The 458095-nt window shown below is 54.0% G+C and overlaps 41 protein-coding genes, 1 long non-coding RNA gene and 2 pseudogenes across 90 annotated transcripts; 20 read left to right on the top strand and 24 right to left on the bottom strand.

Annotated features, from left to right (window-relative positions):
* Positions 1-7835: 7835 nt before the first annotated feature.
* GATD1 (glutamine amidotransferase class 1 domain containing 1) lies at positions 7836-14131 on the bottom strand. Of its 3 annotated transcripts, none has more exons than XM_049821292.1 (8): positions 14026-14131; positions 13210-13286; positions 12720-12825; positions 12022-12129; positions 11307-11401; positions 10022-10115; positions 9104-9215; positions 7836-8660 (listed from the first exon to the last, which is right to left on the bottom strand). In XM_049821292.1, exons 1-8 carry the CDS (start codon positions 14081-14083, stop codon positions 8657-8659), a joined length of 654 nt encoding a protein of 217 aa, XP_049677249.1. In that variant the 5' UTR covers positions 14084-14131; the 3' UTR covers positions 7836-8656. The 3 variants fall into 3 exon arrangements, with proteins under 3 accessions (XP_049677249.1, XP_049677247.1, XP_049677248.1); XM_049821290.1 differs by having other exon boundaries at positions 7836-8586; XM_049821291.1 differs by having other exon boundaries at positions 7836-8583.
* An 8894-nt stretch (positions 14132-23025) lies between these two features.
* Positions 23026-41685, bottom strand: CEND1 (cell cycle exit and neuronal differentiation 1). 2 transcript variants are annotated; one of them, XM_049820835.1, is made up of 2 exons: positions 41581-41685; positions 23026-27855 (listed from the first exon to the last, which is right to left on the bottom strand). In XM_049820835.1, the coding sequence occupies exon 2, from the start codon at positions 27678-27680 to the stop codon at positions 27288-27290; it is 393 nt and encodes a 130-aa protein (XP_049676792.1). In that variant the 5' UTR covers positions 27681-27855; positions 41581-41685; the 3' UTR covers positions 23026-27287. The 2 variants fall into 2 exon arrangements, with proteins under 2 accessions (XP_049676792.1, XP_049676791.1); XM_049820834.1 differs by lacking the exon at positions 41581-41685 and adding an exon at positions 41437-41572.
* Positions 41686-49852: 8167 nt separating this feature from the next.
* Positions 49853-56406, top strand: LOC126047418 (NACHT, LRR and PYD domains-containing protein 3-like). Its single transcript, XM_049821023.1, has 8 exons — positions 49853-49916; positions 50747-51042; positions 51740-53441; positions 54024-54143; positions 54778-54948; positions 55206-55379; positions 55488-55658; positions 55803-56406. The coding sequence occupies exons 2-8, from the start codon at positions 50760-50762 to the stop codon at positions 56032-56034; spliced, it is 2853 nt and encodes a 950-aa protein (XP_049676980.1). The 5' UTR covers positions 49853-49916; positions 50747-50759; the 3' UTR covers positions 56035-56406.
* Positions 56407-56512: 106 nt separating this feature from the next.
* LOC126047104 (antigen WC1.1-like) lies at positions 56513-61169 on the bottom strand. The gene is given in 14 exon segments (XM_049820325.1): positions 56513-56760; positions 56951-57091; positions 57398-57481; positions 57695-57790; positions 57928-58071; positions 58155-58538; positions 58634-58945; positions 59025-59333; positions 59514-59828; positions 59912-60214; positions 60309-60626; positions 60716-61030; positions 61033-61099; positions 61134-61169. Coding segments are annotated over 14 exon segments (2940 nt in total). The 3' UTR covers positions 56513-56644.
* A 1764-nt stretch (positions 61170-62933) lies between these two features.
* On the top strand, positions 62934-65382 carry AIP (aryl hydrocarbon receptor interacting protein). 2 transcript variants are annotated; one of them, XM_049820375.1, is made up of 6 exons: positions 62934-63076; positions 63240-63419; positions 63691-63879; positions 64013-64189; positions 64301-64442; positions 64553-65382. In XM_049820375.1, exons 1-6 carry the CDS (start codon positions 62978-62980, stop codon positions 64756-64758), a joined length of 993 nt encoding a protein of 330 aa, XP_049676332.1. In that variant the 5' UTR covers positions 62934-62977; the 3' UTR covers positions 64759-65382. The 2 variants fall into 2 exon arrangements, with proteins under 2 accessions (XP_049676332.1, XP_049676333.1); XM_049820376.1 differs by having other exon boundaries at positions 64301-64434; positions 64553-64625.
* A 93-nt stretch (positions 65383-65475) lies between these two features.
* PITPNM1 (phosphatidylinositol transfer protein membrane associated 1) lies at positions 65476-78039 on the bottom strand. Of its 3 annotated transcripts, XM_049820302.1 has the most exons (24): positions 77969-78039; positions 77620-77715; positions 76305-76519; positions 76102-76223; positions 73379-73600; positions 72939-73253; positions 72616-72711; positions 72369-72476; positions 72199-72260; positions 71867-72111; positions 71406-71595; positions 71149-71256; positions 70854-71011; positions 70386-70564; positions 69833-70003; positions 69448-69597; positions 69195-69343; positions 69014-69124; positions 68676-68792; positions 68320-68468; positions 68055-68204; positions 67497-67680; positions 67086-67214; positions 65476-66965 (listed from the first exon to the last, which is right to left on the bottom strand). In XM_049820302.1, the coding sequence occupies exons 2-24, from the start codon at positions 77695-77697 to the stop codon at positions 66699-66701; spliced, it is 3675 nt and encodes a 1224-aa protein (XP_049676259.1). In that variant the 5' UTR covers positions 77698-77715; positions 77969-78039; the 3' UTR covers positions 65476-66698. The 3 variants fall into 3 exon arrangements, 2 of the variants coding, with proteins under 2 accessions (XP_049676259.1, XP_049676260.1); XR_007508511.1 differs by lacking the exons at positions 65476-66965; positions 67086-67214; positions 67497-67680; ... (2 more) ...; positions 68676-68792; positions 77969-78039 and having other exon boundaries at positions 70465-70564; positions 77620-77796; XM_049820303.1 differs by lacking the exons at positions 65476-66965; positions 67086-67214; positions 67497-67680; ... (3 more) ...; positions 69014-69124; positions 77969-78039 and having other exon boundaries at positions 69153-69343; positions 70465-70564; positions 77620-77796.
* A 400-nt stretch (positions 78040-78439) lies between these two features.
* CDK2AP2 (cyclin dependent kinase 2 associated protein 2) lies at positions 78440-79567 on the bottom strand. Its single transcript, XM_049820407.1, has 4 exons — positions 79269-79567; positions 79073-79173; positions 78853-78985; positions 78440-78668 (listed from the first exon to the last, which is right to left on the bottom strand). The coding sequence occupies exons 1-4, from the start codon at positions 79357-79359 to the stop codon at positions 78601-78603; spliced, it is 393 nt and encodes a 130-aa protein (XP_049676364.1). The 5' UTR covers positions 79360-79567; the 3' UTR covers positions 78440-78600.
* A 492-nt stretch (positions 79568-80059) lies between these two features.
* On the bottom strand, positions 80060-83167 carry CABP2 (calcium binding protein 2). The gene is made up of 8 exons (XM_049820372.1): positions 82677-83167; positions 82264-82428; positions 82011-82172; positions 81802-81832; positions 81540-81674; positions 81317-81426; positions 81063-81210; positions 80060-80987 (listed from the first exon to the last, which is right to left on the bottom strand). Exons 1-8 carry the CDS (start codon positions 82932-82934, stop codon positions 80962-80964), a joined length of 1035 nt encoding a protein of 344 aa, XP_049676329.1. The 5' UTR covers positions 82935-83167; the 3' UTR covers positions 80060-80961.
* A 266-nt stretch (positions 83168-83433) lies between these two features.
* Positions 83434-85879, top strand: NDUFV1 (NADH:ubiquinone oxidoreductase core subunit V1). Of its 2 annotated transcripts, XM_049820358.1 has the most exons (10): positions 83435-83593; positions 83690-83772; positions 83863-84033; positions 84123-84306; positions 84390-84579; positions 84773-84985; positions 85071-85237; positions 85313-85394; positions 85470-85615; positions 85713-85879. In XM_049820358.1, the coding sequence occupies exons 1-10, from the start codon at positions 83540-83542 to the stop codon at positions 85794-85796; spliced, it is 1374 nt and encodes a 457-aa protein (XP_049676315.1). In that variant the 5' UTR covers positions 83435-83539; the 3' UTR covers positions 85797-85879. The 2 variants fall into 2 exon arrangements, with proteins under 2 accessions (XP_049676314.1, XP_049676315.1); XM_049820357.1 differs by having other exon boundaries at positions 83434-83593; positions 85313-85615.
* On the bottom strand, positions 83606-84221 carry LOC126047153 (uncharacterized). Its single transcript, XR_007508513.1, has 3 exons — positions 84133-84221; positions 83852-84006; positions 83606-83751 (listed from the first exon to the last, which is right to left on the bottom strand). It is a non-coding gene; the product is annotated as an uncharacterized LOC126047153 (long non-coding RNA).
* Positions 85880-86533: 654 nt separating the features above from the next.
* NUDT8 (nudix hydrolase 8) lies at positions 86534-87853 on the bottom strand. The gene is made up of 4 exons (XM_049821396.1): positions 87651-87853; positions 87407-87539; positions 87006-87083; positions 86534-86871 (listed from the first exon to the last, which is right to left on the bottom strand). The coding sequence occupies exons 1-4, from the start codon at positions 87851-87853 to the stop codon at positions 86632-86634; spliced, it is 654 nt and encodes a 217-aa protein (XP_049677353.1). The 3' UTR covers positions 86534-86631.
* Positions 87854-89279: 1426 nt separating this feature from the next.
* MTCH2 (mitochondrial carrier 2) lies at positions 89280-92871 on the bottom strand. Its single transcript, XM_049820383.1, has 13 exons — positions 92714-92871; positions 92529-92613; positions 92293-92399; positions 92109-92135; positions 91774-91827; positions 91578-91635; positions 91399-91450; positions 91229-91288; positions 90592-90685; positions 90420-90467; positions 90052-90119; positions 89630-89705; positions 89280-89484 (listed from the first exon to the last, which is right to left on the bottom strand). Exons 1-13 carry the CDS (start codon positions 92798-92800, stop codon positions 89398-89400), a joined length of 903 nt encoding a protein of 300 aa, XP_049676340.1. The 5' UTR covers positions 92801-92871; the 3' UTR covers positions 89280-89397.
* A 143-nt stretch (positions 92872-93014) lies between these two features.
* AGBL2 (AGBL carboxypeptidase 2) lies at positions 93015-97399 on the bottom strand. Its single transcript, XM_049820326.1, is given in 14 exon segments — positions 93015-93711; positions 93856-93951; positions 94061-94127; positions 94205-94314; positions 94404-94513; positions 94516-94567; positions 94569-94742; positions 94930-95092; positions 95159-95926; positions 96003-96153; positions 96238-96345; positions 96437-96622; positions 96848-96976; positions 97071-97399. Coding segments are annotated over 14 exon segments (2643 nt in total). The 5' UTR covers positions 97201-97399; the 3' UTR covers positions 93015-93312.
* Positions 97400-97496: 97 nt separating this feature from the next.
* Positions 97497-109629, bottom strand: FNBP4 (formin binding protein 4). Of its 2 annotated transcripts, XM_049820323.1 has the most exons (17): positions 109431-109629; positions 109114-109185; positions 108064-108200; positions 107738-107927; positions 107363-107513; positions 107155-107275; positions 106533-106871; positions 105941-106151; positions 103792-103910; positions 101110-101214; positions 100655-100788; positions 100233-100330; positions 99498-99676; positions 98817-99047; positions 98135-98659; positions 97885-98042; positions 97497-97671 (listed from the first exon to the last, which is right to left on the bottom strand). In XM_049820323.1, the coding sequence occupies exons 1-17, from the start codon at positions 109552-109554 to the stop codon at positions 97581-97583; spliced, it is 2985 nt and encodes a 994-aa protein (XP_049676280.1). In that variant the 5' UTR covers positions 109555-109629; the 3' UTR covers positions 97497-97580. The 2 variants fall into 2 exon arrangements, with proteins under 2 accessions (XP_049676280.1, XP_049676281.1); XM_049820324.1 differs by lacking the exon at positions 100233-100330 and having other exon boundaries at positions 98817-99130; positions 109431-109628.
* A 983-nt stretch (positions 109630-110612) lies between these two features.
* On the bottom strand, positions 110613-143048 carry NUP160 (nucleoporin 160). Its single transcript, XM_049821395.1, has 39 exons — positions 142981-143048; positions 142425-142617; positions 141057-142111; positions 140378-140817; positions 139271-139493; positions 138934-139144; positions 136284-136506; positions 135962-136040; positions 134998-135112; positions 134069-134227; positions 132982-133059; positions 132660-132757; positions 131724-131808; positions 131187-131255; positions 130364-130447; positions 129277-129447; positions 129048-129147; positions 127258-127423; positions 126507-126622; positions 126258-126418; positions 124785-124918; positions 124396-124466; positions 122686-122845; positions 121939-122008; positions 119122-119220; positions 118677-118796; positions 117688-117783; positions 117483-117577; positions 116672-116768; positions 116480-116585; positions 116199-116359; positions 115519-115579; positions 114631-114741; positions 113423-113546; positions 112465-112566; positions 111999-112140; positions 111614-111739; positions 111251-111355; positions 110613-111089 (listed from the first exon to the last, which is right to left on the bottom strand). The coding sequence occupies exons 1-39, from the start codon at positions 143046-143048 to the stop codon at positions 111003-111005; spliced, it is 5961 nt and encodes a 1986-aa protein (XP_049677352.1). The 3' UTR covers positions 110613-111002.
* Positions 143049-144448: 1400 nt separating this feature from the next.
* Positions 144449-150440, top strand: PLEKHG3 (pleckstrin homology and RhoGEF domain containing G3). The gene is made up of 16 exons (XM_049820411.1): positions 144449-145010; positions 145108-145208; positions 145309-145378; positions 145461-145507; positions 145576-145726; positions 146223-146357; positions 146448-146630; positions 146705-146797; positions 146874-146960; positions 147083-147116; positions 147202-147309; positions 147449-147523; positions 147660-147698; positions 147811-147818; positions 147927-148127; positions 148450-150440. Exons 1-16 carry the CDS (start codon positions 144729-144731, stop codon positions 150067-150069), a joined length of 3234 nt encoding a protein of 1077 aa, XP_049676368.1. The 5' UTR covers positions 144449-144728; the 3' UTR covers positions 150070-150440.
* Positions 150441-151334: 894 nt separating this feature from the next.
* Positions 151335-169421, bottom strand: SPTB (spectrin beta, erythrocytic). 2 transcript variants are annotated; one of them, XM_049820301.1, is made up of 36 exons: positions 169312-169421; positions 165630-165827; positions 165398-165549; positions 165009-165182; positions 164799-164890; positions 164636-164716; positions 164418-164533; positions 164081-164193; positions 163817-164004; positions 163615-163732; positions 162856-163014; positions 162476-162778; positions 162169-162319; positions 161211-162078; positions 160994-161131; positions 160132-160891; positions 159835-160037; positions 159663-159753; positions 159440-159586; positions 159060-159323; positions 158634-158849; positions 158458-158547; positions 158098-158373; positions 157218-157348; positions 156726-156930; positions 156270-156644; positions 155937-156181; positions 155710-155848; positions 155547-155631; positions 155258-155454; positions 155030-155139; positions 154583-154667; positions 152483-152652; positions 152236-152409; positions 152114-152156; positions 151335-151611 (listed from the first exon to the last, which is right to left on the bottom strand). In XM_049820301.1, the coding sequence occupies exons 2-36, from the start codon at positions 165775-165777 to the stop codon at positions 151447-151449; spliced, it is 6972 nt and encodes a 2323-aa protein (XP_049676258.1). In that variant the 5' UTR covers positions 165778-165827; positions 169312-169421; the 3' UTR covers positions 151335-151446. The 2 variants fall into 2 exon arrangements, with proteins under 2 accessions (XP_049676258.1, XP_049676257.1); XM_049820300.1 differs by having other exon boundaries at positions 151500-152156.
* A 1798-nt stretch (positions 169422-171219) lies between these two features.
* Positions 171220-173155, top strand: CHURC1 (churchill domain containing 1). Its single transcript, XM_049820409.1, has 5 exons — positions 171220-171309; positions 171397-171532; positions 171994-172064; positions 172679-172776; positions 172905-173155. The coding sequence occupies exons 1-4, from the start codon at positions 171271-171273 to the stop codon at positions 172769-172771; spliced, it is 339 nt and encodes a 112-aa protein (XP_049676366.1). The 5' UTR covers positions 171220-171270; the 3' UTR covers positions 172772-172776; positions 172905-173155.
* A 433-nt stretch (positions 173156-173588) lies between these two features.
* Positions 173589-175177, bottom strand: GPX2 (glutathione peroxidase 2). The gene is made up of 2 exons (XM_049820397.1): positions 174372-175177; positions 173589-174279 (listed from the first exon to the last, which is right to left on the bottom strand). Exons 1-2 carry the CDS (start codon positions 174594-174596, stop codon positions 173929-173931), a joined length of 576 nt encoding a protein of 191 aa, XP_049676354.1. The 5' UTR covers positions 174597-175177; the 3' UTR covers positions 173589-173928.
* Positions 175178-175390: 213 nt separating this feature from the next.
* RAB15 (RAB15, member RAS oncogene family) lies at positions 175391-179251 on the bottom strand. Of its 9 annotated transcripts, none has more exons than XM_049820387.1 (8): positions 178684-178853; positions 178223-178242; positions 177545-177605; positions 177340-177400; positions 177154-177231; positions 176969-177058; positions 176346-176411; positions 175391-176247 (listed from the first exon to the last, which is right to left on the bottom strand). In XM_049820387.1, the coding sequence occupies exons 1-8, from the start codon at positions 178806-178808 to the stop codon at positions 176092-176094; spliced, it is 657 nt and encodes a 218-aa protein (XP_049676344.1). In that variant the 5' UTR covers positions 178809-178853; the 3' UTR covers positions 175391-176091. The 9 variants fall into 9 exon arrangements, with proteins under 9 accessions (XP_049676344.1, XP_049676347.1, XP_049676353.1 ...); XM_049820390.1 differs by having other exon boundaries at positions 178107-178495; positions 178684-178796; XM_049820396.1 differs by having other exon boundaries at positions 178223-178495; positions 178684-178790.
* Positions 179252-181733: 2482 nt separating this feature from the next.
* On the top strand, positions 181734-186604 carry FNTB (farnesyltransferase, CAAX box, beta). Of its 2 annotated transcripts, none has more exons than XM_049820366.1 (12): positions 181734-181903; positions 183217-183281; positions 183587-183659; positions 183993-184084; positions 184509-184655; positions 184779-184862; positions 184956-185042; positions 185131-185260; positions 185380-185512; positions 185826-185937; positions 186023-186137; positions 186243-186604. In XM_049820366.1, the coding sequence occupies exons 1-12, from the start codon at positions 181805-181807 to the stop codon at positions 186348-186350; spliced, it is 1245 nt and encodes a 414-aa protein (XP_049676323.1). In that variant the 5' UTR covers positions 181734-181804; the 3' UTR covers positions 186351-186604. The 2 variants fall into 2 exon arrangements, with proteins under 2 accessions (XP_049676323.1, XP_049676322.1); XM_049820365.1 differs by having other exon boundaries at positions 181735-181903; positions 186240-186604.
* Positions 186605-186698: 94 nt separating this feature from the next.
* Positions 186699-190579, bottom strand: MAX (MYC associated factor X). Of its 4 annotated transcripts, none has more exons than XM_049820402.1 (5): positions 190445-190495; positions 190166-190192; positions 188696-188802; positions 187884-188014; positions 186700-187789 (listed from the first exon to the last, which is right to left on the bottom strand). In XM_049820402.1, the coding sequence occupies exons 1-5, from the start codon at positions 190478-190480 to the stop codon at positions 187602-187604; spliced, it is 489 nt and encodes a 162-aa protein (XP_049676359.1). In that variant the 5' UTR covers positions 190481-190495; the 3' UTR covers positions 186700-187601. The 4 variants fall into 4 exon arrangements, with proteins under 4 accessions (XP_049676357.1, XP_049676359.1, XP_049676358.1 ...); XM_049820399.1 differs by having other exon boundaries at positions 186707-187789; positions 187884-188007; positions 188695-188802; positions 190445-190574; XM_049820400.1 differs by lacking the exon at positions 190166-190192 and having other exon boundaries at positions 186699-187789; positions 190445-190579.
* A 317-nt stretch (positions 190580-190896) lies between these two features.
* UNC93B1 (unc-93 homolog B1, TLR signaling regulator) lies at positions 190897-194887 on the bottom strand. Of its 4 annotated transcripts, none has more exons than XM_049820342.1 (12): positions 194801-194887; positions 193945-194068; positions 193724-193865; positions 193476-193629; positions 193241-193402; positions 193038-193167; positions 192859-192952; positions 192620-192744; positions 192369-192551; positions 192011-192284; positions 191650-191768; positions 190897-191562 (listed from the first exon to the last, which is right to left on the bottom strand). In XM_049820342.1, exons 2-12 carry the CDS (start codon positions 194026-194028, stop codon positions 191293-191295), a joined length of 1737 nt encoding a protein of 578 aa, XP_049676299.1. In that variant the 5' UTR covers positions 194029-194068; positions 194801-194887; the 3' UTR covers positions 190897-191292. The 4 variants fall into 4 exon arrangements, with proteins under 4 accessions (XP_049676299.1, XP_049676300.1, XP_049676297.1 ...); XM_049820343.1 differs by lacking the exon at positions 194801-194887 and adding an exon at positions 194273-194295; XM_049820340.1 differs by lacking the exon at positions 194801-194887 and having other exon boundaries at positions 193945-194252.
* Positions 194888-196448: 1561 nt separating this feature from the next.
* Positions 196449-205815, top strand: LOC126047113 (aldehyde dehydrogenase family 3 member B1-like). Its single transcript, XM_049820345.1, is given in 11 exon segments — positions 196449-196545; positions 197274-197477; positions 197916-198078; positions 200669-200779; positions 200939-201103; positions 201106-201300; positions 201528-201609; positions 201935-202321; positions 202404-202570; positions 202773-202872; positions 205091-205815. Coding segments are annotated over 10 exon segments (1719 nt in total). The 5' UTR covers positions 196449-196545; positions 197274-197322; the 3' UTR covers positions 205285-205815.
* Positions 205816-209603: 3788 nt separating this feature from the next.
* LOC126047118 (aldehyde dehydrogenase family 3 member B2-like) lies at positions 209604-215317 on the top strand (annotated as a pseudogene).
* LOC126047114 (aldehyde dehydrogenase family 3 member B1-like) lies at positions 215314-219202 on the top strand. 7 transcript variants are annotated; one of them, XM_049820350.1, is made up of 9 exons: positions 215314-215766; positions 216464-216574; positions 216649-216769; positions 216945-217030; positions 217183-217264; positions 217405-217791; positions 217906-218072; positions 218315-218414; positions 218810-219202. In XM_049820350.1, the coding sequence occupies exons 1-9, from the start codon at positions 215605-215607 to the stop codon at positions 219001-219003; spliced, it is 1410 nt and encodes a 469-aa protein (XP_049676307.1). In that variant the 5' UTR covers positions 215314-215604; the 3' UTR covers positions 219004-219202. The 7 variants fall into 7 exon arrangements, with proteins under 7 accessions (XP_049676307.1, XP_049676305.1, XP_049676308.1 ...); XM_049820348.1 differs by having other exon boundaries at positions 216353-216574; XM_049820351.1 differs by lacking the exon at positions 216464-216574.
* A 120-nt stretch (positions 219203-219322) lies between these two features.
* On the top strand, positions 219323-221539 carry NDUFS8 (NADH:ubiquinone oxidoreductase core subunit S8). 2 transcript variants are annotated; one of them, XM_049820385.1, is made up of 7 exons: positions 219323-219410; positions 220229-220276; positions 220361-220423; positions 220547-220636; positions 220775-220947; positions 221056-221184; positions 221295-221539. In XM_049820385.1, the coding sequence occupies exons 1-7, from the start codon at positions 219347-219349 to the stop codon at positions 221424-221426; spliced, it is 699 nt and encodes a 232-aa protein (XP_049676342.1). In that variant the 5' UTR covers positions 219323-219346; the 3' UTR covers positions 221427-221539. The 2 variants fall into 2 exon arrangements, with proteins under 2 accessions (XP_049676342.1, XP_049676343.1); XM_049820386.1 differs by lacking the exon at positions 219323-219410 and having other exon boundaries at positions 219961-220276.
* A 1051-nt stretch (positions 221540-222590) lies between these two features.
* TCIRG1 (T cell immune regulator 1, ATPase H+ transporting V0 subunit a3) lies at positions 222591-231014 on the top strand. Its single transcript, XM_049820327.1, has 19 exons — positions 222591-222752; positions 225983-226061; positions 226173-226402; positions 226497-226591; positions 227137-227263; positions 227345-227427; positions 227573-227666; positions 227750-227962; positions 228124-228274; positions 228359-228498; positions 228752-228909; positions 228984-229074; positions 229158-229276; positions 229461-229674; positions 229866-229982; positions 230062-230172; positions 230269-230389; positions 230466-230637; positions 230721-231014. The coding sequence occupies exons 1-19, from the start codon at positions 222636-222638 to the stop codon at positions 230800-230802; spliced, it is 2514 nt and encodes an 837-aa protein (XP_049676284.1). The 5' UTR covers positions 222591-222635; the 3' UTR covers positions 230803-231014.
* A 73-nt stretch (positions 231015-231087) lies between these two features.
* TBX10 (T-box transcription factor 10) lies at positions 231088-233537 on the bottom strand. Its single transcript, XM_049821394.1, has 8 exons — positions 232865-233537; positions 232401-232584; positions 232217-232318; positions 231963-232134; positions 231704-231859; positions 231553-231620; positions 231378-231466; positions 231088-231323 (listed from the first exon to the last, which is right to left on the bottom strand). The coding sequence occupies exons 1-8, from the start codon at positions 233535-233537 to the stop codon at positions 231088-231090; spliced, it is 1680 nt and encodes a 559-aa protein (XP_049677351.1).
* A 3334-nt stretch (positions 233538-236871) lies between these two features.
* Positions 236872-237798, top strand: LOC126047134 (olfactory receptor-like protein COR4). Its single transcript, XM_049820381.1, has one exon. It carries the CDS (start codon positions 236872-236874, stop codon positions 237796-237798), a length of 927 nt encoding a protein of 308 aa, XP_049676338.1.
* A 6747-nt stretch (positions 237799-244545) lies between these two features.
* Positions 244546-245559, top strand: LOC126047129 (olfactory receptor 1052-like). The gene has a single exon (XM_049820374.1). The coding sequence runs from the start codon at positions 244546-244548 to the stop codon at positions 245557-245559; it is 1014 nt and encodes a 337-aa protein (XP_049676331.1).
* Positions 245560-246884: 1325 nt separating this feature from the next.
* LOC126047560 (olfactory receptor 5AU1-like) lies at positions 246885-247971 on the top strand. The gene is given in 3 exon segments (XM_049821393.1): positions 246885-246953; positions 247245-247883; positions 247885-247971. Coding segments are annotated over 3 exon segments (795 nt in total).
* A 3391-nt stretch (positions 247972-251362) lies between these two features.
* LOC126047135 (olfactory receptor 1013-like) lies at positions 251363-252281 on the bottom strand. Its single transcript, XM_049820382.1, is given in 2 exon segments — positions 251363-251492; positions 251494-252281. Coding segments are annotated over 2 exon segments (918 nt in total).
* Positions 252282-257739: 5458 nt separating this feature from the next.
* Positions 257740-258669, top strand: LOC126047133 (olfactory receptor 1019-like). Its single transcript, XM_049820378.1, has one exon. The coding sequence runs from the start codon at positions 257740-257742 to the stop codon at positions 258667-258669; it is 930 nt and encodes a 309-aa protein (XP_049676335.1).
* A 3064-nt stretch (positions 258670-261733) lies between these two features.
* LOC126047116 (olfactory receptor 1020-like) lies at positions 261734-271885 on the top strand. 3 transcript variants are annotated; one of them, XM_049820353.1, is made up of 2 exons: positions 261734-262315; positions 270926-271885. In XM_049820353.1, exons 1-2 carry the CDS (start codon positions 261734-261736, stop codon positions 271883-271885), a joined length of 1542 nt encoding a protein of 513 aa, XP_049676310.1. The 3 variants fall into 3 exon arrangements, with proteins under 3 accessions (XP_049676310.1, XP_049676312.1, XP_049676311.1); XM_049820355.1 differs by lacking the exon at positions 261734-262315 and adding an exon at positions 266911-266919 and having other exon boundaries at positions 270983-271885; XM_049820354.1 differs by lacking the exon at positions 261734-262315 and adding an exon at positions 268439-268458 and having other exon boundaries at positions 270961-271885.
* LOC126046905 (olfactory receptor 1020-like) lies at positions 265639-266598 on the bottom strand. The gene has a single exon (XM_049819899.1). The coding sequence runs from the start codon at positions 266596-266598 to the stop codon at positions 265639-265641; it is 960 nt and encodes a 319-aa protein (XP_049675856.1).
* Positions 271886-277655: 5770 nt separating the features above from the next.
* Positions 277656-278594, top strand: LOC126047132 (olfactory receptor 1052-like). The gene has a single exon (XM_049820377.1). It carries the CDS (start codon positions 277656-277658, stop codon positions 278592-278594), a length of 939 nt encoding a protein of 312 aa, XP_049676334.1.
* A 5088-nt stretch (positions 278595-283682) lies between these two features.
* On the top strand, positions 283683-284663 carry LOC126047148 (olfactory receptor 1086-like). Its single transcript, XM_049820408.1, has one exon. It carries the CDS (start codon positions 283686-283688, stop codon positions 284661-284663), a length of 978 nt encoding a protein of 325 aa, XP_049676365.1. The 5' UTR covers positions 283683-283685.
* Positions 284664-288473: 3810 nt separating this feature from the next.
* Positions 288474-289427, top strand: LOC126047559 (olfactory receptor 8I2-like). The gene has a single exon (XM_049821392.1). It carries the CDS (start codon positions 288474-288476, stop codon positions 289425-289427), a length of 954 nt encoding a protein of 317 aa, XP_049677349.1.
* A 3177-nt stretch (positions 289428-292604) lies between these two features.
* LOC126047558 (olfactory receptor 1052-like) lies at positions 292605-293603 on the bottom strand (annotated as a pseudogene).
* A 5118-nt stretch (positions 293604-298721) lies between these two features.
* FEN1 (flap structure-specific endonuclease 1) lies at positions 298722-302057 on the bottom strand. Its single transcript, XM_049820368.1, has 2 exons — positions 302015-302057; positions 298722-300844 (listed from the first exon to the last, which is right to left on the bottom strand). The coding sequence occupies exon 2, from the start codon at positions 300841-300843 to the stop codon at positions 299695-299697; it is 1149 nt and encodes a 382-aa protein (XP_049676325.1). The 5' UTR covers position 300844; positions 302015-302057; the 3' UTR covers positions 298722-299694.
* A 77-nt stretch (positions 302058-302134) lies between these two features.
* TMEM258 (transmembrane protein 258) lies at positions 302135-303228 on the top strand. 2 transcript variants are annotated; one of them, XM_049820410.1, is made up of 4 exons: positions 302135-302214; positions 302310-302419; positions 302516-302689; positions 303083-303228. In XM_049820410.1, the coding sequence occupies exons 1-3, from the start codon at positions 302212-302214 to the stop codon at positions 302640-302642; spliced, it is 240 nt and encodes a 79-aa protein (XP_049676367.1). In that variant the 5' UTR covers positions 302135-302211; the 3' UTR covers positions 302643-302689; positions 303083-303228. The 2 variants fall into 2 exon arrangements, 1 of the variants encoding a protein (XP_049676367.1); XR_007508512.1 differs by having other exon boundaries at positions 302137-302214; positions 302516-302703.
* A 1010-nt stretch (positions 303229-304238) lies between these two features.
* MYRF (myelin regulatory factor) lies at positions 304239-369654 on the bottom strand. Of its 4 annotated transcripts, XM_049820308.1 has the most exons (28): positions 369387-369654; positions 342450-342537; positions 341286-341612; positions 337599-337660; positions 331801-332110; positions 331141-331313; positions 330673-330796; positions 322273-322468; positions 321761-321837; positions 321350-321460; positions 320939-321029; positions 319153-319353; positions 318355-318463; positions 317676-317785; positions 316053-316213; positions 315456-315528; positions 315060-315148; positions 314785-314853; positions 314010-314090; positions 312042-312127; positions 311644-311805; positions 310679-310784; positions 310491-310579; positions 309815-309902; positions 309397-309471; positions 309158-309260; positions 308627-308701; positions 304239-308366 (listed from the first exon to the last, which is right to left on the bottom strand). In XM_049820308.1, the coding sequence occupies exons 1-28, from the start codon at positions 369430-369432 to the stop codon at positions 308280-308282; spliced, it is 3369 nt and encodes a 1122-aa protein (XP_049676265.1). In that variant the 5' UTR covers positions 369433-369654; the 3' UTR covers positions 304239-308279. The 4 variants fall into 4 exon arrangements, with proteins under 4 accessions (XP_049676265.1, XP_049676262.1, XP_049676263.1 ...); XM_049820305.1 differs by having other exon boundaries at positions 310491-310784; XM_049820306.1 differs by lacking the exon at positions 369387-369654 and adding an exon at positions 363646-363703 and having other exon boundaries at positions 310491-310784.
* Positions 369655-381533: 11879 nt separating this feature from the next.
* Positions 381534-457554, bottom strand: DAGLA (diacylglycerol lipase alpha). 12 transcript variants are annotated; one of them, XM_049820311.1, is made up of 22 exons: positions 457463-457553; positions 434816-434955; positions 428232-428397; positions 425127-425265; positions 424331-424542; positions 421838-421939; positions 421097-421235; positions 417762-417849; positions 413242-413376; positions 412473-412550; positions 411091-411215; positions 409736-409892; positions 409329-409412; positions 409122-409199; positions 404934-405014; positions 402561-402703; positions 400942-401010; positions 399778-399850; positions 398495-398691; positions 398007-398136; positions 396791-396972; positions 381534-392688 (listed from the first exon to the last, which is right to left on the bottom strand). In XM_049820311.1, the coding sequence occupies exons 4-22, from the start codon at positions 425219-425221 to the stop codon at positions 391761-391763; spliced, it is 3096 nt and encodes a 1031-aa protein (XP_049676268.1). In that variant the 5' UTR covers positions 425222-425265; positions 428232-428397; positions 434816-434955; positions 457463-457553; the 3' UTR covers positions 381534-391760. The 12 variants fall into 12 exon arrangements, with proteins under 12 accessions (XP_049676268.1, XP_049676273.1, XP_049676270.1 ...); XM_049820316.1 differs by having other exon boundaries at positions 428232-428393; XM_049820313.1 differs by lacking the exon at positions 457463-457553 and adding an exon at positions 438827-438911.
* Positions 457555-458095: the final 541 nt, after the last annotated feature.

Raw genomic sequence — 458095 nt, 5'->3', positions numbered from 1 at the left:
AAGACATGTATGTACGTATACAGAGTAAATCAATATAGTTTAGTCCCTTCCTTTCTTCATTCTGCAGCCAAGGTAGCACCAATAGTGACTTACTGGTTGGCAAACCTGGTGAAAGCCATCATAATTAATATTTCAAGGCTTTTTAATGGGGGGGGGGGGGGGGAGCTGTATCATAAGCAATTTTTAGGAATTTTGTCAAATACCAGTTTTGTTTATGACTTGCCTAAGAGCCCAAAGCAAGGTAACAGCAAGAAGATGGAATTGATTGAACTTGAAAATGCCACTGCAATTACAACACAGGCATAAACTACAAGTACCCTGATGCAGTTAATTTTGAAAGTGTAGCCTTCAATAACATGTCTCAAGCAGTTAATAACTTGATAATTGGTTAATCTGAACTGACAGAGTGAACATGTGGTTACAACTGAAGACTGTCTCTTAGAGCTTTGTATATTGTCTTTGGAGGAGTTACTGCTTTTCTTTATGCAATAGTCATGGAATTGCTGCCAACCCTACCCCAAAAATGAGGGGGGGTTGTGTTTGGGTTTTTTGTGGTTTTGTTTGGTTTGGTTTTTTAAGTTCTATCACACCCCTCCTTTTCTCATTTGCAAAAGCAGTGGCTTAAGGACAAGGAGGAAGAGCCATGTGGCAGCCTTCCTCAGGAATGACCTAATCCTAATGCAGCACTTACCAATTACAGGGCTTTCTATTAAATTGGGATGCATGTGATTACATTTTATGCTGTGTATTTCCTTAATACTAATTAAATATATCTCTTATTAGTTCTTACTGGTCCAGTTCCATCAAGAGTAGACAAGAACAAGTGATAGGACAAGAGGAAACAGCCTCAAGTCATGCCAGGGGAGGTTTAGATTGGATATTAGGAAATTTTTTTTCACTAAAAGGGTTATTCAGCATTGGAACAGGATGCCCAGGGAAGTGGTAGAGTCACCATCCCTGGGGGTATTTAAAAGATGTGTAGATGTGGCACTTAAGGACGTGGTTTAGTAGTGGACTTGGCAGTGGTAAGCTTACAGTTGGACTCAATGATCTTAAAGCGCCTTTCCAACCTAAATGATTCTATGATTCTAACAGGTTCCTTGTTTATATTAACTGTTTCCTGATAAAGCTGCCTGAACTTAACCTCTTAAAATAAAAAAGGCAATACTAAGGCTACAATACATATACACACATGCAATATCCAGCTTGAATAATACAATAAAAACAAGCCAAGGGAACAACTGGGTCAGTAGCAGTGTGACACAGCAGCACTATTGTCAGGACATTGCCATAACAACCTGGGAACTGTTGTTTCAGCCGCAGTGACAGCTGGCTGTACGCTTACAAACCAGATGCAGGTCTGATAATGGAACCATATCAGACATCTACATGGTGTTGCATCCTCCCAGCCTTGCCCTGGACCTGCCCCACACAGGGTTGGGAATAGTGCCCGTCCACCAGAGGGAGATGAAGCCACCTCAGGGGACTGATCTAGACCCCTCCGCTCTACAGGTGTAGGTAACAGTGAGAAGCAGGCAACAGTAGAAAGCAAGCTGTCCAGAGGGAGGTGACCTTTCTCCCTTCCTTCAAAGGTCAAGATAGCATTAAAAGCTTTACCCTGCCCCCACCTCCCTACACTGTGCCACACAGCCATCTGACCTACCACTGCGATTTAGATCACTATACTCATTACAAACTGTTAACAGAGTATTTGTACCCTGCTGAAAAGGAAACAACTTCAAGTACAGCAGAGGTGCCAAGTACAAGTCTGTAGGCTCTCTGCTTTGGCTCTAGCTTTCTCAACATCTGTATTCTGCTCTAGAATATGAGATGAGGGGAGGTGTAGCTTCTCAGCAGACAATTTTCAAAACAGGCAAAAGTTTGGCTCCAACTGTTAACAGTTACAGAAGTATGAAGTCATGATTTCCTCAGGCAAGAGAATGAGACTTGCAGCCAGTCCAGAATTACAATTCCCTGGGATAGCTTTAATAAAGCTGTACAGTACCATTGTGAGAGCTGCAGAGATGATAGACCAGTGAGACCCATGGCAAGCCAGAGCAACCAGAGATGACTTCTGAAAGGTAACAACTCATGAGCAGGCACTTCAACATGTTTTCCAAAAACTGCTATTACCATAATCAGAACAAATGACAGGGTAGGATGGGGATCCTCAGCCAGACAAAAATATTTCCCCACAACAAGAAGCCTACTTAATCTAGCAAACCGTGCACATTAAACACAATGTGAGTGATGAAGAGCCCAAGTATTTCTCATATTCTGAAAGGAAGATCTGGAGCTGTAGAAGTGACAAATACAAAACTGCTGTATAGAGAGACCTGTTGCAGTTGTTGCTGGTCTCCCTGAAAAATGGATCTTTCTTACTCACATTCACTGACAGGTGATAAGCCTCTCTACAGGCTGTAACTTCACCTGGATAGCTGGATGATTCTCAGCCTGCCATGGCTTGTCTTACACCAAGGCAAGCATGTCCTAATGCCTGACTTCTTAGCAAAGGAATTAGGAGGTATTTTAGGCCACTGCATTCTTACAGGTAAAAGGGTCCAGGCATGATTATACCGCAGAGAAGCTGCATGAAGCCAAGCTACCTGAGTTAGCACTGACCCCAGCTGATCAGTCCTCAGACCAGCTTCATTCTTGATGCAACACAGAAGGACCATCTGTCTGAACTTTGCATTTACCAGCCCACTGGTGTCAACAGGAACCTTTTGTTGATTCCTTTAGCTGAGTCATTCTCCTGAGATTTGTACCTATTTAGCATTAAAGAAAAAAACCAAAAAACATTCCAAGGCAATGCAGTGCTGTCAGGTAGCCCTGGGGCACCAGCACATCTTTTTTGCAGAAGAACATGGAGAGCTACATGCCAGTTTCTTGAAACAGCTCAGCTATGCATCTGCATCTGATGTACAATCATTTCTCTGCATCTGTCCTAGGCTTTAGCTGCTACTAACAAAGGGTCAAATCCAGAAGTAGCTCAAGAGACAAAATACTGCAGTGAAAGGGGAAGAGGAGGCCTGAGAGGGTGCCTCAGTAACAGTCAAACCTTACTCCGCATACCTACAGAAACATGGTCCCCCTCAAGAGCTGAGGGGGCAGGAGATGCACAAGTTATGCTTAAAATGTTCACTGTCACAGGATCGCTTACCTGCTCTGGTAGCAGCTGCAGTTTCCCACTTCAGCATTGGGGCTTTTTCTCTTCAGCACACTCTATATGTCGTGAGGTGACTGATGTACATGGCTAAGTCACAAAGTCCACATTCATTATGAAATGGAGCAAAAACCCAACAACCACATAAACCTTCAGCCTGTATATCTGTTTATCCAATGTCACAAGAGGAAAGCAACATCTTCACACTTGGTGTTTGGGGATGGAGTTTGCTGGTGGCTGAGGAGGAACGCAAAGGTCTGTATAGAGCAGTACCACCACCTCGTGGGGAGGCTGCAACATTCCACAGCACCTCCGCCTTTCCAAGACTCACAGAGCAGCAACTAACTGATGAGCACAAATACAGTTATCAACCTTCCCTTGTGGTGGCAGCTCTCTAATTTCAACATCCAGCTCTATGTAAACAGGCAAAGCTTGGGGCAGGGAGGTTAGAAAAGCTTCTCCTTCCTCTTTCAGCTCCCTCTTGCATTCTGTGATGCAATGTGCTAAGGGAGACATGCTGCTGCTCCCAGCAGTTGCTCTCAGTACCTTCCGTATTCCTGAAACAAGGGTGTGAGGGGAGAAGTACAAGAGAGCAGAGCTGTTGGGAGAACAACCACTAGGGTCCACAGCACTGACATAGTAAGTACATTCATTTATTTTCAGCCTCCCAATGCAGAATTTCACTTTAAAATTAGTCCTTAGAGATTAATTTATAAGGACTATCAAATACAGCCATCATAGGCTATTACAGACTACATTAAACAAGCCAGACAGTATCTGATACGTACCATTTGAAATTTTAAAGCAAATCAGGATCAAAGTCCTTTCCATTTATTCTGGTACTTGTTTTGATGCATTGGCATTACAGAGGAGATATTAGTGCCCCAGTGTTCCCAGCTGCCTAGTCCCAGCAGGATGACAGGTCAGCTTTTGACAGTCTTCTGCATCCTAGGGGACAACATGGAGATCTCAGACAGGGGAACTGAGGGAAAACACTGACCCTCAAGCTGAAATGAAATGCCCTAAAGACCTAGAAGTCTGCATTTGACAAAAGGCTCCTTTTATCTCTTGCTAGTATTAAACACTCTAGCACTACAGAGGACACAAGACACTGGGTGTAGCCTTTTGGGACAGTGATGTGACAGGTACAGCAGCCAGGTAATTTCTTAGAGTTGTGCGACTCAGTCCTACTACGTTACCCCATTTGGTTCACTGCTGTTGTTTAGGGCAAGCACACAAGCAAAGCCCAATGATTCTCAGTTAATTGTCACTGCTGTGGCAGCAACAGCCTACAAGGGAACTCAAAGCTGACAGTAGTCCACAAAGGCAAGTGGACAACCCTGTACAAAGCCAAAAGGGCTGTTCCATCAGCAATGGAACAGAAGTCAGTTTAAACAGAAAAGCACTCTGATACCCAGAATCAAATGGCAGAACTTATCACACAGGACCTAGGACAAATAAAGCAGAAGGTTCCATATTTTTTTTTATTTTTTAAAAGATTATACTGTGGAAGCTCCAGGAAAATAATCTTATTTAAACATTTTAATACACTAATGGAATGCTAGTATGACTAAAAACTATTAGCTGCAGATGGCGACAAGGACTGAGTTCAAACATCCTGCAAGGGATCCCTTCAAACAAGCAAATGCTTTGTTAAGTGTTCTGAAGAGACAACACTTCCTCTCGTCAGAAAAGCTGAATCTGCCTAAGTTGTCTGTGACACCCTCTCCAGCTTCAGAGGATCCAAGCTACTTCCACCGACTGCAGCTACAGTACGAAGCTGTAGGAGCACAGAGGACTCATGATCAAAGCCCAGGTTGTTGGGGATTTGGCCATTCCTCACCAGCTTTTGTGTCACTCATTAATCTCTTGTGCCCTGTAAACATTAGGTTAGTCAAACTAGAAAGACGACCTTTCCATTATTGTTACAGCCATAACTTAAATTGAATTAAAATGTAAAAAGTATCAAAACAGAGATCACATCCACAAGCAGGGCTTGGGGCTCACTCCAACTGCTGCAAATCAGTTTGCAAATATTTTGTGTTCAACCGTTTTGAGCATCCCTCATCACAACGTATGTGTAAAACTGCCAGTAAAGGCTCCTATTACCTTAAAGGTGTTCTCTAACTTTCCTTTATTTCCTGCAGGGACCAATACACAGCTTTAGTGGTGAGTGTGATGCTGGCATGCACAGTGATGTGTTGTCTTGTTGGCGAAGAAATCTTTTGTGGGGGTGCAATACAGGAATGTTTCTTTACAGCTGCAAGCCAGCTGCTGTAAAGATTATACTAGGGTTAAAACATCCAAGAAAGCCCCTTGTCCCTTTGAATTCATCCAACATGTTTCTGCTCCATGTATTGCAGAGGCATTCTGAAGTATCTGGTACAAGCATCAATGTCTGCCCATAACAGAGGAAAACATAAAATATGCTCCCATGCATTAAGCCCAAACAAGATGTAACACTTCACATATGTGGTTCCCTAAATAAATAAAAAAATCAGCAGCTGGATGGTACCAGGAACAGACAGATTTCTAAGGAAATAAGCCTGGCTGTTAACATCCCTAGGACCAAAGCACCAAGCGCTCCAGAGCACAACACTGAAACAATCAGGATTTGTGTGGGTTGAAAATCTCAGGAATTTGAAGCTTTCAATCTGTTTGAGAAGCAGTTTCTGGCTTTGGGACAAAAGGGCCCATCATGTGGTTTAAATGCCAGAATCCTCTATAAACAACTGATCACACACACAGTGAAACACCAAACATTTGCAAACATTGCCAAAAGCTCATCCTCCCTGCAGTGTTCCAACTGCAACACTCAAACCAGGTAGAGGGGAAAACCATCACACTGCAGAACACCTGCTAAATGAGTATGTCAAGAGCTGGCACATTTGGAGGACTCCTGATACTGCCTCTAGCTGATTTCTCACCAGTTCAAGTCAGTTACACATGATTTCTAAGCCAAATCACTGGATGGATCATGAACACATATCTTTACATTTGAATTAATTTTAAGCTAAAGATTAGCACATGGTGGTGAAGCAGAGACAACACTAACTACACCACAAGCTAAGACATTGATAAAGGTCAACAGGCACAAGGCAGTAAGCAGCAGCATCCCATCTATGCTAATGCCCCCCCCTCCCAAAACCCAGATGCTGTTATTTGTCACAGCCTTGCTATGCATAATTGGGTAAGAAAAGCATTTAAAATTGGGATGCTGAGCAGCCTGAGCACACTGTATTCTTACAACTAGGGAAAGGAGAATACATGCCAATTTAAGGCATGAAGTTTTAGCCAAGTGCTAGAAGACAAACTCAGGGTAAATACTGTTGCTCAGATGCCTGGGATGTGATATTTCACTGGCCTGCTTCTCCATTTGACCAGGAAGGAAGCACAGCACACAAGGTACATAAGATACAAAATGAGGTATTCAAATTCTTCACACAGGAAGTTTAAAATTCAAAAAACTTATCCAAAAGTCATTACCCTTTCTGTAACGTCACTTCATAATTCTAGTTGATGTAAATACCTTTTAAGCAAAAGGTAGAAAATAACAAAATATCAAGTGTTACATTTGTAGAACAAAATTAACAGGGAACTAAAGCAGGGAAGTATGCTACAATAACCCAAGCTATAGACATGCTGTTGCCTTCAAAGCCTGTACTTCCACCCTGCTACTTTTAATTTCAAAATAAATACAAGTTACAGAAATAGCCTGATGCATTGTTGAAAATTTTTGTGGAGTCGAGAGACTTACTGCTGCATTGGAAGATCTTCCAAAATGAAGAACTAAATGAAAACTTATGAAAGGCCATCAACTCTATGTATCATTCCTAAGAGTGCAATTAATTCTGTATGCATATGGTAAAGAAAAGTAGTCAAATGATAACAAGCAAATATTATGGATTTCAGTGGACAGCCCACCAGAAATCCAGACAAAGTATGCCATGATGGTGACAAAGGTCAACACAAGTCCCTAAAGACGACTTGTCAGGAATGAGGATTTAAGCTATCAAAGCTATTTGGTAGTTTAATTTCTATCAAAGCCCAATTTTAATTTCAAGTGCCAATTCTAATTTCTATCAAAGCCAAAAATCTGTACACTGGGCTCCAAAATAACAGTAGAAGACTCAACAAATCTCATAGCGGATTATCTTTTAAAATCACACCAAATTCTTGAGACAGAACTAAAAAATTGAATTTCTACAGAAAAGGCATAAAATTACCCTGCTTGATGACTGGTTATAACCAATATATAATATTATCCTGTTAAGAAAAAACAGCCAACCACAAAGGTCCTTTCCCTCACAGAGCACTGCAGAAATGCTGCCCTCAGTTCCAAGAGTGAAGGAAAAATGTTAATCTGTCTACCTTCCCATAGATTTAGTATCTTTGAGCCTGCAACATTGAAAAATATTCTCGGTCTGATTACTCCTTTCCATGCTCAACTTTAGCCACATCCGCCGCTCAAAAGGAAAGAGAAGGCCAGATTTCGTCTTACAGTTGGTTCTTCAAAAGATGTGATCCACACTAGCTGCCTACATTTTTTTCTTCCTTTGTCCATAAAATTGCAGCAAGAGACAACCACAATGTACTTGTCAGAGAAATATTTCAAATATTTCAAAGAGAACAAAAGTCATAACATAAGCACCACAAAGGAGAACAGATAACCAGTTAGAAAACCATTTAAAAACAGCTGAGCAAACTTTTTAAACAGAAGCCCAATAACATGAACAGGCAAGGAAGAAAACAAGGGCACATTATGCCAACAGTACCACCACAGTGAGCTGCCTTCAAACAACTGGTTCTGCTTTATTCAGAGTTTAGCTAAACATTTTCCATACTATACCAAGTATATCCAAGTGTCCCAGACACATTCAGAGTTCAGACAGTAACTTTGTGATCTACCAAAAGAGTAAGAACGCATCTGAGATTGCATTTCATTGAAGCTCTAGGTGTAGATTTTGACATTTGAAACACAAACACCAGATGGTTCACAGAGTTCCAAGTACTCTTTGGGGCAGAGTTATTAATAATCAGTATAATGTCAGCCTAGAGCAGGGTCTTCACCTTCAGCAATTTGTATTCACAGCACCAACTTTTTTTGAAAAAGAGACAGTTCCCACATCTGTAAATTAAGGGTCTAGAGAGAAGCAGTGAAAAAAGATGTAGCAACAAAAATGCAAGGTGGTTTCATAATTGCTTCTGAAGTGTGATGCACTTCAAAGTTTTCTTATTCACAACCTTCATGCATTCTATATATGCAAAACCTGACATTGCCACTTCACTGTCACAGTCACTTCATAGTCCGGGACAGAAATTAAGAGGGATGTTTCATCCAGTTAACAGACAAGAAAATCCTTAGCCTGCTGGCTCTTCATCCATCCTATTTGCAAAGAGACCTGCTCCTTCATTTCCTGCTGAATGAAACACATCCAAACATGACACGACCTGTTAGCCCACGGCCAGGAAAGGACTTCTAACACACATTCACCTGAACAAAAGAAGATTTTTATGGTTATTTATATGTGTTCTTCTCTCTGACAAGATGACAGTCAAACAGCCAAGACATTACCAAAGAAATTAAATCAATTCATTCCCAGAATCCTAAAACATAGCTGACTAAATGCTAACTTGCCAAAGCACAAAAAAACAAAACAGGAGATGGTTCTCTTAACAGAAATGTTGTTAGACCTATTCTGCATTTTACTTTACCAGTCCTGATAGATGTGCATTTCCCAACCCATTTTACCTTTTTTTTAATAATCACAAATGCTTTTTACTAAAAAGATAACCAACTGAATAACTAGGTCAAAGACAACACGCACTTCAGCAGTTAACCTAGGCAAAAAAAATTCTTTTGGGGGACAATATTCCTGAAACTAAAAGATGCTCACCAGTGTCTGCTCCTAGTTCTTATTTCCCATATTGCCTCACCTGACATTGCAAAGAATAAGAAGATTCTGGACCGCAGGAACAGTGGAATTCTCATTCTGTCCTGTCACCAGGTGCCTGTCCAGCACAACATGTACAGCATCTGGACTGCTGGCTAAATACAGGAGAAAAAGCAACAAGCATTGTGTTAGTGGACACTACTTCAGTGTCAATATCACATCTCTGATAGAACTAACACAAAAGATAACTATGTTGACCAGATAGATTTGCTGGGCAATTGACATGCTAATCTATAATCCCAACAGACAGGGACAATCTCAAGCCCCTAATTCTGAAACAATTTCACTAAACAGTCTTTCTCCGAAAGGACAGCAGGACTGGTCCCTTGATTCAATTAACACCAGATTGGTAAAGTGCATATATCAAGAGATTTTGGTAATAAAAACCTCAAAGTATGTATTTTAAAGTTGTAATTACCCTGCAATACAATATGAACTCTTCTTATGGAAGACATCAAAATTGTAATCATGATGCTACAAAGAGCCTGCAGGAAGATACTTATTTTCTGGCCAATTATAATACCTCAATGTGTTATTATCTACCAGCAATTGTTCAGTACTCCAACTAGTATTTTTAAGTTACCTCATTCCAGACAGAACCATTATTTTGTCAGTAATGAACAACTCCTATTTTCTTCTCCCTCTCCCAGCCAGTGACTGTCTAAACACAGGCTAAGTGCCTTCAAACCCCACATGCTTTTCCTCTTGCTTAATTTGTCAGTTCCATTGCAACCAAGCATATGTTAACATAACAGGTACCACTGAGACACCAGCTTTTAAACTGTCAGTACTGAAGCCACTATGCAGAAGGTGGTGGCAGCAGCTCATTTGAAACACAAATATTCATTTTCAAAACACAGCCACAAAACATGAAGTCCTGGACAACAAGAGAGTGACATACCACTAAATGTAGCTCCAGAATCTTTCACAAAGTCTTCCACAATAATGGACAAACTGGCAAAATTAGGCTGCCTTACTAGTTCGTACACAGAGGGCTGAAAAAGATCAAAAGGAAATAAGTCTGTCTTGCTTCTTATAAAAAAAGGCAAGCAACACCAACACGTACTCCCCCCTGCAATTTGTTTTTCTGTTCTCCCTACGATTCTCCCAACAGGAAAGGAAACAAAACCAAATGACCACAAGCAGCTTCTATGGATTTTCTGTAAGGAGCAAACTGAAAATTCTTAAGTGAGACAAAGAAAGAATGACACCAAGCAATTTCTGCACATCAACTGGACACTGAACAGCGTGCATGCTATTAGCTTCATGAAAGCGCAGACCTGTTTGGCTGTTGGGACACAAACATTTGGACGCAAGTGCTGTGCCACTTGCAGAGTCCAGACAACAGTACTCTGCTTGGAATGAATATGGGAAACAGCTTAAATGAAGAAGAGAAAAATTAAGAGTACTTAGTTCAGTTTTTATATGCACAGGAGGAAACTGAATTTTATGGTTTCCATAGCAACTATAACTAGGCCACACCATGCCTTATTTAAAATATTTTATCATGGATTGTAACACCAAATACAAGCACATCAGGACATTGATAGCTTTTGTGAGTCCCATAAACTTAATTTCTTAACCGTGCATGTAAATTTTCAACCCTAGAAGTTTTACTATAGATGTTTGCATCATCTTGGCACACAGGTACAACTGCCATATAAATGGTCTGTGAGGTCAGAGATATAGCTGTACATTAAATAAAGCATCAACAGTATCTGGCTACTTTTTGAATTACAAGACAGTTTGTTCAAATAGCCTTTTTTCCTAAAACTTCCTCTACCTTTTAAAATGAAAGGGCACCTGGAGAAATATAAAACTTACCCCCAAGCATTCATGAAACCAAAAAAAGTAATTCTTAAAAGCCCTCAACTATGAATCTGAAGAGCTGCAGCAGTCATTTCCAGCATTTTATTGGTTCAGTTTAAAGTGTACTGAACAATCGGAAGGAAAACAGCCTCCACATGACAGCTAAGTGAGACAATCCCTTCATGCATTCAGTGTTGGGCCCCCTTGCCAATGACAACTCTCCATGTCTTGCACATAAACCAAGGGTACCAAACTGATGACTTATATTTGTAGGAATTTCTAGGATAAGGCCAGAAATGCCAGCACCTGAAATCACAGGCCCACACACCCCCAAAAAATCCCCCAAACAGCAAAAGTCCGGTGAAAGCTCAACCTACCCCTGTCAGGCTGTATCCCTGAAATACCCAGGATTTATCCTCATTGGTGGCACAACACAAAGCTGCAACTCCATGTCCAACTGCACAAATAGGCTCTAGAGAAAAACCAAAGCATATTTGAGAAGTTGAGAGAATCTTCAAACAGCCAAAACACAGATGAGCATTCATGAGATTCTTCATGTTAAAGCGTGTTGCCTTCCTGCAATAAAATTATACTGCACTGTTTATACTCTCTTAGGCTGTAAGGTTTTTCCTGCACACTACAGCAAGAATTGCCCCAGTCTTGCAAAGAGTTACTAGCTGTTAACTCCAAGTCCAGAAACAGCACCAGTCAAAAACACATACTGGAATGGTAAATGAGAAGCACACACACAAGTCTTGATTAACTACAGCCTTAATAATGATCCTGGTACGTTCCACATTTGGCTCTGAACCTTGAATCCTACTGACTTGGAGAGAACAATTTCTGTACCACTGTAAGGCAGAGAACCCTCTTCTGACAAAAGCATTGAAAAGCTACTTCTATATTTTTATATACATTTACATAAAGAGGATACTTTTTAAGAGAAGTTACATTTCTCTAAAACAGCTCTTTCCAGTACTAAATGCTCTTCAACTATGTAAACATTTTTAAGTCATTGGAAGGTAACAGTCTTGCATGACCAGTACAGTAGTACGATTTTATTTAACAAAATATCTAATGACGTTCACCTACTGTTCTCAGTGCTGAAGTGCTGCAATATCTTAGCCAGGTACCCACTGTTTGCAAGGTCAGTCATAGCCCCAGGACAGTTTGGAATCAGCAAGGCATGGTATCTAGCGCCTAGTAAGGAGAAAAAGATAAAACTAACTGTAATACGAGCAACAAACAAAAAAGCTTGACCGTACATAATAAATCCATTTCAGATTTGACAAAATTAATACCACATAAGTCAGTCAAAAACTGTATAAACTGAATGAACTAAAGAAATTAACAGATCTATGTGGAGTAGAGAAAAAAGTCCTTTTTAGGACAAAGAACATACATTTTTTAGTGAGACCTTCTTACCCAGGCAAAGCTTAAAACCACTACGTCTGCTAGCTTCTACTTTAGAAAAATATTTATTTTTTAAAAAAACAATATATATACTGGGTGTATACATATACACACACCAGAGAGAACATATATATTGTGTGTATATCTATATAAAAGAGAATTACCAACCCAAGGTAAATAAGAAAATAACAACTGCAGTTGTCATGACTTCCTCTTAAGTAAAAAAAAAGGCAAGCAACTGTAGTTGCCAAGGCTTCCTCTTAAAACACAAGTTTTATGCCTTTTTTGTGTCATACTTCCCTAAAGACCTAACTCTAAGAAGCATCTGTTTTCCTGATAAATGGAGATGACACACTGGCCAACAGTAAAACCCTTACCATCAATCGACTCCAACTTGGCAGGGTTTGCATATGATTTCATACGAAAATCCTGTATCCAGCGTGTGTTGCTCTCGTTCACATCCACAAAATCAATTGACTTCCCCTAGGGCAAACATGGTTCAAAGACTGTGGTTAGTATCACCACACAAACATCCACTACATTTCTTGAATCATAATCATGTGGGATTTTTGAGATACTTCAGCTCTCAAAAACCTGAAGTCTTCCATTCTTCCCACTGAATTATTTCTTCTAATAGTTCTCCCTCCACTCTTCATGGGTAGCAGATACTGGACAGAGAATTTCAGAACCATACTATAGGAAGCATGCATTCACTTCAAGATTAAGAAAACAGAATTTTTAAAAAAAGTCCCTTAATCTGTAAAGAACAACAAAAAACTTCTCAAAAACATTTAGGACAATTCTCTCACCAGTTGAAGTGTTAATTGGTTCAGACTGAAATCACAGTAACTGCCCTTTCCTACTTACCCCAGGAGTCGCAACTTGCAGATTAAAAGCAGAGCTAGTCAGTGTAAAGCAGTGAAGGAAGGACTGGGCTGACACACCTGAAAAACAGAGTCCAACAACTTAAGCAAACAGCAGTTATATTTTAATCCCAGCCACGCTAGCTCATTTTATCTAGAAAAGCACACGAGCTTGGCTTTTTGCTCATCTTAAAATCTCTCAATAATTTCAGAGGGTCATTTTAAGACGCAAGAAACGCACGGCCTTCATTACAGGGGAGCTACGTATTGAGAAATACATGACGCAGGTATTCTGCTTGTCCGGGTTGGGAAGGTTACAGGGAGGGCAGAAGGGAAAGGGAATTTGGCTTCCTCCAGGTATATACACCCAAGGGCAGCTCAGCAGCCTGCGTGCTCCGAAGCAGGCAGGTGCGCGTCGCCGAGGAGCAGCTGTGGAAAACCGGCGCACCTGGGCGCCACGCAGGTGCGGGAACAGGAGCAGGGGCTGCGTGCGCGAACCCCCGCCCGCCCGCACACCTCAGCCGCGGCGACTCGTCACGCACGGCCGAGATCCACGCCTGCAAACGCGCGTCACGGGCACACGCGTGCCAAAAAAAAAAAGTGCAAAACGCGGGGCACACCACAGAGGAGCGGGCAAAGGGACCCCGCGGGCAGGGGAACGGCCACACAGCGCGGCCGTTGCAACCCGGGGAAGGGAGGGGATGGCGGGGGGAGGCGGCCGCCGGGGGCCCGCAGGCCGGAGAAGCCCACGCGGCCGGGCGAGACCGGTGCGCTGAAGGGAGAAGCGGGGCCCCGCTGGGGCCCACCGACAGCGTCTCACCCGCGGCAGCGGCGCTGGCGACGATGAGGCAGGTGGGCTTGCCGAGCCGGTCCGACATGGCGCGGGGCGCGGCGGAGCCCGGCGGCGGAGGGGGGGGCCGTCTCCTCATGCGGCCGCCCGGCGCATGCGCAGTGCGGGGAGAGCCGGGGAGGACAGGCGGGCGCGCGCGCCGGCCGTTGGGCGAAGCGCGCGGCGCCGCCTGAGGAGAGGGAAGCGCTGAGGGGAAGCGGCGGGATGGCGGCGGGGCGGTGATGAGGGGGCTGTGGGGTCGCGGTGCTTTTTAACGCCTCGGGGGCGGGGAAATCACCACGGCGGATGATGCGGATCACCTGGTGGCACGTCCCACCTGCCTCCCGCCCTGCTACCGTGCGGCGGCTGCTGCCGCGCTTTATTTCCCCTTCATAGTGAAGCGTGGTGGTGTCCTTAGCTCTCCTCAAGCTCTGCTCTAGCAGTGTGGCTGTTTTCCTCATCGAGTTTTATATTGGGGTTTGAATATTTTTTTTTTCCCCCTCATCAAATTGATACTGATGCCTAGTAGGACTGAAACACTGAAGACTTAGTATAGGGACTGCCCCACGTCAGAGAAGGGAGAAGTGGGTGACACCGTGTTGTGGATTGGGAATGAAAAAGCAGACGTTAATGTCAAAATGTCAGCTAATTTTCAATGCCCAGCTGAGAGGCCACATCCAGCTGCAGTGCTGGGTTTCAGACTTCCTTGCTCCAACTACACAAAATCCCTCCCCAGCCAACTGAACACCAGAAGCCTCCCCACAAATCCCAGGCCACCACGAATCATGGTATATTGTACTAGCGATGTGTTTCTGACACGTGAGGTAAGGAGGAACAAAACTCCTTTGAGAAACCCAAGCTGTTTTTAAGTTACTGGCTTAAACTGTTACTGGCTTAAGCTGGTTTTAAATTACTTTTAATTTACTTCTCAGGTTTTGCTCTCGATACTTCTCACCCTCAAGATGAATAACCTCAGGGATGTTGTGGAGGGACTGACATACGTTCTGCTCTTTTGCATCCCTGAAGAAGCCACAACTAATTATATGGGATGTTAGGAGATGCACACGCATCTGTCAGAATAGGTTGCTGAAAAAAATGGTTGTGTGAAGAACATGGGTGAAGAACGGGTGATTTCCTGGAGCCGCTGGAACGAGCATCGGAATTGCAAACTAAATGAAGTCATCCAAACCTTCCTGAAACTGTTCCTTCCCATCCCTTATATCTGGTCCAGACTGCCTCCTTTGTGTATGCTCTTAATCTTTAATGAGCCATTTTTCTTCAAGGAAAATGTTCATTTATTGCAGGTGTCATTGCTTTCGGTTCTGTAGCTCACCGGAGGAAAAGTAACTTTTGTAAACCTTGTTCAGTTTCTGGATTTTGCATTTTTCATCTCTGTGTTAATTTAATGGGTTTATCTCCCGATGGTTGCTAGTGTATTACAAAAAGACAATGCCATTATAAAATGATGGATATAAAATGAAGACAATACAATTCTGCCATTATTTTTGTTTATTTATTTGAAAGGACCTAATTTCTAGCCTGGTTTCCTAAAGGAAATGTAGCTTATGCCATCAGGCTGTCTGCTTGTCCGTCTCTTCAATCATCTGTCCGTCAGTCTCCTTTTCTCTCCAAAAGTGTGTTCTGAAACTGTAGGCTGGTTAACCATGGAGTTACCTGGATGTTTTTCTCTCTTTGCTCCAGCTTAGCTACCAGAAAATTATTTTTAAAAAACAAACAAAACCAAAGCATATCTTTCACTATTCAGTTTAGCTACTGTGCAGGGGACTCAGTGCCAGTCCAGCAGCCTAAGCCTTTATGGCACGGAGCCTCGCATTTATGGTCCTTATTCCTTGTTTGCGAATCCACTGCTTTTTTCTAAATCCAAGAGCAGAAGGAAAACTGCTGTCTCAAATGCTGCTCCATCAGCTCTTCCCATCCTCCCTAGACTGCCCAAAATACAAAGCATTAGAGGGCTTGACAATGATTTAAGGTGAAGACATAGAAGAAATGCATGAGAGCACTCCAGTTGCTGGGAGATTAAACTGTACAGCAATGTCTTAATACTTGATCTTCCACTGCTCAGTAGGTGCCAATGCCTCAGTTTTACCAAAGCACCGTTTTGCAAATGGTCTTCTGTTGAATTCTCTTCCAGAAAGCACTAGATACTCTTTGCAGCCCCTCTCTGCTTAACTGGGGAGATTAACAAATGTGAGTAGTAACTAGTGCTGTGACAAGATCACCAGGACAATATAAGTTGCTACTTCATGCAGACTGTTCTTTTTGATAGAACCTGGACATTACTGTTAAGTCAGCTGAATGCTTCCTCTTCAAATCTGGTCTGGTAAAACATAACTGCTGCATTTCTCACTTAAAAGCGCTGATTTGGCACTGTGTCAGTTTCTGTGGCTAAAGGATGGCTGGAGTAGCAGGGAGCAGGGAAAAGCAATGCATAGTTTAAGATAATTGTAAACATAGACTCTGCTTTCCATACTTTTTAAATTTCTATAAATATGTGGAGGCAAAGAAGTAGACGGAACACAGAATGGATGGGTGGAAGACAACCAAACCAGTGTTTGAAAGCACCGAGCTGTTGCTAGCTTTGCTCTCTCAGTTGGCACCACAACTGCACTGATGCGTCTGCGCTGCTGACTTCCTTGGCAGTGAGAAACGAGACATTTTTTTTGTTTGAAGGAGACATGAGGAAGATTCCCCAGCCCATTCCCCCTCCTCTCTATCGAGTGAGCAGCACTGTTTCATCTCAGACCGAGAAGGACAGTTTGTGCAGGTGCCTCCACTGATTCCAAATTTTGGGGAAACCTTCCAAGCTGCAGCATCGCCTGCTGCCATACCACCCCTGCCACTTTCCCAGTCATGGCTGCACACCCTGTTCTGTTAAGAAGAGATGGGCCAGGCTCTCGCTGGAAGAGGGTGTGTTTCCCTCAGTCTAGGAACTGAAGAAGAGCCTCAGCTCCTTTGAAACAACTATACGCTGCTCCTTTTTCGTGACCCCAAGGAGTTTAGAATTTTTGTCTTCCCAGTTCTTAAGAGATTCATTTCCAAAAGCCTGCAGACTTCTGCAGAGACCCTGTTTGGAGCTGGTGTAATGTGACAGCAACTATTTGCAGTGACATGTACTGCCAAAACCCTCCTCCCCTCTGACAGGTTGGAGGGAATCCCTGGCTCACACTGATGCGCAGGGACCCCCATGCACATCAGCCAGGTGCTCAGGGGATGGTTTACTTGTGAGGATGGATGCTCCCGGGCCAACTTAAAACCAGAACCGAGCAAACCAGAGCACACTCTAATTTAGCAGGGGAGAGGTCACAGCAAATAATGGTGCAGCAAACAATGGAGACCAGCCTGCAGGGCAGGGGATCATCAGAAAGGGTTTCCTCTGGAGCTCTGGATAAGTCTTTAATTGTTCTACACCTTAGTCCCTATGTGGGAGTAACAATAATCCTCCTTTGCCTGCTTTCCTTGGGCAGGCAGGAGTTTACTGGGGGCAGGGACTGGCTTTTCTCACAGTTCTCACCCGGATTGCTAATCCTAGCAAATATTGAACCTGCAGGAAACAGTCACAAATAAGGAGTGAGAGGGAGAACAACCATTTTCACTCACACCCTCATATACACAAAGATGCTCACATGAGGAATTATACAATATATCTATGTGTGTATATATATCTCTATATATAGTTTATTTCTCACAATCCTGGTAAGAGTTACAGGTGTATTGGGAATCATTTACAGTTTCACAGCATATGGAGTGGCCATACAGCTTCTGATGTGAGTAACATACAGTGTGTAGAGAGCACACATTTCCAACCCATCCACCCACCACTCATACAATGGGTTTTCAAAGCTAATACTAGATTCAGCTACGTAGAAAGCCTGGAAAATGTTAGGGTACAGCGTTGGGTGTTGTACAACACTGTCAGTCACAATGGGACAAGCTAAACTACTTTAATTTTCAATCTAGTATTTCTAGTCTACCTGCATTATTGCATTTATACGCTTTTTTTTTTAAGTCAAAGTAAATAGAATACTATATGGGAAAGGAAAAATTCTTGACTATTTTAGGATTTGAGCTGCAGCCCATACAAAGTGTCCATAGAAGCATAGACAAGATTATAAATTCAACAAGGTATAAATTAGCTGTATAGCTTTGTGTGTAGGTAGGTGTCCATTTCCCTCCAGGAAACGTGTCTAGCAGCATATTGTTTCTGAAAGCAAAAAAACCAAACCTGTATGTTGAACACAGGTAAATATGTGTAAGTGACAAGCAGGTCTGTTTATACAGGGAAGAAATCAAGGTGTCACTCTGAAAATTACTGTCATTTGGAAAACATGTTCAGGGGCTGACTCAAAACCCACCAATGTCGCTGGAAAGATGCCTGTGGCTTCCAAGGTAGCAGCAGGCATTTCCCCACTACCATTTTGAGCTTTCCATCTGACTTCTGAGGGCTTTGGATCAGTCCCTGGAAAAGTAACAGAATCCAAGCAAACCTAAAGAAAAAAAAAAAATCCCCTGTAATCTGACCTTCAAGTTCCCTTTCTACAATTTTATTTTCTCCACAAATTTGTAAACAACCTGCACCTACCTCTAGAAGAGAGTTGGTTTTCACTGGGGAGTTGAGATTGCACCTTTTAAAGATTTCAACTGAAACGGTCCTAACCAGTGACTCAGGAAAAGGCACCAGGCTTAAGAAGGGCTGCTCAAAACTTAGTAAAGCCAAATTATTCACTTGTTGGTTTGTTTGTTGGTTTGGTTTTGTTTTTTTAACATGACAAAATTGTATGGCACCCTTGTTCTTATCCAATTGCCCCAGAAACTTGACTGCTTGAAGCTGCTGTGGCAAAACCAGGGATACAATGCAGGTCTTTACCATTGCAAAGATGATTAAAGATTACTCTCTTCCTGCCAGGAGTTTTGGTACTGTAGCACCATCATGCACAGACAGAAAGAACCTGTAACTTTAGTCTTGGTATGCTGCACTGGGGCTTTGCATTATGAGAAATGAAAAAAATAATGGAATTGTGTGTGAATTTCAAGCTGGGAGCAACTGAAAGAGAAACAGGAGCAGGAGTAACATGCTGGTCCAAATCCTATTTAAGGCAAGTTACATTTTTCAGAAAAAAAATAATAATCTATTTAATTTGAAGAGCATAGCATCAAAGAGCAGAGAACATGAGTCCCCAAGTACCGCATATCAGAGCATCCAAACAGCACACACTGTCCAAAGCAGTGAGCAGAACTATAGCACAGGGTCGAGCCAAACCCCTGCATTTGGAAAGCCAATGGCTATGATCTGTCACACAACTTGCAGGGTTCAAGTATCAGCTTATTAACATGATTAGTGGAATGAGATGTGAATTTTCAAGGCCCAGCAGTCTTGCACCACTGTATCAAATGGTAACACCCAAGCAGCCCATTCAAATGGAGGAATTCTTGCAGTCTTTGGTGTCCTCAATCCTGCAGCTAATGGAGGATGAGAGAGAGCGAGCGCTGCAGGATGCCCCTGGCACATGAGCTGATTCCTCAAGGCCAGCAGAAATGCAGGTCATTGACTTCAACCAAGAGCCAGCTCTTGAGTGCTTGAGAACCTCTCTTCTCTGCCTGTATTTTTGGTGCCCTGGTAACCGGAGGACTGCAGAAGCACTAGCTGCAGCCAAGTGTAGTGTATGGTCACTTTGTGTCATCGTCTCTTAGGCATCCAGAATACCTCACACCTGACTGGCAGGCAGGCTTCAATCCTGAGCAGAGCTTGTGGCCATGCAGTGACTTACTGACATGGAAGAGCAAGGACAAGAAAGGGACCTTCTGGCTGTGGTTTTCTCATCTGCTGAACTCCCATGGCAGACAAGAGCACTAAGCGTCTTGCAGACTCAGACCCTCAAGCCTTAGCAATCAGGGCAGATGAAAACTTTGTACATTCCCTGCTGTGCCACACAGTCCCTGCATTGCCCCTAGGTGCTCGGTGGCTGAGAGTTGGCTATATCTTTTGAGTGGGGCTACCCAAAATCTGCCTCTGCCTTAGTGCAGGGTTTCTGCCTAGCTGTGGAAAGGCCACATCTGCAGAGTTGCCCGAGAAGAAAGTAATGAAAAGGAACAGGAATGCACGCAGTAGCCAAAGCAGCAGTAAAGTGTAAGCAATGAATCAGATCTCCAGAAACCAACAGAGCCATGTAGTGTGTAGCAGTTGAAGATCTGGCATGAACATACAGCCTAGGAATCTGGGCATTAAAAAAAAAAACGGGTCACAGGGCTGGACTGATGATCTGAAAAAGAAGAGGAAAAAGCCACCATAAAACCCCTTTGCTCAACAGATTAAACTCCCCAGGGCCAGTCAATCAAGGTAATGTGATCTGAGCTAACCCCAGCAAGACGCAATAAAAGACTAAGAAAAATGGTGATGAACACACCCAGCCAAGTCCAGCTGAATGGCACATGGGGCATGTTCCAAGTCGATGTCTCAGCTACATTGTAGTACCCTCAATAGCACCTTGCATCATCATCTGGGCTGCTGAATTCAAGATAATCTAGCTCAAAGAGATCAGCTTTCTGTATAGCTGCCTTTAGTTTGCCTTTAGATTAAGTAGCCTCTCATTTTTGCCACATATTCACCATGACAGCTAGGACATCTTATTCTGTGGTCTTTGCCCTTAATGCCACTTAAAAAATAACTTCTTGTTAGTGGTTAAGTAATACTTCAAATAGATGAACTTCAGGAGGGAACTAATCTCCAATTGAATGAGGACAGGAGAGGTTTTAAAAAGAACGATAGGCCAAAATCAGTCACTGGAGGAGAAGCATTTACAGAGCAATGATGGGCTGAAAACAGCAGCAATATTTAATCCACAGTACGAGGCAGACGCTGCTCACGTCGCCCTCTCCTGGCTTCTTCGTAACCCTCAGAGCATAAATCCTGAAGTACCTGGGTGGTACCCCATCCTTTGGCCCAGAAGATAGCTGCGCAGGCTTCATTGCTTTCAACGGTGGCGTTGTCAATCGAGTGCCACTCATAACACCTAAAATGTGGAGGCAGCCCAGGTCAGATCTTCAGCATGAGCTGATTTCTCGCAGAAAGAGTAAAGGACCAAATACCTCTGGTGTAAACGACAGGAAACATCCTGATTCCAGCCTCCTGCGCTGAAAATTTAACTAACTTAGATATAGAATTTTTATTATTCAGGTCAAAGCCAATTCTCTTCATGAAGGGAGGTGCCTGACCTGTAAAGCAAAGCTGCAGTCGGTTTATGAAAAAGACTACGTGATGCAGTGGCTTACCCCTACGGAAGACAGCTCTTCCTGGCTTGGGAGATTCCTCCTGTCTCTGTGGTGAAGGGAATGAGACCACAGTAAGATGCTACATGGCTTGAGAAGGAAACCAGCATCCCTGCCCTAGTATGAAGTCACAGACTAAGAGGACCGAAGTGCAAGTATGTTGGATTTTCAGTCCTTTTCATAGAAAAGCATGCAAAAAGAGAACACAGCCTTTCAAAATGCTGAAACTGTAAACTTGCCATTTCCCTTAATCAAAGTTGGTTGTAGAAAACTTCAGGTTGTCTTCTTGTTTCACTAACCCTTTAACATTGAACAGAGCCAGCAAAAATTAATTTGGAAAAGTCAGTTAGCAAAAGTTAACTTTCATGGCATAGTTGGTCATTTTTGCTTTTGTCCAAGAAAAAAAACAAACAAAAAAACCAGAAGTAGATAAGGTATAAAGAGTAACGTGTCTTTACCAAAAATGTTAAGATAATGAAATCGTGCTTTTTCTCTCTGCATTTCTCTGTACTGTTTCTTGTACCCTCTCGGAATCACTGACCTGAAGCTTTCTGTAGAGCTGATTGAAATTCCAAGAATTTCACATTTCAAATACATTTTTTCATTGCCTTCCTTTTTTGGTTTGTTTCTTGAAGAACAGTTTTTTCTCTCAAATCTTCAGGACTGTTAGTTTCAACCAATTCTAAGAACAGTTAGAAGGAAGCCAATTTCTAAACCGCACTGGCATTTCCAGAAAAGGAAGGGAATTTTTAAGGCAGAAGTCATCTCACCAACTCTAGGTTTTTTTAGTTACACTGTTGTTGTTTATATGTAAATACTGATGTAGCTATAAGCATGGTTGTGAGCATGGCTGCCTCAGTTAATACCAGAGGCTTCCCTTATACCCAGCAGAAGGGCTAAGGAATGTTCATGTCAGTTTTAAAAAAACATGCCACTGAAATGATTTTATGATGACCTGCAATCATATCCCTGGTGCCAATAAGATCTCAAAGGCCTGAGCAGAGCATGGTAAAGCCAATGGAGAAATCTCCCTTGTTTTCAGTAGCCTATGGATCAACCCCTAAACTTTGATTCAGCAGAGACATAAACCGATTTTTAATTTATCACACAACCTAAGGGAACTAAGAAGTGCTTCAGGGCACGTGACTGTTCAAGCGCTTTAAGTGTAAGCCCGAGAGGTGAACAGCACCTGCAAGAATGCATTCTTACCCTCCTGAAAATGCTGCTGCATTATTCTTTGGCTTCCAGATTTGTTCGCATCCTACTGCAGAACTCTTAGGAATAAAGGGACTTATCCATAGCGTATTAAATCAGTAGAAAGAAGAAGCAGAAGTGTAATCCATTTCATCTTTCTTAAAGCTAGAAGCTTCAAAAACTTTCTACCAAGTTGTCCAAGAGAGCATAATGACATCTTTATATTTAACTAAAACTTATGGCTCCTTAAAAATAGACTGAGATCAGGTGTAGTAATTGAATCTATAGTTTTAGTTATAAGCTACCATGTCTGAAGTCAGTTTTGCAAATTTATAAGTTGTAGACCTTATCAAAAGAGTAAACTAGCAATCTAGATCTCTTCAAATCCCAAGCACAGAATCTGATTAGTTTTAAGCATTAGTTCATTCTCCCCATGGAGATATCACTAGAAGGACTTCATATCACAAACACCACACAAAGAATAACATCAAGCAAATAACGGCATGTGCTCAGTACAAGAAAAGACAACTATTTATTTAGCACAGCGAGTTCAGTCATTTAAGCCTTCTCCTTTGACAAATTTGGTTTCAATCTTGCTTCAATTGAGAGAGGTGAATTTGCTCTTCTCAGCCTAGTTCTCGCTGGACTTTTTTTTTTTTTTTCTTTTCTCAAAACGAAACCACTGCACAGCCTGGCACATTAAGGCGAACAGGAGGTGTTTGCTAAGAGGATGTCATTTGCAAGTCAGGACTGAAGCCCCAGCTGCGTGCTTTGGAGCTTGTATGGCATCTATGCTTGGTCTACCTGACTCAAATCAACACTAGACCCACACTTTGAAAAGCGCTACAACACAGTCCAGTATAGTTTAAAAGTGCCTTATTTTAAAGCAAGTAGCCCACACGACTATCCAGGGAGGGGAACAGTAATTTTGAGCTTCTAGCACAAACGGGCACATCGTACATTCAGCAGTTCACTAGCCATACATTCTTTGCACTGAGAAGAAACGAGGACCGAAAAGGAATTCAGGTGCTGCATGGCATGATGCAAATGGCACAAAAAAGACATCACGGACACTTTGTGTGAATGCAGGGGAACAAATGAAGGGTCATCTCCAGGTTGGCTTGTTTTTTCCCTCCCCAGACTGCAGTAATATAAACATATATGTATGTATACATACATATGCAGAATATTCTTCAAGGCAGGGTGGTGTATATACACATACACACACAGACACAGGTGTTTTCCAAACCAAACGGCCAAAGGGGTGGGATCCAGGTAGTGAATCTGGACAGCAGATGGCAATGTTAAGTGATCACAGTAAGTAGAAAATCCCTTACGAACAGGACATAGCACGTTCACTGCCTAGGGAGGGTTCGCGTGTCGTTACATACCCAGATGATGAGCTGCAGTCCCATCACCACCTCTGTGGTGTGTTTCTGAATGAAATTACTGGCCTTGGATCTGAGTGCTCTAAGGGCAGGAGGGGTTGAAGGGGGACAGAAATGGTTAAGGCCCATGTTGGCTGAGAACTGTTTTTCCCCTCTTCTGTTGACAAAGGTTAAGTCACAGAAATAAAAACACTTTAGAAAGTAAAATAGGAGATTCAAATGAAGCACGTGTTTCTTTTTCCTCCCCCTGTATCTATCTGTCCTGGTCAGGGCAGAATAGATAGGCACTGTATCTGTAATGTTGTCACACACTGCTAAAAAAATTAATCATATGCCAGGGCTGAGAGGGAGGGAACAGACAAGACAGGTAGAAGCATCTCTTGAAGACAGTCCTCCCACTTGAAAACCAAAGTCACTGTCTGAAAATCACCACCCTACTTTGCCAAAACATGAATCAGAGCAGGAGTGACCAACTTCCCTTCCTCATGAGCAATCTATGCAAAATTTCTCTACAGCCAAGAGCTTTGTGCTTCAGAGATCTGAGGGAAGAGGAGCCCAGCAATAGCCATCCCCACATCCAAATCCTAGTACTTTGGATACGTTACTCTGTACCCAGTGGGCACAGGTCTCCCAGTCATGGACATCAGGTTCCTGGCAGGACCGCGCTGCAGTTTGCTTCTGGCTTATGCACCCAGATTTCTCTTGTAGGGAACCAGAATGCACGGTTCAGGGTGCAAGCAAGAGCAGGGGGAGCTGGTATGCAATGGGATCTCTCCCCAGTGTGGCAAAAGCGCCCAGGGCACTGTCAGGGTCTGGGGGCTTTGCAGCACTCCCAGATTCTTAGTGTAGATGCAGCAGCCTCACCGCATCCTCTTGCAAAGCCCTGCCACAGTCGCTGCAAGGGAGCTGTGCTGGGACCGCTTCTGATCTGTGTTCTCTCTCACATCTCTGCTTTCCAAATACCTTTCCTATTCCTTTGCTATTGTTTGCCCTTCCCTCTCCACCCCTCAGAAATAACCTCTGAACATTTGCAAAACAGGATGAGGGGAAATCAGTTCTCTAGACAAAAGTGGTATTACAGAAACACCCCACCATGGCCCCTTCTGCTTCAAACCAAATAAATTCTCCAGGCTGCAGGTGACATACTGCTACTAGGAGACACATCCACAATATATGCAAAGAGTGCTTTAAGCTACCAGGATTTCACCTGGGGCTGTAGCACTCGTTCCAAAAACCACTGTGAACCCAGCATGCCCACCCCCTGTCTCTGTACTGGTAAAGTTAGAGGTAGACATTAAACTTCAGCTGCATGCAGCCTGTTGTTCATCAGAAGACAGCATCTGATACTCCCAAAGGCTGTGCACCTTTGGGAATATTTTATGAGCCTTGGGGAAAAGAGCCACAAAGCTCACCATAGGAATGGCCAGGCTGCATCAAAAGACCTTTTCTTTGGGGAAGCCACGTGCATTCAGCAGACCAAATTTAGAGGTAAATAAGACAGACATGAGCCAAGAGAAGAATTGCCAGATCAGGTTATACACACCCACCATCTTATGCAGTAATCTTGCCAGAAGCAGATAGTGCAAAGGCAGTACTGAGGAATGCACACCTTTCTCTGGCCCTGTACCCACTGAATTTATACATCCAGGTTAGTTAAAGATGTATGACTAAGGCTCTTTAACTGAACTCACTCCACTTTGTCACAACCTCTTGCTAATCATCGCTCCAAAACCCTGCCCATTGGCGGCAGCTGCTGCTGAGCTCCAGGCTCTGCAGTTCTGACCCCATCTAAATCTCTGACCGAATTTAAAAACAAAATGCAAGGTCTTTTTTGTAAGACTCTTTTTTGCAGTGGGGCAGCAGCCAAGAGTAATCTAACAGAAACTTTCAGAATAAGATCTGCCCACCCCTTGGTGTTAGGGGAAGGGCATCAGCCAATGCACTAAACACCATCTCTTGTTGCCTACCTTCCTTCTCCCTCTCACAAGGTCTGGATTTAAAGCCAAGGTACTCACCAACACAACCAGGCTGTTCCTGAGGGCTGGGAATTTGTTTCCATTTCCAAAGTGTGAAGGAGTCACAAATCCCTGCTACTGTCATAGGAGAGAGGTAACAAAACCCCCTAGGACAGATGGGCTTCCAGTGCCCTTGAATAGGGTTTCCCTGGTATAAAGCAGGTCAGTGTTATTCTCATGAGGTCCCAGGTCCTCTCTGCCCCTAAAACCAGCTGATGTCTCCCTTTTTTCTACTTTCTCATGTACTGAAAAACCATAGCCTTCAGTGGGGAAAAAAATCAGGGGAAAGGCCTGAGATCCAAAGCCCAAGGAAATGAACAGAAAGAGTCCAGCTGACCTCGAGAGCGTTTGGACTGAGGCCATAGAATCCTGCAAAGCCCAGCCTAACTTTAGGAAATACTAGATCCAAAACAAAGTCTCTTTATCCCCAGACGCTGCCCATATGACCTTGGTGAGCCATGGGATCCCGAAGGCTGCCTGCCAACATGCAAGAAACCAAGCAGATAGCAGCTGCTGCCTGCCCAAGGTTGGCATGGGACTTCACCAGGTATCTCCATGTGCTAACTGCACTGTTGGTCACAGTACAGCCCCTCCGCTCACTCCCCCGCTGGCAGCTCAGCCAGAGAAATGACTTGATGCGACGTCCAAAGTTGCATACTCAGCTCTACCATGCTGCAGTCTCAGCCTCTGCCTGCAGCCAACCTGTTTTCTCTGGGGCACTTTCAAGTTGGGTTCTTAAAAGTGGGTTGATGAGCAGCAGGTACACAAGACACCTATTAGAGATCACTCTTTTCTGTTTGGGTCAAGGGGCTGCCTTTTGCCTGCAATTGCCCAGTGCTTCCCCTGCCCCAGGGGTGATAGATAAACATCAGCCCAACACACAGTGACAGGCAAACTGGGTCTTAGCACTAGGCTCCATCTCCCTTTACATCTTCTTTACCACAACCCAACTTAAAAACAAACCAAGCAGAAACCAAAACACAAAGCAGGGACTCTGGATGGGATGCAGAACAATTTGGACTTGAAAACAGGGGACTGCAAGAGAGGTGGGGGTGTCTCCCAGGGAGGACAGCAGGGGAGGGGAGGGGACACCGTCATTTACACCGATCAGGAGAAGCAGTAATCTATACACAGTGGTATAAGCCAAGATATATTACATGAAAGAACACACTGAGTGCATGGAGTTACCCACACTGGGTCAAACTGGCACAGTTGTCTTGAACAAGACTTTGGAGTTGCAGTTGGTGTTTGTTGTTGACCTATCTAGCTCACTTTATATATATAGATATGTATAGAATTTTTCTGCATGCATTTGTCTCAAAAGGAGCTGTACAGCTGGGTTGGGTTTCTCATCCCCACCCTATCTCGGTCTTCATTTTTTCCGGGCTAGGAATGCCACTCCCACAATCACAGCAAGCGCAGCCACTGCCACTCCTCCGACGATGATCAAGGGCTTCATGTTGTCGAAGATGCTGCCTGGTGACTCCTCAGAGCTGTTTCCCTTGTGGTCAGAGTCAGGGGACTGGCCGGTGGCCTCTTGTGTCTCCGTGGCGGCGGGGCTGGGTTTCAGGTTGCTGTGGTTGTTCACGACGGCAGCATCACCACCTGCCTTCTTGGTGGCAGTGGCAGGAGCAGGCTGCTCTTTGGGGATCTCCTTCTTGTCTGCATTTGTGGCAGGCCCAGGGTTGGGCTTTTCTGGCTTTCCAGAGCTGGGGGCCTTGGCATCAGGTTTGTTTGCACTTCGGACGTTGCCTTTGGAATCCATCCCTATGACTGCTGCGGGTAGCGACCGGACGCCACACGCGTGGGGCTATCCCAGCTCTTCTCCCTTGCCCGGCTGCTGGAGAAAGCAGAGGAGCCACCTGAGCTCAACCCCTTGGAGCAGTTGTCTTGGGATGATTCTCACGCTGGTGGTGTCCTATCTGGACATGATACAGCACCTGGAAGAAGAAGCAGAGCAATGAGAGGTCAGTGAAAGGACAGAGCAAGCCAGTGCCATTCTACCTGGAGGCAACAGAGGAGGACAGAAGACAAAACTGGAAAACTGTTGGCTCGCTCTTTAGAAACTGAGAGTTGTATTCAAAGCATCTACTACAGTGCCTGTACCTGCAAAAACATCAAACAAGTCAGACTGACTATCATCTATGGCTGCCACATCTAGGCTCCGCATGTAATGAAGACAAGTCCATCCTGGCCATGTATGTGAAGCCATTTGTCAGTGACAAGATATACTCATGTCCGAGCAAATAAATACTACTTTTCATTTGCTCACCACAGCTCCTTTCCTCCTGGGTAAGGAGAGAACATTTTGATCACTGGGAAAGCAGATCAATAGCTCCTCCCTGCTTGTATCTCGCTCTCTACCCATCTTTTTGCAGCATTATCCCAAGTTAAGTTTAGGAAGCGGTTAATATGTGGTCTTGTGTGATACTCCCCATCCAGACAGGTACTGCAGAAAAAACAGGATTAGTTCCTCAGTTATCACAGGTATCAGAGCTACAAGGATTATTGCTGTCAGCATTTCTGGTAGAGCTACAGCAAAATAAGGCAAGCGCCACATCCTCAGCTGGTGCGAACCAATGTATTAACTCCAGTGCAACTGCATGAATTTACTGTAAAGCTGGATCTCACAGTGATTGAGAGATCTCGCTCCTGTCTCCTCCTTGCAGTGCATTAGCTGGGCTTGCCTACAGAGTTGAGCAGGACGTCAGATGTACTGCAGGTGATTAGCTGGAGCCATTTTCCCCAGGGAACTGATGAAAGCAGAGAACAGCATAGCCACACCCAGAGAATTCAGTAAATAGACAAAGTGGGCTTCAAAGGGGTATAAAAACACAACAAACCCATCACCCCAGCAAGCCTCGCTAGGCACCAATCTAGGCAGGGTGAGCTGGGAGATGGGGCTCCCATGGCTACACCTCTGCACAATGGGAGGAGAGGAGACAGCTGCTGGGCAGCTTGCCATCAGGCCTCCGATGGCACAGCACCATGTCAACTCTGAGCTTGGGAAATAATGAGTAAACAGGAGGCAGCAGTCAGATCCGAGTCGCCTGCTTTATTACCTCCCCGCTGACCTTCAGCACTGCCAGGAGCCTGCCGAGAGCTTTCTGCCTGCTAAGTGAAATATGAGCTTATTAGCTGTCTGGATTTAGAAATAAAGAGGCTCCTCAAAAACCTCTACAGATAGATGTTTCTTCCAAAGTGGTTCAGAGTGCAGATCACTCCTTTAATGACAGACAGGAAGAATGTCCCAGGGTTGCAGCAATGGTCTGTGCTGCTGACTCTTCTGGGAAACAGGCTAACAAATGTGGTGCTTTAACCTCCATCTAGGAGGAAACGCTGGCCTGGAGGAAACCTACTCACAGAAATGCCAGGTTTGGGTCCAGAGCAAAGCTGGCCAACATATTACAGCTTGGTATAAGATAGGAACTCCCCCCGCTCCTGCTCTCCCTTGTAAGCCGTTGTTTGATGGCCACCATCTTCTCCAATGCCAGTCAACTGGAGTTGACTGAGGGAACTACAGCACCAAAATCATGGAAGTCCATAGCTCTCATGCTATGCTCACCAGGCATGGTGACCGTGATATGCCATATACTGAAAAGGCTGTCCAAAAGGTTGGCAGTTATCCTAGGAGAATAGTCTCAGCTCTTCCTGTAGCATGGAAATGGGACAGGCACTTCCAGTAGGCTTTTCACAGGACCTACCTTACACACCTCCCTTAGAGAGGATAAATTTTAGCTGGGTAGTATTTGCTAAGATGGAGCCTGAAGTTTCCAAAAGATGATCCAAGTTGGCCAGTTTTGAAATAAAACATTGAAAGGTGAGAGGCAGATAATCTGCCCCCAGGGTTTCATAGCCAGTGTTAAGCAGGACAGTTGCTAATCTTCCCTTAGATTTTCAATTCAGCCTAACTCCAAGCTCTTCCCATGGAGAGAAAAAAAAAAAAAAAGAAGAAAAAAAAAATCAAACCAGCCCTTCACTTGTTTAAAAAACAGCAATCAAATTTCCCTAGCAGCTCTATGTGGGACAGAACTACTTTGGGTGTCAAAAAAGCATAGTCTCTTTGACTGCAGCTAAACAATACTTACATTTCTGAGTTTGCGATATTAAACCATTCTGGAAACCCAAAACACCAGCACTGTCCCCTCATGCTTCACTGAAGGTGTATCATACACTTGGGCATCTAGTACCAAACAGTCCCAGATACTCACCAAGCTTCAGACCTTCTCTGTGGCTTGGGACTTGGTAGATAAACATAAGGTCCTGGCCTAGTGCAAGAATATTTTCTTCTCCTTGCTCATTTTGTAATATTTCTGTAGATACCACCTGCCTCACCTTTTCCTTCCTACTGCCTCCAAAGAATATTCATACTGCTCTGCTCAGTAGAAATACTATGTAGATCCAGGGTGGAGGCTGCACACAGTCACTCACAGGACTCTGCTCTTCTGGCTTGGGAGCAATTTATCCTCATTTTACATCTGGCACAATGACGACAAAGAAATAGTAAGTGGAGCCCAAGACTGAAACAGGCTTAGAGGTTAAAGCAGGAAGAGTCAGATTCATCATGTTATAAATATTAAATTACCTGCTTAGTCACTTTGATATCAATTAGCTGGGCTACTCACACACTCTCTAGTATTTGTGCAGTTTTACTGTATGAACTAAGCATTAAACTGCTGCTGCTTTCTCTAGGAAAGCTATGTGCAGCCTACAGAGATGGTAGGGGTAAATCACAGAGGGGGCAAACTGGCCCCTTTGCTGAGAAATGGGGACTCTGTGCAGCTCAGGTACCTCACAGATTATCCACACCCCTCATTGATCAGATCTGGTTTCCAGATTCCTGGAAGCAGGAAAGCTGTTTTTGCTCAGAGCCTACACTGTGCCATAGAGCCTTGTCCCACATCCATGCCCTGCACTGCTACAAACAGCTCATTAAAGAATTTCTTGATTTCTAAGTGTATTTCCACTAAAAGCAATGCAAGCCCCTCATGCAGATTAGAAAAGGTTTTAAAAGATGTAGAAACCAAGCTAAGCCAAAAATCAGTATCAGCAGTTCTTAAGCATCCATGTGAAAGGGCTTTCTGTCAGTGGCTTTCCACCACTGGAACTAGCCACAGAATTGTCCAGCATCTCTCCAGGCCCTTTGGCTTGGTTGAGCTGATGCTGTCAAACACTGCACCTGAGAAGCTCAAGCACCCTTTCTGACCCCAAAGGCTGCAGCACAACTACCAGAGCCACTGGCTGGGTTTGCATCATGCTGGCTTGCAGCCATCTGTGCTGCCCTCTTCCTCCTCCTCTTGACCCAGGGTACTCTTAGCAGCATCCTCTTCCATCATAGTACTTAACCTTCTTCTGTACGTTATTAGCTACATCCCAGTCAGACTACCTACCTTAGGTATCATCCCCTCTTTCCTTTTGCTCTCCTTCCCCTTTCCAGTCCTGTGCTTTCAAGGGCATGAGCATGTGCTCATCTTTAAGCACTTCTGTGTCCCACAGAGTGCAAAGAAAGATGCTTTCCTCATTTTCAAAAACTAAGCCTGCACATACAGATGTGATGGTTTTTCCCCCCCCAGTCCTTTGTCTCATCCTCTTCCCTCCTTCCATCACACAAAGTTTTTTTTCTAATGGCCTGTTTCTCCACCTTTGCCTTCTTCTTTATAGGTCCTCACATCTATTTATTCCTCCCTTCTCTTTCCTCCTCAGTTGCTGTCTCTGCCTGTCTACCCATTCCTCCCCCTCCCAGCTCCCTCTCTGCCTCCCACACAGACAGCAGCACTTGAGAATAAGGTTTTTCGAGAAAGAGGCTTCCTTCCCTCCCTCCTTCCCCCCCCCCATGCTATTTTCTTTGTTTAACAATCTGTGCCTTTTCAGGGAGGTTTTCACTTGCCAGCAGCTAACCAGCTCTCTCCCAGGCTGGGAAGAGGGAGCAGAGATCACAAAACCAGTGATCAAAGACGAAAAGAAAAGCCCTCACCCTCCAAATTCCTGCTGCTGCAAAAAGCGGCACACAAACACCACAGCCCTCCTGGGATGCTTCTGGTTGTTGCAGCTCTCAAGGTCAGTGCAGACTCACCAGTGCAACAAGCTGGCCCCAGCCAAAGCAACAGGGCAGACATAAGGAACAGCTTTCCTTGGCTCCCTGAAGGGCACCTTTTCTGCCTCACCCCCCCAGCAAATTAGAAAATACATCTATTCATCTGTCTCCTGTGTGCGCAGATGAAAGCCGCATCAATCCTGTGCTGAATGGAGCAGATGAGTCATTGCTTTATCGTAACATATCACTGTTAGAAGGTCCTCTTCCTTCTGCAGAGACCAGCCCCATCCCCCAGCCCTATAATCTTCCCCCCAGTTTCAAGTTGGAAGGAAAAGCCAGCAGCTTTGCAAGACTGAGCATCTGCTACAGCGTTTTGGGGTCTGGGGCGCAGCTTCTCGCTGCACCCCACAGATGTTTGTAGGGTCACAGCAGTGCTGAGCACGGGGCTCATACGCAGGGTTTTTCCCTCCTTCCTGAAAAGCAGACCATTTCCATTGGGTCCTCAACTGCCACACTGACAGCAAGAAAGAATTCAACTAACACAGCGGGGTTATGTATCTGAATTTATACTTGCAACAAAGGTCCATCCAGACACTCCAGGTGTCCTCCAGCTGAAAACAGCAGTCTCCAGAATAGCTACTGACCATCTCTGACCTATAGCAACGCAGTGCAGAAAGAGCCAGAGATGGCAGAAGAGACCTTGTATATCCTCAAATCATCTTCCTTACCCCCTAATCTCCCCTTCACTTTGTCATTCCCACCTGGCTGGAAAAAAGGCGTGAAAGTTTTCCTTTTTGGGGCAAAGAGGAGAGTTATAAGTACCAAAGCCCCATTCACTTCAGTAGCATGGCCTGTGTTGGCTTTTGGGCAAAGAATTAAATGGGTCCCTATTACTAGGCAAGCATTAATGCTTCTTCCTGCCTCAACTCCACTATCAGCCCCCGAACCCCTTAGACTGAAGCAGTTGAACCATGGCAAAGACCATCCCACAACCCTGCACTGCTTGAGCCAGGCGTGGTAGCAGTCTGCTTAATTCCCATGGGCTGGGGACAGAGGTCATCTGCAAGGAGACAAGGTACACAACAAAGCCTGCTCTCAATTCCCTTTGAAAGGACATAGCTGGAAGTCAGTGAGAGCTGAAAGCACTCAGCAGTGCTGGAGGAGATGGCTTGTGCCCCTCAGGAGCAGGCCCCTCCTTCCTGAAGCTAAGGGAGGACTTTGAACCTGAGAACACAACACCCAACACAGTCATCCTCATATTCTTCAGTCAATCGCTCTTACACCACCACAGTGAAAGGTTTTCAGTGTCATGGAGGAAGAACATACACTGAATACCGATTAATTGCAGGTCCCTTCAGCAGGTTCTGTCTCAGCTGGCACACTTGCATTTGGTCATTTAAGACCAAACTAGCTTTCTAAGGGACAGAAAATGGCCCTCTTCTCAGACAGCTTCCCTTTGGTGACTGCAATTTGCACCTGCCAAAACTGGCTCACAGGATTGAATTACCATCACAGATTCAGGCGCCGGCACCAGCTGGTGAAGAGCAGGTAATTTTAGACTTAAGTCTGCAGATTTTGTTCCTGTGGCAGTCTGTGCACACAAACAGAAAATTAGAATTGGGCCGCTTCAGAGAGGCACCTGAAAACAATAACTTCCTGAAAAAGGGAAAAACTAAAACCAAAAAAGAAGTAGTGTTCTGACCACAAAAGGTAAGCCAGCTATGAGCTGAAGTGACCGGGACCAGGCTTTTAGAAATTGGGGGTGTTACTGGGGGTATCGAGTGCTGCCACAGGCTTCCTACATGACCTTTGCATGTCACAAACTCTCCCCTTGAGTGGAAATCAATACGATACAGGGCGCTGAACTCACCAACACAAGACCCTCAGATGCAAGACAGCATGCTCATATGGAGTATTACCATCACCAGAGAAGTCTTAACTGAAGTGGTCAGAGGAAAATCAGCTGGAGCACACAGCTAAGGTGAGTTCATGACATGCTGAGGAAAGTGCCAAGTAAAAGGTAGCTTGTTCTGACAGATTTAGGCTTCTCCAAAGGGGTCTGAGGTTACTGGCCACAGGGCAATGCCAGTTCATTGCCACTTGTCATTTTATGGCAAAAGAAAAAATAGGCTGCAATCAAGCACATTGCCCTGGAGAAGTGATAATTTCAGAGAGCCATCGGCATAGGGTTTGGGGTGTCCCTCCTAAGATCCTGAGGCTTAAGACCATTCTCGCATCCCTTTTTTCTTCCAAAGATTAGCAAATCTCTCCATGCACCAAAGTGGCTTGGAAGAGAGTTAAGAAAAGGACAGACTGTGAGCATGGGCTGAAATGAGCAGACTGCAGAGGGAGTGCAAGTGCTGGCTAGCTGAACTGAACATCATGTAAGAAACCATCAAAACCCATAAAAAAAATAAGCAGGATTTGTCCCTCCACAGCTGCTAGCTGAAAGCAGGGCTGGAATCACACTTCTGAGTTATTTTAGGGTGGAAATGAGAATCAACTTGCTGACTCACAGCCAGGCTAGCCCTACTTTTCCCCTATGGTATTCACCTTAAAAAAAAAAAAGTCAGTGGCTCAAATGGAGCACCTCCACTGTCCTTTGAGGATATCTGCCCATCAAAGAGTTTGTATCAGTCACCAGGGCATCCCACCACTTCTGGAAACCCAAGGAGAATTATCAGTCAGTCATGTCGTTTCATTTATGTAGCTCTGCTTCCTTTTAGTATCTGTTCACGCAAGCTGTTCGGTATCTTCTGTCTCTGCCTTCCTTTCATTTGGCCACAGAAGCCCAGTTTCATCAGTCTGATCTTCTGAGATGCGGTCTTCCATTTCTGCAGTTGCTCCTGCAGCCTTGCCCCTGCTCCAGGCTGAACTCCTCAAGCGCCTGGCCAGACTCAGACCCAACAGTTTAGATTGAACATCCCCCTATCTCTTCTGGAAACACCTTGCCCAAGATCCTAGGATCCCATTCACCTCTTCCATGCAGACAGCTCATCCTTAGCCTGCAACCAAGCCGGACGGCTGGTGCGGCATAGGGAAGGAATAAACAGTGACTGATTTGTGGGAGGCTGAGCTCATGCAGCAGCTGTGCTCAGTGGGAAAAGACGAGGCCTCATTTTCCACCTTGCTCATTAACTTGCGCACACAACAGATAGACCTTTGCTCTCCATAAAGAAATACCGGTCTGTGCCAAAGGTGGCTGAACTGTTTTTCACTGGCACAGCAGAGGGAGATCCTTCCCCTGCACTCTACCCATCCCACGGGTGCTGGCCAACAGTGGTCATTACAGCTGGTCAGGCTATTCATGCTGGAGAGGGCTTGCATGTGGCATTAGTGAAAAGAGATCAATGGTACGCAAAGCCTAATTTATTCCCCCACCCCACTGAAGTGGGGAGCTGCTGATGGCTCCAAGGGTGTCAATGCTTAGGCTCTCGACCTTCTTGTCCAACCACTAAGTAATGCAGCTTGGAGGACCAGACACTGTCCTTTGGAAAGTGTCCTCAGGGGTCTGTGCCTGTTTCCTCTGCCGTATGGCGAGTGATCCATCAGGGCTGTAAAGATTTGTGTTCAGTCCCCTGCCCCAACCCAGTCTCCTTCTGCAACTGAGCAGCGTATTTTGTTTCCCAGTGCTTCAACTCCCCATTTCCAATGGGGACAAATAGCAGTTCTCCCCCTTTCTGAGCTGCTGGGGGAATAAACACGTTAAAGGCAGTGAGATGCCAGGCAAGCACCTGAGGTAAGTGACAGCAGAGTAGTCTGACTAAGCCTTTCCCCCCCATCTCCAAGAAGTGCTGTGAAGACAGATGAGGTAATGCAGTGCCTCTCAGTATTGTCATAAATATTAAAACAGCTTTACATAAGGAGCTTGTGTTCGTTCAGCTGCTGTGGGCAGCTCCCCAAGGAGGATTTTAGCTCCCTTACAGTCTATTTTGGCCTCCCCACCCCTGACGCAATGCACAGTAAATGTGATAAAACACAATGCAAGCAGGAGTTGCTTGTGGTAGGTGCCTTTAAACAGCCTCAGTGCACCAGGATCAGGCTGTGCTGGGAGACTGCTGTGTTTGCCAGCCTTCCCAAAGCCAAGCCTTGGAGACAGCAGCACCAAGTTACAGCAACCACTGTTGACCCACTTCACGCTGATGAGATATTTATGAATCCTTTTCCCAATCTGTTGTTTGCTACTCCCCACATCCCTCCTCCCCGGCCCTGGATTAAACGCTTCCCTCTCAAACAAGCCCTTTGAATCTTGATGTGGAGAGAGTCAGATGCTGAAAGTATTTTAACAGGCAGCAGCAGCAGCTTCAAATTGCTGCCACAGGGGGACATTTGCCAGCAAAGCCTCCGCTCCACGGTTGCGTCAGTGCTGCGGCTGCACCAAGACCCAACGCTCTCATTGCCTGTCCAGCTGGTGCTGCCAAGGACCAGAAGTGCCCCCCACACAGCCCCCAGAACGTGGCCAGCCTTGCAGGACCCTACCCCTCATTCCCTGTGCCACCGAGACATGTCACCTCTCTCCTAGCCTGGGTGATGCATCAGTGTTCAGAAGTTGGGTTATACCTGGCACCAAGGCAAGGTGTGGGAACAGGACAGGCTCCTGTAGCCCAGCAAAATAGGCTTTGTCTTGCATATGCAAAGGGAATGGCTGTGGGATGCAGCCCCTGGGCACACCAGTGGGCCACCAACTGCACAGAGATGGGGCAAAGTCCCAGCTTACAACAGAGGTGCCAGTGTCCTCTCCAGAGGCTGCCCTGCCACAGCCCAGCCACGTTCTCCGTACAGGTGACACAGCATTTCGGAGACCTGCAGCCAGCCCCGATACGCCCCCCCCACCAGCACGAGCCCAGAAAAAGGCTAAATAGCCTTTTTCTACATTATGACTTCTGCAGGAGATGACATCTGAGCCAAGTGTCACATCTGCAAGCCACACTTGTCCTGACCCCAAAGATCTCTCTGGGATGGATGTGGCAGACATTTTATTCTCGGAGAGATGGAGGCGACATTGCAGAGACACACGCCATACTCCTGCCAGGGGCTTTACTTTTGTTCTTTTCTTTTTTTGAGCCCCAAAACACAGCTCTAACCTACACTGTTCAAGCACTCTGCCTGTACACAGCAAGAACATACTCCACATTTTTGTTCTGTTATCTTCTCTCACCCCGTGTAAAAATAAAGCAATAAGAACCATGAGAAAAGGTAAACCTGACTGACTCTGCCCTTAAGCCCGCAGCATCGAAGGAAGGACAGCTTGCTGCTATTTCACCCTGCCCTTCAGCAGACCCACAGTGAGCTCCCGTTGCACGTTTCCTGCTGCACCACCCGCAAAAGCTCCTTCCAGGGCACCTCACGGGCACAAACCCGGCCACCTCTGCAGCAAGCCAGGCTGAAAAGCACTTGCAGTTCACTTCAGCTTCCTGCCCACAGCTCTATTAAAAATAGACAGGCTGCTGCCAAAAAACCCCAGCCAAGCCCACTCCTTCCCTCCTGCATCAGAGTGCTCACCACACGCAGTCCCAAAGGGGCAACTCGTCACCCAAACTCAGCGTTGCCTGGCACCCTGCGCTAGTACGGACACAAAACCAACACAAACCTCCTTCTCATGCCTTGGCTTACTGCTGCCCCAAAACATAGCAGAAATCAGCAAAGCGTTACCACAACAGCCTGGGGAAATAGAAGATTTAATCTCAAACTCTCCAGTGGTGCCAATCACATGCCCTGACTGATGTCCATAAGGGTGGGCACCGAGTTACACCAGCATGGACCCGTCAGCAAGAGAAGTCACACCTGGCAAGGCTGTACAACCTGCCTGGTCACCGGCTCAGGTGCCACCAGCCCTCGCCACGCAGCTGGACCAGCTACGCTCTCAGCCACAGTTTACAGCAAAACCGCTTCTAGAATTAAAAAGAATCTGAAAATACTGTGCTGAAATTAGGTTGGAAATATCTTTCTGCTGCAAAGCCTGGCTTCTCAGGATCGTAACACAGTGCAGGGTCCCCCAAAAGGGGACTGTCATAACTAAAACAATTTCAGAGCACCTCACTTCGCTGTGCTGTCCTAGCTTTAATCCTGGGTCCGAGCCCCCCTCAGACATGGAATCAAATACTCTTTTTTCCACTTGATAGTTCCTTTTTTTGTAGTGGAACAAGACTGTAGCTTTTACCCTTCAAGAATCACAAGGTGTTAGATCTTAAGCCTCTCCCCGACAGGACTGAGCATCACTCACCCCACGACAGAAATTTAGGGGAACAAAGGAAAGGGATTTCAGCCAGGATTACTTTTTTCCATGGCAGCTATTTGGCAGGACACCAGACTGAAGCACTGGAGTAGTTTCAACGGGGGGCGATTCAGGAGGTGCAGCGGAAGGTGTGCACAGGCAGCAACGTGAACCACAGAGCCTTAACCCACAAGCGTGACATCTCGCAGGCAGGCACGGGCAGATATCTGGGTGTACCCTGCATCCCAGACTGCTGTGCCACCCCTGCATCCTACCCTGGGCACCTCCTCCCTTCTTGGTTTTTGCCACACTCAGCATTTCGCAAACACACTCATTTTATTTCTTTATAATGCTTTTCCAGCCCTCCCAGAGCCAGTGATTCAATACCAGCAGCTCCGTGGCACTGGGGACAACTTGCTGCACCGAAAGGTGGCACGTCCCTTCCTGGGGACAGGCTGGCACCTCCCGTGAGATCAGAAAGCAGGGCACCAGAGCCCAAAAGCCCCAGCAGAAGCTGGCCTAGCAGCCTCCTGTTGCAGCCCTGCTACTGAAAAGGTAATTATCACCCTTCCAACCACAGCTTCATAGCTCAGCATCTGCGACACCCCCTCCTCTATCACGTGGAGGTCTGCGTCGCTTTCAGCTCTGCTCAGCCATTCTCCCAGAGAGCTCCTTGCTCCAGAAGCGAGGTTACTGCCACCCCCAAAATGCTCAGGTCTCCCCAGGGAACAGGCAAGTCATTCCCCACAACATCCAGCCTAACACCCAGGCTGGGGCCACAGAGCAGGTCTCAGTTCTCTGCTCAGCGTTGGGTCTGCAACGCCATCTCAGGAATAATGTTGTGGCAGGGTCAGAAAGGGTTTCATGCCTCCTTTCTGCCTCTTAGAGAAGGGTGTACAACTCACTCCTTTCCACCACAAAGCTCTACTCTTTACACTGAGCCTGCCAGCTCTTGGGAAACTGCCTTAGCCAAGAGGGCAGATGTTTCCAATTCGGGGTGCTGCTCCCCAAGAAGCTAGGAACTACCACCCAGAGGCAGAAGGTTGATTTCCTTTCTAACAGATCAGTGCTTTTAGGGCCCCTTCCTGACAGTCAGCAAGTTCTGTATCTCTCAAATGCAACAGCCACAAGCAAAAAAGATGAGGGAGGATCATCTCTGACACAGTAAAATAGCCCCAACCACTGCAGTAAGCAGCAGCAGATTTAACAGCCCTCTTCAGCTTACGGGCATCCCAACTAATCCATCCCTTCTGATCGATGCAGAACTGCACCAGGCTCTTGTGCCATCACCCTCCCTCAAGGGCTCAGCTGTGGCTGGCAAAAAGATTAGAGAGGCAATTCCGCATGTGCAGAGCCAGGTCCCAAATCTGACAGCCCACAGATCTGCAGGCACCAGCCTGAAAACTGTTGCTTTGCAGCTGAAATATAAGAAGCCACTGCAGGCAGACGAGGGACTAATTCAACACAAGGCAGTAACCTTCCAGGGAGGCTCCTGGCATGCTCTGGGGTAAAGCCCCTCACTTACTTTGTATAGCAAAACCAGGGTGCTCGGTCTCTCTCCCTGCAGAAAGCTGGAGAGGATCTGGGGGAAGGATGGCCGACGCACCTCCAGCACAGAAATGCTTGCTCAGAGCTCCATCCCTCCCATCTGCCTGTCCCCATGCCCAACCAAGGATGGGGAGAGTGTGCCAGGGTGTTCGCCAGCCCCCAGTCCTGGCAGCCTGCCAGCGGAGGGGATGGATGCAGAGGGACAAATATCCGCATTTAGGGGAATTCTAGATTTTCTTCCCCTGTCCTGCCACAATATCACAGGGTTAGAGGCTGGTGTTGGGCACCGTGGCTGAGAAAGGAAAGATGGAAAACGCTGAAGGTCAAACCCGTGAAGGTCAGACTTTTGGAGGTCAGTCCTGAGATGGAGCAGGAAACTCAATCCAGCGTAGTCCATCCTCCCTCTCCCGACAGCATCCTGCCCAAGCCCCACCCAGGAAAACGGGGCTGCAACACGGAGGGCTTCCTCCTCTTGCCCCTATGCCAAAGTTTTGCCAGGCTGACCTCGATTCAAGAATAAAAATCCTATTCCTCCCCTACCCAACCCCATCAGTAGCTACCAGATGGTCAGAGAACTAAGCAGGAAGAGGGACCAAGTCAACAGGTCTCTGCAAATGTACAGGGCACAGATGAACATAGATGTGCAGAGAGGCAGGGACATCAGACTGAAAAGCCCAAGACATCCTCCCCCTCATGCATTTCATCCCTGGGAACACACACCTTGAAAGAGCAGCCCTGGTTTGGTGTTCTCTTCCCTCCTGTTCATTTGGTGCTATCTTCTCCCTGTAGCTTAAAATAGGCACTATTGCCTCTGTCATCTCTCTCCATTTTGAATTTTTGGGGGGCAGATTTCCCTTTGCGAGCTCCTTTCCAGCACAAGGCAGGGGTCATATCAAAGGATATCCCTTTGATATCAAAGCCCCCCTGCTTCACTGAATAACCCTCAGCTCCTTCCTTGGTGAAGGCTCACAGCCAGGGCTGCTGGCTGTTCCGAGCTGTGCTTGCCTCCCGCCTCGGGATTGACAGCAATTAAACAGAGGCATTAAACCCATCCAGAGTGAAGGGTAAACAAATACCACCGCCCGTGCAGACAGGAGAGGAAACGCAGCTGGAAACCTGATCAAACCCTTTCAGGGAGGTGTACAGGCTTTCCTGCCAAGGCTGGAATGTTTCAGCTGGGAATGCCGCTTCCCCTCCGCCCTCCCGGCCGCCCCGTTTCCGGCACATGGCCGGCTCCACTTCTCCATGCTCAGAGCCGTTTTGCCTCCAGACCCCTTCTGCCAAAAAAAAAATTAAAAAATAAAAATCAAACCCAGCTCTCTATCCCAGGGCTGCTGCTTCCCCCTCGCTGAAGCCCGGTGGCAGTTGGCAGTGGCCAGCCCAGCTCGGATCAGGGAAGCACAGCACATCCCGCAAAGGCAGCCGAGGAGATCGCAGGTACGGGGAGGCAGCGGGCAGGCAGCAGGCAGGCAGGCTCCCACGCACTTGGTGTTTGCAAAAATGCCTTCTCTGGCTGCCTGACCTTCAGGGAACAGAAGAGGGGATTTGGGGTGGGAAGGGAGCTGCTCGGGGCCAGCCATCCTCATGGCGCTCGTTGTTTTGGGTTAAAGAAAAAACACTGTCGCCTATTAACAGGGAGAGCTGCGTGGGTACGTGCTCCCGAGCCTGCCGGCGTGGCAGCCCCCGGCCTCCATCCCAGGCAGCTGTGAGGAGGCAGACACTCACCTTGACCAGGTAGATCCGCGTCTCTATTTCGCCATGTCACCTTGAGCAGGAACGCTGCACGTCGCTCCGCTGATAGCTAGGGACCCCCGGCAGCTCTGCCCCCTCGTCCCCCCGGCATGCACGGAGGAAAGCAGCAGCCCTTACCTTCTGTCCTCCGGCTGAAGGAGTCACACCTTGGGAGCTGGCTCTTGCGCAGAGAGGAGGGAGGGAGGCAGATGGGGGGGGGGGGGGAACTTGGGAGTTTCCCACAATGCACCTCTGCAGACCGCATGAAGATGGAGAGCAGGGGAAGGGGGGGCTGACAGCGCTCCAATCCGGAGGGAAGGGCTGGGACCTTTGGGGGGGGTGGACAGGATGCCCGGGGGGGCCAGCAGGGTGGTTAAGGCAGGCCAGCTGCATCTCCATATCTCCTGTTATTTGGGGCCGAGCCATGGCTTGCTGGCTCTGCGATTCGGGGCTGTCCCTGCAGCACTGAGCCCTCTGCCTGCTCCTCCAAAGCCTGCCCGGTTTGCAGCAATTATAGTGAACATAGCCACAAAGGAGAGGGGGGAACACACAGGGGAAAATGGGAGGGAGGCCAGCCTGATAAATTGGGATGCTTGTGTGTAGACAAGAGGAAAAAGGGAGTATGCCCCCCCACCCCAGGATAAGGGGTCTCTGAGCACGACAATCCCCCAGCAGTGAGTTAAGGAGCGGCAACCTGTCTTGCCAAGGAGAAGCTCTGCACGGCAGAGGGAGAAAGCTAAAGTGATGTGCCTTCAGGTAGATTTGTGCCAGCTCTGCTTCCCTTCTCCCCAAACCCTCCCTTGTCCCAGCGGGCCAGGGTCTGACTCACCTTCCAAAAGTCCTGCAAGGTCCGTGAGGGGCTGCGGGCAGCCCAAGGCCAGCTCGGAGCTGGGCACACAGCCCAGGTCCCGCTGCGGAGCTCTGTCAGACATCCAGCCAGGCTGTGCCAGACACACAGCCTCCTCTTTAGCCAGACCGGTGCTTTGCAGCATCTTGGTTAAAAGCAAACAGCCCTCCCTGTCCCAGCCTCACCTCCTCCAGCCAGGCACAGGTCCCAAATTCACACCATTTGGGTCAAATCTTGCTTGTACCCCAAAGCACGGACAGGTCCTGGGACTGTCTAGGGCTCTTTTAGCCCAGTTTTCTCAGGAAATAAGGACTATGTGATGCTTGCCCACCTTCCTCCATACAGTTACTTGGCACCCACTGACCAGCTTCATGTGATTTTGTAGAATCTTTGTAACACGGTGTACGCTGTGTGGTAGAGACACACTACGGAGATTATGTTCAGAAATCCATGAGAAACAACTTTGTCAGCTTAGCCACTCACAGAATAACTCGCTTTACTTCTGTGGCCACTGTGTTTTTCTCCCTCCCGTAAACAGCAGCCAAGTGACAGCTCAGCCACAAACATCGTCAGTGCAATAGGGCAGAAACTCCAGAGAAAAATCAGTATTTTCTTCCCTGACCCTCTTTGGCTCTGCCAAACTGCCCACAAGAGCTAAGGCAGTGTGTCTCAGCTATGTAAACATGCTTAAAAATACATAGGCTGCTTAAAGTCCACTGTAAAGAAAAAAAAAAAATCTGCCCATGTTTGAAGGCAACTGCAGATGATGCAGGAGCTGGATGTGGGAACCCCAATCTCCCAGGAGAAGCTGTGCTTTGAGGGGCTGGTTTTGGATGCAGCTACCAACACTCCCTTGCAACAGGGATGAGCAAGGTTATCTTGATGTAGTCCTTGGCTTCAGAGCCTGCTTGGCTCCGACAGGCTGGCACAGACAGGATTAGCTGTGGCTGATGCTGATGTCCCCTCTGCTGCCTGTCTGGTCCCATGCTTAGCAGTGCCAGCCCTCCCCACTCTTCTAGGCACTTGTGCCAGGCACCGCCAAGACCATTCAGTGGCTGCAAACAGCTGCTTCCCCTTTCTGACGCCTCCCAAATCTGCTGATCTATTGACAGCAGCAGAGAGGGGCTAAGTTTCTGCAAAACTTGTGAAAATCTGTGATTTAATGCAGGAGAAACACCTAAATCACTGCTCCCAGGAGCTGGGCACAGGACTCATAAAACCTTCTTGCCACTTCTGCATCAGGCAGAAATATCCTTGGCCTCTGTGCCCCCCCTCAACCCAGCAGGAGGAAGGAGGGAGCCTCCTGCAAGTGGAAATTGCCGGCTCCAGTCCCCAGAGCTTGGATGAGCTGAGTCCAGGGGATTCCAGCTGCGAATTCCTTGCATTCACGCATGCTGCCTCTGCCTTAGGAGATAAACAGCCCCACGCGATGCATCCATATGCCTTAAACTTTTGAATTTATGAGCTATTTTTTACTGATGCAGAAAAAAGGGAAGCAAAGGAAAGGAGCAGAGCTCCAGAGCTAGGCAGCACTCAGGAATCCCCTGGCACCAAGCACGGGAAGGGTCCCCTGCGGCAAGTGGGTCACATCACCCCTAACGCAGCACAGGAGGGAGCCGAGCACCGGCGCAGGCACAGCAAGCAGCAATTTCGGATCAAGACACAGCAAGGTGAAAACAGCTTCTTCAAGGTCAGGTGGAGAGGGAAACCTTTAGAAACTGTGCTGCTGTTTTTGCCTCCTCCCTCTCGGCTCACAGCATACCCTAGGATGAGTTAGCAGGAATAAGAATGGCCCTGGCTCCTGGGAAGCCCCCCTGCAAGCCCTGCTGGGGGGGGCTTGGTGGCAGCAGCATCCTTGGGAAGGAGCATGGCATGCCCTGCACTTTCAGAGAGAAACAGTTGTCCCCAGTCTTATTCGACGTCCTGTAAGCAGGAGGGACAGGGTGATGCTGCTCAGGCTCTGAACAGGGAAACTGAGCTAGGTGGATAGAGTTCAGCCCATGGTGCCACAGAGCCAGGCTCATTTTGGGGACTGTGAAACCCTGAATGGACATGGTTTGGGTTGAACCATCTCCCCGTTAGCTCTGCCCTGTCCCGGCAAAGCCTGCTGGGCTCCATGTCCTATTCCTTTGCTGCAGGAGCCACCCAGCAGGGATCCCCCAAAGCCTTACCACAGTAGTTGCACCATTTGCAATTGGCTGCCAAGATGTTGTCAATAAAGAGTCTATTTTTCCTCCCTCCTTAAACTCCCAATGGGCCTTAAATCATCCTTTCTCCCTTTTCCAGCATCCCTCCGAGGCAGCTGTGCTAAACACATCCCCCCCAAAGCATTTTCTTTTCCATCACACCTGGTTGAAAGGCCAGCCCCATGCAAGCTGCAGGCAGCCAACAGCCTCAGCGGCAAAATCCCCAGTTCCTCAGTCCCTGTCTCCTCCACAGGATGGGTTTACCCCTCCTAACCGAGGCACAGGTACCCTGCTCATAAACTAGAGCATGAAAAGCGGGACAGCAGGTCACAGAATGGGCTTACACTCATTTCATCCCTGGGCATCAGAAACCCCCCAGGGAGCCTCTCTCCTTTCCCAGAGCCCCAGCTGCAGCCCACCCATAGCTGGAGAGGGAGGAAAAGGCTACACAGCAGCAAAAACCTGCGGCCATTTGGGCAGCAGCCACTTCTCCTTACCTCTGCACCCCCAGGGAAGCAGGATGAAGGACGTTTCTCATGGTGGAGCAGCTCGCTGCAGCAGCCAACGTGGGTTTGCAGTCATTGCAGCAGCTGAAGTGTTTGCTGGCACCCTGCACAGAAAGTCCTCACGGTGAAAATACAAGCCTGCCTACCCCCGAGGGGCTTTAAATAGCCTCAAAGCCCTGACCAGCCTCACCTGGACCCCCTCCCCACCCACTGCCACGGGCCCCTGGGCTCTAAGCTCAGCCCTGTGCACTCCCCCCCAGTTTGAGCAGTGCTGGGGGGGGAGTCTGGCTCCTGCATGGGCTTCTGCTCAGTGCTGGGGGCAGCTTGTCTTTTCACCGAATCCCTCAGAGGTCCATTTTAGCTTGCCTTCAGCCTGTCCCTGGGATGGACCTTGTACCCACGCTGTAGGTAGCCCTTCTCTGGTCTGGACCCTAGGAAGGACCTTAGGTCTGTATCACAGCCTTGATTCCGGTCCTGTCTCCTCCATGGACCTTGCAACCGTGCCGTAGCTTTGTTCCTAGTCCTGTCTCTGGCTCCATCTCCTGACTCAGCTCCCCAGGTCCCGTGAATCCCCCCCACCCTGTGCCAGCACTGCCCACCCAGCGCAGCCCCCGGGGAGGCTCAGCCCTCCGTCCCCACCTGCAGAGCCTGATCCCACCGCCTCACCCAGCCCAGGCTTTTCTGATGCTCTCCTCCTGGCGACGCCGAGTTCATTTACGGTATTGTTAACTTCCATTCATAGTTCACATAATAATTAGCTAGGTCTGCAATAATAATATTTACTTACGAGCATTCTAGATCTCTAGTATATTGCAATTATCATAACCAATGCAATTTTGCAAAAATGTAAATGCAATGAACTGTACAGCAGGGTGCAGCATTTCTATAAGCCTCTGTCCTTTGAAAGTTCCCAAGTACCTCCCCATAATCTGACACTGATGGGATATTTTCCCCTCCCGATATAATTTCCAGTTAGCCAATACATTTGCCTTTAGCATAAGCAAGATTATACTTGCTATATTTATATATCTTTTTTATATGGTTAACACACACTTCTTTCAGCCTTTAACTAATCGAGTACCGCCAGTGCTTAATTTTCCATCTATTTCAAACACTTTGTTACTTTCTTGTTTCATTTCCTCCCCTACCCCCTTTGCAATATTCTCCTCTATTTACATGCTTGCTTAAGGGACTGTTAAAGGATTCAGTGTCCCTCACTAGGTCTAGCTGCTTCTCTGCAAATTGTTGTCCCGCAAGGCTGATCCTGTAAGCCAATAAACCCACCAAGGTCATTAGGTTATTATAATTTTGGAGCATTTTTGCAATGCTTTAACTGTGAGTCCCCAGCCTGGGTGGATTCATACCTCAAGAGCTGTAACTCTCCAGGCTCCCTCGAGAGCTGTAACAGTTTTTATTCTTGGATCCCAAGTTATTATTATGGCTTTAAGTTGTTAGACCAAGCTAAGCAAGACCACAACAGAGCTCAGGTTAGATATTTAATCATGAAAAATCCTATTGCAGGAATAACTGGCTACTCTGGTTAAACTGAAAGAAAATAAAGCTCCAGATGGGCAAAATCTGACAGCCAAGGCCTGGGGAGTTGCATTAATACACAGCTTCTGCCCTGCAGATAGCTGATCCCCATGTCTGTTGGTCATCCACAAACAGCAGGTCATCTTCGTGAGTCCAGCAAGGATGCTGCAGACCTTCCCGTGGCTCGAGACTGCAGCAGCTAAACTGAGTCTGTTGATCTCCTGGCTTATTACGCTGTTTCTCAGTATGTTTTTCAGGCTTCCCGTGTACTTTACCGTGCATTACATAGATTTTCTTTCCATTGTCTTTCTAAGCTTGTAAGAGAAATCTCAGTTTCTTCATCTCCCATCATGTTTTCTATCCCTGTCTCCAGCCGTACCTGCAGTATTTTATTTCTTTATTAACATTATCACTGTCCACAAAGACATGCAATGGTTTCTGCTTAGAGAGTTTGTCTCTTAATAATGTCTAAAATAGCCTGTACTCTATTTTTTTAAATAGTTTCCCTACTACTTGCTCTCCTGCTCTATTAATAGCAGCATAGAGGACTATTTTGAGGTTGCTCATATCTGGCTCTCATTGATGAAGTGTACATTTGGTTTATTGCTGGGTTCTTTAAAAAGGACACTTGCATCCATACCTGGTACCTGCAATTGGATTTGTTCTCACCAGTGCAGTCTGCACCTTGTTCATTTAGGGCAGGAGTGAGACGATCTGGTCCTTGTAAGGTCTGTACCGTATCTCTCCTACCCGTTCATATAGATGCCTGCTGGCATGCACGTAGACGGCACTCTGCTGCCGAATTTCCCTAAAACCTGGGAGGGGTAGGAGTAGATGGGACTGCACGGGTGAGAGCAGCAGCCCAGGCTGCTGGGGAGTTTTGGTCCAGACCCTGAAGCAGCCACAGTTCACCTGCTGCTGGTACCCACTGTAACTATTTTTTTGCTCTCCTAGAATCAGCGGATTGGGAAATTCCTGTTGAAAGGTGCTTTCCCAGTGCAGGGCGCTTTAGTACAGGGGTTTTTAGAGCAGCTTCTTTCCACCTGAGTTAGGGCATTATCGTGTCCTGAGCTCCATTTCCACTCCGGAGTCTCAATGAGTGATTCCCACGATGGTCTGCAGATACCAGCAAAGTTATGAATGTGCTGCTGTCAGAAATTAAATCCTCCTAAAGGTGTTCTCAGCTGGGCTTGACCAGGAGAAGCCTGTATTTCATGCAAAGCTTTAACCACTCTTGTACCTGTTGGCTTGCCAGTTGTAACTCCCAGTAGTTAACCTCAGCTTGCACTAATGGTGCCTGCTTCAAATTGGCTTCAAATTCTGTTTGGTCTACTAATTTTAAAACTCTGGTACCTCTCACCTTTTCAGTAGCTCCAGTCACTGGAATATCATCCACATAAGATGTTTTTTCTTCATCCTCTGGAGACAATAGTTTGAACAGGTTTCTGACATGAGCCTGATGCGTTGTCAAGCCCTGGCGGTACCTCTGCAAGGGTTTATTCCCTCTCTCCAAATGCAAAAGCAAATCTTAAAATTGATTCTTCAGTAAGTGGGATGGCGACGAAACGGTTGGATCTATAACTGAAACCCACTTCTTGTTTTCTGGTAACTTAACAGTAATCACTGCCACGTTTGCTAAAGTAGGAGCTGTTCTCATGGGGAATGCATTTCTTTGGCAGTACTCCACCGGCATTTGCCAGGGTTTTCCATCAGCCTTTCTAATGGGCCGCAGTGGAAATTATATGGGCTTGTAATTTCTGAAGAAATGCTTTGTTTAAAGTAATCCTTAATGATTTCACTCGGAGAAATCTCAGCTTCCTTAGGGTATGAGTATTTGCACAGGGAAGGTCCCACCAGGTCAGCTTGGGCAGTGGGTTTTACCCAGCGGGGTTTTCTGCCATCCTCCTGGGGGGCTCTTTCCATTATTCTTTATCTGTCTCCATTAAAGCTTGTATCTCTCCTTTCACCCTTTATAACAGCCTTCATCTGTTTTTTGTATTCCTGACAAAAATACCACCATAAAAATCTAATAAGAGTCCATGCTCCATCTTCCAATCGCTTTCTAAAATAAAGGGATCTTCAGTACTGCATCAAAAGCCCGCTGGTACCTTCAGATCTCCTGGGTACAACCTCAGGGCAGCCCCCCGGGGTCCCGGTGCGTTTGGCACACAGGCACCCCTTTGTGTGGGCAGTGCCGGGTCGAAGCCGACCTCCTTACGGATGACTTTGGCCAGCTGGGAGTTGGCAGAGACGCCGGAGCATCACGGTGTCCTGCTACCACTCCTTTCAGCTGCGGTATCACTTCTTCCAGCAAATCCCATCTTTCCTTCCCATCCCATTTTGTCATTTCTTCTCTTAAATCCTTTAATGCTCTTCAGAGCCCTTAACATCTTTGATCCATTTTTTTTCCTGATGTACTATGCCTGCCACTGCCATTTCCCAAACATCCCATACTCCTCTGCTTTGGTGTCCACCCCACCCCACCCCCCCCCCATTACTGAAAGCCACAGGTCCTGCTCAGCCCATGTTAAATTTTCCCCTTTTCTCCTGAATCCAGACCATAATTCCTAGCACCCCTCCACTGAGGCTTCCTTGAACTTGGGCAGTGAGTTCCAGCGACTCGTCGCCGGAGCCACCTGTGCCTCGCCAGCAATGGGCTGGTGGGATAGGATATCGCATCCCGCTGGCATCTTAGCAATTCCGCACTGGTTCAGAAAAATCTTCTCTATCTTCTCCCAGTTTCTGGATCCATCTTTGTGCTGCTGGTTTCTTACCTGTCTGCTGGGCAACCTGACTTAACTCTCTCAGCAAGAAGGGCATTTACGGGTCCCTTAGTGCATGTCAGAGAGAAGGTTGGTGTAGCACAAGCTCTAAGCATTGAGCTATTTCATTTCCATTCGATCCAAAGCTTGAAGACCTTTCTAGAAGTGCCATGCTCCAATCCACAACTGTAATTTTTTTGTGCAGCCCCGGGATAGTTGTTACACTGGGGCAGCAACTGTTGTTCCCAGCTCCTTTTTCCTTTCCCTTTCATACATAACACCTCAATAATCCTCTTCCTCTGACAGCTCCCAGTCTAATTCTCTGTTTCCCGCAGCTATTTTTAATTTCTCTATCCTACTCTGCTTCTGCAAGCATCTAAATTTAGCTTCACGCTGCCTGTGACAGGCTCCCTTGGAGGTCCCCCTTTGCTCCCGGGTGAAAGCTGCAGCAGGCAGTAATCCCTGCAGGAAACTGCAGCTTCCCTCCGATTTCCTGAATTTACAGGAAACTAATTCCAGTCGCACCTGCTCCCGGAGAGCTGCAGGATGCTACTTGTCTCCTAAAGACACGGGAGACTGGAAATGGGGAGGAGAAGAGCGATACCAGAAATAAGGAGTCCCAAAGAGGGAGGAGGAGAAGGTGCCGTGACTTTTCTTACCAAGACAAGCCTAGTAAAAGGCTGGGGGACCCCAAGCAAAGCGCAGTTACTCCGGAAGGGTTAGAAATTCAGCAGCTCGGTGGCTTTTCAGTCAAACCCACGACATGTTGTTAGGAGGAGGGTGAGCTGCCAGCACCGGGGCGGCGAGAGGCAGGAGAGGGGCTGTGGCGTCTGCGAGCATCGGCGCGCTTTCCTAAAGCTGCCTTCCCCCCCCCCCCCCCAAAACAGCGTCTTCCTCGTGGGGCTTATTCCCGGGAATCCTCCGGGTATTAAATTGCCTATCCGGGTGGTTTTATGGAGGCCGGCTGGCGAGTCGCCCCGTGGCAGGGAAAGAGGAAAGGGTGTGCCGGATGTCTGGCTGCTGTTGAAAAGCAAAACCCTGCCTGTTGTACGCGGGACGGGGATTTCAGGCAGCGCCTGAACCCTTCCGGCAGGGCCTCGCCATCCCGCCGCTCGGACATCGCGGTGAGGGCATCGCGGCACGGCCGGCCACGCTGCGCCGAGGGGACCCAACTGTCCCCCGGGGCCAGGGGGACTCTGCCCGGCGGGGCTGCAGCTCCCAGTCGGGTTACAAACCCCCAGGATGGTTTTTTGGGTGTTTTTCTCTCTCCTGTGCCCCACCCCGGGGGGGGCATCCCCACGGAGCCAGATCCTGCAGCACCCACAGCCCTGGTGACCTTGTCACGCTGGGCTGACTGTCCCCAGCCTTTTCGGTGCAGGAAGAACCGGGCTGTATGGGACAAACTCGGTGCCCAGCTCCAAAACCTCTTGCCGCGGTGTAGCCGTGATTTCTGACCGTTGGTATTCGCAGGCGACATCCTGCGATGGCAGGGGAAGAGCGTGCATTAGCTGTCCTCTTACAAGCACTGCAAGATCTCACGCCTAAAGACTTTCAGGAGTTTAAGACGAAGTTGTCGGAGGTTCACGTGGAAGGAGGATGGAATATCCCCAAGGATTCGCTGGCGGAGGCTGCCCACCCCTCCGCACTTGTCAGCTGCGTGGGCAAGAGCTACAGCGAAGATGCTGCGATGGACATAGCGATCGGATTGTTCGAAGAGATGAACCAGAGAGACCTCGCGGAGAAACTCCTGGACGAGAACGTGAAAGGTAGGAAGGCAGCGTGCATTTTGCTTTTCTTTTTGTCTCTCTTTCCCTTGAGTGACCCCGGAGACAGGTAGAAGTCAGTAAGAGCAGGTTTCGGCTCCCCAGGGAGGCTGCAAACATGAAGATGTCCCGCTGTGATCTTTTTAGTGTGGGGGCTGTAGTGAACTCTCCTCTTGCTGTCCCCAATTTCTGCCAGGCTCCCTCTTCTCCCGGAGAAGAGCCTTCAGGTCTCAGCACCTCCTGGAGGCAGCCAGGCAGATCCTTTCCTCCTGGGATGGGGATTAAGGACACCTCTGCAGAGCTCACATTTGGTAACGCTTTGGAGCCGGAGGCATCCCGGGAGCCCAGGGACGGTGCCTTTGGCCCCAGGGGTACAAGCAGAGGGGGACGGAGGCTGCAGGTGGGTCCAGGCAATTGCATTTGCTCCCAGGGTGGATGAAGATTGCAGGGTGGTTAAAACAGGGGTTGATGGATCAGGAGGATGGGGGGAGCCGGGAGAGGAGAAGGACACATCCCCCCCCAACTGACCGGAGGCCCTAAATTCTCACAGACGGTGTCCTTATTGCCTCTGCCAGGCTTAAGAAAGCCCTGAGCACTGAAAGAAGTGTCCCGTCGGTGTGTCGGGAGCACAACGGGCTGGTTAGGAGCTCCTCGGGAATCCGGCTGTACTTGGGACTAACTCTGCTTCTTGCCGGTGCAGAGTACAAGCGGAAATACAGAGAGCACGTGGTCCGGGAGTTCCTCCGGTACAAAGAAGTGAACTCCTGTCTCGGGAAGAACCTGTCCGTCAAGAGCCGCTACACTGCCCTGACCATCGCCAGGAAGCCTCGGAGCAAGCACGGAGATGAGCATGAAGCTGTGGGCACCAGCCACGGACGTGCCGACGCCAGCAACGGACCAGCCACCATCATCGTCACCGCACAGACACTGTTTAAAGCTGATGAAGATGGGCAAACGCCACAGGTCGTGGTGCTGGTGGGGGCCCCAGGGATGGGGAAGACAATGACGGTCAGGAAGGTGATGGTGGAGTGGGTGGAAGGGACCGCCTACACGCAGTTTGACTACATCTTCTGCATAGACTGTAAAGGCACTGCCTTTACCAAGGAAGCGAGTGTGGCAGACCTGGTTTCAAAGTGCTGCCCTCACAGGCGAACGCCGGCTGGGAAGATCATGGATGACCAGAAGAAGATCCTGTTCATTTTTGATGGCTTTGAGGCCCTGGGATTTTCCTTGGTTCAGGCCGAAGATGAGCTGAGCTCTGACCCCAGGGAAGTGAAGCCTCTGGAAACCACCCTGATGAGCTTGTTGAAGAAGACTGTTCTCCCCGAGTCCTCCTTGCTCATCACCACAAGGCCGACGGCTCTTCGAAGCCTGGGGCAGTGCCTGGAGGGTGAGTATTACGCGGAAATACTAGGATTTTCAGCAGCCATGAGAGAGGAATATTTCCACAGGTATTTTGAGAATGACAGTAAAGCCAACACGGCCTTCAGCTTTGCCAGAGGCAACGAGATCCTCTACAGCTTGTGCATCATCCCTGTCATGAGCTGGACCATCTGCACCATCCTTGAACAAGAGCTTAAGAAGAAGAAAAACCTCATTGAGTCCTCTAAAGCCACCACACAAATGAGCGTGTTTTACCTTTCCCGGTTAATGAAGTGCAGAGACAGGGAGAACCCGCAGGACCTCCAGCAGTTCCTACACAAGCTTTGCTCCTTGGCTGCCGACGGCATCTGGAAGCACAAGGTCCTCTTTGAGGAGAAGGAAATCAAGGACCATAGCTTGGACCAGCCAGACCTTCTCCCCCTCTTCCTCAACGAGAAGATCTCAAAGAAAGGTATAGACCAAGGGAACATCTACAGCTTCACCCACCTGCACCTCCAGGAGTTTTTTGCGGCGATGTTTTATGTTCTGGAGGATGATGAGGAAACGGTCGACGATGCGGGGGCTCTCGCGAAGGATGTAAATATGTTATTAGAAAGCTATAGCGAGTCCAGGAAGGATTTGAACTTAACGGTGCGGTTCCTGTTTGGTCTGTTAAGTCAAAAATCGATAGAGTATGCAAACGAAATCATTGGGTGCAGAATTTCGTCACGAGCCAGGGAAGATCTGCTGAGGTGGCTTCAGGGGAGGCCCAGAGGCATCTCCCATCCCGGCCAAGCGCTGAAGGTTTCAGAGTTGGACACTTTCCACTTTTTGTTTGAGATGAACGAGAAAAGCTTCGTGCAAAGTGCGTTGGGTCATTTCACTGAGATAGACTTGCAGGACATCAAGTTGACCCTGTACGACCAAATGGCTCTTTCCTTCTGCATCAGGCAGTGGGTTGGGCTGGGCTGCGTCACCCTCCGAGGATGCTCCTTCGTCCAGCAGGGTCCCAGGGAAGAGCTGGCCATGTCGGTGCCTTGGTAAGAACTCTCCCTCTCTCCTCTAGCGACCCAAAATCACAAAGGTTTCTCCTTCTCCACTCCAAAGGATGGTTTTTAAGGGCACTTCAGGTCCTTCCACCCAAACACCAGCTTGTCCTTTCCCTGGGGGTTTAGTTCCTCAGCGGAGGATTTTACTTGCTCTTGGGGAGAACTGTGGGAGAATAAGGATCGTGCAGGCTCCTCTGTCCGCAGCGTGCGGTGGGATTGATGGAGATGGAGCCTCTCGGCTCAACTTCCCCGGCCTGAACACCCCCATCTGTGCCAGGGTCTCGGTCTGGCTTCGCGTCCTCCTTCCCGCTTGCGGAGGGAGGGGACATCCCCCGTGCCGAAATTTTAAGCGCGCCCCGAGCTTTGCTTGGGAGGAGGTGACGCCAGCAGTAACGCTCCGATCCTTTGCCTCTCCAAAGCCACGGAGGTCTCTCCGGAGGAGACCACCCGTGAGCTGGTGGCGAGCTCTTCTTGGGGTGGTCATGGTGAGGGTGTGCCGGCGTCGAAGCCGGGAGCTCCCGGTGCCGGTGAGGGCTGCCCGTGCCCCCCCCCCGGGGCTCTGTCTCCCTGCAGCTCCGGTGCCTCGGGAGCCGGAGGATGTCCCCGTCCCCTCGCCGAGGAGGAACCAGACTCCCCCATCCACCCGCTCTGCCGGGCGCTGCGGCACCCGGGCAGCGACCTGCAGGTTCTGCGGTAAGAGACCCGCGCTCGGCCGGCACCTGGCTGGGGGTCGAGGGCGGGACCCCATCTGCCATGGGTGGGTGTGGTCCCTCCATGCTGATTGGCCCTCCAATGGGTGGGTGGGTAGGTGTGGTCCCTCCATGCTGATTGGCTATGGGGTGGGTAGGTGTGGTCCCTCCATGCTGATTGGCTATGGGGTGGGTAGGTGTGGTCCCTCCATGCTGATTGGCTATGGGGTGGGTGTCATCCTTCCATGCTAATGGTCCCTGGTTGGGTGTGGTCCTTCCATGTTCATTGGCCGTGGGGTGGGTGGGTGTGGTCCCCCATGCTAATTGGCCCTGGTTGGGTGTGGTCCCTCCATGCTGATTGGCTATGGGGTGGGTGGGTGTGGTCCCTCCATGCTGATTGGCAGTGGGGTGGGTGGGTGTGGTCCCTCCAGGCTGATTGAATGCATGGTGGGTGGGGCTGTGGTCCCTCCATGCTGATTGGCCATGCTAAGAGTGGGTGTGGTCCCTCCATGCTAATTGGCCATGTGGCAGGTGGGTGTGGTCTCTCCATGCTGATTGGCTGGGTGGCGGAGGGGTGGGCAGGCGGGGCAGGTGTGACGAGCTGGTCCGTTCTCTGCGGCCCTTTCCGCCCACCCCAGGCTGCAGTGGTGCGGGCTGTCGGAGAGCTGCTGCGCGGAGCTGTCGGCGCTGCTGGCCGAACACCCCAGCCTGGACCGGCTGGAGCTGGGCGACGGCACGCTGGGCGACGGCGGCGTGCGCCTGCTCTGCGAGGGGCTGCGGCAGCCCAGCTGCCGCCTGCGCGTCCTGCGGTGAGCGGCCTCGGTACCCCCCGGCATCCCTCCCCCAGCACCCCGCGGGCATCTCCCAGGCGGCCAAACCCACGGGGAAGTACCCCAAAAGAGTCCCTCTGGAGTGACATCCCACTATCCCAGTGGCATCGTCCCACTCTCCCAGGGCGAGGGGCTCAAAAGCAGGAGCACTGGCGTGGGGACTTTCACTGTGGTGGGGTGGCACCGCGGGGACCCTCGGGCTGGTTCTGAGGGTCTTTCCCGTGGGTCCCCGGCAGGCTGCGGTACTCCCGCCTCACCAGCGCCTGCTGCGAGGACCTCGCCAGCGTGCTGGGCGCCAGCCCGCGCCTGGAGGAGCTGGATTTGTCCTTCAGCGAGGGGCTGCGCGATGCCGGCGTGCGGCTGCTGTGTGAGGGGCTCCAGAACCGCGCCTGCCGGCTGCAGACCCTGCGGTAAGGTGCTGGGGGCAGTGGGCCGGCCGGTGCTCCCTCCTTCCCACCCAAAGCAGGTCACCGACCAGCCGGTCGAACCCCACGTCCACGTTTGCCTTGGTCCCGCAGGCTGGGGAGCTGCCGGCTGACCGGTGCCTGCTGCCGAACCCTGGCCGCTCGGTTGGTGGAGAGCCCTCGTCTCACCTGCCTGGACCTGAGCGACAACGAGCTGGGAGCCGACGGCGTCCTGCAGCTCTGCCAGCAGCTCCGGCATCCCGCCTGCCCGCTGCAGGCCCTGGGGTAAGGTGCCTGGCACGTCCCCCTTCCAGCCCCGGCATCCCAGGGTCGGATGCTCTGGGACAGAGAGGGGATGCTCTGGTACCCAGGAGAGCAGAGGGTGGGGGGTTTTTAACAGCTCTTCTCCTTTTCCTCCTCTATTTAAAGACTGAGCACCTCCGGGTTAAACGAAGATGTGCTGCAGGAGCTGGCCGCCCTGCGGGCACTGAAGCCCGACCTGAAGATCGGGTACCTGCTCGAGCAGGACGCGCCGCAACCGGGGGCCATGGCCCGGCTGCCTTTCAACCGTGGGGTCCTGCCGGGCATGGGGGGGCCGGGGAGCAGAAAGGTGCTCCCCTCTTGTAGGAGAGGTCCTTGCAACAACCGGAGCCGTTTCTAGCCCAGTTCTTGGTGCTGCTGACGCCGGGCGGGGGGGGGAAGCCTCCCTGGGTTTGAGCCTGTCTCGTGAGTGGGGGCACAGGGAGGAGGTCCTGCCTGCATCTGCTGGGGGTCGGGGCAGAGCTGGTCCACGTTCTTCCCTCTCCCATTTCCCCACACGTGTCGGCGGGAATTGCCGTGTGGGTGTTTGCTGATGCCAAATAAAGGCCCTGGGGCCAGTCCCAGGAGTCCATGTCCCCCCCCATGCTCTTCCCTGTGCTCCCCTGCCTCGTCCCCACCATGCCAGGGACGCGTCTGTGGGTCCAGCTCCTGCCCCACATCCCCGAGGGATGGCTGATGTACCTGGGAGCGAGGTGCCAGCCCTGGAAGCGAGTCTCCAGCCAGTTTTGGGTTTTAATAGAAAAAAAAAAAAAAAAAAAGATAAATTCACAGTGAAATAAAAAAAAGAAATCCCTGCAGCGCTGCTCGTGGGAGGGACACGGGAGCTGTTTTGCTGCAGTCCTGGGCAGGGAGAGGTGACCTCCACGGCCAGGGCCACCCTTTCTTGGGGACAGAGCTCCACCACCCTGCACGCGTGTCCCCAGGGACTCCGTGGTGAGAGCCAGGCATCCTCACAGCGATGTCCCCAGCGTGCCGACACCAGCATCGTCATAGTCTGTGCTCCCTGGGGGCTGTGTCGGGGGGTCCCCTGTGGCTCCTGGGGGACTTGGCGGGGGGTTACTCCCACCTTAGGGGACAGCAAAGGCCGGTGCCTCTGGGGTGGGGGGGTCTGCTTCGTGCCCCTCCTGCCAGACCCTGGCTGGGGTCTTGCCGCAGCCCCCATGGATTTGCTGCCTGCTCCCCCCCCGCCACTGCAGCAGAGCCCCCCCCTCCCCGCCCCAGAGGTGGGTCTCCAGGGCGGCTGTGGCCCCTCTTACCTGTGGGTTGGTCACAGCTCCAGCTCCCCTGTGCCACCCCCTCGGAGATGTCCCCGGTGTCGGGAGCAGGGGACTCTTCTGTCACGGCCACGGCATCGTCGTAGCCATCCGGGGGTCCGTGCTTGGGCAGGGCAGGGGTGTCTGGGACAGCCACGGGGGTGGACAGGAGTGAGCTGGAGGTCATGGCAGGAGCCTGGCTGTGCCACCCACCCCCCCCACTCCGGCCATGCCACCGGGGGTGTCCTGGTGGCACTGGGGCTGTGACCCCTCAGCCAGAGCCGCAGCAGGGATTAATCAGCAGGGAAAGGTGCTGCTTTGCTGCACGCTAAGGAGTTGAGCTGGGCTCGCCATGCAACGGCAGGGGGGCCGTGTCCCCTTGGCTCCCCAGCCTGGCTACGTCCCCTCTCCCCAGGGGTCCCCACCGGGTTCCTGCCCCCGTGCCCCTACCTGGGGCCGCCTTGAGGTCACCCTCCTCCACGCTGTCCTCGGTGTAATACGGCAGCTTCGTCCCCGACCCCTCCAACAAGGAGCCTGGTGGGGGAGGATGGGTTGTTGGGGATGGCCGGAGCCGGCACCGAGGGCAGCACGGCCCCTCGCCGCAGAGCGGGCCGCGGTGGGAGCGGGGGACGCCCCCGTGCCGCAGGCGTGAGCCTGTACCGCACCACCGGGACCTGGTGCTGCGTTGGGGCAGAGCCCCCCTGCTTTTGGGAGAGCTGCCAGGCACTGGGGGGGGGCTGCACCGACCTGAGCGACTGGGCACCTCCTGGTACTCCGGCGTCAGGGGATAGTCGAGCTCCTCGTAGATGGCGTCGGAGACGGTGTCTGCGGCTCTGCCGCGACCTGAAACCACAGGCAGCGCTCACCCGGGGCCATGGCGGTCACCCGCTGCCCACCCCACTGAGCCACCCCACGGCAGAGGAACCCCCGGGACCCCCCCAAGGCGGCTCTGCCCCGGCACCCACCCACCGGGGACCCACCTCTGCGCCGAACCCAGCCGCGGTACGCCTGCACGGCCAGGGCGCCCAGGGCCAGGCACAGCAGCAACCCCAGGACCACGCACAGGATCGTTGGCACCGGCACGGTCCTCGCCGCCGCCGCCGGTGTGCTGCCGGTGGGGACAACTGCGGGGACATCGCCAGGCGGCATGAGGAGGGGGACCCCGGCCAGCCCGGCACGGGGGGGCTGCCAGGACGGGCAAAATTACCTGTGCAAGTGGCACCGTCCGGGCAGCGGCTCCTCGGGGACGGGGTGGGCGTCCCGCTCGTGCCGTCACCATCCTTATCACAAGCGACGTAGGCGTCCCTGCCGGAGCTGCAGGCCTCCAGGTGCCATGGTGCCGAAGGGCAGTGCCAGAGCGAACGGGCCCCCTCCTCGCAGCGCACCCAGGCCAACCAGGCAGGGACCGGATCCCGGGTGGGGTTGACCACCAGCTTCCCCCCGTCCCCGCAGCCCAGCTGCCGGCAGGCGGCGGCGGCCGTGGCGGAGCTGGTGCCACTGGCGCACACGCGGCCCCAGGTGCCGTTGTAGAAGACCTCCAGGTGCCCGCTGCAGCGGCCGCTGCCGCCCGCCAGCCGCAGGGAGAGCCGCTCTGCAAGGGGGTGCGGGGATGGGGGGGTCACGGCATGGCCCGGCCAGGCAGCCCCCCGATCCCCGGTCCCCGATCCCAGGGCGCATGGCACTGACCTGAGCAGACGGCGGCAGCCGCCCCGCCACCGCGCCGGCAGCCGTGCCGTGCCGAGGCCGGGCAGTCCCAGAGAGACGCCTCGGTCCCGGCGCAGCCACCGGTACCCGGCCACAGCGGTCCCGTGCCGGGACCGAAGCGAGCCGAGCCGGTCGCCGGCAGCGCCGTTCCGCAGCCCAGCTGGCGGCAGACGACGGCGGCATCCGACATGCCCCAGGTTTCCTGGCAGACGCTGTGCCAGGTGCCGTTGATGTAGACCTCCACTCGCCCGGCACAGCGACTAGGGCCATCGGCCAACCTCACCCGCCGGCTGCCTGCGGGGCACGGAGGGGACCAGGCTGGGGCGGCCGATCGGTGTGCCGGCACCCCCCCAGCCCTTCCCGGGATACTCACCCGAGCAGACGACGGCCACCTCCTCGGGGCTGCCGGTCGGCTCGGCGGCCGTCCCTGAGACGTTGCACTGGGCCAGGTTCTCCTCGGTGCCAGCACACCGCAGCCCCCGCAGCCCTGCGGTGCCCGAGCCTGGCACGCCGTAGACCTTCTCTGGCACGCCACAGCCCAGCTGCCGGCACACCACGTCGGCACCCCGGGCGTCCCACGGCCCCGTCGGCACACGGGCCCAGACCCCGGGGCTTGCCGTGACCTCCAGCCGCCCGTCGCACCGGCTCTCGCCCTCCACCAGCCGCGGGGGCTCAGCAATGCCTGCAAAATCCCCGGCGGTGCCGTGTGGCCGCGGCACCAGCAGCATAGGGCTCCCGAGGGAATGGCGAGGCCCCGGGTCAGCCCTTCCCTCGCCCCAAGATGGCCCCACATCCCCCGCTCCCTATTTTTGGGGCGTCCCAAAAGCCCCTTAAGGCTTTTCCCGGCGGGTGCCATACAGACCTGAGCAGTTGACGGCGGCGGCGTGGCCGGGGGGGCAGGCGGGCTCCCCCAGCACCACCACGGGGCACTCGCCCGGGTGCCGCTCGCTCCCGTCGCAGCCGAAGGTGTCCCGCCGCAGCGGCCCGTCCCCCCCGCCGAAGAAGCCTCCCGGGGGCACGGCGGCGGCGGCACCGCAGCCGAGGTGGTGGCAGAGGACGTGGGCGTCGGGCAGGTCCCAGCCGGTGGCACAGAGGGACCCCCACGTCCCCCCCGCCTCCACCTCCACCCGCCCGGCGCAGCTCGAGTTGCTGCCCACCAGCCGAAAACCTGTGTAGGCTGTGGCAGGAAGGGTGTTGGGGCGGCGGGGGACACACACAACAGTGCGGGACCCCCCCCGCCCCGGTACCCCCAGCACTTACAGGAGCAGATGATGCTGGCATGGCCGGTGCAGCCCTGGCCGCGGGCTGGCCGACGGGCACAGGCGGCGAGGAGGGGCTCGGTGCCGGTGCAATTAAACCCCTCGTCCCAGAGCGGCCCCTTTCCCGCCTCAAACCATCCGGAGCCGGGGACGGCCAGCACCGCGCCGCAGCCCAGCTCCCGGCAGACCACCCGGGCGGCCTCGATGTCCACGCCGTCCTCGCAGACGCTGGCCCAGGCTCGGCCCCGCTGCACCTCCAGCCGCCCGGCGCAGGAGCTATCACCGCCGACCAGCCGGGCAAACCCTGCCGGGAGAAACACGGGGGTCAGTGGCAAGGGATGTGCCGGGACCGGTGCGTGTGTGTGTGCGTGCGTCCCCTGCCGCCGGCCGGCTCCTACCTTGGCAGATGACGGCGGTGTCGAAGTCGTGAACGCCCACGTAGGGTCCCCAGCCACGGACCTCGCAGTTCCAGAGGGTGGCCTCGTCCCCACGGCAGTTGATCACGGCCAGGCTGATGGGGCCATCCACTTTGCCGAAGCGGCTGCCGGCGGCGAAGGCGCTGGTGGCCGAGCCGCAGCCCAACTGCTGGCACACCACCTCGGCTTCCTTCATGTCCCAGTTGCCATCCGCCACCGAGCCCCAGCGGCCCTGCAGCTTCACCTCCACCCTCCCGGCGCAGGGACTCCCGCCGGCCGCCAGCCTCAGCTCCACCGCATCTGCACCGGGGCACCGGCACGGCCTCAGCCCTGCCCAGGGATGTCCCGGCACACGGCGCGTGTCCCGGCGCAGCCACCCCCACCCTCACCTGTGCAGGTCACCCCCATGTCCCGACTGTGGCCGCAGAAGTGCCGTCCCCAGCCGAAGTGGGGACAGTCCTGCAACGTCCTCTCGTCACCCCCGCAGAAGAAGGGCTGGAGCCAGATCCGGCCGGTGCCCTGCCCGAACGGAGCGTAGATGGACGCCTTGGCCACCTGCCCGCAGCCCAGCTGCCGGCACACCACGGTGGCCCAAACGGCGTCCCAGTCGAAGTCGTAGTTGCAGACGGAGCCCCACTCGCCATCGTGCTTCACCTCCACCCGACCGGCGCAGCGCTCGCCGCCGTCCACCAGCCGCAGCTCTCCGGTGCCTGCGGCAAAAAGGGTGCTGAGCCCGGCCCGGGACTCGGGGGGGTCCCTGCCCCACGGCTGCCCTTTGCCCCGGCGCTCACCCCCACAGAGCTGCACACACAGGAGCAGCCCCAGCACCCCGATGGGCACCATCCTGCCGTCCCAGACCCCCCCCACCCCGGTGCGGGGTGGGTGATATATACGGCAGCGCCGCAGCCGGGAGCCAATGGAGACGGCAGCACCTTTTGAGCCGTTATCAGGCGGGTTATCTCCCGGCTGACGGGGGCCTGGCCTCCAATAACCTGCTCCATGCCCAAATATGAGGCTCGGCTCCGCTTCTGGCGTCACGCACCTCGCCACCCGGATGGCCCTGGGGGGGGGGAGCCAGCCCCCTCTCAGGGCACCTGCGGCCGGCACGGGGCGCGTGGACCCTTCCCACTCGTGTCGCCCCGTGGGGCCAACCCTGCCCCACCCAAGCTTGGCAAGAGCCCGGTCCTGATGGCGACAGGATTCACCCCAAAACCTACCAAAGCCTCTACAGGGCCGCCCTCAGCACCGGCGCGGTGCAAAGCCCGAAGACCCCAGCACATCAGCACCCATTCTCGGGGTGCTCTGCTCCCTGGGGTACCTGGAGACCCCGGGGGGGGAAGGGGGGTGGGCACCGAGGTGACAGCAACCCCCAGGCTCACCGCGGCGTTTGCTTTTGGCACATCCCCGGCCCCTCGCGGAGGCCGGCAGCACATGGCGGTGCTGCCTGCAGGTGTGCCCCCGCGCCCGCCTCGCAGCGCGGGCAGGAAGGAGACCGTTTCCCCCCCCCAAGGCGGGGACGCGGCGTCGGCATCGACCGCACGCGGCTCCCCGGCCACCTGCAGCGTTACCGATAACGCCGTGCTTCTGCACGCCGGCATCTGCCCACGGTGACGCTGCTTGGGGGGGGGGGACATGGAACCAACCCGGTGCTGGGGGGGGGTGTGTGACAACCGCCTGGTTAAGCCAGGACCGAACACCAGCAAAGACCGACGGGCACAGGAGGTGGAAGGGAAGAGATCCCTGGAGGTCTCGGTTGCGTGTGAGGACGAAGACGGGGCTGAGCCACCGAGGCTCCATCGGTGCCGATGGCCACGGCCTGGCCAGAGAGACGCAGGGGAGGAGGCGGTGATGCGGCAAGCGGGTTCGCATTGAACGGCTGCAGCTGCACGAGCCCAGGCAAAACCGCCATAAGCGCGATAACAGCCCCAAATCGTGGCGGCGGTGCGAGGGCCCAGCGACCTGCAGGAGGGCGGCGCGGCGGCAGCCAGGAACTGCAGGTGGCCGAGGGGCCGCAGGCACGCGGTGACGACGGCCGTTGGTGGGAACCGCCATCTCCCCGCGGGGGCACACCTGCAGGCAGCGCAGGCGGCACCGCCACGTGCCACCGGCCTCCGTGCGGGACCGGGAACCCTCCACCTGCAAACGTCCCCCCCGTTTCGCCCCGGGACGGCGTGTCGGGCTGACCCCTGATGCCGGCGGCATCTGGGATGGCGTAGCGTGGACCCGCCACGGCTGCCTGACCCTCGTGGCCCTGCCGGGACTGGCACAAAGTGGGGGACGACGCAGCTTCGGCGTGTGTCCCCCCAGAGCGGGAGGTGACCTTCACCGGGGGCGTCCCCCACCAGACCCCGCGGCCCTTCCAGGGACGCGGACGAGCCTCAGGGCCGGCTTTTATCCCGGAATCCCCCCCCTCGCCCCGGTATCCTGAACGTAGGGGGGGGTGAGGGGGTGTCGGGGCAGGGCGGGAACCGTTTCCCGCCACCGGCGGGCCTGGCCCCGCCCACTGCCCCGTAGTCCCCGCCCCAGCGCCGAGTGCCACTCCCCGCCGGTAGGGGGCGCCGCCGCGCGGCCGCCTCCTCTCCGGAAAGAGCCGAACGGCGGCGGAGGCGGCCGAGGAGAGACGAGGCGGGGCGGGGAGCGGCGGGGCGACGATGGCGCAGCAGGTCGAGCAGCTGCGGGCGGACGGCGTGTACAAGGAGGTGCTGCGGGAGGGCACCGGGCCGCTGCCCGACTTCCGCGACGGCACCAAGGTCAGGGACGCACCGCCGCCTCCGGGGCTTGGAGGGGGGGAGGGCTGGCGGGGGGGGGGGGGGAGGGAGAGACGAGCGAGGCGCGCATGCGCCATGTCGTCCTTCCCCCACACCCACACCCCCGGTCGCTATGGTGACGCCGCGGCCTACTTCTCCCCCTCAGGCCACTTTCCACTACCGGACGCTGCGGTGCGGGGATGAGGAGACGCCGCTGGATGACAGCCGGGCGCGGGGGAAGCCCATGGAGCTGATCGCCGGCAAGAAGTTCAAGTTGCCGGTGTGGGAAGCGGCGCTGCGGACCATGAGGCCGGGGGAGCGCGCCCGCTTCCGCTGCGACGCCAAGGTGGGGCGGGGCCGGGCCGGAGTGGGGCGGGGTTTTGAGACTCCCGGGGGCGTGGCGTGCGGGTTTGGGAGGCGTGGTCTGCGGCTGGGGGGCGTGGTGTGTGGGTTCCAGGGGCGGGGGTCTACGCGTAGGGGGCGTGGCGTGGTGGGTCAGGGGGCGGGGCCTGCGCCGCGTCCACACGTGGCGCAGCCCTTCACCGGGGTGCGAGGCCGGCGGCGTCCCCGTCCCCCCGGTGCGGTCCCGGCCCATCACCGCCACCTCCACCCCACAGCACGTGGTGCTCTACCCACTGGTGTCCAAGAGCCTGCGCAACATCGCGGCAGGGAAGGACCCGCTGGAGGGGCAGCGGCACTGCTGCAGCATCGCCCAGCTGCACGAGCACTACTCCCTGGGCTACCCCGACCTCGACGAGCTCCAGAAGAACCCCCAGCCCCTCATCTTTGACATCGAGGTGCTCAAGGTGAGGCACCCGCTCGGGAGGGGCGGCTGGGGGCCGCAAACACCCACCCTGGGTGGAGACTGCGGGCAGGAGGGGGCTGGGGCTCTGCCCCCGCCTGGAGGAAGGCTTTGCTCTCATGACGGGGTGCCGGCAGGTGGAGGCACCCGGCTCCTACCAGCAGGACCCGTGGGCCATGACGGATGAGGAGAAGCTGCAGGCCGTACCCCTGATTCACAAGGAGGGCAACGAGCTGTACCGGCAGGGCAAGGTACAGGAGGCAGCTGCCAAATATTACGATGCCATCGCCTGTCTCAAGAACCTGCAGATGAAGGTGGGGCTCCCTGGCCCCTCTCTGGGGTGCACGTAGGTCTCCCCGCATTCTTCCTGGAGCGCAGGGCTTGGGAGCTTCCCCTCACGCTCTTCCCTCCTTCTCATCCTGCAGGAGCAGCCCGGCTCTCCGGACTGGATCGAGCTCGACCAGAAGATCACACCCCTGCTGTTAAATTACTGCCAATGCAAGCTGCAGTGCGAGGAATACTACGAGGTGCTGGATCACTGCTCCTCCATTCTCAACAAATATGAGGGTAAGGAGCCGCGGGCCGGCCCAGCCGGCCGCAGTGGGTGCCGGTGGGGCGAGTGGCTACCGGGGAGGCCCCCGCCGCTCTCCCCCGGCCCACCAGCTCTCTCCCCGCAGACAACGTCAAGGCCTACTTCAAGCGGGGGAAGGCCCACGCGGCGGTGTGGAACGTGGCGGAGGCGCAGGCTGACTTTGCCAAAGTGCTGGCCCTCGACCCCTCGCTGCGCCCCGTCGTCTCCAAGGAGCTGCGGAGCCTGGAAGCCCGCCTGCGCGAGAAGGACGCCGAGGACAAGATTCGCTTCAAGGGCATCTTCTCGCAGTAGAGTCCATGGCCGCAGCGGAGAGCCCAACGCTCTCTGAACAGGTTCTTTTAGATATTCCACATGTGGAATGTTCATTGATGTTTATTAATGTTTAATACAAATTTTACTTATTTGAAGTCATTTGAAGTGGCCCGGGAGCTCGCCACGGCCCGGTGACACAGCAGTGCACTGAAGTCGCAGTATTAAGCAGCGTATAGCAATCGCAGCGCACGGTTGAAGCGCAATCTAAAGGCAAAGCTCATTGCTGGGCTTTAGACTATGCTCATCGTCACGCCGGGAAGGGACGCGTGAGGTGACACAAGCTCAAGCCTGCTGCTCTCTGCCAAGTTCTTTTATTCGTTGTTTGATGTTTTTATGTTGGGCTGAGCCCCTGGGCCTAGCCAAGCTGTTTACGGCCACAGGGGCTCCAGTGCCAAGCCTCAGCCCCAGCTCTTACCCCTGTATGCCACACCACGTCCTGCATCGTCACGTCTCAAGGCTGCTGCTATCATCCCAAGCCGGTGTTTCCTCCATACTACATCGTCATGTCAGCGTCGTAAATATTTTATATAGAATAACTGCTTGTTACTACTATCTATATAAAACTCTGGTCGTGCTATGCCAAGATAAACAAAAGTAAAAATAGTCACAGGCACTTGGTGACTTAGAAAAACTGCTGTTACAGATATATGAGGTAAAGCAAAGTTGCAAGGAGGCCAAGAACAGGTCGGGGGGAAGGAGCATGGCAAGCCCTGGCCCTGAGGCCTTGCAAACTCACTGCAAAACTGAGCCCCTGCTTGCTGTGGTAAGTGCTCCCCCCCATCATGCATGGGTTATAGCTGCTAAATGACTGTTCTAAGGTGTAGAGCCAAGAAAACTCTCCAGCAGGCTCCGTCCTGGCTTCAGCGTGTGAAAGCAGCTCTAATGCACGCACAGGCTGTATCAGTGCATGCCCCTCATGGCCCTGTGCTGCAGGAGCTCAAAGCTGAGCCCACACCGCTGCAGCCCCCCAAAATCCACAGCCCTTGCCCCATGCCCAGCCCAGAGGTGACAGCAGGGTGGCTGAGCTGCCCCGGCCTTGCTCTGCTCACTGAAGCCAGCAGCTTTCCTCCTCCAGCCTCCACGGTCCCTCCATCCCTGCCCTAACACCATGGCTGTTCCCTTGTGGAAAAGGTTTAGCCGCTCACACGACGTACAGCTTGATGTCAGCATCAACGCGTACTCGAGAGCAGCGGCGCAGCCCAGAGCTACCCCAGGCTGTATTTCTTAGCAGCTTTACCTGCCTCACGACGTGTCCTAAATTGCTTGTGACCCAACTGCTGTGCCCCAAGGCCACCTCCCTGCGTGACACCATGGCCCTGGGTCCGAGGCTCGCCAGGGCTTTGCTGGCAGGGGAAGCTGCCGGCATCCATAGCCGAGTGCGTATAGAGCAGAAACGCAGGCCCCGGCACCTCGTCTTTACATCGCTTTATTTCACACCGAAATGAAGAGAACAGAGGAACCGCTTTTGAATCCCGGCCCTTCCCCTGCCCCACGGCTGGCGCCACTGAACGGAAATAAATAGGTGGGGAGCAGGAAGGTGCTGCTTGCCCTGGGGTGTAGCGGACCCCCCCCCCCCCCCCAACGCTGCCCACAGACAGATGACCCCGGGAGGGGGGGGAACCCCACCGGGCACTGCCCAGCAGCAGCTCTGCAGCCCCAAAGGACCAGGGGAACAGGGCAGCAAGGGGGGAAGCAGAGTTGGGGTGCATCAGGGGGAACCCGGGGTGGCTCAGCCCCAAGGGGCTAGCTCTGGCCCTCGGAGGGGGTCTTGGAGTGCCATCTCCCAGGGCCCCTCAGTCTCAGAGGACCCAGCACCTCATCTCCTTCCTATCGGCTCAGGGTCTGTCGCAGGCTCTGGCCCCAGGTGCTCCTGGCTCAGAAACGAAGGCTGCAGTGGCGGGATGGTGACCATGCCATCCTCACTCCTCACCCTCCAGCTTGAGGCTGACGCTGCGGGGTTTGGCCCGGGGCAGCCCTGGGGGTGCCGGTGGGGGTCCCCCATCCCGCTCTGCCTGGCTGGAGCCCCGAGACCGCAGGAGCTGGCTCTGCTTGCGTAGGAAGTCAACGGGCGCCGGGCAGCCGTAGGTACCTTTGCCCAGCACGGGCCGCGGGGGTCCCTTGGGGGAGTGGGCCAGGGCCGCTGCCTCCAGTTGGGCCAGGTGGGCTACGTAGCCCTCGGACAGGAACTGTGGGGACGCACGGACGGCCTGAGCCAGCAGCCTCGGCCATCGCATGTTCCCTGCGCCCTGGTGGGGTCAGCAATTGTCCCCTGCAGCCCCAATGTGTCCCCAGCCCCACCACCGTACCTGGCACTGGTTGTGGAACTTCTTGACGGCCCGGCCGACAATGTAGATGTGTGCCGGCGCGAGTCCCAGCGAGCTGTAGACGGAGACGTCCTTGGTGGAGCCGTAGCCGGCGACGATGGTAATCTCCGCCTGCCCATAGAAAGGAGCATTAGGACAGGGAACGACCCTTCCGGCAGGGACAGCCGGCCCCAGGGGACACGGACACCCTCCTTTTACGAGGGATGGTTGCAACGCCATGGGCTGGGAGCTGCCCCTCTGTGCCCTGAACACAGTCGTGGGAGAGGGTGCCAGCTCCACCAGCACAGCGTGGTCCAGCTCCAAACATCTCTACACACAGCTCCCCTGACCCCTGGGATGGAGCAGGTCACAGCTCACGCTACCCCTCCACCACCATCAGCCCCATGTCCCCACCTCGGTGCGCAGGCTCTGCAGGAAGGCGGCTTTCTGGCGCAGGGGGTCGTGGGTGAGCCCATCGCAGAAGGAGACAGCACCATGGGGGAAGTTGTGCTGGGAAAGCCAGGCCACCACGCGATGCTTCTGCATGTCGGGGCGTCCCGTCACGTAGATGATCATGTAGCCCGAATCCTGCCAGTGCCTAGGAGGGGACACGGGTTGCTGCCAGGAGCCCGTGTGGGGACAGTCCTGCCGGCAGGAAGCTGCCAAGCATCTCCCAACACATCACACATGGGTGCTGCCTCCAAAACCTTCCTCCTACCAGAGGTTTTGTCAAGGCTGAAGGCACAGCAGAGCTATGGAGGTATCACAGCAGGCTTCAGGAGCAGAGTATTTCCCCCACAAGAAGGCACCAGCACAGAAATGCTGTGAAAACTCTCTGGGTGAGGGGGTGGCAGGAGATCCCCCAGCTCATCCATAGGAAGGCAGCCTGCTCCCGTGACCCTGCTACCCCAGTTGGGTTGTGGCTGCACCGTGAAAAGAGGAGATTGTCCCCCTGACTTTAAGGGCACCTACCGTACGACGTCAACAGCCCCTGCCCGCACTTTGGGGTCGCTGCCCATGATGGATACACTGGCGGTGAAGGAGCCATCGATGCTGAACACGACTGACTCGGTGCCCCGGGCCACCACCGTCAGGTACGCCTCGGCGTAGCTGTGGTCCCCCCTGGGGCGGGAGAGCGGGGAGGCTCAGAGGAGGCTCTGCCACGGAGCGGGCAGGTCTAGCTCTGCCGAAAGGGCTGGAGGAGGAACCAAGATGGCACCGCACCCCCGCATCTCACCTGACCACCATCCGCACAGGGTAGATGCCGATGGCCAGAGCCTTGTCTGGAGGGATGGTGAAGGTCAGGCGCCCACTGCCGCTCGTCACCTCAGTGCCATAGTACAGCCACTTCCCCGAGAGCGGCTGTGTCATGATGTAGATGTCCACCTAGAAGAGGAAAAAGGGCTGAGCATGGACTGAACCTCCAGATCCTGCCACGTCCCCAACCTACAAGTCCTTAAGACCCTCTCCTACCATACCACGTAGGGTCCACATCCCTTCTCCTGCTGCTGGCGACACCAGCCCCGTGCCCCCTCCTGAACATCCCCACCCTGTTCGATGGGGTCCTGGCAGCACCCGTGATCCCAGCAGTACCTTCTCCCCGGTCAGCGTCACCACGTCCAGGGGTCCGTACATGAAGCGCCCGCTGAGGACCTGCGCTTTGCCCTCGCACACGATCACGTCACTGGCCCGGTGGTTGGCTGTCACGTTCTGCAGGGACACCAGGGGTTCAGCACCCGAGGAAGCCCCCGCAGGGGCACACGGGCCCCACCGTCCTGTGGGACCATCCCAGCATCCTTCTGGCAGATGGGAAGCAAACCCTCCGAGCTGCACTGGCCCACGGCCAGGGTCTGCCCGGGCAACTGGGTATGGACAGAGCCCGGCACTGCCCCGGCAAAGGGTCAGGCTCCCGATGGCCACAAAGCACACACCCTGATTTTCACTTGGGTGCGCTTGCGCTGCCACTTCTCCCGGGGGATAGCAGGGCTGTAGATAGAGCTCTCCTCGCTCTCCGCCGGCTGCGGCCCCTCTTTCTCCATCACCTGCCGAGCGACACAACCCCAGCTCAGCCTCCACCGGCCCCGGCGAGCCGTGCCGCCCATCCCGCCATACCTGGCGCAGGATGAAGGCCACCACGTCAGAGGACTCCCAGTAGCTGGCATGGAAGAGGTGAGGCAGGGTGATGGTGGGGAAGGCGGTCAGGGCGTCGGGGCAGTACAGTGAATAGTCGATGCGCTTTGGGCCCCACCAGCGCTCCAGGACTGTGGGGAGAGCTGGAATGAATCTGTCCCCAGACCTTATTCTGCATCGCGCATCCCGTGGTACTGGCACGGGATGGGATGGGATGGGCAGGGATGGCACTTACTTTTGACGACTTCGCTGGTGCTGGCGGGAGTGGGGGGGTCTGCCGGCTCGCTGCCCCTCCAGAAGCCCCCAAAACTGCCGGTGGGGGTAGGGGGGGCGGCCACATCCACCTCGGGCAGGAACAGGGCAGAGTGCATCTGCAAGGCCTCCGCTGTGGAGAGACACGAGTGAGGACACCCAGAGCCCCCTGGGGACACCAACCACCTTGGGACACCCCCCCTTCCAGCACAGCCCCAAAGGGGTGGACAGGGCTTGCACATCACCTTCCCCCCCAACCCAGCTGTGGTCCTGCAGGGCTGTGAGTGCTCTGGCTACCCCAGCATGACACCAGAGCCCGCAACGTGCCCTGGGGTGCCCGGGACCAGCCCGGCACGGGGGCTGCTCACCCAGCAGGGAGGAGGTGCCGTCACCCAGGGGGTACTTCTGGTAGCGGGGCACGCTGAGCGGCGGGACGGCATGGAAAGCTTTGGCCAAGAGGGGCTCCAGGCGAGAAGCACAGGGGTCGGCCGCGTGGAAGAGGTTGTAGATCTGCTCACAAGCAGGACGCAGCTGGGCCACTGGGGCAGAGATGGGGGGGGAGTTCAGGGCTGTCCAGCCTGCACGGCAAGGAGCCCAAGGGCTGGCGGGCATAGGGCAGCGCAGCCGGGAGCTCAACACCCAGGGCGGAGGAAGCAAGACCCAGTGAGAGGAAAGGCTGGAGAGGCAAACCCAGGGCACCAGGCACAGAGCGGGGAAGGGGATGCTCGGGCACACACCAACACCGACACCCAGGCAGCCAGGGCTGGGTGTGCAAGGGGCTCAAACCCAAGCAGGGCTCTTTGGGGAGGTCCTGGGGGGAGTCAGGCTTGCAGGGGGCGGGGGGAGCACGACTCGGGGATGAGGGCTCGAGCCCCGCGGGGAGGGTCGGGGGCTGGCACCACGGCTGGCGGGGGTCCTCACCATCCAGAGCGGGCATGACGGTCTTGCGCAGCGCGAGCACCAGCCCCAGCGGGGAGCCAAAGAGGAAGAAGCCGGATACCTTAAAGTCGAGGCGAGTGCTGGTGCCTTCCGTCCCGTCCAGCGCCGCGGTGCCGCTCCGCGGTGCCTCTGCCTCCAGCGGGGCCTCGCTGGCCTGCAGGCTGGGACAGTGGGGCCGGTGGGCATGGAGAAGGACAGTGCCATCCCACTCCCACCAGCCCGGGGGCAAAGCTGTGCCTGGCACAGCCCCGTTAGTCTGGAAGAGCTGCTGGAAGCAGGGGAGCTCCAGCAAGACACCCCCAGGGCAGGCTGCCCCCATGCAATGCTCCTTCCCAGGCTGGGGCAGGTGGGAAATTCACCCTTTCCATAAAGCACAAAATTAGTCGGGAGATCAGCAGAGCTCCTGCGGGGATGGGCCACGGCACAGCTGACCATCCCCCTTGCTCTCACCTGCACGAGGAGCTGTGATGGTGGCTGTCCCCCTGCTCCCGGCAGGACGGCTGTGCCCCCAGTTCAGGACTGGCCTGGCCCGATCCTGTTGCTCCGTCCGCCCCGTCGGCCAGTGGGTCCCTGCCGCCACACAGCTCAGGGGAGATGGGCTCCGTGCTCTGGGCGGGGAGAGGCAGCGAGTGCCCGGCTTAGCTGCCACCAGCACCCCTGCCAACCCTGCACCCCAGCACCCAGGGGCGCAAACCGCCTTCCCACCCTCCCCGATCCAGGCCGGCGGCAGGCTGCCGGCACTCACCAGGCTGCCACGGCGGCTGCTGCTGCGGCTGCCCCCTGATCCCGTCCGGCTCTGGCAGAGCGCGTCGAAGCCCAGGATGCCACCCACGCAGTCCCCCAGCAGCACCACCTGTGGATAGCACGCACCCGTGCCGAGGGCGACGAAGGACAGAGCCCCCAAGCGCTACCGCACAGGGGCAAAGCGGTTCCCAGCGGAGGCGAGCCCCAGCTGGAACCCAGAGCAAAACTTGCCCTGAATCCCCCAAATTCCCCTCTCACCTGGCCGCAGAAGCCGGCCCCCTCCCCAGAGTGCAGGAAGGTGCTGTACGCCTGGTTGGCGCGGGCGATGACGGCACCCACGGCGTGCTGGTAACTCCCCGAGGAGGTGGCCAGCAGCGGGAGGGCTGCCAGCGGGATGTGGTCCTGGCTGCTGGACAGGCTGTCCCTGTCATGGCTGTAGGGGCTGAGCCTGAGATGGAAACAGGGGAGAGGATGAAGAGGGCTGCCCCAACATCCCCATCCCACTGCACGACGCTCGCCCCGGGATGCTGCATGGGGAGTTATCCCCATCCCATCGCTTGTCCTGGATGCCACACCGAGAGAAGGAAAGTCCTATCTCTAAGGCCACCACACCCCCGGTCCCCTCCTACAGCTCTAGGGTGGTTTTCCAGGAGAAGAGCCCCCCATCCTCGCCCCACGGCACAGTACACGGCCGCGGCACACGGCGCTGCCATCCATACTTGGAGACGAGGGCATAGGCAGCGGCGCAGATGGGCGGACAGGGCACCAGGCGCAGCGCCACGTGCCCCAGCGCCTCGGGGAAGTGGACGCGGGTGACGGCGTCGAAGGTGGCCGCCAGCGTCTGCACGTCCGCCTGCTTGGAGCCCGGCTCGCCCGCTCCCTGGTCCAGGATGTTACCGCTGTGGAGGATGAGGAAGAGGGCGTGGATCCGGCACGCTTGCCCCGCGCTCTCCGCCGAGCCCCCCTGTGGGAAGGAGAGCGCTGCCATCGGCACCCGTGCCAGGGTGGGGGGCACAGACCGAGGGAAGGGACGAGGAGGCAGGGCACGCACCTCGGGGAAGCCAGATGCCCCCAATCCTTCGCCATCAGCCTTGGCAGCGCCGGCTCCGTCCGCTGCGAACACATGGCCCCGGTGAGCCCGGCCAGGGTGTCCAGGCGGAGGTTGACCCCCTCCCAGGACACCCATGCTGGGCTTTGGGGCCAGACCCCCCCACCACTCACCCAGCGCCTCGTCCAGCTCCACCGGCCGCTCCAGCGTGTCCAAGAAGTCATTGGAGCTCCACTTTGTCATCTCCTTCGCAAAGACCTCATCGCTGTCAGACAGATCCTCTGCGGCAGCGGGGAGGGGGACGTGGGTGGGGAGCCCACAAGGGCCCCCCCTGCCAGATGCATCCAGCCCTCCCCAAGCTGGTGCCTGGTCCCTGCCACTGAAATGCTGTGTCAGGACCGTGGGGCTCCCCCGACATACCGTGAGCATCAAAAAACTCCTCTTCGGAGCTGTTCTCGGAGTCACGGGCAATGTTCTGCATCCGCCACTCGGACAGGCTCTGAGGAGACACCCCCCCTGCCACCAGCACGGGGTCAGCACCCAGAGCCCCCCCCCCCCCCCCCGCAGCGAGACCCCACTCCTGCTCCACAGCTCCCCCTTGTTCCTTCACCCAGAGCCCCCCCTGGGTCACCCAGAACCCCCCAGACCGGGGAAGAAAGGGTCCCCCCACACATCTATAGAGAACGGTAGAAGCTGGAGGGCTGGGGGTCCCCATCCCACCCACGCAGGACCTGGTCTCTCACCTCCATGCTGGGAAGAGTAGGAGGACCGGGAAGAGGTGGACCACTGCTTGGCAAAGGTATCGTCAGGGGAGGCATCAGCCACCCCCTGCACCTCGGCCCCCTCCTGCCCGCTGGCACCCCCCGGCTCGGGCCGCCCCTCGGGGCTGGGCCCGGCGATGGGGGGCTCCTCGACCTCCCCGCACTTGGCCATCTTCTGCGCCAGCATCCGCGCCGTCTCCTCCTCCAACTGCCGGATATCCTCCATCGTCAGGTCCGTCCACTCGTCCTGCCAGCACCAAGCCTGGCGGTGGGCGCGCAGCATCACCTTCCGCAAACCTGCGACGGGAAGGGTGCGGGGGGGAGCGAGCCCGGCATGGCCTCAGGGCTCCCCAAACCTGCCCCCCTCCAGCAATGCCAAGGTGCCGGTGGTCGAGGGCTTGCCGTTGCTGCCCCGCACTCACCCACGTCGTGGATGAACTGCTCGATTTTGGACTGCATCCCCCAGTAGCGAAACTCCACTTTGCAGAGCTTGTAGGCGCACATCAGGGGCCCGCTGGCGGCCGCCTCCAGCCAGTCGTCCCCCAGCGGGCCCCGGCCCGTCTTGGCCGAGTGGTAGAGCTTGGGGTCCTCCTCGGGCTTGTATTCCCCGGGGGAGATGGGGTCACGCACGATGTCGATGGTGTCTGCAGGGGGGAACAGTGCTCGTCACCCTGCAGCGCTCAGCAAGGGGACGCGGGCAGGTGGGAGCCCCCCTCAAGCAGGAAAAAAGGGGAAAACCGCACCAAAATCAGAGGGGGCACCCAGCAAATTATTCCCACAAGCCGCACGTCCGACACAGCCAGTAGCAAACACTCTATAACATCAAAGGCACCCTCGGGTGCACACGAACACATCCCCTTGGGTGCACATGTGGCTGTGAAAGGCGCGGGGGGAGGCGCGGAGGCGATGGGGCGTGCGAAGAGCCGGGGCTGACACACATACGCGCATTAGGCAGGAGATTTGGCAGCTGGGAGAGCGGCCCCGGTGACCCCAGGGGACGCAGGGGCTGGTGCTGAGGACAGACGGATGGAGCAGCTCGGCGCAGTGGTGAGGCCCGCCAGCTGCCCCCGCTCTGGACCCAAGGGTCCCCCAGTAACAGGGCACGGAGCACAGCAAAACCACCACACGACCCAGGAGAAGCCCCTGTCGAGCCAGGGGCTGCGGTGGCAATGTCTCCCCTCTCCCCAAAACAGGGGTGGCCTCCCCAAAACTGGAGGTGGTGCTCACAGATGGCACCCAGGAAAACATCATCGAACAGACCTTGGGGGGCTGTTCAGGCCCAACCTTGCACAATGCCTCCTGCAGTCTGGCTGCTCCAGTCCCATCTCCAGCCCAGCTCCTTCCAGCCCAGTCTTGGGGGGTCCTGGGGGGGTCCCAGGGCACCCCGCTGGCCCCCAGGACCTTCCCACAGAGCTGTCCCCAGCCAGACCACCCAGCCCGTCCCCAGGCTCTGCCAGAGCCTGCATTTATTTGCCCCCCATTGACACCCCCGAGGTGCCTGCTGGCCTCTTCCTCCAGCTTGGGCCAAAAAAAGGGGGAAAAAGGACTTTTAAGGCTCAGAAAGCGCAGAACTGTTGCAGGGCACGTGCTCTGAAGCGGGGCTTTTCCTGTGGCAGGTAGCTGAAATGCAAAGCACCACAACCCCTCCAAACCTCCCCAGCCTGCAAAACCCACCACGGGGTGGGAAAGCAGCACCCGCGGCGTCCAGATTGTGTGGTGAACGCGAGCCCTTAAATCAGCGCCTGACGGGCTGGCCGAGCAGCCTGGATGGCGGCATGCTGCGGTCAGCAGCAAGGAGCCGGGACAGGACCTGCCAGCCCCAAGCAGCTCCCGGCAGCGTCACTCACGCGACGACCGGTGGATCTGTTTGCTTCTACTGCTGTGAGAAAATTGGCGAGGACGCAGTTACCCCCGTGGTTTGTCCCGACAGTCCAAACCACGTTACTCCGTTGCCCTTTGAAACGCGAGATGGGGTTTAAATCTGTCGGTGTTACAGGATGCTGGGGTGAGAGCTGGCAAAGAAAATCCCAGCAGGGTCAGTGTCTGGGCCAGTCCCACATCAGCACCGCTCCCCACAGGAGACACCAGCTACCCGAGATGCAGTGCGCCCTGCGGAAAGCCCACAGGACAGGCACCGGCAGGGAAAATCAGGCAGGGCAGCAGGCAGCGGGCACAGGGCCGTGCCCTGCCTGCTATCCGCTTGGCCTCGGTTGCTGCCTGGCAGTGGCAGGGGCAGAATCCGTCCCCCCCAGCCCAAGCCACCAACATCCCGGCCGGACGTCCCCAGTGCCGCAAGAGCCAATGAGAGAAATAGGTCAGATGAATCATTTCCTCCAAGTGCCTATTTTAGGCCTCCATTTTAAGAGGCAGCGCGTCACACTCTGCACTCCAGTGCCTAAAACGACCAGATCGACACCACCAGGAAAGGGAGGCCACAGCAGCCAGGGCCAAACCCACCGGCGAGGGAGGAATCCCACGCCAGGCTCCCAGCTCTGCCCACCAGTCCCTCTGGCAAGCAACGGAGGGGCCCAGGCCCGGAGAGCGATCTGGAGCAAAGCCCTGGGGAGCAGGGGAATCAGGGCAGGGGGTGGGAAAATGGGGACACGCTTCTCCAGCTTCCCCCCGCTCCAGCTGATCCGAAACGCCCTGCAGGAGCCCGGTGCAGGTTCCCACGCACACCCAGAGAGGGGCTGGGAAGGCAAAGCCGTGCCAGACTGCGTGGGACAGGGGCTGGGACATGGAAGGAGAGGGGAGAAGGCTGGCACCGGGAAGAGGAGGGCTGCAAACAAGTATACAGGCAAGGGAAGAAGGCAGAGGACAAAATTGACCCCCAAAACATCTTTAATGCGGACTCTAGCAGCACTACCAAGGAAGCAGGCAGGGAGCTCAGGGCAGGGAGCTCGGGGCACAGGTGCCTTCCCCTGCTGGGGTCCCTCTATAGCTGTCCCCAAAACGCGAGGGCCGGCAGGGAGAGCAAAGCCAAGCGTGTTGCAGACGCTGAGCCCCTGCAGCCAGCAGGGAAGCTGAGCCCCTCGGGCGCTGCAGCACACCCACGCACCCAGCTCGGGGAGCGCCGCGTGGGAACCCCGGCAGGCATCGGGTCCTGCCCGGCGCCTCGAGCCAGCCTCACGGCAGCCGTACGCACCCAAAATCCTCTGCCTTTTCTCAGCCGCACTCAGGTTGAAGACGTTAGTCTGCTGGCCCGCGTCCGGCCGGTAGTACGTCTCAATCTCGATGGAGAACTTCTCCACGAAGGGGCAGGTGTACCTGGGGGACATGCAGGGATGGGGCTGAGCCCGGTGGCACGGTCAGCCCCGCAGCCCACCCTTCGGCTCCACCGGGTCCCACCTGGTGCGGGTGTAGGGATAGGCGTTCCAGGATTCCTCCTCCACCTGCAGCGCAGCCTTGGGGAGCAGTGCCCGAAACCAGCTGGGGATGTGGGAGCCAACGTGGTAGATCTTGTGGGTGTACTGGCCGCTGCCGCCGGGGCCGTCGCTGTAGGGCCGGTTGGCGAGGATTTCCACCCCGCTGCCCTCACCGCTCGACTCCTCCCGGCTCTTCTTCTGTGGGGAGAGTTGCCGGGTGAGCACAGGCCCCCCAGCACCCCCTAACCCTGAGACCCGCACACCCTTAAGGCCTGGCACCTCACAGGTCCCCAGGGTCCCTGTACCCTCCTGCAGCCCCCAGTCCCTGTGTGTTTACAGCCCACAGCCCCACACCTGCTCCCAGGACACCCTGCTTGGCTCGGTGGCCCCAAACCCACCCGAACTTCACCGACACCCCTGCACCCTGCCAGTCCCTCGGGGCCAGCCTCAGGCCCCACACAGCCCCCTGCACCCCCCTATACTCAGTCCCCCATGCTCAGCCCCCCAGCCCCCTGCACCCCCCAGCTCCCCATGCTCAGCCCCACAGCCCCCCACACCCCTCCAGGCTCCATGCTCAGCCCCACAGCCTCTTGCACCCCCCTTAGTGCCCAGACCCCCATATTCAGCCCCACAGCCCCCTGCACCCCTCCGCTCAACCCCACAGCCCCCCTGCACCCCCCCAGTGCTCAGACCCTTCATACTCAGCCCCACAGTCCCCTGCACCCCCCCAATGCTCAGTCCCCCCATACTCAGCCTTACAGCCCCCTGCACCCCCCCAATGCTCAGCCCCACAGACCCCTGCACCCCCCCAGTGCCCAGACCCCCATACTCGGCCCCACAGCCCCCTGCACCCCCCCAATGCTCAGCCCCCCCATACTCAGCCTTACAGCCCCCTGCACCCCCTCAATGCTCAGCCCCAGACCCCTGCAGCCCCCCAATGCTCACACCACCATACTCAGCCCCACAGCCCCCATACTCACCCCCAATGCTCAGCCCCCCCATGCTCAGCCCCACAGCCCCCCCCATACTCAGCCTTACAGCCCCCTGCACCCCCCCAATGCTCAGCCCCCCCATACTCAGCCTTACAGCCCCCTGCACCCCCCCAATGCTCAGCCCCCCCATACTCAGCCTTACAGCCCCCTGCACCCCCTCAATGCTCAGCCCCAGCCCCCTGCACCCCCCCAATGCCCACACCACCATGCTCAGCCCCACAGCCCCCTGCACCTCCCCAATGTCCAGACCCCCATACTCAGCCCCACAGCCCCCTGCCCCCCCCCCAACGCTCAGCCCCCCCCCACCTGGATCATGTAGAGCTGGGCCACCTGGTACTCCTCCAGGCTCATGGGCAGCAGGATGTGGTACTCCTTGATGAGCATGGCGGCGGGGGGCAGCGCCTGCGGGGGCGGCCGTCAGCCCGGCTCGGCTCGGTTCGGCCCGGCCCGGCTCGGCCCGGCCCGCTGCGACGCTCCCGGGCCCGCCCCGCTCCCATGGCAACGCGCCCCCCGCCCGCTCGGCCCCGCCCGCCCGCCTTCGGCTCCTTTCGGCTTCCTTCGGCTCCCTTCGGCTTTCTTCGGCTCCCTTCGGCTCCGCTCGCCCCCGGCGCTGCCCTCCCCCCCCCCGCCCTCCGCGCCCCGTCCCCCGCCGAACCTGCGCTGCTCTTCGGTTCGTGACATCACAGCCCGTTCCCACGGGGACGGCCGTGACGTTTGGGGGGTGGGGGCGAGGGGGGGGGGGCGGCGCGTGACGTCAGAGACAGGAAGGCAGCGAGCGCCGCTGCACGGGCACTCCGCCTGTGCCGGTACCGCCCCCCCCCCCCCCCCCCAAGCTGCTGCGGCCAGGGTCACCGCCACCACCGGGCTCGGGAAAAATGGGGCTTTTATTAAAAAAAGCCCCCTTTTTATAAGTGTTAGAAGAAGGTTTTGCTCATTCCTGCACCTCTCTGCCCAGGCACAGCTCTAGGACCCCCCTTCGCCCCCCCCCCCCCAGCGCAGCTCCGAGCTCTTCCCCGGTGCCCCCAGCACCGGCTGCAGCCCCCGGGCCACTGACAGCCCCCCCCCCCCCCCCCGGCCCTCCCCCGTGTCCCCACAGAACCCCCCGAGGCAGAATCCCAACCACATCCTTTATTTATAAAAACACGCATTTATAAAGAGAGCGCTGGGGCGGGGGGGGGGGGGCACAAGGCAGCACGGCAGCCCCGCCACCACCAGCAGGGCAGGGACACCGGGGATTGGGGGTCCCGGGGAGGGAAAGGGGGGGGGGGTCCCGGGTGTCAGCAGCCGTTACGTGCGGGCGTTTCGCTCTGTCTCTGCCAAGCACTCCCTGACCAGCGCCCGGGCGTGGATGATGCCTGCGGGGGGGGGGGGGGGAAGCAGAAAGACACCCCACATCAGTCTCCCGTCTGTGTCCCCCAATTCCCACCACCAACACACCGGGCAGGGGGACCCCCGGGCAAGCAGGACCGGGGGTCAGCCGGTGTGTAGGTGCGTGTGTGTGTCTGCCCACCCCCCACCCCCCCACCCCGTCGCCCCTACCCCGCTTCAGCCGCTCCATGGCACTCTTGCTGCCGGCGTAGGTGGGCCGGATCTCCTTCCCCATCTCCTCGATGACGGAGAGCAGGTCGGTGTAGGTGCTCTGCGACCCCTGAGCCCCGGGGGGCTTCATTGCCTGGGGGGGGGGGGGATATACAGAAGGGTTGAGAGCCGCCCCCGCCACCCCCGGTCCCGGTTTCGCCGCCCCCCCCCCGCCTCTCACCTGCACGTAGCCCATGGACGGCGGCCCGAAGTCATTGAAAAGGGGCCGGAAAGGGGCGGCGGCACCGGGGACGGAGCCGGAGGGCGACGGGACACTCGTGGCTGCGAGAAACGGAGGGTTAACGGCTGCCTCCCCCCCCCAATCCTCCCTCCCTTCCCCCCCCCCCCCCCGCCGTTACCGGGGGGTACACACTCACCGGCGGGTGGTGCCCCGGGCCCCGGTGGGGCAGGGCTGGCGCTGGCGGCTCCGGGGGTAGCGGGGGCGGGAGCGATAGGCTTGTAGGACATCCCCGACGGCCGCCCAGCCGTTCACGGGGGTCGGTGGGCGGCCTCCTCCCCCCCCACACGCTCGCCCCACCGGTTGGTTACCGACGGCCGCACCGCCGCTCCACCTCCCGTGACGGTCACACGCGGAAAACACGAGCTCCGATCCGGGCAACCGGACGGACGGCGGCTCCGGCTCCGCCTCGGCCTGGCCCGACCTGCCCCGGCCACCCCCCCCCCCCCCCGCCTGCCCGCCACCGGCACCGCCGCTCGCCGTGATGACGCCACGGCGCCGACGTCATCGCGCCGCCGCGCTCGCCTCACCCCCCCCCCCGCCCCTCCGGTCACCGTGGAGACACGCGGCGTCGGCCCCGCCCCCCCCCCCCGTGCGCCTCATCCCCTCAGGGGGGAGCGACCCCCGGTACCGGCTGAGGAGAACCGCGGCCCCGGGGGGGACCCTGTGGACCCCCACCCCCCCCCCCCAAAAAAAAATGTCCCCGGGACCTGCGCAGGTGAGGGGGTGCCCGGGGGTCCCGGCAGCCTGGGGAGGGTCGGGCAGGGCCGTCCCGGGGGTCAGCGGCTGCCCCGGCCCGGCGGCATTCTGTGTGGGGGGGGGGTCCTGCTGTCCGGGAGAGAGGTTGTACCCGGGGGGGGGACACACACACACGGGACAACCGTGGAGCGAGCGAGTGCTGTTTAAACTCAGCGTAAAGACAAACAAAAGTCCGCAGAGAGAGAGAATGTTTCATTTCAGAAGGGCAAGGATTGAAAAAATTAATAAACTTGTTCAGACACCCCCCACTCCCCCCCCCAAACTCGGAGGCCGCAGATTTCCTTAACTCAGAGGTGCAAAAATTACCCCAAACTGCAGCGTGCCTCTCCCCTTCCCACCCGTGCTCCCGGGGAGGTGGGGGAGAAGGCGAACGCTTTATTCCCGGCTTCTTTCCTCAAGGATGTGCTGGCCGGGGTGCCGAAGCCCCGAGGACTTTCCCCTGCGCCAGGGGTCAGGCGGAACGTACCCTGAGGGTCCATGCCGGCCCCGAAAATGGAGGGATGCCTCACCGGCACGGGGCAGGACAGAGCAGGGTAAGTCTGAGCCCAAACGGCGGTAACGGGGGGACAGGCGTCGGGGTTACGCCGTGAGGTCAGCCTTAAATCATGGCGCAGAGGGAGCGGGGTCAGGGTTGAGGGGCTCGGCGTTGGGTATGGGGGTCAAAACGAAGGCTGAAGGGATGAACCGGCAGAGTTGGGGCGCAGAAGGAGGGCAGGGGACAGGCACGTTTGGGTTTTGGGGAACAGCAGCCGGGGTGAGGTCGGGGACGCTGCGGAGCGGGGAGCAGGAGAGAGCGGAGATCAGGGTGAAAGAGGCCAAAGCCCGGTCGAGTCTGTGCCAAAAAAGGGTCCGGCGTCGGCCCCGGCGCCCCACGCTGCGGTTGGACCTCGGCAGCCGGGCGGGTTGAGTCTGAGCACCTCCGGCGCCGAAGAAGCGAGGGCTTTGCCCCAGGTGCCGCGCTCGCACCGGCACGGCCCCAGCGCAGCAGCCGGAGCCGGGCTTCTCTTCCGCAGCCCCCTCCTCTTCTGTAAGGCACGGCGGGGGCTCGGGTCCCGTGTTGGCACGCGCCGCCCTCAGCGCGACATCATCCGCACAAACTCTGCCGGCAGGAGAATACGTACAGAACATCCCAAATATTCCCGGGGATATTCCCGGCCCTCTCCCCGGCTCCTACCTTCGAAGTCCACCAGGCCATCCCCGTTGAGATCCACGTCCTTGAGGATCTCGTCCACCTCCCGGTAGTTGAGCTGCTGCCCCAGCAGCTTGCGCATGGCCTCCCGCAGCTCCGCCATGCTGATCTGCCCGTCCCCGTTGGTGTCGAACTGCACGGCAAGCACCCGTCGGCGACGGCCGCCCTCGGCGTGCCGGCGGCTTGCCAGCCTGCCCGCGCCCGGGCTGTCCCCCCCGCCCCGATCCCTGTCCCCTCACCTCACGGAAGGCGTCACGCAGCTCCTTGATCCCGATCATGTCCGCCGTCTCCGCCAGCATCTTGGGGCCCATCAGCTCCACGAAATCATCAAAATCCACCTTGCCCCCGGCTGCAAGGAGAAGGGGGGGGTGTCACCGGGCGGATGAGGAGGCAGGGATCACCGGGGGCAAGCCCGGCTGCCGGCAGGGCGGAGGGGGGCCCCCCCCGCGCCCCGCCACGTACTGATCTGCTGGGACAGCTCGATGAGCTCCATCTCGGTGGGCATGTAGCCCATGGTCCTCATGCACTCGCCCAGGTCCTTGTAGCTGATGTACCCGTCGCGGTCCTTGTCGAATTCCCGGAAGGCCTGCTTCAGCTCTGAGGGCAGCGCGGCGTCACCGCCGGCACCGCTGCCCGCTCCCACCCGCCCGTCGCCCCGCTGCAGCCGGGGAGCTCCCAACCGGGGCGAAGACCGTCCCCATCCCCTCCGGGTGCAGCACCTCACCTTCGATCTCTTCGGGCCGCAGCTCTCGGTCCTGGGAAAGAGAAAGCAGGAAGAGTCGAAGGAGGGATCCTTCTCCCACGGATCCCCCACCCAGGAATCCTGCCTTAAATCCCCCCAGCTGGCTCGCGGGCGACGGCGGGGCGCAGCCACCAACGCGGTACCCGGAGCGGCGGGCGCGCGTGGTGCGTGGGGAGGGGGCGGGCGCCTACCAGCTGGGTGATGGCGATGCTTTGCCGCAGGAAGATGCAGGCTGGCCCCACCAGCCCCTGCAGCACCGAATAATTCTGCAGCGGTGGAGACTGCGCCGCCTCCGCCGCTTCCTCGGGGTCACCGGCGCCGGGGACCGGGGGACCGGAGCGCGGCTTCCCATCCTGCGGAGAGAGCGGGCATCAACGGCGAGGCGGGGGGGGGGACCGAGCCAGGGGTGTCCCCCCCTCCTCCTGCCCCCAGGGCCGGCCTTACCTTAGGGAGCCTCCGCTCAGGGGTCTTGGTGCAGTTGCCCATGGCTGGGGGCTGCCCCCGCGCCGCAGGGCATGCCTGGCCCCGTGGGGCCGGCTGGCGCAGTCCTGGGGGCTGCCACCCCGCCGGGGTGAGCCGGGGCCGGGGGGGGTGTGATAGCGGCCGTGGCTGCGTGGGGATTTGAGGTTTTTATGGAATATCTGGGGATATGCAGGGCAGGCGGGGGGGGGGGTGCGCCGCGCCCGCGCACACACATAATCCCCCGGATTATTCCCCGCTCGGCCGCCCTGCTCCAGATGTGGGGAGCCGCCCAGCTGTTCCCCGGTTCCCCAGCCTCCCCGTGGGGGCACTCAGTGCCCCCCCCCCCCCCTCCAGTGCCCGGCCATACCCCGGCCCTCTCCCCTGCCGCCGGTTACCTGCCCAAAAGCGGGGGGCGGCTGGAGCCCCGGCTCCTCACCGGCCCACCGACACTCCCTGGGGGTCACGCTGCCTTGGCTGGGCCGACCCGGGGTACCGGCGGTGCCGGGTCCCCCATACCCCCCGAGCCGTGGGGCCGGGCGGAGGCGGCGGCCGCCCCGTTTGCCGGGACCGTGGGGGCGGGAGGCACCCCGGTAGGTGGGGGGCGCGGGGCTGCCGGTACCCCTCCGTTGGGGCCCGCGGAAGAGGAAGAACATTCCGCCTGCCGCCCCGTCTCACCACCGCTCCCCGTTATCTCTTCCCCCACCCCCCGGGGCCAGGCGGGAGGGAAACCGGATCCCCCGAGCCCCGGCGGTCGCCCCGGCCCCCCGGTGCTTCGCCGGGACGAGGCCACCACCGGCATCGGGGAAGGGGGGGGGGGCGGGAAACGTGGCCCCAAACGGCACCGGGGGGGAGAAACGGCGCTGTGCAGCCCCCCCCCCCCGGGATGCTGGGAGGAGGGGGGAGAGCGGGGAGCCCCGGGGAGGCGGCGGGGGGAGGGGAGGGGGGGGAACCGGGGGCCTCCGGTTTCAGCTACCGAAACCCGACCCGCGCCCGGGCGCGGGGCACGTGGCAGCGCGGGCGCGGCGCCAGCCTAGCCACGCCCCGTCCTGGGAGGCCACGCCCCTCTCCGTGTGTCCACACCCCCCCCGTGTGTGGCCACGCCCCGCTGCCGTGCGGCCACGCCTCCTCCCCCGCTGCGGCCCCGCCCGCTGGCGTTTGCGCAGCGCCGCGCCGCTGACGTCACCGCCGGCGCGACGCTGCGGGGGCGCCTGAAGGTGACGGTGGTCCCGGTGGTCCCGGTGCCGGTGTCCGCCCCGCCATGGCTGCCCGGCAGCTCCTAGCGCTGCGGCGCCTGCCCGCCGCCTCCTTCTCGGTGAGCGGGGATGGGGAGATGGCGGCGGGGCGCGGGGGGGGGCGATCCCGCCGGTACCGTTATTACCGGTGCTGAGTCCGTGTGTGTCCCCCGCAGACGGCGCCCAAGAAGACGCAGTTCGGGTCGCTGCGGGACGAGGACCGGATCTTCACCAACCTCTACGGGCGGCACGACTGGAGGTGAGTACCGGGGACCGGGGTGGTGGTCGGGGAGAGGGGGGGGGCCGATCCCGGTGTGTCCCGTCCCGGTGCCACCGACCGTGCCCGCAGGCTGCAGGGGGCCCTGCGCCGCGGCGACTGGTACAAGACGAAGGAGATCCTGCTCAAGGGGGTGGACTGGATCCTCGGTGAGATCAAGGCCTCGGGGCTGCGGGGTCGCGGCGGCGCCGGTTTCCCCACCGGCCTCAAGTGGAGCTTCATGAACAAACCCCCGGACGGCAGGTGAGATCCGTACCGGTACCGGCACCGCCGCGGCTCCCTCCCGGTGGGGAGCACGGCCCTGACAACGCTCGCCCCCCACCCCCTGCCAGGCCCAAGTACCTGGTGGTGAATGCGGACGAGGGGGAGCCGGGCACCTGTAAGGACCGGGAGATCATGCGCCACGACCCCCACAAGCTGGTGGAGGGCTGCCTGGTGGCGGGACGCGCCATGGGCGCCCGCGCCGCCTACATCTACATCCGTGGCGAGTTCTACAACGAAGCCTCCAACCTACAGGTGAGCGGTGCGGGGATGGGGCTTGGGGGTGAAGGTGGGGAGGGTGAAGCCCCCAGACCTACCCGTCCCTCCCCCCGTTGTAGGTGGCCATCCGGGAAGCCTACGAAGCCGGGCTGCTGGGACGGGATGCCTGCGGCTCAGGGTACGCCTTCGATGTCTTCGTGCTGAGGGGCGCCGGAGCCTACATCTGCGGGGAGGAGACGGCACTGATCGAGTCCATCGAGGGCAAGCAGGGCAAGCCACGCTTGAAGCCCCCCTTCCCTGCCGACGTGGGTACGTCCCCAGCCCTCCCCGCTTTGCTCCCGCTGCAACCGGCTCGCGTGGCTTTTGGTGGCACTAGCCTCGATTTCTAGTTGCCACTCAAAAGCGAGACAAAATGGTGGCGACTGGACAGAACCAAGTGGTCCCCGGGCCACAATCCTGCTGTAGAGACGAGGCAGCCATTGGGAGCTCTCGCCGCTTCCAGGTGTTTTCGGCTGCCCCACCACGGTGGCCAACGTGGAGACAGTGGCCGTGGCCCCCACCATCTGCCGGCGCGGGGGCGCCTGGTTTGCCAGCTTCGGGCGGGAGCGCAACTCGGGGACGAAACTCTTCAACATCTCGGGTCACGTCAACAACCCCTGCACCGTGGAGGAGGAGATGTCAGTGCCTCTGAAGGAGCTCATCGAGAAGCATGCCGGTAAGCGCCGTGGGCTGCCCTGCCAAACCGCACTGGGCCAGCGCCGGGCCCGGCTCAGCCCGTCCTGTCCCCCCCTCTCTGGCAGGGGGTGTCCGCGGGGGCTGGGACAACCTGCTGGCTGTCATCCCGGGGGGTTCCTCCACACCGCTGCTCCCCAAGTCAGTGTGCGAGACCGTGCTGATGGACTTCGATTCCCTGGTGCAGGCACAGAGCGGGCTTGGCACGGCCGCCGTCATTGTCATGGACAAATCGGTAAGGGACGAGCCCCCTCCCCGGCCTCGCCCGTGCCGCAGCGGGGCTCTCACCCTCCCCTCCCTCCCTCCCCAGACCGACGTCATTAAAGCTATTGCTCGCCTCATCGAGTTTTACAAGCATGAGAGCTGCGGGCAGTGCACCCCGTGCCGGGAAGGTGAGCAGGGGGGGCCAGGGGGCTGTGGGGTGGGTGCCACGCCACGGGCCCCTCATGGCCTTCCTATCCCCACAGGCGTCGACTGGATGAACAAGGTCATGGCGCGGTTCGTGCAGGGCAATGCGCAGGTGGCCGAGATCGATGCGCTGTGGGAGATCAGCAAGCAGATCGAGGGCCACACCATCTGCGCCCTGGGCGACGGCGCGGCCTGGCCTGTGCAGGTCGGGGGGGGGTGGTGGATTTGGGGCCGGGAGCAGAGTCCGGGGTGGGCAGCAGCTTTTCCCTGCTCCGTTAACCCAGCTCGTTTGTTCCGTGTAGGGCCTCATCCGCCACTTCCGACCTGAGCTGGAGGAGAGGATGCGGCGCTACGGGGAGGCCAAAGCCCGAGCGGCATCAGCGTAAGGAGCCAGTGGTGGAGCAGGGGCTGCCAGCAGTGGTGACCCTGCCCTTTCCTGCTGGGGGGGGGGGGCACTTCTTGGGGGTGTGGGGCTTCTCACGGCAGTTTGTGGGGCTGTGTTGAGGGGTCCTCGATAAACACTGCTGCGCTCACAGCCTTCTCTCTTTGCTGGGGCTTTGGGCATAAAATAGTGGGAAGGGACTGTTGGGGGCTCTGGGTCCTGCCTCCCCTGGAGCAGGGGATCCCCAGGGATCAGGGGATCACACAGCCAGGGTCTGGATACCCCCAGAGGGGAGATCCTGGCCTTCCGTGAGACTCCACATTCCCTCTCTGGGACTGGGCCAGGGGAGAGTCGATGGTTGTGGGGCAGCATCAAGCAGCCGGGGTATTTACACAGCCACGTGTCCCTCCTTGGGGACCCTGCCCTCCCTGCCACCACCGCGGTGGCACCAGGGCAACTCCTGCCTGTACTAGTGCCAGGGGGACAGCTGTCATCCCCCCCAACCCCCCGTGGTGCTGGCACCAAGGGCCAGCCGTGCTCCCTGACTTGCAGGCCGTGACGCAAGCGGTTCCAAACATGGCTTTTTACTAAATCACAGTGTGTGATATCAGCCGCGGGGAGCGCGGTGGGTAGTAGCACCGATGGAGTGTTGGGGGGGCCGGTGGGGGGGGGGGGGAAGGCGTTGCCATTTCCCCACAGCAGACACCTCCCACCCATCCCCGTGTATAGATGAAAGAAGCCGCACAACCGAGGCACAGGGAGAGCCCCGCCTGTACATGCAACCCCCCCCCCAAAATCACCACCCTGGCACCCAGGGGGTCACCCTATCCCCTCTGGTGTCAGGCCGAGCTCTCTTCGGGGGGCCGGCCCAACACGTGAGTCTTCCGACGGTAGCGGTCGGGTGCCAGCAGCTCCAGGGTCAGCTCGGTGATGATGGCCGTCAGCCCCCAGACCTTGTGGGGGCCGTTGAGGAAAACAGGCAGGGTGTAGCCGTAGCGGCCAGCGGTGCGGAAATGCGTGTAGCCTTGGTTCTTCTCCCGCAGGAGGTGAGCCAGCGGCAGGGTGAAGACCTCTTCCACCTGACGGCACAGGCGGCGAGGAGGGTGGTGGGGGGGGGTGGCTGGCGTCGTTTGCCGCGACGTTACCGGCGGGAGCCAGGGAAAGGGGGTGCTCGGCCCCGAGCAGGGGACGCGACCGGCGCAGGGTCACCCACCTCGTCGGGGTTGGGGGTCAGCGTCAAGTCCTCCAGGGCCCCCAGGTTGGCCACGACCGGAGCCACCATCTGTCCCTGCTGGAAGGTGCATCAGCAAGGGACCGGGTGGTGACACCCTCCCCCCCCAAAGTGCCACCTACTCGCCTTGACCCCCTCCTTGCGCCCAACCCTGACACCCATCGTGTCTGTCACACCCCCCCCCCCTTACCTACAGCCAGTGCGCCGTCACCCCAAAGCCCTGTCACCCGTGTCCCTGCCACCCTGCCCTTGTGTCCTTGTCACCCCACGGCGTCCTTGGCGTCCCCAACCTCTCTCCCTCCCGGACCCGGTGTCCTCGTCGCCGGCGCCCTCCCCGCCCCCACCCCCGCGTGTCCCCCTCCCCGGTGCCCGGTGCCCGGTACCCGGTCGGGCAGCAGCCGCAGCTGCCCCCAGACGCTCGGGGTTCCCAGCTCCAGCCCCAGCTCCTCCCGCGTCTCCCGTAAAGCCGTTGCCACCGCGTCGCCGTCCGCCGGGTCCCTCCTCCCCCCGGGAAAACTACAAAAATTGAACGGCACCGTCAAAAAGGCGGCCGTCGGACGGGTCCCGGTACCCGGTACTGCCCCCTCCCCCCCCCCGCCCCCGCCTCCCCCCATCCGCCGCCGGTACCTGACGTCACCGCTGTGGGGACCGCCCAGGCGGCGGGAACGTAACGTGAAGAGCAGCGCGGGGCGGCCGCGCACCGAGCACAGCGGCACCAGCACCGCCGCCACCGCCGCCGCCCCCCGCCGCCCCGCCGCCGCCGCCGCCAGCCGCGCCCGGCACCGCCGCTCGCTCCCGCTGCTCAGGAGCTCCGCGCACGGCTCCGCCATGGCGTCGGCACGGAGGGAGGGGAGGGCGCCCGGTACCGGCCGCCCACGGCACCGCCTCCCCCGGCACCGCCCCCGGGCAACCCCCCCCTCCGCCGCCTTACGGCCCTTCGCCGGCGGCTGGGCAACCCCCCCCCCGAGCCGTACGCGACTGCCCCGCTGGGCGTGCGACCGCCTCTGCCGGGTGTGCGACCACCCTGCCGGGTGTGCGACCCGCCCACCAGGCGTGCAACCGCCTGTGCCAGGCGTACAACCACCTTTGCCAGGTGTACAACCACCCTGCTGGGTGTGCGACCGCCTTTTCTGGGTGTGCGGCCGCCTTTTCTGGGTGTGCGACCCCACCACCAGGCGTGCAACCACCGTTGCTGGGTGTGCAACCCTCCCCCCCCGTTGGGTGTGCAAACTCACCTGCCAGGCGTGCAACGCCCCCGCTGTGTGCAACCACCTCTACCGGGTGTGCAAACCACCACCCAGCTTTGCACACCCCCTCTGCACATGCAACAACCCCTGCCGGGTGTGCAAGCCCTGCTCCAGCTGTGCAACCCTGCCGCTGGGTGTGCAACTTTCCATCCAGCTGTGCAGCCCCTTCTCCAGCTGTGCACATGTGCCACCATCCCTCCCCTTGTCACCAGCCACGTGTACCCCCTTGCCTGGGGGTGCTGTGACACCCCCCACGGGTGCTGCAACACCCGGGGAACACCCACGGTGGGATCAATCCGATCGCTGCCCCCGCCACTACAGCCCCGAGAGGGAGCAAGGATGGGGAAACTGAGGCACAGGCAGGGAGCCCTTCGGGCAGCGTGCTCCTCCTAGGGCCCTGCCACCACCCATGCCGCTGCCCCACAATTATCCCCAGCCGTTAATGAACGGCTTCTGATCCCCCCCCACCCCGAGCTGGGGGCAGCCCCTGGGGTTGTTGGGGCTGTCGCTCCCCAAGCGCCTGTGACGCTTGTACAGCTGGTTTTGAAACAAGCGGGTTTTTGTAAGGGGGTGATGGTTCCAGGCACCATTATCTCATGGGGGAATTTCCTCTGTTGAAACAGCCCCAAACTGGGTCCAAGGCTGGGAAAAGGTTCCCAGGGCGTAACCACGGGAAGCGGGAGAAGGATTTCTGCCAGCGGATTTACCAGGCAGCCTCGGCAAGACCAACACTTTCGGGCTAAAGACAAGACACAGGCGCTGGTCCCCGTGGGGACAGGACAGACATGACGATGTCTCATGGGACCGATCCAGCACTCGGCCTGGCTGACTGCCTACAGCAGGGGTCCAGGCGGGCGCCAGGCTGACAGAAAGGGGTTGGGTAAAGAATTGGGAATAATAGGGACAGTGCTAGGGTGGTCCGACTGGGGAAGAAACACTGGAGATTGGCCAGCCACCCCGCCACCCCAAAAGCCCCTGGCCCCATGACAGACACCCTCACACATCTGCGTTCATCTCTCAGCATTAAATGATTTAAAAAAAAAACTGTATAGAAATCACCACTCTCTCATCATTTTTTGCCTCCAGAGCCCAGCATCAGCTTCACAACTCCCCTCCCGGCTCCAACTTCAACGAAACCTCCTCTCCTCCCACACGTATCGCTTCCCTGCGGGCACCTTGCGGAAAAACAGGCTGTTCCCTCGGCTCATGTTGCCCTGGAAGGGGGAAGATGACCACCGTCGGGTAAGTCAGGGCTGCCCCAAGCCCCGCTGCGTTCCCCCCCAGACCCTGCAGGGCTCCCACCCGGTTCTTCTCCACGGCCGGGTGGCATCCCGGTGCTGCCCGGCTCCGGCCACTTACCTCCCTGTGCAGCTGGCTCCAGCAGTCCAGCCAGGAGGAGTAGGTGGGTGCGTAGGGGAGGAGACCCCCGGCCAGCCTAGGGAAGGGAAAGGAAGACCCGCGAGGAATTATTTCCACCCAGGGCTGAGCCAGTAGGGTAGGACCCATCCCCTCTGCAGCCCCGTGCTGGGCTGAACCCCAAAATGGTCCTTTCAAAGCCGGGCTCCCTCCCCACATGTCCCCACGTGTGTCCCCCAACAGCAGTGCTACCGATGAGGGATCAACCCCACAGCCAGTTTGAAACTTCTTTGCCACCTGGGGGCTTTGGAAAGGCAGTTTGGGGAACCGATCTGGCACAGAGGGACATGGCCGTTGCCCACGCCAGCACCCCCTGGGCACGGGCTCGCCCTCGCTGAGGGGGTAGGAACTAGCGGCAGACTCACCCACAATTATTAACAGCCATCAAGTTGGAGACCAGCACGAAGGGGTAGGTCAGCATGCTGGCGAAGAACTGCAAGGGAGAGCAGGGCTGGTTGGCAGTGGTCCCCAGCCCCCACAGGGATCTCCCTGCTTCCCTCCACGTGGGGAGAACAAGCCCTAAAAGATCCCTAGGGCCGCCCCCCTGGAGAAGGGAGCCCTTTCCCGCAGGGTCCATGCAGGGCCAAGCTACACGGTGGCAAGGCCAAGGTTGTAAGCCCAAGGGCACGCAGGGTCATGCGCCTCCTCCGCGGAGCATTCCTTCCCCGGGGCAGCATCACACATGGGGGTACCCCCCCCCCCCAACACAGACGTAGGCGCAGGCTGTACTCACTCCAGTGACTGCCTGTGAGTAGCTCTTCATTTCAGCCATAGTTGAGACCTGCGGGAGGAGAAAAGGCACCTTCAACTCCCACGGAGCCATGCTGTCACCCCAAAGCGGGGTCCTGCCCCCCTGGACTGTCCCCCTAGATGCAACCTGGGCCCTTCCGAGCAGGAGCCCGTACCCCGTTTTCCAGCGCGTACGTGTTGATGAGGTAGGCCAGCATGTTGCAGAGCCAGAGCGAAAGGATGTCCCCGAGGAGCCGGGGGATGAGGCCGCTGAAAGAGAAGAGGCAGCGGGAACGTGAGCCTGGGGCAGACCCAGATCCGGCCACGTGGAGAGCCGGGGAACAGCTGGTCGGGAACAGGATGGAGTAGCCGTCCCCCCAGCCGCCGGGTTAAGGGGGAACTCCCTGCCCCGGGAGCAGGGATGTTAGGACAAATGGTTCAGAGACGACACGGGCATAGAGGGGAGCTGCTGGAGGGACCCAAAACACCTCCCCAGCCGGTGCTCCCAGGGAAGGATTACTACACCTTTGCTCTATTTTAATGTCCCCAGGCACTGGATGCCACCCACGCAACACAAGGCCAGTGGCTACAAAGCGGGGGCTTGCCGGATCTATGCCAGGAATCCCCCCGGGGAGGGCAGAACGGGAAACCGTGCGCCCCAGCAACGGCTGAGGTCAGCCCGGCGAGACGGGAGAGCAGAGCTGCGGCGCCGTGGCCAAAGCGAGGAGCGATGCCCAAGCGAGGCTTGTGGATTTGGGGAGAGACCCCCGCTGCCCCCACCCACCGCCGAGACCCCGGTTTGTCAGCACTCACGCAAAGAAGCCCAGGACACCCTCTTCTCGGTAAATCGTGGCGAAAGCGCTTAGCGTCCCGCTGGGCCGGGGAGGAAGAGGAGAACGCCATGGTCAGAGGGGACACTGCAGGCAGGCAGGCAGCCCCCCGCCCCCATGGCAGCCCCGGCCCCCCCCCCCGCCCCCCCGTACCTGTACTTGGTCTCCCGGCCGATGAATTGCACCATGCAGCGCAGGGTGATCACTGCAGGCAGAGACAGGCAGCGTGGGGGTCGGGGGGGGACACAGGGATACTCCAGAGTGGCAGGAGTGACAGACACCCGTCACCGGGCCCACGCACCAGCCGTGGTGGGGGTGTGGGGGGCACCTACCGTGAAAGGGGTGGGTGATGAGCGTGGCGGCAGAGCGAGCGACCATCTCTCGGGAGGTCTGGGGGAGAAATGGGCTGTCAGGAGGAGGGGCCGGGGGGGGCAGGTGACAGGGACGCAGCAGGTAGAGACCCCAATGGCGCCGGTGTTGTACTGAGCCCCTCTCGCACCCCAGCACCCTCCTCCTCCTCCTCCTCACCTCCTTGAGAACCTGCTCCAGCGAGGACACGGGCTCCTTCTTGCTGGCTCCAGGCTAAAGAGGGAAAGAGGCATCAGATGGCGAACAGACTCCCAGAAAAGGCACCACTCCCTCCCCAACACCCCTGAAAGGACCCGTCGTCCCCCCCAGCGCGGACTCAGCAGCTCCCCGGCCCTGTGTTTCTCCCTGGGGGCAGCACTCGATGGCAGGCTGCCTCTGCCCGCAGCTGCGGGGGCACATGGGAGGGGAGGAGAGAGGGAGAAGAAGAGAGAGGGATGAGAGAGGGAGAAGAAGAGAGAGGGAGGATTCACTGGGGAAAGCGGCCTCACACCTACCTCAGCCTGCTCGGCCTCCTGGTACCGCTGGAGAGGAAAGGGCAGGGTTAGTGCGGCTGCGGGGGACGGGGGAGGCCCCGCCAGCACCGAAGCAGTGAGACGCAGGGTCTGCGCATCCCCAGCTCCCGGTGGCAGAGCCCCCTGCCCCGCGTACGTGTGTCCCCCCCGTGTCCCCCCCCGGTACCTGCAGCACTTTGCCGTGCACGACGGTGCCGATGGCGCTGGAGCAGAGGCGGGGGGTGAGTCCCTTGAAGAGTCCCGCTCTTCCGTCAACCTTCACGATGTGCTTGGCTGGGGACAGCGGGGACGCGTCACGCCACGGGGGACACCCCCCCCCACACACACACACTCGACCACCGTCCCCGCGGGGCAGGCGGGGGGGGGGGAGCGGTGTGTGCCGTGCCACCGGGGCTGACTTACCGTAAGCGAAGAGACCGGGCAGCTGGTAGACCTGGCGCCCGAAAACGTTCCTCCCCAGAGTGGGCGGCAGCGGCTCGTACCCCACCTGCGGCGGGGACAGGCAGCCGTGGTGGTGCCGCCGGTACCGGTACCGGCCCCGGTGCCCTCCCCGTTACCGACCACCCCACCCTCCCCCCGCCCCTTACCTGCACCAGCACCTTCACGTACATGAGGGGCTGCGAGAGCACGGTCAGCCCCGAGCCCAGCAGCACCTGCGAGGCCGCGTCCGCCATGGTGCCGCCCCGGCGTCACGGCCCAGAAGGACACCGCCGCCGCCGCCGCTTCCGCTTCCGCCACTCTACCCGGTACTTCCGGCGCGCCCGCCGGCCGCTTCCGGCCAGAGGGGGTGTGTGTGTCCCCCCCCCCGGGTCGCCATGGTAGCGAGGGGCGGGGGGGGGGGGATGTGTCACCGTGGCGACGGGGGGGGGGGGGGGGTGTGCGCTGAGGCGTCGCCATGGCAACGGGGCCTGCGGCACCGATGGCGCCTGAGGCCTCGCCGCGGCCTGAGGTGACGCTGTGACCATGGGGCCTGAGGTGACGCCACGGCAAGGAGGCCTGAGGTGACGTCATGGTGAGCAGGCCTGAGGTGACATCATGGTGGCAGGGCCTGGGCCTGGGGCTGGATGCCAGCAGCCTGGGGGCAGGCTGGAGGGCCAGGGGCCAAAGGGGAGCCTCCAGGGCGGGGGGAACGGCGCGATGAAAACAGGCGACACCGCGCAGAGGCATGGCTGCGGCAGCACCGCCTTTAATGCCGAGCACAGGCGCAGCAGCGCGGGGTGGCCGGCGGTGAGGCCCTGCCACGGGCGGTGATGGGGGGACGCGCCCCGTGCCTGCTGGCAGCGGTTGCCTGCCCCCCCCGCCGCCGGGACGGCTTTGTTTCGGCTCCCGGGGCCGTATCCTGTGAGCAATCACCAGTGACACCAGGCTGAGGGATGCTCAGCGGTGGCCGATGGCGCGACACCACGCTTGTGCCACCGTCCAGCTGAGATCCCTCCGTGGCGGCGTGGCAGCCAGCCCCTGCTCTGGCTGCGCTGGGAAAGGTCACTCTGGAGCCGGCTCTGGGCTCCTCTCCCACCACGCTGCCTCCCCTCGGGATGCCGGGGGGAGCCGGCTGCCTGCAGGTCCTGGAGGGCCCCAGCCTGGCCTGGGGGGGTCACAGAAGAGGGGTCAGACCCACTTGGAGCCCCAGGGGTGCTGGCACCAGTCTGGGACAGCACTGGGGACAAGTGTCCCTGCAGGACCATACCCTCTGAGACTGGGTGGACCATGCTTGTGGGCCCAGGCTCACCAGGACGCTGGCACGGCTCCAGTAGACAGCATTTGTCCGGCACAGGGCATTCCTCGCTCTCCGACTCCGCAGCTGCTTCCTCCTCCCTTGCTCCAGCTGCACCAGATGGCAAAGCAGTGCCGGGGCGTCTGCACCCCATGACACCTCGTGCCTCCCCGGTGATTCATCCCTCCCACCCCAAAAGCAGCAGCACCCAGGGACTCACCGGCCAGGCTGGGCCACGGAGCTGAGCCGGGGACCCGTCGGACACGGAGCTGTCAGAGCCGCTGGTGCTGTGTGGGGGAGACAACCACCTGCAGCCCCTGCCGGCACCACTGTAACTCTGTGGGACGGCACAGCCAGGACATACCTGGACTCGAGCTCCGAGGGGGAGACGTCACTCCAGCTGCCACCAGAGCCCAGCTCCCGGCCCAGCCGCTGCCGCAGCAGCGCATCCACCTCTGACAGGCACTGCTGGAACTGTGCGATGGAGCCAGCGTCACCACGACCCACCTATGGCACTGGAACCGGCCTGGGTGCTGTGGTTTGAGCCGTGGTTGCTGGCCCACCTTGGCGGGATCAGGGTCGCAGAAGTCGAGCAGGGTGTCGCAGAGGTGGTAGCCCAGGGACTTGAGGTCCTCCACGGTAAAGTGCGAGCTCCTTCCACCTGGAGGGGACGGGGAAAAGGAAACAAGCGGCAGCTTCCCAACCCCGGGGACCACCCCGCCTGCCCCACCAATGCACCCGACACCGTCAGCCCCAGCCGGCGGCGGCCCCTCACCCAGAGTGGAGCCGCCAAAGGCTGCCTCCATGGTGTAGCTGTTAGAGACACCCATGCGCCACATGACGACCCTGCCCGTCCCTGCTTTGCTCTTCTGCACCTTGAACTTGCAGCTGGGGAAGGAGAACTGGGGCCAGCCCTGGGGTCAGCATGGTGCGGGGACGTGTGCCCCTCTCCAGCTCCGCAGAGACACTGTGGCGGTGCCTCGGGAAGCGGCATGGCGGCCGCGTTCCCCACATCACCATCCGGTGTCACCACAAAGCTCAGCAGGGACACCACTCCCTGGCTCCAAGAATGGCTTCTGAGTGTCCCACCTTGTCAGGGGCATTTTTGCTCAGCATCAGGGGGAAGACGCGCTGGCACAGCCGCAGCCTGGCCCCAGCCCCGCGACCGTCACAACCATACATGAAGACGTTGTTCTTCCGGCTGTGCCCGTGGAAATCGCAGTAAAGCACCACCTCCCGCTCCACCAGCACCCTGCGTGCATCAGGATATGGTCACCAGCACTGCCGCGGGAGGCAGCTCCCCACACCCCCACCTCACCTCTCGACCATGGCCCGCAGGTGCCACACGCCGGGGAAGGAGCTGCAGAGCGCTGTCCCGTAAGCCCTGTTGGGGTCGCGGCCTGCCAGGGAGCAGCGGGAGTTGCCCACCACCACCCCGTCGGGGTTGAGCATGGGCACCACCTTGAAGACGAAGAGCTGGCGCAGGAGCTGGGCATCGGCGTCAGTGCTGAGGAGGAAATCAAGGAAGCCCCGCATGGCCCAGGAGCTGCCGCTCTCCCCGGGGTGCGCGCGGGCGCTCAGCACCACCGCCCGCTTGGCCGCCGTGCCTGTAGGGCTAGTGATGGTCAGTAGGTAGACGGTGTTGCCGGCCAGGCTGCGGCACAGCGCCCGCACCGTGCAATACCGTGAGCGCACTGGATCACCCGCCAGTGCCTGCAGGTAGCGCTGCAGGTCGGAGTAGGTGTAGGGGTAGGAGTGGGCAAAGAAGCAGGTGTCACCGTCGTGGGGGAAGCGTGCCGTCCAGGAGAGGCAGAAGGCGGCCGGCTCCTCCCCGCTGCCACCCCGGTAGTAGCGGACGTCGGCCCCGACCCGGCGCCAGCCGATACCACGGCTCTGGGCATCCCACTGGGAGTAGAACAGTGGCCGCATGCCCTCGCCATAGAGGCTCTTGGGCTTTGCCAGGTTGGCAATGGTGAAGCGGTAGAGGGGGCCTCGCCGGGTGTTTTGGATGCGGAAGTAGAACCACTGGGTGTGCTTGGTGGTGTACAGGTCTGGCCGCAGCGTCAGCACGTACTCGTAGGGGCCCCTGCACGGCGGGATGGGCCACGCTCCGGCTCCTGGCCCCACTGCCACTACTACCGCACCCCCGGCCCCTCTCTTACACCTTGACGGCTTTCTGGAGGTTGCCGCTCTCGAAGCGGGATTCGAAGAGCAGCGTGGTGTCCTGGGGACCCTCCAAGGGAGCTGCCGGTGAGGAGAGGGGACCCGGGGCCCCCCCGATCCGAGCGCGGGTGAAGCAGGAGCCTTGGGGTACTGTAGGGGGAAGGCCAGAGGGATGGCAATGGGGGCCTGGGGAGACTGAGGGGGCACCCCGGGGTGCTGCCTACTCCCCACTACCTGGGCTGAGGTGGTAGACGATGGTGCCATGCTCCTCATCAAAGGCAGCCGGGGCCCAGTGAGGGCCCATGGGCTGGCAGAAGGGCTCCGGGTCAGGGGGCACCCACTCTGTGGGGGGGGGTGCAGACGGGCGCTATGGGCACAGCAGGGGTCCGGCTCCAGGGTGAGGGGGTGGGGAACGGCCGGAGCGCTCCCTCACCGATGTGCTCGATGGTCTCCTTGATGACTTCGCACTCGATGGGCCAGCGGGGAGCGGGCAGGGGGCCCCGCGCCGAGGGAAGGGCGAAGAGAGCCCGTGGCTCCCCCGGGGACCCACGGTGCCGTGCCGAGGGAAGTGGCATGCCCCGGCGCCACGCAGAGGGGGCTGGCTCCAGCACCCCAGGGGCTGCAAGGGGAGCAGGAGAGGCTGTGGGGGGCTCTGGTGCGCTGCCGGCTCCACGACAAAGCTCCGGCAGAGAAAGAGGAGCCCAGGCTGGGAGGGTTGGGGTGGGGATGCCCCCCAAAACCACCCCCCACTGCACCCTCCATGGCAGAACGCAGTTCCAGGCCCTGGGGCAACACCAACTCCAGTGCTCAGAGGCTGCAGGGGCGCTGCAGGGGTCTCACTCACAGCTCAGCTCCTGCCTGGGACCCCGCAGGTAGCCAGGGTCGGTGCTGCCTGTACCAGTTGCCTCGGTGGGGTGCTGCTCCGAGGGGACCCCTGGGGACATGGGGCTCTTCTGCCCGCCCGCCTTCTGGCCTTGGGGAGAGCACTGCTGCAGCCAGAGCGGCCGGGGGGGGAGCCTGAGGGGACGCATCCCTGCGGCCAAGTCCCCGCCGCGGCCATGGCTCACCTCGGAAGTAGCCGTAGTAGCGCAGGTGGCTGCGCATGAAGCTGTCGTAGGGCTCGGGGACCAGCCCTCCGCCAAACCCCCCCAGTCCTTCCTCCGTGACCCGGGCAGCGGAGCACCCTGAGGGCTGCATGGCTGTGAGAAGTCCAGCAAAACCCTTCTCCGGTCCCAGCAACACCAGGGAGCCGGGACGCGGTTGCTGAGCGACCGGCCAGTGGCAGGGAGGGACAGGGCGGTCCCAGAGTGGAGCTGGGAAAGGAGCCAGAGGGATTTCCTTATCCTGGCAGACGCCCAGGGGAGTGGGGCCACAAAGGGCCCCCACAATATCGGCCCCAGCCAGGACCACCACGCACGCCAGCCCCAAACTGCTCCCAACCTCCTGCCGCCGCGGCAGGGGCAGGGACAGCTCCTGCTCAACCAGACGGCACGTCCGAAACTGCTACAATTTATTGGACAACGGTCAAGTGAAGGGCTCTGAACTGTACATCTGTAAAAAAAGAGTGCGGCCACGCCTCATGTGCTCGACGCGGTTTTCCTCCGCTTCAGCCGTGCTCGCCAGTCCTCTGGCAGCGCCTCGAAGTTGGCGTTCCTCTCTGCCATGCCACTGCGGGGATAAAGCAGGGTGTCAGCACCCGGGTGGCACAAGGTGACAGTCCTCCCCCACCCTCGCGTGCCTCCCCCCGGGGCCAGAGATTCAGATCCCCACTCTCTACCTCTACAGGGGACAAGGAAATGTTCCCCCTGAGGTGGAGCTGAGCTGGGCAACGTGCCACGGAGAAGGGCTGCCGATGCCGGGGCAGCTTCCCAGGGCTCGTACCTCATCAGCTGCTGCTGCTTCCACTCCTCGATGCGCCGCTGGGCAGTGGTCTCCCGATCCTCCTCGCTAGAGCTAGAGTTCTCCTCCTCATCCAGCTCCCGCTGGATACTCTGCCACTTCTTCACCAGCGATGGCATCTTCGTCTTGCCCTTCTTGCCCTGTGCCAGCAATGCAAAAGACCATGGTGAGGGCAGCTGGAAAGGGAAAAGAGGGCACCTGGCAAGTGACCAGCGCAAGAGCACCTGCCTACCTTGTCCTTCCGCCCCTTCCTTGGCTTCTCCTTCTCTGGTGGCGGTGGCGCCTTGGGGGCGGGAGGCGGGGGTGTCTGGGGGGGCGGTGGAGGAGGTGGCTGGTCGGTGGTGCTGGCAGCAGGCAGGGCTCCTCGTGCCGGGGCTGGTTGCACGGCAGCAGCGGCCAGGCTGACGGGCGCGGCACACTCCGAGTAGCTCATGACAGAAGGTGCGGTGGGCGCCGTCACACCCAGGTAGCCGGACTGCAGGCCCAGCGTGGCGGGCTGAGGGCCAGCGTGGCCCGGTGCAATGCGGAGGTTGGGGCGGCCCTGGATCTCGCCCTGTAGCCGCTGGCGCGGCCTCAGGGAGGCGAGGGGCACGGCTGAAGGCTGGTACTTGCCGGTGGCCATCAGGGGCTGGCTGTAGATGACGGGGCAGCTGCCGATGGTGGCCGTTCGCTGCATCAGCCCCGGGCTCATCTCCACGGCTTTCCTCTTCTGAGGCTTGGTGGAGAGCAGCGGGGCCGGGCTCGGTTCAACGGCACCCTGGAAGAGAGTGCCGAGGTAAGCACTGAGCCAGGAGGGATGGAGCCCCGAGGTGCGGCCGAATGAGCGCCCTTCCACGCCCCCTACCCACGCTGGACACAGGGCAGTGGGACTGACCGAGGTCCGGCTTCGCCCGGCTGACGGCACTGCTGCTCACCTGGCTGCTGCTGGCAGCTGGGCGCAGGAGAGGCTTCAGGGGAGCGTCTTCCTCCGTTCCTGGGGCGGGCGGCTCCTCGCCCCCCTCATCTTCCATCTCCACTTCCTGGATCTCGCCATCTTCTCCGGGAGGTGGGGGCGGCGGTGGCGGTGGCGGAGGTGAGTCCGGTGGAGGCGGAGGCGGCGGAGGCATTTCCAAAGGCAAGGGAGGTTGGAGGACCGGGACAGAGGACTGAAGCAGAGTCCAAAATGGAGTGAGCGGCATGAGAGACGTAGCAGGAACTTGGCCTGAGAAGGATTCTTTACAAAGGGAGCCTGAAGAATACATATTGACACAGGCTTGAAAACCCACGCTACGGACCGCGCTGCCTGCTCCTGCCCGCTGCCTCCCTGCCAGGGCCCTGCCTGGGAGCGGGCAGGCAGAGCTCACGCCACGGGCTTGACCGATGAGTGGCACGCCGCCTTCCCCGGTGCCGCTGTGATGCCTAAAACTGATGGGGACAGCTCGGACGCGGGAGTAGCGCTTGTCCCAGCTTCGCTAAGGCCCGGGGAGGGAGGCCAGCGCCACCGCGTACTGCTCTAGTGATCAGTGGGACCCCCCCCAACACCCCGCTTCGGGGCCAGGAGCCCCAACCGCAGCGACCCCCTCCTCCCCTGTCCCCGTTCCCGCCCCCAGCTGTACCTGCGGAGCGCTCGGCGGGGTCCTCGGCGCGCTCTCCTTTGTCTTTTGGAGGTGGTTTAGGAGGACCGTCGGCTTTTCTGTCGGTGCTCCGCTGTCCCTCCTCTTCGTCCTCCCCGTCGGGGAACTCCCATTGCGACTCTCCTGAGCGCTCGTTAACATAGAAATAGCGTCTATGCTCCCTAAATCACAAGAAAGAGAAGGAGGCTTTAGATTCCCTCCCCCGCCACCGACACTCCGAGGCGGGCCTGCCCACGACAGCGGTGCGCTCTCGCAGGGAAGACCCTCTGCGGCAGGGCCGCCGCTCTCCCAAACGCAACAAACAACTTTGAGGACAGAGGCAGGAGAGGCCCGAGCCGGCTCGCTCAAAGCTATTTGCATTGCTGGCTGCGTGAACGTCGCCCTGAGCCCCCCGCTCCGAGGGAGGGGAGGGCTGAGAAAGCAGGCCAGCGTGCAGCAGAGCGACGTCTCGCTAGCATTGGGACTTTCAGCCGCCACCTTGGCTGAAAGTCGCCCTCCAAGAAGAGGCACCGGGGAACAGCCCAATGGAGAGAAGCGGCTGCCCCCCTACCCCGTGGTGCGCGGAGGTCGCTTTTATGATACTCTTGGTGTCAAACACACAGTGAATGCTAGAGAGAGGGAGCGGATCTGGGAGCTGAAAAACAAAAGAGCAAAGATTTCAAACAAAGGAAAATTAATCAAGAAAGCCAAATAGACAAAGAAATGTTTGGGTCTGACCTGCTGGCAGGAGACAGAAATCTTGTTCTTCGTTCCGTCGATGAGTTGAAGTTTGTCCTTTGTCAGAGCTGTTGGTCAGAAGAGGTGATCCAGAGATCCTGCAAAGTTCACAGAGCTCTCGCATGCGCGACCCCCCAGGCCCGCCCTCCACAGCGCTTTACACTCGCGAGAGTGAAAACCAGCTCTGTCCGATCAGGGAATCAGCTCCGTCTCAAAGCACTGAGCACTCCGTTTGGATCCTCCAGTTTGGTGGCTGGCCCAAACTCTGCGAGTGCCGGACGTTTCTCTGCCTGCCCAGCACTGCTAACAGAAGCTGCTCTCAGTCTCCGAGAGGGACGGTGCCACGTCGTCGGGTGGTGATGGTCACAAATCATGTCTGAGATGTCAGAGATGAAAGGTGAGAAAGGTAGGAGAGCGCGTACCTGTCCCAGTGGCAGGACCAGCCTTTAGGGGTGGCGTTTATTTCGTATTGTTTTAGCTGTTCGGCTGCGTCTTGGAGTTTGCGTTTGAGGTAGTTTCCATTGAGAGCACCTTCTCGCCAGTCTGCAATGCGGGTCTAGAGGGCAAGAACCGGGGGAAGCCGTTGAGGGAGGCTGCAAGCGGCCCTCGGGACAGGACTCGAGGTCCGGGAGGCTCCCTTACGGCACGGGACTCGGGGGGGCCAGGAGGAAGACACCGCCTCCGCGCAAAGCCATGCTCTCCCCCCGCCGAGGAAGGGCCCTGCAGGAGGCGGGCGGGTGGGCACGCCGCATGGCGCGATGCGGTGCCGCCGCGGCCACGAGGTTCACGCAGCACCGGCCCTCGGCGCTCGAACGGCGGACAGTATTTGATCCGCTTCGGAACAGAAGGCCGGAGCGAGGGGCGAAGGCTCGGTTACCTCTGTCTGCAACAGCAACATGTGGAAGTTGGAGATAGATTGTCTGTTGATGCCCAGGAACTCCAATTTACTAGTCAGAGTATTTGCCAGCTCTCCGATCTGAAACTGCCAGGGAGAAAGGGGAGAGTAAAGAGCCGCCCTCGGGTAGCGTCACCGGGCGGCTGCGGCCTCACGGCTCGAGGCCTTCCCCGGCAAACAAGACTCTGGACAGCCTGTGGCCCCTCAGCCTGGCAGGACTGGGACGTGCCACCCTGAACGTGTGTGTGCCTGTCACCCCCTCCTCGAAGCCCCGCTACCTCCTGCGCCCCAGGGAGGGGGTTGCTGTGGGGTGGCAGGACAAGACCTCCTCTGCAGCCACAGGAGGTGCCAGCGAACCCCAACTCCTTCATGTGGACCTTGCCCTACTCCCAGCCACGGCTCCCGGCGCTTGCCAGAGCGGTCGCCACTCCGCGCCAGCCGAAGGAGGGTATGGGCTCAGTCTGCTTCGGCACACCGGCTCTGGAGTTACAGCAGAGCAATCGCCAGGGCGGAAAGCATTAAATCTAATACTTCAACCGTTTCCCAAAGGAAATGGGCCAGGATATAATTTCAGGCTTCATAAATCACCCCTTTCCGGAGGAACTAGCTGGAAAGCACAGGAAAGGGGTAACAGCTCCGGATTTACTCCCAAGCGGAGACAGTATCTATGTTAAGATTCAGGCCAGCCCACAGCGACCACTGTTACTCAACCCCAGTGTCCTGCGGGAGCAAAATCTCCCACTGGGGCACTGAACGGGGACATGGGGATCCCCCATGTCAATCCCCCTGACTGAGGGGCCTACGTGAAAGCACCTACAAGCCAGAAAACAAGAGCAGAAATGGGGTGGATGCCTGCAAGCGGCATCATGATTGCTTTAAGGGAAGGCTCTAAAAATTTCCTTTTTCCTTCACTCTTTGGAAGAGGCTTTGGAAGATCCCCAAAGCCGACAATGCAGTGTCTGTCTCCAGAGAGGAGGACGGGCCAGACAGACAAGCAGCACTAGAGAAGCCTGAGGCAGAGAAACCATTCCCACGTTAATGTGGCTACGGAGAAGCCAGGGAAGATCCCACAGCAGAGGGTGACTTCGCAGCGGAGGACCCGGCGGATCTCCTGCAAACCAGAGATCCGGCAGAAGAGAGATTACCCCAAACCGATGAAGCAAACGGTACCAATTACGGAGACGGCATTCCTCCAACAGCTCTAAGGGGATCCTGCATGGGAAAGCACCACGCTACAGCACACAGTCCATCACAGAGCACCGCCAGTACCAGGAGAAAAGGGGACAGCAAACGTGACAGCTTAAAAGGCTTTCGGCAGCCATCTGGGGTGCAGCAGCCAACGAGCGTGGTCCTGCTGCAGGCTTTTTTTCCTCTTTTTTTTTAGATAAATTGAATTTAAAAAAATCAGACAAGCCTCACGCAGATGCTGTGCTGAGGGAGGCACAGTGGTTTTGGGCAGGGAACATCACATCTCAAAACTCTGCTAGAGTTCTTTCACGGGAGAGATGCTAAATCTGTCATGAGGACAATAACGAAGCCCTTCCCTTTCACGCTGGAAAAGTGATTAAGTGGTGGGAAATGAGGGCATGGCTGGAGGTCAGCTTTCGCTGCCGGTTTCCACCGGGGTTCTACCAGAAGCTGGTGATTCCCCATCCATAAACCATCTGGCACAGGGAGGTGACAACATTTGCTAACGAAACAAAATTACTCAGGAGCCAAATTTAATGCTGCAGGAGATCACAGGGTAACGAGCAACTGGGGAATCAAAAGGACAAATGGAAAAGATCTCCCCTACCGCTCTGTATAACCATCACCCAGAGCCTGTAGCTCTGCATGTCACTACTACGGCTCAGGAAGGGGCTATGGGAATCGTTCAGCTGCAGCCACAAAAGAGCAAACCAAGGCTTGGAAGAGAAAATATCAGTACTGAAGCCTGAGCCTTTTTTGCAGCATCAGTACAATGCTGCAGAAGTCCCCAGGGCTTCCCCACTTTGCATCTAACAACTTCAAAAAAGTAATGCCAGGGGAAGGGCAGAGCAATAGGTACCGGCAGCCTCCAGACCCAGAGAGATTATGGATGAGGAGTCTTCAGCCTGGAAATGGGATGACTGAATGGGCACGTGCCAGAGGACTGTAATACCGTTTTTGGTGAAAAGAAAGTCAAGACAAAAGTGTTTGCTCTCTCTCACGACAAGTCCCTGGGCTCAGTCTTTATGCCCCACATCCCCCCTTTTTATTTGTTTTTTCTACAACACTTTCAAGTCTTTGCTGCTGGCTCCTGCTGGAGACAGGATACTGGGCTGCAGAAATGCTGGCCCAATCCTGCACGGCTGTTCTTTCATAGGGCCAGGGCAAGCTGTTCTCTCAGCCACAAAGGGACCTGAGGTGTAGAGCTGCAGCAGGGCTACAGTGCTGTCCCGCCGGCAGTGCGGGAGGCGGACAAGGTCACTCCAGCTGGGGCAAACCCACAGCCCAAAGCTCACGTGTCCCCTGGGCAGAGGTGGCCGAGGGAGCCAGCATGTCCCTCTGCACTGCCGGTAGCACAGCAAGCCCCTGGGAGAGCCACGAACTAGCCGGGGCCTGGGGGAGCGGCCGAGTGCCTGGCCACGTCCCTTATGTGAGCTGGGACGGATCTCACAGACACACACCTCTGCATCTCCGTACCTTTAGGTCCTGCTCCTCCTCTTCTATTTTTGGTGCCCCTTGGGCTTTTGCTTTCTCCTGGGGCTCCTCAGACTCTGCCTCTTTGTCTGAAATCGCATCAGCTGCTTCTGTACTCGCCGCTGCAGGAGAAGAAATGACAGGTCAGCCCTTCTCCCACCTCTGCCACGGTGCTGCCGACAGTGGGCTGGAGACACCGTGCCAGGGGGGCCAAAGCCGCTGCAGGAGAGGGCAGGGAAAGAGCCGGGGCCTCTTTCCTACAGGAGCCGGTGACGAGAGCCTGAAATTAAAAAGGAGAGAGGGTCACTGGCTCTGTGTTTTGATGGTGGGGGTCCTTCCAGAAGGACGGCAAGGGAAGTGAATTACAGCTGCTCCAGCACAAGGGCAGGAAGGAGGAGCAGCATGGAGTGCAGGGTTCAAGGAAGCGTGAAGAGAGCTAACCACCAGGCAGGCAAGCGTTAAACTCCGGCAGTTTAATAATTTGTCAAGAAAAAGTATTGGGTATTTAATAAAGCTGAGACCATTGTCAAAGACCGAAGAGCTCCCAAATAGTTGTCAAGACCTTAAGGTTTTGCCTCTGCCCCATCACAGAGCAGCGGTGACTAATTCACTGTCCAAGCGACAAATTCCAGGGAGGGAAGTTTTGTGAGGGACTCCTACCAAAAGTCCTGGGGGAGGGTAAAAAACCCACATTCCTGGTGTGTCCTGGTGCTGAAGGGCAGGACAGTTCCCTCAATCACCCTCCAGCAGCACGGTGCTCAACTTTTAAAACAGGTTATTTTAGAGTAACAGCTTCCTCTTTCCCAGGTAAGCAGGAAACCAACACTGCTGGGAAGAGCTGGCTTCAGGGATGTTCTGCCCACGGGCTTGCGAGGCACAAGGGAAAACCCTCCAGCAAAATCATCCCGCAAAGAGCCACCCCGGACAAACGACATCACCAACTTTACGCCAGGCCTGCCATCCAGATAACACCTCTGCCTGAAGCAGACATGTGTTAAAGACCACATCAACACTACTTTGGGGAAGGGCACTGTCTCCACTCCAGCATGACGACGCCTGCTCCGGGCTCAGGGCACTTTTGTACCGTTTTTTCCTGGGAAAAGCAGTTGTCTCTCATTCAGCCAGCTTTCTGCGCCAGAGGGGCTGCCTTCCTCTTTGCCACGAGGCAGGCAGCTGGCCTGAAGCCTCATGCCAGGGACTGGCACATCTGGGAGTCCTGGGGCTGCCAGGCACAGGCTGTTCTCTCAAGCGCGCTTCAGGGAGTGCAGCTCTGGAGGGACTGGGGAGGATGGAAGGGTCGGTACAGGTAGCAAAGCACAGGCTAACAGCCACAATTGCGTCATTTCCCCCGAAGCAATAAATTTATACGATGCTCTGCAACATCGAATGAACTACCCTTAACATACATTCGACAACAGTCTCTGAAAGACCGTGGTTGTACCACTGGAAAGCAGAGCGTGAACAGGAACGCGAGCTCTGCCAAGGGGTTGTTGCTCCAGCAATGTATCCTGGTATCAAACAACCCTTACGTTAACCACATCTTCCTAGCAGCGGGGTCCTGCCTTACGTTTCCCATGCACCAACAAGCGCAGAGCCAGAGCGGCTCTTGGGGAACACCTCATCTGCCTGAAACTTGGTGACCGTTACCAGGCAGCTTAGAAAAAGAACTTGAAGAGAGGAAGATGACAGTTCCTCATGTACCACAGTTCGGATTTATAATGTTGGGAGGAAAGCGGAAGGCGGTGGGACGTGAAGCAGCCGTTACCACGCTTCTGCGTTCCTTCTCCTGCTAAAGCGTCGAGTACGGGCACTCTCCTATTTATTTTCCTGACAACAATGTTGAATATGGGCACCTCCCTGTTTTCTCTTTTTAATTAAGATAAAGAAGAGAATCTGGCAGAGCATCAGCTTAACCCCACACTGCCCTGAGCCTGCAAGACTGGCACTGCCAGCCTGCGACGCTGGTGACAGCCACTCCTCTGGGCCTGTCCCCTGCCTGGCACATGTACCTCACTGCCCGCCCGGCTCCTCTACGCACCGCGTGGGGCTCCAGGCGCCCCGTGCATCTTCAGGGAAAGGAGACCCTGGCAGGAGAGGGCTGTGGCCTTTCCAAATACCTGCTCCTCCCTCCGAAGGGAGCCTTTCCAATTACCTGCTTCTCCTGCTTCTGGGCTCTCCCGGCCTGTTTTGCTGGAGCCTCGACTCGCGGATTCGGGGCTGGCGGCTCCGACAAACAGTTTCCATTTCCCTCGCTTAGAGGCCAGCCTGCGGGTTGCATCCTGCGAGGCCGACTGGCTCCCATCAGAGAGTGGGCTGGAGCCCGAAACGCTGCCATCGCCTTCCTCCAAGGCACGCAGCTCCGCCTGCCAAGAGACAAGACAGCGAGCGGCACTTCAGGGACCTGAGCGTCCCCCGAAGAACAACCACGGTTACGAGTCACCCATGAAAGAATAGCAAACAGCTGCTCTAACCGGGGCACAGCATTAATGGCAGGGAAGACGGGGCAAGAGTTTGCCAACAGCCACTGACTTGTCAGCACAGCGTCCACATGAAGCTGTGGCTGATCAGCCCCCAGATCTATATGGAGGCCAGACCCGTATAGGATCAGCACGAGAAACGCAGGGTCACTCTCCCAGAGCAGGCAGGAGGACAGAGATGAAAATGTCTGCTGCTCCCGGTTTATTCCCAACTATTCCTTGGCTGCACCCGTGGCCTCGTTTTGGTGACAGAAATTTCCCCCTTACCTTCTTTCTCTCCAGCACCATCTCCAGCTCGAGGGTATCTTGCTCCTCCTCTTCCTCAGCGCTCTCCCCCGACTGCACCACGCTGCACAGATCCTCCTGCAGCGTGTCTTCCAGGGGATCCCTGCTGGGCTGCGGCTCTTCGGGGGCGGCTGCTGCCTCTTCTGCTTTTGCCTCCTCTTCCGGGGGCGGCTCGACCTCCTCTTTGCAGATCACCTTTCTCCTCCAGCGCTCCTCTTCCTCCTTCACCACGTCAGGCAGGAGTGGTGCCAGGAGGGCTGCAGCCACCCCCTTCTTCTCCTCCTCGCTGTTGGAGAGGGCCTGCACGCCTTCGTTCACTTCCTGCGGGTCGAGCGCCGCGTAAGCTTTCCGGCAGCAGCCGCGCGAGCTTTCCGGCAGCAGCTGCCGCTCCCTGCCCCCTCGCCCCAGCCCTACGCCTTCCCCAAGCAGTGAAGGAGACTGCAGCCCGCAGAAGAAGGAGCCCAGGTGGCCCCTTGTGCTGACGGGGCCCTTTTTTGGGCTACGACTGGAACAGAGCGACACACCCACTGCCAAGGAAGCCCAAAGGGGCAACCCTACAAGCCCCAGGGCAACCAGAACCCGGTGCTCAGCCCATCCGACTGACCTTCTTCACCTCCCGCTTGGTGAGGCTGGCCCCACGGCCGACGCTGCCTGGGGTGGCCCCCTTCTCCTGGGGGTACAGCTCGGCAGCCGCTACGAAGCTGCCGTTGGCGCCTGCCACGGTGCTGCAAAGGAAAAGGAGAAGGAATGAAGGGCGGGCTGGGGGACAAAGCCCCATCGTCTCCCCTCGCAGGGCTGGGGGTCTCTCCCACCTGTGCTGGTAGTGCTGCAGGCCCTGGACCTGCGTCGCCAGGTACTGCGGCAGCTCCCAGGTCACCTCGTTGCTCTGAGTGTTCCAGTAATAGTAGCAGCCGGTGTTCTCGTCCCACACCTCCTGCCAGTCGCCCATTTCCAGCTCTCCCACTGCCAGGGGCGGGGGGAGGACAAGGACAGGCCATCAGCCACAAGACGCGCAGAGCCTGCGTCCCACCGCGAACCGGATCGGTTCCCCAGACTGTTGTCACCCCCCTTTTCCCAGCGTCAACCGCTTGTCACTGCCCTCAGTTCCCTTCAGTGAGCAAAGTGGGGGACAGAAGCCCTGCCCCCCCCCACCCCCCCAGCCCCAAGACCCTGGGCGAGGCACTCACCTCCCGCCAGCGAGCACTGGGTATCATACTGCCACTCTGGGGCCGGCGCAGGTCCTGCGCCGTTGGCAGTGCCCGAGGACTGGCCCGAGCCTGACTCCTTTGGCTCCGGGCGGGGAGGAGTGGGGGGTGGCGCGGAAGAGGCAGTGGAGGACTCGGCGGGCTGCGGAGGAGCTGTAATGGCATCGATCTCCTGCAAAAACAACATCCCGACACGATCCTCAAATCCCAGGGGAGGCAAAAGTGGAGTCAAAACATTTTATCAGCAGAGGATGACGCCTTGGACCGTGAAGCTCCCCTCCGCCCTCTCTCCCCGGAGCCGCACTAACCGCCAGGAAGTTTGCCAGCGTGCTGTCGATGTCTGCCGAGTTATTGCCATTCGCGTCCGCGGAACGGGCAGACTTCTCCGGGGTTTCGCCCTCCTCGTCGTCGCTGTCTGCGTAGGCGCCGAGCAGACACAAACCTCCTGGCCGGGGTCGGGGGCAGAGAGGAACAGTGGACCCTCAGCGAGTGGGGGGGGGGGCCACGACGCAGCACATCCCACCTCGGAGAAGCGGATCCCGCCCCCTACCCCGCCGCGACTCCGGTGGTCCCGCCATCACCCCACTAATCCTGTGAGGGGGGAGCAGCCATGAGCGTTCAGGGTATAAACGCTGCCCCTCCCTCTTCAAAACATCCACGGGGATATCTCCTGACGCCCAAAACAGAGGGGGGGGTGCCAGCCCCCCAACCACACTGGGAATGGGAAATAGCGTCCCCGGAAAAAAAAAGACTGACCAACTGAGCAACGTTAGGAGGAAAAAGCAATTCCCCACCCCTGAAAAAAGACACTTGGGGGGAGAAAATATCATATTCTGCCTGCAAACCACAGAGGCGGGGAGTCACCGCACCACGAAATACCAAAATTTTAAATTGTTAAGTTATTTAACGTTGAATGTTAAATTATTAAATTGATGTCGGATTTATTTAAGAGCTAATGATGGGTAACAACAGTAACGGCAAAAAAAATCTCCTCCTCCTCCCCCCAGAAAAGAAACCCAACACACTGGGTGGGAAAAACATCTCCAAACCAAATTTTTAGGGCAAGAAATCACCTCCCCTTCACAAATCGCTTAGGGGGCAGCAGGGGGGGTGAACTTTTACATCATACCACCGCCTCAAAAATCGGAAAAGGGGGGCAATAACCCTGCTCCAAAAAATAAATAAAGCGAGGGGGGACGATCACCCCGCTCCCCCAGACCAAAACCACATAAACGTGGAAATCAACTTACCCCAACAAAAAACGCGCTTAAAAAGCTACAACCCCCTCCCCCCAAAAAGAATAAAAAGGGGGCACCCTTCCTAATTTTTTAATTTTTTTTTTGAGGGGGGCTTCGTACCTGTGGGCTTGACAGCGGGGGGCGGCGGGTTGGGAGCGTTGCGGGGGGGCTCCGTTACCGCTTCGGGTTCGTCTGTGGGGGGGGGAAATCGTTAAAGAAAGGGGGGGGGGGGGCTAGATTCGGGGGAAGGCGGAGGGGGGGGGGGGGGCCGCGGGGCGGGGCTCCGCCCCGCCCCGCGGCCCCCCCCTCCTCCGGCCTTCCCCCCCCCGGTATCGCCACTAGGCCGCGCCGAGGCCTCCACTAGGCCGCGCCCCGCCAACAAAGCGTCCGTCCCCCGCCCGCCATTCCCCTCACATCCCCCTCCCGCCGATTATTACCCGGCTCGGAACCCGATTCGGTGCCTTCGACCGGTTGAACCGCCGCTTCGTCCCGGCGGGGTCCGGGAGGAGAAAGCTGAAGGATGGGCCTTCGGCCCGGAGCGGCGCGGGATTTTTTCCCCATGGCGGCGGCGGCGGCGGCTGAAGGCGCCTGAGGGCTGCGGCCGCGCCTGCGCGGTAGAGGGGAAGGGAAAGGCGGGGTCGGTGCGTATTGCGTCATGGCGCCGAAAGGGCGGGGCGGAGAGGGAGCTCCGCCCCCCTCCCGAGTTGGAGCATCGCCCCGCCCCTCGGGTTTAGAGCTCCCGCCTCTCCCTGGATCCTATAGCTCCGTCCCGCCCTATAGTGAGGTGCTGGTCCTGGAACCTGTAGCTCCGACCCGCCCTATAGCGGGGTGCTGGTCCTGGATCCTATAGCTCCGACCCGCCCTATAGCGGGGTGCTGGTCCTGGATCCTATAGCTCCGACCCGCCCTATAGTGGGGTGCTGGTCCTGGATCCTATAGCTCCGACCCGCCCTATAGTGGGGTGCTGGTCCTGGATCCTGTAGCTCCATCCCGCCCTATAGCAGGGTGCTGGTCCTGGATCCTATAGCTCCGACCCGCCCTATAGCGGGGGGCTGGTCCTGGATCCTATAGCTCCGACCCGCCCTATAGCGGGGGGCTGGTCCTGGATCCTATACCTCCGACCCACCCTGTAGCGGGGTGCTGGTCCTGGATCCTGTAGCTCCATCTTGGCATATAGCTGTAGCCCCGTCCAGCGTAACGCTGCTCCCAGGGGTCTATAGCCACTTCTCACCCTACAGCAACTCCCTCCCCATGCTTATAGCTCCATCCTGACTTATAGCAGGGTGCTGGCCCCAGAGGCTATAGCCCTGTCCTGCCCTATAGCAGGGTGCTGGTCCTTGAGCCCATAGGGCATACCGGGCTCTTGGGGAAATAGGTCCATCCTGCCCTATAGCCCAGTACCATGCCTCGGTCCTAGAGCAAGGTGGCAGCCCTCAGGCATGCTATATGGCACAGTTCTGTGGCAGGCCCTATAGAGAGCTCCCCGTAAGAAAGGGATGGATGTGCAGGATGCTGGCAAGACAAGCCCCACAGCCCGCGCTTGCTTCACCCTTCGACCCCCCACCCCAAAATCCCCGCTGTGCTCCCAGGGGTGCCTGGGGAGCAGCACCCATCCCGACACAGACCTGTAATAACACTTTGAGTTTATTAAAGTTCATCCAAAAACACAACAATAAATAAAAGAAATGCCAAAAACCTGCCGCCTATGGTACAGGATGAGAGCGAGGGGCAGTCCTGGCGGTGGTTGTACCCCCACAACTCTGCTAATCGCCAATCACCCCCCAACACGGGACAGGGACAGCGAGGAGGTGACACCCCAAAGGTGCACTCCACCTCCCCCAACCGGACCCTTACGGAAAAAACGAGTAAAAATAGCACCACCGGCTGAGCCAGCGCGGAGTGAGACGGCGTCAGCTCCCCAGGACATCACCTTGACCGGGCACCGTCCTGTGGCGGAGAGCCGAGAGCCTGCGAGTGACAGCCGAGGGCAGGCGGGCAACGGGGCTGCCGCTAATTGCGGCGGTACAGGTGATCCCGGGTGGCCACGCTGACCTTCTGCTGGTAGTCCTCCATCTTGTCGTGCAGCTTCTGATAGAGCTGGATGAGGGGCAGAGCAGGCATCAGAGACAAGGGCTCCCACCCTGTCCTGCATCCCCTTCCCACTTTCCTTCTGCTCGGGCAGGAGCAGGCACAGCACAAATTGCGGTGGTCCCCGTCACCCCTCAGGCCCCTCCTTTTCCCCGGGCAGCGGTACCTACCACGACGTTGTAATGGTTGGTGGTGCTCTCCCGCAGCGCCTGGAGCAGCTGGTCGATGGCGGTGTAGGGCAGCCACACCATGGGGGCCGTGGCGGACAGGGGGAACTGGAGGGGAGACGAACCCTTGCATCACGTTGTGCTGGTGACAAAAACGCTTCTCCCCACAGCGAGGAAGAGCTTCCAGCCACCACGTCCCGACAGCTGCTTGTCCTACTGGTCCCACTAAGAGGTCCCCTCTCCTCTAGGGTGGGTTATCCACACCTACTTCTCCTGGAAACACTGTCATGGGCACAATACCCAAACCCCAAGCGGGATCTGTCCCAAGAAACGGTCCACCACATCCTACGCTGCAGGTGAGCTCACCTCGATTCCAAAATACCGGTGCCCTTTGCCCAGCACAGCGTCTACATACTCCAGGACCAAATCCACAGCCTCCTCCAGCAGATCGTAATTCAGATAGAGACGCAGCAACTCAGCAGCATCCACTTTCTGCAAGCAAAGAGGGAAACGTCAGCCAGGGAACGCGCTCAGGAGCCACCATGTTGCTGAGAGCGACCTGCTCTGAGCCTCGGTAACAGGCACAAAGCATCTGGCACAGGTTCCCGGAGCTGGGAACAGGAAGGTGGGATGAAGCTTGTGACAAGGAGGTGCCCATCGAAGCGCAGGTCATCTAGCAGTTCTGGGACAGCTGGGTTTTTTTGGCCAGCAGGCAGTACGCGCTGAGCAGTGACCCTCTGCCTGTTCTCACCTTGTAGCTGTTAATGAGCCAGTTGGGCAGAGGTATCCCATGTGCCAAGAGCTTGTTGATGACGCAGCGATGGTACAGGCTGTTCTGGGATGGGTAACGCTCCAGATAGGATGACAGCAGCCGCCAGGCTTCATCTGTGGCACTGCAAGACAATATTTCCCCTCGGAACCTGTGCCAGCAGCCCCTGCCACTGTCTGCCAGGCCATGGTGTGCTCCAAAGGACCTGTCCTGCTGCCCGGGTTCAATGTGTGCACTCGAGGCCCAGCAAAGTGGGGCAGGCTGGGGAGAGCGTGGCGACGGCGTGGGAGCATGGCTCTCCCGCTGTACCAGTCCCGCAGGTCTGCTTTAAGGGGGTTTTTAAGAACCCATGACCCTCTCTGGATTCCTGCAAGGCTTTTGCCTCCAGAAATGATCCACTCTGACAAAGAGCAGCTCTGCTCTTCTCCCCCCACAGACAAGGACCTACCTAGACTCCTTGGTGGTAACCAGAGCGGAGAGCTGGTTTGCTGCTAGCCAGTCCCAGGCCTCTGCCTGCGCTGCCTCCCCTCCCAGCTGCAGCTTGATGCACCTGCAAGACAGAGCGGTGCAAAGGTGGCTGCCTTCAGAGCCTAGTCCTTTCACCCTGCCTTTCCACAGGTGCCAGCTTCAAAGCCACCCCTCTTAGGACTACTCCCAAGCAACAGCTACGAATTAGCTGGCTTGGCAGGAAAAGGCAGCTATTACAGCAATTTCTAAGCTGCTCTAAGTGCCAAAGAAGAATTAATAAGGACTCTGATGTTAGCAAGGTTTAGGGCCCGGGCCTGGGCAAGAGATGCCCTCTGTGCATCCAGCCACAGGAACAGGTCGCAGCAGAGCTCCTGAACAACTCTGCAGGCACAATGCGTCTTCTGGAAGCACGCAGAGGCAAAGGAGAAGAGGAATCCTGGGGTGGGAGATGAGGCATGAGAGCAAATGGCTAGCAGAGAGATCAGACAGAAGAGCCAACCGCTACTTGAGAGCCGCTCAACAGCTTGAACAAATCTTCTGTAAGCAGCTCACTGGGCATCAGCAGGAGTGTGCCACGAGCCAGCTCACCAGAAAGGTCTCCAGGTAATGGTTGTGCCTGGGTTGGGATCACCTGCGACTGTCAGAGGCCAGCTCTCTCCCCTGAGACCAGGGAGAAATCTCTCCCCTCTACTACCTCCTCAGCAAGGCTCCCTTATTTTTCCTTTTCAGGCATGAATAGCAAGTTCCGCCTCAAAACCACTGAGCCAGCAGCTGCTGAGGCTGTGCGCAGCATTAGCAGCCATGGTGAGCAGACAGGTTGGGACAGCACTGGCTTCTGACCCTGAGGAGCTGCAAGCTGTGCCCTGCCAAGCATCACGCAGGGCACGTCTCTCCAACCGCACATCACCTGAGGCAGGGAGGAGAAGCTCGCTACGTACTTGAAAGTGAGTCCCTCAAAGATGGGCGTCAAGGGCAGCTTGAACGTTTGGCACAGAGTGATGGCGGTGTCAAAGAGGCCAGCCCGGACCAGGAGAGCAACCGTTTCCTCAGGTGTAGAGTTGCCTGCAGAGAAGGAGAACCAGGTAAGCGCCTCTCCCAGTCACACCCCAGTGCTTACTGGGGCCTAACCCCATGCAATTCGGCAGCAGTTACAGCAGCACTGTGCTAATGGCCCCACGTAAAACACTCTGCAGCAGTACTACTCCTCATGACGGGGCTTAAGGCTTTCTTGGCCTCAGGAGCATCTCACGAGCCCAGGAGCCGTCCCAGGAGGGACTGCACAAAGCAGCAGTGACCCATGGAGCCGTCCCTGATCAGGTACCAGCTGGAGAGGGACACAGGCAGCACCGTACGGCCCACAGGCAAATGCTGCCGCCATTTAGGGGAGTAGGGAGGGGACAGCCTTCTTGCTGGCACAGCAGGCCTGTACCCAAGCGAACAAGGCATCAGCTCAGCTCTGCCAGCGCAGGCAGGAGGGGCAGTGGCAGGAGGTAAAAGACAACTGTGGCACTCGGCTCCCTGCATCTCCAGTTTGCCCTCAAACCAGCTGTTCAATCCATTCCCTGCAATCCCTTACTGGGAAGTCAACCCCTCCTGATACTTAGCAGGGAAAAACGCGTACATGTTGCATAACTCCTATCAGGGAGCGGCAGAACATACTTAAAGGGTCAGGGTGGGAGAGCTGCACCCCTCTGCTCCCCAACAAGGAACAACTTTGATAAGCTAACACTGTCGTGAAGCAGGATTATCCAGGACAATAACGTTAAGTCTCGCATCAAGTGTTTTTTCTAGGGCTTTCTAATTCTGCTTCATCTGGGCGCAATTTCTAGCAAGCCAAAAAGATGCCTTTTTGTCTCAACTCATGAGCTCAACCCCAGCCCTATGCAGACCATTACTAGAGTTCGGCAAAGCCAAAAAACTGTGGAAAACTCAAAATTGTTTCTCTTGATCTGCCTCTCCAAAGCCGCTGAACTTGGTGGCGAGATTTCATGCTAGGGAGTCGAACTGAATGGTCCCTGCCAGCGCCTGGGTTTGTCTCTGGGTCAGAACAAAATTGCTGCTTCCTCACCTGAGCTACGACTGAAAGCATTGTAACAAGCAAAAACCTCGGGGGAAGCGTGAGTTGGCTGTGCCGCATCCCTCTTACCTGCCACAGCTGCCGTTGACAGGTCATGCTGCACCAGAGTCAGCCGGATCCGGGCCAACACACACTCCCTCTCCAAATCTTCCAGCTCCAGGATCTCGATTTGGTGAGTTGCTGTAACAGATGGACACGAAGGGCTCTTGGCATTTTCAAAATTTAAAAAGGGCTCCTCAGGCATTGTGCAAAATGTCTACAGCCCTCTGCCATCCTAAGAGGAGTCGTACCACAGAAAGTACCAGAGAGATCAGGTTTTGCTGCCTCTTCCTTGCTACCTTGAACTGTGCCTACCTCCTTGATACAGATCTCCCATTCCTCCTCTATTAGAGATGTTATCTAATGTTTGGTAACAGCTGCTGCTCTGACCACCAGGCATACGCTATGAAAGAGCTCATTCAGAAATAATTGTTTTAGAAATACCTGACCGTAACTTTTTCTGTTGTAATGCTGAGGATTATGAGTCTAACCTGACCATACCACCCTGTGCTTTAGTAGACACAGGCAGAGTGGAGACCTTACCAGCAGAGATTCACTATGTCAGCAGGGTTTCCAAGAGCACAAACAACAAAAGTCTTGAACAATTGCCTCACCGATGCTTTTCTTTTTAAAATTGCAAGTTATTTCCACTGAAAGCAAAAGTGCTGACAAGACATCAAACTGCAGAGGAGTGTGCACAGAAGGTCCTTGGGGAATAGCTGTTACATGGCAACTTATTGCAGCTGGGAGACACTAACACTGGGAGAGTTAACTAGCTTACAATCCCCCAAATTATTGATCTGACAGAGGGGAGAGCTGCCCTGAGCCATCTCCCAGCTCATGTGGGAGCAGCAGAGCTCTGAGGCCAGGGGAAAGGTTGCTCCCTGACAAGAGTGAGAGAGCGCACCAGGCACTTACTTGGAACAGCCGTGCACTCCCCATCGTGGCTCCTCTTTGGGGATGCTCCAGGGCGTTCATACTTGCAGGAAAAAAGCAGAAAGAGGGTTTATGCCCACCTGGTTTCCAAAGGACAAACTGCCTTGACACGATACAGCCCCAACACCAGATCTCTGTTTCAAGCCTTGATTTGAATCAGAAAAGCCATACAGCCACTTGGCAGTTCAGGTTACATTTATCTCTGGCTATCAGAAACACAGCACAGCATTAGCTGATAAGGCTACGGTCACCACCTCCCTGCAAACAGGTTTGAAACACAAACCATGTTACAGTAATTCTCCTTTTGACTGGTATTCTGGCTGTTCAGACTCCCCAGAAAGATGTGCTCTGTCTTCAATAAAAGGCAATATATTCCCACATATATACACCAGCCCCCTCCCAAAAGTTTTCCTGCTTCCAGACTGCTCCAAAAAGGGGCAAAGACACATGGATGACAGACAGGACTAATGTCTCTGTTGAGCGGGGCAAGAGAGTGCTAAACAAGCTGGCCAAGAAGAAGAAAGCCGCAGATTAAGGCAGCCAACGCCTCTTCATCACATTGGAAAGGATTTTGGAAGCTCCTTCCTGAAGGTACAGCTGTAAGTGTCCCCACTGTCAATAGCTTAGGTCAGAGGCTTCATAATAAGCTCAGTGTTTCCTACCACAGCTCCAGAAGCTGGCTGCACTATCCAGGCATACTCTGGGCGGATCAACCGTAAGCAGTTAATAGCAGCGAGGAAACAGTTTCCTTGTTTCTGGAGCCCTCGGAGCGTCCGCACCTCCCTGCCCAGGCGCATGCCATATTCAAACATCACTGTTCCAGCTGAGGAGAGAAGGGGAATACATCAGCCAAGACCCAGGACAGGCCACCCTGCAGGTACAGGGGAAGCAGTGTCCCAAGCAGGCGGGCTGTAAGCTACGACGTGCCCATCCCGAGCCTTACCCTTGCGGTAGTTGTGGCGGTAAATGTGGAAAGCATACAGCAGCTCGTAGTAATTGTGTGTCATCAGGTCCACTGCTCGAGCATGAGATTCAATGATCCCCACGACCTGCAGCATGCAGAGGCTCAAATGGATCGACAGTCCCTTTAAATAGCCCGGTTCTGTCCCCCTTCCTCCCAGTGCAGGCTGATTACCTCGTTATGGAGGTTCACATAGGGGAACTCCACCAGGTCCTGGAGCTGGGAGCGCTCACAGAGAACCACCACTAGCTGGCGCAGACAGTCCAGCTGCCTGTGGAGAGAGAAGCACAACCGTTCTGGAGGAGCAGGAACAAACCCATCTCTGGACGCAGGCTTTAAGCCATGAATGTGCCACTTTGTGACAAACTCCGTAGGTTTTTTTCTGGCTTAGAACCAACAAGTCCTTTCGGACTTCTCCTGTGCTGGAAACAGAGATCCTGGACAGCAGAGATCCTCTGCAAAGGACTCTCAGGAGGGCAGTCTCCCTCCCTCAGCTCTATTTGGTAAGGTTTTCTTCAGCCTCAATTAAAATGCATTCCTACTTCTCCTCTGAACCATTCCTACTCACCACATCCTCCTCTGCTAGGGCGAAGCTTCCTCTACCCAGTTCACTTCCCAGATGGTACTCAAGCTGAAAATTCAACTCCAAGTCTTTTCTTTATTAAACTAAATTGACTGGACTCCTACAGCTTTTCAACATACAAAGCTGCATGTGATCCTTCAGCTATTCTTTTGGCTCTTCCCTAAATCAGCTTTTTCTTTTTTTACCCCCCAGTTTCCTCCTTTGAGATAGTGCTGATCCCAGCTGTCCTTGCAAAAACAAAGTATGCCTCTTTAAACACACCTTTACACAAGCTAAAACAAAACCTCTTAATGCAGCAGCCATGTCCTACCCTAAAGCATCATCTTCCTTTCCATTTGATGGAAAAATTGGTACATGGACCTACCAGACAAGTGAGCATAAAGGCATAAAACTGTCACCTACCTGCTTGGATCTGGGTTTTGTGTTAAGGCTACATATGCCTCATTGTTGTGTCCTAAATCCAAGTGATGTTTGAAGATGCAAGTCCTCAAAGTAGCCTGAAACACCAAAGAGAACAAACCAGCATGTCTCAAGTTATACAACTAAAAAGAAATTCCTGTGTAAGCTCCCTGAAGAAATATCTTGATGCAAAAGAAGTGACCTGTACCTGGCTTCTCCAGTCATCCGCCGATTCCATGATAGCCAGGGTAGCCAGCTGGATAACCAGCTCCGGTAAACCCACCATGTCCAACAAGCGCAGAACCTGGAGAAGACAATACTCTAGTGCTGGCTGCAACAGTGCTGAAGAACGGGTCGGGTTGGCAAGGGGTTTTTCTTGTTTGCTTTTAAGAGCTGCTCCTGACTCTACCAACTGTAAGAGCAGGCAGAAGATTTTGCCAATGTTTCTAAGCAATTAGACTGAAAAAGGGAAGATTTTGGTAAGTTGCAGAGGTCCGAACCAAATCCCAGCACACCAGGCTGGGGGTACAGCTTTTCTAGAGGATTCATCTCTGCAAATGCGAGTTTTCTGAAACATTTTAGCATTGATGGTTACAGTAAACCCCTGCAACAGAGAGGTAAACGATTCTGTCCCCAAGCATGCATGCAGCTGTATTAGAAAAGTTCCCTCTCCAAGGGCACCTGACAATCCTTGTGTTTTCTGGATTTTAATATCAGGGAATCCCTTACAATGAGCCTAGGTCCAAGCTTGCAGCCTGTCTGAACTATGGCATTATGCAAGAAGAAAGATCCTATCTCAATTTAAAGACATTAATTTTAATTTTCCTCAAAGCTTAATAACCTGCCCCTTAAGCAGCATCTTACATCTAGCCTGGACATGCCTGGCTTCTGCCTCCAGCAGCTGGATCTCACCCTGCCTTTGTCTGCTGGATAACAAAGTCCTCTGCTATTAGGAAACTAATAGGTGGAAAGTACCTAGATTTCACACTGTAGTCACCCATCATCACCCCCCAAAGAAAGTAAACAGACTACACTGAGGTTTCACCTCCCCAAAAAGTACGTTTTCTGAGTCTCAAGTCACTTCCTCAAAAGCTGGGGACCAAGCAGGAATTCTCTCTCCAAGCAGTGTCTGCGTGGAATGACATGGTGCCAATTTACTCGGTCAGGACCACGTACACTGGGCTGGCTCAGCTGTACCTTGTTGTAGTACTGCAGGCGCGGAGTGGAGACCATCTCACCCTCCTCAGGTTGGATCAGCCTGTCCAAGAACTCTTCTCTTCCCACCTCTGACGCAGCTTGGCAGAAACAGTCCAAAGCCTAGAAGCAGACAAGAAAGCAGCTTGCATGTGCCCCTTGGGCGACCGACCCAGCCTGCTGTACCGGTGAGAAGACAGTGCTGCCTGTTCCAGCTCCAGTGTACGAGACCCACTGGCCCCAAGCTAATGAGAACTTCCCCAAGGGCAGATCCCCCCACCCCTCTCCCATCCCATTCTTTGCCGAAAGGAGGCAGAGCTCAAGACGGATGTTTTCTGATTTGCACAGCAGAAACAAAACTTGCCCTACCTGTGCACTTCTACCCTCCCAAGGAAAAAGGTCCCAGACCCCAGAGAGAGGCAGGGCCAGAACAAAACGAGGGCCTTACCTTGTGGCCCTCACCCATGACAAGGTAGCACCTGCCCATCATGAAGCAGCAGGAGCCCATGTTCACGTGGCACCACGGCTGCAGGAGGCGAATGTATTCCTACAGGAGAGGAGGAACAGGAGTTTTGATTCAGGTCAGCACTTGCTCATGACCTGCAGGCACCCAGTACCAGAGGAAGGGTTAGGTCTCTAATACCAAAGTGCTATTTTGGTGGCCCCTTTAGCTGCTGTGCCCACACAAATCCTGCTCTTCCAGCTCAAGGGCTGGTATCCCCAGCCCCAAAGTCCCCTCGGTGCAAAGATAGGGAGACATCCCCAATGTGCTCTCGGGAAACAACCTGCTTTGCATAGCTCCAATGCCTGTACAAAGCACCTCAGAAACAGCACCCAACATCCCCAAAAATCAGACATGATGCTCTCTGCAACCACTGCAAACCTGCTTCAGGGAACTGCAAAGGAAACATTACCCTGGTGTGCAGAGAGCCTGAACGGGAGCACGCATGTGTGAAGGCAGCAGGAGAATAGGCAAAGCAGGGGTTGGAAGAGCAGTATCCGTGCAGAAGGGCAGGAGAGGGAGAGCAACCAAGGAAGACCATTGATTACAGCAACAAACTGACAGGCATGGGGTGGAGTACTGAGGGCACCAAGGACACACCATAAATAAAGCTACAACACGGATGCTGGCCAAAACTACGGGGCAGTACAACTCAACCTGGCCCTGTGCCTGCTCTGTCAGGATAATATAAGGGCTGCAAAGTGTCATCACCTATCAAAAAGCAGCTAGGAGGCATGATGAAAACTCAAAAGCTGGCATCCCTTGTGCCTGGGAGTGGCGTATGCTCTTCATACTTGGAGAAGCAGAGATGTCCCACTAGCAGGGCTCTGGGACTCGGCAGGAAAAGAGGAGGAGAAGCCAGGACCCAGCGGTAAAGCCAAGGTTTCACCAGCCGACCTGCATCTTTGCACGTGCATAAACTACCAGCACATATGCCTTGCCTAGCCCAGCCATGGGTCCACTAAAAGCCACATGGCAATGCATCCTCTGAGCCTGGATTCACCGCTCAGATTAGCCAGCCACAACAGATAATTCCCACCCCAGGCTTGCTCAACAGCTTGTTGTACAGAATAAGCAACAAGGAAAGGTTTGGCCCTTGTCCCAGGCCAGTGCTTTGGTCACTAGACCTTCTCTGTGCCCTCCTGTTACTCGCAGGGTGCTTCCTGTATCTCCATCTCTATTTGGGTCACCATGCTTGCACTCACAGCAAATCTGGTGTTAGCTCCCCGAGGTCAATGCACTTAATCCAAGTTTACGTGACCGACTGGGATCAGTAAGTGTAACAGAAGGTAGCGGGGAGGAGGAAGAGCCCGCTCCTGCAGAGATAAAAGTCTCTCGTATCTCCTCAAGGCGGGACACAAGTGAGGCGAAAGCAATGCAAGGAAATTCAAAGCGTGCTCGCGCCACGAGAGTGCACATATGCCAGGAGGTAGAACGATGCTGCCCAAACCGTCCTGGCATTTCCTGGCTCAAAAGCTCTGCAGATTTGACATTCTTCGGCAGCAACGAACACAAAAGAAAGCAATTCAGCCCCCAGGTGTAAGGGACTGTGAGAATAAAAGGTTCTACTAAGCACAGAAAAAACATCTCATTAGTAACAGCCTGCCTAGCCCTGCGTGCCTCAAGGACTGCCATCAGTCAGGGAATGAAATGTGTCACATGGCACTGCAGACAAGAAATCGTGCAGCTCAGAACTAGAGCACAAGCAGCTACAACTACCAAGCCCCTGAAGAGCAGAGGAAGAGGTGGTGGAGAAACAGTGGTCTGAAATACAGCAGTCTGTGGAGACACCTGAAAAAGAGTAGTTCATTCACCCTGCTACCAAGATGTTGGGAGTGCAGCTGAGGATGGAAAGATGATGGATGTTTCTTACACCAGTTCTTACTAGTAAGGACATTTAAGAAACAGATAAGCCCTCCTGAAACAGTATTTCTGCTGCTAGGTTGAAGACAGCCTTCTGCACCCTCAGTCCCACAGGCAATCTGTTTGCAATGGTACCGCAGGAAAGGCTACAGGTACATCAGCAGCTAACAAGTTATTGGATTACGGGCTTGCTGTGATATTTAAACAAGCTCTGCAAAGATGCTTCTTGCATGCAGTATCACACTGTCAGACAAGCCCTGGGAGACTGAACTCCTCCACGAAAAGGGTATATAATAATCCTGAGCACTTATGCCTGGATTTTCTTGAAAACAGATGAAAGAGGAAATGCACAAGATGACCATCTTAAATCATTCCCCCGCAAACTCTCTGCAACATTTTCTAGGTATAAGATATTTAGCAAAAAGCCCTTCTGTTAGCAGAGGTGGACACTACAGGGAACAGGACAGATGCACGAGGAAGATGGAAGATATTTGCTACCTTACAATTTGTTCACTGCACTGACACCACAATAGTTATAAGAGAGATTTCTAACAGTTCTCCAAAATAATTGTTCCTTACAGCACACTTCATCTGCAGGACAAACTTGCAGCCCATTACCTCCAAGAGACGTGGGAAGATTAGCTCACATCTGAGCTCAGAGAGCAGTGACAAGGGGAAAGCAGAACACACTCCAGCGACTGGAAAGATGTTTTGGGTAGCTTTTTCTAAGCTGAGGTAAGGCAGCTAGCTGTGCATGGAGCTTATGCTGTGTTATACCTCCACGTCAACCAAAGCACAGAGCTGCTACTGAAAGAAACCCACATGTGGAAAGAGACTGTTGCACTCACTCCTGCTCTTCCCCTTTCAGCTGCTGTGACAAAGCCTATGCGAAGCACTCACCTGCAGCTGGGTGTACTGACAGCTCCCCATCAGGCACTCCGGGAAGAGGAAGCCGGGATTGCTGGGCCATCTGAGCGGAGGTTAAGGAACAGAGGACAATCCAGTCTGGAGAGCTCAGAGAACTAGTCTGAAAGTTGGCATGCCTCTCATGCTCAGTTTGTGGGGGGAAAGGAGAGAAGATTAAGCTGCTCTTTACACAAGTCATTATTCTGTAATAAGATTTATCCATATTAGAACAAAACCATTAGTACATCTAATCCACAACTGCCCAAATCTTGTTACCCTTTGAAATCTCCCAGCATCGCACCTCGCCAAGTCAAGTTGTTAGAGCTCACAGGCTTAAAGTCAAAAACTCAAATCCTTTGTTGTGTACCTAAACAGGATGGATTCTGTGAAATCTTACAATACCCACAAATCCCACTAACACTAACAACAGTCACTTGTTCAAACTTGTCTTCGAAATTTGGGTATGGAAAAAATTGATTTTGGAACTGCATGAGGCTCGGTGGCAGAGATGGCCAACTTACAGCCCCCAAGCACTCCGCAGCCCACGACCCTAACCCCTCTGCTAGCCCCAGCCCTCCTCCCACAGACCCACCGGCACTCCCAGCTTCAGGACCAGGATGCGATACGCAGCCTCCGTGCAATCTCACACAACTCGCGCAGGGGCTCCGGCACTGCCATGTCGTACAGAAAGTCCCCCTGGTTACAGCCTGCACCTTGCAGCAGGTTTACAGCCAAGGATACAGGAGCGGCAGAAAGTCAGCCACTATTGCAGTAATGAGATGGGGCCAGTTCAAACTTGTTTCAGCCAAAGAAGTATTTGGTTGCGAGAAGAGTCGAGATATGATGTGCTTTCTGGCTACTTCCTGAAAGAATAGCTCCACAATTGTTTGAGGGCCGGATACTAAAAATACAAGTTAAAGAAACACTGAGAAGAAAGCCCACAGCAGCTATCCCAGGCTTTCTACACCATGCTGTGCTCATCAGCCCAAACATCACAGATTGAGTCAGAGCAAAACAATAAGTATGCTCAATACTCGAACTTGTTGGTTTTGGATTTCTCTTGCCGTCTGGTTAAGTCAGAGGGAGGAGCAGGAGATCAAAGAGCCACATTCTGCAACGTTTATTAACCACAACTCAATTATAATAGGAAAGAAAAAAAAGAAAAAAAAAAAAAAAAAAAAAGCTGCGTTCTCTCTCCAGTTGCACTACTCGCAACCCAGCTGCAGCTTTCCAGCATGACCAAGTGTTTTGCAGGGCAGGGCTGAGGGAGTGCTGATTTGGCTATCTGGCTCTGTTCAAATGCCTCCCTCATTCCAGCACGCTAAGCAGCCCAGTGTCCCATTAGTGAACTGTTCTCAACGCCTCTCCCCAAGCTGCCACCTCCTTTCTATCTTCCCTACGTTTCACATATTTTTCCTGAAGCACAGCAGTCAAACAGGACTTTCCTCATGAGCGGGCCAAGAAATAACCCACGACACTGGCACACACAAAGGATGTTTTCAATTTCGCTTTCATGCGCTGACATTTACATCGAGGCAACTGCGTTCTGAACCGAGACTCTCATTCAGGGCGAGTTCAGACTCCAAAGAGCGCAGCCTGCTTACAAAGAGCACAGATGCCTCAGGCCTGTCAGCACACGGAGGAAATTCTTCCCCAGCTCACAGTCCTTCACACATGGCACTGCTGCCTGTTTGCCACTGATTTTCTCAGTTCCCTCTGAAGCGTCTCAGCCTCGAAGTGCCATGCAGACTAGTTACAGCAGGCTCTTACCTGTGCATTTTCTCCCCTACTCTGCTCACCACCTCCCTCTGTAACCACTTCAAGGTATGCATCCTCCTAATTAAATTGCCTTACAGTCTCACCCATTAGGATTTCTGCCCCAAGACAGTAACCCAAAGCATACATCTTTGCAGCAAGCCTTTCAAAATGTGAACGAATTATCAGCTGCAATTTCCCCCGTGAGGTACTGGCTGTGAGCAACACTCATGTCTGTATTGCAAAGCGTGGGAAGCACAAGCATGTTTTGGGGAAGTATTTCTATATTCTCTTGTTTCCCTGAGCTGCCGCTCGTGGTCACTGTGGGATGAAGGCTAGTGAGCAGAACAGACATGGTCTGACCCACTACAGCCACTGTAACATACAGGAGCGAAAGGTGAGCTTGACTGGTACTGCCAGGGCAAGAATTAATAATGTTTGGCTGAGCCAAATCCTCCTCAGGCTGAGAGTAAGATTCACGTCTCCAGTCTGAGTCCAATGCTACAAGATACTTTGGTTTTGTTGTTATTTTTTGGTGGTGGGCAGCATGACAAACATCTCCACATAAAGTGGGGTCATCCAACCACGCACTCCATTAGCTCACTGCATGAAGCATTTCCCTCGGGTGGCAGAGACACAGAGTGCAAGAGGTATAAATAACTGAAACCAAGAGATGATGAATGGTGGACATCTTACCTAGTTTATGTGGTGTTACAGCAGTGGTGTCTGCTAACTCCAACACAGATAGATGCTGCAGATTAGATTCCCTAGAGAAGAAAAAGCCATCAGTGAAGAAACAACAAAACGCCTCCTGCTTTAATTGTGCTCATTGTTCAAATCAAATGACTCCTACTGCTGAAAAAGGCAACAGTGCACAGAACATCGAGACCTCACACGGCAGAAATAGCACAAGGCAGAAAGTCAGCTCAAAACATGAAAGGGGGAAAAAACCCTCCCCAGCACAACCTGACTCCTAGAGTGATACTCCCACAGCAACCACCAGCTTTTCATACCAGCAAGGGCATTTCAGGTGGATTTAGCAGGAACCTACAATCAAAGACAGAACGGGCATGGTAGAGACTTACAGCGTGTCAACAGGGACGTCTGATGCCAGGCACTGGCTTGCCCACCTGATCAGGTAGTAGGACAGCAGGAGGGGAGAGGTGCGGTGCAGCAGGTCCTGCTGAGACTGGAACAGCTGTCCCCCTCCCAAAACCATCTGCAAGCAAACCACAGAGGTTGGCACACCGAGGCCAAGCTCAGAGAGCAATGGCAGGAAAACGGAAATCAGTGAGGTTTGCATTAGGCCCAGTTCGTCCCTCTTGTGAACACCAAGGAAGTCAGCAGCCCAGCAGTTAACGCAACCCATCGAGGAGACCAGCAGGACTCCTGCCTGTGCCAGAATAACCCAGTCACAAATAACAGTGTCACCTTAGACCAAGGGATGAGTTAACTATTCTGGTGGCCCAGACCCCGTGGGGAAAATTTAAAAAGCAAAGCTATGTGCACATGGAGTGCTTTTCTAGCCTGCAAACACCAGCACCTGCTGATGCCAGGGACACCAGCAAAAACGTGCTTTGCGCCGCTGCAACAACATCACTGAGAGTGAAAGCACAGCTTTGCTGCAGAGACCATCTCGGGGCCCAGCCCTGCTGCCCAGGCATTGCATCCCTGTATGCTCTAGCCAACAGCAGCACAGCTAGGTGAGACGAGAGGAAAAACAATCCATGCTTGTGAAGGACAAAAGCATGTATAGGTGGCAAAGCAGCAGTTCCTTATTAAGCAAGAAGCAGGTCACATGTGACAGCCTGGCTCCAGAAGGGCAGCTTGCAAAGTGCTTTAAATGCTCCCAGGGCAACCTTATCCAGGAAGAAGGGGATTTCTTTTCAACCAAGAAATTACTACAGTAACATTTCCAAGTAAATAATATTGGTTTAAACAACACTCCCCTTGTCTGGGGACTTGTTCTGCACCCCTGCGTCCACCCAAACCATCAGCACCATCTCTTGTGCAGCCATATGACCAACAGGATGGATCCAGCCCAGCCGACCCCACGACCACAAACACAGCTGCCATTACAGCGGCTGTTTGCACTGGCTGGAGCAGCCTCACAGAGGCTGAAACCAAGACCTTTGGGTAAACACTGCTGCTGTGACGCAAAGGTGCTGCGTGCTGCGTTGCCAGAGAACAAGGCTGCAATCGTGTGCGTGCTGGGCTGCGCAGTGGCATAGGAGGGATGGGGAATAGATGGGAGAACTGTACGTGCTCAGGCAGCGCTGAGGAAACAATGCCCTGCTCCTGGAAAGAGAGTTTTGCTTCCTACTTCCTGGATGCTCAGCATGGAAAGAAGGAGATAGGGTGTGAGTGCAGCGCACCACTGCTTTGCTTAGGATGACAAAAGCAGCTGGAGGAGAGAACAGGGCTTGCCCAAGCCTGGGGCTAGTTCAAACAGCCTCCAGTGTTTAGTGGGAAGAGACAGAGCTCACAGTCTGGCACCAGCAGAACCCCAGAACCAAAAGTTCAAAGAGCGTAGCAGTAGCTTCAAGGGCTGTACTCACAGGATCTCCAAGCCGCAGCAACAGCTGTTGGAGGATCAACAGGTCCCGACAGATCAGGAAACGGATCGTGGCAATCTTACATATCCCCCAGCAAACCACATTGACAGCGGTACCACTACTATACAGCTGGGTGAGGTTCATGCGCATATTTAGATGATGAGCTGAAAGATAAAAACACCGAGATAAGGGGAGGAACTAGACAGACAAGAACACTTTCCCAGCCCAAACATCCTGCTGTAGAGCTATCACCTCTTTCCATGTCAGCATCTGTCTCATAGTCCATTTCTCGGATGAGCACTCCAATGGCATGGATGGGGTTTCTGATCTCCTGCAGTTTGCTGTGTATGTCCTCCATCACATTTTCCCTGCAAAGTGAAAAAGATAATAGTAATCAGCAACATGAAATCTAACTCAAGAGGGCTCCCTTTCCTCCCTTACTGATCCTCTCTGGAGGGGAGTGTATCTGATCAGCCTGGACATTCTTTATGGGAATCCTCTTCTGGCTTGGAGTTTTATTACAGCGCCTGCAGGGACCAGTCTATTTATTCCACTCCCCCAGGCTACCAGGAAATAACAGTCAGATAGCTGGCATTCCACAGGGGAATGATTTGAGGAGGCTAGCACAGTAACCGCATGGCTTGATCAAGGCTCTGACCTCTACCTAGTGTCTACAGGGACTTGCTTTCCACACTGCAACCATCACCTAATAGGAACTTGTTCCTTTTCTGCTCTCTATCTCAATCTCACCTGAGAATCCCCAACATGTCTTTTTGGGAGGGCCCCAGGCAACAGCAAGGGGGTTCTGGATGGAAGACCCTGCTAACGTCACCAATACCCACGCTCCCCATCTGTGAGGGGACCTGGAAAAGTCTCCTGCAGCACAGGGAGAGCCTGCACATCCCAAATGTGCTCTGACGCCAATCAAGGATGGCTCCAGGCAATCCCTGCTCAGCCATCCCTGCCTCCCTGCAGGGGAGCTTCTGCAAAAACATCTCCTTACGTGTCATTAGCTATCAAGTCCTCCAGGATCTGCTCTGCAGCCTTTTCTGGAGGCTGGAGGCGGGAGCAAGCCATTTCCATTATGAATGCCATTTCCATGGAAATTGATTCTCCGATCAGTCGAAGGCACTGGACAAGACAGACAACATCACGAGACATCTCCAAATCTGTAATGAAAGAATCTAACTGTATATTTACAAGAGATTTCAAAGTGAAGGTGGAAGGACCATTCAAAAACCAGTTAGTTCAGCTCCTATCAGCAAACTACCAGCATCAGATAGGTCTCAGTCCTGCATGTCAAACTGACCATTCCCTGCTAACTACAAGGCCAAATTAAAACTTAGGAGTTCACAAGGGGAACATTTGGGCTTTATTATTTGGAAAGTAAAAAATACTGATGCAACAATAAAACAACGAAAATACCTCCAAGGGATTTTCTCCAGCCACAGGTTGAAAGGAAATAATTAGTGCAGCATAAGAGCAAAAAAACCCCCAAGCAAATGGCTCAGATAGCTTAGCTCTGCCAAGCAGAACACACTCTCATCACAGCAGCTATCTATTTGCAGCACTACCTCTCACAGCTGAGAGAGGATTTTCACATTCTTAGAATTGATCTGAAAATTCAGTGCTGAGGGTTTAAATCACTGCTTTGCAATGCAATCCTTTATGTATATGTTTTTAAAATTAAGTCACATTTTTTGAGAAGTTTGAAACAGACAGGGCAGGAACTGCTAGCCTCCCAAACCCAGCCCAGGCCTCCAGCTTTCCTTCTCTCACATCCAGAAATAGCTCAACCAAATGGATGATGATTCTTCTTTACAAAAATATAAAAATCACTTGACCATGAAAGTGGAGCTTAGGTAACATTTTCCGTTGCCTTTTTCTTGTGAAACGTCACTCCACAGCCAGCAAAGCATAGAGGGCACTGTGGCGACAATATTAACGACAGGTTTTGCATGCTCTGGCATTTACTTCCCGGCAAGAAGAAACAGCACAGTCCCTCTCCACAGCTTACATGAAAACATTTATACAAAAACATTGCACTGAATCTAAGTTTGCAGAACTGAGCAGTTGAGCCCAGCATGCCAGGATCACAAGTTTCCTTCTTCTCTGTAATCTCCGAAAGGAGTTTACTCCATCAGCAAGACACAGAGGTTGGTAAATTTTACAAAAAAGAGAACCACTTGCACGGAGTCAGAGTAGGTCTTGCAACTCTCAGTGGGGATGGCAGAGCTGAGCAAGCACCCAGCTGAGATAGTGTTAAGCAGGGTTCACATGGGGGGGATCACCCACATGATCAAAACCACAAGCTTCTGCATCCTGCTCTCCCCACCAGCACTGGGGACCTGCCAGCACACTATCGAGCTCCAAGCTGGCAGAGCTGTCCCACAGAGAGTGGGCATGAAGAAGGCACCAGTTAACCACAGCCTACACAGGTAGTTTGTAAGGCCACAAGGGCAAAGAATCCACCAATGCAGGTCCTTGTCACTGAGCAACATGCAGCCTGAAATCTAATATTCTTCCTTTTTAAGTTATCTGAAACAAATCACAGCAGATTTGCAGTCTTGACACCGTTTTCTAATTCCTGGTGTGAGCATGACGGCAGGTTGCAAAAAATAAAACTTCCTACAAATGCCAAAATAAGAAAACTATCTCCAGGTAGATAATTATGGAGTCAGGAGCACTTCAAGAGGCCTCTATGGAAAATCCCACATCCCTCTGCCTAAGGCTTCCCTGACATGCAGTGTTTCAGCCTCCAACAATGGAAGAGCTCCACGTCTCCTCACTTACCATCAAAGATGGCAGCGTCATCCTCAGTCAGGAGGTGCTCGTTAGAGAGGAGATAGAGATGGTCCACCAAGGAGCAGGGCACAAGGAAAGACAAGGAGCCCTAGAAAGGTGAGGAGAAAGCCCTTCTTTGAGCTCCCCAAATCCACACCTCAGTCAGAAGAACTCCTCCCTGGAGATGACTGCTTCAGTTGGCTGCAGTGGCCAAAAAGCCACCACTGCTCAGCCTCACCTTCTTCAGCAGGCACACCATGTTGGAGTAGGGATTCAAGTGCAGGGCCAGGGGCCGTGAGAGCGCTTCTTGGTATTGAAGGCAGCAGGCATAGAACTTGGACCAGAACTCCACCTGCAGCTGCCAAAACTCCTCCAGCGAGCATTCGTATTCTGTCACACTGCCCTGGAACTAGCAGGACCAAAACAAGACTTCAGATGAACACAGGCAGTGAAACAGAGAGAAAAATTGTAGCGTTCAGACTGCTGTCTTGTGTCCCATGACCAGTGCCACAGCTTTACATGGTTAAGGTTTATAAACAGCAGTTACAGTGCTCTTCCCCACCTTACTTTCCTCAACTTACTGTCAAAACCTAAGTTTTTTCCTACACCTGTGAATCACACAGCAAACAGCAAGGGGAACAAAGCCCACAAGAACCATTTTCTATACAACCTTAGATAAAGCAACACCAATGATACCAAGAAAAAGGGCAGCGCTGCAGATCTCCAAAAACATCACGCATGATGATTGCTGTAGAGGATACAAAACTGCCTTTTTTTCTGAACTTTCTAGCAATAGTCTCAGCAGCCTCAAGGATGAGCTGCAGGTGGAAGGACTGCTGGCTTAGAGAATCAGGCATATCAGAGTAAAATCTGGAGAAGTAGGATAAAAATGGAGGAAATTCAAATCCAGAAGGACAGCCAGTTGATCTTTCAGATAGGTCCCCTAAGCAGATTATCTTCTGGTGTCCATAATTATGAGCAACAGCTCTGCATGGTGGTGACCAGCACCCATGTGCAGGCAGCTGAAAATGGGCACCAGGTGATGCAACACCAGCAAAGCACACTCCATGCAAAGTGCACCCAGGCAGCTGAGATGACAGAACAGGAAGAAAGAAGAAAGGACTCCAAAAAAGAAGAGGGAAGGGAAAAGCCAGGCAGGAAGGATAAAGATCTCTACTTTTTTTAAAAGTCACATAACTCCTTTGCCGAGACAAAGGACAAAACAAGGCCTGGGGTCACTTCGTATCTCACTTAAGTTGAACCATCACAATACATACAACAAACATAAGAACAAAACACGGGGTGGGGGAGGGGGGACATCTCACCTCACTTTCCACGGCTAAGGTAACCTCTTTTTTTAACTCATCCCACGTCAGATCCATGTGTCTCTCAGTTCCTTGAGAAAAAATCTGAAAAGCAGCACAGCAAACTTTTAAAGCAAGAGCGCCGTATCCCTGAGGTTCAAGCAGCATTGAGCGACGTAAAGCAAACACAACAGCATCATCCAGTAATTTGCAGGACAAAAGTATTAAAAAACACAGCTAGCTGCTAGATGTGGGGTACGTGAACATACAGCCAGCTTTCCTCTTCCTGTGGAAATGGAGGAAGCCTCCTGGCAGGGAGTGCATTGGGATGTAAGGAAAGAAGTGCTGCACACCTTCACAGCAGCTCTCTCTTATACCTTGCTGTAGGCTGCCATAAGGTCACAGCACAAAGAATCAAGCCAATCAGAGTAGCGGAAGTTTAGCTTTTCCATTTTTCCTGAAAAGGCACTGCGTGTTGCCTTGCTCTGCCCTTTACAGCCCCAGAGGAGCCAGAATTGAGTGGATATATTCTGAGATACAGCACTACAGTGGGCTGAGAGTCTGTTCACATGGCTAAAGCAGCAGGCAATGAAAAGCAAGCTCAGCAACCTGCTGTCCAAAGGGAAAACATCTTCTGGAAACCACGTTCTGCCTCCTGCCGTCACCATGCACCGGCTGAAATATGGCACAATAGCCGCTGAATTGCTTCAGTGACTATTGACAGGTCTACAAACTATCAAATGCAAACTGATGCCAACCAAGAGCTCCAAGGAATCCTGTTGCCTCACATCTAAATGGCCAGAAAGAAGCTCAACAGAGAGCGCACCAATGCCCTCTCACTAACCTGTAAAGCCTTCTGGATAGCTGCATTTGTGAACCGGCCAGGCATGAAGAGATACTCCAGGTAGGTTTCCTGCAAAGAGAAAAAGTTTGCAATTTAAGGACACACACATGTCAGGAGGAGAGCATTTAAGATACTGCTTCTGGTCTTTCCTCCCATTCTCAAACTTATCCCATGGATCTGTATTTCTTTCCAGCTTCAGTTCATACCCCCATCCTGCTCTAACCTCTCACCTTCCAACCCGTTAGTAGTTCCTGTTATCGAACAGTGCTTCCTGCACACTCCAAATCTTCTTTATTCATGTGTCTTGTCTCAAGGCTCACTCTTGACTGACTTGAAATTCTCCTCATCCCTCAACTTCTGGTTTCATAACCATGCTTAGTCCTTTAATGCTGTGGCAACAGAAGCTAAGGCTTGTCCCCTTTAATTTGCAGTCATTTTAAGAGTGTATCAATCTAATTCGTACACTTGAACTGTCTTAATGTTCTCCTAGGCAGAGAAGCTTCATTACTTCTTGTTGCTATTTTATAGTCGGCTCACCCTGGGGTCCTGATCGTGTCGAACCGTCACTTCCTCTTCAGGCAGTGGCTGCACAAAGACCTGGTTCCACTGGCCCGCCACATTTCTGGCAAAAAAACAAAACCAGAAACAACTTTGCATTGCAGTGCTCCAACACAGTGCACCTGGGAGCAGCTACCTGAACCTAACCTGTCACTTTCACCAGTGATCACAGACTTACAGCAACCATGGCCCTTTGGACCTGATAGCAGGAGCTTTTGATTAGTGACAAGTGACAGATTTAGCCAGGAGAACTTAATGGAGGCATCCCCAGCCCTAAGCTAACAAGAACAGGTTGGATTCCTTCATTTCTATCAACATTCTCCTCATCACACGTGCTCACCAAGCAACTCTTTCTCAAACTGACCAGTAGATTCTTCTGCCTAAACTTGCATACTCACAGCATTTTTTCACCCACTATTTAACTCCCTGGTCCTCGTTATGCACCAAGCCTACCCTCTCAGCTTTATAAAGGCAGGGATGATCCTTTCACATCACTCAAAACATGATCTTTCTTGGAAGAGACCAGACAGTTATGTTTTGAAGGAGGTGTCAGTGAACTACAGCCCTCCCTCCAACACACTCGCAGCAAACTCCACTTTCAGCAAGACTGTCACCCAGCTTTTTAAATTTTTCACATTCCTGCAGCTGAGTTGTAGCTTCATTAGAAAGCAGAACCAAAAAAAAGAAATAAAAAAAATCCATGTAATATGTGCCGCAGAAAGACAGTTGTGCACGACAAACACCGCAATAGGAAGAACTAGGTACCGCTGCATCTCCACACACTTTGGTCAGCAAAGCAGGGCAGGAGACAAGCTGAGGAGCTCAAATAGGGCTTTTAATGAGCAGCATGTGGAGTGGCTCCTGTAGTTACCCCCACGAGGCTATCAAGGCTAGCAATTCAGCACAGAAACTCACTGCTCAAAATTGATGTATTTCACAACGGTTTGATTCTCTTCGTTGTGCCACAGTGCCCAGATCTCAGACGAGGTTAAGGCAAAGTCAACCAGAGTCTCCTAGGAGAGAGAGGGCAAATTTACTTTCTTATCATAAATTCAAATACAGCAGAGAGATATGTGTACTTAATGACGGCAAAACATTCCCTCGTATTGTTTAAGCAGGCTTTGGGAAGAGTTCTTTATTCACTCTCAAATCCCCAAGTCCAGGCCTCTGACCTCTCAGTAAGCAACCCTCCCCCTTGTCTCGGTGCCTTCTCGGGGAGCCGGGCCCCAGTGCTCACCTGCGAGGAGAACAGGGAGGATATGTGGTCAAGGCTGTAGCGGTTACTCTCGGTGCTCACCAGCTGGAAGACACAGAACTACAAACACACCTCGTAAGTCATTTGCTCAAGGACAGCTAAGCCAATAACCAGCACGTCACAGGGAAGCTCATCTCTCTGGTCCCTCTCCTTGCCTGATGCTACAGTCAACAGACCCCTAAGGGCTGAGCACAGGAGGGCCAAGCTGAGTATACCACGCACAGCCAGCCACAGACCCTGCCAAGCTGACCGTCTGTGCCACGTACTGACATCACTGGCTTCAGCCTTCTTGGCAAGGACACTCATCTCTGCCTGAGTCTGAAGGATTTCTAGCTGTCTTTTGAAAGGCTAAACCAGAAAAACATAACACCATCACTGCTGGGCACTGCTAGCAACAACATGACATGGGCAAGTAAGGAGACTAAGGTGGAAAAGCCCTGAATCCTCAGGCCACTTGTTGCAAACCAAGCTCTGGGTGTTCTCATCAGAGCAAGCAGAGCGCTGGTGGGACAGCAGAAGTCACGACACACGCTTCTGCTCTGTATGTGAATCCCCTAGAGAATGGAGAGGGTAAGCTGTCCAACAGATGAGACTGTTCTGTGCCGTCATTCCTGTCCTGCTAAATTTATTATTCACCACAAGAAGCAGAAGTTCTACAGAAGTCAACATTTGGCAACGCACAGCGATGCATCTGCATGCTCCCAGGAGCCCAACATAAACATACTATCAGTATTTCCATGCTTTTAGCTCCTTTTGGACCTTTCCTTTTCCCACGGCACATACGTGCTTTCGGGATCCTATCAGAACAGGAGGTGGACAAGTGAACTAGCACTCAACAGATCAGCTTAGTCACACAGGGAATTCCAGTCCCAGGGTGAGGGCACGTGTATCCTGCAGAGTTTTGAGAGCAAAAACGTTTATTCAGAAAGTACTGCTCTCTCCAGAGGGTCAGACATGAAACTTTTCCCTATTTCTTGCCTTACAGGCCCAAATCCAAGGAGGAACAACATATTTGCCATGCAGCCCAAGAAAGATGCATTCACAGCAAGGAAGCCCTGTCACTCCATACCTGCCCTCGCTTGGGCGCATGCATGTACACGCCGAGGTAAAGCCCCAGGGACTGGGAGAAGGCCAGTCGCAGTCGATGCCCAGTCCCAGCTGCAAGCCGCAGGTCCCTGCTGACCGGCATGAACTCCAGCAGATCTGCAACCATCAGGCACATTTGATCCTATGCAAAATAAAGGCGTCAGGAAAGTAGCATAGGAAAAACTTGGGACTGAGAAACTGCCCTTCTCCCTCATCCTTCCTCTTCTGGCCAAAGTCTGCCCAGATCTTCCTCTAAAGAATGCAAATAAAGCATCCATATGCACACCCAAACCACTGTTTAACACTGTTCAGCTTTCCCCATCTCACCTGTGCCCTCTCCCACCAAGCATATGGGCTTTCAGAGCCCAGGCACGTACAATAAACCATCCCCTCCCTCCTGCAATGCACGCATGCATTCCAGTGCAGATGAGCCGTGAAAGCAGTTGTGTTGGTCGATTAGCTTTGGCACTGATATTTGGAGCAAGTGGCATGCAGCAAGCAGAGGCTTTTATTAACTTCTTGTTGACAAGGAGCCACATTACAAAGACACTCTTATTACCACTAAAGCAGTATAAAATCCATTTGGTCTGCCTTCTCAGACCTTGAAGAGCTCCCGCCTGCCTTCCTGGAAGCTCCAGTACGTTTCTAAATAACCTAATACTGCCTCTTATCCTAAGCACAAGGCTTCGCTACAGAGAAGACCCACCAACCGCTTTCCAAATGTGGCTACAAACACAAGCCACAACAGTTTTCACAAACTGCGCTGAACCCCAGCGTGTAGAAGTTGACTCAGTGACAATTTAACAGCAGACCAAATCTATGCCAACTACTCTGCCTTCGTTCCTTAAGCCTCAGACTATCGCTCAAGCAGCGGTGGAAGACGCTGCTCCCCCAAATCCAGGCCTTGCTCACCTTATAGGACCACATCCGAAGTTTATGGTCCTGGCAGAGAGCAAAGAGAAAGGCATCGTGATCTAGGCAATGAACAGAGAGGCTGATAGGCAGGTCCGATGGGCCACAGTCACCTCTGAAAATACAGAATTTATTTCAACAGCTTAAAAGAAAATCAGGGGTAGCGCATAGGGTACATAGGTAGCACAGGGTTTCTGTCACGCTGTGTTTAAAAACAAATAAATCAGTGGTGTGAGATCAGGAGGAGAGAGCAGCGTTTCAGGACTGTGCGGGTCAGCATCCAAGGCGCAGAGGAGCCTACTACACCAGTAATGCCCAGTTCTTCACCCACTTTGGTAGAGCCGAAGCACATCCCTGGGTTCCCCAGCGCCAGCCTAGTGCTTGCAGAACGCAGGTGAAGGATCCAGAGGGAAGCAAGGATCTGACCAGACAGCCCCAAGCAACACACTGCTGATGGTCAAAGTCATTCAGGGCATCAGGGGACTTGCTATCATTTCCAGGTAACAGGGCCTAGAATTTGGTTGTGCGCTCTAAGATAGCATAATGATTACGATCCAACACTGAGCCCAGTCTGCACACAGAGCGTCTGTGTCATCCACAGGTAACCTCTGCCAGTCAGGAACAAGCCTGACATTTCAGAACAAGGGCAAGAACATAAAACTATTGTAATCCTTAATCTGCGCTGGCTGCGAGCCATATCCTGGGCAAATCCTTGGAGGCCAATTACTAGATATAACATATTCATAGACACAGACACGCAGAATCAGCAGGACCCCATTAAGATGAACTAATCCAGCGTTCAAGTCCCAACTTCCGTACCGTGATAGGCCCTGTGACCCAGTTAACTTTTCTGGCAGAGTATTTATAGATGGTGACTTGCCTGTCTTTGACTTCAGCTAGAAACTCTAGGTGAGGGAATCAAAAAGACAAAATTAGCTCCGCTTATTCGTCACCAGACACTAACCTGATGGCAGTTGGCATCCAACCGGTAAGGAAACGCTGCATCACTGAGCTCTGTTTCAATTCCACAACCGAAACCATTCCTTTCAAAATAAAAGCGATATTAAGAAATACATTGAGTACTCATTAACAAAATATTTACCGCCACCAGCAAGGGGCTTCACAGGCATGATATAAAAGAGCTTTTGTGTGTGTGGACTGAATTTGTACAACACACGACAAAAATTAAACTCGAGCGAAGCTCAAGGCTAGGAGAGGGGATGCTACATGGAGCAGTGTTTTGCAGAGAGGCGGATGCGAGGAGGCAGCCTGTTCCTCCTCCTTACCAGGCACATCGTGAGGGGGCAGCTTAAGGACGAAGATCCCTCCCGAAGCAGAGGGCAGAGCGAAGAGAGCCTCCCCCTCACTGCTGAGCCACGCTGCTGAGGCGACAGAATTAGATGCCAGGCCTGGCACGCTGGGAATCACGTAGTAATTTGAAGGATCTCTGAAGTTGATTTTGCCGATATCTGTAAACACGGACTGCATTTGGCTCTCTGTTATCAGCTCCTGGAGAAGGGAAACAGCAGAGAGTACAAAACCCGAGCACACATACACAAGGCACAGAAAAAACAACCATGGAATGGCAACTGTGATGCTGCTGCTTGATAAAAAGGATTTTTCCGGTAAGAACTCTCATCACTACCACTCCTGTTTCCCTTACTGTTAACCCATGACCACTGCTGTTCACAACCAGATATGAAAGGGATTTCAAAACCTGCAATTTTCTAGCAGAACACTCACTTTCTCCCCCGCTCATATACTGTAACACCCCCAAAGGAGTACCACAGTCCATCAGCTGCTTTGAGACAGCTCACAGAAAAACGCTGATAACAAGTCCTATGAAGAGCAGCTCTGCAACAGCACAGCATCATCCCTTGGGAAAGCTGTCTGGAACACTAAAAGCAAGAGATAAGCTCTGCAAGAGAAGAAAGGGACCTGACAAGACACACCAGAAGCAGACATGAGAGAAAAAGTCACAGCAAATGGGTAAATGAGATGTAAATTTTCCATAAGATCTATCTTCCACATAAAATAAAAAGATTCTATGCCTTGTTGTATAGAGGGCAAGTTACGAACACAGCCAGGCCTCCCTCATCACAAGGCCGGGCCCCAGGACCACCAGCAGAGCCACCTCCAACCTCTGAGCCTCATTTCAGGTTATGCCACCAACATGCATCAAAATCAGAGCCCTATTCACAAATCTGAAATACCCCCAGCTTCGGGGCAAACGCTGCAAGTCTGATGCCTATGGCTTCTGCCTCCTCCACATGTGGTCTGAGCACATTCAGTTCCAAACAAAGCAAGAGATTTCCAGCTTGCTTTTCCTATCTGACTTGTCCCCAGCAGTTTTCACTTCCACACAGAGAACTACCCCACACTGATGAACGCACTTGCTTTATCTGGTCAAGAATCAGAGGACTTGGGAGTTTAGCAGTTTATAACACCTATAAAGAAATTTAACTAGAGAAGTTTGGAGAGTAAGAAACTAAAGCTCGGAGTTTTCCACAAAACTTAAAGACAACCTGACATGCTCCAGCTCTGCACCTCTGGAAACACCAGACAGTTCCAGCCTGGGGAACAAATCCTCACCACAGAGCTACAAAACCGATCGGTTGTGGTGGACTGACCCAGCTGGCAGGTAACTGTCACCAGCTGCGGGCCCCAGCAGGGCACGGGAGAACAAGAGCAGCAAAAACTCATGGGTCAAGATAAAGACGGTTTAATAAACAAAGGAAAGAGGAAGAATAAAGTAAAAACAAACCAAGCAATGCCAAAGCAATCCCTCACCACCTCCTCCAAGCAGCCTGATGCCCAGCCAGGCACTAAGCAATGGTCACCTGCCCCAATTCCCTCCCTGTGTTGCTGAACACAGTGTCACAGCTTGTTTGGGGCGGGAGGGGGGGGGAGGCAGAGCGAGAAAAGGAGAAGCCCCTGACACTGTGCACGCACTGTTCAGTGACAGCTCAAGCAGCAGCATGTCCCCAACTCTGCTTTGGTCACAAATCCGCCACACAGCACCACGCGAGCTGCTGCAAAGAAAACCAACTCTGTCCCAGCCAAAACCAGTATATGGTCTGTTTGGCAGGGAAAAAAAATCCAGCCCAACTGGAAGGGCTCAGGAAAAGCTGAGCTTCATACCCATCAGCAGCTCACCTCCAGTGTTTCGACAACCAGCCCACACAACACGGACACGACAATGGTGACAGGGTTTGCGTGAAGCCCCATGACAGGGCCATGTTGGGGGTTAATCCTGGTGGGGAGTGAAGGAGCACACAGCTGCTCGACCGCTCCCTCCCAAATGGGATGGGGAAAGAGAAAAGGGAGAATAAAAGCAAGAAAACTCGGGGGTCAAGATAAAAAGATAAAATAATTGCTGAAGAAGTGAAGGACAAGCAGAAGAAGAGAAAACAAAACAAGGGACACAAAGGCTGGACAGACCAATACCCAGCCAGTTCCCAAGCAAAAACATGGCTAACCCCTGCAAAACCCCTGCTTTTCCCTCTTATCGCCAAATACAATGTCATGTGGCAAGGAACATCCCTTTGGTTAGCTTGAGTCATCTGCCTGGTTGTGCCCCCTCCCAAAGTGCTACACACCCCCAAATCTATTCACAGGGGGGGCAGAGCGAGCAACAGAGAAGGCCTTGAGGCTGTGCAAACACTGCTCAGCAAAAGCTAAATTATTAGCGCATTATCAATGTTGTTTTGATCACAAATCCAAAACACGGCACCACAGAAAGTACTATGATGAAAATTAACTCTATCCTGGCCAAAAGCAGTACAGGTGGGAAGCAGCACTTTGTGCCCTTGCTGAGAAGCACGCCAAGACCTTTGCTATTTTGCAATGTACTTAGCGGCTTCACTGAGGGCGGTTGATGGGCAGGACCGAGGCAGGGTCTGACACAAGCAAGAAGCAGGCCACCCCGGTACTCACGCTGCGGTACATGCGAGCGGGATGCGGCAGGAGCAGGCGATGCACCGTCTGCGCGGTGATCAGGAGAACGACCAAGTGATTCTGCACCTCGCAGAGGTGCACGCCGCCCGGTAAAAACGGGCAGCCTTGGATGTGGAGGCGTACGGCGTTGTTCAGCAGGTTGACGTCCAGAGACTCCTCCACCAGCTCCACCGTGTCTCCCGACGTGGTCCTGAGGGAAGAAACCGGGGGTGGCGTGAGGACGGTGGGCACGGGCAGGGGAGGGAGATGGGCCCAACCGGGCCTGCCCCCGGCCCCCTCCCGCCGCGGTTGGCCCTGCCCCCGGGCCCTCACTCACCACCGCACGAAGCGGTTCCTGGTGGCGGCGGCGAGCTGCGCGCTCTCCTGGTAGCAAAACCCACCCGCGCTGTCCCCGTAACGACCGGCGGGGAGAGGAGCCGTCCCCGGCGGGCTAAAAACCACCTCTTGAAACCGTCGCGGTGGGCCCCGAACCGCGGCGCTCAGCTCCAGGCAGCTCCGCTCCGCCAAACCCGCCGCCATCTTGCCGTCCGCCTTCCCGCCTCACCCGCGCGGGGCATCACGGGAAGGGAGGCGCGGGGGGTGACGGGGAGGGGCGGGGGCTGGCGCGGGGGGGTGTGAGTGTTGCGGCGCCCCCTAGTGGGCGGGCGGGGGAAGGGGGCAGGGTGTGGGCGGGGGGGGATTTGGGGAGGGGGATTTGGGGAGAGGGTCTGGGGAGGGGGATTTGGGGAGGGGGATATGGGGAAAGGGTCTGGGGAGGGGGATATGGGGAGAGGGTCTAAGGAGGGGGATTTGGGGACGGGGATTTGGGGAGGGGGATATGGGGAGAGGGTCTGGGGAGGGGGACTTGGGGAGGGGGATATGGGGAGAGAGTCTAAGGAGGGGGATTTGGGGAGGGGGATTTGGGGAGGGGGATATGGGGAGAGGGTCTAAGGAGGGGGATTTGGGGAGGGGGATATGGGGAGAGGGTCTGGGGAGAGGGATTTGGGGAGGGGGATATGGAGAGGGGGATTTGGGGACGGGGGTTTGGGGAGGGGGATATGGGGAGAGGGTCTGGGGAGGGGGACTTGGGGAGGGGGATATGGGGAGAGGGTCTAAGGAGGGGTTATGGGGAGATGGGGCAGAGAGAAGGCCTGGGGAGGGGGATCTGGGGGGGAGGGCATGGAGGCAGGGGGTGTGGGCAGAGGGGAAGGGGAGGAGGATTGGGGAGAGGGGTCGGAAGGGGGGACGGGGACGGGAGGGTGTGGGGAGAGGGTCCTGGGAGGGGACCTGGGGAGGGGGTTTGGGGAGGAGGGTCTGGGAGAGGGGAAAGGGAGGGGGGGTGGGGAGAAGGTATGGGGAGAAGGGTGGGGAGAGGGGCAGGGGGCAGGGGCTGGGTTAGGGGGGCCGGAGCCGCCCCGCGTGTGTGTCCCCAGGCAGCACCCACCACCCCGGCGCCCACCGGGTGCCGCCGCAGCCAGACCCGCCGCCTTCCCGCGCCCGCCCAGCCGGGCACCGCTCTGCCGGCACCCACCGTGCCGGCCTCCGGCACCCGCCTCTTCCTCACGCCTCGGCCCCGGCGAAGGAGCCGGCAGCCGCCTGCCCGGCCGTGCCCCGGGGACGGCGGCGCGGTGCGTGCCAGGCACGCCGGGGCCCGGCTGCCGGCACAGCACGTGTCGGCGCGCCGGCGAGGGCGGCGGCGACCCCTCGGCCTCGCTGCTCCGGCGACGCCATGTGCTCTCCCCGTGTGGCGGTGGTGCCGGCGGCCTTGCCGGGCACGCCGCGCCGGGGGGCAGCCGGCCTCGAACAATCCCGCCTTTGAGCGGGAACCCGGCGCCCGCCGGCGGCACGAGGCGCCCGGCCGCCCGCCCGCAGAACGGCCCTACGCTGGCGGGGGCCGTGGGGTGCCACGCGTGGGCCGGGGGCTCCGGCCGCCCCCCTGCTTGATCTGGGGGGCTCGAAGGACCCCGGCGCCGGGCGGCTTTCGGGGCTCACGCGCGGCGGGGAGGCGATGCCGTGGCCGCGGCGGAGCTCGGCCGGGCCGGGAGCCGGACGCCGGCGAGGGAAGGGGCAGCCGTGGGGATGGAGGGGACGCCGGGTGCATCCCCCCGCCCGCGGGCACCCACGCTGCCCCGGCCCCGGGGGTCTCGCTCCCGGTGCCCCACGGGGCGGGGACCCCACGGGGTGCCCGTGTCCCCCTCGGGTAGGGACCCCGGGAGGGGGGGGGTGCCCGGTGGGTGCGGGCTCCCCCCACGCCGTCCTTCGGTGCACCCCGGGACCGTGCCAGGACCCTGCCAGGGCCACCCCGGGGACCGTACCGGGACAGCACCGGGAGCGTGTCCGGGAGCGTGTCCGGGAGCGGGCGGGGGCCGGGGCGATGCCGGAGCAGCCCGGCGGTCCGGGCGGGGCGGCCGCAGTCCCCGCCCCCGGGGCTCTCCCGCCGCTTCCTGCGGGCACGGCCGGGCCGGGGCGGCGGCGGCGGCGGCGGCGGCGGCGCGCGGTGAGTCCGGCCCGGGGCGCGCGGGCGGCGGGAACGGGGGCGCGCGGCGGACGGGGCGCGCCGGCGGGAGCGGGACACGGCGCGCGCGGCGCGGCGCGGCGCCCGGGGGTCCCCCCCTGGGGAAGGAGCCGTGGAGTCCCCGCCGGGCGGGAGCTGTCGGTCCCGGTGGAACGGGAGCTGTGGGTGCCGGTGGGGCGGGTACCCGGGGGGTGCCCGGTACCGCGGGTGCCGCTGGGGTGGGAGCCGTCGCGTCCCGGTGGAGCGGGAGCCGTGGGTCCCGGTGGGGCGGGAGCTCTTGTATCCCCGTGGGGTGGGAGCCGTGGGTCTCAGTGGGACAGGGAGCCGTGGGTCCAGGGGTGCCCGGCGCTGCGGGTGCCGGTGGGACGGGGCGCCGTGGGTCCCGGGGGGCTCGGTGCCACGGGTGCTGGTGGGGCCGGCACCCTGTGTCTCGGTGGGGCGGGAGCTGTGGATCCCCGTGGGGCGGGAGCTGCTGGTCTGGGGGGTGCCCAGGGCCGTAGGTCCCAGCGGGGCGGGAGCCGTGGGTGCTGGAGGGAGCACGGGGGTGGAGGGTCCCGGTGACCCGTGGGGCAGGGCCGTGGGTCCCAGGGGAGGGCAGGGGACCACGGGTCCTGGGGGTGCCGGGGGACGCCCGGTGCAGGCAGCCGTGGGGCCGGGGGGAGCCTGAGGCCCAGCCCGGGGCGCAGGACAGAGGCTGCGGCATGTGGGGTGACCCCCGGGTGTGTGCCGGGGGGCTGGGACGGGGGTATCGCACCGGGACCCCCAGCCACCCGTGGGGTGGGGGTGCCCCGCGCCCCTCTGGCAGGATTACGTGGCTGCCGGCCACGCGGGACGCCACGGGTGCCGGGCACTAAGAGGCTTTGGCAGCCCCACGGGGTCGACGCCGCAGTGTTCCCGGGAGCACGGCACCGCTGGCGCGGGCCCCGGTCCCACCCGGGCACGGCGTCGCGGCTGCCGTGGTACGGGGTCACCCTACTGTGGCGCGGGGACCCCTGTTGTGCCGGACCACCTGCGGCACCGCGATGCCGCGGGCAGGAGTGCCAGCACCCAGCTCGTGCCCGCCAGGCACCGGCGGTGCCAGCCAGGGCCGGGAGCGATGGCCGCGCCGAGCCGTGGCAGCTGGGCTGGAGCTGGCGGCGACCTTCCCCGTTCCCAGGGCCGCTGGGATCCTGGAAAACGCCTGGAAATGGTGAACCGCCTTCCCTTATATGGCTCCGCCGGGCTGGCCGTCCTCCGGCCCCGCTCGGCCGGCTGCCCAACCCGGCACCCCTGGCCTTCCCGCCCTCTCCTCTCCTGGCGTGCCGTGCCAGGGCCCTGGGAAAGCGCCGTGGGCCGTGCCTCACGCCCCGTCTCCTGCGCAGGAATGTGCGATGGGGCCGGCGATCCCTCGGCGGCGGGGAGAAAATACCACCTCCCTCGCGCCGGCACCGGTGGCTTGGCACAACCTCGGCCCCTGCCTCAGTTTCCCCCAGCTGGGGAGTTTTGGGGACCTGCCGTGCCGGAGCCAGCCAGCAGCCCCCCGGCGTCCTTGCCTGTGCTGCCGGCAGCACCCGGGGGCCACATCCAGCTCGATACCCCGGGGGGCTCTTCCGTCCCCCATGGTGGGGCTGGGGGGTGCCCGGGGGCTCCGGCAGCCCCCAGCTTGGGGGGGTCGGGGGGAGCAGCCCGTCCCGCCGGGGGTGAAGGTCAGGGCTAATCCCCACCCAGAGGAGGTGGCGGGCAGGAGCCCGTGGGCTCTGGCCGGCCGCGTGCCCACCGCGGCGGCGCTGGGGGGGTAAGAGGATAAACCCCCCCCTGCCTGGCGGGGCGGGCCAGCGGTGGCCGGGGGACCGAGGCGAGCGGCCGCAGTCCCTGTGACGTGGGGCCGGCGCCGTAATCCTGGCGCGCTGAGCGGATTAGGGCGGCCGAGGACGGCCTTCGGGGACGAGCTGTGGTGGCCGCAAATCCTCAGCCGGCCATCACGTGGGGAAGCCCCCGCGGGCACCAGGGTGCCGTTCCCCCTGTGGTGGGCATGGGGCGGCTGTGGCCGTGTCTGGCCTCCCCCCCGTGCCACCCGGCTGTCCCCTCTTGTCCCCTGGCAGGGACCCGGTCATGGGTGGGGATGGGGGGGTCGGACCCTGCCGGGGGTGGGTGCTCGGGGTCTGCTGGCCCCGGTTTCCCCGGCGGCACGGGCTGCCTGCGGGGCTGGGTCCTCCCTGGCCGAGGTGGCCGCAGGGTCGGGGCGCAGCCGAAGGATTTGGGGGTTGGGGGGGCTGCTCCCCAAATCACCCAGAGCCAGGGTGCCGAGGCGGTGCCCCACGGCAGAGCCAGCTGTGCCGGCACCTGGGGGTCCGGGCTGCGGCACAGCCTGGGGATGCGGGGCTGGGCCCCGCTTAGCGGGACAAGGCGGTGGGTTTTTGGGGGGGATCCTGGCTTGCGCAGGAAAGCCATTGGGAGGGCGGTGGCGGGATCGCGGCCATGCGGCACGGCGGGTGCGGGGAGGAGCTGGCGGGAACCGGCCTGACCGGTTCGATGCCGGCACCCCCAGTGCCGGGGGGCTCGGGCAGCCCCACCGCCGGCACGTGGCCCGGCTGAAGGTCACCGTCCCCACGGCCAGCCGCCCGCTGGGGTGAGCGAGCTCGGTGCCCTGCCGCAAACCGTCCCTCTGCCAAAAAGCACAGTGGTGAGCGAGCCCTTGCCGCTCTGGCACGCTTTGCCGCCGGCGGCTGGTTTTCGGGTGCCCCAACCGGGTCGGTGGCACCGAGCGGTTTCGGTGGCACGGGAGGATCCCGGTGCCGCAGGGGAGCGGTCGGCAGCACCGGTGGTCCGGAAGGGTGAGCCAGCGCTGAGCTCACCGGGAAGGTGTCCCGTGGGTGCGGCGGTGACGCACGGCCCCGGCGCGGGGTGCCAGCGTGTGGGGGCTCGGCGCGGCGATGACGCTGGTCCCGCCGGAACGCCTCCTCCTCCGGGAGCACGGTCCCCGGCTCCTGGGGTGCATCGCCCTGCTCTGGGGTAAGGGGGAGGCGAATCCCCAAATCTCAGGGCCCCGGGGGGTGAGGGCTGTGCCAGGATCCGGCCAGGTCCTATCCTGCCCGGCCCTATCCATAGCTGGGATTTTGGGGGTTGGGGGATGCTGGCACCCCCAGGCCTGGAGGGTTTGGCCATCAGGTCAACCCCGGGGACTCTCCCTCCACCGTGGAGGAGGCGTGAGCCCCCCTTGGCCCCAAACACCCCCTAAGTACGCTGCTCTCCCCTTACCCCAGACCCACCCTGCGCCCTGCCGGTGCCGGGGGATGCCGGCATGCCGGTGCCCGCCTGCCTGCAACGCCCTGCCCTGAGCCCGGTGCTGGAGCCCGGCCGCGCCATGGAGGAGCCGGCCGGCGGCGGGACCGAGCCGTGGGCCGAGGGGCTGCGCAACAGCAACAACAACGCTTCCCCGGGGGGGTGGCCGGGAACCCGTGGCGGGCACCCCCTGGCACCTTTCGGCGGTCCCGGGGCCGAGCCCAGCTACCTGGGGCGGGTGGTGCTGGAGATCGTGGAGTCGGAGCGGACTTACGCCCGCGACCTGCGCAGCATCGTGGAGGTGAGCGCTGGCTGGGGGGGACAACCCTTGGACGGGGTTTCGGTGGGGACGGCTGGTTGCACCGGTGCCACCGCTGCCAACCGTGGGTGCCCGGCAGGGTTACCTGGGCAAGATCATCGACACGGAGGAGCCGGTGCTGCGGCCGGAGCAGGTCAGCGCGCTCTTCGGCAACATCGAGGACATCTACGAGCTCAGCAGGTGGGTGCTCCCGGTGCCGCTGGGGGGGCACAGCCAGTGCCACCCCATCCCGTGGCTGGCGGGGGGGCTGCCGTCACCCCGTCCCCTCTGTCCCCCCTAGCACCCTGCTGCAAAACCTGGAGAGCTGCGCCAGCGACCCCGTGGCCGTGGCCGTCTGCTTCGTCACCCGGGTAAGCGCGGGTATGGTGGGGGACCCCGGGGGGGGGGCCGCAGGGTTGTGCCGGGCTCTCACCACGCTCCCCCTGCCCACAGAGCCAGGAGTTTGCCATCTACACCCAATACTGCAACAACTACCCCAGGTGAGTGGGGGGGGGGCGCGGGCGGGCAGGGGAGCGGGCAGGGGGCTGAGCCCGCTCCCTGCCCGCAGCTCTGTGGCAGCGCTGGCTGAGTGCATGAGGAGCAAGCCGCAGGCTCGGTTCCTCCGCGAGTGCCAGGAGCGGCTGCGGCACGCGTTGCCCCTCGGCGCCTACCTGCTCAAGCCCGTCCAGAGGATCCTCAAGTACCACCTGCTGCTCCAGGTGAGCCGGCGCCTGGCACGGTGTGGGCACGTGGCACGGCACGGCACGGTGCGGGCACCCGGCAGGGTACTGGCAGCCGGTGCGGTCCGGGAGCCTGGCACGGCATGGGTACCCAGCATGGCACAGCCTGGGTGCCTGGCATGGTGTGAGCTCATGGCACGGCACAAGCACTTGGCACGGTCTGGGGGATGGCACGGCACAGGCACCCAGCGCGGCACATCTCTCTGGCACATCATGGTCCCCTGGCATTGCGTGGGCACCCCGTGCAGTCCAGGCGCCCGGCACGGGGGAGCTCACGGCACGGTGCAGGCACTTGGCACAGCCTGGCGCGCGGCATGGCACAGGCATCTGGCGTGGCACGATTCCACGGCACAGTCCGGGCACCCAGCACGGCGCAACTCCCTGGCACAGCCTGGTCCCTTGGCATGGCACACCCCCGGCACCGGGTACCGCAGCCCCGTTGGCGCTGCCCCGACGCCACGTCCTTTGCCGGCAGGAGATCGCCAAGCACTTTGAGCACAAGTCAGGGGACGACTACGAAGTGGTGCTGGAAGCCATCGACACCATGACCTGCGTCGCCTGGTACATCAACGACATGAAGCGCAAGCACGAGCACGCCATCCGCCAGCAGGTGGGTGTCGGCGGCACGGCGGGTGGCACCGGGCGGGCACCGCCGCAGCGGCGGGTGGTCTGACGTGCCTGTTCCCGGGGACCCGCGCAGGAGATCCAGTCGCTGCTGCTGGGTTGGAAGGGGCCGGACCTGACCAGCTACGGGGAGCTGGTGCTGGAGGGCACCTTCCGAGTGCAGCGGGTGCGCCACGAGCGCGCCGTCTTCCTCTTCGACAAGACCCTCCTCATCACCAAGCGCCGCGGTGACCACTACATCTACAAGAGCCACATCCCAGTGGGTGCTGGGGACGTGGGGGGGGGGAACTAGGGGGGTGCCGGGGATGGGGGACTGATGGCCTCTCCCCGCAGTGCTCCTCACTGATGCTGATCGAGAGCACGCGGGACTCGCTCTGCTTCAGCCTGGCTCACTACAAGCACAGCAAGCAGCAGCACAGCCTGCAGGTAGGGGGGGCACGGGGTGGGGAGCACCCTGGGGGACCCCCTTGCCCAACCCCACTGCCCTCCCTGTCCTCCCCAGGCCAAGAGCGTAGAGGAGAAGCGTGTGTGGACCCACCACATCAAGCGGCTTATCCTGGAGAACCACCACGCCATCATCCCCCAGAAGGTGAGGGCAGAGGGGGACGGACACCACGCTGGCACCGGGGTCGTGCCCCCCTGCCCAGTGAGGAGGGGGCAGCTGCGCTCCGGCTTCCCTCCCCATCTTTTTCCATCCTTCCTCCACCCCAGGCTAAGGAAGCCATCCTGGAGATGGACTTGTTCTGTGAGTGCTGCCGGCACCCCGCGGTCCCCTCCCTGCCCTTGCCTGTCCCCGCCCCGTCCCCCAGCGTCACCCCCTGTGCCCGCAGACCCCCCGCGCCTGCCCCGCTGCAGCCCCGAGCGCCTGAAGAAGAGCTGGTCCTGCCAGCCCCTGGGTGACATCGCCGCCGAACCACGTCAGGGCCGCCGGCAGTCCGGTGAGAGCCGCGCAGCCCCGGCATCCCCACCGCCGCCATCCCTTCCCCGGGGCAAAAACCGTGGCTGGGTCGCACCGATGCCCGTGGGGACGGTGGGCACCGGGTGCTGGCGCTGACGGGCGTCCCTGTCCCCCCGCAGAGCCCTTCCAGTGCCGGGACCGCGCGGAGACGCTGCCAGATCGGCTGCACGGGCACACGGGGCGCAGGCAGTCGGGTGCGGATGCCGGCAGGGAGGGGGAACCCCAACTGGGCTGGGGGGCTGGGTGCCGGGCTTGGGATGCTGGGAGGGTTGGGGGACACGAGGACGATGCCATCGTCACCCCATTTGGATGCCCAACTTCTCCCCGCAGAGCCTGCCAAGCAGATCCTGCGGCAGCTGGGCGAGCAAGGTGAGCTGGCACGGCTGCTGGCACCGGCTGGGTGGGTGGAGGGGGCCGGGGGGTGCATTTTGGGGTGCTGCCCTCTCCCTAACCTCCGATTTTTCTCTTTCCTGGCTGGCAGGGCTCAAGGTAAGGCCGGGACACAAGGTGGGTTAGGGTGCCTGGTGCCCCCCTGCCCTGGCACGCTGCTTGCCGTGAGGGCATGGGGTACTGAGCCCAGCGCTCGCCCCTGCGCAGCACGCTGGAAGCGACGGGGCTCTCCTGGAGGCAGGGGACCCCCCCCAGCCCCCCAGATCCTGGGCGGCTGCTGAGGGAGTGGTGGAGGAAGAGGAGGAGGAGGAGGAAGAAGAGGAAGAGGTGGAGGAGGCTTTGGGCAAGGACTACCAGGAGGAGCTGCCGGGGGCCAGGGACCTGCCGGTGGAACCCCAGGAGGAGCAGGTACCCACCCCAGCCCCCCAAACCCCAGGGAGGGCACCCGCTGCGTCATGCTACCCAAGGGATCCCACGTCACTCCTGGGGCACCCCATATAGTTCCCAGGGTACCCCACGTCACTTCTGGGGCGCCTGGCATCACCCCCAGAGCACCCTGCATCACTCCTGGGGTACCCCCCATGTCTTGGGGCACCCCTTGTTGCTCCTGGGGCCGCTGCGGGATCCTCAGCTGTGGCTTGGCCAGGACTCGCCGAAGGCAGCAGTCCGGCTCAGAGCAGCTGGGGGGTCCCCCCACAGCCCGTGACACCCCATATTTTCTCCCTCCCAGGCTGAGGGGCACCCACCGGCACCAGAGGGACCCAAGCGGCCGAGCAGCTGGGGGCCGGGGAGCTGTGAGAAGGTCAGTGCAGCCCCGCAGCCCCTGCCTGGGGGTCCCGAAGGACCCAGCACCCACCCGCCCGCTCCTCCACAGGCCGGCAGCTCTGGGGAGCACCCTGAGGGGCTGGGGGCACCCGAAGCCCCGTCCTCGGCAGGGACCCCGGTACCGGCGCTGCCCGGCGGGGAGGGGGAGCCGGAGCGCGCTGCAGAGGATTTGCAGGGGCTGAGCAGCGAGGAGGAGGAGGAGGAGGAAGAAGGAGCTGCCGACAGCATCCTGCCACCTTCGGTGCTGGACCAGGCCAGCGTCATCGCCGAACGCTTCGGCGGCGGCGGCAGCTTCTCCCGCCGCAGCAGCCTGGCGCTGGAGGGGCCGGTGGGCCGGCCGGCCAGCCGCAGCGGCAGCGCCCTCAGCCTGGATGGCGGCCCCCCGCTCGAGAGCGGGGAGTCCCACGGCATCGTCCCCGAGCCTGAGCCCCTCACCGGAACCCGTCGGGAGTCGCTGCTTTCCAGCCGGGACCGCCTGCTCCTCGATAAGATCAAGAGCTACTACGGTCAGGCCGAACACCGGGACGCCGGCTTCAGCGTCCGCCGCCGCGAGAGCCTCTCCTTCATCCCCAAGGGGCTGGTGCGAAGCTCCGTCTCCCGCCTCAACGGCCTCCCCCGGCCCCCGGCAAGCCCCGAGCCCCCCATCCAGCCCGCACCGGGGGAGCCTGAGGCATCGCCGGAGGAGCCGTGCCGGGAGAACGGGCTGCAGCCCCCCGAGCCGCTGCTCATCGTGGAGGAGGACGACCTGGGCACCGGGGGCGAGGGTCCGCCGGCCGGGCCACCGCCACGGTTGCTGTTGACCCCCCCGCACCCCGGCACCAAGGTGTACCAGCTGGCGCGGCAATACAGCCTCCGCATCAAGAGCCGCCGTGCCGGTGCCCGACGCACCCCGGTGCAGCCGCAAGAGGGGGACCCGTCTGCCGGCACCCCCTCGGCGGCTGTGCCAAAAGACGGGGGGCTGGCGGCGTCCCCCTCGCCGGCTGCCACCCGCAGCCCCTCCAGCCCCAGCAGCGCCGAGCCCTTCGCTTGGCCCGACGTGCGGGAGCTTCGCGCCCGTTTCGGCGCCCCGCGGCCCCCGCCGGTGAGCCGCAGCCGCTCGGCACCCGAGGGGCCGTGCCGGGGTGGTCGGCCGGCCGAAAAGGAGCGGGGCAGCGGCCGGAGCCGGAGCGCCGAGGCGGGCGGGGGGTCCGGCACCCCTGAGCCGGTGCCGGCGCGGCACAGCAGCGACGGGGCGCTCTGGGTGGCGGCGGAGGCCCCCCTGGGCTCCGGGCAGCGGGTGCTGGTGCTGGAGCGGCTGCCGGCCCCCACCGAGCCCCCCACCTACGTGCAGATCCGCTCGCCCACCACCCGGGAGAAGATCTGCTTGAAGGCGGTGGTGGAGCGCTGCAAAGCCTACCAGGCCTCCGAGGAGTACCGGCGGCGCTGCCCCGAGCCCCCCGACGCCCCCGAGCCCCCCGAACCCCCTCGCCACGGCCTCGTCAGGGACCTGCGGCAGAAATTTCAGACCCTCGACGCCGCCAGCTAGGTGGGCGACGGGGGAGAAGGGATGTCCCGCGGACCCTCAGGGGAAGGAGCATCCCACGGACCTCCAACTTAGCTGGAAGTAGGGGCACCCCATGGACCCCCAACTTGTCCGGGAGCAGGGACACCCGGTGGACCCCCAGCTTCTCCAGGAGCAGGGACACCCCATGGACCCCCAGCCCACCTGGCAGAAGGGGCACCCCGTGAGCCTCTAATCTACCTGGAAAAAGGGGCACCCAGTGGAGGACCAGCCTGCCCAGGAGAAGGGGCACCCCACAGACCCCCAGGTTGCTTGGCAGAAGGGGCACCCTGGGGACCCCCAGCCTACCCAGGAGCAGGGGCACCCCGTGCCCCCCCCTCCGGCACCCAGCACTGTGCCCGGCTCGCTTTCACATCTTTATTAGAAAAAAAAACCAAAAAAAAACCAAAAAAAAAAAAAAAAAACCAAAAAACCAAACTGAACCAAAAGTTCCTCTCTGGTCGCCCGCGTTCCCCTGGGGTGACTTGGCTCAGCTGCAGGGTGCAGGGGGGGTCCCTCGGCCCTGGCAGCGCTGGTGGGGGTACGGGGTGGTGGGTGCGGGAGGGGGGGCAATGGCGAGCGGTGCTGGCCCCCCTCCCTGTGCCCACAGGCCGACGCTCTTTGGTTGGTGCCCACAGGGGCCGGAGCTGCCCCCTCTGCACCCATGCGCTGGGGTGGGGGGGTTATGGCTTTGGGGGGGGGGGGGAGGGACACCTGCGGCAGCCCACCGTGTGGGTGCTGGGTGGGAGGGGGGGGGCATGCACGCGTGTGGGGCATGCACACCCGTGGCCGTGCGCGTGGAGGGGTAGGTGCGCCTGCATGCAGGGACACACGTGTGCACACGTGTGCATGCAGGGACACGTGTGTGCACGGGGCTGCTGCACGCCCCTGTGTGTGGGGGCACCCCTGGGTGCACACGCCTGGAGGGGCACGTACACACCTACGTGTGTGCACACAGGGACGCAGGTACAGGTCTGTGTTCACCTCCACATAGGTGTGTGCATACCCTTAAGCATAGAAATGTATGTGTATATATATATAAAAATATATATATACACATGTGCACACAGGCACGTGTTCAACGCACATGGGCTGTGCACGCTCGTATATGTGCCGCTATATATATACATAGATGTGAGCCCACACGTGCACTCGCAGAGGTGAGGGGGTGCGTCTACGCGTGCCCATACAGGGGCACGTACGGCTCCCGGACACGCATGAAGCCTGGCAGCTGCCCCTATAGACCCGGCTGTACGTATAGGTACGTGCACATGCAGGTCCCTATGCACACGTGGCCGCGGACACCGCCGGTGTGACGGGTCCCCAGGGTGCGGGGTCCCCCCCACCCCGGAGCAGGGGGTGTTATTTCTTTTTGGGGAAGAAGCTGAACCGTTTCTCCTTGTCCTTGCGTGGCAGGGGGGGCTCAGGGGGGGCCGGGGGCAGGGGCAGGCTCTGTGCCTTCTCCCGGCTGCTCCGGCACTCGGTTATTGCTGTGCTCAGCCCCTGCAGCCAGGCCTGCAGTTCATCCTGTGGGCATGGGCAGGGGCTCGGGAGGGGCTCCCCTGGCCCCCCATCACCTTCCCCGGTCACCTTCTGGCCCCCCCCAGGTGATGCCAGCTGCCCCCATCTTCCCCAGCCACCGCCAGCCCCCCACCCTGTCCTGATAGCACCCCTGGCCACCCCGTGGCCCCGCAGGCAGCGCCAGCCCCCTGTGAGCCACTGGGCACTACAGGTCACCCTGTGCATCCCCCTGGGTGCTACTGGTCGCTCCTGGGCATCTCTAGCCACCCTGTATCCCACCGGCCACCCCACGTCCCCCCGGGCACTGCTAGTTCCCCCTGGGAACCACCAGCCACCTTCTGTCCCCCCGGGTACCACGGGCCACCCCACGTCCCCCTGGGCACTGCTGACCACCGCCCATATCCCCTGGGGACCACCAGCCCCCCTGGGTCCTCCTGGGCACTACTGGTCCCCCTCTGCCCCCTGGGCATCTCCAGCCCCCACCACGGCCCCCCGGGATGCTCCTCACCTCATCCTTGCCGTGGAAGAGCCACACGCTGCCATTGCTGAGCCTGGGGACAGAGCGCAGGTGCCAGTGAGGCGTGTGTCGTCCCCCCCCCAGTGCCGTGCCATCCCATGCCGGTGCCTTACCTGAGTTTGAAGACGTGCTTCTTCTTCTTGTAGCCGGCGGCCACCTCGCAGAGGGCATCCCGCAATCCCAGGGGCTCCTCGCCGTGGCAGGGCTGCCCCAGCGCCCGGCTCTTGGCATCCTTGAAGAAGGCGAGCTGGCCGCCCCGCAGCACGCAGTACCGCGTGCTCCACGACCTGCCGTCACACCGCCCCGTCAGCCCAGTGCGCGCCCGTGCCGCCTGGCACCGCCGCCGTCCGCCGCGCCTACCGGTTGGACGCCCGTTTGGTGGCTGCCTCCAGGTCGTGCTTGCGGCCGAGGTAGCCCTCCAGCTGAATGCTGCAGGTGCGGGCCGGTAGCGTGGCCGGCTCCTCCGGCTCCTCCCGCGGTGGCCCTGGGCTCGGCAACGCCGGCTCCTCGTCGCCCGTCATCCGCGCCAGCTGCCGCAAAGCAACAGCCCGGTTACGCCGCGGTGGCACCGCTCGCCACCAAAAGCCACATCCTGAGGTCTCGTTTCCTCCCACCGTGGCACCCCACACGGGGGTTCCTATCCCCAGCGGGGGCTCACGGTCCCCAAACCGGCGATGGGTGCCAGCCAGGAGTGGGTCACCCCTCGATCTCGGTGCCAGTGACCCCACCGGCTCTGGTAAGCGGGAGCTGGTGGCTACTGGGAGGACCCCAGCAAGCGGCTGGGGGACAGTCCAGCCCTGGGACGTTCGGCACGGTGCCAGGGCCCCCCCAGATTTGGGGTGATAGGGTTGAGCCAAGCCAGGCAAGCAGCCCTAGGAGCCATCCCGGTTTTGTCCCCCACTCAGGGGGCTTGGGGACAGCAGGGGATGCCGGCAGGCAGAGGGGCTCGGGGTGGCCCCTCTGGTCGGGGGCCACGGTGCCCGGCAAAGGGGGTGCCTGTCCAGGGGCAGCAGCTGGGTGCCACAGGAGGGGCTGGGGCACGGCCATCCTGGGGTGCCCATCCCCTCTTCCTGCGCCCAGGGATGGCCCCAGCCACGTTTGCCGGCACCACCGGGAGCGTGTGGAGGTCCTGTGGCATGTCCTGCCGAGAGGGACGGGAGGAGGAACGCTGTCCCCGGCAGCCGGGGCAGGCAGAGAAGGATTGTGTCCCCGAGCAAGCAGGCAGTAGTCTTGTCCCCAGGCAGAGGGGGCTCTTGTCCCCAAGCAGGTGAAAGTGGCCGTGTCCCCGAGCAGGCAGAGGGGAACCCTGTCCCCAAAGAGCCAAAAGATGCCCATATCCTCAAGCAGGCAGAAATGATCTTGTCCCTGAGTAGGTACTCAGGGATCCTGTCCCCAGGCAGGTGAAAGCAGTCTTGTCCCCAAGGAGCCAGAAGATGCCCATGTCCCCAAGCAGGCAGAAGGGGTTCCTGTCCCCGAGCAGGCAGAACAACCAGAAAGCAATCCTGTCCCCGAGCAGGCAGAGCAGGCAGGAGAGGCAGAGAGGCTGGCAGCAAGAACAAGGTGGTTGGCACACAGAGTGATGATGCCCCGTGGGGTGATGATGCCTCCCGGGGTGACGATGCCCCAAGGGGTGACGATGCCTTGTAGGGTGACGATGCCCCACACAGTGATGATGTCTCTTAGAGTAAAGATGCCCTTTGGGGTGGCAATGCCCCACAGGGTGACACTGCCCCATACAGCGATGATGTCTCTTGGGTGACGATGCGCCTTGGGGTGGTGATGCCTCGGAGGGTGCCATCCCCATGAGGTGATGACGCCCCAAGGGCCACGTGCTGTGGGGCTGACGTGACCGTGGCCAGCCAGGTGCGCCATTGCTGTGTGTCCGTGGGCAGCTCTGCCCAATGTCCCCTCCGTGCCAGGACAGAGCCGACCCCGCTCCCAGAACTGGGTGCTTGGAAAGCCAGGTGCCACGGGGCCGGGGCCGTGCGGTGTCCCCGTGGGTTTCTCCCGGGACGCACGCTGCCTCGCCGACAGCAGAGGATGGTGGCTGGGATCTGCCCGCTCCAGGGCAGATGCTCCAGCTCTGGCTGCTGCCCCAATCCCAGACACCCCCGTGCACCCATGGGTGCCGGCCTCCACCAGCTGGCCCAAGCCTGGCCACGGGGAACAGGGGTGCTCCAAGCCACCACAAGGACCCCCTGGCCACCCCAGGAGCTGGGGCAAAGGGGAAGGTGCAGCACCCACGTGCCCGCCCGGCCTTTTTAGGGTCATTTAGCATTTATTCAACTCAAGGCAAGGAACAAGGCAAGGAACGAGGCAAGGGGTGAGGGGAGGCGTCGGCATGCCACGGCCACGGTCACGGCCACAGCCGCGTCCATGGGGTCTGCTAGGAGTCTGGGGGACATGCAGGGACACCTTTTTTGCTGCTGGGGAAAGAGAAAGCTAAACTTGAGAACTGACCAGCTCTGGTCCATCGGTGGCGGGCGGAGAGACGTCCCGCATGCTAGCACCTTCCCTCTTCTCCTCCTCTTCCTCCTCCTCGGATCTGCGGCAGGGAAGCAGCCCACTCAGCATCCCTGGCAGAGTGTGGCACCCCTAAAATCCCCGTCCCAGCCAGCTCGCTGGGGAAACGCAGCTGTGGTCCCGCAGGGACCTGAGCCTGGCTGCTGCTCTCCCGTCCCCCCTGAGGGATGAAAGCCCCAGCACGGTGGGGCTTGACCTTCATCTCTCTTCTTCACCTCCATCAATTTACTGCTCCAAAATGGTGAATTGCTAAAAAAAAAAAGCCCTGAATGCTTTGAGAAGAGGGATGCTGGAAAAAATGCCCATGTGCCAGGTGGGTGCCACAAGCTGCCCCTGCCCAAGGTGCTGCCACAGCTGCCTGGGGATGGTGCCGGCATCTCTTACCCAGCCTCCAGCTCCCCGTCCAGATCCAGGCGGTAGTCGGGAGCCTCGGCACGCGTCACCCCGTCCCGTGCCAGCCCCTCGCGCAGCGTCCGCTCGCCCAGGAGCTCCAGCTGCCGGGGAAGGGAGCGAAGATGTTAGGGGCTGGTGGGGATGTGGGGTGGGGAAATTGAGGCAGGGCAGGCAGAGGCGAGCTAGGACCAGCTGTGCCCCATCTCGAGCCTTCCTCACCGTCGTCAGCTTCCTCAGGGCAGCGATGCGCTCCTCCCAGGTGGCCGAGGACTTCTCGAAAGCCTCGTGCCGCTTGAGCAGCTTCTCCACCGCGTCCACCGTCTGCCCATAGTCGCTGCTGGCCAAGTAGGGCTCCTGTGCCATGAGCCATGACTCGGCCACCGAGGCGTCCCGGGAGAACTGGCACACCTCCAGCACTGCGGGCAGGGATGGGCAGCGCTCAGCCCCTTGCCACCACCCCCCCTCCAAGCCGAGGCACGGTCCTCCCCGGCACCGCCAGTGCACTCACACAGCCGCAGCCGGTCCCAGCGCTGCTCCCACGTTTCCATCATGGCCTTCCTCTTGTCCACCAGCTCCACCAGCTTCGCCTTGATCTGCGAGCAAGGGGACACCGTCACGGGGGGGCCCCGGTGGTACCGTCCTTGCCATGCCCCCACCCCGGCTGCCCTCACCTCGGGCGAGTCCTGGTGCTTGCGCTGCAGCAGCTTCTTGCCCAGCTCAATACAGGCGGTGAAGCTCTTACCCCGGGCATCCACCTCAGCCCTGATGCCCTGGTGGTACTTCATGAGCAGCTCCACGGAGGACACATCCCTGGAGACAGAGAGGTGCTGGTGTCGGTGGTGGCTTCAGCGCCGGGTCCCGGCAAACGGCTCCGGCTGCCCGCGGGGCGCAGCCATACCTGGGTTTCTCCTGCGTCTCGATCTGCCGGACGGTGCTCTCCATCCAGGAGAGCAGGTCCCGTGCCATGCCGAAGAAGCGATGCTTGTCGGCTGTGTCCACCAGCCTGGCCCGGCGCCCGCTGCACGCCTCCAGCAGCGCCCGCAGGGCTCGTGCCACCTCCTGCTCTTGCTCCTGGATGCTGGCCGCCTTCTCCCCGGCGTAGGCGGTCTGCAGGCGTGCCGCCGTCTCCCGAAACTGCTGCACCTGCCCGGCGGAGCCACAGAGCGCAGGGGATGCTGAGTGCCGGCGCAGTGCCGCAAGGCATCCCCACGGGTCCGGGGCGCAGCCTCACCTGCGCCTCCAGCAGCTGGAGGTCACGCTCGAAGGCGCTGTGCATGCGGTGGAAAGCCTCCACTGTGCCGACATCCTCGCCCAGGTCCTGGGGCAGCTCCTGGCGCCGGGCAGCAATGAGGGCCAGCAGCTCAGCACCATCATAGAAGTACTTGTGCAGGTCATGGGAGGCGGCGAGGAGCTGCATGCGGGTGTCAATCAGCTCCAGGAGGTCAGCCCAGCTCTCGTTCAGCCCGTCCTTCCACTCGGCCATGGTAGCCGCCTCCGCGTGCCCCGCGTCAATGAGGTCCTCGATGGCCAGGTTCACTCGGTCCACACGCTCCTGCCCCACACTGCCTGTCTCCCGTGCAAACTCCCGAAACTTCTCCCGCAGGAGCTGCGTGGAGGAGGGAAGAGTCAAGTTTATGCCCCCCAAAACCACGCGCTGGCACCGCTGTGCCTGCCCCGGCACCCTCACCGTGACGTGGTCCAGGTCCTGCCCCATCTCCTGGGAGGAGGCGACCACGTCGCGCTCGGCGATCCACTGCTCCAGGTCTTCCACCTCCCGCTTCAGCTGGAAGAGGTGGGACATGTTCTCCAGACGCCGGCGACGCTCCTCGGCCGCCTCCTTCAGCCCCGCATAGTGCTTGTCCACTTGGCCCTGCAGCCGGATGATCTGCTCCCTGCACGGCCCCGGTACACAGACACCCCAGTTCTCACCCAGGAAAGGATGTCCCCGACCCACCCGTGTTGCCAGCTGGGGGGGGGGTTTGGGAGAGGGACCCACTCCACGCTCCCCACATCCCTCTGCCACCACCTCCCTGTCGCAGCCAGGTCAATGCCACCCAGCCGGAGCGAGGCACCGGGGCAGCCAACGCCGCCGGAGCTCCAGCCAAACCACCCACCCGCCCCGGTGCTGAGGGCACAGGGCTGCCCCGAGGGACAGGGGACACACGGTGGTGGCACCTACCCCTCAGGGTGGCCAGCGGAGAGCAGCTGCTGAGCCCTCCCCGCCAGCTCCTTGATGGTTTGGCCATAGTCCTCGATGGACCGCTGCTGCCGGACGTGTCTCTTCAGCATCACCAAGCCGCTCTCCTCGTCCTGCGGCACGGCAAACACCAGCGACCGTCAGCACCTGGCACGGCCGTGGGAGAGGGACCGGGGTCCAGCCCCAGCGCCCACCCCATGGGCATGTCCTGCCTCCGCCCAATGCAGCGGGGAGCACTGCTGGTCTCAGTGGGGTATGGCATGGCGTGGTACAGATAGCGTGGCACGGGGTGGTGTGTAATGGCATGGCTTGGCACAGGATGGTATGGCATGGAATGGCCAAGCACGGAATGGCATAGGATGACCTGTTACGGCCAAGCATGGCATATAATGACAAGGTATGGCATGGGTATGACCTATAATGGCATGGCATATAACAGCACAGCATGACATAGCATGGGACGGTGTGTAACGGCACGGCATGTAAGGACACAACATGGCATGGGATGGACAGCGTGTTATAGCACAGCGTGACACGGCATGGGATGGACAGCGTGTTATAGCACAGCGTGACATGGCATGGGATGACCTATAACGGCATGGGATGAGATGGTACAGGACGGCATCGAACGGGATGGATGGCATGCCATTGGCACAGCACTGCATGGGATAGATGGCACATCATGGCACAGCACCGCATGGGATGGCATGTAACGGCATGACACTGCATGGTACCGGATGATGTTTAACGGCACAGCATGGCACGGCCTGGGCTGACATAGGCTGGCACCACATGGCACAGCACAGAGCCCCCCCCCGCCCCCCTCCAAGACACAGGGGCACCACGTGGACCCACCCCTCACCTTTGGCTTCTCCTCAGCTCCCATGAAGAGCTCCTGCTCGCTGACCCAAGCCTCGGCCTCGCCGGCGTCCAGATAGTACTGCTGGGCTTCGCCAGCCTCCTGCAGGCGCCGGTGCCGGGCGGCCGCTTCTGCCCGCAGCGTCTCCCACAGCCCCTGCAGCTCCTGCACCCGCGCCTCCAGCTCCGGGCTCGGCTCGTCACCGCTCGCCGCCACCTCGCCCCGGCTCAGCACCTCGGCCAGGCGGGGCGCGTGGCCCGCCAGCTCCTTCTGCAGCGTCTGCCAGCAGGGAGGGTGGTCACAGCAGGGCTCGGCCATGGGACGGGTGGTCCCAGCGGGCGCCGCCACTGTGTCCGGGCTCACCTCGTTCCTCTTGGCCAGGCGCTGCACGCTCGGGAGGTCGGTGCCATGCTCCGTCGACCTCGCCAGAGGCAGCCGCTCCTGCACCCACAGCTGCGAGCAAGAGCACCTGCTGAGCGCCACGCGGCACCCGCAGGTGCCCCCAGCGTGCCAGACCCCGCCACGGCGAGGATGCTCACCGTCTCATCCTCTAGATCCCGCCCGAGCTGGTAGATGGCCTTGGTGGTCTCCAGCTCCTTCCTCCTCCTCTCCAGCTGCTCCAACAGGTCAAGGAATCGCCTCCGGAGCCTCTGCTCGTGCCCATCAGCATCCGGCACATCCCCGGCAGGGGTGGGACCCTGCCACCCCAGCTCCTCCAACTCCTTCATCCACATGCCCACTTGCTCTTCCAGCCTCTGGCGGGGTAGAGCCATGTAAGCCAGGGGGCAGAACCAGGCCGGAGACCCCCAAGGCACCGGCCAGTCCCATCCGGGGCATGACCCGGCACCTTGGACCCCCTGCCACCCCGAACCGGGGAGGCGGTGCACCCCTACCCAAAGGAAAGGGCGATTTTCCAACGCCCTTCCGCCCTCCCCAGCCGCTCGGCTGGCAGTGCCACCACCCACCATCAGCTTCTTCAGCAACAGGTTGGTGGCGGTGAGGTCCTTGGCCTGCTCGGCGGCGCGCAGCTCCTCCTCCGCCTGCCCCAGCCAGCTCTCCAGCTCCCCGTAGCTCCGGGCGTACAGCGCCGAGCGGTTGGCCTCAAAGAGCCGCCGGCCCTTCTCCTCAGCGGCACCGCGCAGCCCGTCCCACCGCCCGCGCAGCTCGTCCAGTCGCTGCGCCACCACCTCGCTGTACCGCGGCTTGCGGCTCGCCAGCTCCTTCCCCTCCTGCCAGCAACACCAAAGAGGTTGGCGGCCGCCACGGCACGGCTCCACGCTGGCACGGGGACCTCCCGCCCAGCTGGGGGACAGCAAGGCTTCCAGGCACTGGTGCCAGCACCCACCGTCTCGATCTTCTCCAGCCAGCCCTGGTTAGATGCCAGCTCGGCCATGAACGCCTGGTGCTTCTGCCACTTGCCGTGGAGGCCACGAGCTTCGCCGTAGGAGGTGTCCTGTGCCGTCAGCATCTTCTCCTCCACCCAGGCGTTGAACTGCGGACAAGGGGTGTCAGGGCTCGGCTGGCCGGGACCCCCCACCCCGGTGCTGCCGGCCACGCCACATCCCTACCTCCCGGCAGCTCTGCAGAAAGGTCTGCAGCTCGTGGTTGTCCTGCAGCAAACCTGCCGCCTCCTCCGCCTTGACCATGACCGCTCCGTGCCTGGCAGTGTGACCAGAAACGGGCAGCATCAGCCCTGCTGCCCGCACGCTGCCCGCCCACCAGCCCCCTCGCCGGACTCACCGCTCCTGGAGGGACTGGCACTTCTCGGCAATCTTCTCGGCAAAGATGTTTCCCTCGGCCACCAGCTTGGTACCGCCGGCCACCACCTCGGGGACCTTCTCGGCACTGCTCTCCATGCCGGCGCGGAAGTCCTGGAAGCGGCGCAGGGCAGCAGCCGAGCCCTCCAGTGTGGCGGGCAGCTCCAAGTGGGCCAGCGTGTACTCCTGGAGGGGGAACATGGGGAGGGGGGGGCTCAGCACCTTTTCAGGACACCCATGAGTTGGGGACCCCCTCCAAGGACCCTCCTCGGGCACCCACCTGGTTAGCGAGGAGGATCTCCGCCTGCTTGGCGTCGCGGAGGAACTCCTGGAAGCTGCGGCACTGGGCGAGGAAGCGGTGCCGGGTCTCCGCCATCCTGCCCAGGGCAGCCCAGCCGGCCTCCACGCCGCGCAGGCGCTGCCGCAGCCCCTCATACTGGGGGTCCTCCTGCTCGCCCACCACCCGCTCCCCCGACTCCATCAAGGCGGCAAATGCGGCCGCGTGCTCTTCCGCGTCCCGCTGGGCGGCCTCGTGCCGCCGCAGCAGCTCCTCCGCCTCGGCCAAAGAGGCCGGCACCTCGTCGGCAGCCGCCACGGCTTTCTGAGCTCCGAAGAGCCAAGCCTGGAAGTCATCCAGGTCCTGCAAGAAGCGCCGGAGCTGCCCGGCTTCCCCCAGAGAGGCCGCCCGTTCCCCCAGGGCCTCCTGCAGTTCCCCCCAGGCGGCCACCGCCGCCAACAGCCGCTCGGCCGTCTCTCCGGCCACGTCAGGTCGTTCCTCGGCCAGGCGGTCAGCCTGGGAGCGCAGGGCCACCAGACGGTCCTCGGCGACTGCCAGTTCCCGCTCGATGCCGTAGAGCTTGCGTTGGGTGGCCAGGACGCCGGCCAGGTCCCGGCCCAGCTCGGCGGTGGCCTCGACCGCCCGGGCTTTGCTCTGCAGCCATTGCCGGGTCTCCTCGCTCTCCAGACGGTAGTTGAGGAGGCGCAGCGCCGAGCCCACCGCCCGGCGACGCTCGGACACCAGCTCCCTGAACCGGTCCCACCTGCGAGCCGGAGGCGGGTGACGGCAGGGGATGCAGCCGGCCGGCACCGGCCCGACCGCCCCAGCGTCACCCGCTCGCCCCGGCGTCGCCCGCCCGCCATACCTCTCGTTGAGTTGCTCCCGGCACTGCCGGACCTGGGGGCTGCGGGGGTGCCCGCTCGCCAGCAGCCCGTCGGCTGCCTGGTTGACGGCAGCGATCTGGGAAGCCACGGTGGCCATCTCCTGCTCCAGCCCGTCCAGCCTGCGGGGAACGGCCGGGCTGAGAACGGGCCACACCTCGGGACGCGGCACAGCAGCGCTGCCGCCGCGAGAGCCCCTACCTGTGCTGCGCCACGTCCAGGTCCTCCAGCGCCTGGGGGACCTCCAGCTGCCCCAGCCAGGTCTCCTTGGACCCCATCCAGAGGTGGCAGGCATCGCTCTCCCCGAAAACAGTGTAGAGGTTGAGGGCGTCCTGCAGCTGGCGGCCTCGCCGCTCGGCCAGGGCGGCCGCCTCGGCGTGCAGCTCCCGCAGGGCCGCCAGCCGGCTCTGCGCCTCGGGGCCGGCCCGCAGCTCCGGGGGGAAGCCCTCGGCTCGCTGGGCTAGCCCGTCCAGCTGTTCCCGGGCGGCCGCCATCTCCTCCAGCAGCTCGCAGTGCTGCCGCAGCAGGGCGCGGGTGTGGGATTCGTCCTGGCCCAGCTCTTCGGCGGCCGCCCGCCGGCGGGCGTCCTGCAGTCCCTCCGCCAGCTCCTCCGCTTCCACCTGGAACTGGAAGAAGCCCTCGGCCTCCCGCAAGCCGCGCCGGCGGAAAGCCGCCAGCTCTTCCAGCTGCGCCCACAGCGCCCGCACCGCAGCCCCCCGCTCCCGCAGCCGGCCGGCCGCCTGGCCCGCCGCCGCCAGACCCTCGCCCGCCGCCAGCGCCCGCTCCAGCCGGTCGCCCCGGCTCCGCAGCTCGGCCTCGAATGCAGCGTGCCGGCGCTGGAGCAGCAGCACACCCGCCAGGTCCTTCCCAAAGTCCAGGGAGGAGTAGAGCTGCTCCTGCTCCTTGATCCAGCCCTCCGCCTCATCCAGCTCCCACAGGCAGGTCCAGAGGGATCGGGACTGCTCCAGCAAGGCTCTCCTTCGGGCCGCCAGCACCTGCAGCTCCCGCCGGCACAGCTCCAGGTGGCTCACGCGGTCCCGGATGACTTTGGGGTCGCAGGGACGGTAGCCTGGCCAGGGAGTGGGGCAGGCGCCCATCAGCAGGGCGTCCCGGCTTCGCCCGGTCGTGCTGCGGTCCCGGGGCATCCCGGCACACTTACCCTCAGCGTCGGCAAAGCGGAGGGCAGCGGCGCTGATGGCCCGTGTCTTCTCCGCCTGCAGGGCCATGTCACCCTCCAGCAGCCGGTGGGTCTGCAGTAGCTCCTCTGCCTCCAGAAGGTGCTTCCCGGATTCGGGCGATGCCAGCTGCACCTGCAGGAGAGCCCCAGCCGTTACCAACTACCAGCTCCAGCGGACGGCACCCACTGCTACCGAAAAGCCGCTGCCAGCACCCCAGCACCTCATCTGCCTCTGCCTGGTGGGATGAAGGCATCCCACCCATGGTGGCACCAAACACCCGTGACTCACCTTGACCTCATCCATCCAGTCGATGCTATGGAGCATCTCCTGGAAGAGGTGCTGCAGGGCGAGGTTCATCTCCAGGCGCTGGCGCCGGGCGGCCAGCAGCTCCAGGAGCTGCTCCCAGAGCCGCAGGATGTTGTCCTTGCGCCTGTTGATGCGCTGGATGTCGTGGTAGCCCTCCACCTCCAGCTCTTTCGCCACCGCCTCGATGGCCTGCACCCGCTCCCTGTAGGCGGCCGTGTCCGTCTCGATGGCTTCATGCTTCTTCTTAGCCGCCTCCACCGCCGGCAGGTCCTGGCCGAAGTTGTCCTGCCCCGGCACAAAGCCTGCGGTGAGGCTCCGGCGGGGCACCCCGGGGTCCCGGGGGTGGGTGTCCCCGGCCTCACCTGTGCCACCAAGCGCTGGTTCTCGCTCAGCCAGGCCTCCCGCATGGCCGCTTTGCGGTCAAAGCGCCGCGCCAGCTGCTCCAGTTTCTCCTGCCGGATGAGCTCGGTGCGCAACGCCAGCTCCCGCTCATGCTCTGCTTTCTCCAGCTGTTCCCAGGCCTGGGGGAAGGCAGCACCGGACGGGCATGGCACCCACATCCCATGTCCCCGCACCCACCTGCGTCCTGTGCTGCTGGTAACCCTAACGTGACCCACAGATGGGGAATCACAGCTGGAGGAACCCAACCTGCCCTGGGATGGACCTGACCTGCCCCAGGATGGACTCAACGTGTCCTGGGATGAACTGGAACTGCCCTGGGAGATGCACCCAATCTCCCCTAGGACCCAAACTGCCCTAGGACCCATCTCAGGCTGGACCCAACCTGCCCCAGGAGATGGACCCAACCTGCCCCTGGGACATGGACCTGACTTGCTCTCGAGCAGACCCAACCTGCCCCAGGATAGACCTGAACTACCCTAGGAACTGAACTGCCCTGGGATGGGCCCAAATTGCCCTGGGAGATGGACCTGACTCGCCCCAAGATGGAGCTGAGCTCCCTCGGTACATCCCTGACCTGCCCCGGGACAGCCTGGGGAGCAAAGCTCCCGGGGATATCAGAGGAAGAGCTGTCCCCAAGGTTGCAGGGTGCCGCGGGAGCAGCCGCGTGTCCCCGCGGCACGGCACAGGACACGGCCAGGCTGCCGGGATGGGCCCCGTACCCGGTTGATGTCGGAGACTAGGCGCCCCTCGTGCGGGGTGTAGACGCGCTGGTTGTTGGCTCGCATCCGCGACTGGATGGTGAAGAGCAGCACCTCCAGGTTGCCTTTCTCCTGAAACCTGCCCCAGAGAGAGCTCAGCCTTCGGGCACCCGTGGATGCTCAACACCACTGCGTGGGCACGGGGGGTCTCGGGGGCGCTTACCTGGGGGGCTTCTCCACGGTGCGGTAGGTGCTGAAGGCTTGCAGCTGGTGCTGCACCCCGGCCAGCGAGTTGGCGAAGCTGCGGCTGTTGAGGGAGACGATGGTCTGCTCGATCCAGGTGAGCAAGTTGGAAGCCAGTCCCCCATAGCCCTCGATCATTCGCTCCGTCTCCTTGGCGTGCTCAATGACCTGCGGCGGGGCCGGTGGTGAGCGCGGGGTGCTGGCAACCTGGCAGAACACCCCCCACCTCAACGCCATCCCCTACCTTGCCCAGACGTCTGCCCTCCACCTCCAGCACCTTCATCTTGGAGAAGTAGTGGTAGAAGGCCACCACGTAGGTGATGATGGACTTCTCGTCGGGGTTCTCCGTGAACACATCTGCCCAGCGCAAGTGAGAGGCATCAGTCCTGACCCAGCGTCTGCATTGCCCCGGCATCACCCCAATGGCAACGGGCCACCACAGTCTCATGAGGTCCCCCCTTGCTCCCACCCAGACCCCACTTCCACGGGGTGGAAACGTCTCTGTCCCTCCATGGGGCCTGGGAACTTTTCAGGGTGTAATGGGGAAACTGAGGCAGGAGGGTTGGCAGCGGCAGCCTCACCTTCGGGGTCAAGGAGGGGGGTGATGCCCAGATGCCGCTCCGCCACGCTGAACGCGTGCTCCAGGTTGTGCCGGGCATTGGATTTGGTCAGATTTTGGAAGTCAAACAGCTCGGGCCTGGGGACAGAGGGTGCCGGACAGCGGTGACGCACCCGTGGGACATCCCCCGCTGCCCCCACCGCCCCAGCATGTCCCAGTGGCCGCCGCCGTGTCGCCTACCTGTGCCGGTGGATGAGGGCGTTGAAGGCCAGCCCATCCTTCCAGCTCGAGGTGAAGTTGGTGACGTTCACATGGGAGTACCTGCGATGGGGACAGAGTGTCACTGCCACCCTCCGGGCATCCCCGGTCCCCAGTGCAGTGGGGTGTGGGTCCCACCACCTACCCTGCCGTCTTCATCTGGCACCAGAGTAGCAGCGCGTCCCTGGCCGAGCGTGTCTCCCGGCCCTCCTGTGTCTGCATGATGATATCCTGGATCTGGGGGCAGAAGGACATCCCCGGGTTGGAAGAGGATGTCCATGGAGAAGGGCTCCCACTCAGGAACAAGCCATGGGGTGCTGAGCTGAGGGATGCCCCCCACCCCACCCAGCCCTACCTGGAAGCGGAGGATGATGGTCCAGATGAGGCCGAGGACGAGACGGTGGTTGCCATCCACGATATCGTGGGAGCCCATGTTCTCCAGGTGCACCCGCTGCTCCTTCAGGAACTGCAGAGCCTTGTCCACATTCTCCAAGCAGTGGATCCGCATCCGGCCCTTGGTGGGCTTGGGCTGGGGCATGACAGTACTCAGCACCCACCCCTCCCCAATGCGCACCCCCACCCCTGCCCGGGGACACCCTCTGCACCCCTGCTGCCACCCAACGCTGATGGAGCCTTGGTCAACGCCAAGGTCAACAGCCTTAGTGGAGCACCCGGAGCTGGTGGGGCATGGCATGGCATGGCATGGCATGGGTCCCAGGGTCTCCAGCTGGATGGGAGCCCTACCAGAAGCTCTCCTGACAACACCTCCAGCAGCTTGATGAGCACCCGCCCATCCCGGAGGTCCATGTAGAGGTCTGAGATGCGGCAAGTGACGCGAGCCAAGTGCGAGTTCACCCACTTGGTGAAGGTTTTCTTCTGCACGGCCTCCCGCTCGTCTGCAATGAGAGCGGGCATGGTGGCACCAGAGGCAGGGACAACCCGGGAGGACCGAGGGGACCCGAGACCCATCCCCGACCTGCCAGGGCTTTGATGCGGGAGCGCTCGAAGAGGCGCGCCGAGCTGTTGTCGTTGTCCAGCTCATCGTCGGAGGCTTCCCAGGGGATGTTGAAACGGGTGTACTGCTGCTGCAGCTCCAGCTGCTCGTAGTCATTCGCCGAGGTCATGGTCCCGGCGTCCCCCAGCCGGGCGGCCGTTGGCTACCGGCGAGAGGCCCCTGGGGGAGAGCGAAGGCCATGGGCACGGGCATCGCTGCGGCAGCTCGCCGTCCCTGCCGCGCGTGGGGATTTGCGGCTCAGAGCTGCCGGTTAAGCTGCTCAGAAGGATTTAGCCTCACCCCCACCGAGGTGTTGGGGGCACCTGGGTGCCGCACGCTCGGGGACTCGCCCTGCCTGCACAGATCCCTGTGCCGAGCTGTGCCGAGGGTTCCTTACGGCTGTGCTTCCCTACCCGGGTCCTGCCTGCCCACCCGGCATCCTGGGCCAGGTCCCCAGGGACATCGTCCCAACTGTTGGGTGCCCTTGGAGAAAGTGGGTGCTGCTCGCACCCACACCGACGCCTGCGCCGTGGAGGGGATTCGCCGGCACCCGTGGCAGAAAGCGGGCAACAGCTGCCGGCGGGGGGGACCGCTCACCCCCAGGGACATTTGAGACGCAGATAGGACACGGCCGGTATCTAAAAATGCCTGCGAGCAGCTGTCGGTGGCTGGGCTGGGCGGGAGGAGGCTGCTGGGGCCCCCGCAGGGTGTGGGGTGCCGGGCTGGTGGTGGGGGGGTCCCCATGGCCAGGCCCCCAGCCGGGACCTCCCCAGCACCCCGGAGCCGCCAGGAACCCTAGGCCATGGGTGCATGGTGCAGCAGGGGGAAACCCTGGGTGCCCCCAAACCCTTCGTGTCCCCGTGAGCCACGACAGCCCCCAGCCCCCCAGCCCCCAGGGGACCTCCTGGGCAGCCAGCGGGTACGAAAGCTTTATCAGGGCTGGGGCCCATCTCCGCACCCTAATCGCAGCCACGCAGGCATGGCCTTGGCTCGGGAGCTGGCTTCCACGCAAGAGCGTGCCAGAGCGTGCAAGGACATGAGGGAGCATGCAAAAGCATGCACATGTGAGCAAGGACCTGCAGGAGTGTGCCAGAGCATGCATGCGTGAGCAAGGACACGCAGGATTATGATGGAGCATGCAAGAACTTACATGCATGAGCAAGGACATGCAGGAGTGTGTCGGAGCGTGCAAGAGCACGCACGTGTGAGCAAGGACATGTGGGAGCATGCCAGAGCGTGCAAAAGCACACATATGCAAGAAAGGACATGCAGGAGCGTGCACATGCAAGAAAGGACATGCAAGCGCATGCGAGGCGGTACAGGAGAGCACGCAAGGCCATGCAAGCGCAGGCAGGAGCACGTGGGAGCGTGCAAGAGCGGGGCCCACAGCCCTCCATGCCGCGGCTCTGTGCCGCTGCCAGCGAGCGCAGCTGGCACAGGGCTTGCTCTCCTGTCCTGCAGCAGAAAACCCCTGGGGAAGCCCAGATCTGGGGACCTCCACCCCAACACCGCAGGACCTCCAGCCGGTCTGCCTGGGCGCTGCGAACAGGCTGGGTGTGCCGAGTTGCGTCGGGTCTCTGTGGCACACCGCAGCCCAGCGCTGCCATCCCGGGGGGAGACCTCGGTCCCGGCAGGGCCTCCCCCATGCCACCACCACAACAGCAGGACTACGGCCGCGAGCATCCGAGGAGGAGATCGCGCCGAAGGAAGCCACAGCGGGGCCCAAGGGAGCCGCCGGCACGTATTTCGAGCGCGGGCGCTCGCCGACCCTTTAAATCTCCCTCTGCCGCACCAGCGCCTTCCAAACAGCCCTGTCTGGCAGAACCACGCCACTGCCGGCACCCGCTGCCCGGGGATTATCATTCCGCCCGCTCGGCGGGAGGAACGCCGGGAGTGCCGGGGTGTCGGGCCCGCCGTGAGCATCCTGCAGCCAGGGCCAGGGCAGCGTCGTCTTCCCCGGCCGGCGGCTCAGCGCCGTGAATCAGCACTTCCCGGCAAGGGGCTGGCACCGTGCCGCCGCCGAGGTCCCCCCGCCGAGTCCAGGTGACACCCCCCCTGCACCCCGAGGACGGCTGGGGAAGCGGTTTGACTCCTGCCACCCATGAACCCCTTCCCTGGCTCAGCTCTCGCCACCGCAGCCTGGTGCCGAAACACCGGCTGCCAGTGCGCGGGAGCTCGTCAGCGTCCCCCAAAACACCCCAAAGTAGCTGCCCATCACCTCCGCCCACAGCCTGGCGGGTCCCTGGCCCACCCGCTGCCTGGCATTGCCCGGCTGCTTCGCTTCACCCATTAATGTTTTTATTTTGCATCTCCACCAAGCCAGCGGTCAGCCACGCTCCTGGTGCAACCGGCCCCGTTGGGAAGGGGCAGGAACTGGGGGGCAAGCCCACAGCCCCCCGAGAGCTGCCTGCCTCCCACGCGCACGGCCAGGGCCGGGAGCAGATGGTCCCGCTCGGCACGGCCGCTCGGCACAGCACGGGGTCCTTGGGCACGGCATGGCACAGCTCCTCCGGCCGGCGATGCCCCGCTCCGGCTGCGGCTCCCTGGCCACACTCTCACCCGGCGGGCGAAGGTTTGGGTTTCCCTGGGGCTGGAGTCGTTGCAGATGCCGGCTGTGCCAGGACTGTCCCATGTCACCCAACCCGCCAGCACACCGCGTGGCGACACGCACACGTGCTGACACTCCACAGATATTTTTGGCTATAAATAGGCCTCCCCTGCGCACAGCGCGGGCCGAGCCCCACTCCCTTCTTAGGAGCTGCCCCCCTGCACGTCCTTGCCTAGCCCAAAATCACCAAGTGGAGCCCTAAAAACACCCGATAGCTGCAAAATACCCCTCGGTGGGCCGTGCCGGCACCCACCAGGGTTGCAGGGGTCTCCTTCGCTTGCCACCCCCTCCAACGCTCCTCGTTGGCTTTATCCAGTGGAGCGAAGGGCGCCGCAATCCCCTGACTCCGGGAGCTGGAGATTTGCAAAAGCCGCCCTGAGAAGGGAGCCGGGAAATCAGTCCTGGGTGGTCGCCGGCTTATTGGGGTGCGGGCAGGAGTTCCCCCAGCCCAACGGCCGCCTGCGAGCATCCTCCCGCCGCTGCGCTTGGACGAGGAGGGCCAAGGGCACGGAAGCCAGAAAACTCTTCCCAGTAACTCCAGTTTCCCCAGTTACTGGAAATCGGTGGTGGAAGCGGCCGGGTGACGTGCCCCACGTCACCTCCGGAGTCGGTTTGCTTCACCGCGTCCCACCGGCACACGTTCGACGGTGCCGGGAGCACCCGGGACGGGTGCGGGGACCCCGCTGGGGGTTGTCACCCCAGAGAAGGTGTCCCCAGAAAGTCACCGCCGCTCCCCCGCTCCCGTCCTTCCCGGCCCCCGCCGGGGAGAGCAGGACACGGGGTGCCATCGAACCACCCCCACACACACCGCAGGGGGAAAAAGGGGGTGCCGAGCCCCCCGCCCCGCCAAACTTTGCTCCGTGCCCGCAGCCCCCCCCCCCCCCCCCCCCCGCTGCTGCAGCCGGTATCCCCGGGGCGGGCAGCGCGTCCCGGTGCCCCCCGCTTCTCCCCGGGGAGCGGAGCCTCCCGGTGCCCTCCCGCTTTCCTTAAATCCCCCCCCGCCCCCCTTCCCGGAGGCGGCGCATCCCGGTGCCCGGGGGCGGCCGCGGCTCTCACCTGCACGGAGCGGCGGGCGGAGGAACGGCGGCGGCGGCGGCGGGCCCGGGACCGGCGCGGGACGCGGGGAGCGAAACCGCCCTACACGGCGATATAAATAACATTATCTGAAGGCGCAGGGGCATTCCTGTCCGGGGCCGGTGGAGCTGCCCGGCCCAGATAGCCCCGCTCCCCCCCGGGAGGGCCGGGCGGAGGCGGGCGGGGACGGGCCGCCCGCCCCGCAATGCAGCACAGCGGCCCCCCCCGGCCGCCGCCGCCACCGGCACCGGCACCTGCCGGGCACCGAACGGCGCCAGCGGCCCGCTGCCACGGGTGGGGCGAGCCCTGCCGCCTCCTCCTCCTCCTCCTCCTCCGGCGAGACCCCGGGAACTCGGGCTGGGTGTCCCGTCCCCCCCCCCCCCGCCCCGGTGTCCCCCGGCCAGCCCGGGGCACCCTCCGGCTAGCCCACGGTGCACCTCAGCCGGCCCTGGGGGTCTCCCAGCCAGGTTTGGGGGTCCCCCAACTAGCCCTGCCTGTCCCCCCACCAGCTCAAGCATCCCCCAGCTCTCCTCGAGTCCCCTTGGCTAGTCCCAGGCGCTCCTGGCTAGCCCTGGGGGTCCATCTGCTAGTTCCCAGGCACCCGCCAGCCAGCCCTGGGGGTCCCCAGTAGCCCTGGGGGTCCACCTGCTAGTTCCCAGGCACCCGCCAGCCAGACCTGGGGGTCCCCAGTAGCCCTGGGGGTCCCCCCACTAGTCCCAGGCACCCGCCAGCCAGCCCTGGGGGTCCCCAGTAGCCCTGGGGGTCCATCTGCTAGTTCCCAGGCACCCGCCAGCCAGCCCTGGGGGTCCCCAGTAGCCCTGGGGGTCCCCCCACTAGTCCCAGGCACCCGCCAGCCAGCCCTGGGGGTCCCCAGTAGCCCTGGGGGTCCCCCCACTAGTCCCAGGCACCCGCCAGCCAGCCCTGGGGGTCCCCAGTAGCCCTGGGGGTCCCCCCACTAGTCCCAGGCACCCGCCAGCCAGCCCTGGGGGTCCCCAGTAGCCCTGGGGGTCCCCCCACTAGTCCCAGGCACCTGCCAGCCAGGCCTAGATGTCCCCAGTAGCCCTAGGCGGGTCCCCCAGCTAGTCCCAGGCACCCGCCAGCCAGCCCTGGGGGTCCCCAGTAGACCTGGGGTCCCCCCACTAGTCCCAGGCACCCGCCAGCCAGCCCTGGGGGTCCCCAGTAGCCCTGGGGTCCCCCCACTAGTCCCAGGCACCCGCCAGCCAGGCCTGGATGTCCCCAGTAGCCCTGGGGGGTCCCCCAGCTAGTCCCAGGCACCCGCCAGCCAGCCCTGGGGGTCCCCAGTAGCCCTGGGGGTCCCCCCACTAGTCCCAGGCACCCGCCAGCCAGCCCTGGATGTCCCCAGTAGCCCTGGGTATCTCCCAGCTAGCCCTGGGGGTGGGCCAGCTAGCCCCAGGCACTCCTGGCTAGCCCTGGGGGTGGGCCAGCTAGCCCCAGGCACCCCCCAGCCAGCCCTGGGTGTCCCCCTGCTAGTCCCAGGCACCCACCAGCTATTGCCAGGTATCCCCCCAACTAGCCCCAGGGACCCCTAGCTAACCCTAGATGCCCCCAGCTAGCCCAAGCACCCCCACAATCAGTCCTGCTTGCCCCCAGCCAGCCCCAAGACCTCCCCAACTCCACGCTGGCTGCCCACACCCCACCGAGGGGGGGGCTGCAGGGGCCGGCTCCGAGCCGAGGGGGTGAGCCCGGACTGGGGGTGGTGGGTGACTCCGGTGGGGGCTGGAGGAGACCCGGGGGTCCCACCGCCCGGCCCGCCTCACCTTAACTCTGCCCCCTCCCCCGCAAGCCCCGCCCATATAGACGCTCATCACCCGCAAGCCCCGCCCACAAGGCGGGGTTTGCCGCGCCCTCAAACCACGCCCACCCACCGCTAAGCCACGCCCACACCCGGAAGTCTCGCGAGATCTGTAGGACGGCGGCGCGATGTGCGGGGGCTGCGTCGGCACCGAGTACCCGGAGCGGGTAGGCCTGGACCGGGCCGGTGGGTGGGCCGGGCCGGGCCCGTTTAACGTTACCGGCCCCGGTCCCAGCTCTGTGCTGCCGCCTTAGGGCACTACCTGCCTGGAGGGCGGCTCTTTCCTTCTGAATTTCGTCGGGTGCGCGCAGTGCGGCCGCCGGGACTTCGTGCTGCTCGGCAACCGGGCCGCCGGCCTGCACGGCGGGGACGAGATCGTCACCTACGACCGTGCGACGGGGGACGGAGTTTAGGGGGGGGGGCTGGGACTCGGGGGGGAGGTTGAGGGCTGGGGCGGGGGCTGGGGGCTGGGGCTCGGGGTGGGAGGAGTGGGGCGAGGCCTGAGGGAGGGTTAATTTGGGGAGGGAAGATTCGGGGGATCGATACGCGGGGGGCGGGGGATTGATGCTCTTGGGGGGGCAGGGGGTGGGGAGGTGATGTTCGGGGGGGATCTCGAGGCTTGGGGGGGGGATGTCATGGAGCTGATGGTCCTTAAGGGGGGCTGGTGGGGGGGGGGGGTGATGCTCTTGGGACCCACCTCGGGGACTGGGGGGGGTGTCAGTGCCCCAGGGGATGAGAGCGGGGACAGAGGGTGGGGGCTTGTCCCCAAGGGACTGAGGAGATTGGGGGATACCACCTGGGAGCAGCCGGGTCCCCTCAGCCCCTTAACGACTGTCCTCTCTCCTCCACAGACCTGTGCAAGAACTGCCACCACCTGATCGCGCGCCACGAGTACACCTTCAGCGTGGTAGACGACTACCAGGTACGCCACGGAGAGCAGCTTGTCCTCCCGCAGCCCTTCTCCCGACTCCGGAGACATCCTAAGCCAAGCCCTGGGCTCTTCCTCTGCTACCGGGTTTCCACAGCCACGCTGCCGTGGGCAGCCCTGCTCATTCTCGCCTGCCCTGGCAGCCGCAGGAGGGAGCCAGGCGGCTTTGGAGGCAAGCCGTGGTGCCAGCCTGGAAGATTTCAGAGCCGTATCCCTGTGCTTGGGACTACCTGGAGCTCTCTGGCACTAGTCCCTGCTTCGTGGCGGGGGTTAGCCCAGCTCACCTCTCGCCTCCCACGCAGCCCCTGTGTGGGAATGTCAGTGCGTGGCCCAGAGCAGTAAAATGGCTGTGTGGTGGAGGCCCCTGTGGCTCTCCCAGCCCTCCTCCCTGGCACATTTCCTATTCACTGGAACTAAATGCTGGAAAATGGGCTCAGGAGAGCCGGTGGGGCTCGTCCTGGGGGACGAAACGAGATCCCCCCCAGGTCTGATTGCAATCGAGGATCAGGTGCCGGCTCCGGCTCGGGTTTCCCTAGCTGTGCCCTGAGTGGGGCTGTGGCAGACCATGGCTATGGCAGCCCCCCCCCCCCTCTTTTGTCCCACCGCAGGAGTACACCATGCTGTGCCTGCTCTGCGGCAGGGCCGAGGATTCCATCAGCATCCTGCCTGATGACCCTCGCCAAATGACCCCGCTCTTCTAAAGCCGGTTTGTATCCTTCCTTCCCGCTCCCCACCGCGCAGAGCTGCGGCACCAGGAGATCCCTGGATCCCTGGCATGGGGAACCCTGGAAACAGTGCAGTCCCTTAACGTGATTCTCTTTGCCAAACCTCCAGCCTGGATGTGGCAGACACCTGACGCTGGATGCTCCCCTGTGCCCGGCGGTGGCTCAGCCATGCCCGCTACTCTGCAGCTCCGACTCCAGCTGCAGGAACAGGGTGTAGCACCACGGCCTGAGCCCCCCTTGTGCTGAAGACGTGAAGGGGGCCCAGCATGTTGTCAGTCCAAAAAGGGGTCCAAAAAAATGCCCACCCCATCCTGCCTCAGGAGCCCACGTGTGTGGGGGCAATAAACGTGACGTGTTACAGCTCGGTGGTGCAGGCGGGAGTGCTTTGGGGGTGGGCTTCACCCCCCTGGACTCCCTGTAGCTGATGAAGGGCGTTGGGGCCCAATGCAGGGATCGGGGGGGGCTTTTCCCTTCCCGGGAGCCTCTGGAATTCCTCTCCCTGTAGCGGATCTGCCCCTTTCCTGCATCCCAGTGCCCACTCTGCTCACCAGCACTCTCCCAAACCCTGCTGAGAAGTGACTTAATTATTTTTGCTGCCCCAGGGGCTACGTGGGAGCTTGTGTGGGGTAGCTGCACACCCCCCCCCTGCCCCGGGGCCCATTTCCCTGCAGGGTGTAACCCAGCCCTGCCCTGCAGGGGTATGCATGTTCCTGGGGGGGGGGGGGGGGGGCGGGGAGCCGGGGAGCCACGGCTGCCAAAATCACTCCCCTGGGGTGAGGTGCTGCTGTTGGCACCCAGCCCCAGCAACACCCATGGGGAGCTCAGCACTGCCAGCCTGGCTCCGCTGCATCCCTGCACCACCATATCCTGGATCCGGCACCCCGAGGCTGCTTCCTCCTGCCTGCCCCACGGCTGGTCCCCCAGCAGCCCCCCACAAACCACACGGATGCGGGTATGCTCCCTCCGGCTCATTTATTGCCGCCAGCCCCTGCCACCCGTCGCCCCGGCCCTCTGCCCCCATCGAGCCCCCTCCCCACGGCAGTTTCGGAGGGGGCTGTCACCCGGCAGAGGGCTGGGGCTGTCCGGGAGGGGTGGCAGCCGGCGGCGGTGGGGGGGCGATGCCAGAGCCGGCCCTACTTGGCCAGCTTGAGGAGGCGCTGGATGTCGGGCTCCAGCTGGGCGGTGGGCATGCGGGGGCTGTAGCGCCGGAAAGGTTCCCCCTCGGGACCCACCAGGAACTTCTCAAAGTTCCAGGAGATGTCGGAGCGCCGCACTGGGCTCCAGGTGAGGAAGCGAGGTTCGGTCATCAGGTGTGCCGCCTCGTCAGCTGGCGCGGGCAGGTGAGCCTTCAGGTAGGCGAAGACGGGGTGCGTGTCCTGCCCGTTCACCTGGCACTTCTGGAAGAGGGTGAAGTTGGGCTCGAAGCCGCCCCCCGGCCGCACGTGCTTCAGGCTGTTGAGGATCTCCTCGTTGGTGCCATTCTCCTGCGGCGGGGAAGGAAAAAGCCGGGGCCGTGCCGCCTTTTCCCACTCCTCACGCCCAGCGCCGGGCAGCGTGGTGACCCCCGGGGACTTACCTGGTAGCCAAATTGGTTGCAGGGGAAGCCCAGCACGACCAGCCGCCGGGGGTAGCGGGCTTGCAGCTGGTTGAGCTGGGTGTAGTCCCGCACCGTGGTGCCTCAGAGGGACGCCACGTTCTCGATGAGGACCACGCGGCCCCGGAAGACGTTGAAGTCCACCTTCTCCCCCTGCAAGGAGGTGGCGTTCAGGTCGTAGAAGGACTTGGCGATGGGGACGGTCATGGCTGCGGGCGCGCGTCTGCCTTCCCCACGCGCCCGTCGGCGTGCCTTAAGGGCTGTCCGGCACCCACGTGATGTGCCGGTTCCAAAGGTTTCCTCGCCCCGCCGTGACTTGGCAGAAACCGGAGCTGTCCGACCCACCCGCTGGCACCCACCCGAAGCGGGAAGGAAGAGGCAAGGCACGGGTGGCACGGGGCCAAGGCGATGCCTCTACCTGCCTCAATAATTCATGGCACGGTCTGGCGCAGCATGACTGCTCTTCCCCGTGCCCGCAAGCTGTGGGATGCCATGGGGCTCGGTGCCTCCAGCCTGGCACGGGCTGTCCCCGAGGGCTGGGAACAGCTGGGGGACTCACAAAATAACAGGACTCCGGGAGCTGGGGCTGCAGAGGGTGCAATCCGGACCCAGGCGAAGGGGGGGAATGGGTGCCGCAGCGCATCTCCTTCCCCGGGCCTGCCTTGGCATTGCCCCCAGGGCCTCCTGCGCTTGCTGTCCGGTGCCTGCTGCCTTCCCCCCAGTGCCCACCAGTCCCATTGCCCACCGGTCCCAGTGCCAGCATCCACCCTGGCACCCATCTGCTGTGGTACCCACCATTGTCTTGGTACCCACCCACCCTGGTACCCAGCAGCATCCCGGTACCCAGCAGCATCCCAGTGCCCGCCACCATCCCAGTGCCCACCACCATCCTGGTGCCCACCCATCCCAGTGCCCACCACCATCCCGGTGCCCACCACCATCCTGGTGCCCACCCATCCCAGTGCCCACCACCATCCCAGTGCCCACTGCCAAGGTGTTTGACCATGTTGGCCATGTCTCTGCTGGGGCCAGCTCCTGAATCCCCGTGGGGCTGTTCCTATGCCCGGGGCCGAGCTGGCAGCCTCACCGGGTAGCGGTGACGGACACAGTGCCCCACGGACCCGTCCCCCCCAAGCCTAGAAAGGGGACACCATGCCGGCAGCCCCGGAGCAGCCTCAATTATTGATAACCGCTCGGGTTGCGGTGGCCCAGCTCTGCCCGCAGCGCTCTGCCCCGCTTGCCCGGTGCCGGCGGCTGCCCCGCGGTGCCAGGGGCTCCGGTGGGGGCACGGCCGTTGTGGCACCACGCCACCGGCATGGCACTGTCCCTGCAGCCCCCCGTGGCAGCGCAGGAGCCACTGGCCACCTCCAGCATCACCTTTATTCTGCAAACCGTGTGTGTGTGTGTGTGTAAACGTGGCGGGGGGGGGTCCCACGGGCACAGGGTGGGCACACAGCACCCGTGACACCCCCCACCCCTGCCACCAAGGGGAAGCGCGGGTGTCAGGTGGGGGGCACCCCTGCAACGCCTGCCAGGCCCCCGCCATCCCTGAGGGGGGGGGTCCAGGGTCACCCCCTGCCACCAGGCACTCGCTGCCCCCCACTCCCCCCTCTTCCACTACCCCAATCCCACACCCACCGTGCCCCCCCCAACACAGCCCGGGGGGGGTGGGGAGTCGGGGGGTCGGGGGGGGTTCCAGGCTTCAACACCAGCAGCCTTTGGGGCTGTCCTCGCTGCCCAGGGGCTGCTGCTCGTCCTCCTCCAGGTGGGCCAAAGCAGGGGCGCGGGGGGGGCCCCGCAGCCCCTCCAGCTCCTTGCGGTGTGCCTGCAGCACCAGCTCCGTCAGCCGCGTGAAGGACTGCGGGAGAGGAGTGTGTGGGGGGGTGAGCCTGGGGGACCCCCCACCCTGGCCCCCCCGCCCCCCCCCCCAAGTCCCGTGTCGTGTCCCCCCCGCACCTCCTTGATGTTGAGGTTGCTGCAGGCGCTGGTCTCGTAGAAATCCATCCCGTACTCCCTGGCCAGCTGCAGGGCAAGGGGCCGGCGGCGGCATCACCGTAATTTGGGGGGGGGGGGGAGTGTCACCAACCCCAGCCCCCCCCCCGGCCAGCACGTGCACAGTCAGGCACGGACAGATGGACAAGCTGTGCTGTCTGTGGTGGCACTGGGGGGGGGGGGGGCGGGCTGGCATAGGGGCATCCCCTGGGGCGCCGGACACTGGGTGCAGGGGTCCTGAGGGGGGGCACTGGGCGTTTTTGGGGGTCCCTGGCCATGCTGGAGGTGCAGGGGAGGCCTGGGGGTCTTCGGGGGTGGGAACAGAGAGGCTTAGGAGCAGCCCTGGGGGTGCAAACATACCGTGGAGGGGTCCCTGGACTCACCGAGGGGTGCAGGAGCCTGGGGGGGGGCCTGGGGATGCTTGGGGTGCGGGAGGGGGGTGTCCCTGGACACAGGCAGGGCTGCAGCAGGGTTGTTGGGGTCCCTGGGGAGTGCAAAGGGGGGCTCGGGGAGGGCATCCCTGGCCATGCTGGGGGTGCAGGGGGGGGCCCTGGCCCCCCCGGGGGCACACGCCAGCCCCCGCTCACCTGCAGCCCTTGCTCTTTGGCCACTTGCCTCTTGTGCTCCTCGTCCGCCTTGTTCCCGATGAGGATTTTCTGGACGCCGTCTGGTGCGTACTGGGGAGGAGGGGGTGGTGTGAGGACACCCCCCCCCCCCCCCCGGCCACGGGGTGGGGGACGGGACCCCCCCCAGACCTCCCCGCACCCCCGACCTCATCCACGTCGCTCGCCCACTTCACGATGTGCTGGTAGGAGCGCTCGCTGCCGATGTCGTACACCAGGAAGATGCCCTGCGGGAGAGGGGGGAGCTTACACCCCCATTGACACACGCACGCACCCCCTCGTGCCTCAGTTTCCCCTCTCCTGTGCACCAGGATGGGACCCCCCCCGCCCCGTACCTGTGCCCGCCGGTAATACTGCTTGGTGATGGTCTGGTACCGCTCCTGGCCTGCCGTGTCCCTGCAGCCGGGGAGAGCGGGTCAGCGCTGCCACCCATGGCATGAGTTCGTCAGGCCTCAGCCCCCAGCCGGGGGGGTGAGAAAAGGGTTCAGCCCCCCCCCCCCTCAAATTCCCCCCACCTCAGGGCCCGGCACCGGCACTCACCAGATCTGTATCCGCACCTTAATGCCGTCCACTTCGATGGTCTTCATCTTGAAGTCGACGCCTGGGATGGGGAGCGGAGAGGTTATGGGGTGCCCCGGTGTGTCCCCCCCATCACGCGAGCCGCTGCCACCAGGGTCCCTCTGGTCCCCCCACCCTCTCCTGGTGCACCCCAAGCCCGGCCGTGCCGCCAAACCGGGTGCCGGGACTCGCCCGTACCCAGAGCCGCAGCCCCGCCGTGGCCCGGTGCCCCAGTAGCAGCCCGGTGCCGGTGCCCACACCCGGTCCCAGGCCTGGCAGGCGGCCCCGGTGCTGGGTCACTGCGTGGGTGCTGGCCCCGGTCCCGCTGCCAGGTGGGTGCTCCCGGTGCTCCCGGTGTCCCCGGTTTTGCCGTGCTGTGGCTCCCCAGTACCCCCAGCTCCCCAGTGCCGCAGCTCCCTGGTGCCCCTGGTTTTCCCGGTTCCCCGGTGCCGCAGCTGCCCGCTGCTCCCGGTTCCCCGGTGCCACGGCTGCCCAGTGCCCTCGCTTTCCCGGTGCGCTGGTACTGCAGCTCCCCGGTGCCCACGGTTTCCCGGTGCTCCCCGTTCCCGGTTCCCCAGTGTGCCCCGGTTCCCCGGTGCCCCGGTTTCTCAGTTCCCCTGTGCTGCGGCTGCCCGGTGCTCCCGGCTCCCCCATGCCCACGGTTTCCCGGTTCCCTGGTGCTGCAGCCGCCTGCTGTTCCCGGTTTCCCGGTGCCCACGGCTCCCTTGTTCCCCGGTGCCTGCTGTTTCCCGGTGCTCCCGGTTCCCCGGTGCCATGGCTCCCTGGTTTTCCTGTTCCCCGGTGCCCACAGTTTTCCATTTCCCTGGTGCTGCGGCTGCCCGGTGCTCCCGGTAACCCAGTGCCACGGCTCCCCAGTTCCCTGGTGCTCCCGGTTCCCCACTGCCCACGGTTTCCCGTTTCCCGGTGCCACTGCTCCCCGGTTCCCACGGTTTCCCGTTTCCCCGGTACCACGGCTCCCCAGTTCCTACGGTTTCCCATTTCCCCGGAGCCACGGCTCCCCACTTTCCCGGTTCCCCGGTTCCCACGGTTTTCCCGCTCCCCGGTGCCCCTGCTCCCCGGTGCCCACGGTTTCCCATTTCCCCGGTGCCACGGCTCCCCACTTTCCCGGTTCCCACGGTTTCCCGTTTCCCTGGTACCACGGCTCCCCAGCTCCCCGGTGCTCCCGGTTCCCTCGGTGTTCCCGTTTCCCCGGTGCCCCCGCTCCCCGGTTCCCACGGTTTCCCATTTCCCCGGTGCCACGGCTCCCCACTTTCCCGGTTCCCCGGTTCCCTCGGTTTTCCCGTTTCCCCGGTGCCGCCGGCCCCCCAGCACTCCCGGTTCCCCCGGTTTTCCCCTTCCCCGGTTCCCCCCGCTTTTTCCCGTTCCCCCCCCCCCCCCCGCCTCCCGCAGCATCCTCCAGCTCCCCGCCGCTGCCGGGTGCTCCCCGTCGTCCCGCGGCGGTGCCGGTGCGGCGGTACCGATGGTGGAGATGTGGGCGGGGTGGAACTGGTTGTCGGTAAAACGGCAGAGCAGGCAGGTCTTGCCCACCCCCGAATCCCCCAGCAGCAACAACCGGAACAGCACGTCGTACTGCTTGGCCATGGCGGGCCGGGCCGGGCCGGGCCGGGGCCGCCGCTGCCGCCGTTACCGGGGGCGGGAGCGCTGCGCCGCCGCCGCCGCCGGGCTGGCACCGGGGCGGGGCGGAGGGAGGGAAGGAGGGAGGGAGGGATGCTGTGGGGAGGGGGGGGACACGGGGGATGCTCCGGGGGAGGGGGCACGGACACGGGGGAGGGAGCACCGGGGATGCACCGGGGGATGCTCCGGAGCACCGGGAGGGGGACACGGGGGATGCTCCGGGGAAAAGGGGCGGGGGGGGGGGGGGCACGGGGGACGCACCGGCGGGGGACACAGGTGGGGACACCGGGGGGGATGTACTGCGGCACCGGGGGGGACACGGGGGGGGCACTGGGGAACGAGGGGAGGGGGCGGCCGGGGAGGCAGCAGGGACCCCCCGAGGAGAGAGCGGGGGACACGGGGGGAACGGCGGGGGGAGCGGCAGGGGACACCGGGGGCCACGGGGAGCTGCGCCCGCGGAGCACCGCGGGGGGCCGGGGGGGCACCGGGGGGGCACCCGGGGGGCCCGGGGCTGAGGGACCCGAGGCAGGGCAGTGGGTGCTGGGGTGCGGTGCTGGGTGCTGGGGTGCAGTTTTGGGTGTTGGGGTGCAGTTTGGGGTGCAGTGCTGGGTGCTGGGGTGCAGTTTTGGGTGTTGGGGTGCAGTATGGGGTGCAGTATGGGGTGCAGTGCTGGGTGCTGGGGTGCAGTTTTGGGTGTTGGGGTGCAGTTTTGGGTGCTGGGGTGCGGTTTGGGGTGCTAGGGTGCTGGGGTGCAGTGCTGGGGTGCAGTGCTGGGTGCTGGGGTGCAGTTTTGGGTGTTGGGGTGCAGTTTGGGGTGCAGTGCTGGGTGCTGGGGTGCAGTTTTGGGTGTTGGGGTGCAGTTTGGGGTGCAGTGCTGGGTGCTGGGGTGCAGTTTTGGGTGTTGGGGTGCAGTATGGGGTGCAGTGCTGGGTGCTGGGGTGCAGTTTTGGGTGTTGGGGTGCAGTTTTGGGTGCTGGGGTGCGGTTTGGGGTGCTAGGGTGCTGGGGTGCAGTGCTGGGGTGCAGTGCTGGGTGCTGGGGTGCAGTTTTGGGTGCTGGGGTGCAGTGGTGCAGTGCTGGGGTGCAGTTTGGGGTGCAGTGCTGGGTGCTGGGGTGCAGTTTTGGCTGTTGGGGTGCAGTGCTGGGTGCTGGGGTGCGGTTTGGGGTGCTAGGGTGCTGGGGTGCAGTGCTGGGGTGCAGTGCTGGGGTGCAGTTTTGGGTGCTGGGGTGCAGTGGTGCAGTGCTGGGGTGCAGTTTTGGGCGCTGGGGTGCAGTTTGGGGTGCAGTGCTGGGTGCTGGGGTGCAGTTTTGGGTGCTGGGGTGCAGTTTTGGGTGCTGGGGTGCAGCACGCGGCAGAGGAGGCCGCAGTGGGGCAGGCCGCGGCGGCACAGCACGGCAGAGCAGCGCGTGGGGCAGCGTCGTGGCGAAGGCGCCGCGTGGCGCCGCAGCAGCGAGGCGGCACCGACGCAGCGCCCTGCAGTGATGCCCCGGCGCGAGGCCGCGGCGCGGCACGTGGGCATGGCGCCACGCGGCGTGGAGGGGACGCCGCAGGGCCGTAGCGCGACAACACAACGCAGAGCGTCAGCGCAGCGATGCGGCATTCCGGTGGGATGACGCAGCGCTCCGGCGTGATGATGCAACACAGCGCTCCGGCGTGATGATGCAGCGCTCTGGCACGATGATGCAGCGCTGTAGCGTGGTGACGCAACACAGCGCTCCGGCACGATGATGCAGCGCTGTAGTGTGGTGATGCGACACAGTGGTCCAGCACGATGATGCAGTGCTGTAGTGTGATGACACGATACAGCGCTCTGGCGTGATGATGCAGCGCTGTAGTGTGATGACGCGACACAGCGCTCCGGCACGATGATGCAGCGCTGTGATGACACGATACAGCGCTCCAGCACGATGATGTAGTGCTGTAGCGTGATGATGCACGCTGTAGTGTGATGACACGATACAGCGCTCTGGCGTGATGATGCAGCGCTGTAGTGTGATGACGCGACACAGCGCTCCGGCACGATGATGCAGCGCTGTAGCGTGATGATGCAACACAGCGCTCCAGCGTGATGACGCAGCGCTGTAGCGCAGTGATGTGACACAGCGCTCCGGCACGATGATGCAGCGCTGTAGTGTGGTGATGCGACACAGTGGTCCAGCACGATGATGCAGTGCTGTAGTGTGATGACACGATACAGCGCTCCAGCACGATGATGTAGCGCTGTAGCGTGATGACGCGACACAGCGCTCCGGCACGATGACGCAGCGCCGTAGCGCGATGACGCGACGCAGCGCTGCAGTGACGCAATAAGGCAGGGCAGCGCCGCCGAGGCCGGGACCCGGCCAGGTAGCCCCCGCACTCCCCCTCCCCTCCCCTCCCCGCCCCGCCCGCCGCCATGACGTCACGGCGCGGCGACGCCGTGACGCAGCGCCCTTCCCGCCCAGCACGTCCCGCCGCGCGTGCGCGCGCGGGGCCTGGGCGGCGAAGGGGGGCGGTGGCGAAGGGGGGCGGGGCGAGGCGGGGCGGGGCGGGGCGAGGGGCGTGGCCGTCTGTCCCCGCCCGGCCGCCGTCGTCCCGCTGCCCCCGCCGGCGCGAGCCGCCCGCAGCATGGCGGGAGCCTCCCCCCCCTCCACCCCCCCCCCGCCCCCCGGCGGGCGGCGGCGGCTGCGGGACGACGGGCTGCGGACCGCCACCTCCGGAGAGCAGGTCGGAGCGGGGCCGGGGGGCCACGGGGCTGGCTCCGGAGGGGGCCGGGCTGCTGCGGGGGCCGGGGGGCCGCGGGGCTGGGCTGCGAGGTGCCGGGCTGCCGTGGGGCCGCGGCGTGGGGTGCCAGGCTGCCGTGGGGCCGGGCTGTAGGGTGCCAGGCTCCCGTGGGGCTGGCTCCGAGGGCGCCACGGGGCTGGCTCCGAGGGTGCCGGGCTGCCGTGGGGCCGGGCTGTGGGGTGCCACAGGGCTGGAGTGCCATAGAGCTGGCTCCGAGGGTGCCAGGCTGCCGTGGGGCCGGGCTGTGGGGTGCCAGGCTGCCGTGGGGCCGGGTGATCCCTGCCCCGGTTCCTCCCCACGCAGCTGCTGGCCCCACACCCGCCTGTTGCAGCAGCCCGGGCACCCGGGGTTTCGGGGGGGAGGTGGCTGCCACCCACCAGCCACAGCAGCTCCCGGGGGTGGGGGGGGGGGACGGACACCCACTGGGGGCTGTCGCACGTGTCCCCCAGAGCCAACTTGGGGAGGGCGAAGGGGTCCGGGGGGACAGCTGGACCCCCCTCCCCGCTCCGGCTGAGCCTGATCCAGCCCCGGCGGTGACTCCCCTGGGTGCCAGGACGGGCCCTGACGGGGTGAAAGGCGACATCGGTGTTTCTCAATCTGGGGGCGGGGGGTGTCCCACCCCAAGGCCCCTGAGACACCCCTGCCAAAGCCCAGGATATTTTTTTGGGGGGGGCTGGGAGGATTACCCCGGCTTGGGACGGCACCAGCTTGCAGTGCCGGGGTGCTGCGTGTTGAGCTCAAGTTTAAAACGAGGGGACGTTAACGCTTAACGGCGGTAAACGGTTTACCGGTAACGGTAAACGGTTAACCGGCAATGCCGTCTTGGAGGGAGGCTGGGGTGTTTTTACATGGGGGGGTCCTGGGACGAACCAAACTCTTATCCTTAAAACTGCTGTGTTTGAAAAGCAACGCTGGACGGTGCCCAAACCCTCGCCTAATCCCAGGCGCAAAGCTCCTCGGCAGCTCCTGCTAAGCCGTCCTGCGGGTGGGCAGGACCCTCGAGCGGCTTTCGGTGGCTTTGGTTTTCCCGTAGAAGGCGTCGAGACGGTGCTGCCGGTAACGGGGAGCGGCCATGAGCCAGAAAAAACGCTCTGGGACGGGGCAGGAGCCCTCCCCTGGCCGGGCTGGGAGCCGGGGAGCTCGGGGTGGGACACTCCCTATGTTTGGGAATGGCAGAGCCGCTTTCCAGAACTGACCTTGATCTTTGTTTCCCCCCTCTCCCTCCCACCATGCCTCCATGCTGCGGCCGGCGGCAGACCAAGGTGGAAGACATCGTGCAGGAGATCTTCAACGCCTGCAAGACGAACCATCACGCCTCACAGTAAGTTCTCCTGGCAGCTGCTTCCCGCCAGCTGCCAAAATTCTTGATAACAATAAAAAAATAAATAAAGGCTCCTCCCCGCGTCCCTTCACCAAACCAGCGACTCCGGTGGCTGCTGAGACCCATCACGAGGGACTGGCCGCTCCTGCGGGCTTTGGGGTGGGATCCTGGCACTTCTGCCAGCGGCAAGCCCTGAACACGGTGGTGTCTGCTGGGGGCTCGTGTCCCCCCCCAGCCCCGTCTCAGCCGGGCCGTCCTGGCTGCCGGCGCTTTGCCTGCCGAGCCCTGCCCTGCTTGTCTTCCAGATTTGTCCTGCACCGGGAGAAGCACTTCCATTACCTGAAGAGAGGCCTCCGGCAGCTGACCGAAGCCTACGAGGTACCTGCGATGCCGGCAGTGTTGCCGGCTTTCTGCTCTGCCCTTCGGCTGGGGCAAACCCTTCGCTCCCGGGGCCGCTGCCGGAGTCGTCACCGGGCGTTTGCCGGCCCCAATTCCATCACTGCCAGCCCCGGGGCAGAGGTTCCTAACGTCCCCTTGGGTCACATACGTCCCTGTGGTGATGCTCTGGGGCAGCAGCAGCAGCTTGGGGCGCTGCGGGGGTGTCTCCTGCCTGTACCCTCTGCTGCAAGAGCTCTGCCTGCTCCTGCCTGCGCTCCCAGCTCCCCCACCGCTCCCCGGCCACCCTGACTATCCCCTCTGGTCTCCCCGCAGTGTCTGGACGCCAGCCGGCCCTGGCTCTGCTACTGGATCCTGCACAGCTTGGAGCTTCTGGACGAGCCCATTCCCCAGTCGGTTGCCTCCGAGTAAGTGGCACCGGCGAGAGCCGGAGAGGGGGACGGTAACAGCAGCCTGGGGACCCCCCCGCCGGCCACCCGTGTGATGCTGGAGGTGCCACCTCCCGCTGTCCCCGGGAGCAAAGGAATGCTTTGTCTCTCCCCCGCGGCCGTCAATGCTGCCTATTCTTCCAGCCAGCATCTCGTGACGGATGGAGATAGGGGAGAGAGAGCGAGGGAGAGAGATAACCCTTGGCTTTGATCTCCGTGGGGGGGGGGAACCGGGGTTTAACGGGGCTGGGCTGGCCCCTGTCCCGCTGGCAGCCATGGAGCTCCTGCTGCGGGCAGCGGTGAGGAGGGGTCTCCCTCGCCCAGGTGGGAGATATCAACCCACCGGGTGCCAGTGGTGAGGCTGGAAAGTGCTGAGCCCCCTTTTCCTCACCCCCCCTCATAGCGTCTGCCAGTTCCTGAGCCGCTGCCAGAGCCCCCAGGGTGGCTTTGGGGGGGGCCCCGGCCAGCACCCCCACCTCGCCCCCACCTACGCCGCCGTCAACGCGCTCTGCATCATCGGCACAGAGGAGGCGTTCGGCGTCATCGACAGGTACGGCCGGCGCCTTGAAGGTGTGTGTGGGGGGCTCAGCCAGCCGGCGCGGGGCCGGGGGGAGGCAGGATGCGTGTGTGTGCATGTCCCCCCCAGCTTCTCACAGCTCGCTGGCTCTTGCAGGAAGAAGCTGCTGGAGTACCTGCACTCGCTGAAGCAGCCCGACGGCTCCTTCCTCATGCACGTCGGCGGCGAGGTGGACGTCAGGTGGGCGAGCGCCGCGGGCTGCGGGGGGGGAAAACGGCTGGGTGCCGCGGCGGGGGAGCCGGTGCCACGGCCCTGAGCGCCTGTCTCCCCCAGGAGCGCCTACTGTGCCGCCTCCGTGGCCTCGCTGACCAACATCCTCACTCCGGCGCTCTTTGCCGGGACGGCCGAGTGGATAGCGAGGTGAGAGCCGGCGTACATGGGGGACGGGTGGGAGACAGGGGACGGCCCCGCGCGTCGGCGACGTCCTGACCCCGCCACCTGCGCGCAGGTGCCAGAATTGGGAGGGCGGCATCGGTGGGGTGCCAGGCATGGAGGCCCACGGCGGGTACACCTTCTGCGGTATGGCGGCCTTGGTCATCCTCAAGAAGGAACATCTGCTGAACCTCCGGAGCTTGCTGGTGAGCGGCACCATGCCCGCGGCCCCTTGGCGCTTAGCCGGGACGGGTCACGGCAGGTTGGTGGTGCCGGGGAGGTCCCCGTCCTCACGCTGACACCCGCTCCTGTCCGTCCCCCACAGCGCTGGGTGACCAGCCGGCAGATGTGCTTCGAGGGCGGCTTCCAGGGCCGTTGCAACAAGCTGGTGGACGGCTGCTACTCCTTCTGGCAAGCTGGCCTCCTGCCCCTGCTCCACCGTGCTCTGCACGCCAGGGGTGAGTCGGCTGTGGGTGGCGGAGGGGGGGACGTCCCGGCTTTCTCTGCCCCCAAAACGGCATCTCGGAAGGGAGGAAGGTGTTTTCACGAGGGAACGAAGCACAGAGTAACTCGGGCATCCTCAACATCCGTTCTCAGGGGTGGGCGACTCGTGCTTTCCCACGGGCTTTTTGGCAGCGAGGCTCGACTGTCTGCTGGGCCAGGGCCTTGGTGGTTCCCTGGGATGTGCGGGAAGGCTCCGGGGGGTGTGTGTGGTTCGCTACCTCTCTGGGACCCCCTGGCACCAGCCATTTCACCGGCTTCCCCCTCCAGGCGACACGGCGCTCAGCATGGAACGCTGGATGTTTCACCAGTTGGCGTTGCAGGAATACATCCTCCTGTGCTGCCAGTGCCCGGCTGGGGGGCTGCTCGATAAGCCGGGCAAGTGAGTATCAGCTTGGGGTGGGGGGTTGGGGGCTGCCTGATGCCCCAGCCCCCTGCTCAGCACCCCAGTATCCCCCTCCCCCCAGGTCCCGAGATTTCTACCACACCTGCTACTGCCTGAGCGGGCTGGCCATTGCCCAGCATTTCGGCAGCGGCGACCTCCACCACGAAGTGGTCCTGGGCGGCCCGGAGAACCGCCTGGTAGGTTGCCGGGCATTGCCATGAGCTGCCTGGCCTGTGCCTGTCCTCTGCAACACCAGAAAAAGCAATGAACTCCTCTCTCTCTCTCTCTCTCTCTCACAGCAGGCCACGCACCCCGTCTACAACATCACCCCAGAAAAGGTGGCAAGAGCAGTGATGCACTTCTTGCAGCAGCCTGTGCCCAGCCTGGAGCCAGCGGCCGCTGCCAACTAGGGGCCCCGCTGCCCCCAGACTGTGTGGAGCAGCCCTGCCCGGGGCCGGTGGGGAGCTGCCGTGGCATCTCGGCGTGGACGGGCAGAGCGAGGTCCTCAGGGTGCTAGCAATACCAAAAACCGGCCTGCCCCGTGGCCGTCAGGTCCTGCTGCCACCGGGCCGGGCATCTGGCTGCCCTCCCGGCAGGAGCCAAGCTGGCCAAGGGGGACACGGGACGTGGCAGAGCTTTTGGCATCAATAAACCAGAACCGACACCTGCCGTCTCCTGTGCGCAGGGAGGGCACGGAGCTGCCACCGCCTCCGTGCCCACCAATGGTGACCCTGGGGACGCGGGGCAGGAGGTGACACCGAGCTCCAGCTGTTTCCAGCCCGTGCCGGGAGCTGCCCTGGTGCCTTCCCGCCCCAAAAACACGCAGCTACCACGGGGAAGGATAAAATAAGTTTTTTTTTTTTTTATTATTTATAGTCTTATAGTAAAGGGAAGCCTTAACTTGCAAGACAACTCTGGGCAGTATGTACAACATACCTTAGATCCATGGAATGAATGGCATCGAAATGGGGACAGGGGATGGGGTCACCTACGGGGCAGGGACGGGACACTAGAGTTCAGAAAATGCCACGGAGGTGGGATGGGGCCGGGGGAGGCGTTTTGGAGGGGCGAGGGAGGGAAGGAAGAGGGGGGGCAGGATGCACACGCAGACCACCCAGCCTGGGCCCCCCCTCCGGCTCTGCAGCCCGTGGAGGGAGGGGTGTGGGCGCTGCCCCCCCCGGCTCTCGCAGGCGCTGGGGGCAGGTGGAATTGCACACGCAGAAAATAAATAGCGAGACCCCCAGCGCTTGCCGGGGGGCGGGGGGGGCCAGGTGCAGCTCCCTGCAGGGCCCAGCCTTTTGGGGGGGGCACAGGGAGGCGGGGGGGGGGTGCTGCCCAGCACCTGCACAGCCTCACCCTTCAGCTCAGGACTGCCATGGTCCCCGGGTATAAATAGAAATGCTCATATAAAATCAGAGGGGAGAGGGGCTCGCTAGTTGTGGGAGGGCGGCAGGGACGTCTCCTCGCAGCCCCCGCATCCCCCCCAAGTCTGTCGGGCGGGCGCTGCGAGGCCCTGCCCGGCCGGCTTCTCCCGGGGCCGTTGCGGTTAGAGCGGGGAAAAGGGCCGGGGAGGGCTGGGAAGCTGCAGTCCGAGAGCCTCTACGAGAGAAGGGAGAGAGTCCTTACGCAGCCGGTGGGCGGGCGGGGAGCCGCGGGGGGGCCTAACTGGCCTCCATGCGCAGCTTCTTCCTGCTCTGCGGCTCGTCGGGCTCCGAATCGGAGCTGGAGTCGGAGCCGCCGTCGAAGGCGGAGATGGTGCTGCCCTTGGGGTTGGTGTAGAGGCTGTTGTCCGTCGAGGGGTAGTTAGCCTGCAGCTGGGCGCTCGACCGGGCCTTCTCCAGCGCACGCACTGCAAGGGAGGGCCACCGCGTCACTCCCCCCGGGGGCTCCGGCACGCGTGTCACCCCCCCTCCCCGAGCCCGGCTCCCGTGGGACCCCCTCACCTTGCTGCTCCAGGAGAGCGTTCTGCCGCTTGAGGTCATCGATGTCCTGCTGGTGCGTGTGGTTTTTCCGGCGCATGTACTGGATGTACTCTGTGGCTTTGTCCAGGATTTGGGCCCGGGATGCCTGTTGCAATAGTGAGAAAAGACAGAGGCAAGATAAAGACCTAGCCCGGGTGTGTGGGGGGGGACGGAACCGGCAGGGTTTCATCTGCCCCGTCCCACCCACAGCGCAGCAGAAAGGATTTTGCCGTAGCTCCGCTGTGCTGATGTCACTGGGAAAACCAAAGCCCAACTCTCGTCTTCTCCGGGGACCCAACCGGGGACCCCTGCGGCGGGGCAGCGCCTTGCTGGCAACGGGAGGGCTCATTTCTGGACCCCACTGACGGTGCTTGGCTTGGACCGAGAGCACCAGCCCCAGCCAAAACATCCCCCACTGCGGCATCCCGAAACAAGAAGTCCCTGTTGTGCACGAGGGTGCTGACAGCCCCACCGCCGCCAAGCAAAGCACCACTATCTCCAACGGGCAGAGCTGCCCTGTGGCCGAGCCTGGAAGATCCAGCCGCCCGAGGTGGATTCGCCCCCTCTGTCTTCCCAAAAAACCAGGCGGTGCCGGAGGCTGGGGCTGGGCCGGGGTGCACGATCTGCCCCCAGGAATGCCACTCGGCAGGCCCCGCGGGCAAGGAACCGTGGCTCAGCCCCGCTGACGTGGCTTCTCGTTGGTGCCGTGGAAATCCCTGTCCAGCCTCGGTGCCGTGGGCCCGGATGCCAGGTGGGTGTGTGGCTGGGCTCCCACCACGCTCCATAAACTCACCTTCTCTCCTTGGAGGGAGGGGACGGAGTCCCGCAGGCTGTGGAAGCTGTCCTTGATGTGGTCCCTGCGCTTGCGCTCCAGCGCGTTGTGATGAGCCCGTTTGTCGGCCTGAGAGGGAAAGGAGAGGGGAGCCTGAGGGGGTGGCACCACGGGGGAAACCGCGACCTGCTCCCCTCTCCCATGGGTGCTGCAGGACAGCCCACCGGGTCCCAGAAGTCAACGTGAAAAAGCCTCGTTAGCGTTTCGGCAGCCGCCCCGCTTCGCCTGGTGGAGAGGCCAGGGCAGGAGAAGCCGGGCTGCCGACCTTCACCCAAAAAAAAATCCCTCGCTGGCAGCTTCGGATGAGGTGCCCGGAGCCGGTGCGGGAGCTCGGCCGAACCCCCGAGCCCTCCTCGGCCGGGCGGCATGGCGGCCGCGACACCTCCGGCGCAGGGCGAGGGCGTGGGAGGAGGTGGCTCCCGTTGCTTTCGGTTTCCCCCCTCCCCGGCCCGTCGGAGCCCGTGGGCAGTTTCCTGCTGCCGGGGCAGCCCTGAGCACCCACCGGGAGGGGCGTGGGGGGACACACGACACAGAGCTGGGGAGCAGAGTGGGGGACAGCACAGCCCCAAGGGCCAGGAGCACCTCGCGACTCTGTCCTGCACCCCCTGAGACATGCCCCCCCCCCCCCCAAAACAACCAGACACAGGCCCCCCTATCTGCTCTCTGCCAAGAGGCACAACCCAATGCATCCCCCGCAAAAGCACAACCCCCAGTGTCATACACCCCCAAAATTCGGGCCCACACACCCCCCCGCCAGAGACAGCCTCCCCAGAGAGACAGCTCCAGATGCCCCCAAAAGACACGACCCCCACATCTCCTCCCCCAAGAGATGCAGCCCCACACATTACACCCCCCCAAGAGAGACACCCCCACTTCCCCCCCAAAAGCACCAGCCCCACACTCCCCCTCCCCCGAAGAGCCCCAGCCCCACAGATCCCCCCCCCAAACACACGCCCCTCGAGAGACCCCAGCCTCATATATTACACCCCAAACCCACCACCCCACATCCCACAGCCCCCCCAAACACCTCCCCAAGAGACATAAGCCCCATATCACCCCCCCCAAACCTCTGACTCCATGCCCCCCACCCCCAAGGTATTCCCCCCCACTTAAGATACACAGCCCCACACCTGCGTCCCTCTCCCAAGCCCCAGCCCCCCAGATTTCCCCCCCTCCGAGAGACCCAAGCCCCACAAGTCCTCCCCCAACCCCCCCCCAGCCCCCCAGTTCCCCCCCCACCCCCAGTGAGCCCCAGCCCCACAAACGTCCCCTCCCCAGGCCCCAGCCCCACAGGACACCCCCAAAAACCACACATCCCCCTCAAGTGACGCAGCCCCACAAGTCGTGTCCCCCCCCCCCCCCCCCCGCCCCTCCTTCCCTGCCCCCCTCGCCCCCACGTGCTCCCGGTACCGGGGGGGCGGCAGGGACGTACCGCGGACTGAAACCTCGGCTGCTCCTCCTGAGGGGACCGGACCGGCGGGGAGGAGGAGGAAGAGGAAGAGGAAAAGGAAGGAGGGGGGGGACGGGGGACGGGACACCGGGAAACGGGGCCGTGATGGAAGGGAAGAGAGAAACCAAACGTTACCCACCCCCCCCCCGCCGCTCCGCCACAGCTACCCCGTCCCCGACGGGTACCGGGGGAGGGGGAGCGTCGTTGGGAGGTGTGAGGGGGGGTGTGTGGGGGGTGTCCCGGTAACGGGGACCGACTCACGTCGCTCTCCACCTCGATGTCATCGTTGTCGCTCATCGCTACCGGCCGGGGGGGAGCCGCGGGCCGCGCCGCCGCCACAACAACAGCCGGCAGCGCGCAGGCGCCGCCGCACGTGACCGCCCCTCCGCCAACCGCTCGCCCCTCCCTCCCTGCTTCGAGGGGAATTGTGGGTAAGGGAGTCCGCCGGAGGAGGAGGAGCAATGAGTTGGCGCAGGGCGGGGGACTACAGCTCCCGGCGTGCACCGCGCGGGAGCGCGGTGTACGCCGGGAGCTGTAGTCCCGCTTCCCCCCCCCCCCCCCCCCCCAGCCCAGGGTGTCCCCCAGTGCTCGCTTCCCCTCATGGAGGGCGGCGAAGCTGCGACGACGCGAAGGCGGAGTACGGCGGCAGCGGGCGCGGAGGCGGCGGGCGGAAGAGCTTTTATTGAGCCATAAAGGTGCAAAGGGGAACCGGACCGGCTTGGATGTGGTACCTCAGGGGGTGGCGGGGGGGGGCTGTGGGCCTGCCTGGGGGGCTGCGGGCCTGGCCTGGGGGTTGCAGGCCCGGCCTGGGGGGGCTGTGGGTCTGGCCTGAGGGCCTGCAGGCCTGCCTAGGGGCTGAGGGTCTGCCTAGGGGGCCTGCAAGCCTGGCCAGAGGGTCTGTGGGTCTGGCCTGGGGGGGCTGCGGGTCTGGCCTGGTGGTCTGAGGGTCTGCCTGGGGGGGCTGTAAGCCTAGCCTGAGGAGAGCCTGTGGAAGTTTGGGCCCGCTCGGGGGGTTTGGGCAGCTTCAGGGAGGGCTGTGGACCCTCCCTTCAGTTTCAGAGAGGCGGCTTGGGGGCAGCACCATGGCGGTGGGGCAGGACAGGCTGTCTCTAACCCAGCTGGTCCCCATCATCTTTTGGCAGTTCGTCCCCTCTGGTGGCTTCTGTTGGGTGTTCGTCATTGTTGTCCTTGCCACCGTCACCCTCCGAGCCGGTCTCGTCGGAATCGTCCTCCTCCAAGTAACGGTAGCCATGCATCTTGTGGCGTGGGCGGGGGATGCGGGGCAGGCGGTATGCCACGTGCTGTGCCACCTTGTGCTCCATCCAGAGGTAGGCCCCCACCGCCACCGCCAGCGTCAGCAGCATGATGGAAAGCTTGGCCTGCAGGAGGGCAAAGCAGGGGATTAGCGTGGCACTGCACCCCCCTGAGCCTGGCAGGCACCGGAGGTGGCACCCAGCCACGCTTACCTTCATGGGCAGCCCCGACCACAGGTAGACGGTGAAGATCGCCAGAGCTTGCCACCAGTGGTAGATGGTGAAGACGAAGTCTTGGCGCTCCTTGTCCTCGTACAGCACGCCCAGGAGGACTGCGCCAGAGGAGACCAGCTGTCAGCATCCCCCTCCTGTTCTGGTGTCCCGTCTCGGGGCACTGTTAGCAGGATCCAGCCGCAGTAGGCCTGTCCCGCTCCCTGTCAGCAAGTCCAAGGAGCTGGGGACCAGCAGGTTGCGGTGCCGGGGGATACAAGGAGAGGATGCGTTGGGGAGCTGGGGACAACCTGGCAGTGCCAGAGGACAAGAGAGGCTGTGTCGGAGACCTTCCGGTACTCACTGCTAATGCCAGTCTTGTTGAGGGCGCTCCCCATGCCCCAGAGCACGGCTATGGAGTAGAGCAGAGGTGCCTGGACCAGGTGCCGGGGCTCGGGTGCCCAGCAGAAGAGAGTCACCAGGAGGGCAGCGTGAATGAGGGCTCCGGCCAGCAGCGGGATCTGCCGCCTCAGGCGCAGCATGCAGAGTGCCAGGCTGGAGCAAGCCGAGGCAGAGAAGCCGTAGGCCATGAGAAGGTACGCCAGATTCTCCAGCCCCAGGGCACACACGCCGTAGTTCTGCAGCGAGGACAGGCTCAGCGTCACCCGGCTGGGCTGTCCCCACTCTGTCACCCCCCTCCCCGCCCCGTCCCCAGGCTCTACCAAGGAGAAGCCGGTGCAGATGAAGAGCACCTCGAAGCCGCTGTAGATAAACAAGGGGAAGAGGTGGCGCAGGCGGTAGTCCCGCATGTGCTTGAAGGGCAGCTGGAAGATGTTCCCCCAGCCGATGCTGCGCAGGTCGATCTCTTCCGTGGGCCGATATGCTGAGCCGCAGAGCACCAGGACCTGCCGCGCAACCGTGGGTGAGGCACTGCCGGCGTTCCGTCCCATCCCCTGCCCACCCTGGCACTCACCACCAGCATGGCGAGGAAGGCGGCTGCCATCAGGGCACTCTCCACAATGATGAGGTTGATGCTGCGGGGCAGGCTCTGCAGCACCGTCTTGTTGAAGCCGGGCAGCGTGCCGTGGCTCAGGGTCCCTACCGGGGAGGGTGGCACACATGCCACAGCTCAGCCCCAACCGGGATGGTCCCCATGCCACCGCGTCATGCCACACCACACACCACCGTGCCATCCCGCGCCCGTGCGCTCACCGCAGTGCTTGACTCCGAAGAGTGTGTGGTTGAGCTGGTAGAGGTAATTGTTGAGGAAGAAGAGCATGGGCATCTGAGCGCAGACGAAGCTTAGCTGCAAGACATAGAGGGGGGGATGCTCAGTGCTGGGCTGCCTGGCGTGGCCCCCTGCCCACGCCACGCGCCTTGCTGGCACTCACATGGAAGCAGGTGTAGAAGACGGTCTGGAAGATGATGATGTAGGTGTTGCAGGCACCCCGTGGCGCCCGCTGCTGCTCTTGCACGTGCTCCTCCTTGTAGTTGACGTACTCGTAGTACTTCTGGGCCATCCTGCAAGGCACGGTGGGTCAGCTGGTGCTCCCTGGTCCCCCTACCCACCCTGTCCCCCCCCACCGCTGCCTACCGTGTGATGTAGTTGCCCATGGAAGCCCAGAGAGGAACGATGGCGACCCCAATGGCCACAGCGGAGGGCACCAGCGTGTAGTAGCGCTCCCAATAGTTGCTGGAGACGAAGAGGGCGTAGATGCCCACTGCCAGAAACATGGCCCACTTGGTGCCGAAAAACCTGCCGGGGCGAGGAGGGAGAAGCGTGGGCCCCCGTGCCGGTGTGCCGGTGGGGAGCGTGGGCGGCACCGTACCTGATGAGGATGGGTGTGTAGAGCAGCGCTGCGACAGGGGTGATGTTGATGCCCATCAGCACCTTGCGGTCAATGTCCTCCAGTTGTATGTTGCTGTACTTCACCTCCCGGTAAGTCTCATCATAGTGCAGGATCAGCTGCATTTGCAGGAGGCCTGGGGGGGGGGGGTTCCAGCAGCCGTCACCCCCTGCCCTGAGCCCCCTACACCGCAGTGGGGGGGTCCCCAGAAGAGAGGGGCAAGGCCATACCCAGGTAGACACCGTAGGTGAGCGTGCCGGCCAGGCTAGCGGCCAGCACGTTCTTGACGACGCCGAGGCGCTTGCGGCGATAGTACTTCTGCTCCTCCTCTTCCTCGTTGTAGTCGGGGTGAGCACCCACAAAATCGTCCAGCTGCGGGTTACCCCAGCCGTCAGCCCTGGGGACGGCCACCGCGGGCCCGGCCTCCCATGGGTCCCCCCCTCGGCCTCACCTGCGTCTCCGTCCCCTCGGCGCTCAACCCATCACCCGCCACCATCTTGGCCGCATCCTGGTAGCGGCTGGGGTCTTTCTCCATCGCCGCCTCTGGGCAGGGGGGGGCCTGGATGGTGTCAGGGCTGGGGTGGGGAACACACTATTGGCACCCCTAAACCCTCTACCCACGTGTCTCGTACGCCCACAGCTGCACCCATGGGCTCAGCACCCCCAGCCCCCGCACCTCGCACCCTCGTACCCTGCACCCCTACACCGTGCACCCACGTGCTTTGCACCCCTGCGCCCAGCACCCCCACACTGGTCCCCAGCCCCCTGCTCCCCAGTACCGGAGCCGTGCGGGCCGGCCCGGCGGGGGGGGGGGGCGGAGCGGGCTGTGCTTCCTCTTTCGGACTGGGACGGGGCGGGCAGGACCGGGGGGGGGGGGTTTAAAGGGGCCGCTCCGGCACCCCCAACCCCCCTCCCCGGGTCCTGCACACCCCCCACCGTGTCCCGCACCCCTCGTGTCCCGCAGCCCCCCCGGGTCCGGGTCCCGGTCCCGGTCCGCCTGCGCTGCCGCCGCCTCCAGCCCGTACTCCCCCACCCTGCGCCTATCCTCAGCATCCTGAGTGCCCCCCCGTACAGCACCCATCCCACCCCAACCTGCACAGCACCCTGACACCCCCCCACACACTTCACAGCACCCATTGCACACCCCCTCACACGGCACTCTGACACCCCTCCCCTGCACAGCACCCATTGCACCCCCCCTCGCACAGCACCCACCCCAACCCACACGGCCCCCGTTCCGCTCCCTGCACAGCACCCTGCTCCCCAGCACCCCTGTGTCCCCCCCCCCACCCCCTCAGCACCCCCACCGGGCCCTGGTGTGGGTGCTGCCAGCTCGGGGTGGCCCGTGGCACTGGGTGCCTGTCCCGCTCTGGGCCCTGCCGCTCTCGCTTCCCTTTCCCAGCCCTGGGTGATGTGGCAGGGTGCCCTGGGTGGGGGGACACCTCGTTTTGGGGGTGTGAGGCTGGTTTGGGGGGTTGGCGGGGCATACGCTTGTCCTCGTGTCACCCAAAACCCAGGGCTGGGAGGGCATCCGGGCACGTGGCGATGGCGGGGTGCCCATGGCCGTGCAGTGCCGGTGCCCCGGGGCAGGGTGGGGAGATCTCTGGGCAGGGCCGAGGGTAAAATCTCCGTCACCGGGAGCCCGGGCAGGATCCGGCCCAGCCGGTAGCGGGGGATTCTTGAGATGCGGTGAAGGAGCAGCCAGCACCACGTGGGAGGGCGATGAGGTTGTGGCTCCCATGGGACTAGGGGGACATGGCGGGGGACAGCCCTGGGAAGGGCCACAGCAGTGGTGCAGGATGCGGCCCTGGGAGCAACACCTGCCCTGAGGTCCCCTTCGTCCTGGGCAAGAGGAGCCACCCCGGGGTGTGGGGGGAAAGGACCCTTCCCAGGGGTGCGGGTCTGTGACCCCAAACCCTAGCGATGGTGGACGGTGAGGCAGGTAGGAGGTACAACCCCCCCCCAGCATGTGTCATCCCCCCCCCCCCCCCCGGGCTGATTTGCATCCCCAGCACCGTGCGACCCCCGGGTCTGCAGCTGCCCTCGGTTCAGGCTCCGGTGACGCCAATGGAGAGCTGGTCCCCCGGTTTTCCCCGTCCCTGGGGGCTGTGTGGAGCATCTCCTCCCCAGGCACGTCCCAAATTGGGGTGGGGGACCCCAGTACCCCCCACGAGCCCATTCTCAGTACTGATCCACTGCTGACCCTTGCGGGTCTCTCTGACGGACATGTGGCATCCTCCGTGGAGGCAGGGGCTGCTCGGGAAGGCCTGTGCCCCCCTCAAAGCCAGGGTTGGCTCTTGGGGCTGCTCTGGGCATCGTGGCCAAGCTCACGGTGCCAATTTGGGGTACTGCCAGGGGGGAAACTATTCCCCCTTCCCTGGGGGGCTGCTGTGGGTCCCTGGGGAGTGTGGCCGTGGGGACTGAGCCCGGGGCGCGGTGGCAGGGTGTGTGGGGCAGGGCTGCTGCCCTTCCTGTTTACGAAGCGGGGTAATTAAGGTCGGGTGGGGGAGCGGGCGTGTGGGGAGCCGGCGTCGGTGGAGGGGAGGTGAGGGCTGCAGTGCCGGGCAGGAGGAACCGGTGCCGGCAGGCAGGGCCGGGTGCGGGGTGAGCTGCGGGCTCAGGTGGCCGGCACTGGGGTGGGAGTGGGCAGCCCTGTGGGCAGAGAGGGGACCCATGGGGTCCATCAGGGGTGTCTCTGAGGTCCCCATGGGTCAAGGTGGCCCTGGGGAGCAGGGTGACGGGTATCTGTGGAGTCCCAATGGGTCAAGGTTCATGGTGGTGGTTTGGTGGCCATGGGAGTTCCCAGTGCCACCATCCCATCCCATCCAGTCCCATCCCATCCCATTCCATCCCAGGCCTTGTCTTCATTGCCAGCCCCACAGAGGCGGGGTGCTGTCTCTCCACTGCCAGCCCCACGGAGGCGGGGCACAATCCTGCCCACCTCTGGCCATGGGGCCTGGCCACTGGCCCCACAGCATTTAGGAGGGGCACTCTGAGCCTCGGCAGTGCCAGCCCGGCCGCACGCTCCTCGCGCCACCGCTCAGCCCCCCAGGTAGGCACCTCGGGGCCCCAGGGACCAGACCCCCCTGCATGGCACTTGGCTGGCCCCATGGCTGGGCTTCACTGGCCCCACGCAGGTGGAGGCGGTGGGGCACTGGGCATCCCGCTGGGTGGGTTCCCTTGAGGAAGGGTGCGTTGGGCATGGAGAGGGGCATGGGGGGCAGATGTGGGGCTGTGGCTCTGCTCCCCAGCTCTGGGGATGTTTTTGTGTGCTGGTGGAGCCATGCTGTGCCTGAAGGTGGGCTGGGCTCTGCAGTACTGGTGCTGGCTTACATGGCCCCACGCTGGGGTCCCTGGGGATCCCCATGGGTCAGCCTGGGATGCTGGCCCACACTAGGGTCCTGGGGGATCCCAGTGGGGCAGCCTGGGATGCTGCCCTGCACCAGGGTCCCTGAGGTCCCTGTGGGGTGACCCCTTGTCAGCAGGGCAACCTGGGTGGGTCCATGGCTGGAGGCTGGTGGCTATCCCGGAGCGCGGGGAGGGCCCGGGAATCCCAGGCATCCCCCGCCGGGTGCACCGGGGCCTCTGGCAGCCGTGCCGGGCTGAGTCACCCTGCAGCCTGGACAGCCCCGAGCATCAAGCCACCCTTCAAAGGTGCCGCGGGCAGACCTGGCCGGCTCGGGGCACGGGTGTCTTGCTGCGGGGTGACTCCTCATGGGACCGAGCTGGCATCTCCGGTGCTTCCAGCTCCGGCGTAACTCACCCTGTGTCTCTCCCTAGGGTCACCACGCTCCCCGTGGAGACCGGCAGCTCCTTTCCGCAGCTCGACATGCACCAGTCCCTCGAGCCCCCTGGGCAGCAGCCCCCAGGCTGTGGCAAGTGCAGCCCCATGGGCAGCGATGCCGGGAAAGCTGCCGGGTGCAGTGGGGGCAGCAGGGGCAGCGGAGGCATCGGGAAGGGGCCGGTGATCTGCAGTGCCGTATGGTGAGAGCGAGGGGCTGGGGGCATGTGGCTGGGGGCAGAAGGGAGACAGGGTGTTTGGGGTGAGGTGGGCAGGGGGTGCTGTGGCGGTGCCAGGGTGACAGAGTCCCCAGGTTGGTTCTGATGAGGGATGCTGGTGGACAGGTTTGGGTTCCATGGGCCACCGCACCGCTGTGTGGCCCAAAGGAGGAGACTGCTGGGAATGGTGCAGTGTAGGGTGCACAAGGAGCCTTTGCTCCTGGCAGCAGGGGGAAGACTTGGGTGTGTGGACTCCCTGCCCTCTCCCCAGGGACTCTGGGGCTCCGATTTGATGCTGGGCTGGGGTAATGCAGAGCTGGGGTGATGCAGAGCTGGGGTGATGTGAATCTCCTCTCCATCATCACTGGGAGTGTGAGAGGCTGGGACGGGGCTGGGATCCCTCTGACATCCCCATTCCCACAGCGGGAACCCCTATGCGGGGCTGGTGAGCCACCTGCGGGCAGCCTGGCTTTCAGGGAAGACGCGGCCCATGGAGTACCGTGTGGCTCAGCTGGAGGCCCTGGGACGCTTTCTGGATGAGAAGAAGCAGGACATCCTGGAGGCCACCGCTGCAGACATGGGCAAGGTGAGAGGGGGCCGGGTGCTGGCCACCAGGGTCAAATCTTTGGGGCCCTTCATATCCCCTTGTCTGGGTCTTGCACCCTGCTGGGTGCAGGTGTGGGGCTCTGGGCATGGAGGTCCCCTCGTTGGGGTCCTGCATCCCCCTTGACGTGCTCCAGGGCTGGTGTGGCGCACCCATAGGTGCTGGGTCCCTGCAGAGCTCTGTGTAGCCAGCGTTAGCTGGAGCATGTGTAGGGACCATGCTGCTGGGCAGGGTTGATGCTGCCAACCCTATCCCCGGTGCATTTAAACGGGGCAAAGCCTCTGTTGGCTGATGCGAGGTAGAACTTCGGCATTACCCAGCTTCGCCCTCTGCATCTACCCCACGCCTCGAGTCCCCGGTGGCTTCATGCGACCCCTGCAGATGGTGATGTCCTGGGGTGCTCCTCACCAGCACAGTCGCACCTGGGATTACTGGTGTTGTGCAACTTGCTGGCCTTGCACATTCCTCCCAGGACTGCTCAGGGCCGGGGCGGCTCGCTGGCCTCGCAGGGACTGGTTTTATTGGCACGGTGCTGAGCCGTGCGGTGGCACAGGCAGGGACCTGGATGTGGCTCTGGGTATTGTGGCACGCTAGGAACTCCCTGCCGAGGAAGCAGAAGCATCCCTGCCGTGGCTGTGCGTAGCAGTCTCAGTTCAACTCTTCTCTGTCCGGCCGCTTCAGGATACTTTTCTGCCCCTTTTTCCCTTCCTGATGTGCTGCAGCCCAGCAGACCACCGCCCACTTCTCTCAGGCAGCATTAGGAATTCTTTTCAGAGGGATGGCTTGCCCCAGTGCAACATAACTGGTCTTAACTGGTAGTGGTAGCACTCAGACCCAAAGGACTTGTGTCTGTGGGCGTATCAGTGCAGCGGCCCGTGCCCTCAGACACGGCTTCCAGCATCTTGGCATCTCCAAAGGTTTGTAATTGCCTTGTTTGTTTGAGGTGAGGGCCTTCTCCTTCAGCCGGGGGTTGATAGGCATCAGTGCTTGAAGTGCGTCCTTCATCTCTCCTAATTGTATGTAATTAGAGCTGGTTGTCTAGTAATATGCTTGTTATGCAGTCAGACCTTCATAGTTAGATGGACAATTCATCTGGTCTTACGTATCTGAGGTGGGTGCTCACCTCCAGGGATGCCGGTTTCTCTCCATTGATGATTGAAGGCACTTGGATGACCTCAGACTTAATGTCCCATCTTACAACCTTCGTGTCCCATCAAAACCCTTAGTGGCCCACCTTCAACAGCAATTTCCTCATCCTCCTAGTGATGCAACTGTCAGCCCTGGCCAAGAGCGGCCCCGTTGCTTCACTGGACATCCGATGTGCCTGCTGAGCCCTCATGTCTAGGAGCAGCTCAGCCTCCTGGCAGCGGTGTGCGTCCAGGCGCTTGAGCGGCGTTGGGAACCTGAAAGTCTCTTGAGTGGGGCTTGGTGGTGGAGCATGAGAGGTTGCTGCCTGGGAGCCAACAACCAAACTTTCCAACCCCAAAGTGGTGTTTTGCTGCAGTGATGGAGGAAGGCTCCCACCCAGGGATGCTTTTGGGTTGGAGGAGTCCAAAGGACCTTGTGGTGGAGGGTGTCAGACAGCTGCGCCCACTGCGCTTTGCAAACGTGGCTTCAGAGCGCAGGAGCTTTGCTCTGGGGCGACAGAGGGGCTTTACTGAGCCTGCTGAGTTGTCTTCTTGTGTCTTCACGCTTCTGCAAGAGCAGTCCTGAGCTGTGCTTCACGGCTGTGGTTACCACAGCAGAGAGGACCCACCGTGGGCAGGAAATGCCTCAGCAGCCCCTGTGATCCCGGCTCTGACGTCCCGCCACCGCTCCCAAGTCACTGTCCATTTAGTCATGGGATGGTGTATCTTGGAGAAACCTGCTGGGTTTGTTTAATTCCCTGACTGGGGCATCTCACCCGACCTGCCTTTCCCAGCTGCATGCCAACTCAGTGCAGGAGTCCCGGGAGCTATGGGGGGTTTCTGCCTCGGACAGGGAGTCTGGTGACATGCAGCCGAGCTCCATCATCAGGCATTTAATTAAGTGGTTGCTCTTCTTTACATTTCTGTTTGAACAAAGCAGGGTCTTAAGGTCAGCTTCTGTGCACGGGCTGTGGGAGGGAGCTTAGGGCTTTGCTTCCAACTCTTGTGTCCAAGTGGTTGGGACACAAATGCACCAGTACAACAGCACTGTTCTGTCCCAGGTCAGCAGTGCAGAGCTGCCTCTGATGCCAGTACCAGCTTTTCTGGAGCTCCTGGAGCTCCTGTGACATTGCTTGGTCCCCCTTTGGCTCAGGGCTCTGTTGCCAGGTGAGCAGTTCACAGATGCTGAGCTCAGGAGGCTGTTAAATATTGTGAAGATGTTAAATATTGGTTTTTTCCTCTAGCCAAATACCTATTTTCATAAAATTTCAGGGACTGTGATATTGCCTGGGTGTTGCAGGAGGTGATAGCAACTTCTGCTTAATAGCTGCTACTTAATAGCTTCTCCTGCTCTTCATGGGCAGAAGAGGGGGAAGATGTTTCCGGCAGAAGGGGAGGAGATGGGGTCAGTGTTGGTGTGATGCTTACATGATGTCTGTTGCCAGCCGTCCTTTGAGGCTTACTTCACCGAGATCCTCCTCTGCAAGAACGAGCTCAACATCACCCTGAACAACCTGTGCCACTGGATGAAGGACGAGCACGTGGACAAGAGTCTGGTAAGGCAGAAGCTCTGGGCTGACCTGGGAAAGGAAGAGGGGGAGACAAATTGCCGGTGGCAAGGGGCAGAGTGCATTGGGGAGGACAGCACTGTGTGCTGGGCTGAGGCAGGGCAGGAGGCGGTGGGAACAGCACTGAGGTAGTGGTCTTTCTCACAGGTGACACAGCTGGACTGTGCCTTCATCCGCAAGGACCCGTATGGGGTGGTGCTCATCATCGCGCCCTGGAACTACCCCATCCACTTCTTCCTGGTGCCCCTCATTGGGGCCATCGCTGCCGGTGAGCCGAACCTCTCTCCTGGCCCAGAGGATCCAGGCAGTGCCAGGCGCACCAGCAAGGGGGTCTGGCCAGTGGCCTCGTCCCCAGCCTGGGGTGCCAGAAGGGCTGGCTGTCAACCATGTCACTGCTCTGATGTCCTGTCGATCTCCCGCCAGGTAACTGTGTTGTTGTCAAACCCTCGGAGACGACCAAGAACAGCGAGAGACTTATTGCTGAAATGCTGACCTGCTACCTGGACAATGTAAGAAGCTTTTCCTGTCCTTGTCCCTGTCCCTGCCCCAGGGCCACGGTGTTACCAATCCTGCCTTGCACACACCAGCACCACGCCATCCCTGGTTTCAGGTGCTGCCATACCTCCTTCCTTCACACTCAGCTGGTGTCTGCATGCCCAGCACCCTGGGATGCTTTTGGTGGGGACAGGGACACAGTGGATGCTGACAGTGGGTGACCCTTCCTCTTACGTTGCAGGACTGCTTTGCTGTGGTGACTGCTGGCGTGCAGGAGACCACCAGACTGCTGGAGAACAAGTTCGACTACATCTTCTTCACAGGTATGTCCCGAGGGCCAGAGCAGAGCCCTACCTGGTTTTTGTGCAATGAGAAAGAGGGATTCTCGCTGGACACCCCGCTGTGGCTTACTCTGCCTGTCAATGTGTGATGGTGGGCAGCCTGCCTGTGTACAGGACCCCTTCCCTGCCTGCTGTGTTGGGGATCTGGTGTCAGGATCTGTTGGAGGATCCGAGGGGTGTGTGTCTGAGGGTCTGGTGGGACTTGGTGTGTTTTCCTTGGACCTGGCTCCCCAGAGAGCCGCATCCCAGAGCTGGGCTTGTAGCATGGTGGGATCTTCACTGTGATGCATCTTTTCCTGGCCCACAGGCAGCCCCTCCGTGGGTAGGATCGTGATGACAGCCGCTGCCAAATACCTGACGCCTGTGACGCTGGAGCTGGGGGGCAAGAACCCCTGCTACGTGTCTGACTCCTGCGATGTTCAGAATGTGGCCCGGCGGGTGGCCTGGGGCCGCTTTTTCAATGCGGGGCAGACCTGCTTCGCACCCGACTACGTGCTGTGCAGTGTGGAGATGCAGGAGAAGCTGATGCCTGCTCTGCGTGAGGCCATCACTGAGTTTTTTGGCTCCAACCCTCGGGAGTCCCCTGACTTTGGCCGCATCGTGGGGGATAAGCAGTTCCGCCGCATCCGGGCGCTGCTGTGCAGTGGGCGCGTGGCCATCGGAGGACAGACGGATGAGAAGGAGCGCTACATCGGTGAGGGCCCGGGGCCCTGGGGTTTGTGGGACCATCCGTGCCCGCACACTGAGTGATGCGTTGCCATAACCCTTCTCTGCAGCTCCCACGGTGCTGGCGGACGTGCTGCCCTCTGATCCGGCCATGCAGGAGGAGATCTTTGGGCCCATCCTGCCTATTGTCGTTGTGGCCAACATGGATGAAGCCATTGACTTTATCAACGCGCGGCCGCGACCATTGGCTATCTACGCCTTTTCCTGTGACAGCAAGGTGCGTGGCCCAGAAAGTGGGCTGAGGGAAATGGGGCAGTAGGGCTAGCGCCCACCTCCCTGACACCCCGTGGCATGCTCTGGAAGGGTCTTTTGACCCCAGCTGCTCTGGGCACACCAGGCTGATGGGGTGATGTTTGGCAAGTGGTGCACATGGAGCCAGGGTGCGAGACCCACGTCCACCTTCTCCGCTTCCCTCCCAGGTGGTGAACCAGGTGCTGGAGCGGACAAGCAGCGGTGGCTTCTGCGGTAACGACACCCTGATGCACCTGACGTTGACCTCGCTGCCCTTCGGTGGGATCGGTAGGTCCAAATTCCCCAACCTGCCTGCCCCTGGCCAACGTGAGCCATGGTGCCTGGTGCCTGAGCCATGCTGGCCGTGGTGAGGAAGGGTCTCGGGGGAGTCCAGGTCCAGAGGGCTCAATGGTCTGCAGGGAAATCCTTCTGCACCAGGTAGGACGCCACCAGAAGCCCTTTGCTTCACTGCGCCAGGGCTGAGCTCTTGGGCTTTGCAGCCCTGTTTCTGCTGAACACGCGTGGAGCACTGTGAGGTTTCTTTTCTCTTTTCTTGCTGTCCCAAGCACAGTGTTCCCTGAGTATGTGCAAATGCTTCATATAAAAGGTAGGAAAATCTGTACCACTTGATTATTTTCCTGGTATTTCCGAGCAGCGTGGGCACTGTGAGTAAATTTTGTGCCAGGGTTTGGTTCCTGCCCTACTCAGACTTACCCGGGTACTCCTCAAGTGCTGCTCCCTTTGGTCTATCTGTCACTCTGCTCCTCATCTGGGAACATGTCTGACTTGTCATGCTTCTTGGGTAGGTGAGGTTCCTCCTGCAGACAGCATGGTGCTGGATAGGAGCCCTTCATGTCACTCAGGAGCAGGCTTGTACATTCATTCTGCCTTTTAGGACTAAAGAGTAGGAGCAAAATGCTTAGGAATATCTGGAGAACCTGCTTTTGGTAACTTGGAGATCCTCCTTGGCAAAGAGGAAGAGTTTCTGCTCTCCAGGGGCAACAAGAATTGTTTTCTCAGGTGAAAAGTGAGGTCTGCTCAGTCCTGGGCCCTGGTTGTAGCATTTTCCAGGGAAGAACACAGGAATACAGGAAGCCTCTGATGATGTTTCCCCAGAATACTTTCCCAGTCTCCTGGTCTCTTCCCCAGAATATTCTCTGGGGAAAATATCTGTTTTATGCTGCCCGTGCTGAGCATCTCTGTCAGGGCCGACAGCTGATTCAGACATAATAGGACACCACGACAGCAAAGCACGATTAATTGCTCGCCTGACTGCGGCTCAGGGAACAATTTTTGGTGGTTCCCGTCCCATAACTTATCTTTATGGAAATGATTCAGACAAACTGCCTCAAATTATCAGGTGAAGCCATTTTATAGCAGCCCAGTCAGGTGAAAGGTCTGAAGTCATCGGGGTGAGATGGCATTTGCTAAAGCTTCCACATTAGCTCAGATGTGAAGTCACTGGGCTATTAACCGCGATGTGCAACCTCAAGCTTAAACTAGCCACAGGAATCAGGAGAACTGGTGTTGCTAACGTGGCTCCAATTTTTAAGAGCTCCAGGAAGAAGCTGACTTTCGTAGGGGCCACGCTGCTAGCTCCTAACCATAGGTAGATATGGTAGAGCATCATAGAGGCTGTAGAGGGAAATTGAGCTTTGTAGACCCAGCAAAGCTTATGTAGATAAATGTTGGCCAGTAAAAATGATGCACTTGGACCTCCAAACAGTGGTGAGCTGCAGAAGGATTTGCTGGACTGAGTGGCTGTGGAGCTGGAAAAGGCACAGGGAAGGGTGAGATCTCCTCCACCATGTCTGTGTTGCTCAGCAGCGGGAGCATTTGCATGAGTGTCGTGGTTTAACCCCAGCCAGCAACTAAGCACCACGCAGCTGCTCACTGACTTCCCGCCCTCCCCCAGTGGGACGGGGGAGAGAATTGGGGAAAAAAAGTAAAACTCGTGGGTTGAGATAAGAACAATTTAGTAGAACAGAAAAGGTGAAACTAATAATGATAACGCTAATAAAATGATCATAGAAACAATAAAAGGATTGGAATATACAAGTGATGCACAACGCAGTTGCTCACCACCTGCCAACCAATGCCCAGTTAGTTCCCGAGCAGCGATTCCCCCCTCCCCCAGGCTTATATACTGGGCATGACATCCCATGGTATGGAATACCCCTTTGGCCAGTTTGGGTCAGCTGTCCTGGCTGTATCGCCTCCCAACTTCTTGTGCCCCTCCAACTTTCTCACTGGCTGGGCATGAGAAGCTGAAAAATCCTTGATTTTAGACTAGACATTACTTAGCAGCAACTGAAAATGTCAGTGTGTTATCAACATTCTTCTCATACTTAACTCAAAACCATAGCACTGTACCAGCTACTAGAAGGACAATTAACTCTATCCCAGCTGAAACCAGGACAACGAGGAAAGCCTGTAAGGTTTTCTTTGTGTTGACGATGCTCAGCGGAGTCCCATAGCAAGTTTGGACCTGTGCTGTGTGTTGCAGGAAACAGCGGCTTGGGGAAATACCACGGCAAGTTCACCTTCGACACCTTCACCCACCACCGCGGCTGCCTGCACCGCAACATGGGCCTGGAGGCCCTCAACGCCCTGCGCTACCCGCCCTACAGCCAGCAGAAGCTGGGGCTCTTGACGGCCACCTTTGAGATCAAGCGCAAGGGCATTTGCACCCTGCTCTGAGGGCTGCCCCGCTGCCGCTCACAGACTGGGAGGGGGCGACTCCTGGCTGGGTCTCCCCAGGGAGCAAAACCACCCTCCCCAGGAGACTGGTATCCTCCTCCCTCCTCGGCACTGGTCTCCTGTTCCCTCACCACGTCCTTTGCCTCGCTGCTACCCTGATGCAGGTTGGATGATGGGGATGGACATCTCCTCCCGCACCTTCACTCATCCCCAGCTCTCTCTGCTCCAGGGGAGCTGTTTGCTGGGACACATATGAAATGACACAAAGTTCTTTTTCTCAGCCCGTACTTCACTTCCCAGCAGAGAAATGGTCCCCACGAGGCTGAGGACCAGCAGTTAGCCTCATCTCCTGCTAGACGGACCTTTCCTTCTGGATGAACCTCACTCTCCCTCCTCTCAGTGCTGGCTGTTGCTTTTTCCTCCATGTAACCCTGTCTGTAGTAAAGACTTTGCATTGAGCTCTCCTGCCTGGCTTCCCCTCGCGCCTGTCACCCGGCTTGGGGGTGCCGGGCAGGAATCCAGCAGCTGAGCCCCAGGGGGTGGGTGCCCAGACCCCCGACATCCCCATCCATCGCAATGACACCCTCAGCCACACCATCACACCCTGCTGGGGTTACATCCACCTCCCATCACCCCGTGCCTGGTGCCTGCATGGCACTGAGGTGCCCCGGGCTGGATTTCGGGCACATTTTGCATCCCAAATGGTTTGGGCTGGAGCGGAGGCAGCGGTGATGTGCGGCAGGGCAGGCAGCCACGGGGCAGAGCAGAAAGCCAGCAGCCTCCCTCCTCTGGGGGAGCGAGCTGTAGCGGGGACTGGGGTGGCTGCCTGCCTGCACCCTGCCTGCACCCTGCCAGCCCCACGGGCAGCCCCAGGGCTCAGCAGGATCCTGGCTGCAGCGCTGGGGTGCTGGCCAGGCTCGCTGAGGCCACCTCCTCTGGGTAAAACACCCTGTTAGCTGGGGTGGGGAACCTGTGGTTTGCAGCCCAAACTGCGCGAGGCTGCCGGCAGCCTGCCCAGTCTGCGGGCAACCTTGGTGTAACGTGCACTGTGCCGCTCCCTTGGGACCGTGGAGATCGGCAGCGTCTTCCCGCAACCCGGCATGCAGCAGCCCACCAAGCCCTCCGGGGAGCAGCCCCCCAGCAGCGGGGCTGGGAAAGCCCCTGAGGATAATGGCGATGCCATGAGGTGGGAGCGTGTGGCCGGGACAGGGGGGAGGCAGGAGGGGTCCGGATGCTCTGCCGTCTCCTCAGGGCTCTGCTTTGGGCTGGGGTGATGTGGAGCTCCTCTCTCTCATCACCGGGACCATGAGGGGCTGGGACAGGGATGGCGATGGGATCCCTCTGACATCCCCATCCCCGCAGCGGGAACCCCTATGCGGAGCTGGTGAGCCGCCTGCGGGCAGCCTGGCTCTCGGGGAAGACGCGGCCCATGGAGTACCGCGTGGCTCAGCTGGAGGGTCTGGGACGCTTTCTGGATGAGAAGAAGCAGGACATCGTGGAGGCCACCACCGCAGACATGCGCAAGGTGAGAGGGGGCCAGGAACCAGGGGATCCAGCAGCTGGAGGAGCCGAGGGGCTGCCCACAGCCCTGCCGGCTCCTGCCGTCACGCAGAGGGTTGACATGATGCCCCAGTGGACTCTCCCACCCGTTCGACGCTCCAGCCCCATGTTGGGCTCTGCCCCGGGCTTGGAGCCAGTGGGTGTTGATGGAGGCAGCAAAGGAGAGACCGAGCTGGAGCACATCCCAGCCCACCTACCCCAGAGCTCGTCCCTATCCCCAGTGTGGACAGAGCGGGGCTGTGGGGAGTGCCCAGACATAATTAGCCATTCCCAAACCCACCAGCCTCAGTTTACCTCTTTTCTGGGCACATCCATCCCCAATTCCTGTCAGCCCCCTGTGTGTGCTCCCTGCCTTGGGCTTTCCACCAAACGTCGTCCCCTCCCCTCTCTCGGTGCTCACCCAGGCTGCAGGTCTCAGAGCCTGGACCCCCCAGCTTTGCATCGTCCCCTGCCTCTTTGCTCCCTCCCTCCCACCTCTGTTGTGGTCACCAAAGGCAGAGGCAGAGCAGACCCATCCCCTGCATCCCCATAAGTCCCCAAAGAGCTCCAGCCCCCCCCAACCCAATAGTTCCCCTTTGGTACAGCTCATTCACCCACAGCCAGAGCCTCACACACCACACAGGGCTCATCATCTGTTGTTCTCCATCCTAGTTCACAGCTTCCCTTTGGACACCTTCCCCATCCTTACCACAGGCCGGATCGAAGGCATCCGCATAATTTTTCCTATTTTTAAGCAGCCAGCTCTTGTGCTGAGAGGAGACCTGCAGTAATGCTTGATCCTGTTAGGGAAAGGTGTGCTGCATTTCACCTCGCTTCCCATTTGCTTCTGCACCCTTTGTGCTTCTCCTTCCCTGATCTGGGTGGGACCCTGACACCCACCTGCATTGGGAAGCCTCCAACGCGGGCTTTGGGAAGCGCTGCCAGCACTGACTCGGTCCTGGGCAGATGCTCCCTTGGACCACCTTCCCTTCCCTGCCCGGTGCAGAGCATCTCCGGTCAGGTCTGGCCGGTGCGGTGCTTGCAGCTCGTGTGGTGCCCAGCAGCTGGTGGCCAGGGCTGTGGCAGGGTCACTGAAGAATGCTCAGAAACAGGGCAAATACACATGGTACTTCCAAATACTTTTGGACGCCAGCCACGCTGCCTCCTGTCCACAGTGAGCCGTGTGCGTGCTCCACACTTGCTGCCGTGGCACTGCGGGCAGCACCGGCCACCCGGCAATGTAAGCTGCCCCTGGGGCCACCGCTCCTATGAAAGGAAACACAAGGTACCCGAACATCTCCTGCTGCTCCCTTACCAAGAGAGCGGTTTGTGCTGTCACACGAGGGAGTCAGAGCATCCTTCTGCCTGCGGTTTGTCCAGTCTCTTCTCAGGGACACGCTGGACACCTCCTGCAATACCCTCCCTGGTTACTGGGTCTCTGCTTCTTCTTTCTTCCACTCTACAGTGAAGTACCAGGCTTGGTCTTTTCTGGCCTCATCACGGAAAGCCCCATGCAGGGATCTGCTCCGGCTTGGGCCACATCCCCTGGCACAAGCCCAGCCGCTCCAGCCCACCCGAGACATCCCGCTCACCCAGATCCCCACTGCAGCGGGCTGCTGGCTATTGTTCGTGTCAGTTGTGCTTCCTCATTTTCCTGAGGTTCCCTTTTCCTCGGAAGAGACATCCAACACATCGGTCTCCTCGTGCTGCTTTCTCTCTCCTGGGATGGGCAGTCCAGCTTCTTCCTTCATCTTGCTTCTCCTCCTGATGTCATGCCGAGCCACACGCCTGCCCTGCTCCCAAACTCCTCCACCCTTCGGGCTCCCTCACCGCATGACTGTCCCTCCTCCTGCCCTGCTGAGGGCAACCTCTGGAAGCTTTTCCTTCCTGCTCTCCCTCCTTCCTAGGCTTGGTGGTGGATCTCGTCCCTGCTTTCTCAGCTCACTCTGCCAAAAAAACCTGCTCAAACAGGCTCCAAAATCTGGGTATTCCCTTTTCTCCCATACTTCCTCCCACATCTTGACCCCTGGGTGGTGGATATCCCCCAGGACCAGCTGGTTTTATCCTTCAAACCTGCCACTTCCCCACCACCCCCTACCCACCTTCTCCTTCCACCGTACCCCTGCGTAAGAAGAAACCCAACTGTAGGACAAGCATCAACGGGTCCCCTGTTGATCGATGGTGAGGAGCTGCTGGCAGAGCCGGACCTCAGCACCGGCACTATTCCCACGCCGGTGACACGTCCACAGTGGGAAAGCCAAAGCCAGGCAAAGCGAGGTGGTGGTGGGATTTGCACCTGGATCTCTTCTGAGCTTTTATTTATTTGGCTAAACCCTTGAAGACTCTTACCTGATTTGCTCTCTGGCAGGTCATGAAAAAATAGCCCATCCTGCTGGAGACCATCAGCTTGTTTTGTTTGGGTGTGAAAACGCATGTGATTGATAGAAAAAGGGGTTGTGACTCGGGATGCTCTTGTCTCCAGACCAAGCAGGATTCAATAGCTAGACCAGCCCTTTCTTCCCCCAAACACCACCACTGCCTTCATAGACCCCTCTCCTCCCCAAGTACTTAATTTTCCTGAACCTCAACTGAGCTCCCAGCAAAGAAAGCCCGGCCGCAGGCAGGTGACTGTCAACAGGACAAGCCTGGTGATATTGCGACAGGATTTTGGAGCTTACCAACACCCCACCCCGCAGATGTGGTGGGGCTGGCCCCCTCCCCATGGCAGGCTGCGCTGTGCAGCTTGGGGGCGAGAACAAAGTGTGCATCCACCACAGGACATGAAGGGCTTGGGTACTCAAATCTTGGGTAAAAAACCCATGCAAGGTAGGGACGAGAGCTGCTGCCGTGCTGCAGCACACGTGGAGCTGACACATAGGGTGCTCTGTCCCCAGCCGTTCTTTGAATCCGAATTCTCTGAGATCCTCCTCTGCAAGAACGAGCTCCACGAGACCCTGAACAACCTGTCCCACTGGATGAAGGACGAGCACGTGGACAAGAGTCTGGTAAGGGGGAAGATGAGGTAGAGGATGGGGGGAAGGACCCAGCTGCCAGGCAGAGATGGATGGGACGTGGGTATGGAGACGGTGGTTCAAGAAAGCACTCCTGACGTGGTGGGTGTCCTGCAGGTGACCAGCCTGGACTCGGCCTTCATCCGTAAGGACCCCTACGGGGTGGTGCTCATCATCGGGCCCTGGAACTGCCCCATCCACCTCCTCCTGGTGCCCCTCATCGGGGCCATCGCTGCCGGTGAGCCGAACCTCTCGCCTGGCCCGGAGGATCCAGGCAGCGCTGTGCACCGGCGAGAACACCCTGTTCTCAGGCTGGGGTGCCAGAAGGGCTGGCTGTCACCATGTCCCTGCTCTGACATCCCGCCTCTCTCCCCCCAGGTAACTGTGTCATCATCAAACCCTCGGAGATAACCAAGAACAGCGAGACACTCATGGCTGAAGGGCTGCCCAGCTACCTGGACAAGGTAGGAAGCTCTCCCTGTCCCTGTCTCATGGCTGGGATGTTCCCAGCCCCTGCACACACGTTGCTGTGCCTTGTGCCCTCCCAGCACCCTGCCTGCCTTGCACGCACCAGCACCACGCCATCCCTGGTTTCAGGTGCTGCCGTACCTCCTTCCTCCACGCTCAGCCAGTGTCCGCATGCCCAGCAGCCTGGGATGCTGCTGGCGGGGACGGGGACACAGTGGATGCTAGCAGCGGGTGACCCTTCCTCTTACGTTGCAGGACTGCTTTGCCGTGGTGACCGCCGGCGTGGAGGAGACCACCAGACTGCTGGAGAACAAGTTCGACTACATCTTCTTCACTGGTATGTCCCGAGGGCCAGAGCAGAGTACAACGGGTTTTGTACAATGAAGAAAAGAGAGGGGTTCCCACCGGACACCCCGCTGTGGCTCCAAGGTGGCAGGGCTCATTGTGTTGGGGATCTGGTGTCAGGATCCAGTGCAGGATCTGCCACCAACATATCTGAGGATCGAAGAGCCATAACTGGGTTTTGTAATGGCTGAGCTGGGGGATGCCACGGTGGAGGTGGAGAGGGTGCTGGAGGTGAGGGCTCAGCCCTGTGCTGCACACCAAGGTGGGTGCAGGACAGGAGTGGGACTTCACACATCTTCCCTGGCCCTGGGTCCTCATACGGCCAAGGCCACAGGTTGTGCTGTAGCATGGTGGGATCCTCGCCGTGATGCATCTTTTCCTGGCCCACAGGCAGTCCTGCCGTGGGGAGGATCGTGATGACAGCTGCTGCCAAGCACCTGACGCCTGTGACGCTGGAGCTGGGGGGCAAGAACCCCTGCTACGTGTCCGACTCCTGTGACGTGCAGAACGTGGCCCGGCGGGTGGCCTGGGGCCGCTTTGTTAACACGGGGCAGACCTGCGTGGCACCCAACTACGTGCTGTGCAGTGCGGAGATGCAGGAGAAGCTGCTGCCCGCTCTGCGTAAGGTCATCACCGAGTTTTACGGCCCCAACCCTCGGGATTCCCCCGACTTTGGCCGCATTGTGGGGGATAAGCAATTCCAGCGGGTGCAGACCCTGCTGCGCAGCGGGCGTGTGGTCATCGGAGGACAGACGGATGAGAAGGAGCGCTACATCGGTGAGGGCATGAACTTCACATAAGTCTTCATCCTTGTATGGAGTGGGCTTGGATTTTGGAGAGGGTCTCACAACTGGAGGGGAGGTTCTAGATGGAAGTGAAATTTAGGGAAGGTTTGCACGGGAATTGGGGATCTTGGTGAGGCATCCTATCTTAAAGGGGGTATGGGTCTTGGGGAGAGGACCAAGGTGTCATCTCCAACCTCTGTGCATGGCTCATGCCTTCGGGTTTCATTTCTGCAGCTCCCACGGTGCTGGTGGATGTGCAACCCTCTGATCCTATCATGCATGAGGAAGTCTTCGGCCCCATCTTGCCCATCGTCATCGTGGCCAACATGGATGAAGCCATTGACTTTATCAATAGCCGTGAGCGGCCGCTGGTTGTGTATGCCTTCTCCTCTGATGACAAGGTATAGCGTACAGGCTGTGGGAAGCCAGGGCTACGCTTGCCTCATGCTCCTTGGCAGGTGTATACAGCCCTGTTCACGCTCCAAAAATTTTTCCTTAGAGCAGGCAGCCCTGGTTGTGGGGGAAGGATTGCAGCTGGAGCTGCAGGAACAGGGTGCGAGACCCACGTCCACCTTCTCCGCTTCCCTCCCAGGTGGTGAACCAGGTGCTGGAGCGGACAAGCAGCGGTGGCTTCTGCGGCAACGACACCCTGATGCACGTGACGTTGACCTCGCTGCCCTTCGGTGGGATCGGTAGGTCCAAATCCCCCAACCTGCCTGCCCCTGGCCAACGTGAGCCATGGTGCCTGGTGCCTGAGCCATGCTGGCCGTGGTGAGGAAGGGTCTCGGGGGAGTCCAGGTCCAGAGGGCTCAATGGTCTGCAGGGAAATCCTTCTGCACCAGGTAGGACCCCACCAGAAGCCCTTTGCTTCACTGCGCCAGGGCTGGGCTCTTGGGCTTTGCAGCCCTGTTTCTGCTGAACACATGTGCCACACTCATCTTTAAAAGGTAGGGAATTTTGAATGCGGCCACCACAGAAACATCTCTAGACCTTCCTTTCCACATGCAGTGCCACTGTAGGGTGCCAGCAGCCAGCCTGTCACACCCATCCCGCTGCTGTGCTACCCCTTTTCTCTGCAGGAGAAAACTTGGAAATTGTCACTTATCCACAGTTTTCGGGAACTCAGAATTTCAGTTTTTCATGGATGTCCATTTTGGACTCCACGTCTGAAGACAGCACAATTTCCTGTGAATTCCCAATGTACACACATTCCTCTATATAAACTCCTGAAGACCTATGTTGCATAAAACTGTTAAGGAGTAAACAGCAGGGGACCCAAATCACAGCCTAGTATAGATACCTTAAGGGTTAAAAGCTTTACAAACATTTGCCATCAACCCACCTCAGGACTAACAAATCACCCAAAGGTGATATTTTTAAGGCCAATCTATTTACATAGACTGCATTATTGCAGTCTATTCCGCACCTACACTGGCCACCAGGCAGTGGGTTTAGCTTTATACTTGATTAATTCAGGCAATCGTGCAAGGATTCCCTGCAACGTGAAGCAAGGAAATGATTATCAGCTATAAGTTACGTAGCTCTCATGTTCCAGTCGATCTATGTGATTCTGAGCTCCCATGGGATGTTTTCTATCCAGAGCATCATCTGGAAAGCAATCCTTTAGTTCTTTTAAAGGCTTCAGAACAAACATGTGTCTAGTTCTGCATTCTTCCACCAGAACCCTACGCAGATGGATGAGTAAGAACAGGGCACACACGCATGATACTTCTTCCCAAAGGTCTTCCAGCCTCCATCTGTTTCCAGCTCAAATGATTTACTAAGCCAGAGGAGTCCCACGTGTTTGGTAAAGGGTGCTGGACTCCACATACTTACCCAGCCTCTCCTTGAATCCAGGGAAACTTTTAGTCACTACGACACCCCTGTGACATGGCATTTCACAGCTCATGGACAGAAACAGCACTTTGGGGCTGTATTTCTTCTGGCCTGTTCTGGATGTCTACTCAGGCTTAAAAAACATGTCCAGAAGCGCTCCTCTCTTCCCTCGGAGAGGAAGGAGTCTAGCTAATGCAGACACCCACTTTTGATCAGATGATCTTCACTACCATGCGAAACCAGCTCCTATTCTCCTCCCAAGAATCAGCTGCTCAGCTGGCCAAGAGCCATCTAGTGACCCTTCTCTGTGCTGGGGCTGCTGACTTGTGAGACACCAAACATAACTTATCTGCTTTACCAGGATTTGCATTTTATCAGAAAGACAGACTGGCTCAAGCTGACTCACAGAATTTTATCACATCAGTTATCAGCACACCGCTGGAATTCCTTACTTTTGCCAGCCTGCCTGGCTTTCCCTGCTTCCTCCTGGCCAGCCAGCTTTCACCTCCCAACAGTCCTTTCACCTGTTCTTGGAGATGGGTCACATCCTCACCAAAACCACCCTGACAATCACCCCTCTCCACTCCTGGAGCCTTGCTGGCAGCAGGGCTGGAGCCAGCGCGGAGGGGATGTGTTTTGGAGGGTATCCCTGCCGTAGGGAAGCTCGTGGGGCGGGAGCATCTCATTGCTGCCGCCCGCTCCAACACCACGTACATAGCCAGTGACGCCCTTCCCAGTCACTCCGGCACCAGCCAAGGTTTCGTGATCAAAAAAGGTCAGATCCAGCCCCCAGCTGGGGACCTGTTCTCTGTGTTGCAGGAGACAGCGGCCTGGGGATGCACCACGGCAAGTTCACCTTCGACACCTTCACCCACCACCGCGGCTGCCTGCACCGCGGCATGGGCCGGGAGGCTCTTAACGCCCTGCGCTACCCGCCCTACAGCCAGCAGAAGCTGGGAATCGTCCGGGTCGCCTCCGAGGTGAAGCGCAAGGATGACTGCACCCTGCTCTGAGGGTCCCCCGCCGCCACCGTGATATCTCCTGCTGTCGGTCACGGTGGTCTTTGCAGCCACCTGCAACGCAAAGGCGTTTCCTTGCAATTATGTGCAACGAAGAGGTGTTTCCTTGCAGCTACCTGCAACGCAAAGGCGTTTCCTTGCAACTACGTGCCATGAAAAGATGTTTCTTCGCAACCACCTGCAATGAAAAGGCATTTCTTTGCAACCACGTGCAATGAAAAGGTGTTTCCTTGCAACCGATGACCTCCCGCGTGCTTCCCTTCTGCCTCCCTGCCTGCCCACCAACCCGTCAATCAGGGCGTGGGATGGAGACACTGGCCCAGAGGAGGGAGAGAACTGGGGAGGGCTGGGACCAGTGGGAGGGTGAACCCTGCCAGGAGGTGGGGGCAGAGCCCCACAGGGAGTCCCTGTGCCCCACATCTCCCTCGCCAGCTCTATGGGTTCCAGCCATACGCGATGCCAGCAGCCTCCTGCCCCGTTGCTGCTGGCCCCACCACAGCAGGGGGGTGGAAGGTCTGGTGGGTGCTCCGGGGGGGATGCCGGTGGTCACCTCCTGCTGCCCGTGTCCCTCCTTGGGGACTCCTCCCCCCTCCTGCCCCGAGAAGGTCCACACCAACATTCTCCTCCCAAACCCTTGAGCTGGGATAGTCTCAAGTTTTCTCCGCCCCGTGCCCCGCAATTCACCCTCCCTTATCTCCCACGGGGCTGGAAATACCAGACAGAGACCTTGCAGCGAGCACAGGCAGCTGAACCCGGAGGAGAGGGACAGGTAAGGTGCCAGCGGGGCTGGGGGGCTTCTCCTGTAGCGTTTTGGGGTGTGCTGTCCTCCGGAGCCCCTCTCTGCTCTGTCCTGGTTGCTTTGGCTCCAACCCAGTGGGTTTCTGGGCTCCGTTCCTCCAGTCCAGCTGCTCCTCCTCTCCTCCGGCTCCACTACCCCCACCCCGTGCTCTGAAAACGGAGAAACCAAATCAAACCCAGCCCACTGCTTCTCAGGAAAAAACCCGCTGTCAGACAAGTCCCACCTAGCATGGTGCATAGTTCCTGGGGAGCAGAGGGACACGCCAGGCTGTTCCTTCACCAGTACTGCTCCATCCCCCAGCTTGGGGGCTGGCTGTGCTGGGGAAAGGGGTCCCCCTCCTGGCTTGGGCCGACCCCACTCTCCAGAGCAGAAGGGAAGGCGATGGCTTTGTCCACTGGCTAGTCAGCTGCGTCACCCAGCCCACACTCTGGGATTTTTCCCCGCGGTCAGGCCACGTCTGACCCAAGGCAAGCGGTAGTTCCGTATCAGCAGGGTGGTGCTCAGAGCCTCCCCTCGGGATGAGTCCCCACGCGGAGCTGGTGAGCCGCCTGCGGGCAGCCTGGCTCTCGGGGAAGACGCGGCCCATGGAGTACCGCCTGGCTCAGCTGGAGGGTCTGGGACGCTTTCTGGATGAGAAGAAGCAGGACATCCTGGAGGCCACCGCCGCAGACATGCGCAAGGTGAGAGCATCACCGTCAGGATGGCCGGTGGGGATTGCTTCCTTTTCTGTCATTTGGTATTTCCACACCCCCACCCCTCCCTTTCCTTCCTTTATAAAACTGTATTTCTAGCCAAGTTTTCTTGCTTTTGCTCTTCCGAGTCTCCCCCCATCCCACTGCAGGGCAGTGGCAAACAGCCAGGCGTGTGCTTGCTTGCTGGCCAGGGTGAGCCCACTGCACCCAGGGAGCGGTGGCCTTTGTTTTTTTGTAGTTATCTTCAGCTCTGGGGATGCCCCCGGTGGGGGAACCATACAGCAACCCTCTCCGGCTGCACTGAAATGGGATGAATTAGCTCTAGGGAAGCCTCCACCGAGAGCAACCGGGGGCCCTTCTTCCCATCGCCACCTCCGGAGCCGCATCTGGTGCAGCTGAAGCTCTTGAGATACCAAATCCACGTCTAAAACTGCAACCTCCTACTGCTGGCATGCGGTGGCACGGGGCCAGGCAGCATGTCACAACGCAGGTGGCATGCTGGAGGGGTGGCTGAGCCACCCATCCTTGCCACTGCAAGGCCACAGGGTGTCCCTGGGGGTGTGTGTCCCTGCAGTCACGTCCTGCCAGGAGACTCTGTGCTGACCTCTGTGAGGACAACCATCCCGGGGTGGCCACACAGCTGTACCCGCAGCGGTGGCCACAATTACCTCCTGTGTGCCCCCAGCCGCCCTTTGAAGTGGAGGTCTCCGAGCTCTCCATTTGCAGGAGCGAGCTCAACCACACACTCAACAACCTGGGTGCCTGGATGAAGGACAAGCACGTGGAGAAGAACTGGGTACGGGGCAGCAGCTGGTCGGGGACACAGGGGATGGGAGGCAGGCTTCCCTCACACCATCCTTTCCTCCACAGGCAACGCAACTGGACTCAGCCTTCATCCGCAAGGACCCCTACGGGGTGGTGCTCATCATCGGGCCCTGGAACTACCCCATCAACCTCCTCCTGGTGCCCCTCATCGGGGCCATCGCTGCTGGTGAGGCTGGGCTGCATCCCTGCCATGCCACGGGGTACCAAAACCTCACTGGGTGGGGTGTCCTGTGTTCTCCCTGGGGTGGGAATGGGGTGATGGTGGTGGGGCCGCATGGGGGGGCAAGTTTTCCGCTACCCAAGAGCGAGGTCCTTACCAGGAGGGAGCTCCTGTCCTGCAGGTAACTGCGTTGTCATGAAACCCTCTGAAATCACCAGGAACGTGGAAAGATTAGTGGCTGAGATGCTGCCCAGGTACCTGGATGAGGTAGGAGTGCCCTCGGCTGCAGCCACCTCCCTCTCCAGGGACACCTACCCCTCTGTGTCCCCAACCTGCTCGGCCAAACCACGCCCCCCCCACATCACCCTGCTCCTGCCTGCCTCTGGTACCCCGCTCCCCACCTCCTCGCTGTGTCACAGGACTGCTTTGCCGTGGTGACCGCCGGTGTGGAGGAGACCACCAGACTGCTGGAGAATAAGTTCGACTATATTTTTTTCACCGGTACATCCCACAGGGACACTCCAGTCCCATCCCTCTCTTCAAGGCAGGGAGACGGGTGTGGGGCTGCCCCAAGAAGCCTGGCATGGATCTGTTGGGAGGCCTTGACCATGCTGGGCTCACGCTGCTCCCCCTGCCCACAGGCAGCCCCTCCGTGGGTAGGATCGTGATGACAGCCGCTGCCAAGCACCTGACACCCGTGACGCTGGAGCTGGGGGGCAAGAACCCCTGCTACGTGTGTGACTCCTGCAACGTGCAGAACATGGCCCGGCGGGTGGCCTGGGGCCGCTTTTTTAATGCGGGGCAGACCTGCGTGGCACCCGACTATGTGCTGTGCAGTGCAGAAATGCAGGAGAAGCTGCTGCCCGCTCTGCGCGAGGCCATCACTGAATTTTATGGACCCAACCCTCAGGAGTCCCCTGACTTTGGCCGCATCGTGGGGGACAGGCAGTTCCAGCGGGTGCAGGCGCTGCTGCACAGTGGGCACACGGCCATTGGAGGACAGACGGACGCAGAGGAGCGCTACATTGGTGAGGGCCTGGGGCGTACAGCTGGCAGGAGGGGAGAATTGCAGGGTGGGGGTCCCACTAGATGCGGTCCACGACACCTAGCCAGGCAGCCCAGGCTCAGCTCTCTCCCCACAGCCCCCACGGTGCTGGTGGAGGTGCAGCAGGACGATCCCATCATGCAGGAGGAAATCTTTGGGCCCATCCTGCCCATCCTCACGGTGGCCAGCGTGGATGACGCCATCGCCTTCATCAACGCCCGAGAGCGGCCGTTGGTCCTCTACGTCTTCTCCTCCCGCAAGGAGGTACGGAGCTGGGCTGGGAGCAGCATCCCTCTCAGCGTGGGTCGCATCCTGCTGCGGCTGTCTGGATAGCCACAGGCACCCTCCCCAGTCACAGCAGCTCCTTTGGCCTCGTCCCTGCTCACGGGAGGAGGGAGCTCCCACATCCCCAGCCGTATGTGTCCTGGTGTACCCCAGGCAGCAGGGAGGAGGCAGCCAAGGGGTGCCTGCTGGGTGCTCAGCACCTCTCTGCCCTCACCCCCCAGGTGGTGAAACGGGTGCTGGAGCGGACGAGCAGCGGCGGCTTCTGTGCCAACGACACCATCATGCACATGACGATCCCCTCACTACCCTTCGGTGGCATCGGTATGCCTATTCCCAGGAATGGGGTGCTGCGGGAACCCCCCCAGCCCGCTGAACCCAGCACCGGCAGGGTCCTGCCTGCTCCCGGGGGAATCCTGCCCAGAACCCTTCCAGCTCTACCATCACCCACCGCCCCCTACCCACAGCAGGTCCCTGCTGCTCTGGGGCTGGTCCTGAACCCCTACCCCGTGCTTCCTGGGACCCCCCGGGCCGTGCCTGGTACCGGTGCCGACCCTCCCCGCCCCCAGAGGCTGTGCCGGGGGTCAGAGCTGGGTGCTGAGCCCCTTCCCCGGTGCCCGCCGTTCCTGCCCATAGAGTCCCGGTTCACTGCCCTGAATTCCCCTGTCCCTATGGTTCCCTGGGCCGGTACCGTGCTCTGAAGCGCGCTGTTCCCGCAGGGCAGAGCGGCCTAGGCCGTTACCACGGTCGTTCCAGCTTCGAAACCTTCTCGCACCAGCGGTCCACGCTGCTTCGCGGGGCCGGCCGGGAGACCCTCAACACCCCGCGTTACCCGCCCTACGCCCCGCACCGCCTCCCGCTGCTCCGCGCCGCCACCGAGACGAAGCGCCAGACCACCTGTCTCCTCCTCTGAGCCCCGCCGCCGCCACCATAAACACCCCTTTCCGCTTCCGCTTCCGCCTACGTTTCGGATCCGCCCCTCCGCCACACGCCGGGCCAATGGCCGCGCCGCCCAATCCACTGAGCTCCCCCTTCCCCATCTTCTCCCCGCCCCCGCTCCCTTCCCCAGAGGCCTCCGGCCAATGAGAAAAGAGTCTGGCACCGCCTGCCCCGCCCCCTTCCAGCCCCGCCCATCCCCTCCAGGCCCCTCCCACCCCTCCACACCCCGCCCACCCCCTCCCAGGCCCCGCCCTCAGCTCGGCGGCCCGCCCCGTGACCCCCGCGCCGCTCTGCGCTTGCGCCGCTCCTCTTCGCGCATGCGCACTGCGCTTTGGAGGGGGGGGTGGGCCAGGGGTCAGGACGGCTGGGTCCTTGGGGGAGGTGAGCCGGGCCGGGGGGGGCGGGCTTGGTCGGGGAGGGTTGTGGTGGCCCGTGGTGGCTTGTCGTGGCTCCTAGATCCTGCTTGGGGGAGAAGGGGCGGCCCGGATTCTTGTGACCCCCCACCCACCCCCGGGAACACACATATTGAGACGCCTGAGGCCTTTCTGGGGCCGGGGGGGGGGGGGGCTTGGGGGTGGGCTTTGGGGTTCTCTGGGGTGGGGGAGGCTGCATGAGTCCGTCGGGTGGGGTGTGTGTGGGAACCGGGTCCCTTGAGGGGGACACCCGGGTCCATTGTGGGAAGTGGGGGGCTTTACAGGATACCTGGGTCTATTTGGGGGGGGAGGACACGACACACCTGGAGCTCTTGGGGGGTGGGGGAGGACGCCTGGGTTCCTTGGGGGGGTGGGGGGTAGACAGGACGCCTGGGTCCCTTGGGGCTGTTGGGGGGGTGGACAAGACACCTGGGTCCCTTGGGGGCATGGGGGGAGGACGCCTGGGTCCCTTTGGGGAGGTGGGGGGGGGGGGCTGCAGGACACCTGGGTCCCTTGGTGGGGAGGGGGAAGATGTTGGGACACCTACGTCCTTTGTGGGAGGTGGGGGGGTAGGATACCTCGGTGCCTTGCAGGGAGAGAGGATACCTGGATCTCTTGTGGGAGGAGGGGTCCTGGGGGGTCCGGGTCTCTTCTGGTAGAGGGTTGGGGGGTCAGGACTCTTGGGTCCTTTGTGGGAAGTGGAGGGGGGCCGTGTCCCCCCCCCAGCCACTTGCTGGCCCAGCACCCGAGGGCCAGCAGCGAGCATCAGGCCGAGCCCCTCTGCAGGACCGGACATGGCGACGCTGCGTTTGCTGTACCGGGCTGCCCGCACAGGTGAGGGCTGCGCCGGGCCCCCCCTCACCACCCTCTCCCTGACCCAAAACCCACCCCTGACCCTTCTCTCTCCCCTTCCCACAGGCCCACCGGCCCCCTTGGGCTACCTGCGCCCGCTCAGCACCACCGGCCCCAGGGACTCCTACAGTGAGTAGGGGTGTGTTGCCCCCCCCCCCCCCCCCATCCCCATCCCTTCCCCTCCCACCCTGGGGCTGCCTCCCCCTCGCACCACTTCCCCGCAGGGTGGGCATCGCTTCCCTCTCCCTGCAGAGTACGTCAACGTCCAGGAGCCGGCCATGGACATGCGATCCATCACCGACCGGGCTGCCCAAACCCTGCTGTGGACAGAGCTCTTCCGAGGTGAGTCCCGGACCTGTTTGGATGCTTCCACGGGTGGAACAAACCCCTCTCAGCCTCCCCACGCACAGCCCCCGGTCTGTTCTGTGGGGTGCCAGCCCCCCCCAAGTGTACCGTAACCCTTCCCTATCTGTTTTCCAGGCCTGGCCATGACGCTGAGCTATCTTTTCCGGGAGCCGGCCACCATTAACTATCCCTTCGAGAAGGGCCCGCTGAGCCCACGCTTCCGTGGGGAGCACGCCCTGCGCCGCTACCCCTCGGGGGAGGAGAGGTGTATCGCCTGCAAGCTCTGCGAGGCTGTCTGCCCGGCACAGGTCAGCCTTCGTCCACCCTCATCCTCCTCCTGCTAGCTCCTGGGGACGGCGTGTTCCCCTGAAGCGGGAGCTGATGGCGTTTGTATTTGTCCCCCCACCCCACGGCAGGCGATCACCATCGAGGCCGAGCCCCGAGCCGACGGCAGCCGCCGTACCACCCGCTACGACATCGACATGACCAAGTGCATCTACTGCGGGTTCTGCCAGGAGGCCTGTCCCGTGGACGCCATCGTGGAGGTGAGCCGAGGCGGGGAGGGGGACACGGAGCCGTGGGGTAGAGAGACCCCCCCGACCGGGATGGCAGGGGTCCAATGAGCCTTGAGGGCGAATCTCTCTCATCCCGGCAGGGTCCCAACTTCGAGTTCTCGACGGAGACGCACGAGGAGCTGCTCTACAACAAGGAGAAGCTGCTCAACAACGGCGACAAGTGGGAGGCTGAGATCGCGGCCAACATCCAGGCCGATTACCTGTACCGATGACGGCCGGGCGCCGGCACGTCTCCTTCCCCCTCCCCTAATAAAGGGTCTGGGGGGGGGGGGGGGTTCTGCCACCCCCGTCTGCAGTGGAGGCACCGGCCCCTTCCTAACCCGGAGCTCCAGCTTTCTCCATCTCTCTTCTTTTCCAGCGCTGGGGCAGGGGAGGGGTTGAGCCCCCATGGGCACATACAGCCCTGGTGGGGGGGGCCGGGGGTGCGTGGTTGCATCTCGGGGAGGGGGACAGGGGTCCCGGGGATGCCGTCACCCACGTTGGGGTGGGGGCACAGGGAACATGGGGTGCGTCGCCTGTGGGGAAAGATGTGGGATGGGGAGGGGATGCGGAGGCTGTGGGGGTAAGGCTGGTTGGGGGGGGCACACGGGGAGCAAGGGGCAGTGCTGGGGGGGGATGTTAGGGGGCTTGGAGCAGGGCGCTGTGCCCATTTCTGTGCTCCTCGGGGAATGGCGGGGGGGGGGGGGGGATATCCGGAGGCATCCCGGCCCCGTGGGGGTGTTTGGGTGGGGAAGTCCGGGTGTCTGTCTTCCCGGTGGGATGCGGTGTGAGCCGGGAGAAGCGAGGGGGGGGGTTCCCCCGGTCGTTGGGGCCGGCCGGAGCCGGTCCCTCCCCGCGGCCGGGTTCTTCCTGGGGAAGAGGAAGTGCCGGAGCCCGGCCGGCCCCGCCATCCCGGGTACGGGGCGGGGGGGGGGGCAGCACCCACGGAGGAAAATTGGGAGGGGGGGGGGGAAGTTCGGGGCAGCCTGCCCGCACCCCCAGTTCCTCGCCGGGCATCGGGGCCGGGGGGGGGGGGGCGGGGATGCGGTGGCCCTGACTCAGATGCAGCTGAACAGGGTGGGGGGGGGGTGTGGAGTGGCGGGGGGGGGGGGGCACGGACGACGACTGGAAAGTATTTTGCAAGCCCAGGGCTGGGAAAAGCCGCGTGTGACCGGGGCGGGTCACTTCCCCCCCTGGCCACGGCTGCGGGGACAGCCCGGCTCCGCCGCTGCAGCCCCCCCCCCCCCCGGGACCCCCCAGCCAGACACCCCCCCCCCCCCCCCCCCCCAAAGCCCTGCTGCCACCCTCACCCCCGTCCCTCTCTGTGTTCCCCCCCACCCCAGGCGGGTGCCCTCACACTCCTCCGCACCCCAGGGCCGGAGCGGGGTGTCGTCCCCCCCCCCCCCACACACACCCCCCCAACCCCCGTGGGGGGGGCCACCATGGGGTCCCTGTTCCGCAGCGAGGAGGTCTGCCTGGCCCAGCTCTTCCTCCAGTCGGCCTCGGCCTACAGCTGCGTCAGCGAGCTGGGCGAGCGGGGGCTGCTGGAGTTCAGGGACGTACGTAGGGATGGGGGGGGGGGGCAGTTTGGGGGGGTTTGGGTGCCCTGGGGTGTAAGGAGGTGGGTGCAGGTAGGTCGAGGTGCCCCTGGGTACAAGGGGGTGGGTTTGGGTGCGTGGGGTGGGTGCAGGTGGATTGGCGTGACCTGGGTGCAAGGGGGTGGGTTTGGGGTGCCCCTGGGTGTACGGGGTTGGCAGAGGTAGATTGGGGTGCCCTGGGTACAAGGGGGTGGGTTTGGGTGCGCGGGGTGGGTGCAGGTGGGTGGGGGTGGGTTTGGGGTGCAGGGGGTGGGTACAGGTGGATGGGGGTGCCCTGGGTGCGCAGGGTGGGTTGGGGTGGGTTTGGGTGCCCCCGGGTGCAGGGGGTCGGTACAGGTGGATTGGGGTGCCCTGGGTGCAAGGGGGTGGTTTTGGGGTGCCCCTGGGTGTACGGGGTTGGCAGAGGTAGATTGGGGTGCCCTGGGTACAAGGGGGTGGGTTTGGGTGGGTTTGGGGTTCAGGGGGTGGGTACAGGTTGATGGGGGTGCCCTGGGTGCAAGGGGGTGGGTTTGGGGTGTCCCTGGGTGTACGGGGTTGGCAGAGGTAGATTGGGGTGCCCTGGGTACAAGGGGGTGGGTTTGGGTGGGTTTGGGGTTCAGGGGGTGGGTACAGGTTGATGGGGGTGCCCTGGGTGCAAGGGGGTGGGTTTGGGATGCTCCTGGGTGTACGGGGTTAGCACAGGTAGATGGGGGTGCCCAGGGTACAAGGGGGTGGGTTTGGGGTGCTGGGGGTGGGTACAGGTGCATTGGGGTGCCCTGGGTGCAAGGGGGTGGGTTTGGGGTGCCCCTGGGTGTACGGGGTTGGCAGAGGTAGATTGGGGTGCCCTGGGTACAAGGGGGTGGGTTTGGGGTGCTGGGGGTGGGTACAGGTGCATTGGGGTGCCCTGGGTGCAAGGGGGTGGGTTTGGGGTGCCCCTGGGTGTACAGGGTCGGCACAGGTAGATGGGGGTGCCCTGGGTACAAGGGGGTGGGTTTGGGTGCGCGGGGTGGGTGCAGGTGGATTGGCATGACCTGGGTGCAAGGGGGTGGGTTGAGGTGGGTTTGGGGTGCAAGGGGGTGGGTTGAGGTGGGTTTGGGGTGCAGGGGGTGGGTACAGGTGGATTGGCGTGACCTGGGTGCAAGGGGGTGGTTTTGGGGTGTCCCTGGGTGTACGGGGTTGGCAGAGGTAGATTGGGGTGCCCTGGGTACAAGGGGGTGGGTTTGGGTGCGCGGGGTGGGTGCAGGTGGGTGGGGGTGGGTTTGGGGTGCAGGGGGTGGGTACAGGTGGATGGGGGTGCCCTGGGTGCAAGGGGGTGGGTTGGGGTGGGTTTGGGTGCCCCCGGGTGCAGGGGGTCGGTACAGGTGGATTGGGGTGCCCTGGGTGCAAGGGGGTGGGTTTGGGATGCTCCTGGGTGTACGGGGTTAGCACAGGTAGATGGGGGTGCCCTGGGTACAAGGGGGTGGGTTTGGGGTGCTGGGGGTGGGTACAGGTGCATTGGGGTGCCCTGGGTGCAAGGGGGTGGGTTTGGGGTGTCCCTGGGTGTACGGGGTTGGCAGAGGTAGATTGGGGTGCCCTGGGTACAAGGGGGTGGGTTTGGGGTGCTGGGGGTGGGTACAGGTGGATGGGGGTGCCCTGGGTGCAAGGGGGTGGGTTTGGGGTGCCCCTGGGTGTACAGGGTTGGCAGAGGTAGATTGGGGTGCCCTGGGTACAAGGGGGTGGGTTTGGGTGCGCGGGGTGGGTGCAGGTGGATTGGCATGACCTGGGTGCAAGGGGGTGGGTTGAGGTGGGTTTGGGGTGCAAGGGGGTGGGTTGAGGTGGGTTTGGGGTTCAGGGGGTGGGTACAGGTTGATGGGGGTGCCCTGGGTGCAAGGGGGTGGGTTTGGGGTGTCCCTGGGTGTACGGGGTTGGCAGAGGTAGATTGGGGTGCCCTGGGTACAAGGGGGTGGGTTTGGGTGGGTTTGGGGTTCAGGGGGTGGGTACAGGTTGATGGGGGTGCCCTGGGTGCAAGGGGGTGGGTTTGGGGTGCCCCTGGGTGTACATTCTCGGCACAGGTAGATGGGGGTGCCCTGGGTACAAGGGGGTGGGTTTGGGTGCGCGGGGTGGGTGCAGGTGGATTGGCATGACCTGGGTGCAAGGGGGTGGGTTGAGGTGGGTTTGGGGTGCAAGGGGGTGGGTTGAGGTGGGTTTGGGGTGCAGGGGGTGGGTACAGGTGGATTGGCGTGACCTGGGTGCAAGGGGGTGGTTTTGGGGTGTCCCTGGGTGTACGGGGTTGGCAGAGGTAGATTGGGGTGCCCTGGGTACAAGGGGGTGGGTTTGGGTGCGCGGGGTGGGTGCAGGTGGGTGGGGGTGCCCTGGGTGCAAGGGGGTGGGTTGGGGTGGGTTTGGGGTGCAGGGGGTGGGTACAGGTGGATGGGGGTGCCCTGGGTGCAAGGGGGTGGGTTTGGGTGCCCCCGGGTGCAGGGGGTCGGTACAGGTGGATTGGGGTGCCCTGGGTGCAAGGGGGTGGTTTTGGGGTGCCCCTGGGTGTACGGGGTTGGCAGAGGTAGATTGGGGTGCCCTGGGTACAAGGGGGTGGGTTTGGGGTGCTGGGGGTGGGTACAGGTGGATTGGCGTGACCTGGGTGCAAGGGGGTGGGTTTGGGGTGTCCCTGGGTGTACGGGGTTGGCAGAGGTAGATTGGGGTGCCCTGGGTACAAGGGGGTGGGTTTGGGTGCCCCCGGGTGCAGGTGGGCTTGGTCTGAGTGCGTTTGGGTGTTGTGGGGTGCAGGGGGTTTAGGGTGGGTGGTTTGGGGTGCCATGGGTGCAGTGGAGTTGGGATGGGTGATTTGGGGTGGGGGTGGGTGGTTTGGGGTGCCCTGGGTGCATGGGCTTTGAGGTAGGTGGTTTGGGGTGCCTTGGGGGGGGTTCGTCTGGGTGGGTTTGGGTGCTGTGGGTGCAAGGGGGTTTGGGGTGGATGGTTTGGGCTACCGTGGGTGCAGGGGCTGCACGCAGGTGTTTTGGGGTGCCATAGGTTTGGTTTGGGTGGTTTGGGCTGCTGTGGGTTTGGTGCGGTGGGTTTGGGGTGCCGTGGGTGCAGGGGGTGTGTGCGGGGGTGCCCTGCATACTGGGGGCTATGGCAGGGTGCTGGGGCTGCCCGGCACCCCCCAGGACGCTCGACCCCCGACTCCTGCCGGGACTGTGCCGTGACCGTCCCCCCCCCCCAAACCCCGGCAGCTGAACCCCAAAGTGAGTGCCTTCCAGCGGCGCTTCGTGGGCGAGGTGCGGCGCTGCGAGGAGATGGAGAAGACCTTCAGTGAGTGCCGGGGGGACGCGGGGGCTGACTCGGGGTGGAGGAAGAGGAGGTTGGGGGGGAGGGCTGCTCAGGGGTGGGTTGATGCCCCCCCATCGACCGCGGTTCTCGCAGCCTTCCTGCAGCAGGAGCTACGGGGTGCCGGGCGGGTGCTGGAGCCGTGTCCCGAGAACCCGCGGGCGCCGCTGGCGCGGGAGGCTCTGCGGGTGCAGGAGCAGTCGGAGCAGCTGGCGCAGGAGCTGCGGGAGGTCAGCCGCAACCGGGCCTCCCTGCGTGGGCGCCTGCGGGAGCTGCGCCAGTACCTCCACGTCCTGCGCGAGGGCCAGCGCTTCACCAGTTTGCCGGTGGGTCCCGGGGTTGGGGGGAACGGGGACCCGCCGTCCCAGGGGTGCCGCCCTTCGCCCCGCAGCTTCAACTTTTTGCTCGCCATCGTCGCAGGCCCCCCTGGGCTCCCCGCCGCGGCCCCGGGCGCTCTCTGAGCGTGAGCCCATCCTCGACCCTTCCCTGCACCAGCACCTTGACCGCAAGATCAAGTAAGTGATGGCTGGCGTGTGGGGCGGGGGTTGGAGAGGGGTCGTGGGCAGTGGCGTGGTCGTGGGGCAGTAGGGACGGCTGTAGGGTAAGGGTTGGAGACGGTCTGTGGGGCAACGGCACGGCCGTGGGGCAGGGACAGCGGGTAAGGGTACAGGGTAAGGGTTGGAGATGTGCCGTGGGGCAACGGCATGTCCGTGGGGCAGCTGGGAAAGCTGTGGGATAAGGGTTGAAGGTGAGCCGTGGGGCAGTGGTCAATGGCCACAGCTGTAGGATAAGGGTTGGAGATGAGCCACGGAGTAGCGGCGTGGCCGTGGGGCACCTGGGATGGCTGTAGGATAAGGGTTGGAGATGAGCCGTGGGGCAACGGTGTGGGTATGGGGCAGGAAAAGTGGGCAAGGGTATAGGGTGAGGGTTGCAGATGGGCCACGTGGCAGCGGTATGGCCGTGGGGCGTAGCTGTAGGATGAGGTCTGGGGGGGTGAACCGTGGGGCAGGGGCAGCGGCAGAGCCGTGCCCATCCCAGAGCCCCCGCCGTGTCCCCGCAGCTTTGTGGCTGGCGTCATTCACCCGTGGCGAGTGAACGCCTTCGAGCGGCTGCTGTGGCGCGCCTGCCGCGGCTACCTGGTGGCCAGCTTCGTGGAGATGCCCGAGCCCATGGAAGACCCGGCCACAGTGAGCGGGGCACTGGGCTGGGGGCTGGCAGGGAAGCGGGGCTGGGACAACCAGGGCTGACTTGGGTTATGCCGTTCCCAGGGTGAGAGCATCACCTGGGTCATCTTCCTCATCTCCTACTGGGGCGAGCAGATCGGGCAGAAGATCCGCAAGATCTCGGACTGGTGAGCCAGTGGCCCCGCGCCATGCGTCCGGCCACGCAGAGCTTTATTTAGCAAAACTGCTCCGGACTCCCCACGGTGGGGGGGGGGGGTGGTGCCCCCGGGGAGACCTGGCACCCCCCAACACGTCGGCGTCCGTCTGTCCCAGCTTCCACTGCCACATGTACCCCTACCCGGAGAGCGAGGCCAGCCGGGCGGACACCATGAGTGGGCTGCACAACCAGATCCAGGACCTCAGCGTGGTGAGCTGGGCACCATAGGGAGGACTGGGGGGCCGTGCCAGGAGCCCCCTCCCCGGTCCCTGACCCGTGCCGGGTGCCTGCAGGTGCTGGAGGAGACGGAGCAGTACCTGGCGCAGGTGCTGGACAAGGTGGTGCTGGCGCTGCCCACCTGGCGGGTGCAGGTGCAGAAGATGAAGGCCATCTACCTCATCCTCAACCAGTGCAGCTTCGATGTCACCGAGAAGTGCCTCATCGCCGAGGTCTGGTGCCCCGTGCGGGACCTCACCCAAGTGCAGGACGCCCTGCGCCAGGGATCGGTAGGTTGCTCGGTGTCCCCGTGTCCTCATGCCCAAATTTGTTCCGTGTCCCCATGTCCTCGTGCTGGGGTTTCTCAGTGTCCCCGTCTCCTCCGGCCACGGTGGGGTGGGTGCCGGGCAGGGGGTTGCCGTGGGTCAGGCGCCGGGCTCTTTCCCCACAGTACAAGAGCGGCTCGAGCGTGGAGTGCTTCGTGCAGCGCATCCCCACCTCGGAAAGCCCCCCCACCCTCATCCGCACCAACAAGTTCACCGCCGGCTTCCAGAGCATCGTGGACGCCTACGGGGTGGCCAGCTACCAGGAGGTGAACCCCGGTAAGGCCCCCCCCAGCCCCCTGCCACAGGTCAGGGCTGAGGCGGGGGCGCCCCGTGTGACGTGGTCCCTTGTGCCCCCTGCAGCGCCCTACGCCATCATCACCTTCCCCTTCATCTTCGCCATCATGTTTGGGGACGTGGGGCACGGGCTGCTCATGTTCCTCTTTGCTCTCTGGATGGTGCTGTACGAGAACAGCCCCAGCCTGCGGCAGGCCAGCAACGAGGTGAGGGGGACGTGGCGGGGGGCCAGGCTGGGAGGCGTGGGACATGGTTGGGGGCGTGGGACATGGTTGGGGGCGTGGGACATGGTTGGGGGCGTGGGACGGGGTTGGAGGCGTGGGATGGGGTTGGGGGCGTGGGATGGGGCTGCTGGTGTGGGACAGGGACAGTATGGGGCAGGGTTGGTGGTGTGGGAGGGGGACGGTGTGGGGCAAGGGAGGTGGTGTGGGACGTGGGAGTCGCGTTTGCCCCCACCAGATCTGGCTGACGTTCTTCGAGGGGCGCTACCTCATCCTGCTCATGGGGGCCTTCTCCATCTACACCGGCTTCATCTACAACGAGTGCTTCAGCAAAGCCACCGTCATCTTCCCCTCCGCCTGGAGCGTGGCCACCATGGCCAACCACTCCTCCTGGAGGTGGGACTCCCAAACCCCCTGTGAAGCTTGCCCGGGTCCCTGCCTGTGCTGACACCCCCTCCCTCTGCCCACAGCTCTGCCTACCTCGCCACCCATCCGTCCCTCACCCTGGACCCCAACGTCACCGGCGTCTTCCAAGGGCCCTATCCTTTCGGGATCGACCCAGTGAGTGTCCCGTGGAGGAGAGGATGGGGTGGGACCCTCGGTGGGCTGGCCCAGAGTCTCACCCACCTTGTCCTCCACGACAGATCTGGAGCTTGGCCACCAACCACCTCAACTTCCTCAACTCCTTCAAGATGAAGATGTCCGTGGTGCTGGGCATCGTGCACATGGGTTTCGGTGTCCTGCTGGGGGTCTTCAACCACGTGTGAGTCCCCATGGCTGCACCCACGAGCTCTGGCCACCCGTGGTCACGCTAAGGAGACCGGGGCTGGACTCACCCGGGTCGGGGTGGGCGAGTGGGGTCCCGTACCCCTACATCTGGGTGGGAGCCCAGGACACGCGAGGGTGCGCCGTGCCAGGCTGAGCGTGGCCGATGTCCCCCTGCCCAGGCACTTCCAGCAGCGGCACCGGTTGGTACTGGAGCTCCTGCCCGAGATGGTTTTCCTCCTGGCTCTCTTCGGCTACCTCGTCTTCCTCATCTTCTACAAGTGGGTCAAATTCAGTGCCGCCGACTCCCTGGTGGCCCCCAGCATCCTCATCCACTTCATCGACATGTTCCTCTTCACCTCCAACGCTGGCAACCTCCCGCTCTACCGGGGGCAGGTAGCACCCCACCAAGATGCAGGGGGAACCCCGCGCCCACCCTTCTCCTTGCCCAAGCTGGGACCAGTGGGGAGCCCTGTGCAGGCTGGTGTGGTTGGGGAGGGGGTCTCCCCTGTGTCACGAGCAGGGCCGTTCTCAGCTTGGGTAGCCGGTGCTGGAGGGGACCCCGAAACGGTGCTCCTGTGCCGCAGGTGCCGGTGCAGACTGTGCTGGTGGTGCTGGCGCTGGCGTCGGTGCCAGTCCTGCTCCTGGGGACGCCGCTCTACCTGTGCTGCCAGCAGCGTGCACCAAGGACGGGCCGCCCTGCGGTAAGGCTGGGGTCACGGTGGGGGGGGCTTGGCCAGGGGAACGTGGTGGGGTCTCACCGTCGGTGTCGTCCCCGTGCAGCCGGTGACCACGGAGGAGCAGGAGCCGCTGCTGGAGGGGCAGGAGGCCGGCAGCTCCGTCAACGCCACCAAGGAGGACGTGGAGAGCGGGGGGCACGGCCCCGACGCCAAGGTGAGGGTCACCGGCCCGGCAAGCTGAGGCGGTGGGGTGGGGGTGGTCGTGCCCCCCCCACCTCGCTGACGTCCCGTGTCCCCTCTTTCCCCGCAGCACTTGGACTTCGCCGAGATCTTCATGCACCAGGCGATCCACACCATCGAGTACTGCCTGGGCTGCGTCTCCAACACCGCGTCCTACCTGCGGCTCTGGGCGCTCAGCCTGGCCCATGCCCGTGAGTACCCCTGGCCCCACCATGTGCCCCCCGGGACCGGGCAGAGCCTCACGCTCCCCCCCACCCCAATCCCCAGAGCTGTCGGAGGTCCTGTGGACCATGGTGATGCGCAACGGCTTCGTGCGGCTGAACTACGTGGGCGGCGTGGTGCTGGTGCCCGTCTTTGCCGCCTTCGCCGTGCTGACCGTGGCCATCCTGCTGGTGATGGAGGGGCTCTCCGCCTTCCTCCACGCCCTGCGCTTGCACTGGTAAGCCCGGCTGAGGGGGTGCTGGTGGGATGGGGTGACCGACCCCCCCAGCGTCGCTTCTCACCGGCCCCTCTCCTCGGCAGGGTGGAGTTTCAGAATAAGTTTTACGTGGGCGCCGGGTACAAGCTGTGCCCCTTCGCCTTTGCGCCCAACACCTGGGAATAGCTGTGCCAGATGGATGCCGGGGGGCTTGGAGCATCGGCTGGACCCAATCCCATACCCTGCTGCGGGGAGCTCGGCTGGGGGGTGCTGGGGAGGGCAAGGTTCCCCCCCTCCCCCAAACCTCCAGGACCAGGGGGGATGATGGGGGTCCGGCTGCAGCATCCTCCCCGTCCCCTCCTCGGCAGCAATAAAGCCGTCCTCGTGACTCGTCCCCAGCTCTGCGTCTCCGTCCCCTCCGCTGCGGGCTGGGTAGGGGGTCCCGGGGCGGGGGGGGGGTGCCCCACGTTGTCACTGCTGCCCGTAGCCGAAGGCGGGGGCCGCGGCAGTGCCGTAGGTGCTGAGCGGGGGGAAGGTGGGCAGGGGGTAGGGCAGGGTGCGGGGCTTGGCCCCCACGTAGACGCCGGGGGGGCAGGCGAGGGGCTGGAAGGAGGGTGGGGGCAGCTCGGGGAAGCCGGGGGGGGCCGGCAGCGGGGCTGGTTGTGGGGGTACAGTGGCGGCCGATGCCCCATGGCTGCAGGGAGCCCCTGGAGGGGGGAGAGACAGCAACAGGGCGTCAGGTCCCCCCCCAACCCCCCTACCTTTCTCCCGTTTCTCGGGGCGGGAGGGCAGCGCGGTGGCCCGGGCACGGGGCATTGCACCCAGCAGGGACCCTGCCGGCACCCCGCACCTGCAATAGAGATGGGGGGGCTCAGGGGACACGGCACGGAGACCCTCATCACGGTGTCGGGGCGGTGTTGGGGTGGGGGGGCTTACCATGGTTCAGGGTCGCCATCCCGAAAGCCCTTGGCGAAGGGGTTGCTGGCGATCTTCAGCTGGGTGATCTGCGGAGGGGAGCGAGGTCAGGGGGTCCCTGGGGGAGGTGGTGGGGGGGGGCACCCCGCTGTCGCCCCAGCCCGGGGCTCACCCGGTGGTTCTGGTAAGCCGTCACGGCCATGAACTGGGTCTCGGGGAAGCTGAAGGACTTGAAGTTCTGGTGGGCGAAGCGCTCGCTGTCCCGTCGCGGGTCCACGAAGACCACGTGGAAGCGGGGCTGGTAGCGGTGCATGGAGTTGAGGATGATCTGGGGTGGGGGGGAGAGAGAGGGGAGAGGTAGGCAGGACCCCCCCACGCAGGGGTGCGTCGTGTCCCCCCAGCATCGCCCACCCCAAGGCCAGGGTCCTTACGTGGCCGTTGTCATCCAGGAGGTTGTTGGTCAGCTTGAGCTTGTCGAAGGAGACGATCTGCCGCATCCACTGGGCTCCCTTGGCCGGGGAGTCGGGATGGAAGTGGACGCGGCCGGGGGCTGCCGGGTCGGCTCGTCCCGCCGCCAGCCAGGAGGAGCTGTGGAAGGCGTACCTGTGGGGTGGGGGGGGAAGGGGGCTCAGCACCGCCAGGATCCGGGCCCCCCCCCCCCCTCTGCCAGCATCCCCATCTTCACCTGTATCTCTTGTCATCCAGCGGGATGAAGTCCATGAGCAGGACGTAGTCAGCCAGCGGGTCCAGCCCCGACAGCTTCACCTGGAAGGTGGGGAACATCCTCCTGCGGGGAAGGGGGAGGTGGGAATGGGGTGCTCCCTACCCCGGCAGCCCCCCCCCCCCCCCCGCCCCGCCGCGGTCCCTACCTGCCCGCCTTGGTGACGATCATCTCGGTGCCCAAGCGGTTGAACTCTTCCCAGAGGCTGCCCATCTCCAGCCGTGCCGCGGCGTGGCACACGCGCCGGTTCTTGCCGCTGGTCCCCGGCCCCTCGCCTGCCCACCCGAGGCCGGTGCCGCAGGGGGACCCCTCGCCCGGCCCCCCCAGAAAGGCTGCGGAGGGGTGAAGGGGGGTGCGTGTGTTTGTGGGGGCTGATCCTGCACCCCAGATGTAGGAGCAGACCCCGTGTACCACCAGCCACCCCATCGCACCCTCCCTCTGTGGAGGAGGTGGGAGGACTGGGGAGTCCTGGCCCCCCACCGTAGTGGGGTTTTATCACCCTCCCCACTGCAATCCCACCCTCTGGTGGGGCTGGGTGACGCACCGCACCCCAAAACCACGGTGGGACCCCACCGCTGGGTACAGGGGAGCGTTGCCACGGGTGGGTTTTACCTGCCATGGGTGCAGTGGGTGGGCAGGAGGTGTCCGTGGCTCTGTCCCCCGGCACGGTGGCAGTGGGGACCCCCAACGAAGCCCCTCCCAGCACAGCACCAGCTCCGGACTGTACCCCCGCAGCGTGCTGGGGGGTTTTATGCCCCAGCTCGAGGGGTGGAGACGTGGGGGCTGGAGCACGGCCCCCTTCCCCGACCTGCCTTCGTGCCTTGACGCGATGATGATGGACGGGAGGCGAGCGGTGGTCCTGGGACTGCTGGGACCACCGCTGGTCCCCAGCTGGATCTCGGGGTACCCTGGGCTGGGGAGGGACAGCTCTTTTGGGGGGTCTCCTTGTCCCCTTCGTGTCACACATCTGAGCGGGGGGAGATGGGGGCTGCTCCGACCCTCTCCCCTGGGCAAAGCCCCTCTCGACACGCGGCAGCCGCCCATGCACCGGCGGCTCGACCGACAGCCCGCCGTCAACACCTCGTATTAAAAAGCACGGCGAGGTGTTGAGGCATCCACACGTGAGCTTTTTGCTCATGCAAAGCCTCTGCGGCTCTGGCGGCGGGGAGGAAAGCGCTCCCCCCCTCTCTGCACCCATCCCAAATGCTGGTTCTGTCTCTGCCGTGGTACCCGGGACCCCCAGCCCTGCCCCAGGGCTGAGCCCCCTCCATCCCACACCTCCCATCGCGACGCTCGATACCGGCCTGACAGCGGGAGATGGATGGGGACAAGCCAGTGCTGCGGGGGCAAGGGATGTGTGCGGGGAGGTGACTGACACAGGGGTGGGGGCTGCGGGAGGGGGAGCAGAGGGGCTACTCCAGAGCCCCCCACTCCCCTGCAAACTGCAATGGGTCTACGGATGCCATCTCATTGCACAGCACAAGAGCGTATTTGGGTGGGATGAGGGATGCCGGGGCTCTGGGGATGGGTCTGGAGGGAAGAGGGGGCATCCTCGTGGGGATGCTGATGGCTTTCTGTCCCCGGTGGTACCCCGGTGATGGTGGCATTGGGCAAAGGCTGAAATCCCTCCCTGCTTTGCCCAAAGCCAGCTGTTTTCTCCCAACGGAGCCTCAGCCTTCACTTCTGCTTTGGGGTTGGTGCTTAAATCCTACGGCCATCGTAATGGAGAGGAAACCCTCTGGGCCCCGTACGCTGCAGGGTGGCCGAGGTGGCTGCGTCGGTAGCGCTGGATTTTGGGACCGGGACTGATGCAAAGCGGGGAGAAACCATCTCCCCAAGCCCCCTGCGTCCATCACATCCCCACACATGTCCCGTGCCCTGCGGCACCGGCTCGGCCCCATCCGTCTCCCGCTGTCAGCCGGGCCGTGGCCGCAGGGCTGGTATCGAGCGGGGAGATGAGGAGGTGCGAGAGGCGATGCTGACAGCAGGGAGGAGGATGGAGGGGGCTCAGCCCCAGGCAGGACCCGACCTGCCAAGGGCTCATCCGTGGCATCGCACTGTGCTCTGCAGCTCCGGTAGCTGATTTTTCTGCTGGAGAGAAAAGAAAAGGCGAGGATGTGGCCCCGGAAGGGTTTTAAATGCCAAATGCTGCCCAGATTGTGGGAGTTTGCTCACAGCGGTGCACTGTGAACGGTTTTTCCTTGCCGAGAGCAGAGGGAGAGCCTGGATCTGGCTGAACTCTGGTGGGAGCCTGTGTGACATTTACTTTCCTTTTGTGTTTGGCTCTGGGAGGTTTCAGCCTGCTGCCCCACGTAGGGCTCAGCAAAGGGTGTGGGTCAGGGCTTTCTGTGTCTAAGCTAATTCTCATTCTGCAAAATACCCCTGACCTTAGCCATCGGCGGTTTCTGCTGCCCTTGGCACTCACCCTTGCTGGGTGTGAAAAGGCTGTAGAAGGAGGTACCCCGCATCTCCCATCGGGCTTGGGAAGCCCCATCAGAGCCACCAGAGACGGGGCCAGCCCTAGAGCTTTCCTTTGTCCCTTCAGAAGGGCCCTTTTCTCCTCTTGCTGCCCCTTTCAGTCCTTTATCACGCTCCTCAGCTGATCCTTCCCATCACCTTCCTTCCAGTTCTGGGCACCTCTCCCTCAGGCTCTCATTTTTCCCTTGAAGCTGGTGTGTTTCCAGTGTGATGGGTGGAAGAAGGTAAATGTCATCACCAAGACAGAGGGCACAAGGACTGCAGGCTGCCTCAGTCTCCAGCGGGATTAAGAAGCAAATAACCCTGGAAGCCCTCTTCAAGCAGAGGAAGGTTGGGAGGGTGACCATGAGTAGCCAGCATGGATGTACCAAGGGCAAGTCATGCCTCACCAACCTGAGCACCTTGGGTGATGAGGGGACTGATGGCTGCCTGGACAAAAAGAAGAGTAGTGGACAGCATATGCCTCAGCTTTAGCAAGGTGATCACGATCTTCTGTTGGCTCCTTGCAGCCAAACTTGTGAGCTATGGTTTGGAAACAAGGAATGTAAGATGGGAAGAAGGGTGGTTCATTGTCCGTGGCGCCTGGGACTGCTGATGGACCCTGTTACCAGCCCCGGCTCAGCTCCTGTGGGACTGCACCCCATTCACAAGGTCCCCCGCAGCTCCCTGGCCTGATAATGTCAAACACGGCACTTGTGGAGCTGTAGCTCTCTCTAAAATGCTCAAAAAGTTGATGTGAAAGGTGGGCTGTTGTTCTGTGGTTTGCTCTGAAGGGAGCCCAAAGCCCTGTTGCTCACTCCAGCTGAGGTCATCTCCTCTGGGTACACTTCTTCTCCAAACTAAGAAGCACAGAGAAAAGATAATGACCTGCTTTGGGCTTTGTCACCCTCCTGGGGCTCAAAGAGATTCACAGTCCCCAAGTCCCCATATTATGTGAAATAGTAAGGGTGTTTGCTGACAGTGGTTTATTTTCGAGCTCCCCTGCAGAGCTTCAGGCACACGCGTCTTCACATCCATCTCCAAGAGCATCAGGAGGAAGCAGAGATAGCGCTGAGATGTAAGCGAGGGTCGTCGTCTTTCAGCCCAAGCTGGAGCTCCAGTACCAGACTCACGAGCAAGGACAGTGACTGCCAAGCCACCCATCTCCTGTAGTTTTCTTCTGCAAAAAAGAAACAGCTCCTATCTTCACCTCATGCCCTACCTGCAGGGTCCTGGGCTTCAGTTCTTCATGATACTCTGGGCTTTCCACCAAACCCAGGGAGCTGGCTGTCCGGTGTCCTCACCACACAACTGCTGAGAAGGGCGGTCTGGAGATCACCCTGTTGGAGAGCATGCTCAGGAGGCTTCCTCTCCCCACTGACCACAAAGGGCTCCGGGATGAGGACCAGAAGCTTTCACGTAAAGAACATCTAGGGAGCTTACTGTTGCTGAGATGAGGCAGGTCCAAAAGATGGTTTTTTCCCCAAAATATATCCAAGGAGAGATTGCTCAGCTTTGGGGGTTGCCCATTTCTATTTGAACATTCTAGAAACAGGCTAAATACCTAGGAAAAGGTTTTATAGCTGAAAGAGCGTATTGGGAAGGAGGGGTAACCAATATAAACCTCTGTGTAAGGTTTCACAGTTAGGAATAAGTCCCAGCAAAGAGGGAGGAAGCAGGTGGTTGGCAAGTGACGACGAGATGATGAATAATCACCTCTGCACTGGAAAAGCACTGTGTTTCTCTGTGTTTCCTATTGAGCTGGATGATCTCAGAGTCCCAGGCTGAATGCTAACAAAGGGGACGAAACGCAGCACCAAGGCAAAGCTACTCTGGTGCATAATCTCCTTACAGCTTTCCATGTCGGTCGTTGCTGAACATCCAGAGGTGAGCCGGAGGACCACGCGCCACGCTGTGCCGTGGGATTTTGCAGCTGGAGCAAACCTTTGCTTTTGCAGCACGCCATTTGTTTTACCCACAGTGTGCTATGACTTTTGGCAAGCTGTTTCTAATTGATCTGTGCCTAAACTCTTCCTTTAGATCTTGCATGATTGTCTCTGAGCAGATTCCACTGGAGAGAGGGTTTTCCACCTGGGAGATACCTGCCTATTGTAGAAGAAACCTCCAGCAAGGAGTTCACACAGAAAGCACATGCCCAGCTAATGGGAGAAAGCAATTGCACCCAAGCGACCGAGTTCAGCTTAACAGGGTTCACAGACAACCCAGTGACTCAGGTCACCCTCTTTCTGATGTTTCTGTTCACCTATCTTGTCACCATCCTGGGGAACCTGGGGATGATCTTGTTAATCAGGGGCAGCCCTCAGCTCCACTCCCCCATGTATTATTTCTTGGGTAACCTGGCTTTTGTAGACTTCTCTTCTTCCACCGTCATCACCCCCAAGATGTTGGTTGACTTCATATCAGAGAAAAAGGGCATTACTTATGCTGGGTGTGTGGCTCAGGTGTTCATTTTTGATCTTTTGGGGGTCACCGAATGCGTCCTGCTGGCGGTGATGGCCTATGACCGTTACGTGGCCGTTTGCCATCCCCTGGTGTATCCCCTTGTTATGTCCCCAAAACACTGTTTCCAGCTGGTGACTGGGTCATATCTTGTGGGGTTGACAAATGGCATGGGAGAGACTATCGGCATGTCCAGTTTATCCTTCTGTGGCTCCACCATCATCGACCTGTTCTTCTGTGACATTTCTGCTCTGATATCACTCGCAACCTCCGACACCACCCTCAGCCACGTTATCCTAAGAACTTCAGCATCTTTATTCGGTGTGTCCAGCATCCTGGTTGTCCTGGTCTCCTATGTGGCCATCATCTCTGCCATCCTGAGCATCAGTTCAGCTGAGGGCAAACGCAAAGCCTTCTCCACCTGCACCTCCCACCTCACCACCGTGAGCATCTTCTACGGGGCATCGCTTTTTATGTACTTAAAGCCCAGCTCAGACAGCTCAAGAGAAGAAGATGAATGGGCTGTGGTGTTCTACACTGTGGTGACTCCCATGCTGAACCCCTTCATCTACAGCCTGAGGAATAAGGAGGTGAAGGAGGCTCTGAGGAGACTCATAAAAATAAAATGATCTTGAATGTTGTAAGTTTATGGCCAGATAGAATGGAGATGTGGGTGATATTCTCCGTTTTTGATTAATTATCTCAGATTGATAACATTTTTTGGGTCTTCTGCACTTCGACTTAGCAGCTGCAGTGGCTGATTCAATATCTTCAGCTGGTTTAGGATACCAATAATTTCACTCAGTTCTTCAAACGTTGATAATTATATTTAGTAGTTAATTTAACCTAATGAAGACACAGGTAGAGAACTACAAGCATGCACTAGTCCTCATGTAAAATTTTGCTCTCTACCATTTATTCAGTCCTATGTATCAGGCCAAATTAAACCAGAAGAATATGGCAAAAATTTCTGTAATTGTTTGGACTCAAATTGCGAGCTGTGTCATGTGTTGCTCTCCCTTTTGCTTAGCAAATCAGAATAAACAGGGGGTGAATTCTACTATTCCACTAAAAAAATTCGATTTCCAGGCAGCTTTTTAAAAATCCTTAAGGGCCATAATAACTAGCCTCAGGATGCCAACACCTTTAGCAAGAAAAATAGATATGACAGCAAATAACTAGTATGCTACACAGGAAATTTTTTTCTTTTTCATACTCAAACGCCATTAAATGATTAACAGCACTATACATGTAATTTAACTTTAGGCAACTAAAAATTTAAGTTAAATACAGTATTCGGGTGACCTCTATTGTGAATGAAGGCACTTTGAAAGCATTTTAAGATGCAGCAGTAATTAATCCTCCCCCCAGGGCAGATACTACCAAGGAACCCCCATCCACTGCTCTACACCCTTGCTTTCCGTCTCCCTGTTGACAGCAATAAAAGCCATGATCTCCCTGGTACCCTGACCAGAACAGATCATAGGAGCTATGGTGTTACTCAGCAGCCTTCTCCGTCAGACCCCATATTTTGCAGCCCATGGCACCCTGGACCGATGCCGTTGCCTGCTCTGATGTCTCTCCTGCTGCCTTCCTGCAGAGAGAGCTGCCGTGTGGTGCACAAACGTTGCATACATGAAAAAAGAAAAAAATACTTCAATTTGTGTATTACCTCGGTCCCTACAGACCACAGCCTCTGTCAGGACTATGGAAAAATCTGGAGTGTTGGCTTAGCCTACTTAGTGTTATCCTAGAGACATGTAATAACTTGGGTTGGAGGGAGAAGCTGCACAGTTGGATTAAATCAAGTTAGGATCAAAGTGGTTCACTGATTTATTAATGACTCACAACTAACAGGCACCCAGGGTCAATCAGCTGAATCCTTCTTTGTTCCCAAAGCTTCCTGATAATTCCCTGGTTATTATTTAATCCAGCCAATGGTTGGCTGCCTGGCTAGCACGGTCAGCCTAGGGCAAACGTCCTCCCAGGCTGTTTGCGCTCCCATCCTTTCTTATCGGCTGGGCTGCCGTCGGGGCCGCCCTGCCCAGGAGGGGCTGTGCTGGCCCCCCCGCCACAGGGATCCTGGGAGGTCTCCAGTACGGCCAACCACCCCAACCAGGGCCAACTCAGACCCTGTTGTCCCTCTGAGCCCTGGGGACCACCAAGGGCAGAGGTTTGACATCATCCCTGACCCCTATTTCGGTGTTTGACTGCACTTAGAGTGGGTTTTTTCCTCCCTTTTTTTTTCTAACTGGAATTTCCCATGTTGCAAATTCACAATAGGAAGTCCCAGATTTACCCTCATCTGCAATATGAAGCACATGGAGAACTTGCTGCTGGCATCAAGTCAAAAAGAATATGTTGTTATTAATTCCTTCATGTATCTTTCTTTGTCCCTGAAATGGGTTTCAAAACTGCACTTAGCCGTAGCTATTTCACATTACATGCAGGCTACCCATTTCATGACGATGAGACCCTGGACACAGCATCATTTCACACGTCTCCAGATGTGTTCAGCAGGACCCACTGAACTGGGACCTCTGCCTGTAACTCCTGCTGTTGTCCCACACTTCTGCTCCTCTGTGACTGTCACCCTCAGAATGTTGTTTAATTTAGGTGCAGGGAAGACCGCCACCTTTTTCTTTAAATAAAAGACTCAAGATTATTTTTAATGTTTTATTTACAGTCCCAGAGCATCTCTTCTTGCTGCAGTGACTTACGGCCGTTATTGGGCAATATGTAAAATGCAACACTATTCAATGACTTTGTGTCCAGCTGGTCTTGCCTTCACCGTCATCTGGTGTTTAAAGGGGAACACAAAACCTTAGTGTCTTAAAAATACGAGTTTGTGGCTACAGCCCTATTGCTCTGCTTGTTGTGGCTTCCTGCCGGAGCTGCCACGCTCAAAACCGAAAGCGGTTTGCTCGTTGTGCAAGCAGGGCTTGCTGTGTTTGGGGAAACCAGCGCCCAGCTGTGTCTAACGGCCCTCGCCGACTTCTGTGGGGTCAGCGTCTGACCGTGAGTGGTGGGGAACACCCCGCGTGGCTCCAGAGGAGAGGTGCGGAGGGGAGAAGGAGCATCCCGCATTGGAACGCCCTTTCCTGGTGGGTCATGGTGAACGGGCAACGACGTGGCTGGCGTCTTGCATCTCGTTTTGCATTCATGCTGATTAGCTGCCAATTTTTTTGGAGCTCCTCTCCTCTGAAAGGGCTGGAGCTGCTACAGCCACATCTCCAGAAAGGTGTTTTAGCTTGTCTCTCTGTCACGTTAAAAGCTGCAGGACTCCAGATGCAAATGAGTTTCCAGCTGGAGTTCGTTTTACTTAAGAAAGCAGAAATAAGGCAATCAAAACAGTGTTTTAACACCGTAGTTATGTCATGGTTTAACCCTCAGTGTTTGCGGTCTTGTGTCTGAAATTGTCTTTTGGCTCTCCCTCAGAAAGCACATGCCGCACCTCAGAGTTTCGCTGGACCCAGCTAGGCTTGCGCTTTTGGGTAGAGCTGCCTTAATTCTAGTTAAATCTGTTTCAGACAGAGAGCTGAGCAAATATTGCTATCGCAGGGGTAGAAGCCACCTCCCCTTGTTTAGATACTTAGTGATTAGAGTTGGGAATCACCTCAGATGTCTTTAGGGGAACGACTTATCTCCCTAACTTTAAATAAACACCATGTCGCCTCTACATGTGGACTGGGTACGTGGGGCCCTTTATGACCAAGGAAGATTTGGTCAAGTCCACCAGTGGGGTCTGGTGTGGCTCACTGCAAGGCAGACACCGACATTTTGTCAGCTGAAGCGATCGATCAACTCTGCTGATTGTACTGGCCAGAGTCGCGTTAGCTATAATGAGGCTTAGCTCACAAATAGGTAACGACAGACACTCAGGTCTGGGTCTTATTATGAGCTGAATCTAAAAGAGGGTGAAATGAATCCCACTCTGGAAGTCTCTTCTAGCTGGTGGGTAAAAAGGGCACAGAAACAGAGAAATGTATTTTTTTTTCCTTTGATTAAAAAGAAGTTGAAGACTTTGGCTTACAAACGTGTAACTCCTGCACTGGGGTGGTGACTCCTCTCCATCACATGCCATCCAGATATATGGGAAGAACCAGGAACCTGGAGCACAACCCTTTTCTCTCCAGGCTACCTGGAAACCAAGCTACCTTCAGGTTCCCTTAGTATAGAAATGAAAGGGAGAGTCTTGGTTTGGCCGTACTCCCTTTAAAATCGATGGCCAAGGTATGTCTTGTTTTCAAAAGAGAAATGGGAGGTATAATGACTCATTTTAGACACAGTTACTGCCCTGGAGCAGAAAACCCTCCTGAGGTCCTAGTGGAAGTAGCAAGGAGACCCTATCCAAACACCGGTGAGTTCCTCTCTGTGTCTGCCTTCACCACCATACATGGCTCAGAAAGGCATTTTGAACCCAAGAAAGAGAAATTAGCATTTTCTATAATTCTTGAGAAAGAGGGAAAATGAAAAGGGGAAGGTTGGGCTGAGCAAGGAGGACAGAGAGACAGATGGGGCAGGACTAATCTCAGCTGGCTTCAGACACCTGCAGTGTCAGCACGTGCATCTAAGGCAGACACCCCAGAGAAAGGGATGCTTCTGTGTGCGATGGCATGGATGTCTGAGATGGGCCGGATGATGTTTTACACTACACAAACTAGCAGCGGTATTGAGAACGGCTGGTTTGGATGTTGTTAGATGTCATTTATGTTTGAGATGTCTAGACTCAGTTACATAAATGCCACCCATGGCAAAGAAGGAAATTAATAAGGACGAGGAGATGGCCATCCAATGTGTGAGATGTCAGCAATGGGAAACAGCAGTTGCCTCCTTCCCCCTGCCCAACATGCACGCAGATGACTGCAGTTGCATCTTCTGAGCCCATTTAAAGGTGTTAAAGCAATTTAGCATAACCCTGTCTGCAATCAACCGCTCTTTTCTACAAGGAACAAGTCACACTATTGGTTTCCTTTCACAAGCACGGAACGTCCATCCTGGGGATATTTTAATTTTGAAGCACACAATGCAAAATGGCTTTTCAAAAGGAGCTTTTTTGTCCAAAATGGGCAGATGGGAATCACATAAACTTCAACAAGGGGAAACGCTGAGTCCTGGCCGTGGGGAGGAATCGCCCCAGGACAGACTGGAGAGCAGCTTGGCAGAGAAGGACATGGAAGTTGTGGTGGCCACCACGTTGAAAATGAGCCATCAAGATGTCCTTGCAGCAAAGACGCCCACCAGCACTTGGAAAAGAGCATTGGCAGCGGGTCAAGGGACTTTCTGCAATGAACCTCTGACTTGCAGCCTGAGGAATGGGGAAGTAAAAGCTGCTTCAAGAAGGGTGGTGGGAGAAGAGGAATCATCCTGAAGAAACAGTCATCTCACTGGTGCTAGGAAATGGACAGCAAGGCCGATGGAAAGGGGGAAGTGAGAAGGGAAGAAATAGTAATACTCATTTCTCAAACAGGCCATACACATATTTTAAGGTAATCTCTAGTGGATAACAGGAGAAGCAGTCATCTCTTTTTTATTTTTTTTTTTTTTAAACCATGAATAAGAACAGAGGAAGAAAAAATATACCAGGTAAAATTCTAGTGATACTGAACACCAGGTGTGTGACTGGTAGATGGGTAGCAGGAAAAAAAAAAAAAGAAGAAAAAAACCCCAACTGATTGAAATTCACACCCCTAACTGCAAATGTCTAGGAGAGCTACCTGAGTTCACTGTCTGGACACATGCTTGGGTGATGCATCCTACCCTTGGAACCAGGCTTTGAGAGAGCTGCATCCATGCAAATGCTGCTTATAGGACCTGCTCTGAGACTCTACCTCCTGGGAAGCAATGGTGTAAAAACATATTCAAGCGTAATGGAAAGAGACAAGTTATCTTGGAAAAAGAAAATGACAACACAATGGCGAATTGATGTCTGCATTTTGATCCACTTTTTCTTTAATGTTCTTTAATCCACTTTTTCCACATCTGCTCTGTGGAAATATGTAGTACAAAAGCAAATTAATCTAACCACTCATTACAAATATAAAGCAATAATTTCCTTAAATTAATCCATTACTTAGAGTTAGCATTTTCTTTTTTCTCCCATGTTCCTGGAGAAGAAAGAAAATCTTTCAAATCCAAGTCTTCAGCAAAAATGCATTGCCTTGTGTCCCACTCCTCATTACAATGTTGTGTACACAAGTCGAATTGCTCAGGCTCTGCAGGCATAATGTCTGATGTGCTTTGGGGATTCCATCCCTAAAACCTCAGAGAGAAATCTCAGTGTTTATCCCAGGCTCTTCGGGGAAGACGCACTCCGTTTTCAGGTGCCCCAGAGACCCTTTGGTAATTTGTCCTGTGGGCATGGGTTAAAACTTAAATCTTCCAGCCATGTTAGAGGACGTGATAGGGAAACCTTCCTGGTTTTGGAAAGACCAGTGGAGCTTGTGTTTTTCTTTCACCGCAAAGACCAGTGAGTACCTTTCTGACAATGACTCGAGATGCTATTAACCAGAGAGAGGGTGAAATTCTAAGAGGTTTTGAAGCAATTTTTGCTGGATGGGGAAAGGCTTCCTTAACAAGTGTGTGTCCATCCCCTGGAGAAGCAGGAACAGCCCCATGAAGAAATACTGAAGTTATTAAGGTCCTTCTTGAACGAAAAAATGCATACTCCAGTAGGTCTGAATCTTAATTCCTAACTCAAATTTGGGATAAAAATTCCTGATATTAGCAGACCCAAAAGGTGTAAGGAAGATGACATGGAAGTATAATTCAGATTAGAAGGAGGCGGTTTTCCCTTGAAGCTAAACCTACATGAAATTGCAATCAGATATGCTGGTCTCATTTTAATTGACCCAAACATATCACTACAGAGTCAGAAAATCACTCCAGCATGGTCTGTTATCTATTTAATGCGACACTAATTAATGTGACAAATTAAGGCATGATATTATTGTATTTACTTGTCTCTAAATAAGAACATCCCCCCAACAAAGGGAAAGAAATCCTCCCAAACATGCCCACATATTGGAAAGAATTTGGATGTTTGTGAGAAGACATCATTTGCAAGATCTTTTGCAAGACTGATTCTTTCCATAACGGGCCAGCCAGACCTTTAAGACTGAAGCTTTAAGATTTTTTTTCCATATATAAACTATTGGCTATTATTTTGTCAATATAGTATTTTTCAATATATTATTTTGAATCTTCAACGTGCCCACTGGGGATAACATATTTTTCCTCCAAATAAGTGGGTGTATTCATCCAGGAAACACCGAAGCCTGCGTTAGCCTCAGGCACTACCTATTCCTGTGAGCTGGGAGAAAGCATTTAACCTCTTCCCTGTGTTTCTTTGTCTGCTCTGTGCTGGTGCCAGGAGAATGGCTGGGGGAAATCATTCAAACGTGACTGAGTTTGTCCTCTTGGGCTTCACCGATCTGCAGGAGCTGCTCTTTGTGATTTTTTTACTCATCTACATCACCACGCTGGTGGGGAACCTGGGGATGATCATCCTCATCAGGACCAACTCTCAGCTTCATGTGCCCATGTACTTCTTCCTCAGCCACCTCTCTTTCCTGGACATCTGCTATTCTTCATCCATCACGCCGAAGCTCCTGTCGGGCCTCCTTGCAGAAAGAAATACAATTTCTTTCAATGGCTGCATCACGCAGTTTTTCTTCTTTGCAGTATTTGGCACCACAGAAGCCGTCCTTCTGGCCGCCATGGCGTACGATCGCTACATGGCCATCCGTGAGCCTCTGCGCTACTTGGCTGCCATGTCCCACGGGGTCTGTGTCCAGCTGGTGGTGGGCGCCTACGCTGCCGGGAACCTGAACGCCCTTGTGCACACCAGCGCTCTCCTCCGGCTCTCTTTCTGTGGCCCAAACCTCATCAATCATTTCTACTGTGAAATCCCACCGCTCCTGCAACTCTCGTGCTCTGACACCTGGCTCAACGAGATGGCGATGGCCACGTGCATCGGCTTCATCATAACAGCCTCAGTCTTGGCCATCGTTGTCTCCTACGCCTGCATCCTGCTCAGCATCTGGAGCATCCGCTCCGCGGAGGGCAGGCACAAAGCCTTCTCCACCTGCACCTCCCACCTCCTGGCTGTTGCCCTCTTCTACGGCTCTGCGGCTTTCTTGTATTTCCGTCCCTTTTCCAGACACGCGGAAGATCGAGGGAAAACGGCCTCCATCTTCTACACCATGGTGACCCCCATGCTCAACCCTTTCATCTACAGCCTGAGGAACAAGGAGGTGAGGAGCACTCTCAGAAGAGCTACGAACAAGCTCCTCTCCTGCAGGTATTCCCACAGGTCCCGCTCTAATCAAACTGAAGCAGGTATCATCTGCCACAGTGGAATCAGCAGAAGAAATAAGGCTGACACCTGACAGAAGAAGGGCACCGTACATTCCTGCACATCTGGTGAGATGTGCATGCTCTACCTCGTGCCGAACACTGTGGAGTTTGAATTATGAATTAATTCCATGTTGGGGTCCCTTGAAAAATAAATTACCTGTAAATACAATGTCTGAAAGAAAGAAAGAATGCAGGAAAGACGGACAATCCTAAATCCACTTACATTGTCAGTGAAAATTTTGGAGTAAATTAATTTATAAGCAGCTGTAGAACATGCACAGTTGACACTTTTTACCAAAGAGGATTTATTCAATGTTACAACGATATTAAATCCTGTAGCCTGAAAGAGCTGGCTCAGAGCAGAAGGGGACAAGCTAAATAAAGACTATGTGTTGGAGAAGGACAATGTCTTTCATAATTTTGTTTTCAAATTTTCTGAGTAGCTGGCTAAGGTTTTGCTTTAGTACAATAAACTTGATTTATTATTTTTTCTGATTTGCCTGAGGCTAGTCTTTATGGGGGGATAGCACATCCCTGTGCTTCATATATATTGCATGCAGAGCACCTGTGCTGGGCATCTTGCTTTCCTGGATGGGTCTCCGCCATGGAAAGCTACCAGCCTGGAGCCACCACACTGACATGCTCCTTTGCCTAGGAGCAAGGTGGAATTTTATCCCCAGTGACAAGCAGTCACTCATCTTGGTCCAGGAACAGTCTTTCAAGACATTGTCGGAGCAGTCTTGGCTTTTCCCAGGATGTCATCTGGTGTTGGCAATACAGAAAGCCTCCGTGCTTCTGGGCATATGTTGTATTCAAACGCGCCCAACGTTTGACAGCTCTGAGACTCTCAATGTTGTCCAAAACTCCCCCACCATCTCCTCACTTCCTTGTGTCTCTCCATCCAGGCAAAGTTTATTTTCCATCTCAGCTGCAGCTTATTCATAATTTCTGCTTCCAGGTTTCAGGGGTTGAGTCACCCTGGTCCAGGAGTCATCCTATCTAATTGTAGGCTTTCACATCTGAATTAGTCACCATAGGTTCCCCTTACGGACACAGCTATGCCTTTTGGGGCTTTGATTCATCTGATCTATTTTAAACATCTACATCAGTGTGAGGTGAATTTTTCTGGAAAATGTGCATGGTTTTCTCCACTTGCTGCTTGGCAACAAAGGCTGATAGAGCTAAATGGCAAATATGGATTTGTCATGCTCAGGGCATAGTCTGAAGAGTCAATTTAAGCCTAAGGGGAAAGTTCCAGCTCACCATGCTGATGTTCTGAGTCCTTCAAACACCCCACTCAAAAGTGAGAAGGTGAAACTAGCCTTTAATCAATAATTTATAATTCAGCTGAGCATGAATGCTCAGCATCCACAGAACACTTTCTGGAAAGAATGGAAGAGTAAAATGGATGAAGATAGTGTCAGAGGTATGCTTTTGTTTTGATAGAAAGGTCGCCAATACCAGGTGTTAACTTCCTGAAGAAAGATTTATATTTTCCATGAACGGATAGAAAATAATTCCCTAGAAGATCTGACTACAGATGCTAGTACCGTTTTGTTCTTTTAAGAGCAGTAAAAGAGAAACTTTTCTCCATAAACTTGGCTGTGACTCTCAGATGCCTGGATCTAACTCTGGGTTTGTAAACAATAGAATATCCCAGATAATGTTAAATTGCAGCAGAAGAGTTTCTGAATAGTTTTCTCTTTCTCTCCAGTAGCATCTGCAATGTCCTTCCTCCTCAATCACCCCCAGACTGCTCTCGCATCTCCTAGCAGAAAGGAAGGTCATTTCTTACTCCGCGTGCCTCACACAATTTTATTTCTATGCGGTCTTTGCCACCACCGAGTGCTACCTCTTGGCTGTGATGGCATATGACCGCTACGTGGCCATCTGCAGCCCACTGCTCTATGTCATCTCCATGTCCAGCAGAGTTTGTGCTCTGCTGGTAGCTGGCTCGTACCTTACTGGGATCGTGAATGCCACTATCCGCACGGGGTTTGCACTTCGGCTCTCCTTCTGTGGTCCCAGCATCATCAACCACTTTTATTGCGAGGCCCCCCCGCTTTACGCCATCTCTTGCACGGACCACACCGTCAATGAGATTCTGATGTTCGTTGTGGTTGGCTTCAACCTCTTTGTCACCAACCTGACCATCCTCATCTCCTACACCTACATCCTGGCCACCATCTTGAGAATGCCCTCAGCCGTGGGGAAACTCAAAGCCTTCTCCACATGTGTGTCCCACCTGGCCATCGTGACCCTCTTCTATGGATCTGCTGTGTCCATGTACTCACGACCCAGCTCTAGGCACTCCCAGGACCTCGACAAAGTGGCCTCTGTGTTTTACGCCATGGTGAACCCCCATGCTGAACCCCATCATCTACAGCGTGAGGAACAAGGAGGTGAAGAATGCTCTGGGGAGAGTGATGAAGAGGAAATGTTAATCTGAAAAGTATTTTTCCCTGGTGCGCCAGAGGAATTGAGAGGTCTTCTCAGAAATGTTTGTACTTTCCATTTCTGTACAGCTATGGCATAAAAGAAGCAGTGCTCTCCTGTGAGCTACTGGGGACTAATGTATTGGGAAACCTCTGCCTTGTTCCTAAATACTGGGTCATTAACTCCTCTTGGGTTAGGCCATTCACTGACCTGTCTCAGGGATGCGTTAGCTACCTTTATTTGTGTTTACAGCCGAATATTATTTTAATTTCAAGAATTTAAACCCTCTGACCTTTTGTCGTTTGCGAATACATTACCACTGTTGTCTCGAGCAACGACAACAAATAACACCTATTGCTTTCAGCGTGACTATGACGACCAAAGCTCTCTTCATATCAAATAATGGGCACATTTCTGGTGAACACGAGTCAGGTAATTTAGTGCTTCCAGTATTAGAGATAGACACTGGGATTCATAACAACAATTCACTGCAACAGGACTCGTCAGGCCTTTTCTGCAACTTACTTTAGCTCAACAGTAGCTGTATTTTCAAATTTATTTGAGAAACTTCACCAGTGCCTGCAACTTGCTCAAGGACCAGAGAGCTGTCATCTGGCATCTCCTGTGAGTAATGGTAAAATTACCCAGTCAGGTACCTGCTCACTATCCTGGCATTTTAATCTTATTTTGGTTATATTAACTGTTTTTGCTTAGTTTTGAGCAATTGTGTGATTTCCCCTCTAAAATAAATCATGAGATACAGGGGAATGACCAAAAAACTTTAGCAACTATACTGTAGCTAAACCCATAGACCAATAGGAGAGAAAAGAGTGCTGACCAGGAACAAATATAGGGTAGAAACATTTAGAAGTGATCCCGAGCAGACCCAAGACTGGCATGGAGAAAATTCCCACTACAACCAGTGCTCCCACCAAGCACCACACCTCCTCAGCAAGGAGCTCAGGGTGCTGCTGGGTCGCTGCATCATCCCACCAAGGAAGAAGGACCTCAGCCTGCAGGTGGGAATTTAACCTCAGGGATGAGGGGCAGGTACTTTAATCAGAGAAACCTTGAGGAGCATTGCTCTCCATCCATCCAGGCCCCCACAGTTGTCCTTAATACAGTCACATACCATCACACTGACTCCAACTCATCGGCTTTTGGGGCCTGGACTAGGTCTGACAAGCAAGGCAGCTGTAGAAGTACACTTTGTCGTTAACAAGGAAGAAAGTTTCTTTCTTGTTAGCCCCTGCTGATTAGTCTCTCATGGCTTGTTAAGAAGAATGAAGTAAGTTGGCTACAAGCCCTCTGAGAAGCTTTCATGGTGATTAGGAAACTTTCTTGGTAAACCCCAGAAGGTCTTGTTAAGCTGGTGCCTCCTGGAAGGGTGGTTGGTCCCCAAGGACCACTTCTTCCTCCGGGAAGGGGAGCAGCATCACTTGTGATGGAAATAGCTGTAACCACCTGTCTGGCGAGAGCTGGGACCTCAGGCTTGCTGGAGGGCTTTCTGTGCTGGGACAAGCTTGGTCATACACGCTCATTAAAGAGACACCCTTGTCTTCATGACATGTGTGATAACATGGTTCCCTTGGTTCTTGCTAATGGGGTGATTTGTCCTCCCCTGCTTTTGACCCCCTATCAGAGGGAGACGGGGAAGGTTGTTGCATTTCTCTTCATCTTTGCACCTCCTCCAGAACACCTCACGCCTTGAATTTCTTGGCATTAATTTCCTTGGGATAGATTTGCTTGTGTCTTTTTTAATTCTTAAACTGTGAGGCAAGTTGAAGTACACTACATACATCCTCCATGTCTGACTGGTTTTCATAAACGTGATTTTCCTACCATTACGAATCTGGGACTGGACAATAAGCATGGGAATGGGTTCACCTGGCTCTCAACATCTAAAAAATTTGTTGTCTAATTATGAGATAGACAGCCAGGTCCCCTTTAAAATATGTAGGAATAAGAGGATGTTTTATCACATCCTAGGACAGATCGTTAGAACGGATGTGGTGGAACAAGAACAGGTCTGAAAGCACTGGTACCATGGACCAGCTGTCTATGGTATATGCATTTCAGAATAGTTTTCTTTGGATTAAATTTATTCTGCTCCGGGTATCTGAACACCTACTGGAGGTCAAACTGCATTAGGTGTCCCCCTCAAGCCCATTTTCAGTTTGTTTTCATCCAAAAGGAACCCAGCTCATGTGGCCTGACCCCAGCCTGCGATGCGAATGAAAATACAGTGAGAGGAGAAAGCTTGGAGATCTTCAAACTTAAACTCTTTAAACTGCACTTTGTCTGAACAAAACCTACAAAAATAGAAACACGTCTTTATTGATCACAAACGGAGACAAGGAACTCTGACTTAATCACTCAATTTTTATTTATCTAAATTTGAAGGAGATTAATCTACTTCAGACCACATAATCCCTCCTTCCAACACTCTAAATAATAACAATAATAATAATAATAAAAAGAGCTTTATTGGGTTTGGAGTTTTTTTCCTCTCAGTTGGGCTAAAACTTTATAAAGGAAAAAAAGATACTTTAATAACTAAGAAACCACTTCACCCTTTTTGCATGTTTTCCTACAAGTGGTGCTGGAAACTTTTGCTTAAGTTGCAGGAAAGGAGCAAGATGCAGTGAAATTCCCCAGGCCAGGTCTGTGTTTCATTGCCCTCATGTAGAAATCTGGTGCCATTTGCTCTGTCCTGAGGTGCCAAAGACATTGGCATGCACTTGACGTGTATGCCATGCAGCCTTCAGAAGAGTTGGGCCATTCTGGAGCGACATCTGAAAGCTCAGAGGGAGACCCAGGGGTATCTCCAGGGTGTTAACAATCTACATTCACGCAACTGAACTCAATCCCAGATGCCTCTGTTCTTCTTGACATTGGTTCTTCCAAACTGGCCCACCCTATCCACACTGGTGTGAAGGTTTCACTGGGAAAATAGTCTAGGACTATGAAAAGTATGTTTATGTGGTGCAAAACAGCATTGTGAAGAAATAACTGGGACAGCTCAGGACCAGAGGCATGTTACTTCATGACGCATGGAGCTCCCCCTGAGCTCCGGGTTTGGGTGTAAGTAAGAAATATTTAATCCAGCTAAAGCACAGGGTGAAGATGATGTACGACAATGAGGCCAGCCGCTGCTAAGGTCCCATTTTATAGTACAGATACAAATTATATACGGGGAGAGGTGGGAAGGAGAGCAGGTCTGCACAGCGGCGTGTCCTGTCCATTAGGAAGCACGTCAGGATCAGAAGAGTTTATGCTCCTCCCTTGCATCCTCCCGCACCTACTGTGAAAAGCAACAAATGAAAACACAAACAAGACAAGACTGGTACACTTCTTGCTGTATGCATCTTTGGGAATGTAAGCCCTGTTTTTCTTCTGTTAAGAAGCTGCCTGTCTCTTCACCAGTCTCTTCAGTGCCTCCCTCACCTCTTGGTTCCTCCGGCTGTAGATGAAGGGGTTCAGCGTGGGGATCATCACCGTGTAAAACACAGAAACCACCTTGTCCCTCTGAAGTTGAGGCATAAATAAAGAGGATGGAGCCATAGTAGAGGGTGGCAGTGGTGAGGTGGGCAGCACAGGTAGAGAAGGCTTTGTGCTTCCCCTCGGCTGAGCACATCTTCAGGACGGCAGCCAGGATGGAGGCATAGGACGCGAGGATGAGCGTGGAGGGGAGGATGATACTGAAGGTCAGGATGACATACAGGAGCGTCTGGTAGCTGTCTGTCACATCGCAGGAGAGCTTCACCAGGGGCAGCAGGTCACAGAAGAAGTCATCGACGACGTTGGTGTTGCAAAAGCTGAGGGCAAACGTGTGGCTGGTAATGAGGGTGGAGTTGGCAAAGCCGCTGAGGTAGGAGGCAGCCACCAGCCCCACGCACAGCTTCTTGGTCATGGCAGCAGCGTAGAGCAGTGGGCTGGAGACGGCCACGTACCGGTCATAGGCCATTGCTGCCAGCAGGTAGCACTCAGTGTAGGCCAAGCCACCAGAGACAAAGAACTGAGCAGCACACCCAGTGAAGGAGATGCTTTTGTCCTCGGAGACGCAGTTCAGCAGGATCTTGGGGGTATAGACGGAGGAATACCAGAGGCCCAGGAAGGACAAGTTCCCAATGAAGGAGTACATTGGGGTATGGAGCCGTGAGCTACGCCGTATCACCATGATGGGGGTGATGTTGCCCACAAGGGTGGTGACGTAGGCTAAGGTGAACACCATGAACAAGAGAAGCTGCAGCTTCGGGTCAGTGGTGAACCCCAGGAGGATGAAGCTCATGACCGAACTGTGGTTCCTCTCTTCCATGGACAGGGGAAAGGGACTGACCTGGAGACATGGAACATGATGGGTATTTGATATTTGCAGCGTGGGGTTTTGGGGCACCGGCTAAGCATGCATGCACGCATACACAAAAGAAAAAAGCAGAGTAAATTTTGTGTTGAGAAGGGCTGCACTGTTATGATTTTGAGTGTGCTATTTTATGTCAAATAAAGGTTTGGTGTTTTAATCACTTTGCATCACTTTGAAAGCTGCATTTGCCACGAACATACATACATACACGCTGTGCGTGGTGCTATGCATACAGGTATGCACACAAGCAGTTTCTATATATTGCATATAATGCATTAAATCCTTAATAAAATATATACAAGAAACAGGATATGAAAATATGGGTATCTATATACTTGTATGTATGTATACATGTATCTCTGTAGGTATTTGCTGACTCTGAATTCTCTGACTTTTGTGAACGTGAAATCTCAATCTCAGTGTTGCATTAAATTACTCGTACATTGAGATTCCTTGATTTGAAGTACACGTGGAGAAACTGGAGAAACACGCTGAAGACAAATGCATGTAGATTCACCATCTGGTACAAACCAACACAGTTTCATTAGATTCATTTTCATGAGTCATACCAGTAAAAACACTGTCTCATTAAGTTTTCTGTTTTGCATGAGCAAACATTGAATGGCTGGATGTTCATCCTAACAGTCATCGTTACAGATGTGTGTATCTGGGAAGACCTCTCATCTTAGGCCCATTACTGAAAGCAGCAGTCATTCAGTGTGTTCGCACACCTGAGTACAGGCACACTTGCATCTACAGAAGTTGGAATTCATCTCACCTAACATGGTCAGTCTAAAAACCAATTATTTCAGCTCTTTCAGAGCCAGTGAAAGTGACAGACTCTTCCACAGGGAGACCAGAACACGGGCGGCGTCCTGTTGTTTCCTTGCAACTCTCCCCGTGCTCCAACCGGGTTTGCGAAGACCCTCTCCAGGTGCCCCTGGTGCTGGCTGCTTCTCAGAGGTGCTGCAGTGGGCTTGATGATTTTCTCGTCTGGCTTCATATGTTGATTCTAATGTTTGGCTTGTCATCAGGTAACACAAGGGATGAGCAGAAAGATGAGGGGACAAAGAAAAGAAAAACGAATCCCCTTGAAGATTTATCTTCTTGCCTATCCATGACACCGTATCCCTTGCTGGCCCTTTTTTCCATGACACCGTATCCCTTGCTGGCCCTTTTTGCCCAGAAATACCTACTCCTGGTCTTGTCCAGCAAGCACTGACGGGATCACAACTTTACAGATCACGAGAACAAAAGCGCAATGACGGTCTCTGTGTGGCATCTCCACACGAGCTCAGCTCGCAGGGCAGAGCAAGCACCGCCCGTGGTGTGTGGCTGGGATATTTATCCATCGCCTTGTTCCGCGTTTCCTTTAAGGACCTGGCCCCTCCAGTGTGTAGTTCAGCTATTCAGTACGGCCTTTGCAGCGAACAAAAGGTTGCTGCACAGTTGTGCATCCCCCAGAGATCCCCTGACTTACTCCCTGCACCCCAGAAAGAGAATTTTCAGAGCTTTTATGGCTCTCCATGTTACGTGCTCATTATTTTCATCACTATAGCTGCAGAACAAAGATGCAATCTCAAGAACATCCAAGTTATTTGCATTTAGTTGATTATATCTTTTTACCAGTCTGAATCTGGAAGGCAACAAGAACTCTTCCTAGGAGTCTCCCCAGAGCATTCTTCACCTCCGTGTTCCTCAGGCTGTGGATCAGGGGGCTCAGCATGGGGATCACCAGGGTGTAGACAATAGACACCACTTTTTCCTGGTCCAGGGAGTAGCTTGAACTCTGCAGTCAATGGGGAGAAGCGGGAACTTTTATGCACAATTCAGATAAACTATTTAGGATGTTTATTTTGGAGCAAGACCAATTGCTTCCTAGAGTATTTGGCAACAGGGTGGAGAATGGTCAGATGAAGAAGTCTACAGCTGTAGATGACAAAATTCAGTTAAATCATGCTCAGACTCAACAGCTGGTATGCTAAATAAAAGCCCTGAGGTAGCTATAAATAATCTGGAAAAGAAAAAAAAAACCCCAACAAAACGCCACTATAACCCCATAATTAGCTTTTAATTTCTCAAAAAATGTTGTCTTCAATTTCCTTTTGATATTTCTTTCTGGAGTCCTGCAGGCTGGGACGCTCAACGAGAAATCCCACGCCAATCCAGGGGACTGGCCGTGATGACTAGCACCAGACTGTGCACCACATGCTAATGCCACTGAATGACTCATTTCACGCCTTATCATTTTTTTTTTCCCCCTTTGAGCAATTCAGTGCTCATCCAGTCTGTGTTGAAATTGTATAGATTTTGGTGGAATGAAATTAAACTTCAAGCACAGCTCATGAGCATATCCGGAGGGAGCTGTGCACTGCTGTTAACCCATGCAGACCAGCTGGTTTCCAGAGGTGAAAGATCTGCCCCAGCCAAGTGTTGAGTCCTCTTATGCATTTGTCTGGGTGTCTTCTCTCATTCCCAGGACAAATTTTTGGGAACTAGAGACCAAAAACTGCCAGGTATCTTGGGGAAAGAAGCCACACAGACTCTCAACAGTTTGGTTTTTGGGGTTTTTGTTTGTTTGTTTGTTTGTTTCAGGTTTTGATTTCTGCATTCCTTTAAATTAAAATTCATTGGAGGATTTTTGGGATTGTTGCACAGTTGAGCACAGATTGTGTTTTTATATATTTCCTGAGTTACTAAGATTTAATGAACAGCATAAGGACAGTGAGTAAAAGCAATAACACAGACACAATCTGGCAGACTTCATAATATTTCAAGCTGATGATACTTTTCCTGCTTTTGAAGCTGCCTTAGACCCCTGCCAGAAAATTCTGCTCTGGTCCCCCTAGACACAAATTCTAATGAAAAGCTGGGCACCCAGTGACATTTAGGTAAGCTGTGAATATGGGATCAGGTAGGTCTTTGGTGAATTCACTACCAGATAAAGGCAGAGTGACTTCAGAAGGGGGTCATGCTCAACCGGTCCTAAGTGCTGCCCATATCCCAGAGGGATGCAATGTTTGGAGTGGCTATACACAGCCTGCCAAGGTTTTTGACTCCAAATCTCATCAGGAAAAAATAATAATGAAGAAAAAAGCCCATCACGGAAGTTAATAGAGGACCTACTTGTCAGAAAAGTTATAATAACATTTTGAAAATAATTGGTGCCTTTCTTTATATATTCATATATTTTACTAGATGAAGGCATCCCTCTTAGTCATGGGGCCATCAACAGCAGTTGTAAAGGGATGGTGAGAGATTATCACCAGGCAGCCTTGGCTTGTCTGAGAGGGTTTATAACACTTCTGAATTCTCACTGTCAAAACAAATACACGTATGAACAGACAGTATCATTTTCGCTAATAATGGCAGGAATAAGCAGTGTCTGAAATGCAGCTGTTGAAGGTTCTGAAAGTAGCAACCTACTCAAACAAACTAATACAGAGAGACCTCCAGCTCTGTAAACTAAATCTCTTGGAGAATGCAGATAGGAAAGTTTTTTGTGATTCCATACATCAAGACCACAGTATTGTGGATAATACATGTCATGGCACTTGGACCCAGTGGACAGATTTCAGGGAAAAGAATTTTGTTAGGTAAGACTGCAGTTCTGGTATTGATTTGAGTTTCGGTGATTGCTATTGCCTTGCTCTTCTCATCAATGCTTATAGCAAAAGTTAAAAAAAAAAAAAAAAGAAAACATGAAAAAACAGTGGGGAGACATTTACTGTCTTCTTGAAGCTGGCAAAGGCAAAGATCAACATTTGGGGTGGGCTTTGGAGCAAGAGGGTGCTAACAAGGGGAGACCATGACAGCAGAAATGGTTGCAAGAAATACCTTTGCATTGGTGAAATCCAGCTTAAGTGGCACTGGGAAAGCCACTTGAGAAAGATAATAACCAGGGGTGACTGCGGAAAAAAGTTGAGATTTGCTTTTGGTGAATCATGTAGACGTTCACTTTTCATCCACTCCCTCTCCTCAGCATGGGAGCGGGGGAAGACATCTTAAATGCAGATATTCAAAGCAAATTTTTCCTGGGCTTCATTAGTGAGCCTGGAGATGAAGAAATTTATATTCCAGGTGGATTTTGCTTGTTGTCAAGCTTCTGTTCCCCATGGACTGAAATGCCTCCAAGGTCACAGAAATGAGTATAAACACCACTTGAACACTAAAAAGTACAGAGGGGCTTCGTCTGCCCTCTGGAAGGTGCAGCAACAAATCATTCTCAGTGCAGCTTTTAAGGAAAGAGTGCTAAAAAGCACTCTCAACATTTGTTTGAAGATGAATTATGGTCTTGATCATCGTCTGGAAGAGCAGCCAAGCTCATCCCAGTTGCTGAAGGAACTGCATGGACCTGCACTGAAGATCTGAGTTTTGTTGGAGAAATAGTGTCCAAGGTGAGGGCATCTTCTGTTCTGGCCAGTTCTCAGCCCTGAACCTGCTCTGAAGCCGCAGGACATGAAGGGATATCATGGGGCTAAAGTAAGCACCCCTTTCTTTTGGTCTGATAGACTTGAAGGTGGTGAGATAGAGGAAAGAAAGGACCAGAGGTGTAAGACATCTCGTTTATAGCAACGAGACTGAGAACAGCAGAAGGAATTCTACATGGGGGGAGGATTCTTCTGCTTTAAAGTTTAGATGACATAAAACAAGGAGACATATAGGTGTTTGGTCTTTTCATAGGTGCCACTGTAATGGCAAGGGATGGCCCTGATGGCCAAGGCAAGAGGGTGCTCACTACCTACAGCACCTACAGAGTATTATCTCCTCTCCCTGCCCTGCCCAGCTCCTCCTGTGTTTGCTTGTACGGTCTCGGCTCCACATCCAAGTTCATTTCCCCGTTGCCACTGTGCCACTGCGAATTTCCTTTCCTATGGGGCTGTCAAAATTGTGTATACTGAAAACTGCATGTTCGTATCAGTTTTGAAAGAAAAATGCACACTTTTGCTCTGTTTTGTTTTGCAAAATCAACAAGAAAACTAATTCTGCAATTTCTGCAAGATGAATTGTTCCATGTTGTTTTATTTAAAAAAAAAAGAATTCTTTTAAAAATGTACCTGTCATTTACTAAGGAAAAAACAAAATGCATTAATTATCTTAATTTTTTTTTTAAAAAAGGTTATTACTAAGAATGCCTGTGTTAAATTTCCCCAGGAAGGGGGAGATGAAATGCTGAATTAAGCCCAGGTGAGCAATCTCACTGTTCAGCTTCACAAGTAGGGTTTGGTTTTAGGATCCTTTCGAAGCCTCTGGATGGAGGCTTGGTTCTTGCGAGAGTGATCCAGAGTCCAGCTGACATTTTATGACCCTCTGGTAGGAAGGTGACACTGAGGAAGCCGAGGGTCCTGCTGAGCTGCCCAAATCATTGTCTGTCACTTTACCTGTCTCCCACAGGCTGCATGCGTTACAGAGAATGACACCTGTCAATCACACTGATGTGCGTCAGTTTGTTCTCTTGGGGCTGACTGCCTGCCTGGATCTTCAGGTTCCCCTTTTCTTGGCTTTCCTGGCCATGTACATGGTGACCCTCTTGGGGAACTTTGGGATAATTATATTAATCAGGACTGATCTTCACCTTCACACCCCCATGTACTACTTCCTCGGCCACTTGGCTTTTGTCGATGTCTGCTATTCCTCCGTCATCCTCCCCAAAATGCTGGTGCAGATCTTGACGGAGGAGAAAACCATCGGCTTCTTGGGGTGCGCAGCCCAGCTCTGCTGCTTCGCTATTTTTGGGGTCACCGAGTGCCTCTTGCTGGCCGTGATGGCCTATGACAGGTATGTGGCCATCTGCAAGCCCCTCCTGTACCCCGCCATCATGTGCGAAAGGACGTGCCGGTGGCTCGTCGCCGGTTCCTACTGCGTTGGCGTCTTGCACGCGGTGACGCACACCGCTTTCATCTTCGCTTTCTCCTTCTGCCGCTCCAACGTTATCAACCACTACTTCTGCGACATTGCCCCGCTCTTAGCTCTCTCCTGCTCCGACACCCACACCTACGAGGTGGTTGTCCTTGCTCTCGTCAGCCTAAACTGTCTCAGCACCATGACCATCATCTTTGTCTCCTACACTTATATCCTCCCCACCATCCTGAGGATCCGCTCTCCAGCGAGCAGGACAAAAGCCTTCTCCACCTGCGCCTCCCACCTGACGGTCGTCACCATGTTCTATGGGGCAATCTTGTTCATGTACCTGCGCCCCAGCTCCACCTATGCGTTGGATGAGAACAAGATGGCCACGCTGTTTTACACCGTCATGACCCCCACGCTGAATCCCTTGGTCTACAGCCTGAGGAACAGTGAGGTGAAGGCTGCCCTCAGAAGAGCGGTTGGGAAAAGGCAGTGAGCGAAGGAAGCTGGTGACCGGGAGAGTACTTCCTTATTGCTGTTATTTAGTGGGACTCAAAATTGCACTGAAGTCTGTATTGAGGATAATTTCTTTATAATTTATCTCCCTTAGTTATAGGGATAAGTCAGGTGACTGACACTGACTCGGATTAGACGGGTAACTTCTGCACAGCTGAAGCTGGGTGAGGTGAAGCCCAACCTCATGCAGCTTCAATGGGCAATGAGCAGTGGGCAGCTCCTCCACACAGCTCGATTCACCCTGTTCATCTCATTTCTCTGTTCGATGACTACAAAGAAAGCCTGGATTGCACTGGAGATGGGTTTCCAGGCTGCTAAGGTTCAGAGGAGCACCCAGAAGAAGAGTCAGAAACCCTTTTTCTATGGAGTGTCTCTCTGAAACCCAGTGCCTACAGGGTTGGGTGGGAATGGGATAGACCTGAAGGACTATGGGATATCATATAATCAGTTAATAACTCAATCACACAATTCCTCACTGTAGTTTCTCAAGCTATTACCTGTGGCTTGACACTCTAATAAAGGCTTTTTCACCAAAAACTTGATTCCTGCAAATGAAGTTGCCAGTTGAGTTCAAGGTGTTTGGTCCTTCCAGATGTCACAGTGAGTGTTGGTGCTATTTTTCCTGGAAACCTCTGGGCATTTTGAGCCTCACCTTTGCTGTTCCTAAAGCTGCTTCTCAGATGGTGCAAACATAAATAACTTAGTCACACATCGGGTCAATAACAACTGTTTCACCATTCATTACACGATCGATGCTGCATTTCCCAGCCCTTTAAAGCCTATTAAGAAATAGACTTTCTGTATAATACACCAAGAAGTTACAGAAAGGGGGTGGATGCTGATACCCTGAAGGTCTCTGTATTACGAAACAAATAACTTCAGGTAAAAAATACAAGTAAACAACTGTAAAGTTGGGATAAACAATGTTCTTAAGTAAATTTTCCACCCAGTTGATATTTCCTCACCCTCCCCAAGAAACAGGCACCTCTATATGTAATTCACTTTGTTGCAAGACTAGTTTCTAAAGCAAATCACATGGATCACACACCAGAAACGCCTGTCTGTCTCCTAGCAATGGAGAGCTGTATGCATTTGATGGATATCTAGGACTATTAGGTGAATCCACACAATCTGTTCAGTCTTTTGTGAGCTGCTCTACTTGTAAGACCAGTTTTATTTTTTTAAATTTAATTTAATTTAATTTTTAAATTTTGTTTTATTTTTATATTCCTCTGTTGTACATATATATAGAGAGAGAGAGATTGTGTGTGTGTGTGTATATATATATATATGTTTGACAGAGGAATATAAAAATAATTGCATTTCTCCCAAAGGAAGTTTTCCAAAACACTTCTCAACAAAAGCGCCTCAGAAGTCTCAGTGGATTAGAGACAAGAGTTCAAAAAGCAATTAAACCAGGCAGGCTGGACAGACCAAACATCTAAGTGTCCTCGCAATCTGTCATGAATTAGTGTGAAGTAAGAAGGAAGACCTCAAGCGGTAAGGAAAAGAGGACATCCAGATTTGTTTTACAGCTGAAAATTTTAAGGTGATGTATAATTTTAAGGGGGTATATCATATCTTTGCAGAATATAAAAGTCCTTGCAGGGAGCAAGAAGGAAGGAGAACAGCTTCCTCCTTCAGAGATGAGGTCTGTAAAGATGAATTTGATTGTCCTCGGTTGTATCTTTAGCAAACAAACCAAGACAAGCTATTCTTTTCATGTGAGAGCAATAAACAAGATGAGAAGAAAAATCACACAGCACACAAATTTTCTGAAGGTTATAACACCAGTTATAATTTTTTGTAATTTTAGAAGGTTATAATACCAGTTACCAGATAAAATACAAGTTATAATATGTCTTTATCTCTGCAATGCTGAGGAATCTCTTTGAGTAATTTTGTGATTCTACAGGTTTTTCTGCAGTGTTTTAAACCCCTATAGCTGTCTCAAGAAATGCTTGAGTTTGCTGACACACAGCTAAATCCCATGCACTTCTCCTACCTTGCTACATAGTTGATTTGATTTTTTCCATTATGAATATAAGCCAGGCTCACTGATGCCAGTTTTACAACAATTTACCTGCTGATTTTCCTGATGGGAAAACTGTACTCATTCCACTAAGGAGATTTAGTTACAGTGGCAGAAACCCTATGAGCAGCACAGTGTTTTCCATGATCTTAGACTAAAAGTGGGCCGGTTTACCCGACAATTTTCTTGGCTCTTTTCTTGGTTTGTTTTAAATACATATTTATATTACAGTGGCTGCTTCTGGACCACTGTGGAGGGCTCCTCCATATTTCTCATGGATATCTGTGATAAAAAGTCAGGATGCATTGGGGTATTTCCATATATTTAAAACTCCCAAGTATGAATTTTAGAATGAGGAGGCGTAGAGAAAGATGTTGTAAAGGCAAAGATTTTTTGTGCCATCTTTTTTTTTAATGGTTTCTTTTCTCCCAAATGATGGCACAGCACCATTTCCATACCCTCCATAGAAGTGTAACCCTAAATTAGCAAAATATAAATGAAAAGTTATGAAAGAATAAGGGGGATTTTCATCTTCTCTCTCTGCAAGCAAAATAATCTTTAAAAAAAACTCCACTGGGAAGGCTTCCTAAAATGTGAAAGGTTATAATCTAGCTCAAATTCTCTGAAAAGTCTATTTTCATTATCGATATAACTAATATGTTACAGGAATCACTGAACCCTTTCTTTAACTCCTTTTTGTTAGAACTTGGGAGGGTTACACTGAAATGTGATGTATAGTACGAGTGCACCAGAGATAAAAATATATATGTATCAAAATGAATGAAAAATTGAACACTTGACAGAGTAACTGACACCAAAATAACATTTCCACTGTCTCGCCAACTTGTTTTTTGATGAATGTTGATTTAAAATTAAACCAGTCTCTGATAATGAGAGTGTTAGTCAGTACAGGCACTGGGGATTGTTGGTCTTTTCAGCTGCTCAGTCTCTCCATTAATTTATTATTGTTACCATGGCTCTATGAACGTAACTTACAGTGCTTTTGGAGAAGATGGCAGAGGAAAATCAAACCGAGCAAGTTACAGAGTTGACTCTCGTGGGACTGACAGACAACCCACGACTACAAGCGCCTTTGTTTGTGCTGTTCCTCCTCATTTACCTCATCACGCTGGCAGGGAACCTGGGCATGGTCGTGCTGATCAGGAGCAGCACTCAACTTCAATCACCCATGTACTTTTTCCTTAGCCATTTATCTCTCCTAGACGCTGGCTACTCATCGGTGGTGGCACCGAGGACGTTAATGAACCTTCTGATTGAGAAGAAAACAATCTCTCTAGCCAGCTGTGCCACCCAGCTTTTTTTTTTCATAGCTTTTGGAACCACGGAGTGCTTCCTTCTGGCTGCGATGGCATACGACCGCTACACGGCCATCTGCAACCCTTTGCTTTACCCACTGGTCATGTCTCACAGGCTGTGCGTCCTGCTGGTGGCTGGTTCGTACGTCCTTGGCCTGCTGCACTCTTTGGTGCACACGGACTTCACCTTCAGCCTGCCCTTCTGCCAGCCGGCCGAGGTCGACCATTTCTACTGCGCCATCATGCCTGTTCTAGCGCTGTCCTGCTCCGACACCCGCGTCAACAGGCATCTGATATTCGGCCTTGGGGGACTGGTGGAGATGGTGACCATCTTGGCTGTCCTGGTCTCCTACGCCTTCATCCTCTCTGCTGTCTCAAAGATCAGCTCTGCTAAGGGCCGGCACAAAGCCTTCTCCACTTGCACCTCTCACCTGGCTGGAGTCACCATCTTCCACGGGTCTATCCTCGCCCTGAACTTCCGACCGAGGTCCAGCGACACCCTGAGCACTGACAAGACCTTTTCTGTGTTTTACTCACTGGTGGTGCCCATGCTGAACCCCCTGATCTACAGCCTCAGGAACAAGGAGGTGAAGAACGCCCTGAGGGATTTTGCCATGTGGAAGTAGCTTTGGCACGATATTTATCTGCTGGTGTTTTGATAGAGAATGCCATAGTTTCACTTAACGACAAGGATTTTTGTTTCCCCACCCTACTACTTAGGCTTCCAGATTTGGTTTGAAAATATTTCCCAGTCTTGCTTGGTTTCTACTACTGGCTTGTGCCCATCATCATATACCATAGATAGTCTGATTCATCTTCTGCATTTTATTGCATGTAGCTTTTTTTTCTTCCTTCTTGGTCTTTTCAGATGTACATTGGACATTAGCTCCAGGCTCCTTGATAGATAGCCCTGTCAAAATGCTCTTCCACAGCCATCAGCATCTCCCAGTTTATAGCTTAAAACCTGCCTTATGACCTTTTTTATTTCCAGGGCCTGCTCCCTTATCGTTAAAGGGCAATGAATCTTTCCTGTACGAGCACAAGAAATTTAATGAAAGTAATTGATGAAATATTTTTTTTTTTTACAGGAAAAAACGGCACTTGTCTCACCTATGTTAGGCACTGCTCTGAAATATCTGTCCTGCCTATTATCTAAAGGATAAAGCTAGATAAGGTATCTAAAGCTAAAGATTTGGTAACTAATTGGGTTATATGAATATAGTCTTAAATGCTGAGGTCAGTACGGGCCAGGTTTTGAATGATCTACAGAGCACCCATTTTCTCTTTCCAGAATGTTCAGGCTGATCTAACTGCACCTGAAGCGCAGGACAAAGAGGCACATTTCCAGCTCTTCCTGCCAAAAAGTTGCTTGCTTTTTGAGGTCTCAGAACCACTTACAGAGAGGACCTCTATCATGTCATTTCACGGGGGCAGTTTGTGTCTACAGCCACAGATTTCTACATTTTGTAGATACCTTCTCTGCAAAGATCGAAGCAAAATAATACACTGATGCTCTTAGTAGAAAAAGTATTTCCAAAAAACCAAGCCTGTTTCTCATGTTGCAGGAGTTCACAGTTCTGCCTCCCTGCACTTTAGATGGAAGTTCTTGGAAGTTGACGGAGTTGGATCTACCACACATAAGACTATGGCAATCCAGACCTCTTTTAGGAATGCAACACCAAGTCTGGGTAAAATTTTAAGCATTTTAGTTGTCTTTGCTTTGGGAACTTAATTAAAACCAAGAGAAAATAAGAACACCCAGAGTGGGGTAATTCACCAAGCAGCAATGAGCCCCACATACTACATTTCTCACCCAGGCTCCCTTTCCCACAAAAGGTCGGACCTGATGATCTTTCGAGGTCCAACTTGGGCTTTCGGTGGTTCTGTGATTCTATATGTATAGTATAAGCAAAAATATCCAACAAAATAGAAGGAAGAAAACAAGGTGTGGTGAAGATTTTAAAAGAAAGAAACTATCTGATATGGAAAGTCTCTGTCTTGCCAAGCTCTTTAGCAATTAATTACATCGATTCTGGCTCCTTCATTCGACTGCAGGTGGAAGCCACTTTTCCCCCAGGCCTAAGACAACGTCTCCTCTCCCGCTGCCGTTTGCCAGAGCACACAAAAGAGACTGTTCACCACGTTAATTCCCATGCTACTCACAACAGCTAAGGGAAAGATATTTTTTTTTGCTGCAGCGTTTCCCTGCTGCAGACAAGGCGTGTGAGCCTATAACTCTGTGGAGTCAGAACTCAGCGCATCACCCGAAGGTGTCCGAGTGGATCAGCAGACGAGGGGCAACCAAACTCAAGTGTGTGAGAAGGAGGAAGACCCTGTGCTGAACTTCTCCAGCCAAGCTGAATTTTGCTGAATTTTGTAAGGAAGTTGCAGAATTGCACCCAATCACAAATGCTTATGATACGAGTGTGCACCCAAGAAACAACAAACGTCCTTTGGAATTAATTAGGCTGAGCAGAAATTAGGATGCTTTTTCTCTTATGTGCCTGCCAGGTAAAGATGAAGGATTGCTGGCCCCTCCCCAGTGTTGTGGCCATCCCTGTACCGTGCTTTATGTCCCCCCTTCTTTAATGAGCCATAATTTGCAGAACTGCTGGTTTTTGGCTTTTTTCAGACCCAGACAGCTATCAGCTGCCCATAGATTATGTGTTCAGGATTGTCTTTCAACTATGGAAACTAGACACATGCTTAATTTTTAAATGAAACACACCATTTGGTTTTTGTAGCGTGCTTTAGCATGAGCTGGGCGTTTGGATGCGGGACACTGATGTCAGTCTCCAGGTGTAATTCCATTTGCCTCACCGGTTAAGTAAATGGCACTTGCGATGAATGTAAAACACCACTTAAAATGAATGGGAGGCCCCCTTGGTGCTATCACTGTGCAGAAATTGTCCTTAACACTGGGCAGTCTCAGCACAGTTCATCGTCCTGTATTTTTATTATGTTGCCTACACTTTCTTCCTTTGAGTGAAGATGTATGCCGAAGTGTGCAGCCTGGGGAGGAATTCCCCTTGACATTCAAAGGTATAGCTCGAGAACCTGACTCCCGCCGGCTTTTTCACTTTTTAAGTCAGAAACAAATGCGCTGCATCTTTTCAAGCCTTTTATCTTACTTTTTTTCAGCAAGCAAATTTTAAAATACACTTATTCTTCCAAAATGTTCCCTCCCACCCCAGCAGCTTATATCTAATAAATAACGTGCAGGTAACAGTGAGGAATTTTATTGGACGTTAGGGACAAGGTCAATAATCTTGCAAGAAAAAGACATATTTATCAGTGAAAAAAAGTTATAAATCAATAAAACTATGATTTGTGCTTCCTGTGAGAAAAAGAGGCCTGGAATAATTTGGGGTAATCTCTTCCTACAGGCTGGTGATTGCAAAGTGAAATAAAGTTTGAGGCTCCCACTCCTCCTGGTTTCCTTCCAAGGAAGATGTGATTGTGGGGTCTATGTCTCGGGGCTAAGTACTTTAATTCACTTTTGTGGAGAAACTGTGGAAGAACCTACATAAAATTGTGAGGATTAGGGAAAAAATACCATTGTTTTAATGCATCACAGGCTTTCTCACTTAAGATAAACTGTTCACTTCCTAGCTGGTACAACTCTTTGATGTCGACAGCGGTTTAACATCCTTCTCCTGCACTTCACCAGAGCACCCTTCACCTCCTTGTTCCTCAGGCTGTAGATAAATGGGTTGAGCATGGGGGTGACCACGGTGTAGAAGATGGAGGCCACCTTATCCAGGCTGTGATGGCTAGACATGGGTTGTAGGTACATGAAGAATATTGTCCCGTAGAATAAGGAAACAGCCATCAAGTGGGAGGCGCAGGTGTTGAAGGCTCTGGATCTGCTCCGTGCTGAGCACATCCTCAGGACGGTGCGGAGGATACAGATGTAGGAGAGCAAAATGATCGTGCTCGTGCCCATCCCATTTATGGCCACAAAGGCAAAGATGACCATCTCACTGCTGTGGGTGTCGGAGCACGTGAGCTTCAGCATGGGGCTGATGTCGCAGAAGAAGTGGTCGATCTGGTTGGGTCCGCAGAAGGAACCCCCAAAGGTGCAGCCCGTGTAGATGATGGCACTGAGAAAGGCGATGATGTAGGACGATGCTACCAGCCGCCGGCAGACGTGGCTGGAGATGACCATCACGTAAAGCAGGGGGTTGCAGATAGCAACATGCCGGTCATAGGCCATCACGGCCAGGAGGTGACACTCGGCAGTCACAAAGAAAGCAATGCTGTGGAACTGCATCACGCAGCCAGCGAAAGAAATGGTTTTATTCTCCGATAACAGGTCTGCTAGCATTTTGGGGGAGATGACTGTGGAATAGCAGACATCAGCGAACGAAAAATGGGTGAGGAAGAAGTACATGGGGGTGTGCAGGCTGGGAACCACCCAAACCAAGACCATAATCCCAATGTTCCCCACCAAAGTGACAATGTAAATCGATAGAAACAACCCAAAAAGAGGGGCCTGCACGTGTGGACTGTCTGTAATTCCCAAAAGGACGAATTTAGTCTGTGTGTGATTTCCTCCCATCACCAGATGTTACCTGCTGAGAAAAAAGTAAGAAAAATATCAAAATGATAAAAAATAGAGTTTCACTTTTGGACCGTATTTCACTCCAATCAGTCACCAGTTTAACTGCCACATTTTGGCATATTCTGCTATATTTTCTAAACCCAAATTGTATATGTTTTTTCTTTTTCAGTTGAGGTACTTAGAAAAGAACAGGGAGTGAGATGAAGCAACATGAATGGCAATTTTGTTTTTCTTTGCTTGGATACTTGAAACTATGGATGTATTCTAGCACCTGTGTTTTCAGATTTAAGAAAAGAATCAGATCTTTATTCACTTTTAGTTTGAAAGCAATGTCAGAAGACACCTCAGAGGAACCTCATAGGATTGCACGTAAACCTGGAGCAATGGAAAGTCACAGTCCCAGTGAAATCATAGATTACACAACATTAATGACCTCCAGACATTTTGCCTTGGCTTTTAATTATTATTGCAGTCTTCGAATCACATTTATCATACCATTATATATCATTCGCAGTGGATAAAATTCAGATTGGTAAATTCATGATTTATACCTTTATGAGCGCCAGCACGCTGAAGCATCCTGAACCTATGGGCATTAAGTTGCTTACTTGAAAACTGAGTTAATTTTAAAACATGCTGATTGCAAAGGCTGTTTTGTTAATGACTATATTCTGCTGACAATTTGAAATGTTGCATTTCTTTGTAACACAATAAGACTTATCTTTATTTAACGCTTGCATAAATCAGTTTATCTTGCTTTAGCTGCCTAAGTAAAAGAAAAACAATTTGCACAAACCATTACTCCCTCTTATTATAAAGAAAACCTACTTTGTCAAGGCTGTTTTCCAACAGATCCCCCAAAAAGAGGACATGAGGACACGAAGAAGAAAACCCACTGCCAAAACGCAGGCAAGGCTCTGCTTTGTCTTGGTCTTACGGGTCCTCCTGTGCCTTCGCTGCTATCGAGGGAGGCGAGCCAAGGGTTTATCCCAAACGCAGCAGAGGACATCGGTGCATCCGCATAACCTCTATTAACTGCCTGATGTGAAGAGACATACGTTCCTTCCCTGACTCCAATAGCTGAGCTTGTGGGTGACGGGGCTGTAAATACTTTCCCTCGTGCTTTCCTGGGAGAAAGTCCCTAGGGCTCCTCACAACAGAGTTTACCAGAGGGAAAAAAAAAAAAGAAAAAAAGAAAAAAAACCAGGTGAAATGCAATTCTGAAAGCCATTGGGCTGCTTCGGGCATCTGAAAGACATCCCATGGATGAGCCATCACTGAGCACAGATACATAGTGGCAGTGATGACCATCTCGTATGATGCTTCTGAGATACTTGTGGACCATGCAAAGGGTTTGGTCTAGACCTTGCTGACGGAATGAAAATGGGTTTAGTCATATTTCAGATCTTTCAGAGGATCCCCAAATGGTTCATAAAGCACAACTGACTCTATCTCTGGAGCTGCTGATGTCCCTCTGTGGACACTAGACAGCCCAGTTTTCCAGCAAGGGTGGGATTATCCACGTTTAGGTACCTATGGCCCAGATGTCCACGCCTGAGCTGGTGACTCTGGGCTCCCACTATATTCAATGGTGAGAAATGGGCATTTTCAAGCAGTGGTTAATTGTTCCAGAGTGAACTAATAGGCCTTAATCACCCTGACTGGTCTCACCTGGAGCCTCCATCCCCATCCTCTGCCCATTTGCCCATGAGCTCTATTTAAGCTCAGCCTAGGGAACCTGCTTCTCTCTTGAGTTATGCTGGAGGAGTACTGGTTTCCAGTTTAGGAAAAGGTATGCACACCTATGGATTCCTTTGATCTGCACCTAGGCTTGATCATGGACCTTGGACCTGCCTCATCATCACCAGCTTGCCTGATGGTCTGGAGTCTTTGCTGAATTTGGCCCAGGTCTCTGGGTCTGCCCTACTTGCCTTGCTCAGGTACTGTGAGATGGTTCCCTGCACACTGTGATGTCCCCCTTGGCTCTATTTAAAGAGATTAAAGGGGACAAACCCCTGTGGCACTCCCCAGCCTCCAGGCAGAGTACAACCCATCACCCTCTGCACCCAGCAGCCCAGCCAGTGCTCACTCCTCTGGCAGTCCCTCTCCATCCAGACCATGTCCCTGCATGGGCACCATGGGAGATGATAGTATTCTCAGGGAAACAGAGTAATCAATTTAATGTTATATTCAAGTGTTATTCTCTGTTCCTTAGTACCTCCTTTGTTTCCTAAATCGATATTAGAATTATGGTCTTCAGTAGGTTGGCAACATTTCATCTTGGAAATGGGTAGAGAATTCTTTGTGATTTTCCAGGCTTAGTAAAGACCGGTAAATCTTTCCAGCTTGAGTGTTTCCATAGCTACAAGATGCTGAGATCTCATCTCTAAGAGATGCTGTTTCTCAATAACCTCACAGCAGTTTCTGTTCTTGACATATTCTGGCTCCCAGAAGACAGCCCATCTCAAGGGTTGAGGAAGTAATAGCTCCAGGCACCTAGCTCTTGAAATCACTAAGGGAACTTTCCAATTATATCTGAAGGGGAGAAAAAACAAGAGTGATTGGCATGGGGTGATGTGCCCAGTGAGACTGTTGGCAGCTTACACCAACCATCTAAGCTGGAAAGCAATAAATAGTGAAGACAGGAGCCTCTGGGAGACACAGCCATACATGGACATCCAACACCACGTAGAATTAAAGAGAAGAAAAGGAGACTTGCAGTAAACTTCCTTCCCTGAAACTTTGATTTATGAAGCAAGCTAGAAGGTGGAAAAATAAGCTTTTTCTCAAGTCAGTGATGATTCTGTGCAATACAGTCATGCAGACAGGTAAGAAAGAACTGATTAGAGGCAATGCCAAAGAAATGCAGCAGTGATTGTCACAAGAGCAAAAATTGCCATTTCTCTTTTGAAAACATATCCTTGCCTACCGGTAAGATTTATACTGGGACAAATATATACATGTACAGAAGAAATCTTTGGTATGTCTTATGTGTTTGCCCTCATCCCAGACACAATCCTTCTTGGGGACATATTAATTATTTTATCCTATTTATGAGATAAGCACACACACTTTCAAGTTAACTTAATAGAATATTGTCTAATTTTCTGTATTGTTACTTTTCTAGTTTTCCTCAGAAATAAAAAGGTGGTGATTCTGTCTGTCTTTTGAATGATCTCCTTGGAGAAACTAACAACAGAGGCAGGCACAAAAGTAGTTCAGACTGAAAAAGGCTGGATCTTCTACAGAAAACCAGAAGAGGCGGCATCTCAGGTACTGTTGGGCAGATAGCAGTGGAATTGGTGGCAAGCAAGAACCCAGGGCAGCGAGAGTCTTCAGGGTCAAGTAGAGGATTGGACTAGGGAATAAAAAAGAAACTGAAGTCTACTCCAGCCTAGAATGAGGGCAGACTGAGGCTTTCTTATAGAGAAAGGGGAGTTACACTGAAACTGCTCTCAAATACCTGACACACATAGTTATGTTACAACTTTTTTTCTAAAAGGGAAGTTTTACTTTCTAACCTTAATTTGGCATGTTAATCAGTTGCTTGAAAGTACTGTTTGCTTAAAGTGTATGTTAAATGATAGAAATAAAGGGAAGAGCGCAATTTTTAGCAAGTCACCAGCTAAGCTGGAAGATATTGGAAAAGGAAAGATATATGTGTGTGCCCTTCTGTCTATGTATTTATTCTCATGAGATGAAAGCTGTTATTGAAATGCAGTTTGTTCCCCAAAGTAGGCACTAACTTTGTTAGCAATCACGTATTTAAAAAAACACCACCCACATCATTTTTGTTTCTGAGCACTTAGAATAAGAAGTCCTGAGTGACAAATTCAAGCCCTGAGCTACCTGGGATAATAAAGAGTCTCTGGGACATCATCAACCTGAAAAGCAGAGTGAACGCTAATATTCGTCTAGCTTGTGTATTATCAGAACAAACATTAATGAATATGAGCTGCTCTTCCCTTAATGTGGCAAAAACTGCAGGCAGATGGAACCAATACACGTAGTGAAGACCACAGCGATGTCCAAGGGAAAATTGGTTTCACGCTTCTTTCCTTGAAATCAGTACCTGAGGTAGAAGATACTTTCAAAGCTTGGTTTAAGAGCTTGAATGGCAAATGTAGCTGGAGATGTGGGTCCCTGCATGGCCAGGTGGTTGTGGACCAGCTAAGCATCCTGCCAGGGTGTCTGTCAGTGTTTCATTAGAAAACACCTTCATTATCTACAGAGCACAGGTTTAAAAATCACTAATAATTAAGCAAGGGATTAAGTCATCATGACTGATCTCATGGAAATCGCCTCCCTGCCTGAGAGCTGGGAGTCTCTTGCAGTGATGGCTTGGGAAAACTGGACTACGGTGACAGAATTTGTTTTCAAGGGGTTCACGGATCGCCTCGACCTCCAAGTTACCCTCTTTGTGGTTTTCCTGCTCCTCTATATCATCACTGTGTTGGGAAACCTTGGCATCATTGCTGTAGTCTGGCTCAGTTCCCAGCTTCAAACCCCCATGTACTTCTTTCTCAGCAACTTGTCCTTCTTGGATCTGTGCTACTCCTCAGCTGTGACACCCAAAATGCTGCTGAACCTCTCATCAGAAAGGAAGACTATTTCTTTTGCTGGCTGCTTCACACAGCTGTATTTCTACAGCGCTTTTGTAACTGTGGAGTGTTACCTCCTGGCCGTCATGGCGTACGATCGTTACGTTGCCATCTGCAACCCGCTGTGCTACCCCGTCGTCATGTCCCAGAAGGTCTGTGTTTCCCTCTTGGCTGGGTCCTATGTGGTCGGGTTTTTTAATTCGGTGGTGCTCACAGGGTTTGCACTGCGGGTGTCCTTCTGCGGCCCCAACGTCATTGACCACTTCTTCTGCGACGGGCCACCGCTGTCAAAACTGGCCTGCTCTGATATTTGCCTCAACCAAATGCTGCTACTTGTTTTTGGGGGCTTCAATGGGGTCACCACTGTATCAGTCATCCTCATCTCCTACGGCTGCATCCTAGTCACCATCCTGAAGATGGGCTCTGCACCAGGTAAGCGCAAAGCTTTCGGTACCTGTGCATCCCACCTGGTGGTGGTCGTCATCTTCTACGGGACTCTTCTCTTCATGTACCTGCGGCCCACCTCCAGCTACTCCCTGGGCAGGGACAAAATCGTGTCTGTCTTTTACGCAGTGGTGACGCCTGTGTTGAACCCCTTCATCTACAGCCTGAGGAACCAGGAGGTGAAGTGTGCTCTAAAGGGAGCAGTGAGGAGAATAATTATTTCCCTGCTGAAGCGGTAAATAGTTTGACGTTTAGGCAGTGATGGGAATGGGTTCTGTGTTTTGGGGTCTCTTTGGAATTGGAGAGCAGCTGTGATAATTCTTCTATATATTATTGTCCATTTTGTAGATTGCCTCTATTGATGTGGGATTAATTTGCTATACATTCACCTCTAGGTAGTGCATTTCCTAACAGAAGAAATACATACTCATTGAAGAACCACCAAAGGTCCATTTGTGAGGAAACGTGCTAAAATGTCCAGATGGTTTCTGAATATTTGGAGGCAAGTATGTGCTGGGTTTTGTCATGGACCTGCCATTCCTTAGGCAACCCCGTCACCTCTTTCTTGAAGGGAAATACGATGACAAGGCTCACCCCTGTAAAGGTAACACATTTGTGAGATTTCTGCTGAGAATTTGGACCACTTTCTTCTCAGCCATATTTGGCCTGAGCCTACTCGTGGTCACCCTCTCCCACAGCTTGGATGTCATTCATCAGCACAGCGGACTACAGCCCTACCCAGTGCTGTATATCTTCCAGCCATGAGATGGGATCTCCAGATTTAAGGTGAACTTCGGTGCTTCCAGGTAATCCCTATGACAGATGGGAGCACGCAGGAGAACACAGAACACAGAACGGAGCAGACCAAGGCGGGGTTGAATGGGAGAGGAGGATATGTTTCCCTAAAGCTGCAGGAAATGGGGAAAATTGAGAGGAACTTCTCTGAATCCTTTTCTTCCACAACGACCCATCAAAGTATGTTCAAAAGTATCTTAAAAATTTTCTGCTGCACTTTAATCCTTCAAAATGCGTTTTATAGTGAATAAATACTTCAAATGATTTTGTTGATACACAACTAAGTACTGGACAATGACAGTTCCTGAAGGTACTGTTTAGTGGAATTTTTCAGTACCTATATTCAAACTTAAGGATGTACAGTAAAGCCATGGTGCATTAGTTGCAATAAACCTAATATTTCCAATCTTTTTATCTAATTTTCTCTAAGTATGTCATTATCTGTATCTGAAAGACCATTAGCTGTGGGATTTAACTGACCAAACTCGAAGTTTAATGGGTAAACATTAAATCCGATCTTAGTCTCCCTCTGTAGCAGGAAAAAAAGACCATGATTCTTGTTAAAATAGACGTGGGAAATGGCTTGGGTGAACTATGTTGCATAAAGACCTAATGCTGCATATAGGAAATGTAGCATGACTCTGACATATTTAACTTCAAGACATCTGAATTTATGGTGGATGAAACCCACCCAGCCTATGGGTCATGTCACTTCCATATGTCAGATTTCAGTTCATATACTATTTTCCTGTTTGGTTTTTTATTTGCAACTGCTCCTTTCCATTTCTACCTCCATTATAAGAGCAAAATTAATAGGCCAAAAATACCCTTAGATGCGGCAATACACAACGCAGCTGCATAGCTGATAAGAGAGGTGAAGAATTTAGTGATAAACATTTTAAAGGTTTATACCTACTTACCTGATAACTATGTAGTGTAACTGCTTTCTACGAATTGTTTTCCCTTCTTTGTCATTCTTTTGTAAGAAGTAAAAAGTTTCTTTTGGAAACAACTGGAATGCATGTTTTTATTTACCTTTTCAAGAAACTGGGGGGTGTTTTGAGTTGTACCTGGAAGTTTAGTCATAAAGTGGGAACAAACGTGAATTGGTGGTGAAAGTGTTGGCACAGAAACTCCCCAAATATAAACCCTGCTGTTAAAATATTGCCATTTGTAGAGCTACACCCAACCAAAACACCCGTCTGGGGTCAGCACAGCTGTCTGCATTGCTCTTCTCTGTCAATATTTGGGTTTGCTGGTGCAGGAACTGGTCTGTTGCTGGTTGTGCTGGCCCTGGTCTCTGGTGCCATTGAAGGTTTCCTGCGGGGCTCCAGCTGTTCTTCCAGAAGGTCGTGGGTTCCTGTATCTGCCAGAGCCATCCCTTTAGCCAACTGAATCACACCGCTGGAGTTCAGACTGGAAAAGAAGCTGGGACACCTATAGCTCATGTGTAGGTCCATAGGTCATGCGGACCTGGAGCAAGGTGAGCCCAAACCCATACCATGTGTCCATCTCTCAGCCAGTCCTCTAGGCTCTCAGTAACGCTGGCGGAGAACTTGTCTGTTCACGTGGCCATCCGTGGGTCTCCTTTGGACACGGCAAATCCTTCTCCAGGCTCCGCTGAGTCTCTTGATCCATCTGATCCCACCTGAGATATCATAGGACATATAGACACACATATGGCACAAGATGTAGGGAGGCTTGTGCCCTTTAGGGGAGCAGGAGAGACGCACGGTGGGTCTCAGTCCTAGACACCCATGTCTGAACAGCTGAACCACCACCTTCGTTTCTATTGACTGCAAAGAGAGCCTAGGCTGTTGGCTCATATGTCTCTGCTTAATGTTGTTGACAACTGATAGATGAATAAATCCCACCTATGGATCAAATATCATCCACATATGAACTGCTATTTACATGGTGACTCTATCTATGCTGTCAGTTTAATCTAAAAGCATGGGCTTCTATTATTTAAAGGGAAAAATCAGCTATACTGAAAGAAATAGCGTGAGTTTTAAACCTTGAAATTGTTCCAGACACTGAAAGAAGCTGGTATCTATCGAGTGTGTCGAGCAGAGATGAATTACACTGAAATTACCATTAATATGCTATCAGTTTTCTTAGCCAAAAAAAAAAAAGTTTGCAGAAAGAACTGGATTAGCACCATCTCTTTTCAAAATAGGCTGTGATGAGATGGTTTTGATCTTGCAATAGAGGTGGAGCAGCAGAATGACCTGGTTCTCTGCAAAAGGGAGGGGAAAAAAATGGGTAGCTGAGGTATTCCTGGAAATATCTGGAGCGTAGTAAAAAGATTTAATGGACTGCCTATCAGTCACGTTCTGACAGGTGGGTCCTGTGCAGAACTCCCTGTTCTTAACCATCAGTAGCCTGGAAGCTTTTCAGCCTCATTCGTTGCCGGGAGGCTTGGGTCAGCCTTCATCTCCTGTAATCCCAGCCATCTGCTCCAGGCATCCATCCAGAGCTAATTACAACAGCCTAAGCTGCTTGCAATAGGTGTTTAAGCTACTTGGAGTAAATTGCCCTTCGGCTGCACTGTGTCATCTCCCCCTTGATTTTCAGAGGGGCTTGTGAAGAATAACTCGTGCTCATTTGGATCTCTACCTTTTCTGTCCCTTGAGGCTGCCAAGTGTTGTAACAGGTTATTGATATTTGTGACAATAATTAGTGCAGGATTTTGCATCCTCCCACCTGCCGAGCTAAGTCTTTATTAGCAGTTCAGACTGTTGTGATTCTCGTGGATTCTCATTAAGGAGCCAGGAGTATACAATCAAGATTCACTTCTCTTAGAGACCTGAACTCTAGCCAAAGCCATGACAAACACTTGCTCCCTGAGGAGGGGTGCCCGTTGCCCACAAAGACCTGCAAAGACACATATAGAAGTGACACGTTGCTGCGGGTGAAGAACTTCATCTGATGAAAATATGCAGGAGGCTCTCTGACGTGTAGGAGAGACATTCTTGCTTAGCTGGAAGCTAGGAGGATGGCTTCAAGGGTTAGTCCCCCAGATTTATTGTGCAGACATCCCGAGCCTGTAGTGGCATCCAAAGTGGAAGAGACCTTGCAGCTGGTAAGAGGAGGTGACCCCCATCCACAGGTACGTGTGAGCATTCCCCAAAAGGTCCAGGCGAGCTCTGCTAGGACTAAATCACTGCAGCAATGTTACCTTTGTGGGGGCTGCTCTGATTTATGCCAGGTAAAGGTTTGTTCCTCTGTGTTGATTAAAGAAGATGAAATATTTCTGCTGGGATGCACTTGGGATGCACTCCGGTATTTTGAATTCAAAAGATCAGAAATCATGGTGCTTATGGTATGTTTAAGGAGCCTGGGAGAAGAAGAGAGAACACTCTCAAGGAAAGATTAACCCACCCACCGACCCTGAAATAAAGTGATATTCACTTTAAGAAGTACAAGATATTTCTATAAAGAAATATTCTGCTGATGGAGAATGGTTCTTCAATGAGTCTTCTGATCCTGGTGCTCACCTGGTGGGGTAAGACTTTGATTCTCATCTTTAATCCTGTAAAGGTTTAATTGTTTTATTCTGAACCTTCAAGTTTTCAGGGACAGAAACCTGTTTGTCACATTTTCATTAGGGCAAGCAGCTGAACTATGTGCCTAAACTTAGGCAACTGGAGTTGAATGAGTTTAGCTCAGCCCAGCTCTGTGGTCTCATCCGTGGCATTGACTCCTCTTCCAGCTGAAGGGAGATGCAGGAGCTGCTGGGGTTTTGCCTGCTGAAAATGGGATGAGAGAAGTCCTGGTGAGTGCCCTAACCACCAGGATGCCATGCTGTGGCATCACCAGGCTCTCTCAGAAGGTTTTTCCTCTGCAGATGGCATCTTAAAAAAGTGAATTCTCAGTCTGGCTCGTTTTTCCCCTTGACCATTCCCCCCCCTCATGCTTTCAGCCATACCTTGTTTTCACCTGGAAATAAGGTGCACCTCGCAGTCAGATGCTGCTGTTTGTGCACACTGGGGAGGGCACCAGGTGTGACTTCATATTCCAGGAGAGCATCGTGGAACCTACTTTTGCCTGGGATTAGTCAGTACCTTACAGCTGGTTCATGCTCATAAACACTCACAGCCACTCCCGACACTTAAATCACTTCTGCAAATCAGGTTTCATCTCCCAGTCCACTTCTAGAAATACAAGGCATGATTAAAGTCATCGGCATATCGTGGTGGTTCATGGTACCTGCCATGGACTACTGCAGCACAGTGAGGGGAGCCATGAACAGGGACGCGATGGGCTCGTTTATTGAAAGGCTGATCCACCATTTGTTAAACCCACATAAACTCTTTATACAGGGGACCCTAAGACCAGGGCTAGTACCTTTGCTCTGAATGTCATGGGGAAATCAAGACAGATTTTATGGTGTTTAGTCTCTTGTATATTCTCGAAATTGTACCAAGGAAAAGAAGTTTGATGTTTACGCCAGTTCAAAATAACAGCTTCGGACCCAAATTTTGCTCATAGTCTCCCTGGCTTCATCTCCCAAAGGCTTCTGAGTGTAATGTGTAAACTCCTGATGTCCTGAATGAGTTTGGGATCATGCAATACCCCCTTCGTCTCTCCCTCCCTGCTTCCCAACAAATTAAAGACTGGGGGTTTTTTTCTTCACCCTGGTGTCTTTTCCAAAACAAAAAAAAAGGAAAGCTACAGTATTTTCACTCTTACTCCAAGGTTACAATTACATCCAGAAGCCACTGTCAAAATCAGAGCTGTCTCGTTCTGGGCACCTTAACGTGATGTGTTTGAAATGGGGAGGAAGGGAAACAAATGTGGAGAAAAACTTAATTACAGGAGGTCAAGGGCAGAGCTGATGATTCAGTCTGTGTCCCCTGAGCCCCTATCTTCTGTTGTATCCATCCATCTCATCAAATTGTAGGTACCAAGATGGGAGTCTATGATACAAAGAACCTGCCTGAAGCTCTGCCCACAGCGGGAAAGCGAAAGACCCTCCTCAGTGACTCGGTGCAGGCGGGGAAGGTGTTTGGGAAAGCTGGGATGCTCTCCCTTCAGAAGGGACCTCCTCTTTCCTTGGACTGTAAAGGAGGACAAGCCCCGGGCCGTGCAGTCCATCCCACTAGCTCCCTAAAAATGAATGGGAATGGGTCTGGGTGCTAAATTAAGGCAGGGTTTCTACTGTCCTGTGTTTTCAGGGTCTCTCCTTCCTCAGTAGACGCGGAGCCCTGAATGGCAGAGCAGAATCACACCTCCGTGGCAGAGTTCGTTCTCGAGGGCCTGAGCGACCAGGCGGAGATGAAGGCAGCCCTCTTTGTGCTGCTGCTGCTCATCTACACCATCACGCTTTTGGGCAACGTGGGGATAATCGTAGTCATCCGAGGTGACCCACGGCTCCACACATCCATGTACTTCTTCCTTGGCAGCCTCTCCGTTGTTGACATCTGCTTTTCCTCTGTGATTGCCCCCAGGACCTTGGTGAACTTCCTATTGGAGAGGAAGACCATTTCCTTCGTGGGCTGCATGGGCCAAGCTTTCTTCTACATCGTCTTTGTGACGACCGAGTGTTTCCTGCTGGCTATCATGGCGTACGACCGGTACGTGGCCATCTGTAACCCCCTGCTCTACTCCTCTGTTATGACTCGGAGGTTGTGCGTGTGGCTGGTGGTGGGGTCCTACATTGGGGGTGTCCTGAACTCCATCATACAGATGACCTTCATCATCAGGCTGCCCTTCTGCAGCTCCAATGTCATCAACCACTTTTTCTGCGACGTTCCCCCCCTCCTGGCTCTGTCCTGTGCCAGCACATACATCAACGAGATGATTCTCTTCTCTTTGGCCGGCATCATTGAGCTCAGCACCATCTCCACTATTCTGGTCTCCTACATCTTCATCTCCTTTGCCATCCTGAGGATCCGTTCAGTTGAAGGCAGGCAAAAAGCCTTCTCTACCTGCGTGTCCCACCTGACAGCGGTCACCATGTTGTATGGGACAACAATCTTCATGTATTTACGCCCCAGCTCTAGTTACTCCCTGAACACCGACAAAGTGGTCTCCGTCTTCTACACAGTGGTGATCCCCATGCTGAACCCTCTCATCTACAGCCTGAGGAACAAAGAGGTGAAGGATGCTCTGAGGAGAACAGCAGAAAGAATCACAGTCAGGCTCTAAACCCTCTCATTAAAACCTGGTACGGGAATGTGGGTGACATGGGGATTTGTGGAGCCTCCACCCATGGAGATATTCAAAAGTTGCCTGGACGAGGCAACCTGATGTGGCTGTGAAGTCAGCTCTGCTTTGAGCGGGACATAGAATAATTTTTGATCAGAAAGGTCACCTAGGAGGCCTCTGGTCCTATGAAAGGCAAGTTATACACATATATCCATATATGTGTGTATATGTATAAAAATACGATATTAAATGTACATTATACTATATATAATGCAATATATTCTTGTGTTAAATGTGTATGCCAACACACACGTTACTGATTTTTCGTGTCACTCCCTAGCCTCAGTTTAGCTGGGATCTCAATGATTTATGGGCTGGGTCGGGGAGGCGGCTCCTGTGAAAAGCTCTTCCTAGGAAGGAGGGAAACACAAGATCTAAATGGATAAACTTTGACGTTTTAATGCAGTTAGGGGGTAATGGAATGTTGTGCATAAGCCAAGTGAATGAAATATAAATTCTTAAATAGGTCTGTCTTTGAAACCAGGCTGCTGAGTTAAACTGCAGGGTTAAATTGATCTTTGTCACTTCTTTTTAGGCAACCATACACATTTGTCCTTTCGTCACCCTGCCCCATAACTTCAGCCTTTCAAAGCCTTGAAACAAAGCTCTAATTAGTTTTCTAATTTATGCCCACAGCGGTTTGTTAAAAACAAAGACAATAATATTATCAGTAGAGTTTACATCCAGAGATTTACACTTTGGCGTGAGGCACTAGGGAAAAGGAATGAAAAAAAAACCCAAAACCAAACCAACCCCAACAAACAGGAAAAAAAAGAAACACCCTGAAACAAACAAAACAAAAAAAAAAGGAGGGTAATAATAATAATAAAAGAGCAGTCTTTATTTCTTATGCAATAAGTAACTCTTACTAGAAATTGCAGCTCCCATTTTCACCATATTCTGGATAGAAATGTGTGGTTGCTGTGAAAATGCAATGCCACCAGGGGCAACAGTAACCACCATATCCCCACCCAAAAAACCTTTTCTATTTCTGTAGCAGTTCATCACTCAAAGGTAAGAGATGTCCCTGAGCAAATCTTAAGCTCCTCTGGGAGGGGATTTGGAGGTGATCGTCTGGGATGGAGAAGGTTTGGCTGGGTCCTGGACGAAGATTTTCCACCTGCAGTCGCTTGATCGGAGCTGTACTGTCCACAGGGGGAAAAATACTCTGTAACACAGTGAAAAATAACCCAAACAGTGATGTGACCCTGGTCAGCGCCTAGAACTTTTTAAAAAATTATTATTATTATTATTTTATCATTATTATTTTTTGATATTAAAGTTACCAGCCTGAAGCTGACTCTTATGCGTGCTGGCAAGGCACAACAGTGTACAAACATACGTGTTCTTTAGCTGCCCCTTTCCTTCTCAAAAGTTGCATTTCATCTACTTCTGAATAAAATCCATTCCTGTTTGTATGGGAATGACCTATGCTTGTTCCTTCTATGTACCATTGTGCTTTGTTGTCAGTCCCAAGAGATGCAAAATGGCCATAACAGTCAGATGTCAAAAGGGAGTGCGGGGGGGGGGGGGGGGGGGGGGGGGGATGCAAAACCAGTGCCTAGAGAAATACTGATCAGGATTTCTTATACATCGTCACCATCTATTGGACATTGTTGGAAATATGTGCTCCTTTTTATTTTAGATAAAAACTTTTTCTAATGTGGTAGTAAGCCTTGGGTAGCTAAGTGGCTTGTCCGTGTTCAGGAAACCGAGAAATAGCGGATAAATAAAACAAGATCATCATCTTGCCTCTACAGTTGGCTGATCCCATTTAGGTCAGCTCCTGGTCCTATTAAAAATGAAAGGGCCATGTCAGATGTTTGAACAAGTTCCCCTCGCAGAATTGAGAAAGGGGAACTTTGCTTCAGAAATGTTTTAAACTGTGCATTTATTTTTTTTTTAAATACGATTCTTGGGTGAGGCTTCAGGTTGTATGAAATCTAGATTATCAAATTCACTCTGCCCCATGAATTATTTTTCTCTTATATAGTCTGGGCTAACCATACACAACTTGAAATGATAATTCCTGGTATTTTAATTTATTACCTCCTACAACAGTTGTTTTCTGTAGATCTACAGATCACTCTCAGGAAGGGTCCCTACAGCACATCTTTACTCCTGACACAGCTATCCCAAATTTTACAATAAAGGCAAATGAAAATACATAGAGAGATGTAAACTTTTCTCCCGTGTAGGTAAAGGATTTAATTTTTTGTTGTTGACTTCTGTAAATCGCATCCATCATTATCTAAATAATCCCAGGTGAGCAGCTGCCCTCAGTGCTCTCGGATGCTGAATTAAATGGATGAGGCTGCCTATATAGTTACCTGGTTCCTGGGTCAGTGGGCTGGATTCATCCCGGTGGCCTTCACAGGGAAAGAACCCGCCCTTCGCTCTGAAACGCCGAGTGCTAGGTGGATAAAAGCAGCGTCATTCCCTACTAGGTATTTTTTTGGAGCAGACAAAGAGGTGACTTTTGTCCTTTCCTGGAAGGCACAGCAGCTGGTGCAGCCCCCTCATCTTTTGGAGCAAAGTATAGGAAGAGTTTTGGATTGAAAATTAAAGGCAGATGCATCAAAATGAAAAATAAGGCTTGGTATGGGTTTTTTTTTCATTCTAAACTTCAGCATAAACTGAAAAAAGGGGGTGCTGGATTTCTCATCACCTGCAGTCTGCGCTGAGGGTTGAATGTTTCCAAGATGAGCAACTCTATAGAAACAAAAAAAGAGGTTTTTGAATACAGATATCCCGCACTACACACAGATATTGCAATAAACTACCTTTTGGGATTTTCTTTAGGATGGATGAGACTATTAAAGGCACCATTTTTGAGCCAGTATTGTTCAAATAAGACCTTCTGGTGTCATTAATCTGAAAACCCCTTTGGCTGTACCTTGACCTGGCAGGGGAGCATCTCGGGACCCCCCTGGGCTCGGCAGGGGCTGACCCTCCCTTGGTCCGACACCTCCCTGGAGGTGAAGACGTTATTCCCCAACTTGTTTTACCCCGGCTCTGTGAATCTGTGAAGGGCAAAGCTCTGGAAGCACGGATCGATGGTGCATGGGAGAGGACAGGGCGTACCTTTCCAGCTGGAGCGGGGAGCAGCTGTGAGTATAAAACCCGTTTCAGCTGGACCCAAGAGCAAAGCAGAAGAAAACCCCGCTGTGAAAAAATCCCGCTTCATCCCACGGCATCCGCAGGATCCCCAGGACTTGTGGCAGACTGTCCCCCCGCCCTGCTCTGCTTCAGGGCAGCAGGAACAGTCACCCGGAGAAGCCAGAGGGATGCTGGAGGCATGAGCACAGGATGCGTTTGCTTCCCAGTTTAAACCATCCTATTAATGAGGGTTTTTTTCTGCATCCACTAGAGAGTTTGGGCTGTAAGACTCTTAAAACACCAGCTAGCCGAACAGCGTCTTTTAGCCTGGCTGTAGGGTCTCAGCAGTGGGTGGTCTTTCTCCTACCTATAATGTCGTGAGTTAAATCTTAGGAAAACACTAAAAGACAGGCTGCTCGGTGAGTCCTAGGGCAGCTTGTTGAAAAAAAATCTTGTGCTGGCTTGCCCAAGAGATGCAAGATCCTACTGAAATTTGTGTAAGGAAGCAGGTGCCACAAATGGAAGTCCTTTCCCCAGGAGGACAAGGATAAATATTCTGCTAGCTATTCAGCAGAGCATGGACCAACCACCTGCCTGTCAGCATGGATAATATTGAATCCGAGGCAGCAAGGTATGGGGTTTTAATTTAATTTATCTCCATTCCAGTCAGTGTCTTCAAGCCGCAGGGAGATGTGGTTCCTGGCGGGCAGCTATCACGCATAGCACGAGACTTATTCACCTCCGGGGTTTCATATCTACATCTCGGATCGCTCCACACAAAGCAGTTGGCTTGTCAAGTACGAAAAAGTGAGGGTGAGCCGTAGTTAATTGTGAAATTCAGGTCAATTCTCCAATGGTCGTAGATGTCTGCATCCAGGCAGGTGGATGCTGCCTCTGGGGGAGGATTCAGCTCTAGACCCAAACAGCTCGATTTTCATTATTTGTAACACATCTTCCAGCACCGTGTGGATGTCTCAGACGCTGCTTCGCCTCCGGCACCTCTACGTGGGCAGTGAAAAGCAGCTCTAAATCCCCATTAATAACACCAGGAGACCAGACATGTTGCTCACAGGACACCTGAAATGAGATGTCTGGATCTGGAGGTGAACCTCACCCCTTCAGCAAAGGGTCATCAAATAATTATGACTTTTTTGTTTGGATCTATATGTCAGACGCCAGGCAGCATGCACTCTTGGTTTGCTCTCTGGTGTAACTCTGTCAAGTGATGATTGATGTTATCCAGGAAAAATCAATATTTGTTTATTCTATCTGTCGTAGAGTGTGATTTTAGGAGCTGCTGATTTCTCCCTGGTGAGCAGAGAGGGCAAGCCTGAATTTATCTTTTATCTCCAAGTTATGCATCACATCTAAAGTGAGGTGAGACAAATTCTGGCTCTTACTACTGCGCCATTCTACACTTGGAAAAATTACGCTAAGGAAAGTTGCATTTTCCAGTGCTTTCACCTAGAAGAAGTCTTCCTGGGACACAAGGAACATATATTTATTCCTCATGTACTCACACTGGACTGGGGGCACTCAAAAGATAAGAAATAATTCCATTTTCTCAGCAGTTATTTTGGAAGTCATGGACTTCCATGTGTAAATGGCTTGAGAGGAACTATGAGGAAGCCCTGCAATTTATTTATGCTTTATTCTGGTATGGTCTTGTCCTCCTTCCTTGCCTTAAAATATCCACCCACTTCCAAGTGTGTTGCTGGTGGTTGCATGCATTTAGCTAAGGCTGAATGGGGAGACTGGCCTCGGGAACTTGAGGTTTTACTCTCTCAAAGAGAATTCACCTTATATTGACTTGAAGTGGTGTAACTGATTGATAGACAAAAATTGACAATCTTACCATTATTGACAGATTTGGGCCTGTTAAGCATTTCCATTTGAAAGACATAAAGCAGCTGAACTGCTTATATATTCAATATGGTTGAAGACAACTATACATTTGCATCCGAGTTTATTCTCCTGGGCTTCACAAACCGAGAAGACCTGCAGGTGACATACTTTGTCTTACTCCTTGCCATCTATGTGGTCACTCTAATAGGAAATCTGGGAGTAATTATGTTAATCAGAACTGATTCGTGCCTGCACACCCCCATGTACTTCTTCCTAAGCCACTTGTCTCTCCTAGACATCTGCTACTCCTCTACCATCATCCCTCAAACCTTGCTGAATTTTTTAGTGGAGAAGGTTATTTCCTTTGTTAGGTGTGCCACTCAGCTCTTCTCCTTTGCAACCTGTGCCACCACCGAGTGCTACGTGCTGGCTGCCATGGCTTATGATCGCTACATGGCCATTTGTAACCCCCTGCTCTACTCTGTGGTCATGTCCCAGAAGCTTTGCGTTGGAATGTTGGCTGGTGCCTACTTAGCTGGCGTGATCAGCTCCACCATACACACGGTGTCCATATTTCGTCTCCCATTCTGCCGGTCCAAGAGGATCAATCATTTCTTCTGTGATGGACCACCTCTGCTAGCCCTCTCCTGCTCTGACACCCATGTCAACGAGGTGATGGTTTCTGCCGTGGTGGGGTTCAACGTGCTAAGCACCACAGTCTTCATCCTAGTCTCCTACTTGTCGGTCCTCTCCACTGTCTTGCGGATCCGCTCCGTGGCCGGTCGGCACAAAGCCTTCTCCACCTGTGCCTCCCACTTGGTCTCCATCGCTTTGTACTACGGCAGCTCCCTCTTCATGTACTTGCGCCCCGGCTCCAGACCCTCCTTGGAGCATGGCGAGGTGGTCTCCGTGCTGTACTCCATCATAGTCCCCATGCTGAACCCGCTCATCTACAGCTTAAGAAACACGGACATGAAGAATGCCATGAGGAAAGCAAAAGGCAGAGTCCTCTCCTCCTTGTCCACGCATGGTTCCTGGTCAGCTGAAAGGAGAGGGCTACCCTGACATGGTGAGGAGGGTTAGATACAGCACCTTCAAGAAGGAGAGTTAGATATTGCTCTTTCAAGAAGCAGGGACTAAATGCACCCGGCAGCAGGACACCTGGAAAACACGCTTCTCCTTGAACCAAGGCTACGTGCTGCACTAGGATGGACGGGACTTTCCCTGGCTGTAGCCTGAGACCTGACAGCGACCATGGATTGGGCAGAAAGTTATTGGCCAAAGTAAATGTTATTTCAATATTACTTGAAATAAATATTATTTATTATTTAAATACTATTAACAAATAATAACCCGCTTCAATTCAGGCTTCAGAGAGCAAAAGGGAGAATGCAGGTTGTGGCTTTGCCCTGCTGATATCAAACCAGCTAGTGTCTGATCTCTCGTGTTTTATATTAATGAACATCCTCTGGTGATGCTCCTGGTATTAGGAGGATGTCAGTTGATTTTTCCAGGAGTTTTAGCTCCAGACCACGAAGTGAGGTTGCGTGAAACAACGTTGTGATGGTGTAGTGGTCATCAAAGCACTCATGGTAAATGGGGACAAGTTGTATTTGGGCCTCTGCTCTGCTGTGCAGTTAACTGGGCATGTAAAGAGCCAGAGTGCTGGTGGGAGGGAGGATTTTAGGTCTTTCCCCCGAACAGCAAGGTGCTGTGGTCTGCGGTCGCTTTATGATGGAGATGGAGCAGGTGCAGTACCGAGCTGTCCGGCTCTGGGATTTCAAGCTGCATTACTCACCCTGCAGACACACACCCTACCCAGGCAGGTTTTCTTAGTGGATTATTTAGCCTTCCATGTATGTTTTTAAAATAATCTTTGAAATATCTTTTTTTTTTTTGTCCTAAAGTTGAGTGAGCGTTATTTCCCCCCCCCCCCGCCCCCCTCCTATTATGTTGCTTTTCCCACTTCACAAGCCTTAGTTTTAGCCCAGTACCCAATGGGGAAGAAAGAAATTAAAAACCATGGGGAAATCCTTTTCCACCCACCTCCAGTGCAGCTCCAGGACTAATAGTCTGATGCCTTCCAGCAGAAAAACAAATTTACATTAAAAACTTCTAAAGGCATCTCCATCTTGTTTCCCCATACTTTCATAGCTCAGTATTCTCTTCCATCTGCCCTACCCTTTGTGTTTTCTAAATGTCTGGGACAAAGTTATCATTTAATATTTGCACTAAGGGTTTTATAACGTCTCTTCATCTAGCAGGAGCTTTCAGGAAACATTGGCACTCGGAATTCATCAGAATAAAACTGGTAAATCTGAGTTAATTCTGTTATAACCTCAAAGCAGCTGTGTAAAATGATGCTTTTGAGCAACCAGTTGTGCAGTCACCAGTAAAGCGTATGGAAATAAATGTATCTGCCGGAGAGGACTCCCCATGGCCACGCTCAACCCATTCACACAGTGGATGCTCCATCAGGTTTTGTTTTCAGCACCCTTCAACGCAACACGAGCTGATCCATCAGCTTTCCCTGTTGGTAGTAAAGGGCTTCCTCAGTGAAAGACTGAAAGAGAGAAGTTTGTGATAGTTGGATAAATAAAAAGCAAACTACCCTGGACTTGTCTCTCTGCAAGACCAGGTGGTGGCACGGGCAGCCTGGGTAGGTCTCTACAGGAGAGCTCGTCGCGCAGGTGGAAAGGTTTTGGAGAGGGAGGAGGGATTGAAAGGGGCTTTTGCTGAGCAGGTCAAAATAATTATCAGCTGCAGGAGGGTCCCTGAGGGAGAGAAGCTTGCACAAACATCTGAGGTAACGCTTCATCTGGGATAAAACCCCTCTGCTAGCCAGCCAGGGCGATCCCGCCCTCCTGAGCATCTCTTCTCCTGCCGCAGCTTTGACCCATCGGATGGGCTTCTCAAGGAGCTGCAGGTACCACATCTACCAACACCTTTTCTTTTAACCAAGCAGGTAAAAAAGGGTTTGACATTTCCCATTGGCGACCCTTGTCGTGCTGCCTCTCACGTGCTTGGAAGAGTTTTTAAGCGCAAATGGTACAAGAAGACTCAGCCCGGTGCTTCGCTGCTCTCTCCATCGTCCCTTAACCAGTAACACATTTCACAACACTTTGCTTCCAGTGTGACTCCACCGATTTATCTCTTTAGCTGTTTGTATACTTCATATTGCAAAAAACCACATTAGTATTGATTAACACCTGAAAAATGTACACCAGTCCCTTTTTGTGGGAGCTGGACTCGGTGTAATAAGTTATGAGGAGCAGGTTACTTTTTTAAATTTCATGTTACAGTAATATTTATGTAATTTTTTTTTAATATCCGCATTTCAATGATCAATTGGCAAACCTAGAAAAAAACCCACCCTAACTAATGCTTCTGTTTTGTTCCTATGACTGAAGCTTCCCACGCTCATTTTGAGATGAGAAGAAAATTCAGAATAAAAGCATCTGCTCTGTGAAGTCCTGCAGCTCAGGCTCAGGAGTAGCTCCATCTGTACTTGGCAAGATTTTAAATATTTTTATTATTTAAAACAATTTATTTAATATTTAAAGATTTTTTTAATATTTAGCATGTTTTTAACCTTGAAGTTCTTTAAGATACAATTGTCCTCTCCAGGACTGCAGGTCCACATATGAGCTGCTCACCAAAGGTTGCCTCTACGGGATGGAAACATCCACCTCTAGGACACAATCAGTTTAATTTCAGTGATGAAATTGCTGCCAATAGAGAGAAATGCATGCTTCAAGGGTATGAATTGTCCAGACGGAGCTATATCTCCAATACCAAGTGATGTTGACCAAGAAGATCTGAGGTCGTCAGAGTGAAACGAGTGGTGCTGGGACTTAAATCACCCTCCTGCACTCGCTGCAGCCTTCTGTAGTTGTTTAACTCAGCCCATTCTGGGGGAGCAGATGCTGTTTTGTGGCCAGGATGTGCTGGTGGAGCTGCATCTAAAGGAATTCCATCCGTGCTCTCCAAGAGCATCCATGGCATGAACCCAAGTGCTCTAGCAGGGGTTAGGAGGTTTGCTTCAAAAAACCACGCTCCTGATCTAGGGACACTTCAGAGGAGATGTAGACATCTGTAGATAGATCTTCCATCAGATAATTCATCTGCAGAGGGGCTGAAAGGGGGAGATGGGAATATCCAAGCTGAAGCTTTAAAAAGTTGGGTTTGTATATACTATATTTTAACCCTGGTATGTGGAGATTCAAGTCAGTCATAGAAAGCTCACTGCAATCACAGCAAAGCTGTGCTGGAGACAATACCACTGCTCCCCGCACCCCCCCCCCCCCCCATCCCCCCCCAACACATGCAGGGTTTTTTCTTCAAAAGCAGATAAATTTAGAAATTAAAAACAAAACAAAAATTTCAAGTGCACGGCTTTGTTTCCTAATGGAAAGGCTGCACCAGAACTAATGAGGCCACAGAAGAGCACTGACACAGTCTGAAAAAAAAAACCAAGAAGAGAGAAAAAACCCCTTGACATTTCCAGAAATCAGTGGTGAGAATACGAATCTTCTGTTTTCCATACTTTGGAAAGTGTTTATTTGACTTCATTTTTTTACACTCAGATAAACATTTTGATATTTCTTAGTGCATCATTAGCACAGTGTCTATAAATCATTGCAGAATTACTCCCTTTTAACATCTGACTGCATATTTAGCTCCTTCACCTGTTTGACTTCAAAGCTTGGGCTAAAGGCAGAAATACAGTTGCCTTGTATTTTTCTAAAAGAATGCACCATTTTCTGTTGCATTTACTTTATGGATTAAAATCCGACAGTTCCGCAGTACTTCTCTCTTAGGGATTCATTTCACTGACTCATTTTATTTCTATGCAAATTCATCTAACTTGTAGAAATGATGGATGGAGAAAACCTCACTGTTTTGTCCGGCTTCATCCTCTTGGGCTTCTCTGATGCCCCAGAGCTACAAACCACATTATTCACAATTTTCTTATCCCTGTATGTTTTCATGGTGCTGGGGAACCTGATGATGATCCTGCTAATCAACGCCACCCCCCAGCTCCACACCCCCATGTATTTCTTCCTGACTCACTTATCTTTCATAGATTTTTGCCTTTCCTCCACTATCATCCCAAAAGCGCTGGAGACCTTCCTGCTGGGGAGAAGCCACATCTCTTTTTGGGGTTGCTTTGCCCAGATATATTTTTTCCTTGCTCTGATCATCTGCGAGTGCTTCCTCCTGGGGGTGATGGCTTACGACCGATACGCGGCCGTGTGCGAGCCGCTGCGTTACACCACCACCATGTCCAGGGCGCGTTGCTACGGCGCGATGGTGCTGGTGTACGCCGCCGGCTTCCTCACCTCCCTGGTGCACACCGTCCCGGCGGGGAGGCTGTCCTTCTGCCGAGCCAGGAGCATCAACCACTTCTTCTGCGAGCTGCCCACCCTCCTGCAGCTCTCCTGCTCCGATGCCCGCGCAAACGAGATCTTGCAGTTTTCCATTGCTGGGCTTATCACCGTGGGCTCTGTCCTGATGATCCTGGTGTCCTACGCTTACATCCTCTACACCATCCTGCACATCTCTTTGGCCAGGAGGAGGCTTAAAGCTTTCTCTACCTGCAGCTCCCACCTGGCTGCCATCACCTTCTTCTACGCGCCGGGGATGCTCGCCTACCTCCAGCCTTGCAAGGCTTGCTCGCGGGATCAGGCAAAGCTGGTTTCAATGTGTTACACCGTCCTGACCCCCACCCTCAACCCCCTCATCTACAGCCTGAGGAACAAAGAGGTGAAGGGGGCCCTGAGGAGGCTGTGGGTGCAAAAGCTGGTGCCACACCTATCCAGGTTTTGAAAACGCATTTGCAGCTCTTCGGTACTTTGGAGGTAATGAAGGAGTATGCGTTATCGGTCATTATTGGTCTGCTTACAGATGAGGAGATCGCACAGCAAGTACAGGGCACGGAGAACTGGAATAACGAATTGTTCTCTTAAACAACTTTGGTTTATTTTCATTGTGGTGTGAGCCTTCAATAATTAAGCGGAATAATTGTCAGTGCTTTCCTAGCAAAACTGAAATGGTACCATTATGGTTTGTGTCTAAATTGTGTTAAATTAAAATATTGCCCACAAAAAGGATGTTCAAATTGGAGGTAAACAATTACTAATATTTCCATTGCCTGCTTGATGATCATTTCCCCCAAATGAGCTTAAAGAACAGAGGATCTGTTTAAGTCAGTGATACGTGGAGAGCTGCAATGCAGCCCAGACCCTCAGCGTGGGATGTGACCATCCAGGTGAAGGTCCAGCTGTGACCTCAGATGAAATTTCTGACCGATGTAGGGAAGGTCCACCAGAAAGCACAAAGCCATGGTGTTGGCTCCGGGGACCTGGAGCTGCGCTGGCAACTTTTGGGCACACATATGTTAGCACGTTGCCAGAAGTGTGTCCAAACCAAATTCTTCTTGGGACGTGTTGTCTTTACGTCTACTAATCTTTTCCTTTTTGGATGATCAGTAACAGGTCCATGCTTTGTGTGGCAATTTGACTGAGTTATGACTTCTGTATGTCATCACATGGCTGAGGTGGAAGATGCCTAAAGAAAACTAGGCAAAGGTTTTTTAATATTTAATCGAGACACACCTTTTATCTTTAATGAAGAATACAATTTCTGGAAGAACATGTAGCCTGTATAATGACAAAGTGAATAAATTTTATGTTTTAAAATAAGCATCTTTGTAAACTGTGGTCTTCCTAAAAGAACTGTAATGAACAATGAATAAATGTGATGGCAACCAGTTAAAGCCAGCTTTAAGCTGGCATGACGTAAAATGCTATAAAGCTTTTAATCAAAGTTTCTGAGGGAGTTTTCATGAAAAATAGAGGCATTTGGACAATTTCCCCAAGAAACAGAGAGCATGACATCTGGAGCGCCTTATCCTCGTGAAGCAACAGGAGGAACAAGAATTGTTAACATGCAGCAAAGGATGTTAATGCTCCTTTATGCCCTGTCCTTCCATCCTCTGCACATAGGAATACATCAGAGAAGGCTGGATACGGTGCTGTAGCTCTGTTTAGGGCACTGGATGGGGGAAAAAACCCCGTTCCTCTCTTCCTGAGACAGCAGGGAGGGGAACCACTGTAATTGCCATGGCCAGCATCACCTGGGGCCTCCACCCGCACCCTCTGCCCAGGGCTCGGGGCACTATTTAAGCTCAGCCCTGGGTCTTCAACAAATTTGAGAGTTGTGCTTGGTCCTGGTTTTCAGCTTTCCTGGCTTGAATTTGGCCCTTGGTTTCCTCCAGGCCATTGATGGGTGCTGTGGGACAGTGCCCTGCGGGTGAGGCTACTGCCTATCCCGCATTGTGGCTGCTTTCAGCTCCCAGTTTGCCCTCCCTTATGGAGTAACTGGTTCTTGCTGCTCCCTGAGCCACGTTATGTTATGCAAACAGCATGAATAACTCTTAATGCAAAGCAAACCCCTCTAGAGTCCAAGCTGAGGATAAAACAAGCTGTTATGAAAGGTAAGTGTTATGTAGATCTCCTCCACCACCACCTTTTTCTGTGGCTGTCTTGAGAAAAATGACCCCTGCTCAGCTACATGCTCTTGGTGGATTTTATTTTGCTCTGTATTAGGTAGCCACAATGTAGACTCTTACATCCGAGTGAGAACCAGTTTGGATTATTGGTGTAACAGTATAGTGGGCATGCTTAGGTCATGATTTCTATAGCCAGCTAAAAGAAATCATGCTAGGAGTATTTATCTTTTATTTTAGCTTCAAAAAAACCCCCAATGTCTGGATTAACTCAGATGCAGCCATGTGCAAGTTAACACTAAGTGACAGATGACCCCCCTCTTCTCTCTACGGAGACCTGGCATCCCAGCTCGTATTGCTCAAGGTCTCTAACAGGTTGCAGTCAGTTGTCTCTGCTTTGGAGAGCATGAGATTCTGTGGCATCCCTCAGTGGTACCTTCTCAGCTATGCAGTTGTCTTGGGGAAGAGCTGGTGGGAGGAAATATCACTTCCAACAGCCCCATGACAAGAAAATAGGGGAAAAAAAAAATACTTCTCCCTCACTAGTTACATTCAATCATGCTAAACTCCTTGCCAATAGGGAGAAATACCACTCCCAGCTGCTGCTGCTTCTCCTAAAGAGATGCAGGTCAGATGAAGCCCATTTCTCTCTCATAGAGCAAATTGGGGTGAGTTAGAAGCCTTGCAGCTGTAGGAAGCAAGGTATAGGATGAGATCCACCCGGGTGGCTGAGAGCACTGCTATGCTGCTGGGTACAGGCAGAGACAAACTGGAGCTTTCAGTCCTCAGGGGTGAAAATGCCTGGGAGTTCAGCAGGAAAACATCCCAGCTGCTCAGGTGGAAGTCCCCTCCAGGTCTGGAGGCAAAGCAGCAGAGGTTTTTCAGTACAGACCCAGCTATGCTGCCTTCAGGCTGTCATGTTGTGGTCACTCAATGATTTAGCATCTTCTTGATGCTAGATCACAGCACTTATTGCTCTCCTTCCCTGGCAGGTCAGGGGTCTCTGCTTCTGCTCCCTTAATTTCCATGGCACATCCCCCTAGAAACAAATGAGATTTTTTTTTTTTTTTTTTTTTTTTTTACCCTTCTAGTTATCCCGAAGTGAGGTGTAGGGGGTGTTTTTGGATATACCTCCCCAAAAGTCCCCAGTCCTCCTTGAACTTGCCTCTGGAGAAATCACTGCTTGAATCAGTGCAACTTCTTAAGAAGCTAAGCTTAAAAGAGAAATTTGTCATGAGCTTATTTTTACCACCTTCTATGATATTACATAATTTCACAGAAAGAAAAAAAAAAAACCCCAAACAAACAAAACCAAGAGATGACAAGGAAATGGTTATCAGAGGCCCATAATGACAGGATGTTTAGTAACAGAGTCTCTGCAGATTTTACACCATGCTTAAAATTTGCTGTACCTGCTTCTGTAAATATATGTGGTTCCTTACTCCTCCAGACAGCTGACATAGGACTATTTAAAAAGGGAAGCAGCAGGCATTTTATCAACTGTTTGGGGTCAGTTTGGTCAGCAGGCAACTCCCCAAAACGTTATTTGCGGTTGCTTTTCTAAGTGCATCCTTGACCTCCTTGTTCCTCAAGCTGTAGATCAGAGGGTTGAGCATAGGGACGACCAGGGTATAAAACACGGCGGTGACTTTCTCCATCTCCAGCGAGTACTTGGAGGCCGGCTGCATGTGGCTCAGCCCTGCGGGCACGTAGAACAAGGTAACGGTCAGGAGGTGGGAGGCACAGGTGGAGAAGGCTTTGTGCCTTCCTCTGACAGACCTAATCCTCAGGATGGAGACGAGGATGTACACTTATGAGATGACGATGATGAAGAGCACAGACATGGAAATGGTCCCGTTGAAGGCTACAAGCAAAAGCTCATTGAGGTGGTCGTCAGAGCAGGTGAGTTTCAGCAGAGGGTTAGTGTCACAGAAGTAATGGTTGATGACGTTGGGCCCACAAAAGGGCAACGGCAGCAAGCAACACGTTTGGATTAGTGAGTTCAAAATCCCCCCGACGTATGACCCGACCACCAGCTGAACGCAGACCCTCTTGGGCATAGAAATAGTGTAAAGCAGCGGGTTGCAAATGGCTACGTAGCGGTCGTATGCCATCGCAGCCAGCAAGAGCACCTCTGTGGTCACAAACACAAGGAAAAAGAAATGCTGGACAAAGCAGGCAGAGTAAGAAATGGTTTTCTTTTCCACCAAAAAACCAATAAGCAGCTTTGGCGAAAAGATGGAGGAGTAGCAAAGATCGATGACAGACAGATTGCAGAGGAAGAAGTACATGGCAGTGTGCAGCCGGGGGTTTGTCTTGATCAATGTGATCAGCCCAAGATTGCCCATCAGGGTGATGAGATAAATCATTAAGAACATCATGAAGAGAGGAGTCTGCAGCTTAGGCTCACTTGTCAGTCCTAGGAGGATGAACTGGGTCACAGTGGTGCGATTGCCTTGAGCCCTATTACCGTACCTCATAGCAGCGTGCCTGCTGGCAGGAGGAGAAAGAGTGAAATAGGAAGGAGCAATGGCATGTCTTGCATATGATGCTGATATCAGCAAGTACTTTATTGGACTCTTTATTAAAACTACAAAGCTTTGATACTTGAGATGATAACATCTAACTGTGCCTAGGTTCTCTGCAAATCCTCACAGGCAGAGCAACTCTTTCAGAAACTGCATTCTGTCCTTACTCTCTTTAATCATGAGGCTAAATTAAAAAGATTAGGTTTTTGCTTTTAAAAAAACCCAACCCCAATATTGAATGATTTCAAAACTGGAGAAGGGGTGAAGAATTTGCAAACATCATCTCGTTTCATTAGGAGGCAGAAAAGGGGCAATGTATTTCATTTTCCCCATGAGAAGACTGAACACAAGCGAGTCATGACAACCCCGGGAAGCCCCGAATCCCCCGGGCCCTCTTGGATCAGCTTTGCTGGATCCCCGGCTGCCCACACCAACTCCGCAAGCGAGCTGCCAGAGACTCACTCGGCAGCCTGGGACAGAAACTCCTCTGCTAGGTGGCAAGAATAGGCTGAGCTGCCACATTTCTCTTGATAATTTTGGTCGTGTTCCAGCACAGAGGGAAATATTCCCCCCCACCCCGTGCGGCAAATCACAGTGAGACAGGGTTTTATTACATATAACTTTTGTATCTGCTCCAGCTCACTTATTACTTCTGTGTTTTTCTCCACTCAAGGTAGGGAAGGAAGGCATTTTCAGGCTGCTCTTCATAATTGTGAGACTAAGAAATGAATTGTATATAATGTGTTATGTATGTAATAGAAAGCTGTTACCTGTATTCATGGCAATCCAGGAGGTGAGGAGGGAGGGGAAAAAAAAAATTGCTTATCGGAAAGCTCCATGCAGCAGAAACAAAACTGGTGCCTTCATTTTCAAAACACAAAACACCTTCCACACAGGATTTTTTCTAATCAAGCCCCTCCAGTGCCAGTTACTCACTCTTTCTAGCAGAGGACAGCAGGTGTGAGGAATCCTTCATGTGCCTGCAAGACTAGTTTCTGGTATAAATTGTGGTTCTGGTATTAATTAACAATAATATCAGTGTGATAAACAGCAGTGGAAATCTTTGTTTAGAACAGAAAATGTAAGAGAACCACCACACCACACCCACACCCCCCATCCCCCCAACCAGCTGGTAGTGAAAAATAACATCAGCTACAAGCCAGGGGGAGAGGATAAACTATTCCTCTGCAGTATTGACACCAAAAGCTCAGGTGTCTCCTGATTTTCAAAGACACTTGTAATACCTTTTGTAAAGGCACGGTTGGGAGATACTGAAATAGTGTGCTGCTGTTTCTCTTGCAGCACGCTGTCCTGGCGTGTGGAAGGATGCCGTGGGCGATGCCTGGCAGTTTTGCTCACCCACCAGGCATCAGTGAATGTGTTACTTAATTTTCATTCTTGGGTTTAGCGGTTCCCATCAGGGTGGCTGTCTCACATTTGAGATCTATTGCTGCACTCCACTTCTCTGGTACAAAACCAGATTCTTGCGTCTCTGTAACAGAGTTTTCACTTTACAAATATTTATGAGGTTCAAACATACCAGAAATAGCTGGTAGGATATTTCTAGGTTTTGGCTGCAGCTGCTTTTCCCTTCCACTAAAAGAACTTTTTTTGAGAATACTTGAAGATCCTTATAAACAAAAACCTGTAACAGATCCACCCAACCCTCCTGCTGGGACCAAGCTCTCGTCTTCTGCAAATGAGGGATAATACTGCAGCATGGGGAGAAGCGGAAGGTTGCTCTAAGCTCTGCAGCATGTTTTTATTCATCCTAGAGAAAAATCTTGAAGACTTCCTCAGGGGCTGCGCCCTGTGTAACATGCGTTTCTGTGCTTCTGCATAGCACAGTCCTGCTCTTGTCTTCCAGCTGTCTTCCCTACTCAGTTTCTGTATGTTCAGGGCAGAAGAGCAGCTTTTCAAATGTTTTCTCTGAGGTTTTTCACAATAAGATGGTGACACATACTTAGAAAGCCTGAAGATAATGCCTTGAAATTGAGACATATGGAGAATAAACAGTTCAGGTATATTCTGCTAATGAGCTTTTGTCCTGAATCAGTAAACTTGCAAGCTTAAGTGCTGTGGGGTTTAATCTCACTCCAAATTTGAAGCCTGTGCCTACAGTCCTGCTTTCCTGCCTAATACCACATTCTTACCCAGCATCCAGATGCATCTTTCCATGATTTGCAGACAATACGTGTCCCTTGTCCTAAGGCAGAAAGAAGAAACGTGAGCTGTGTTCCACCATTCTTCAACTTTCTCCGATCCTGCAGGAGGAGGGAAGCGGCAGTTTGCAGATGTGATGCTCAGAAGTGAGACTGAGTAACGCAGCAGCTCCGTCAGCAAGAACCAAGGGTGCGTGGCACCGGCCTTTTGACCGGAGCGGGTGACGGCGCTGTCCCTAAGGAGCTTGTGCAGGGGGACAGCTTCTGGGTTTACTCACTTCTTTCACCCTCATCAATAAAATCCCTGAAGTTAAGTCTTAGCTGAGCAGAGCTTCACGCCAGCCACAGAGGGGATTGTTAGAAACTCTTAGAAGAGTCTGGAAGAAGTTTGGGCTTGGGTCCTGCCCACCCCTAGCTAACTGTGCAAGGCTCATTAACCTTTTTTTGCTCAGTGCTGATGTGGAGGCAAGGGAAGTTTTCATCTGTGCTGAGCCACAGGTGAGAAAGAAGCCATGGGAGTGTGCTAAATAATGTTTAATGGGATGCTGGGGTTTGGAATTTATTCTCCTGTTTGGACCGTGCAAGTTTAGAGCTTCACATAAACTCTACAGTTTAAGGTAGTTGAAAGCGCGAGTGCCAAAAGCGAAGTCTAATGTGCACATAAATCGCTTTCTCTCTCTGTGTGTTTAACAGTTTTTACGGCTCTGAGTTAGAAAAAACCTGATTTCTCAAGCTGATCGCTTCTGCGCCTGGAGATCACCATTGCAGCTGCATCCTATGCAAAACACCCCAAGGAAAGCCACGGAGGCAGAGATGTGCTTCCAACCCAAAGGTACAAAGCGTAATGTGTACTTCAGTGTAAGAGCACAAGCCAAGTGTACAAAGACCAGACTGTATTTCTGTAATCAGGGTAATCATGCTTATGATTTTACCTGAGGTTCATTAGAGAAATTATATTCATTGAAAGGTCTCTGTGTGCATCCCTTGAGAAAACGGTAGGCAGCAAACTTTACCATTGTGTTCCTTTAAGTAAATTAAAGGTATGTGAAAAGGCAGTTGGTTTTATTCCTTGAACTATTCTTGGCATCGTAATAACGTGATACATAATTATGTGATGAACTAAATGCTGTTCAGGTCAGCAAGAAGCGGGCAGGATGGACTCCGCAACCAGTTATGGAGACCAGGGTCAGGTTGAAGACAGCAAGCCTGCAATTTCTCCTTCCTGCTGTTTAGTTTACTTCCTTGCTATAAGCATTTTTCTGACACTTACTTCCAAATATTATTATTTTTTTAATCATCTTTCATTCCCTTGCCACAAAACCATTTCACTGTACCTTTCCACATGGTCACAATGAAGGTATTAAGATAAAATAGGAGCATTTAATTAAGAAGCTCCTGTTAGGAAAAATTAAGGATTGAAACATTTAAGAGAACACACAATCCCAGTTCTTTGTCTTTACTGCATTTTGAAACTAAGTAACATAATTAAGTAATGAAATCCAGGTAGATAAAATGTCTGAACCACTATGACTACCAGGTGAGTATCAGTTAAAGGTAACAGATCTCAGCAACACCACAGGAAAAAACATTTCAATCAATTTTCTCTGATAGCTTTCTACACATACTTATCATTTAAAATGTGTTTATTATCTTCATCATTTAAAACTCATAGTAGTCTACTTGTGTAATGTAATACTGTATAGCCTACTGTATAGCCTACAATATACAACATAGCCTACTATATATAGCTATTGTATCAGTAGTATGGCCTCCTCTGTATTATAACAGTGTAGGGATAACTTACCTGGTGACCAAGTAAATCTGGATGGAAGGTAATGGGGGTGGCAGGCACATGGGAGGAGGAAGGCAGGAGAGGAAGAGGAAGGATGGAGGAAGCAGGATGTGGCAGACACTAAAATAATCCCAGAAGAGCCAGGCTTTCAAACTAACCTGCCCAGCAAGGCTGTCCCTTAGAGCCTCCTGGGAAAACTACACTAAGAACTTGGGACTGGGCTCCACTTCTCCAATAGAAAAGAAAAACCAGCAAGAGGCTGTTTAGAAGTTGCTTAAACTGTCTGAGCAGGTTTTTCCAGCTGAAGGAAAAAAACTTGTCACTGAGCCACAAGAGGTAACAAGGATTCAGGGTTGGAAGCACAAATACTTGCAGATAGAAGCCTTATTAAATACATAACTATGCAGAATAGGTGATAAAACATCACCCCTTGTGTTGATTTTAAAATCTGATTTTTCCCTGTAGCACTTTTCTGGCTTTCTGGGTGCAGATTCTGCAAGTAACTTGATGGGAGAAGTGACAGCTGCACTGACACTTGTGGAGAGCAGAGCTGTCCATCCCAAAGCACACCAGCAAGAGCTGCCCTCGTTTGAAGCACTGAGGCTTCCTCTTGCCAAAATATCTCCAGCTTGGAATTACAGTTAAGCAGAGACCCTGTGAAAACCACCAGCTCAGAGCAGACGTGTAAACTTTGGGTGCTCTGCTCGAGGTGCCCCTTCCCACACGCATAGCAAGTTGCAACCAGGCAGGACATCCAACGCAGGAAGCTCCCGGCGCAGCACTCGCTGCTGCTGTTTACACTACATTTAAGAAAATTTCTGAGATGGCTTAAAAATCAGGATTATTTTAGCAATGTTCATGGAATTCTCTGTCAAACAAGCCTAGCTTCTTATTTTATAACTTGGCAGAGTTGACCCACAGATCTTCAATGTCTACAAAGCATCCAAAAGCCACTGTTAACATCAGAATTAAAACTTGAATTTTCTATATTCAGGCCTGTGCTTGATTTGTTGGCTGTTGTCACTAAGAGGTATCCCTCTAAGAACTGGTATTTTTCTTTACCTGTGCAGCCCTCAGCAACAAAGCTTAAGGCATCCCTCCAGAGAATGAGAAACATTGTATTTATGTATAAATTTTATTCTGAAAACAAAACCCAGCACATAGCTTTGACAAGTAAGAGGAAAAGACTATGCAAAATACAGAATAAAATAAAATAAAAAAAAAAGAGGCACTATCTTTTTTCTTCTTAGTCTAGGACCTGTCTCTGTGTGTACAACATGGAAGGATGCCTCATGAAATCAGGGAGTGAACAGGATTTCATTCTAGGTTTATTGACATTTTTCTTTTTAAACACGAAACAGAACCTAGCAGCAAAATTCAGGCTTGGAGATCTGCAGTCTCAGCTCAGCTTGTCCTCAGTTTATGCACTATGAGCAGGCCAGAACTTTGCTGGAATTGGGATTACAATTTTTTTTTTTTTTTTTTAAACAAAGAAAAGTGACTGCAATAAGGTAAGGAAAAACCATTACCGAACCCTCGTTCAAGGGAAGTTTACCTCATTATTTCATGTCTTCTTCCCAGATCCAGCATGCCGTCCATTCACATCTCCCCAGTTTTTCCTTCAGCCTCTGCTGCTTGCACCTCCCTCTTTTTGGATGGATTGTGTCAGGCAGAAATCTCTCTTTATTTTTTGTACCCAGTTCTCGGTCGCTAGCCGTTCAACTTTTTATTTCTTAAATCAGAGCGGGTGTTTGTGATCAGTGCCTCCCTTTAACTCCACAGCCTGGGTATGACCTCCTGTTGTCTCCTCATCAAAAGTCTCAAACTGATGAACGCTGCTGCTGAATACAACTCCCTGGTTCCTCAGCCCTCCAACCCCCCCCAACGCTGTGGTGGTTTCAGCTCTCTCCTAGCCTCATATGTTACTACTGCTGCGCAGGAAGACGCTTATTCGATTCACTAACCTAGCCTTGTTGGGAAGCACTTTAGCAGCATCCTTCCTAGTACTAACACGCAGGACAGAAAGACGACCATTTGTTATTAGCCTAAAATTCCTGGTTGAGCACAAAACCCCATCACAGGGGTTTGTGGTGGGACAGTCTGGCTATTTTCCCTTTTTGGTCTTTGCGGCTGCGGTGTTGTTGGTCTTGGCTTTCTTCTTTGCTGACCCCTTGGTCTCTGGCTCTTTGCGCTTGGCTGACGTGATAGAGCCCGTCACCTTGAAGAAGTCGTCCAGCCGGCCCTGCGTGCTGCCCTGCCGGCTTTTGCTCAGCCTCTTGACCCCGTTGCGGATCCGCTCCTCATTGAACTGCTTTTCCCCGCACATGAACTGGACGAGCTGCTCTTCATTTGGCTCGGTCCACTTCAGCTCAACAGAGTCGGGGTTGACCACATCAGGCTCTAGAAAAAGCTTCTGGGCCTCTTTGTGCAACCAGTTCTCAGGCAGAGGGTACTTCTTGGTGTCTATCTGCTGAATTATCTTCTCAATGGTTTTGTGCTCCTTGATGAGCTCAACAGCACGCTTGGGCCCAATGCCACGGATGCTCTCGCAGTAGTCACAGCCCAGAAGGATACACAGATCCACAAACTGTTCCCAGGTCAGATCTAGATCCTGCAGAATACGGTTCAGGTGAAACTCCTGGATGGGCAGCTTCTTTGTCTCGCTGGCAGTAAGGTGCCGCATCAGGACGGGACTGCCGAAGGTCAGGCAATCCATATCTTCTGTGGCAGCTGCATAGACCTTCCCAGCCTTCACCAAGGTAGCGCAGCTGGCTTCGGCCTCCCCCGGCGCCTCCACATAGGGGATGCCCATCAGTGTTAGTAACTTCTTGCACTCATCGGTGTGCTGCTGGGTTACCTTGACCAGCCTCTTGCTGTATTTCTCAATGTTGGTCTCCTCTCCGGCCTCCTGAGCCTCCTGCAGGTGTTTCTCAGCCTCAGCCCGGCGCTCAGTCCGCTTTGCCAGCTCCCCCGACTTCAGCTGCGGGGGCTTGCCGTCAAAGACGTAAACTGGCTTGATGCCGTTCTCCACCATGCGGATGGTCCGGTAGAACATGCCCATCAGGTGGCTTGTGGTCTCGCCCTCCTCGTTCTGAAGGACTTCAGCTCCCTGCCGCACGGCGATCAGGAACTGGTAGATGCTCATGGAGGCATCTATAGCGACCTTCCGGCCAAAGTAAGACTTGATGTCATTCTCCCGGATGGCGCCAGGAGCCACATCGGCAATAAGCTTGGCCAGGCCATGGATTCCCATCCTGGGGAACAGAAAAGGGGATGTTGGGATCAGCCTCTGCACATGCACGGTACCAGGGGTTAACAGCTGGGCTGTGGGGGCAGCATACACCCTAAGCACGGATGACCAAAGGGAGGTGGCTGCTTCCCTTGCAAACCGTTACCCCATGGGCTGCAGCCTCCATTGGCTGCCGTTACCCCACTTCCAGCCTCAGCCTCCCTCAGCCCACCATTATTGCCCTACTCACCATTACACCCCCACCATACCATTATCCCCACTTCTGACCTCAGTCTCTCCCAGCCCAGCCCCACCATTATAACCAGCCAGGTCCCATTATCCCCTCCATTCTCACCTCCCTGTTTCCTGGCTCCACCATTACCCCCCTACCCACTATTACTTCTGGCCGCAGCCTCCCCAGGTCTGCCATTAACCCCTCCTCCTCCCCCAGCACACCATTACCTCCTCCTCCTTCCATTATCACCCTCTTCCCACCTTGGTCTCGCCGGGCCTGCCCTTCCTACCCCCCCCCCCCCTCCTCAGAGCCTGCCATCATCCTTCTCTTCTAATCACAACCTCACCATCACCCCCTCTTTCCGCTGTGGCTTCTCCCAGCCCGCAGCCACGCACCCCAGGCCAGCCTCAGTGGCCATTATCTCCCCCCCCCCGGCACACCTCAGCCTGTCCCAGCCGCTATTATCACCCCCCAAGCCCGCCTCAGCTTACCCCAGCCTCCATTATCCCCCCCAGGCCCGCCTCAGCCTCTCCGGCCGCCATTATCCCCCCCCCCCCCCCACCTTCTCAGCTCAGCCTTCCCCAGCTGCCATTATCCCCCCCTTCTCACCCCAGTCTGCCCCAGCCGCCATTATCAGCCCCCAGGCCCGCCTCAGCCTGCTCCAGCCGCCATTATCCCCCCTCCAGGCCCGCCTCAGCCTGCTCCAGCCGCCATTATCCCCCCTCCAGGCCCGCCTCAGCTTGCCGTAGTCGCCATTATCTCCCTCCCAGGCTAACCTCAGCCGCCATTATCCCGCCCCCGGCCCACCTCAGCCTGCTCCAGCCGCCATTATCCCCGTCCCTAATCCCACCTCAGCCTCTCTGGCTGCCATTATCCCCCCCCCCCCTAGACCCGCCTCAGCCTCTCCGACCGCCATTATCCCTCCCCTAGATCCGCCTCAGCCTCCCGGGCCGCCATTACCCCTCAGCTCGATCCCGCCACCGCTCCCGCGCTCCGCCGCAATGCCCGCCGGGAGCTCGGCGGAACCAATAGCGAGCGGCTCCCGCTCGCTCCGCCCCACCTATCCCGGCATCCCCCTCGCTCTCTCCTTCCGCTTCCGGCGGCAGCGGAGCGGGGAGCACCGGCGACGTGTCGGAGCGGAGCGGGAACCGGGCGCCATGGTGAGGGGCCGGGGCCGCCGTGAGGGGTCGGGAGCCAGTCCCGTCCCAGCCCCGTCCCCCAGCGATGTCCTTACCCTTCTACCGTCTCCCCGCAGGAGCTGGAGGCGATGAGCAGATACACCAGCCCGGTAAACCCGGCCGTTTTCCCGCACCTCACCGTGGTGCTGCTGGCCATCGGCATGTTCTTCACCGCCTGGTTCTTCGTGTATCCCCGGGCTGGGGGTCGGGGGACCGGGGAGCGGGGTGGGGGGTTCCCTCACCTTGCTCTGCCTCTGTTATCGCCTTAACCCCCGGGCTGCAGCTACGAGGTGACTTCTACCAAGTACACGCGGGACATCTACAAGGAGCTGTTGATCTCGCTGGTGGCTTCGCTCTTCATGGGCTTCGGCGTCCTCTTCCTGCTGCTGTGGGTCGGTATTTACGTCTGAGGCCCGGGCGGAGGAGCACCGGTACCACCTTGTCGATCCCTATGGCTGTAAGCTCCCCAAGGTCTCAACTCTGCCTGTGTCTGGGTTCGGGGGGGGTCCTGGAAATGTAGCCCTGTCACCCCCAGTCTTTACAAAACACACTTTTCTTCACGGGCAGAGTTAGGAGGTGCAAAAGGCTGTGCCCTCATCCTAGCAGCAGCCTTTGGGCTGAAGCGTGGCAGCTGCTGCCAGCTGCAAAGCAGCTGTTTGCTAACTTAGCTGGAGATGGCTTCTGTGCCCATCTGTTAACTGCAGGCAGAACTGGCCTTCGTCCCCGTTTGAGGCAGTAAGGAATCTCACGTGCTGGGTATTGTCCTGTGCTCTGGGGCTTTAGTAGCAGCAGAGTCTGGCCCTGGGGAATGCTGTCTCACTGACCTCCTTCATCTCTCATTTGGTTCTAGGTGGGAAGCCCTGCGGAAAGTCTTTTGTATTTCTTTTATACTTCAACAACAAAGCTTGTGTCAGGTGTGGGCTGTGCTTTTGTCGAGTGACTTCTGCCAGCCGAACAAACCAAACCTGAATAAAACTGGCTCTGTGATGCACCTGCCTTTGGACTCACAGTTTGTCTTTTAGGTGCCTTTTTTTTTTTTTTTTTTTTTTTTTTAACCTGGCTTTTCCAAACCACTTTGATATTGGCACAAGACCCAAGGCCACGTGCCTTGGGATGGGTCCAGTGTTTATCATAGACTTCCAGAGCTGTGCTGCTAGACCCTAGAATATAAATGCTTCCTTCTTCTTCATAAGCCTGCTTTTATATCCCTCAACCTTTATATCCCCTCACCCTCTTTCTGGAAGGCTGTGCCCGTTCTCATCCTGAGCCAGCAGCTTTGTGGTTCAGCAGCACAGAGGAGAGGGGCAGGGACTGCTCCGAGCTGCTTCGCTTACCATCAGCAGCACATGCTGGGGACCTCCTGCGCTAGAAATGGAGCTGATAGAAATGCCCAGTCCTGCTCTTCAGCCAGGCTCCGTGCTCCTGAGGCACGCGGATGGCGGCTGTGGCTGGGTTCGTGTACCGTTTGGCCTGGGTGAAATGGCGCTTGCGGAGCAGTCTCTGGCCAGGGTTCCCAGGTAATGCGCCGATGCGGCTCCTCAGGTTGCAAAGCAAGAATACTGCTTGGCTGGTGGGCACCACAGTGGGTGACACAAGCGGTGTTTGTGGGAAATGAGGTGTTGGGAGGGAACGCTTGAGAATTACAGGACAGAATAATCTTGTAGCTGGATGTGCCCTTCGGTTAAGTAGTGAATTGCCTATAAAACAGTTTGTTTATGGCATGTGTAACTATTTTTATAGGTAGCTTTGAATTTGTAGCCCAGCTTTCAAAGCAATTAGATTTCAAAATCAGAAATTCAACAGGTAGCTTACAGATTTAAAGCCCTAATTTCCTGTTTGGGAAGGAAGCTTTCCCTCTGCGGATGCCTCTGGATCTGGCTCTGACCTCCGAGTCGTGAGCAACGAGCTCTTTTTTTATATCTGTTCAAAAGCACGCTATGTTGCAGTGAGCATCCACAGGCTGGGGCTGTTCTGACCCTGACCAGACCCTGCACGGGCATGTCTGGAAACTCCCGCTGATTAATGACATGGGGGTTCCTCCATCTTTTGGGAAGCAGTTTTATAGCTACTGAACTGAAAGACTGTTATTTCATAGCAAGGGAGGAATGCGCCAGGAGCCGTCCTTGGATACAAAGCAGTATTTATATATTTATTTATATGGGCATATTTACCTCCAGCATAAAACAAAGTCTAAATAAGCCAAACAAAAAAGTGGGGAATCCGGAGACTCAGCACTCAAATTCAGCAAAATATAAATATAAATCAGAAAGAAAGGAGGGAAACCACGCTTGTTCCCCACAAATAAAAACCGATAATCAATAATACCTGCTAAGAATGCAACTCTACAGACTTGCTGGCAATATACAGTGATTAAAGCTGTGACAGCAACATTTAAACCAAACAAATTAGTGCTTTACTTTTTTCTTAATTCTTGCAGTGGTGGCATAGTCTCTATTTACAGGCTTTAAGCTCTAACAGTAGGACAGAATTTTTGTGAATTTGCTTTTGAAACAAACTCTGAAACAGCCAAACTTTGGCAAGTGGCCTCCTTTCCACACTTGTCTTCCTTCCTGCCAAGAATGTCTAGAGAGATGAAGCGTCTCGTTTCCAGCGGAAGGAGAGGGTTTTTCCCCAAGCTGTACAGCTGGAGACGTCGGCTCAGAGCTCCCTCCGTCTCATGCAGGGAAAGGCCTGATTGTTAACTCTCTTGTTACTGATTGGGGATGGGGAACATGTCTTCAGTTAGGGCAGAGACACCTTGGGGGGAGTCTACGCAAACAGCTGTTTCTGTGGGCTTGGAAGCAATCCTGTGACCCTTTAATAATTAAAAAACCCTTTTGAGCTGGATTCTGCCTTGCTGTGCAGTGGCTGGTGGAACTGGCATACGCTTTGTGATATACTTTAAGACAAAAGATACTATTATTTGTGATATAAGATGCTAAAAACTGCATTCTGAATCCCTCTCCTCTTTTGATACCAGGGATTGCCGTCAGCCCGCTGCTGCTCTGCTGTGAAACAGCTGTACGTGGGTAGGGCCGGCCTTTGCACTTTAGGTGTTGCCTCGTCTCCGTTCTTAAGCTAACTGGCCACTGTCTTTGAGGCACGCAGCATTTTACGCATGTGTGGGAAACCACGGTTCCCTCATGCAGTCCTATCAGCAGAAAAAGGCACTAGAGATGTTCCTGTAGCCCTTAGGCACTTGGTTTGCCAGGGGCCCTCGTAAACCCCATGGCTAAGCATCGCAGGGACACCTGAGAGACTCCATCTCCTCTTGGGCCACTGCTGCTAGCACGTTTCTAGTGATTGATTGATTCCTCCCCTCCAGGAGTGGTTTTCCCTGCAGTGGGGCGAGATGGACTCGTGGGTCTCGGCAGACCTCGGTCAGGACCACCAGCGAGGGGGTGGATTGGTGGTGGTGATTGCAGGCAGTGCTTTCAGCTCTGGCCCTCACAACACTGCTCGTTACCTCTTCGGGGGCTAAACGAGCACGCAGGCATCTAGCCCAGCTTGACAATACAAGGGAAAATGGCAGGGCTGAGAAGGCTGCCTCTCAGCTGAGCAGATATGGAAGAGCATGTGGCATCACTCACCTGAATAAGGACTTGCCAGACTGGACCACTGATTGCCAAGTGGAGAATAAAAGCTGCCAAGAAAGTAACTTCCAAGTTTAAGGCCAAGCAAAAAAGCTCAGGGCAGGTAGAGGGAAGAGTGCCGAGCAGCCTCGCTGGAGAGCTACTTCGGAGGGTTTCCTTCCCAGTTGCAGGGAGAAACAGAGAATCCTGCTGAGCATGGAGCTGACCTGCTTGTGTGTAGCACAAGAGACCTCTGGTTTTCCCGCTGAGCTCCCCAAAATCTGGTAGTCCCCTAGCTTCACTCCTGCTTGGCTGCCTGGCATTGCCTGCTCACCTATGGGTTCCTGCCTGCCCAGGCTTCAGTGCATTTTAGTAACTGGAGAGCATCACCAATGTATAGTTAAGTGTTTGCTGCCTGTAGGCATACAGTAAGAATGAAGACCTGACCTCAAAACTGCCCTACAAAGAGCGAGCCTTGCCTGGCAGAGATGCCAACTCCTAGCGACCTCGCAGGGAATTACAGGCCTGCGGCTGCTTTGCTGGGACAAGCTCAGAAATAAGTTCTGAGGAGATAAAACTGCTCCTCAGACTGGGGGGAGAAGGCCACGTAGTGTCCCACGAGATGTGCACAGGAACCACCTATCTGGATAAAAAAAGTGTCTTTGCAGCTTGTTTCTCTGGAGCAGCGGAGCCAGCCACAGACTCCGCAGTGCTGGTAACAACACGGCCTGAAGCTGGCAAAGGGAGGGATCGCTGCATCCATCTCCACTGAAGGCAACAAAACGCAGCAGCCAGATCCTGATGCAGTTTCCCAAAACCAGTTTGGTTCGAGTTGCCTACGTCCAGTGGTAGGGCAGCAAGGCGTGCTCTTCTCTGAAGCCAGCTTTAGCGTGTGCTTCAGAACTGGTGAGTGGCGTTTCCCCCTCACTGCCCTTCCCCAGCAGTGGCTGCTCTTTCCTTAAGAGAAATGCATCTCAGACACAAGAACCTGGTGGTGGCTCAGCCTCCAGGAACGCAGATGTCTCCTTTTTAGCAAGAGGTGCTGGAGCAGGACGGGGAGGAGGATGGCGCGCTGGTCAGTCAGTCTGACATGTCCCAGCACCGCTGTAGCAGTCAAGCTTTAATGTGGAGCTTAGCAGTGGCCCCCTTTGGTTTCCTCTTCGAGACACGCGTAGCTCAATAGGGACAGAATTAAGAGACCCATTTTTATACGGCTTAAAAAAAAAAAATAAATTCAGTAGTTTAGCAAGTTAAGAACTTGTAACAGTAAAATACCCAAAATACACTCAACATAACTGCTTTCCAAGAACAGTGACAGCAAGGGCCCACAGTCGCTGCCATTCCCCGTTTTGTGGGAGAGGATCTGCCTCTTCAGTGCCTGGCAGAGGTCCGTTAGCCAGGGCGTGCAGCGAAGCCACGTCACACGTCCCCAGTGACTCAGCCTTGCTCTGCAGGGCGTACCGGGCTTTGCCAGTGGTCTCACTTCTGCACATCTGGGCAGAGGTGGCCACGTTGACTTGAGAGCTGACCAGGCAGCTCCACACACACTGCGAGAGGCCGCAAGCCGCTGCCAAATGAAAAAAAACAACCACCAGGTCCCATGACACTTAATGCAGGTGACTCACGGTAATTTTTCTCCCGTGGGTTGATGGCAAGTGTCCCCACGCATGGTTTGGCCTGGGCACAGCCTCAGCAGCATCTTTAGTGGGGTTCTTGAGTTTATCCATCCAGACCTGGATACGGTGAAAGTTAAAGAGTACAGCGAGGAGGGGGACAGGCAGGGTAAATGTTGAAGCTGCACCTTCTCTTGTCCACAGAGGACAGTCCGTTTGCGGGTCCTGGGGTCTCGGGGGGGGTTCTGTGGAGTGGGGCTGCGGGGGATGGCCCTGGGCCAACTAGAAGGAACAGCAACTCCAGTGTACGACTTCCAGTACGTCCAGGCACAGCCTTCCTTTCCAGGCCAAACTCCAGCGTTTCGCTCTTGGAAAGGGCTCCAGTGTCGAGCAATTCCAGTGTTGTGAAGAACTGACGTGGCACATCTGAGACCTCGGGGCCAGTACAGGATGGAGCTCCCATCCGCACTCTGGGATGTGGCAGACCCGTCCACGTTCAGTTCAGTGTAATGCTTTCAAATCCAGTGTTGCAAGGGGAGGGAGAAGCGGCGGAGGACACAAGCGTCCCCGTAAGGGAAGGAGAGAGATGGTCGGGGCGGCGTGGGATGGTGGGAGTTGGTGTGAGGTGAGCCCAGGAGGTACCACAGGGCCGGTTGTGTTCCTGTGGCTTAGGTCCTATGTTCTGCGTGTGCTGTGCTTCAGTGCCTGCGTCACCAGCCACAACCAAACCAGCTCCACGCCCCATGCGGGAGATGGGGGTAAGGTGGGGCTGGGGGCTAGTGGAGGAGGGTGTACAGGAGTCTCCCCAGTGTCACCAGTCCCCCTCCTCTCTCCAACCAGAGGGCACTGGTGCTGCCAGGACTCACTCACAGAGCCAGTAGAACTGAAAATAATAGTCAGTGAAAAGGTGTCCCATCTGCTCGGGAGCAGTGCTGCAGTTGGCTTGGCCCTGTGAGAGAGCGAGAAAAAGACCTTACAGAGAGGGGTAGGACGCATGCTCCGAGGGGGGAATTGTGTCTGAATTACGTGCTGGGGCAGAGAAAAATCATCCCCCCACTACCCATGTAACTGTGGAAGGCAGCGGCCACGATGGAGAGGACTGTGGAAGGCTCTCAGCGCAACGTGGCTGCTAAACCTGCCACGGTCCCAATGCTCTTCTGCCGCTCAGCCCTGGACAAGAGGAAGGACAAAGCAGCTGCTGGTACTCACAGGCTGTGCTACTCTGAAGTGGTAGGTAAACTCCCGGAAAGACATCATCACAAGAGGCCAACGGTGCGTTGTTTCCTGGGGAAGAAAGTAGAATAGTTGGGATGAGATCGGGGCTGAGCATCAGGGGATGTTCTCCCAGCCCAGACTGGCAAGGAGCCACACAACCCTGCGCTGTCGAGTGGAGGAGCAACCTCTCCAGGGTTAGCAATCGAGCTGGACCGAGAGGGGCAAGGAGGCACTCGGGGGTAAGAAGGGTCTGAGGCAGGCTCCGGACATGGGTCGGGTGGGATGATTTCATGTGAGTGACCACAAGTATCAGGTTTACAGACACCTCCCTGTTGGGGTTGCGGGGATGTCTGAGGGTCGTTGACAATCGCCAGTGCAGAGTACGGCTATGTTTGAGCACAAATTCCCTCGAGCAACTCCTGTGCTGCCCGTCCCAGGCAGCTGTAGTCCCTTCTGGAGGGATCAGCGTTGTGCTGGGGTGACAGAAGGCGTGAGGATTTTGTGAGTCGTACCCTCCCTCCCTACCTGTGCATCTGTCGCATCAGTGGAGCTGTTCCTGCTCGCGGCATCCTGGCAGGGGTCACTGGAGACGAGGCCACAAAGGAAGATGGACACAGCGGAGGAGGAGCTGGGGAGACAAGACACAGTTAAGACCCTGCTATCTCTTCCCCAGCTCAGGCAGGAGACACCGTGGCCACACGGCACAGCGTCCGGCTGACTTCAGGGGTACCGAAACACCTAAGAGATGAGCCCTGTCCACTCACTTCATCTCCAGGGTCAGGTTGGTGTTCACTGCTGTGAGCTGGTTGACAGGGATGCGGTAGGTGAAGTTTCCAGCCCTAGGGACACAGAGAGAGCACTGGACCTCAGCACAGCATTTCAAGGCAGCTGTGAGATGGCCAGGACAGGACCCAAAGTCTCTGTTGGACCCAGACTTCAGAAGGGAGGGCTTCCCAGGCTAGTTCCCAAGGATGAGCTCATCACCAAATACAATCTTCCTGCACTCTGAGCGAAGGACTTGGAGCCCCAGCTCCTCTGCCCAAGGAGCAGCATGGGCTCCCTTGGGGTGATGGCAGGAAACGGCCCAAGGCTCCAGGAGCTGCTCATCTGCTGCTGCTTCCCCAGGAGCTCCCACAGTGCTGCTGCCACCAAAGTGCCGGCAGCCGGCCTCGCCTCACTCACCTGCATGCGTCGGCGGCTGCGCAGTACTGGGTCTGGATGGCCATATTGATCTCCACGATCCGGACGGAGTGCAGCACTGGGCTTGGCCCTGCGGGTGGGAGAACTGACTATTTAGGAACAGCGAAAGGATGGCAGCTGGGTTACCCTGAGTGAGAAGGGCTAGAAAGGGACGCCTGGCACTGAGACCACCTTTCCTCATCACCCTGTCGTCAGAGAGGGGGTCAGATTGCTGCAAGACTGCGCTAACACCATGTCCAGGCATGGAGAGCCAGGAGAAGGGGTGCCCCAGACTCTGCCAATGGCTGGTCATCAACACTCCTTTCTCTCTGCTGCCAGCATGACTGAATCTGTGCATTTCTTCCACTGGATCTCATTTAGAAATGGCCGAGCAAGCCCAGATGGGGGCTAAGAACGGAGATGCCGGTACAGCAGCCTCAGGAGGGAACTAGCAATGAGCTAATATGGCCAGAAAGTGTAGGGCAGCATGGGGGAGGAAGGGCAGGGCTGGAGGTTGAACCTGGCTGTGCTGGGAGAGCTGGGGGCAAACAACCTGCAGGACAGGGACACAGCGAGAGCTGTGGGGGACGGATGAGACCCAGCTGGTTGAAGACACCCCAGGAGAGAACCCAGGACCCCAGTGCCGCTGCAGGGAGGGAAGAAGATAGGGTCCACCTACCATCTGTGCCGGGATCCTCCGTGCGGGGCCACTCGCTCACCGGCTGCTTGATGCTGCGCTGCTGCCGGGCCTGCCCCAGCGGGGAGTTGCTGCGGGAGAGCGAGAGGTTGGAGATGTACTTGGATTTGCCCTGGATGTGGGTGAAGGGGGAGGAGGGGCTGGCATTGGGGCTGCCGAAGCTCTGAGACCTGTCAGGTGTCTTTGGCCACTTGGTGTAGGAGGTCGCTTTCCCAGTGATGCCCCTGGATTTGGCTTTGATATTTGTCACTGGCAGGAGTGAGGTCTGACTTTGGTCTGTGAAGAAAAGGGAGAGAAAGGTTACGCTGAGGCAGGGAGAGGCTGGCAGCACTCCGGACCTCTGGGACCGCTGCAGAGAGAACAGCTACCCAGTTCTGGGTTTGTCCTGTCCCCATGTCACCTCCCATATTACCCCGCTGGGAGCAGCTGAGGCTTCCCAGCCTCTGTGCCTGAAGGGGCTGGAGGGATCCTCGCAGCAAAGGGAAGCTAGAGCAGGCTGTGAGCACAAAGAGGGGGCACAGCCCTGTGCTCAGGTAGGGTACAGTGTTTAAGGCAAGATTAAGGCATGACTCCAGGGGTGTCATGGCTCTGCAGCGACTGCCCGGGGTGCTGTTCCTCCTGCAACAGCGACGATGACGGAGCAAGCGAGCTTGCAAAAGCCCAGCTTGGGCAGCCAAGAGGCAGCACACCTCCCGGCCTGCCAGAACCCTGCTCAAAGCAAACAGAGGAATGAGGTCAGACTGCAAGGTACGGCTGCTCAGGCACGCTGGCCAGCCTGGCATAGCCTCTCGTGACTTTGTGCTGGCAAAGCAGGCAGCTCCAAAGTCTTTCCAGCCCCCACATACACCTGGCAGCATGATCATGGATGTCTGAACCATGCCACGCGGGCAGCAAAGGCTGTTCACAGCCTGGCAGACCCACTTTGCCCCGCAGCTGCCTGCTGGAGCAGCTCTCAAGCCGGGCAGTGGGTGCGGAGGAAACCAGGCACATTTTGAAGGGCAGGCTGCACGTCCTTTTCGTAACGTGCAGAGGTAAGACACGAGGTGAGACGGGGCTGGGGATATGAGGTGACGCAATGGTGAGACAGACCTCGGTGTTGTTCCAGCACCTCCTGGGTGCCTGGGCTGGTACTTACCTGTCCGGTTAGTGGCATGAGTGGGGCTGGTCTCAGAGAGGGCAACAGAGGAGACGTTGGTGGGAGCAGCAGAGCAGCACGTGGAGAAACACGGCGGGCTGAAGCAGGCTAGCACGCTGTGACCAGGTAAGCCGAAGAATATGTCATGCGTGTCCTCTGTGACTGCAGGGCAAACAGCAGGGACATGTGGAGTAAGTCAAGGGGAGAGGCACCTAACAGGAGCGGCACCAAGCAGCCCTGGCATCCCTTCCAGAAAACCAGAGCCCTTGGACCTCCCAGCATAAAGACAGCACAGTGCCAGCCAGCCCCTGGCACGGAGGAGCAGCCACGTTCATCACCCTGCCCCACAACCCATCGTCGTGTGTGTCTGCCAGGCCCCCTGCCCTGCTGCGACCTACCCTGGTGCGTGGGGGTCCTGCCGCTGGCTCCGTCCGACGCAGCCGTGGATCGCACCATCTGCGTTTTATCAAAGTTCTGGCTTGACCTGAAATGCAGGAAAATACGGTGAAAACCTCTACCACAGGGTACAACAGTGTCACTTGTACGTGAAGAGAGAAGCGGCTGTAGCAGTGAGTGGAGTGATGGGACCAGGTACACGAAGCAAGAGCAGACGTGGAGAGCGCAAGGGTGAGGAGGAGCAGAGACTAGAGTGATCTGGGAAAGGCAAGGCAGGAGAGAGGCGCGCAAGCCGTGAAGACAGCAAGGAGAGCTAGGAAATGCCACAGCAGACCCTGTGGCAGTCCCACGTCTGGCAGGGATGAGTCCCAGCTGGTTCAGAGGACACCAGCCGTGCTCCCTTGATGCTCGCTGGAACAGGGTGTACGCAGTGGACTTCATTTCCAACAGTGATCTCTGGGGTGGATTTATGTGCTCGGGTCTTAACACGTTAGGCTATAAGGGGCTCCAAGCATTCACCATTCCCTAAGGGAGGTGCCCCTTATCTCTCGGAGACAGACTGTTCCTCACCTTGTTTTTTAGAAATACGAACAATCCCACCCAGATTCATCCCACATAATTTCAGTTATTTCACTGAAGCTACTAAGATCTGAGCTGAGGACACCACAGGCATCTCGCGAGGGTAAGGCAGATGTGAAAGCGGAGGAACCGCTGCCTGGTGCTGTTTTATTCCCCTGTCTGCACGGGAGCCCGGAGCAACACCACTTCTGGGCACCAGCTACCGCCTACAGAGATGTGGGATAAACCAAGGGTCTTGCCTTCATACACTGTAGCTGTCCACTGAGCAGAAATTTTTACTGAGTTCCTAACAAAGATGTTCAAGATTTTACCTGTCCAGACCCTGCCCAGGCACAGGAGCAGTTCAGTTTTAGCCATCCCACATTTTGCTTGTCCTGTACCCCTGTCTTGCCTGTCCCCTTAGCATTGCTCAAAGTTTCTCAAAGATAAACGGAGCTTTCATTCATTTAGAGAAATCAAAATACCACTTTGTCACCCGCACAACTTATCTTATTACATGTATTTCTTTTTCTGGTGAAAGGAGACACAATGCCAGTCTCCTGGAGGGAATGTGGGCACCAGCCTCTGGAGCTAACCTTCATCCCAGCCAAAAAACGACCCCTGCCCCTCATGTTCCTCCACTGCCTCATCAACACTTACCATGCATAGCTTTATCTTGCATTCCACAAGCAATAACTTTTTTAATAGCTTCGTGTGAAACACTCTGATGTGGAGTTCATAAAAGAATAAATTAATTGTGCCTTCCACCGCTCTTTATGCAGTGTTTTGTTCAAAGGGTGCTGATAAACAGGTAGGGCCTCTTTTCCTTTTAAGGGAATTATTTTGCAGCAGCCCTGCAGATCCCATTAACTGAGGTGCTTTACAGGTCTGTACCTAATGAGCGACTCAGCCAGCCTTCCTGGTGTCAGTACCTTTCCAAACATTCCCAGGGGTGATGGCTCATAAAAAGAAATAATTTAGGGTTTTCTTCTGTCCCTCTTTTGCACAGTAAGCTGTCCTGTACTTGAGTGACCCTCCACAATAAAGCTACTGGCATATGAAGAGAGGGTAGGAACATCTCTTTGGCTAATTCTTCAAAGTCTTCATTCTTTTTACATACTCCCTCCACTCCTTTCAGACTGTCTGCTCCTGCTCTACCTGGAGTATGTAATTTCTTTATTTAGCCTTTGATTACTTGGTTCTTCAATCTCCTAATCCTAATTTCCCCTTCCTGATGGGGTCCATAATCCTTCCTCCTGGCATCCCACTTGCTGAGGTATATTCATATCTCTTCCTTTGCTTTCAATTTTGCTTAAGATTCTTGGTCTTCTGTGGTGCAGATGGAAGAAAGAAGAGGAATTGAGAGAAGGGATGCAGCAATTAAATAACAGTATAATGAAACAGTAACATACCGTGGACATAGAGCGACCGGGACCCCAGGACCCCTGTGCCGAAAGAGGGCCAGGAGACAGGCAGTGGGCACAGCAAAAGAGCTACAGGGCAGTGAAGGGAGACGGGAAGAAAAGGCAGGTCGGTAGAGATGAGGAGGACAGGGGGGAATGAAAAAGGATATGGAAGATAATGGAAATGAAAAGACAAGAATGGGAAAATAAAAGACAAAGTGGAAAGAAAATGGGTTGGATGAGAGATGTAACCAGAACGGGAGGGAGAGAAATAGGACAGGGAGAAGAGAGAGAGAAAAAGAGACTCATTATCTGGTAACGCAAGCTCCCAAAGGAGTCAAGTGTGCCAAAACTGAATGCCTAGCACAGGCTGCCCATGTGCACGCTTGCTGAGTTCAGGCTGTTCCCTCAATGCTCTCTCTACACTAAGGACACTGTCTGCAGAGGAAAACTCTTGCCTAGTACAGACTGGTCTAGCCCCACTGCAATCAGTGGGATGACTCTGTTTTAGTGCAGCTGAAGAGGCTTCCAAAGAACATTCAGACTGGCCACGAGTGGCTATGTGAGTAGCCAAACAACAGGGTATTTTCTTTTTCTTCTCTGTTCCTCACTTTTTGCTCCAGATAATTTAACTGACATCAGACTTGGATGTATGGATGCATTTGGTTGGCTTTACAGCATGACTCACTGGAACTGTCTTCAATAACCCCACAGTGGCTGCTTTTTGCGTTTCCGACTCCCCTGGGGTCACCACATGCCTCCCACAGAGCCCAGAAATACCTACCCGTCGATATCCACAAGGTCCTCTTCACTGCGCAAGCTCAGCACATAGAGTGTGGACATGGACACCACGCTGGAAAGAAAGAGAGAGGCACAGGCTGAGGACGGGCACGGGCCAAGGGACGTGTCACAGTACTGATCTGCTTCCAAGGGATTTCAGCCCATGAAAGAAGCCGTAGGTCCGCAGCCCCTCACTACACGCCCCACGGATGGCATGGGCCAAACCGATGAGCTGGAGCGAGACAGTGGAGGAGCGGCAGCCTGGGCTTGCGGTCTCACCTGAATGCCATGATGATGACCAGGGCAATGATGGTGCCCTGCAGGAAGCGCTGGCTGATGCACGCCTGTTCTGGGACAACCGACGGCGACTGCAAGAGTAAAAATCCAAGATCAGCTCAGGACTCCTTACCGCTCCGGCCTCACGCCGATCTCACCCAGTCCATCCCAAGCTCTCTTCCAGTTCCCCTGCAAGCCCTGAATCCCCTCAGGGCAGAAGACATAAACGTCTTCGTTAGGCATGGACAAAAAGGAAGGAGAGATCATGGAAATGGGAGCAGACAGGGTCACTCCCTCTGCAGCATGTGTAAGAAAACACAGGAGCACCACGCAGACGACTGTTCCCAGAGAGGCCACCTTCCCCTGCACAGCGTTGCTCCTTCGGGAGCAGTCTCTTACCTTGCCGGCTACTTTGTGGGGCCTCTTTTTGTGGGGCATGCTTCCCGCACGGCTGAACTGGCTTCCTGTTTGGCTGCAAGGAGAAAGGAGGAATGGAGCTGAGCTGTGCAGGGACAGCACTCGGAGCGATTCCCAGGCAAAAATGTGATTCTCTGCTGGGGGAGAAATCTCTGTGGCATGACAGTCACAAACCCTTGTCACTTCATCTGCTTGGGGGTAGGTGCAGTGCTGGTCCTTTGCCCAGGGAGCCTGAATTCTGCCCCCAAACCTGCATAAGCTGACCAGGGTCAGGATGATGATTTTGGAAGCATGAGAAACTCTTTGCCCTGAAAAAGTCACTCACTCGCTCTAGGGAAACGTGGAGATAATTTTGTACTGGGATTTTTGGGCTTGTCTAAGAGCAGGCTGTTGGTATGTGTGTGCCAGACCTGCCTCACCAATCTCAGCTCCTTGAATCTACCCCAGGCCAAATGACAACTGCCAACGCCCCACCGCTCCTCCCCATCTCCCCTTTCCCAAACCAAGCTGTCACTCAGGGCTGCCTGGGCTCAAAAGAAGACATCCCTTCTGGCTCCCATGCCCTCAGTATGCCCATACCTGAATGCCCCAGAGCTCACGGTTGACTTCATGCTGTCCAGCCGCTTGAGCTTGGCCAGCTTGTGACTCCACCTCTCCAGCTCATCGATGCGGGTCTCCAGGTTGTCTGTCAGTTTGCACAGCTCCTTCACGGCTCCCACGTTCTCCATGAAGATGCGCTCCTGCCAGGGAACAGGTTGGCAGTCTGAGTGGCCTGGCACGTGGAGGCATTCCTGCTCCTGTGGATCTGGCCACCCTGACTGCTCTCCCATGCCCTGCCACAGGGGAAAGGCTACACAACACCCAGCTCTGGGGTAGGGAATCATCCAACACCGTGCATCTAGATCTCTACAGCCCCTGGATACGAGAACAAAGAGATACCCTCTTCAAACCCAATCAAAACAATAAATGTTGGTGCAGGATCCCCGAGGTGTCCTGCTGGTGCTAATCCAAAGAGTCCTCCTCAGTCACAAAGGACAGACACAAAGTCCCCATCTTCATCAGGAGCCCTTGGTCAAATCACGTAAGCGATGCTCTCCAGCTACGCCTTCTCTGCCCCTCGCTCTACAGTGCAAGCTGCTGGAGTTATTTGGCAGCATTATCCAACAGACAGTTGATCCAGACCAATGGAGAGCCCAAATCCAGAAGCCTCTGGAGAGCAACCTTCCTCCTGCAACCCCTCTGGTAAAGGCAGGGTATTCCAGCACAAGCATCTCCCTCCGGCACAACTGCAGCCACATCCCAGGTACTGCTGCCGGCGCTGTGGTATCGCCCCTGCCCCTTATCCGCCCTCGGGCTCTGCCACACCACTTCTCCGTACAGAGCTCCCTAAGGCAAAACATGTCCCTGGTGTGCTGGTCCAGCACTATGCTCAGAGCATCTTGGACACCATGGATAATTTGTAGCACTGGGAAGATGCCTCTTTGGGGAGCTCAGCTAGAGCAGACCACACAGCTTGCTGCGACAGACTGTTCTGCAGCGTGCACCAGCTCCTGTTGGAGGGCTGTACAGAGAAACGAAGGACAGCGACGGCCTGGCCACGTGCAGATGGGACAGAAAAGGTCACGCTCACAGCTACTGCTAGCTGGTGATGTAACTGCAGGGATCTAGGCTTCCACAAAGGAGAAACAAGGCACTAAGGTCAGTCCTGGCCATTCCTACTCTGGACAGTGTGATGCAGGAGAGAGCTGGCAGCTCTGGGAGGCTGTCCCCTTGAAGTATGCTACAAGGAGGCTGTCCCCTTGAAGCCCAGAGCAGCAAACATGCTGCCACAGGTTACGGAGAGGTCAGGCAGCCAGGTGCTCTGGGTTATCTTGACATAACCACCTTATCTTATCCAGCAAGGAGAGATTATGACTAAGAGCCTCCCTACAGGAGGCTGCCAACAAGGAGCCCTTCCTGCGGGAGATGCTGCCAACTTTCACCAACATCAGGCTAGTTCCTCCCTGCTGATGTCTGCCGTCCACCCAGGGCCGCTCCTGACATCTGAAAGACCAGCCAGGTCTGCAACTCATATGGGTGGCGTTGGCTTAGAAACATTTCCCAGGCATCACAATTTCCCTCTTCCATTTTCAGCTCTGCAACTCCCTCGAGCCAGGTTCGACAGCTTCCCAGCCCCTCCTGCCCCTTTGGGCTGCCACTGACCTTGTTCACCACCAGGAAGTTCTCCAGGGTCTTCCCATTGGAAAAGACCAGGTCCCCGGTGTCCTTCACAGCTTCAGGGAGGATCTCCTTTACCTCCTGAGCAATGACACCTATGTGGAAACAGCACAGTGGGTCAAGGTGGTCTGGGCAGGGCTCCTCCGGCCACAGCTCTTTCTCCGGCCCACACGGTCATCGGCAGGAACCCTGTTCACTGGGGACGACCCAAGGGCTGTCCTCCCTTCACCCCAGCCTGTGCAGGACCAGGCAGAGCTCGTCGGAGGCCCCATGGCCCCATACAGGCTCAGCAACAGAAGAGCAGAGGCTGTTCAGACAAGGCTGGTTCCCAGATGATGTGGACATCACCCCGCTGCAGTGTGTAGCTGTACCCCTGGAGAAGCCTTATCACAGAAGCCCTATAAGCCACCTGCGGGAAGTACTGTGTTCTCTCCTGCTCACTAAAGAGGGAATTTCATTAGATGCCTAAACTTCAGCTGGTGAGAAGCCCCCTTTTTCCTATCCCATGCCTGGGGGGCTGTCCCCGGGCAGGGCTGGGTACAGCTGCCAGCGAAGGCAGGGCAGTGCCGCTTCGGCACCACGAACAAAAGCCGCTGTAGGTTGCAGAACGCGAGGTCCAGCACTGCAGACGCAAGGTCACCGCGGTGTGACGCAGGGTCCGTACCTGTCTCGGAGGTGTTGTCAATGCCCACTGTGGCCGCAAACTCGGGCTTGTAGTTGTAGTGTACTAGCCGCATACGGGAGATCCTCTTCAGCTGCTCTGTGGTGTCCACCTGGGACAAAACAGACACGTGCAACTCCTAAGCGGGGTGTTGCTTCTTAAGTTCCCACGACACTGACTCCAAGCAGCAAAACCCACTATGGCTCATGGTAATACCTTTGTGAGACAGCACTTCGTGAGACAGCCCTGAACCCTGCTCAGACCAGGCACTGGGACGAACAGCATTTGCACTGGGGTTAATCTCCAGTTCTTGTCACTGGACAACTTCCTTGGGTAGTGAAGCCAGGCGGAGGCTGAGTCCCATTGCACAGCCAGGCACAGGACCGAGGCAGTTCTCATAAATATGAGACATGATTGTACCCAGCTTTTCTGGACAGGGACATCCAGCTGAAAGGACCTCAGAGCAGAGCTGAGCCTCTCACTCAGGCTCTGGCAAGCCCCAGCGTGCTATCTGATATACTGACCTGTTTCCAGGTTTGTAACTTCTGTGTTTGCTAGTTCTGGCTAACAGTGGAAGAGTCAATATTCCCTAAGACACGGCGGACAGGCTGTGTTTGGGACAGACAGGGACAGACAGACTACCAAGGCATTTCCCATCTGGTCAAGAGGAGCTCAGGTTGCCCGTAAGGACTATGCCAAAATCAGCAGCCGAAACAGGTTCACAAGGACACTCACACTTTCTGTGGTACCTCTTCAGACCCCTGATCACCGCAAACCTACCCTGGTTTGCTTGGCTCTTACCTCCTGGATGTCCTCCTTCACTCGGACATCTGAAGGGTGCATCAGCGAACCCATGACTTTCACATTGCCATGGACCACGAGGGCTTCATCGGGGCGGTCCGTGTTGATGCCAACCCGACCGTGGTGAAAAACAGTATCAGGGAGCTGTGCCCGCTGCCAGAGCACATCGCTGTCACTCTCAAACTGGCCAGGGTTGGAGGCCTGCAGAGAGACAGGGTAGTGGGGACTGAGAAGCAGGAGTAGCAAGACCAGAGGGAGAAACACTGCAGTGCTGCTGGGCAGAGGCACTCTGAGATGCAGACAGAGTGAGGATGTCAGGAGAGCCCCACAGACCATTCCCTCTATGCGCGTTGCAGAGGGACTATATAGCAGGAGAAGCCAGGGGCAACAGATGGGCATCAGAGAGCCCCACACCGCTGCAGTGGCCCGGATGGTGCCGGGCACCCTCCTGCAGCAGTGTGCCATCCCCTTTAGCGTGAGTGGGAAACAGCCGCGAAACCAAGCTCGGCGTAAGCAGAAGCACAGCAGCGTCCTTGCTCCACGGAAGGGAAACGGGGATGGGGAAGATCTCAGCTAAAACTGGAGCACGTTCACCCAGGTACCCTGAGAAGCGGGAGGGGGCTTTTGGGATGAACAGTCCAGGTCACGAGATCCTGGCACAGAAGCCCTCTCCAGCCTGCAGCACACTGAATTACAGCCCTAGGAAGACCTTCAGGCTGAGCTGTGGCAGCCCCAGCCTCGCAGGAGGGACAGCAGGGAGTTGGGCAGAGCCAGCAAAGGACAAGCAAGGCCACGGAGGTGCGAGACAGAGCTTTGCCGCAGCACAAAGCAAGGCGGCAGGGGCAGGGATCCACTGCCAGCCCCGGGAACAGATCCCAGCCTGCCCTTACAGCAGAGCCAGCCTTGGCATTCGTCTGCTGGCCCTGTATAAGCCTCTCTCCGCAGGAACTAAGGCTATGCCTGCTCCGCTCCTCTCCCTAAAGGAATATCCTTGCTTTCTTGAGCTGTCTGTTCTCTCAGCTTTCAGAGCTGTTCCAACGACCCCAACCAGAACCACATAGGACAGCAGGAGGAGACTGTAAGCGACATGGGTGTTGCTCCAGGTCCCAAATCCCAGGGTTCTGGCCTGCTGCTGCTGTTCTGTGACCCACTCGCAGGTTGAGATGGGGCAGTCCAGGCTGCCTGTAACTCCCTGCAGTTCTGCTCTGGGCACCCTGGATGCTGCATAATTCATTGTGGACTTACTCGTCTGCAGATTCTGAGGTCCCTCTGTGTTTTATGCCCTGCCTTCACGCCTTGGAGCTGAGTGCTCTAACAGAGCCCCAGGAGAGCCTGGGGATGGTGCTTATCTCTTCCTGCTCCTCTGCATTTGAGCGCTGCTGCCTTAGCACATGCAAAAGGTGCTGCCCTGCGAAGGTGCCCAGTCTTCCTGCACCTGGAGACCTTGTCTCTGCTGCAGAGTCCCAACAACACTGTTCTCTTACTTCCAACAGCTCTACCCTGGGTACCGGTCCAACCTTGGGAGAATGGGATGCCCTCCCCATCCTGCAACAGGTCCTTGCATGCCCTGAGCAGCTCTGACTGAGTAGGCGTGGAAAGGCTGGAGCCAGAACCCAGGTGAGGATAGGTATAGCTACAAGCAAGGCAGTGACAGTTTGGAGAAGGTAGGCAAGGGTTGGGTGGAGAAAGCACTGAAAAGCCAGAGGAAAGTAGGAGGATCGCCCAGGACATCCAGCAAAGGGCTGTGGGGCACCCATGGAGGCTGAGGGAGGAGAGAGGGACTTACTCTGACGATGATGCGCTCAGAGATGTGGGCTGCCAGAGTGTAGTTCTGGTTCTGCGCGTGTGCCTGCAAGGCTACCACGAGCATGAAATACCTGCCAAGAGGGGACAGAGGTCAGGGTGCCATCCTGCACTGGGAACAGCCGAGTGTGCTTCCCCTCTGGAGGACGAGGCACCAAGCTGTCATGGTGGGCTTGGCACAGCCCCTTCTCCTTGTGCACCGTCCCCAGCCCCTCACAGGGTGGGGGGAGACCCTTCTTGTGGCCACAGCAGACACCTCCTTTCCTCCACACGGACAAAGATGGCCAATTCAGGACATGTTCCCCTCCCTCCAGCCACACTCCCCAACCCAGGGGACTGGCACATCCATCTTGTGTGCCCAGAACAGCTTGGAGAAGGCATCTCTGCTCCTCACCTCTGGTCCGGGTTGGGTTTGCCTTTCTTCCGCATATTGTTGGCCGTGGTCTCGCTGAAGTGCAGCCGCCCCACGGTGACCTTGGTGACCTGCTCTGGAGGCAGGTTGACCCTGGGGAAGGGAAAACAGAGGAGTGAGTGAGGACACCGCTGGAGAGGAGGTTTTTTTGGGATCAGCCATCTCCTGGCCTGCTCCACCAAGGCAGGTCTATGAGCTGGGCACAGAGCAGAGTGGGGATTGTTCTACATTGGGAAAACTTTGCTGTGGGAAACACAGGAGAAAAGCGGAGAGCGTGAGACCCACAGTACTATCCTGCAGCCTCCGACCCAGCCCCTTTCCTCACCCTCTTCTGCCCTTGCTTATTCCCCAGTTGCTCTTCCCCAACGTGAACGTAGCCCGGGCAATACTCACGTGACGGGGTTGAAGGGCCGTTTGCTGCGGTCAGACTGGGACTGCTCTATATTGATCGACTGGTTCAAGGCCTCTAGCTGAAGAGGAAGATTTGGGCATGTGACAAAGAGTGGACAGACAAAACCTTCCCCTTCCCACCTCCTTCTCTCCAGCACAGGTCAGCTGTCTGCCCAGCCCCCCTAGGACTCAGGACAACTGACTTGCAAGACCCAACCTGAGTGCGGTCATCGCCCGAGCATGGGTGCCTCCCTTGGCAAGGGGAGGGTGAAAGGATCTTCCCAAAGTGCCTATATACCTCTGGAGTCAAAAGTGAGTGAGAGGCAGCCCTGAAGACACCCAGGCAGGGACTGAGTCCATCTTAGGACTCATATTTCAAGATGTGCCTTGTTCTGGCCTTCAGCACTCTCCTACGCACTCCCCTACAACTTCGCAAACAAAGACGTGGTGTTGCCGTCTAACCAAGCACCCCTTCTCCCTGCTGGATTCACTGCTGGCCCTTAGCTCCCGCTTGCCTTCACTCCGTGCAGCTTCAGGTAGAAGCACTCTAAGGGTTTCAGGCCCTCGGGGGTCTTCACATACTTGGGATCTCCAAGCATGCCGATGTAGACCGTGACCTGGAAGTGATTCTTCTTCTGGCACACAAAGGCGTCGTCACCCACCGAGAAGTTGAACCCCTTGTCAGCATCGACGCGGTACGTGAGCATCGGGCTGTGGGAAAGGCAGCAGGCGTTAGACCAGAGCCCCGGGCACACCGCGAGAGGCTTACGCTTGTCGGGGGGAAGCACATGGGAGGGGAAGGAGGGTTGTTTTGAGGCAAAAGAGACAGCCTCTGCTGCTGCCCCTCCTGCCTCGCGCTGACGCTGCTCTCGGGCGCTCACAGGGCTGATGAGCACTGCCTGACATGAACCCGACACCTTGCCTAAGCCCACGCAGCAACCCATCCTGCTGTACACGGATGAGGGTTCAGAGAAGGTCCCTACCTCCCTTGAAGCTGCAAGCTTTGCTTTAGGTGGGTCTTCAGCTGGCAAGACATATGGTTCCAGTGACTAGGATTTGATGAGGATGCTGGGGCAACCGCCCCTCTACACGCTACTCTATAGTACTAATACTATAAACATAGTATAATATGAGTCACAGTGGGCTAGCATCTCCTTTCTGAGTGCTGCTCCTAAAAAAGCGCAGCTGCTTAGCCCTGGCTCAACACACACTGGAGATACCACGCTCCACAGCCTGCCCAAAGCCCGGAGCAGACCCCTGAATGCTGCTTGCTGGGAGAAGCAGCTCAGGCTAACCGGGTGGAGGGTCCCACACCTCCGCTCGCTTCACCCATCGCATTCCCGACGTCACCTGCCCTGGCCCTGCTACCAGGCGGGACTGCCTGTGTGCCGGATTCCTGCCGAAATCACAAGCACCTGCTCCGGCTGTTCCGAAAAGCTTCCAGCTCCCAGCGGGCATGTCCAGAGGAGGAGGAGGGGGCCCCGGCTGCCCGATGAACACACACCAGCTGGGGAGGTTTAATCTACATCTCCTTAATGGGCTGGTTACCATGGGAACGAGGGAAATATGTGGCCTTTGCAGCAAGTCCCCTTTCTCTCACCATCCAAAAACCCAGACCTGGGCTGGTGGGCCCCCCGGGCGCTGCCCGCCCTACGCAGAGGGGAAGGAGATGTCTCTCATCCCGCCTCCCCATCAAGCAGTTCTAGCAGAACACCCAAATCCCATTGTTTTTAATTAAAGAACTACGGATGAGGTAAAGGGCGGCTCAGCCTAGCCTTTGACATCTTCAGGCTTAAAAATTGCGGAGCCTGCTTCCACAAAAGCAAACCGCTTCTGACTTCCACGTCCAGTTCTTAACACAGACAGACGGATACTGCCCAGAGCAATGGGAGGGGAGGTGGACAGACTGACAGCGACAGATGAGGCAGACCTCAGCAGACTCTGGGAAGCGAGAGCTTACGGAAAGGTCACTTTTGCTCCCCTGCTGTCCCTTCCTTTCTTCTGGGAGGAAAGCCATTCTCCCCACGCACACACACTTGAGGGGTTAACGTGGATGAAACCTGTGGGTGTTTCCAGGCAGCCATGAATAATGCCAGGATGGCCGTGAGCAACTACTACTCATTTCTTGCGCCCAAGGGACCCGGGGCTGCCATGCCGTGCCCTGAACACAAACCAGACGGTGGGAGCAGAGCACTACCTTAGCCCAGAAGCACGAGAGGAATTCCCCTGCGCTCTCACCCTCCCAGCCTCAGCCCCCAATTCTCTGTCTGGCTCTTCTTGATGGGGAGCTGTGGTTTGGGCTGGCCCGAGCACCCTCCGCACTCACCCCCCCGGGAGCTGGACCCCTTCCCGACTGCTTTCACCAAGACCCGTCTCTGCCTGCTGAGCTGCCTCCATCTGCCCAGACCCCTGAGCATTCACCACTTGTTTTCACTTTGTTCACTGGTTTTTAATAGAGAAAGCAGAGGAGAGGGAGGGACTGACTGAACTTCCAAACCGTGGCTGCTTCCCAGACGTGCTCTGGTTAACGTCACTCAAACCAATGGCTGCTAAACACGTGTGTTGAGAGAGGGCAGACAGTCGGGCTCCCCTTCCTCTGTCTTCTAGAAACACCCGGTCAGTCCCCTTCTCAGAAGCTCCTTTTCTCTGCGTTTGCCTCGACGGCTGTGGCTGCTGCATCCCCCAAAGCAGGATACCTGCACTGGGGTACTGTGGAGGCAAGAAGCTGCTCTCCAGGTACCAGAGAGGCCAGGCATCTCCCCAGCCCTCTGCCTTCAGCCCGTCACTGCTGGCTGAGCCAAGGAGCTGCTCTCAGATCACCCCCGCTGCAGGGCAGGTTAACCCCCCAGATCTCCTGTTCCAGTGCTTTTTTACTCTCACATTGTAAATCCCACCTGGAAGCAGCAAACCCGCTCCCCCCGCTGCCACGTGGTGCGAAGCCATCGCTGCCTGCGGCACTGTAAGGACTCCGGTGACAGTCCTAAAAAAACATCCTCCCCTTCATCTTAACCCACAGGGACTTTAGGGTCACCACCTAAAGCTCCGGACCCGATCCTCAGGCAGCGTGCCCCTCCGGAGATGTGTTCTCTGGATGGGTGGCTGCCGTGAACGGGGCGGTAGGAGAAGGAAGGGCAGGTGACCCTGAGGCTGAAGTGGTTCCTGGGATTAGGGATGACACCAGCCCCTGACATGTCAACGTCCCTCAGGCACCAAAGCCATGCTGGCTTTTCCCAGGGAGAGCGGAGGGGTCAGAGGGCAAAGTGTCAGGAATAAAAGGTCTGGGGTCAAACGGATTATTTTAGCCAAAATGCCCCCACTGACAAAAGCAGATTAAGGCAGGACTCAGAAGGCCAGGATCAGAGGAGAGGAGGTTTCTCCCAATCTCAGTGGGTTAGAGGTTACAAACTCCCCACATCTGCACTTAAGAGGAGCAGGGAGCACCCTCGCCCTCTACATTAAAGTGCAAAGCAAAGGGAAAGGCACCGCAAGGAGGAAAGTGTCTCTGATGAAAAGGGAACTGTACTGGGATCCGTGCCTGAAGGCAGGATCGTCAGAGGGATGCTCACGTGCCTCAGTTGTTTCCTCTCTGGAAGAAAAATCTCCTCCGTTTCTCTCCTCCTTCCTTCCAGGTTCCCCAACACCCCAACCACTCCTAAGACACAATGTCCGGGGACCCCCTAATTCAAAGACCACTCACTAATTCCATGCAGTCCCTGCTTTTTTTCTCTTCCAGGATACAAACACCGGGATGAAGGAACCCACAGTTGAGCAGCACGACGCTGCCGTCTCACCCTGTCCACACTAGAGTGACACAGCCCCCGCCGGCACGTCCACGGCTCAGCACCGTTCGTGGTCCCTTCAGCTGCCTGACACACGCTCACAGCACGAGAGTGAGCCCTCAGTGATCCACCACCACGGAATTAGCCAAGCTGGCCCACGCACCGCGTCGCCTAACCCAAAACACATCCAGCAGGACCGGAGCACGTCACACTGGTCTCCGTCCCCTGCGTGAGATCCAGGATCTGCAGCAAGGCCAGGTTTGGTGCTGTTTGTAAGGACACTTCTTCCAACCAAGGAGTGCAAGCTTGAAAGCTTCCCCCCGCAGACCTGAGCTTCGGGGGAGAGCACACGGAGAGCACCGGTTTGCTTGGTGGGAAGAGAACGGCACCAGCCCAGTTCCCAGGGTCAGAGCGGAGAGATTCTGGCCTCAGCACGGAAACGTTTCTGGTGAGCGCTGCGCTACCCTTCGCCAGCTGCCTTACCTCAAACTGTAAACAAATGGGGAGAGGGAGGAGGGAGCCTGCTGGCATTTATCAGAGCACGCTGTCAGGGAGATGAATTACTCCTGCTCCCAGGAGTAAATTAGCGAACTGCCTGGTTCCAGGCCTCTTTGGCACCGCTGCTGGAAACCAGCTAACCCTTTTGAAGGTTCAGTGAGTCTGAAACCACAAAACCAGTGCAAAAGGCCAAGAAGAAATATATTATCAATAAAACTAATCCAGAGACTTTGGTCTCCTTCAACCAACGCAGATTCCTCAGCCCACATAAGCAAAGCCTGAGACACAAGCCCAGCAAGCCAAGATGCAGATTTCCAGGCACCTCCACTCGAATCCATGCAGCAACCTTTCCTTCCTTTCCTCCATTTCCTTAATCCAGCCTACTTCTAGGAAGTCTGTGTCAAAATTAAATCTGTGTAGTTCATATGAGCCCAGCTCTCCTTTGCTCTTCTCCTGGCAGAGGGCTGCTCCTCCTCCACGCCTGCCTGGGGATGGGGAATCTGTTGCCATTTACACAACAAATTTCACTGTACAGGTCTCTTAGAAGGCGGAAAAAGCTACTTAGGAACAACAGAATTAGTTCAGATCCCCCCTATGCTGTCCCCATGTCATCAAGCCCTGGCAACGGCTGAGAAGGAGCCTGGCTCCAAGACAGAGCCCAGAACAGCAGAAAAAGAGAAATGGTGAAGGGCCCCTACACTGTAGCATTCTGCCAGGAAAATTACTGAACGGAGATGAAATTTTCCACATATCCACAGACAGAAGAACAAATATGATCTGATGTGACAGCTACACTCACTGCATAAGAAGAGAGAGCTGTTAAACGGGCTTGAACAGTGCTGATACAAGCTGGAACAAACTCTCACAGGGCTATTGATCATCACAAACCATAGCAGAAAACTCTTTCACGAACAAAAAACTTTCAGCGATGGTTACTAGTGGACTCGATGATCTTAAGGGTCTTTTCCAACCTAAATGATTCTATACTAAGGGACCTAATTTTGTGTGTGCAAGAGGAGGAGAACATGGAATATCATTTCATTGTATTTTTTGCCCTGTAAGATTATACTTAGCATGGAGTGTTACACATAAATCCACAGGCACAAGCATAAACTATTCTGTATAGGTTCAAAAACATATTAAATAAAGTATGACAAAGCAATTATTCCACCAGCCCAACAGAAAGTGTCATGCCTAGATGCAGAAGCAGAGTTGGATCTCTCCAGTGCAGCAGTAACCACTGGCCTGGCTTTCTCCGAGGCAGAACAGGAGAAAGCACTACAAAACTGAAGAATTCCCCTCTGTGGAGGCTGCGAGCAGTTGTCCTTCTTAGTGGAAATGCTACAGGCTGGATGCGGGTTCTTCTCCCTTGCACATAGCCGGGTGGACCTGCATGGATGGCTTTTGAGAATTCAATCTTCTGCACACTCGAGGGCACAGAGCTGCTCTTTGTGCGCACCAGTTGCTATTACAACACCAACAAGCTCTTGAGTACCATGCTGGGGTAAGAACCTGAACGGCTTCCTATGGTCTCCCTCCTTAACCTACCTTCCTGGTCTCTTTTCTTAAGAACAAGAGTAGGAAAAAATCAGATGATTCAGATGATTTAAATTCCTGGGGCTGTGAATAGGTTGCGGGCACCTGGATTGCAGGGGAAAAAATATGTTCCCTCTAGGGGCAGGAAACTCTAACAGCACATACAAACTAGAGAGCAGCTGCCAGCAGAAAACAGCCCAGGAGCAGCTGGGCCTTGCTTTATGATCTCAGAGGAAACTAAACTGTGGAAATACTCATGGATCTCGAAGAGACACAGATGCCTGCTCATTTGCTGAGTATATCCAAAAGGCAGAAAGGAAGAAGACCCCTACCTGCTAAAACATGAATTAGTCAACCTAGAAAACGCCATTTTAGAAGCAGAAAGGGAAGATGGATCTTTTGGTGTTTCTCATAGATCTGTTCTAGTGCAGTGCTGTACCGGGAGAACTAAGCGATCTTCCATTTAGAAAGAGATGTAGGTTCAGCTTGCACGGGCTCTCCTAGAGCTACCTGGCCTTGAACCCACCGCAAAGAAGGAAGAGTCCACTGAGGCAGTGTGTAACTAAAAATGAATCGATCAACCCTTGACCTTAACCCTTAATTCTGGTCAAATCCAGCGCCACAACAAACTGCACGTGGGTTCCTAAAATCTACATGAAGTCAGTTAAAAGGAATTTATTCATTACACAACGGGATGATGACCTAAATGCCACAGAAGTAGGTTTGCTCTGGCTTTCGCCCTAAATCCTAAAAGCAGGTATTAGGCAACTGATCGCAAGCACAGATCCAAAGAACATGGCAGAGCAGGGCTGGGTTCGCAGAAGTTAAAAGCTGTGGTTTGCAGCACCCCAGCAACTTCTCTGTCCCCAGCAGAAAATATGGTGTAGTTTGCTTCTGCCAGTCTGCCTGTATGACACCAGGGTGCATGGCACATCTCTGGAACAGGGACTGTAACACCTGCAAACAGTCCGTGACAAGCTGAACGACTTGTAACGTGTTTCAGATGAGAAACCATTTACCCAACGCAGGTAAACAGTGAGATGGAAGGAAAAGGGGACTCATTATGTCAGAGAAAAGCGAGGCCGTGCGAAAGGTCTGCTCCTACAATGCACGGAGCTCACTGGAGCCTGCTCACTACACAAGGTGCGTTTGTGCTTCTGCCACATAGTGAAAGCCCTGCGGAGATTGACGGTGGGAGACGGGCCGCTCCGGAGACCGACAGGCTGTGACCAAGCATTGCCCAAGTTAAGAGAAGAGGGTTTCGCTTCTCCTGGTGCCTCCACTTCTCAAGAAGCCTTTTGACAAGGGGCAAAGATACTGAGGCTCACAGCTGGAGGCAGTACTGGCACAAAAACAGAGTCTGGGAGAAACAAGAACAGCAGCAAAAGCCGAAGGCGGTTTTGTCAGGTAGGAAACCAGCAGCATCACGACTGCCAAGTGACTCCCAGACCCTGGTTGAAAACCAAACGATAGAGGTGACGTGTCCAGACAGCGCTCGGAGCGGGTGGGAGCTGAATGCAAACACCACCGTCCTGTGTGGGAAAGCAGGAACTGGGGACTGCGGCGTGTCCGTGCTCAGCGAGAGATGGTCAGCTTCCCCTGTCCCCCAGTCTACAGAAAAGCAAACTGATGGTGGAGAGCAGGGGTAGGGCTGCAGGCCTGGACTTTGGAGCTGCTCACAAGTTCCCAGAAGTAGTTGATATTCCACCTGAAGGTGGGAGAAGCTTCCTTTAAGCAAACAGTTCAGTAGAACAGAAGTAACCATCTCCCTAATCACCCCACTCCTGCTGCAGCTGGGGAAACAGCCACAAACACAGTCTTTGCAAATGACAGAACGTCACCAAAGCAGTAACCAACTCCAACAGCCACTCTTCTGCAGGGGAACAACCCATAGCATGCCCCTGTCACCACCAGGTCTGCGTTAAAGACGGTACAAGGACTAGGGCTGGCTGGGCAGGAGATCTGCGTGCAGAAGGGCCGGGGCTTGCAGCAGCAGCTTCCCTGCATGTCACAGATCCTAGTCTGCCTCCACGACTGGCCTCACCTGGGGTCCTTGGCTCCCATCCTCAGCACCATCCAGGCAAAGTGTGAAAATAATCTGGGGTTATTCGGTATCGCAGACAACAGAGCACCCCCTACTCCGTGTCCCCCGAGAGGACCCTTACCAGCCACTGGCTGTGCAGAAAGAGGAGGAGGGGAAACAGCGGGGTTCGTTTGCTCGGCGAGCAGTTCCTGGAACCCAGCCTGCTGCTTGCCAGCTCTCGGTCACCTCCAAGGAATGCAGGGAGGATCCAGAGTGGTTTCCTCTTGAGCACTCCTCTTTCCCTACGCAGCTTGTCCACGCGCTGCCTCCACCCTCCTCTGCCCCAGGCTCTCCTTCCAGCCCCCAGCCCCGCGCAGCCCCCCCAGCCCACCTTCCCACCCGCCTCGGTCACCCCAGCTTTCCTCTCCGCTCACTCCCCTTGCCTCTCTGCCAGCTCGCTGTCCCTCCTGGCTTCCCAGCTTTCCTCGACCCCTTCCCTCTTCCATTCTTTCTCTCCCCATCAACCGCTCCCACTCCTCCTCCCCAGGCTCCTTTCTGTGCTGCTCTCAAGCTGTGCTGAAGTGGCTCTAGATTACCTCCAGTCATCCATGCTATGCATTGTCTAGGAAATCCTAACACTTATTTTAAAATCCAGGACCTTGGTAAGCCTGGGCAGGAGGAAGGGCTGCTGCAGGTCCAAACCGTGCTCAGGGCAAGGCTGTATTTGCCAATACAACCCTCCACGGCAGACCAAGGTCTGAGTGGCTGCTGAATTGCCACCAAAGCTGCTGAACCGCCTTCTGCTGGCTCCTACCGAGCCAGCCCCATTTCTTAATCCTCCATCAGCCCTGAAGAAGCACGGAGAAGTAACCTTCCCAATGGCAAAGGTACAGCGGAGAGAGTATCTCCCCCACAGCCCAGCAAGCAAGCAGGGATCAGCAGGCGATAGGAGAGGACAAGGGGGAGCTCAGGACAATCCTTGTCCCGTCTCGTGAGTACAATGCCCCCAACCCCAGTCTCTTGCCACCGATACACGAAAGGTGAATCTGACTTTCTCCAAAGGTGGATGAATTACTCACAGTTCTTTGTAGTTGGCATCATACAGAGTTGCCCACTTGTTCTGTTGATGTGGCTGCCACTTTATAGACTGGTAGTTGGGATCCAAGTAGGAGCCATTCAAACTGTCATTATCTTGAATCAGGCCTGCAGTCAGGGGAAAACACCTATTTCAATCACTCCGACAGACCGTCCAGCTGGGTCAGAGCACAAGGAAGCGAGCGGCATTGCCTTTGCGGCCAGCCTGAAGCTTGCCTCCTGCCTGCCAGGGCACCGCCAACGACACGAGATCTGGGCCAGGACGAACTCGCCACCCTGCTCTCCTCCCGAGGACCCAGCCGGCGTCAGCCCCACTCGTTGGCACCCTGGGGTGCCCACGTGCCCTCCTCCCAAGTACCCTGGCCCAGTGGGGTGCCCAGGCTGGCAGCAGGGGTTTGCATGCCGGGGGTATTAAGGGGAGGGGGGACGGGGAGGGGGCAAAAACCACATACCTGGTGAGAGCGCTCCCGGCTGGTGCCAGGGAGGCGTTTGGACTCTGTCAGGGTTGAGTGGCACGGACCCCATACCTGGCTCCTGCTTTATCAGCCCGTTGAGCATCTGTGCATTGAGGGTGTTGGGGGGCGACTCGGAGTGTTTCCTCTTCTTGGCAGGGTGCACCGGGAGGCTGCAGAGACCCACGGGAAAGCAAAGGCTGAGCAGGAAAGCAAGAGGTGGGGAGGTAACAGCCCCACAGCCCGTGACCATGAAAAAACTGGGATCTCGCATAAAAACCAACACCTTCACCGAGGGAGCCACAGGCTCGTTCAGCACCGTCACCACCTTCTCCCACCAGGCTCTGCCCACCCACCCTGTCCCTGCCGAGCTCTGTGCTGTCCGTGCGCCGAGCCACGTCTTTGCTTTCTTCTTGTCCGTCCCCACCACCCAACTCCGAGACACGCACTGCAAACCCCTGCCCCGCGCTTTGGGTCATCTCCACCTCGATGCTTCCCCAGCTCGCTCCCAGAGACCCAGGGCACGCTCCCTAACTCGCAGTTAAACCCCGTAATTTTTGCTCACGCGTTCCGCAAGCCTCCAGCTCCCGTTCCCTCATCCCCCCGCTTCCCCAGATCGCCCAAATAACGCTGAAAAGCCCCAGTGCCTTGAGGCCTTACTCTGCTCCATGTTGCTGGAGTAGCTGGTGCAGCATCTGCGACTGCTGGGCATGGTGGAGGTCGGCGGGCGCCATGCCCTGCCCGATGCCGTACGGTGGCATCAGGGGCTCAGCCTTCATGTACATGTCCCGCTGCAGGCTGGGGTAGTGAGGGTTGTGCTGCTGCTGGTGCGGGTGAGGGGGGGGCGGCGGCGGGGGACCCTGAAGGTGGGGGGGTGGTGGTGGAGGTGGCGGAGGAGGGTGCTCCAGGCGAGAAGGGGGGGTCATGTGGCACATGTTTTCGGGGGTCATGGTCCGGAGGAGGTGAGGATCTTGAAAGAGAGGAAGAGTAATAGCTGTTAGACCAGCAGGTAGGGCCACGCGCTGTGGCCTAAGGGTCCAGCACAGACACAGCACTCCTCTCCCCTGGAAGAGAGGAGAACCATCCTGGAAGAGTGGAGAACCATCCTAGTCCTGGTTATCTTCACGAACCCATACCTCCCTGCCTCTTCTGCGTAGCCTCAGCACGGCTGTGTCCCCTCAGCCGCCCCTTCTGCCTTGCAGTGGCCACCTTGCCCTGCACTGACTTCTCCTCCCAGTTCCTTAATGGCCCCAGCATCCCACAGACACCTCCCGGGTTCCCCAGCGTGAGAACCAGCGCAGCGCTTCTCATGTCTGCAGCCTTGGCTGTCAACCGCAGACCCAGTCTGTCCAAGTGGTATCACCAGAGCAAGGACACAGCAGGGTCCCGGCTGGCCAGCTGATAAAGGGACGCGCAACACTACGAAACCGGGTGTCTTGTACTGTACGTCGTCTCAGAAGAGCTGAGACTGAACGGGGTGAGCACAAAGGCAGCAGGCAAGGCCCAGCATCTTGAAGCTCAAAGAACCAAAACTCAAAGAGCAATGAGGTCCTCAGGCTGAGGGACAACAGGGAAGATTCCCACAAACATTCCTGATTATTTGGTAAACCTAGGTATCTTGCGTGGATGCTCTGGAGCGGAAGAATGTCTTTAGGAATTCCCAGACAGCTTTTGTGTTAGCTTTGTCTTTCCCTTCAAACAGAAAATCCATCAACCACCACATTCCTGTAGCACCAAGGAACGGCATGGGCCAAGAAAGCACAGTTGGGGGAAAAGGTCCAACAGTCAGCAACAGGGTCTGAAGCCTGTGCCTGGAAACGCAGAGCTGGAGAGAAAGCACCTGAACTTTGCCTACTTTTACTGATCTGGGGCATGGCCCAAGGAAAGCGCCCAGCAATGTGCTCTTGTGGCAAAGATGAGCTACTACATGATGCCAGAGCTCCTCGTAGCTGTGGGCCACGACACCCTGCCAAAAAACCCAGACTCTCACTCACTGACAGAGCCTTGAGAAGCCAAGGGTGGGATTCATCCCACAGAGCACTGGTCATCTGAGGGCTCGGGGTCCCAGCTCGGTGCGTTGCCTGGTGTCCTCGATAGTCCCAGCAGAGAGATGTCCCAAGGATGCCCTCACCCAGTTTGGGCCAGAGGCACCGAAGGCGGCTTGTCACTGTGTTAGAGTACTACCCAACGTACTGCCAAGGTACTACCAAGGACACTTGCTGGGCTCTTCTCCAACGAGAGCGGAGACGGGCATGGGAACAACTGGAGAAAAGAAGAGACAATTGAATGACCTGAACACCTCCAGCTCATCAGCACCACCAGTGAGGATTTCTGTGGAGGCACTTGCTTGATTTTTTTACATTTAAACCAGAAGGAGACTTTGATCTCTAAATTTAAATAAACAAAAAGGGATATTCAAATGTAATCTTACCTTTCTCCTCCTCTACTTGGAATTGGATATTAAGGCCATGCCATGATTAGGGTCGTTTTGACTATATCAGCATCAAAATAAATGCTCGGTGTGTGGAGGGGCATGCAAATCCATCTCCCTTTCTGCAGCTGCTTTGGCCTCCAGCTAGCCGTAAGCTCAATGCACAGCAACGCCAGTGCTCAGCTGAGGGCTTTAACTAGAACCAAAACATTTTTGGAGGCTAAGAGCAAAAAGTAAAAGTGTGTGAAGTAAAGCAACATGGTTGAATCTCACCCAATATGCCTCGAGAATGATTAGAAATTGGTGATTTGACCAAAGGAAATAATATGAATAATTTTACTGAAGAAAAACACACGTGTTGGTGAGAAAGTTGGTGTGCTGGCAAGACTTGAACAGGCTCAGTGCTCATCTCAGATGGAGCAGGACATGATTTCCATTCTCCGAACTCAGGTGTTTGTATGACACTGCCTACAGTACTGAAGGACTGGTCACACTAGTGACCACACCAGTGAAGTTTTAACACCACTCTCATCAGAACTCAGCCATAATGACAGGATTAAGTGCCTACTCAAACTTTCTGAGAATACTCAGCATTGGCATCATTTCAGCAGCTTATTTTTATGTTTTAAGGCACCCTAAAAAAGAGTGAGCTTGTGCTATGAGCAAGTGAAGAGCAAAGATCTGAGTCTGATAAATTGCAATGATTTCTTACGCCAGCTTCTCTATCCTCACTGCAGAAGCTGTAAAGAGAAGAAAGAAACCATAAAGAGAAGAAACTTTTCACCTGGAACATGCTTCTTTAGCAAAATCAAACCCTTCCACAGCAAGATTCTGTGAGTGAAGAAACGCCGTGAAAAAATACAAGAAAACGAAAAGAATGATCACCAACTTTAGTGCAAGACACATGAGAAATGAGCTGACAAAGACTGAGAGAAGATCAATGCAAGAAAATCTGTGCACAGGAAAATCTCAGTTATCAAGATTTTACATGTGAGAGAAACTTTTCAGAACAGTGCATGCTGAAGATGTCATGTTGAGAAAAATATGACCTGAAAGAATTTACAGATTCTCCCATGAAAATCTCCCAGCAATACGTGAGTGAACATCCTGGATGTAGATGAGTGGGAATCTGAGGCATTAACAGGCAGCTCCTGGAGAAGCAGGTAACAGAAGCCTCATGTGGAAGTTCAACATTTCTCCAGCACGGAAGTCCTTCCCTCCTACCCTAGCATTAAAACAGAAGATCTCAACACCACTCCGAAAGCCTGTGCTTGCTAAGGAGATTGACAGCACGGTCCTTTAAACAACAACAAAAAAAATCAGCTAAACTCACGCTACCCTCCTGAAACCTCCCCAGAATCCAGTACACCAAATCTGTGCCGACAAAGCACGTTCAGCCGCGTTTCGTCAAAACCTGGTAGCAAGCCGGGTGCTGATGCCCAGCTGAAGCAAATCACCTAAGAGAAATTGGAACGGAAAGGCCCAGGCACTGACAAAATGTGTAGCTGAGCCACTGCCTCAGAACAGGAGCTCTTCCCTGGGTTTTCCTGCCTGTGGGAAACCCACAGCCTGGACCCCAGCCCCACAAAACAAGCCTCCACCCACCTTTTCTTCAACAGGACAAAGCTCAACTCTTTTCACAGCCTTTTTCTAGTGGCTAGAGGTGTGTCTCCATCAGCCTGCAAGGTTCAGGTGTCCCCACAGGGTACCAAGGTCCCTGCAGAAATGAGGGACTGGCTCCGGGGGCGTTTGGCCCTGGGGTATAAGGAAACCAAGGGGTGGGAAGGGACAGTGACTTTGCAGGTGTTTTCAGTGCAAGACAAAACTTCTTTGCACCTCCCTGTGGACATCTGATTAAGCTAAGCACCAGCAAATTGCAGGAGGGAGAAAACACATCCAGGGACCGGCCAAGCCTGTTACAGACTATGGGGACACGGAGGGGGAGAGCCGGGAAGGTATCTGCTGCGTCTTTGCCAGGCTGCTCCCCTAAGCAGGTGCCACCAGCCAGCCCTGAGCCAGCCACTGGGCTGGATGGACTTTGGTCTCAGAACAACCAGTCAGTGGTTGACTAATGAGGCCAAAGCACTTGACCAGGAATCAGAAAACTCCTCCCGTTGCAAGGTCTGGAAAAGTGAAATGTATTTACGCTGAGCCCTCCTACTGAAAGCTGCCGGGGCAGGGCCACTTCCACCCATTCTGCTCCTTGCAAAGGCTTTCTGCTACCCGCCAAGATCTCTCGGTGCCCTTTTCCAGCACCCATCGAACTGGATTCCTCTGCCCATGCTCACAGGCAGGGTCCTGCCCGCAGGCCAGTCTGCCTTCTGGAGCTGTCTCAGGGACAGCCTAGCCAAGCACCAGGGCTCCAGGGCGGAGGGGAGGTCTCCATCCTCAGGAGTTTGGAGATCGGGACCAGCCTTGCTTTCACGCAACGGCCGAGGCTGACAGGTGACATCCCTGGGACGGAGTATCCCTCTGCTTTTCAGCCGGGTAGCGATGGTACCGGGCACGACATCCCCCTTACCCAGCTCTGCTCCTGCCATCCTGACAAGCACTCAACTTCCACCCGTGTAACTTGGAGCGAAACCAGCACAGCTCAATAACGCAACTGGCCAGGCAGCTTCGGCACCGCTCAGCCCAGCTGACGGATACAGCTTCCAACAGCTTCAGAACAACCCTCAGAGACCAAACCTGCATACAAGGACAGCCGCTTCAGGGCTGGGAGAGGAGCCTTGCGTCCTCCCCTGCGAAATACTGCAAGAAATACGTCTTTGCAACATCTTAAGTGAATGTCCTGACCCTGCAGCATGGTCAGCCTTGGCACTGGCGGCTCAGGTACAAGCTGGGAGACCTTGTGCAGCTTTCAAGGGACAACCCACGCAACGAGGGTCCGAGAACGCGCCCTCGCAGCAGACACTGCATCTTCACCGCGTCCACAGCACATCGCAATTTTCACAGGCTTCTAACCAGGGCGGAGATAGGGGCTGATGCATTTGCCGAACGCAGGACCCATGCTCTGTGCTCCCAGCTCCAGGGAAAAACCAGGTCCGGGAATCTGATCCTTTCCCTCGCGAGGAAGGAGCTGCTTTGCGGGTGCTCTCTGGAGCCTCCTCTCCTCCCCAAGCAGAGGTGCTGCTGCTCTGCCTGCACGTCAAAGCAGCTCTCCCCGTGGTGAGCAACTCGGCCTCTTTGTTATATTTAAGGAAGGGCCAGGAGGAATTCCAGGGATTTTTTTTAGCAAGATAAACAGAACTCTTGACCTCTTCCATCAAAAAAAAAAAAAGAGCAGGCGCTGTTCCTGGTGGGGACTGGGCTGGAGCCTGGGGAAGAGGGTGCTGCTGCCGAGGGGGAAGGGAGACCAGAAGCAACCTTCCTTCCTCACCAAGGAGTTTCTTCCACCAAAGAGCAGTGAAGGTCACCAGAGGAACCAAATAACGCTCGGTGGCTTCCCCAGCGGGAGCCAGGAGGGCCTGGCAGTGACCCTGCCTGCACTTGGGGGGACCCAGCTCTCTCTGCCCTTTGCGGGGACAGCGCAAGACCCCCAGGATCAGCTGGCCCCACTGGAGGGGAGGGAAGGGCTGGGAAGGCACTTACTGCTGAACGGCGGGTTCATTTCTGTCTCCCCGAGCCGGGCTCCATCTCAGGGACGCGCTCCCGCTCTTTGCCTTTCGCTCACCCGAGGCGGAGGGCAGGACGAGGAGGCTCGCGGGCTCCACATCCCACCCTGCCCGGGGACAAGCCACACCGCCGATCTCTGCCCGTGTCGGTGGATTCCCACCTTGCCTTCTCTCCTGTTCCCTCTCTCGCTCGCTCTCCCCCCTTGCAAAGACTAGCAGCAGAACAATAGGCGAAAGTCTAGGGATATTTACTAACTGATAATCTCCCCACGTATTGCAGCCGCCTGTTTTCTCCCGTCTGATAAAGATTTCAGAGCCAACCACTTTCACAGAACAAAGAGGGGGAGGATGTTGGGGTTGGGGTTTGGATTTTTTTTTTTTTTTTTTCCCCTCTCTCTCTTTTCAGCACTTACCATTCACCTGCTGAGGGGAGTAGGCTTCTGATCCAGAGTCCGGGGGAGAGTCAGGTAAAGTGCTGCAGAGCAATGGGGAAAGAGAAGGGAAGGTCATTTTAAACCAGCTTCCAGCACAACTGAGAGATCCAGTTCGATCAAAGCACCCTCCGGGCTCCTGTCGGAAATCCCAGCTGTGCCCGCGGCAGATCCCCATCACCCCGAGCTCGGGACTGCCGTAGCTGTCACTGCGCCCCTGCTCCCCACAGTGGTTCCCTGGACCTCAGGAGCGGGGACAGACATTTTGTTGACCTGACAATGAGATCTCCAGTTAAAAGAAGCCGAACCGAAACGGATCCCTTCCCCAGAGAAAGACCGTGTGCTTCACCGGGGGTCAGTGGGAGGCTCTGGGGGAGCTGGGCTGGGACCTGGGATCTGATGCACAAAAGCGAAGGCTGGGAAGCCCACGGGATGGATTCTGCCTCGTGACCTGTACGAACCTGAGCACCACCACAGCTGCTGGCTGTATCACCCTGGCTCTACTCCGACATCACCAGGACCAGGATTTTGGCCCTGGCTGCAAAAAGCAACCAAGTAAAAAGGGGAGCTCTCAGCTGCCTTCTCCAGCACACCCACGGCTCGGGGATGGCAGGACTGAGGACCAGCCCCGTCGTGTGCGGTGGCAATGCAGATGCACTGCAGGGAGCCGGTTAGGTCCTGCATCCTTCCTTGTCTTACCTCGAGCCAGCACAGACTCCCGGCAGCTGGTCTCTTCAGCCATTTCCAAAGCATCTCCTTGAAAATTCATTTGAACCAATTTTTCTTTTTTTCCTTTTGCAGCCCCTCCTCAAAATGCTTCCTACTGCAGCAGAAGCTTGGACCTCACACATCTTCAGGCCAAAATTTCCACCACCCTGACGCACAAGCAAAGGACTTGCCTGTCTCAGACACTGGTTCTTCTCTGGCAACGTTTTGGAGATCGAGTACGTGAAAAAGGTTGAGGTCCCAGCTAGACTGAGCCACGGTCACTGCAAGCCAAAGCTGCAGCAGCGGTGGGCAGGGAGGCACTGGCTCTGGTGGCTGGAGCAGTTATCGCCTACGCTCTAGAGAGAGGCTCACTTCACCTTAGTGTTTGCTGTATGCTCCGTCCTTTGGAGATCTTTGGCAGGGAGATAGCTTGTCTGCCCATTCGCATCCACTCCATCGCCGGTGACGCACACCCTCAGCGAGCCCCAGCAGGTTTCAGCAGCCCAGTACCTCGGCAAAGTCTGCCCCATCTAAGACAAACGCGCCTGTTTTCCTCCCCATCTCCTGACACCTTGTTCCTCGTCACAAGCGGATTTTCAATGGGGATGCTTTTCCATTCCCCCATCTTACACCGTCAGCTTTGTGGCTGCAAAATAATCCCAGACAAACCAGTACGGCTTGGACGAAAGCTGGCGAAAAAGCAAACGAGACCCTTAGGGCTGCGGGGAGGAAAGGTGCAGTGCACCATGCACACGCTTCTCGGAAACTCTGCTCCTGACAGCACCCACAACGACAGCTACAAACCAGGACAGCCACCAGGACCTTCCTGCACCAGAGGAGCCCAAGCCCCCCTAAATGGGTTCTCTGTGGTAAGAAGTACACAGCAGTGGCTGGAGAGGGATGAGGTAGGGTAACCCCAACAAAGAGCCCTCACCGTACTTCCCTCGTCCTTCACCTGCAGCACCTTTCCACCTCTCCCCTTCTACGCTTGGTCTGGAGCATCTATCACCAGCCTTATTTCCAGTCTCCTTGCCACGCTGGCCATAACTTCATACTATATTTCCTACGAATTTAATAGGATTTGTGCCTCAGCGAGCCAAGTTTTGGCCAATTACAAAAGGGCCTGGGACAATTCAGGGAATCCTGGAGGCTGGAAAAGGCCTTGCAGCAGAAAGGTGGACACTGCAGAATTCACGTAGGGAGGTAGTGGGGATGTGCCCCATCCAAGGGAAGGGTTTGTTGGTATCCAACAAGTGAGAAATTGCTCCTCCAGGAAGAGCCTAGTACAATGGGGAAGAGTCATTCTGGGATGCTGAAGAAATGCTGCCATGAAAGCTGACCCAGTTCATCTACATCCAAACCAAGGTCTTCATCTCTAATAGCAAGATATGATCTTTACTCATGACCTCTCACATCCTGCAGAATGCCAGATGCATGCAGAAGAAGGGGACATGACAAGGCATCACGTCATGCTTTTGGGCATGGTTCCTCCTAAGCTGCCTGTAGCCTTCTGGGTACACAGCAAGGGAGAACTCCCCCTTCTGGGAATAAAAGAAGGGCAGATTTTGTCAAGCTTGTCTCTTTCAGCAAGATCTTTCCATGTTCATCCAAGGGGCCAAAGTCATCCCAATGGAGCTGCGTTATGGCTGAATCATTGGTTCAGTCTGCTGGAGGCTTCCAAATCTGGGAATCGCCACGCCGTACTTGCTGGCAACACTAGAGGGCACAAGGCAGAGGGAGAAAAACGAGGCAGGGGCTTGCAGAGATGAGCAGTCCTGGTGCCATCCTGCCCGACTTGTCCCTTACATCCACCATCTCCACTGGAGAAGGCACAGAGACTGGCTGTGGAGAGAGAACATCAGGGCCACCCATCACCTCTGCTCCAGAGACAGGTTGGACCACGGCACAGCTCCTCGTGGTATGACTATTGCCAACTGCCAAGGCCTCCTGCTGATAAACATGCTGCTGCACACGTTGATTTTCATCTGTCCAGCTTCAGATCATCTTCTTGTTTCACTCCCACATGACTGGGGGAGAGCAGCACGGACCAGAGAGATGCACAAGGAGGAAGAGACCAGACATGTTCTTCCCTTTGGGGCTCCAGGAGTAAAGCTTTATGGATGCCAGCTCCTATCCCAGACACCACTGTGGGGCCATACCCTCTCAGCGTGCCATGCCTGCCAAAGTGCTCTCTACTGACATGGTCTCTGTCTGGCCTCTTTGGCCGCTGCCGTGTCGCTGCGTTCTCCCAGCCTGCCAGGGTCATTTCCTTCCTGCCTGTTTCAGGCAAGGCCATCCCAGAGAGCAGGAACCACATCTTTTCTCCTCCCAGGACTAATTGTCCAGTTGAGTCCATCAGGAATGCTAAAACCAGCTCAGCCTCTTCCCCTTCACCAGGTCTGCATCCAGAGCTTGTTGCAAAGGAGTACAAATCCAGCTCAGATGCCATTTTTTCTTCTCAAGAGTGGAGTTATCTACAACATCAGGCCAAGAGAAGTACAGCGCTCTGCCCAATTTAGTCAACGTCTTCCCCTGGGATAGTCATGGGAACATCCTGGAGACTGAATTTTGTCTTGTTCAAATTTATTCTGCGCCTCTTCCTTCTTAAAAAAAATACAACGCTACAATATTCTCCCATTGCACGCTTGTAGATGTGCAGCACAGATATGCTGCTCACCCAGAGCCGACGGCTCTACCACCACCTGCAGACACAGGGGATGTTACTGATCCTCTCTAACTCAGTGCATACAGCCAAGATCTACCAAACAACCTTCCAGGAAACTTCAGGGCCTACATTTGTTAAGAAAGCATCTCTCCGTGAAGCAAGGGTTTAATACAGACTGTCGCTGCCAGCAGTGGAGGCACTGTGGGACGAGCTCCACCAACCCTCCGGGCCCCACCAGCCTGGAGGAGCACTTGTCCCACCATTTGCCCTTGTTCTACCACCCCAACCCCACTTACCCAGGTGCATAGGAGGCCTTAGGCTCCGATTTGATTGGAGGGACCACGTTGTTTAGGCAGTGGCCGCCAAGGTAGCCCTTGGGCACCACCATGCCATTGTTGTTATTGCAGTTGAGGTGAGCACCGTAGCCGGGTCCACAAGGGTTGGCCAGAAGAGGACCATGCCGGATTGGGATCTGGTTGCCCGGGGGAGGAAGGTGGAGGGAACCGCTGGAAGTGGGGTTGGTCACATTGGCGATGGAGCTGGCAAGAGGCGCGTTGACGGTGGTTGAGCTGGAGGGCTGGGGGTGTGCATAGCTGGCTGAAGCAGGGATGTCAGGGAAACAGCTGAGAGAGAGAAGGGGACAACCTCAGCAGAGGGACAGGTAGACGGTGCTTTCTGCCCACCCCTTCCCTCCCCAGCCATGCAGCAATGGGGACGGAGACACTCAGGTGCTCTGGGACACCCAGAAAAAGAGCAAAACAGGCAGCATTGTGGTGGCACCAGCAGGAGCGTACAGGAAGGCAGGTCAGCCACCTGGGTTGGTGGGACTGACGCAACCCCAAGGGCGTAAAATCCATCTGCGGAGCTGTAAAGGCCAGAAGCGCCCAGGACACCAACCTCAAAGCTTGCAAAGTCAGCAGGAGACAGCAGGATCTGCTCACCGTGCTTCAGCTTACAGACTAGCACACGGAAGCCGCTTTGTCACATCAGCCCCGAAAGATCCTGCTCCCACCCCGCGGCCCAGATCGCACTGGCTGCTATCTGGGTCTGCTCCCCCCGCCTTTGCCAGTGTCGGCGCACGCAGGGAGACCCTTCCCTTCTCCCAACTCGTGTTGTGCTGGGGATTTAATCTCTCATGCTGAGCTCCTAGTGCTTGCTTTCCCATTGCTCACATTAAGGAAAAGTCTTTTGAGGTGCCCTCAGGAGGGGAAAGAAAGCGGACAGAAGAGACTGGGGAAATTCAAAGGCAAGAAGCCAGGAAGAGACAGGAGGAAGAACTGGAAATGAGTAAGGGAGCAAAGAGCAATAAAGAAGGACTCTAGGAGGGACAGAGGCGCAGCCAGGGTGCACAGTGATTTCTAAGTGATTCCTCGAATTGCAGGGCTGGAAATTGCTCAACTTCTCTCCACAGAAAACAACAGTGAACGCTGTTCCTGCTGCGGAGCAAGGGATGCACTTACATATCTGGTGAGTCCTCCTTGCTGATGTACTCTTCCAGGATGCTAGTGTCGATGTTAGATGGTTCCAGAGCTCCATTAATGTCGTGGCCTGCGAGGGGAGAGGAGGTGGAAGCGTGAGCCATGAGAAGGACACGAAAGGCCCTTGCTTTGCAGGTCAGAAACACCACCAGAGCTTTGCAGAGTCAAGAAACTGACCCAAGAAGATCAGCAGATACTTCAGTTTGAGGACTGCCATCTGTCCATACCCATCTGCATCCCAGCGTAAAACCAGACAGAGATGGGGCGCGTGGGACAAGCCAAGGTGGTGACACTACCTGGGAAACTGGACACACGGGTGGGCTTTGTCTACAGCAATTTGCGAGCCATGCTTTGGCTGCGGGACACACGGGCTTCCCGGGACCGGGCTCAGGACACGTGGGAGATGGGAGATCACGGGGTCAAGCCTGAGCTATGCAAGACACATGGCTCCGCAGAGCACGAGAGCCAGCTCTTGCCCAACCACCACCACGAACTTGGCGCTGACGTGGCTCGAAACGGCTTTGTCAGCGAAGCTGCAAGAGCCGCTGGCCTCGCCGGGGCTGATGGCGGGGCTCCCCTTTGCAGGCAACGGGGGGAGAACAGTCCCCGCAGAGGCAGGGCTGTAAGCGCGGGCTCGGGGGTGCTTTGGGAAAGCTGGTTTCCTCCCCTTTGGACCCTCGCCTCCGCTTCGCAGAACGCGCTGGAGTTTCTCCGCTGCTGCCATGACAGCTCTGGATCAGCTCCCGACCCCGCAGGAGCCCTCCTCCCTCTCCTCTTCTCTCCTCCGCGGGCAAGCGGTGGATTTCCCTCTCCTTTCTCCTGGAGGGCTCCTCCTCCCCTCCCCTGTTCTGGGGAAGCTGGGCCTGGTTTTGTTGACAGAAAGTGCTTTCTTTATCTGTCTCTCTGAAGTGGGAGTCTGCAGCCCTCTGGGGTCGGTGCCAGCCCTCGGTGCCAAAGACACTGCCAAGAAAGTGGAAGAGAAGGCCCGGCTCCCCCCACCTCCCCGAGCTCAGATAACGAAGACAGCCCTTCCTGAAAAACCCCGCAGCTCCACGTTAAAGCACGACGTCCCTTGCCCAGGAGAAGACCCTGATCCCCCGGCCTCCCCCCTGCAGACCATGCGCCGGGGAAAGGTCAGCCGCTGAACCGCAAAACCCAGGACGGGGGGTTTCAGCCCACCCCTGGCCAATTGCAGCTCTCCCCTCTGCAAATCCCTTTCATACCAAGACAAGCAAATCGGCAGAAATAAATCCAGCTAGGAATTCTGCCAAACGGACAGGGTGTGTGCACGGATGGAGGGATCTCTCCCTTAGTAACCCTGGCTAGAGGGGAAAAAAACCTGGGTAGCTGCTCACTTGCGAGACACCTAACCCTTTGCGGACCATCTGCCTCCGTGGCAGAGCCCGGGGGCTTGGGGGAGCTGGTGGTGGTGATGCTCTCCCACGCGAACTCTTGCTACAAAAGGATGCATCTGGAGCAGGGACGCGTGATGCTTCTGCCAGGCTAGCATCGTGGCGAGGACAGGGCAGACAGAGCCTACGAGGTCCTGAGCTGCGCCAGCACCTCGCTTATATAGTTGCAGACCCCAGGTCAGCACAAGGGTACTCCTCTGCGACAGCACCGTCCTCTCCTGCAGTCGCAACGATGCGGTAGCAACCGTGTCATCGTCCTGCTTCGAGTGACGGTTGACTGGAAGAGCTCACCGATGGCCGGCACCACGAGTACTTGCGTCCCTTGCTCATCCCTGAAGACCTCTGCTATAGCCTGCTCCCGACACTTCACCACGCGTGGCTCTACCAAGGCATCTCTTCTACAAGCAGCCACTCCTCGGCCGCTGTGACCCCTTAACATCAGCTGAAACCCTTCTGCCAGCGGGCGAGCGCTCCCGGCTCTCCGCTGCCTCGCTCTTGGCCAAAGAGACCGCGCCATAAATCACACGACGTGTTTGGCAAACATCCACCGCAAAAGCTATCAGAAAACTTGTCTCCATCCCAAGTTCCAGGGTTGGGACCCAGGTTCAAAAAAAAGGCACTTGACCAACAATTTTGCTGCCCTTCCACAAACTACTGAGCCTGTCCAAGAAAAATCTGACCCCAGTGGGTTTCCCTTACACCTGTAAACTCCAGGAGCTTCTCCACGGTAGAAGAGGAGCCCAGGACCTCTCCAGAAAGGACAGGAGGCCCTCAATAGACAGAGGTGTGCTAGGCTTTCCTATTTCTTTGCTACTTTGCCTTAAAAGTCACCTTCAGAAGCCCTCAGCTGAGACCCAGCCGAAGGGTGAGATAAGCACCGTGACGCGAGAGGTGTGTCAGCTGTGCTGCTGCGGGGTTCAGACGTGATAACAGCCGTGGCGGGGTCCGGCTGCGCATGTGCCATGGGAAGGGGCTGCCCACCAAAAATAGAGGACTTTCCTTTGCTTGGGGACAGAGGTACTTGCATCACCTAGGGTGAAACAGAGATGTCAGGGCAGCGGGTCTCGCTGGCAAACCTGCGCGAGGAATGTCCCACTGCCCGGCGCTTCCACGCAGGCTGGGCTCTTACCAAAAGCCAGCTTAGGTCATTAATTAAAAGCTAATACTTCTCCATAGAGTCACGAGCTCCTAACGACACTAACAACGCTCCCTCCCCCTCCAAAGTGGGGATTAGGAGGAAGCGGGAAGCCACCGAGGAGGGACCCTGGGAAGCTCAACACCCACGCAGCTCTGCACGAGACAGACTCCCACATCTCCTCGTCCCAGCAAAAGAGAGACGGAGGAGACGGAGGAGCCCAGAGCAGCTCTGAGCCCCCCTGCGCTGCTGGCATTCGCCCTCTCGCTGTGGGAAGAACAGCAGCAATCCTTACGTAGCATCTCCTGTCTACGGTCCTGCCTCTGCACCAGTGCCCGCTCCAAAGAGTACATGAGAGCTCTTGTCACCCATAACCCTTTCAATGTCCCCGAAGCCCAGCAGGATGAATCCTGCCTTCCATCCCAGAGCAGCAAGCTGGGCAAGGTGCTGCAGGCACCCACAGAGCTGCCCAAAGAGACCGTCTCACAAATCAGCTCATTAGTGCTCTCTGCACACAATGAACCCTCCCAGGGCAGGAGGGTACCAGGACCAAGTAATTCAGCCACTTCTAAGATGCTGACCTCCCTGTACAGGCATGGAGACTCCTCAGGGCAACCTCTTCCAGGACAACCTTCTTTTTCACAACTCCTTCAGTTGGTGCTGCTGCAAAGAAACTCCCAAACCTGCCAGGTCCCTATGCCCCGTCCTCCTCTTGGCCCCCGCATTGCCACCCCGCTCTCGTACCGTGCTACCCCTCCATCTGCTCAGCTTTCTAACCCCTCCCTCGCAAAAGGGCTGAGGAGATCCCCCAAAAGTAAATTTTGCCTGAAGAACAAGAAGATGTTAAACCCGCAGCACCCTCCTCGTCAGCAGAGCCGGGCGAGCAGAGGCCCCCGTACGTGTGAGAATGTCAGGAATCCCAATGTTTGGACTGGTTTTCTCTGCCTTCCCCAAACCTCCAAACACGATCGACATTCAAACGGAGGTGCTTCCCACACCGCCGTCTCCTCCCTGCCCCTGCTCTGATGGCCTGGGTCTGCCAGCTCGTCCCTCCTGGTGACAACCTCTCGGCTTGAGAACTTGCTCCCCATCCCATTTTCAGGTGCTCCGCCATCAGAGATGGGCAAGCGGCCACGGGGCTCTGAAAGAGTTAACGGTGTCTGGCCCCTGTGAGTCGTCATATTTACAGGTCCGAGAGATTAAAACCAGAATTTACCTCGAGTGATAGGCTGATAAGTTTATGGTATTTCTATTTATAACAGTCCCTCCCCCACCTATTCTTGCTCTGTTGCCTGTCTTCTAATCACCCATAATCCTGCCTGGGTCACCTGGGGGTGGGAGGAAGGGAGAGAGCTGAAGAACTTCATCCTGGGATCTGCTAACGAGAACCAGATGTGGGAACCTGGAGATGACAATGAGATCAACTGTTTTCAGGGGCTGGGGAACATCAGCGAAGAGTGGGGGGACACCAGTGACAAGGAGGAAGAGAAGAGGCTGTGCCAAGCCCAGAGCCTCCCCGCGGCACCGAAGCCACGTACCGGAGGGTGAATTTGCGTTCTGGGTTTCAGGGACCCACTGGGGGTTTTTGCAGGCTTGAATTACAAATGAAGCACCGTGTTCCGAAAGGCGTCGAGAAGAGGACTGCAATTAAGATGAATGAAAAGCCGCAGACCCTGGTAAGCCTGCCGGCCGCACGCTTCCGTTCCCAGCCACCTCAGCCCTGCCTGGTTCCCAAAACAGACAGATACAAGCGACGGCCTCCACCACGGGCTGCTCCAAAAGTCTGGCTCTTTCTCCAAAACGCTTGCCTGAAGCGTGGCAGACGTCACCGGCTGTTAGCGCTGCCCCGCGTTCGCTTCGGACAGGACGAGGAGCGCTCCGGCGGCACCCAAGCCCGCACGGCTGGGACTGGGGCAAACGTCCGCGGTCCCAGGGCTTCGGAGGACGGCTGCTGCCCTGCCTTCGAATCACGCGACACGCTGGGCAGTGCCCGGCGTGCGGCACAGCCAGGAGAGGGAGCAGCCTGCAGGAAAGAGCGGCGCCGGCCATTTGCTTTGAAGTCCTTGACCTACAGACGGGCCAGGGCCATTGCCCCGTTGAGCGCAAACCTTCACCTGAAACCCGGTGCAAAGGACGCAGGGCTTGCCCACGTCCGTAGCGGGCTGGGGAGCCACCAGACACAGCGGAGAGGAGAGAGGAGGCTCGTGGACGTGGTGCTGGTGGTACAGTGGAGGCGGCTGGAGCATGCTGGAGGGCCCGCAGCTTTCGGGACGGTCCTTTGGCTGGTCACTGCAATCACCAAAGCACATCCACCTGCCCAAGGACCTCCCTTGGTCCCTCAGCCACCCACCTCAACCACCCTTGGTCCACTCACCCACCTTGGTGCCCTCCCTACACGAAGCACGTTCGGGCAGGGTGCTTATGGGGAAACTGAGGCACAGAGCACCCCAGTGACAAAACCACTGCTGATCAGGGAGACAATAACAAAATATCCAGCGGGTGCATGGTGGGACGGGACCGGGAGACCCCAGGAGCTCCCGGCTGATGGTCCCATGTGGCAAGGTGCAGCGTTCCCTCTCCCAGCGGCTCTCCAAGCACGCGTCGGAGTGCACGCATAGGTGAGCAGGACAAACGCGGCCAGCCTCGGCAAACGCCGCCAGGCATGAAGACCCACCAGCCGATACCTGGTATGGCACGGCGTTACCGGCGGAGCTCAGCAGCGGCACGCCACGCCGGCGCAGCCGGTGCCGCGGCGAGGCGCGGAGCCCCGGCGCAGCCCCCAGCACGTTCCCGTGGCCGTGCGTGAGGGGTTGTGCAATCGGCGGGCCAGGCTGCCGCATCGGCACATTCCCGGGGCCTCGAGCTGCTCAGCACCCCCTTCGTGCTTCCTCCCCTGTTTATCCTTCGGCCCTGGCGGATTGGCTGCCGGCCTGGCTGCGAGCACGAGGAATCCGTGCCATGGCTGGCTAACCAAACACCGCCTAAGCCCGAGGAGCTGCGGGCCCAGTGCTCGGCTTCAGACCTACTTCCCCATCAGCAGGAGCCCAGCTGGCTCTACCGCAAAGGGCGAAGCCCGAAAAGCATCCAGCATCACAGCCCTGCTCCGCTCCGGCTGGGAACGGCATCCCTTTCGTGCCTGTCCTGCCCGGAGTGGGATAACGGCGAGGGCCACGACAAAATCCCGTCCCTGCCCAGAGATCTGCGCTATGCATCTGCCAGATGGGGAGAGCCAGCCCCGGGGACACAGCTGCTTGCTTAAGGAACAGCGGGATGATCTCCCCATCGCTCCACATGCCCAACCCTGGGCTGCCCAGAGGGTACGGAGGGGTGGAAACGTCCCCTCTGGCGGGAGGGACGCCGACCCTGCAGCCCCTACCTCCCCCCCCAGATACCAGCCCAGCATTCCTCTTTAATTAATGCTCTTTATTACCTGACTGTAACGATAACCAGTCACTCCCAGCAGAAGTGGCTCCTGTAACCCGAGTGGGACGCCAAGCAAGACCACTCCCCCGTCTCCCCCAAAGCGCTCTCAGGACCACCCCAGAGCAAAGCCCTGGCTGTCCGAGGCACTGAAAGGGGCCCCCTCCCCGAACCGCAGCCTGGTTCCTCCACGGGATGAGCCCTTCCTCACGCCAACCCCTCTGTCGTCTTCCTTCGGCCCCTCCAGGACAGCCTGCTGGGGTCTGCACAGGCTGCCAGCGGGGAAAAATTTTACCTGGTGTCAATGCATGCAACTGCTCGACTTCGGGGGCCTTCACTTGATCTGATGCTGATGGAGCTACGCTGGCTGGTTCCTCACTCCTAAATACTGTCCTTGAGCAGTTTCAGTCACGTTAGGACACCTTTCTCCTGCGCTCGTGGAAACGCAGCACGTGCCCCTTCCCATCGGAAAAGGTAGGGCTGTCCCAGTCAACGCAGAGGTAGAGCCACCGCCCTGCGTCCCGTCCTGGGGACATTCCCTTGTCAGCCCATCACCAAGGACAGCCCTGCCCCTCCAAAGCAACGGGGCAGCTCGTGCGTTCCCCGTACATGCCAGAGCAGAAACCCCAACACCCAAAGTCACACCAGAAACACAGCCAAGGCTGAGCTCTGGGAGTCCGTGGGGCAAAATTCTGGGGAAAACACCGAACTTGGGGCTGAGGAGATGGGGGTTTGTGAGAATTTGGGCATTACCCAGAATCCCTGTGGGTTCCAGGGAGCCTAATTTGTTCGTCACATATTTGAAAGGAACTAACGAACGGAGCAACTGAGAGGAGATTTGAACATAGACACACCACCTTCTCCACGGAGAGGCCAAGACCGTACCCAGCCCGACTATACCTGACCCCCCCCTCCCTGGCAGATCTCTCGCTCTCGGTGAGCTCCCAGACAGCATCCCTGCTCCCACGTCTAACCCCCCTGCAATCCTCTCGCTGCTGAGAGGAGAAACTATCCCACGTCAGCTAGGGCAGGATGCAGAGAAAGCCCTGCATCAGGAAGGGAGATATGGAACTGGTGGGATTTAGCCAAGACCCCAGATTTATCACAGTGAGTAAAAAGCGTTACAGGGTCTCCAGTGGCCAGGAAGACCCTGGAGCAACAACCTGGCTGAACAGCAAACCAGCACCAGTGGCAAAAAACTCAGGGTAACGAACCGCACTGGTATGAGGTACAACCAAACCATCAGTAGCACCATCCACAGCAGCATCGCCATGTCCCCCGAAAAGCTCCTTCTGACCTCACATGGGCCCACAACTCCTTAGCTTGCATGCACAGAAGAATGTGTCTGAGAAAAGCACCTTCGGATAAGCTGGAAAGCGTCCCTAACCTTTTAACGTGTCCTGGCTCAGACCCACAGCAACGCTCATTCCAATATCCACTGCACGGTCTTGCTATTCCTGACATACTAGCAGGAAGATCCCCTTCAAGATATCCCCTTGTATATATACAAGCCACTATATATACCCTGTATAGGTGTATGGAGAGAGAGATTACACCCTCTCTCCATCTCCCAGGCCTGGGGGAGGACAAGGCGTGTGGCGAGAGACATCCCAAGACAGAAGCAGCACGAAGAGCCAGAGGAAACCATCCTGCTGCGACACAGCAGGGCATGGGCATCTCCCTCAGGGAACCCTGTGGGAAAAGGCAGACAGCTCCATGCAGAAGAGATGACCGAGCCCCATCCTCCCTCCCAAACCTTCCCGAGCCGCCCTCCTCTTTCTACTCTCTCCTTCCTACTGCCCTCTCCGCCAGCCACCTCTCAGCACCTTCTCCTCTCTCCTTCTTCCAAATTCCCTCTCAGATTTCCCCATCTCCCCTCGTCCCTTCCCTCTCCGAGCCGTTATCCCTCGGGACCCTCCCGAGTCCCTTCTCCTTCCTACTCTCCACCCTTGTCCTGGCCTCTCCTCCGCCCTTGCCAGCTGTGAACCTTGGCATGGATAGAGCCATTGTCCTCCGGGCATTGGGGCCGAGGAGGAGGAGGGGAAGGTGTGAGAGGGGACACAGTGGAGCGTTTGTGCGTGTCCCCGCGGCCGTCAATGCCCTGCTTGTCCATTCATGCACTAAGATGGCAGGAACAGCAGCACCCACACAAGCATCGCCATTTGGCGGGGTCCAAGGTGCCTGCCCAGGGGGGCACATTGCCCTGTTTGTTTGGAGTCCCGCAGAGGCAGAAGACAACGCCTTTATCTCCCCCTCCGGACCGAGGGTGTCGGAGGGCTGGTGGGGGAGGACAACAGGACCAGAGAAGACCACTTCATCTGGCATCTCCCGAGCCGAGGACCGACAAGGAGGAACCGCTGCGCGAGGCCGGCTCCGCGACCCTCGCACCTCCGTTCCCCAGCCCAGGAGGAAGACAGGAATGGGGAAAGGCTTTTCAGCACAGCCTCCGGATTCCTCCTGCCGAGGGTCCTTCGTGCTGGTGGGCTTGCCTGACCCAAGGCAGAGCAGCACCACGCTCCCGGCTCCTCCGGCCGTGCCCCGAGCGGGATTACGGCACACCGGCCGCACGGCCACCCCGCTTCCCCAGGCTTTGGTGGGCTGCAGTTAAAGGACTGGACAGCAAAAAAGGAGACGCAAGGCAAAGCTTCTGCTCTTGTGTGTTCCTCTTTGCAGCCGCTAACTTTACCTAGATCGCAAGTTTTGGGGGACAGGAGTGACCATTTTCTATAGGGTAACGCCTATGGGCATGAGCTCCCTGCCACCATCGTGGCAGCGAAGGTCCAGCGCAGCTCTTTCTGCTATCAGCATAAACTTTCTTCAGTGTGAATTATTACAAAAGCATACCAGCAATACAAGAAAAAAAAAAATAATACTATTACCAGCTACATACTGGCATTAAGCAGAGACTATGGCCCAGCTGCCCAGAGCCTTGCCATGCTCAGCGGCAACCGGAGAGGCAATAAAGACTCAGAAAGGCACAGGGACTTGACAAGGCTGATGGCAGATGGCTCGGCAATGTCACTGCTGCTCTGCTACTGCCAGGGAGAGAGCCCAGGGACACAGTCCGCAGACACTGACCTCGCTGCAGGACCACCAACACTGCTGGGCTTGTGGCTCCTGGAAAGGCTCTTGGGAAACTCGGAGACGCAGGAGCCACTCCGGAGACCATTTTCAGCCCAGTTCTGAAGACGTGCGCACTGCATACATGGGGGACTCGGGACTTGTCGCTGCGCTGCCTCTCCTGGAAACCCCCCAGCACAAAACAATCCTGAGGCAGGAAGATTAATAATCAAACAGCAACAGAATACAAGCCTACAGGCAGCCAAGCATCGCCTGGAACACCACGTCCAGATCGGGCGTCTCGTTCCTCCCTTCTAACTGGGAGGCAACAAGGTCTCTCCTGTCCAGTCTGGACAGCCTCCAGAGGAGACTGAGTGTAAGAAAGCAGAGCGATTTATCTTGATGGGACTTTTGCCAGGGCTTGGGGAGGGCCATCACTACTTTTGTGCAACCAACACCAATCTTTCACAAGCAGGAGTGTCAGGTCATCAGGCTTTTCCTTCTTCTCACACAGCTGGGACGTGCGGCCGTACAGCGCTTGCTCTCAACGCTACACTGCAACAGCATTTGCTCCAGAATTGACTCCTGTGAAAATCACAAAGGGTAGCAAAAACTTCTTAGGTCTTTGGGCTTCCTCTACCATCGCTGCAGTAAATCCTCATCTACCTCCACCGCACACATGGCACAAACCCCCTCAAGACCCAAGGCCACTTCCCAGGATCTAAAAGCAGAGCAACGCGACCAAGAGAAGCGGACCGGTCAGCCGCACAGGTACAGGGCAGTCATTTCTTTCCCCAAGGAGGAGGTTCAACGCATCGTGCTTCAGCGGTCTAAGTCTTACTTGGCAGCTGTGGAGCATCAATGGTGTGTTTGCCGGGACTCCCGCAGCCGGCGCACGCTGGGCTAGAGAGCAGCTTCGGGGTTGTGTAAATGGCCCAGCCAGAACCCTCCTGCTCTGCTGCTTGGCTTCTGTTCAGGGTTGATTCATGAGCTGATGTGCCCTGCTTGGGAGTTCTTGCCCTCCTTGTGCTCCTGAAAGAGGGATGGACCGAAGGACACACTGGACACTGTTTCTCTCTGATTTCCTCCATCTTAAGACAATACCAGCCATTATATATCCCTGACTCACGCAGACCACAGAATTTTACTCAGGGTGTCCCCCACCAAACCTAGACTTTCTCACCGTAGTGGACACATCCTTTGGACAGATGCAATTCTGAATTAGGCTTCAGCTCATTAATTCATCTCCTGAGGAAGGGGCCACTAATCCATTTCCACCTTCAGTTCCTCATCTTAGTTTGCACAATGTATATCTCCATGCCCTTAATTACCAGACTAAAGAGCCCTCTGCTCCAAGAAAGCTACTTTTCAACAAGGTGTTGTGGACTAGCTCAGTCACCTTCATGCTTTACCTTTTCCCAAGCTAAAGCTAAGCTTCTCTAGCCAACCACAATAAATAATAGGTAATGTTGAAATTAAAATAATTATTTTTTTTTAAAATCCCTAGGGATTAATGCCATGCTGGCTATTTCCATAGATTTCCTCAAATCTGAGGTTTCTTTCTTTTTAAAAAAAAAAAAAAAATTCTTGTTTGCATTTTCTGACTATGAGCTGTCTCCTGCACCGGAACATAGTTCCTGCACCAGGGATTTAGCAAACAGTTACCAGACAATACAAATCAGATACCAAACGTGCTGCTTGGATCCCATCCACCCTGCAAGCTCTCTGTGTGTTCTGGGTCTCACTTCAAAGAAGCGTGCTGTCTGGAGCAGCACAAACCAAGAGGGAAGGTGCCTGGCACGCTGCTCGAGGACGCTGTGTGGGGAGGGCAGCACGTGGAGGAGAGGATGAGGAGGTCACCCCGGGCCTGGGGAGGTGGGAGGCACTGACTGCATTCCCGCAGGCAGAACAGCTCCTCAGGCTCTTGAACGAGTCGTCTCCACTCATTAGACGAAAGGAGGCAAATACTGGGAGTGAAATAACGGTGAGATGTGCCCCAAGCGAGATAAACCTCACGGCAGCACTGCCTGAGCTGTGGGGTGCAGGAACACGAGGGACGGGTGACGATGGGTAAGACTTTCTCACAAAGGACTGAGCGCAGAAGAGATGCACGAGGAAGGTCAGGGACCTGCCAGCTAAATCGAGAGCCGGCTCCTGGTACCTGGCCCAGGCGGATCTCTGGGAGCCATCCCCCCTTCGCTCCTTCCATCTCCCGCCAGCGCAGAGGACAACAGGCAGCGACACCGCTCGCCCAGCTCCTTCTACCAGAGCAGGGATCACACGCTGCTGCTGTTTTAAAGCACCTGCTGGGGAAAGAAGCGTGTAGGTCCTAGCGAACCAGCCTGTCTCGCTGCCAGCCAGAACTGTGACAAAGAGCCGAGTTATGAGGGAAGAGTGGGAAGGCAAGGAAATTACACAAATTGTATGAGTCATTAGATCAACAGATTAAAAGACCTCTTAGAGCCTTCTGTCCAGGCCAGCAGAAGGTCATTCATTCCCAGCTCGCTCCTTGGGGCTCTGTCCCATGCGTCTGGACTTTCATCACTTCCATTCGGGAGACGATGCTGCGGCCCCACACTCCTCCAAGGCTGGTTGCCCTCCGCAGAGCCCGACCTGAATGCTCCCTTTCTGATCTCCACTCACCGCCAGCGCCCCTCGTGCTGAACAGCAGAAGGATTTCACAGCTGGGCCATTCACTGTCTTCTAACCACAACTGCTCACAGGCCAACTCCTCCAGTCCCGACTGCCACCAGCCTGACATTGTGTCTCCCGCGACTGTCCTGCGCTCAGCAATCCCCGTGCTATCGCTTCCCATTGCCACCCCAGCATCTGTCGCAGCCGGGAGCAGGGAGGCTCTCTCTCTCCCTTTGAGTATCTATGTCTGGAATTATTTTCCCCCAGATGCATCTTCTTTTGCTTTCCCCAAAAACAAGGGGCACAGCTCCAGCTGGGCTGGACCACAGCAGTTCGGCTGACTTCATTGGAAATGGAGCAGAAAGCCTGGCCTTCCTGCAAAATCCACTTCTCTTCTCACTCAATGCGTGTGGTACCAGCATCATCTTTAGATTGCTAAATACGCTTGTTGTTGAGGTGCCTCAGTGCCAACACACTCTGAGGTCTGCTGGGCTAGGTGTTGTCAATCCAAATATCAGCCAGGCAGCCCCTGCTCTGCAGCGTTTACAGGCTTGAATTTCTCCAGTGCGTTTCACTTAATGCCAAACGACATCCCGATTAGAAACTTCCCCCGCATGGAACTGACAGGGAGAACATGAGAGAGATCAAACACTGAGCCACTGACAGAGCTAAAATACAGCTGTTAATAGAGAGACATCAAAGAGCAGAGGGGTTACTAGCAGAGACCCCCAGGAACTGGTACCCGGGCCAAAGCCATTCAGCATTTTTTATTGCTGTTCTTCACTGGCAAAGTTTGAAGGTGGCACACATATTGGTGGGATAGAAAAGAAAGGGAAAAAAAACCCCAAAAAACTTATTCTTACAGAGCATCTTGAATCACCTGGTAAGTGACAGCAATCTGTCTGCTGCGTAATAACAAAGCACAAGGCAAGACAATCATGAAGTAGTGTGTACAGGCTGGGAAACTGTTGGGAAAAAACAGCTAAATAAAAGGCTCCAGTTCTCAGGACTAACCACAGCCACGCAAGCCCTCGACACAACGTCGCAGCTCTGACAGTGACTGCAGACTTCTCCATGCAGAAGGGGACTATCGAGCAGAAGACGGAGAAACGGTCTTGGCTTTTCTGCATACCGCTGCTGGAATTGATGGCCCACCTATGTTTGTCTGGAAGAGGGCATGGAAATACTACAGAGACTGGAAAAGGTTGAAATAACGCTGCTTGGGATACACGGGAAGCTTTACAAAAGTCCCTGTCTGGTCTGTTTATTACCAGAAGGCTGAGCAGTGATTGAATCCTCACATATATGAACTCCCATTGGAGAACGCAGCTTGCTGGGAGGGAGTTTCAGTCTTGTGAGGAGGATATGGCAGTTGGAGTGCAAGATTTGACAGCGTCAGCCACGAAATAAGACGTTGCTCGTAGCAGGGAGCAACAGCTTTCCCAGAGAGGTAAAACACGCGGGTCAGGGACCATCTGCTCCTCCGTGCTTGCAAAGCACAGCCACAGCAGGTCCATGGCCCTCACGTCTGACTGCAATAAATAGGAATGTTAACATTACTGGTCACCGTCTTTTGGAAACTATGAAAAATTAGTCTCAAAGAGATGGTCTAGGAGCAATTCTAGCTCTCATATATCTTGGAGGCCCCTCCTAGTTGTAGAGCCCACAGTGCTCTGAATCTAACACAATACAGAAGCAACAGACAATGTCTCAACAGATACACAAAGCTCAGGGAGGGAAACCAAACTTTCTCAGCACAGAAAACCATCACCACAGCCCACTCGCTGTTCAACCATCCTTCAGGTTCTCCACGTTGTTGAGTTATGGACAAAGATTTCAGAGGTAACTCAGTGACTAGGCACTGATTTAGGATTTTCAGCAGTTCAGGAGCACTTTTGACAGTATTTTCCTATTTCCTTATCCCCACTGTAATTTACGGATCCTCCCAAGAGAGTTCTATTAGCAAAATTCATTCACGCAGCTCCGTAAATCATGAGTTGTCCATGGAAGGGGAGCAGGGAGAACATCGACTTCGTCCTGCTCCCACCAGATACCTCTCTCTAGGACAGCACGCCGGATTCATCCCTTACACTAAGTCTTCCAGCCAGTCCCCAGCTGTGAAGGGAGCTTCCCTGGAAGCTGACGCACAAGTGACAAACCATTCCTTAACCTCAGAAGAGAAGCGCTAACATTTATTCTGGAGCTAATCTCCCTCCAAAAGCTACAGGACAATTCCTCACTGCCTAAGAACAACACTGAGAGCTACGAATAAAAGGTGATCTAAAAGGCTGGAATGGCTGTGGTGGTGACTGTGACCAATTTTGGAGGGGGGGGGAAAGCTGAGCCAAGAAGATAAATGACAAGAGTTTCAGCCACGCCAAACTCCCCCGAGACAACACAGCCCACTTTGCTGAAGTTTTCTAAGTTTTCTTTCCCCACTTGCCTTTCTTTTGTGACAGACCCCGGTATGTCTGGAACAGCACGAGTGTACCCCGCAGCCAGGACCCATCTCCTGCCAGACCCCAACTCCGCTTCTTTTAGAGGTTCACTGGGCGGATGGGGGTCTGTCGTGACAGGAAAGTCACTTTCCCCTTCCGCAGATTCCTGGGTCTCTCCTAGAAGTCTGCTCAACGCAACGAGGCTGGGGAAGCATGTTAGCGCTTACACCTTAGGTCTAGAACCGAATTAAACGGGACTTTCAGCTTAATGCACCTCCCTCCAGGTGCTCAGCGAACTTGCTGGAGCCTCTTCCACCCAACCGCGCCTGCAACTGGGAAACGAGCCGCAACTGTCCTGCAGAGGCTGTCGGTCCTGCCATCTCCCTGTGACCCGTGGGGCTCTCCCTCGGGCCGGAGCTGAGCTCCTGGCCGGAGAAGGACGGACGCCGGGAAGGCCGTGGCAGGACAGCACTGCTGTCCAAGGTACCGCCGCCACGCCGCACCCATCGCCTCTTCCCGCACACCACGCCGCACGCAACTCGCCGGCAGACACCAAGAAGGGAGAAGGGAGCCAGACTCTTTCCCAGAAGGACGATCCAAGTTTCGAACGTATCGAACAACCACAGCGGTCTCCATCAGTTATGTTTACAGCGCCTGCGGCTCTGATCCCTGCGACATCTCTGCCCACGTGGGGCGAAAGAACGTCCCAAGATTATTGGCCTCTTGTTTCTGTGTAGTCGCTTGTGCAAGGGGCTACACGGATACAGGGAAGGAAGAGATGGATCTCGACCCAAAAGTGCACAGGTCTGTTATACAAAGGGCTGACACAGGCAAAGCAACAGGGAACTGCCTGGATTCATGCTGTAAAATGGTGGTGTAACCCAGAACAGAAAAACACATCTGCAGACTGTTTTGTCTGGAAGAGAACCCCTGCTTATCCCTTCAGAAAAGAGCACGCAGACCTGAAGATCTGCTGGAAGAAGCTGGCAGATCTAGCCTCTGCCTCTGACAGGGCAGGTACAAACCTTCTTTTCTAGAGACCTGTACTGAGACCAGCCAGCAAGTCAGCAATCGACCTGTATGCTGTGCTCTTGTTGGAAACTTCTGTTGTTATTTGTTTCTTTGGTTTCTAAAAAAAGCTTACCGCAGAAGCAAATGAATTACTGACAACTTCTGACAATCCCCACTCAATCTCTTTTACTTCTCCAGTCCCTCAGAGAAGTCCTCAGCCCATACAAACTCTCAGGGCTGAGCCAAGGGCAAAGACTGACCAGTTTCTCACAGTTCAACAGGACATACTCCTTCCTGTAAAAGCCCCAAACCACAGCTATGGGGTTTTGGGTTGGGTGGGTGGGCGGGTGGGTTGTTTTAGGTTTGGTTTTTGGGGTTTTTGGTTTTTTTTTACAGATGAAACACAACCCACAACCACACATGATGAGATGCCCCACAGTTCTGCTGGCAAAGCTAGGTTGTTAACCTCAATCTCATAGACAAATTCTCTGTGGCAGTAAAAAACCACCAAACATATTATTCCTCCACAGTTTCAGCTGGAGGATGAATTGCTCAAAGCTGTTATATGGGTCAGGCTAGAAGATCTGATAGTTCCTTCTAACCTGAAACTCAGTTAAGCCTCTTTATTTTAAGAAATGATACTGTCAAAGCAAGGAAAATCAGAAGGTAATTTTATTGAAAGACTTACTGCCACTGCCTGGGCCTTCTGAAATCAGCAAGCAAGAAAAGAGGAGCAGACAGGGATAAGAACGGAGAGGAGAGGTCCCTTTACCCCAGGTGGTCCTTAGCTATCTCTGTAAGTGGGGAGGCTCATCTCCCCACTCTTCCACACTTCACCTGAACCATAAAGCCTTCAGGGCACGGCCTGTCTCCCAGTCCAAAGAGGTTCAGAGCTCACCCCTGCTGCAAAGCAACCAGCAATGAGGACAAACACCTTAACAATATGAGACTTCCCAACCGCTCGGTGATACAAAGCCTCTGGATTTATTGAGCACTATGAAGTTTGGGAAACAGCAAAAAAAGATTTAACATGGCTCTCCTGCATTGACAAAAGTCTTTAAACCAACAAACACACCTCGGCCCGTTCAAACGACAGGCTGATCAAAGAAGAAACAACTTCTACAAAACTTGGGGTTTAGTTCTGCAAAACCAGAGACCTCCGCAAGTCTCCTTCAGGCAGCGACTATCCCCAGGGAGCAACCTGCACTCCTAAAACTCCTGTCCTCTTTTCACTTGCTAACATCAATTTTTCACTGGCTGATTTCTCATCCTAAAACACAAAACAAGGACACATCAGACCAACTTTCTCCATCTCATTCCTACTATCTAGTTCTCAAAGCTCACTCTCAGTGTGGTTTGGTTTCCAAAACTGCAGAGAAGAGCGTTTAAACAAAAAAGCCCAGTAAACCCCACTACTTCTCTCCTTCAGAGAGCCAACTGAAAGCATTCCATCCTACGCATTATGTCCTCCTGACAAGGCCTTGCTCTGCACCAGTGGTGATAAATATTTGTGGTGTCTGGTATCACCTTTACTACACATCACAGCTCACTGTCACTGTTCTCATCTCTTTCAAAGCCAAACTTGGCCCAATGTCATGATCACCTATAAATTTGTGCCTTGACTAAATTAAGAAAGCTGTGCTGAAAATTCATGGTAAAAATTCTGTAAAAATCTCTATCAGTGATCATCCATGATCTATCGCATCCACAGATGCCTCCTGGGTGTAACAGAGCCACAGCACCTGTGTCTAAAAGCAGAGGAGTAGGAAAGGTCCCTACCCTGGTGTTCCACAAGACCATCCTGTTGGACTGGATTGACTTCTGACCAGTTCCTCTTCCTCTTCCCAAGCCCCTGCACACCAGCACAGACCTCCAGCACCCAAACTTCTCATTCTGGGCTGTGAAGCCCGTCCCCAGTCTGCAGGTCCCCACATTGCTGTTTCTTGTGTCTTTTCAGCCCCTCAACACCAATGAGATGAGTTTTGAAACATCGTTTATCACCGTTCTCTCTTCGCTACACATTCTGCTACACTGCATGTGAAAACTCATCACCATCCACCTCCCCATTCCAACACCCTTTTCCAAAGACTGAATTAAAACAGACAGGAGGGAGAGGAGATGGACAGAAGTTCTCCTACTCCCCCCTACCCAGAAACTCTCACTGACCTCAGGTTTTGATTTGGATGGGACCTCATCAGGAAAAAAGACCATTTCTGTTCTTACACTGAGCGGACCATTGATTATATTATCAGCAAGCAGCCAACTGTGAAATGGCTTGATAGCCCTTATAACGTACAGGTTTTAAACTTTTGCTTTACTTAAGCAGGTGTTTTGTTTCCAATAAAGACAAAGCACACTTTTTAGTGCTTTAATGAATCAATGTCCATAACCATTGCTTGTCATAGCAGAAGAGATATGCCAAGATCAAGCAGGCTGATAAGTTGTTTGGTTTCCTGTTTATCTAGATTTGTAGCAGTCAGCTGTAATCAGCACATGGGATTAAAAGTCATAAGCGATAGTTGTTGATTAATAAGAATTGTCAGATACAAACTAAGTGAATCTTCATATACCAAATTAAGTTGAATGTACTCTTTATATTACATCTGCTTCTCAAGGCTGCAAGCAAGAGCAGCTCAGCATGCTCTATGGTCCTTGCCATGAAAGCAGACAGACAGCTTGCAGGAATTAGGCCTCCAGCTCTTTTGGAAACCCTACCTGTCTCTTCCACAAATCCTGTCCCATGCCCATCCCCACGACCTCTGCACTGTCTCCTCCCCACCAATTACTATCATCTTCTCCTTGGGTAAGAAAACCAGATCTGTTTGGCACTCTGGGTCTCCTGAGATAATACACTGCTGCAACGTTGGGTTGATGACAAAAGACTCTACAAGGAAAAAAAAAAAAAAAAAAATCAGTCCCAGCAAAAATTGCTTTAATTACTGCTTTTAAAAAAAGGAAAGATCTCACCAAAGCTAGACCATGGCTGTTGGCATTGCACGTGCCTATCAGCTCCTTATTCACTTCTGGCTTCATCCCACACTGCTTCAGCTACCCTTTTCAGTCTCTATTCAGACTACACACTGGTCTGCAATCACAGCCCCACTTTTTTTGCTCTTCCTACTGATGCAGTTTACAATCACTTAGGGCATAATTCTGTACATCTCCTTCAATATGCTGCAAACAAATGATGAGAGCTGCTGAAGAAAAGAAGACTGGATAGAGCAAAAGGGATGAGGGATGGGGAAGGGTAAGAGTGGGGGAAAAAAAAAGAAAATGTAAGATAAGTCAGAGAGGCTAAGAAAACTTCAACCACTGCAGGGACTGATGCCAGCTTTCCGGTGACCAAGCTGGTCTGTCACAGCAACTGGGATGTGAAAAAGAAGCATTGATGCTGTGTTGCACCAGAGGAAATGATTCCTACCTCTGCCTGCAGCCCTGCACACTAGCCCTAGCCCTGGACATGCCATGGGATTATGATCACAGCCGCATGGCACTGCCAGGACTGCTCCCCCTGGTTCACCCTAGCCTCTGCCTTCAAATCCTGGATCCGAGCACATCAAGACCATTTCAAACTCCAGCCTCGGCCTCTCCAACCAGCCCTCCTCCCCACCACCCCAAAAGCCAGCAAAATCCGCAAGCGTTCGCTCTCATTCCACAACAAATCTGGCACCTCTGTTTTGCAGCCAGGGCTGGCCTCTCTCCCCAGCCCTGCAGCCCTGCTCCAAGATCTCCCTTTCGCCATTTTGAGTAACTGCATCAAAACAGACAAAGTTCAGCGAGATAAGTGGTGGACCCCGAGTATCACATTTCGTTTTCCCTCGGGAAGGAAGCCTTTCATTCAAACGTGCCTTGAACGTGCTCCAGAGCGTGCTGGAGGACGGCGGGGAGCACCGGGTCCTGGGCTGACCAGACCGTCCACCTCCACCAAATCAGACAGGAGACGTCCTCTGCCCCTGCCGTGCAGGGCAAACGGTGCCAATGGGAGAAGGAAGGTCTGGCGTACCCTTGCTTATCCTCCGAAGTATGCCGGTCAGTAGGAACAAGAGGGTATATTCATGAAACCGTAAGTGGGAGCCATCGGATAGCCAAGTGTGGTGTCCAATGCAATCCACCCTCTACTTCTAAAAGCACCCCTTTTCTCTACGCAGCAGCAGTACCCTCCCTTGGACTCTGCATCTTCCCTGCTGACCTGACACAGTCTCATCGCCCTCTGTCCATCCCTCATCCCGGTATCTGCCTGGAAAGCACCAAGAAGGCCATGGCACGGGTTCTCTCTCCCGAAGGCTGCTGCCCCACGGGAGGGGCATCTGGCAAGCACCAGCTCGGGCCCAAAAGCCACAAGCCTGTTCCTGTTTGCGTCTCCAGTCACAGCTGCTCCCCGTCCTCTGGCACCGCACATGCTAGTTAATGATTCCTCAGACACATTTAGCTTACTGGGGTTCTTATCAGAGAGTGCAAAGTCCAAGTCCAAACAGCAACACTACTAGAAAGAGGCAAAGGGGTTACCCAGCAAGCTCTGCAAAGCTCTGCCAGAGCAACACCATCCCTAGCCAGGGAAATCCCCAGAGATACACTGGAGGGATGCCAAGCCATGGTCTAGGACCCTGTCTGGGCAGCACAGAGGAAGGAAGGACACCTGCAGCATTGCACCCTCCTAGCACAGCTCCCAGCTCCGGATCACTCAGGTCTTGTACCAGCAGGACGGATCCACAAGGTCCCTAACCAGAAGAGGGCAGGTACAGCAGTGCCCCGTCTCTCCTCCTTCTTTGAAAGGCCTCTTCTGGTTTTATTTCTCACTAAGCGACCTAAGGGGAGAGAACGACAGCAGGGCAGAAAACGGGGTGAAAGCAGAAAGCAAAAAGATGACCACTAAACTATGACAGGAGGCAGAAAGCCCATGGGGAAAGCAACTTCCCTGCGTACCACTCAGGTGGGGATGCACTTCTCCGGGCAATGCCCAGCTCTCTCCAGGCTAATCGTGCTCAAGAGCCATTTTATTCCACGGTTATTGGAGCCAGTGCCATGGCAGCTGGGATGACTCTGGCCCCAGAAGGCTGGCCCTAGCGAATGCTTTGCTCTAGCAGAAAAGGCTGAGGGAACGGAGGGAAACCCTGCCTATCCAGCATCCCACTAAGGCTCCTTCTTGACCGGCATCCCTTTCCCATATCCTTGTACGCAGCAGCGCTTGCACAACCCCAGCCCAGGCACAGGGAGCAGCGCGGGTCAGCCAGATCTCTGAGTCACCAACAAGCCCAATTCCATCAGCCTGGGCCCACCTCCAGCACAACTCCCTTCTCATCTGTCCCAACGGCCACCTCTTCCTGCTACCTCCCTCCAAACCCCCTCCTAGTCCGTGTCCAGGCATCGTTCCCAGGACACCAACCTGTGGAAGATACATTAACCAGAACACGGGCAAAGTACCTCTCTCCATCCCCGACGGAGCCTCTGCGGGCTCCTTCTGAATCACAACCCACCCCTTATCAGATGTCTTAAGGGATCCACCCTCTTACCAACAGCTCTCTGGCCTCGCTCCATCTGGGTGTCTTCTGTCCTCTTCCCATCCAGGAAAAAAGGAGTTTTGGGGAAACTGGGGAGAGAAGGCAGACCCCAGAGAAGTACCAACACAGTCACAAGACCACGCTGGAAGCAGCAGACCGTTCTGCACTAGCCTTGCCCCGAGGAATGGACGAGGACAAGCGCTTTGGCTGAAGACTCTGGGAACCTCCTGCTGCTGGTCCTGCTGGGATGGAGGTGGCAGCTTCCCCCTGTGCCCAGAAATGCCCCCTGGGCTTCAGCCAAGCACTGAAGGCTGCTGATGATGGGCTCAAGGGAACGTTTTTCTCTCTTGCCTCCTCTGCTTAGGCCCTAGGATGGAGCTGGGCTCACCAGCATCCTCCCTGAGGGCACACGCTGACCAGAGGCAGACACCAGGTCGAGCGGGCAGGGGAAGCTTGAAATAGAGTACGGAGAAAGGAGGACCAGAAAACAATCACATTGAAAAGAGAGATGCAGACGCAGAGGGGAAAGCAAGCTGAACCGTGGAAGGGTTGGGGGATCTGTGCTGTTACCTGCTCGGATCCAGCGCATCCTGAGCATGGTGAGAGCAGATGTCAAGCTCCCGCTGCGTCCCTGCTCTCTCCCTCTGTCATTATGCTGCCTAGCTCAGCTTGTCTAGGTCCCAGGGCTGCTGCCTGCTGGTTTTTCTATTCCCTCAGGGAAGAGTGGGAGGGCCAGGGAGGAGGCTGGGAGGCTGCTGCTACACACTGGGATTTGGGTCTGCGAGGGGATTACCAGGAGGGATGGTCATGTGTTTGTGCTGTACCAGGTTCCCCAGGACCATTCTGTCACGGGCTAACTCCATCCAGCAAAGCACTCCACACAAAGCCTCTTACCTTCCCCACTGCGCCAGCCCGGCCCTGGAGAGACTGTCACACCGCAAAGCCGCCGCTTCCCCAACCCCGCTCCTCCCGAGAGTCGGGTCTAGGCACAAAACACCCACGGTGATGTGCAGCAAAGATCACGCTGTGCTTTTCGCATTGGAGCCCGCGATTCTCCGCGGCGTTTCCCCGGTGCTTTCCCTCTGCCCTTATTCTTGCCACATCAAACAACAACGCGCGAGCGGTGCAGGAGAGCCGGCGCAGCATCAGAGCTCAAGGATGCATCTGGGGGACGCAGAGGCTAAGGGCCAGACAGCCGCTGGACAGGCAGAGGGTAAACAGCGAGCCTGAAGCCCGGCTCCCAAAAAAAGCCATTCTTGCATATAATTCAAAGAAGCTAGATGCTCTGATCTGCTGTAGTTGCATTGCTACGTCAAGCCCAGGTACCTAAAAACATACACGGGGCCAGCTGTCCTAGTTTGCGCGCGTGGCTTCTGCCTGCCAGCCAGCACCACAATAAGACACCACAGCCTCTGCTCTAGAAGCCCCAGGTCTACTGTTCTCCAGCCCGTTCTGCTCACGGTGTTTTCAGCCTCAAGAAACCACCGCTCTGCCCTCTGCATCCCTAAGCAGCCAGGAAGACCCTACAGCAGCCCCTTGTTGCTCTGTGACTCTTTTTTCACAATCCTCGAAACTCTTGCCTGGCAGAAACTGAAACTGTCCCTGTGGTTCAGAGAAGCCCCAGTGAGCTGTAACTCACGCGTGGGGTCACCAGCACCGCTGGCAGCCAGAGCCCTTCCAGCTCGGGGACGCTTCCCCCCACCAGGAGGTGCTGGCCAGTTCTGAAGAGAAACCGTTATTTCTCTTCCCTTAAGCTCACGGCTTCACTGTTTTACATCAGTTAAAGTTTTACCAGTGAAGTCCTTCTCGTTCCCATCCACCACCAAATCCTCCTGCAGACACACAGCAGACAGAGACCCAACCCTCACGACACAGCACGGTGGACAAGGTGCCAACCCGTGAGTTCTGGGTTCAGCTCTCTGCCTCAGCCCCATCATTTTATATTTCTTCATCCGAGGAAGATGGGGCAACGGCCCAGACCTCTTCCTGCAGGGCTGCAAGGCGGCATTTCCTACTCACGCACATAAAGTGCTCCACGATACACAATAAAAAACACCAAGAAAGTAATCGATACCATTAACACACATAAACACGCACTCCTACGGGCACAAACATTCCCCAATACAAACACGCTTGCTGATAAAATACCCGGTGCTCACTTGCTCACTCCCAGCTCGGAGGCTCCTGCAGCATGTGCAATACCAGCAGCCCGCGTGCATGCACGGACAGACACACGGCCGCTCGACAAACACACGCTTCCGAGTGCTCCAGCCACTTGTGCTCGGTGAAAAATTGTAAAGAGCTGCTTCGTTTCACAGGACTCGCTCGCCCTCACTGAAATCCGGCCCTTTCTGTTTAACCAACTACTGTCTTTCCCAACTACAGTTCAACCCCCAAATCCTCCAAACTTTTAGCGTTCACTATTCTTTCTCCATTTCTTACCCTATCCCCATTGAGCCATCTGCCAAACCGCTCACTCCCCTGCCCCCCGAGCCCTGCTCTGCACATCTTTCCCGATATACATTCTTTAACAACCTCTTATCTCATAAATTAGCCGAGAGAGAGAGGGATCCCGAATAGCTGAGCTCTGTCGTAACTGTTTCCCTTACGCGAGTGGTAAGCGGGGAGGAAGGTAAGGTTTCTAGCAGGATGCCAGCCAAGGGTCAGACGCTTTCAACTCCCTACTTTTCCTTTGATACAAAATACAAATGCTCTGGGTAAACACTCCTTACACTATGGAAAGACCAAACTGCGCTCCTTTACCTCCGTTGCCAGAACCCCCAGCATCCCACGCTCTCTGCCTCCAAGCTTTTCCAGCTGTCTGCCCAAGCTCTCCTCGGCAGGATGGTCCTGGGCACCACCAGACACGTTTACCAGCTGTGCTAACACAAACCAGGACAGCGATGATCTTCCTAACGCAGTTCAGGCCCACCTGGAGGACACACTCACAGCATCTTCATCCCAGGAGGGTGTGAAGTTATGCCCAACCCATCTCTTCTCTCAGAGACTGCGTACGCTTTTCCCTAGCCCCCTCCCAAACATCAGAGCAAAGCCCTGGACTTTCCACATTGTTCTTCTGCTTCTCCATCCTCACGTGTCTCAGATCTCACTCTTGAAGAGCAGACGACTACATTCCAGGGAAATAAGGATATCCTGCCCAAATAAATACCGAGTGCTCTCTTTATGAAAATAAAGGTCCATCTCTTGCAGCTGAGAAAACCAGAGGCGGGCAATTGGACCTGAAATCTTGGGCACACTCGGTCCCCAAAACCAGCCGTGCTCTGCAGATGGGACCTGTCGCACTGTTGCTGGAGCCAGCCAAATGCCAGGATTTGGAATCAGCACAGCCCCCGACTCTTTTCCACACCTCAGCCAGCACAGGCCCCACTCCCCAAAAGTCTGCAAAAAGAGACCAGTTAATCCTTGTCTGACACTTTGAAATACCGAGTGCTATACAAGCACTAAAGGATTACTCTTAAATATGGTGGGATTGCTTACAGCAGGCTCAGATCCTGTGCAAATCAGAGTCAAGCAAAGGAAAGGGAATTCCCAAATTATTTCAGGGTTTTCAGTGTACAGGAAGAAATCTCTTTAGCATAAAACCTCCACTAGGCGAGAAGATGATCTGTGAGAATAAAAAGTATTTCACTATAAGGGAAAAATATGGTCTGATCATGTATGTGTTCCTCCCAGGAAGGGAATCAGCAGGCACCTTTTAAAGAAGTGATGGGGTAGCGAGGAATCAGTTCTACTAATGAATTTGTTCCTGTAAATATATTAATAAACTCTAACAGATCTATTGTTCACCACTATAGTACACATCCAGAAACCATTAATTCTTCAGGACAGCGAGATTCCAGGGCAAATCCGACTCTGTGCTGCAAAGCTAGCGATTTAAGGCACTGACCTTCACTTCCAAATAACAGAGGATCAGTTTGGCTGCGTACTCCTTCAGAGCACCACGATTAAAGCGTGCACAAAAGGAAAGAACCTTGTTTCTTCACTCGCTGCATACACTGAACCGAGCAGCAATCCTTCGTGGTAAAACTTTCTCCTCTTCCCCTCTCACCCTCAAGCACTGTGTTGTAACAGATGCTCTTTAATAACACCACCAAAGGGATCTAGCTGCCCAAATGAAATAAACAGCCATGTTGGGCTCCACAAAAAAATTAAGATCAGAGGAGTTCTGAAAACAAGTTATAAAAGTAAGCAGATAGCAGAGGCTAAGAACTCCAGCCCCAGTTTCCCTCACTCTCCGTTTTTACAGGGACAAGATGGTTTTAATTCAAAAGAGAGAGAAAGACTGAAAGAAAGAAGAAAAAGACAAAAAGCAAAAGGCAAAGATAAAAAGAGAAAGAAGGAAAATGAGAGAAAGAATGCCAGAATGACTGAAGTTGGCAGGGACCTCTTGAGGTCATCTTGTCCAAGCCCCTGCTCAAGCAGGATCACCCACAGCACCCAGAAAGAACAAGATAGACAGGAAAAGAAACAAACCTTCCGCCCTATAAAAAGCTACTCTGGGGGAGAGAGAGAAATTCCCCTTCTACAAATGAAGAGACAGAGAGTTGAAGTCTAATGCCGGTAAATAACGTCGGGGTGCTGAGCAAGGGCTGTGCAGGATGCTGGGGAGGTGCTCAGCGCCCAGAGGACTAGAGGTGGGTGGGCAGGATTTAGGAGATTCATCCAAGTGAAACCCTAAAAACAAAACAAGCCCCCTGAAGGCTGAGGAGAACACAGGCTGGGAGCACACGATAAGAGCCTGCGTGGCGAGGCTTCCCATCCTCGCTAATCCTGTCGCTCCCGGGAATCCAGAATCACGGCTAGAACAAACAGGGGATGCTTTTTCCTTTGAAGAAGAGGAGATGCGTTACTGAGGCATCACACGGATGCCAGAAGAGAGGAAAGTGAGAAGTAAGCAGCTTGAGTCTGTTCGCTCTCAAGAGCATCTTCTGTTTGTGGTGCATCTTCGCTTTCCTCCCCAGGTTACGTCCTTCCACCAGCCAAAGAAACAGAAGGGACACGGTCCTCCCACCCCAACCGCCCCAGGCCACGCCGAGTGAGCAGCTCAGCGGAGCAGGCGGCACGCTGCCCGATCCCACCGCCAGCGAAGCACAGCATGAGGACTCCGGAGGGAATCCAAGCTCCGGAGCTGACCCATACACACAACCTGCTCTCCGCAGACCAGGGTCCACCCCAGCAGACCCCAGCTCTGCCACCAGCAACAGGACCTGTCGACGCAACGGAGCCTCGCCAGGTTGGGCGCGTCGTTCCCCCTCGACCAGTGCATCCGTGTGCCAGGGGCTCACACCAAGGCGCGCAGCCTGGGCAACCGAAACCTCCGCCTGGTAAACGGCCCACCAGAGAACAAGGGCCACGCGGTGCAGGGCGCAGCACCAGAAAGAGAGAAACAAAGACAACGACCGAAAAAGAGAAGCAACGACGCAGTCAACAAGGAAGAGCGAAGCGTGCCAACAAAGCCACACCGGGAAGAAGAAACACTGAGCTGAGGGAGAAGCAGCAAAGGGCATCGGGGTCCCGACGCCTCCCCAGCCGCACAGTTCAGCCCTACCAAATCCTCAGCTGCCACGAGCAACCGTGGTTCACCCCTGCTTGACAGAGAGACCAAATTCTCTTTACAACCGCTTTTCTGCCCTTGGTTTCAGTAAAAGCTGCCTTTGGTTTGCACTGACGGGAAGGAGACTGATCCACAGATACGTGGTGCCCGAAGGGGTCCGGGCTCTGGCTGGACGGCACTGGCCTACAGATGCCGATTAAGAGTTGGCGCGGGGTCCGCTGCCGGACACCGCTGCCGTAGGATCAGCTATCTTCTAGACCAAAGAGAAAGGACTTCCCAGCGAAGCTCACAGCGGCAAGCCTGCTTCCAACACGCCGCGCCCGGTAGCCATGGCTCAGGACAAGTAGACAGGCTGCCGGTCCCGAGGCGAGCGGAGAGGTCGGCCAGGAGTTTGGCCCCGTGGCGACGTCCGCGATCCGTACGCCAGAGCCCGCGCCTGCTCCGAGGACCGGCGAGGGCCGTACCGAAGTCCTCGCCGGGCTGGCGGCAGGGGTAAGGTACGACGCAACGCGCTCCCCGGCTGTGCCGGGACCTCCGGCTCAGGACCCCCGACGTGACCGCGGCGCACCGGGGGACGCGTGCCCGCCACACCTGGATTCTAGGCGGGCACGGGGGGACCGGGCGCCGCTCCGACGCCGGCCGAGCCGGTTGCCGTCCCCTGCCTTTGGCCTCGGTCGGTGGCCACGGGCCACCCCCGCGGTGGGAGAGGAGCGGGACGTAGCGGGACAGCCCTTACCTTCAAAAAACCGCTGCAGAGCCTCCGTCTCGTCCACCACCTCCATAGCTGGGCCATGCACCAGGCGGCCGGGCTAGTCTCCGCGCTTGCAGGGGGGCATCCCCCCGGGCAAGCGCCGGAGGGGGGTAGGGGGGAAATATTTGGGGAAAACGCTCCGCTCCGCAGATAAATCCCCCCGCCGCCGCCGCCGCCGCCCTCAGCGCCCCGCACCGCCGCCCCGGCGGGATCCCGGTGCCGGTGCCGGCGCCGAGCGGGGCCGCCCGCTGCCCATCGGCCTCCGCCGCTCACCGCCGAGCGCTGCCCCCAAACTTGGGCTGCGGCGGAGCGCTCCTCCCTCCCCGCTCCTCCTCCTCCTCCTCCTCCTCCTCCTCCTCTTCCTCCCGCCGCCCCTCTACCGGCCGCACCGGGCAGCGTGCGCCCCCGCCGGCAGGGAGAGCCCGCCCCGGTACCCCCCCCCCACACACCCACTCGAGCCCCGGGGGTTGTCCGTGTCTCCCACCCCACCCCCCCCGGTGGCTTTTTCCAACAGCACAACCCCGCGGGGCTGACCCCCCGCTCGCAAAAAACAGCCAGAAATCACCAAAAAAATTTAAATCCTTCCAGCACGGGAGCTTGGGGGGGGGGGGGGGGGGGAGGGACAGTTGTGTTTTCTTCCCCAGATGTGCCCACAATCAATAATAATGCCTCGGGGGAAAAAAAAATAAATAACAGTACAGTATCTAAATGAAGTTACAGTTATCTGACCACAGTTAACCAAACGCAGAGCCCCTGCCAGGCAAAGACTGTGGGACCATTCTCTTCGGGGCAGATAAAGCGCACAATGAGGTTTTGTCCAGCCCCACAAACCAATTCAGAAGGGCAGATTCTCTTATATATATAAATATATTTTTCTCGCTCACACAGCTGTGCAGTGACCAATTCTTCTCTGGGGAGGGGAGCGGGGAGGGGAGGGGGGCCGAGGTTTGGGGATAGTAATAGGTCTATTATTTCAGGGATGGAGAGAAAGAGCTCAACAGCCCTTTTTTCTCCTCTCTCTCCCTCTCTCTTTCCATTAAGACAATTGTTATTCTCTGTTACCCCACGCCCCTTGTTCCTGTGCACACACTCACCTCCCCCATCTTCAGGCACAAGCTGCGTGGGAAGGAAGCAAAAATTTATTTTCGCCATAAAGCCCGAGCGCTAGCCCAGGCCTAAATCCAGTCAGTGCCAGGTTAGACCCCAGAACTAAATGCTCCCGCTAAGGATTCACGCCCGGACCCTCAGTCCCCCGTCCTCCCGGCAGCACGTTATCTCTGCTCAGCAAGAGCCTCCTGCGTGAAGATGGCAGGAATAGACCTCCCAGCGAGCACGCAGCCCTGTACGCCCAAGTCTCGCTTGAGAACGCAGCGGAAGACGTTCGCAGGCACATATAGGACCCCAGCATCTAGCTCAGTGCTACCGGTGCATGGGAAAGCCTCCCCCGTCGAGTCTCTGCTCGCTCCTGGCCAGGTCTCCCTTGCACGAACCTCGCCCCCCCCCCCCGTGCTCCCCAATGGTCCGCTGCAACATCGCGCACCCCTAAATCTTATTCTTGTGCTATCGGGCCTACGGTGCATCACCTACACGTCTCTCAGAGACAGCTAATGCGTTATAGGAGTGGCAGGAGGGAGCTGGCGCTTCAGCTGCTTAGGCACAATAAAATAACAAGGGAAGGCCAAGGCTATTCTGGGTCACTTCACCGGTGACTGTCAAAGCCAGCAAGAGAACCTGGAAACGGGCCAAGCTGGCAGAAGAACAAGTTCCTGCCTGTTATGGCATTGGACCCTAAAGCCGGGTCCAAAGATGATCAAAAGATTTGAAAGGCAAATGACCCTGAGACCGATCCGCCTCGGGTTTGTAACCCTCTGGGTCGACCACGTCAGTCTTTGCCTGGGATTCCCCACCCTCAAGGCGCAAACTCCCGTGCAGCAACTCATTTAAAATAAAACTGCGACACCCCTCTCCTCTCCTTAGCAGCAACGTGACTGTCCCCGCAGCATGCCCTTCCCATAACGTGGCGCAGACTAGCCAGCCCTCCCGGCCCAAGTGTCACGCACCCCACTAACGAGACATGAAAAGCCCTTTTGAGAGCAACCCACTAACGACACAAACCATAGCAGAGTGGCTGCCACCCCCAGCAAACCATCCTCCTGAGAAATGCCCTAAGTACATACTGGGGGGAGCAGGATAAACAAAACACTCGTTTCTATTGTCTGTGGTACGAAGTTATCACAAGAACAAGCAGGCCAATAGCCCCCAAATAATTTCTGAAATAAGTTGGTGCCTTTGGGCAACAGCATTAAGCTAGCCAGGTATTTGTACCCAGCGCACGGCCACGGCATCCCAGCAGCTAGCAGGTAGGCTCAGCACGGTCTCACCTGCGTAGCACAGTATTGTGTACTAATTACCATACGAGTAAGATCTACCAGCGATTAAGAGATCTCACTCCCACTTTGCACTGGGAAGGCAGAAGTTAGAGCGGCTGCACTTGTCCCGATCCAAGCAGGCGGCCTGTGAAACGCAAGCCGTGTCTCCTGATCCCAAGCCACCCGGACCTAAGTGCCTCCCTAGGGCTGGTTCACCCATCTTTGCTCCTTCCCTGGTGTCTGAATCGAGCAAGTTATTGACGGTCTGTGCCCTTCTCACCTTATTTTTCTTCATGCATATTTGCCTCTCGGTACTGCTCAGCGCTCTGTCCCAAGGAGTGCCGCTGTCTCCCTTCCTGGACCTAATTAAAGGGAAAAGACAGGTCGGACACGCACTCCTGATGGCACTGAGGTACACCCCCAACCTCATCCCTGCCCAAAAGGGGAAAGAGCAGCTGGTCCCTTACTGCAACGAGCTCAGAATCCAGCATTTCGGGGTTCTACTGGTGTAAACCCCAAGACATACTAGAGAGATTTGAACCCAGAAAAGTCAAAAGGTATTGCTTTGATCTACTATCGCCGCACAAAAGGCAGCGCCAGGGGATAGAAACCCAGTCCCCGTCGCAGCGTGCCGTTTGCTTTCCTTTCTGCTGTCTCCCCTCTGCCGCTCTCCCTCCCTGCAGTCCACGTCCTCCCCGTCCCCCGTGTCTCTCCCCCTCAGATACACACACACTCCCTTCCTCATTTCCCCCGGGTCATGCTCTTTGTAAACACTGCTCTCCCTATCCCGTGTGGTTGGTCGGGAGCGGGAGCCAAGAAGGGGGTGGAGGGATATTACTCATGGAAGGTGTGGCTGTTGCTCCCTCCAGCGCTAAATTTCAAAGTCCAGCTTAAAACAAAAAAATAATTCAGCGGTCCCCCTCACCCCATCCCTCCCCACACCTCGACGCCCAGTCGGGCTTCTTGGGCACAGCTGGAAGGCTTTTTACTCACTTTTTATCTTCCCTCCTCAGCACCGAGCACGGACAGAGACCTCAGTCCCTGTACGGGGGCCGCAGGCATTAGGCTGGTGGGCACGTGCCCTAAGGGCGATGGAACCACTGATCCAGCTAACGTGAGGTTCAGCAGAGCCGGGCACTTGGGTCAAGAGATGTAAGATTGCTCCTGACGCGACCGTGCCATCAGATGCCAAACAAGCTGCTGCTTAGCTGTTGGAGATGCTGGAATACTTGGTGTATCATACTGATGGTTTATGCGTTATATACTCGGAGTGTGCATATATCCATTTGTTTAGTGTATTAAGGCTATATCAGTTTTCATTCCGATCTAAAGACCTCTCAAGTTACTAGAAATGTTGTTGAATTTCACTACAGTAAAAATCAAGGGGCAACTGGGCTGGGTCCCTGTCAAAAGTGGTTGTACACCAGCAGTCTTCCTTAGTCCCTGGATTTTGTCTGGTATCCTTTGGGAAGCAGGCTTACAAAAATCACACCGTGTGTGCAGCTGTACCTCCCCAAACTTCAGACTGAGCTGATCAGCCCCATCAGCATTTAAGAGAAGGACAGTTCGGCAATATTGTATACGTTTTGCACTGTGTTAAATAGGACGTATTTGTAAATAGAACGTGGACCACGTAGACTGGATTTAGGTGGCCTCCTTAACAATCCAGAGCTTTTTTAATAATGTCAGCTAGGACAGGGTAGTGGCTACATCCTAAAAATACACATTATCTTAGACAAGACAACCCATCTGACTAATTTTATCTGCTGACGGACTATCCATGCATTCATGGTAAGAAGTAGAACAACCATAAGGACTTGCAAGCAAGCCCCAGCAGTACTCCTCCGCCAGGATACGGTACATTGGTATGTAATCCATGAAAATGTTTGGGTGGGTTTTGGGGTTTTTCTTCCTTAAAACATGCCTACAGGCAAGCAGAGGCAAATAAGAAACTTGTAAACAAAATAAATGCTCTGAATTTAGTCACATTTTACATGGTTAAAAATGAAGCTAAGACAACAAATGTAGCCCCCAGAATTTTTCACAGGTTGCTGTAGCTACTGGGTTTAAAAAACAGAGAAACCATAACATGGCCAATCTACTGTCACTCTTGAAGAAGGCTGCAGAGAAGGGCTATAGAGAGAAGGTACTATTGGGGCAAATAATAGTAATTACTGTCTCCAGCACAGAACCTTGCTCTTCACAGGTGCTAGAAGGGTTAAAAGAGTTGCCATTCCGCAGCAGTTCCCTTCCTCAGCTCCCACCGCCCCCTTCCTCGACCTGGCAAGTCTCTGCCGTCACCCGGGCTGATGGCCACTCTGGTACGTTGGCACGCTGCAGTAAGGGTCTTTGGACTTTTCCGCAGGGTTAATGCGAGTGTAACCTGGCAGCCGCCCTCACCGACACCGTCCTAGCTACCTGATGTGGGGCAGTGTGTGAGATTGCGTAGGTGGCAGGGAAAACAACCCATCCGTTATAGGAGCTGCCAAGGCTCCTAGACACGTTCCATGGACTAGCACTAGGGTCACTGGGCGGTTGAGAAAGAGTCTGCTGTGTGAAGACTTTATTTGGGGATGGGTCCATGTAACCTCATCTGTGCGCTACAGCGTTTATACCTGTTCAGGGCTCGAGTCAGCTCAGCCTCAGGGACTGCGCAGAACTTTTATTTCCCATGGTTATTTGGCTGCAGAGGAGGACAGAGAAACTTCTCTCCTTGACCCCACCTGACTTCCCTGGGGAAGAGCAGTTGCTCTTATCTGGTGCGACAATGCTTCTTTGAGCCAGCCAGTGAATTCAGCATGATCAGAGAGAGATCAAAAACCTTCAAGTGAAGACTACAGCTTTGATGAGTAACTCGACGGGAATGCAGTCAATGATGGGAGCCAGCAAGCTGGCAACGAAGCTGCCTCTCACACAACGCTGAGCTTGTGCAAATCTATACTCTCCCGTGGTCATCTCTTTACAGGCTTCCACCTCCTATTACCACCTCCCAGAACCCCGCTGCCAAACAGGACACCCCTCTTCTATACTAACCAAGGCCACCAGAAAAGCAGATCCCCTTTACTGCCAAGCAGCAGGAGCAACAAGAAGCCACCACTACTTGTGGACAGCTATGGTCGTGACGCAGCTGGGCTGAGGTATGGAGAAGAATCTCTTCCTCAGGAGTGGGGAGGCACATCTAGCAGTGACACTCCTGTCCTCTGCAAGGAGGTAGGTGAGCGCTGCTTTTGTAGTGAGAGCTGGCAGAGCTCAGGGCTCTGCTTTCCCAAGGTGGCCTTCAAGTCCAGACCTCTTCCAAGCCACCTTCAGCATTCACAGCAGCCCCTGCAGTTCTGGCTGACTTCCACTAAATGAAAAGGAGTACATTTACAGACCGTAAGGTCTGCTGGTATCTAAAGCCAGATAGCCCAAAACAGAGACTGCACGTGGGAAGGAATCCTTTTGTGATTGATTTCTGGAGGGTCTCACAGCACACGAGTGTCAGAACAAAGCTCAGGTCTGGTATTCTCTGGGTTTGCTTTACAATACTTAATCCACTGGACTGTGCTGCCAGGCAGAGCTAGGGAGGTTGCAAGTCTTACAAGCCCTCTGACTGGTTCAAGGCACTTTGGAAAAATCCTCACACAAGCATGGGAAGAGCTCATCAGATTGTTAAAGAATTTCTAAAGCCCAGAGCTGAGTTTCTAGGGCTGCAAGGCAAGTGCCAATGTTTAGGAAAGACCCTGCAGACAAACGCTTCAAACTTGTAAAGCATGCAGGATGCGCTCCGTACAGCATGCTGCTCCTCTGAGATGCCATCAGCCACAAAAGCTGCGCTCTAGTCCTCAATCCCTTTCGTAGGGATCCAACACACGCTATTGCTTAATAGCTATCAACAGCTTCAACTTTTGCTTCAACAAAAAAAAAACCCACAAAAACAATTATAAAGTTTTAACATTGCAGCAATCCAAGTACAATATTTCTTGATTTGTCTGAGCAGGAAGAATGAATTTAGTACTCTGAAGAGGCCGGGAATCCCTTCTTCCCAGAGCACCAGGGAAAGCACCTACCGCTGTTCTATATAGTGCTCTCCAACTTTATCACTCCTTCTGAAGTGCTCGCTCTCGCTTCACACATACATAAGGATGAAGTTTCCAAAGGCACCGAGGGGAGCTTGGAATCAACCATCAGTTTTAAGTAGGAACTGAGTGCTGAACTGCCCCTTGGGCCTGTGAAAAATCAAACCTAGAAACAAGAGACAAGCACCAGCAGAATGCCAACGTCACACCACAGTGACAAGCTGAAGTAGTTCCTAACTAATGCCGCCCAAGGTTGCGCACCCTGGCAAAGCCCCTCCACCAGGTCTTGTCAGGGTCTGTGCCACACAGAGCCAAGTTCTCTTCCACATCTCATCACAGGATGAACAGGTCACGCCACCAGGACCGTACCACCTATTTACCAGGGTCTGGGCCAGCCATGTGTCACAGAGTGAGGACTCTTACCTCAACTGTGTTTCCTCGCTCTGAAATGAATTTATAATGGACCCCGCTTCAGGTCCAATTGAATTTGATGGAGAATGTATCTCTGTGCTACCCTTTAACATAGGGCAGCCTAGCCTACCACTAAATTTAACCTGTGTGGGGAAAATAAGGATCTCTAACACTTTTAGTCAACATCCAAGACTGAAATCCCTTCAGGTAATGTGTAGTGTAGTGGCATGCAGAGGGGAAGGATGCTAGGATGGAGAAAATCTCTTTGGAAATTTCACTGAGATTGGACACAGCACTTTGAGGCTCGCAGCCGAAGGCTGACGCATAGTCTCTTTGATTGGTAAGGCTGAGAAGTGGATTATTTTGTTTATCTCAGTGGTAGAAGGCAAGGAAGATAAGGGTCAGATTTGGACCTATACTGTGGTATCTGCCAGCAAGATACCGCAGCTGGCATACAGAAGAGCCACGATCAGGGAGAGGATGCGTGGCCCAGGGAGCGAGCTATCTGGCAAGATGTTATGGAACGGGTTTCGGATGCCGGTTATTCCATCCTGTTCTTACCTTACCTGACGGTCTCAGGCAGGAGGAGCGCTGTGGCCTGCATGTCTCAAACGGATAAATGGAGGGATGTTTGAGACATCTCTGCTGAGCTGAGGACATGAGGGATGAGAACCTCAATGCTGCTGTTTCTTGTTACTATGCTCTACCAAACTTGCCTCTGTTGAACTCGGCGCCTTCCTCCTGTTCTTGTAACTAGGCTTTGTTTGAGGGCACAGAAAGGCAGAGGGAAACGCAAAGAGGCTGGCAAGAGGTAACATTAGCACAGTACAAACAAGAGTGGCGTTTGCTCTGGGGTCATTGGCCGTGTTAGCTTCAACATCACTGATACTCTTATCAGGGATGTGTTAAGGTACATCCTAGATTGCTCTGCCTGCGTCCTGCGAACAGCCTGTCTCGCCAAGACAGCCCGAACGCAGAACCAAAGCCCCTGTCCGCAGAGCCTCAGGAGGGCACCCGCCGCCGGGCAGAGGGGCTTTGTTTTCTCTTCGTTGCAAGATGCCCCTCGCCATATCGCCAGCTCTTCCCAGCTTAGGAGAGCCCTTGCTGCTCAGACACCAAGGCAATGGCTGGATGAAGGATTGGTGAACGCAGTCACCTCATTCTCCCTTGAATGGCGCCGATGTAACCGGATTGAGCAAGTCTAAATACAGGCTGTCCAAAGAGCCAGGGCTTGTACCACAAGTGCAGCCACTTGATTTCTTTCCTTGGTTTTGCACTTACACAAATATTCCCACCTTAAATACCCTTTCTCCTTACTGTCCACCCTCCTTTGGCCTTACACAGCAAGCATCCTTCTCTATGGCTGTCTCTGAGGCAGCCAGCACAGCCATCAGCATGCAATCCTGTGAAATCAAGGTACACTTTAATTCTTCCCCCAGCCCCCCCCCCATCTCCCCTCCTCTCTGTGGGTCACTCCCTCCAAGCTGCCCGAAAGCTTTCATCTTTGTGCTGTAGCATCTCCTTGCCTCAAAACACTGCTGCAATTCTTCCACTCCTCAGCAAGTGTGGTTATTCTGGGAGCCCCCTGCCAGCTGTGCAGAAAGGAGGCATTTCATAATGGAAGTTGTGCAGCCACCTAAACAAAATGCTGCTTGCTTGGGCTGCCTCTCACTCATGATTCAGGCAATTCCTGCCAGTTTCTAGGCAAACTGGAACTCCAGGGAGCCTTGCTGGGAGCCTCCTCCCCAGCCTGGAGGGTGCAATAGAGCCTCCATTCCCAGGAGCTCTGTTCGTATCCAAAACATGGTGAAAAGCTAAGTAGAGGTACCCCCCAGTAGTTTTGGGGCAAGGTGTCTCAAATCAACACACAGCTGCAGCAGGAGACCAGTTTGGCTCTGCTGGCAAACAACTGCTGTCACACAGCGCAGAACAAAAACGTCAAAGTGACAGGCACAGAGCCCTTTGTGGACATGATGGACTATCAAACTTGAGGAAGATGTCCTCAGTGAAGCCCCTCAAAATTAGTACTCCCTCATCAGCAGCACCAATGCTAAAGCATACATTCGTACAAGAACACAAAATCACCTTGAGTCTTCCAGGTGACCCAACACACGCCACCACAAGGGCCAATACAGTCAGATCAGGCAGGCAGAGCTTGGTCAGCCCAAGGAGATCTGTGCCTGCTTTGACTGTAAGCGTCATGCTTTGACTGCAAGCGTCCTTCGGTATCAGCCCATGGACAGAGTTAAGACAGCAGAGGATGCAAACTCGCCCTTCTCCAACGCCCTGTACGCACCCAAGGTAGCTCCCACACTGCTGGAGGCGGAAGCAGACCGCTGCGGGCTCCTTCTGTTATCTCCTCTTGGCAAGAGAACTGCACTGATAAATCTCTCGCTGGTTATTCATTAACTGCAAGAGGTTCGTTCCCAAGATGGAGAGAACACCACCATTGATTTTAAAAGAAAGAATAAAGGACAGTCGTCAGCAAGGGACACCCGTTCTGGGAGACCGGCACAGTCAGAAGCCCAAGGGCACAAACCACCACCGCTGGTATTCAGAACAACTAGGGAAGCATTCGCAGAAAAAAAGATTGGTCCAAAACTTTTGGGCTGGTTGGAAAGGATTCCACAGAGCTTCTGCCAGTTCGCGGTACATCTGAGACCTTCCAGCAGCGAGACCCGCACCCCCAGAGGCCAGCCCCTCGCATCTATTATCGTTTTTCCTCAGGCCTGCACTTGCCAGCTGCAGAGCAGGCAGGGGCAGCGGGCAGAGAGCAGTATTTCAATCCTGGGGGTGCTCAGCTGGGCACCGGGAACCCCTGCACTGGGGAAGCGCCCAAGGCAGGCAGCGCTGCCAACACGGGCACAGCACCCTCTGCTGCAGCACGGCCGACCAACACGGGGCACCTCGGACCGGGCACACCAACCGCCTGAAGGAAAAAGTCGCATGTCTGCCTCTGCGTCTCTGGACAAGGAAATCGAGGTTTGATCGAGCCCCTCTGCTGACTTTGACAGGAACAAACAAGCCCACGAAAGCTGGGCTTGCCTTTCAAGGAAGCTAACTGGAGGAATGGCTGTGTAAGTAGAGATTGCTGAAAAGGCAGGGAAATTGAAATGCTGTCAGAAGAGCTCATATATTCTCACGTGAGTGGTTTCGGAACAATACATGCAGGCTACGTGGGTCTCTGCTGCGTGAGTTGCATCCTTCTAGACACACCAGCTCTGCTGTTGTGGCCTGTTATGAGCTCTGACCCACACTCTTCCTCTCCTATACCACCACCTGCCACTCTGCCACTTGTGCAGTTTTCCAAGTTTTTCCTTACACTGAGGCAGACTGACCTGGCTCCTGATCACTTTGTACTAATCTGGCCTCCTCAGACAACTGAGCATCACCCTGTAATTGCAAGTAATACCCCTATTTTCTCTATTGTACTGTTAATTGAGAGCACTAAGTTAACCTGCATCAAAGCACTGAGAGCTAGAGACACACCACCCAGCTAGAATCCTTCCATAAATTGTTTTTATTTCCCTTAAGCTTAACACTGTTCCCTAGAAAAATCAGTTAGTCGAGTAAGGTTTTATACAATGCAACTGACCAGACCATTACCTCTTCTGAAAAGTACAGACTAATTAAATAACTTTTCATAGCATAATTTTTAAAATATACTTTCTGTACAATCACCTTCAGATCACTGTTTCTTTTTTTCTCTTTTCTAACTGAAGTACAACCTAGCATCCTTGAAAAAACTGATAAAACTAGTTTGTACAAAGCTGGTTTCCATTTACAAGTAATTAACAATTGGATCACAGCTTTAGTTACTTCCATATTTCCATTAGTTTTCACTCATTTTCTTTGCTTGCTTGGGAATGCATCAGTCTAGCTTAAAAAAGGTTTGAAAATTTGTTCTCTGGATGCTTTATGGCCAATGGGCTGAAAAACACTTTTCCCAATAAGCTGGAAATTTCTCCTATGGCCACCAGCACACCAAACAGCCAGACAGTCTTCTTGGAAGCAACTACATCCCTAGCTACATTCAACAGCTAAGGCTTTTAATAGTGAACCAGGTTTTAAAGCAACATCCACCATGCCTGCTGTGTACACATTCATGTAATTTTCTCCTTTATAACTGTATTAAAACAGTCACTCCTAAGCATAGATTATTTTATGTTTATACAAGGGTAGTATCCAGAGTTTTATGTTTTTCTTTCCCCACAAGAGGAAGTGTTTACAGAAGAGGCAATATCCTTTTATGAGACTGATACAATTACGGGTAGGAAAAAACCCACAAAACAAAACCAAAGCATCAGGCAGGCACTTATACATACCAGCACTTTTTATAGGCATTTTTATAGGAACTCAGTAGTTCAGCCACCTTTGAGCTCTTAATTCCCTGATAGTCTCTTCAGGAGCAACCATAAAAACTATTCCATGCAGCCATTAATAGGATTACTTTCTTCCAGGCATTCCTTTTCCTGCCTGTTTTTCTCATGACTGGCCAGAAGGCTCCTGTTCCTCTCCTGAAGCTGTTCCACTGGCTCCCCTTACTCTCTGACCCTGTTAAGCCACAAGTACTGCTTTCCCTTTTCCAGAATATGAATTACTATGGCATTATTCAGCAGTAACGTAAACAGCACCAGGCATTGAGATCCTGCTTTATAAACCTACACAAAAACATGTCCCTTGCTCTGCAGGGTACTTAGTGCCAGGCTTCTGTGAAATTCTTGCTCACCAGTTTGAACTCACCTTCTTTGCAGAAGGATCCCAGCACATTGCTATTTTTCCACAGGGCAGATGTCTACACTATTCTTGCTCCTCTTCTCTCCCTGCCCCTTTCTCTTACCCTTCCAAAGAGCCCCTACTTATCAACTGCCTTTGTTTGCACTAATGTCATTCTTCTTGTATGGCATGTTGAATTCAAGTACTTGTAACTCAATACATCAAGTTTCTTCCTTAACTCTCTTCTCCACTGAAGAAGAGAGATTGCTAGAGCTGAGTCTCCTGCAGTTTCCACCCTTGGCTGCATGGGGCCAAGCTGGAGCTAGCGAGTGCTGCACAGAAAAGTAGGGCGTAGAAGCGTCAACCCGGTCTCACGGGACTGAGATATTCCCCAAAGTGTTTTTCCCCCTCCATCAAAGGCTGAGATCCAGAACAGGCAGAGCTAGTGAGGTGACAATCAGCCCCACTAGCAGCTCAATTGTTCTCCAGAGCCTTCCAGAGAGCTGTAGCAATGCATCAACACCATATTCCTTGTCCCTCTGCAGTAAGAGAGCACAGTGCAGTTTCTTCCAACTCTCAAACTCACACGCAATCCTTTAAGGCATAACATCAGGCAAATCACAACTATCATTCTCCAGGTCAGACTTGGGAACAGTCACATACACCAGTCATGCTTCTACATCCATTTTATACACAGTGCCATATAATATACAGAAACTTTTATATACATATATCTTTATATAATATGCTATATTAATCTGTATCTTTCTTTACAGCAATATTAGTTTGGATCTTTCATACATAGGTACAAAAAGTCACATGAGAATGGCACATGAGGAGTGCTTTAGTTTCCTTGTAGTCTTCATGCTGGGGCAGCTCAGAGCAGGGATTCAGAGGGCAGCATTCCCAGGATGGGCAGTGACCTCTCGGTTGAGCATGGGGACACAGGATCCTGTGCTGTCTCCCCACTGATTGCATATGCAAGTGCTCTACGCCCTGCAAGAGGCAGTCAGAGCAGCTCAGAGCTCGCTAGAAGGACTGTTTCTCCCATAAACGCAAAAGGCTTCAGCTATAAAGAGGCAATTGGGGTCAAAGAGTTAATTCATAGCTACCCTACTCTGAGGTGCCCCAGCACATAATGTGAGATAGGTGACAGAAGCAGGCAGAAGGGCTTTTCCATAAGAGACACTGGTGTCCGCTGACAGAAAGAGAAGTGGGAGGCAAGGGAGTTATTGTATGCCATTGCTGCGTGGGCCCTCCCCAGCAGACAGCTCCAGTCCTACAGAGGCCATCCAGCTGGGCTCCACCCACCACAGCTGGCACTAAAAAGCACAAAAAGATGAGAAAAGAAATAGTTTCCGCCAGTTCCTCTGGTCTTGCTGTGTCTGCTCACTCACAGCCATTAGGGAGGACAGGCCAGACCGGTGGCTGTCACAGCAGGATACTGGAACAGACAGCCGAGCCAAAGGAAAGGGTCTTACAGGGCAGAGCGCTCCTCTCCTGCTGCCCCACACGCACAGGCAGGGAGGCGCAACCCATCACCAATAATCCCTGTGTTGACAATAGTAATTAAGTTTATCACTAGGACAGGAGGTTGAGAATATTCCCTGGACATCACCTCTTCAGTCAGCTGCAGCATGTGTGGAGGGAAAGCTGGGAAGCTGTAGCCTCACTAGCTGCAGATGCTGCCACTTTGCCACCAGACAGTGGCCATCAGCAAGTGCTGCAGACATACTGATTAAGGAGTTAAGACCCAAAAAGGTGCATGGCAGTGGTCTAGAAAACACATCGGGATGCGACAGCTTTGCACACACAACATCCCTTACGTAGTGCATCAAGACAGGACAGACCGTACAGGCACATGCCACCAAGCCAGCCTGAGTGCTGAGTGATGCACGCACTGCTTGGGGCTGCTCCCTCCTCCTGGCACTGCCACGTGCACCAGGTACCTCCAACTCTGAGCCATCAGAACTGCACAAAGCCCGTGACAGAAAACAAGGCAGTGGAATTCCAATAAAAAACAAAATGAAGGCTTATTCCTATGCTGCTCTGTGTTTAATAATTTTGCAGAAATAAATAAGTAGCCAGATAGGGGCCCCCTCATCATACCGATATGCTGGGCAGGTAGAAAACTTCAGTAAATGAAAAACAGAGCACAGGATGACACGGTAAGGTCAGAGGTCTCAAACACAGCAATGAAAGCAGCAAAAATGCCCAACTCTCTAAAAAGAGAGCTTACCTTTGGAAGATGGCTGTTCCAGAGCCAGTGAGAGAAATACCAGTAAATCAAAACTGCAGCGGACAGTTCAGAATACATTAAGTCCCTTTCAGCAAAAGTTCTTGCAAAAGCAGAGTCAGATCTTGAAGAGCGGAAGGAGTTTTTACTCACAAATAGACCTGAGAGGAAGTTTTACTCGTGAACAGACCTGTTAAACACTGACTGAGGTCACATACACCAAAGGTAGGAAGCGGTAGAAAGTCTTCCCTTTCTACTGCAGAGAAAACACTCACTTTGCACAAGATGAGGTTCTAGATCAGAAGGGGCTGGCAGGGTAACTGCAGCATGGGTTCAAGGAAACAGCCTGCCTCAGGTCAGGCTTTGCTATTGGCACTTAGATATGACCTCAGGCAGCAGGGGACAGTGGGAAAATCTGGCAAGTCCTAGCGGAGGCAGAAAGACAGTGCCCAGCAGCAAGGACAACTCCGAACCGGTCCTTGGCCACACTGTATTCCCTTTCATACATCCAGAGAAGAAATAATGCGCAGAAGTGGGAAAGGAAGCTGGCAGATGTCTGGTCCTAAGTAGGAGGCTTGACCTCAAGCCAAAGGAAAACAAAGGCACGACAGGTACGAACTGAAGAAAACAAGTGAAAAAGAAAACAACAGTAACAGAGACAGCAAAGTGCTTGGAGACAGCTGATGCTTTTTAGGACTGCAAGTCCCTACAACAAAGCAAGGAATTGCTCTCTTCTTGATTGTTTCAAATTTCCAGGGTGCATGCCCTTAAGCAACCTAAGTTTAGGCTAACAACATCCTCCCGCGCAGAGCGTAACAGCTCTCAGGGAAGTGCTAGGCACAGATACAGTCAGGAGATGGGGAAGAAAGAAGCACAACAGAAGTTTGGCAGTTTGCGGTACTCCTGCCACACAAGGAAGCCAACAGCCTTGCTGCTCTGCAGAACACACTGCCCTCTGCACAGCAGGCTATTGTTATACAGCGAGGGATCTCCTTCCTAAAATATTTCTCCGCTCTAATGACACAGAGTTTACAAATTAATAGGGTTTAAGTTTCAGGCTCTGTCCGCCACAGATCTAACACCTACCCATCTTGGCAGTGAAGGCCACGACTCTCAGAGCTGGAATATAAAACTCAGAAACAAACAAACCACAGGGCCCCCCAGGCTTGTCTGTGCCACCTAACCTGTCAGGTCTCACTGCAAGGGGTTGTGGCTCCTCTCTGGAACAGAACAGAGCAGACACACAGCCTGCCGAGGAGCTGGCAAGGGGGAGAAGGACATCAATGAATGCTGATACAGTCTGTTTCACATATCTCCCGCGCTTGACCCATAACACCAGTAAGACCATCTGACTGGAGAGCAAGGAACTCCCAGGCCAAGTCCCACCTCCCAGCTGCAGTCTTTCTTTCCTCTCATTCTTCCCATAGCTGCCAAGAAGGGGCAATGTTTGCCTCCAGCAGGATGCACTCTGCCTGCAACATGGAGCATCGCCTCCTCCATGCAGGAGCACCGTGAGAGGGAGCTTTGGCACAAGACATGGCAGTTCTTCCCTAAATCCAGCGCTGCAGTTCAGTACTGCACAGGCTCCAAGAACGTGCAACAAGCCTGATTCAGCCAGTGCTTCCCAATGCTTCAGAACAATATATTCCTTCATTCAGAGCATCAGAGCAGTCTGTGCAAAACCGCTGCTGCATTTCCAACCCTCCCTTTCCTCAGGCAGGCTAAAGAGGCAGAAGGTACACTGCAAGTAGGGAAGAAGCTGCCATTTCACAGCTAGGAAACCACCACCACCTGTGTTAAATCTGTCTGGGTTTTTAAACTGAGCTTTCAGGTTCAGTGCATTAGATATTTGACCCATTTCCCTTTTACTTCCCTGTACTTCTGTAACTCATTACTTTTTCTGCTACAGAACTCCAGGGAGGGAGCACTTAGCCAACAAGTATCTACTTGCCCTATGCTTTTCCCAACTAGAAAGAGGATCACACAGATTGTCTATATACTTCCTAAAGTGCAGAGCAGCTCTGTGAGAGTCTGTTGGCAGCAGCATAATTAAATAACAGCTCTCAGCAAAAATCCAGCTTTCATGGGGTGAATTTAAACAGAAGGGATGACAAACAAGTGACAGCACAGAAGGATTGTCAGCAAAAGCCATCTCAGACTTCAGTTGTCTGAGCAGAAAGGAACAAATGTAATGCTACAGATTGGAGGAAAGCTGAAGGAGCTTTTAAGCAAAACCCAAAGCTGCTACGTTTGTTGAGGGCTAGAGGTTATTTTAAATATCTGCCAGTATTTCTGCATTACATTTAAAGACTTATAAATCATTTTATCAGCAAATTACTGACCTGTGGGGCTTAACATGCTCTGCAGGCAGTAGTGGCGACCACGATACCTAAAAAAATGGAAATCAAATGCTACTGCTACACTTGCGGCAAAGCCAGAATGTCTTCCTACTGCCAAGGGAAGAGAATATCCCAGCAGGAGGTATGCATAAGCACAAAGTGAACCCAGCATCAAGCAGAGTTCCAACCCAGCCAATTCCCAAGGCAAACACAGAAGGGCTTCTGTTGACCATGGAAATGCAACAGGGTAGGCTAGAAAGCCCTCCAGCATCACTGTTCTGTTGGGATTTAGATGCAGGCCACATTGATGAGTACGTGCAGTACTTAGGTGTGCATGTGGCAGCCACTCACCAGCAGAAACAAGGAACTTGTAGCTCAGTCAGTAGCTAAACTTGAAGACGCTCCAAATTTTACTACATCTAAAAAATCCATTCGTTCAGGCTGTAAAACATGCAAAGGATCCCAAATAGAGCTTGCATAGGTAATAAGTATCCTGTTCTGCTATAAGAAAGGTCTAACAACTATCCTAGGAAAGGGGCAAGTTAACAGGGTGCCAATACAATGCAAACAACAAAGCACGTATATTTTGGGCTAGCTAGCACTGATGGTCCTTCTCCCAGTCTTCCCTATAAGGATATAACCACAAAAGACAAAGTCTAAACACACCAACACATGCATTTCAGCAATGATTAACCCAAGCTAATCACCATCGCAAGGGATAATTCTGATTATTCATATGCCCCAATCTGTAAATTAAACAGGGTATCTGTGTGGGCAATTCAATGAAAATATTGCTCTTTGCCTGCAGGCAGATAAAAAAAGCTGAGAAAACATTTAAGTTCATAAAAAAATATATTAGAAGAGGCCATTTTGCAAATCAACAGGATGCTCTCAAAAACATACAGATCTCATCACCCCATCTAAAAGCAGGATACAGGAAGGATTAAAATTAATTTAAAAGCGGGAAGCAGTAGTAACCAGAAACATGGAAAACCTTTTTAGAGAGAGCATTAAGACTGGGGCCCACATGAATCTAGAGCAGTGAAAAATCGGAGACACCTGATAAAGAAACAAAATCACTTAAGATACAAGGGAAGGTTTAAAAACCCCTCTTAATTAGGCCCAGATTACAAACAGTGAAACTGAGCAGAGGGGAACCTTATTAGGAGATGATATTTGAAAAAGTAATGCCATATTCATCCCGTTTGCTGCGCTTGATACAGATCAGCCCTGCTCTGTTTCTTTTGATAGAGACAGGACACGGCAACAAGTCAGACTCCTACAGCAGAAACAGCTCCAAGAAGCACACACTGATCCTGTATCCCTGTGCTTGGTGCTCTTCCTCGTTCTTACATGCCCTTGTGACAGCAACACCTACTTCTCACCTAAATCCTGTTCCTGTTTGGGACCTTCAGCTGTTACTGTAATCTAAACATCTATGTCCTAAAAGCATAGGAGTGGGAGTCACTGGATTTGTACATCTACGCTCACAACCAGCTTTGCCATCTCAGTCTGCTGTAGAGAGCAAAATGTCCTCGTACAATTCCTGTTTACTTTGAAAGAAGTTCTTTAGAAGTTGCAAAAATTTGAAATGAACACTGAAAATACTGACCACAGACCAGGTAGGCAAAAGCTAGAGATAGCTAAAGAACTTCACAGTGTTGACAGCACTCTGACATTTCTAGATAGCCTTAGTTGCTACAGAGGGCAGCAGCCCTCTCAAGTGAATCAAGACAGGAACCCCATTCAGCTGTTTTGGGTCATCATAGGGAATAGCTTCCCCATGCTGAAGTGGTGCTATCAAGGATGTGGACTAAGACACCATCATCCTGAGACAGAGCAACCAAGAAGAGAGATAAGATGGCTCCTGGTTATGTGACAGGAATAGGGAACAAAGAAAAGAGGAAAGGTTAGGGAGCGGCAGTTATAATACAAAATGCATGTTCCAAATAGAGAGGGCAGCTCCCCAGCAAAGCAGAGGGGATAATGGTAAGTATTGGAGAAGAGCTTACTTTCTGTTCAGCATTCGCACATACTCAGCACAGCAGGATCCTAAGTTCTTGGCACTGCTGCAATTAAAGCAACAATAAAAGCAATTATTACTGATGCAGAAGAGCCTTCAAAACCACAGCCAGCCAACATTACATACTAAGGGCTTGATGATCAAAACTCACTGGAATATTATCAACGGGATTATTTTATTCCACTTTGGACAAGCCCAAAAGGGCTGGAGTGCAATTTATAGGTGCAAAAAAAAGGACAGCAGTGCCAAACCCTTCACACCTTGTAAGTAAGCACAATCACAGCAGGGTCAGAAGCTGTTCTTAACTAAGCTGTTGGATGGAGTTCAACATGCACCTAGTTAAGGGTCTCCCATGTTGCCCCTGAATGCTTCAAGGCTTCAGGATTACTTTCTACTACAGTCTGCTGAGAATATCACGAACAAGTGTGCAACAGCAAGTACCAATTACACAGTCAGCTGAAATCTGCTGCACCAGGGGATCATGGAAAAGGGCAGACTACCCTGGCTAGACTCTTTGGCAAAGCTTCATTGGTGTAGAGGGTTTCACTTACAGAGCTTTAATTTTAAGGTGCACAAAGCCTACTCTCTACTCTCCAGGAACCTCGTGGCCTCAGCTCCACTCCTTTACCAAACAGCTCAGAGGGGATTTTAAGGATGTGCCATTGAACTGGGCGAACTGTTGGACCCTTAGCTAGGGCCTAGGGTGTCAGGCACTATGAACTGCGCTTCTAGCACTGCCTCCACATGGGATGGAACACCCTATTGAAATATCAAGGGAACATATAAAGATTAGAAGGCACAAAGCTCAAGAGTAGGAACCAGAAGCCAAGAGATTAAGAAATCTGAAGATGCTTCATGCTTCCCAAGACAGCTGCACATCAGAGTAGAGTGAGGGCAGAGAAAGCAGGCAATAGTGTGCATTACAAATGAAGGAGGTAGCACAGGCTTAGCATTTATTTTAACTTTCCAGATATGCTCTTCCAGGATGAAATAGGAGATCAGCCTGTCCAAATGCTCTTATAGCAAAGGAGCGATGAGAATCAAGACACAGACACACATTTAAAGCAGAAATAATGCAAAGAACATGGATTTACTTTGTAAGGACTGTGAACAGATCTGTTTGTCAAGAGAGAACAACAGAAACCAGGAATTACCCATAATGTGATACAAGAAGAACCTTAACTAAAGGGCTCTTTTGCACTTTTACTGCCTTGATCTATGGCAAGCCCAGGTCACAAGCATTAGGTATTTCCAGGCTTTTTAGAAGCAGCCTAATAATCACAGAGCACAAAGCAAGCAAAGAAATGCAGCATGCCAGGCTGTTTCCTGCTACAGCTGGTCAGGGCAAGGTAACCCCATTGCCCTGGGACACAGTTCCAATGGCACAGAGAAGGAAACAGTCACGCACAATGACTGTGTCTTCCAGGACACAGCAGAGGTACGCCCAGGTCAGAAGTGGCTTTCTAGTGCAATATTGCAACCCATTAAACATCATCAGGTCACTACTGAAACAACAATTTTTTCTTAAGAGGGAGATAATCCACCTTCCCCGCCTTGGGTCATCTCCCCACCATCCTTGGGTAGGGCACCAGTAGTTCCACCTAGTCTCAGAAACAGTCATCTCCTAATACCTCACTGCCAGGGACAGAGATGATTTTCATTAATGTTCGTAAAGTGCTTTGCAGATATAAAGCTCTGCCTAAGTGCTAAGTGTTATTACTACCCATCTTCTGCCGACAACTAAAGGCAGAAATGAACTCCTTTTCCCTACTCTATCAACATCTGTCAGCAGTCTGCATCAGGAGGCAAGCTAGCCTGCTAGCCTCAGCCTCCCTACACTTCAGCTTCCCCTTCCCCCTCAAAACTACCCAGTTTATTGTGCGTATTCCTGGACACCACCATTTTAGTGTTTGTGTGTGCAGCAATTCAGCCTTACCCTGTGGTCTGCAATAGTGGATGATCTGACAGCATTTACACAGCTGTTCTATATGAGCTCCTGAACCATACAAGCTCTCAGCAAAGGGAACAATACTGCTCTTTTCTGAAGGACCTACAAAGAAAAAAGTAACTTCTTGTTGCTCAGAATGAAAGCATTTTTTCTTTTCCAAATTACTTTGAATTCAGAGGGGCTTCTTCCCTCCAATTCAAGACAGTATAGAAAAGGTCACCTTTGGAACCTAAACCACAGGGACAGTATTTTACTGCCCATTTAACAAAGTCCCTGCACTTCTAAAGGCCCTGTAATTTGTAAGAAGCAGGGGACAAGGGGACACAGCATCCCACACAAAATTGAGTGGGTGATCAGCACTTGGACACAAAGTCCAGTTCACTTCTGTACACCTGAAGTTATTTACATCAACGCACGCTGGCTATAAAGTGCTCTTGTTCTGAATTGATGGCATTTGATACCGCTCATGCTCCGTTTGTGTGGCACCCAGGACAGCACAGCCATGACCCATGCCTGGGGCTTCCAGAGACTACTCCATGAACACAGCTAGAAGCTAGAGATAACAGGAGCTGAGGGATTTGTCGTGAGCTAAGCTCCTGGGAAGCACAGCATCCTCCCACAATGGAAATACCACAGCTAAGGAGGGCAAAAACATCTCTGTAATTATAAGGAAGTTAAAATAGGAATTTCTTTTCCACTGAGGGAGGACAGAGCTCCAGTGAGACTAATTGGTAACTCCGCTGAGCTTTAATATGAAGGTGTTTTATCAATTAAAGGCCTTCTACTGGTCCCAGTACATATAACTTTCTAGATAGGTAGTTTCTCTCCTGCTTCCATCATTGGAAAGTCCCTGCCTAGATAAGTCTATAGCAGACTTCTCCAGGCACTGAGGCTCTGCACAGCAGTACTCAGGTAGTTTTACTAGCAACTTGGTCAAGCTTTGCAATGCGGTGTTGTGCAATGGGGAGGTGGACAAGGGAGGATGGGCAAGGGAAGCACCCAGCTTCCCCCAGACTCTGACCCACTTCAAAAGCAGGGGACTTGCAATCATACCTGCCCATCCTCTCTCCCCTCAGTCCCCAGAGGGAACAGCACAGGAAGGAGAGAATGAACATGCTTTTTGCTTAGGGAAAGCCTCCCTGTTTGCTTAATAAATACCTTCCAAAAAGCTTAGCAGCTCTGTAAACATACAAGAGATTTCAATACATAGTAAAAGTTTGTCTTTTCCCTGAACTCCCAATGACAGAGGCTGGCACCGATCTGCAATTACTGCATATGGGTGGTGTGAGGACCCAGCAGAGTCCAGGAGAGGCTCCCAGGCTCCACAGGGGACAGGCAAATAATGCTAGGTGTTGAGAAGCCTGTTAAATTTTTAAGTTGATGCATCCATGCAGCTCTGAGATGAGAATCCTGTCAGTCCTGCAGGAATGTCGCCAGCTCAGAGTGGTCCAGGGAACTTAGAAGTGATGATGGTGACATCCAGGAGAACTCGTTCTGGCAAAGGAGGGACGTGGCAGAGGGCTTTGGCTCTTCAGAACAGTGTCCTTCCCTCTCAGCAGCAGCCTGGTGGTCACTGAACACAGAAGTACTCAAGGGAGAGAAAACACAGTGCCAGCCCCATTCTTGCTGTGCCTGGCCAGGGGAGGGGAGACTGCATTTGGGGAAAATACAGCCCCAATGGCTTTAAAACAGGAGTGTCCTACAAAAGCAGCAATCCCCATGGAAGTGTGACGAATTGGATCTTGGGCCAGATCTGACATGGTAGTGCAACAGGGCCCAAAGTCTCAATCCGCTCATTTCCAAAACCACTGACACAGTACCAAGGGGGTGATCTGGCCTGGCCCCCTTGCTTCTGTCTATCCATTCCTCAAGCTTCAGAGAATCTACCCCTTCACCCCAGAGGATTCCCTGAAGCAGGGTATCTCACTCCCAAACTCAGCAGGTGCCCTGGGGCAAGGAATCTGCCTCTGAAATAAAGTGAGACAGGCTGAGGTAGGGAACTTGCATCTACCTTTAGTGACTCAGACCCTCTTAGTGTAGCAGGCCTTCTGAGGCAATGCTTCTTCTCCCAGCTGCAAGCATGGGACTCAGGCACAATCCATCCTCCAGACACCAGTGTGCCACCACTGTGTCACCCCAGAAGGAATGTTTCCAGCTGTCTCCTCCGATCTGAACTGCCCGATGACCACCTCCTCCAAGTATTATCCCAGCACTCAGCCTACGGGATCAGCTCTCAGAGCCACACCCCTTTACCCTGCACTAGAGGGCTGAAATCATGAGGTCGTCCTGCTTGACGGGGCTGGTTACATGCCCAGAGGGGGTGGAAGTCCGGATTTTGTCAGTGGCCAGGCACTCCTGGCTGCTCACGCCTGTGGGAGTGATGTCCATGAGTTCTCCAGATGAACTAAGGGGGAAAGAGGGTGAGACAGAGATGCCCGACGAAGGATCTGTTGAGCCTGCAAACACCCTCGGGGGCTTTGGGACTAGGTTGGGTTCATATTGTGCCCTCAACAGGATCTCCTGATCACTGACAGACTTGGGCATCTCTGCAAAGTCACTGGAGCTGTCTGACACCATCATGCAGTAGATGTCCTGGAAAGAGCTGCTTTTGCTATCCAAATTAAAGAGGCTGTCTATGAACTCAGCAAACTCCAGCACTTGAGGACTGGGAACATCAGTGAGCCGTCCATTCTGGAGGGACAGCTCCTCACGAGGGGCTAAGGAAACACGGTCCCCCTCACTGCTGGCCCCCTCCTCGCTGCAGCGTCGCTGGGGGGTAGTGCCACCACTGTTGAGCACATTGTCGGGGGGCTGAGTTTCCTGGGAATGCTTGGAGAGGCTATCAGCAGCCAGCAGCTCTGTCCGCGAGCTGAGGGAGGGGTTCTCCTCAGGGATAACAGGGTCTATATAAAAGCAGTGTGTCTCATCCTTCTCCATGACAGCATGGAGGCTAGGGGAGCCCCGGATGCTCCGAAAACCAGAGGAGCGCCTTGAATCAAAACTGTAGATGGATTCATTGTCCGAGAGGCTCTCCATGGTCGCGAGAGGGGCACGACGGTCCTGCAGCTCCACAGACAGACGTTCCTTTGTATCCAGGAGCAGCAGCTCCACAGGGTCTTTCTGCACAGGAGAAAGCGGCTTTGTCTCATAAAACCCCTCCAAGCTTATTTCAGAATGGGACTTGCTCCTGCAATGAGAAACAAAGTGAGGCTGCATTGCTCCATAGACCCACAACCTGCCAGAACAGCCAGAGGAACCAAGTCTTGGGCACAGAGTTCCTCATACACACTGAGAGCCCATGTCATTGCTCTAATCAGAGCCATCCACAACCGCAAGAAACCTCTTATCTCCCCATCCTCCCCACTGAAAATATTAGGTACAGTTTCTTCACTCTGCAAACACAGGTTCTTGCCCTTCTCCCTATTCTCCTAGCTAAATATCTTCTCTCTCAAGCATCATTTTCACTTAGGACTATGGTTCTTCTCCCAGTGAAATTTGCAGCACTTCTAACTGAAGCCCCCCAAAACATGGTGCAGTCTCCACACATGCAAACCCCTCTCTCGCCCAACACCTCTGTATTAGAGAGGATTGAGGCAAGAGAGGTTAAAGGACTTGCCTACAGCTAATCTACTACTTTTCTTCTCACACTCTGAACCTCTCGTGTCATGCCTTCCCCTCCTTCTCCATGCTGGCAATCCCTACCTTACCTACCACAGATGCCAGGAGGCTGTTAGAGCACTGACCACGACCAATTCAGCTACCGCTTCAGGTAGCAGATTTTAAAATAGGTAACAAAAGCTATTTACTCAGCTTAAGATACGTAAAGATCTTTAGAAAGACACCAGTCACACCAAGACTTTTAAGAATCAGGCAGGCTTCTCCAGAAAGACACCATGTCAAAGACACCGGAAAGGAGCTCCCCATACCAGACATACACAAAGCCTGGGATGAGCTGCAGCCAAAGCAACAGCCCTAAAGGAAAAGGGGGACATATCTGGGAAAAGATTCTGAGCTTGGGACTGCTGCACCTGCCAAAAGGACACGACATATAGGGAAAGGCTTAGAAGTTAGGCCAATATTTGATCCCTTTGTAATTTCAATAGAGTAATAGTCACGTGAGAACAGGTTACAAGAACCCCAAAAGAGGAAGTCTGACACAGTAAGCTGGCTCTAACCTTGAATTTGACACAACCAACCTACAACCGTTTCCACTCTAGCACCTCCCTTAAGCCTCTCTGCCCTCTCCCTTGTTCCTTTCCCTTTCAGAACTCAGAATTCCCTCTCTGCTTTTACTAACCTCAAAGGGAAGCAGCTCCTTGGGTCTTCTCTGGCTATGGCACAGAAACCACCACTCCTCTCCCTGCTGCCTGACCTAGTTCATTTTCTCAGTCTTATTGTAGCCTTCACAAATGTGGGCCAATCCCCGTTCCTGCTGTTTCACCACAGCTGCGGCTCTGTTTCTAAGCTCTCCTTCACTTTCTCTGACCATTCACTCTCTGTGACAAGAACCTTTCCATCTGCATATTATTTGCTGTCTTATTGTCCTGGTTTTGGCTGGGATAGAGTTGATTTTCTTTCTAGTAGCTGGCATGGTGTTATGTTTCAGATTTAGTATGAGAAGAATGTTGATAACACACTGATGTTTTCAGTTGTTGCTAAGTAGTGTTTATACTAGGTCAAGGATTTTTCAGCTTCTCATGCCCAGCCAGCAAGAAGGCTGGAGGGGCACAAGAAGTTGGGAGGGGACACAACCAGGACAGCTGACCCAAACTGGCCAAAGGGATATTCCATACTGTGTGATATCATGCCCAGTATATAAACTGAGGGGAGTTGGCCAGGAGGGGCAGATTGCTGCTTGGAACTGACTGGGCATCAGTTGGTGAGTGGTAAGCAATTGCATTCTGCATCACTTGCTTTGTATATTCCAAGCCTTTTATTATTGTCATATTATTACTAATATCATTATTAGTTTCTTCCTTTCTGTCCTATTGTTGTAGTTTAAGCCCAGCCAGCAACAAAGCACCATGAAGCCACTCGCTCACTCCTCTCCCCCACAGTGGGATGAGGAGGGGAAAATATAAAGAAAAGCTTGTGGGTCGAGACAAGGGAAGGATCACTCACCACTTACGGTCATAGGCAAAAGACAGTCTCAACTTGGGGAAAACAAAACCCCAAATCAATTTAATTTACTACCAATCAAAACAAAACAAGCATAATGGGAAGTAAAACCAAATCTTAAAACACCTTCCCCACCCCTCCGTCCTTCCTGGCTCAACTCCACTCCCGATTTTCTCCACCTCCTCCCCCTGAGCAGTGCAGGGGGACAGGGAAAGGGGGTTGGCGTCAGTTCATCACACATTGTCTCTGCTGCTCTTTCCTCCTCAGGGGGAGGACTCCTCACTCTTTCTTTTCTCCAGCATGGTGTCTCTCCCATGCAAGACAGTTCTCCACGAACTTCTGCAGCGTGAATCCTTCCCATGGGCTGCAGTTCTTCACAAACTGCTCCAGCGTGGGTCCTTTCTGTGGGCTGCAGTCCTCCAGGCACAGACTGTTCTAGCGCAGGCTCTCCCATGGAGTCCTGGCCATCTTCAGGGACAACCCCCTGCTCCAGCGTGGGCTCCTCCCCAGGCTGCAGGTGGGCATCTGCTCCCCTGCTCACCTCCATGGGCTGCAGAGGGACAGCCTGCTCTCTCACCATGGGGTGCAGGGGCATCCCCTCCGGCACACCTTCTCCCCTCCTCTTTCACTGACCTCGGTATCTGAATAGGGGTTTTCTCTCACATTCCACTCCCCTCCCCACTGCAGGTTTCCCCTCTTAAACCTGTTCTCCCAGAGGCACTACCACCATCGCTGATGGGCTTGGCTTTGGCCAGCGGCAGGTCCGACTTGGAGCCGGGGAAGCTTCTAGCAGCCTCTCACAGGAGCCCCCTCCTGTAGCCCCCTCCCCTGCTACCAAAACCCCACCACACAAACCCAAGCCTATCTCAACCCACAAGTTTTACTACCCCCCCCCCCCCCCCCCCCCGCCCCGATTCTCTCCTCAATCCCACTGGGTGGTAGGGGAAGTGAGAAAGCGGCTGCGTAGTGCTCAGTTGCTGGCTGGGGTTAAACCACAACACTTATTATCTTGTAAATTTAAACCTCACTCATGTTATCTCAAGGATACTCAGCTGTCCATCACTCAGCACAGACCATCTCACCCTGCCTCTTCTCCCCCACACAGAGCTTCTCGTTGCGTCTCTCCACCTCAAATCTCCATAGAAGTGCTTCCCTTGCAAAGAAATAATTGCCTCCCACCCATAACACTGTCTTCTGTTCCTACTCACAAATCCCATTTGCTATCTCTGACTACAAACCCTCTTCCCTGTTTTGTCTGCAAATTTGCCCTACATAATGCAATTCTGTGACAGAAGTCATGTGTTCCAACTTTGAAATAAGCCTTTACCCACATTTTTATGTTTATTTTCTTTGTTTCTTGCAAGTCTGTGGTCCTGCAATGCCTTGAATATCTGAAATTCTGCAAGGAGTCCCTCTGCCTTTAGCTCCTGGAGGAAAGTGTTTATGTACGCCATAAAGAACAAGTTCTTCCCCCTAAACCACTACTCCATATACCTTCTAGATGTTCTTTCACCTCTTTGCCAGACTACTGATGTTAGTGCTCAGTGATGGTCCAGCTTTCAGAAAACAACCCCTGTAGGAACACCTTCAGTACTCGGAAGATGCCTTTTCCCCTTGCCTGCTTGCCACTGGACTGAGCTTCCTGCTCTTGTCCTTCACCAACAGGACACCAACTCTTCTCCCCTCATCTGTATCCATGTTCCCAGATTGTCCTGTTTATAAACACTACACAAGTCACATCATAAAGTAGATTTAAATGCAGATCTTCTGGTAAGCTTATGCCTTTCACTGCTTCTCAGCTTTTGAGAATCACCATATAGGCTATCTTTGGGCACATAATTCGTACAGGAAAACAGAAATTTAGCTGCAGGACTGCAAGCTTTGTCTTAACAGTTTCAGGGAAAACCCCATTTGAGTACAGAGAAAAGGAAGTTTCTTTCATACCCTTATCTTCTGGGTTGTCCTGACCTTGCTGCACTCACAGATTCTTGAGCAACACAAAGGATATTTTCCCCCCAGCATGACACAAAACATGCTGAAGCTACGTAAGTCTCACAAAGGCAGCCCGTGGACCTATGCTTTCCAAAAACATTGATCACAATGCCCCAAGAGGAAGAGGACTCACACCTAGAGCCAACAACCCTTCAAAGAAATCAAAGATATACCCTTACTTAGTACTGCTGTTCCTTCTGTCCACTGTTACGGCTCCAGTTCCGATCTGCACTGAGGGTCCACTAGGTAACGGCTGACTCTGGAAGATCAACTCTGGGGTGAGATCCACTTCTGTAGGACTCACCATCACTTTGGCTGCAGAAAGTAAAGCTGTTTTCCCCTTGTTGTAATTCTCCAAGACCTATTCAAGGCAAGCAGAGGAACAGTAGTGCTTTACTGGAGATATCAGCTTTGCTATTCTCAGCTCAGGACTTCCAAACAGCTGGATTTGCCTGTTTCTTACCAATACTTTCTGCAAGCACAGGGCAAGATCTTGAGATAAAGGATTATATCAATAAATTCTGACATACTCTATCCTGTCAGAATGCCCTGCTGCGAATCCAATGCTGGGGAGGTAACTGGCAGGATACTGGCAGGAGCAGCCTTCAGACCAGCAGGGCAGAGAAGATTTGGCTAAATCTCCACAGTAGAACTGCAGGGCTAGGAACTGTAGCTTAGTGGCAGAGACCCATTCTACAACCATTATACATAAGCTCAATCACCCCTCAGACTAACAGAGGGGCTGCAGCCACAGCATGGAGGACTTCTGTCACAGCTTGGATTTCACCTGAACTGCAGCCTGTATCAGGCAGTTCTGAAAAAAGGAACCAAACAACACCCAGCCTCATATTATTATGATATTCAATTTGGAAAGACAACTTAGTCTGGGACTCTGTGTATTGGGATGGAGATCTACATTCCATTTCCAGACCTCATTACATTCAACACTAGCAGCCTGTGTATGATTGGCCCAGAGCACAATCTTCTTTCCTCCTTCACTGCAAAGTAAACGGCCTTGTATATTTAAATAGCCAGCTCTCCTGGGCAAGGACTACCTCTTCTGTGTACATAAAGGCCTGTGACAAGGCACTCATTTTATTAGGGCACCTAAGTGCTCTTTCAATAAGAATTTCTAAAACTGAACCCCACCAACAGTACCTTCCTGGCCCTCCAATAAGCACACAGAGCTTTGGCTTGGCACCAAGAAACTTATTGGGCTCATATGCTAGAACCACCACGTCCCTTGTCCATTTTGTGTTTACAGCTCATCTCATCAGCATCATTATGCTGAGCCTTTCTTGCCCAAACCCTGGTCTTTCAGGCATTCAAAGCCAGAGCCTATGTTATTGCACTGAATGATCCCTCCCCACCCCTAATCCTAATTCTCTGCATTACCTTGTTGAGCCCTTCCATGACCACATATGGGAGGTGTTCGTGCAACATCGCCGGTGAGATGATCACTTCATTAAATGCCTTATTGTCACCCCAGATAGCAAAGTAAGTGGGATCCTCTTGCTCACAGCAACTGGAAGAGGAGTTGGGATACAGAGGGGAAAAGAGGGAGCAGGGGATGAAAGAGCAGGCCAGTATTTTGGCATGCAAAAGAAAGAACCAGCAGGTTGCAGACAGAAAAAGCAACAGGAGGAGAAACAGAAGATATTAAAGTACACATGCTACTGCTATTGCTCCAAAACTTTGCACTAGCCAACAGTGACACGACTATCTTCCTATTCTGACAGCACAGACACAATCACTGTCATCATAAGACAGTGGGGAGTGGGATCACTTCCTTCATAGATGGGTTCCTGTCTTGGGAAACCTTTTCCAAAAGAAAACTTTCACCCCCACCCATAAGCTGGCTTCGCAGCCCTGTGCATACTCACCAGCACTGCTCTGCAGGGTGATTGTGCACCACATGGATGATGCGGCCAGGTGGGTAGAGTGGTGTGCTTGCAGACAGGGCGATAGTCAGATCACTGGGATGGGTCCAGAGGCGATTACTCGTTACTGAATTTTCTTCCGTCTCTTCAGGGAGCTCTGACTTGGGTATGCACTTCGTAGCACCCACAATGATTCGCCACTATTCAACACAAGAGAAAGGAAAGAGAATATTGAAAAGAGAAAAATATCAAAGAAAAGCAGAGTCATCTCAAAGGCACTACTGGGAGATTTAAACTGAATACCTAATACCAGAACAGAGAAAAACAGATCTTGTGCCTTGATTGCTTAAATAATAGACTGAGAGACAAAGATAACCCTGCCCAGAAAAGTTGTTTCTTCCTTTCCCAGTTTTAACCTTAGAAGTGGCAACATCTCATCCTTCCTTTTTTTGGAGGTTTTTGTGGAGTTAAGGATCTAGAGCAAGCACCAATTTGTCCACCAATTGGTAACTTAGTATCTTTCAGGATAAACAAAGATGGAATCCGAATTTAATGTACAAAAATAAGCAAAAGATTATGCAACATAAACAGACAAAAATTCTGTTTAGGCCTTTCTTTATGCACTAAAAGAAATCCTAAAACCCCCCAAATTCACCAAAAAACCCATAAATGGAAGGAAACAAAAACCATGGAATGCTAACAAGAAAAATAAATGTAAGCTCAGTTTTCTCCCTCTACAGGTCATATCTATAACATTTTACCCCTAAAAATCTTAAATGTCTTATGTGTTTTCCATCTCAGTGTAATGGTAAAGAAGCCTGGGGAGGAACAACTTTCTATATTTCCTATCTCCAAAATATTAACAGACCGCTTAACCTAGAACAGCACCACCCAGACAGCACGCAGCAGTGTCTGTAAGCAGACAACTGTTGTACTTTCTAGCCTGTTAGCATTTGTTACTGGCCAAGAAAAGCTACAGTTGGAACACAGACTTCAAAACAGACTCAGATGAGAATATTTCCTGCTCAGTTATTTTAGACCTGTGATGGTGAACTTACAGCATGTGAGCCAGAATCATCACACAGCCTACAGAGTGCAGCCCTTTGCCCTCACCTCTCTAGCTGCCTTCCAGCTCTTGCCATCACTCCTCTGGTTACCTAAATAGTAGTCACAGTGAACCTGAGGAGACCTGGAGGGCAGAAATCTACAGTATTGCTATGTGACACTAAAAGTTTACCATCAGTGCTCAGACTCGCCTCCAGATGTCTGTTAATTTTTACTCTTACCTTTGGTTTGTTACTTCTTTGAAGAACATCCAGAAGCTGCCGGCGAAATCCCTCCAGCTGAGAGAGACCAATTCTGGAAAAGAGGAAGATGTATTTACAACAGCTGGGCAGGGAACAGCAGGTGGGTAACAGGACAGTAGGGACACACAGCACAGAAGAACAAGAAACTATGCTACAAGAGATACTACAAGAATGCAACACCACCATAGTGCAGATCATTTCAGAGGCGAGTTGTGTCATCACCCAGGACCAGTAACCAGGGTTAAGAGGCCACAGGAAACCATCATGACAATAAACAAGTATGAAATGTAATAGCAGAGTCAGATCAGTGAACACAGGTATGAGAGAGGTCAATGAACAGATAAGGAGGGAGATGATGCAATCACATAAACAAGTGAGCAAGAAACAAGTATAGGATGACACAGAACAGATAAGTTAAAAAGGTGTCAGAGCTATATGACACCACTAAACAGATGAAAGAATGGACAAGATTTTGTCATACAGGTTACCAAGAGGCATACTCAATACCACGTAGTACTTTTCCTCCGCTGAATTCTACAAGCCTTGGATGGTGGCATTTCTGTCTGTACAATGTATCTGAGGTCATGCAACAGGGCAGAAGCAAAAGCAAAAAAACAGGTTGTCTAGCTCCTAGTCCAATGGCCTGTTCAGCAGAACACGTCCCAGGAGATGAGAGGTGAGAAATGCCAAGACACAAGAAATGAGAGAGCTGGTTCAGAAATGTGAGATGATATGGAATAGGTATTCAGGGACAAACAGTACAATGAGATGACAGCACATCAAGTTCAGGGCAGAGTGTAAAGATGTCCAAAATAACACAAGCAACCAGGAAGATGGCATTGACATGTCAGATACTGCAATGAGTATAGTTACAGAGGCAGGTTATTCACCCTTTTCTTTCATACAGGCAGCTGAGAGACAGGGAGGGATATGCCTATAAAAAGGTGTGTGAAACACCAATATAGGTGTCCAGGTAAAAGATGCAGAAATACAGGTAACTAGGAAGACAAGTAAGAAGCATACAAGGACAGGTAAATGAGGAAACTGGAGACAGATATGATCTAGGTGTTTGATAGGAAACAGGTAACTTTGGTATAGAAACAGCAGAAACTCATCAAGAAATTCAGACACTTCTCAACTTGCCTGGGCACTAGATCTTTGCCAAGCACGACTGCAGTCACAAACTCTTTTGAATACTCCATGGCATCCTCACTGGAAGAGAAACAGGACCAAGAAGAAGCAAACAGTGTTTCACTAGCAGCAAACTGCACTTCATTCCCAATTTGCCCCTGATGCCAGAGAGGTTACCAAACAGCAAACCAGGCTCATAAAAACCACAAAGCTGGTCAAGGCTTTTGGGACTTGCACCTTGATAAAGAAAAGCCTAATATTCACATCCCATGCCCCAAGCAATATTACTCTGCATATGGCTCTGAGTATACATGGAAAAGGAAGTACTTTAACTCGATGCCTCATAGTCATTTTCCAATAGTTTGGGAATGGCCAGGACACCAGAAAGGAAGAAGATATTCCATGCTCCTGAGACTACTTTACAAAGACACTTTAGAACTCAAATGGCCACTTTCCGCAGCAACCTGAGTACCAAAAGGGAATTAAGGCTTCTACTCTATGAGCTGGTTCTGCAATCAGCTACCTTCCTAGAGATCTTCTGAACCAGTTACCAAAGGCAGAGGCTGCATCATTACACTGACCTAGAGACAGTCTTGGGGGTGACACACAGTGTAACAGAAGCATGGCAGTCAGAGGCACCCTGAAACAGTTGAAGTAACACAGGATCTCAGGAGAGGAAGCTCTGAGCAGAAAGCTATAAAACTCTCATGAAACATTCTACAGAGCAATTCTTCTATAGTTGCAGAAGACCAGGGATTACTATCATAACAAGCCATGCCAATATCCAGATTCATTAGTAGGATGGTTTAAAACCCTTGGCTGCTCCTGGAACATGATGCAGTTAACTATCACAAGAAGCTTCTGATAATCCATAGCTGCTTTCAAGTGCCCCCATGATGTCTGTCACAACTAGAAAAACCTTTATCTCACTTCACAGCAATCAAGTGGGATGTTTTTGTTTGGCTGCCATGTGAGTAACATGACCAGCAGGTCTGTTCCCATTTACAGTGGGAGGAATTCACCATACCTCTCTTCAGAGATCTGAGGCAGCTACCCTAGATTCTCCCTATAGCTGAGAGAGAGAGAAAGAGGCACCCAAGAAACCCAATCCCTCTGACCTATTTTAGGCACCCACTTTAGAATGACAGAAATCACGCCCCAGAAGTGCCAATTCCTTTGTCAGCTGCAAAAGAAGTCCAAACAACTAGATCAACTGATGCAGACATCTATGTTCAGTCAAGTATGTCCCTTATTGTACATCTATTCACAGCAGATGGGGAAAGGACACACTGGCACTGTGCAGAGAGAATAAGGAAATTGCACCCCATCCATTCGGCCTACATTTTCCACTAGTCAGGGTGAAATTAGAGCTATAGCCACAGACAACTAACTCAAACCAGAATATTTGGGACAGTGGCCACCTGCTCTCATAACCTAAATTCCAAACTATAACACAGAGCAAAGGCTGCCAACAACCCTCATCTCCTATAGACTGGCTCTCCATTTTTCTGCATGCTTCTCAGGGCAGAGACTTGTCTTTTACTGCTCCTCAAAGTATCACAAACAGGATCTGATCCAGCTACAACTACACAACCCCTCTCTCTCACCAGTCCTCCTGCCCCAACACCTACCTCAGCAGCCCACCTGGGGGAGAATAGGCAAAGCACTTCAGTGATGGGTACTGCGGACGCAAAAGGAAGGACAGGATGGCAGCTGTGCCAGCCCCTAGGGAATGACCAACCACAATCAGGCCATAGTGTTTTGTTCCTCTTCCCTGAAAACAAACAAACAAAAAAAACCAAACAAGAAATTAAGGTCATACTGAAAGGCAAGTCCCCAACTCCCAAAATCTGCACCTTTCCCCGGCCGTCAGTCTTTCCCATAGATGAGCACTCCAGACTCCACCTAACCAGCTCCTCCACTAATGGGAACTAGTGAGGGTATGTTAGGTCTTGAAATGGAAGCAGAGTTCTGATTTACACTGTTTAGCCTAAGTCACAGTGGCAGTCCCAGCACTCTCCTGCCCTGCAATGTTGCCTGTTCTGAAGGGATGTTAGAATTCATTGTCTTCTGGCATTTTCTCCTATATCTCCATCAGTCAGTGTTTGACCTCCTGAGTATTCCTTAAAAGAAAAAAGGTAGGAAGAAAAAGGAAGTGTACTGTACACAAGCTGTTTGAGTTATTTAGGATTTGATATGAGCCTTTTGCTCCTCCTCAAATCTGACAGCCTTCTGATAATATCTGAGTCCAGGCTCACACACCTAAGGTCTTCTTGGTTCTAGAAATTACTTGCTTTCATTAAATTCCACCACTTGTGCAGGCTGAAAAACAGAAATCCTAACTAGGAGTTCGAACAATAGTCTTCTAAGTCTAGATGCTCTCAACAGCTGACCACTGCTCAAGTAATTCAGAGACAAAACTATTCTCTAACATTTTGTATTGTTCTTGTTATTCAGAGACTAGAGTGCTAGGCATGGCTTAGAACCTAGAAGTTCACTAAGACAACATGTTAAAAGTTTCAGTCTTGTTTTTCTGCAGAGCTCTGCCAGTGCCCTGTAGGCTTTACACAGGGAAAGAGAATCCAGCATCTGACTCTCCATGGCCCTGGGTCACCACAGTGGTGGTTATACTTGGACTTCTGCATAAGATGAGAAAACACATAGAACATAAGACCAGGCCACAAGAATAAAAGATCTATGTTTCATTTTCCTTCTCGAGACCATCTCTAAGCCACCATCATGCCTGTTACAGTCAGTGACGTGAATGCTGGGGGAGGTTTGAGACTTTATACACCTCACTTGTTATACTTTATCCCTGAATACCTGTTGCTGGCAATTGTCAGAAACAATATACTGGGATAAATGAACCTTTGGTAGGACCTGGGATGGCATTTATGTTTTGACCATAGCACTTTTTCAGATATTCTTCAGAGTTCAACCTCAGGCAGTAATTAATTTTCTACACACAAGCCAGCTGCTCCATCTCATATTAATCAAGCTCTCTCCAACCTTGTGGGTCAGGTCCAGCTAGTTATACTATTTTGCATCAATTAGAAGTTGGACCCACCCCACAAAGCCAGCTTCAAACAGAACAGAATATGATACTTATTACCACACACTGGAGAAAACCGAAGTATAGAGCTTCGAACATCACCGTATCCTTACCAGTCAGGTAGCAATTGAGCTCTATAGGACATCAGGAAAAATTCCTCATGAGTAACAGCTCACTTAAGACCAATTTTCACTTTCTGGGCAGAGAGGAATAAAGCACCATATAAAGAAGTCAGATGCCTATGTATCTCTCCCTACATCTACCAAACATCACAAGGCAGACACTTCAGTGTTGACTGGTATGACACTCAAGTTTCAGGAAACCACTGAGGCTTTTATCCTTCTTTTCCTTCTCACTTGAGCTATTGCTAATTTCCCCATGGGCACGGCTCAGACCAAGGCACTCCTTGGGCATGAGAAAAGGACAGCTGCCTGACAGCAGGGAATCAGGCAGTTCAGAGATTCCCTCCCAGAAGGGGACTGACTGAGCTATTACCAACATATAAACTAAGGTAAGCTGCTTCGTAACATGTCTCTTGGGTTCTCTGATAGTGTGCTCTCACAAGAAATGTGCACACACAGACAAGTCAGCATGGCAGCCCATTGCCATCTCCAGAGAGAATCTCCATAGAGATGGGATTTTAGTTTCTGTTGATTTGTTTTTAATGTTCCCTGTCCTACATTGCCACCAAATGGGACTTCCTGCCTTAGCTTTGCCTAAGAAAAAAAAAATAATCAAGACCTCTGCAGTATTGGTGGTTTCAAAATAAAAAAGCCTTGGGGGAATAAGTAACTAGTTGTCTGCCTGGCAATCCAGAGGGATAGGAATTGAAGGAAGATTTAAGAAATTAGTACGGTAGATTCAGGGACATGGAGGTTTCCCTAAAACTAGTGTTTTAGGGAAATCTCATCTTTTGTATAGCCTGCAAGGATAAAAGAAAACTAATACTCACTAAGTCTCGTCCAAAAGCTTGAGAAAGCACCATTTCTTGCTCCAATTTCTTCTTGATGTACTCAGCAGATAGCACCATTCCCTGAGGGAAACATGAAGACAGAACAGCATGTAAACAGTTGCATATCAGCCCTGATCTAAACATCTAGCAGACACTATACTGCCCCGAACACTGTGTAAGCTCTAGAGTGCCACACAGCATGTGTCAGGGTTGAAGAAGAATACTGACTCCACTCCACATTTAGCGATAGACATCATTAGGCACATGTCTTGGCTCACTGATGACCAAAGCCACAAACCATTTGGAAGTAATGACAGTTCTTAAATTAAGATAATACTCAAAGGCCCTATTCCTGGGCTCATGGTACAAATCTAGGGAAAAAAAAACCCGAACCACCAACACAAAACAACCCACTTCTTAAAGACAAAGTTGTGTATCTGGTAGCTCGGCAGACACTGGGACCCGCAGTAGAACAGAGAAACAACCTTTGATTTTCCGCTTGTCAGTGCCTTGAATGCAAAACTGTGCTCTTACATTTAAATCTGTGAATGAAAGCATGAACTAGCCTAAGAAGTTCATAGGGAAAAATAATACAAACACCAAGACACTACGGGAGGGAAAAAGTGGCAGCACTATCTGTATAGGAAGAGTTATTGATGACTGAAGAAGGCAGCAACTATTAAGGGGATTCAGCTATCAATGGACATTAATCACAGATTAAAGGTTTTTATTCACTAGAAGTTAAGAACTGCTGGAAGATGGGAAACAAGCTGATAGTCTGGTTCTAAACATTTATCCTCTCTGCTGATGGCTGCATCTGAAGTTTCTCCCTCTGTGTAATAATTACAAATGCAGTTGATCTGTTATAAACAAGCAACTAGAATTTGGTCTGTTGCATAAGTTCTTGGTTATGCCTTTACTACAGTTTAATTCAGTGGCATGCAAGCCTGAACTACAAAGGCTGAAAAACAGTGATGTAGTACAGGGTGAACATGAGTAAACAGAAATCATCTATTTCTAATTTGGTGATTACAGACCTCAAATAATTCTCACTGCCTGGGTTAATCAAAAACCAGGGAAGATCTCCTTTGCTATTTTCCATTACACCCCTATCTGAAAACAGTTTAAGTACAAAGTGAACATCATTGAGGACTATTTAATCTCGGAGACATAAAAGAATTCATGGCCCTCTCAAAAAGCAAATGTGGAATTTTCAAAGTCCTCAATATCAAACACACCATCAAAACCAATCTGACTACTGAAGAGAAAGAGCAGAACACAGGTGATTCTGCTGAGCCTGTAAGTGGGACATCTGTAATGCTACCATCATTATCAAAAAGCAGATGCCATGATATTTTATGCCTGTGTTCAGATCTCAGCAGCTAGCCAGCTTCCACTGCATTCAGAAGAGTCTCCATTTCCAACTCTAATGAGAAGTGAACAGCACACTACTTATATAAATTTCTAACGTGAATTTAGGATTCTATTTTTGAAAAGTATGACCTAAATCCATGGTGATATTACTAATGGGCTGTTAGCCTTATAGCTATATTTTTGATAATTAAAGTTCATTCTAATATAGACAGTGATTTTAATATTATGGAATAAGACTTATCACTGCAAAGCTACATTTAGACTTTCCATTAAAATGGACACCGTTTCATAAGTTTCAAAGGAATAAAACTATCTGGGCTTAATTTTCAAACCTCACATGTAAATAACCAAACAGATTGGAGATCTAGGGAAAGCAAAATGGAAATATTCTGTATTGCTTTACAGCTTGAAGGCACGAAACTGCTCTGTGATATTTGAATTGTGTGTGAAAACCCAGAGGGAGTCTATTTGGTAGAGAAAAGAGCTTGAAAGTTACTGCTATTACTGACTGTTCTATCAAACTGGTGAGAGCTGTTATCACAGCTGAGCTTTCAGGGCTTGCTTATAGCAGCTACTTCTTGTCATCCCAGTTGGCTCAACACCAGGAAACAAATCTCCGTAACATCATCATTTTAGTAGTTTTGTTCTATACAAGTTCAACAGAATTAAGTATGGATTCATGCCCTTGACTTATGATTATTTTAAAATTAATTTTGTTATAAAATCAGTGAATTTTATTTCAAAAATAGTGAAGCTAGATTTATTTTTTGCAGTTAATCTCCCCTCCAAATGGTGACAATCCCCCCTTTTTTTTTGGCATGCTAACCCATAAACCTTAGTTACAGCTATGTTTTTTTGATCTGAAATAGCTCAGAGACCTAATATATATTTTAACTGTGACATTTGCAGCAACCCAAGCAATCGAACACTTTCAGCTATGGTACCGGTGGAGTGATAAGAAGGCTCATATAAACATTAAGAGTTTTAATTCGTAGGATGTCTGATCAACACCGCGTGAAGCACAGTGACAGGCGGGCTCCACAGGTGGAGATAACAGGCCATGGCAGCCTGCTGGGTGTGCAGGATGAAATCAGCAAGAAAAACAACAGAAATCAAACAACTTACAGGAAGCTCCCGAATGGCCAACTACTCTTCTCCAAGTTAAATGTGTTAGCAAAACACTTCATTTATTTTTGTATTAAAGTTGACTTCTGGACATTAAAAATGCATTAAGACAGACATTTTTAAATTCTATTACCTCCATTAGTTTCCCTCAGGAATCAACAGTACATTATTGTCTGGAGATTAATATTGATAATAATTTAAGATAAAGCTATATTTCTGTACTAGCAACAATCAAAAAAGAAATAACACAAAGGCCAAATAAAAACTCAATACAGAACAAAGGGTATGATCTGATAATGTTTCATCTAAGACACTAGCATATGAATATTTTCCACGTAAAAATTAAAAGAAAAGCCAACTTCTGTGAGGATCTATTACTAGCTTCTCTTCACGTTAAAATTAGAACAAATTCCCCTTGCTTCCTTTTTGTTTCCTTTTACCTTCCTTTCTTTGTACAAACTGTTGATCACACAGATTGTGAAAAGTCACTTTGAGCTGAATGAACTAGTACAAAACCAAGTGACATTGTCATTGACAGTAGACATAATGCTTCAGAAGTGTTAAATAGTAAAGATTCACATAGCTAAATATCAGTTATGTGACAAAATACTACCTCATTTATCTATGTTTCCATAACATGTCCTATATAATCACCAGGTGATTAATTTTCTCATTTTGGGGGAAACAAAGGAAATACCCCTTAGACAAATAGGAGGTACACAACGCTGTTTTCAGAAAGACCCACTCCAGGAGACTTGGAGACCACAGAGAGTCCAAACAACACTTTCTTTGGTAAGCACTCTTTTTATCAGATCCATATCCAGCTAAGCATTTGAGTATGCAGTTATCTATCACCTACTAATGCTCTACTTCCTAAAGCAGAGCATCAAAGCACAGAGAAGAGTTTTGGCATTCAGGCTGGACATCATGAATGAAGCAGGAGCTCCCAAGCTCTTGGATCCTTAGGAATTAGGAGCAGAGTGTCCTGCCCTGAAGGGACACTGACCAGATGATCAGCAGCATCTTGTCTCCCTGAGTAGCAGCTTTTCCAGCAGTTGCTACATTCCTTCCAACACACACACAACCTTCAGTTTGTATTTTTCTTTCCCAATCAGGCACTGCGTCTTGAGAGGCTGCCAAATTCTTGATAATCTTAAAACTCAGCATGCATGTCATTACTTTACTGGACTAGGGCAAGGGTCAGCTTTATAGTAAATTGATTTAGTCAGCCCAGTCCTGATCACTAACACAGACACATAGCATCAGTCTAATTACACAGATGCAAGTCCTGCCAGTATCCTTTTATGAGGTTCAACACCTATCCTACTGCAACAGAATTTTAAACACATACTCAGGGTTTGATTGCAAATTCTGAAAAGGTCATTGGAAGAAAAAGTAATTTGAATTACTCCAATAATTTTGTTCTATGTCTCCACAGATACCTTTTACAGTTTGGTTTTTACTAATTGTATGGGGTTTTTTAATTACAGACATAGCGATTTTAACTGTTACACTAAGGATTTTATTTAACATCTCAAAGCCATTTATTTCACTGCAATTATGTTACATCCTTCTTAAAAGCACCTCAAGCAATTAAGACCACTTTTTTTTTGGCGTATAATTAAAAAGTCAAAGCATTAGAAGTGGTGGGATTTTTGTTTAGGGTTTGTTTTGTTTTCTTTTACACACCTTGTGTCCCAGCCATGTTCCATGGTGACCCTCAACTGGAAGGCGCTCTGCATCCCCCGTTAGGTCAGTCAGGGCATCCTGGAAGAAAAGAAGTCACCATGTTTCAGGTAAGTCAAACACCAAGTGTGAGTCAGGAAGGTCTCAGATCCTCCTGAAAGTTTGCCAGAGTGGCCAAGGGTATACAAGGCCACTGCAGAGTGTGCTTACTTTTGGAGACAGAGTTCCTCGGATACTAATGACCACCTTCTTCTTATCATGGTCCACTGCCACATAGAAAGGCGTTTCATAAACCTGGAAAAGATCCACTACTGTAACAATTTGGTGAGACATTCCTGTTTAATTACTCTCCTGCTTAGGGAAAAAGAGGCAGAGCAGCGTGACAGGTTATGCCTTATGGGTAAAGCACTCCTCTGAATGATCTGATTTTTGGCAGTAGCAAATATTGCTGTCCACGTGGCAGCATTTCTTGACAGAGATAGGATGGGACTCTCTAGTGTCACAAAAAGGCTTAAGTTTCCTTCTTTGTACCACTACACCTGGAAGCACGTAAATCCCATTAGAAAGGGCCTTAGAAGCATACCCCAAATATGAAGGGGGTTGCAGATTCTGCTTACTGCATCATGGCAGGATGTGTAAACAATGTCCACCGAGGTCATGTTCTCATCCAAGAAGTGGCGCCGGATGGCAATGGCATTGCAGCCACAGCAATTATCCTCTTCAATGGTGACACTAGGTGCATAGCGGGGACGTGAAGGACAGAGACAGCAACATCTGCAGAAGAAAAAAATAGCTTTGAGGAAAAGAGGAACATGGAAGAGACTGGCTTTAGAGTGGAATGCCTAGAGATAAGGGAAAGACAGACCCTGCATGCCACACTCGCCTCATCTCAACAGCAGTTATTTCCTTCACTTGTAGGAGCTCTTGCACAAAACAGCACACAACTCATGTTTCAGCATCAAAAAGGGGCACTGGGATCAGATGTAGTTTTCCTTCCGAGCACCAGAGAGAGCTACAGTGCAACCAGTCCCCAAGGAATCAATGGATGGTGGGGCTGGGATCTCTTCTAAAGGGATACTATGCTTCATAGCACAGTCCTACATTGCTTCAACACACAAAGCAGCTAGCATTTCTTGAGATCTAGATCTATTTATAACAAAAAATAAAACAGGTCTAGAATCATCCCAGAACAAAAACAGAAGCACAGATTAATTTTTTTCCTTCTTTCCCTTAACAGACACTTCACAAATAAAAATACTCAAATGGAAGTATATTCCTCCTAAGAGGTTCAGCACAGAAGTTGCCTGCATAAGTGCAAAAAGCTGAACCACAAAATGAATCTGATTACATGATTACAGCAGCTGAAAGTAAACATTTAAAACAATACAATCCTGAACTGAACTACAGCATTGCTACCATGAGGTGAGCACTATACAGCATGGCAGAAAAAAAAAATTAGTCATAGAGAACACAGCAAAAACTCTGGTCAAGTCTTGATGATGCTTTAATGAAGACCCAAATGTCAACTGCCTGCATATCTGGGCTTGCCGATAAATCAGCTTTCTGAGCTCCAAGACAGCTTTTTTGACTCAGTGTGAAAGCAGTCTTGTGCCAGATGACTTCTCTCTGCTGGCTGTTCAAACTGCACAGGACTGGCATGATTCTTAGTGCACCAGAGAGGATAGAACACAAGACAGCCTAGTTTATTTAACAAGGTAAGCAGATAAGCAACTGCATGGAAGAGATTCAAGAGGAAGATATTGGAGTATGAAGGTACAGAGTTACTGAGAGATGGAAAGAAAAAGCATGAGAATGGAAAAGAGGAAAAAATACAGAAGAAAAAAGGAAGAGGAAGAAACAGAGGGGTGATAGACAGCAAACTGATAAAAGAAAGGGTATTTCTAAATCCAGGAAAAACAGAAGGGAAAAGGGAAGAAGAAAATGCAGAGTGATAGATAGGATGATCACTCACGAGCAGGATCTGGCCAGGCGACAGAGTCCACATGTGGGCTTCCTCATCAGGTATATGGGCCAGCCATAGGCAGCCAGAGCAAACAGCATGTAGTAACACACCTCTTTGTACCGCTGCATCTCTTGCTGAAAGAGACAAAAGACTCACTAAAGGCCTTATTCTGTTAGACAGTGTTTTTCTACTGTTTCCCTTTTTTCATCATAGTGAGACAGGTGCACCCTTCTTTGAGCACCAGCCTTCTCTCAGCACCACCAGAACAGCACTGTCAGCATTTCCAGGTGACTGCAGGAAAGCAAGCTGGTTCTGCTGGGCAAGATCCTCCCCAAACCAGCTCAGTATAGCTATGCCTGTTTTCCTGAGCAGAGGGGCCCTGCTAGCTGTTTAACAGAACTAGAAGTTAGTTCAAGAGAAATTCTCCTCTGTTTATCAAACACCCTGCTGCAACAGAAAGCCATCAACTATGCATTTTTACCCCACATTGCCCCACTATGCATGCTACCCTAGCTGAGGAGAAGATAAACTAGTTTAAGTCCCAAGAAGGTGAGTGCTCTAAATGTACTGCTTCCACATAGTCACAGGCTGTAAGATGCCCAGAGAGGACCATAAAGCCAGTCTGGGGCCACATGCCTCAGTACCATCTTCTATAACTTCTGCTGACATCTCTCCCCACACACACCTATCCAGAAGGAGAAACAAGCTAAGCATGAGCAGGATGTTAGCATTAAATGCAATGCAGTACAGCACAGCCACAAGCAGGTTAATCACAGAACCACTTGATCAGAGATGCTGGGATTTGGTCAGTCTTGCCTCTATTGCAGCAATATCATTTCATCAAGGGGGGTGAATACAGTTTGCCCAATGAATGGCTGCAATAGCAGCATGCCAGGAAAAAAGCCAAGCTTAATTCACAGAACAGACTGCAGCCATTTCCATCCTGAGAACTGCAATCAGCCCCAGGGAGGAAGGCTCCATCTCACTCCAGGCAGCTCCCTGTTGTCATCAAGATGGAGCCCTGCCTGCTGGGCTCCATGAGCTCTGATGGCAGTACTTCCATATGGAGCTCTGCACAACACTCCTGGATGCAGCCCTCAACTCCTACCTCTGGCTTTGGAGAAACCTCACATTGCCTTCCCCCCTCTGAGCAGAAATACCACCACTTCCCACAAAGTGGAAGACAGAGACAGATAATGCTTTAAAAGTGATCTGAACACAAAATGCCTCTAGAGAGCAAGTTTTGTTACGAAACTCTGTTGTACTAATCTTTAATTTCCTTGATTATTTCAGAGAGGGGCAGAAAGGAATAAGAGAAGCCACTGAGAGAAAGACAACAGGCTACATGGGACAGCATGGTGAGTTTGCAAGATCACAGTCCAATGACTTACCGCATTTTTCAGATCCAGATACTTTGTGTTCCTGGTCACCGGCATCCCAGACAAAAAAGCTAAAATGTCATTGTTTGCCTGTAAGTCACAAACATACATAAAAATTCTTCGCTGTGACACCAAGACAAAAATCTATGCCTGAGAAACAGAAAGCACTATGTAACCTGGGACAAGATACTTTCAAGTATCCCAACCAGTCTCCTCAACTGGTTCCAATTCTGCTGTTCTTATTTCTGCCTGATCTGATCCCTGCTGTCTGAACTCCACCTCTGGGGGGAAAAAAAAGAAACCAGAACAATTTTCTACTGGGTTGGCAATCTCAATGCCAGTAATGGCTTGGGAATTTTGGAATTTTTCCCTGAATTTCATCCTGCAGCTTTACCCAGATGCTGGAGCCTTCTCCACCTCACTATATATGAGGAGCAATCTTCCCATTCACTTTCACATACCTACCACCTCCTTCAAGGTAGTTGCCCATTTGGGGTCAAGACCTAAAACTGTATGCATCATCTCACTAGAAAAGATGACAGGTTTCACAAGCTTGACTCGGTGTCAGTTGGGCCCTTTGGGAGTCTCAGAAAAAGCTTCTAAAGAAATTAGTATTTTTATTTTATAGCTCAGTAACTGGCAATAGCCCATCACACAACAGAAACAAGGTGGGCAGAGTCATGCAGTTCTCGCACACTAAGTCACAAGAGCAGCAGGTAAGTCAGAGGCCAAGCGAGATGCCCACTGCCTCCTTGCACAGCAACGGGCCCCCTCCACCCACCTCATCCAGCACAGCATTGCGCTTTGCCCGCTGCCGTTGGCGCAGAAGAACCAGGCCTGCAATGATGTCAGATGGGACGATGTCAAGGTCTCGGAAAAACTCAGCAAAAAGGTAGGCGATTTCAGAGTAGGCGTCCTGCAAAATCCAGGGAGAGAAGAGTTTAGGAGGAGGAGTTTGAGTGTGGGGAGCCTCAAAACAGGACACAGAATGAGAACCAATGCGGCAGCAATGGCCTCATTTCTTTAGTGCTCTCTCCAAACATCCATGAGATTCCTTCAGGGAACACCATATCTGGTCTAATCATATTAATATCTCTTATTTATTTTACATAGTCACACTCAGACGCCTCAGCTGAGACTGAATTTGTACTATGCTCCATGCTTATGTGTGGGCAAGCAGACCACATCAACATCGAAACAGACCAGGCAGGCACAAAGGGAGAAAAAGGAAATGTTTTCATCTCTACATTGTAAATAAGACAGAGGAAGTAAAGTGACAACCAAGCAAATCCCAATCCAGTGTCATCTCAGAGTCATCCATTCTCCTCAAAAGCAACTTAATTTAAACAAAGGCTATTCAGGAAAAAAAAGTACTGATTTTGTCCTATTTAACAGCCTCTTCAATTCTGTAACTCTTGTCCTGGGATCTTTTGGCCCATAATTAACCCAGACCTCACCAACCCAGGCACATCACAGAGAAAGTGACAGCTTTTGATTCCTGCGACTGAACAGTCTCTGTAGCTGCTTATTGCTCACCATCACACTCTTTGCTATGTGATTTCCAAGAGTTAATTGCAACAAGCAGGTGTTATACATGGCAGCTCTTGGTACTGAAGGAGCTGACCAAGTTACCAGCCTTTTCCAGGTTTATCTTGGACTACACCCAAGGCAAAAGGACCTGAAAAGGAAAACCTGGAAGAAGATCCAAGTCCAGAAGAGAAGGTGACCAAACCCAAAAAAGACACCACAGGAGGGACAGAATTAGAAGTAACCTGAGACGGTCAAGCAAAAGCTCTGAAGCAGAGTGACAGAGGTATTTTGAGAAGAAATGTAGTACAGAGCAAAAGGGAAAATAACAAGAAAAACCCCACAAAATCTTAAGTGAGAATTGCTTGGGAGGTTGGAGATGGGCTGGGACTGTGAGACAATGCTGATCTGGCCAACACTCAGACCAGCATGCTTAAAGACAAGGGTGACCCAGAGGCTCACAAAACGTGGGACTGAGCAAGTGCTGTAGTATGCCAATGGCCACTATTTTGACTCATGCCATCAATAACCTTTCCTACCGAGGTGTGTCACAGCCTTATCCTGAACTTTTAACCCGTGTTTTCATAGCATCCTTTACTCAGCACCTAAAGCCATGCGACTGCAGTCTTGTCTGTAGAAAGCCTGAGCCATGCACTAGAAAGGCTGGTCTTCAGGAAAGGATCTCTCCATTTCTCTTGTTTGATCGGCAAGAAAGCAAATCCCTTCTCTCCCTAGCAGTCTTGCAGGAAATGACCTACATTCTTTTATCTCTGACAAACTCCTGGAGTGCAAGATTACTTTCTATCATTTTTACTTGCCTACAAAAGCAAGTTAAATCACCATTAAGAACAGGGCTTCAGGTGCCAACTGTGCAGGTTTCCATGCCAGCTGTGCCTTTGAAGAGCAAATGGCCTGGCATTAACCTCCCCAACATTACAACTGCAGTATCCTTGAAGTGCTGACCCCATAAATCTTAGCACAATTCCTATAAGCACAGAAGAAATGCAAACAGCCTCAAAGTAAAAATGACAAACACCCATTAACCCAATATGACAGCAACACCCCTTAATACTCTGACCAAAGTAAAAGGCCATAATTAAAGTTCAACATTTATGTTCTGTTCCAAAGAAAAAGCTTTTGCTGGAGCACCTGATATTACATTGTAGGGTTAATTGTAGTGTTCTGCTACAAACCCTGCAGGCTCTTGTGTTGGCAGAGCCAGTGGACACTTAGCACTTCAGGTTTCACTTCAGACCCTTAAGAACAGATTCTTGCCCCAATGCCATGTCCACTCTGCAGAACTATTTTCCAGCCCAGAGGACAATGACCCTCTGCTAGAACATTTTTTCCATAATGACTCGGAGAGACAGCAATGGATTCATTTCTGATCCATTACATATGCATTCATTCCACACGCTGTCATGCCAGGACACACAAAGTCAGAGCTTGTTTCTGCAAAGAAAAGAGCCTGGAAATTGCTCAAGCTGAATGTAAAATGGAAATTCAATAGCACAAGGAATTTGAAGATTCTGGTATCTGCTTTTATCCTGAACTGAAAATAAAAAAGTAGAAACAGACAGTCACTGCAGAATGAAAAGTTTGTTAAAAGAAGCTTGACATGAAATTAAATATTTTGCATTCCTGAATAAAATAGAGCTGTTCAGAAACCAGGCCATTCCAATGCCTGTCAGTGCTCTCAAGCCAGGCTGCAGCGCCCATGCTGCACCCTCCAGACAGGCGTCTCTCGACACCCAGGCAAGGCAACCTGGTTGTGCTGTCAGGGCGAAGGTGCCTCTGCTGTGGTAGCACAGGCAAGCAGAGGAGCAGAAAATGACCCCCAAGGAAATGCTGCTGTTGAGCTGCTGTGACACAAAGCTTGTTTCATTTCAGTTTTCCAGATGGACATTCCTAAGCAGCTGTAGCAGATGATCTGTGAAAGCTGGCAGTCCTGGGCTATGACTCCTCAGTGGGACACCAGGTTGGGGCAGGGACATTCCCTGGGAACGTGGTGGCATTTCATCCAGTATTGCAGGAGCATGCCACTGGGAGGATCAGCATGCCAGTACATGTTGTTGGGTTTCTGGAAAAGGGCTATGACTATTCCTGCAGCCATCCACATTTTGGAAACTGCACCCTGCGGATAACTACACAGCACTTACCAACAAATCCTTTTAATCTAATTCATACTGGTTGCCATCTGTGATGAACAAATGTTCAGGTAGCCTTCACCTGACTCTCCATTATTCTTACACAGCTCTTCATCTTATTACACCTTTCCCTTTTGAGGTTAAAATCCCAGCCTCATTTCTCTTCCTATACAAGTTCATATCCCCTTCAACATGCTCCTTTTTCTGCTGCAGCTTTTAGGAGACCAAACACCAGGCTATATTTAGGGAGGACATCACCAATGTGGTCAGCCCCTTGGTATTTTCCCTGTCATTTTCTATGCCCTTCTACTGAAGCTAAAGGTTTTTCTGTTTTTTTGGCCACTGCTGTCTTTGCTGAAGCATCCTTGATAACTCCTAGGTCTTTTCCTGAGAGGCTGCAACTAAGTCAGAGGCCAGTGTATGCAAGTAATTGAAATTGTTTCTTCAGATGTACATGCATCAGCTCGTCTTTCTTTATGACTTTCTTCTATCTTTGATAACAATACCTTGGTTCTGGCTTGGTCTTTCAAGGGTTCTCAAATACCCATAACTCTGACCAACCTAAATATTGAGTCATCAGCAAAATTTTCCACCTTAGTACTCACCTCTCCAGTAGGTCCTCAGGAGTCCTGTTGATACCACCTTAAGGGACAAACCTGCTCCCATTGCTTCTAATAAGTATAGATTGCTAACTTTTGGGGAAGCAGTATCAAGCCCCTTACCCTTCCCTGCTGGATAGATAACAGCAAGGAAAAATCCCAACTGTAGCATGTGAAAACTTCAAACCAATGATCTTCATGTGATTCTATGGATTAAGTAGCAGGTTTTTTACTGTTAGTAATCCAGAAGTATTCTTTTGCTGATTCTGACAGGTTTACATTTTCCATTTTCAAAGAGGTATCTCTCTTGTCTTTAAGCGTATGACACTGATGCAAACTATAGGAGAAATTGCCTAAGCAAGCTGGCTGATAAAGGGAAACTGAAGCTGACCACAAAGTGCTGTCAAATGTTGAACCTAAACATAGTGACAATATGTATTTCTTCCACTGATATCTTCACTTAAAATTATTATCCCAGTTTTCTGCAACAGCAAGGTAAAGAACAACTTCAGGACAAGAGTTTAACACTGACAACATTGCTTTTCAGTACTACTAACTTTACCCGCAGAGACTGTCCTATAATATTCAAAACCAGAGGGTTAAGACTAGCCATTCTGAGAAGACAACTACCCTACCCAGCAATGTGACATTGGCATCTAGAGAGGACACATCAGCTTCTGTTTCTGCATGGAATAGCCAGGTACACTCCTGCAGAAAAGCAAGTGCTTATTTGGGCTACTTGGGCTGAAAGGAAGGAAAAGGAACCAGCATGCAGCAAAACTGGTTATTCTGAAGGTAGCTCAGTTTGCTGCTTCTTGGGAGGCATTTCCAGTCCTTGCATGCACTACTGTCAAGGCTCACTGGACTCCTTGTGCCTCCAGATCTCAAAGAACACTCACAGTGAAATGAGACACACATTCTCCAGGCTTGACAGCAGGAACCCCACGCTGCTACGCTCTGCTGAGTCCCATGCATCGTCAGCCATACACAGAGAGCTTGCTCTCTGACAGGACATATTTGGTACGTACTGACTGAGAGTCTTTTGTCCGTGTGCAGCAAAGAAAAACTTTAAGTCTGCGTGTCCAGCTGCTGGCTTGCCCTTCTTCCAGGCGGTGTCTACAAATAAAGGGGAGAGTATGCATATGAGGACAGGTAGGATAACATGACTGCAAATAAACAGTAGGATCCAATACAAAGTCACACAGCCTACACTATCACTGATGAAATGCATGCATAAACCTTGTTCTTGTATTTATCCTGGTCTAGCAGAGGCAAGGAGGCCACACATAAATTAAAAACTCAGCTTATTTTCTAGGACAGGGAGATCATTAATAATCTAGCTGTTCCAGCCAGGACCAAGCCTCTGTATTTATATACATGGTGTCCTGTCCAAATGGGATGGCTATAATGAAGCTACTGTTATTCTACAGTATCTGCTGGAAGCAGGATGTCCAAGAGCATCTGGCGGTCTGGACAGAAGGAGGTTCTAATCGCAATTTGGCAGCTGCATCATCTGTTAGGATGTACTACCACTCAGAAGGAAAACTCCACCTCCAGGTGAGGGGGTGGGAATGGTACAAAAGACCCTGAGCATTTAGTATGAGAGGAGCTGTGCAATTTTTTCCAATAAATAGCTTATTTGGAAAAACGTATTTATTAAACATAATACAGTCACAGAACTTAAACAATTCGCACTCTTTATTAAAGTATGGTGCATAACTTTAATTAAAAAACCCCTAAAGGTTCTCTTTCAATACAGAAAAGGTTAAAAAAGGCTGAATACAGAAGGTCTAGCTCAGCCCACATTTGGTTTATATGACATTTCAATTTCAGCTTCAAAATTAGCTAATTGGACAACCCTATTTAAAATGAACTACAGCTGAGTTCACTGTTGTGAGCTTGTCCTAGTTACTACATTTTGCAGGGTGACAGTCCCTTATTTTTGACTGGCATACTTGCAAACATTCCTTAGATCAAGCCAGGCTTAGTGGCAATGAAGTGGGTGACTGTGTGATTCTTTGCCAGAGTGCCATGCTACCGAAAGTCCACAGCAACTCTAATGCAGGGTCTTTTTTTAATGTGAACACAGACTAACTCACAGGTCAGACCAATCAAAAAAGACAATTTCTATTTTCTGGCAAATGATCACATCAGGAAAAGCCCAAGCACAGAAAGTGGGGTGCACCTGGAAGATGATGCTGGTAAAACAGTATTTGCCTGCAACAAAAGGAACAGATCCTGCAGGACAATCCATCAACTCATGCCTGAGCACTTTAAAACAACTACCCATAACCTCCAAGGAAGACTCCAAAAGAGGAACAGGAATACAAGTGTCCTAAGACAGAGCTGGCAGTACTCAGTTTGCTCCACCAAATGCCAAAGAACTCGGGCAGCAATGCAAAGAACTTCACAACTTCACTGCGGGGGTTGAACAAGCAAGTGTGCTCTGAGCTATTTTCACTCCAACTCTTCCCAAATTCTTTCTTCCTAACACTGAACTTCGACATGTTTAGTATGAGCTCTAAAGCAAGTTTCTTAGAAAAGCCTCAGCACAATTAGTTGAGTCTTTTGTTATGTTGTTTTATTTTCTTAGCTCTGCAAGAACATAAAAGCCCACACACATCACGACACCACTGGTAAAGGAAAACCACTATGTAACAAAGTCCAATAGCTACAGCAGAGTACCACAGTAAGAAAGCCAAAGTTACACGTCTCTTAACATGACAAACAAATCAAGTTTTTTCATGAGTCAAGACAGAGGAAACGTAGCCTAGGTTAAGTGTAATACAAGGGTCAAATTACTGCTGTACATCAGAAGGCACGTAGCACTGTAGACCAAAGGATTTCATTAGGAATGGCTGGCCCTCACCATCTTACAGGATCACAATCCAGAAGCAGGCAGAGAATTTCATAATATATTCTTTGGAAAGGATTGCTTTAAGCAAGCAGAAAATTTAAAAATATATTCTTTGAAAACAATTGCTTTAGTAGTGAACACATAGTAACATTTTATGTTTCCCTTTCACATTATAGCCCACAGCATTTTGCTTGTTAACATCTGTTAACACTCCCTTTCTAGAGTGGAAATCTGCAAACAGCAGGCACAAGCTCTCTGAAAATGTTACAGGCCTGAAGGGAAAAACCTGGCCATAGCCCAAGGGACAAATACCTTCACTCAGCTGTCTGGGATCTCCAAACTCCAGGGGAGAGAATTTTGGGGTTTGTTTTGATTTACTTTTGAGTTCTCTGGGAAAAAACTTCACCATCTGTGGCACTTGGTTTCCCTTTGGAAAAATGATGCACTGAGCCAAACAGCTTTGATGTAGTGTGGGGTAGTAGGCCCACAGTATCATCACAGCTTCTCATCCTGATTTGCCTGGGAACGTCCTGATCACAATACAGCAATCGCACATGTTAGGCTAACAGGGCACTAACTCCAAATATTCAAGGCTAGTGTTAGTAACATATTGGAAAGGTTAGGAAGAATGTCTTGCATTCCACAATAAAAAAAGGCTCCTTCAAACAAAACTTGCTTGCATGGTCCTTACAAAATGTTTTTTCCTCAAAAAGGCAACCTGAAGGATTCCATTTCAAGACATTGGAACAGCATGTATTCAAAATACCCTCTTGAATACACATTCCCAAGGAGAAATGCAAAATCTGCAGAGTATTCTTAAAAAGCCTCATTTTTTAGCATTCAAAGCGTAATGCCCTCAAGTCCTACAAAGCCACATTCCTTGCTGACAGCTACATATGTCAAGAGTGCATAAGAAAACAAAGCCTGTTTGTGTTGTCCCGCTACTGGAAAAAAAACTTCTGAAAAATGCCTCACTTAGTGAAAAACAAACTTCCATATCCCCATCTGGGTAGCTCAAAGATGTAATCAATTCTTAATTAAAAGATCTGACTGCCAACACAAAAGAAACTGCTTCTTGGCCAAGACCAAATACAAGAAACCTCAGGCCAAAAGGTCATATTTTGAAGACAAAAATAAAGGAAGAAAGGGGCTTCGGAAGTAGATGTTGCCTCCACCTAAGCAAAATCTAAGCACTGTCTCACTGTTACCAGGCAAAACACTGCTCAGGATGGACAAAAAAGCTGTTGTGGTCAGCACTGGCTCAAGGGGCTCGTAAGAATTCACAAATCCAGTGACTAATGCACAATCCAGCCAGATACCGCGTTGCTTCGCCTCCTTTGTATACAGATGCCCACACACAGCACCTGACAGTCTGAGCCGCATTCTTCCAAAATCACCCTCACCAAAGGGAAGCAACGCCTGAAGCTGAATGCTCCCTGAAGCACAGCAAGGAGAATATCAAGAACCAAAAAAAAGCAGGGCACCCTTCCAGAAACACTGCTTTACCTCAGGTTGTATGTCCTCAGGTTGCGCTGTCTCCGCTTCGTGGCACGCAGCTTGACAAAGGTGCGGCCTGTTGGGTCGAAGACGCACAGGACAGTGATGCAGACACTCAGGATGACAACCCAGTTGCACACCACCATTCCTGCAAAGAAAGAAGAAAAGTCAGGTGCTCTGCCCATAAGTCTTGGCAGCATTGCTTCCTGCTTTTCGCAGCACACATCAGACCCACCTCCCCATAGCTGCAGGGCAGGGAAAATTAGCCCAAATACTCTTGCAGCCAGCTGCCGCAAAAGGAAATCCTCTGGAAAGGCTTCTAAACCACAGCTAGATTTTCCAGCTGTTTTAGAAGATTGCACATGCAGAAGGCCATTAAATACTCACTGAGTATCTAGGGGGACTGCAACATTAGCATCACCCCCACCAGGAGACTAGCTGAGACTGAAAAGGAGTTCCAGGAAAACAGTAAAGCCATTTTGAGCTGAAGAAGGGGAACCAGGTCTTACAGACTCCCCAGCCAGACCCTTCCATGGGAACATGAATTCTTGCCTCAGTGCAGACTGCACAAACAAATGAATAGAACAACTGTTCTGAGCAGTAATGTCTCAGGAAAACAAGCACCACATTTACAGCTACAATCCACTTCCAACAGTCAATCCCCGCATGCATGAATGAATGAGCTCTCCAAGGCAAGAGGATGTCTGCAAATACACAGGAATGCACACAAACCACATTCCAAATACATACCCAAAGTGACACTCTTTGCTGTGATATCATTGCAGGAAGCGTAGTACTGCGTTAGCCAAACGATGCCCACAATAGCATACACAAACTCAATCACCAAGATAGCTGAAACAAAAGGAACGCAATGAATAGTAGCAGCATCTCCCTAAGGATTAATAACTGCCTCTCCCCATCTTCTGGAGAGTAAGCCCAAAGACATGTTCTTTACCAAGACAGTTGCACAGAATAAATGACTGCAGGACTAGGCCCCAATGCTTTGGAAGGTGATATTCAAGAAAATGAACAAAAATGTTATGTGTGCTTAACACTAACTACTCCTAAATGACACAAGGACCACATGCACACAACAGAGCTGTCAGTGCCCTTGGCTGTATCAGAGGCATGAATCAGATAGCCGTACCTTCTGCCCAGGACAGTGGAAAGACTCCCTTCGGTAATAAGGATCACCATGTAACAGTCCCTAGGTCTTAACCACCTCAGACAGCTGGTCTGATTCAAAGATACAAAATAAATAGTAGCGCGTATCCAGGATTAATTCTGCTTACTACACTTGGCAACTGTTCCCAGCACCTCTGCCCTTTGCAGTCCTTCCAGTAATAGTTCCCAGGACACAGTCCTCAAGGAATCATTTATGGGCTCCTCAGTTTTGCATGTTACCCTGGTAATGAAGAAACTGGAGATTAACAATGGTTCCCTGGAACAAAAAAGTTGGGAAACACTGCTCCAAAGTGCCCATCCTCACACTTCCTCTACACATTACAACCCCAAAGCACAGGTGGACAATCAGCTATGGAGAGGGTAAATAGTTTGCTTAGCAATACCTAGCAAGCCTTTGGTGGAGCCAAGGCTAAATTCACATTCCAGCCTCACCAACTAAGCATCCACCCTCATTATCTACATGTTGGCACAGTATCTTTCTGCAAATGGCTTACTACAGACTCTCACTAGCCTGGAAAGACCAGTTCAAAGAGACACATAGCAAAGTTTTCAACAGCAGTGGGCAAGGAAGCAGGGTTGGACCTGGTTTCTGATCAGCCCCACCTACGTTCTTAAACTGAGCTAAGCTTTGCCTACCTTAACTTCTCTTCTGAGATTACCTGCTGCAGGACAAGAGTAGCAGTAGCACAGAAGAGACTTTCATAGTGGTTTATATTGGAACATGCACTAAACAGCACATGCTTAAAATGGGACAGTCACATGGACCTTGCCCACACAATGGTCACACTCCTATTTCTATCATCAGAACTGATGAAGCCATTAAAAGTAAAAAGCCCCATGAAACCAGCATATACAAGACCCAAGATACAGTGTAAATACAGATCCTGAACACATGTATAGTTTAAGGCAGACAAGGAAGAAAAGTAGATGATTCTTGGGTAGGAAAATGGCTCTTTGGATTCTCTTTACCTCCCTTGCCCCATTTAGTCCGGTTTTAACACTGTGTTACTCAAACTGTCAGGCTCTATGTGCCTCCCTAGGGAGACTGAAGTGTGTCTGGGAAACTAGAGAGAAAGATTTGTTTGCTATTCACGTTAATGATTTGCACTTAGCACTCAAAGGCAGAAATGTCCCAGACAGAGCTTTCAAGCAAGGTTACCCGTATGTTAGTGAATTCTGCATTAAAACAATCCAGCAAAAACCAGAGATGCAAAAACATGAGAAGCTTTGTTTGAAATGGGCTTGACTCTGCATCTCCAAGAGATTTTTCTCTTAAAATCTTCACTCAGCACAGAGAAATCCAATCAAGTTTCTGTTCCTGGAAGGCAACAGAACAGAGCAGGGAAGACAAACTAAAAGGGAAGATCTGAATGAGAGATCAAGGAACAATCTCTTTTCTGATGTAGTTCTTGGTGGGTGAGACAGGACATGTTTTTGGGAAGACAAATATGCACTCTAAGAGACAAGATGCAACCAGTGAGCAGGTGGTAAACCTATTTATCTCCTGGTGCCTGGAGGTGGAGTATCAAAGTGCAGGTTGCTGGATGGAGAGATGCATCACATGTGAGTCAAGAGGTCAAGTATATGCCTCAAGGTAGGTGGGTGTAGACATAAGTGTCTATATGACAGGCAAGGACATGCACATGCCTTGGGGTCAGAACTACCATGATTTACACAGACATATGCCTGTATCATAGGAAAACGTGTGGAAAAAAAGGTGGGGGAGAGGTGTAGATGCATCTCACTGTGGCAGATCTGTGTTGTGAGACAGAAGGGGAGCATATTTTGTTAGAGGAAAAGGATGTACCTGCATCACAATGAGGATGACAAGTTAAAAGGTTTGCTAGAAAGATATTTGGGGCATTGCATGAGAGTCTTACAGCAATGACAGGGTGCAGTATATGTGATGTATTCAGATGCATATCACATACAAGTGGCCATCTGGATGTCTTTCAGAAGCTGTGTGTTTGTCAGGGTGTGGGGAGAGAAGTCTTCTGCGATAGCAGATGGCAGTGTGGAGGCTGAGTCATTAGGAGGCCTCAGGCCGCTGCCTCTTACCCAGTCTGACATAGAGCACATACTGCATCGAGTCCCGGGGCTCTGTGTACAGGATACTGCCTCGCATGCTGAGCCAGATGATTGCCACCTCTGCGATCATACAACTGAGCAGGATGCCCAGGTAGCCTCTGCCGTGGTCCACCAGGTTAAGCGAGCAGGTCTCGTTGGGGTTGTACACCAGCCCAAAGAGCACCACAGAGAGGATCACAAACCTGCCAGTCACAAACCAGCTTGTTACCAGCAGTAAGCCAAAGAAAGCTGCATGTAATATCCCACACCTGCTCTCCTGACAAAGCTACTGAGGATCCTCAGTGTCCCACAGCTACCTAAAATTAATATTAATTTGGTCCAGAAATCTCCTCCCCACAAGCCATCCAGAGGCCCTGCTGCCCCAGTCAGAACAATTTGATGATCTGTGTCAAGTCACTTGACATTGATGATCTGATGATCTGTGTCAAGTCACTCTTATCCCATGGGATATGCCACTCCAATTGTTTTTTCCTGAGCCCCTGTACAGAAACACAGCCCCAAACTCCAGTGGACAACCTTGGGTAGCACTGGAGGATGCAGGGAGCTCTCATCTAGCTCCCTCTTTGGAGCTGGAGCTAGAACCTAGAATAGAACTTATCCAAAGAACCGGAAGCTGGAAATATGCTGGTGTCTGTCACAAATGCCCCAAACAAGCCTTCCAGCTGCATGTATAATAAGCATAGGAAGAATTACAGCTGCAAGAAACAGGAGTAGCAAAAAGATTTCATGGGAGGATTCAAACCATCACTCTGCCTTTCTCACTTACCAGGTGGTATGCAGGAGGAAGAGGAAGACGGCTGGCAAAACCAGGTCATCGCTGCCTACAGACCAGCGACGGCGGAACACAACAATCCCTGGCATGGCTAGCAGGTCTGAGGGAGTTCAGCAGGCACGACACTCACCTCCTGGAAAAAAACAGAATCAAAGATGCTGCTGACCCTCTTCAACCCCCTCAGGAGAGCCCCACAACCCCACACCAGCAGAAAGACTGCACCTGAGAGCTATCTTATTTTACACCAAAGATGGCATAGCTTCTTCCTTCCAGCACCAGGGGGCATGGCACGCTTGAGAAGGAGAGTACAGGAGGGGAACGTACAGTTTAAAGAGTGGGAAGTATTAGGTGAAGCTGGTGCATAACTCACTGAACATAATCACCACTCACCCAGCTCCACTTTACAAGATTACCTGGAATCCTGTTAGGGCTGCATGTTGGTAAGCAGTCACTGTGGGGTGTTTTGGACAGGTTATACTGGCCTCAACTCCAAAGATGACTCTATTACCATGTCCTTCCACAGGCACACCTGCTGCCAGCCTTTTCTCTTGTCCAACAGTTCCCTCCCCTCACTTGGCTCTGCAAGCCAAACTGTCCATTAGCAGTTAGTGGCAGCATCTGGGGAAGCTATTGACTGGCTCCCAACAGCAAGCACTTACAGCTGAAGGGAGCAAGCTCCTAGGAGATCTCTCACTTGACCATCAGAAGCACCCTGCCAGCTCCACATCTCCTTTGTGTTCACATTAGCCCTGACAGGCACCAACAATTAAAAGGTCGAAGATTGAGGAGCTGGCTGTTCCTCCCAACATTTTGTTTGTACTCCTATTTTTAAAGCTTCACAAACCCTTTAAAAAAAGAAACAGCAGTGGTATAAGTCACGAGACTCCACAGGGCTATCCAGACACCTCCTCCCAATACAGCTCTCCCACACCATTTCAGTTATGCTGTACATGCTCCCGCCTGCTCCAGTCCAAGTCCACTGCATCTGAACAGCTCAGGCCTTTCCTGCAGCACACCCTATCTCCCTTCTGCATTTCTTGTACAACACACTTCAACCGCGACCCACAACCACAACTTCTGTTTGGTTTTGTCAACCTTTGGTTTCTGAGATCACATCTACCTGGTCTGCCCACAGCCAGCAGTGATCTCCTGAATGCAGCAATCAGTCCTGTCCCTCTCTTCCATGCCCTAAACACTCAAACTTCTTAGCTGTACCCTCCTGCGCTACCACAGACCAGGGGACACCACACATTGGGCTGTGCCTCTCTGCTACAAGCCACCACCTCAAGAGTGCCAAGTTCTTGCAACTGATGCATCTCAGTTCCAAGTAACAGCACTTCTCCTATTGTAACCCCACTAACCTCCCAATCTTCACATTCATGCACTGCTGCCAGAGCGCTCCATCCGTGACCTGCAGTGACCACACCGCTCTAAAGTCGCACCTCCAAAGTAGTAACTGCTGTTTGTACCGATCTGGCAATTTGCTGTTAGGCTCACAGAGGCAAAAAATCAAAGTGTCTTCATTTGTTACTTACGATGTAATCAGGATTTCCAACAGCATTTCTGAGGGAATATAATCTGCCATACCTCATGCACCAGGAAAAAAAAAAAAAATCAAACTTGTATAATGATGTCTAGTGCTCTGGTTAAAAAAAAGGGGAGGAGTGACATGATCACATTTAAACTAATTTGAACCTTCAAAGTAACACAAGTAGTGGTTTTGTGACAGACCACAGACTGTATCACAGCACTGACTGCTGCAGTAACAGAAGCTGCCTTGTCCTACTAAAACCTATTCACCAGTCACATGTGGTTACACCATCGCTTACCTACTGTGCAGACCATCTCAAAACAGAGGCATCTCCCCTCCTGTACCGACACCCATGGCCAGTGGACTAGACCTTCCTACCCTTTTCAGTCACCAAGTATTGAAAACCTAAACAAATCTTTCACACTTTCTGGGAGATTCCATAGTTAACAGGCTGACACACTTCCAGTACATTAATCACTTGGGTGAAGGAAATGCTCTATTCCACAAACAAAGCAAATGTGAAATTGCAACACCATTTGGATTCACACTTCCTTAGCACATAATAATCAGAGCACTCAGTACATTGCAGCTCTACTTTCAAACTGCTCACTCCTCTGGCTATCTGGGGACTTCTAGCCTTGCCATGAATAACCCACCTGCCTGTCATGCACTGCCTGTATGAAGCACTTAGATCTTGATATAAGTGCTCAGTATACGTGAATACACTTTCCAGCACTCATTCACTCTGCCTCTGGCCACCACAGCATGTCCCAGCCAAGCTCAGACCTCAGTTCCCATCATCCCTCCGCTTACAGCTGCATCCCGCCAACGCACTTTCCACAAGTCTTCCACCTCTCCAGATGCAAGCAGTTGTGCTCTGCCTGCTTTCTCTACCCTCTGCCGGTTTAAGAGGCAGGGTATCGGCAAAAGCAGCAAACACCTCATGCGAATTCCTTATCCACAGCAACAGATAGGGACAGAGGACAACAGCCCGTCACTCCTTGTCACACACGAGAGTACTCGCTCTGGGACCGACACTCCTAGCTGTAATGCTTACCAGGCTCCTGGTGCACTGCAGAAAGAGTCCCAGTTAATTTTCAAAGACTCTCTATTGAAAATCTAAACCATGAGGTCTGGGGCCTTGCCCCCAGTTTGGAAAGAAGGGAGATGATAGGAGGCCTGAGACTGTAAAGCCCACCAAAAAAAATATTAAAGCTCTCAGTGTGAGGACTCTGGCTTCATCCCAGGGTAGCAGATCCCAGGAGTTAAGACAATGAAGATATGATCTAGCAGAGGAATTGGGAGAAAAGCGGAAGGTCAGAGTGCAAACAGCCCCGAGACCACTGACCCTAGTTTTACAACAGCAAGAATCCCTTGCACTGCCCCTAGAATTGCTGCAAAGAGTGAAAGATTCCCAGGATATTGAAATCTGAACCGCAGTGCAAGAAGCCCCAAGCTCCCAATGCTGAAACTGGGGGAAGCACATGCAGGCATAAGCTTTGTGTGCAAGGAGTCCAGAGCCCTTGACCCTCAGATCAGAGAAGGATCTATGGAAGCAGAAATCTTACATGGCATGTGGTCCAGCTGCTGCACATTCTTCTCTCCCATAAGGGTATTTCAGGAAAAGTGCATATCCACGGAGACAGATATCACAAGCGAAGGAGGGAACAGCAAACTCTTCTTGCAGCCATTGAAAATCCCACTCGGCAAAGGGAAGGATGGCATGGTGACTGCCTGCTGACAGAGCTGGGCATCATCTTCAAAGCAACGCCCTCCCACCAAGACAGCAACCTCATTTATTCATCGGGGTAGCTGAGAGCCACCGAGCCAGGGGTCGTGACTCCCCCCTTCCACACCCCCAGCACCCTCTGGAAGGAAGTGACATCATCCCTATTCTGAGGAGATTGTATGTGAATTGTGGGAAGGAGGACTGGGAGCGAGAGCAGGCGATGCTGTCAGAGATGTACAGAGATGGGAGAGAAGGAAAGCCCTCCAGCAGCAAGCGCAGCAGCACAAGCCTCCTCCCTCTCGCCACCGAGAAGCTGGCAGGACCGGGAGCGCTGCAGCAGCGGTTCAGGCTTGTCCTGGAGCCCTGGCTGTGAGCGGGAAGCCCTTCGGCTGCCACGGATGGCATCAGGCAGCCACTGCCGGAGCAGGGCTGGGAAAGGCTCAGGGCCACCGGTCTCTCCTCTGGCATGTACTGAATGGCCAGGGGGTGGGGAATTGGATGGGACACAAAAGGGGCACAGAGAGGGGGCCACCCTGGTCACAGAAAGGAGAGACTGTTCCAGAGGAGCAGCCTCTCCCAGGCCTTTTCAGCCACTAATTCCTTGTGACATGCTCTGGGGTATGACAGGATGTGGGGGAAGGGGAGAATTAGCTGTCTGTAGGGGAAGGCTTAGAGAAAAGAGCAAGGGAGAAAAATGCTACAGCGAGACAACATTCCAGCTAAACCTAGGAGATTTAGTCTAATCCAACATCCCATCACATCTGACATTAGCCTCAGAAGAAGGTATGCAAGCAAATACAAGCTGAACGCAGCCATAGCTAAAGGAAAAGGGCTGTGAGTAGCTCTTGCACCGCAGGAGATCACCCACACCACGCCAACACCCCAGGAGAGAATCAGCTACTCCCCATCACCCAAGTCCACAAGCAGGATTTACTTTGAGCTCACAGCATCATGCAGACACCCAAGGCACACTTGCACCCACACAGCCCAACACGCTAACCCCCTGCAAAGCCTCATCCCTAGATCCATGAGGGCTTGCAAACTCACTCAGCATCCCCACCTCGAACACCAAAAAAACCTCCTCACGGTCCTCACAACCTCCCGCAGTTCAGATCATTACTTGCTACTGCTGTCAAGCAGAAGATGGGAGGCCAACATCACACTAAAATCAGATCCACCAGTGCCAAGTTTCTTCTCACTGACAGACCACTGGCGATGTCTGCACAGAGGCATTAGCAGGAGGAAGTCCTGCTAGCCCAATACATTTATCACCTACCTTTCCCCTCAGACCAAGATGGTGACCTGCTCGCAACTTCACACAAGGTATGACAAAGCAATCCCATCTCATCTGTCAGCACCCCCTTTCAGCTGTTCTCCCCAAATTCAGCCTCAGCTCTAGAGTCCTACAGTATAATTTGCCCAACAGAAACTCCCTCAAAATAGTAACTGTTCAAAGCCCAGCGACCAGACCTTCATCTTCACTGCTTCAGGCTGCAGGAAGCTCAAAAGAAACATGATTTCTAGGTTTTAGCTCTGTAGATGGTTGGAGTCGCTACAGGACAAAGCCCTTTGCTGTTCTGCAGAAATCCAGCAATACGTACTGGCATGCTGATCCTCCCAGTGGCACGCTCATCCTCCCAGTAGCATGCTCCTGCAATACTGGATGAAATGCCACCACGTTCCCAAGGAATGTCCCTGCCCCAACCTGCTGTCCCACTGAGAAGTCACAGCCCAGGACTGCCAGCTTTCACAGATCATCTGCTACAGCTGCTTAGGAATGTCCATCTGGAAAACTGAAACGAAACAAGCTTTGTGTCACAGCAGCTCAAATAGCAGCATTTCCTTGGGGGTTATTTTCTGCTCCTCTGCTTGCCTGTGCTACCACAGCAGAGGCACCTTCGCCCTGACAGCTCAACCAGGTTGCCTTGCCCAGGTATCGAGAGATGCCTGTATGGAGGGTGCAGCATGGGCACTGCAGCCTGCCTTGAGAGCCCCAAGAGGAGAATGGGGGCACCTTCATGGTAAGCCCTGAGAGTCACCTGAGTAGCCCAGGCAAGCCCAGGACATCGAACAGGCCAGATTAACTCCATCCAGTTAGGTCCTCTAGAACTGCCTTCTGCCTCCTACCACACAAGATGGCAACTGCAAGTACTCCTCCACAGCATTGCACAACCTTCCTCATCTCCTTCTATCAACAGAGCCATGTTCTGTCCCTCACCATTATAGCCACATTTCCTCTTTCTGAAGTTACTTGTTAGAGCTACTGAAGCTCTCTGTATTTCTTGCAGATGCCAAAGTGTTTTTATACTGAAGTGAACTAAAAAAGCAACAGCATTTTACAATAACAACGTTTGTCAAATTTGGGGTGACCAAAAATAACATTCAGCATGCTTAACCATATAGCTCCTGACCCTTAAACATATGCTGGTTCATAAAATACAAACCCTTCCCCTGAAATAGCACTTCACTAGCAGATAGGGTTCTAGCCCCATCAAATCACCCCCACCTGAACACATATCCTTCCTTTCCTCCCAAGCACATCCCACACGGGACATGGGCTTTCTACCCCAGGTTGGGTCATCACCCCTGCAGCTTACAGAAACCTCCTGTTCCCATTAATCACACCTTTCTGTAAGCACTTAACTGTACTTGACTGAAATAATCAATTAGAACTTGGATCAAACTTCACTAGTCCTTGTCCAGCTATTTTTAAGGGCCTTAAATGGAGCTCTTTCCGTTTCTGAGCTCGGTTCCTCACAATCTGGGAATTGTTCTTGCCTTGCAGGGAGAAGGGGGGAATGTGGTTACAGCCATACAAAATGTCCTGAAGCTACTTAGGAGGCATTTGCTTGCTCATGTCTGCACACATACAAACCCATCTCTCCTCGAGCACCTCTTGCAGGCCTCAGCGTGCAGCACGAACGAGACAGCAAGGTCTCTTGCTGTGTATCTCCCCTGTACAATTTACCCATAACAACCATTAGCAAGAAACAGCAGAAATAAGGGTAGGACAGATGAAAAAATATCCAAACCTTCGAAAAGTACCCTTCCAGGGTGGGAATATCTCAGAGCATCTTATAAGAGGGAGGAATACCTACTCAACACACACAATATGGAACACAGGCTCGTAATATAAGGTAGGGACAAATTAGCACCAAAGGAAGATAAGCCCTTCCAAGACAGGGCTGCCTTTTACAAGCAGCAGAAGATACCTGTTGCGAGTGATGCCTGCAGGAATTGTTCCCTTCCCTGGGGGGAGATGGTACAGCAGCAGCCGGAAGGTTGTGAGGATAGTTCTAGCATGACTGACTATGAATAAGGGAACAGTTCTGTGCTTTAAATAATATTGTATGTACTAATGTAACATCCAAGAGCCTTATTTACAACCAAGCCATAGACTGCTCAGCATGGGCAGGGAACACTGGCAAAAATCAATGTCTTTAATTTTGGAATTTCAATTTGATATCTACTTTTAAGATTCTCCTTTATAGTCTCCCATTTTCCAAGGAGAAGGAAATAAAATGAAAGACAATGCCGGAGCCGTGGGACTAAGCCATCAGGGTTTGAGAAAGGAAAAGTTCAAAGAGTCCCTTGTGGCTTGGCACAATTCAGATGCAGCTCCCCCAGGATAAGGCCACTGCACCACAATCATCTCACTACAATGTCATCATTACAGAACTAATATGATTAGGTTAGATCTGGAACTACAATACTGCCCACTGACACAAATACCCAAAATACATCTCCGAGTATAAACTGACCTTCAAAACCCAGGGGTCAAGAACTTACCTGCACACCCCACCATCTTAAGTTGTAAATGCTGGCATGAATACACCCTTAGAAGTACAATGGTGATGGTTACAGGCATATATTGGTAGTAACAAGAACAGACTACTGGCCAGTTGGCCCAACACTGGCCCATCTCCATCTCAGCTTATTCCTCCCTAGTATTTTTTCACAAACCCCCTTTGCCTCAGGCAGCATAAACACATCAAGGTGTTTCCCTCTGTCCCTTACTCCAAACACCTCTTGCCTTGGGTACAAATAGCTCTCATGAGTCCCACACTATCTTCAAACACAGAAAACCTCTTCTACCTGTTACCTTCTTGAACCTCACAGCCTTACAATTTATACCCTTGAATTTCAAAAGCCTCTTAAAGAGTTTTTCTTAAGTGGTCCCTATTCTCTCATGAGAAAAAAAAAAATCAGCTCTCGAAACCTTAGTACTAATACAGAAGATTTAGTATCACATTTGCTATTCACTCCAAACTGGTTATTTTCCTGTAGCATAATGCTGTATACAATACACCACAGAGGGTTCAATGCTGACATATTGCCTGCTCTTGAGCAATAGTATTGATAATCCCATGTAGTCTAAACCATTAACTGAGATGTCAAAATTCACAAGTATTTTTAAAAAGAGATGCTACCATTAAAATATTTAAGTCAGATTTCAGGCTCTGCACACAAAGGGTCCAAAGCTTTCAAGCATTCTCCTGCAACTGCGAGGATTAGTATTTTTCCCCTGTCTAACAACAGCATGAGAGGAAGTGAACATTTAAGAAAAAAACCAAATACCCTGCAAATTGGCAACACCCATTTGCCTCCACTCAATGGAGCTGCAAGCAAAAATGCAATATGCAAGGGGAAACCAGATAAAATTCTCACCTTTAGCCTATGACAGTGGCTTATTTGCTTTTCAAGGGCTTCCTAGCCATACCACTGCTGCCTTCAGGAATAAAGTTTTTCTTTGCAAAGTTGAATACATTTTCTGAATTATTATTTTTTATTATAGAGACACCAGAACAACCAATGTATCTGCTTGGCATGTACTTGTCCACAGTGGTGGTGTTTTCAGGAAAAAAAGTATTATCTTGCAAATCTCTTTTTTTTGTGCAAGAGCATGGAAAGGTCATAAGTAGAGTTAAAGGATACCAAAACACTACTATTCACAGCACTGTTCACAGCTTTACAACCACCTGTAAAAAGCAGGATAAGGGATCCACTGAATTAAAGAGAAAACAAAGAAATTCTCTGCTTTGGAATATGCCTCCTCTAATCAACCAGTATCAGTTCAGAGCCTGTTCCAAGGGTCTGCAGACCTACAAATCAATGACAGTGTAGATCACAACAGTTGTTTCCAGGAGGATATCCCCTGACACCCTCTGCCATCTCTGCACCACCCTCTGTTTCATGATATACAAGCTGAACACTGCTATGCTGGCAGCACTCTTTGCACCCCCTCTCACAAGCAGAGTACACATTTCCAGCAAGTGCACTTAATAGGTGGATTTGCCAAGGGTACCACCTGCCTTAGTTACAATTAGTAAGATATGCACATAAATAGGAAAAAACCAAGCTAGCAAGATCTGAAGTCTCCTCTCCCCTTCATTTCCAGCTGGGATAGCCCACAGGCCAGGATTTGTCCATGGGCAAAAAGGAGGAGGTTTGTAGGTATAAGCACAGTCCTCTAAAAAGCACTTTAATTTTAGTACATACAGCGATCACCATGACACATTCCAACCGCCCAAATTAAAGGAAGAATAATGTTCTGAGACAGATGAAAAGAGCCTCACCCTACAGCTCCAAGATTACTAGTACTTTTCTCCTTGACCTCAGTAGGAGCACAATTTAACTCCAAGCTTCATACTTGTCAGACTAAAGAAAATTAAAAGTCTTCATGAATAACTAACTGGTCAAGAAACAACAGAAGCCAACAGATAAGCTTACCTTAAAATGAGCCACTTTACTGAAAACCTAGGAATGGAGGAGCACAACCCAAGTCTGCTGACACTAATTTAGTTAAAAACAACACCCAATCGTTGTATCAATGCCGACATATCTGCAACCACCTACATTTTGTGCTAGCAAAGCCCACAATCTGAGCTTTCTGATGATTCCAAGCTTGAGCAAAAATAATGTCCGAGTTGCTAGGGGGAAAAAAATGTATTAAAAAGTGAAACTAATTTTGTATTTTAAATAGAACTTACTGTTCTACAGGGTAATAAAATCTGCTAATGTTTAATAGTCAGCAACCAGTGACAAGAAAAGTTCAGCTTGAATGGGGCAAGGAAAGGATGTGGAAAGAACATTCAGATGAGTCGACTTAAGTCTGTAGATACAGCAAGCGCCTCACTTTCAAAATGCTGAGCAGCTGGGCACCCCAAATCTGACTGGCATCAGCAGACAATGCAAACAACCCTGGTCAACCCACGCTCACGTACATGGTACAACAGTTAATTTTCCCTGGACACAATTATTGGGGATCAAAGTTCTTTGTTTTTGTTGTAATATCCCATGGCTATATTCAAAATTTGTTAATTCATGGTTGTAAACCACACAACCATTAATTTGTCTCTAGTAAAAATAACAAGGGCTGGACTAAATCAGCCAGGGCAGAACAAAGTGGTAAATGGTACTTACGAAAGGAGTATTTCAGATGTAGCTGACTGATGCCAATCTGACAGCCTCATTTCTTTAGGCAACCTATTTTTCACTACAATACTGGCAAATTCAAATCTGTCAGTTCTACTCCACCCTGGAATGCTTATCAGATCAGCCACCTTAAAAAAAAAAAAACAGGAAAAAAATCAGGAGGAGCATATTTCAAGGTGAAAATAAATATATTCAGCTATGTATGCCTGCTACAGCTAATCTTGAAGTGACCTGCCTTTAGGAGGAGAGGACAACCTCAGCCACACCAAAAAGTAATTGCCTCTCTACAATATCACAGGCAGGCTCCCTGGCTTCCTAGTTTACACTAGTGGGCAAACAGTTTTCCCAATAACTTGACTCATTGCTTCAGGAATTCCCTAGAGGATGAGTCACATACAGGGAAAGCCACCAGTCATTCTACGGAGCTAAATGGACCACCGCTGCCAATACGAGAAGAGTGAAAGAAGTGGGAGAACAGAAGATCAGTGCCAAACTCAGGAAAACTGTACGGTCAACAACGCTCCTTGGCAGTCCTTCCCTGCTCCCCTCCCCAAAAAGCGTGCCAGTAAGCAGAAGCACACCCGTTCAAGCAGCACAGAGGCAGCACCAGGCTGCCGAGTGAAGGAATTGCTGTGAAGCTGTTTCCTCCACATGCAACTGCCAGGACAGAAGGAGGAAATGCTAGCTCTGCGCACATCCAAGGACCGCTTGATACAGGAAGGCAAGGTGCCTCTGGAAAGGAAAGACACTAAGGAATTAAAACCAGTGCCTCTTCTCCCTCCCTCCTAGCACTAAAGAGGATATTAATCAGGAGTTACAGGGGCACATGCAAAATTTCAGGGCCTCTAGCTTGTCGCTCCACATTGTAACCCCCTGTTCACCAGGGTTCACAGATGGCACTTTGTGTGCTTCACAACCCACTACATCTTATCCTGTGATTCCTCCTTTTCTCACATCCCATTACTAAGTGTTTAGGCAGGTATATGCCCAGTTGCGAGTGAAAAATGCTGAGAATCACTGCTATGTGGCAAGCTCTTTGATAGACTAAACCCTAATGCCCCTTTTCTTAATACAATTTGTAATCATTAGATGTGGATGCTAACTATGTGAAACTGCCAGGCTCAACTACATTGGAAATTGGCTTCACATAGTCTAAACCTTACTTGGATACAATCTGTTCCCATTTTACTAGTGCTGCCTGTTTATCTCAGCAATTTCCCTCAATCATGTCCCTGATCATGGGACCCTGGGCTGACAGCTCTGTTTCTAGTCAAACATCTGGCCCCTACACTGCTTCTCTGGTTTCTTTTACATTTGCACTAAAATGCATCTGATCTTGTTGGACAGCTTGTGCCTCCACTTGGGTTCAGATTGCCACTTTTACTTCATATTCTTTACTTTGGGCAAGGACATGCCTGTATCTTACATTCCCAGAAATCAGACTGAAAAGAATGGGTCATTGAGATCACACACCCCAAAGGCCATGCATATTCTGGTCACGTCCTTAAAACACCCAGGAGGAGATCTGAAATTAAGAGCTCTCTCTAGGTTATTGTAAATGACTCAAACTCTCACTGTTTTTCCATGTCATTCATCACTAAGGATTGCTTCTTACAACTTGCAAATTGCCCTTTACTAACTGTTCTCCCATGACATCTCTAGTCCCCATAAACAGCCCCACAAATGCAGTTAACCCATTTCACAACTATCTTTTAACAGGTCACTCCAAAACCATGAAGTCCTAGAAGTCCACCTCTCCCACCAGTCCCCCACGATCCCCAATCCATTTTCTTCCCATGTTCAAACAAAACTCCCAGTAGACAGACACCAACATTCTGCAGCAGTATTTCAAAGAGGGAATATTCTCAAGTGCTGTGATTTCCCTGAACATACCATGTCTGTATTTCATTGCAAATGCACATCTGCCTTCTCCCATTACTCCCCAAACCTTACTAGGTTCCCACCTTCCAATAGCTTATTCCTCCTGAGAGCATCAGCCTTGCACCTTATTAAGCAGAATCTCTTCTATTTCTTGCCCACAACTCTGGATTTCTTAGAGCCTTCATTGAAAATTAATCTAACATCAGGATACACTGCAAGCAGAAGTATCAGTTATTCTTACAGACAAAATAGAACCTAAAGCAATATTTATGGCATACTATTTAGAAACCTAACTCTATATTGCCATCATTCCCCCCTCCTCAGCATAACTCTAACTTCACAGAAGTAACCTCAAAAAAACCCCTGAAACCATTTTTTTCCAACAAGATCTTGTGAAGTCTAATAATCTTCTAACATCTGGAGGATTGCGGCTTTCCAGAGGAGGGCTCCTCTTTGCACAAATCCAGGCCACACACCCGCATCATGGAGTATATCCACCTTAGCTTGAATGTTTACCTGGGGCATTAATGAAGCAAAGATCAAACACCAAAGTAATGAGCTCTATCTGGTAAAGGCTGCGTGTGTTGCTCAGGACGCATGAATGCATGTGCAGGCAAAGGTAGGCATTTTTACCAACACAAGTGTCAGCACAGCAGTGACTACCTTTAATGTACACCCCACGTAGCATAAATACCACATCATATTTGCTAAAATCCTATAGCAGAGAATTGTGAATTTCAGCCTGGAAATTTCCTTGACTTGGATAATATCACTTGCATATATACCATGCAAGAAGCCTTACAGAATGTGACAACAGAGCATTGCCACTGTCTGTCATAAACACAGATATTAACCATCTGTATCTGTACACTGACCCTCCACTGTTCTCAATCCATCACTTTGGGTACTCAAAAGGAAGGTTTTCAGATTTCAACAGAAACAGGCTTTCAAGGTAAACAACAGTAGAACAGCTTTGTATTGACTAACATGATTTTCTCATCCTAGACAAGCCCAAATTAGTACAAATTAGAATCTTAAAAAGATTCTTCTATCTCTCCTAAGCACAAAGTGAACATTTAAAGCCTAACTCTGAATTTTCAGATGCTGGCTTCTGCTGCTGCAACTTCAGAAGAAATGTGGTTCTGCCCCTCCCATCGCGTGGCTTCCACCTCAGTGCACGAGAACAGCCCTCGAAATAAAACAAAGGATCAGGCTAAGTATTCCCAGAAGAAAAATCTTCCCTTATTCCTGCCTGGAGAACATAGTCTTCTAAAGAAAGCTGCCAGCTCTGACCCGGCTCATGTAAAGCTTGCTAATTACAGTGAAAATCTGAAGAAAGCAAGAGCAGGAGGGAGAGAGAGCTAGACTCTAGTTCTCTGGCTCACACAAATGACAGCTTGAGCAAACTTTTCCTGCCTCAGTGGTTGTTGCTATAAATAACACCCTCCAGGGCTCAGTGCTGCAGGAGCCCAAATCCCAGTCACCTCACAGAGACCCTCTTAAGTCTGCACTGCTCTGTACACACATAAGCTTTAAGAGCAGCCTCCTTCCACAGTTCTGCACACACCAACATGCTTCTCTTACACACAGCTCCTCTCATACATAGTCCCAGACCTGCTAGTAACAGCACCTTCCTATGTTCAGAGCAGTCCTGTTCTCACAAACACACCTATGCACACCACTTTCTGAAAGCCTCCCTTGTCTCTTCACTCAATCCTTTAGATTTTACGTATCTTTTCTCTCCTCTGGCAACCCACTCCTCCATTATTCTGTCATTCTCTTACTTCTTTTTCAGTCTCCACATATTCTGCGCTTTCCCTTGATTACATTGCTTTGCAGCCTTCCATCTATTTCTCCACATTTTTGTTGCTAAGATGCCCTGGAGTATCTTGAGACTAGCAGAGCTCCTTCTTCCAGCTGCTGACAGCTGTTCTCTAGCCCAAAAGGCTTGTCCCTTAGGAACCCAGAGGAGATCACCGAGGAAGAGTGCAGCGTGCCTCCAAGTAAAATCACCATCTGTTCCGCGCATGCAGCTCCAACTCCCTCCCGGATTAGGAAATTAGGTCCCAAATTCAGACCCAGTGGAAATCAAATCTAGGCAGTTCCTCTGTGACTTACCAGTTTGCTCTTCCTCTTGCCACCTTGTCCAGCTGGTCTTTCAAATAAAGATGCTGTAACCACACATGTGCAGCACTGCTGTGAGAGGCATAAGAAAGCAAACAACAGCACAGGTCCCACACCTCTACAGACCACTGATCACTAGGACAAGCAGACCAAATGCTTTCTCCTTTACCTAGAGATTCTTTCCCATCCCATCTAGTGCTTCCCTAATGACACAGCAAGATAAGCCAAAATCCTGGGCTGAATCCTGTGAAGCTGAAGTAGCTAGACTCTTCCTGAATCTCAGATTTGGGTGCATGTGATAGAAGGCAGAAATCCTATTTTCATTTTGCTTATGTAAACAAGGATGAATCAAGCCCAGGTTTCTCTGATCTTGTGTCATATTTAAGCCTTATATACATCCCTCCATAACCCAGGGCTAAAAAGCCCTTCTCTTCAGACAGAGCCTCCATTAGCTACACTTCTAAACACCAGCACACACATCCCTCCTCCGCAACACCCACGCACAGCACCTTCTGCACGCACATACAGCATATAATCTGCACGCATAGCTCGTCTACAAAACCTCCAGACCCTTGGTGGCTGTGCCTTGCCTGGCAGTTAACACAGCACACATACATCAAACCACTTCTCACTAGCAAGTATCCCTTCCTGCTGCTCCCCAGGGAGAGCCAGTAGACAAGTATTCAGTTTCTACCTCAGTAATTATTTAATTAGACAACTCAATTTTAGATGATCTCCTACTTAAGTTCTATACTCCTCTAGTTCTCCAGCTGCAAGTCCTGCAAATACTCTTACCCTGTCTTACACATTTACGCAAACTTTTTTAATTTCTGTCGCAGAGCTTAGACTTCTGCCTATTTTTCCTCTGTACGTTCATCACTATAGACCCTGGAGTTGGAACAGCTAATTACCATCTCATCCTCTGCTCCCCAAACATCTGAGAAACTCAGTCCTACAGGCAACAGAGCCACACATTCCTGTCTTCAGCCAGGGTACCATGCATCTCCTTCTCACAGCTTGCCCAAGTTTTCACACACATTTCCTAAATTAGCACTCCCCCATTTCCTTTAGGTGTCCCCTTGATATACTGACCACCTATACCTTTCTACTCTACCTTACAGCTCTTCCAAAATCCCAGTCACAGGACACTTTCTAGCTGACTTTCCTTGGGCCTTTAGCAGGAACATCACATAACAAGCTATGTACTGCTCATTTCATTACTCTGGCTCCAGAAGGTTACATGAACGGGCTATATTAAGCAGTGGGGATCACTCTATACTCCTTCATACAAATGCATGTACGGCATAGCTTGTAGCTGATTGTGTAAGATCACAATGTAAGCAAAGTGTTTCTAGCCTGTCCCATGGGTTGCCTTAATATTTTCATGAAGACACTTATTTTTCTCCCTGTTGCCACCATCCTCCTGGTTTCCATATACTCCTCACTCTCTTGTTAGCAGCTGCTGGAAAAAACACACTAAGCACATGTTCGTAGGAGCTAGAAAAATCTGTCACTACAAGGATAGAATCGCCACCCGCTTGGCCATCCAGCCCTGTACCTAGAATGAGTTTAGCAAAGATGGACAGAAGCGAGGTGAAAGGAGGTGAGGCAGAAGCAGACATCCCACGTGACAAGAGGAGAGCTGCAGCAGTAGAAATACCGTGAAAAACCATTCCTTGGCTTCAAGCAGCTGTACAGACATGAACTGAAAAGCACAGATTGCAACTGTCTGTTTCTATGGCTAACAACTAGTTATACCAAAAGAAAATCAGGAATTCTTCCCCAAGCTCATGGAGTGCAGGAAACATGAACTGGCCACACACAGGAGTCCACCAACTCCAGTGTTGCAGACTGCCAGGACTATGGTAGGAGGTACGAAAAAGCAGTAGAAGACTATTCAGAACATAAATCAAAACCATGGTTACTAAAATACAGAGAGCAGAATCATGAAAATAGATGAAAGGGAGAAGAGATCACAAAAGACAGATTGGGAAGGGAGCTAGGTATCTTCTCCCTACCAAAGAGAAGTGGACAAAATTTAGGTACAAGCTCTGTCTAAATGACATCAGTTTGGTGCCAGTGAACTGCAAAAGAGAAACAAGACTGGCCATCTTGCCTGTGAGCAAGTAACACATGAAGAGATCTGCCAGACAAAACAGCCCAGCCACACAGCTCACCTGGCACCCAGTTACAGACCCTCCAGAAAAAAAAAAGCATCCTATTTTCAAAGGTGACTCTGTTGGGCTACTCTCTTTTCAAAAGAGGGTGGATGGGCATAATGTGCTCCTCCTAAAACTATTATCACTGAAGTCCATACCTGTCGGAATTTAACAAGAAAAACATCATTTTTCCTGAAGAAAATCAGTATGGTAATCCTCAGAGCTGTACATAGGCTTGTTCTCTGCTCCCAGGTACAAATACAAGAGCTGTGAGTATGAATGCTCTGGGACCTGGCTGCTGTACATCCTGGACAAAAGCCAGACAGTCCCAGTTCACATCTCTCTCTATTGAACTAACTTTTATTGGAAAATTAAGACATGAATAACTTTGCAGTTTTTGTAAAACAAAGGAAAACGTTTTCACTTTTCCATCAATGAGAAAGATAAAGAACAGAAGTTGACCCCAAATCTTGTCCACAGAACTTACTAACAGAGGCAGGCTCATACTCAGAAAATGGAAAGTATCACTATTCCAACAGCTATTTGGAAAAGGATGCATTTTTAAATTGATTTCTCTAAGAGAAGCCACCTTTCGTCTAGTCTAGCAGATAAGAATTTCAAAGGCTAAATGAGTCTTCACACTTGAATTTACAATCCAAACAGGATTATAAGAAAGCAAAAAAAAAAAGCTGTTTATTCAGATATACTTCAGGACAAGTGATTGGATCTGAGCTCACACAGTTTTAGGCTATTAGAAGAGAAAGTACTTTTTCCTCTTATGCTGTAGGCAATGCATCATTATCCCTGTAATTAAATTTAGTGCCTTTGTGGCAATAGCTTCTGCAGGATTTATCTAGGTGTGGACTTTTTTCCCTTTCCTTTAATTATATTACAATTAACCATGAAGTGTCCGTTTATTTCAAGCTTTTCAACTGGGCTTCAGAAGTAAATGCCTGAAACAGTCCTTGGTAAGAATGTTCTAATAATCTTGGAAGAGATCACAAGCACAAGATCTGGGATTTGGTAACTAATTCACTTGTTGCAAGCAAACTTTAAAAGCCTGCAAAAAAAAATATCTTTTTTTCTTTCCATCTTTTTCAGTTATAGTACTTGATTCAGATCCTCATCCTTGATTAGAGCTCAAAGGCCTCAGAGCAATATCATATTGCAATTAACCCAGCCAATTAAGGCATAATCAAGGCATAAGGCATAAGCCTAGCCTAGGTCTGAGCTCTTCTGCATCATAATCCTTTGCTACGTTTCTTCCTCAATTTCTTCACTCAGTCACTTAAATTCTGAAGACAAGTACAAACATTCAAGTTGAGATTTCCTACAGTACTTTTCTGGGCAATGTGGGAAAATGTTCCCAGCCCTTTTGAAAAGTAATAATAGGACTTATGCCTGCATTCTTGCAGAAATGTTTTGTTCGACTTAAACTCTGCATGGACCTCACAGACCACCAAGCATAGCCCACAGGACTAGCAAACTATGTTCTCTTCAAATCACAGTCTGAGATCATCTGTGTGTACAACAGTATGCAAGGACAAAAGCTACAGTAGGGTCTTGTCAGATGGCTCCAATTCTTCTCCAGAATATGGCTGTAATCACAATCTCTTTGAGAAGAGGATCTCCCAAGTACTTAACAGATCACACAACAATTGCATTTAGATGCCAGGTAGCTTCTCAGATACCTCCATGGCATTCTTGCTGACAGTCTTTCCCACACTCCACAGGCAACACACTTTCTCCAGTGAAAAAATCTATGCCTCTGACATTCAAATTCTGGTGACCTCAAGAATCCATGCTTGGTCAAACAGCCACCTACCTCCAGCATTTCCCCTATGCAGGTGTCCATCAGTTAGTTCCGTTTGCTGCACTCCTTCCTTGAAACTTGTAGCATTGGGGGTACATGTCAAGAGGTGCATACAAAAGGGTGCCTGATGAAAATATTGCAGTATTTTCACTGTGTGGGGAATTCATTATCAGAACCAGTTAGTGATTAGGTTACTGTTGGAAGCAAGATAATGAAGAACTCTTATTTATACATATTAGCATTGCTATTATTCACATGAACAACTAATCCTTTTGTGTATCTTAGGATGCACAGCATCCAATACATGATGTGGCAGAAAGCTGCACAGATAATTTATGATTTTGTTTTCATTGCAAAGACAAAAACAGCAGAGCAGACAGACCCAGAGAATGTAATCTGCTACAGCATCCAGTTTTGAGCAATGACTTGCCCAACACATGATGAATTCAAGCATTCTTTAAACTGGAAAAAATGAACATCCACAGGCTTCTTCCTTCCTCCACTGTACTCCTCAATCACAGCTAGGATCAGAGTGTCCAGGAGAAGAGCGTGCACTAGCATACAGTATCCTACTTCAATTGAATGAATGATATCAATAGGCCAAAATAACTCTGGAGTAAGGAAATAAGAATACTGGCAGAATGACACTGTGAATAATTCACCATCAGTTCAATGATCTCTCCTGGCACCTCTGAAACTTTAAAGGTGTTCCAGCTGCCAGGCTAACGTTAATCCAGAAAAGGAAAAAAAGTATACAAAAGACAAGAATGACCCACTCGCTTTTCCACAAGTAGGTTTTAAATTGCAATACCAGCAGCCTACACATGTCTTCTTCCCTCTCTCCCTGTGCATTACCCAAATAAGCCAGGGAGGACACAAACACAGCAAAATGAAAAAATTATGCATTTCCACCAGTGATAGACTGTACATGAAAGAAGCAGGGGAAGGGCAGAGAGACAATCTGGTGTCTGAAATGTGTTAGGTTATGGGATAAAAAGCTCACCTACACACACAGGAGCACAGAGGCAAAATGGCAAGTGGGGGAACTCAAATAACACTCTCACCCAGCTACTCCCAGGCCCATCACCCCACCAAAGGCTCATCGCCATGAGCACAGAGGAGCAGAGGCACTACAGCAGGCAGGGAAACCCCATTAACCTAGACAGAGAAGCAGAGCCTCTGCCCTAGCTCCTCTTTGGGCTGTCACAGCAAAGCATATACATAGATATGTTTATGTTGTGCATGTATGTGCGGGCCTACCAGGACTTAAATGCTCAGCCGCACTTTTGGCTAGATCTGGGCCACAGCACCAAAGCAGCCTTGCCTCCATCTGGCTACCAGAACTAGCAATCACTAACAAAATGTACAATAACAACTTACTCTCTGACCCAGCCAGTTGGAAAAGGATTTAGAAAACAAAAGCATTAGCAGGATGGGAGTCAAAGAATCCAGAAGTGAAACATCAAATAGGAGACTGGGGGGAAGAAACTGAAGACACCAAATGAGTACAGGAAGAGCCTGCTGCTTTAACACCCCTCCCTCAGCTGACAGCAACCAGGCATCATGTTCCTGCTCCAGGCTGCCAGCAAAGGCTGCAGAGTGACCTTTGTGCTATCCATCTCTGGAGAACACAAGAGCCATGTACCAGAACCACACACTGAGAACTAATACTCAGTTTTTCTTATAGTGCCTGCAAATTTGACATCCCAATTTTAGGGAAATCCGAGATAAAATTTTGTGATTTTGCAGTCGAGAACAGAAGCTCAAAACCCCCACATTTCTAGGGTGGGCTCCCCCCTGCCCCTCCTTGCACCCCACAAGGAAGCTGAAATCATGTTCTCTAAATAGTTCCAAGTCTTCAGCAAGCACCCTCAGTATGAAAGGTACAAAGGAGGCAGAGCTATTCTTTAAGTGAAGCACTTATATTTTTCTGCACACCCAAGTGATCTTAGTTCAAATTGCATTTTACAACATTGGTAACACAGAAAGTGTAAGCACTATGAAGAAATAGTATTATTTGCACTAAGCACAGTGAAGTTTTTAAGTACCAAGCAGGTATCATATTTAATGGCCAGCTACAAACTAATTGAAAACCCATAGTTTTGGGGGTTGGGAAGACTTGACAGCTATCCCCCTTATAATAAAATAAGAGACAGTAACATACAGGCAGGAGTCCCCAGATGTGCTGGCCACAACTCAGCCACAGCACAGCTACAGTGGTAGAAGTGGCACTGGAAGTTCACTAAGGGAAAAGCTCCACCAAGCACAACTGCTTCAATCAGGGCCCCAACACCTCTTTTTATCACTGCACCAGCAAACAGTACTCACCATAGCACAGACAAAGCATCCCTGTGCAGTCTCAAACACCACACCTACTGCTCATACGATCGGCAGGTGTGAGCCACAGTCCTACTTTTGCTCACTGGTCATATTATGTTGACTTTCTAACAAAGAACCAGGATGTGCAGCTAAAAAATTATGTATATACAAGAACATTAAAGGGAACTTCTCCCAAGAGGTAAGCGCAAAATGATGGGTTTTAGTCACCTGACAAGGTCCATTTTAAGACCAACACCCCTTCTTTCCCTGAGCCTTTAACTACCATGACAAACTGCCAAAGCCACCAGATTTTTTTTCTCTTTTAAAAAAATAAAGCTGTTCCTGTTCCAGGAATTGCACCCATCTAAGAGCCAGCAAGGCACCACCCCAAGGCAGGTGCCTGCTTTCCACTGAATTTAGCTGGAAACAAAACACTTATTGTTAGAAATCTAAACCTCTTCATTAATCAAGCTCCTTTCTTTTTGCCATTTCATTTTCAATTTACAGACAGAGCAACCTATCTTTGGGACTGCAATTCCTCTTAGGTCACATAAGGCAGCTATTTTCCTTGATACACCATGAATCTTATACCACCCAACCTTTCTGAACAGGGAGAATCTACTTACAGCATGTTGGCTGATCTCCCCAGGAAGAGAGGCGTGCTAGACAGGACTGGGCAAAGTCCTCCATTTGCTAGGAATTGCTTTAACAACAGGCTACAGCTCAGCACAGTGAAAACAAAGCCAGACGTCTCTGCCCCGAACATCTTATCTACTTTAAATGGGGTGGTAAAAGTGGAGTCAGAAATAGTTTAGTCTGGAGCATTCATTCAGACTGGGTTACTAACCCGGCTCCACAAGCACCACTGCTATGTGGAACAGAGCTGTGTTTGCATTCTCATCCAGCAGACATGTGCGGTCTTTTTGCTGCCCCTCGCCATATAAAAAGAGCACTGAACTGCTGAGTCAGTAAAACAGCAGCAGGGTGGACTCATGCATCTCATTGTCCAACTTGTAATTAACTCTGTGGCCATGGAGCAGTGAAGCAGCCTTGAAGACACTGCACAAAATCCTGTCTCCTCTTCAGCAGAGAAAAACTTGCAATCAGGAGCCAAATCGGGGAGAGATGAATATTAGTTTCCCACTCAAATCAGAAATTAAATCCTTTTCCCACCTTTCTTGACAAATCCCCTCATAGTTGAGAATTCAAGCCCTTGCATCTCCTATCTGTTCCCATAGGAACATAAGAGCCACAACTGCTTCCAACCTCATCTCCTTTTCCAACAGCAGAAATACCTAACGAAGTCTTGGTAGCCTCGTTCCTCTGCAGCAGGAACACTTGCATATTTGAAGAAAAGATAAAGATAACACTTATCTCTTCTACTCCAGCTCCCTACAAAAAGGGAGCAACAGCCACACAGTCCTGAGGGCCAATGAGTCTTGGATAATCGTATCTTCCTCCCTTTTCTTCTCTCCTAATAGGCATCCATCACTTTTTTCCTCTTAAAAAATCCAGTTTACACAAAAACTCCATTGTGAAATGCAAACTCCTGGAAAATTCCTGCACAGAGGCAGCAGTCAGGTGCAAAGCAGTTGAGCAAACACCAGCATATTCATCTAAAGTACAGGGAAACAAATGGATGCATTTTCTGGAAACAGGATCTCCTGCTTCTCCAGGCTTGGACAACCAGGAGTTCCAGTATCCCACCCTCTGGCACTGCACCTTCTCTGCAGTGAGAGGCTTGCACGTCCAGATGCAAAAGCAGAAGACCAATCTGCAGTTCATACCGTCAACACAAAAGCTGCAAGCCCAGACATACTGGTATGATGAAAGTAGTCCAGAACAGAACCGGAAGAGAAAAGGGGGTTCACTCGCACTCCCCACCCAAAACACTTCCTCAAATATTGACATTAAATGAAGCATGTTACTGAAATAGTGCCTGCTGAAAGAACTGAAGGTGCAACTTACTCTTTCTTCAGGAGCGTTTAGCCCTTGTGGTCTAGACCAGAGGCTCAAGAGCTGTATTTTTCACGTGCTAGTCAAGAGGGAGTGTTTTGGCATAACATCAGGTAACTTACAGTCGAATGGTTTGCAAAACAAATCTATGTTAACATTGAGATTTTCATGTCATAAATCAGGTAATTTAAAGTGAAAAGGTTCCCGATTGCTTTAACCGCACCCTTTCATGCTTTTGCACTCAAAAGGATTTCATTTCACAGCCACAATATACAGAGTAGTGACACAAAACACAAGAGACCTGCAGCTACAGCAACAGGAACCAATGCGATTTCTTCCCTTTCAGTTCAACTGTGTTATTTACCAAAAAGCATGCCTCTTTGTCTAGTACTGCGATCATACAAGTGAAAGGCCTTATTCCTTATGAACACATTTAAGTGGGAAGCAAGACTAGAGCTTTCTGTCTCTTGCTGTCCTCTGTTCAATTAAAAACCCATGCATTATACTGCTTTCAAGTCTTTTTGTTTGTAACAAATGAAAAGAGTTAACTAGAAAAGAAAGATGAGCAGAGCAGCCAGAAAACCAGGTTTTCATAGGATAAATACAACAGCAGCTAGGGACATAAAGGACACTGACTTGTCCATTGCACAACATTGCAATGTTTTAAGAGAATAATTAGCTCAGGTAGCTCAGAGAAGGACAGTCCAGAATACTCAGTGTTGGAGACACTTCCATGTCCCCTTGGGCAACTCTGTCCTCTTCCTCAGCCTACGCAGCCAACTTACCTCAGAGTAGCTAAACACAAGCACCCTGTACATCCAGTAGTAGCGGTCACGTAACTTTAGAAAGTAATCTAACACTTCGTATTAGTATGCATACTCATTTCAGAGAATAAACACAGCGATTTTCCTTCCACTCTCTTGACTCAAATATTTGAGAGTTCAGAGTCACTAAAGCAGCTCCGAACCGATCTGCTGCATCGCCTCCCCAGCTTCTACAGCATAACCTCAAAATGCAGAGTGGCAGCAAGTCCTTATCAGGCTTTCAGTTCACATCACGCACAAAGGTTCAGCTCCCACAAATGCTCATTTCCTTTTCTTGTCCCCGATGCTGGACACTTCCATCATCAATTTATTTCTCCGCTAATGCCTACTGTCTCAAAACATCCATTTAACCTCACCCAGGCACCCCCAGCTCCTCCGTCAGCAGGCCTAAACACACACAACAGCGCAGGAGAACAAGGATGTGACAACCTGTCAGACAAAGAACACACAGCACCAGGCTGAATTCCTCTGCTCTTCATCACTCCCAGTAGAAGGAAAAATCACTATTTCTGTGGTGATACCATCCCCTTGAGGACCTAGTCAGGGTAACTAATCACAAAATAGGTGTTGCATGTCCCAAAGAATAAAGGTCAGATGCAACATACCTTAGAGTTCCTAACCAGAGGCTTTCAAGCCATTCCAGGAAATGAACACCCAAGGAGCCAGTAAAACCAGGGACGCAAAACATAGGTTCCTTGCACTATGAAGGGCATGGGTAGAGTTTTTCATTTCCCCAGTGCACATCTAACCACTCAGAAGTACATGGCATACACATATACAAATACACATCCTGCAAACTTGCACACTAGATTATAGAGAAACTGCTAAAGTATGCATATTCATGTTTCTTCTCCCCAAATACCCGCTTACCCAACTCACAGTGGATTGATTTTCAGGCTTTCTGCCCACCCCTCCCTGAACAAGCTTACAGATACACACCCCTTCATTGGGGCAAATTAAACATACTTGACACTTCTGGGCTTGCATGCAAACTCATACACCGCATGCTCCAAATTCACAAACTCTGTAAATATTACCAGCAGGCTCCCACAAGGCACTTTAGATGCATGCACCACACTTACTCAGCCACCCGTTCACAGAAGAACGAGCATTTTCTGCAGCATCCTACGTGGTTCCCACCTCCAAAACCGCCTGTACTAATTCCTCCGCCCTCACCCAAGAGAGACAAAGTCAGACCAAGGCTTCAGAGAATCGATAAATTCTCTTTACCACCAGCAGAGAGCTGGGGTACTATAAAGCAAGGTAAAAATAATAGTTACATGCAACCAGCAAAGTTCTTTATCTCAGACTCTTCCAGGCCAGTAACATTTGGAAGAACCAAGCACAACACTGCATTTATGGATGTCCCCATTTCCTATTGAGTTAAATTCAATTATGGCCCCTGATGTGTTCAAAAGGGTTTGCTCTCAGATCTGAAAGAAAGCTTGTTCCTTTTTTTGTTTAAAAAAAAAAATCAATGAGGATAAAAAAACCGTTTTACAAAAGCAAAGTATTGAACCAGGAATAGGCATGAAATTTAGAGGGGAAAGGGGGCTTCTGGAGAAAGAAGCCCATGGCTTCCTGCAGAATTAAGTTTTACCACTAGAATTACACAAAGGCATTTTGCCCTGCACTCCTCTTGTGTTGCTGAAGTTTGAGGAAAGCTCTACTCTTTCCGGTTTTAGAACATGCACGTAACATCTCAGGAAAGGCATCTCTCGCTTCCTATGCGCTTCATTATTCATCTGCCAAATAGTTTTAGCCCCATATTAACCTCGGAAGGAAAACTTGAAAAGAAAGAGCAGCCTCTTTCTCTGCTAGAAAATAAGTGAAAATGACAAAGGTGAGGGGAAGAGCAATCCCACAGCACACAGAGAATCTCTCAAAGAAATCTGTCATTATTCTCTATTCAGGAAAGAAAAAGAATGTACACTGCAACAGGAACTTAAGAGAGAACTTCAGTGGCAAATTACTGCTTCTTCATTTTCTTTTAAGGACTTAACATCCGCCATTCAGCAGAGCAAATGGTAACTTTTTTTGCTTCCTCTGACAGGGGATCACAGGCACGTTTCCCCTCCAAGCAAAAATACAGAGGTTCATATCTGAATGCTCTCATTTAGCGAAGCAGTTGTCATTAGCGGATGCTTGGATACCATGGAGATGGTGACAAACAACTGAATCAGACAGAACAGAGTCACAAAAAGGGTACTGTAGTTTAAAAGGTTAAATCTGGCTGAGAGGTAAAGCAGTCAGACAGGACTGCTGAAATGGAAGGACACATCATCTTCACAGAGATATCCTGGAACAAGAGACAGACCACTGGCTAGAAAAACTGCCACCTCCAGAGTGTCTGAGGCTGAAGTTTGTGAAGACTGGCCGGTGCACTTTTAAAAGAGGTCTTGTTTTGAGTTCAACAGCAGACAAGCAAAAAAGTGAACCACTTACTGTTCCAGAACCATTTAGCAATGGAGAGTTGCAGAGTTCACTTCATTTACTACTTGCCACATCTGAATTTTCAACCACCAAAATCCGAGTTGTGTTTCAAAAAGGAAAGAACATACGTTTTGGACCCTGACAAAGACATGACAAGCATAAAGGGAAGTTATTAGACAACACTAGGTTGCATTTCAATGAAGAACACTTAAGGAGTCCTGATATGACCAAGAAATTAGTAGGCAAGACAACACAAAAGGTAGGATTCACTTTATTCGGGGCAGTCATAGGCTGGCTGAGATGCTGCAAACTCACAAGAAGGATCTGACTTGCTCTTATTTTATGGGAGGTGAAAGCGTTAATTTCCCATGAGAGAAAACAGCACAATTTTGCAGGATCATTTGGCAGATCACATGGGGAAGACAAGCCTCCAGAAGCTCAGACTTTTGAGCTGGAATCTATATTCCAAAAATACATCAAGGCTGCATCTATGGCTGTAAACACCAGCAAGCACATTACACAGATCTGTGCCAAAAAGACAAGCCATGACACCATACTAAATTTCATTCTTCTTTCTAAAAGATGCAGAGCTATGTAAATTCCAACTTCTGACAGACATGGAGCAGTGTAACAGACCTGAATGGAAACCTTTCAGTGTAGAAATGCTCTGGAGCTTTTTTTCAAACCAGCCTCACCATTTCTATTGTACTTACTGCAATGAAACTGCAAGGTCCTGAATTTCCCTGTTTCTTCCTATTATCCAGTTCAGTTTTATTTAAGGTGGCCTGAGGGATTCACCATTTTATTTGCACATTTGTTCTTCAGAAAAGAATAAGGACTCAGTCTAGAAGCTGGCCTGGATCTAAACTCAGCACCTCTCAGGTCTGTGCTGATAACCATACATCTAGACCAACAAATCAAAGAAGAAACAGTTATTACAGAGGAAGACAGACATGGCAAATGCTTAGAGCACCTATTCATTTAAGGTAGCCTTCTCATATTTATCAATTAGCTAATTACTCCTAGTAACCATAAACACTGTTTAAAATTATCTTACTGTGTCTTCACAAGAGGCATCTCATACAATCAATCAGCAAGTCTCTGCTCTCATTCAGCGAAGTTACAAGCTCTTCAATAATATGACACTCATTGTTTAGATGGTCCAAGCAAATCTTCCCATCATGCACATCACAGAGCACCAAACTGTATCAAATAAACTATCCCACCAGCAACAGTGGGAGAACAAACTCCTGAAAAGGATCATGAGTGCTTACTCACCCCTAAAGACGCCAATGCCCGGACAGAAACCAGAATGCTGAGGAAGAGGGACTGACACCAATTCCTGTGCCTGACAGCTTTCTCAGCTCGTACCCCCTCAGGGGACAAGGACATTCTCACTTGAGGAAAAAAATCAGAGAAAATGGAAGTGCACGCAGCAACACAATCCTTTATCTACAGGAATGAGCTCACAAAACTTCTTAATGGTTGGACTCATGATCTTGAAGGTCTTTTCCAACCTAAATGATTCTAATTCTATTCTTCTGAAACAGCAGGCATTTAGAAAATACACACAACACAAAAAAGGCACAAACTCCACCCACGATAACCCTACCAGCAGTCCTCTGCAGGTATTGCTAGAAGAGGACTTTTCATCACCAGATTACTGCTGATGCAGTGATGTAGATCTGTGCATAAGGTTATGGAAATGAGATCAGTTTAAACAACTCAACAGAAGACAATTTATCTTACTAGTTTACTAGAGAAGTTAGTTGCACTGGGTTTTTTATCATTGCTTGCTGAACAGCACCTTTGCCTGACAAAACAGCAAGTGAAGAACATGAGGAAAACTACAATTTTTACGAGAATGCTTCTCGTAAAAATGCTTCTTGTATCCTGTTTTCAGGGAGAAATTCTTATTAAGGTCAGAGACATCACTGAGGAATCCACTTGTTTTAATTTCACACAAAGGGAATACGCAAGAACCAAAGTAGGCTGGCTACTGAGTTAATAGCTTGAACTGAACAAAAAGCCATGAATTCTCACGCAATTCCATAGACATTTGTAGTCAACCTGAAGGAGAGCAGAAGGCCAGGTCTCCTCAGAGAGGGACAGAAACTCCAATGGAGGGGGAGAGAGGAGGACTTCCAGGGGTCTGCAAGAGTCTACAGGAACACAAGCCCGGTTAAAGGAGCATTCGTGTAAAAGCAGACAGACTGGAAGCTTGTGGGTTAAGAGCCCATGACAAAACTCCCTGTTAGTCAAGCAGTCTCTGCTTGCCATGCAGATTTTCTACTCTTGCTGCAAGGAAGAGAAAAATAATCAGCAACTTTTTTTATTTAATCTTTTAGCTTGACATCTTTACATCTTCTCAAACAAATCCAGTGTATAAAACTAAGAGACCTACACCCCTTTCACTGGAAGGGAGAAAAGGATAAAAAGGAAGAAGGAAAAGAACAGAAAAGAAGAAATGACTGAAGATAGAGGGCACATTTTTCTAAAGCTCAGTAGGAATTCTACCTCTTATTTGAAATCATCAGCAAGATACAGCAGCATTATGCTTTGCATTTAAACACAAATTTTGTATGCATTTATATTAGGATATTCCGCTTTACTATATGTTGCTTCTAAAATACAAACCCATCAATTGTCACGTGCATCATTATCATGCTTTAAAAGCTTGTAAATATGCTTCAAATAGTTAATTAAATAGTTCACTGTATTTTAGACTTTTTTAATAGATCAGTTATGGTTACATTCTTACATACACTTAGTTTATAACAAACTTAGGATCAAGATACCAGGCACCGTGACTTAAGCTCATGCACCCAAACAAGCAAGCAGAATAAAAGTGCTTAGCATCTTGCACTACAGAATTATAGGCAGAGCAATTGCAGCTGTAGGAGACAAAAACCATATTGTATTATTGGAAAGCAGAGTGAGACCTAGTAAGCAGGATCAACATGGTTGCACAAAGGGAGCAGACTCTAGAGTCTATTTCTGTGCCCTGTGAGTAGACTATCAACTCCCAACTATACTTGTGCTCTTAAAAATACATAGCAATTTGATTTTAGTTTTTCAATAGGCAAACTTTCCATTTCTTATGACAATCAGAAAAATAATTTCAGTTTCTTCCATCTTAAAAGTTCAAAGCCAGACAGATACTGCACCTGGCAAATTTTCAAGATTTTTCTTCTGATTTCTCTTTAGAAACACACAAAGTATTAGCTTGGAAGTAAAGGAATGGAGTTCTAACTAGAAGCATCACAACAATTCCCGCCACCGTGAAACATGTGTCATGTATGTTTGTTCTGGAAGACTTAAATTACAGTATCACATATGTGCAGTGCAGAATAAAGAAAATATCTTCACAAACTAGCTTCAAGTTAAAAGTCTGATTTACTCGAAGAATCTATTCCAGCAAGAACAACCATCCCAAAGCTATCCACAGATCCCAAGAGTCCATTTGTCACGCTCCTGATAGCACAAAGGGCACTTTCATAAACTCCTTTCCCCTAGCTCTCTAAAAGCAGATGAAAATAGTTCCACTCTTCCAAGCATCTCAATTGCTGTCTCTTTAAATGTAACTTCCTCAAACTCCAGTACTGAATCCAGCCCAGGATGTACTTATTCATCTGCTGGATCACTGTCAGAATCAGAGAGACTGCTAGCTTTAACCAAGCATTATTTACTGCTACCTAGGTGGCAAGCTGAAAAGCAGAGTATGCTGTTTTCTCAGAGGAAAAGCTGAGTGTAAGCAGACTGCCCAAAGTAAAAGCTGCTTGTTCTAGGGTAGATAGAAAACTTTGCTACCCAAGGAAAAAGTCTCAAACATCCTTCCCCCGTCTGAAGACAGAGCAAATGACTGCTGGTTTAATGCAAGAAAGTTTAGTAAATTGCAGGCAGGCCTGTAAAGGACTCAAAGCCTCACAGGCTGTTATCCCCCCCAAAGCTGAGCAGCATACGAAGCACGCTGGGGTTTACTCTCTCAAGTAGCAGTCTTGTATTTTCTACAGGTCTCCAGCTTGCTGTTCCTTGCCTGGACAAGACCCACAAAACCAAGATTGGTATTAATGTTGCTTTAAGGAGAGTTTTCCAAGTCACAAAGGCTTGGAAGTGTGCAATTCTAGTTCACAAATCCGTTCAATTTTATTGCAACTCAGAAACCAAAGTGACCTAGTTCTGATGACCTAACACAAAATTAATTCACTTCTAAGATGAGGTTGCACAGGAAACACCCCTCTGCCCATTTTCATACTTGGCAGTATAAAATGCCATTAAACATCTGTACCTTCAGCACCCTAGGATTAAAGATTACATCACAAATAGAGACATGACCTGAACTTCACATGGATTACATGGCAACTCACAGCTTGTACACTCAGATCCCATGGGGAATGCCAAACTGTTTTACAGAGGGAAGCAAAGACAGGTGAGACTGATAAAAACATGCAAGTCAAGTGGATATATCAAAGGGCAGCTAGAGGGCTTGCAAGTTTATGTCTCTGGTTTCTGGTTAGATGTACACAGTGTTTAAGGGATACATAAAAATCTCTTCTTAGAACAAACCAAGGTGGACATAGCACAAAGAATGCTACATTTATATTCCCACCCAAAGTCCAGAAGCACATCGGTACACTTGCATACAAAGCAGATTTTTTTTTTGTCATAACTATTTGTTCATAGGAATTTTGACAAAGTTTCATAAAAAGTAAAACTGACAAAATTTAGTACAATGCAAATGCACTGAGTATCTGCTGAAGGCAAGGCTTCTCAATGCTTCTAAACAGTCTGATATCTACTTTTTTTTTTTCCTCCTATGAAACAGACAAGTATTTTGGTTTACCCTATTTCTCTTCTCTAATTTTTTAACATAACTTTTTGTCATTGGAGGGAGTCTTTTCATCCTTCCCACTGTTCTTCCTGGAGCGCACGTTCCTCAATTTTAACCGCTCAGATCAGTGTTGCACAACTGTTCCTTCCTAGGACTCTAGAAGAGGAACAGGTGGATGCAGCAGCACAGTGAAGTTTGCCTTTCTCATTGCTCATTTCCCAGCAGTGATCGAGACGCCAGGGGCTTACAGCAATCCTTGTTTCTCTGACTTCTGATTTGGTTTTGCAGATAGCAGTCAAAAGGATCCAGCCCAGTGCCTTAAGTTAAAATGGAATTCTGATCAAATCTGGTTTTTACAGATCAGCGCTATCAAAATCAGTACCAGCAATACATATGTAGTTCATATCCTTGAGTCTGTGATTTTGACTCTGTAGCATGTTATGGAGGGAGTAAAATTTTTGTAAAACAGCAGAGACGGTAACTCCCAAATCTCTTATTTAAATACGGATTTAAAGGGGAACAATGTTCTAAAGGTCATCAGAACTCTTCCTTTCTGAAGAGTTTTGGTTACACAAGTTCCAGGCTATATGCATTATTTACCACGTTGCAGATGCTGTTCAAGTTTCTTGTGCCTTTTAGCCACTACTGGGCAGCCTGTCCACTACAAACTGACACATATTCACTGGGCTGAGCAGTAATCTAATCAGCAGCTTTAAGAACCCCATGTAACTTTTATGACACAGAAAGCTAACACTTAGGACAACAAATAGCTTCACCCAAATAATGTTTTCTATTTAGAAAGCTTTCCACCAGTGCCCAATAGATATTCCTTCCTCCCCAATCACAAACTAACCTCCTTAACAGTGTAGACACTTCCCCACTGCATACACATTTCCCTGAAGCCAATGCCATAAAACTCAGAGATTAAAGACTTGGTCTTTACAAAAGCCACTTCCTACAATTTCATTATCTCCCAACCACGACTATTTTAAAAACACTCAGCCTGACCACACAAGCTCAGAGACACTGAACCCCCTGTTCAACCAGAAGATGACAGTGAGCAGGATATAGCAACTCATCACCAGGTAACACAAGGTTTTGTCCTGGCATGTGAGTAATCTCCTTCCCACCTTGGCAGAGGTTATACTTTCCCTCAGAACCATTTCCTTTAACACGCTGGCTAATCCATCAAACAGAGATTTGCTGCTTTCAGTATGCTGAAACTCCAGCATCCCAGAAGCTGTATATACTGTCTTTGGCAATCACGGTGCTGTTTCCCACCTGGAGCTGGCTATACATACCAACCCGTGTATCAGGACCTGCAGACTCAGCAATCCCCATTCCTATATTTCAAGTGACAACTGAAGCCTGTCCCAAACACACCGGCAGATACCAATTCCCAGAATGGGGACAGCATGAATTCCGGCTGAGCAGTCTGGCAACATCTCAGCTATAAGATCTGAAAGCGATATAGCCTTTACTTCTACAAGCATGCAGGTCTCTGTGACCTTAACCGGGGATTTCTACGGTCAGGGCTCATCACCCACTGTGGCAGATCCACATGGCAGAATTACTTTTAGTGCCAGGTAACCGTTTCAGATACCCGTCCCTGTAGAGAAGTAATAAAGGCTGAGAGAAAGAATCAATCCATGTGTCACACCCACCCCTCCACACACCAGCAGCTTCTCCCTGTACGATCAGACAGCAACGCCTATCCAATCCCCCACAGCCAAGGCCAGTTTGGACTGGGGTCTTGGCTCCCAGTTCTGACCCCGCCATCAGCCCTCGCACCTGTCTGGGGCAAAGGACCGCCTCTTTCTGTAGGGTGCAGGCCACATTGCGAGGAGGCCCTCCAGCTGGAAAGGAAAGACGCGGTTCCCGCAGGAGACAACCACCCGCACCGCCCCTGCTCAGCCGGCCCGCCGTCTCCCCGCAGCCCGGCAAAGAAAACCTTCCCTCCGGCCACAGCTCCGCCAACCCCACCCGCACCTGTCAACCGCTTTACCCGACCAGGGCGGGACGGAACAAAGCACCGCCGGCACCCCCAGCCCTCACCGACTCCCGCTTCGCCCCTCAGTGACACCCCCCCCACACCCCCACCCCCCGCGGCCCACCGGGACCCCAACACCTGCCTCAGCGGCCTCTTCCCCTCACGCCCCGCGGGGACCTGCCCTCCCGCCGCAGGAAAGGCCCCACCGGTGCGGAGAGGGGGGCTGACAGCCGCGTCCCCGTCGTCGTCCCCCCGTGCCGGGGCCGACCCAGGGCGCGGGGGTCACCGCCGCCCTCCCGCCTCACCTCTCTGCCGCCGCCGCAGGCCCAGGGCCGCCGCCACCGCCACCTCCATCCCGGGGGCCTCGCGGCCCCCCGATTCTCTAACACCGCCTCCGCCCGTGCAGGGGCCGCCCCCGCCCGTGCCGGGCCGCCCACTGCGTCAGCTTCGTAAGGGCCGCTACGCACCCAGCGGTCACCATGGCGACGGCTGGGGCGGAGGGGAGAGAGAGAGCGAGCGCGTAAGTACGGGAGGCGGCGGCGCCCCCTGGCGGGCCTGTGGCGGCGGCGCGGGACAGGCTGGGCCGCGCCTTCCCGCTGAGGGGAGCGTTCCCGCCGCTGGCCCGGCCGCCCTCGCCCCTCCACACCTCGGGAGCACCCGAGCCCAGCCAGAGTGTCGTCGTCGTGTCCCCCCCCCCCTTCCTTCACCATCATCCTCTGCCTCCCCCTGCTTGGCGCCAGGGCCACAGCCCCCCTGAGAGAGACCCCGTTCCCTCCTCACCGCCAGCCCCCAGCCTGGGGTTCCATCCCAGGCCTGTGGCAGCCGGAGCTCCCCTCATGCCGCTCCGGGCACTGAAGCGGCTTTTATTCCCTCACAGCAACACCGTCCGCTGCTCTCAGGACAGCCCCAGCACCGCCTTTCGGAGGGAAGATGGGCAT

Source organism: Accipiter gentilis, chromosome 17 (genome assembly GCF_929443795.1).
Source record: "Accipiter gentilis chromosome 17, bAccGen1.1, whole genome shotgun sequence".
Taxonomy (NCBI): domain Eukaryota; kingdom Metazoa; phylum Chordata; class Aves; order Accipitriformes; family Accipitridae; genus Astur; species Astur gentilis.
This window is presented reverse-complemented; position numbering and strand designations above follow the sequence as displayed.

Excerpts from the sequence above, each read along its gene's own strand:
- TBX10 (XM_049821394.1), bottom strand. The coding sequence starts at position 233,537 with ATGGGAGGTGTGGGATGGAGGGGGCTCAGCCCTGGGGCAGGGCTGGGG. Across the intron at positions 232,585-232,864 it reads ACCCACTGCACCCATGGCAG|CCTTTCTGGGGGGGCCGGGC; the intron begins GTAAAACCCACC and ends ACCCCTCCGCAG. Across the intron at positions 231,324-231,377 it reads CCCCGAGAAACGGGAGAAAG|GGGCTCCCTGCAGCCATGGG; the intron begins GTAGGGGGGTTG and ends TCCCCCCTCCAG.
- TMEM258 (XM_049820410.1), top strand. Across the intron at positions 302,420-302,515 it reads TTCACCGCCTGGTTCTTCGT|CTACGAGGTGACTTCTACCA; the intron begins GTATCCCCGGGC and ends CCCGGGCTGCAG.
- CDK2AP2 (XM_049820407.1), bottom strand. The coding sequence starts at position 79,359 with ATGTCCTACAAGCCTATCGCTCCCGCCCCCGCTACCCCCGGAGCCGCC. Across the intron at positions 78,986-79,072 it reads CGTCCATGGGCTACGTGCAG|GCAATGAAGCCCCCCGGGGC; the intron begins GTGAGAGGCGGG and ends CCCCCCCCCCAG. Across the intron at positions 78,669-78,852 it reads CATGGAGCGGCTGAAGCGGG|GCATCATCCACGCCCGGGCG; the intron begins GTAGGGGCGACG and ends CCCCCCCCGCAG.
- FNBP4 (XM_049820323.1), bottom strand. The coding sequence starts at position 109,554 with ATGGGGAAAAAATCCCGCGCCGCTCCGGGCCGAAGGCCCATCCTTCAG. Across the intron at positions 108,201-109,113 it reads CCCCGCTGTCAAGCCCACAG|GAGGTTTGTGTCTGCTCGGC; the intron begins GTACGAAGCCCC and ends GACCCCGGCCAG. Across the intron at positions 107,928-108,063 it reads CGCTGGCAAACTTCCTGGCG|GAGATCGATGCCATTACAGC; the intron begins GTTAGTGCGGCT and ends TTGTTTTTGCAG.
- MAX (XM_049820402.1), bottom strand. The coding sequence starts at position 190,480 with ATGAGCGACAACGATGACATCGAGGTGGAGAGCGAC. Across the intron at positions 190,193-190,444 it reads ACATCGAGGTGGAGAGCGAC|GAGGAGCAGCCGAGGTTTCA; the intron begins GTGAGTCGGTCC and ends CGGTCCCCTCAG. Across the intron at positions 188,803-190,165 it reads AGCCGAGGTTTCAGTCCGCG|GCCGACAAACGGGCTCATCA; the intron begins GTACGTCCCTGC and ends TTTCCCTCTCAG.
- PLEKHG3 (XM_049820411.1), top strand. The coding sequence starts at position 144,729 with ATGCCGGTGCCCGCCTGCCTGCAACGCCCTGCCCTGAGCCCGGTGCTG. Across the intron at positions 145,379-145,460 it reads CCGTCTGCTTCGTCACCCGG|AGCCAGGAGTTTGCCATCTA; the intron begins GTAAGCGCGGGT and ends CCCTGCCCACAG. Across the intron at positions 146,798-146,873 it reads AGCAGCAGCACAGCCTGCAG|GCCAAGAGCGTAGAGGAGAA; the intron begins GTAGGGGGGGCA and ends TGTCCTCCCCAG.
- LOC126047148 (XM_049820408.1), top strand. The coding sequence starts at position 283,686 with ATGGTTGAAGACAACTATACATTTGCATCCGAGTTTATTCTCCTGGGC.
- CHURC1 (XM_049820409.1), top strand. The coding sequence starts at position 171,271 with ATGTGCGGGGGCTGCGTCGGCACCGAGTACCCGGAGCGG. Across the intron at positions 171,310-171,396 it reads GCACCGAGTACCCGGAGCGG|GGCACTACCTGCCTGGAGGG; the intron begins GTAGGCCTGGAC and ends CTGCCGCCTTAG. Across the intron at positions 172,065-172,678 it reads GCGTGGTAGACGACTACCAG|GAGTACACCATGCTGTGCCT; the intron begins GTACGCCACGGA and ends GTCCCACCGCAG.
- LOC126047133 (XM_049820378.1), top strand. The coding sequence starts at position 257,740 with ATGACACCTGTCAATCACACTGATGTGCGTCAGTTTGTTCTCTTGGGG.
- PITPNM1 (XM_049820302.1), bottom strand. The coding sequence starts at position 77,697 with ATGCTCATCAAGGAGTACCACATCCTGCTGCCCATGAGCCTGGAGGAG. Across the intron at positions 76,224-76,304 it reads TATCCCTACACCCGCACCAG|GTACACCTGCCCCTTCGTGG; the intron begins GTGGGACCCGGT and ends CATGTCCCCCAG. Across the intron at positions 68,205-68,319 it reads CCTGTGCGGATGGTGGTCAG|GGGGGACCACAGCTACGCCG; the intron begins GTGAGATGCGGG and ends CTCCCGCCCCAG.
- MYRF (XM_049820305.1), bottom strand. The coding sequence starts at position 369,432 with ATGGAGGTGGTGGACGAGACGGAGGCTCTGCAGCGGTTTTTTGAAG. Across the intron at positions 314,091-314,784 it reads GACCTTGTGGATATCGACGG|CTCTTTTGCTGTGCCCACTG; the intron begins GTAGGTATTTCT and ends ACTGCCCTGTAG. Across the intron at positions 310,785-311,643 it reads TCATGCCACTAACCGGACAG|ACCAAAGTCAGACCTCACTC; the intron begins GTAAGTACCAGC and ends TTTTCTTCACAG.
- NUDT8 (XM_049821396.1), bottom strand. The coding sequence starts at position 87,853 with ATGGCGGAGCCGTGCGCGGAGCTCCTGAGCAGCGGGAGCGAGCGGCGG. Across the intron at positions 87,540-87,650 it reads CCCCACAGCGGTGACGTCAG|TTTTCCCGGGGGGAGGAGGG; the intron begins GTACCGGCGGCG and ends CAATTTTTGTAG. Across the intron at positions 87,084-87,406 it reads TGCGGCTGCTGCCCGACCGG|CAGGGACAGATGGTGGCTCC; the intron begins GTACCGGGCACC and ends TGCACCTTCCAG.
- FNTB (XM_049820365.1), top strand. The coding sequence starts at position 181,805 with ATGGCGGGAGCCTCCCCCCCCTCCACCCCCCCCCCGCCCCCCGGCGGG. Across the intron at positions 184,656-184,778 it reads GCGTTCGGCGTCATCGACAG|GAAGAAGCTGCTGGAGTACC; the intron begins GTACGGCCGGCG and ends TGGCTCTTGCAG. Across the intron at positions 186,138-186,239 it reads GCGGCCCGGAGAACCGCCTG|CAGGCCACGCACCCCGTCTA; the intron begins GTAGGTTGCCGG and ends TCTCTCTCACAG.
- NDUFS8 (XM_049820385.1), top strand. The coding sequence starts at position 219,347 with ATGCGCACTGCGCTTTGGAGGGGGGGGTGGGCCAGGGGTCAGGACGGC. Across the intron at positions 220,277-220,360 it reads GTACCGGGCTGCCCGCACAG|GCCCACCGGCCCCCTTGGGC; the intron begins GTGAGGGCTGCG and ends CCCTTCCCACAG. Across the intron at positions 221,185-221,294 it reads CCGTGGACGCCATCGTGGAG|GGTCCCAACTTCGAGTTCTC; the intron begins GTGAGCCGAGGC and ends TCATCCCGGCAG.
- UNC93B1 (XM_049820342.1), bottom strand. The coding sequence starts at position 194,028 with ATGGAGAAAGACCCCAGCCGCTACCAGGATGCGGCCAAGATGGTGGCG. Across the intron at positions 193,866-193,944 it reads CCGAGGGGACGGAGACGCAG|CTGGACGATTTTGTGGGTGC; the intron begins GTGAGGCCGAGG and ends GGTAACCCGCAG. Across the intron at positions 193,630-193,723 it reads CACCTACGGTGTCTACCTGG|GCCTCCTGCAAATGCAGCTG; the intron begins GTATGGCCTTGC and ends CCCCCCCCCCAG.
- LOC126047116 (XM_049820353.1), top strand. The coding sequence starts at position 261,734 with ATGGCAGAGGAAAATCAAACCGAGCAAGTTACAGAGTTGACTCTCGTG. Across the intron at positions 262,316-270,925 it reads TGTCCTGCTCCGACACCCGC|TCTCTTGCAGTGATGGCTTG; the intron begins GTCAACAGGCAT and ends GAGAGCTGGGAG.
- LOC126047418 (XM_049821023.1), top strand. The coding sequence starts at position 50,760 with ATGGCAGGGGAAGAGCGTGCATTAGCTGTCCTCTTACAAGCACTGCAA. Across the intron at positions 51,043-51,739 it reads CCTGGACGAGAACGTGAAAG|AGTACAAGCGGAAATACAGA; the intron begins GTAGGAAGGCAG and ends TTGCCGGTGCAG. Across the intron at positions 54,949-55,205 it reads TGCCGCCTGCGCGTCCTGCG|GCTGCGGTACTCCCGCCTCA; the intron begins GTGAGCGGCCTC and ends GGTCCCCGGCAG.
- LOC126047559 (XM_049821392.1), top strand. The coding sequence starts at position 288,474 with ATGATGGATGGAGAAAACCTCACTGTTTTGTCCGGCTTCATCCTCTTG.
- TCIRG1 (XM_049820327.1), top strand. The coding sequence starts at position 222,636 with ATGGGGTCCCTGTTCCGCAGCGAGGAGGTCTGCCTGGCCCAGCTCTTC. Across the intron at positions 228,275-228,358 it reads CTACCAGGAGGTGAACCCCG|CGCCCTACGCCATCATCACC; the intron begins GTAAGGCCCCCC and ends TGCCCCCTGCAG. Across the intron at positions 228,910-228,983 it reads GCCAACCACTCCTCCTGGAG|CTCTGCCTACCTCGCCACCC; the intron begins GTGGGACTCCCA and ends CTCTGCCCACAG.
- MTCH2 (XM_049820383.1), bottom strand. The coding sequence starts at position 92,800 with ATGGCGGACGCGGCCTCGCAGGTGCTGCTGGGCTCGGGGCTGACCGTG. Across the intron at positions 90,120-90,419 it reads ACTCACAGGCAGTCACTGGA|TTCTTCGCCAGCATGCTGAC; the intron begins GTGAGTACAGCC and ends TCTCCCTTGCAG. Across the intron at positions 89,485-89,629 it reads GGAGCCAGCTGCACAGGGAG|GGCAACATGAGCCGAGGGAA; the intron begins GTAAGTGGCCGG and ends TCCCCCTTCCAG.
- LOC126047114 (XM_049820346.1), top strand. The coding sequence starts at position 215,605 with ATGAGTCCCCACGCGGAGCTGGTGAGCCGCCTGCGGGCAGCCTGGCTC. Across the intron at positions 216,770-216,944 it reads CATCGGGGCCATCGCTGCTG|GTAACTGCGTTGTCATGAAA; the intron begins GTGAGGCTGGGC and ends CCTGTCCTGCAG. Across the intron at positions 218,415-218,809 it reads ACTACCCTTCGGTGGCATCG|GGCAGAGCGGCCTAGGCCGT; the intron begins GTATGCCTATTC and ends CTGTTCCCGCAG.
- LOC126047129 (XM_049820374.1), top strand. The coding sequence starts at position 244,546 with ATGGCTGGGGGAAATCATTCAAACGTGACTGAGTTTGTCCTCTTGGGC.
- LOC126046905 (XM_049819899.1), bottom strand. The coding sequence starts at position 266,598 with ATGGGAGGAAATCACACACAGACTAAATTCGTCCTTTTGGGAATTACA.
- AIP (XM_049820375.1), top strand. The coding sequence starts at position 62,978 with ATGGCGCAGCAGGTCGAGCAGCTGCGGGCGGACGGCGTGTACAAGGAG. Across the intron at positions 63,077-63,239 it reads ACTTCCGCGACGGCACCAAG|GCCACTTTCCACTACCGGAC; the intron begins GTCAGGGACGCA and ends TCTCCCCCTCAG. Across the intron at positions 64,443-64,552 it reads CATTCTCAACAAATATGAGG|ACAACGTCAAGGCCTACTTC; the intron begins GTAAGGAGCCGC and ends CTCTCCCCGCAG.
- DAGLA (XM_049820310.1), bottom strand. The coding sequence starts at position 425,221 with ATGCCAGGGATTGTTGTGTTCCGCCGTCGCTGGTCTGTAGGCAGCGAT. Across the intron at positions 424,543-425,126 it reads TTCCTCCTGCATACCACCTG|GTTTGTGATCCTCTCTGTGG; the intron begins GTAAGTGAGAAA and ends TGTGACTGGCAG. Across the intron at positions 396,973-398,006 it reads TCATGGAAGGGCTCAACAAG|GTCTTGGAGAATTACAACAA; the intron begins GTAATGCAGAGA and ends TGCCTTGAATAG.
- LOC126047134 (XM_049820381.1), top strand. The coding sequence starts at position 236,872 with ATGGGAGAAAGCAATTGCACCCAAGCGACCGAGTTCAGCTTAACAGGG.
- NUP160 (XM_049821395.1), bottom strand. The coding sequence starts at position 143,048 with ATGGGGGACGGAAGAGCCCCCCGGGGTATCGAGCTGGATGTGGCCCCC. Across the intron at positions 129,148-129,276 it reads TGGTGTGCCTGCTGAAGAAG|GGCTCCTTGTCTTTCCTTGT; the intron begins GTGAGGCTGAGC and ends TCACCTTTCTAG. Across the intron at positions 122,009-122,685 it reads GCTGACTTTCTGCCGCTCCT|ATGGCCCAGCAATCCCGGCT; the intron begins GTATCCTTGGCT and ends ACCTCCGCTCAG.
- NDUFV1 (XM_049820357.1), top strand. The coding sequence starts at position 83,540 with ATGGCTGCCCGGCAGCTCCTAGCGCTGCGGCGCCTGCCCGCCGCCTCC. Across the intron at positions 83,594-83,689 it reads TGCCCGCCGCCTCCTTCTCG|ACGGCGCCCAAGAAGACGCA; the intron begins GTGAGCGGGGAT and ends TGTCCCCCGCAG. Across the intron at positions 84,986-85,070 it reads GCTCATCGAGAAGCATGCCG|GGGGTGTCCGCGGGGGCTGG; the intron begins GTAAGCGCCGTG and ends CCTCTCTGGCAG.
- CABP2 (XM_049820372.1), bottom strand. The coding sequence starts at position 82,934 with ATGTTCTTCCTCTTCCGCGGGCCCCAACGGAGGGGTACCGGCAGCCCC. Across the intron at positions 81,833-82,010 it reads GCATCGCCATCACCCAGCTG|GACCGAGAGCTGCGGCCCGA; the intron begins GTAGGCGCCCGC and ends TCTCTTTCCCAG. Across the intron at positions 81,427-81,539 it reads CGAGCTGTCCCAGCAGATCA|CCGGGGGCAAGGTGGATTTT; the intron begins GTACGTGGCGGG and ends TTCTCCTTGCAG.
- SPTB (XM_049820300.1), bottom strand. The coding sequence starts at position 165,777 with ATGACCTCGGCGAATGACTACGAGCAGCTGGAGCTGCAGCAGCAGTAC. Across the intron at positions 164,891-165,008 it reads CCATCATCCTCCGCTTCCAG|ATCCAGGATATCATCATGCA; the intron begins GTAGGGCTGGGT and ends TTCTGCCCCCAG. Across the intron at positions 152,157-152,235 it reads AAGCACGTCTTCAAACTCAG|GCTCAGCAATGGCAGCGTGT; the intron begins GTAAGGCACCGG and ends CTCTGTCCCCAG.
- LOC126047132 (XM_049820377.1), top strand. The coding sequence starts at position 277,656 with ATGGCAGAGCAGAATCACACCTCCGTGGCAGAGTTCGTTCTCGAGGGC.
- RAB15 (XM_049820387.1), bottom strand. The coding sequence starts at position 178,808 with ATGGGAAACCGTGGGAACCGGGGAGCGGGGGCACCGGGGAAACGGGAA. Across the intron at positions 177,232-177,339 it reads AGTATTACCGGCGGGCACAG|GGCATCTTCCTGGTGTACGA; the intron begins GTACGGGGCGGG and ends CCTCTCCCGCAG. Across the intron at positions 177,059-177,153 it reads GGGCGAGCGACGTGGATGAG|TACGCACCAGACGGCGTCCA; the intron begins GTCGGGGGTGCG and ends CCTCCTCCCCAG.
- CEND1 (XM_049820835.1), bottom strand. The coding sequence starts at position 27,680 with ATGGATTCCAAAGGCAACGTCCGAAGTGCAAACAAACCTGATGCCAAG.
- FEN1 (XM_049820368.1), bottom strand. The coding sequence starts at position 300,843 with ATGGGAATCCATGGCCTGGCCAAGCTTATTGCCGATGTGGCTCCTGGC.
- GATD1 (XM_049821290.1), bottom strand. The coding sequence starts at position 14,083 with ATGTCGGACCGGCTCGGCAAGCCCACCTGCCTCATCGTCGCCAGCGCC. Across the intron at positions 12,826-13,209 it reads TGCAAGTTGCGACTCCTGGG|GGGAAGTCAATTGATTTTGT; the intron begins GTAAGTAGGAAA and ends TGTTTGCCCTAG. Across the intron at positions 10,116-11,306 it reads AGGGATACAGCCTGACAGGG|CCCTCTGTGTACGAACTAGT; the intron begins GTAGGTTGAGCT and ends GATCTTTTTCAG.